At 37.0% G+C, this 469,084-nt stretch overlaps 7 protein-coding genes and 1 long non-coding RNA gene across 9 annotated transcripts; 1 reads left to right on the top strand and 7 right to left on the bottom strand.

Moving 5' to 3' along the window:
- Positions 1-5,762: 5,762 nt before the first annotated feature.
- LOC117317035 (kinesin-like protein KIF13B) lies at positions 5,763-422,209 on the top strand. The gene is made up of 38 exons (XM_033871817.1): positions 5,763-5,932; positions 72,029-72,101; positions 185,170-185,227; positions 187,747-187,804; positions 191,107-191,199; positions 193,931-194,117; positions 195,317-195,404; positions 197,677-197,811; positions 243,040-243,152; positions 243,435-243,540; positions 245,854-246,102; positions 247,812-247,925; positions 251,379-251,513; positions 340,198-340,334; positions 344,869-344,978; positions 350,405-350,542; positions 353,143-353,326; positions 362,535-362,697; positions 367,383-367,559; positions 373,329-373,475; positions 374,235-374,369; positions 374,497-374,667; positions 380,284-380,435; positions 383,938-384,070; positions 384,328-384,571; positions 385,280-385,406; positions 385,839-385,900; positions 387,383-387,513; positions 387,735-387,749; positions 393,864-394,142; positions 395,592-395,744; positions 397,786-397,863; positions 398,256-398,288; positions 399,409-399,478; positions 412,663-412,787; positions 415,664-416,660; positions 418,818-419,030; positions 419,670-422,209. Exons 1-38 carry the CDS (start codon positions 5,878-5,880, stop codon positions 419,918-419,920), a joined length of 5,889 nt encoding a protein of 1,962 aa, XP_033727708.1. The 5' UTR covers positions 5,763-5,877; the 3' UTR covers positions 419,921-422,209.
- Positions 13,828-14,524, bottom strand: LOC117317038. Its single transcript, XM_033871822.1, has 2 exons — positions 14,187-14,524; positions 13,828-14,031 (listed from the first exon to the last, which is right to left on the bottom strand). The coding sequence occupies exons 1-2, from the start codon at positions 14,503-14,505 to the stop codon at positions 13,964-13,966; spliced, it is 387 nt and encodes a 128-aa protein (XP_033727713.1). The 5' UTR covers positions 14,506-14,524; the 3' UTR covers positions 13,828-13,963.
- Positions 125,285-127,023, bottom strand: LOC117317039. The gene is made up of 3 exons (XR_004530082.1): positions 126,707-127,023; positions 126,523-126,593; positions 125,285-125,952 (listed from the first exon to the last, which is right to left on the bottom strand). It is a non-coding gene; the product is annotated as an uncharacterized LOC117317039 (long non-coding RNA).
- On the bottom strand, positions 199,345-203,124 carry LOC117317037 (leucine-rich repeat-containing protein 4B-like). 2 transcript variants are annotated; one of them, XM_033871821.1, is made up of 2 exons: positions 200,419-203,124; positions 199,345-200,310 (listed from the first exon to the last, which is right to left on the bottom strand). In XM_033871821.1, exons 1-2 carry the CDS (start codon positions 202,052-202,054, stop codon positions 199,760-199,762), a joined length of 2,187 nt encoding a protein of 728 aa, XP_033727712.1. In that variant the 5' UTR covers positions 202,055-203,124; the 3' UTR covers positions 199,345-199,759. The 2 variants fall into 2 exon arrangements, with proteins under 2 accessions (XP_033727712.1, XP_033727711.1); XM_033871820.1 differs by having other exon boundaries at positions 199,345-203,124.
- On the bottom strand, positions 228,146-236,378 carry LOC117317036. Its single transcript, XM_033871819.1, has 3 exons — positions 234,209-236,378; positions 230,522-232,015; positions 228,146-230,358 (listed from the first exon to the last, which is right to left on the bottom strand). The coding sequence occupies exons 1-3, from the start codon at positions 234,603-234,605 to the stop codon at positions 228,911-228,913; spliced, it is 3,339 nt and encodes a 1,112-aa protein (XP_033727710.1). The 5' UTR covers positions 234,606-236,378; the 3' UTR covers positions 228,146-228,910.
- Positions 422,210-426,576: 4,367 nt separating the features above from the next.
- Positions 426,577-427,488, bottom strand: LOC117316944 (DNA-directed RNA polymerase II subunit RPB1-like). Its single transcript, XM_033871723.1, has one exon. The coding sequence runs from the start codon at positions 427,486-427,488 to the stop codon at positions 426,577-426,579; it is 912 nt and encodes a 303-aa protein (XP_033727614.1).
- Positions 427,489-447,777: 20,289 nt separating this feature from the next.
- Positions 447,778-448,434, bottom strand: LOC117316943. The gene has a single exon (XM_033871722.1). The coding sequence runs from the start codon at positions 448,432-448,434 to the stop codon at positions 447,778-447,780; it is 657 nt and encodes a 218-aa protein (XP_033727613.1).
- A 1,073-nt stretch (positions 448,435-449,507) lies between these two features.
- LOC117316496 (serine/arginine repetitive matrix protein 2-like) lies at positions 449,508-467,971 on the bottom strand. Its single transcript, XM_033871105.1, is given in 11 exon segments — positions 449,508-451,679; positions 453,682-453,766; positions 454,894-454,965; positions 456,426-456,571; positions 459,493-462,153; positions 462,155-462,861; positions 463,875-464,059; positions 465,359-465,555; positions 466,097-466,311; positions 466,657-466,807; positions 467,942-467,971. Coding segments are annotated over 9 exon segments (4,392 nt in total). The 5' UTR covers positions 466,787-466,807; positions 467,942-467,971; the 3' UTR covers positions 449,508-451,679; positions 453,682-453,687.
- Positions 467,972-469,084: the final 1,113 nt, after the last annotated feature.

The raw sequence follows: 469,084 nt of genomic DNA, 5'->3' as shown, positions 1-469,084 counted from the left end.
AGTTCTATGATCATATAGCGATGATATGGTTTGTTTGGTTTGTTTTTGTTTAACGTCCTATTAACAGCCAGGGTCATTTAAGGACGTGCCAGGTTTTGGGGGTGGAGGAAAGGCGGAGTACCGGGAGAAAAACCACCGGCCTACGGTCAGTACCTGGCAACTGCCCCAGGTAGGTTTCGAACTCGCAACCCAGAGGTGGAGGGCTAGTGTTAAAGTGTCGGGACACCTTAACCACTCGGCCACCGCAATGAAAAGCAATACACTTGCATAAATGGACATACAACGAATTTGATTTACCTTTCTTAGATTTCATGTTGCAGAAATCGGTACATCATTTGATATTGACAAATAATATCACCAACCAAACACAAATCCCCGAACGCTTCCGTTTTCGTGTGTGCCTCTACCATACATGGAAATTAAATCAAATGCCATATCTTTTATAATGATATAAACTTGTTTTGCTTTTTAGATAAGTTCATGATATTTTCTACATTTTAAAAGAAAAATAAATAACAAACCGCCATGGCGCCAGCCAGGCTCAGAACCATTTTCAGCATATCGATAGTTCAATAGTTTTTCAATGCAATACCCCAGTTGAAAAAAGGCAAATCTGTATTTTGTTTACGCTGGAGTTTTTATGCTTTTAATTTTTCCTATCCAATGTTAAACAAAACGTAGATATTACACTTTAAACGAAATTAAAAACGTCATTTTTTCTTCGTTTCTTGATTTCATAGAAGGCCTAAAAGATAATTCCCTAAAGGTCGATTTTGGAAGACATTTTCCCTTTATAATGTAAATACCCACCATTCCAAAAACCAAGAGATAAATTCTGTTTCAATAACAATTTTTTTTAATGTCCCGCTTTGGGCTATATTTTGAGTAAATTGACTGGATTGAATTTACATGTTTTTAGATAAATTACGTTTCAACACAACATCGAAAATTACTAAATCTGGTGGAATCAAATGTCTATAATCAGTGTCGTCTTGTGACAGACACGTTAAACTTATAAAACGGCAATAATTTATAATCAAAACGAACCCCGTGCCCCTTTTCAAATATTATCGAAAATACCAAAAACAATTTTTTTTTTTTTTTTTAAGTTTATTGATATAGGTTGTATCGATTAAGTTTAATGGCGAATTGAAGTCTGATTTCATATCAAAATATCATTACATTTTATCGAACGAGTTTACGGTAAGTGTTTTTACCGGCATCGTTCTCAATAATTACAAGCTGAGAGAGAACTTGAAACTAATCACATCATTATTCACCATCAGGAAACTTTAAGGACTGAAAAAATCTTGTTACAATTAAGATTTTAATAGGCAATTAAAAGTACGTGCGCGTGCTAGATGCATGGTGGAATGGATTTTCTTAAAGGAGTTAAATAAATCAACATGTCCTAATTTTCAAAATACATGTACTCATTAAGCATATAACTATGCATACGGTGTACTTTACGTGTGAACACTGGTGTCAACCGAGGACAATAGAGGTTTGTCAATGTCGGTAATAATAACCAGGTATTATTTGGATATACTGACCGGGACTCTTGTGTATTTAGAGTGGGACTCTTGTGTATTTAGAGTGGGACTCTTGGGTATTTAGAGTGGGACTCTTGGGTATTTAGAGTGGGACTCTTGGGTATTTAGAGCGGGACTCTTGGGTATTTAGAGCGGGACTCTTGTGTATTTAGAGTGGGACTCTTGTGTATTTAGAGTGGGACTCTTGGGTTTTAGACCGGGACTCTTGGGTATTTAGAGGGGGACTCTTGGGTTTTAGACCGGGACTCTTGGGTTTTAGACCGGAACTCTTGGGTTTTAGTGGAATACTTGGGTATTTAGAGCGGGACTCTTTGGTATTTAGAGAGGGACTGTTGGGTTTTAGACCGGGATACTTCGGCGTCCGTGGTAAGTCCTTGCCCTTCCGTTAACAATTATTGATTCATCATGGTTGAGATTGACTTGGAAAAGCAAATGGCTGACCGGTGGCCATTTTGAATTTTGACAGCGGAAGTTTGTTATCGCTATTTCTTGAAAAGTATTGGCAGGATATTTCTCAACGTTCACGTTTAGGTTCTCCTTTGTCCCTAGTTGTACCCATTAAACATTTGGTCTGACTGAGGGAAAAATGACTGACAGGCAGCCATCTTGGATTTTGACAGTTGATGCTCTTCTTAGATGTGTCCTAGACTTCGTATGTAGGTTCTCCGTGTTATCAAATAGGGGAAGAGGGGAAAAGAAGGGAACGAAGGAACGAAAAGAAGAATGAAAAAAAAATTGGGGAAGAGTATAGGTAAGTCTTTCATAGAACTGATAAAGATCATTTGTATGATTTCCTGTTTTGATATGTATTTTTTAAGGTCGCCATCCTGAGTGAGTCACAGCATTGTGATGTAGTCGAGTGGCTGGTTCTTCTCCACAAGACATCAAAGAGGGCTCTTGGCGCCCGGAATATAATGAACTTTACCGGTTAAATATAAGACTTAAACTTTCTCTGCGTTTCTTTCCCGTTTTCCTTTACTTATCCAATACCATGGAAATCCTACATATTATATCTGATAGGCGTCTAAAAGAACTTCATGTGAACAAGAAAATAGCGATAACAAACTTTAACTGCCAAAATCAAAGATGGCCACCTGGAAGCCATTTTTTTCTAATCAGTCTCCAAAATCAATATGCACAACTAGACATCTAGGTGAACCAGCATACACGATTAAGATAGATCCATAAAGAATTTTCTGAGAAATAGTGATAATTGAAAAACTTCAACCGTTTAAATTCAAAATGGCCTCCTGTGGGCTATTTGTTATGCCGTCCGTCCGTTGTCCGTCAAATTTTGCTTTAAATCGTTACTAGTCATAAAAAAGGCCCGAATGAATTTTGACTTAATTTGGTAATAAAATTCCTTTGGGAAGGGGAACAAATTCTGCATACATTGTAAATAGTGACTCTTGTGCTGGAGAGTTGGGCCTAATAGGGGAAATAGAAGTTGCTCTTTTCGTCGCTTCTAGTCATGAACGAGTGAATGGATTGCAACCAAATTTTGTCAGAATAAATCTTGTGGGAGGGAAACAAATTATGCATAAATGGTTACTCTTAGCCCTCCGGGACCTGAGGGGTGGGGCCCAATAGGGGAAATAGAGGTAATTCCTATGAAAATCGCTACTACTCGTGTACAACTGAATGGATTTTGTCCAGATGTCTGCAGAAGTATCCTTGGAGGAAGTTGGCCAAATTTTGCATATGTAGGGCCCAAAATTGGAAAGAGGTATTTCCTTTGAAACGCTACTAGTCAGGAAAGACTTAATCGTTTTACCAATTGGTCAGAAGCATCACTGGGTGAAGTTGAACAAATTTTGCATTTTTTTTTTGCTTTTTGTGTAAAGGGTCCCAGTAGGGGAAATATATAGGGAATTCTTTGAAGCCTTTCTTCTTCTGTAGAAATGTAGAGGTTTTTTTGTAGCGATCACTACAATATCCAAGTGAGCGATACAGACCCCATGGGCCTCTCGTTTTCGATCATTCTAAAAAAAATTCAATATGCCGCACAACTAAGGACACATTCTAAGGGAGTCCTATATAATATTATGACTGGGAAACAAGGATTGTTACGACGGACGACGGATGACGGAAGGACGGATGACGGACGAATGCTCTACATATCACCATGTTGATGGTGTGCTGAAAATATGAAAAACAAACAAACAAACACACAAACACACAAACGACGACGATGACGATGGCGACGACGACGAAATACACGCAAAAACCCAGTTGGTGTTCTAAAACCCTACACTAAATAATATAGCACTATTGTTTGGACGCAAAATTATATGGGTATCGATCTTTGTGTGCATGTTTTTTCGCTAAAATTATGTTTGGTTTTATCAGTTTTAATCATAATTCAAGTCGAAATAATTTATCCATAAAAAAGCATTATCATAATTCAAGTCGAAATAATTTATCCTTAAAAAATAATACAATATATATATATTGTTTATTTTATATAGTACTCTTATTTACCGAAAAGAAAACACACAAGTTCGAAATGTTGGCTACGAGATTCAAACAGTAACAAGAATTCCCGAAATAGTCGAATGTATTTGAAATGTGATTTGGGTAAAAGGCACCGCGGGGGATAAACTGTTCAGTGACGTCACTCTGACACGAAAACACGAACAAATCATTCAAGAGAGGGACGCATTTTGTTCCCACGTGTGTGCCAATTGTTTAAAGGAAGATGTTAGCAACAAGATATTCAATCATTTCATCTCTGTCTTTATCACGTGATCACGAACCACTATCACGTGATCACGAATCGCACACCAATATATAGTTTACAGCCTACGTGCTGGCATCGTGGTTCTTTCTTGGAAAAGAAGGCTCCCATTTGGATTGGGGTCTGGTTTTAGTAGAAAATACGGTTTAAAGTGGAGGCCGCGGTGGCGGAGTGGTTCCGACATTTTTTTATCACTAGCCCTCCATCCCTGGGTTGCGAGTTCGAAACCCACGTGGGGCAGTTGCCTGGTACTGACCATAGGCCGGTTGGAGTAATTTCGCTGCAAGTGCTCCAAACACACATACTTTGATGATTGCTTGAATCAAAGATGAAAATAACATTCATTACCATAGAGTGCATATCCCACATCACTCCATACTGTAGATTGAAAATTCCTTACTTTTTTAATTAATTAATTTAATTAATATGCATTGCAATCGTCACATAATCATAAAATACACATCCCACATCACTCCATCATACAATACACATCCCACATCACCCCATCATAAAATACACATCCCACATCACCCCATCATACAATACACATCCCACATCACCCCATCATAAAATACACATCCCACATCACTCCATCATACAATACACATCCCACATCACCCCATACTTTAGGCTGAAAATTCTAACATTAAACATAAATTATCTGTAATACTTTAACATTTACTAGTGTATCAGAATGGACAGCATGAAGTATATAGTTTTGATGGGTAAGTTCGTAGAAAGGAGGACTAATATTTGAATGATTGGAGTCCCAAAAAGTGAAAAATTACTGTGAAAATATGTACAACCAACATGGGAGACAGGGTCGTATATATATACAACTGGTTGACAATCTATCATTATGGGCATACTACATATATTACGCTTCCCATATTAGTTTATGAGGGAGGGGGTGGGGGTTGGGGTGGTACATGTTTATGAGGGAGGGGGTGGGGGGTGGGGTGGTATCAAGTGGCAGCGGGGGGCATTTCTGTCTTACTATTTTTTTTTTGACAATTTATGAAACCAAATTAATATGCATTGTAATCGTCTAATCAATCGCCCTGGCAGCACCTATTTCATATAATAGATTGTGTAATTGATTGTGATAGCGACGATCTCGATAGCGATAAGAATAGACATGTAGTTTTAAAATAAACTTTGGACTTTAAACAATCGGGTAACGTTTGTAATAGGATTTCTACATCTAGGATCTAAAACGAACACCAGCTACATATTGAGTCTCTGTTTCTCTTTGATTAACTTTATTGACAAAATACAAATGACAAATGCAATAAAACGTGTAAAATCACGGCACAGCGTTAATTAAGAAATACATGTTGTGCGGGCTAATAATGTATTATAATGGTATTTTACAGATATGTTTTTGAGACGACCCCTCTAAGAACCGGAAATAGAATGGATGAATCATAGGAATGCCCGGATATAATCATATGGCAATATGGCGCAGAGGATGTAGGACCGTGTGGTTGTGAGGGATATAGCAGACCAAACATGTGTTTCATGCGCCGTACATAGTTCTAAATAATCGTCTTGTGTTCTTTGGAGTTAAACTTAACGCTGTGGAAAATGTCGACTGTGAAAGTGAAGGTTGCTGTGCGGGTTCGCCCTATGAACAGACGGGGTAAGTGTGTTGTGTTCCTAACTCTGGATAACATTACGATGTTAGGCTGGCTTCAAAGTCATGCATTATAAATTAATGTGGGATATCTCAAGACTTACGGGACATGTCGGACCATCTATATCACTGTCCTACTAATTCTGTAAAGCTTTACTGCAGAGAAATGAGTTGTTACTTGCTATTTTTGGTCTATGTCGTATTGTCATTGGAATACACACGCTGTCGAAGAAATTTGACAGGTGCCCGTCGATATAGCAGCCGATTTGTTAGCCTAGCAGAATAGTGGGACTTTAAACAACACGTGTTTAACACTCCTGGACCGTCACAGAAACAGCTCCGGTTAAAATATACTGAATGATATTCAATTAAACATTATAGTTTTCAATTATTTTAATTTCTAATGCAAGATATTTGTCTTGTCATATTAAATAAAGTTTGATGTTTTTGCTGCAGGTCTACTGTAGTTATCATGTTTTCTAAAATTGGTTCGGTTTAAGAATCAGACCACAGTGTTTGTAATTAATTATTTCTTTGTGGTCATAATTAAAAAAAGATAAACATTTAAAATTTTTCACACACATATACATACACACCACAACATTGTGTATCAATGGGGCTATAGACATATATTTCATTCATGGCACGTACTAATACTTGTTATCTTTGATTGGCATTGTTTCAGTTGATCAGTTTCTATTTATAAATAAACAAATAATCAAGGCACACTATACATAATCTTAGGGAGTGAAGAGGGTGAAAAAAGGGAGAGAACTCTGTCAATTTATAGGGTATCAATGAATGCTTTAAAATTTTGTATTTGCCAATGTAGATGACAGAACCATATGAACCCAGATGAAAATTCTGTGTCAATAAATATTATCATCTTAATTATGGGATGTTGCAGTCATTGTTTGGACTCGGATATTTGAGTCAGGTCGACATGAATTGTTTGGGACTGTAGGACTTGCATCAACGATATATATATATATATAATCATTACTGCAGCACTCACCACAAAACTTTGGAAAATGCTGTACAGGACTTTCCTGAAAAAATCTTCAGAAAATTAACTGAAATTATATGTACAATACAACAAATTGATGTTATTACCAAATCAAACCCAGGTGTTAAAATGTAGCCGATGTTGTCAGTTGGGCTTCAATACACTAAGATAGTTTATAGGATGATTATAATCAAAATCATACTGATTAGTCAGTGTTTTTAACTTTTTTGAAAAAATCAATTAGAGTCCTGTTGACTTATCAGACAAAGTCTGTAGTACCTGTCTAAATGGGTCTCTTCATAATGGATTCATTAAACATTTACGATTGGATTGGAGCTCTGTGAACTCCCAAGAAAAAAGAATTCTAAAGTAGTAGACACAGAAAGTGGAATATTTAAGTTGTAGATATGGGAAGCCATTTGGGTTAGTGCCGAATCAAGCTGAAGGGGGCCCATAATAGATTGGTGAGGGGTGGGTACTGGTGGTGACCAGGTATTTGACAATGCTAAAGTTTCATAAGATATTAATGTCTTGTTTAATTTTTCTGCTGAACTTTGACGATTATTTTAACAAATTGTTATTTTGTCTAGTTATATTTAAACAAATAAAGCTGGACTGACATATTTTTGATACATAATTTGTTGACGGTAATAGAGTACATTCCTATTATTCACTCAACAATATATTGAAATATTCTGTATTATATAGTATATGATTCCTGTATAATGTTTGAAAGAAACACTAGTAGAGTTAGATGTGCTGGTTACATGTATACTCTGGGAGGAGACGGAGGCTGGAACCTTTGTTATGTCTGACAGATGATCAATGCTCAGTGCTGGTACTGCCATTCGAGTGTAGCCATCTAGTTCTAACAGACTCTGGTGTAGGATATATGGCATTTATTGGATATTTAAAAAATATTTTGCATATTATATAAAATGGTTTGGCACAAAATGATACACATCTCTTATCAAGAGATATCTTTATAAATATATAAAGCTTTCTATCAGATATTAAACAAATTTCACACATGTTCAGCTGGCCATGGATGGTCCTGTTAAGAACCTATGATTTTAACATGTTGATCAGACAAGATTCATTGGTTGGGAAGTATTTCAAGATCTTGTCAATACATATACATGCTTTACCTGAATAGATAATAATGTGAAGCTAGTACAACAATATGATTTATTTTGCATTTGATTAAGCAATATTTATGAATTATATTTTGAGCTGAAATTATCTCCTGTAAAAAAGAACATCATGTGGAAGTATCAAGAAGGACTGAAAATCTTAATTATACCTTGTAATATTTCTGATTATACCTTGAAATACATGATTACTGATGAGGTCAGTATATAGGTCATCATAGGTCAGTATATAGGTCATCATAGGTCAGTATATAGGTAATCATAGGTCAGTATATAAGTTACTATAGGTCAGTATATAGGTAATCATAGGTCAGTATATAAGTTACTATAGGTCAGTATATAGGTCACCATAGGTCAGTATATAGGTCACCATAGGTCAGTATATAAGTTACTATAGGTCAGTATATAGGTCACCATAGCAGAGGTGCCAACCCTTCCTCTTTTGGCGTAATCCTTACGATTTTAAGGTATAAAATACGCCTTCCGCTTTTTCATGACTTTTGTACGATTTTATAAAAAAAAATCGAAATGTTTCCTAAATCCGGAATTCTGATGTCCGTTTCCACTAGATCTGTTAGAATCCGCGCTCTCGATCTCCTGTGCGTTTGTCACCATTAGTATTATTTATACATCATTTTCAAGCATATGAACGATCATGAATGGTCTTCCCAAGTTTATCAAAATGGCGGAAAAACGTAGTCTGACAGCTGAAGACGAAACCGTAAAATCAGTAACACCAAAGAAAAAAGTTAAGTCGCAATGGGACCAGAGATTTAAATCTGAATACAAGGAGCGTTTTCCTTTTATTGTTCAATCCGATCGGGATGAATATACTGCAAGATGTGTTACTTGCAATTGTGATTTTAGCATTGCACACGGTGGGGAAAATGACATCATACATACGAAGCACTGAAATCACAGACAGACTATATCAAGGTAAAACTAAATAAAATTAACATTTCTTATTTTTTTAAACATATATTTGAGTTATTTTCCCAAACCAAATTATCTGAATTGTGTGCTGCTTATGCCCAGAATGCATTTCCGGACACTTGAAACCCGTCAGCGTCTGGGGGCCTCGTCGGCCCCCACACCCCCTGAAATATTTTTTTTCTCGCTCCGCTCGAAAACCTTCCTCTTTTCAATTAATCATTGTTGGCACCTCTGCCATAGGTCAGTATAGAATATGATTAACTGTGTATTATGTAGATAATGTGTAACAATTTGAAAAAAAAGTTATAGAAGAAATAATGTTGTACATAAATTTGAGAAAGATTAAGATAGTGAAACCTGTTCAATCAGAGACTTCTCCCTTGAAAATTGCTGGTTCCGGTAGCAGACCGTAGTAGCTGGGCCATGGGTGTTATATCTTTATGCCCATGCCACAGAATTGGGGTGGGGTGTGGTGGGGGTAGCATATAGTGTTCCCCATGTCTGTCCTGTCCCATCCTGTCCCGTCCCTTCCCATTCCTTCCTATCCTGTCCCATCCCGTCCCTTCCCGTTCCTGTCCCATCCCGTCCTTTCCTGTCCCACCCTGTCCCACCCCGTCCATTCCTGTCGCTTCCCGTCCCGATGCAATGTAACTAGCTAATCTCAGGAACACCTGATGCTATCCTCACCAAACTTGTGTTTTGGAATGTCGAGTGGCAGCGGGAGCATTTATGTCTTACAGGCATTTTCTAGTCATGTAATAGATTTGGTTTGGTTTGTTTGTTTTTGTTTAACGTCCTATTAACAGCCAGGGTCATTTAAGGACGTGCCAGGTTTTGGAGGTGGAGGAAAGCCGGAGTACCCGGAGAAAAATCACCGGCCTACGGTCAGTACCTTGCAACTGCCCCACGTAGGTTTCGAACTCGCAACCCAGAGGTGGAGGGCTAGTGTTAAAGTGTCGGGACACCTTAACCACTCGGCCACCGCGGCCCCGAGGTGGAGGGCTAGTGATAAAGTGTCGGGACACCTTAACCACTCGGCCACCGCGGCCCCGAGGTGGAGGGTTAGTGTTAAAGTGTCGGGACACCTTAACCACTTGGACACCGCGGCCCCAAGGTGGAGGGCTAGTGTTTAAGTGTCGGGGCACCTTAACCACTTGGCCACCGTGGCCCCGAGGTGGAGGGCTAGTGTTATAGTGTCGGGACACCTTAACCACTCGGCCATCGCGGCCCCGAGGTGGAGGGCTAGTGTTAAAGTGTCGGGACACCTTAACCACTCGGCCACCGCGGCCCCGAGGTGGAGGGTTAGTGTTAAAGTGTCGGGACACCTTAACCACTCGGCCACCGCGGGACACCTTAACCACTCGGCCACCGCGGCCCCGAGGTGGAGGGTTAGTGTTAAAGTGTCGGGACACCTTAACCACTCGGCCACCGCGGCCCCGAGGTGGAGGGTTAGTGTTAAAGTGTCGGGACACCTTAACCACTCGGCCACCGCGGCCCCGAGGTGGAGGGTTAGTGTTAAAGTGTCGGGACACCTTAACCACTCGGCCACCGCGGCCCCGTGGTGGAGGGTTAGTGTTAAAGTGTCGGGACACCTTAACCACTTTGCCACTGTGGCCCCTAGCAATAGATATCTCTTTTGATAAATGGTTATATAGAAACAATCTTCAGTAGAACTGGTATAGTCATTTTGTACTGAACAATGTAAGTCTTCAAATTTTTTCATAAAACAATATTTGTATTGGTTTGAGATTTCCATTGTCCAGTCTCAAACCTACACCCACACAAAGCTGTCTTTCTGTTATCATGAAAGTGATGTTTAATTTAGAAAGGTGTAAAATTTGTATTTACGTGGGTCAATTTTGTGGTTAGAATCACAATTATGTGAGATTTGTGTGGTAGTATAGGAAAAACATGTTTTTACACAATTTTCACTTCTTTTTAACAATTGCAGCTGTGATTTAGTTTATAGATATTTAAATGTATATATATATATATAAGTATTAGACCTTTATCCTGCTATGTGTACATCTGTGTAAGACGTTCAACATATCCACCTATTTTTCAAAAATGGCCAAACGATTGTACACTGCTATTCCTAATGACATTGTCACTTTTCGGTTATAAGCATCTAAACCACACTAATGTCAAATTGCCTGTCATTTAGCCCCCCACTTACCCTTTCAAGTATTTCAAGTAGACACACTTAACGATTCCTATCTGATGTATGGAAGTATGCAGTAGTATATATATATACATAGGAAGTATTTGTTGTAAGCGGGCAGCTTTTACATAAGCTGTAAACATGCTTTGATTGTAAACAAGTGTTGTTTACTCTGTAATATGAACCTTAACTACACATTTGTATACTTTTCAAATCAGGTATTTTTTATTGAGTTATGTATTGTCTGTGTACTGCACTAGAATGTGTACTTATGACATTATTTTTCTAGTTTCAATGCCGGTATATATTGTTCAGTGAGATTTTCTATGTTGTAAAAGATTTCAATTTGTATCTTTTTTCTGTTGGACAGCATATATCTCACTTTGAAAACCCTGTATATATATATCTCTCTTCCCAACTGAGAAAAGTAAAATTCCTTTATTTCTAAACAGTTATAAAACAAGTTATATAAAAATGTCTAATTTCTCGTGTCCTGAAGTGATAATGCAGGGATCTTAATTACGTATCCCTCATAAGGATGTGACCATCAATATTTTGAAAGGTCATCAAAGATTTAGGAAGTAGGATGGAGTGGTAAAGGTCATCAGAGGTTAGGAAGTGGTAGTTAGGATGGAGTGGTAAAGGTCATCAGAGGTTAGGAAGTGGTAGTTAGGATGGAGTGGTAAAGGTCATCAGAGGTTAGGAAGTGGTAGTTAGGATGGAGTGGTAAAGGTCACCAGAGGTTAGGAAGTGGTAGTTAGGATGGAGTGGTAAAGGTCATCAGAGGTTAGGAAGTGGTAGTTAGGATGGAGTGGTAAAGGTCATAAGAGGTTAGGAAGTGGTACTTAGGATGGAGTGGTAAAGGTCTCAAGAGGTTAGGGAGTGTTATTTAGGATGGAGTGGTAAAGGTCATAAGAGGTTAGGGAGTGTTATTTAGGATGGAGTGGTAAAGGTCACCAGAGGTTAGGGAGTGTTATTTAGGATGGAGTGGTAAAGGTCACCAGAGGTTAGGGAGTGTTATTTAGGATGGAGTGGTAAAGGTCACCAGAGGTTAGGGAGTGTTATTTAGGATGGAGTGGTAAAGGTCACCAGAGGTTAGGGAGTGTTATTTAGGATGGAGTGGTAAAGGTCACCAGAGGTTAGGGAGTGTTATTTAGGATGGAGTGTTGTACAGCGAGTATTGTCTCACATCTAGTTTATAGTCATATTATACAGAGAGGATTGTCTGACGACTAGTATATAGCCATGTTTATGAACACACCTGTGAAGTTCTCACCTATGGCTGCAGAAGAATATTAAATATTTACACATGCATTTTGTGTGTATTACCTGTATTCTCTGGACCATAGCGTTTACACCACCTGTTTACTCATGAGCAATGAAGCATGCATGTTTCAACTGAAGTAAATGTCTGCAAATTTATTGAATATGAATAATTTTTAGCTATTGAATATTCAAATCACTGGGGACAAACATTTGCATATACATTATACTGCATTATATATATGAAGAAAATGATTGACAGCTATTTCCCTTTTTGTATCTTCATTTATGTTATTTCAAAATGGCCTTTAGGTGATTTCTTTAAAATCAAATATTGTGAAAAATTCTTTCTTTCTTGTGTTGGTTAGTTTATTATATTTTACCAATAGTTTATCACATTATATAGTACCAGTAGTTTTATTATATTAAAACATATGAAATATTGATAATTAAAAAAAAATGAAGCTGCATGCTTATCATGATTTTCACCCTGATTTTAATCCTATGTAATTTGTGAATGATTCCATCTATGATGGGTCCTGATTACTCATGTACTTGAAATTCTCATCACATGAATTTAACATTTAAACATTATGTTAAGATGTACTATATAAACTGTGTGATAATTATGACTTGGTGACTTTCCTGTTAAACTATCAGGAAACTGGAGTAAATATCAACAGTTTATGGTTACCAAGTAAAGTCTGAATCATTCATTCAGACATATTTACATACGAACAGATCGATGTTTATGATATAAATATCACGTCACTAATACATTCTGCCACTAGTGTTGGGAAATCGGTTGAAAATCATAATCGATCATCGGTTGGAATCGGATACCCTATTCGATCCGATATATAATCGGTGAAATAATCGGTTTACTTTTCCAATGCATTTATAACTTTAATATCTTTAAAATTCCATTGAATATTAGAAACTTAGCATGGAAATAAACTGTTTTCAGTTATCTGCCTTTGTTTACTTTATTTTGTGTTGTATGTGTACTGTATGCTTCACCCCATGTAGTATGTGAAACATAACTTCTTGTTGAACATGATAAATTCTCTAATATGTTAATGCCACTTTATGAATCACTTAACCAGTTCCTTTAAGCACTATAGAAAAGTGGTGTTCCAACTTTATATGTTTTTGGGATTTGAGGATTTCTCAAAATAATTTTAATTACTGATCATGAGGACACATCAATCACAAAAAGCTACAATCAAGAAAAACAATATTGTTATTAACAATGAAAACAGCTTAATTGAGCTATTAAACTGATAAACAATAACAATTTAGTATAACAGAGCAATAACTAAACATTCTTGACTAGACAATTGACCTTTACCGATCATCGTCCCAACACTACCGACGACTAGTTGATATATTGCATCATCGACCCGTCCTCTCCGTTCTTGACTCAATACAGTATTTGATCCTGATACAACATCACATCTTTTGACAAATGCAGCCGATATTGTTGGTTGAACTAATTTTGTTTCAACTTTGTCTGATCGCGATTATGTGGAATTTCCCGACGGTAATTTGTGTTCCCCGTCAATATGGGCTCTGAAATTCGTAGTATTTCCTGAAAACGACGGAAGAAAACATTAAGTTGATACTTGTTCAAAGATAATAAATATACAACTGACAAGCGTTCTAAACGGCTGATACAATTTTGAGTTTACAAATGAAACACATGTGACGTCTGCCGTACGAGTTTGTTAGCTTGGTAGAACTTACCTGTATTTCTGTAAATCTTGCGGCATAGACGGCAAACAGCTTGCGTTGTATCCAAATTCTTTTTTGATGGTGGTTCATTATCATTAATTTTATAAAATCCGAAGAATTTCCAAACATCTGATTTCGTTTTGGAGCCTGGGTTTGGGTATATTTCCCTTAGATTTTCTTCAGCGGCCGCCATCTTTGTACATTGTTTATGTTTTCGAGTTACGCCCCCTGACGGGCGCGTTCGATTACATATACTGAGGTTCGTTCGTTTCGGTACCTTTTTATATTTGCCGATGATCGATTGTTGATGTTTGCCATCGATCATCGGCATCGAGATGCTATAAACGATCGCTAATCTATCTTTACCGATCATCGTCCCAACACTATCTGCCACAGTGGCTGAACCTTTTGATGTGGAAATGTTCAAAAGGAAAAGAAACAATCACATTTTAAGTCATTTACTTGTACAGATCAATAACAAAAGTTATTCAGCTAACATGTGTCTATATTTTTCGCGGTTTAGAGGGTTTTGCGTAGGTTTACACTATTGCAAAACCTGCCAGAAGCATTAAAACACCGAAAAATATTTTAAAAAATACTGAAAAAACACGTCTTTTACGAAAATTTTCTGTGACAGTGTTGTGTGGAGGGGATTCATAACTCGGTAGATATACTACACTACAGCATCTATCTGGCTGTAAGCTTAAGTCTATGGTGTTTTTATGGAAATCAGCATATTTCATATTCCTGTGATAATAAGCCTTCCTCCCTGGACTTGAGTCAAAATTCATCCATTGGAGTTCATACAGAAAAAATGTGATACTCAGTATTTGTTCTCAAATAAGCCCAATTCTCGAGTGTAAAAGTCTATTACCGTATTTATGCTCAAATTCGTCCAATTCTCTAGTGTAAAAATTTAGTACCATATTTATCCTCAAATAAGCCCCATCCCCTAATGTAAGTTCAGTACCATATTTATCCTCAAATAAGCCTCCTCCCCTAGTGTAAAAGTTTAGTACCATATTCATCCTTAAATAAGCCCCCTTATCTAGTGGAAAAGTTCATTACCATATTCATCCTTAAATAAGCCCCCTCCTCTAATATAAAAGTGTAGTACTTGTACCGTATTTATTTCAGTTCAGTATTGATATTTGAGGAGGGATTGTTTGTGAACCATTTTTAGGGTACCATTTTAAAATTTATAAATCTGCAAAAATGAAGAAGGGGGCATATTTATGGGTAGTGACTTCTTTGTGGATAATAACATTATATATAAAACATTTGAAGTAAATAATTAAGCTTGAAAATGCTGAGGACTTCTTGTCCTGCAGAAGACATGAAGACAAAAAAGCTGATGAGTTATATTTACTGAATATTTGTATTCATAATTAGAGTGTTCTTAAATCATCTGGATCCCATATATGCATGGTCTGTTTAAATCAGAATACTATGTCATGTGGGCTTATTTTCACATACGCTTATTTCCATTCCTGCTTATTTCAATAACCGCTTATTCCAAGTCCAGCCTATATCACATTATTGCTTATTTCCATAACTGCTTATTTATATAACTTCTTATTCCAAGTCTCGCCTATTTACAGTCCTGCTTATTTATATCACTTCTTATTCCAAGTCCCGCCTATTCACAGTCTTGCTTATTTCTGGTCCTGCTTATTTCCAGATAAATATTATATACATTTGTAAATCATACAAACATATAAAGATTGTTGAATAACTGAATCACCTAGTTCAATCATAATGTGTCTAGTCATGTCTTTCTTACTGTCAGTGTTGTTCTAGGTGTCAAGTCAGGATTTCCTAGGCTGTGACATTATCCTATTAGAGCTCTCACTTCGACTCATTACCAGACTACAAGTATTAGCGGGGACTTATCCATGTTAGGAAGGGATTCACATCACAAATTGTAAGCTCTGTTATGTACAGGCGCAGGCATACAGGTTACTTAAGACCGGTTTGAGGACTTTCAATAAGCAGATTTTTCGAGCACATCCTTCCAGTTTTGAGTTTTAATTCATCAGTTTTCGTGTTAATAGGCTGAAATGTTTAGCAACTTTCTAGGGAGAATAAGTACAAATCAACGAGTCGGTCAAAGACCTTTATGGCTTAGAAGGGAAATGACATTGGTGTTCTTTTTCATAAATCATCACATTTGAATACAATTCTAACCAGATTTGTGTTTTTCAGTCCACATTGTGAAGTCCTATACATGATCTGTTAAATATAGATAATTTCTAACATGTAAAAAGGATAATTTTGAATTACAGTAACTTCAAACTGAAATTGAAGTTGAGATGTATCATGTTTTCATGAGATAATATACCATCAAACTAACCAGGAATGGCCACTGACTTAGATGTATAATGTTTGATCAAGCTAACTAGCCACTGACTTGGATGTCTAATGTTCCGTCAAGCTAACCAGTCACTGACTTGGATGTATAATGTTCCATCAAGCTAACTAGCCACTGACTTTGATGTATAATGTTTGATCAAGCTAACTAGCCACTGACTTGGATGTATAATATACCGTCAAGCTAACTAGCCACTGACTTGGATGTATAATGTTTGATCAAGCTAACCAGCCAATGACTTGGATGTATAATGTTCCATCAAGCTAACCAGCCATTGACTTGGATGTATAATGTTCCATCAAGCTAACAGCCACTGACTTGGATGTATAATGTACCGTCAAGCTAACCAGCCACTGACTTGGATGTATAATGTTTGATCAAGCTAACCAGCCACTGACTTGGATGTATAATGTTTGATCAAGCTAACCAGCCACTGACTTGGGATGTATAATGTACCGTCAAGCTAACCAGCCATTGACTTGGGATGTATAATGTACCGTCAAGCTAACCAGCCACTGACTTGGGATGTATAATGTACCGTCAAGCTAACCAGCCATTGACTTGGATGTATAATGTTCCACCAATCTAACCAGCCATTGACTTGGGATGTATAATGTACCGTCAAGCTAACCAGCCATTGACTTGGATGTATAATGTTCCACCAATCTAACCAATCAGGGACTAAAAAAAATATAAATGTTCTTGGCCATATCAAATTTTATTGCATTTCTTATTCCTGTTTTAAAATGGTGATACATTTTCTCATTTTAATCAAATCAAAAATATTAATATTTTTGATTTGTCGACAATGATTATTTAAGTTTATCTTTAGTCTCTTACTGCGAAAGTGAAAACTTTAGGGGGGGGGCCATTGATTTCCTCTCCATCTGTGTCTTGTACATAATGTTCGTAACTACAAAGTTTGTCAGCACTCAAGCGGCTTCATTCCTTGAGGGATTTTAATTAGACTTAAGACAATGATAAAGAACTAATAAGATTTCTCACACAAGTTCGAGTTTCAAGGTTTTTGGGTCAAGGGCATTTTTTTGTTACTATTTTTAGTGGGGGTCTGTAGGAGACGTGTATTGCTTAAGCAATGCCAAGTAAATACTCAGTATGCTTGTCATTGATATATAAGCAATATCAGCTTTTTTTTTGTCTCACTGTGGTATATATTTAAACTATCCTTATATCATCATTTATTTTTCAAATTCAAAAAATGTCACAAGAAAGAGTAATACATTAGATATACCAGGTATGTGGTCAAGTCAATGTTCTGACGCTTAAAGTGTTGACACAATTTTAGCTGTGGTATATCCCAGGGACAGAATGAACATATAATTAGAGATGTAGGTCGTTAGACTTGACACTTAATAACTTGTTTGTGGTGTACTGATAATCAAAAACAAAGATTAAATCAACTTTGACACAGACCAACTTCAGTAATCCATTTTTTTGTTTGTATTTCTTGGTAGAATAATTCAACATTAATTAGATGTAGTCTATTGTTCAGTTATATTACTGATTTATTATTCTGGTAAAGTTTGAAGTGTAATAATCATGGTCAGTGAAGTGTTTTAGTCATCCTGTGTGTGTATGTGATTACAGGTTACATAATCATGGTCAGTGAAATGTTTCAGTCACCCTGGGTATGTATGGGATTACAGACTACATAATCATGGTCAGTGAATTCGAAGTGTTTTAGTCACTCTGTTTATGTATGGGATTACAGGCTACATAATCATGGTCAGTGAAATGTTTTAGTCACCCTGTTTATGTATGGGATTACAGGCTACATAATCATGGTCATTGAGGTGTTTTTGTCACCCTGGGTATGTATGTGATTACAGGCTACATAATCATGGTCAGTGAAGTGTTTTAGTCACTCTGTTTATGTATGGGATTACAGACTACATAATCATGGTCAGTGAAGTGTTTTAGTCACTCTGTTTATGTATGGGATTACAGGCTACATAATCATGGTCAGTGAAATGTTTTAGTCACTCTGTTTATGTATGGGATTACAGGCTACATAATCATGGTCAGTGAAATGTTTTAGTCACTCTGTTTATGTATGGGATTACAGGCTACATAATCATGGTCATTGAGGTGTTTTTGTCACCCTGGGTATGTATGGGATTACAGGCTACATAATCATGGTCAGTGAAATGTTTTAGTCACCCTGTTTATGTATGGGATTACAGGCTACATAATCATGGTCATTGAGGTGTTTTTGTCACCCTGGGTATGTATGGGATTACAGGCTACATAATCATGGTCAGTGAAGTGTTTTAGTCACTCTGTTTATGTATGGGATTACAGGCTACATAATCATGGTCAGTGAAATGTTTTAGTCACTCTGTTTATGTATGGGATTACAGGCTACATAATCATGGTCAGTGGAATGTTTTAGTCACTCTGTTTATGTATGGGATTACAGGCTACATAATCATGGTCAGTGAAGTGTTTTAGTCACCCTGGGTATGTATGGGATTACAGGCTACATAATCATGGTCAGTGAAATGTTTTAGTCACCCTGTTTATGTATGGGATTACAGACTACATAATCATGGTCAGTGAAGTGTTTTAGTCACCCTGGGTACATTATTGAATGTATGGGATTACAATCTAGAGCTTTTCTGAATTTTGCTGCACAATGAATTTGATAATCAATATCCGATAAACAATTTTAGATGTTTGACTGATTTCCAGTACTAATATTTACATTGTTTATACTGAAACATGCTATGAAAGATACATACTGTATCTATCCAGCAATAAGCTCATGCCTGGAAATTAGCTCAGTCATGCCTGTATTGTAATTCTAACAAATTAATGTTATTTACTTTCCTACAATAAGCCCTCTCCCATGTATTATACTTCTCTGTGCTTATTACAGGATAAATTCAATAATTGTATTCTGTGAACCAAGCAGGTAATTTACATTACTTTCTGGCTAGAACTGTTGACAACGTTGTATTTTAGGCTAAAGACTACCATATTGCATTATTTTGCCGTAAAAAAATCCTCCTAATCATGCTTGCGGAACAATTGATAAAACATACAGCCTGGGTTGGGCCAGACTGGCTGAGACTGATAGTGTTATATAAAACAGACTTGATGTACATCTGGTAAATATGGATTATTTCTGGTGCATAAAGCCAGTATACCCAGAACATTGCTGGGGATTCGTTATAGAAAACAAAGGCTTCTCTGTAAATCTCAATTGTTTGTGTTCTTACTCTGCTTCTCTCTGTATTTGGACTCAGTAAAAGGGAAATCAATTAAAAATAAAAAAATAAAAAATTGTTTGTGGTCTGGGTTTTCTGCAATAAAGCTTGAATTGCATGAATGAAGGAAATATGAGTAAATTTGATAAAAAACATCTTTGATAGCTCCAGATCTATTTTTCATGGGAGCTTCTTTTGGCTCATAAATGTTCTATCACAATTGGCATTAGATAAAACAACAGGTGTTTGGCTGGTTCTCACAATGTTCATCAGGAGATATGGCTGATGTTTTAGATGTTCTCACATTGTTCATCAGTAGATATGACTGATGTTTTAGATGTTCTCACAATGTTCACCAGTAGATATGGCTGATGTTTTAGGAGATATTCTCACAATGTTCACCAGTAGATATGGCTGATGTTTTAGGAGATGTTCTCACAATGTTCATCAGTAGATATGGCTGATGTTTAAGGAGATGTTCTCACACTGTTCACCAGTATATATGGCTGATGTTTTAGATGTTCTCACAATGTTCATCAGTAGATATGACTGATGTTTTAGGAGATGTTCTCACAATGTTCATCAGTAGATATGGCTGATGTTTAAGGAGATGTTTGAACGGTTCTCACAATGTTCACCAGTAGATATGGCTGATGTTTTAGGAGATGTTCTCACAACGTTCATCAGTAGATATGGCTGATGTTTAAGGAGATGTTTGAACGGTTCTCACAATGTTCACCAGTAGATATGGCTGATGTTTTAGATGTTCTCACAATGTTCATCAGTAGATATGACTGATGTTTTAGGAGATGTTCTCACAATGTTCATCAGTAGATATGGCTGATGTTTTAGATGTTCTCACAATGTTCACCAGTAGATATGGCTGATGTTTTAGATGTTCTCACAATGTTCATCAGTAGATATGACTGATGTTTTAGGAGATGTTCTCACAATGTTCATCAGTAGATATGGCTGATGTTTTAGGAGATGTTCTCACAATGTTCATCAGTAGATATGACTGATGTTTTAGGAGATGTTCTCACAATGTTCATCAGTAGATATGGCTGATATTTTAGATGTTCTCACAATGTTCACCAGTAGATATGGCTGATGTTTTAGATGTTCTCACAATGTTCATCAGTAGATATGACTGATGTTTTAGGAGATGTTCTCACAATGTTCATCAGTAGATATGGCTGATGTTTAAGGAGATGTTCTCACAATGTTCACCAGTAGATATGGCTGATGTTTTAGATGTTCTCACAATGTTCATCAGTAGATATGGCTGATGTTTTAGATGTTCTCACAATGTTCATCAGGAGATATGGCCGATGTTTTAGGAGATGTTCTCACAATGTTCATCAGTAGATATGGCTGATGTTTTAGGAGATGTTCTCACAATGTTCATCAGTAGATATGGCTGATGTTTAAAGAGATGTTCTCACAATGTTCATCAGTAGATATGGCTGATGTTTAAGGATATGTTCTCACAATGTTCACCAGTAGATATGGCTGATGTTTAAGGAGATGTTCTCACAATGTTCATCAGTAGATATGGCTGATGTTTTAAGATGTTCTCACATTGTTCATCAGTAGATATGGCTGATGTTTTAGGAGATGTTCTCACAATGCTCATCAGTAGATATGGCTGATGTTTAAGGAGATGTTTTCGTCACAATGTTCATCCAGTAGATATGGCTGATGTTTTAGATGTTCTCACAATGTTCACCAGTAGATATGGCTGATGTTTAAGGAGATGTTCTCACAATGTTCATCAGTAGATATGGCTGATGTTTTAGATGTTCTCACAATGTTCATCAGTAGATATGGCTGATGTTTTAGGAGATGTTCTCACAATGTTCATCAGTAGATATGGCTGATGTTTAAGGAGATGTTTGAACGGTTCTCACAATGTTCACCAGTAGATATGGCTGATGTTTTAGATGTTCTCACAATGTTCATCAGGAGATATGGCTGATGTTTTAGATGTTCTCACAATGTTCACCAGTAGATATGGCTGATGTTTAAGGAGATGTTCTCACAATGTTCATCAGTAGATATGGCTGATGTTTAAGGATATGTTCTCACAATGTTCACCAGTAGATATGGCTGATGTTTAAGGAGATATTCTCACAATGTTCATCAGTAGATATGGCTGATGTTTTAGATGTTCTCACATTGTTCATCAGTAGATATGGCTGATGTTTTAGGAGATGTTCTCACAATGTTCATCAGTAGATATGGCTGATGTTTAAGGAGATGTTTGAACGGTTCTCACAATGTTCACCAGTAGATATGGCTGATGTTTTAGATGTTCTCACAATGTTCACCAGTAGATATGGCTGATGTTTAAGGAGATGTTCTCACAATGTTCATCAGTAGATATGGCTGATGTTTTAGATGTTCTCACAATGTTCATCAGTAGATATGGCTGATGTTTTAGGAGATGTTCTCACAATGTTCATCAGTAGATATGGCTGATGTTTAAGGAGATGTTTGAACGGTTCTCACAATGTTCACCAGTAGATATGGCTGATGTTTTAGATGTTCTCACAATGTTCATCAGGAGATATGGCTGATGTTTTAGATGTTCTCACAATGTTCACCAGTAGGTATGGCTGATGTTTTAGATGTTCTCACAATGTTCATCAGTAGATATGGCTGATGTTTAAGGAGATGTTCTCACAATGTTCATCAGTGTGATATGGCTGATGTTTAAGGAGATGTTCTCACATTGTTCATCAGTAGATATGGCTGATGTTTTAGGAGATGTTCTCACAATGTTCACCAGTAGATATGGCTGATGTTTAAGGAGATGTTCTCACAATGTTCATCAGTAGATATGGCTGATGTTTTAGGAGATGTTCTCACAATGTTCATCAGTAGATATGGCTGATGTTTTAGGAGATGTTCTCACAATGTTCATCAGTAGGTATGGCTGATGTTTTAGGAGATGTTTTCACAATGTTCATTAGTAGATATGGCTGATGTTTTAGGAGATGTTCTCACAATGTTCACCAGTAGATATGGCTGATGTTTAAGGAGATGTTCTCACAATGTTCATCAGTAGATATGGCTGATGTTTAAGGAGATGTTCTCACAATGTTCACCAGTAGATATGGCTGATGTTTTAGGAGATGTTCTCACAATGTTCACCAGTAGATATGGCTGATGTTTTAGGAGATGTTCTCACAATGTTCATCAGTAGATATGGCTGATGTTTTAGATGTTCTCACAATGTTCATCAGTAGATATGGCTGATGTTTAAGGAGATGTTTGAACAGTTCTCACAATGTTCATCAGTAGATATGGCTGATGTTTTAGATGTTCTCACATTGTTCACCAGTAGATATGGCTGATGTTTAAGGAGATATTCTCACAATGTTCATCAGTAGATATGGCTGATGTTTAAGGAGATGTTCTCACAATGTTCATCAGTAGATATGGCTGATGTTTTAGGAGATGTTTTCACAATGTTCATCAGTATATATGGCTGATGTTTAAGGAGATGTTCTCACAATGTTCATCAGTAGATATGGCTGATGTTTAAGGAGATGTTCTCACAATGTTCATCAGGAGATATGGCTGATGTTTTAGATGTTCTCACATTGTTCATCAGTAGATATGGCTGATGCTTTAGATGTTCTCACAATGTTCATCAGTAGATATGGCTGATGTTTTATATGTTTGGTCGGTTCTCACAATGTTCACCAGTAGATATGGCTGATGTTTTAGATGTTCTCACAATGTTCATCAGTAGATATGGCTGATGTTTAAGGAGATGTTCTCACAATGTTCACCAGTAAATATGGCTGATGTTTAAGGAGATGTTCTCACAATGTTCACCAGTAGATATGGCCGATGTTTTAGGAGATGTTCTCACAATGTTCATCAGTAGATATGGTTGATGTTTTAGATGTTCTCACAATGTTCACCAGTAGATATGGCCGATGTTTAAGGAGATGTTCTCACAATGTTCATCAGGAGATATGGCTGATGTTTAAGGAGATGTTCTCACAATGTTCATCAGGAGATATGGCTGATGTTTTAGATGTTCTCACATTGTTCATCAGTAGATATGGCTGATGTTTTAGATGTTCTCACAATGTTCATCAGTAGATATGGCTGATGTTTTAGATGTTCTCACAATGTTCATCAGTATATATGGCTGATGTTTAAGGAGATGTTCTCACAATGTTCATCAGGAGATATGGCTGATGTTTTAGATGTTCTCACAATGTTCATCAGTAGATATGGCTGATGTTTAAGGAGATGTTCTCACAATGTTCACCAGTAGATATGGTTGATGTTTTAGATGTTCTCACAATGTTCATCAGTAGATATGGCTGATGTTTAAGGAGATGTTCTCACATTGTTCATCAGTAGATATGGCTGATGTTTTAGGAGATGTTTGAACAGTTCTCACAATGTTCATCAGTAGATATGGCTGATGTTTAAGGAGATGTTCTCACAATGTTCATCAGTAGATATGGCTGATGTTTTAGGAGATGTTTGAACAGTTCTCACAATGTTCATCAGTAGAAATGGCTGATGTTTAAGGAGATGTTCTCACAATGTTCATCAGTAGATATGGCTGATGTTTTAGGAGATATTCTCACAATGTTCATCAGTAGATATGGCTGATGTTTTAGGAGATGTTCTCACATTGTTCATCAGTATATATGGCTGATGTTTTAGGAGATGTTCTCACAATGTTCACCAGTAGATATGGCTGATGTTTTAGATATTCTCACATTGTTCACCAGTAGATATGGCTGATGTTTTAGGAGATGTTCTCACAATGTTCATCAGTAGATATGGCTGATGTTTTAGGAGATATTCTCACAATGTTCATCAGTAGATATGGCTGATGTTTTAGGAGATGTTCTCACAATGTTCACCAGTAGATATGGCTGATGTTTTAGATGTTCTCACAATGTTCATCAGTAGATATGGTTGATGTTTTAGGAGATGTTCTCACAATGTTCATCAGTAGATATGGCTGATGTTTTAGATGTTCTCACAATGTTCATCAGTAGATATGGCTGATGTTTTAGGAGATGTTTGAACGGTTCTCACAATGTTCACCAGTAGGTATGGTTGATGTTTAAGGAGATGTTTGAACGGTTCTCACAATGTTCATCAGGAGATATGACTGATGTTTTAAGGAGATGTTGGTACATAAGGTTCCATGTAATATCAAATTCATCAAAATAGTTTAATAATAAGAGCTGAGCCTATGAAAGTTAATTTCTGGAGATGTTTCCATTAAACAAAGGGCCACAATATCCACGTCAGTAGAGGATAAACACAATAACAAAGGGCCACAATATCCACGTCAGTAGAGGATAAACACAATAACAAAGGGCCACAATATCCACGTCAGTAGAGGATAAACACAATAACAAAGGACCACAATATCCACGTCAGTAGAGGATAAACACAATATCCACGTCAGTAGAGGATAAACACAGTCTCAGTTGAAGATACATGGTGTAGGGTTCAATTATCACCTTGATTGGTTTACATTTCTCGAGAAATTGAGATCTTTGACAATCCCACGGTGTCACAGTTGTGTTTATGTACTTTTGTGAGATTGCTACTTGCATTTTGTTTCTAAAAGAAGATGTGACTGAAAATGACACTGGCTGTTCATAGGGTTATAAACCACTAGAAGGTTACACAGTAAATAAGCATTTGGAGATTCCACTATTTTTTATGAAGGGGTTAACTTTACCTATTGTGCTCTAACCCTTGGTCACTGGTTTAGTTCTCAGAAGCTTTTTGTGAATACATTTTTATGATGTATTTATGTTTATTTTGAATAAAGGTTTTAGGTGAATCCAGAAAATAATGTACTATTTAATTCTTATTGGTCGATATATAGACTAGTTTTTGGAAGTCTTGAATATTTATAAAGTGACATGAACGAAACATCCCCATATACATTTTGGGATGATCCAGATTGCTTTTAAAGATGACTCTGCATAATCTCACTGAAGAGTGAGCAGGGTTACTGTCTTCTGGCATATCTACATGTATCTGAACAGACAACTAAATCAGGAAACATAGACCTGTTATAACCATAGACCTGTGATAGTCATAGACCTGTGATAACCATAGACCTGTTATAACCATAGACCTGTGATAACCATAGACCTGTTATAACCATAGACCTGTTATAACCATAGACCTGTGATAGTCATAGACCTGTTATAACCATAGACCTGTGATAACCATAGACCTGTTATAACCATAGACCTGTGATAACCATAGACCTGTGATAACCATAGACCTGTTATAACCATAGACCTGTGATAACCATAGACCTGTTATAACCATAGACCTGTTATAACCATAGATCTGTGATAACCATAGACCTGTTATAACCATAGACCTGTTATAACCATAGACCTGTTATAACCATAGACCTGTGGTAGTCATAGACCTGTGATAACCATAGACCTGTTATAAACATAGACCTGTGATAGTCATAGACCTGCTATAACCATAGACCTGTGATAACCATAGACCTGTTATAACCATAGACCTGTGATAACCATAGACCTGTGATGACCATAGACCTGTGATGGTCATAGACCTGTGATAACCATAGACCTGTAATAACCATAGACCTGTGATAACCATAGACCTGTGATAGTCATAGACCTGTGATAACCATAGACCTGTTATAACCATAGACCTGTGATAGTCATAGACCTGTTATAGTCATAGACCTGTTATAACCATAGACCTGTGATAGTCATAGACCTGTTATAACCATAGACCTTTAATAACCATAGACCTGTGATAGTCATAGACCTGTTATAACCATAGACCTGTTATAAACATAGACCTGCGATAGTCATAGACCTGTGATAACCATAGACCTGTTATAACCATAGACCTGTGATAACCATAGACCTGTGATAACCATAGACCTGTTATAACCATAGACCTGTTATAACCATAGACCTGTGATAACCATAGACCTGTTATAACCATAGACCTGTGATATTCATAGACCTGTGATAGTCATAGACCTGTGATAACCATAGACCTGTGATAGTCATAGACCTGTGATAACCATAGACCTGTGATAGTCATAGACCTGTTATAACCATAGACCTGTTATAAACATAGACCTGTGATAGTCATAGACCTGTGATAACCATAGATCTGTTATAACCATAGACCTGTGATAACCATAGACCTGTTATAACCATAGACCTGTGATAACCATAGACCTGTGATAACCATAGACATGTGATAGTCATAGACCTGTGATGGTCATAGACCTATTATAACCATATAGACCTGTTATAACCATAGACCTGTGATAGTCATAGACCTGTGATAGTCATAGACCTGTGATAACCATAGACCTGTGATAGTCATAGGTCTGTTATAACCATAGACCTGTTAATAACCATAGACCTGTTATAGTCATAGACCTGTTATAACCATAGACCTGTTATAACCATAGACCTGTGATAGTCATAGACCTGTGATAACCATAGACCTGTTATAACCATAGACCTGTGATAGTCATAGACCTGTGATAACCATAGACATGTGATAGTCATAGACCTGTGATAACCATAGACATGTGATAGTCATAGACCTGTTATAAACATAGACCTGTGATAGTCATAGACCTGTTATAACCATATAGACCTGTTATAACCATAGACCTGTTAATAACCATAGACCTGTGATGGTCATAGACCTGTGATAGTCATAGACCTGTTATAACCATAGATCTGTGATAACCATAGATCTGTGATAACCATAGACCTGTTATAACCATAGACCTGTTATAACCATAGACCTGTTATAACCATATTAAGTTCCCAGTTTTTCTCCAGTCCACATGACACATTATGTACATCATGACCACACGGTGCAGACATTGATACCAACTGTAATAAATTGCAGAGAAAATTTTGTTTGTACCATAAGATATTGATTCATACTTCTGTTATGATATTTCCTAGACAACTCTATTCATACTTCTGTTATGATATTTCCTAGACAACTCTATTTATACGGGACAATCGTGACTGGAAAATTACTTATTTTTATTCCAATAATTTGTCTTTGTGAACCATCTTCAGCTCGATTGATCTAGACAAAGGGATAACACAGAACTTGCATCACATCCAAACTTTACAGCTGTACATGTGTCCTTCGTGGTGTGGGATTCACCTCGTAAGCTAGATATATTGATGTCATAATTTCTCAAATGCTGAATATTAATTATTGATCAATCCTTAACGGAAATGGAATCCTACAAGAACACTCACCAAAATGGAAGAAAATATAGAAATGTTTAAATGTATCAAGTTAGGTTATATAATCATTGTTTAAATGTATCAAGTTAGGTTATATAATCATTGTTTAAATGTATCAAGTTAGGTTATATAATCATTGTTTAAATGTATCAAGTTAGGTTATATAATCATTGTTTAAATGTATCAAGTTAGGTTATATAATCATTGTTTAAATGTATCAAGTTAGGTTATATAATCATTGTTTAAATGTATCAAGTTAGGTTATATAATCATTGTTTAAATGTATCAAGTTAGGTTATATAATCATTGTTTAATGTATCAAGTTAGGTTATATAATCATTGTTTATATGCCAGTTAGTTATATAATCATTGTTAAATGTATCAGTAGGTTATTAATCATGTTTAAATGTATCCAGTGTTTCTAGCATCATGTTTAAATGTATCAAGTTAGGTTATATAATCATTGTTTAAATGTATCAGTTAGGTTATATAATCATTGTTTAAATGCAGTTTGACGTAAATTTGTCATTCCTTTTTTTCATCACTATTCCATTCGGCTGTAAATTTCAATAACTCTTGAAAGTTTCTTTGTCATATAGACAAACCATGATTGATCACGGTGAATCTCGTATAGACAAACCGTGACCGATCGCGGTGAATCTCGTATAGACAAACCGTGATTGATCACGGTGAATCTCGTATAGACAAACCGTGATTGATCACGGTGAATCTCGTATAGACAAACCATGATTGATCACGGTGAATCTCGATGGATTAATTCTAGCAAGATGTAAATGAAAATTGATTGATTAGAACAATACTATATAGTCCTCCATATAGGTAGAACAATACTATATAGTCCTCCATATAGGTAGAACAATACTATATAGTCCTCCATATAGGTAGAACAATACTATATAGTCCCTCCTATCACGGTAGAACAATACTATATAGTCCTCCATACAGGTAGAACAATACTATATAGTCCTCCGTATAGGTAGAACAATACTATATAGTCCTCCATACAGGTAGAACAATACTATATAGTCCTCCATACAGGTAGAACAATACCATATAGTCCTCCGTATAGGTAGAACAATACTATATAGTCCTCCATACAGGTAGAACAATACTATATAGTCCTCCATATAGGTAGAACAATACTATATAGTCCTCCATACAGGTAGAACAATACCATATAGTCCTCCGTATAGGTAGAACAATACTATATAGTCCTCCGTATAGGTAGAACAATACTATATAGTCCTCCATACAGGTAGAACAATACTATATAGTCCTCCATATAGGTAGAACAATACTATATAGTCCTCCGTATAGGTAGAACAATACTATATAATCCTCCATACAGGTAGAACAATACCATATAGTCCTCCGTATAGGTAGAACAATACTATATAGTCCTCCATACAGGTAGAACAATACTATATAGTCCTCCATATAGGTAGAACAATACTATATAGTCCTCCATATAGGTAGAACAATACCATATAGTCCTCCGTATAGGTAGAACAATACTATATAATCCTCCATACAGGTAGAACAATACCATATAGTCCTCCGTATAGGTAGAACAATACTATATAGTCCTCAATACAGGTAGAACAATACTATATAGTCCTCCATACAGGTAGAACAATACTATGTAGTCCTCCATATAGGTAGAACAATACTATATAGTCCTCCGTATAGGTAGAACAATACTATATAATCCTCCATACAGGTAGAACAATACTATATAGTCCTCCATATAGGTAGAACAATACTATATAGTCCTCCATATAGGAGATGTATTAATTGTGGTAAATATGGATATCGGCAAATCTTTAATACAATATGGCCATACAGCAGTGAGATATTGCGATGTATCCATTTGTAAACTCCAAATACTGCAAATTGATAAGAGAGCTAAATTGTAATTAATGGCATCTGACAAAAAATACGCATCAAATCAACAGATATCACATGTACAACCAACTTAGTCAAATGTTTGGTACATGATGGCAGGCGATATCACAACCAACTTAGTCAAATGTTTGGTACATGATCGCAGGCGATATCACAACCAACTTAGTCAAATGTTTGGTACATGATGGCAGGCGATATCACAACCAACTTAGTCAAATGTTTGGTACATGATGGCAGGCGATATCACAACCAACTTAGTCAAATGTTTGGTACGTGATGGCAGGCGATATCACAACCAACTTAGTCAAATGTTTGGTACATGATGGCAGGCGATATCACAACCAACTTAGTCAAATGTTTGGTACGTGATGGCAGGCGATATCACAACCAACTTAGTCAAATGTTTGGTACGTGATGGCAGGCGATATCACAACCAACTTAGTCAAATGTTTGGTACATGATGGCAGGCGATATCACAACCAACTTAGTCAAATGTTTGGTACATGATGGCATGCGGGAATTGTAAGGAGTGGAATTAAACCTGTCCATGTTAACAAATTAATCCTCCTTAAGAACCACTATCAACATTACCTGTGAAATGTTGGTTTACCAAGATGTTACACAAATTACTGAAAAGTATTCACTTATTCCAAGGCCAAGGTCACACTTGCTGTGTATAGAAAACCATCAACTGATTCAATTTAAACACTTAGTTACTTAATTCCTTCATGGATTTTGGTCAAATTTTATGATTCAAAGTCAGATGTTACGCTCATGTCTTACAGACATTTTCTAGTTAATGGTTCTTTTGTTTCTAAAAGTTAAAAACCTTATTTATTGTCGTGCATTTTAAGACAATATATATTGCAATATGTGTACCTTATCAAAAGTTGGTCGGCAATATATGTACCGTATCAAAAGTTGGTCGGCGATATGTACCGTATCAAAAGTTGGTCGGCGATATGTACGTATCAAAAGTTGGTCGGCGATATGTACGTATCAAAAGTTGGTCGGCGATATGTACCGTATCAAAAGTTGGTCGGCGATATGTACCGTATCAAAAGTTGGTCCGCGATATATGTACCGTATCAAAAGTTGGTCGGCGATATGTACCGTATCAAAAGTTGGTCGGCGATATGTACCGTATCAAAAGTTGGTCGGCGATATGTACCGTATCAATATATGTACCCAGGCCTAGTAAGAAGTATTCCTGCTGTTCTAAAATCCAGAGCTCCTGTTAAGCTGTGTACAAGTGTGAAATACGCACTCATTTAAGTTGGTCAATTACCTCTCAAAATTTTTGTGAACACATACTTAATTACCCCTACAATATTTGAATTATATAACCACCTTATTATGGGTGTACAGATACCTTTTACAGGTACCCACGAGTTAAAAAAAAAATTACCTCACAGCTGAAATAAGATTTTATACCCCTCATGTTTCAAATTTAACTTACAAGTACAACTACCCACCATTCAAAAAATGGTCTGCAGCACAGAAACAAAAAACTCTCGAGCTTGTGAACGTTTGTGCCCTAAGATAAGTCTAATATATATGCTACATTGTGATAATCCGTCGATGTTTGATACCCTGACAATTCGTCAATGGTTGTGGACCCTGATAATTCGTCGATGGTTGATACCCTGACAATTCGTCGATGGTTGATACCCTGACAATTCGTCGATGGTTGATACCCTGACAATTCCTGACAATTCGTCAATGGTTGATACCCTGACAATTCGTCGATGGTTGATACCCTGACAATTCGTCGATGGTTGTGGACCCTGACAATTCGTCGATGGTTGATACCCTGACAATTCGTCGATGGTTGTGGACCCTGATCACAATTCGTCGATGGTTGTGGACCCTGACAATTCGTCGATGGTTGATACCCTGACAATTCGTCGATGGTTGATACCTTGACAATTCGTCGATGGTTGTGGACCCTGACAATTCGTCGATTGCCGATACCCTGACAATTCGTCGATGGTTGGACCCTGACAGTTGTACCTGTCATGTTCTCAGTGTAATTGGGCAGATTTTACATTTGATGGGTGTTAGTCATTCATAACCAAACACTTAAATACTCTTATGATTAAATGTGTAGACTTTTATATGATTATGACAATGTGAACTATCACTTATTAGATACATGTGCTTGTGAAATATAATAAGAAACATTGAAATATCATTGATAGGCATATGTAGGATATTTTTGAGAAAGTCACCTGTAAACAGCATAAGACACAATGTGAACAGCATTGATGTGACACTTGTGAACAGCATTGATGAGACACTTGTAAACAGCATTGATGAGACACATGTGAACAGCATTGATGTGACACATGTGAACAGCATAAGACACTTGTGACCAACATAAGACACTTGTGACCAACATAAGACACTTGTGAACAGGATCGATGTGACACTTGTGAACAGCATTGATGAGACACTTGTGAACAGCATAAGACACTTGTGAACAGCATAAGACACTTGTGAACAGGATCGATGTGACACTTGTGAACAGCATTGATGTGACACTTGTGAACAGCATTGATAAGACACTTGTGAACAACATTGATGAGACACTTGTGAACAGCATTGATGAGACACTTGTGAACAGCATTGATGTGACACTTGTGAACAGCATTGATGAGACACTTGTGAACAGCATTGATGAGACACTTGTGAACAGCATTGATGAGACACTTGTGAACAACATTGATGTGACACTTGTGAACAGCATTGATGTGACACTTGTGAACAACATTTATGAGACACTTGTGAACAGCATTGATGAGACACTTGTGAACAGCATTGATGAGACACTTGTGAACAGCATTGATGAGACACTTGTGAACAGCATTGATGTGACACATGTGAACAGCATTGATGAGACACTTGTGAACAACATTGATGAGACACTTGTGAACAGCATTGATGAGACACTTGTGAACAGCATTGATGAGACACATGTGAACAGCATTGATGAGACACTTGTGAACAACATTGATGAGACACATGTGAACAGCATTGATGAGACACCTGTGAACAGCATTGATGAGACACTTGTGAACAGCATTGATGAGACACTTGTGAACAGCATTGATGAGACACTTGTGAACAACATTGATGAGACACATGTGAACAACATTGATGAGACACATGTGAACAGCATTGATGAGACACCTGTGAACAACATTGATGTAACACTTGTGAACAGCATTGAGGAGACACCTGTGAACAGCATTGATGAGACACATGTAAAATAGTGTTGATAAGACAAATGCTCTTGATCCATGATAAGGCACACGATTGATTAGACACATGTTAAACAAGACACCAGGACCTAGGAACAGCTGCATTCAATTGTTCTTGTTTCATAGACTGAATTAGTTCCATCAGACTCTATATATAGATCAGAAGGAATCCCCATCATCCCTCGGACTATATATAGATCAGAAGGAATCCCCATCATCCCTCAGACTATATATAGATCAGAAGGAATCCCCATCATTCATCAGACTATATATAGATCAGAAGGAATCCCCATCATTCATTGAGTGCAGGTTTTGTACTCTATCCCCAGTGTATATAACTCATTGAGCTGGTCTATCAATAATTGAGACTAAGCACTATTTGTTGTTGGAAAACAAAGCAGTGTATTGTACTAGGTTCTACAGGCATATTGTGTGGTGTGGGAAGTATGCAGATGCTCTCGTGTGCCCTTTATTTCATCCTTAATCAATAAAATCTCATTGACCTCGGTCAAAATCTCACTGACCTGGTCAAGGACTGGTGTAAAAGAGTCTAATCTGTCACCCTATAGCCTATCCCCTGATCTTATCCTATAGCCTATCCCCTGATCTTATCCTATAGCCTATCCCCTGATCTTACCCTATAGCCTATCCCCTGATCTTATCCTATAGCCTATCCCCTGATCTTACCCTATAGCCTATCCCCTGATCTTATCCTATAGCCTATCCCCTGATCTTATCCTATAGCCTATCCCCTGATCTTATCCTATAGCCTATCCCCTGATCTTATCCTATAGCCTATCCCCTGATCTTATCCTATAGCCTATCCCCTGATCTTATCCTATAGCCTATCCCCTGATCTTATCCTATGGAGGAAGTTTCCCCTGATCTTTACAAATTTACCATATTTATCTTCAAATTTCAGTGTGGAAATTTGGAGATGGGTCATTTGTGAACTTATTCTAACTTAAATTACTACATGGTATTTGATGAATGTGCACAAATGAAGGAGGCTTATTTGTGGCTAAGACCTATTTACAGTTAAATACGGCATGTATAGATTCAAGGAGATTTTACTGTAGTATGTGAAGGTTCTGAAGACATCATTGGTTTTCCTTTCATGCTTTATTCCTATTCTTGATTCAAAAAGTTGAAAATTAAGCATTAATCTAAATTATGCCCAACGGTTAAAATGTCGGATATGATATCTGTATCAAGACCTGTTTTATAGAAGTTTTACGGTTAAGTTGAAATGTTGGATATGATATCGGTGTCAAGACCTGTTTTATATAAGTTTTATGGTAAGGTTGAAATGTCGGATATGATATCTGTATGAAGACCTGTTTTCTAGAAGTTTTACAGTAAACTTGAAATGTAGGATATGTTAACGGCATCAAGACCTGTTTTCTAGAAGTTTTACGGTGAAGTTGAAACATTGGATATGGTATCTGTATCAATACCTGTTTTCTAGAAGTTTTACGGTAAAGTTGAAATGTCAGATATGATATCTGTATCAAGACCTGTTTTATAGAAGATTTATGGTAAAGTTGAAACCTTTTGCAAAATTGGTCTCCATAAAGACTTCTAGTAGCATGAAAGTAACTTTTCCTAGGTTTATTTAAAGATTTACGGTACACAAATATAATCTCCATTGATCTGATACGTGATCAAGCCACGAATGCATCAACCTTACACGCATTTGTCATTCGGTAAATATAAATCATCTCTATCCTCCAAAGCAGTTTTTCCGACTCTACTCCCCCGTAACTCATAACTCGGCATCTCCGTGACGGAGAAGCTTAAATACGAAGTCACCGCCATCAGGCGTGCCGGTGCTAGATCGTCTGTGATAATGGCTGTGGACAGTCTTCAGGGAATATTTGCTCAGCATCTTCATCCTTATAATTGCATTTTTTATAGTCATCATCAATCAAAAGAAAATCTTAGGAAATTTGTCAGTTTCTTCACAGAAAAGCTGCTGCTATGGCGATGTTGTTGTAACAGATATGTCATTTCAATGTTTTGTTTACGAAGTTGTTTACAAGCCTGTCAAGCCTATACAAAGCTAGAGGTACAAGTTGATAGTTTATACCGTCACAAGACAATAGCTTGTGTTGGGTGATCACACTTTAGGAAGTGATGACGATAGTAACTATATATAGGCAAAGCTCGGTGGATATTTTATACAAGCTTTCTATGCACCTGAACAGTACAGTCAAATTGTTACATAACACTCCTTGACTTACCAATCCTCTTTATTATGGAGTTGGGGAGTCCTTCATCTTTGATCCAAATAGACATTATCACCAGTAAATCTAAATTTATGTTAATAATTTTGAAAATCCAGCTTATCCACAAGGAGAAAAGCTTTTTAGCTTCGAATTCAATGTTTTCAGGTCAAGAGAAGGGCAATCATTTTATTCTTTCCTTCCAAATACTACAACAAAAATTTGAGCCTCTTGAACATTTCATTATTGACTCGTTACCCCAAGGAAAGCCGTCAACATTGACTCATTACCCCAAGGAAGGCTGTCAACATCAACTCGCTACCCAAGGAAGGCGGTCAACTTTGACTCTTTACTCAAGGAATTCTGTCAACATTGACTCGTTACTCCAGGAATTCTGTCAACATTGACTCGTTACTCCAGGAATTCTGTCAACATTGACTCGTTACTCCAGGAATTCTGTCAACATTGACTCGTTACTCCAGGAATTCTGTCAACATTGACTCGTTACTCCAGGAATTCTGTCAACATTGACTCGTTACTCCAGGAATTCTGCCAACATTGACTCGTTACTCCAAGAATTCTGTCAACATTGACTCGTTACTCCAGGAATTCTGCCAACATTGACTCCATCACCCAAGGAAGGCCTTCACTACATGTATAGTCAACAATTCCTCACTCTTGATATTAAAACTTGTCGGTAATGAACTGTATAAATCTCACTTGTCAAGTTTAATTAAAAAAATCATTGATCCTGCTCATGGCTTGGTGCAGAGGTCTTCGCATTAGTTTGTATTTTTTCTTATTACTTCATGAGTTTTTGGATTCAAGTCGGAAATTAATCTCAGGAAGGCCTAATTGAGTAATTAGTATCAATGTCGCCTAAGGCCTCTGTAGCATGAAGATTGTATTTTCATCCTGCCTTTGTTCTTCTTCACATTTTGACACTCAGCATTATCTACAGCTGCCGAATCAGTAAGAGATTCCTCATGATTACCTGAATGTCTAGGACATGTGACCATGTCGAGGGCTTTGATTCAACATCACAAGCCCTTTATGCCTTTAGTTACCTTTTAATGATACACACTGTATATCAATGTCTTTGATATATAAAAAACAAAGGAAGATGCTGGAGTGACAATTAAACATTCCCACAGGTAAATATTACACCTTATAGATGTCATGTGTCTGGCTGGATTAACAGAAATGTGTTCTGTAATAAAGTATTATTGTGGATTCTTAATATTTCATTACTGTAAATAGATACAGGAAAAACTACATGGATACAGGAAAAACTGTAAATAGATACAGGAAAACTTTACATGGATACAGGAAAAACTACAGGGATACAGGAAAAACTGTAAATAGATACAGGAAAACTGTAAATAGAGACAGGAAAACTGTAAAAAGATACAGGAAAACTAAATAAAATAGATACAGGAAAACTGTAAATAGATACAGGAAAACTGTAAATAGGTACAGGAAAAACTGTCAATAGATACAGGAAAACTGTCAATAGATACAGGAAAACTGTCAATAGATACAGGAGAACTGTAAATAGATACAGGAAAACTGTAAATAGATACAGGAAAAACTGTCAATAGATACAGGAAAACTGTAAATAGATACAGGAAAACTGTAAATAGATACAGGAGAACTGTAAATAGATACAGGAAAACTGTAAATAGATACAGGAAAAACTGTCAATAGATACAGGAAAACTGTAAATAGATACAGGAAAACTGTAAATAGATACAGGAGAACTGTAAATAGATACAGGAAAAACTTAACTCTTTACGTACTCATTCAAATTTCGCGGTCGCTACCGGAAGTGAATGCTGGGTAGGTCCTTTGTGTATTGGAGCATATGGCTATCACATCAGACGTCGATAAAACGACCTTTTACTGATCTTTTACTGTTGTAAAATGCTTAATATTAAATGAAGTTTATCATATGGAACAAGTACTGAGTACGGAAACTCTTTTACCCAATTTTTCCTTTAAAATACGGCGAAATCACCAGGCAGAATCGCGGGAAATGACATGTTGATCGGCACATGTGTCGCACGTGTGCAAGAAATCACGCAGCCAAAACATCGTTTTTTCGGTGTGTAAAAATATTTTACGTATTTCTTACTTATTTTGATGATAAACGTTACTCAATTATATATATATTATCGTTTTTAATTGTTTTATTGTGTTTAAAACCTCAACAATCTCGCAGAAAACGAAAGTAAATTTGAGGCCGCCATTTTGTAGCTTATGTAAACAACTCGGTATGAACCGGCGGAATTCTTTGAAATAGACAATCTTAACGAATGAATATGCTTCTGGTACGTAAAATATACCATCAATACAATATTTACATTGCTTTTTCTTTCTTAAAAACATCATTTCCGTGTCAATTCCTTCGTATGACTATGCTAAACCAGCAAGTAATATCAACATCTTTTGCGATGTTTTACGACGATTTGAGTCGTCACAAAGGATGGAAGGCATGTTAATTGTGACGTGTGTAGTCGTCATGAAGGATACAGGAGCACGTTTTTGTGACGTCTGTAGTCGTCGTGAGTACGGAAAGAGTTAATAGATACAGGAAAACTGTAAATAGATACAGGAAAACTGTAAATAGATACAGGAAAACTGTAAATAGATACAGGAAAAACTGTAAATAGATACAGGAAAACTAAATAAATACAGGAAAACTGTAAATAGATACAGGAAAACTGTAAATAGATACAGGAAAACTGTAAATAGATACAGGAAAACTAAATAGATACAGGAAAACTGTAAATAGATACAGGAAAAACTGTAAATAGATACAGGAAAACTGTACATGGATACAGGAAAAACTACAGGGATACAGGAAAAACTGTAAATAGATACAGGAAAACTGTAAATAGAGACAGGAAAACTGTAAAAAGATACAGGAAAACTGTAAATAAAATAAATACAGGAAAACTGTAAATAGATACAGGAAAACTGTAAATAGGTACAGGAAAAACTGTCAATAGATACAGGAAAACTGTAAATAGATACAGGAAAACTGTCAATAGATACAGGAGAACTGTAAATAGATACAGGAAAACTGTAAATAGATACAGGAAAACTGTAAATAGATACAGGAAAACTAAATAGATACAGGAGAACTGTAAATAGATACAGGAAAAACTTAATAGATACAGGAAAACTGTAAATAGATACAGGAAAAACTGTAAATAGATACAGGAAAACTAAATAAATACAGGAAAACTGTAAATAGATACAGGAAAACTGTAAATAGATACAGGAAAACTAAATAGATACAGGAAAACTGTAAATAGATACAGGAAAAACTGTAAATAGATACAGGAAAACTGTAAATAGATACAGGAAAAACTGTAAATAGATACAGGAAAACTAAATAGATACAGGAAAACTGTAAATAGATACAGGAAAACTGTAAATAGATAAAGGAAAACTGTAAATAGATACAGGAAAAACTGTCAATAGATAAAGGAAAACTGTAAATAGATACAGGAAAAACTACATGGATACAGGAAAACTGTAAATAGATACAGGAAAACTGTACATGGATACAGGAGAACTGTAAATAGATACAGGAAAAACTGTCAATAGATACAGGAAAAACTGTAAATAGATACAGGAAAACTGTAAATAGGTACAGTAAAAAAATTAGATTGATACATGAAAAACTTAATATACAGGAAAAAACTATAAATAGATACAGGAAAAACTGTTAAATAGATACAGGAAAAACTGTAAATGGAAACAGGAAAGATGGAAATGGATACAGGAAAGATGGAAATGGAGGTAGGAAAAACTGTAAATAGATACAGGAAAACTGTAAATAGATACCGGAAAACTGTACATGGATACAGGAAAACTGTAAATAGATACAGGAAAAACTTAATATACAGGAAAAAACTATAAATAGATACAGGAAAAACTGTTAAATAGATACAGGAAAAACTGTAAATGGAAACAGGAAAGATGGAAATGGATACAGGAAAGATGGAAATGGAGGTAGGAAAAACTGTAAATAGATACAGGAAAACTGTTAAATAGATACAGGAAAAACTGTAAATGGAAACAGGAAAGATGGAAATGGAAATGGAAATAGGAAAAACTGTAAAAAGATACAGGAAAAACAAATCTTCAAAAGAACTAAAGTTAAGGTCTGTGTACAATGTATACATAGATCCAAGATAAAAATATGGGTTGTTCTAAAAGAATAATAGATTAATTGAAGTCGACTCCATCAATATTAACTCCAGACGATATTACAACAGTTGGATGTGGCTCTACAAAGATTTGAAATATCAAGTACTACTCCATCACAGATATACAGCCTGAAATGTTATTGTGTGTCTATAGAACAGTCCTTGTATAGATTTGAACATTTGAAGCACTATTTCACTTTTGAAAACACAATAAGAGAACAGTTTCTATGGTTACAGCCATCTACAGGTTTGAACACTCACTATTTTCCCCAAGAAACCTGTATAAAAGAAGTTTCCAAGGATACAGCCTTATAAAGATTTTAAGACTCTAGCACTCTTTCATAGCTATAGAAAAGACTATAAGAGAATGGTTTCCATGGATACAGCCACATTAAGATTTGAAAGCGCTTTTGCACTTTTCCGTTCCAGAAATCACATGTAAGAGAATTGTTTCCATGGATGAGACCTGATTTATGAAGGTTTGAAGGCTCATGGTTCCATCCCAGAAGCCACTATAAGAAAATAGTTTCCTTTTGATAATTAAGGTCTGATAAAGAGTCAAAGGCTCAACACTTCACCCCAAGAAAACGCTCTTGTTAATTACTATTGTTATACCCTCAATTGTTTTATATGTTAACTTTATGATAAAAAAATCAAGGAGTCGTGTTATGTACTTAATTTTCTCTTCAGTTTTAATTTAATTTAACAGAAATGATTGAAGATCTCGAGTAAAATATCTACTTTTATATACTGGCTATGTATACCAAACAAGCACTTTAGGTAGAAGTAAACAGAAAAGTACAAAAAAAAACCAAAAAACAAAACAAAAACAAAAACAAATAAACACATGCATTGCTTTCAGTTGATGAAATGATCAAGAAACTTCATAATTGATTTATCAGTACGTATTGTTGATAATTGATTTATCAGTATTGGCTGATAATTGATTTATCAGTATTGTTGATAATTGAATTATCGGTATTGGTTGATAATTGATAGATTTTTAAATAGAATTGACGGTCAGAGCAACACTTACAACATTGCCATTGATTCTACCATAGTGGTGTTTGGATCACGTAATTAAATAGAATTAAAACATAGCAGGTGCCTAGCTAGGCTTGTTTAAAAGACAGAAGATCGAATTATTGATTCTACACCACGCCAGAACATAGCTTTGATGCCGTTGCCTTTTCTAAAGAAAAAGTGAACTCGACTGTCATCCTCAAATGAAATTAGACTCTTTGTTTTAATATGTTTAATGTATAGTAACAATTTACAGTGAAGTCCGAAGCCTGCATGTCTCACCAGAAAGCATGTTAACTTGGCAGCTACAGCAGTTTGTCTGCTTGTAACTAGATTTCCAAGGCTTCTCTGTTGTTTAACATCCCATACCGAAATAAAGCACACTAAAGTATACTTTTATGCTACTTTAAGTATACACTTTTTCCTACTTTTTTGAAAAAGTACCAAAAAAGTATACTTTTTTTGTACTTTTCTGGACTTAGAAATTTTTCAGAGTACTTTTTCTGTACTAAATTTGGACTCTGAAATTTCTCAGAGTACTTTTTCTGTACTTTATTTGGACTCTGAAATTTTTCAGAGTACTTTTTTTGTACTTGTTCTGGACTTAGAAATTTTTCAGGGTACTTTTTCTGTACTTTATTTGGACTCTGAAATTTTTCAGAGTACTTTTTTTGTGCTAAAATCTGACTTAGATTTTTTTTGAAAGATTGTGAAAATATGGATGTACTTTTTTCCTACTTTTTTGGGACTTAGAATTTTTCAGCTAATGCCATTGTGCTTTTTTTGTACTTATTATGGACTTAGAATATTTTCAGACATTGCGAGGGGTTATAGCATATTAATATTTTCAAAATTAAATCTGACTTTTTCAGTCGACTACAAATCTAAGACTAAAAAAATAATACCCAGGATTAACCACAACAAATATCTATCAAATAAGATACAGAAAATTATCATTTGGTAATATTAAATGTTTTTGATCTCGTTTTTTGTTTTTTGGGGTTTTTTTTTTTGTCTTTTTTATGTTCTAAAAAATACTTTTCATACTTTGATCAGTACCACAGAAATTTATCTAAAAATAATTAAAATTCAACAATTATTATCATAAGTATTTCACTTCAATGTACTTTGTTAGTAAGGTTCACACATTTTAACGGTGATTTCTTTGTCACTTTTCGTTTGTATAAATTTCCATATGCATCTCAGAAGTAATAAACTTCACATTGATGAATGTTACTATACGTTCATGTGACGAACGTCAAAACTTAGCTCTATAAAAATTTTGTTCCAGATCGTTCTTTGAAGTTACAGTATTTTGGCTTTAATTATAAACTCTTTAACGGAGTTTAAAACATTTCGTTTATCCAAACGTTAACCTCTACCAGATCGGGGATCACTCTACGAACACACATGTGCCCGTGCCTGTAATACGCTTTTAATTCATTCAAATGAAATTAAAATCACCTGCTCTTTGTCTGCATATCATATACTTGCTGGATATACGTGGTTTTAAGATTACATCTGATAATTGCACCCGAAATCACGTCGTGTTCTGTCAAAATATTCACCGATAATACCGATATAGTCACTCGGACGCTTCTTTGTAAAACGTATATTGAAGTCAAGCGCTGTGATGATCTCGATCTCGATATGGCTTGACTGACAACAAACAGGCATGATCAAGGAACAATATTCCGGTATTTAAATCAGAATTACATCGCATTCATTGAAATGGTGAAAGTGAACACAAAAAGAAAACTTTAATTTGTCTGATATTTATTTAGCAAGATCGTACGATAATTCGGACAACGACACAATGTAGCTGTACTCTAATCTGTTGTAGAATGATCTCGTAGGAGTGTTGTGTGTACAAATAAAATACTCTATTGTATACAAAAATCAAGATCAATACCAAGATCTATCATAAATATTTTAATTGATATAGTAGACGGCTTGAATAACTGCAACACCAAGATCGATCAAAAATATTTCAACTGTTTTAAACTAAATCTTGAAACCTGTGTGTTAAGCTAACAAAGCGATCAGGATATATGCTTAACGTCGTACCGAAAGTTAATTTCACCCGTGGTGTTAATTAATATAAGCGACAGTCGACTGTAATGGCAAATCATACCTAGCTTTATTGTTTATTGGAGTTACCTGTGTACCTCCCGTCTCACCTGTACACATATTGCCCCTCTTAGACTAAGTCTTATGCCCGCGGCGTTAATTATAACAATTTATATTGTCAAGCTTGACTGCCTTTCACTACGATCAGATCACAGGTGCCTACCCTCATTTAAACAAAACATCCGGATTACATAACAGGTACTGACGAGGCTTATACCTGTGTCAGATTACCATCGGTCGGTTCACTATGACCTCGGGGCCGTGATCTCGTTTGTTTACTTCGGTTTACGGAATCTACCGAGATTTGACGAGTTCGCTTCGTGCGATCATTTTGTGCAATATGCAAGCTTTAAATGCTGAAGTAGTAATACCAAAAGTATGAAACAATAGAGGTTAAGGAAGTAGAATATAAAAAAACAAGTAATAAAAGAATGAAATCGATACAGTAGATCTCCGACAAAACTTTTTTTTTATCCCATGATGCAACAAACAGCGAGATTTTAGCGGGAAGTCTGATAGCCATGTTTGAATTTCACCGGATGTTTATCTACGGAAGAAACATAAACAAACACGATTTTGATATAGAATAGCCTAAAAACGAAATTCATTTTCTTGCCTAACTGAAGAAGATCGACTATCTGTCAGTAAGTGGCCAAAGAATATCAGCTTTCTTGTTGTTTTTGGCGACAAATGCTCATTTTCACCCGAAAATATCACAGATATCGCGACCAGGTAAGTTTACAATTTTATTATTTAAATCTATTTCGTCTTCTGCACGTTCCTACATCGTTTCACATTATATAGATGAATAGGGGCCTACACATGTTAATATTAATACTTGATTACTTCGTGTTTCAGGGTTTTTATAATGAATTCATCACCGATTACAGTTTACACGGCCCGAGTTTAATTAACAAAGAACTGCTAGATCCACGTGTGTTTCAATCGTAAGTATTCAATTTACAGATTTATGCTACCATACGCCTGGGATTTTATAAGCATCCTGATTGATAGCACCCAAATATTGAGAACAAGAAGAATTTTATTTCTTTATTGACGAACTTCGACGTAGTTATATTGCATTTTTATTTCTGTCACGTAACGGTAAATTCGTAATATCTTTACTACATATTTCATGCATTTTGACAAATTTCCAATTAATTTTTATGACTTCGTTTTTCAATGGAATTTATTGAAATTTCACTTACATGTAAAGAATTATTTGCTTATTCATCTGATAATATTTACAGAATTTTTTGTAGTTGATTTCAAGAGATATTGCATAAGATTTAAAAAAAATAGCAATGACATTTTTATGTTAGAATATAAGAACGAAAGTAACGTCACATTTCGGGCAACATATGTATATCTATTTTAGGGAATATATGTAAAAATATCGGTAAATGAGCTAATAATTGTCTACTATAGTATATGGAATTTGAAGAAAATACATTCAAAAACGAAGTCAATAACTCCATTGAAAATTTGTTGTATGTCATGATCATGATCAATTCACAAAAAAATGATCTCAAGAAATGATTGAATAAAAAAAATCTGTGTTTTGGAGTATTTTGATAGTTAGTTGCATAATTTAAGATGAAACAAACTGTCGGAGAATTCTGGAGTAGCTTGATTTTTATTAAAGTACTTATCCTTATAATTAAAAGTTTTATGTTGTAGCTTTAAACTTGTATACCTGTGGCTAGCTTTTCTTGATAAAAAGACTTCCAAGCAGACATGCATGTAATAAATGACAGTAAAGTGATCAGGTGCATATATAAGGAAAATTATCTACATTTTTTAATTTTATATTGAACAAATCTTCACAATTATTCTAAGTTTTGATATAAAAAATATTTTAAAATTTTCTCTTTCTTCCAACAGATTATGCAGTACATTCTGAAGTGACGGAAAGCTTGAAGATATTGCATTGTGGTCCGAATTGAGGGCAATGATTCGCATAAAGCAAAAAAGGAATGAAGAGAATCAGACATTTTATTTTTCGAATTCACACTTACTTGGATTTGACCAGTTTAAGCAAGCAACATTATGCATATACCATACTTCATTGTATTCAGTATGCATTTATGCATTGTTTTTTATTTACATTTTTTTGTTGTGTTTCCTCAAGAGGAATTATGATTCGACAATTTTTACAAATGTTATTGCCCTTTTTATTTAGAATAGTATATTTTTTTTGTCTGGATCTCCTACGTACACATGATATAAAATTGTTTTCCTGCTTGAAAAAAATATTAGAATAATTTATCAAAAGTTATTGCCCTTATACATAGATGTCCATCTGTAAATCCTTAACCTCACCCTTAAACAAATTTCGAGCTTATTAGATCAAGACTTTGCTATGGCATGAAATTATACTCAGTGGAATTGTGATTGGATAACTAATCTTGTATTTCAATTTTTGTTTTCACTTGATACAATTGTGCATTTCTCTTAGGAATGGGACTGATGTATGTATTGTTTAAGCATGCAGTATTCTCATTTAAGCTTATCTCCTATATTTTCAGAACTAATTTCCTACACCATTAAATTAAGTCCCTTTTTTTGGTAATTTTTTCCTACTTTTTCAGTACTTTTTTTATACTTTTTCAGTACAAATTTCCTACTTTTTTAGTACTATTTTCCTACTTTTCTAGTACTTTTTTCCTACTTTTCCACTACTTTTTCAGTACTAATTTCCTACCTTATTGGTACTTTTTTCCTACTTTTTCAGTCCTAATTTCCTTCTTTTCAATACCATTTTCCTACTTTTTTGATACTTTTTCAGTACAAATTTCCTACTTTTTTAGTACTATTTTCCTACTTTTCTAGTACTTTTTTCCTACTTTTTCAGTACTAATTTCCTACCTTTTTGGTACTTTTTTCCTACTTTTTCAGTACTAATTTCCTGCTTTTTCTGTACCATTTTCATACTTTTTTTGTACTTTTGTACTTTTTTTGTACTTTATGGACTTACCTGTAAAAGTACTAAAAAAGTATAAAAGCACAAAAAAAGTACACCATCAATTTGGCCCTGTGCACTTTATACTATTATTGTACTTTTAATGTACTTTTTCTGTACTATATTTGTGCTTTTTCTGTACTTAATGAAAACAATAAAATGTACTAAAGGTATACTTTTGTTAGACTTTTTTTGTACTTTAGTACTTTTTTTGACTCAATTTGGAACCGTGTTGGAATATCGGTTCCAAATTGAGTCAAAAAAAGCATACTTTTTCTATGCTTTTTTAGTACTTTTTTCCCATACTTTTTTTGTACTTTATTTCGGTGTGGGATGAGAGACAAATTGCCACATTTTACTGTTGAATTCTCCTAAAGGTAATAAATGCCCACAAACTTGTTTTGACTGCGGACAACTGCAGAATATGAGCCGTACAAAATTTAACAAGTATTAGCTGTACAAAATCTTAAAAAAAAAATTAGCCATACAAAATTAAACAAGTATTAGCTGTACAAAATTAAGCAAATATTAGCCATACAAAATTATACAAGTATTAGTCGTACAAAATTAAACAAGTATTAGGCAGTAGAAAATTAAGCAAATATATATATTAGCCAAACAAAATTACGCAAATATTATCCGTACAAAATTAAACAGCTACGTACATGTACATATTCTAGTGGTTATCTGATTTTGTCACAGTTTTCACGGTGAAAGCATTCTGCTTTGTATGATTTTCACGGTGAAAGCATTCTGCTTTGTATGATTTTCACGGTGAAGGCATTCTGCTTTGTATGATTTTCACGGTGAAAGCATTCTGCTTTGTATGATTTTCACGGTGAAGGCATTCTGCTTTGTATGATTTTCACGGTGAAAGCATTCTGCTTTGTATGATTTTCACAGAGAAAGCATTCTGCTTTGTATGATTTTCACGGTGAAAGCATTCTGCTTTGTATGATTTCACGGTGAAAGCATTCTCTCTTTGTATGATTTCACGGTGAAAGCATTCTCTCTTTGTATGATTTCACGGTGAAAGCATTCTCTCTTTGTATGATTTCACGGTGAAAGCATTCTCTCTTTGTATGATTTCACGGTGAAAGCATTCTCTCTTTGTATGATTTCACTGTGAAAGCATTCTGCTTTGTATGATTTTCACAGAGAAAACATTCTGCTTTGTATGATTTTCACGGTGAAAGCATTCTGCTTTGTATGATTTTCACAGTGAAAGCATTCAGCTTTGTATGATTTTCACAGTGAAAGCATTCTGCTTTGTTAATTTTCACAGAGAAAACATTCTGCTTTGTATGATTTTCATGGTGAAAGCATTCTCTCTTTGTATGATTTTCATGGTGAAAGCATTTTCTCTTTGTATGATTTCACGGTGAAAGCATTCTCTCTTTGTATGATTTCACGGTGAAAGCATTCTCTCTTTGTATGATTTTCATGGTGAAAGCATTTTCTCTTTGTATGATTTCACGGTGAAAGCATTCTCTCTTTGTATGATTTTCATGGTGAAAGCATTTTCTCTTTGTATGATTTCATGGTGAAAGCATTTTCTCTTTGTATGATTTCACGGTGAAAGCATTCTGTTTTGTATGATTGTGTTATTTGAAGTATCTGTAGAACAAGGCTTGAGGCGGCTCCAGTTCAACATTGCACCAATCTGTTTAAAATCAGTTGTGCTTTGAATCTTGAGTGCGCAAAAAAAAAAAAAAAATGTTTAAAATAAACAGTTGTGGTAAAATATATATTTTCTACCACAATGCTCTAGTGTTATTCAACTCTTGGACCATTACACGTGTAAACATGCTGACAGTTGTATATTGATAAAATTATAGAGGAGGGGGGGAGGACAGAGTGATTGAAACAATATCTGTTGCACAGAATGTCCTAACGGTGGCACATTTACAATAAATACTAATATCAGGCTTGGAAAAAGGGAGTGTCTCGCGGAAACCTCTCAGACCAAGGGTCTTGAATTCTAACAGTGACAGCGATTAGTTGACTTTTTGGCAGAAAGCAGATAGCACCGTACCACATTCATACATGCATCTAGTCCACAATGACTTTGATTACGCACTACAGATCTTGTTGAATATTAATTAGGGCCATTTTAAATTTTTATAAAATCACTACTCCCTATTGTAAAATGTAGTTGGTTGGTAATACCACTCTAAAGATATAAGCTTCAGAGTGATTATACCAACAAACTACATGTTAATTTGTATATTCTACTAATTTAATTGTACATGTAACTACTTATATAAATGTGATGTTTAATTCTTTCGATAGGCATTATATTCTATGGATTCTATGAAACTACACATGCGAGATCGAAATTTTATTTTCCGTATATTATAGCATAGAACAGTTAGTATAGACTATATGTAACACATACGGAATATCTTGATATAATTTTCCCGCCATCTGCTCTCATTGTTATTGATGACGTCATTTTATTGTGTACTTTGCATTACGTCCATAATAATAATAGGAATAATGATTAGTTTTCATAGTAACTTTAATTTCAGCCTGGCCTCACTTAGTAGTGTTTAGTCATGCATGACTTGTTTACCTGTACCCATGGTTAGTCAACAAGACAGTATAGTAACGCAAGGGAGATAACTTAAGCAAAAAATATTTTTTTCCGATTAACAGGTTAGCAAAAAAATATTCGGTCCGTAATGTGATTAACGGTTAACCGCTACCAACCCTAGTTGTTTCATTTCTGATTTTATGTAATGGTCGCTATGTTGATGCGGACTGGCTGTTTCTTTTCCGATTATATATAATGGTCGGCAATGTTGATGTTGACTGGTTGTTTATTTTCCGAATGTATCTATGGTCGGCGATGTTGATGGTGACTGGTTGTTTATTTTCTGATTGTATGTAATGGTCGTTGATGGTGACTGGCTGTTTATTTTCTGATTGTATGTAATGGTCGGCGATGTTGATGGTGACTGGCTGTTTATTTTCTGATTGTATGTAATGGTCGGCGATGTTGATGGCGACTGGTTGTTTATTTTCCGATTTTATGTATAATATATAATGGTTGGCGATGTCGATACTGATTGGCTGTTTATTTTCTGGTTGTATGTAATGGTGGCGATGTCGATGGCGACTGGTTGTTAGTATCTTTGAACTCGTTGTTTGAATGATTTGTAACTTTTCTGTAGGGACATGGTTAACTCTGTAGGGAAGAGTGAGCTAATTACTTAATGACAACTGCGTGATTTATAATTCTAGAGGATTTAAAGAAAACCAGATATTCTCTGCATTTGTATTAAACATTATCATTAGCGTCCAACGTCAGCTTCCCCACCTAAATCCTAGTGACCTTTGAACCCTGAAATCTTCACAGTTCCAAGCAAAATCAATTTGAAATTTATTCAATATCAGGATTCCATGGAAGAAGATAGGAGTGATGGATTGAGAAAACCGGTAATTTCACAACAAAACAATTACTGTATGCAAACAAAGAAAATTGGAATAGAAAAAAAATCTAATTGATTGGATGAGGGGTATCGGTTTGAATCTTTTCCACAATAAAATAAGTTCAATTTCAAAACAGATGACAATGTTAGCCAGCATGTTGAATTATCTCGTATTTCTCAATAAACTGCTGGAATGCTTAATTACCTGAAATATGTACTGATAATGGAGTTAAATTAGGATTTTAATTGAAATGACTCATTTAATTTTCACTTGGGTGATTATGCCTCTTCATTCAATTATAGTTTAATTAACGGATCATCAATTTATGTAAATCAAACATTTTAATTTTTAGCCCACCATCATCAGATGGTGGGCTATTCAAATCGCCCTGCGTCCGTGGTCCGTCGTCCGTCCGTCCGTCCGTCCCTCCCTCCGTCCGTCCGTCCGTCCGTCCGTCCGTCCGTAAACAATTCTTGTTATCGCTAATCCTCAGAAAGTACTGAAGGGATCTTTCTCAAATTTCATATGTAGGTTCCCCTTGGTGCCTAGTTATGCATATTGTATTTTGGGACCGATCGGAAAACAACATGGCCGACAGGCAGCCATCTTGGATTTTGACCATTGAAGTTTGTTATCGCTATTTCTGAGAAAGAGCTAAAGGGATCTTTCTCAAATTTCATATGTTGGTTTCCCTTGGTGCCTAGTTATGCATATTGCATTTTGGGACCGATCGGAAAACAACATGGCCGACAGGCAGCCATCTTGGATTTTGACAATTGAAGTTTGTTATCGCTATTTCTAAGAAAGTACTGAAGGGATCTTTCTCAAATTTGATATGTGGGTTTCCCTTGGTGCCTAGTTATGCATATTGCATTTTGGGACCGATCGGAAAACAACATGGCCGACGGGCAGCCATCTTGGATTTTGACAATTGAAGTTTGTTATCGCTATTTCTGAGAAAGTACTGAAGAGATCTTTCTCAAATTTTATATGTAGGTTTCCCTTGGTGCCTAGTTATGCATATTGCATTTTGGGACCGATCGGAAAACAACATGGCCGACGGGCAGCCATCTTGGATTTTGACCATTGAAGTTTGTTATCGCTATTTCTAAGAAAGTACTGAAGGGATCTTTCTCAAATTTCATATATAGGTTCCCCTTGGTGCCTAGTTATGCATATTGCATTTTGAGACCAATCGGAAAACATCATGGCCGACAGGCAGCCATCTTGGATTTTGACAATTGAAGATTGTTATCGCTATTTCTCAAAAAGCACAGAAGGGATCTTTCTCAAATTTCATATGTAGGTTCCCCTTAGTGCCTAGTTATGCATATTGCATTTTGAGACCGATCGGAAAACAACATGGCCGACAGGCAGCCATCTTGGATTTTGACAATTGAAGTTTGTTATCGCTATTTCTGTGAAAGTACTAAAGGGATCTTTTTCATATTTGTTATGTAGGTTCCCCTTGGTGCTTAGTTATGCATATAGCATTTTGAGACCAATCGGAAAACAACATGGCCGACAGGCAGCCATCTTGGATTTTGACCATTAAAGTTTGTTATTGCCATTTCTGAGAAAGTACTGAAGGGATCTTTCTCAAATTTCATATGTAGGTTCCCCTTGGTGCCTAGTAATGCATATCGCATTTTGGGACTGATCGGAAAACAACATGGCCGACAGGCAGCCATCTTGGATTTTGACCATAGAAGTTTGTTATCGCTATTTCTGAGAAAGTACTGAAGGGATCTTTCTCAAATTTCATATGTAGGTTCCCCTTGGTGCCTAGTAATGCATATCGCATTTTGAGACCAATCAGAAAACAACATGGCCGACAGGCAGCCATCTTGGATTTCGAAAATTGAAACTGGTTATCACTATTACTAAGAAACTAATGAAGGGATCTTCCTGAAATTTCATATGTAGGTTCCCCCAGGTGCCTAGTTATGCATATTGCATTTTGAGACCAATCGGAAAACAACATGGCCGACAAGCAGCCATCTTGGATTTTGACAATTGAAGTTTGTTATCACTATTTCTCAGAAAGCACTGAAGGAATCTTTCTCAAATTCCATATATATAGGTTCCCCTTGGTGCCTAAATCTTAAATTTTATATATAGGTTTCCCTTGTTTGAAAAGTACTAGAGGTTTCTTCTGAGTTTACACAGATTAGTAAGACTTAGAAGAAGAGAAAAGTAGAGAAAAGATCAATCTGACATGGAACCTATGAAGAACATTCAATGGTGGGCGCCAAGATCCCTCTGGGATCTCTTGTTAAAATAAGTCTGTCAAAAAAAGAAAATAAAAAAGATGAAAATAAGAGAAGATCCTATTTTAATTTTTGTTTTAAAATGCATTTAAAATGTGTTATAATCTATTTGAAAATAATGAAAATATAATCTATCGTCTTGTTATCATTTAGATGTTAAAAATATTACAATTGTGTTTTTCTGAAAACGGCAACAACAATTTTTGTTTCGTCTTCAAAAAGCAGCAAAACATATATGTATCACTATGTTGACATTGACGTCCGCTGTGTCGATGTCAGTATCGTCGTCCAGACAGAGGTATCACTATGTTGACATTGACGTCAGCTGTGTTGATGTCAGTATCGTCGTCCAGACACAGGTATCACTATGTTGACATTGACGTCAGCTGTGTCTGTGTCAGTATCGTCGTCCAGACACAGGTATCACTATGTTGACATTGACGTCAGCTGTGTCTGTGTCAGTATCGTCGTCCACACACAGGTATCACTATGTTGACATTGACGTCAGCTGTGTCGGTGTCAGTATCGTCGTCCAGACACAGGTATCACTATGTTGACATTGACGTCAGCTGTGTCGGTGTCAGTATCGTCGTCCAGACACAGGTATCATTATGTTGACATTGACGTCAGCTGTGTCAATGTCAGTATCGTCGTCCACACACAGGTATCACTATGTTGACATTGACGTCAGCTGTGTCGATGTCAGTATCGTCGTCCAGACACAGGTATCACTATGTTGACATTGACGTCAGCTGTGTCGGTGTCAGTATCGTCGTCCACACACAGGTATCACTATGTTGACATTGACGTCAGCTGTGTTGGTGTCAGTATCGTCGTCCACACACAGGTATCACTATGTTGACGTTGACGTCGTCCAGACACAGGTATCACTATGTTGACATTGACGTCAGCTGTGTCGGTGTCAGTATCGTTGTCCAGACAGAGGTTTCCTCGTGATAAGTCAAGTACCCTTTTTGGCCGATCAAACTCAAACTTCATGTAGATCTTTCTTACCAAAAGTGCTTGCAGGGGATTGCTTTTCAGTGTCGTAGGTCAAGGTCACTATTACTAAGAATAGAAAACTTGCCCGCCTTAACCTTATACAAAGATGTATAGTCTTTAGAATAATTGAATAACGAATCTACGTTATGTACATGTACATTGTAAGTTGTGTGATGTGTTATTACGGCGAGATTATTTCGTGCAGATAAAACTACAAACACAAAATTAAGAAAATTATCAATGTATTTTAATCAATACAACACATGTTGTTAATTCAGTACACAGTTTGCATTTAATAAAACGTTGGTAATACAATTTCAACGTTATAAATTTCATAATTTGATATAATCGCCGCCCTCATAACGCCGCCATATATAACTGTATACACCTTTGTTAATTATACCATCCCAGTCTATTTCTATACTCAAGATCTTTTTCTTGTACACAAAGTCCTGAGTTTATATCTTGTAGTTGACAGATTCCGTATAGCCCACACTTTATATGGTTTTTGGAAAACATTTCGGCAGATAGCCTGCAGAATGTATTTTCAATGTTTTAAAATGTACAGCCCGCGGCAATACGCAGGAAATTACGGTACACATCTACCAGACGAAGTAATTATTGTCAATTTGATAATGTTCTTCCCAGCTGGTGTAAATTGTTATTCACATCTAACTGCAAGAGCATGGTAAAGAACATTTATTGTCTAGGGAGTCCTCATACCCTTGGTCAGTAACCATCACTGCCTCTATAGCTCAAGTGCTTATGGTAATAATAATGATTAGGGAGATGCTCTGTTTTTGCATATTCTTTGGACAACTACAGTTTCTGTTATCTCATTTGATAAGAATGAAGTACTCTAGTAGGTGCCCTTTTGTTTAGGGTCAGCATGGAATGTATTCACTAAAACGTTTGTCCCTTGATCATGGTCACTAAAACGTTTGTCCCCTGATTATGGTCTGTCATGGTAATGAGTGAGGAAAAGTATCTGTCTGTTCGTGTTTGTAAATAGTGATTATTTTCTCACTTAATTTGCCTCACCGAACACACAAGAGCCTCTCTGATTGGTCCAGTGAGCACAAGCAGAATCGGTGCCACCAGCGCTCAGTGCGTTGGTGAAAATGCCTTAATGATAGAGGAAGAAACCTGTTTCCACCTTGATTGCTATTGTTTATGTGCGGAAGCTCAAAAGATCAGAAGTCCGTACTTGGCCTGGTTCGACCTTGCTTATTAATCCACTTGATTGCAGGCTACCGTGAACAAATGGAAATTCTAAGACTTCTTGTCCATCGGCCATTACATGTGAGCTCCATGTCTTCTCTGCAGTAATTGGGGGATGTTTCAAAACCATTGAAGAAATTCTAGGACTTCTTGTCCATCGGCCATGTGAACTCCATGTCTTCTCTGCAGTAATTGGGGGATGTTTCAAAACCATTGAAGAAATGTTACGGTTTATATGAAAGTTTACATTTTGTAGGGGTTAGGCTCTCAACCCTGGTATTTCTCAGTAAAACTACCAAGCTGAAAATTCTTCTGGACTTTTTTGGGGTTGGTTTGAGAGTTTATCCTAAACTGTTATCAAATATTACTTAAATTGACTTAAATTAAACCTTGCATGACAAAAGATATCTCCGTGAATGAATGCCCAATTTTACTCCAGTGGTCTGAAATAATAAAAATGGTGATTTTATAAATGAATCTTGGTGCAATGGCTGGGTGAAAGTTGGTTGTAATAGAGGAACTTGGAAATTTAACTGTCAAAATTTACTCTTTATAAATATATTGTAACTATATACTTAAGTTAAAACATTACTTTAAGTAGGTAACCAGATTCTGAAAGAAATAATTACGTGGAACTTCTGTGGACAACTGAAAGGATTGGCCTCATGGTCGAGCCCTACTGCAGGACTACTTCATCATACTATTGAAACATTTGCTAGGTTAGAAGTTTAAGTTGTACTTTGGCTACATCCAGATCAAAGGCTTTGATTTTATTGATATGCTTCCATATGTCTTGATCCTTTTATCAAAGAGATTACTAGATTCTGTTACTGACAAGGTAGAATAGTATTATCCTGGGTATAATCATCAAACTGATTGGAATTCCTGGATTTTGAAGATGGGCCTTCCTGTAACAAGGTCATAGATTTGGTTTGTTTTTGTTTAACGTCCTATTAACAGCCAGGGTCATTTAAGGACGTGCCAGGTTTGGAGGTGGAGGAAAGTCGGAGTACTCGGAGAAAAACCACCGGCCTACAGTCAGTACCTGGCAACTGCCCCACGTAGGTTTCGAACTCGCAACCCAGAGGTGGAGGGCTATTGATAAAGTGTCGGGACACCTTAACCACTCGGCCACCACGCCCCCCCCCCCCCCCCCCCCCCCCCCCATGTCATAGAATGGCATGGTGTGAATTAAGTTGGTTACAGCAACACGACCTGAATTGGCTCGGGGTTAATCTCTGTCCCCCTACCCAGTGTAATAACACACGGAATCCATTCCACATTCCAAATTTAGTCATTTGTACATTGGCATGATGATAAAAAATATTTGACTTGCACAATACCTAAAAGAGCCCAATCTTTGACAAGCACAATACCTAAATGAGCCCAATCTTTGACTTGCACAATACCTAAATGAGCCCAATCTTTGACTAGCACAATACCTAAATGAGCCCAATCTTTGACTAGCACAATACCTAAATGAGCCCAATCTTTGACTAGCACAATATCTAAATGAGTCCAATCTTTAACTAACACAATACCTAAATGAGCCCAATCTTTGACCAGCACAATACCTAAATGAGCCCAATCTTTGACTAGCACAATACCTAAATGAGCCCAATCTTTGACCAGCACAATACCTAAATGAGCCCAATCTTTAACTAACACAATACCTAAATGAGCCCAATCTTTGACCAGCACAATACCTAAATGAGCCCAATCTTTGACTAGCACAATACCTAAATGAGCCCAATCTTTGACTAGCACAATACCTAAATGAGCCCAATCTTTGACTAGCACAATATCTAAATGAGTCCAATCTTTAACTAACACAATACCTAAATGAGCCCAATCTTTGACCAGCACAATACCTAAATGAGCCCAATCTTTGACTAGCACAATACCTAAATGAGCCCAATCTTTGACCAGCACAATACCTAAATGAGCCCAATCTTTAACTAACACAATACCTAAATGAGCCCAATCTTTGACCAGCACAATACCTAAATGAGCCCAATCTTTGACTAGCACAATACCTAAATGAGCCCAATCTTTGACTAGCACAATACCTAAATGAGCCCAATCTTTGACTAGCACAATACCTAAATGAGCCCAATCTTTGACTTGCACAATATCTAAATGAGCCCAATCTTTGACCAGCACAATATCTAAATGAGCCCAATCTTTGACCAGCACAATATCTAAATGAGCCCAATCTTTGACCAGCACAATACCTAAATGAGCCCAATCTTTGACCAGTACAATACCTAAATGAGCCCAATCTTTGACAAGCACAATATCTAAAAGAGCCCAATCTTTGACAAGCACAATACCTAAATGAGCCCAATCTTTGACTAGCACAATATATATATATACCTAAATGAACCCAATCTTTGACCAGCACAATACCTAAATGAGCCCAATCTTTGACCAGTACAATACCTAAATGAGCCCAATGAGCCCAATCTTTGACCAGCACAATATCTAAATGAGCCCAATCTTTAACTAGCACAATGCCTTAATGAGCCCAATCTTTGACCAGCACAATACCTAAATGAGCCCAATCTTTGACAAGCACAATACCTAAATGAGCCCAATCTTTGACCAGCACAATACCTAAATGAGCCCAATCTTTGACCAGCACAATACCTAAATGAGCCCAATGAGCCCGATCTTTGACCAGCACAATACCTAAATGAGCCCAATCTTTGAGTAGCACAATACCTAAATGAGCCCAATCTTTGACCAGCACAATACCTAAATGAGCCCAATCTTTGACCAGCACAATACCTAAATTAGCCCAATGAGCCCGATCTTTGACCAGCACAATACCTAAATGAGCCCAATCTTTGACCAGCACAATACCTAAATGAGCCCAATCTTTGACTAGCGCAATATATATATATACCTAAATGAGCCCAATCTTTGACCAGCACAATACCTAAATGAGCCCAATCTTTGACTAGCACAATATATATATATACCTAAATGAGCCCAATCTTTGACCAGCACAATACCTAAATGAGCCATATCTTTGACCAGCACAATACCTAAATGAGCCCAATCTTTGACCAGCACAATACCTAAATGAGCCCAATCTTTGACTAGCATAATACCTAAATGAGCCCAATCTTTGACCAGCACAATACCTAAATGAGACCCTTCTTTGACCAGTACAAGACCTAAATGAGCCCAATCTTTGACTAGATAACTGCCTAAATGAGCCCTTCTTCTCACAGTGAGTATTAATATTGCTCCTTGACAAGATAACAGCAAAGATCTCTACTCTATACCATGTAAATGGCTATTACTTGGCATGGAAAGATAAACAGAATCGTACAGGTAGGATTAGTCCTTTGTCTAGCCTGACTATAGGGTCATAACACAGACATATATTGACTGAGGTCATCACTGTTGATGTATATATAGATTTTAATCCACAGACATATATATTGACTGAGGTCATCACTCTTGATGTATATATGGATTTTAATCCACAGACATATATATTGACTGAGGTCATCACTGTTGATGTTTATATAGATTTTAATCCACAGACATATATTGACTGAGGTCATCACTGTTGATGGATATATAGATTTTAATCCACAGACATATAGTGACTGAGGTCATCACTCTTGATGTATATATAGATTTTAATCCACAGACATATAGTGACTGAGGTCATCACTCTTGATGTATATATAGATTTTAATCCACAGACATATATTGACTGAGGTCATCACTCTTGATGTATATACTGTATATAGATTTTAATCCACAGACATATATTGACTGAGGTCATCACTCTTGATTTTTATATAGATTTTAATCCACAGACATATATTGACTGAGGTCATTACTGTTGATGTTTATATAGATTTTAATCCACAGACATATATTGACTGAGGTCATCACTCTTGATGTATATATAGATTTTAATCCACAGACATATATTGACTGAGGTCATCACTGTTGATGTTTATATAGATTTTAATCCACAGACATATATTGACTGAGGTCATCACTCTTGATGTTTATATAGATTTTAATCACATTTCTTTGATGTATTCCTGGTTGTTAGGACCCGGGAATCTATTGTTATATAAAAGGAAGGTGCAGCTCCCTGGGGACCGAGACTCATATAATAAGTGTGATGAAAGCTGAATGGGTTTTTTGTTGGCTTCAAATTTCCAGTTGTGTTTGTATTTAATTTCAGTGCCAACTACTGCTTCTGTATTTGAGCGTGTCCCAAATACGATGAGCCCAGAGGAACGTACTTAGTTCCAACCCGCCATGATTCATGGCAATTCTCGATCAATTCTAGCAATTTATGGCAATCGCTGACATACAATTTGGTTTGCATCCGTGTGTTGCTCTACAGGGAAAGCACAAAAGTTAATTTAATGAATCCCTGTATCAAAGTGATTGTAGTTTTTAGGTCATCTGACCCAAAGGGTCAGGATGACCTATAGTCATCGTGCTTCGTCCGTCGTCGTCCGCCGTGCGCCGTCCGCCGTCCGCCGTCCGTAAACTTTTTCTTTCAAAACGCTACTCCTCCTTAACGCTTGGGTGGATTACTTCCAAATTTGGTTTGAAGCATCATTGGGAGAGGGCAATCATATTTTATATAAATGAGGCTGGTCTGACCCCTGGGGCCAGAAGGGCGGGGCCCCAAAAAGGGAACTTAGGTGAATATTGCTATAAAATCCTACTCCTGCTTTACCCTTGGGTGGATTACAACTAAATTTGGTGTGAAACATCATTGGGGGAGGGCGGTCATATTTTATATAAATGAAGTTGGTGTGACTCCTGGGGCCTGAGGGGCGGGGCCCCAAAAGGGTAACTTTGATGAAATTTTGCTATAAAATCCTACTCCTCCTTAACCCTTTGGTGGATTTCAACCAGATATTGTGCGAAACATCATTTGGGGAGGGTGATCATATTTTATATAAATGAGGCTGGTGTGACCCCTAGGGCCTGAGGGGCGGGGCCCCAAATGGGGAACTTTGATGAAATTTTGCTATAAAATCCTACTCCTCCTTAACCCTTTAGTGGATTTCAACCAGATATGTTGTGAAACATCATTTGGGGAGGGCGGTCATATTTTATATAAATGAGGCTAGTGTGACCCCTGGGGCCTGAGGGGCAGGGCCCCAAATGGGGAACTTTGATGAAATTTTGCTATAAAATCCTACTCCTCCTTAACCCTTTAGTGGATTTCAACCAGATATGTTGGGAAACATCATTTGGGGAGGGCGGTCATATTTTATATAAATGAGGCTAGTGTGACCCCTGGGGCCAGAGGTGCGGGGCCCCAAAAGGGGAACTTTGATGAAATTTTGCTTTAAAATACTACTCCTCCAAAACCCAAAAGTAGATTATTACAAAATTTGGTGTGGAACATCGTTGGAGGAGGACAATCATATTTTATATAAACGAGGCTGGTCTGACCCCTAGGGCCAGAGGGGCCGGGCCCCAAATAGGGAACTTTGGTGGATATTTGCTATAAAATCCTACTCCTCCTTTACCCTTTGGTGGATTTCAACCAGATATTGTGTGAAACATCATTGGGGGAGGGTGGTCATATTTTATATAAATGAGGCTGGTGTGGCCCCTGGGGCCAGAGGGGCGGGGCCCCAAAAGGGGAACTTTGATGAAATTTTGCTATAAAATCCTACTCCTCCTTAACCCTTTGGTGGATTTCATCAAGATATGGTGTGAAACATCATTGGGGGAAGGTGGTCATATTTTATATAAATGAGGCTGGTGTGGCCCCTGGGGCCAGAGGGGCGGGGCCCCAAAAGGGGAACTTTGATGAAATTTTGCTAAAAAATCCTACTCCTCCTTAACCCTTTGGTGGATTTCAACAAGATATGTTGTGAAACATCATTGGGGGAAGGTGGTAATATTTCATATAAATTAGGCTGGTGTGGCCCCTGGGGCTAGAAGGGCAGGGCCCCAAAAGGGCAACTTTGATGAAATTTTGCTTTAAAATACTACTCCTCCTAACCCCCATAGTGAATTATTACCAAATTTGGTGTGAAACATCATTGGAGGAGGACAATCATATTTTATATAAATGAGGCTGGTTTGACCCCTAGGGCCAGAGGGGCGGGGCCCCAAAAGGGGAACTTTGGTGAATTTTGCTATAAATCCTACTTCTCTCTAACCCTTGGGTGGATTAATACGAAATATGGTGTGAAACATCCTTTGGGAAGGGTGGTCATATTTTATATAAACGAGGCTAGTGTGACCCCTGGGGCCTGAGGGGCAGGGCCCCAAAAGGGGAACTTTGGTGAATATTTGCTGTTAAATCCTAATCCTCCCTAACCTTTTGGTGGATTACAACCTAGTTTGATGTGAAACATAAGGTGACGGCAATCATATTTTTTAATGAGACAGGTCTGACCCCTGGGGAAAAAAAGATGGGGCAAAAGGAGCGCTTAGGTTAAACATTTCTTAAAAATGCAATTCCTCCTTAATGCCTTAATTGATAACAACCATATTTAGTATGAAACATCATTGGGGAAAGGCAATCCTAATTGATATAAATGAGTCTTGTCTGACCCATTGAGACAGAGGGGCATGCCCCAAAAATGGGAACTTGGCTAAAATTTTGTTTTATGATGCTGCTCTTCCTGGACAAGCTAAATGGATAAAAACCAAATTTGATCTAAAACATAACTGGCTGCGATAAATAATTTATGGTAATAATGCTGGATTGAGGGGTGTGTCCCTGCTGTAAGTGTAAGTGTTTGTCAGATGACCGTTAAGGCCCATGGGCCTCTTGTTATTCTATTGTGACAATATGAATTTATTATGGGAAAGCTTGATAAGCTTTTGTAATATCATCTGATGATTGGTCAATGAAAAGATTTTAGATAACGGTGGTGTGAACAGTAAGCCCTGTGTATTGTTTGTCAAGTAGATTTTGGGTGATAATTACATAATTGATATAAAGACACATTAATTAATTGACACCATAGACAGCGGTAGGTAATTAACAAAATACCTCAGTTTGGGTTGGAAACATCTTACAAGGTAATTAATTAACAAAATACCTCAGTTTAGGTGGGAAACATCTTAAACAAGGTAATTAATTAACAAAATACCTCCGTTTAGGTGGGAAATATCTTAAACAAGGTAATTAATTAACAAAATACCTCAGTTTAGGTGGGAAACATCTTAAACAAGGTAATTAATTAACAAAATACCTCAGTTAAGGTGGGAAACATCTTAAACAAGGTAATTAATTAACAAAATACCTCAGTTTAGGTGGGAAACATCTTAAACAAGGTAATTAATTAACAAAATACCTCCGTTTAGGTGGGAAACATCTTAAACAAGGAAATTAATTAACAAAATACCTCAGTTTAGGTGGGAAACATCTTAAACAAGGTAATTAATTAACAAAATACCTCAGTTTAGGTGGGAAACATCTTAAACAAGGTAATTAATTAACAAAATACCTCAGTTTAGGCTCCATGGGCATCATATCTGCAGGGAAAATTGGGAGAACATTCAAACTGGTATTTTTGGGAGGACATATTAACTAGGATGTTTGGGAGGACATATTAACTGGGGTGTTTGGGAGGACATATTAACTGGGGTGTTTGGGAGGACATATTAACTGGGGTGTTTGGGAGGACATATTAACTGGGGTGTTTGGGAGGACATATTAACTGGGGTGTTTGGGAGGACATATTAACTGGGATGTTTGGGAGGACATTATAACTGGGGTGTTTGGGAGGACATTATAACTGGGGTGTTTGGGAGGACATATTAACTGGGGTGTTTGGGAGGACATTATAACTGGGGTGTTTGGGAGGACATATTAACTGGGATGTTTGGGAGGACATATTAACTGGGATGTTTGGGAGGACATATTAACTGGGGTGTTTGGGAGGACATATTAACTGGGGTGTTTGGGAGGACATTATAACTGGGGTGTTTGGGAGGACATTATAACTGGGATGTTTGGGATGACATATTAACTGGGGTGTTTGGGAGGACATATTAACTGGGGTGTTTGGGAGGACATTATAACTGGGATGTTTAGGAGGACATATTAACTGGGATGTTTGGGAGGACATATTAACTGGGGTGTTTGGGAGGACATATTAACTGGGGTGTTTGGGAGGACATATTAACTGGGGTGTTTGGGAGGACATATTAACTGGGGTGTTTGGGAGGACATATTAACTGGGATGTTTGGGAGGACATATTAACTTGGGTGTTTGGGAGGACATATTAACTGGGATGTTTGGGAGGACATATTAACTGGGGTGTTTGGGAGGACATATTAACTGGGATGTTTGGGAGGACATTATAACTGGGGTGTTTGGGAGGACATATTAACTGGGATGTTTGGGAGGACATTATAACTGGGATGTTTGGGAGGACATATTAACTGGGGTGTTTGGGAGGACATTATAACTGGGATGTTTGGGAGGACATATTAACTGGGGTGTTTGGGAGGACATATTAACTGGGATGTTTGGGAGGACATTATAACTGGGATGTTTGGGAGGACATATTAACTAGGGTGTTTGGGAGGACATTATAACTGGGATGTTTGGGAGGACATTATAACTGGGATGTTTGGGAGGACATTATAACTGGGGTGTTTGGGAGGACATTATAACTGGGGTGTTTGGGAGGACATTATAACTGGGATGTTTGGGAGGACATTATAACTGGGGTGTTTGGGAGGACATATTAACTGGGGTGTTTGGGAGGACATATTAACTGGGGTGTTTGGGAGGACATATTAACTGGGGTGTTTGGGAGGACATATTAACTGGGGTGTTTGGGAGGACATATTAACTGGGGTGTTTGGGAGGACATTATAACTGGGATGTTTGGGAGGACATATTAACTGGGGTGTTTGGGAGGACATTATAACTGGGATGTTTGGGAGGACATTATAACTGGGGTGTTTGGGAGGACATATTAACTGGGATGTTTGGGAGGACATTATAACTGGGATGTTTGGGAGGACATATTAACTGGGGTGTTTGGGAGGACATATTAACTGGGGTGTTTGGGAGGACATTATAACTGGGATGTTTGGGAGGACATTATAACTGGGGTGTTTGGAAGGACATATTAACTGGGATATTTGGGAGGACATTATAACTGGGATGTTTGGGAGGACATATTAACTGGGGTGTTTGGGAGGACATTATAACTGGGGTGTTTGGGAGGACATTATAACTGGGATGTTTGGGAGGACATATTAACTGGGGTGTTTGGGAGGACATATTAACTGGGATGTTTGGGAGGACATATTAACTAGGATGTTTGGGAGGACATATTAACTGGGATGTTTGGGAGGACATATTAACTGGGGTGTTTGGGAGGACATTATAACTGGGGTGTTTGGGAGGACATATTAACTTGAATGTTTGGGAGGACATATTAACTGGGGTGTTTGGGAGGACATTATAACTGGGGTGTTTGGGAGGACATTATAACTGGGGTGTTTGGGAGGACATTATAACTGGGATGTTTGGGAGGACATTATAACTGGGGTGTTTGGGAGGACATTATAACTGGGGTGTTTGGGAGGACATTATAACTGGGGTGTTTGGGAGGACATTATAACTGGGGTGTTTGGGAGGACATATTAACTGGGATGTTTGGGAGGACATATTAACTGGGGTGTTTGGGAGGACATTATAACTGGGATGTTTGGGAGGACATATTAACTGGGGTATTTGGGAGGACATTATAACTGGGATGTTTGGGAGGACATTATAACTGGGGTGTTTGGGAGGACATATTAACTGGGATGTTTGGGAGGACATTATAACTGGGATGTTTGGGAGGACATTATAACTGGGGTGTTTGGGAGGACATTATAACTGGGATGTTTGGGATGACATATTAACTGGGGTGTTTGGGAGGACATTATAACTGGGATGTTTGGGAGGACATATTAACTGGGATGTTTGGGAGGACATTATAACTGGGATGTTTGGGAGGACATTATAACTGGGGTGTTTGGGAGGACATTATAACTGGGGTGTTTGGGAGGACATATTAACTGGGATGTTTGGGAGGACATTATAACTGGGATGTTTGGGAGGACATTATAACTGGGGTGTTTGGGAGGACATTATAACTGGGGTGTTTGGGAGGACATTATAACTGGGGTGTTTGGGAGGACATTATAACTGGGGTGTTTGGGAGGACATATTAACTGGGGTGTTTGGGAGGACATTATAACTGGGGTGTTTGGGAGGACATTATAACTGGGGTGTTTGGGAGGACATATTAACTGGGATGTTTGGGAGGACATTATAACTGGGATGTTTGGGAGGACATTATAACTGGGGTGTTTGGGAGGACATTATAACTGGGGTGTTTGGGAGGACATTATAACTGGGGTGTTTGGGAGGACATTATAACTGGGGTGTTTGGGAGGACATTGTTAATGTCTCTATCAAACTAATTATTTTATAAATATGTCACATGCATGACACCCTCTTTTGATTTGAAAAAAAAAAAAAAAAAAACCCATAAAATTATAGATTTTGTCAGAATTATCAATCAGTTCATCTCTTCGGGAATTTCTATTTTGTGTTACAGAATAAGTGAATGAATTTGGGGAATATAACAGAGTGAAGCTGTAAAATCAATATGGTGTCTGGTGGCAGCTACCAGGGCCTTGTACTCTCTTAATTATTCTAGGGCATACTTCATTTCCAACATTGTTTTAGGGGTAATAGGTCCCATAGAGCTTGCATCTTTCTAGGACTATTGGAAGACGTAACTATTTATTTCTTTGTGGTCGATTATTTGACAGGCAGGAAACATTGTGGAAATTTTGTTTATATCAGTGTTTTTTTTTGTTTTTTTTTTAAATTTTAAAGTAGAATCCTGCTTGAAGCATTTTATCAAGTATGTCAAATCATAGTTCGACGGTTTTGTTAGCTCACCTGGACCGAAGGTCCGGTGAGCTTATGCCATGGCGCGGCGTCCGTCGTCCGTCCGTCCGTCGTCCGTCGTCTGTCGTCCGTCCGTCCGTCAACATTTGCTTCAAATCGCTACTAGTCAAAAAGTTCTTATTGGATTTTGACCAAATTTGGCCAGAAACATCCTTGGGGGAGGGGGAACAGATTTTGCATAAATGGTGACTCTGACCCCCGAGGGGCCAAAGGGGCGGGGCCCAATAAGGGAATTAGAGGTAATTCCTTTAAATCGCTACTAGTCATAAAGTTATGAATGGATTTGAACCCAATTTGGTCAGAAACATCCTTGGGGGAAGGGGAACAGATTTTGCATAAATGGTGACTCTGACCCTAAAGGGGCCAAAGGGGCGGGGCCCAATAGGGGAAATAGAGGTAATTCCTCTAAATCGCTACTAGTCATAAAGTTATGAATGGATTTGAACCCAATTTGGTCAGAAACATCCTTGGGGGAAGGGGAAGAAATTTTGCATAAATGGTGGCTCTGACCCCAGAGGGGCCAAAGTGGCGGGGCACAATAGGGGAAATAGAGGTAATTCCTTTAAATCACTACTAGTCATAAAGTTATGAATGGATTTGAACCCAATTTAGTCAGAAACATCCTTGGGGGAAGGGGAACAGATTTTGCATAAATGGTGATTCTGACCCCCAAGGGGCCAAAGGGGCGGGGCCCAATGGGGGAAATAGAGGTAATTCCTTTAAATTGCTACTAGTCATAAAGTTATGAATGGATTTGAACCCAATTTGGTCAGAAACATCCTTGGGGGAAGGGGAACAGATTTTGCATAAATGGTGGCTCTGACCCCGGAGGGGCCAAATGGGTGGGGCCCAATAAGGGAAATAGAGGTAATTCCTTTAAATTGCTACTAGTCATAAAGTTATGAATGGATTTGAACCCAATTTGATCAGAAACATCCTTGGGGGAAGGGGAACAGATTTTGCATAAACGGTGACTCAGACTCTAAAGGGGCCAAAAGGGCGGGGCCCAGTGGGGGAAGTAGAGGTAATTCCTTTGAATCTCTACTAGTCATAAAGTTATGAATGGATTTGAACCCAATTTGGTCCGAAACATCCTTGGGGGAAGGGGAACAGATTTTGCATAAACGGTGACTCTGACCCCCGAGGGGCCAAAGGAACAGGGCCCAATAGGTGAAATAGAGGCAATTCCTTTAAATCGCTACTAGTTATTAAGTTATGAATGGATTTGAACGCAATATGCTCCGAAACATCCTTGGGGGAAGGGGAACAGATTTTGCATAAATGGTGACTGATCCTGAAGGGGCCAAAAGGGCGGGGCCCAGTGGGGGAAATAGAGGTAATTAATTTGAATCGCTACTAGTCATAAAGTTATGAATGGATTTGAACCCAATTTGGTCAGAAACAGGGGAACAGATTTTGCATAAATGATGACTCTGACCCCCGAAGGGCCAAAGGGGCTGGGCCCAATAGGGGAAATAGAGGTAATTCCTTTAATCGCTACTAGCTATATATAGTCATAAAGTGATGAATGCATGTTCTATAAACAATTCTTGAGTTCTTTCAGACCTTAGAGAATCTGGACTTCATTAATCTTTAAAGCAGTTCGGATTCCCACACTATAACCATATATAGCATTGTTAGAGTTTTACAAATAAAACAAATTGAATATGAACATTATTTCGACATTTGGTCTAATCCAACCAGGTGAGCGATACAGGCCCCAGGGGCCTCTTGTTTGAGTTTCAAAGAAAGATCTTCATTAAAACAATTGAAGTAGGAAAATGCCTTTAATATTTCAGCATTTACACATTATTCAAAGAACAGATGTATTCGTTCAGACATTTGAAATGTTGTAGGCATATTATGTTATGTAACAGATGCAGTGTAGCTGTCACGTGACATATTTACAAACATTCGTAAACCAACCCTACACTACAGATGTTAATTATTGAGGTTTTTGATGTTGTCTCCTGTTTGTGTTGTTTACATTTGTGTTGTTTACGTTTGTGTTGTTTACGTTTGTGTTGTTTACGTTCGTGTTGTTTACATTTGTGTTGTTTACGTTTGTGTTGTTTACATTTGTGTTGTTTATGTTTGTGTTGTTTACATTTGTCTTGTTTATGTTGTTTACGTTTGTGTTGTTTACGTTTGTGTTGTTTACATTTGTGTTGTTTACGTTTGTGTTGTTTACATTTGTGTTGTTAGCTCACCTGGACCGAAGGTCCGGTGAGCTTATGTCATGGCGCAGCGTCCGTCGTCCGTCCATCGTCCGTCGTCTGTCGTCCGTCCGTCCGTCGTCCGTCAACATTTGCTTCAAATCGCTACTAGTCAAAAAGTTCTTATTGGATTTTGACCAAATTTGGCCAGAAACATTCTTGGCAGAAGGGGAACAGATTTTGCATAAATGGTGGCTCTGACCCCAGAGGGGCCAAAGGGGCCGGGCCCAATAGGGGAAATAGAGGTAATTCCTTTAAATCGCTACTAGTCATAAAGTTATGAATGGATTTGAACCCAATTTGGTCAGAAACATCCTTGAGGGAAGGGGAACAGATTTTGCATAAATGGTGGCTCTGACCCCAAAGGGGCCAAAGGGGCGGGGCCCAATAGGGGAAATAGAGTTATTCCTTTAAATCGCTACTAGTCATAAAGTTATGAATGGATTTGAACCCTATTTGGTCAGAAACATCATTGGGGGAAGGAGAACAGATTTTGCATAAATGGTGACTCTGACCCCCGAGGGGCCAAAGGGGCGGGGCCCAATAGGGGAAATAGAGGTAATTCATTTGAATCGCTACTAGTCATAAAGTTATGGATGGATTTAAACCCAATTTGGTCAGAAACATCCTTGAGGGAAGGGGAACAGATTTTGCATAAATGGTGGCTCTGACCCCGGAGGGGCCAAAGGGGCGGGGCCCAATAGGGGACATAGAGGCAATTCCTTTAAATCGCTACTAGTCATAAAGTTATGAATGGATTTGAACCCAATTTGGTCAGAAACATCCTTGGGGGAAGGGGAACAGATTTTGCATAAATGGTGGCTCTGACCCCAAAGGGGCGGGGCCCAATAGGGGAAATAGAGGTAATTCCTTTAAATCGCTACTAGTCATAAAGTTATGAATGGATTTGAACCCAATTTGGTCATAAACATCCTTGGGGGAAGGGGAACAGATTTTGCATAAATGGCGACTCTGACCCCAATGGGGCCAAAGGGGCAGGCCCAATAGGGGAAATAGAGGTAATTCCTTTAAAACGCTACTAGTCATAAAGTTATGAATGCATGTTCTAAAAACAGTTCTTGAGGTCTTTCAGACCTTAGAGAGTCTGGACTTCATTAATCTTTAAAGCAGTTCGGATTCCCACACTATAACCATATATAGCATTGTTAGAGATTTACAAATAAAACAAATTGAATATGAACATTATTTTGACATTTGGTCTAATCCAACCAGGTGAGTGATACAGGCCCCATGGGCCTCTTGTTTACATTTGTGTTGTTTATATTTGTGTTGTTTACATCTGTGTTTACGTTTGTGTTGTTTACGTTTGTGTTGTTTACGTTTGTGTTGTTTACGTTTGTGTTTACATTTGTGTTGTTTATGTTTGTGTTGTTTACGTTTGTGTTTACGTTTGTGTTGTTTACGTTTGTGTTGTTTATGTTTGTGTTGTTTATGTTTACTAGGATACACAGAAAGTGTATTCATGTGTTAAATGTTATTCCACAAGAATTTCTCAATCCACTCAGGATCCAATCTAGTTTTAACTGTCGAAATGCTGGCCATTGTTAATGGGATATGTTGTTTTATTTCCGATCGTTTTCTCTTACATAGCTGTAGTATTGAAAGTTTGTGATAAACTGTCATTTTCAGGGGCCATTTCAAAAGTGAATCACTTTTAATGAAATCATTGAAGAATGATTTTAGTCAAGTTTCATTAAATTTGCTCATTTTGTTAGAAGTTACATAATTTGTGGCAGTGATTAATTAAAAATCCTATAAAATCATCTTTTAAAAGCAATAGTAAACTATACTTGGTATTAAATAGAACTGAATATTATAGAGTTCATAATTTTAGATTCAAGGTAATTTGATATTTGCATTTTTAATCAAGATTAACAAGTTAGAATGTTAATTATATCTTGTTGAAATGCTAATCAGTGAAATGTATTGATATGAAATTAAGTAAGCTTTTATTAGCATTATTGTTTTGAAAAGTAGGATCAATTTGAGATGGGTGTTATACTAATGTGATTTTCAGTGTTGGATAATTCATATATTTTTCTAGTGACAAAGAGCATGCCTGGTAATAAACCCACCAAATAAGATAAATATTTCTTTTCCTGAAATAAGCCGACTTTGAGCCAGATCATTGCTGTGTCGTACCCATGGGATTATAGTGATTATGAAGATAATATTTTGAAGTATATTTCACACTCAAAATGTATCGATTATAAAGAATTCATTTCACTTCATTTTGAATGAAACAAATTAATGGTTATTGTATGGTGGTGTACAATTAAAATGATTCTTGTAATTTTGTAACCTCTAAATACAAGGTAAGCAGTTTATTTCAAAACAAAACAAAAACAGCACTAGTGATCATTTCTTCTTAATGAGCTTTTTACCTTTAATGGAAATAGCTGTTAATGGCTGGCTGATGTTATGTAGTAATAGGCTGTGTATGGGAAGAGATGTACTACTCTATCAATATTTCATTACCCCATACCTATAGATCTCGGAAACGGTGACGCAAGTGTTGCTGCTGTCTCGTCCACACGGAACAGTAAAAGCACAGCGGTTGTAGCCCTGTTATTGTCTCAACCAGCTTCCGAAATCATATAATCTGTCATCTGTGTCGTCAGATGAATTCAGTCATGTGTGATTCATTAAAGTATGATATTATCTATTGAAGCATAGTACAGGTGAATACTACATTGTCACCATTGCTAGTTTTGATGTAGTACAATTACGACAGGACATTCAAACCTTTAACCTTTAGATCAACTACACATATTGTAAATTAAATGTAGTTAGATACAGGTATTTCTTTTGACTACATGAATAGGTGCCGTAGATTTGGTGTAATGGTGTAAGGTCTATAGTCCAGGTAACATAGACGTCCTTTGTAATGGTGTAAGGTCAATAGTCCAGGTAACATAGACGTCCTTTGTAATGGTGTAAGGTCAATAGTTCAGGTAACATAGACGTCCTTCGTAATGGTGTAAGGTCAATAGTTCAGGTAACATAGACGTCCTTCGTAGTGTTGTAAGGTCAATAGTTCAGGTAACATAGACGTCCTTCGTGGTGTTGTTAGGTCAATAGTTCAGGTAACATAGACGTCCTTTGTAATGGTGTAAGGTCAATAGTTCAGGTAACATAGACTTCCTTCGTGGTGGTGTAAGGTCAATAGTTTAGGTAACATGGACGTCCTTCGTGGTGGTGTAAGGTCGATAGTTTAGGTAACATGGACGTCCTTCGTAGTGGTGTTAGGTCAATAGTTCAGGTAACATAGACGTCCTTTGTAATGGTGTTAGGTCAATAGTTCAGGTAACATAGATGTCCTTCGTGGTGGTGTAAGGTCGATAGTTTAGGTAACATAGACGTCCTTTGTAATGGTGTAAGGTCAATAGTTCAGGTAACATAGACGTCCTTCGTGGTGGTGTAAGGTCGATAGTTCAGGTAACATAGACGTCCTTCGTAATGGTGTAAGGTCAATAGTTCAGGTAACGTAGACGTCCTTCGTGGTGGTGTAAGGTCAATAGTTCAGGTAACGTAGACGTCCTTTGTAGTGGTGTTAGGTCAATAGTTCAGGTAACATAGACGTCCTTCGTAGTGGTGTTAGGTCAATAGTTCAGGTAACATAGACGTCCTTCGTGGTGGTGTAAGGTCGATAGTTCAGGTAACATAGACGTCCTTCGTAGTGTTGTAAGGTCGATAGTTCAGGTAACATAGACGTCCTTCGTGGTGGTGTAAGGTCAATAGTTCAGGTAACATAGACATCCTTCGTAGTGGTGTAAGGTCAATAGTTCAGGTAACATAGACGTCCTTTGTAATGGTGTAAGGTCAATAGTTCAGGTAACATAGACGTCCTTCGTAGTGGTGTTAGGTCAATAGTTCAGGTAACATAGACGTCCTTCGTGGTGGTGTAAAGTCGATAGTTCAGGTAACATGTGTGACATCCACCTGTATGTAGCCCTGAGTGTACAGGTGTCTCATGGATCACTGAACACCAATCCTTATTAGCCCAACATCATCAGATGGTAGGCTATTCAAATCGCCCTGCGTCCGTGGTCTATGGTCCGTGGTCCGTCCGTCCCTCCGTCCGTAAACAATTCTTGTTATCGCTATTTCTCAGAAAGTGCTGAAGGGATCTTTCTCAAATTTCATATATAGGTTCCCCTTGGTTCCTAGTTATGCATATTGCATTTTGAGACCAATCGGAAAACAACAAGGCCGACAGGCAGCTATCTTGGATTTTGACAATTGAAGTTTGTTATAGCTATTTCTCAGAAAGCACTGAAGGGATCTTTCTCAAATTTCATATGTTGGTTCCTCTTGGTGCCTATAGTTATGCATATTGCATTTTGAGACCAATTGGAAAACAACATGGCCGACAGGCAGCCATCTTGTATTTTGACAATTGAAGTTTGTTTTTGCTATTTTACAGAAGGTACTGAAGGGATCTTTCTCAAATTTCATATGTAGGTTCCCCTTGGTCCCTGGTATTGCATTTTGAGACCAATCCCAAAACAACATGGCCGACAGACAGCCATTATCGCTAAATCTTAAATTTTATATATAGGTTCCCGTTGTTTGAAAAGTACTAGAGGGCTGTTTCTGAATTTACACAGATTAGTAAGACTTAGAGGAAGGGAAAAGTATAGAAAAGATCAATCCGACATGGAACCTATAAAGATCATTCAATGGTGGGCGCCAAGATCCCTCTGGGATCTCTTGTTTAATAATTAAAAATTACTTTTGATCAAAATAGTTGTTGGAAACTTAAATCAAATCATTTACTTTAAATCAAAGTATTGTTACCGAATTTATCTCATAAACACTTCCTCTGTTTGAGAAGTATTGTTACCGAATTATCTCATAAACACTTCCTCTGTTTGAGAAATATTGTAACCCAATTTATCTGATAAACACTTTCTCTGTTTGAGAGGTATTGTTACCAAATTTATCTGATAAACACTTAACAATCAGCAGCTTAAGAAACTCTTTTATAATTTGTATGAAGAAGATCCAAATCTGTAAATTAAAAATTATATAAGACACTGGTACGGAAATCCCTCTAATTTAACACTTCTGTGTTTGTTTTTTTCCAGAAATCGACCTTGGCACCAAATATATTGTTGACATGGAAGGAAACCAGACGATACTGTACCACCATCAGAACAGGTAGGAAAATCACCCGTACACCTGTATTACACTTTCCAGTTTTCATCATCCTCAATTTGGCTTAAACAATGGATATTGTTTTAAATTGTCTTTGAATTAGAAATGAGGATCACTTTTGTTGGTGCTGAGCTGAAAAAGAAGAAAACATATTATATATTGCTTGTAACTCTTGGCTTTCAGTTTTCCCTTAATTGACTTTTGCATTTTCCGAAGTCAATAATCACCATCACACAGAAATCAGAAGAGTCAAAGATGTCCGTTCAGTGCGAAGAGTCAAAAACATGCTATCAAGATTTTTTGTGTCTTCAAATGCAAGAGTTAAAACTCATTTTGAGATAAAACACACTTTGAAATGTCTTTGTGTCTTCAAATACCAGAGTTAAAACTCATTTTGAGAAGTCAAAAACATACTGTCAAGGGTGTGATGAAAGACCTGCCATTTGTCTTGAACTTGGTGAAAAATTCTGAGATTTCAGGGATAAAACAAAGCTATTATACTTGTGGGTATCACATACGCATTGCTGTATTATCTAATTTGTTGGATTACTTTGCACCGTTGTAGATGTACGACTTGTCTCTGTTACCTGCCTGCCAATCCCTTTCTGGATCCACAATGATGTAAAGTTTGGGGAATTCAAATAAACGTTAAATGTCCCCATCAGCAAGGAACTGTTGAAGATTGAGAAACATTAAACAACAATAAGATGCAGATAGAAAAAAACAGTTTCCATGGCAACATATTTTAATCTCCTCAAGAAGGCATGGTTTGACCTTGTAGCAGTGCAAAGCACAAATTAACCACAACACTTTACGAGGGACAATTAAAATCACAATTGTTTGTGAAGTATTGATCTGGGTATAAAGTATAAGAAATGCTGGTATTGAAAATGCTGGGTTCCAGTTAAAGTCTTATTTGACATTTTGATTTTGTTGTACTTTCCATACCTATCTCCTAGTTTTGTAGTAGTTGTGTTGTTTTGTGTGACACAATGGCAAAAAAAAACCCCCAAAAAACAAAATAATAAAAACCCAAAAACAAAAATTCAACATCGTGTGGTAGAAAAGCACTCTGAGCACTTAAAAGGTTTTCATCATGGCTTCTGATAGATGACTGACTTCACATTCAACAAAAAGTACTCTCAATAGATGTTTTAATAGAACCTTCCTAGATTTTACAGTGGATGATTTCAAAAACATATGTGACAGGTAAGTGGCAGCAGTATTGTGACAAGGTTGGATTTGGTATTGGCATGGTTGTCTGCTTCAACAAGGTCTACAGTGCTTCAGTTCGGATTGGGACGTAACAAATATACCCAGGTCGTCGTTTTAGTGTACAGCTATAAAAATGGCAGAAGTTGTTAATGCTAGAGCTCTCTGGGGCTTTCCATTCAATTGCGTTTTTGATGGCCAATTTTTTGGTCATCTTTAAACCTACAGGTTGTCTAGACTTACCCCCCCTCAGAGTAAACTGTCGTATTTCACGATGATATGGCGATGTCGGAAGGACAGTGTATGACTTAACACCTTTCTGAATGAGATATGCCACAAGTCCACAGACATTAACACATGTGAAAACAGGTTTCCATGCGTCAAACCAAGGTCAGGGCTTCTTCAACTCCAAGAAAACAGCTTTGAAAGAAAATTCCTTCTAGTCAAGCCACCAAAAATGACTGGTATTAATTCAACACTGTGACATGCCTTTAGCTGATTCCATAGCAGAAAATTTATGAAGGAAATATATGTTCATTCTAAGATATTTCTACTCAGCATCCAAATAGCAATGGCAGACATAGCACTGTAAATGCCTTCTATTGCAGTTTAGTTCTTTTGATGAAATTATTTCGAAGTCACAACGGTAGTGATTGGTAGTGGTATGTACTGTAAACATGGTTATTTTCGTGGGTGGTTATTTTCGTGATTTCGATACGTAAACTATACGTGTGGGGGTAATTTTCGTGATCGAAAGACTTGCTGGATAAGAAGGCTAATATTGGTCCATCCTCTAAGATTTGCTGGATAAGAAGGCTAATATTGGTCCATCCTCTAAGATTTGCTGGATAAGAAGGCTAATATTGGTCCATCCTCTAAGATTTGCTGGATGAGAAGGCTATTAGTTTGGAAACAGTTACTGTGAAATGAAACCCAAAGTTCCTGATAATGATACAACTTGGCTTCAAGTCTGTCGGCGTTTAATTCAGATTGTGAAAAATCGAAAGTCGTCATCAAAGTTAAGCAAATTAATTTAGAACTCTAGAAATGTCATTGCACTTGGCCAACACATGCAGTTTAATTGATGGTTAAAAAAAGCTGTTGAGGATGCATCAGTAGATTACCGTGCTGTAGGACACAGTTATTGGTTTTCCTACCAGAAAACAGTTATTATACTAATGATAGCTATATAGCTTTTTAAGACAAATGCTAAAGTTTGTTGATCTTAATAAATTTCTTTGCAATAACATTCTGTAATATTCAAAGGAAAATAAAAATGTGATAACATTTGTTTAATTCTGGATTGAAATTAGCAGTTAGTTTTGTAAAATATCAAACCTAATAAATTTTCACATGTAGATATTACAAAGTATTAGCTCAATTAAAATATCACATATTGATACATTTTGGCCCAATTAGAATTTTTCACAAGTAAATTTGATGATGAAAATTGAAAACTGTTAATCCAATTAAAAGTTGATTATCTTTTCAAAATTAATCATTTTAGTTAAAATTACAAATATAAATACCGACATTTGGAAATGATATTGAACAATATTTTGTGTTTGTTTTAAAAATGTTTGATTATAATTTGTGAATATCATGGTTGAAAGTGATAATTTATGAATATCATGGTTGAAAGTGATAATTTGTGAATATCATGGTTGAAGGTGATAATTTGTGAATATCGTGGTTGAAGGTGATAATTTGTGAATATCGTGGTTGAAGGTGATAATTTGTGAATATCGTGGTTGAAGGTGATAATTTGTGAATATCGTGGTTGAATGTGATAATTTTAAATTGTGAATATCATGGTTGATGATTAAGAAAATACCAAATTATTGTGGGATTGATAGCACTGTTGATATCAGGTTTGAAAAAAAATTGTTTTCATAGAATTTGTGGATGTCTGTTTATATTGCATCTCATATTATTCCATATGCTTTCTATTTTTTGTAGACATTTGCCATATCCAATATTCTCAATCCGATTTTACCTGATCAGTTTTCTGTAATCACAGAGATCAAGACCTATCTGTTTTTGTGGACATTTACCATATCCTTTATCCTTAAGCCAATTTACGCTTGGGCCATGTTGTTTAAAAGCTGATTAGCTTAATCACTTGATTAAAGCTTAATCACTTGATTAGTTGAAATTTCATTTTCCCATTAATTCAAGACCTCTGTGTGAATTCCTTAACATAGGCAGGTAGATATTGAAGAGTGCAATTTTGCCATGTTTTACAAAAAATAATTTATCAAGAATTTAAAACTGTTGTTGTTAAACTGTGATTGACCAACTGGGTTAAGATGTGATCTGTTTTTGTGGACATTTACCGTATCTCATCCTCAATCCAATTTACACCTGATTGGAACCCCGAAATTATTAGAGCTATCTGTTTTTGTGCACATTTACCGTATCTCATCCTCAATCCAATTTACACTTGATTGGAACCCCGAGATTATTAGAGCTATCTGTTTTTGTGTAAAACCAATCTTCCGGGTAAAATTTCATTTAGATTTTATTATGAAGAATTGACAATAGAATAAGCAGCAACAATATCTATCAACTAAAATTGAGAAATAAATTGTTTCATTTTGTACCAAATCCTTTATCTTATTTAGGTCTTGATATATTTGGAGAAGTGATATTTTGTTCATATCTCAAGGTTTACCAATGGGAGGGATTGGACAGGACCATTAAACACAGATTCTAGTCCTTTGTTTATATCAACATAATTTTGGTATTTTTAAGATTGTGATGTTTTGAAGTTTATTTTGTATGATTGTGATTTTTATTGACAGTGTTATTGCTCCAGGGTCTGTGTTACGTTCTTCACATCAACTTTATTGTTGTATTTTTTTGACCTGCACGAGGTAACCATTTATTTTTTCGCAATTTCATGTTGCATTTCAAGGTCATTGAATAATAGATTTGTCACATTTGTGTTATCTGGAATCTTTGATCACATTTGTGTTATCTGGAATCTTTTATCACATTTCGAGGCTTTGGGTTAAAGTGAGGTGTAGTAAATACTAGTTTTTCTGAATTATTCAAGATGAGGACAGATTTTTTGTTGTTGTTGATGTATGGTGAAGGATGAACTCTGAAACTATAATAGTAGCTATAGCTATAGGACGAGGGAATAGGTCTGTCTGTCTGTCTGTCTGTCTGTCTGTCTGTCTGTCACACCTGATGTTGTTAATGAGTCCCACGGGTAAAACTCAGACTCGGGGAGGACGAGGGAATACGTCTCTCCCTGTCTGACCCACCTGATGTGTGATATGTGGTATTCAATATTAAACAATTCAGATCACGTCTGTGTCCAAATTCATTGCCCTTTTGACAGAGTTATGCCCCTTGATCAGGGGCTGATAGGGGACACATTAACCGTTATACACCTGATTTTTAATTTCCTTTGATCAATCCATGATGGAATCAATATGATAAGATTGTTGATCAGAAAAGTCAGATTAAATAATTTGTGTGAGATTTCGAGCAGGTGTGCTTGCTCTGTTTTAGTTGGATCGCATGTTTTCCCACAAAAGTAAAGGACTGCAACACAGCAGTACCAACTTCACTGAAGTCAGCATATATAGTCAATAATAAACACACATAAAAGAGAACTGACTTTCAAAAAGACTGTAACAAAACAAGGAAGACTAATCTTAGAGCCAGTATGTTTGTACCATATTTATCTTCAAATAAGCCCCCTTCTCTAGTGTAAAAGTTTAGTACTGTATTTATCCTCAGATAAGCCCCCCTCCCCTAGTGTAAAAGTTTAGTACTGTATTTATCCTCAAATAAGCCCCCTCCCCTAGTGTAAAGGTTTAGTACTGTATTTATCCTCAAATAAGCCCCCTCCCCTAGTGTTAAGGTTTAGTACTGTATTTATCCTCAAATAAGCCCCCTCCCCTAGTGTTAAGGTTTAGTACTGTATTTATCCTCAAATTAGCCCCCTCCCCTAGTGTAAAGGTTTAGTACTGTATTTATCCTAATATAAGCCCCCTCCCCTAGTGTAAAGGTTTAGTACTGTATTTCTAGTGTAAGGTTTTTAGGGTGGAGGTAAGGTCTTATAATTAATCTTTCTCACACACAAATTAATGATGATTTGGAAACTGGTTGGTTAGCATGTTTTTTGCAGCTCTCCGTACCCCTCCCGAACAAATGACAATCTAGACTGATAGATATCTTAAAGTGATGATTTTATTGAGGTGTCCCCCCCCATTAGAAAATTATCTTGTTTCCCCAGTACATTTACTATCAAATACTTTAAAACAATAATTTAGAACTAGATGATGTACTAGTCCAGGAATTTAGAACAGGTTGATGTGGTTCAGGAATTTAGAACAAGTTGATGTGGTTCTGGAATTTAGAACAAGTTAATGTGGTTCAGGAATTTAGAACAAGTTAATGTGGTTCAGGAATTTAGAACAAGTTGATGTGGTTCAGGAATTTAGAACAAGTTGATGTGGTTCAGGAATTTAGAACAAGTTAATGTGGTTCAGGAATTTAGAACAAGTTGATGTGGTTCAGGAATTTAGAACAAGTTGATGTGGTTCAGGAATTTAGAACAAGTTGATGTGGTTCAGGAATTTAGAACAAGTTAATGTGGTTCAGGAATTTAGAACAAGTTGATGTGGTTCAGGAATTTAGAACAAGTTGATGTGGTTCAGGAATTTAGAACAAGTTGATGTGGTTCAGGAATTTAGAACAAGTTAATGTGGTTCAGGAATTTAGAATAAGTTGATGTAGTTTTGGAATTTAGAACAAGTTGATGTAGTTCAGGAATTTAGAACAAGTTGATGTAGTTCAGGAATTTAGAACAAGTTGATGTGGTTCAGGAATTTAGAACAAGTTAATGTGGTTCAGGAGTTTAGAACAAGTTAATGTGGTTCAGGAATTTAGAATAAGTTGATGTAGTTTTGGAATTTAGAACAAGTTGATGTAGTTCAGGAATTTAGAACAAGTTGATGTAGTTCAGGAATTTAGAACAAGTTAATGTGGTTCAGGAATTTAGAATAAGTTAATGTGGTTCAGGAATTTAGAACAAGTTGATGTAGTTCAGGAATTTAGAACAAGTTGATGTGGTTCAGGAATTTAGAACAAGTTAATGTGGTTCAGGAATTTAGAATAAGTTGATGTAGTTTTGGAATTTAGAACAAGTTGATGTAGTTCAGGAATTTAGAACAAGTTGATGTAGTTCAGGAATTTAGAACAAGTTAATGTGGTTCAGGAATTTAGAATAAGTTAATGTGGTTCAGGAATTTAGAACAAGTTGATGTAGTTCAGGAATTTAGAACAAGTTGATGTGGTTCAGGAATTTAGAACAAGTTAATGTGGTTCAGGAATTTAGAACAAGTTAATGTGGTTCAGGAATTTAGAATAAGTTGATGTAGTTTTGGAATTTAGAACAAGTTGATGTAGTTCAGGAATTTAGAACAAGTTGATGTAGTTCAGGAATTTAGAACAAGTTAATGTGGTTCAGGAATTTAGAATAAGTTAATGTGGTTCAGGAATTTAGAACAAGTTGATGTAGTTCAGGAATTTAGAACAAGTTGATTTGGTTCAGGAATTTAGAACAAGTTAATGTGGTTCAGGAATTTAGAACAAGTTAATGTGGTTCAGGAATTTAGAACAAGTTGATGTAGTTCAGGAATTTAGAACAAGTTAATGTGGTTCAGGAATTTAGAACAAGTTAATGTGGTTCAGGAATTTAGAACAAGTTGATGTGGTTCAGGAATTTAGAACAAGTTGATGTGGTTCAGGAATTTAGAACAAGTTAATGTGGTTCAGGAATTTAGAACAAGTTGATGTGGTTCAGGAATTTAGAACAAGTTAATGTGGTTCAGGAATTTAGAACAAGTTGATGTAGTTTTGGAATTTAGAACAAGTTGATGTAGTTTTGGAATTTAGAACAAGTTGATGTGGTTCAGGAATTTAGAACAAGTTGATGTAGTTCAGGAATTTAGAACAAGTTAATGTGGTTCAGGAATTTAGAACAGGTTGATGTGGTTCAGGAATTTAGAACAAGTTGATATGGTTCTGGAATTTAGAACAAGTTAATGTGGTTCAGGAATTTAGAACAGGTTAATGTGGTTCAGGAATTAGAACAAGTTAATGTGGTTCAGGAATTTAGAACAAGTTGATGTAGTTCAGGAATTAGAACAAGTTAATGTGGTTCAGGAATTAGAACAAGTTAATGTGGTTCAGGAATTTAGAACAAGTTGATGTGGTTCAGGAATTTAGAACAAGTTGATGTAGTTCAGGAATTTAGAACAAGTTAATGTAGTTCAGGAATTTAGAACAAGTTAATGTGGTTCAGGAATTTAGAATAAGTTGATGTAGTTTTGGAATTTAGAACAAGTTAATGTGGTTCAGGAATTTAGAACAAGTTAATGTGGTTCAGGAATTTAGAACAAGTTGATGTGGTTCAGGAATTTAGAACAAGTTAATGTGATTCAGGAATTTAGAACAAGTTAATGTGGTTCAGGAATTTAGAACAAGTTGATGTAGTTTTGGAATTTAGAACAAGTTGATGTAGTTCAGGAATTTAGAACAAGTTGATGTGGTTCAGGAATTTAGAACAAGTTGATATGGTTCAGGAATTTAGAACAAGTTAATGTGGTTCAGGAATTTAGAACAAGTTGATGTAGTTCAGGAATTTAGAACAAGTTGATGTAGTTCAGGAATTTAGAACAAGTTGATGTGGTTCAGGAATTTAGAACAAGTTAATGTGGTTCAGGAATTTAGAACAAGTTGATGTGGTTCAGGAATTTAGAACAGGTTGATGTGGTTCAGGAATTTAGAACAAGTTAATGTGGTTCAGGAATTTAGAACAAGTTGATGTAGTTTTGGAATTTAGAACAAGTTGATGTGGTTCAGGAATTTAGAACAAGTTGATGTGGTTCAGGAATTTAGAACAAGTTGATGTGGTTCAGGAATTTAGAACAGGTTGATGTGATTCAGGAATTTAGAACAAGTTAATGTGGTTCAGGAATTTAGAACAAGTTGATGTAGTTCAGGAATTTAGAACAAGTTGATGTGGTTCAGGAATTTAGAACAAGTTAATGTGGTTCAGGAATTTAGAACAAGTTGATGTAGTTCAGGAATTTAGAACAAGTTGATATGGTTCAGGAATTAGAACAAGTTAATGTGGTTCAGGAATTTAGAACAAGTTGATGTAGTTCAGGAATTTAGAACAAGTTGATGTAGTTCAGGAATTAGAACAAGTTAATGTGGTTCAGGAATTTAGAACAAGTTGATGTAGTTCAGGAATTTAGAACAAGTTGATGTGGTTCAGGAATTTAGAACAAGTTAATGTGGTTCAGGAATTTAGAACAAGTTAATGTGGTTCAGGAATTTAGAACAAGTTGATGTGGTTCAGGAATTTAGAACAAGTTGATGTAGTTCAGGAATTTAGAACAAGTTGATGTAGTTCAGGAATTAGAACAAGTTAATGTGGTTCAGGAATTTAGAACAAGTTGATGTAGTTCAGGAATTTAGAACAAGTTGATGTGGTTCAGGAATTTAGAACAGGTTGATGTGGTTCAGGAATTTAGAACAAGTTAATGTGGTTCAGGAATTTAGAACAGGTTGATGTGGTTCAGGAATTTAGAACAAGTTGATATGGTTCAGGAATTTAGAGCAAGTTGATATGGTTCAGGAATTTAGAGCAAGTTGACGTAAGAATTTTCCATATGACCTTAACTCTGAGTCTACATCAGGAAGGTGTCTATTACCGAGGTTTTTAAGTAATGTTACTTTAACATTTAGAATTAAAAGGTTGGAGGTGGGTTTCACTTCATTCTATCTCAATAACATCTACAGTGGAACAACATCCTTCGCTTAGTTGTACAAAACACGCTTTTGGTTTGGTTAAGTTTCACGTGGGCTATAGATGAGAATGGAAACTCGGAAATTATCTAATGGAAGAAAGGATTTCTGGCGCATTATTGCCATGCAGAGTGATAAAAGCTCTCTGAAAGTCTTTGCCAGCATCTTAAATGTCTCTGGAAAAAAAGTCTCGCATGTCCCACGTGTGAGCTGTTGACACTTGGACGACATGACTCCCGCTTTTATAACGAATCTTGGGGGAACATTTACGCAATTTTCATCGGACTAATTGTATTGTTTCCTGGAGAATGTCTGTTCTGTACCTAACATGGAAGATTTCACCCCCTATAAAACAGACAAAGGTCTCCCTGGCACATTCAGATATATACTAAGGCTAAGACATTTGTGTTGGTTTAATTGTTTTCTACTCATTAAACCCTTCTAGAATTGCAAGGGGGCAAATTCAAATTTACTAAAACTCCAATTTTGTGTACCTCCTTGCAAGACAAATTCAAATTTACTAAAACTCCAATTTTGTGTACCTCCTTGCAAGACAAATTCAAATTTACTAAAACTCCAATTTTGTGTACCTCCTTGCAAGACAAATTCAAATTTACTAAAACTCCAATTTTGTGTACCTCCTTGCAAGACAAATTCAAATTTACTAAAACTCCAATTTTGTGTACCTCCTTGCAAGACAAATTGAAATTTACTAAAACTTCCATTTTGTGTACCTCCTTGCAAGACAAATTCAAATTTACTGAAAGTACAAGTGAATTTGTTTCCGTTCCTGATCCATCAAATGTTGACCGAGATATTAGTGTTGGTGTATATCGTAGTTAACTGATATATACTGAAACGAAAAAGAAACGCAACATGGAAAATTGTGATTAATTTTGTATTAAATATACATATCTGTATAAAAATCGCGGAAATAAACATGCACCCTGCCTAACACCCATACCAATCTTCAAAATCACCCAAGTGTGACTAGAGACCTATGCACTTCCGGCGCGGTAAAAACATCAAAAACCGTGCCTGTACAAACATATGCGTTCTTTTTTCATTCAAACCAGTATCAATTCATCACTAACATTGAGCCACATCATCGCCAATACTTTTGCAAACAATAATTCCTTTTACAATTATGCCACGGTTATCAAAGGTTGATAGAGGACGTGCTATAGCGATGCTTCTGGCAGGGAACACGCAACTTCACGTCGCTCGACAATTCAGAGTTCACAAATCGACTATTAGTCGATTAGTTTCACGTCTTAACGCAACAGGAAGAGTCGATGACCAGCCGAGATCAGGACGTCCACGGGTAACGTCGCGACGTCAAGACCGGGTTCTTAGGTTGGCACACCTGCGTAACAGGAGATTAACGGCCGCTGAAACGGCAAGGAATACGATTGGTAATCATAACCGTCGAATTCATCCCCAAACAGTGATCAACAGACTGCGTGAGGCTAATTTGCGTGCAAGGCGACAGTACGTTGGTTTACCACTAACACCGCAACGTCGAGCACGTCGTATGCAATGGGCAACGGCACATATGCCCAGACGTTTTCCTATGAGACGTTGGAGGTCTATGCTCTTCACCGATGAATCTCGATTCACGTTATTTCGAGCAGATGGCCGTCAACGTGTGTACCGGCGTCGAGGCGAACGTTTTGCTGACGCCTGTGTTTTGGAACACGACCGATTTGGGGGTGGATCAGTTATGGTTTGGGCGGGAATCTCCCATGGTTTGAAGACGCCTTTGGTGATAGTCAATGGGAATTTAACGGCCGTACGCTATCGGGATGAGATCCTTAGGCCCCATGTTGTGCCCTTTGTTAGGCAGCATCATCTAACCTTTCAGCAAGATAACGCGAGACCACACGTTGCAAGAGTCTGTAGAGACTTTCTTGCGACACAGAACATTGTTCCTATAGATTGGCCTCCATATAGCCCCGACCTGTCCCCAATCGAGCATTTGTGGGATGAATTAGACAGAAGAATTCGAAATCGCCGTAACCCCCCAAATACCCTCCCTCAGTTAGCAAATGCACTCGTCCAAGAATGGAATAACATTCCAATACGGAAAGTCAATGCCCTGATGAACTCAATGCAACAAAGAATTAGAGATGTGATAACTGTTCGAGGAGGACACACACGATATTAGGGCACGGTTTCAAAACTGCTGCCATTTCAACTTGGATTCACGTAGGGTACTACCAATCATGACCTTCTAGCAAAGTGACCTGTTCTTAAAAATCTCTAAACATTTAAAGGATGTTACATCAATATTCAATATTAACTATTACATATGAAATTTAAACATAATGCTCACAAGTATTATTTTATTAAACCTACAATTTGAAGTTGCGTTTCTTTTTCGTTTCAGTATATTAGTGTTGTATATCGTAGCTCACTGAGATATTAATGTTGATGTATATCGTAGCTCACTGAGATATTAGTGTTGATGTATATCGTAGCTCACTGAGATATTAGTGTTGTATATCGTAGCTCACTGAGATATTAGTGTTGAAGTATATCGTAGCTCACTGAGATATTAGTGTTGATGTATATCCTAGCTCAGTGAGATATTAGTGTTGAAGTATATCGTAGCTCACTGAGATATTAGTGTTGATGTATATCGTAGCTAACTGAGATATTAGTGTTGTATATCGTAGCTCACTGAGATATTAGTGTTGAAGTATATCGTAGCTCACTGAGATATTAGTGTTGTATATCGTAGCTCACTGAGATATTAGTGTTGAAGTATATCGTAGCTCACTGAGATATTAGTGTTGATGTATATCGTAGCTCACTGAGATATTAGTGTTGAAGTATATCGTAGCTCACTGAGATATTAGTGTTGATGTATATCGTAGCTAACTGAGATATTAGTGTTGTATATCGTAGCTCACTGAGATATTCGTGTTGATGTCTGTCCTAGCTCACTGAGATATTAGTGTTGGTGTATATCGTAGCTCACTGAGATATTAGTGTTGATGTATATCGTAGCTCACTGAGATATTAGTGTTGATGTATATCGTAGCTCACTGAGATATTAGTGTTGGTGTATATCGTAGCTCACTGAGATATTCGTGTTGATGTATATCATAGCTAACTGATATATTAGTGTTGTATATCGTAGCTAACTGATATATTAGTGTTGTATATCGTAGCTCACCGAGATATTCGTGTTGATGTATATCGTAGCTCACTGAGATATTAGTGTTGATGTATATCGTAGCTCACTGAGATATTAGTGTTGATGTATATCGTAGCTCACTGAGATATTAGTGTTGATGTATATCGTAGCTCACTGAGATATTAGTGTTGGTGTATATCGTAGCTCACTGAGATATTCGTGTTGATGTATATCATAGCTAACTGATATATTAGTGTTGTATATCGTAGCTAACTGATATATTAGTGTTGTATATCGTAGCTCACCGAGATATTCGTGTTGATGTATATCGTAGCTCACTGAGATATTAGTGTTGATGTATATCGTAGCTCACTGAGATATTAGTGTTGGTGTATATCGTAGCTCACTGAGATATTCGTGTTGATGTATATCATAGCTAACTGATATATTAGTGTTGTATATCGTAGCTAACTGATATATTAGTGTTGTATATCGTAGCTCACCGAGATATTCGTGTTGATGTATATCGTAGCTAACTGATATATTAGTGTTGTATATCGTAGCTCACCGAGATATTCGTGTTGATGTCTGTCCTAGCTCACTGAGATATTAGTGTTGAAGTATATCGTAGCTCACTGAGATATTAGTGTTGAAGTATATTGCAGCTTTAAGTGATTTTTTTCTTCGTTTTACACAAGTTTGTATGTAGAGCTGTTACAGTGTCTAGTATTACATACAGCAAAATGATTTTCTACAAATTGGGGAAAAACGATAAATGTTCTCCTATCAAGATATCAACAGTTTTTTCCCCTCACCCAAGATCGGTGTCAGACGCGACGGAGAAATGGAAATGCAGCATTGTAAGTGATCCTGATTTGCATCCCAATACATGTGACTTTCACTGCTCGAGGACACTTTAACAGCATGTTGGAGCATGGCAGGAGAAATTGAATTTACATCATTATTGTGAAATTGTTATTCTTGAACATTAAGATTGATTTTTTCTTAAGAAATGACAGCAAGATTGATTCCTCCTTCAAAATAACACTTTTGGGACACCTCCTTTTTAAAAATATTTTTAAGACCAAAGTGAGAAATCAAATTATAGCGGAAGACAATGTTTGAATTGACTTAAGGGAACTCCAGAATAACAAAAGACAGTGTTGAAGAGACTCAGGGGAACTCGAAAATCACAATGTTTTTGTATTCAATAAAAATGTCTCGTCCAAGATGAATGTCATTTATTCCTTCACAGCTGAAGCTCCTATAATTATGCATTAAAGTTGATACATGTGCTCAGTACAATGACTTATTTGTGTTTAAAGATGCTGAAGTCAAGGTCATGCAAAGCTGTTGTGTTGAGGTCAAGGTCACACAAAGATGCTGTGCTGAGGTCAAGGTCAAAGGAAGATGTGCTAAGGTCAAGGTCACACAAAAACTGTTGTTTTGAGGTGTTTCGCTGAAGTCAAGGTCACATAGAGATGTTCTGCTTTTTAAATATTGCGTATATTGAATATTGCGTTTGTTTTTGGTATTTTCTTTTACTTTTGGTTTCAGATTAATTCTAGTCCTTCTTGTTGAATGCTATTCCTGAAAATTAAGTGTTGAGAACTTTCAAAATTTCTTTTCCTCAAATGTATAAACAGAGGACTTGTAAAGATAACATGTGACCTACAAAATGACAATTTTAATCATCTTTTACCCGTAATAATGCATGGATTTATTTCTCTATTCTTTAAGGTGTTAAGTAACAATAGGTAGATTTTTCTACAGGTGGGGTATTTAGTTAGTTAGGGGTAGATATATAGATTGGGGTATTTAGTTAGGGGTATTTAGTTAGGGGTAGCCAGTTAGTTAGGGGTATTTAGTTAGGGGTAGATATATAGATTGGGGTATTTAGTTAGGGGTAGATAGTTAGGGGTAGCTAGTTAGTTAGGGGTAATAAGTTAGTTAGGGGTAGATATATAGATTGGGGTATTTAGTTAGGGGTAGATAGTTAGTTAGGGGTAATTAGTTAGTTGGGGGTAGCTAGTTAGTTAGGGGTAATTAGTTAGGGGTAGATAGTTAGTTAGGGGTAGATAGTTAGTTAGGGGTAGATAGTTAGTTAGGGGTAGATAGTTAGTAAGGGGTAGATAGTTAGTTAGGGGTAGATAGTTAGTAAGGGGTAGATAGTTAGTTAGGGGTAGATAGTTAGTAAGGGGTAGATAGTTAGTTAGGGGTAGATAGTTAGTTAGGGTAGATAGTTAGTTAGGGGTAGATAGTTAGTTAGGGGTAGATAGTTAGTTAGGGGTAGATAGTTAGTTAGGGGTATTTAGTTAGGGGTAGATAGTTAGTTAGGGGTAGATAGTTAGTTAGGGGTAGATAGTTAGTTAGGGGTAGATAGTTAGTTAGGGGTAGATAGTTAGTTAGGGGTAGATAGTTAGTTAGGGGTAGATAGTTAGGGGTAGATAGATAGATGATATGGTGTATTATCTACCAGACAGTGACTGCTTATCAAAGTTTTTTGAGAACTATTTGAATTTTTATTTTTATCTTTGTAGCCTGATCCTCTCAGACTAGGTATGATTCATACTTCTAGCGGCCCCTATAATAAACATGGTGTCAATACTTATAGAATATTCATCTTGTTCTATTTCTGTCTTGCCTTAGATTGTGCTACTGAAAATGATCAGATTATGGCAATGTCTTTGCAAGATTTGACTAATTGGTAGGATGTTTCGTTACCTTCAATCACTGATTTCTTCCTTAAAATTCTGTGAACAGGTTGCTGAACAACTTATTGGTCTTAAATGTCAGTCAGCCTTGTACATTATTCCTGAACGAATTGTTGTACATGAGTGTCCATCGGCCTTGTGAGTTTTTCCTGAGCCACTTGTTGTACGTGAGTGTCCATCGGCCTTATGAGATTTTCCTGAGCCACTTGTTGAGCGTGAGTGTCCATCGGCCTTGTGAGATTTTCCTGAGCCACTTGTTGTACATGAGTGTCCATCGGCCTTGTGAGTTTTTCCTGAGCCACTTGTTCGTGAGTGTCCATCGGCCTTGTGAGTTTTTCCTGAGCCACTTGTTGTTCGTGAGTGTCCATCGGCCTTGTGAGTTTTTCCTGAGCCACTTGTTGTTCGTAAGTGTCCATCGGCCTTGTGAGATTTTCCTGAGCCACTTGTACTGAGTGTCCATTGGCCTTGTGAGTTTTTCCTGAGCCACTTGTTGTACGTGAGTGTCCATCGGCCTTGTGAGTTTTTCCTGAGCCACTTGTTGTACGTGAGTGTCCATCGGCCTTGTGAGATTTTCCTGAGCCACTTGTTGAACGTGAGTGTCCATCGGCCTTGTGAGATTTTCCTGAGCCACTTGTTGAACGTGAGTGTCCGTCGGCCTTGTGTGATTTTCCTGAGCCACTTGTACGTGAGTGTCCATCGGCCTTGTGAGTTTTTCCTGAGCCACTTGTTGTACGTGAGTGTCCATCAGCCTTGTGAGTTTTTCCTGAGCGACTTGCTGTTCGTAAGTTCTACAGCCTTATGAGTTTTTCCTGAACCACTGGTTACATATGTTCCTTGTACTTTTTCAAGAGTCTTCATGGAAAGCTATATTTTTGTTTATATTGTGTTACTTTGAATCAATTTTGAGTTTGGATTAATATTCTGTCATTATGTCAGATGGTATCTAAGTCTATTCAAATCACCCTGTGTCCATGGTCTGTCCATCCGTCCTTCTGTCCATCTGTTCCTTCATCCATTCACAATCTTTGGTACTGAGAGGATTTTTACCAACTTCATATGTAGGTTCATTATAGTCCATAGTTGTGTCCATTTAATTATGTGTCTGATCCGGAAAACAAAATGGCTGACAGTTGGCAGTAGAAACCTGGCTTGATCAGCCATCACATGAAGTTGCTCCTCTTCAACACTATTGAATGTCGTAGTATCAGATCACATACATGATCTTTATGATGTGGTCAATACCAGACTCTGGCCTTTGAATGATCAAATTTCAATGGTCATCTGGTCTGTTATGATGAGTGACCGCTACTGTATTAAGCAATTATAAGGAACCTGGAGGCTTGGTAGTGCCACCATTTATTTTCTCACTAATAGTGACTGTTTCCTGTACTCTGTCATGTTCACTAAGACCACAAGGCTGTAATTGACCGGGTAAATCGAGGTAGGTCTAGACACAGTCAAGATAAAGTTTAAACATGGTCAGTGTGGCTGAAATAAACAGCAGATAATTATAGGTTATAAGTCTAATCAAGATCAATTCTTTTCTATATGAAGAAAAAGGTCAAGATGAAACTTGATCAAGGTCAAGGTTGACTGTAGATGAATTGTTTACTATATGAGGAAAAAGGTCAAGGTGAAACCTAAACAAGGTCAAGGTTAAGTCTCACAAGGTCAAGGTTTTCTGTAAGAATAAGGTAAAAGTTTTAATCAAAATCAATTGTTTACTATATGAGGAAAAAGGTCAAGGTGAAACCTGAACAAGGTCAAGGTTGACTGTAGACAAGGTAAAGTCTCAAAGAGGTCAAGGTTTTCTGTAGGAATAAGGTAAAAATTAAGTCTGGACAAGATCAGCGTTAAAATCTTAACAAAACCAAGATTGTAAATCTAAATCAGTTAAGGGTTGATTTTAGATGAGCTAATTAGGTACATTTTATTCAAAACAATGTGTTGAAGAGGTGAAAGTTTAATCTAGACAAGTGTACAGTATTCATTTCTTAACCAGTATTTTTCAATATGAAGATTATATCTTACCAGCAGTTGCTAGTTACAGCCAGACACAAACAAATCAAGCATTCAATATGGTCAGAAGAAATTCTAAGAAATCACCATACTGGTCGTCAACAACACGTTACATGTATAATGTTTAAGCCTGCATCTGATGCAAGATGTTGATGTCCTGTGATGATATGTGGTATTAAGATTCTGGAAAACCGCCACCAGATAGATCATTTGTAAAAATGTGAGAAGGATTTAAGTCTTGAATAAGTTAAGTGGAATTGATCAGGGAGTCCGAGATAGAGCAGGAAAAATAGTTAAATTGATACAGACGAAGTTCAATTATAGTCCAGATAAGGTGGAACAGAAATCAATTTAATGCGGAGTCGGATACAATTCTAGACGATTCACATAAAGCTTTATTTAGAATTCTGAAAACCCAATTATAGAGTTTTGCTTAGGATTTTTTTTTTTACTTTTCCTTTGCTGATAACTATTAATTCACTATCCTCAAAACAACAGAGAATATCGACATTTAAACAAAATTGTTATTCTTATAATTGTGTTTATGGAGGGAAAATACGAACAAATAAGAGATTTGTATGGCGACCCGAGTAGATTTACATGGAGTCGACCAGGTACGTGTTCCAGATGGTTAAGTGTCGTCATTGATGACACCCACAATGTTACTCAGGACAAAGCCATACCATTCCTGATATGAGAACCAGATTGGTGACAACAGAACTGCCAGTCATTTCAAAGAGAATCAAACACCTTCATACAGGGAAATAAAGACCTTCCCAATGAGAGTGTCCATCACTCACATGGTCTTTTACATGTACATCTCTCAAGCTCTCGTGTTGTTAGAGTTTTCCCGTCTGCTGTTGACATGTATGATAGAAATTATGATATTGGAAACATAACCTTGAATACCCAATCACCTCTACATGATATTTGAATACATTGATGTGTCACATCAATATCTCTGCCTTAGGCAGCAGTGAGCTGGGATCTCAGAATCTCCTAGACAGTGGAGAGTTGTGATCTCAGAATCTCCTAGACAGTGGAGAGTTGTGATCTCAGAATCTCCTAGACAGTGGAGAGTTGTGATCTCAGAATCTCCTAGACAGTGGAGAGTTGTGATCTCAGAATCTCCTAGACAGTGGAGAGTTGTGATCTCAGAATCTCCTAGACAGTGGAGAGTTGTGATCTCAGAATCTCCTAGACAGCAGTGAGCTGGGATCTCAGAATCTCCTAGACAGTGGAGAGCTGGGATCTTAGGCGGATGACCGGTACCTTTTCATGTCTGATTGGAGAATAGAACCCGGGTTGCCTTGGAGAAAGAGTAGTATGTTAATTACTATTAGCCACCTGCTGGCAACCCTAAATGTCACATTAAATGGGAATCCATATAGTTGTTAGTAATGATAACAATGACATATATGGATTCATATCAATCTAACACAGGGATACTTCATACATACATGACAAACTCATGTTTCCGAAACTATTGGTCTTTAATACTGATTTAAATCAAGTTCACACAGGCTGAGTGTGAGGGAAAAAAAAAAGAGAAAAAAGAAAAAAGAAAAAAAGGAAGAAGAAAAAGAAAGAAGAAAAAAGATAGAATATAAAAAAAAAAAAAGTTCACACAGACAATCTAAAAGTATATATATTACACCTACTTACCAGAGAGGAATTACAGAAACATTTCACAGTCTAAAAGTGGAGCCATTTCCCTGGAATCGTGAGGTTCATGAATATTCTGTAGTATTGCTGTAAAGTGAGGAGCTCTCTATATACTGCGATTAATTGCTGTTTTATTTTGTCACACACGAATGGAATATTGACATGTAAATGGTTCACTGAAATGAACCTTTTTACTTGTGGACAAATTTGCATAAATCTGACTGTACGCCATGTTGTGAGTGCGGCTGTAATCCTGATATAATACTCAAGTTGTCCAAGTTGTAGGATACTTATATCATTTCATGTATATCAACATTCATTTAAATTTTAAAGTATCCTTCTCCAGGCTTTGGTTGCTACAGTCATTATCTGAATGCTGGTCCTGTGAGACATTTACAGTACTATGAAAGACATCCACTGTACAAACCATGATCCATAATTTAAAACAGTTGAACATCAGAAAGTCCAATAAATTGTGCCAAATCCTTTTGCTAAGTAGTAAATTATGTTTCAAATCAAACTCACATACTTCAGAGATTTCTATTTCCAGGATCTTATGTATTTTATAACGATTGCGAAAAAACAAGTTATACTAACTTATATCAATCAATCTTGTTGACCCGGATAGAAGTGCACACGGAGTAACCGGGGAAAACCCACATGGATACACACGGAGTACCCGGGAAAACCCAAATGGATACACACGGAGTACCCTGGGAAAACCCACATGGATACACACGGAGTACTCGGGGAAAACCCACATGGATACACACGGAGTAACCAGGGAAAACCCACATGGATACACACAGAGTAACCAGGGAAAACCCACATGGATACACACAGAGTAACCAGGGAAAACCCACATGGATACACACGGAGTACCCGGGAAAACCCAAATTGATACACACGGAGTAACCAGGGAAAACCCACATGGATACACACAGAGTAACCAGGGAAAACCCACATGGATACACACAGAGTAACCAGGGAAAACCCACATGGATACACACGGAGTACCCGGGAAAACCCAAATTGATACACACGGAGTAACCAGGGAAAACCCACATGGATACACACGGAGGAAAACCCACATGGATACACACGGAGGAAAACCCACATGGATATACACACGGAGTAACCAGGGAAAACCCACATGGATACACACGGAGTACCCGGGGAAAACCCACATGGATACACACGGAGTATCATGGGAAAACCCACATGGATACACACGGAGTACCTGGGGAAAACCCACATGGATACACACGGAGTAACCAGGGAAAACCCACATGGATACACATGGAGTACCCGGGGAAAACCCACATGGATACACTCGGAGTACCTGGGGAAAACCCACATAGATACACATGGAGTACCTGGGGAAAACCCACATGGATACACACGGAGTAACCAGGGAAAACCCACATGGATACACTCGGAGTACCTGGGGAAAACCCACATGGATACACACGGAGTAACCAGGGAAAACCCACATGGATACACATGGAGTACCCGGGGAAAACCCACATGGATACACTCGGAGTACCTGGGGAAAACCCACATGGATACACACGGAGTAACCAGGGAAAACCCACATGGATACACATGGAGTACCCGGGGAAAACCCACATGGATACACTCGGAGTACCTGGGAAAACCCACATGGATACACTCGGAGTACCTGGGAAAACCCACATAGATACACATGGAGTACCTGGGGAAAACCCACATGGATACACACGGAGTAACCAGGGAAAACCCACATGGATACACTCGGAGTACCTGGGAAAACCCACATAGATACACATGGAGTACCTGGGGAAAACCCACATGGATACACACGGAGTATCCGGGAAAACCCACATGGATACACACGGAGTACCCGGGAAAACCCACATGGATACACACGGAGTATCCGGGGAAAACCCACATGGATACACACGGAGTAACCAGGGAAAACCCACATGGATACACACGGAGTAACCAGGGAAAACCCACATGGATACACACGGAGTACCTGGGGAAAACCCACATGGATAGACAGGTGATCTAGCCCGCACATTTTCACACATAAATTTGTTACCACTGTGCCACCTGCAGACCCATTTCCAGGATACACTTGAAGGGCCAAGTGAGCTTAAATGATGTAAAATAATTGTTGTCCAACTGACATTTTCTTCAAAGGACTTCTTCATAAAGAAGCATTGGTTTAGGGTCATTAGGCTACAGCTTCCTCAGAGTGAGTCCAACAGAATTTGCACATGGGTATACGGATGGCCTTGAATCATATTTGACAAGGACACATGGGTATACGGATGGCCTTGAATCATATTTGACAAGGACACATGGGTATACGGATGGCCTTGAATCATATTTGACAAGGACACATGGGTATACGGATGGCCTTGAATCATATTTGACAAGGACACATGGGTATACGGATGGCCTTGAATCATATTTGACAAGGACACATGGGTATACGGATGGCCTTGAATCATATTTGACAAGGACACATGGGTATACGGATGGCCTTGAATCATATTTGACAAGGACACATGGGTATACGGATGGCCTTGAATCATATTTGACAAGGACACATGGGTATACGGATGGCCTTGAATCATATTTGACAAGGACATGGGTATACGGATGGCCTTGAATCATATTTGACAAGGACACATGGGTATACGGATGGCCTTGAATCATATTTGACAAGGACACATGGGTGTACGGATGGCCTTGAATCATATTTGACAAGGACACATGGGTATACGGATGGCCTTGAATCATATTTGACAAGGACACATGTCGTAAGACCAACTTTTTATAATGCGCTTAAAGATTATTTTCGTGCAATTGATGGAAATGCCTTTTAGTGTGTTATTTACCAGTAAAAGCTTTTTAACTCTGAATCTTATAAGGTTAGTGACGGAAATAACTCAAAAAGGTCGCAGAATTTATAAACATGTTAAAATTCAAACATCTCCTGACCAACAGACTGGAGTCATGATGTTGCTTTCGGTTTTCTGATATACTCTGATATTTCTGAGGAACTCGCTCAAATTATTTTAAGTAACGCAATTAATATATCTTTAGGAAATGGTGTTAGATTTGAATACCAAGGGAGTCACTCAGGGACAATGGGCCTCTTTTATCAGATTCAAATTTTGTATCAAATTCAAGAAAAAACTATAAGGAGATAAAAAAGTAAGACATATTTGTAACCATGATAGAGGCCACAATAAGATAAAACGTGTGTTGATAAGGTATGAGGAACCTGTAGTGGTGTATAGATTCACCGATGTATTGATGTATTGGTGTATTGGTGTGTTGATGTATTGATGTAGTGGTGTATAGATTCACCAATGTATTGATGTATTGATGTATAGATTCACCGATGTATTGATGTATAGATTCACCGATGTATTGATGTTTTGGTGTATTGGTGTATTGATGTATTGATGTATTGATGTACAGATTTACCGATGTATTGATGTATTGGTGTATTGGTGTATTGGTGTATCGATGTATTGATGTATTGATGTATAGGTTCACCGATGTATTGATGTAGTGGTGTAGTGGTGTATAGATTCACCGATGTATTGATGTATTCCGATACTTGAAAATGTGTAGTTATCTCCCTTGACCAATGTTGGCTTACGTTTTGTAGTAAACAGCATTGCTGACAAGGTCGTTCCAGCAGCTGTTGGAGTTCTTTCAAATCTAAATTATCTAAATTCAAGAACGCTTTGTGGGACTCTAATATTCCGGAAATACCACAAACAAAACATGATGTCTGTACGATGGAATATCAGATATCTGATAGGTCATCAGCTTCTCATATATCGCGGCACATGTTGTATCGTGACCCCTGTATCGCGATACAAATCGTATCGCTATACCCACCTTGCGATACACAGCTCTACGAACAGGACATGTTGGCAGGTTCCTTTTAGACCTTGTCCTCTTTTATCGTCTATAAATATTGATCAGGAAGTCACTGGGCCGTTTTATATATGGCCTCTCTAAGAGAATGTCTCTAAATTATTGGAATATTTTCTAGGAATACATAAATATAAAAGATAATTTTCTGTTTCTGAGAAATAAAATCACACTTGTGATTGTTTACTGCTGTATCCAGTATTACATTAGGAAATCATGCAGATTTGTTTATGGCCTTGAGGCAGAACATTTCTGTTGTGATTGTGTGCTATAAACAGAATTTGTTTGTTTGTTTGTTTTTGTTTAACGTCCTATTAACAGCCAGGGTCATTTAAGGACGTGCCAGGTTTTGGAGGTGGAGGAAAGCCGGAGTACCCGGAGAAAAACCACCGGCCTACGATCAGTACCTGGCAACTGCCCCACGTAGGTTTCGAACTCGCAACCCAGAGATGGAGGGCTAGTGATAAAGTGTCGGGACACCTTAACCACTCGGCCACTGCGGCCCCTCAAAAACAGAAGTAAGCAAGAGGTTGACTTATGTAATGTAATGACCCTCACTAGTTACAATGTCGACCACCCAACCCTATGTGAGTATGGACCCTGACTAGTTACAGTGTCGACCACCCAACCCTACGTGAGTATGGACCCTGACTAGTTACAGTGTCGACCACCCAACCCTATGTGAGTATGGACCCTGACTAGTTACAATGTCGACCACCCAACCCTATGTGAGTATGGACCCTGACTAGTTACAGTGTCGACCACCCAACCCTACGTGAGTATGGACCCTGACTAGTTACAGTGTCGACCACCCTACCCTATGTGAGTATGGACCCTGACTAGTTACAGTGTCGACCACCCAACCCTATGTGAGTATGGACCCTCACTAGTTACAGTGTCGACCACCCAACCCTACGTGAGTATGGACCCTGACTAGTTACAGTGTCGACCACCCTACCCTATGTGAGTATGGACCCTGACTAGTTACAGTGTCCACCACCCAACCCTATGTGAGTATGGACCCTGACTAGTTACAGTGTCCACCACCCAACCCTATGTGAGTATGGACCCTGACTAGTTACAGTGTCGACCACCCTACCCTATGTGAGTATGGACCCTGACTAGTTACAGTGTCGACCACCCAACCCTATGTGAGTACTATGGACCCTGACTAGTTACAGTGTCGACCACCCAACCCTATGTGAGTATGGACCCTGACTAGTTACAATGTCGACCACCCTACCCTATGTGAGTATGGACCCTGACTAGTTACAATGTCGACCACCCTACCCTATGTGAGTATGGACCCTGACTAGTTACAGTGTCGACCACCCAACCCTATGTGAGTATGGACCCTGACTAGTTACAATGTCGACCACCCAACCCTATGTGAGTATGGACCCTGACTAGTTACAGTGTCGACCACCCAACCCTATGTGAGTATGGACCCTGACTAGTTACAGTGTCGACCACCCAACCCTATGTGTGTATGGACCCTGACTAGTTACAGTGTCGACCACCCAACCCTATGTGAGTACGGACCCTGACTAGTTACAATGTCGACCACCCAACCCTATGTGAGTATGGACCCTGACTAGTTACAGTGTCGACCACCCAACCCTACGTGAGTATGGACCCTGACTAGTTACAATGTCGACCACCCAACCCTATGTGAGTATGGACCCTGACTAGTTACAGTGTCGACCACCCAACCCTACGTGAGTATGGACCCTGACTAGTTACAATGTCGACCACCCAACCCTACGTGAGTATGGACCCTGACTAGTTACAGTGTCGACCACCCTACCCTACGTGAGTATGGACCCTGACTAGTTACAGTGTCGACCACCCAACCCTATGTGAGTATGGACCCTGACTAGTTACAATGTCGACCACCCAACCCTATGTGAGTATGGACCCTGACTAGTTACAGTGTCGACCACCCAACCCTATGTGAGTATGGACCCTCACTAGTTACAATGTCGACCACCCAACCCTATGTGAGTATGGACCCTCACTAGTTACTGTGTCGACCACCCAACCCTACGTGAGTATGGACCCTCACTAGGTACAGTGTCGACCACCCAACCCTATGTGAGCATGGGGCCTTTTTTTATGAGGAATTTTAATCAGAATTCTGTGTGTATTCATTAGAATAGTGAGAAATGTATTTGTTGACATGCTGGCCTGTTGTAGGTCATGAAAATTGGAGTGTCTATGACAAAAAAAACTGGTCAGTGTACTTAAACAACCTTAATTAATTGGTCACTGTCGGTTCTGGAGAAAAACTTGTTAATTAAGCTGTAACAGTCACTACAGGAGGCCAAGCTTTGTAAACTACATGCCTGAAATTAATCATTTTACTTCAGTGATGATGAGAACGCCGAGTTATATTGATACAACCAGAGTCCCAGATTAACATATGACCACACAGGGTCCCAGATTAACTATGATACACGCAGGGTCCCAGATTAAGCATTTGATACAAGCAGGGTCCCAGATTAACTATGATACATGCAGGGTCCCAGATTAAGAAAATGATACATGCAGGGTCCCAGATTAAGAAAAATGATACATGCAGGGTCCCAGATTAAACATTTGACACACACAGGGTCCCAGATTAAGAAAAATGATACACGCAGGGTCCCAGATTAAGAAAATGATACATGCAGGGTCCCAGATTAAGCAAATGACACACGCAGGGTCCCAGATTAAGCAAATGACACACACAGGGTCCCAGATTAAACATTTGACACACACAGGGTCCCAGATTAGGAAAAATGACACACGCAGGGTCCCAGATTAAGCATATGACACACACAGGGACACCGATAAAGCATTTGATACAAGTTTGGTGCTAGACATACATACAAGAACAAAAAACCAATTAATTTATAAAATTGATACTGAGAAGAGGTTAAAAAGTAATTAAATCTGGGGAAAGGTTAAAAAATAATTAATTCTGGGAAAGCAGATTAAAAAGTAGCTCTAGAAACAATGAATTAATCTGCTTTCTAGTCGTGAAATAAGATTATGATCTATTTTCCCCCATCTTTTAAATGAAAAGATTGGAGGGTCATTCCTATAAGTCAAAAAGGTTGTCTGGATTTGAAAAAATAATCACTTTTCTTTGGTGAATGAAATTTATTTCCCTTGTGAAGCAATCTCCTCAATTGGTTAAAGGTTAAAGGTTAAAGGTCTGTATTCTCAAAGTCAAAGTTATCTAATTTCCAAAGTAGTCCAATACTTGCTCTCAATATCCTTGTCTCCGTGACTGAGGTTTGTGCTTAGTGGCTGCAAGGGTTGTAGGGGTCATTTCCTGAAGGCCACAGTTGGCTTCTGGTGACTCCTAATATAGAACTGGCCTTATTTCATGTATTTGGCTCTGTGTTTTTTGTGGTTTCTCAAAGTTTGACATTTCTTTGGGTTTGCAGACCTTATTTAGACTGTGAAACGCGCCTCTGTATTACCGTGTAACTCTTTGAGATGAGAAGGCTCCAGTATTTTGAGATGTACATGTCTCTGGGTGTTCGATGATAGTGTTTACTCTATATAGACAACTTTCACGGCTGTAATACAGTAGATTTACGTGCCTTGTTGTCAAAACGGTCAGATGACTAGTAGGATCAAACATATTGTTCGTACAGAAGTAGTAGTCTGCTGGTATCTTCACTTCCGTGTTATTTATTTTTTCATCCCAGTGACAATGTCAGGGAAGGGATGTGTTCCGTTTGTACATGTGTACGTGTACCATGTATGTGTTTGTACATTCGCATATTCACCTCTATCGAAACAGACTTTGATCAACCTTCATATAAGGGTGAAATCTGGAATGACCTTAAATGTTAAGTTTGTGTTTCAAGGTGCCAAGTTCAAGGACAAGTTCACTGTTACTATTTGAGGGAAAATCTTTGTCAGTGCTCTAGCGACTTTGTTTTCGAATGGATTTTGGTCCATATAATTGTTAAGTCTGAGAATATATGAGATAATTATGTCCTCCTTCAAACGAAGTGCAGTAGTCTGTCATTGGTCAAGTAAGTGCAAATTTTGTCCTGGTCATAACATATTAACGGTTGAAGATATCATGACGAAACAGTATACTTGCATAATTACCTGTAGCCGATATGCAATACACTGCAGTAGGGTCAAAGTGCATATTTTCCAATAATTTCTTATCCGTCATTATCATTAAATTAAACCATTAAAGATATTTTGATGAAAGTTGGTGTCAACCTTTATCACCCTACTCACAAAGTGTAGTGTGACCTTGACCTACAGGTCAAAGGTCAACAGACACTAGGGATTAGAAAAGTGGAAATTCGCTCGCCAAAGTGGAAATTCCTACCACTTTTGGCTTAACCTACCAGAGGTTTTTAGTAGTTTCCACTGTATTTTTTATATTTCCGCAAAATGTTTCCTATTACCACTGCTTTAATAGTCTTTCCACGGATTTATCACTCTTACCACTAGCTGTTTATTCTTTCCAGTACAATTTAGTAATTACCACTAATTATATATAATTTGGTTTAATTGGTAAAAGTAGACCGCTAGTAACTATAAATCGTTCATCTGTTTCAGAATACTTGCCGATGGCCTCGTCACGGCTGAGCGCGTTCACCTGTGTGTCAAACGTGCCCCGTGACGATGGCAAGTAAAGGCTTCATACAGTGAACGCGCTGTAAGTTTAGCTGAACCATAGCTCTTGACGACCATGGAATTATTAAATGTATATGAACCAACTGATTTATGGTTGTTTTGTTTTCATTTCCATCCACTATTTTTACAGTTGAAATCAAAATCCTTTGATGATACAGCGCTGCGTACATATCTGACGGTAGGTATCTAGATGTGCTGCTAAGTGAATCAAAATTACCATGTAAAACCATATGACTATCTTCTGAGAGATGTATTTACCGAAATTATTAAAATGTCCCACACAAAGTTGTATTACGGTGTTTGTTTTCACTTCCAACGGAGATATCTCGACATATGTGTCTGTGTGTTGATAGCAGATCGAGAGCACTAACACTGTTACGTAGGTGTGACACGTGGGAACACACTAAGTTTAGCTGAGCCATAGCTCTTGACGACCATGGAATTATTAAATGTATATGAACCAACTGATTTATGGTTGTTTTGTTTTCATTTCCATCCACTATTTTTACAGTTGAAATCAAAATCCTTTGATGTACAGCCGGGGACGTCGTCCCCGATTCAGCGCTGCGTTTGCTGTGGGTACATATCGGTAGGTATCTAGATGTGCTGCTAAGTGAATTAAAATCACCTTGTAAAACCGTATGATTATCTTCTGAGAGATGTATTTACCGGAATTATTAAAATGTCCCACACAAAGTTTTATTACGGTTTTTGTTTTCACTTACAACGGAGAAATCTCGGCATATGTGTCTGTGTATTGATAGCAGATCGAGAGCACCAAAACTGTTACGTAGGTGTGACACGTGAATCTCGGCCGAGTTGTGTGCGCTAGACTTTATATTTTGCTGAAACTGTAATAGATTCTACTGGATTATTCGATTTTAAACGACAATACATTGTAGATATCATTTTACTGTTTTGCATGACTTCTGCATGTACGGACTATCCGCGTTGTCTTGGATGACCTTTCACCTTCAATAGATGGCGCTGTGATTGGGAACGTTTGTGTGCTTTTTTTTCGAGTTATATTTTGTGAAATAGTGCGGTAGCGCGATATTGTATTGAAATTTGTTTGGTACAACAATCAGACTACTACATTAACGGTATTGTAAAGAATTCCATGATAAAAGTGAACTAAATTCTACGTCCCGGATTGAGGTAAATGTGGTTAGCAGTAACTACAGATTGGTACTTTTATTGTAGGTTAGTCTACATCATCCTCTCGGATACAATGAAGTGTACGGGTAATAGGATTATCTGCGACGGACATGCAATCCAATGATTATTGATAGTTTCTTATTATTATTTTGAATGAAATATGCCACCGGGGAAAAAAAGGTATGGTTGATAATCAGAAGTGTCATAGATTTTACTTCAGGAACTGGAAATTGGATGACGACGGGTCCATAGTTTCATTTTATTTTGGTATGTCCATTATATACAGATCTGAGGGTAAAATATATAAAGCAATGTTACTACAAAAGACCACCGGTTTTATTAATTAATCCAACTCTTATCTGTTAATAATGTTAGAGAGTTGTCAAAAGGTAAATATCTCTACTTGGCTAGCAAAAGACAAAATTGATTAGTGTTGATTATATATCGAACAATTTTCATGTACATGTATGCAACACTCTCCTGTACACCTCAGTATTTGTTTAATGTTATATATCTTGTATACCTGAAGGCCTTGGGGCTTTTGGTAAATAAAAAAACGGGACGGCACCATCCGCATTCATAAAGACAATTGTTTTATAGATCATTCGATTGGGAATTTTAACTGGTCGGATTGGGAAAAATATCCAATTTTACCATGGGAAATGGGGCCAAAATTCTACCCCAAATCGGCCCCCAAAAACATGTTAGTGTGTTACTGTCGTGGGAGGGCGATCAGGGCTAAGAAGATCAACAAGATGTAGTATAGAAATATATTTTGTGCATAATAAAAAAAAATAAAAGGAGTGAGAGAAAAAAAATTGTGTAAACAGTTTAATTTCTGTTGGTGTATGTGTTGATATGTGTTCCTATGGTTGTCCGTTTACTGCCCCGGGTCTAAGCAACCGGTTACACTGGACAGACAGTAAAGGATGTCACTGTTCCCACGAGGTACAGTATACAGTATTTGTAAGGTTTTGTCGGAAGCTTTGACCGTCCGGGGAGTCTCTATGGTGTGTGCTACTTCATGTATCGTCCAATAGTGTACATGCACACACAGTGATAGAGATTGAAAAACCAAAAATACAAAAAAAAAAAAAAAAAAACAATATTCACAAGATGTTATGTCAGATATAGATTAATTTGCAAAAGAAGTTGCCAAAATTCAGGTTTTGTAATAAGTATGCGTTAATAGGTATCAAGATTCTAGTTAAAATATCTTCATTAAGAGAAAAACACTTTCCCTTTCGACTTTTATGCTAAGTTATCGTGTGAATAAAATCAATGGACCCATTTTGCCACTATTTTCAATCAGGGTACAGTGGACCCGCGATAATCCGGACGCCGATAGTCTGGAAAACTCAGTGTCCGGACGGAATAGCACGGGAACGGATTTCCGTAACGTTATTTGTACTCACCAGTCTGGAAATTCGGATTCCGTTTCCGGAACCCTACTTTGGGAATGGAACGTACTTTTCATTAGTAAATTCACCCAGTAATCCGGACGATGCCCGGTTAAGTCAACCGTGTCGACAGCTGTACAGACTATCGCTTGACACTGTGCGTAGTCATAGCGACCGCTGCCAGGTCATAGCCCCGGGTGTTTACCTGTGTGACAATGTTAGCTTCTTTACCGGGTCTTTTATTTCAGGTTTTTAACTTACGTAAGAATCATAAAATCATGGACTGATCGTAAGTAAACTAATGTAAACAAAATCAACAACAACAAAACGAAAAAAAAACACGGACTGATTCGGTGACATTACATCAGAGACGCCATATAGGAAAATATAGAAACGCGTGAACACGTACCTGCAATAAATGCGAATTAGACAACAATAATGTAAGTGCTGAATAAACTTTTGTGAATTAACAAGTGCTACCGAAACCAGGGACATATATAAGTTTCTATTATAACGGGCCATATTAATATAACATGTAACATCTTACTAATATTCTATTATAACGGGCCAAATACAACGAGTATCATCTTACTAATTTCTTATCATAACAGGTTGTTTATAACTTGTAACATTTTATTCTACTATGTTTGCTATGCAACGCCAGTTTTGATTCGTTTAAAACCATGTATTATTTTCAACTAATACAAGCTCGAAAGTCAAGGCTGTAATATTCACCCAATATTGGTAATACGGTTACTTTAGCTGAGTGTGCTAACGGGTTAGTCTCTCAATGACTTTTTATCAGGAAGTGTATGATAGATGTTCTTGATCATGGTACTGTAGTGTCTGTACAAAGACATGCATATTTTATACAAAAAAAAAAAAAAAAAAAATTCGTTTGATTTCATCAACCTGAATTCCCTATAGTATAAACGCAATTCTTAACAGAATTCAAGTTAAATTTACGCACAACCTGTATAAGCATATTTTCGGAATTTTTTGAAGTGCACGGAAACCAAACGCGTCAACTCAAAAGTAATTATCGGCGCGTGCCAATTAGAACGCCAGAAATCACAGACACCTGTGGTGTAAGAGACAGGTGTGACGAGCGTAATCTCACACCTGGCAATTGTTTCTCTGAGCATGTTTGTTTATTTATTAAAGTCTGTTGACTTGCGACACACGAATTGAAAGTAAAATTACAAGGATCTCAATCAATTCACGATTATTACACAATTACAAAAAGTTATACACTTAACCATTGCGAATTCATAGATTATATCTTTCTCAAGCATTTAATCGTCGATAATCCATGAGACCGTGACATGTAAAATAAGGGATAAAATCTGTATAATTATTTAGAAGTGTGTTGGAGGCTTCAACACGGGTTTTCATTCGGGAGAGATTTAGTCTATTGTAGATCATGATCTATACAATATATTACTCTCTGAATGAAGTATCCTTCATGACTAAAAGAGGGTTTTGTATAGAATACAACGCATAAGTTTACTGTATCTTTGTATTTCGTCTTTTCTCACAAACCAGAGTATCCAGAACTGTTGTATTTTTGTGGTATGCTTATTTGAATATTAATTTGCGAATAAAATAGCACATTATTTTATTAAAAGAAATATTGATGCCGTGTTCCTTTTATAGTAACGAGGAAGAAATGGTAAACACATAACTAATATACCTTTATTGGTGATTGACCGATTATTGGGTCGTGTATGGCATCTGTTTGCCCCTGGTATAATACATTATTCTTTGTTACCCAAGCGGTCATTTTGAGAGTCGATTTCACTAAAATCTTCTTTTTTTGAACGCTCAAACTGATATTGCTGGATTTCGACTTCTTGTCGCAATATTCGCCGAAATCATCAACCTCAAATCTCATGTCCAGATCGTATTCAGACATGCTGTGTTGTTTCTGTTCACACTGTCGTCTATACTGCTGGCCACCATTTCAGTTACTGTTAAACCTGTGGCGTCATAGACTTCAAAATCAGCGTGACTGACCGATACGCTGATTAGCAGTCGACCGACAGCGCTGTAATAAACAAATGAACTAACAACCGAAGGCAATCGTCATTTTAATGGCCACGTGTTTCATTGACAATCATTCATCCTTATGATATCAACCTAGGAGGTTCTTAAAAGTTTTTTTTTCTTTCTCAAATCAATCCACCGCAACTGTGGGACCTACATAAGTTGCGATGTCGTAGCTCAAGACGACGGGTGCATGCTTAGTGCAAGGATATAAGTACTTCAATGTAATTTGGCTATCTAGGATATGAATCATTTGATAAATCTTTCTGCCATTATCGCATCACAATGAATGGTACAATATATTAAAATTGCGAAATGCGCTGATGAATGATCTACACGTGACGTTATGGACACATTTACGTTTCTGGGCATGACGATATGACAACTGATTGTAGTTTTTTAATATATGCTGGAGTATTAATCACGTACCCGTCCTTCTAGTACATGTTTTGTTTTAAGTACAGCAATTTAAATATTGCTACAGAATGACAGTTTAGAACAAAAAAATACTGATAAACACATGGGACCAATTCAAATCCGATCACTCAAGCCTTTCCAATAGAAACAATATAGGTCAAATCATCTTACCTTAGTTGGTCACCGAACAATTCTTTGCTTGCAATAATTGATAAAAGTGGGTACCAATGATAATAAGCCTCTTGATTATCCCATTTTGATTGCGGACTCTGTCTTTCGTTGTAATTCATTGTGATTAGACGGTTCTTCTGGAGATCTTTTTTATTAACAGGTGACGGTGGGTCCACGCGAGATTTGTATACTGGTCATAGTATAAGTTGTTGAAATCGACAGGCGTTAAACAAGTGAATACATTTCTACGTCTATGGACCTGGTACAAATGATGGTGTTTACCTTTAAAGTTAAATGAATGTTAATAAAACCAAAAATATCAATTCCAGCGGTATTTACAAATCAGTGTCACTTCAGTTCATTTAATTTCGTAGACCTATCTGCCCACAAGTCGCTACCAGACATCTTGTGAAAACAGAAAGGTAAAAACTCATTGTTATCTTTCGTGGGATGATGAAAATGACTGACGTCGCCATTTTTTTGTACCCTATAATGGTAAGTAATAACATCATGAAATTACTAGAAAAGTTCCGTTGCGTTAATTATAATAGGTCGTTTATGTATACCCTGGTACCAGGGACCTATATATTTAGTATATAGAGAGATGGAGAGATCATTTTTAAACCAATGATAAAATTTAAGACGATGCATTTTGAAAATTAGAAAGAAAAAAAAAATGAAATCCACTAAAGCAGCCGACTATTTTTTAATGGCGGGAACCTTGCAATATAACGTGGACAACAGAATGCATGTGTTTGGATATCTGATTTCCTAGGTATGTCCGATAATTATTAAACCCGTATTCACTTAACAATGTGACGCTTAGTTAAGTATCAGACGACTTTTGACTAATTTGTGTGTAATCAACCCAGTTCTTGTGATCACTGCTTAATACGTAAATTTGTATGTAATTAATAACATGCATCTTTCAATGAGTCGTCGTTTCACGTAACGGTGTTACAAAGCCGATATCCGTGTTTAATTTCCGATCATAAATTTATTACATGTATTTGAGATTAATCAATTATCGTATCACGTAATGTATGATTGTGCATAAATTCTGTAACATTTAGGTCGTAGAGAAAAAGCAATGTACCGTTATAAAAACAAAAGCTACACATTGTAACACAGGTAAACACCCGGGGCTATGACCTGGCAGCGGTCGCTATGACTACGCACAGTGTCAAGCGATAGTTTGTACAGCTGTCGACACGGGTGACTTGGCCCGACATTTTTTTCTCCTCGTGGTGAAAAAATCGTCCGGATTATTGAGGGAAATTTACTAATGAAAAGTACGTTCCCTTCCCACTGGTGAGTACAAATAACGTTACGGAAATCCGTTCCCGTGCATTTCCGTCCGGGCTGTGAGTTTTCCGGACTATCGGCGTCCGGATTATCGCGGGTCCACTGTAATGTGATTTAAATCGTGTTTTTATTTTTTGACGAGTTTATGGTCACTGGTTACTTCGGTGAATCCAAATTTCAACAATCAAATTATTTTGTCACATGTAAACAGATTGCAATAATACTATCTTTGAAAATATGTCTGTCAACCCACCGTAATAGTTAATTTGGTAGACTTACGAATCTTGGTTCATAACGGACTATCACACGTTTATCAGTTAACTTGATTGACAGCTGACACTTTTATAAGACGAGTCCGTACCCGACCGAGCAAGATACGTGTGTAATAGGACTATAGCAGGGTTATACCAGGGACATAGATATAGAATACTTCTGGAGAAAACTTGCTAAAAACCGACTATACATTATTTGATACACAATTTATTTCAAATATTTAATGAGTGAATGAGGAATGTATTCCGCTTTTTACATAGTTAAAACGCTAAAAGAGAACAAACAAAAACAATAATCGTTTTGTTATTAAAACAAAAAATTTCTTGATAATAACTTATAACTCATCTTGAAAATCGAGTCGCCGCGGGTAAACTTTCAGACGCCTACTTTTACCAAAATCATCACATGTGATATAGGACCTATATACACTTTAGGTCCGACACCCATATGATCTACGAAATGACTTAACCCATGGATGTAATGAAGACAAACTATTGTTTTCACTTATTTGACCATCGACGTGCATATATCAGTTAATCACGTGTAATAACAGGTCTCTGGTTTGACGATCCTTCTGAAATGAATTGAGAACAAATATCGTAAGATATCCCATCCTCGCTGTCGCTGGCCGTATTTTTCAAGGACTAAATACCAAGTCCGTGGTTGGAGGCCTAGCAGTCGAATTGCTGTAATCTACAAATATCAAAAAACAAAATCTTGCCTTATAAACGTGACCGTTGTGTAAACTTCCTGAAGTTATTAAACAGCGCCGTCTATTGAAGGTGAAAGGTCATCAAAGACAACGCGGATAGTCCGTACATGCAGAAGTCATGCAAAACGGTAAAAACATATCTACAATGTATTGTCGTTTAAAATCGAATAATCCAGTAGAATCTATTACAGTTTCAGCAAAATATAAAGTCTAGCGCACACAACTCGGCCGAGATTCACGTGTCACACCTACGTAACAGTTTTGGTGCTCTCGATCTGCTATCAATACACAGACACATATGTCGAGATTTCTCCGTTGTAAGTGAAAACAAAAACCGTAATAAAACTTTGTGTGGGACATTTAATAATTCCAGTAAATACATCTCTCAGAAGATAGTCATACGGTTTTACAAGGTGATTTTAATTCACTTAGCAGCACATCTAGATACCTACCGATATGTACCCACAGCAAACGCAGCGCGGAATCGGGGACGACGTCCCCGGCTGTACATCAATGGATTTTGATTTCAACTAAAATAATAATGGATGGAAATGAAAACAAAACAGCCATAAATCAGTTGGTTCATGTACATTTAATAATTCCATGGTCGTCAAGAGCTATGGTTCAGCTAAACTTACAGTGTGTTCCCACGTGTCACACCTACGTAACAGTGGTGCTCTCGATCTGCTATCAATACACAGACACATATGTCGAGATCTCTCCGTTGGAAGTGAAAACAAACACCGTAATACAACTTTGTGTGTGACATTTTAATAATTCAGGTAAATACATCTCTCAGAAGATAGTCATATGGTTTTACAAGGTGATTTTAATTCACTTAGCAGCACATCTAGATACCTACCGATATGTACCCACAGCAAACGCAGCGCTGAATCGGGGACGACGTCCCCGGCTGTACATCAAAGGATTTTGATTTCAACTGTAAAAATAGTGGATGGAAATGAAAACAAAACAACCATAAATCAGTTGGTTCATATACATTTAATAATTCCATGGTCGTCAAGAGCTATGGTTCAGCTAAACTTACAGCGCGTTCACTGTATGAAGCCTTTACTTGCCATCGTCACGGGGCACGTTTGACACACAGGTGAACGCGCTCAGCCGTGACGAGGCCATCGGCAAGTATTCTGAAACAGATGAACGATTTATAGTTACTAGCGGTCTACTTTTACCAATTAAACCAAATTATATATAATTAGTGGTAATTACTAAATTGTACTGGAAAGAATAAACAGCTAGTGGTAAGAGTGATAAATCCGTGGAAAGACTATTAAAGCAGTGGTAATAGGAAACATTTTGCGGAAATATAAAAAATAAAGTGGAAACTACTAAAAATCTCCGGTAGGTTAAGCCAAAAGTGGTAGGAATTTCCACTTTGGCGAGCGAATTTCCACTTTTCTAATCCCTAGTGAGAGTGCAAAAAAAAAAAAAAAAAAATCAATGCCTAGTAAAGGAGAATGAGAGACCTGTTTTTATTCACAAAAGCATTCTCTATTCTCAACTGGCTTATAGTAAGACAATTCGGCAGTAATACTTAAGACCAATCCCTCGTTCATTTTAAGTAACAGCCCAACATAAACATTTTGTTGACAAATATTGTGAACACAGACCTTGGCGGCCTATTGATATGTTTGGTAATTCACAGATTTTTAGTGAGATGTACATTTGAGTTTGTGTGTGGTAATTGAAAATCATTCATCTGAAGGTTCGTACAGTTCCTGTAAAGTGTTATCCTACATTTGAGATTGAGCTGTACACAAAGCTGTTATTACACAACAGTTTCTCTTTGTGAACATGACATAACTGTCACATGTTTGCATGTTATTATCAAATCCTTGTACATCTTTATGTAGAAGTTTGACATGCAATACTTGCCTTTAATGTTTTTTTTGTGAAATATCGGAACACTGCGTTACATTTGGAAAGACTCCAGCTCTGAGGCTTGCTGTATACGGCTAGAGTATTGGTCCATATGTGTATGTCTGATAGAGGCATTTTTATAGTGTTATAAGAATATTCCATATCTTGTCAAGAATGTATTTAGAATATAGTTTTCATGTACTTGTCAAACAGGACCGATGGTAGAAAGTCCTGATTTATTATATACTCAGAGAAAAAACAAACCATCAATTAAATAAGTTATTAGAAAAAACAGTTTAATTTTATATTAAAACATATTACAAATCTTTTAACTCTATAAAAGCGTGATGGACTGAGAAAAAGAAAACCTACCCTATCACTGCCTTAACCTGTGTCCTAGTGACTGGGATATCGTTTGATCGTAAATAACTTATCAGTGATATTCAAGTCTCTGTTTCATACCTGTCCTTATGTGAATTAGGTAGATATGAATCGGCTTATACAGCTTTGTTATGGTGGAATCATGATATCTACTGGGAGAACAATGGATTGGTTTGGTTGCCATAGCGATAGCAGAAGAGGTCATCAAGTGTGTATATCTATTCCTAGAAGTAAAACATTGGAATGAATGGGAGTTGTGGATGGTGTGTTTTACTCGGTATATAATTGTCCCATTGATAGGATCGGATTTGAGGGGCTTACTGATCTGACAGGACTTCAGGAGGCTCATGGAACCACTGCTGATGTTACGAGTCTTGTATCTCAGCCATGATTTTGATTTAAGGAGGCTCGTACCACTATTGATATTCCGAGTCTTGTAACACAGCTGCGATTTTGATTTAAGGAGGCTTATCTAACATAAGAAGTGTTGTATCACAGCCCAGATTTTGATTTAAGGAGTCTCGTACCATTTATTTATTCAAGGAGATTTTTTAACACAGCTAGGATTTTGGTTCAAGGAAGCTGACGTACCATTACTGATAAAAGGAGAGCTCAGGGTCAGAAAGTCATTTCCCGTAATAGATTGATCAGGTTGTATGTCGAGTAGAAGTCAGTTTTGATATGTGTTCACAATGGAGCCCGTCAGTTTTGTATGGTTATGTGTAGTGTTAACTTTCCACATATCACTTTTGTAAAGTCTTCTGTGTTTTTCTTGAGATAATTACCTTTCAATGATTTTTAAAAGCAGTCCTTCAAGATCTTTCTTTTAATTGCTGAAAGGTTTAAAAGAATTTTTTTGAAATTTTTATTGCTGAGCTCATGAAAAATGACAGCAAGATATTGTTGTAAGACATTTTTACCTAGATTAAGTTTAGAATCAGAATGCCACAGTGTGTAAACTTATTGACCAGGTCAGAATCAGAATGACACAGTTTGTGTTTGTAATAGACTGTTCCTTACTGATTCATTATCATTGATTCACTAAACATTATAACTGTAATGTTTGTAAGAATGATTCCAATAATAAAATATCAAAAACAAAATTGACAAAAGTTTTTTGTTTCTTTTCTTAAAAGTTCAGATAAATTTCCGATAAGAAGTATGATTTGAGTCTCCATAGAAAGATATTGATTTTCTTTGCCACGATTCAGGTTTAGGGAATCCACAAGCTGATCATACAATTTTTACCCACGATTCCAGAGGTTTTACAGACCTGACTATAACTGTAGATCTCTACTAAAAGTAATCTTCAAGGTTTGGCAGAATTTTTCAGAACAAAAAAAATTTGCAACTTTCAAATATCTATTGATTTTTAGCTCACCTGCCTGAAGGGCAAGTGAGCTTATGCCGTGGTGCGGCGTCCGTCGTCCGTCCGGCCGTCTGGCGTCAACTTTTTCATTTAAATAACTTCTTCTCAATAACCAAGAGGCCCAGGGACTTGATATTGGACCTGTAGCATGCTGGGGTGAAGGGCTACCAAGTTTGTTCAAATAAATGACCTTGACCTTCATTCAAGGTCACATGGGTCAAATAGGCTATAATCTTCAAATGACTTCTTCTCAATAACCAAGAGGCCCAGGGACTTGATATTGGGCCTGTAGCATGCTTGGGTGAAGCCTACAAAGTTTGTTAAAAGAAATTACCTTGACCTTCATTCAAGGTCACATGGGTGAAATATTTTTAAATCTTGTGATAGCCAAGAGTCACCAAGACCCGATATAAGGCCAATAATATGCATTGAATAAATTGGTTATCTGCATAGTATCTGTAGAAATGACCTCAATCAACTGGAAGACTGTAAGGGATTCCTTTGATCATCCAGACTTTGAAATATATTGTACAATTGTAAAGCTACTAAAGAGATTTTGTATCACATAAACAGCTATATACAGATATAAAGAAAAGAATTTTAAAAATCCAATGACATTAGACAAACTGGACTCCTATAAATGAGATTTCAAGACCAGGATTGGCAATAAGTCTGGTAATACAGAGGTCGACACAGTATTACAATAAACCCACTCCGGTATTGTCTCATGTTACTTGGCTTATTGCACAACAAATATGTGACATTAACAGAGCTATGATACAGCATTAATGTTTTGGTGTTTTGACCAATTTTGTGATCTGTTTATTCATGTTTGTATGTAATTTGCTCTGTGAAATGGCTACAGACCACAGACAATGTGTTAGAATTTTTTTAATTACGAGAAAAGCAAATACCATTTTTTTTAATCAGCAGTATTGCTGGTCTCTCTGCCGCATCAGGTGAGCTGATGACATCACCAGACGTGCTCGTATGATGGAGTGATCCGTGCACCTGACATGCACATGCAAATATAGCACGGGTGATGTTATTTACTCACAGGCCACATGATCAGCTGATGATGTCGAATTGTTTTTAGGATCATAGTTACAAATCTCTTTGAACAGGTAATTCCCCAGGTAATTAAGGTGACTTATAATACAGTTCACCTGCAGATCTGTTAGGTACGGAGGCTGACACTATCCATATACCACAGTCTGTTAGGTACGGAGGCTGAAGCTATCCATATACCACAGTCTGTTAGGTACGGAGGCTGAAGCTATCCATATACCACAGTCTGTTAGGTACGGAGGCTGAAGCTATCCATATACCACAGTCTGTTAGGTACGGAGGCTGAAGCTATCTATATATACCACAGTCTGTTAGGTACGGAGGCTGACACTATCTATATACCACAGTCTGTTAGGTACGGAGGCTGAAGCTATCTATATACCACAGTCTGTTAGGTACGGAGACTGAAGCTCTCTATATACCACAGTCTGTTAGGTACGGAGGCTGAAGCTCTCTATATACCACAGTCTGTTAGGTACAGAGGCTGAAGCTATCTATATACCACAGTCTGTTAGGTACGGAGGCTGAAACTGTCTATATACCACAGTCTGTAAGGTACGGAGGCTGACACTATCCATATACCACAGTCTGTTAGGTACGGAGGCTGAAGCTATCTATATACCACAGTCTGTTAGGTACGAAGACTGACACTATCTATATACCACAGTCTGTTAGGTACGGAGACTGAAACTGTCTATATACCACAGTCTGTTAGGTACGGAGGCTGAAACTATCTATATACCACAGTCTGTTAGGTACGGAGGCTGACACTATCTATATACCACAGTCTGTACAATAGGTCAAGGCCATTGTTACCTATATCTGTACAATAGGTCAAGGTCATTTTACCATTTATCTAAATCTGTAGAATAGGTCAAGGTCATTGTTACCATTATCTGTACAATAGGTCAAGGTCATTGTTATCATTTATCTAAATCTGTACAATAGGTCAAGGTCATTTTACCATTTATCTAAATCTGTACAATAGGTCAAGGTCATTTTACCATTTATCTAAATCTGTACAATAGGTCAAGGTCATTGTTACTTTTTTTAAGCTATAAAAAGATAAAGTATTAAACCTTTCTAGTTGGATTGGGAAAAATCCCAGGCCTTAATAAGAACTAACAAACGAAGCCTTTGGTGATTAAAACTGATCGATGAGGTCAAAGTTACTGTAGTATATGTGGGTCATATCACTCATCATAGTTCTGTGTCGTTATAGGGTGTTAAACAAAATAGCATAGGAAGTATATATATTAGGGGGCTTATTACAGTGCTTACTATGGGCCTTCTTACAAAGCTGTTCACAGAGCTTATTATGGGGCTTGTTACAGGCTTTTTACATGGCTTCTTATCAGGCTTACTATGGGGCTTGCTACAGGGCTTACTTCAAGTTTGTTACAAGGCTTATTACAGAGCTTATTATGGGGCTTGTTTTGGTGTTCATGATGGACTTATTATGGGGCTTGTTTTGATGTTCATGACGGAGCTTATTATGGGGCTTGTTTTGGTGTTCATGACAGAGTTTATTATGAGGCTTGTTTTGGTGTTCATGATGGAGCTTATTATGGGACTTGTTTTGGTGTTCATGACGGAGCTTATTATGGGGCTTGTTTCGGTGTTCATGGCAGAGCTTATTATGAGGCTTGTTTTAGTGTTCATGATGGACTTATTATGAGGCTTGTTTTGGTGTTCATGACAGAGATTATTATGGGGCTTGTTTTGGTGTTCATGACAGAGTTTATTATGAGGCTTGTTTTGGTATTCATGATGGAGCTTATTATGGGGCTTATTTTGGTGTTCATGACGGAGCTTATTATGGGGCTTGTTTCGGTGTTCATGACAGAGCTTATTATGAGGCTTGTTTTAGTGTTCATGATGGAGCTTATTATGGGGCTTGTTACAGGGCTTAATTGCTACAGTTGTTTTGTAACAGGGCTTGTTAAGAGCTTGTTACTGGGCTTACTTCAGGACTTGCTACCTGATAAATACAGTATATTGTGTATTTATTGATTGCGATGCAGAGGGATGCAGGTTTATTTTTCAAGCATTGTGAAATGCACTCTTGATTTGACAAATGAGATGTGTATTTGATTTAAAATTCTCTTTGTATCAGGACTTTATATAATTACTCTCTTCATAGTGACTGGATTATAAAAGAGGTAATTCGTATTGGATGTCACTGCCAAGTAGATCCTGTCACTTTGTACAATTTTACATGTTTCTTTAGTGTGAAACACATCAGTTATTTGTATTAACTTGTTAAAAACACTTGTTTAAGTCATAAAGAAGTCCACTGAAGTTTTGTGATAGTTCAGTTACATCCAGATAGAAGTTACCGAGGTTAACTTTGATATGACCTAACAAGTGGTCAGAGGTCAGAGGTCAGAGGTCACAGTGGTAATCATGGGCTTCTTTCACCAAGGTGACTGAAGTTCAATTCCCCGACTGAAAGTTACCCAGGGCTTCTACTGTCAACAGGATAAGTTGGATTCCTTGACAGGTCACTATGTTGAAGTTTTTGATGGTTCAGTCTTTGTACCATACCTGTCAAGTCTCCAGCTTTGGGCTGGAGAAGTTTCAGTAATTAATGTGACCATCCCAGATACAAAGAGCAATTAATTGTTGTATTCCTACCTGGGATTTTGTTGTAAATGAAGTCTAACGTTTCCTGTATCTGATGTGTTTCATCCCTAGAATGGAGATAATTAATGATTAGGGTCATCATAAAGTGTTTCAGGAATAAAAATGATAAAATTTAGAATTTCCAAACTGAAGATTTCCAGCTTTGACCCCTGAAAGGGGTCAAAATTAATATCTGATCGATGATTATATGAGTGTATGTGCCTACAAGTAATAAAATTAATGCTGAAATGTACAGGAAAAAGGCGTGTCGTATACAAATACTGTATGTTTTTTCGGTAATTAGTGATATTTCGGGTCGAATTCAGAATTTTCAGGACTTAATACTCGAAGAACTTTGGTTTATCTTGAGAGTAAAACTGCCTTATTAATGTAAAGATTATAACTTTTACTTTTGGGAAAAAATACATATTTTCCAGTTAGTTTAATTTTGATGACCTTAACTGTATTGAAATGAAGGAATGCCCCTTTAACAAAGACTAGATGTTCCAAAGCTGGTTAGAATGTGTGACCAGTGTGTCAATCTCTGATATAGGTATGATAATATCAAACGTTCAGCCCATAGAAAGGTATCCTGCAATAGATATACCCTTGAGTGATTAGGAAAATAAGTCTTAATCAGCAGAAAAAAAAGAAAAAAAAATCTTGGACAAATGTATACCTTATGTAAATTTGTAATGAGAGGAAGGAGATGGGAAAGCCAAATTGTATTGTATGACAAATGTAGGTTAAAACAGGCTCTTTGTCGTTCATCTGTTTTATATTTTAAAGTAATTATCTTGGTGTATTATTAGATGTTATCACTGACCGAGTCCTGGACCCACTAGTGCTGTAGATAATTGTTCTGATCCCAGGCTTTCTACAATGACCTGGAATATCAAAACGCTGGCCTCATTCAGGGGAAACAACTCCAGTAATTTTTGTTATGTTAGATCAATATGCTAATGATCTCTTTGACCGAGATAATTCAGGGGAAGCAACTCTGACTCTGTTATCTGATGTATAGTGATCCTGTATGTAATTGTCCTTGTCTTCAAAATCTGATGTCAGTGTTTTTTTCAGGTTATTTTTTCAACAGCCTATGCCTTTTCAATTGGGAAAATAATTGCGGTGTTTGGTGAATTTGGGAAAATTGCAAATAATGACAAAATACTTAAATAAGTCAAAACACTTCATTTATTGGCTTTTCTAGTCTGCCTCTTGATATGAAGAGTCAGTAGCAAGCATCCTGGGTTATTACTTAGACTACAAAACAAAGGAAGTTTTCTTGTTTTCATCTTGGTGTTTGTCTACGGACTCTCTGATACGCTTGCCTGCATGTCATTTGTGGAAAGCGCAACAGTGATCAGGATTCGAGTTACCTCCCTAATACCGTTTATACGACTAATTGAGGCCAACTTGCCTATCGCGGAAGTAAATTTGTCAGTCTTCTGTTCACGTGTATGATGATCAACTATCGTACCATAATATTCAAAATCTGATGTGTCTTCTGTACAAAATATGATGTGTCTGCTCTCTGTACAAAATCTGATGTGTCTAATTGTTCAAAATCTGATGTGTCTAATTGTTCAAAATCTGTTTTGTCTTCTGTACAAAATCTGATGTGTCTAATTGTTCAAAATCTGATGTGTCTTATCTCAGTACAAAATCTGATGTGTCTAATTGTTCAAAATCTGATGTGTCTAATTGTTCAAAATCTGATGTGTCTAATTGTTCAAAATCTGTTTTGTCTTCTGTACAAAATCTGATGTGTCTTACCTCTGTACAAATTCTGATGTGTCTGATCTCTGTCTAAAATCTAATGTGTCTAATCTCTGTCTAAAATCTGATGTGTCTAATCTCTGTCTAAAATCTGATGTGTCTTAACTCTGTACAAAATGTGACCTTATTCATGGGGAAACTACTTCAACAAAAATATTAAGAAATAAAATGAATGAGGAATAATATTCCTCAGCACGAAGCCTGGTATTATAATAGTATTAACACAAACACTTTGTTAATGTATCAAAACATTATGTTATCAGTGAATCTGTAACATCTATTTTCAGTTTGTAAAACATTTCTGATTTGCGATCCGGTACCTCCATGGGTGTAGGTTAAACTGTTTCTGTAGGGCTTGCTGTATTTTGAGATAAATTTGTTGTACATGTTTGTAAACACAAAACTAGTTGATAACAGAGATTACTTACTCCACATCTGGTATACATACACATAGGGAAGAGGGAGGATTGATTCTCGTAACACGTAGGGAAGAGGGGGGATTGATTCTCATAACACGTAGGGAAGAGGGAGGATTGATTCTCATAACACGTAGGGACGAGGGAGGATTGATTCTCATAACACGTAGGGAAGAGGGGGGATTGATTCTCGTAACACGTAGGGACGAGGGGGGATTGATTCTCATAACACGTAGGGACAAGAGGGAGGATTGATTCTCATAACACGTAGGGAAGAGGGAGGATTGATTCTCGTAACACGTAGGGAAGAGGGAGGATTGATTCTCGTAACACGTAGGGACGAGGGAGGATTGATTCTCGTAACACGTAGGGAAGAGGGAGGATTGATTCTCATAACACGTAGGGACGAGGGAGGATTGATTCTCGTAACACGTATGGAAGAGGGAGGATTGAATCTCGTAACACGTAGGGAAGAGGGGGGATTGAATCTCGTAACACGTAGGGAAGAGGGGGGATTGATTCTCGTAACACGTAGGGACGAGGGGGGATTGATTCTCGTAACACGTAGGGACGAGAGGGGATTGATTCTCGTAACACGTAGGGACGAGGGAGGATTGATTCTCGTAACACGTAGGGACGAGAGGGGATTGATTCTCGTAACACGTAGGGACGAGGGAGGATTGATTCTCGTAACACGTAGGGACGAGGGGGGATTGATTCTCGTAACACGTAGGGACGAGGGGGGATTGATTCTCGTAACACGTAGGGACGAGGGAGGATTGATTCTCGTAACACGTAGGGACGAGAGGGGATTGATTCTCGTAACACGTAGGGACGAGGGAGGATTGATTCTCGTAACACGTAGGGACGAGGGGGGATTGATTCTCGTAACACGTAGGGACGAGGGAGGATTGATTCTCGTAACACGTAGGGACGAGAGGGGATTGATTCTCGTAACACGTAGGGACGAGGGAGGATTGATTCTCGTAACACGTAGGGACGAGGGAGGATTGATTCTCATAACACGTAGGGACGAGAGGGGATTGATTCTCGTAACACGTAGGGACGAGGGAGGATTGATTCTCGTAACACGTAGGGACGAGGGAGGATTGATTCTCGTAACACGTAGGGACGAGGGGGGATTGATTCTCGTAACACGTAGGGAAGAGGGAGGATTGATTCTCGTAACACGTAGGGACGAGGGAGGATTGATTCTCATAACACGTAGGGAAGAGGGGGGATTGATTCTCATAACACGTAGGGACGAGGGAGGATTGATTCTCATAACACGTAGGGAAGAGGGGGGATTGATTCTCATAACACGTAGGGACGAGGGAGGATTGATTCTCATAACACGTAGGGACGAGGGAGGATTGATTCTCATAACACGTAGGGACGAGGGAGGATTGATTCTCATAACACATAGGGAAGAGGGAGGATTGATTCTCATAACACGTAGGGAAGAGGGGGGATTGAATCTCGTAACACGTAGGGAAGAGGGGGGATTGATTCTCGTAACACGTAGGGACGAGGGGGGATTGATTCTCGTAACACGTAGGGACGAGAGGGGATTGATTCTCGTAACACGTAGGGACGAGGGAGGATTGATTCTCGTAACACGTAGGGACGAGAGGGGATTGATTCTCGTAACACGTAGGGACGAGGGAGGATTGATTCTCGTAACACGTAGGGACGAGGGGGGATTGATTCTCGTAACACGTAGGGACGAGGGGGGATTGATTCTCGTAACACGTAGGGACGAGGGAGGATTGATTCTCGTAACACGTAGGGACGAGAGGGGATTGATTCTCGTAACACGTAGGGACGAGGGAGGATTGATTCTCGTAACACGTAGGGACGAGGGGGGATTGATTCTCGTAACACGTAGGGACGAGGGAGGATTGATTCTCGTAACACGTAGGGACGAGAGGGGATTGATTCTCGTAACACGTAGGGACGAGGGAGGATTGATTCTCGTAACACGTAGGGACGAGGGAGGATTGATTCTCATAACACGTAGGGACGAGAGGGGATTGATTCTCATAACACGTAGGGACGAGGGAGGATTGATTCTCGTAACACGTAGGGACGAGGGAGGATTGATTCTCGTAACACGTAGGGACGAGGGGGGATTGATTCTCGTAACACGTAGGGAAGAGGGAGGATTGATTCTCGTAACACGTAGGGACGAGGGAGGATTGATTCTCATAACACGTAGGGAAGAGGGGGGATTGATTCTCATAACACGTAGGGACGAGGGAGGATTGATTCTCATAACACGTAGGGAAGAGGGGGGATTGATTCTCATAACACGTAGGGACGAGGGAGGATTGATTCTCATAACACGTAGGGACGAGGGAGGATTGATTCTCATAACACGTAGGGACGAGGGAGGATTGATTCTCATAACACATAGGGAAGAGGGAGGATTGATTCTCATAACACGTAGGGAATAGGGGGGATTGATTCTCATAACACGTAGGGAAGAGGGGGGATTGATTCTCATAACACGTAGGGACGAGGGAGGATTGATTCTCATAACACGTAGGGAAGAGAGGGGATTGATTCTCATAACACATAGGGACGAGGGAGGATTGATTCTCATAACACATAGGGAAGAGGGAGGATTGATTCTCATAACACGTAGGGAAGAGGGGGGATTGATTCTCATAACACATAGGGAAGAGAGGGGATTGATTCTCATAACACGTAGGGAAGAGGGAGGATTGATTCTCATAACACGTAGGGAAGAGGGAGGATTGATTCTCATAACACGTAGGGAAGAGAGGGGATTGATTCTCATAACACGTAGGGAAGAGGGAGGATTGATTCTCATAACACGTAGGGAAGAGGGAGGATTGATTCTCATAACACGTAGGGAAGAGGGAGGATTGATTCTCATAACAGGTAGGGAAGAGGGAGGATTGATTCTCATAACACGTAGGGAAGAGGGAGGATTGATTCTCATAACACATAGGGAAGAGGGGGGATTGATTCTCATAACACATAGGGACAAGAGGGAGGATTGATTCTCATAACACGTAGGGAAGAGGGAGGATTGATTCTCATAACACGTAGGGAAGAGGGAGGATTGATTCTCATAACACGTAGGGAAGAGGGAGGATTGATTCTCATAACACGTAGGGAAGAGGGAGGATTGATTCTCATAACAGGTAGGGAAGAGGGAGGATTGATTCTCATAACAGGTAGGGAAGAGGGAGGATTGATTCTCATAACACATAGGGAAGAGGGGGGATTGATTCTCATAACACATAGGGACAAGAGGGAGGATTGATTCTCATAACACGTAGGGACGAGGGAGGATTGATTCTCATAACAGGTAGGGAAGAGGGAGGATTGATTCTCATAACAGGTAGGGAAGAGGGAGGATTGATTCTCATAACAGGTAGGGAAGAGGGAGGATTGATTCTCATAACACATAGGGAAGAGGGAGGATTGATTCTCGTAACACGTAGGGACGAGGGAGGATTGATTCTCATAACAGGTAGGGAAGAGGGAGGATTGATTCTCGTAACACGTAGGGACAAGAGGGGATCGATTCTCGTAACACGTAGGGACAAGAGGGGATCGATTCTCGTAACACGTAGGGACAAGAGGGGATCGATTCTCATAACACGTAGGGACGAGAGGGGATTGATTCTCATAACACGTAGGGACGAGGGAGGATTGATTCTTATAACACGTAGGGAAGAGGGAGGATTGATTCTCATAACACGTAGGGACGAGGGAGGATTGATTCTCGTAACACGTAGGGACGAGGGAGGATTGATTCTCATAACACGTAGGGAAGAGGGAGGATTGATTCTCGTAACACGTAGGGAAGAGGGAGGATTGATTCTCATAACACGTAGGGAAGAGGGAGGATTGATTCTCGTAACACGTAGGGAAGAGGGAGGATTGATTCTCGTAACACGTAGGGACGAGAGGGGATTGATTCTCGTAACACGTAGGGAAGAGGGAGGATTGATTCTCATAACACATAGGGAAGAGGGAGGATTGATTCTCGTAACACGTAGGGAAGAGGGAGGATTGATTCTCGTAACACGTAGGGACGAGGGAGGATTGATTCTCATAACAGGTAGGGAAGAGGGAGGATTGATTCTCGTAACACGTAGGGACAAGAGGGGATCGATTCTCGTAACACGTAGGGACAAGAGGGGATCGATTCTCGTAACACGTAGGGACAAGAGGGGATCGATTCTCATAACACGTAGGGACGAGAGGGGATTGATTCTCATAACACGTAGGGACGAGGGAGGATTGATTCTTATAACACGTAGGGAAGAGGGAGGATTGATTCTCATAACACGTAGGGACGAGGGAGGATTGATTCTCGTAACACGTAGGGAAGAGGGAGGATTGATTCTCATAACACGTAGGGAAGAGGGAGGATTGATTCTCGTAACACGTAGGGAAGAGGGAGGATTGATTCTCATAACACATAGGGAAGAGGGAGGATTGATTCTCGTAACACGTAGGGAAGAGGGAGGATTGATTCTCGTAACACGTAGGGAAGAGGGAGGATTGATTCTCGTAACACGTAGGGACGAGAGGGGATTGATTCTCGTAACACGTAGGGAAGAGGGAGGATTGATTCTCATAACACATAGGGAAGAGGGAGGATTGATTCTCGTAACACGTAGGGAAGAGGGAGGATTGATTCTCGTAACACGTAGGGAAGAGGGAGGATTGATTCTCGTAACACGTAGGGACGAGAGGGGATTGATTCTCGTAACACGTAGGGAAGAGGGAGGATTGATTCTCATAACACATAGGGAAGAGAGGGGATTGATTCTCATAACACGTAGGGACGAGAGGGGATTGATTCTCGTAACACGTAGGGACGAGAGGGGATTGATTCTCGTAACACGTAGGGAAGAGGGGGGATTGATTCTCATAACACGTAGGGAAGAGGGAGGATTGATTCTCGTAACACGTAGGGATGAGAGGGGATTGATTCTCGTATTGTCTTATGGTAAATATCCTTAAGATTGATTTTGTTATCGTCCTATGGTAAATATCCTTTAGATTGATTCTCGTATCGTCCTATGGTAAATATCCTTTAGATTGATTCTGGTATCGTCCTATGGTAAATATCCTTTAGATTGATTTTCTTATCGTCCTATGGTAAATATCCTTAAGATTGATTCTCGTATTGTCCTATGGTAAATATCCTTAAGATTGATTCTCGTATAGTCCTATGGTAAATATCCTTAAGATTGATTCTCGTATTGTCTTATGGTAAATATCCTTAAGATTGATTCTCGTATTGTCCTATGGTAAATATCCTTAAGATTGATTCTCGTATCGTCCTATGGTAAATATCCTAAGATTGATTCTCGTATCGTCTTATGGTAAATATCCTTTAGATTGATTCTCGTATCGTCCTATGGTAAATATCCTTAAGATTGATTTTCTTATTGTCTATGGTAAATATCCTTAAGATTGATTCTCGTATCGTCCTATGGTAAATATCCTTAAGATTGATTTTCTTATCGTCCTATGGTAAATATCCTTAAGATTGATTCTCGTATCGTCCTTTGGTAAATATCCTTTAGATTGATTCTGGTATCGTCCTATGGTAAATATCCTTTAGATTGATTCTCGTATTGTCCTATGGTAAATATCCTTAAGATTGATTCTCGTATCGTCCTATGGTAAATATCCTTAAGATTGATTCTCGTATTGTCTTATGGTAAATATCCTTAAGATTGATTCTCGTATCGTCCTATGGTAAATATCCTTAAGATTGATTTTCTTATCATCCTATGGTAAATATCCTTAAGATTGATTCTCGTATCGTCCTATGGTAAATATCCTTAAGATTGATTTTCTTATCATCCTATGGTAAATATCCTTAAGATTGATTCTCGTATCGTCCTATGGTAAATATCCTTAAGATTGATTCTCGTATCGTCCTATGGTAAATATCCTTAAGATTGATTTTCTTATCATCCTATGGTAAATATCCTTAAGATTGATTCTCGTATCGTCCTATGGTAAATATCCTTAAGATTGATTTTCTTATCGTCCTATGGTAAATATCCTTAATATTGATTCTCTTTTTTGTAATATGGTAAAACATCTTCAGTAAATGATGGCCTGTTTTGCAATATTGTAAATATACTAACGATGTTCATATACCTGACATGAAACCATTTGGTCCTATTTCCTTTGCAACATGGTGTAAATTCCCTAGAGAATTTATGCTATAAATAATGTCATAAATAGAATATAGAGAATATGTGATGTCGTTTATTGAATATCAATAATAAATCCGTTTTTATAATCTATACACTCATGTTACTTGTGTTATAAAATACTGTGTGTATGGTAATATTGTCATGTCTATTGTAGGATATGTTGGTCCAGTGACTTGATAGTCTTATACTTCAACAATATATATGTAACAATTGAAGACAGTAAGATAAATTTGAACCAATAACTTCAAGTTAAAAGCCAGGGAGGTATCTAATTCTCTCTGTCTTAACTAACAGATTAATATAAACTTTTATAAACTATTTCTGGCGTTCATTCAAATATGTAAAAAAAAAATCCATTAATAACTATTTAATTGTTTAACACTTTTGATCAAAATTTAACACTAGAAAGGGGAAAAATCATTGAGTTAAAGCAATATTATTTGGAGGTTTTACCACTCGAGAAGTGAGATTATTGTATTTGGAGGTTTTACTCAAGAAGTGAGGCAATTTTCATTTTGGTTTAAGTCGTAGGAAGGGAGATAATTATAACTCAAGAAGTGAGACAAATTTCATTTGGGTTTAAGCACTGAGAAGGTAGATAATTTCATTGAGAGGTTTCAACTCAAGAAGTGAGACAATTTTCATTTGGGTTTAAGCACTTAGAAGGAATATAATTTTATCGGGAGGTTTTAAGTCTATAGGGGAAACCATTAAACAGAACTTCATCGGGGACAATCATGGCAACACACACCAAGATATAGAGAAAGATTGATTCCTCATTTGTTTTGTGAGGAAATGTAAAAGTTTCCTCTGTGGCAGGTCAATTCACACATGACGCATGAGGCTGTTTCCTGTGTTGTACTGTCGGTGGAGGGACAATTACAGATCTTGTCTACAAAACATAGCTGTACATCACTAGGACCATGTCTACACAATGAGACATGGATGTAAAGTCTTGAAGCTTCATACCATTGTGGCTGTATGTCACAAGAACAGCAGCCCTCTTTATACAATAAGTCATTTGCTGTTAGGTCAAGATTGTCAAAGTGTTGAAGCCTTGTGCTTTGTTAGGTCAAGATTGCCAATGTGTTGAAGCCTTGTGCTTTGTCAGGTCAAGTCTGTCAAAGTGTTGAAGCCTTGTGCTTTGTCATGTCAACATTGTTGAAGTCTTGAAGCCTTGTGCTTTGTCAGGTCAACATTGTCAAAGTGTTTAAGCCTTTTGCTTTGTCATGTCAACATTGTTGAAGTCGTTAAGCCTTGTGCTTTGTCAGGTCAACATTGTCAAAGTGTTTAAGCCTTTTGCTTTGTCATGTCAACATTGTCAGAGTCTTGAAGCCTTGTGCTATTTCAGGTCAACTTTGTCAACATTCTGTTCAGACAATCCTTAATTGGCATGTTGTGGTATTTCCCTTGTGACTTGCAGATCTTATTGCTGTGGATTCCCTTGTGACTACGTAAGTAATAGGATTGGCTATATGTGGTGAACCCCTTGGACCACAGTAAGTAATAGGATTGGCTAATATGTGGTGTAACCCTTTTGACCACAGTAAGTAATAGGATTGGCTAATATGTGGTGTAACCCTTGTGACCACAGTAAGTAATAGGATTGGCTAATATATGGTGTAACCCTTGTGACTACAGTAAGTAATAGGATTGGCTAATATGTGGTGTAACCCTTGTGACTACAGTAAGTAATAGGATTGGCTAATATGTGGTATTTCCCTTGTGACTACAGTAAGTAATAGGATTGGCTAATATGTGGTGTAAAATTTCAGTTACAAGGTCCTACAGCTTTTGTATAGTTCACGAAAATATCCTGAAGATTTTCAAAGTTACATTTTGAGCAGGTTCATTAAGCTATAAATCCATCATACTTCAAGCAATAACTTGCTTAGTTTGCCATGAATACATTTATTCTGATCGTATTTGGGCCAAGCATCCTGAATTCCCTTATGAATTTGCAGCATGATCACAGCATAGATGCAGTATGAATGCAGCATGGAATTGCAGCATGAATGAAGCATGACTGCAGCATGGTGCCTAATTTACCTCACTATATATTCTTACTAGTTAAAGCATGATTGCAGCATGTTTCAATTATGCAAATTATGCTGGGATCATGCTGCATTTATGCTTTAAGGAAGCATGGCCGCAGCATGATCCCAGCATGGTCTGTGAAGCATGATCCCAGCATGGTCTGCAGCATGATCCCAGCATGGTCTGCAGCATGATGCCAGCATGGTCTGCAGCATGATCCCAGCATGGTCTGCAGCATGATCCCAGCATGGTCTGCAGCATGATGCCAGCATGGTCTGCAGCATGATCCCAGCATGTTTCAATTATGCAAATTATGCTGGGATCATGCTTCAATCATGCTTCATGGCAGCATGGTTTACAAAATCAATGAAAATCATGCAATAAAAACTTGAAGAATAATTTTGTATTACATTTTATTTGGTAATTAACATGGTATAAAACTTTTCATACAGGCTGTTTTTTCTAGTTCAAACATTTAAAACTTATCAATGAAATGAGAATGTGACAAAACAAATTTTAATTCTAATTTACCCATGGTACTTATTTTATTTGCCTCTTATATTCTTTTTCTCAAAACTTCCATCACATACACAACACAGCTATCTTTTTCTAGTACAATTTTCAAATACAACTAATATCAATTCATCCTAGCTAGAAGTGGTTTGTTTCAACAAAAATAGTCAGCAAGATATACAAGTTCAATGTCAGTACATACTACAGTATGTATTTATAATTTTGTTTTTTTTCTAAAATAGTAGGAAAATAGTACAAAATAATATTTTCCAGCAGAGTTATAGTAGGATATGTATACATTTTGTCACCGACGCACAAGACTGATTTCAGACAGTATATGTAGTTTCCTCGAAGTAGCCCAGATGTACTGGAAACTGTTTTCATGTGTGTCCGTGAACTTAAAATAAACAAAAACAAGCAACAGTCGAAGACTTCTTCTATCGAATTTAACATTATTTCTAATAATTTTGGAATCAATTCTAAATACTGACTAAATGAAATGTTGATTGACAATTTGAACAATGGTGTGTTGTTTGATGTAGCACGTACTGTAGTGATATATCTCTGTCACTGTCCCTGGGGATTTCAATACAACCAAGCTTGAGACGACTATATTATATTTTTTGCTAGTACAACAAATAACTAACAAGGATTTTTAGATTATATACATGATTTTTTTTGTATATATATTAATGTTTACACTTTTATTATGAAAGGAAATGTTGTATACCTCGACAGATAACATATCTCGAATAATCTTAATTAATGTGAAACATAAACTTCTTAATTTCTCTTCATTCCTTTCTGCTTTGTGTTAAGTCAATGCCATCAATTTGGACCACAATGCATGCGGTGTTCCTCATTCCAGAATGTACTGCATGAAGACTCAGTCTCTGTTGGAAGAAAGAAATACTTTTAGAATATTCTTTTATTTCAAAATTAGAATAATTGTCAAGTTTTTGAAGATAATGTATGTATTAAACTTATGTACTTTTCGTGATCACTTTGCTATCATTTTCATTATGCTTGCTTTGGAAGCCTTTTTATCAAGAAAATTTAAGCCAGCCACGTACACAAAGCTACAAAATAAAACTTGCCAGGATGACTTAATTATTAATTAAATCAAGCTACTCCCGAATTCTCCATCAGTTCATATCAATGTGAAACTGCAATATACTATACATAAAACAATGTTACTTACTTATAATTCATCTTAATTCACCTATTTCATTTAATCGTTTCAATTTGATGCAATAATCTGCAAACATCGATCCTCAAAAGAATGTGGAGGTAAAGATCTTTCACGAAAGGTTTCATTATCCAAAACACAAATTTTCCTTACCATTGTTTGTGAATACGTATGTACGTCATAATCATAACAAGGGTTGTGTGAGTGGGGAAAAAATGCAATTTAAGTCGGGCCGAAGATCGTTAATAATAAATAAATAAAATTAAAAACTTACGATTGTAACACATGGATCGGTACTGCGTTTCCTTCGGCCGTGTAATCTGTGATAAATTAATCATCAAAACCCTGAAAAATAAATAATTAGGTATTATTGATATGAATAGATCTATATCAAATTCATCGTCGTATAATGTGAAACGATGTCAGAACGTGAAGAAGATTATATAATTAAAACTTACCCTGTCTCGTAACGATGTTTGTCGGTAAAAATATGCATCGGTCGTCAAAAACAACGAGAAAGCTGATATTCATTCGTCGGTAACTTGAAGTAAGTCGATCTTCTTCAGTAAGACGGGAAACAAACTTCGTTTTTAGGCTATCGTCGTGTTTGCTTATACTTTTCTTCTGGAAATAAACATCCGGTGAATTCAAACATGGCTATCAGACTTCCCGCTAAACTCGTGTGTGTTGCATCATGGGATAAATATTTTACTGCCAGAGATTAACACGATTCATTTTTACTTGTGCGTGTTTTTTATTCTAAATCATAAACTTCTATTGTACTTTTAAGATAAATATTACAGTATTTAATACTTGCATCGTGCACATTTAGATCGCACGAGCTCGAGGAGCACTCTCGTCACATCTCGGGAGCAAGGTAAACAAACGAGGTCATAGGTGAACCGAACGATAAACATGTAATCTGACCAGAGGTTTTGGCCTCGTCTGTCATACGCCTATTGTTTAATATGGATGTATTTTCAGACGAGGAACCGACCAATGCACGTTTTCTTTTTATGTTCACGATTTCAAATAATTCAGATTAAAGTACGGGAATATATCGTCTGTTGTTAGTAAACTCATGTCGAGGTCGAGATCATCACAGCGCTTAACTTCAATATACGTTTTACAAGGAAGCGTCCGAGTGACAACATAAGTTCGACACATGTTTATTGGAGTTTATAGCGATGAATGTTGTGTCAAACACGACGTGATTTCGTATGCTATTATCAGATGTAATCTTAACGCCGCATATATCCAGAAAGTATGCGATACAAAGACAAAGAGCAGGTGATTTTAATCTTATTTGATTGAATTAAAAGCGATATTCCAAGCACATGTGTAACTGTTGGTAGAGTGACCCCGATTTTGTTTTGGCGAACATGTTACATATGGCAACCTGTAGTAAGCTGGTGCATGGTAAATGGCAACGTCTTGGTTTATGTCAGTGTTTGGATAAAGTGACTGATTCTATCTCCGATAAAAAGTGTATAATCGAAGCAAAAGTCAATATACTGGTTCTTCAAAAAACGATCTAAACTCTGAAAATTTGAATGAAATTTTTATAGGGATGAGTTTTAAGTCGTCACACGAATGTACTAACTTGCAACATTCATCAATGATTAAGTTAATTCCTTCTGAGATAGAACTACAAGTGAAAGCTGACAAAATATCACATTTAAAAGCTGTGAACCGTTATACTAACAAAGAACATACTTATAAACGAAATACTTAATTAAAATAATTGTTATTGAATTTTAAATAAATATGTGTGGTACTGATCAAGTATAAAAAGGAAATTCTGCAACACAAACATGTTTTTAAAAATTATTTTGTTATCACCATTGATACCTGGAAATTTTCTATATTTTATTTAAAATTAAAAAAAAAAAGATACTAAAATATCTAATACCAACTTTTGTTAATTTTCTGTATCTTATTTTATTAATTAATAATTGTTTAGGTTAATCTTGGTACCTGGGAAATTTGGTCCTAGATTTTGGATCCTCGCTTGGACCTACATTTCACCCACAGAAATTTTGTGATGTCCGAACAAAGGAATGCCCTTTTAAGCTAATACAGAATGGCCAAGCATATACACATTTCAACTTAAACAATTCATGTTACATGAAAGAATGGTGCAGTTCATTAAATTAACTAAGTTAATACAGCATAATTGCAGCATGGTACAGTTTGTATATAAAATGGCAAAGTTAATACAGCATGGTTGCAGCATGGTACAGATCCTATCTAAAATGCCAAAGTTATTGCAGCATGGTTGCAGCATGATGCATTTCATATGATAAATTTACTAAGTCCACACAGCATGATTGCAGCATGATTTAATTCGATATCCAAACTGGCAAAGTTATTGCAGCATGGTTGCAGCATGGTACATATCCTGTCTAAATGACAAAGTTATTGCAGCATGATAGAGTTCAGATATTCAATTACCTCAATTTTAAAGCATGGTTGCAGTACATGCTGTACAGAAGCATGGTACCATGCTGCTATGCAGCACATGCTGCAATCATGCTGTGAAACTAGCAGCATGATGCCAGCATAAAAGCAGCATGATTGCAGCATATGCTGCATTGCAGTCCATGCTGCAAATTGATAAGGGTTATGATTTACATTGGTTCCTGTGGAGGAAATGTGGGCCGTGCGAGATGATATCGGAGACTCTGCTTGCTTATGGCTAACAATCAATATGTTTATATCCATTGTGATATCCTTAACCGTAGCTATTAAGGATATTTTCAGAAAGGAAGGACTATAATTGTCATAAAAATTCCAATAAAATACAACGACATGTCAATGTGTGTCAGTAAAGAATCCTGTGATAAATTCCTGTTGTTATTAAATAACAACAATCCCAGCATCATTTCTCAGGCACAACAATAATCTGGTCTGAAATACATTAAAATTTATAAATATTGTTAACTGGATGGATATATCCCATCTATAGGAGGGCACTGTTATAAAGGATTCAAAAGTATATTATGGCTTGAAGTGGACTGCAATGTTTTGTAAAGGCAAGATACAACTCCCTACTACAAGCTGTAGAATTTCATATAAATAGGTCTTGGTTTAAGAGTTTGCAGGAATAGGATGCTGCAGATTATGAAGTTTACTCAATCAAAATACTAAATACATACGTGTAATTACAACCCCGGGGCCTACACATCAATGTTATAGGGACCAAATACATACGTGTAATTACAACCCCGGGGCCTACACATCAATGTTATAGGGACCAAATACATACGTGTAATTATAACCCCGGGGCCTACACATCAATGTTATAGGGACCAAATACATACGTGTAATTACAACCCCGGGGCCTACACATCAATGTTATAGGGACCAAATACATACGTGTAATTACAACCCCGGGGCCTACACATCAATGTTATAGGGACCAAATACATACGTGTAATTACAACCCCGGGGCCTACACATCAATGTTATAGGGACCAAATACATACGTGTAATTACAACCCCGGGGCCTACACATCAATGTTATAGGGACCAAATACATACGTGTAATTACAACCCCGGGGCCTACACATGAATGTTATAGGGACTAAATACATACGTGTAATTACAACCCCGGGGCCTACACATCAATGTTATAGGGACCAAATACATACGTGTAATTACAACCCCGGGGCCTACACATCAATGTTATAGGGACCAAATACATACGTGTAATTACAACCCCGGGGCCTACACATCAATGTTATAGGGACTAAATACATATGTGTAATTACAACCCCGGGGCCTACACATCAATGTTATAGGGTTAATTTTATAGTTATTGAAGGACTAGGAACCAGAACAGTAGGATACATTCTGATACGGTAAAGGAAGGTGTTCAAAGGTGGAAAGGTGTTCAATGATATGGAAAGGTGTTCAAAGGTGGAAAGGTGTTCATTGACAAAGGTGTTCAATGATGGAAAAGTGTTCAATGATGGAAAGGTGTTTAATGATGGAAAGGTGTTCAATGATATGGAAAGGTGTTCAAATGTGGAAAGGTGTTCAATGATATGGAAAGGTGTTCAATGATATGGAAAGGTGTTCAATGACAGAAAGGTGTTCAATGGTGGAAAGGTGTTGAATGACAGAAAGGTGTTCAATGATTGAAAGGTGTTGAATGACAGAAAGGTGTTCAATGATTGAAAGGTGTTCAATGACAAAGGTGTTCAATGATTGAAAGGTGTTCAATGATTGAAAGGTGTTCAATGACAGAAAGGTGTTGAATGACAGAAAGGTGTTCAATGATTGAAAGGTGTTCAATGACAAAGGTGTTCAATGACAGAAAGGTGTTGAATGACAGAAAGGTGTTCAATGATTGAAAGGTGTTCAATGACAGAAAGGTGTTCAATGATTGAAAGGTGTTCAATGACAAAGGTGTTCAATGATTGAAAGGTGTTCAATGATTGAAAGGTGTTCAATGATTGAAAGGTGTTTAATGATGGAAAGGTGTTGAATGACAGAAAGGTGTTGAATGACAGAAAGGTGTTCAATGATTGAAAGGTGTTGAATGACAGAAAGGTGTTCAATGATTGAAAGGTGTTCAATGACAAAGGTGTTCAATGATTGAAAGGTGTTCAATGACAGAAAGGTGTTGAATGACAGAAAGGTGTTCAATGATTGAAAGGTGTTCAATGACAGAAAGGTGTTCAATGATTGAAAGGTGTTCAATGACAAAGGTGTTCAATGATTGAAAGGTGTTCAATGACAAAGGTGTTCAATGATTGAAAGGTGTTTAATGATGGAAAGGTGTTAAATGGCAGAATGATGAAATGGTGTTCAATGATGGAAAGACATAGGGTTTATACATGTAAAACCAAATCTGGTCAGTCATTGGTAGCATAACAGCATTGTTATTTAGAGCAATATATGCGATACACATGATCTAATACTGAAACATTCATTTTTCGCATGTTTTGTCAAAATTTACAAACAGCTTAACACATTACATGTAAACAGCAAGGCCCAAGGTTTGCCATGATACATACTAAACATTTTAATCTAGTTACTTCTGTTAAGTTATACCATACAAGGTTTGTAAAATATCAGTGTGTTTGCTTGTTAGATGAACTGTAAGGGCAAAGTCCATTTTACAGGGACCAAGTCCATTTTACAGTGACCAAGTCCATTTTACAGTGACCCTAGTTCCATTTTACAGTGACCCTAGTTCCATTTTACAGTGACCCTAGTTCCATTTTACAGTGACCAAGTCCATTTTACAGTGACCAAGTCCATTTTACAGTGACCCTAGTTCCATTTTACAGTGACCCTAGTTCCATTTTACAGTGACCCTAGTTCCATTTTACAGTGACCCTAGTTCCATTTTACAGTGACCCTAGTTCCATTTTACAGTGACCAAGTCCATTTTACAGTGACCCTAGTTCCATTTTACAGTGACCCTAGTTCCATTTTACAGTGACCCTAGTTCCATTTTACAGTGACCCTAGTTCCATTTTACAGTGACCAAGTCCATTTTACAGTGACCCTAGTTCCATTTTACAGTGACCCTAGTTCCATTTTACAGTGACCCTAGTTCCATTTTACAGTGACCAAGTCCATTTTACAGTGACCCTAGTTCCATTTTACAGTGACCAAGTCCATTTTACAGTGACCCTAGTTCCATTTTACAGTGACCCTAGTTCCATTTACAGTGACCAAGTCCATTTTACAGTGACCCTAGTTCCATTTTACAGTGACCCTAGTTCCATTTTACAGTGACCCTAGTTCCATTTTACATTGACTAGATGTTTAACAAGTGCATCCATGAGTTTGTAAGTCATTAGGCAGACTACTGGTCGAACTGTTTCCTTCAAGATCCTGTTAAACATTGATGACAAAGTTTAAATACGTATGAAATGTGTTTGCCATTACAGTGAAATACTACTGGATCAATATAAACAAATTCAGCCTATTATGTAAGTCCTTAGATTAAAGTTTTCTGTCTGAGAACACATGTCCTAGTGACTTCCCAGAGTCATTGATTCGTTTATTATCTTTTTTGAAACGTTGCTAGTAGTCATCGGAGATATAACCTGACACTACATTTGACGTCCAACTATAAAATACCATGGAAGGTGGTAAAGGGTCTCGTGTGTCTGAAGGGTTGAAGATGTTAGGTTTGTGGAAGGAGTGAGGGCTGTAGCAGAACTTGAGTTTTAAGTTGAATATTATAGGTACCGTATTCTTGGGAAATTATTGGCCCTAACATATATTGGTAAGTACAATAAAAAAAAAAACCCAAAAAACGGAAGACTTTTGTCTAAAATTAGCTACATGTATAATGGAAGCTTGATTGGATTTGACACGAAGGTTGCCATGGTAATGAGGACTGCTGGGAACTAGTCGTCTGACCTGTTACCAGTAATTGGCTGTAGCTGATAATAGATCTACCCTAGACAGCTATAACTCACCCCCTTACAGAACTGCTCACCAAACCAAGACTCCTTTGTCTCAACAATTTATCGAAATCTCTCTGTAATTATCTCCCTTAGGTGATGTAATTATCTCCCTTCGGTCACGTAATTATCTCCCTTAGGTCATGTAATTATCTCCCTTAGGACATGTTATTATCTCCCTTAGGTCACCAATTCATATCAAATTTTTTTCGTTTTGCTGATTTTTAGATCATTAAATAATGATGATTCAGTGGTGTTAATAAAAGTTTCAGCTTCATTGAACTCAACAAGTTGTACCTGATTGCATGGTACGTATTTTGTGCCGGTGGATTCCTCAATCGTTGTCATGTCTTTTATGTTTGTCTCCTTTGTTGACGATAAAATTATATTATAAATAAATCAATAAAAAGCTTGCATGTTGGCATCACCGCTTGTTTCTGATCTGTTAAACTTCAGCATTGACATCCAGTATTCCTTTGAATTTGTCAGTGACAGTTTCGGGGGAAGTAGAAATACAGATTCCCCGGTCTGGAGAGCTGTGCCATGTATCAATTGTTAGACACGATTATAGCCTTTAGGTCTGGCCTGATGGTCAGGTAGGCCAAACCTCCGACATTACTCTCACACACAATCGTTGTGTTCTTCATATGTGTCGGGATCTCTTCGGCTCAGTCTTCTTCAAGATAATGACAAGCTGTCAATAGATTGACGATTACATGTCGTGAAAGTCTTCAAAGTGTTTGTTTTTCTCCTGTGTTTGTATGTCATTGATAGATTTTGATGCTTCATTAGGCTTTCTTTAACCTTAATCACCGCTTTATGTATTCTATTTAGATAGAGCACACGAACAGCTAGAACTATTTCCTTCAACTGCCTGATGATATGACCGGCATATTAAAAAAAAAAAAAAAAATACTAAAGAAGATTGAACGTCTACCAATTGAAATGAAAATTTCCAAAAGTTACAAATGGTCGATATCTATATTAAAGTTGTCTGTTTAAATAGGCAACAACATTTTAATTTTTGCATTGTCTGTAGATGAAGGTAACAAAACACAATATTATCAACGTTTACGTGACGTGATTAGACAAATATAAACAGAACTACTTGTGTAAAAATCACCAGCAGTGAAATAAAAGATCATTCAAAAAATGTAAAATATCAGAGTCTGACGACCTTGAAATGCGACCTTCAAGTGTCCTACAGTCTCATCAGACTGTACCTAATTCTTGCTACTACAGTACTTTGGTGTCCAATGTGCCAGGACTGGAAAAACAAATTTTACTGGAGCTGGATTCAGACATGGAACTGTATAACCCCCACTACAGGCTTACATTGTAGGTAAAACTTTGACCCCTCCGGGATCTCCCACGATCCCCGACTCGGGTTTGGACAATGACACCCCTGTAATTTGTCTGTGCACTATTGAAGTGTAGAGGTTGAGAAAGGTCAGTCCGGATTGGCCAGATGTGGGCATAACTTTTCACATTTTATGTTTTCAATAATGCTAATGTGCTAGGTGCCTGTCTGCCTTGGTTACCATTGTCTGGCCACTCGATAATTTGCTGCATTACCGACTCAGACGAGACACCTGTTTCCACCTCGTCGCTAACGGCAACACGGCATCGCACCATTACATATAGTCATGGAATTTTGAAATAGATCACTGTGTTTCATTTGACATTCGAAAATTTGTCAGAAGACAGATATTAGAATTAATAGGTATTGCTGAGAAAACCAGAGTAGATTTCAAAGAAAAATTATGGATGAGGGCTTGGGGTTAGAATATGGATGTACATAGCTGAGAGAGGTTGTACTTTAGTTAAAACGTACTTATCTTTAAACTTGCTCACATCTATTTTCGTTTAAGATTTAGAGACAGTTTCACGCTAAAATTTAATCTGCTTTTTGTTATCCTTTATGATTTAACAGAATTTGCTTAAATGTGCAAGTTTCGGTAAAAAAAAATTTTTTTTGGCTGACATCTTGACCCAGGCAGAGTTGCTAACCTCACGAGCTGCCAAAGTGGTGGATCTGCCCCACCGAGGGATATCGTTCAAAATGGAAGATTTAACGCAATGACATGTTGTTGATGTACTGATGTGCTTGTCCACTGGTTTTTGTCAGATAGTACCCCAAATTGTTCTATTACAGGATAAAGAATTATATATTTTTAGATTCACATCCAAAGTTTGGTGAATTTGAAGATCAACATGTACAGGCATTATTCTATGTCAGATTGAGAATTTTTTTTAGAATATTGACAAATTACACATAAAAGAAGCCTTGGAGACAGTCCCATCACTCAGGTTTTAAATACAAATTTATTATCCTGAATCCATGATGTTTAAAGTCATCCTGATTTATGTGACTTTAGATAACTTTTTCAGTTTCCTTGAAAAATATTTTAACTGATTGCTTGTTTGGGAATTTCAGCACTAGTTTGGATGAGAAAAACCTTCCACTCTCTGAGAATACTTTAAATCAATTGTTATCGCAAAGCGAGACGGATGTAACTTTTCCGGCGAAGGTGTCGTCGTCATTACCATTTCACTTTAACTCATTCAGCCCAATATAACTTTACTATACAAATGCATTGGAACTCTCTATTAATTAGAAATTAAAATTAATGTAAAATTTGGTATTTGTTTGGCAATGCATCAATATTTACACATGTCTATGATGATATACACGTTGCTGCCATATGACTTTCAAGAGGAGATTTTTTCATTGTTATTAATTTTTGAAGTTTTGCTGAAAACTATACTGACAATACATGACTGGCGAGACTTTACTATGATTTTGTAATTTATATATAAATGTAAATATATATATTTGAATTTGTAATTCTTGTTTATAAATTGGTTGATTATTGAGTTAAAATTAATACCATTTTGTGGATTTTATTCAAACTTGCACCATTAATATAAATGAACATTATGGAAAGAAAGAGTGTTGATGGACCAGCATTTTTTCAATATTTAATATGGAAGTGTCCCAAGATGATGAGGAAGAAATGTTTTAAGATAAATAAAATTATGTTATATATAACACATTGAATTTGGGGCAATGTTCCGTAGTCTGGATAAGTTCCAACTGCTGGATATTGTTGAATGTGGGGCGTAGTATGTAGTTGTGTTTACCAGCTGTGATAACTGTAACAATGAGAGTATAGATCACATGCCCACTCTGCTGTTTCTTTGTGTTTTATGCATGTTTTCATGTGATTCATTGGATTCCTGCCAGAAACTTTCTTATAGATAGCAGATGATTTTGTGAAAGTATTCATCCTGAAAAAGTCTCAAGGGTGTTATAATATTGATTTCTTGTCCAATTGTTAAATTTGACAGGGCAAAGACTAGAAAAGGAAGTAGTTGTGGACATTAAAATGTATGCTCCCCACTTTAGGTTGATGGCCGACTTTATTGACTTCTTAGACAGGAAGTGATTGTTGACTATGACAATGTATGCTCCCCCAATGAAGGTTTGTGACTGTATCTACAGACAGGAAGTGATTGTGGACTATGACAATGTATGCTCCCCCACTGTAGATGTGTGACTGTATCTACAGACAGGAAGTGATTGTGGACTATGACAATGTATGCTCCCCCACTGTAGATGTGTGACTGTATCTACAGACAGGAAGTGATTGTTGACTATGACAATGTATGCTCCCCCATTGAAGGTTTGTGACTGTATCTACAGACAGGAAGTGATTGTTGACTATGACAATGTATGCTCCCCCATTGAAGGTTTGTGACTGTATCTACAGACAGGAAGTGATTGTGGACTATGAAAATGTATGCTTACAGACAGGAAGTGATTGTGGACTATGACAATGATTGCTCCCCCACTGTAGATGTGTGACTGTATCTACAGACAGGAAGTGATTGTTGACTATGACAATGTATGCTCCCCCATTGAAGGTTTGTGACTGTATCTACAGACAGGAAGTGATTGTTGACTATGACAATGTATGCTCCCCCATTGAAGGTTTGTGACTGTATCTACAGACAGGAAGTGATTGTGGACTATGAAAATGTATGCTTACAGACAGGAAGTGATTGTGGACTATGACAATGATTGCTCCCCCACTGTTTGTGACTGTATCTTCAGACAGGAAGTGATTGTGGACTATGACAATGTATGCTCCCCCACTGTAGGTTTGTGACTGTATCTACAGACAGGAAGTGATTGTGAGCTATGACAATGTATGCTCCCCCACTGTAGGTTTGTGACTGTATCTACAGACAGGAAGTGATTGTGGACTATGACATTGTATGCTCCCCTACTTTTTGTGTTTTTTATGAGACAGTCTTGTAGGTTGGGCATACAGATTGTACTTGTACTGTTCCCATTGCATATTCATAAGGGGTGACTTAATTTTTTTTTTTGATAAACAACTTTCCTCAATCTTACATCACCTTTACTCTGCCTGACTTTAGTTAAGCATTTGCCCCTGTGAGGAAGGCTTTGGGTTCTGTTCCCTGGCCTAGAAGTACAATTATCTATAAAAATTGTAGTTGCTGTTGCTTGCTCTTGGTCAGCTTTTTAGGGAGTGGGGTGATTTGTTTGCTCATTGTCTGTGTAATGTGACCGGGTGGGGTGTCCTGTTGGATATCTACAGCAGTATGCTTCAGTGAGGTAGCACTATAAAGTCGACAACAGATTTACGCTATCACAAGGAGACAAAAACGAACATATCGCAGCCTCCCAAAACATATTCACCACACACATGAGTCCCACACTCCAGGAGAGGCCTTCTTCAAATGACTATAGCTATTGATAGGCCCTTATACAATACAATATAAAACCAAACATCATCAGAGAATATCCAAAGTCAAACAAACGTTTGATATTTGGCCTGTGTAGGAATGATGCCTATAGCAGTAATATGATAGGAGTGTTAAATACCATTAGACAGTAGTGTTAAATATATTCTTACCACAGACAGTTTCCAAGTTCTCCTCGACAATCAATAATGTACGTAACCTGAAAACCGGGAGGTGAAAAGGTTAATTGTGTTTGTTAATCGCAGGTCCACTGTAAAAAGGCCAATCAATATTTTGCAGATACCTTTTTTTCTCCAAGCATTTCATTAACCTAGATTTTTCTCCAACAAACATTTCATTATCCTAGGTTTTTCTCCACCTTCCCAAATATTTTGTCAAGCTTAATTTTTATCCACGTTCTTTTCGGAGATAACTAATATGGCTTGCCTGTTGTCTAATCCTGTCTTATTGTTCCATCTTGTACAAATATTTCATGAACTTTGATGTTTCTCTTCCATCATTTCATTGACTTAGATATTGTTTCTCAGTAAACATTTCACTGGCTTAGATATTTTACAACAAACATTTGATTAACCTTGATGTTTCATCCCAAGTATTTCATTAACCTTGATGTTTCATCCCAAGTATATTCTGTATTTCATTAACCTGAATATTCCATAGACTGGTGCCCTCCTTATTTACCTCCCTTGGATATTCTATACAGAGGACCAGTAGCGAGTACCAATCTTGAGTAGGAATTCCTACTCCAGTGAGTGGGCATGTTATATCATGGAGATGGTTACTGCCACTGTAACATCTACATGTATAGTCTCATTGTCATAGTACACTGAACAATATTTACCTGAAGTCCTTTTAAAGAGCAAAACTTAAGATCCTCTTGGTTTCTTTTTCGACCAACAGATAAATACTCTTTATGCTAAAATCATTCACTTCATGTGCATTGGGGTTTCCCGCCTCTTAAATTAGCAATATGTATGTATGTCAGCTATTTAGAAATTATCCAATGAAAATATCATCATCATCATCATCAATGAAAAATATTACAGTGACCTATATTCCTCTTGTTATATTCAGCTGCAATTTAGTTCTATGTTTTTATAAGAACACATTACTGTAATGATTTGGCAGTCCATTTCAAGTCACAGAGAAGTAACATGATGACCTGACTGGCAGCCATATGTTGCCAAGGAGACATCACATGTGATGACCGGACTAGCAGCCATTTGTTGTCAAGGAGACATCACATGTGATGACCTGACAAACAGCCATTTGTTGTCAAGGAGACATCACATGTGATGACCTGACAAACAGCCATTTGTTGTCAAGGAGACATCACATGTGATGACTGGACTAGCAGCCATTTGTTGTCAAGGATACACAACATGTGATGACCAGACTAGCAGCCATAGGTTGTCAAGGATACACAACATGTGATGACCGGACTAGCAGCCATATGTTGTCAAGGATACACAACATGTGATGACCGGACTAGCAGCCATATGTTGTCAAGGATACACAACATGTGATGACCGGACTAGCAGCCATTTGTTGTCAAGGATACACAACATGTGATGACCGGACTAGCAGCCATTTGTTGTCAAGGAGACTTATTGACATTTTTGACCCGACTGGTAGCTACATACTGTAGAAGAGACATCACGTTTAGTTGTATGATTAGACTTCAGCATGTTGTAGCAGTGTTCAAAGTGTGTGTGACGGCCTCTATTACAGCTTCAGACATAATCATTTGTACATGCTTAACTCGGTAGACAATGTGTTATCTAAGTTTTATAGTTTCGTCTCAAACCTGTTTCCTCAGTACAAGTCATTCTATACATCACACTGAAGGAAGTGTAACAGATACTGTTGGAATGTCCAAGTGGAAGTATATTAGTTTGGACTTCCGACAGTATGGAATAGATTTGAAGGAAATCATTATTGTTTTCTGGTTGAGAGTTGTATAACAAATCTGGACTAAATCTTTAGGAGCTATCAGATTCTGTTACCTTGACAACAGATTCAATCTCTCTGACAGACATATAATAAAAATGAAATGGTTTTTCAAAATATCAGCTGTCTCCAATTTCGTTTTGGTATGTTAGACTGTCAGGCATGTTTTTTGGTTTGATGATGGAGAATTCTAGAACGAGGTAATGTTCTTATAGTCTTGATGACGGAGAATTCTAGATCGAGGTAATGTTCTTAGTCTTGATGACGGAGAATTCTAGATCGAGGTAATGTTCTTAGTCGTGATGACGGAGAATTCTAGATCGAGGTAATGTTCTTAGTCTTGATGACGGAGAATTCTAGATCGAGGTAATGTTCTTATAGTCTTGATGACGGAGAATTCTAGATCGAGGTAATGTTCTTAGTCTTGATGACGGAGAATTCTAGATCGAGGTAATGTTCTTATAGTCTTGATGACGGAGAATTCTAGATCGAGGTAATGTTCTTAGTCGTGATGACGGAGAATTCTAGATCGAGGTAATGTTCTTATAGTCTTGATGACGGAGAATTCTAGATCGAGGTAATGTTCTTATAGTCTTGATGACGGAGAATTCTAGATCGAGGTAATGTTCTTAGTCGTGATGATGGAGAATTCTAGATCGAGGTAATGTTCTTAGTCTTGATGACGGAGAATTCTAGATCGAGGTAATGTTCTTAGTCGTGATGACGGAGAATTCTAGATCGAGGTAATGTTCTTAGTCGTGATGACGGAGAATTCTAGATCGAGGTAATGTTCTTAGTCTTGATGACGGAGAATTCTAGATCGAGGTAATGTTCTTATAGTCTTGATGACGGAGAATTCTAGATTGAGGTAATGTTCTTAGTCTTGATGACGGAGAATTCTAGATCGAGGTAATGTTCTTATAGTCTTGATGACGGAGAATTCTAGATCGAGGTAATGTTCTTAGTCGTGATGACGGAGAATTCTAGATTGAGGTAATGTTCTTATAGTCTTGATGACGGAGAATTCTAGATTGAGGTAATGTTCTTATAGTCTTGATGACGGAGAATTCTAGATCGAGGTAATGTTCTTAGTCGTGATGACGGAGAATTCTAGATCGAGGTAATGTTCTTAGTCTTGATGACGGAGAATTCTAGATCGAGGTAATGTTCTTATAGTCTTGATGACGGAGAATTCTAGATCGAGGTAATGTTCTTAGTCTTGATGACGGAGAATTCTAGATCGAGGTAATGTTCTTAGTCGTGATGATGGAGAATTCTAGATCGAGGTAATGTTCTTAGTCGTGATGACAGAGAATTCTAGATTGAGGTAATGTTCTTATAGTCTTGATGACGGAGAATTCTAGATCGAGGTAATGTTCTTAGTCTTGATGACGGAGAATTCTAGATCGAGGTAATGTTCTTAGTCGTGATGACGGAGAATTCTAGATCGAGGTAATGTTCTTAGTCGTGATGACGGAGAATTCTAGATCGAGGTAATGTTCTTAGTCGTGATGACGGAGAATTCTAGATCGAGGTAATGTTCTTAGTCTTGATGACGGAGAATTCTAGATCGAGGTAATGTTCTTATAGTCTTGATGACGGAGAATTCTAGATTGAGGTAATGTTCTTAGTCTTGATGACGGAGAATTCTAGATCGAGGTAATGTTCTTATAGTCTTGATGACGGAGAATTCTAGATCGAGGTAATGTTCTTAGTCGTGATGACGGAGAATTCTAGATTGAGGTAATGTTCTTATAGTCTTGATGACGGAGAATTCTAGATTGAGGTAATGTTCTTATAGTCTTGATGACGGAGAATTCTAGATCGAGGTAATGTTCTTAGTCGTGATGACGGAGAATTCTAGATCGAGGTAATGTTCTTAGTCTTGATGACGGAGAATTCTAGATCGAGGTAATGTTCTTATAGTCTTGATGACGGAGAATTCTAGATCGAGGTAATGTTCTTAGTCTTGATGACGGAGAATTCTAGATCGAGGTAATGTTCTTAGTCGTGATGATGGAGAATTCTAGATCGAGGTAATGTTCTTAGTCGTGATGACAGAGAATTCTAGATTGAGGTAATGTTCTTATAGTCTTGATGACGGAGAATTCTAGATCGAGGTAATGTTCTTAGTCTTGATGACGGAGAATTCTAGATCGAGGTAATGTTCTTAGTCGTGATGACGGAGAATTCTAGATCGAGGTAATGTTCTTAGTCGTGATGACGGAGAATTCTAGATTGAGGTAATGTTCTTAGTCGTGATGACGGAGAATTCTAGATCGAGGTAATGTTCTTAGTCGTGATGACGGAGAATTCTAGATCGAGGTAATGTCGAACTTGGAAGGTTTTGCATTAGAAATAAAAAAAATTGATAAAATAGTTAATAAAGAATTTAAGACATAGAGAAGTATTTCATTAAAATTACAGAATATTATGATATTTTAGATATTTTATATAAATAGATATGTGTCTTTTGATATCTTAACTTTTCTTTTCATAATATGTGTAGTTGAATTGTGTGAATCGTCAGATTATCATTGTTGTGAATAGTTTAGCCTTTCGATCAGTCAGGTTCTCAAAATATGCCCCTGTCCCCTATATAACTCAACTGTACTGTGATTTGTGTACGTTTTGTTTCAGTCTTCATTGTCACCAATTCAAGGCCCAATTGTGATAATGAGGGTTAGTAATATAGCAATGTTAGCTCTGTGTGTAATAAGAGGGGGCCGCGTTGACCGAGTGGTTAAGGTGTCTCGACACTTTTTCACTAGCCCTCCACCTCTGGGTTGCGAGTTTGAAACCTACGTGGGGCAGTTGCCAGGTACTGACCGTAGGCCGGTGGTTTTTTTCTCTGGGTACTCCGGCTTTCCTCCAACTCCAAACCTGGCACGTCCTTAAATGACCCTGGCTGTTAATAGGATGTTAAACAAAAACAAACAAACCAAATGCCCCTGTCCTATATATAACTCAACTGTACTCTGATTTGTGTACGTTTTGTTTCAGTCTTCGTCGTCACCGATTCAAGGCCCAATTGTGATGATGGGTGTTAGTAATATAGCATAGCTCTGTGTGTAATAAGAATCCATGTTTTTGTTTCTAAATGAAATTCCAAAAAATATTTGTTGTGGTAGTTCGGTCAGAGTGCGTCTGAGTTGGAATGATCCTGATTCCGCTGGATATGCCCCTGGCAGTTGACTGGTGTTTTCTGATAGAATTATGGCCATTTGCAACTTATTGGTGTGTTCTGATTGAATCATGTTCATTAGAAGTTTGAGAATGTCACCGCTGAATACATTTAAATCCAGGGACAGTTGTGTATTACTTTAGTGCCCTTCCTCTAACATTACATCTCTTTGTGTTGGTAGTGATGTGACCAAGGACGGTGTCATGCATGATATGTACCCCCCTACCAAAAGGTATCCGGATCCTTTTTATTCCTGCATAAAATATACCCCCTTGCATAAAAAGTCCCCCCCCCCCCCCCCCCCCCCCCCAAAATCTTTGTTTTTATTTTTATCAATCCAAAAAAAGTGAAAATATGTATAAACAAAATAGGGGGTACCATTTACAATGTTTCGGGGCCAAAAAAAATGATTTTTTTTTTTTTTGCTCCAACTTTCAAATATGACTTTACAGGGATCAACACAGGAAACCTTCATATGCATATAAAAGACATCTTGCAACTTCCCCACCCCCCGGATACTTTTTATTCTCCTGCATAAAAAGTACCCCGCTATCAAAACTTTTGTCTTAATCAATCTGAACCTGGTTTCTTATGAAATTCTCATACTATATAATGGTATTGTTTATGCTGTCCCTAAAGTGGCGAGTTAAAGTTTTGTTATAGGGTAAGCCTAGTGCTGGTCTTCCAATCCATTATATTTCTGGTTTTACCTCAGAGAATTCATGCAAAACATAGCAATTACATCATTTGGACGACAGCCGGGAGTGTGTTGATTTTTCTTTCATGGTCCAGATAATTGATTTGTCCCTGTAGGGATTTGGCTAAATAATAACTGCTCCCCGATGGAATCTTCAATATAATGAATTCCTACGCCTTTGATAGAGTATCAACTCGATCCTGTTTTACCAGATGGACATTGTTTTATTGTAATTTTCACACCCATGAATCTGAAATTTATCAGTAAGCTAGTCTGTATGATCACTGAATTGGTAGTCTAGATCATTATCACCAATTTCCTTTACAAATAATTATTGTGATCATAAAAACATATGTCTCTATACACAGTACGGGCCACCCACTGTTACAGACTAGTGTGACAATTTCATTTCCTTCCCTATTCACATACTGGTGAAACCCAGCGGAGACTATAGGTTTTCTATCCATCCGTATCTGTCCGCTCAAGCAGTTTTCCGCTCTTTTCTCATTCATGCTTTAAGGTATGTTGGTGAAAATTGGTATGTAACTTCAGTAGGAGTAGCTACAGATCAAGTTGGTATGTAACTTCAGTATGAGTAGCTGTTCAGATCAAGTTAGAGTTTCAGGGTTTTTGGGTCAAGGTCACTACGTTTAACTGGGTCCAGTAGGGGACATGTACCCAGCATGCTTGTTCACTTTAAGTATAGTAGTATAATTAATTGTCCAGTGTTTGTACGCAGAATGGGCTTTCTGATTGGTTGAGATTTTTTTTTTCATACCTCTATGAAAAACATCTGAAAATAGGGCGAAATATGTGATGTCACAATATGGCCATTGACATTGCATATTGATTTGTGAAAAAAAATCCTTTATAAGCATGTTTTAATTTTGAAAATCAATTTAAAAAATTAATTATAAGCGTTGATGTCAATTATTTTTTAGTTTCATAGGGGTATGAAATAAAATGTGTTTGCAAACTTCTGTAAGAATCCGCTTAACTTTCACATCCTCCTGTACTACAGGTGATCAGGAGAGTATACTATAAAAAATTCCTCTTTTTGCGTTTTTGTAAGCCACACTTATTAGGCTGAACATGGTAAGATAATCGATACCTACATGTAAATTTGGAGTTTCTGCTCCTTTTGGGGGAGTGGCCACAGTGGCCGAGTGGTTAAGGTGTCCCGACACTTTATCACTAGCCCTCTATCCCCGCGGTGGCCGAGTGGTTAAGGTGTCCCGACACTTTATCACTAGCCCTCCACCTATGGATCGCGAGTTCGAAACCTACGTGGGGCAGTCACCAGGTACTGACCGTAGGCCGGTGGTTTTTCTCCGGGTACTCCGGCTTTCCTCCACCTCCGAAACCTGGCACGTCCTTAAATGACCCTGGCTGTAAATAGGACGTTAAACAATATAAACCGAACCAAATCCTTTCGGGGGCCAATGTTTATGCTGGAATGCTTTCCTTTATTTGGTTTTAATGTTTTATACAGAGAATTGGACTGTGTTGAACAGGGAGAACTCTGGGGGTGGGGGCACTACATCGATTGGATGAAGGAATCAGCAAAAGGAATATTTTACCGGTATAACTAATTTGTTTCCACTTTAGACCTCAAAGATAATATTCTTTTGTCTGATTGGTTCTAGGTGACTCGGGGGCACAGTAGAGCCTGGGAATGGCTGGTATGGTATATTAGTACTCTCAGTGTTATGAGCTTTCTCATCTCCCGTACAAACCTTCTAGTTCGAGTACTCGGCACGTTGATAAAAACTCTAAATTGGTCCCAACACGTTCCCTTCATCCAATAACACAACACAGAATCAATAAAGCTGTGTTTTTTGGAGGGAGACACATTAAATGATGAATCCATATTTTTTATCAGACATGAAGATTATCGATCTACCTCCATGTCTAACAAATGATCAGCTTGCTGACCCGAGGGGTGAGAAAACTTGTCCGTCTTTTTGGATATCTGCTTTAACAGGGTGGCTTATAAAATGATTGGATATTTCTGATGAAAAACAAAGCATGTTCAAGCTTTAGGTTGCCTGATATATAGTATCAAATGACCTTTTCCAATTGCCTTCTGTCCGTCATCGTGTGTCTGCAAACAATTAACATTTATGGCTTCTTCTCAGACACCCCTGTTCTACCAAAATTGTGTATTTCATGTCCCTGGGGTCTCACATTTCCCCCGGGGAGGGCAGACTATTATAAACGCAAACGAAAAACACTAAATGCAAATGTTCAGTGATAAATACAAACACACTAAGCATAACGACGAACAGTCAACGATAAACGAAAAGGAAAAACGAAAAAATGGGAAAGGATGTATGATTATAACCAGAAAAGTAAATCATATACATAATTAGAAGCCACAGACATCTGACATATAAACTTTTTAATTTTAATGAAACACTCTTTCAAGAATAGTTAATTTTGACAGAGTTGGCAATGGGTGCTTCAAGTATTTAAAACCACCCTAAATGATATTAACCGGACATGGCACTAGTGTGATGCCTCATGTTAAATTTCATTCCATTGGCTGTCCAGAACGTCTTGATGTATGGTGAAATAAATTAGAAATAGTTCTAACTAAGATCCTTTAATGTATCATTGTAATATTGAGATTTAAATCCTGAAATTATATAACATTGTAATCTAAATTCTATAATTGTATAACATTGTAATCTAAATTCTATAATTGTATAACATTGTAATTTAAATTCTATAATTGTATAACATTGTGATTTAAATTCTATAATTGTATAACATTGTAATCTAAATCCTATAATTGTATTACATTGTAATCTAAAACATTTGATTGTATTACATTGTAATCTAAATCCTATAATTGTATTATATTGTAATCTAAATCCTATAACTTGATTATGGTACATTGTAATCTAAAACCTATAATTGTTTAACATTGTGATATAAAACCTATAATTGTATAACATTGTCATCTAAAACATTTGATTGTATTACATTGTAATCTAAATCTGAAAGTTGTATAACATTGTAATCTAAATCCTATAATTGTATAACATTGTAATTTAAATCCTATAATTGTATAACATTGTAATCTAAATTCTATAATTGTATAAAATTGTAATTTAAATCCTATAATTGTATAACATTATAATTTAAATTCTATAATTGTATAACATTGTAATCTTAATCCTATAATTGTATAACATTGTAATCTAAATCCTATAATTGTATCATACTGGGGTTCAAGGCAACTTTTTAAAACATTTTTTCTTTATAGTTTCCTTTAAAGTTTTTTTGTGGCTTTTTACAAAGCCTTTGGGGAAACATTATCAGCTTTCTTTAGAATTTAGAAACTAGAATCAAATTTAGACTGAACTTTTAGCAAATGTCACATGGCATTATTGTACTAAAGAAAAGTTTCCCTTTTTACAGATGAGCACCATCAGGGTCCTAAAAGCAATGTTTTCAAACTTGGTGTACTAGCTGAATTCTCTTATATATATACCTATAGTATAGTGTGAATCCACTTATAATATTGTATATCATTATATCCTATATATTTATCTATAGTACACAGTGAATGGACATGGTATACATAATATCCTATATATTTATCTATAGTACACAGTGAATGGACATGGTATACATAATATCCTATATATTTATCTATAGTACACAGTGAATGGACATGGTATACATAATATCCTATATATTTATCTATAGTACACAGTGAATGGACATGGTATACATAATATCCTATATATTTATCTATAGTACACAGTGAATGGACATGGTATACATAATATCCTATATATTTATCTATAGTACATGTGCACAGTGGATCAACTTATAATATCATAACTATATCATAATATCATTGTTTATATATAATACACTGTGGATCAACTTATAATATTGTATATCATAATATCCTGTATATAACCTATAGTACACAGTGGATCCACTTATAATATCGTATATTATATAATATCCTGCTGTTATTATAATATACTATTTGGTCACATCTGCAGTTATCGTACAGAAATTTTAATAGTTTCTGATCAAACTTACAAATAGAGGAGAAATGTTGATTTGTTGTAAAAATAATGGTCGTCTTGTCAGGGTTGGTCATGGTGTCTGCTGTGTGAATGAGGAGTACATAGAATTGGTATCTAGGTGTCGGGCCTACAGCAAGTAGATAGTTTACTGGTTTATAGTGAGTAAAGCTTCCTCAATATTGACTACCAGCAGACTTCAGAAAAATGCTTTAATATTGACTACCAGCAGACTTGAGAAAGACATCGCTCAAATTTAGGATTATTAACTTTGGTAGTTCTTGTGAAAAATAAAATTAGATTTATAAAAAGGAGGATGGAATTACCTGGTTCTAATTTGAAACTGTGGATCTCCTGAATGGCTACATGATTCATGGCATGTCAGTATCTGTTTCCATCGGGAGTAAGCCTAATTTAGAAGGAAACCAAATTTGTATGGGTTGTCCGTGTATAGACTGTGTTTCTAATGTAGTACTAGAATATCTCTTTATACATCCTATAGATTAAATATCATATACCCTGAAATGGACTCTCCGAATGTATTTTTGGAAAAGCAAGGTCTATTATACATTCCTGCGATATGTCATCATTTTTAGGTCATCATTTTTAGGTCAACATTTTTAGGTCATCATTTTTAGGTCATCTGACCCAAAGGTCATCATTCTTTGTCCGTCATCATGCGCCGTGCGCTATGTGTAAACTTTTCACATTTCAAACTTCTTCTCAAATTCCAACTGTGGGATTCAGCTCTAACTTACCAAAAATGATCCTGAGATGGTCCTGACCAAGTGTTGTTATCTATCGGATCACTCAGAAATCCAAGATGGCCACCATGGCAGCCATCTTGAAAAACACATTTTAAACTTCTTTTCCAGTTCCACTGGTGCGATTGAGCTGGAAATTGGTGAGGATGTTAAGGAAGGAGAGCCAACAAAGTGTTGTTATTTTTCAGCCTCGTAAAAACTTTGACATGGCAGCCACGGTGGCCATTTTGTAACATGATTGTGCAACCATGGTTTTCCTGAACAACACCTATTTCAAACTTCTTCTCAAATTCCACCAGTGAGATTCTCACTTACCAGAAATGATCTTGAAATAGTCTTGATCAAGTGGGTTGATCCAAATTCCAAGATGGCCACTATGGCCAACAGTGCCACTATACTCGCTATAGAGAATGCATACGACAATAGTATAAGGGTCTTTAATTTAGAATCAGATGACCGTTAAGGCCCTTGGGCCTCTTGTTTTTTTTATAATAGTCTCTGTATGTATTACAAATATTAAAATTAGCCATAAGACTAAAATCCAAATTAGATATATAAAACTGACCTTTCCTGTCCGATTCCTGTATTTGGTTTCGGCAGTATGCTTCAGTGAGGTAGCACTACAAATCGGCAAAAGTTCCGGCCTATCACAAGGTGACTTAACACGAACATACCGCAGCCTCCCAAAACACACATACGCACTAACCACACGCATGCATGTATGTATGAACAGTAATATTTATATCTACAATTAGATTTAAAGGTGTTCCTTGATTCCTGTATTGCCTGCTGTGTATGTTAGTGTAAGGTAGAGCGGGTATCAGCGACTGATGTTGTAATGTATAATTATAGTGCGTAATTACAGTGGGGAAGGTTTTTGTGGTGATTTTCAGGCTCTATGACATTTAACAAGTGCTAGGCCAGGTATCGGTGTGGAACTAATTTCCCAATCTGCTGGGCTGATATTGCCTGTGGTGAGAATTCCTAAATTGTAATCTTATGCCAATCTCGCATTTATCATGGAGGCATTTTAGAAAAGGAAAGAAAATTCCTTTTCTAGTTATATTGCCCTTCGTCTGGATAATTTAGACTATGGGATCTTACATTGAAATTCAGTCATAAAATATTAAAAAAAATTATCATATTTGAAAAAAAAAAAAAAAAAAATTAAGATAAAGGGAGATAAGTGGTGACAAATCATGATAAAGGGAGATAAGTGGTGACAAATCATTATAAAGGGAGATAAGTGGTGACAAATCATGATAAAGTGAGATAAGTGGTGACAAATCAACATAAAGGGAGATAAGTGGTGACAAATCATGATAAAGTGAGATAAGTGGTGACAAATCAAGATAAAGTGAGATAAGTGGTGACAAATCATGATAAAGGGAGATAAGTGGTGACAAATCAAGATAAGTGAGATAGGTGGTGACAAATGAAGATAAAGGGAGATAAGTGGTGACAAATCATGATAAAAGGAGATAAGTGGTGACAAATCATGATAAAAGGAGATAAGTGGTGACAAATCATGATCAAAGGAGATAAGTGGTGACAAATCATGATCAAAGGAGATAAGTGGTGACAAATCAACATAAAGGGAGATAAGTGGTGACAAATCAAGATAAAGGGAGATAAGCAGTGGCAAATAAGAGAAAGGGAGATAAATTGTGGATAATCTAAATAAAGGGAGATAACTTGTGGATAATCTAGATAAAGGGAAATTCATTGCAGTGAATCTGGGTAAAAAGAGATCATTATTGGTGATTAAAGACTTTAATTAAAAAAAAGAATTTTAAATAATGATAAATAGATCAGAGATGAATCAAGAAATACAAAACTTTACAATGAACTTGTTGATTATTTTTCTTTGTCCTTTGTGGCAACTTTAATATCAGTACAATTAGGAATTTTGTCAATTTAAGTTGAAAAAAAGGCTTTCAGACATTAGCTAAATTGAAAGGGTTAAAGTGATTTAATCTCATGCTAATGCACTTGAGTCGTGTAGGCAGCAGGCACACTAAAGGGTGGATTTCAGTCTAATTGAAATGGTGAAGCACCTTTAATTGTGGTTTGTTAAGTATTTTGAGAAAGAAATTTTAATTAAGTATTTGCATATACAAATTTGACTTGGAAATTGTGTTAGAACGAATGTCAAATTTCCTATTTTTAGACTGCAATGATTGAAGCGAATGTTGTATGGAATAACAACGCTTTAACCATGCCCTGAGACACTTTGAGGAAGAAAAGCCTGGTACATATGTCATAATTGTCAACAAAACATATCACATAAAGGATTAAAATGTGTAGCATCATCACAATGTTAACTTCATACCCGGATTATATATTGAGGCCAGGAGAAAAGCATGCAGTTAGAACCCAATTTGATCGTTAAAATTCTCTGCAAAGAATGTGGTCAATTTTAGAAATATCTTATGTTGAATTTTTTGAAAAGGTAAAATAGCAAACACTTCTCCAGGGTAGCCATGGATTGTTGCCAATCTTACAATTGAGGATGTAAAATGTTAGTTACACCTCCTTTTGAATTAGATATAGGAAGTCACATGAATGTATGATAGTATTACCAATAACATGTCAATCTCATTAATGTCTCAATAACAAATTACACCATTTAGTAGATTTTCTAAAGCTATAGCCTAAAAGTGATTAACAAGCAAAGTGCATCTGACGGAGGGAGGGATTGCTTGGTAGTACGAGAGGCAGGAAATAGGGAAACTGGTCGGTGACACAGTGTTTTACCTGTAATGGCCAAGTAATGTCACCAGGAAATCCTCACAGACAGGAACAATCTCTGGTTAAGTGGGCTTGATGTTTGGATGTTGTTGTTATTGGACGCGCTAACTATGACTTCCGGTGTGTTGTGTTCATTACAAATAAAGATCTTCCTTCCTGGGAATTCAGCGATACTATAAAAAAAAAAATTATTATCCAAAATATCTAATGGATGAGTAGTGGATTTTGTCTGCCATTTAATCAAACTAGGAATTTGTCAACCAAAATATTGTTTATGCCTGCAATCATAGAACAAGGGCAAAGGTATATGATAGTTTGATGTAGATAAGATAGGCTAGTAAAACACTAATGAAAAACTCCACCAATCAGGGATCATATGGGCAGTGATGGTGAAAGTTTCCACCAATCAGGGGTCATATGGTTAGTGATGGTGAATGTTTCCACCAATCAGGGATCATATGGTTAGTGATGTTGAAAGTTTCCACCAATCAGGGGTCATATGGGTAGTGATGGTGAAAGTTTCCACCAATCAGGGGTCATATGGGTAGTGATGGTGAAAGTTTCCACCAATCAGGGGTCATATGGTTAGTGATGGTGAATGTTTCCACCAATCAGGGGTCATATGGGTAGTGATGGTGAAAGTTTCCACCAGTCAGGGATCATATGGGCAGTGATGGTGAATGTTTCCACCAATCAGGGGTCATATGGGCAGTGATGGTGAATGTTTCCACCAGTCAGGGATCATATGGGCAGTGATGGTGAATGTTTCCACCAATCAGGGGTCATATGGGCAGTGATGGTGAATGTTTCCACCAGTCAGGGATCATATGGGCAGTGATGGTGAATGTTTCCACCAATCAGGGGTCATATGGGCAGTGATGTTGAAAGTTTCCACCAATCAGGGGTCATATGGGCAGTGATGGTGAATGTTTCAACCAATCAGGGGTCATATGGGCAGTGATGGTGAATGTTTCAACCAATCAGGGGTCATATGGGCAGTGATGGTGAATGTTTCAACCAATCAGGGGTCATATGGGCAGTGATGGTGAATGTTTCAACCAATCAGGGGTCATATGGTTAGTGATGGTGAAAGTTTCCACCAATCAGGGGTCATATGGGTAGTGATGGTGAAAGTTTCCACCAATCAGATACAGATAATTAATGTTTCCACCAATCACTGATGATGAATTTTTCGACCAATCAGATACCATTGATGACTCTTGCCATCAATCAGCAACGGATGATGAATGTTTCCAATTAGATACCGATGATGATGAATTTGTCCACCAATCAGATACCGATGATGATGAATTTGTCCACCAATCAGATACAGATGATGATGAATTTGTCCACCAATCAGATACTGATGATGAATTTTTCCACCAATCGGGATCACGTGTAACATTGATGAATGTTTACACCAATTGTTGATGTAATGACTAGATAAGAAACCATGTCAGCTGTTTAGGGGTATATATACAGAAATCACATCACCTTGTACATTCATTTCTGTTGTGCTTGTTTGCTTCTTTTTAAATAAATGGTTTTGATTACATAATGGGGAATAAATTATTGAATTCATTATTCAATGCAAGAATAAATCAGGATTATTGGGCGTAATCTGTGTTGGATGCCGCGAGCAGACGGCTTGTTAGATCTCTTCTCTCACACTTCGCTGGTGTAATTAAACGAGAAAAAAAACTCCAAATGTGGGAGAAAAACGAATTAGTTGAAACGGATCTGTAAGACTAGATCCGGGAGTTAAGGTGATCAGTGCTCTGTAACAGACATGGGCCCGGTGGTGTTTGGTGGCATCGTAAATTAAATTGATTTGAATCGATATTGGGTAAAGCATGTAGCGATACAGATAAAATAGAATTTGATGAAGACTTCTCCAGATTCCTTGTCAGTTATATATCTGTTTCAATTAGAAATACATTTCTAGGTGTACAGGATATATGGCCTCTTAACGTGTATAAATAACAAATGTTTATTGTTTTCACCAAAGATTCTGTTTTATTTTAACTATAAGGAATATCTATTGTTTTCATTCAAGGTAAATCCTTTGAAATTCCATCGAAGGTCTACATTACTAAGTAGTGTATCATATAAATGTTCCCTCAGAGAAAATAAATCTTCTCCAAAACAATCGATATACATCCAATTGCTAGATAGAAAAGAATTGCTTTTGAATACCAAAATAGATATTAAGGAATGGAATGTATAGATATTAGCCAGTTTCCCCTTATTGACAATGACTGTTGCCTTTCTTACCTATGTAGCTTTGTGCCTATAATCTATGCTTCCTACTTATTACCCAGGCACAGTGGTCTAGTGGTTAGGCTGCTAGGCTATGTGATAACCCAGGCACAGTGGTCTAGTGGTTAGGCTGCTGGGCTATGTGATAACCCTGGCACAGTGGTCTAGTGGTTAGGTTGCTGGGCTATGTGATGAAGAAGTCGCTAGTTCGAGTCCTAGACCGACTCTCTGTTGTATCCGTGACCAAGATACTTTACAGTTTACTCTATTCAATGAATGGCAAAATGTTCGATAAAAATCATTATCACTATATTCAGTAAATCGCAATATTCAATGAATTGCTGTATTAAATGAATCTATATTCAACAATGAATCACTATATTCAATGAAAATTACTATATTCAGTTAATCACTAAATTATTCAATGAATCACTATATTCAACAGATCACTGTATTCAATGGAATGCTATATTCAATGAATCACTATATTCAACGAATCCCTATATTCAACAGATCACTATATTCAATGAATCACTATATTTTATAAATCTCTATGTTCATGCAATGACTACAGCATGGAAATAAATACCCAGTGAATATCTGTATAATCAGAAGTATAGAAGAGTTTACTGAGAGTTATGTCTGACTGGGACAACCACAATATATTGTTTGATGTGCTGTCATGGTTTATATACTAACTATATGTTTCTTTTTATATCTTTCAGGTAAGTGGTCCATGGTTCATATTCCTTGCTGATGAATTTGGCAGACAGATGATGATTTCAGATGTCACAATATCAGACCTCTGTTGCAAGTATACTAGAGCATTGAGGTGTAGCTCAAAACTCTGTTACAAACGGGAAACGTAAAGTCTTATACTACTGCCTCTGTTATGGTCTCAACTCTAGTTATAGAATTATCATATAGGTGGCTCAGTGGTGGTTAAAAGCCAAGAAGGTGGTCATAGAAACCATATTCTCTACAGTATTACACACAGTCCCATCCAGAAATATAATATGGTTCTTACCAAGTGGCCAGGACAGTGGTCAAAGAATATCAAACTATCAGGTATTGTGGCCACACAGTGACCAGATATGAGGACAAAGGCCAGAGGAATTACTGTCATTAGCATAAAATAGGTTTTAGTTAAATTGTTTACTGACCAACATTGTGTTGTGTATAGTTGTGTAGTGTGTTGTGTAGTGTGTTGTGTAGTTGTGTTGTGTACTGTGTAGTGTAGTATGTAGTGTGTTGTGTAGTGTGTAGTGTGTTGTGTGTAGTGTGTATATTGGCCTAACTTAAGGTACAACATAAATCTAAAGACTCATAGAGATGAAACATATGTCAACATTGTGTAGTGTGTTGTGTTGTGTGTTGTGTAGTGTTGTGTATTATGTGTAGATGTGTAGTGTGTAGTTGTATTGTGTAGATGTGTTATGTGTAGTGTATTGTGTAGTTGTGTTGTGTGTAGTGTATTGTGTAGTGTGTTGTGTGTAGTGTATTGTGTAGTTGTGTTGTGTGTAGTGTAGTTGTGTGTTGTGTTGTTGTGTAGTGTGTAGTTGTATCGGTGTAGTTGTATTGTGTGTAGCTATGTAGTGTGTAGTGTATTGTGTGTAGTTGTGTGTGGTATGTGGTGGGTGTGTGTTGTGTGTTGAGTTGTGTGGTGGTGTGTGTTGTGTTTGAGGTGTTGTGTGTAGTGTGTAGTGTGTTGTGTGTGTTGTGTTGTGTGTAGTTGTGTAGTTGTGTTGTAGTGTGTAGTTGTGTTGTGTTGTGTTGTGTTGTGTGTTGTGTGTGTGTTGTTTGTGTGTTAGTGTAGTGTTGTGTGTAGTGTGTTGTGTGTTGTGTTGTGTGTAGTTGTGTAGTGTGTTGTAGTTGTGTAGTGTGTAGTGTGTAGTTGTGTAGTGTTGTTTTGTGTAGTTGTGTAGCTGTGTAGTGTGTTGTGTGGTTGGAGTGTGTAGTTGTGTAGTTTGTTGTGTGTTGTTGTGTGTAGTGTGTTGTGTAGTGTGTAGTGTGTTGTGTGTAGTTGTGTAGTTGTGTTGTGTGTACTTGTGTTGTTTTGTGTGTTGTGTAGTGTGTTGTGTAGTTGTGTAGTTTGTTGTGTGTAGTTGTGTTGTTTTTTGTGTTGTGTAGTGTGTTTTGTGTAGTTGTGTTGTGTTTTGTGTGTTGTGTAGTGTGTAGTTGTGTAGTTTGTTGTGTAGTGTGTAGTTGTGTTGTGTAGTTGTGTTGTGTGTAGTTGTGTTGTGTTTTGTATGTTGTGTAGTGTGTTTTGTGTTGTGTGTAGTTGTGTAGTTTGTTGTGTGTAGTTGTGTTGTGTTTTGTGTAGTTGTATTGTGTAGTGTGTTGTGTAGTGTGTTGTGTGTAGTTGTATTGTGTAGTGTGTTGTGTGATGTGTGTATACTGACCTAACATCTGTGAAACTCTGATTTATTGAACTTGGATCGATTTGGAACCATCCATGGATTATGATGCCATGACTGGATATTGTACAAGATCGTGTAACTATATCCTTTAAGTAGAGTACAGAACACCAGTCTGTTGATCGACCTCGATTTGAGTCGAGGACGATAAAGCTTTAGCATTCATTGCTAATTTCATTTTCAATTAATTAATTGACAAACTCGGCTGGGGATCACACGGCAGATATTACATTTTGTTAGAAACATGTTCACCTTGCTTTCATCCAAACTCTCCAATAATGCTGGGACGAGGACTGCTAATCCCAATTATACATTATAAAGGTAGTGTTAATCAATCACAAAATCTAATCTAACTTTTAGTAGCTTTGTGTAGTCTGGTAGTCCAGTGTTTTTTCTAGTCAATTTTGGAAATTACCACATTGGTGAAATTGATAATTTTTTGAACGATGTATTGAAGTGAGAAAAAGGGAAAACAATTTTGTGTGTACGTTGGACATTGGATAAAAAATAAGCTAAACATTTCTAAGCACCATATTTTGAGTAATTTAGTTCTAAATAAAACTGTTTTAGGATTATATTATGTACTAGGACAACAAGTTTTATAATCTGTAAAGTTCAGTGCCAGACTTTCAATCTTCAAAGAAGAAATTTGGAAATTATGTTCCTTATTTGGGAAAAAAATCCTATTTTTTTCCATTGGAAATGGGGTCGAATATTGACCCCTAAAAACACAGATCAACACTGATTATATAACTGAAGTCCTTGGTTTTCAATGTCCCTGCTGGGGATCAAACCCAGGACCACTAGTGTCTTACTGAGTGTAATACTCTTAGCTGAATGAGTTAAAACAGAAATTTTCTGATTCAGTAAAAATTGGCCAGTATTTCACCAGGATTCCATGTCTTATTTTGGACATGGATATATCCACATTTTTACTGGTGTGAGATTTTCTTATCTCACCTTACCCATGAGAACATGGACATTTTTACTGGTGTGAGATTTTCTTGTGTCAATATGTGGACACCATGGTAACAAAGATCATGTCACTATGTTGACACCATGGTAACAAAGGTCATGTGACTATGTGGACACCATGGTAACAAAGGTCATGTCACTATGTTGACACCATGGTAACAAAGATTGTGTCACTATTTGGACACCATGGTAACAAAGATCATGTCACTATGTTGACTCGGTGGAACTATGGTTATAAGGGTCGGGGGAGAAGCTAGTATTTTTCAAGGATATACATAATAGCTCTTCAAAAAATCAAAATTTTGCCGCCTGTTTTCTTTGGGGTTTATAAACATAACATACGAAATATTATACAAGATATATGTGATGGGGGGTTTATAAATATAACATACTAAATATTATACAAGGTATATGTAATTGTTAGTAAGTTGTTCAGACCATCAATTCTCGTCAGTATCTCAGAGAATTTTGTAGCAGTATGTGTTCTGTCGAGACTCAGAGAATGTTGTAGCAGTATGTGTTCTGTCGAGACTCAGAGAATGTTGTAGAAGTATGTGTTCTGTCGAAACTCAGAGAATGTTGTAGCAGTATGTGTTCTGTCGATAGTCAGAGAATGTTGTAGCAGTACGTGTTCTGTCGAGGCTCAGAGAATGTTGTAGCAGTATGTGTTCTGTCGAGACTCAGAGAATGTTGTAGCAGTATGTGTTCTGTCGAAACTCAGAGAATGTTGTAGCAGTATGTGTTCTGTCGAGACTCAGAGAATGTTGTATCAGTACGTGTTCTGTCAAGGCTCAGAGAATGTTGTAGCAGTACGTGTTCTGTCGAGACTCAGAGAATGTTGTAGCAGTACGTGTTCTGTCAAGGCTCAGAGAATGTTGTAGCAGTATGTGTTCTGTCGAGGCTCAGAGAATGTTGTATCAGTACATGTTCTGTCGAGACTCAGAGAATGTTGTAGCAGTACGTGTTCTGTCAAGGCTCATAGTTGTCTTTGTTGCATGTCTTCCTGGAAAGTTAATATCAGAAACCACAAAAGGGATGGAAATGATTGTTGGCTGTAAACGGTGGTGTCAGGCACCCTTAAATCATGTCGCCATTGTTCAGAAATGTTAAATAGAGAAGCAGTACAAGTCTGGTTAGGTGTGAAGTACTTGTGGCGAGGATTTCCATGGTGATTATATACACATAGATTACCAGCATCATCACCTGTTTGAAGGACAGTGATGCGGCCTTCTCATCAAATTGATATTGTTATAATCAACGGGGGAAAAATCAATGAAACTTAAAATAAAAATTGTATGGAAAAGAAGAGGAAGTGTGTGAGTTGTTGTTTTAGAATGTATGTTTGGCATGTTACTGAAATGATAGATACTGATATTTCATGTACAAAGACTATTTAAAAGCACACTGCAGTGTGTATTTGAAATGAGTCACTGTATTATATAGCATTGGTGTAATATATAGATATAAATATATGTACAATTATTTGTTTATCTTAAAAAAGTTGACAAGTCCTTTGAAAAGCTTGACGGTGATAAGCATGAGATATTTTCATCACATGATTAAGAATTTTATGAAGATGTTTATCGAGTGAATCAGACTCTGAGTAAAGCGACGATGAGATGGCTGTTTAATGTACCTTTAGGGAAAGATCACATACAAATGTTATTTTTATTCTGTATCTCGTGTAAGGATACACTGTTAATTGATTATCACTAAATATAGATGTACAGAAACATCACAGTTTAACATCAGGTTAAGAAGATGGAGATTTCCCTTGTGTTTTCTACCTTTTCATTATCAATACCTTATTAATCTCGCCTGAAGGACCAACCAAGTAAGCGATACAGGCCCCATGGGCCTCTTGTCAATCTCACATGAAGGACCAACCAAGTGAGCGATACAGGCCCCATGGGCCTCTTGTCAATCTCACCTGAAGGACCAACCAAGTAAACGATACAGGCCCCATTGGCCTCTTGTTAATCTCACCTGAAGGACCAACCAAGTGAGCGATACAGGCCCCATGGGCCTCTTGTTAATCTCGCCTGAAGGACCAACCAAGTGAGTGATACAGGCCCCATGGGCCTCTTGTCAATCTCACCTGAAGGACCAACCAAGTGAGCGATACAGGCCCCATGGGCCTCTGGTCAATCTCACCTGAAGGACCAACCAAGTGAGCGATACAGGCCCCATGGGCCTCTTGTTAATCTCGCCTGAAGGACCAACCAAGTGAGCGATACAGGCCCCATGGGCCTCTTGTCAATCTCACCTGAAGGACCAACCAAGTGAGCGATACAGGCCCCTGAGCCCCTTGTTAATTCTCACCTGAAGGATATTGTGGTTCTGCACTTCGTTCACTTGTCCTGGCTCTGTACAATCTACTACGATCTATTGTATCTATACTCAACAGACTCAGAGGCACCTTCAACTCAAACTCTAAAATATAGCTGTTTAAACAAGGCTATTAAAGAGTCTTTAATTTTTGTTCAACAGTAGTAGAGACAAATTGGGTTGTAGTGGGAATTTAACAGCAGAGAACTTGGATTTCGTTAGATTCGTTGAACAGCAGAGAACACGGGTTGTTGTGGGATTTGTTGAACAGCAGAGAACACGGGTTGTTGTGGGATTTGTTGAACAGCAGAGAACACAGGTTGTTGTGGGATTTGTTGAACAGCAACAGAGAACACACAAGTTGTTGTGGGATAATTTTGGTTGTGTTCTGACCTTGCCTACTGAACAAGATTCAGAATATGGCTGTAAAGAAAGCACTGTTGGGAAATATCTGGTGTAATTTTAAAGCATTTTTGAGTTGGACTTAAAGTTGCTATTACCATAGCTATGACTTGTTTATCATAACTTTCAGAATTCTAATTGAAATTATCATTTTACATCTTAATGACACATGGGTCAAAAAAATAACTGTCTGTTTAGAACCCAACCTTGACCAATTAACTTATATTTGAGTCTTTTAGCATTTCATTTGGTTTTGAATGATGTCTCTGGGATAGTGTGGACACATGGACCAGACAAGGTAATTGTAGATGTGTTGCGACTAATAACATTTGTCTGTTTCTCTACATGTCTGTGGCCTGAGTGCCACAGCAAGGTTACTGGTGACAAAGGCGGTTTTTAATAACGTGTTTTTGGGAAGGGGTTTAGGCAACCCCTTTATTTAAAAATTTTGGGGTGTTTTTAAGTTTGTAGTTAGGATTTCCCTTGGGGTAAAAGGGGGAAGGTTAGTCAGATGGAAAAGAGTTATGGTTTGGGTTTTTATGGTAATTTGGGTTTAATTGTAGGGAATTTTTGGGGTTGGGGTTTTGGTAGTTCGACCTGTGATGGTGTTTAGGGGGTTAGTGGTAGTTCAGACCTTTTGGGGGAAAATTTTGGGTTAGTGGTTTGTTTAAACCTTGTGATTGATATTGGGTTTGGGGTTTCCTTTTTTGAGGGTAAGGGGGTTTTTTTGGTGGGTTCAGACCTTGTGATGGTGATATTAGGGTTTGGGGTGGTTAATGTGGGAGGATTGGGTTTAGGGGGTTAGCGTTTTGGGTTTTTTTGGTTTGGGATGGAAATTAGGGTTTTTGGGTTTTGTGGGTATGAAATTGGGTTTTTTTTTAGTTGTGTGGGAAAATTTTTTGGTGTTTTCCCTTTGGGTGATGATTTGGGTTTTGTGTTTGTTTAGACCTTGGGAGGTATATTTGGGTTTTGTGGGAGTTTAGACCTTTTGATGGTATATTTGGGTTTTGGGTAGTTTAACCTGTGTGTTTTTTTTTGGGTTGTGTTTTTTTAGGGATTTGGGTTTGTTGATATTAGGGGGGGGGTTTGTTAAACCTGTATGAGATATTAGGGGTTTTGTGTTTGTCAGCCCTTTTGGAAATTTTTTTGTTTTTTGATATATTAGGGTTTAGTGGTAGTTCAGACCTTGTGGTGATGATATTAGGGTTTAGTGGTAGTTCAGACCTTGTGATGATGATATTAGGGTTTAGTGGTAGTTCAGACCGTGTGGTATTGGGGGGAGTGAGTGGGGCCTTTGATGAGAATTTTGGGTTTGGGTTAGTTTTGAGGGGAATTGGGTTTGTGGTTTCGGATGGGGTGAAAATTAGGTTTTGGGTAGTTTAGCCGGGGGGTTTTTGGGGGGAGGGGGGGTTTAGACCTTGTTTGGGGGTTATTGGGTTTGGGGATTGGGTTTTTGTTTGATTTGGGTTTTGGGGTTTTAATTGGGGTTTTTTGTAATTTTGGGGGGAAAAAATTTTTTTTATTGGGGTTTGTGGGAGTTAGACCTTGTGGTGTTTGGGTTTTTGGGAGTTGTTTTTTATTTTTTATTGGGTTTAAGGGGCAGACTTTTTAGAGTTTGGTTTTGGGTTCGACCTTGTGATGGTTTATTTGGGTTTAGGGTAGTTTTAAATTTTGGGGGGGTGAATTTGGGTTTGGGTAGTTAGCCTTGTGGTGTGATATTTGGGGTTTTGGTAGTTCCCCGGTTTTTTTTAAATTTTTGGGGTTTTGGGGGTTCGACCTTGTATGGGATATTAGGGTTAAAAGGTTTGGGGTTTGATTAGGGTTGGGTTTTTGGTTTTTGATTTTTAGGTGAGTAGGGGTTTTTAAAAAAATTTTTTTTTGGGAAGGACCTTGTGGATATATTGGGGTTTTTGTGGTAGTTCAGGCCCTTTTGGTGATGATAGGGGTTTAGTGGTGTTGCCGGGTTTTAAAAGGTTTGGGGGTTTGTTTTGGGGGTTTATTAGGGGGGGGGAGTTGGGGGTTTTTTTTAAATTTGGGTTTTGGGATTAATTTGGGGATTTTTTTGGGGATTTGGGGTTGGGTTTTTGTTAAATTTGGGGTTTTGTGGGAGTTCAGGGCCTTAATTTTTTAAAAGAATTGGGGGGTTGGTTTTCATTTCGAACTTTTTTTTTAAATTTGAAAAAATTTTTGGGAGAAAGTTTGTTTTTCCCCCGTGAAGAAATTTTCTTGACAAACCAAAAAGAGTAGTCCTTTTTTTCCGCCTTAAAAAAAAATATTAAGTTGTAGTTTACCCTTTGTAATTTGTTCTTTGGGGGGAAAACCCCCCGTTTAGGGTAATTTTTGGGTTTAAAATTTGGTTATTGTTTAGTGGGGTAGCCCAAAAAAAAATTCTTTTAAAAAAAATTTGAGGTAAAATTCCCTTTTTTTAAAAAATTCGCTTTGATGAATAAAATTTGGGAAAATTTTTAAAAAATTGTTTAATAAGGAGTGGATTTTGAACCTGAAAATTTTTTAGAAAAGACCTGGTTATCCAAACCCTTTCCCTTTTTTTTAAAAAGGGGTGGTTTTTTGGGAATAACGGGGAAATTAATTTTTAGAACCCAAATTTTATTAAAATTGGGTTTTTAGAAATTGAAAGGGGTTTTTTTTAAAACTTGAAATGGGTTTTTTTTTTCACCTGTTTGGGGAAAGAAAAGGGTTTTTAGAAACTTGAAATGGGTTTTGTTAAATTTTTTTAAAAAGAATTGTTAAAATTTTGGGGAAATGTTTATTGAATTAACTTTTATTAAAATTTTTTTATTAAAATTTGGGGTTTTAAAAAAACAAATGTTTTTGGGTTTTAAACCTTTGGTTTTTAATTGGGAAAATTTTTTTTCAGGAAAAAAAATGGTTATAGGAAACCCCCTTTTTTTATTAGCGACAAAAGTGTTATTAAATTAAAAGGGGGTTTTTTGAATTTTGACCTTTTTTTAAAAATTGGGGTGTTTTTAAAACCGAAAATTTTTTTTTTAAAAATTTTTTAAAGTTTTAAGGGGTTTTAAAAAGGGAGTTTTTAAAAATTGAAATGTTATTTTAGCCCCTTTAAAAATTTTTTTTGAATCGAAAATGTGTTATTGAAGAAAATTTTGTTAAAAATTAAAAGTTTTTTTGAACTTGAAAGGGGGATTTTAAGAACTTTTGAAATGGTTATTTGCCGACCTGTTTTTAGTTAAATGTGTTTTTAGAACCCCGGTGGTTTTGGGCCCTTTAAAAATTTTGGAAAAAATTTTCAGAAATTGAAAATTTTTAGCTTGAAAATTTTTTGGAAACAAATGGGTTTTTTTAAAAAAAGAAAAACGTAGGAAAAAGTTATTGAATTCAACCTTTTTATTAAAATTTGGCAATTTTTTTTAAAAAAAAAGTATATTAGTTTGGGCCCAAATTTGTTATTAAATTAAATTTTTTATAAAACTTGAAATTTGTTTTGGAAAACGAAAGTTTTTTAAAAAATTTAAAAATTTTTTACTGGGAAAGAAAAGGTTTAAAAACCCCTTTTTATGAAACTGGGAAATTGTTTTCAGAAATTGAAAAGGGTTATCAGAACTTAACAAGGTTATTAGAAAAAATTTAAATTGTTAAATTTTTTTTTTCAAGGGGGGGTTAATTGGGGTGTTAAGAAAAACGACCCTGTTTAAAAACCGAAAAGTGTTAAGAATTAAAAATTTTTTTAAATCGACCTTGTTTTTGGAAATTAAAAGTGTTATTGGAATGGGAAAGGGGTTTTGAATCAAAAATTTTTTAAAAAGAAAAGGTTTCAGAACCTTAAATTTTTTAATTAAATTTTTTTTAAATTCAACTGTGTTTTTAAAATTAAATGTTTTTAAAAAAAAAATGTTTTAAAAAAAAAAAACTGTTTTTAAAATTAAAGGGTTTGGAATCGAAAATTGGGATTAAATTGAAAAGTTTAGGAATCCCCTTTTTTTTTTTTCCGGTTTTTTGAAAAGGGGTGTTTTTAAAAACCCCAAGGTTATTAGCTTGAAAAGTTTTTGTTGGACCTTTTTAACTTTAAATTTTTGTTATTTTGGGTTTGAAAATGGGTTTTGAAAAATGAAAATGTTTTTTTAGTTGACCTGTTTTTAGAAATTTTAAAGGGGGGGTAGAAACTTAAAGTTGGGGTTGGAAAAAAAAAGTGTTTTTAATTAAAAGGTTTCAGAAACCCGAAAATTTTTATTAGTTGACAACTGTTATTAATTTTAAAATTTTATCGAAAAGGGAAATTTTTTGGAAATTTTTAAATTTTTTTTAAATTAATTTTTTTGGAATTTTTTGTGTTTTTAGAACTTTAAAAATTTTTTAAATTGGGAACCTGTTTAGGAATTGAAAAAGTGTTACTAAAACTTTTGGATTCAACTTGAAATGGTTATTAGAAATTGAAATTTTTGATTAGTTGAAAAACTTGTATTAAATTTTAAAAGTGGTACAGTTTTTTTTATGGAATCGTTTTTTTTTAGGGAAAATTAAATGGTATTTGAAAAACCCGTGTTTTAGAATTAAATTGTTTTAAATTGAAATGTATTAGGGAAAAAATGTTACTGAATAAAAATTGTTTTTGGAAATTAATTGTTATTGAAAGGGAAATTTTCAGGGGAAATTAAAATGGTTTTTTTAGACTTGACATTGTTAGGGTTAAAAATTTTATTGAACTTTGTTATTTAACTTGGTTTTTTTAAAAACCCCAAATTTTTTGAATGAAATGGTTTTTTAAAAACGGTGTTTTTGAATTGGTTTTTTTAGAATTGAAATGGTTAAAGGGGGAAACCACCTTGTATGGGCTTTTGTTTCGGAAAAATTAAAATTTTTTTGAATTGAAAATTGTTTTAGAACTTGAAAATTTTTTTTAAAAATCGACCTTTGTTATTAAATTAAAATTTTTTAAAGGGAAAAAGGGTTATTAGCCCCCTGGGGATTTTAATTGAAAAGGTTTTAGAATTGGGAAAAGTTATTTTGGAAAAGGTTTTTAAAAATTGAAAGTGTTTTAAAACCCCAAAAGTGTTTTTAGAAAATTGAAAAGTTTTGAAAATTAAATGTGTTTTTAAAAAACCCGGGAAAAAGTTTTAGATTTTGACCTTTTTTTAGAAATCTGGGCAAGTTTATTATTGGGAAAAAATTTTATTTGAAAGAAATTGTTTCAGGAAAAAAAGTTTTCTGAAAACACATTTTTTCCCAAAAAAAAAAACTTTCCTTGACAAAAAAGGTTTTTTTGAATCAAAAATTTTTTTAAAATTACCCTTTTTTAAACTCCCAATTTTTTAAAAATTTGAAACTGGGAAACAAAAGGGTATTGGAACTGCCTTTTACAAATTGCAAAAGTTTTCAAATCAAAAACTCTTATTAGAAAAAAATTTTACAAAATTGAAAATGGGTTTTTAAAAATCTGACAAAAAATCTAAACTTAAAACTTATTGAAAACTGTTTATTAGAACTTGAAACTTTGTTTTTAGAACTCTGACAATGTGTTATCTAGAAATCACAAATGGTTTTCAGAACTTGACAAAATGTGTTATCTAGAACCGACAAATTGTTTTCAGGGAAATGACAAAAATTTTTATAGGGAACTTGACAAGGGTTTTTTAAAAGAAAAATTACCCCTTTTCAAATTAAAGGTTTTAAAATTGAAAAAGGTTTTTGAAATTTCTTTTTAAACCAAAAATTTTTGGGAAAGCAACTTTTTTCAAAAAATTCCAATCTTTATCAGGACTCGACAAGTGTTATTGAATTGACAACTTTGAAAACTCTGCAATGTGTATTAGAACTCTGACAACTTGTTATCTAAACTTGACAAAAAGTGTTACTAAACTTGACAAATTTATCTAAACCTAAAATGTGTATCTGAAAACGACAACTGTTTTTAAACTAAAAAAAAGGGAAAAACCCCAAATGTTATCTGAACTTGAAAAAAGGGTTTTCAGAACCTGAAAATGTTTTCTAGAATAAATTGGGTTAGAAACTTACAACTGGGGAAAAAAAATTTTAAAAAAAAAGGTTTTAAAACTTGCAATGTTATCTCTTCCCAAAATTTTTAAAACCTTTTTAAAATGTTTAAAGGTTTTTAAAAACTGGGCCCCTGTTATCTAAAACCCCCTTTATCTAGAAATTACAATTGTTATTGGGAAAATCCCCTTTTTTCAGGAAAAAAATTTTAAAAAAATGACTGAAACCTGACGGGCTCACAACTGTTATCAGGAACTTGACAATGTTATTTTTAATTGACAATTGGATCTAAAACTGACAACTGTGTTTCTAAAAACCTTTTATTAAAAAAGAAACTTGTTTTCTTTAAAAAATTTTTTTTTCCCCAAAAAACCCGAAATGTTGGGACCAAAAAAATTTTTTTTAGGGAAATTGAAAACTGGGTTATAGAACTCAAATGTTTTAAAAAAAACCCGAAAAACTTTTACTAGAACTCTGAAAACTGTTTCAGAATTGACAACTGTTTCTTAAACCAAAAAAATTTTTAAGGGGAAATTGAAACTTTTATCTGGGCCGACAATGTTACAGAATCTGACCAACTTGTTATCAAAAGAAACTGTGTATCTAGAAAACCCAAAAATTTTAAAAATTTAAAAAATTGTTATAGAAATCTGAAAACTGGGTTTCAAAAAGACAACGGGGGTTTTTAATCTGACAACGGGGTTTTTGAAGGGAAAAAATTTATCTAAACTTGAAACTGTTTTTCTAACCTGACAAAAAAATGTTCTAAACTGAAAAAAGTTTCTAGAATTTGGGGTTTTTAAAAAAAAGAAAAAGTTTATTAACTAAAAGTTTATTTTGGAACACAAATGTTTCCCGACAAGTTAAAAATTTAAAACTTGGCCGGTTTTTAAAAAAACCCCCCGGGGTTTATTAAAACCTGCCGTTTATTTAAACTCAAAGGGTTTTGGGAAAGGGGAATTTTTAAAAAAAAACCCCAAAAGTTTATTAGTTCTAAAAGTTTTAAAAAAAACCCGCCCGGACAGAAAAAAGGCAAAGGATAAATCTGCAAATTTTTCTAGCTTGAAAAGTTTATTAAAAAACCGAAAAATTTTTTCTGAAAAACCGAAAAATTTTTCTAAACCCAAAATTTGGGGCGGCCAAAATTTTTAAAAACCGACAATTTTTATTTTCCCCTTTTTTCCCCAAAAAATTTAAAAAAGGGGGAAAGTGATTAAAACCTGGCAAATTGTTTAGGCCTAAAATTGGGGTTTTTTAAATAAAAAGGGCCCGAAAAAAATTTAAAAATTTATCCCGAAAGTTGCCGGGACAGTAAAATTTAAGTCTGGCCCCACAAAAATTGTCCTGGACAAAAATTAACCTGGCCCCAAAAAAAAAAATTTGGCCCGCAAAAAAAATTTTTCCCAAAAAAAAATTTAAATCTGGCCCCACAGTAAAAATTTAAAGGGGAAACCAAAAAAATTTTAAATCCTGGCCCCAGTAAAATTTAAGTTCCCCCGACAGAAAATTAATTGGACCGAAATAAAATTAAACCCCCCGGGAAATTTAAAAAGTCCGGCCCGACAGTAAAATTTTAAATCCTGCCAAAAGTAAAATTTAATCCTGCCCAAAAGAAAATTAAGGCCGGCCCATTTAAAAAAACCCCCCAAAAATTTAAACCGGCCAACAGTAAAAATTTTAACTGCCCGCAAAAATTTAAAACCTGGCCAAAAAAAATTTTTGTCCTGCCCAAAAAAAATTTAAGTCCGGCCCCGAGTAAAAATTAAGCCGGCCCGGTTTAAAAAAGGGGCCCCCAATAAAAAGTCCCTAAAATTTAAAAAAAATTTTGGCCCCCAAAATAAATTTAAGTTTCCGGGCCCCGGGGGGGAAAATTTAAATCCCGGCCCCTAAAATTTAAGCTGGCCGACAGTAAAATTTAAGGCCCGCAAATAAAAACGGCCCCCCAGTAAATTTTGTCCTGGCCCCCGGAAAAAAATTAATTTTGGCCCACAGAAAAAAAAGCCGCCCGACATTTAAAATTTTAAGTCCTGGCCGAAAAAATTTTCCGGCCCAAATTTAAAAAATTTGCCCAATAAAAATTTTAAATCCTCCCCCCAAAAATTTAAATCCCGGCCGACAAAAAATTTTTTTTCCGGGCCCCCGTAAAATTTCCCCCCGGAAAATTTTTGTCCCCAGAATTTAAAAATTTTTTCCAGACGAAAAAAAATTCCCAATTTTTTTAATTTTTTCCCCAAAAAATTTTCCCCCAAAAAAATTTTTTTTTTTAAAAAAAAAAAAGAAAAATTTAAATTTTCCGCCCCCCCAAAAAAGGGGGAAAAAAATTTAAATTGAAAATTTTGTTAGCTAAATTTAAACCCCCCAAAAAATTTAAATTTAACGGGGAAAAAAATTTAGTCCCCAAAAAAGTAAATTTTTCCGGGGACATTTTTTAAAAAAAAAATTGGCCCCGAAATTTTTCCCGGCCCCGTAAAAATTTAAACCTGGAAACAGAAAAATTTGGTTTGGGCCCCCGAAAAATTTTTTTCCAAAAAATTAATTGAAGTAAAAAATTGGGGGCCCCCGAAAATTTAATCCCCAACCCAAAAATTTTAAAGTCCTGGGAAGGAAAAAAGCCCCCGGGGGAAAAAAAAAGTCCTTCCCAAAGAAAAAGTCCTGGCCCGACAGTAGAATTTAAGTCCTGGCCCGACAGTAAAATTTAAGTCCTGGCCCGACAGTTAAATTTCTATATAAAGCCAGGGATCAATGTAGGGATTTTTTACTACTGTTTATGGGTATACATTTTCCCCTCAGGATTTTGATCCTTTTTCCCCTGAGACTTTTGTTAAATTCACTGAAATATTGTATTTTCCCTCATTTTTATGGCAATAATATTCCCAAATACTCCAGATTTGCCTTCCTAATTAACCATTTGCTGTTTTTACTTGGAAAATGTGTTTTTAAAGCCAAAAAACTGAAACTTTGTGATGTTTAAATTTCAGAACTTTTCAGAATTGATTTTCCCCTATGGTCTAAAAAGGGTAGTTTCCCCTAAATTCTATATTAATTCCTGAAAGCATTCTTGGTTATGTCATGATATCGTAAAGGTTTTTCATGACCTAATCGAGGTTGAGATAATGAGGTTTGACTGTTGGCCCATACTTGTATACTTTTGACTGGAGTTTCATGTACTAAAACTAATTCAGTAAGTTTGTGTGTATATCAGCGATAATGACATTTCCCCCTTTTGTTACGTTGACGTCACTTACAAATGGCCAGTCTGTGGTAAATTGATTGCAAAATGACATCGGAAGGTTCATTGAGTCCAATTTCAGCACAAATGGAAACCTAGGCGAGACAGTGCGGCTGGTTCCAGTGGTCAAACTCGTCAGTCTGAAAATACAAACACAGCATTGTGATTTGTTAGCTTAAGGCATGGATGGTGTCTGTTAGTCCGTAAACATTTCCTTTAAATCCTAACTAGTCCTGAATGCCTTAATGGATTTTGATGAAATTTGGTCTGGAGCATTATTGGTAAAAGGAGATCTAATATTGTACAAACAGAGGGCGGGACTCCTGTTTGGCCGGAGGGGCAGGCCCAATAGGGGAAATTGAAGTAAATCATTTAAATTGCTACTTGTTCTGAAGGACTGAATGGATTTTGATGAAATTTGGTCTGGAGCACAATTGAACAAAAGCGATCCAAAAGAAATGAAGAGTGTGGCTCCCTTGACGCTGCATCATAGAGGTGGAGCTAAATAGGGCAAACACAACCAATTCTGTAAAATCCTGCGTAAAGATTGACATGCTTTGGTCCAGATTTTGGTTGAGCAATTGTTTGGAATTGGTAGTATTCTGTTTGTTATATATAACATTAGTATTTTGTCATCATTACTGAAATATGTAGGTACACAAGGCAGGCCCTCTGGGCCTTTTGTCTTGTATTTACCCGTTTCTCTTGCATTACATCATATGTATCTGCCGAGGGGACCACACACATCAATTTTTACTCTCAGGGCAGGTGGACATAATTATTGCAGGAAATTGAAATAGATTAATGTAAGCGGTTTCACTGTGCTGGGCTTATTGCCAGGCATATGATCATTGCTGGATTATAAATATTATTAATTATACTCCTTGACAATACCCCAGAAATATGATCTGAAAAATTTCTGCTAAATTCAGTCCTAACAAATTCAGTCCATACAAAATTCATTCCACAGCCACAGAAAGGAATTAACTTAAAACAATATCTTGTTTACGATATTAATTATTTGTTATTATATAAAGATATATTCAATTTTCTCAGGCTCAGAAGCAACTCTTTGTTATAAAAATATCCTTATTTCCCCCGCGATGCCAATAATGTTACAAGTATTATTCCAATCCGGCTAGCTTAAATGATATTTTATGGCAGTATTTCATTATTGCCCGAAGCTGATAACGTGTGTATCAGTCTGCCGGCAGTATAATGGTTTATTGGAATATCGGGTTATGAATGGTGAAGTGACCATTAATCGTATTGTGGTGATATTGGTATTCCGACTTTCCTGATAAATGGTCGCCATTACATTGCCGGGACAACATCCGATGTGATCTCCATCATACATCGAGATCGTAGCTCATTTGTCACCCCACATCACCTTATTTCTTATGACAAATCCTGCCGAAGTCCAACCATCGCTGGATGATATTAGTTCATTATGATTAAACATTCAATAGGATTTCAGTTTCTAGGATTTTTAAATCGCCCTGCGTCCGTGGTCCGTGGTCCGTCCGTCCGTCCGTCCCTCCCTCCGTCCGTCCGTCCCTCCATCCGTCCGTCCCTCCGTCCCTCCGTCCCTCCGTCCCTCCGTCCCTCCGTCCGTAAACAATTTTTGTTATCGCTATTTCTCAGAAAGTACTGAAGGGATCTTTCTCAAATTTCATATGTAGGTTCCCCTTGGTGCCTAGTTATGCATATTGCGTTTTGAGACCAATCGGAAAGCAAAATGGCCGACAGGCAGCCATCTTGGATTTTGACAATTGAAGTTTGTTATCGCTATTTCTGAGAAAGTACTGAAGGGATCTTTCTCAAATTTCATATGAAGGCTCCCCTTGGTGCCTAGTTATGCATATTGCGTTTTGAGACCAATCGGATAACAACATGTCCGACAGGCAGCCATCTTGGATTTTGACAATTGAAGTTTGTTATCGCTATTTCTGAGAAAGTGCTGAAGGGATCTTTCTCAAATTTCATATGAAGGTTCCCCTTGGTGCCTAGTTATGCATATTGCGTTTTGAGACCAATCGGATAACAACATGGCCGACAGGCAGCCATCTTGGATTTTGACAATTGAAGTTTGTTATCACTATTTCTGAGAAAGTACTGAATGGATCTTTCTCAAATTTCATATGTAGGTTCCCCTTGGTGCCTAGTTATGTATATTGTGATTTGAGACCAATCGGAAAACAACATGGCCGACAGGCAGCCATCTTGGATTTTGACAATTGAAGTTTGTTATCACTATTTCTGAGAAAGTACTGAATGGATCTTTCTGAAATTTCATATATAGGTTCCCCTTGGTGCCTTGTTATGCATATTGCGATTTGAGACCAATCGGAAAACAACATGGCCGACAGGCAGCCATCTTGGATTTTGACAATTGAAGTTTGTTATCACTATTTCTGAGAAAGTACTGAATGGATCTTTCTGAAATTTCGTATATAGGTTTCCCTTGGTGCCTAGTTATGCATATTGCGTTTTGAGACCAATCGGATAACAACATGGCCGACAGGCAGCCATCTTGGATTTTGACAATTGAAGTTTGTTATCGCTATTTCTGAGAATGTACTGAATGGATCTTTCTCAAATTGCATATGTAAGTTTCCCTTGGTGCCTAGTTATGCATGTTGTGTTTTGAGACCAATCTGAAAACAACATGGCCGACAGGCAGCCATCTTGGATTTTGACAATTTAAGTTTGTTATCACTATTTCTGAGAAAGTACTGAATGGATCTTTCTGAAATTTCATATGTAGGTTTCCCTTGGTGCCTAGTTATGCATATTGCGTTTTGAGACCAATCAGAAAACAACATGGCCGACAGGCAGCCATCTTGGATTTTGACAATTGAAGTTTGTTATCGCTATTTCTGAGAAAGTACTGAATGGATCTTTCTCAAATTTCATATGTAGGTTCCCCTTGGTCCCTTGTATTGCATTTTTAGACCAGTCTGTCCTGAAACAACCTGGCAAACAAACAGCCATTATCGTTAAATCTCAAATTTCTTATATAGCTAGGATTCCCTTGTTTGAAAAGTACTGGAGGGATGTCTCAATTTGCACAGATTAGTAAAATGAAGGGAAAAGTAGAGAAAAGATCAATCTGACATGGAACCTATGAAGATCATTCAATGGTGGGCGCCAAGATCCCTCTGGGATCTCTTGTTGTTTAAAGTTTCTCTTGTCAAAGGAGGAACATTTTCAAAAGTCTCAAAAAGTGACTTGCTTACAGGAGTTTGTACAAAAATACTTTGTGTAAAATGGATCCGTGGCATTGTGTGAAAAACAGTGACCAAGTCAATTCATACAGTTTGAAAATTTCTGCATAGATTTGAAAAAGAGTTTGTAGCATTCTGATGTTTCCATCAAGTTTTGCTGTGATTGATAGTGTTTGAAGGCTGAGGTCAGTAGAATTAATGTACCATTCTGAAGTTTCCATCAAGTTTTTGCTATGATTGTGTTTGAAGGCAGAGATGTATGGAATTGATAGTATTCTTAACTTTCCATCAAGTTTTGCTTAAATTGTGATTGAAGGTTGAGATCAGTAGAACTAATGTACCATTCTAAAGGTTCCATCAAATTTTTGCTATGATTGAGTTTGAAGGCAAAGATGTATATAATTTGTAGTATTCTGAAGTTTCCTTGAAGTTTTGCTGTAATTGCCTTTGAAGGCTGTTTGAAAATTACCTGCAAGATATTCCAGTATTTTGATGCTGTTCGATCAGTAGACTGGTAATCCAGAGGACTTCAATGAGGTGAATTCAAGACAAAAATCAAGTTATTGTTTGGTTGTGGAATTCATTACTGAATGAAATATCTTGCTATAGCTACTGTAAATTTACTGTGATAGAAAGGGACACCGTATTTGATTTGGAAGTAGTCATTTCTGTGATGATAAGTGAGTGTTACTGAAGATGAAAGAATTATTAACGACAGTCAACCTTTTAGTCCTCAGCACATTATATAGAGACAGGCTCAAAGGATCTGCCGGAAAAAACAACCGGACAAACGACACCACAACAACATTCTCGATTACTTTGGCTATAACTGCTCATTCTACAGATTAATCACAAATAGGAAAATGCATAACCTCTAATGACCTTCCCGGAAATTTTTTTACCATGAAATATATCAACGCTAGTGGGTGGAGCCATTTTGTCTTGTCTGCATTACTAGATATTGATGTCTGGGTTACAAATCAAATGTTAATACAGCTAGCTGAATGAGTTGCTTCCCCTCCCGATGGCGGAGATTAGTCGACTTGTAATAAAATTAGTATCCTCCAGTGATTTGTCAGGCTGGTAACATTGAGATACATAGAGAGGTCTGACAGTCCCGCTGTGGTTATAGATATCAGCTTCACCTTGATTCTACCTTGGAAAATAAATGGACACTTTTCATCTACTTGGTGTAAACTCTGAGTCAGATTGGTTTGTTTGGTTTGTTTTTGTTTAACGTCCTATTAACAGCCAGGGTCAGTCATTTAAGGACGTGCCAGGTTTTAAAGGTGGAGGAAAGCCGGAGTACCCGGAGAAAAACCACCGGCCAACGGTCAGTACCTGGCAACTTCCCCACGTAGGTTTCGAACTCGCAACCCAGTGGTGGAGGGCTAGTGTTAAAGTGTCGGGACACCTTAACCACTCGGCCACCGCGGCCCCTAAAGTCAGAGTCAGATCTCAATTCGAAAGTTATCTCCCCTTGTTCCTATTGTTTTGATACATATAATTAGCTGTTGTCTGTTAAAGAGAGGACGAGGCGATACCATTAAACATCCGAGTCTACCAGGGATAAAATTGGACATATTTAACTCCTTCAGTTGACACAGGTTGGAGTCAAATCTCAGTGGACAAGATATATGTTTCATTACTATAATTATCTCTTTGTGGTATCAGTTAGTGATTTTTTTTATATATATATAATTATTTAGCACATCAAGTTATAACAGGAGCATTTATAATATAGGTAACAAAGCAATTTAACAAAACTTTGATTTGCACTTCCAAAATTCAGCGCAATATTTCAACGAGAAAATTACATATATATATATGTATGTTAACATGTAGTCTTTGATTTGATCATCTAAGTTTTTTAACTTTACAAATGAACACTTCATTTTAGACTTTAAATTTCTTTACAAATGAACACTTCATTTTAGACTTTAAATTTCTTTACAAATGAACACTTCATTTTAGACTTTAAATTTCTTTACAAATCAACACTTTGTTTTAGACTTTCAATTTCTTTACAAATCAACACTGTGTTTTAGACTTTCAATTTCTTTACAAATTAACACTTTATGTTTTAGACTTCTCCTCAATTCAAACTTTAAAGTTTTCTACGGGCCGGGTTTTAAAGCTAACATATTGATGATTCTGTGGCGACTGTAACTTTACAGTATAGGTCCTTGAGGGTCTAACATATTGATGATTCTGTGGCGACTGTAACTCTACTGTATAGGTCCTTGAGGGTCTAACATATTGATGATTCTGTGGCGACTGTAACTTTACTGTATAGGTCCTTGAGGGTCTAACATATTGATGATTCTGTGGCGACTGTAACTTTACAGTATAGGTCCTTGAGGGTCTAACATATTGATGATTCTGTGGCGACTGTAACTTTACAGTATAGGTCCTTGAGGGTCTAACATATTGATGATTCTGTGGCGACTGTAACTCTACTGTATAGGTCCTTGAGGGTTTAACATATTGATGATTCTGTGGCGACTGTAACTTTACAGTATAGGTCCTTGAGGGTCTAACATATTGATGATTCTGTGGCGACTGTAACTTTACAGTATAGGTCCTTGAGGGTCTAACATATTGATGATTCTGTGGCGACTGTAACTTTACTGTATAGGTCCTTGAGGGTCTAACATATTGATGATTCTGTGGCGACTGTAACTTTACTGTATAGGTCCTTGAGGGTCTAACATATTGATGATTCTGTGGCGACTGTAACTTTACTGTATAGGTCCTTGAGGGTCTAACATATTGATGATTCTGTGGCGACTGTAACTTTACTGTATAGGTCCTTGAGGGTCTAACATATTGATGATTCTGTGGCGACTGTAACTCTACTGTATAGGTCCTTGAGGGTTTAACATTTCGATGAGGAGAGGATGTGTAATATTAATCACGCTGGGTTACCTCCCCTGTATGTACGTGTCCTACAAATTGTTATTAAATTAGTGAGGTTTGTTCCCCCTTCAGGGTTGGTGTCTGACTGTTCGCAGTTTTCATGGAGGGTATTGCACCCTGGTTGGACCGGAAAGCTTCCATTATGCTGAACTGATTAGTGATCTAATCAAATTATATTGGTCATATATTGCTGAATGGAGCATTCTGTTGTTGCCTCAAGCTCCGGGGAATGGTGTGTCGTGTTAGGAGCTTTCGTCGAGACTATAATCATCGTCTGGTCGGAGCGTATGCTCCTGTGTGATGCGATAACTGGTGTTGTTGTTTTGTATTGGTTGATCAGGTCATAACAGCATAAAGAGTACAAAAATGTACAGCCCATCTGCTGTTTTGTTTGTGTTGTTTACACAATAGCTTGTATTGTTTTATAACCGTTATCAGTTATTCCAGCGCCTCGTGTGAAATTTCTTTAAGGCTTGAAATGTACGACATACCAAAGTCAAAGGATGTGTCTGTCAGGCTCTTGTGGGGAATGACATTGTTATAATGATCTGTATCTCTCGGACTCTTATGTGACACACCAAAGTTATAATCTGTTTCTCTCAGGTTCTTGTGTGACACACCAAAGTTATAATCTGTTTCTCTCAGGCTCTTGTGTGTCATGCCATTGTCTTAATGAACTGTTTCTCTAAGACTCTTATGTGACTTAATAAGCTTGTATGGCATGCTATTGTTTTAATGATCTGTTTCTCTCAGGCTCTTGTGTGACACACCAAAGTTATAATCTATTTCTCTCAGGCTCTTGTGTGTCATGACATTGTTATAATGATCTGTTTCTTTAAGACTCTTATGTGACTTAATAAAGTTATATAATCTGTTTCTCTCAGGCACTTGTATGGCATGCTATTGTTATAATGATCTGTTTCTCTTGAACTCTTGTGTGACATAATAAAGTTATATCTACATGTCTATAATAAATTATAATCTGTTTCTCTCAAGGTCTTGTGTAGCATACTATTATCAAAATTATGTATTTTTCTTAGACTCTCGTTAAAGAAACAGTGTCCATAAAAGTTTGACAATGGGTTTAAATGTCATAGATATTAGTTAGTGGTTAGCGAGTGCTTGTCACTCTGATTCTAACAAATTGAAGTGAGTAAATGGAACCCTGATAATCCATTTGTAATAGTTAGTAGGGAGAGTTAGCTCCCTTGATGTCATGTCGGTACACGGCATCACTAATGGGATTGCTGTTGTCAACGAGTGCGGACAAATATCCATCAAATCAGTGGTGTTAATATGTAACAGGAAAACTCCCATCAGATGTTACATAGGAAGGTCAGACCACATCTCATAAATGTGGAGTTATAATGAGTTGGTGGCTTAGTACTTACTGATCTATCTAAAGTCTCCAGAGTATTAGATCGTTGTATCTCGCATACTTCACAGAGTTATCTGTCAGTTGCTAGGGAAAAGATAAAACAATCTTACACTAAGGGGGGAGGGGGGTAAAGAAAGCCGGTACGCACTATATGACACTGCTCACAATAACGTAACGTCATCATTTTATGTTGAGTAACCAAGTCGTAAATGATGACTCATAAATTTTGACGCACATTCCAAGGTGAAAACTGTAGTGGTGAGGTTACCAAGGTGAAAACTGTAGTGGTGAGGTTACCAAGGTGAAAACTGTAGTGGTGAGGCTACCAAGGTCAAAACTGTAGTGGTGAGGCTACCAAGGTCAAAACTGTAGTGGTGAGGTTACCAAGGTCAAAACTGTAGTGGTGAGGTTACCAAGGTCAAAACTGTAGTGGTGAGGCTACCAAGGTCAAAACTGTAGTGGTGAGGTTACCAAGGTCAAAACTGTAGAGGGATGAGGTTACCAAGGTCAAAACTGTAGAGTGGTCTGGCTACCAAGGTCAAAACTGTAGAGGGATTAGATTACCAAGGTCAAAACTGTAGAGTGGTCTGGCTACCAAGGTCAAAACTGTAGAGGGATTAGGCTACCAAGTCAAAACTGTAGAGTGGTCTGGCTACCAAGGTCAAAACTGTAGAGTGATTAGGCTGCCAAGGTCAAAACTGTAGAGTGATTAGGCTACCAAGGTCAAAATTGTAGAGTGATAAGGCTACCAAGGTCAAAACTGTTGAGTGATAAGGCTACCAAGGTCAAAACTGTTGAGTGATAAGGTTACCAAGGTGAAAACTCTCACATGATGTTCGGTAAATTAACAAAAGTTTAAGATTGTATAAATATTGTGATGTAATATCAGTATGTACAGTAATGGCAAAGTTTGTCTGTGGTCTGGCTACATTATTCCTTGAGAGATTTCGATCAAATTTCACACATTGTTGAAGGACCATAATATCTCCGACAAGATCAGGTTTCAGGGTTTTTGGGTCAAGGTGAAGGTCAGTGTTACTATTTTTAGCGAGGGCTGGTAGGGACATATATCGCTTTCAAAATACCCAGTATGCTTGGTTTTCATCATATATAAACTTTTTGTGCTTATCTATCATTTTGGGGCTTTGTTTTATCATCAATATTTTTACATGCTACATATCTAAAGGAAGCGATTCGTAAGATTTTTACCATCAGCTGAAAGTTGTTCGGACTATTAACTAATGAGTAAGCCTTGGATAGATAGAACTTTGACCAACACTAAAACATGGAAAAGCTTCTACAAAAGTCCGCTACTTGTCAGATAATCTCTAAATCAATTTCCTAATTGTGAACACACAGATGATTTGATGGACAAGAGAATCTCTCGTGTCCTATTGCTCAAATTGTATTGGTCATCATTCTTCTTGGCTAGTGTACATTTTCATCCATCTGTGTCCAACATTCTGTTTCCTGCTTCCATGATAAACCGTTGGTCGAGGCTAGAAGTGGAAATCCTCTTGTCTTTCTGTTGCCAGTCCTCATTAAAATACAGTAAAGCTTGTGTAAGTCAGACCTTGTGTAACCAGAAATTCTGTCTATTCTGGGGACATCTGGGTTAGATAGACCATATTGTAAACATTTAATTTTCTGATCCCCCCCCCCCCATTACTCGGTGATCATTACTTGTCTTTATTTTATTTAGACATAATATTTACCAATATGTGAAAGTTATCAAATACAATCACTGGTAAATCAGTCTTCATTTATTTTGATGTAAACAGCCGTTCAAGAAAATGTACCTTCAAGTGGAAAATCCTCGTAAATCGCCAGTCGATTTGTATAAAGGAAACACCCACTTAATGAGACAAAGCGAGGCTTCCTGTTCCAAGGACGAAAACATTAAACATCATTAAAATTTTACCTGATGTCGGCTTTGAGATGGAATCAACATTTGTAGTAGAAAACTACAATGATGTTCAAGTGCAGACAGGACTTAGTTTTTGAGTTGTTTTTTTTTTACTCGATTTTAAATTGTGCATAGTTATAAAGATAAACAAAATTCCAAAATTATTAGAATGTCAGATTTTATGTCTAGGCTACAAAATCTCAATTTGACCTTCCCTCCATTTGTCTGTCTATTCATTTGTCCATCTCTCCATTTGTCTTTCTATCCATTTGTCCATATCTCCATTTGTCTTTCTATTCATTTGTCCATCTCTCCATTTGTCCATCTCTCCATTTGTCTTTCTATCCATTTGTCCATATCTCAATTTGTCTGTCCATTTGTCTGTGTATCCATTTGTCTGTCTGCCCATTTGTCCATCTCTCCATTTTTCTGTCTGTCTATTTGTCCATCTCTCCATTTGTCTGTCTGTCCATTTTTCCATCTCCATTTGTCTATCTATCCATTTGTCCATTTCTCTATCGGTCTGTCCATCAATTTGATAGTTTTGCAAATGTTTGCTTTTTCAAATATCAGTAGTCAAATGCAACAGAAGTATGAAAGTTTACATTAAACTTACTTTTGGATAAAAATGATTGCTCTGAAGTCAAATCAGTAAATCAACATTTACCATATCTTTGCTGTCGAGGATTTTTAGCTAGATTTTTCATGACGGGCAGTATTTCTACTCTAAAAACCTACTTTTTGATTGCTTATAATATTTCTAAGAAAGTTTTGAAGAGAAAAACAAGCTAAAAATACTCCCATCTTCTTTTTGATGATAATTTGTTTAATAGTAACTGGGGCCTTTGACGATTCTGGAATAATTACAGTTGTGATTTCACTGCGATGTTAATCAGCTGTTCCCTCATTGCTGGAGTTAATTGGTGCATTTGTGAAATTCTGTGTTTCATTTATAATTGTTGAGATAATGAGACTCCAAACTTCTGAGTGAACCAGATCAATATAATAAGTACGATTCTGTGTGTGGCAGGTTTGTATAAATCATAACAATACTAGTGTTAGAATGTCCTTTCTGTACTTAATAACTAATTGGTATTTAATTAGTAGTTGTAGGCCTGGTCTTCATCCCATCTGATCCCTGATTCTGAAAAGGTTTGGAGACTGAAGCTGAATGTGTTGATTTTGAAAATTGTTGTGTTCTTCAAGTTTCTTCTGAACATCAGAAAATAACATTCATTTTGAAATTTAAAGAAGCTTTGATGAATGTGCATGGGAATAATTTTGTTTTTGTATAAGATATCTTCGACTTTATTGCATTTTAACAATTTCTTAAAATTAGTTTTGGAGGGAGTTGTCTCCATAGCTGTTAAATATAATGTTGTGGTACATTTATGCTTACATTAGCACACTTGTCTAACTTTGAGCCGTCGCGCAGTGTGTGCAGTACTGAGCATTAATAATTAAAACAAAGTATATGGGAAGATGTTGAAGGACTCGTTTGATCTCCTCACAATTCTTTAACTGATTTGCAAGGTTATGAAGGACAATATTGATTCTTGTCTGTGTATCAGGCTGTCTGTGTGTCCAACTCCAGGGACCGTCTCAAAGTGTATTATATAAGGCTGTCTGTGTGTCCAACTCCAGGGACCGTCTCAAAGTGTATTATATAAGGCTGTCTGTGTGTCCAACTCCAGGGACCGTCTCAAAGTGTATTATATAAGGCTGTCTGTGTGTCCAACTCCAGGGACCGTCTCAAAGTGTATTATATAAGGCTGTCTGTGTGTCCAACTCCAGGGACCGTCTCAAAGTGTATTATATAAGGCTGTCTGTGTGTCCAACTTGGGGACAATCTCAAAGTGTATTACATATGGCTGTCTGAATGTCCAACTTGGGGACAATTTCAAAGTGTATTACATATGGCTGTCCGTATGGTTCAACTTGGGGACCATCTCAAAGTGTATTACATATGGCTGTCTGAATGTCTAGCTTGGGGACAATGTCAAAGTGTATTACATATGGCTGTCTGTATGTCCAACTTAGGGACCGTCTCAAAGTGTATTACATATGGCTGTCTGAATGTCCAACTTGGGGACCATCTCAAAGTTATTACATATGGCTGTCTGAATGTCCAACTTTGGGACCATCTCAAAGTGTATTAAATAAGGCTGTCTGAATGTCCAACTTGGGGACAATGTCAAAGTGTATTATTACATATGGCTGTCCGTATGTCCAACTTGGGGACCATCTCAAAGTGTATTACATATATCTGTCTGAATGTCTAGCTTGATTGAGGACCATCTCAAAGTGTATTACATATAATCTGTCTGAATGTCTAGCTTGAGGACCATCTTACTGTTTGAATTTGCAACTAAAAGAGAAGACAATCAAGGATTTGATACATTATGAGTCTTTATAGAACATTTACTACACACAGAAAAACCCAGAGGAGGGATGTGGCCCCGTGTGTCTTCCTACCTATAGCAAATCTAGTTCAATCTGCGTCACAGAACTAATATCAAACCAAGCTGACGTGTGTTGGAATTGGTGTTTTTACTGATGAAGTTGATTTTTTTTTTGCTGCGAAATGTTTTGGTCTGGTGACTGTTATCAAGGCCTTTGCGGGGATTCTTCTAATTAGTTTCATTGCATGCGGGACAATTGGCTCTGATAAAGGGCATGAACATGCAGGTATACAACACTTCTGTCCACACTCTGAGTCATACAAACTCTTGTTTTCCTCCTATTTGTCAATATGATTGCATGCATAGAGCGTGTTTTTGATCAGATAAGTACTTTGTTATCGGTATGGTGATATTGGGAGGCGTTGGTGTTCGAATGATTTGTTTGGATAGAAATTAAACATTTCAAGGAAATTTATGATACAGCCAAAAATTTAAAAAATAGTAAAAAAAAAAAAAAGATTTGCTGGAGGAAAATAAGGTAATTGAAGGATTTGAAGTTTTTTTTGGCTGCAAGTTTTAATGAATAAGATATGGTAGCATCCCTAGGTGGTAGGGATTCTAAAAGCTACAAATGGTGGGGCTGATCTCCCAGGGGGCTGTGCGGCAGGGGCCAAAAGGGATCAACTTGCCTACATTGATATAAACGACTTCTTCACTGGAATTAAGCAATCCCTAGGTGGTGGGGATTAAAAATGAATCAATTTAGTATCTTGATGAATTAAACATAAATATTATTTTGAAGTTTGGTCAAATCCAACCAGATGAGCGATATAGAGGCCCTCTTGGCCTCTTGTTGGGTGATCTGACTTGAAGGGTCTGAATGACCTATAGCCATCATGTTTCGTCCCTTGCCAACCATGAGCTGTGCCATATTGAAAGCCACATTTTAAACTTCTCAGATGTTAAGGAAGAAAGGCTGACAAAGTGTTGTTATTTTTCGGCCTTTGACATGGCAGTCATTTTGTTAGAGGATTGCGCAATCATGGTTTTCCTGAGCAAAACCTGTTTTAAACATACATATTTCTTCTCAATTTCCACCCCTGGGATTCAGCTAAATCTTTCCTTAAATGATTCTAACAGTGTTTTAGGCAAGGTTTGTTATTTTTCAGTTTGGTCGGAAACCAAGAGGGCTGCAATGGCCTTCATTTTGAAAAACACATTTTGAAATTCTATCAGTTGGTTTCAACTCTAACTAAATGCCTGAAATGATTCTGAGATGGTTCTGTGCAAGTTTTGTTGTTTTTCGGGTTGCTCTATAATCCAAGATGGCTTACCACGACCAACCTACAGTATTGCATAATTCCGATTGTTGTCAGTATCACTATACTATTATAATAATGCTAATGAGTATGTAGACTACAATAGTACTTAGGGGTCTGTTGAAGTCAGGTGACAGTCTATTAAACCCTATAGGCCTCTTGTTCAAAACATTAAAACAACTTTTTTACATGCGTCCCCCATACAATTGTTGCTCGTCAAACAGTGACATGCCTTTCTTCCATACCCAAAGCAGTGTCCATGCATGATAACACATGTCCACGTGATGTGTCGCATGTAAACTATCGTATCATGGCGACAGTAGTAGAAGCTTGGTACCACCAATGCAGAACAAACTGCAGTTATGATAATATATGAAATAAAAAAAAATTCAAGAAAAATTGTGATTTTTAAAATTTTTTAATCAATAATCATGCTGTGATAGGGATCGGGGGCTTCTGTCTGGATCTGGACTGAATCATATTTGTCGATGTGCATGCCGATATAATTACCAGTGAAACAAAACGTGATCAAAATTGATGTATAGGTGTTTTCACATCATTTCATGGAAACATATAGATCAGTAGTACATATTGTCAAAATCACACAAAATTATATATGACTTTGAATTTTGAGAATTTCCATGTGAAGATATGTCGAGTTTAGAGTCGAACTTGAAGCAAATACACAGAGTTAAAAAACATAGAGAAAGCATTTAAAAAATCAGGACTTGAAAACTTTATACAAATGAGCGGGTTATTTGCAAATAAATGTATTCCTCTGTATATTGAAGTAAACAGGCAAGACAGTTTTAGATTTGAGACATTACCAAAAATATAACAGGTGCTTCAACCTAAATAAGCTAGGAAGCTGAGACTCGAGACATCTCGTACAACCTTATAAAAATATTACAGGCGTTTCAACTTAAATAAGCTAGGAAGCTGAGACTCGAGACATCTCGTACAGCCTTATAAAAATATTACTAGGTGTTTCAACTTAAATAAGCTAGGAAGCTGAGACTCGAGACATCTCGTACAACCTGATAAAAATATTAGAGATGTTTCAACCTAGAAAAGCTAGGAAGCTGAGACTCGAGACATATTTTACAACCTTATAAAAATATTAGAGGTGTTTTAACTTAGATAACAAACGGAGCCAAGACTTGAGACATCTCGTACAACCTTATAAAAATATTAGAGGTTTTCAACTTAAATAAGCTAGGAACCTTACATTGGAAACATCTCGTACAACACTCGAGACATCTCGTACAACACTTGAGACATCTCGTACAACACTCGACACATCTCGTACAACCGTATAAAAATATTAGAGATGTTTCAACTGAAGTAATCTGTCTGGCCTATAGATTAATACAGATTTAACGGTGACAAGGATCGGTACATGGTAAGTATTTATACAGCAGTCTTTAAGTGGAGACACTGATCAGAGTTGATTATGGACGCTGTCACACCCTAATTATCTGTGGCCGTGGTGAAGTTTCAGACGATTTAGAACTCACTCCCTGGAAGTCCTAAAATCTTCAGGTTAAAAGCCTTGAAAGCCTTAACTCAAATATATTCTCAGCGTTTCAAAATGTTGTCTCGTAGTTTCTTTAATTTAATTTCACTATAGGAAGTGAGACAGATATGACTGACATGTGTTTGACCCCTGGGTTCATTACAGGATAGATATAATACAAAAACTTCATATTTGTTCCGGAATGAATCAAAAGAATTAGATCTTCTATGTTAAAAAATCTTTTATTTGATCAACATCTTCAATTTCCTGATCAGAACATACATACATGTAAGTTGATAGTCGTTTTATCTAAGGCTGGTAAACCCCACCTTGTGACCCCTCTAGGACTAAAGTGATTGTTGTTCGAGCTAACACACTTGTCCAATACATACTATAAACATGCACACGGGACGTTTTACAAACGACAGAAATTGAAGCTATTTGTCGAAGTCTTTGATTCCTGTTTGACAGTGGTGACATCACGAACCATGGTTCTAACCCAATAACACTCGCTAGGGGAAGGATCTTAACCTCGTAAGCCAGAATGCCCAAATCTAATACTTCCATCAGCCTGCTGAACAACTTGAGGGATTCCAACAGCACGCAGAATGATTGAAGCAATTCTGAAATATTTTCCGTGTTGAGTTTGTCATTGTAGGCTGGAAACTGTGGCACCAAATTGAATGAAGATTATTCTCTGGAGACAAATTTAGAACCTGATTCCATGTGTAACTCTAAAGTATATTCTCATAAGACTTTCAAATTTTCGTAAAACAAACGTTCTCACGATTCTTACAAGACTCCTAGGTACATTGTAAAACAAACGTTCTCATGATTCTTACAAGACTCCGAGGTACATTGTAAAACAAACGTTCTCACGATTCTTACAAGACTCCTAGGTACATTGTAAAACAAACGTTCTCACGATTCTTACAAGACTCCTAGGTACATTGTAAAACAAACGTTCTCACGATTCTTACAAGACTCCTAGGTACATTGTAAAACAAATGTTCTCATGATTCTGTCGTAAGAACCATCTTGTATGACATTTGTGTGTGTGACATTTCAGTTTCCTCTCTGAAGACAAGTAAATAGAATGAAGAATCGGTAATTGTCAATCCCCGCGTCAAATGAGTCTCAAGTTACAAATTAGAAGCTACAAAACATCCGAGATATGGTCTTGTGATACTCAGTAATGTGGACTTATTTGAAGCCAAGGGTATGATAATTTTAAGTCAAAATCTTACTACACATAATTCCCAGTATAACTAGATGTTAACCGGTACCTTAACTGGCATAAACTAGACGTTAACTGGTATAAACAAGACCTTAACTGGTATAAACTAGACCTTAACCGGTATAAACTAGACGTTAACTGGTATAAACTAGACCTTAACCGGTATAAACTAGACCTTAACCGGTATAAACAAGACCTTAACTGGTATAAACTAGACCTTAACTGGTATAAACAAGACCTTAACTGGTATAAACTAGACCTTAACTGGTATAAACTAGACCTTAACTGGTATAAACAAGACCTTAACTGGTATAAACTAGACGTTAACTGGTATAAACTAGACATTAATCGGTATTATAAACTAGACATTAATCGGTATTATAAACTAGACCTTTACTAGTTTTATCCCATCATCAAATTGTTCCCTCTCTATTTAAATTACACTTGTTCATTGGTCTGTGGTCTGCCTGTTGTCCCTCCATGGTCTGTCTGTAAAAAAACCTTGTTATCATGATATGTCTTGAAAAGCACTGAAGCGATTCAAGATATGGCTCTTTCTTGAAAAGTATCTTTGAGGAAGATAATTTTGGGTTTGATTTTGAAATCAAAATGGCTTTAAGGCAGGCATCTTGGATGTTTTGCTCACACAAACTTTGACAGTATATTATCCCCTATTCTTAACTTCTTGCTGATATTTTTGTTTTAATGTCTGTTAACTAATAACAACTATACACTAAGATATCATTTTATAAAAAAAGTTTTTGACAAAGAAACCTTCAATGAATATTTTTATATTTTAATATTTTTTATTTTACAGCCCCCATGATGGTGGAGGAGAGAGAGGCAGTGGGGCTGGTGGCAGGAAAGCACCCAAGGTAGATAACTCTATGTATTGTTTGAACACCTGCGTCATCTGTCTTGCATTGTTAACAATTTACATGTTAATTTTCTTCTTAGTAATGAGGGCCATGATAATGGGCCAGTAGCATGCTGGGATGAAGGGTTACACAATTTGTTCAAATGGACTACCTTGACCTACTTTCAAGGTCACATTGGCCAAATGTAGTAGTCTTTTAAAAAACTTTTCTCAATAATCAAGAGGCTCCAGGTCATGATATTGAGCCAGGAACAAGATGGGATGAAAGGCTGCTAAATTTATTCATATGAATGTCCTTGACCTACTTTCAAAGGGATTGAATGTATTTCAATCTTTAATCCAGTTCTCCTCATTAACTAAGAGGCTGGGCCAGGTCACTATATTGGACCAGTAGCATGACCTTGACCTACTTTCAAGTTCAAATCTTTGAAAAACTTCTCAATTACCAAGAGGCCCAGCATGGTGATATTGGGTCAGAAGCATTCTTGGATGAAAGGCTTCCAAAGTTTTTCTAAAGAATGACCTTGACTTACATGTACTTTCAAGGTCACAGGGGTCAAATATGAACTGGCTGACAGGCGGCCATCTTGGATTTTGACAATTGAAGTTTTTACTATTTTTAGGTCACCTGAGACAAAGTCTCAAGTGACCTATTCTAATCCCCTTTTGTCCGTCGTCCGTCGTCCGTCCGTAAACAATTTACATTTTCGACTTCTTCTCCAAAACCCCTAAACCAAATTCCATGAAATTTGGCAGGAAGCTTCTATGGCTAAAGGTCAACCAAAATTGTAAATTATATGGTCCCCACCCCCCAGGGGCCTGAGGGGTGGGGCTAAAAAGGGTCAAATTGACTTAAACTTCAAAAATCTTCTTCTCTACTCTCAGATATGGTGGAATCAAACACTCTTCGTAGACGGAAGGGTCTTAAGGTGCTTTACCAAAATTGTAAATTTCATGACCCTAGGGTCTCATGTTTGCCCCTGGGGAGGGGGTAAACTTTACAATAGTTTATATAGGGAAATCACATTTTTGACTATAATATGTTTGATTTCTATTGGAATTCATTCTAATTTGGTAAACAATGTCAGCATGAGATGACAGTTTGATGGCATGCACATGTTGGCCCTGACTGACCCCCAGGGGCTGATGGGCGGGGCTAAAAAGGGCCAAATTGACTGAAATTTAAAAAATCTTCTTCTCAAGACTTAAATAAGGTGGAATCAAATACTCTTTATAGTTAGAAGGGTCTTAAGGTGCTTTACTAAAATTGTGAATTTCATGACCCTGGGGTCTCAAGTTTGCCCCTTGGGAGGGGGTAAACTTTACTATAGTTTATATAGGGAAATCACATTTTTGACTGATTTGTTTGATTTTTATTGGAATTCATTCTAACTTGGTTAACATTTTCAGCATGGGATGAAAGTTTGATAATATGCACATGTTGGCCCTGACTGACCCCTTGGGGCTTATGGGCGGGGCCAAAAATGGTCAATTAAATTAACTGAAATATTTCAAATCTCAGGTGACCGTTAAGGCCCATGGGCCTCTTGTTTTAAAAGTACTTGATGGATATTTCTCAATAGTTTACACTTCAAATTTTGTAATTTTTCACTGATGAACAAATTCTTATGACATTTTAAAGCAAAGTTGGGCAAAATTGAATATAGAGTCAACTGCCAAAGGGTCAAGGTCACTGGGGCAAATGTCAAGGTCAAATCTTGTATCTTTTCACAAATGATTAAGAGGAAAGTAGGAGAGGGGTATATCTTTTTGAGCTCCTGCTCACCTTGTTTTTATCATCAAATGATTAAGTGAAAAGTAAGGAGAAGTAGAGACAGGACAGCCTTTCAGAGGCCCAATACATACCGTTCATTGGTAGGCACTAAGATCTGGATCTGACCTATGGATACAGGAGTCGTACACGACTTTGAAGAAGTACATGTATCCAGATTGAATTGCAGTACAACTTTTGACTGTTGTAATGCAGATAGAATAATCATATGGACATTACAGTCGCGATGCATGTTACTGAATATGATTTTTCCGTGGACAAGATTTTACAAAATATGCCGGATAGCCGTCTGGTTGCCGGTTTGAGGGGCAGTGCTAATGTAATTGTCAAGGTCACAGGCATTCAATACAGAGCACCTTCCTCATCCACCATGTCCTCCTTTAGGAAAATCAAATTCTGTTGACCTCTTGACCCTTGTATCCATGTTGATGTTAAATTAGCACATAAACAAATAAATCATACTGCTCCTCTATTTCATTATTATAAATCGATTTTGAAGATTTTGCTCGTTTCAAAACTAGAAAAGCTGACAGGTAGTGATGTATAATTATAATTTTGTCAAATTTCAAGTGACCTTGACCTTGGAATCCTGAGACTCATCACAGCTTGATAACTGTCATGTGGAGTTAACTTACACTAATGTAATGTTAAAGCTTTCCAAAGACTCGGACTAAAAGTAAATGAGAGATATGATGATATTTTAAATGCTTTCTTCTCCATTTCAGACATTTGCCTTTGATCACTGCTTTTGGTCCATTGATGAAACAAATCCAAAATTTGCAGGTACGATCAGCTTTAACGTTTAAGTTGAACTTGTTGATATTTTGCCAATAAAAATATACCAGTATCAATAATAACAAGTGCTCTACGTAATACTGGGAAAAAATAAATTTGGAAAATGAAAATATTTCTGAAAGGTTATGTTTTAAAAGCAATCCCTCCAGGTCAGCGTGATCCTATATTAAGTGCGCTGGTAATCTACGATTAATCTCGGGACGGAAACGGCTCTGGTGTGATGTAACATATTACCACTAGGCGGTCTATACACACCTCACAAACAACACTTTACACAAAATCAATCGGGTTTAATCGACTCTCGAGTCATCCTTAGATTGAAATTTTACAATATCTCTCCATTTATTTGTTTGGATACTTGGTGTTAGCTCACAGGTACGAGATCATGTCTGGACTCTTGTCATAAATGCGCCATCATGGGATTTCCTGCAACCAGACCAATACACATCAGCGGTCTTCATTAATCAATCGTCAAGGTTGTTTGTGATAAAAGCTCTGACAGTGAAAATCAGGATAATGTCTTCTTTTTTTTCAATTTTAAAAGATTTTGCACATTTAAAAAGCCAGTATTAAAAAAAAATTGAATTCTAGTATGTAGTAGTAGATTAAAAAGTAGATTTTGATCTTTTTTAATTGAATCAAAAAAATTTTTTTATTTGAATTTGATTACTGCATGAATATCGCATTATGGAATTACTTTCCACCAAAATATTTGTCTGTATATGTCTGATATTTCAGTAACATTACAAAGTGATGAACACACTGAGACAAGAGTTTTGTTGTAAATTGGCTTTCAAATGAAATGTAATTTGAACTTTTTATGTAACAGTCACTTCACCTCTATGTATAAGGTCAATAAGCAGTAACTTCACCTCTATATATAAGGTCAATAAGCAGTAACTTCACCTCTATGTATGAGGTCAATAAGCAGTAACTTCACCTTTATGTAAATTGTCAATAAGCAGTAACTTCACCTCTATATATAAGGTCAATAAGCAGTAACTTCACCTCTATGTATAAGGTCAATAAGCAGTAACTTCACCTTTATGTAAATTGTCAATAAGCAGTAACTTCACCTCTATGTATAAGGTCAATAAGCAGTAAATTCACCTCTATGTAAATTGTCAATTAGCAGTAACTTCACCTCTATGTATGAGGTCAATAAGCAGTAACTTCACCTCTATGTATAAGGTCAATAAGCAGTAACTTCACCTTTATGTAAATTGTCAATAAGCAGTAACTTCACCTTTATGTAAATTGTCAATAAGCAGTAACTTCACCTCTATGTATAAGGTCAATAAGCAGTAACTTCACCTCTATATATAAGGTCAATAAGCAGTAAATTCAACTCAATGTAAAATGTCAATAAGCAGTAACTTCACCTCTATGTATAAGGTCAATAAGCAGTAACTTCACCTCTATGTATAAGGTCAATAAGCAGTAACTTCACCTTTATGTAAATTGTCAATAAGCAGTAACTTCAACTCAATGTAAAATGTCAATAAGCAGTAACTTCACCTTTATGTAAATTGTCAATAAGCAGTAACTTCACCTCTATGTATAAGGTCAATAAGCAGTAAATTCACCTCTATGTAAATTGTCAATTAGCAGTAACTTCACCTTTATGTAAATTGTAAATAAGCAGTAACTTCACCTCTATGTAAATTGTCAATAAGCAGTAACTTCACCTCTATGTAAATTGTCAATAAGCAGTAACTTCACCTCTATATATAAGGTTAATAAGCAGTAACTTCACCTTTATGTATAAGGTCAATAAGCAGTAAATTCACCTCTATGTAAATTGTCAATTAGCAGTAACTTCACCTTTATGTAAATTGTAAATAAGCAGTAACTTCACCTCTATGTAAATTGTCAATAAGCAGTAACTTCACCTCTATGTAAATTGTCAATAAGCAGTAACTTCACCTCTATATATAAGGTTAATAAGCAGTAACTTCACCTTTATGTATAAGGTCAATAAGCAGTAACTTCACCTCTATTTATGAGGTCAATAAGCAGTAACTTCACCTCTATGTATAAGGTCAATAAGCAGTAACTTCACCTCTATGTATAAGGTCAATAAGCAGTAACTTCACCTCTATGTATAAGGTCAATAAGCAGTAACTTCACCTCTATTTATGAGGTCAATAGGCAGTAACTTCACCTCTATGTATAAGGTCAATAAGCAGTAACTTCACCTCTATGTATGAGGTCGATAAGCAGTAAATTCACCTCTATGTATGAGGTCAATAAGCAGTAACTTCACCTCTATTTATGAGGTCGATAAGCAGTAACTTCACCTCTATGTATGAGGTCGATAAGCAGTAACTTCACCTCTATTTATGAGGTCGATAAGCAGTAAATTCAACTCTATGTATAAGGTCAATAAGCAGTAACTTCACCTCTATGTATGAGGTCAATAAGCAGTAACTTCACCTCTATGTATAAGGTCAATAAGCTGTACCTTCACCTCTATGTAAAGTGTCAACAAGCCGTATATTTTCAGTGTTACATTGAATGGTGTTACTTTTACCCCCTTAACAGCTATCCTTTGAAATAGAATTTTCATTAAATCTTCCTTCACACCACTGGGATAGTTGTAACAATGTATACCAATATTACACTATTCCCATACAGTCAGTAGACACCAAACTGTCAATGCCTCTTCAAAGGGGAGATAATAAGGGGAGATATTCAGGGGAGATATTCAGGGGAGATAATCAGGGGAGACAATCAGGGGAGATTATCAGTGAAGATTATCAGGGGAGATAACCAGGGGAGATGATAAGGGAAGATAATCAGGGGAGATAATCAGGGGAGATAATCAGGGGAGATTATCAGGGGAGATGATCAGGGGAGATTATCAGGGGAGATAATCAGGGGAGATTATCAGGAGAGATGATCACTCTTCTCACTGAGATATATGTTTAAATTTTAGTGCATAGATTTACAATATTTCCTCACAAAAATAACATCTTTTTTAATTGATATAACTTTATAATGTGTAATGAAGAAATGTATGAGACTTTCTTTTACCTTGAATATATATCAAGTGATCAAGATATATTTCCGTATGATGAGTCGGTAGGTATAATAATGAATTGGCAGAAAACAATTTTCAACATCTTAAGTATTTTTCAAATTCATTAATTCACTTTGAGAGTGGTTTTGCTCAAAACTGTACACATATTTTTCACCTGAATACAGATCCTATGAATTTAAATGTGTGGAGACGTATATATCAGTCTGGTTTTGTATTCACAGAGAATTTTTTTTTTTTTTATTTTCAGGTCAAGAAAAAGTTTTTAACTGCCTGGGTCAAGATGTTCTGGAACAAGCTTTTAATGGTTACAATGGCTGTATATTTGCCTATGGACAGACAGGTATTTCTGGTGACAAACAGAAACGAATAATCTCCCTTTAGCTCATTTTATAGAATGTTCAGAAACCCTAGGTTACAGCAAACTTCACTAAGTGTTTGGTTTTCAGAGTTTCTAATCTTTATAGAATGTTTGGAGACCCTAGGTTACAGCAAACTTCACTAAGTGTTTGGTTTTCAGAGTTTCTAATCTTTATAGAATGTTTGGAGACCCTAGGTTACAGCAAACTTCACTAAGTGTTTGGTTTTCAGAGTTTCTAATCTTTATAGAATGTTTGGAGACCCTAGGTTACAGCAAACTTCACTAAGTGTTTGGTTTTCAGAGTTTCTAATCTTTATAGAATGTTTGGAGACCCTAGGTTACAGCAAACTTCAGAAAGCGTTTAATTTTCAGAATTTCTTCTCTTGATTGTTATGAAGTATTATACCGTAAAGCACTAGATCAGATCTTATGTATTATTTGTACTTATAGCACGTATAACAAGAGTTGAAAAGTAAGAGGAGAAACAGCCAAGAGGTCACTGTAGTAATATTCTAATGTTATATTTCCTGGTCAGCATTGGAAGTGAGTAATGTTCCAATCTAGGAATTAATGTACAACTGCTGTTAACACTGGACCACACTGTCAGAGGCTGAGAACCAATACAGAAGAGTCAGGTCATGAACACATGTTACCGTTTTCCACCTAATAAAAAAATTAAGGAAAAAGAGGATGTGTGCTAATTGAAACATATAAAACGTTTTTGTAAGCACCCAGTGTGCTCATTATGTTGAATATGGTACTTACAAAAATTAATGGTTCAGCTCTTTAGGAACAGAAATCTGCTTCGGAGGAATCAAGTGGACAAGGGGCAGTAACTCCTTCATTCTTATCACAAATATTGCAACACTTTTGATGTGTGATCGATGCTTTAGATATCTGGGTCGATCAGTGTTCAATCAGTGTCTCAACGATGTTTGATACATACTATACATTTGTACAGACTTTAGTTTTAATCAGTATCTCAATGATGTTTGATACATACTATACATTTGTACTGACTTTACATACTTTACATTCGTACAGACTTCGTTTTCTCATCAGTGTCTCAATGATGTTTGATACATACTATACATTTGTACTGACTTTACATACTTTACATTCGTACAGACTTCGTTTTCTCATCAGTGTCTCAATGATGTTTGATACATACTATACATTTGTACTGACTTTACATACTTTACATTCGTACAGACTTCGTTTTCTCATCAGTGTCTCAATGATGTTTGATACATACTATACATTTGTAGAAGACTTTAATTTTAATCAGTATCTCAACGATGTTTGATACATACTATACATTTGTACAGACTTTAGTTTTAATCAGTATCTCAATGATGTTTGATACATACTATACATTTGTACAGACTTTAGTTTTAATCAGTATCTCAATGATGTTTGATACATACTATACATTTGTACAGACTTTAGTTTTAATCAGTATCTCAATGATGTTTGATACATACTATACATTTGTACAGACTTTAATTTTAATCAGTGTCTCAATGATGTTTGATACATACTATACATTTGTACTGACTTTAGTTTTAATCAGTGTCTCAATGATGTTTGATACATACTATACATTTGTACTGACTTTACATACTTTACATTCGTACAGACTTTGTTTTCTCATCAGTGTCTCAATGATGTTTGATACATACTATACTTTCATACAGACTTTTTCTCATCAGTATCATGTTATTTTATGTATAATGTAGCTTCATAAGTAAATCAATTTTAATCAGTGTCTCAATGATGTTTGATACATACTATAATTTCATACAGACTTTTTCTCATCAGTGTCATGTTATTTTATGTATAATGTAGCTTCATAAGTAAATCAATTTTAATCAGTGTCTCAATGATGTTTGATACATGTGTAGATGTAGGCTACCCATCAATGTCACTATTAGTGTATAATAGATTTGAGGGATAACACCCTTTGTCAACATCAATGATATGTAAGTATATAAATAAATGGTTGTTCTTCAGAAATAAAATAATTCAAAGATGTGAGTCTTAATACATTACTTCTAATGATTGATCTTGTTTATTTGATAAAAAAAACCAAAAAAACACCCGAAACAATGAAAATGAGAATGATTGTATGATGAAACAACAGATATTGGAGGTTTAAACCTTTCTTCGTTGGGGTCGGTAATGATTGTATGACCTTAAATTTCTTGTTAGGGTCAGTAATAATTGTATGACCTTTCTTTGTTAGGGTCGGTAATAATTGTATGACCTTTCTTTGTTAGGGTCGGTAATGATTGTATAACCTTTCTTTGTTAGGGTCAGTAATGATTGTATGACCTATGACCTTAAATTTCTTTGTTAGGGTTGGTAATGATTGAATGACCTTTCTTTGTTAGGGTCGGTAATGATTGTATGACCTTTCTTTGTTAGGGTCGGTAATAATTGAATGACCTTACTTTGTTAGGGTCAGTAATGGTTGTATGACCTTACTTTGTTAGGGTCAGTAATAATTGTATGACCTGTGACCTTACTTTGTTAGGGTCAGTAATGATTGTATGACCTTACTTTGTTAGGGTCAGTAATAATTGAATGACCTTACTTTGTTAGGGTCAGTAATAATTGTATGACCTTACTTTGTTAGGGTCAGTAATAATTGTATGACCTTACTTTGTTAGGGTCGGTGATAATTGTATGACCTTTGACCTTTCGTCGTTAGGGTCGGGAAAGTCCTATTCCATGATGGGGACATACAAGGAGGATGGTAAGGGGATCATCCCTCGCCTCTGTGACGCTCTGTTTGAAAGGATTGCCCAGAACGACTGTCCTGACCTTGGATTCAAGGTTGAAGTGTCTTATATGGAAATCTACAATGAGAAAGTTCATGACCTTCTGGACCCCAAAGGGTTTGTATATACAGAACATTAATCAAAATTAATTAAATATATAATCAAATAATTAATTTTCCATTGTTTGTACACAGAATGCGGCTTTCTGATTGGTTGAGATGTTTTTTTCATACCACTTTGAAAAAAAATTCTGAGAAAGGCGCGAAAAATGTACCGTCACAATGTGACAATTGACGTTGCGTATTGATTTGAAAAAAATAACCCATATAAAACCAGTAAAACTGTACATAAAACATGTTTTAAATGAGAAAATTATTTTCAAAAATCAATTATAAGCGTTGATGTCAATTGTTTTTTAGTTTCATTGGGGTATGAAAATTTTTTTGTTTCCAAACTTCTGTAAGAATCCGCTATGCGATTTCATACCTCGATGAAACTAAAAAAATTGACATCAATGCTTAAAACAAAAATAAATAAATAAATAGATAAAACATATTAAGACTACAACAGCAATTTTGTTGAAGAACTGGTCAATGATGGGTGGTCAGGTGGCACAGTGGTAACACACTTGTCTTTCACCTAGGTGTGGGGTGGTCGGGTGGCACAGTGGAAACACACTCGCCTTTCACCTAGGTGTGGGGTGGTCGGGTGGCACAGTGGAAACACACTTGCCTTTCACCTAGGTGGCCGAGGTTTGATTTCGGAAACTTCAGTTTCCTCCTACAGTTCTCTTCCATCCAAGTCAACAGTGTAACTTGTGATTTTTGTAACTTTTGAAAAATAACTAACTCGAGTGAAAGAAATACCATATACAACAATGACGAGTTTGTGTAATCTCTTTGTATTGGCTTATATTGATTACACTAATGGCCCCGATGAGTGAAAACTGTGGAAGGAAACCCAAGTTTATTTCACAGTGGTGCTTTATAGTTTTGCTTGGGACCAAAAATAAGTGTGGTGAATTCATCAAGCATGAAATTATGTTTTAATGTATCATACACATACTGTTACAGTATTTCATTAAAATTTTATATTTGTTTATGTTTATCTTGAAAATGTTTGACGCAAATATTGATTTAATGTTGACTAAAAGAAAATTTTAAAAATGTGAAAGAAAAAAAAAAAAAATTTTCCCCAAGATTGTAAAATTCATTGAATTTGTTGATATTTCATCAAATTATTCGTCACCAAGTCTCTCTTATTCTATAATTATCACTATTTTGAAACATTTTAAGATTATGATATTTTCTCTGCAGAAGTAAACAAAACTTAAAGGTGCGGGAACACAACATCCTCGGTCCATATGTGGACGGGCTGTCAATGCTGGCTGTGGCATCGTTTGAAGTAAGTACGACTGCTTTGATTGGTTGTTGATTTAGAAACAAATTATTTGATTGGTTGACAGATAATAGTTTATTAAACATTGAGATCCTGTGAAATAAATATCTCATTCAACTGAACTTTTAATTAGATAATTTATTTCCTTAATTCTTTTATCCTATTTGATGTTTATAAAAATGAAGTGATGGACTTGAAACGTTTTGAAAATGTTAGAAAACCATTTTAGTATCCTAGAGTTACTCCCCTTACCACTGCAGTCTGACCTCTTCATATGGCTGTTAGATTAGATATCTCTTTACTCATAATGCTATATATAATGTTGAAGCCATTATTAATTAAAGAATCAGAAAGACACAGCAGGCCCTGTTTTTATCAACATTCCTTAACTTAAAGAAATCCTTTAATTAAATGTTTTCCATGGGTAAGTTTTTCCCTCTGGGATCTTATGATAACATTTCCACAATTTTCTAACACGTACTGATGGTATAATATCCAATTTAATGGGACAATAGCTTATGGTACTGTACTCAGTTTCTACTTAATTGATTTCTATTGGTGTTGATGGCACAGCTTAATATGGTAATGCTTTTCACCTAGGCATCTGGGTTCAATTCCTCAAGCAAACATGAAAAGGAGGAAGAAAAAAAAAAAACTCAGTTTTTTGGCCCCTGGGTGGGGATTTTTGAGGGGTGGGTTAAAAACATTGTTAATTACACCCCCTGTGTACTCTATTCATATCTTCCCTATTTATACCCCCGCAACGAAGTTAAGGGGGTATACTGGAATCAGGTTGTCTGTCCGTCCGTCCGTCCATCCGTCTGTCTGTAGACACATTTTGTCCGGACAACTCCTCCTAAACCGATCAGCTGATTCCAATGAAACTTCACACACATATTAATGATCATGTGTAGATGTGCATGCCACTTTCTTTTTCTCAAAATTATGGTTGCTATGGCAACTGGTCACTATAAACAGGTTTTCCTATAAGAACCATAACTTTAAGTTTGTCCGGACAACTCCTCCTAAAGGACTATGTGTAGATGTGCATGCCACTTTCTTTTTCTCAAAATTATGGTTGCTTTGGCAACTGGTCACTATAAACAGATTTTCTGATAAGAACCATAACTTTAAGTTTGTCCGGACAACTCCTCCTAAACCGATGGGCCGAATCCAATGAAACTTAACACACATATAGAGGACCATGTGTAGATGTGCATCTCACTTAAGCTTTCTTTTTCTCAAAATTATGGTTGCTATGGCAACTGGTCACTATATTACTGGGTTATCTTAGTTGGCCTCTAATTAAGAATTCCAATTCACCATTGACTCGTGCAGATTGCGGGGGTATTAGTCAGCCATCCTGGCGACAGTTCTAGTTCAGACTGATCAATTTAGAAAAAAAGATTTTTGGTAGGGGGGTACTTTTTATGCAAGGAGGGTACGTTTTGGTAGGGTTATAAAAAGTATCTGGATACTTTCTAAGCAGGAGGTACATATTATATATGAATGACACCGGCCATATGTTTTATCTGGGTACTCCAGTTTCCTCCCACAGTAAGACTCCTCAGGTGCTTCCATCCTGGACAACAAAATTTGTAATTGTTGTAATTTAAATAAAGTTGATATGTGTGTATGTTAGTGTGCTATCTACCTGTATGTACAGTATTAAACTGTTTTATAGAATATAGACAAGTCTGGTACATACCTGTATGTACAGTATTAAACTGTTTTATAGAATATAGACAGGTCTGGTACAAACCTGTATCTACAGTATTAAACTGTTTTATAGGATATAGACAAGTCTGGTACAAACCTGTATCTACAGTATTAAACTGTTTTATAGAATATAGACAAGTCTGGTACAAACCTGTATGTACAGTATTAAACTGTTTTATAGAATATAGACAAGTCTGGTACAAACCTGTATGTACAGTATTAAACTGTTTTATAGAATATAGACAAGTCTGGTACATACCTGTATATACAGTATTAAACTGTTTTACAGGATATAGACAAGTCTGGTACAAACCTGTATGTACAGTACTAAACTGTTTTATAGAATATAGACAAGTCTGGTACATACCTGTATGTACAGTATTAAACTGTTTTACAGGATATAGACAAGTCTGGTACAAACCTGTATGTACAGTACTAAACTGTTTTATAGAATATAGACAAGTCTGGTACATACCTGTATGTACAGTATTAAACTGTTTTACAGGATATAGACAAGTCTGGTACAAACCTGTATGTACAGTATTAAACTGTTTTACAGGATATAAACAATCTAATGAGTGAGGGAAACAAATCACGAACAGTCGCCGCCACCAACATGAACAACGAAAGCAGTCGCTCACATGCCGTGTTTAACATAATCCTCACCCAGACCCGCTGTGATCGACAAACAGGGGTAAGTAACTCTTGTTGTGACGTAAAACAGAGACGGTAAATCTTAAAAACTCAAAACAGGAGGACGTCTGTCAAAACAAGGGGAAGTAACTCTTGTTGTGACCAGTAAATCCATACAAACTCAAAACATGGGGAAGTAACTCTTGTTGTGACCAGTAAATCCATACAAACTCAAAACAGGAGGACGTCTGTCAAAACAGGGGGAAGTAACTCTTGTGACGTAAAACAGACGGTAAATCTTGTCGTGACCAAAAACAGACGGTAAATCTTGTCGTGACCAAAAACAGACGGTAAATTTAAAAAAAACGCAAAACAGGGGGAAGTAATTCTGTCAAAACAGGGGGAAGTAAGTCTGTTAAAACAGGGGGAAGTAACTCTGTCAAAACAGGGGGAAGTAACTCTATCAAAACAGGGGGAAGTAACTCTGTCAAAACAGGGGGAAGTAAGTCTGTCAAAACAGGGGGAAGTAACTCTGTCAAAACAGGGGGAAGTAACTCTGTCAAAACAGGGGTAAGTCAAAACAGGGGAAGTAAGTCTGTCAAAACAGGGGGAAGTAACTCTTGTTGTGACCAGTAAATCCATGAAAACTCAAAACAGGGGGAAGTAACTCTTGTTGTGACCAGTAAATCCATAAAAACTCAAAACAGGGGTAAGTAAGTCTGTCAAAACAACAGGGGGAAGTAAGTCTGTCAAAACAGGGGGAAGTAAGTCTGTCAAAACAGGGGGAAGTAAGTATGTCAAAACAGGGGGAAGTAAGTCTGTCAAAACAGGGGAAGTAAGTCTGCCAAAACAGGGGGAAGTAAGTCTGCCAAAACAGGGGGAAGTAAGTCTGCCAAAACAGGCGGAAGTAAGTCTGTCAAAACAGGGGGAAGTAACTCTATCAAAACAGGGGGAAGTAAGTCTGTCCAAACAGGGGGAAGTAACTCTATCAAAACAGGGGTAAGTAAGTCTGTCAAAACAGGGGTAAGTAACTCTTGTTGTGACCAGTAAATCCATAAAAACTCAAAACAGGGGGAAGTAAATCTGTCAAAACCAATACACAGATCTTCTCCTGTTAAATAGAACATATAATGGTCAATGATGTGACATCTTAATATTGGTGAGAAATAATAAATCAAAGGGAGGTAACGACCTCCAGTAACATAATTTTTTACTTGAATTTCAGAGAAATGTTAGCTATTGATGAGGAATTATAATAGTATCCAGTCATATACCTAGCATCACTAGTCACAGATGTTTATTACTATCACAAGTTTCAGTTCCTAAATGATGGAAAAATATGTTTATAATTAGAAATACTCGTACAATTTGTAGTCCTTTTGAATTTGAGAACATTACCTAATGTTGACACTCATCAATTAATAACCCAAAGTTATAATTATCTTAATTAGCTTGACTCTTAATGAAATTAAGAATTTTAAGTGCAAAAGTGCTGATAATGACTTAAATCTCTTATGTTTGTAGTCAGTAAGATAGATACAGTATTTCTGTTGATGCTTGTTCAAATCAGTAGGCAAATCACAAAAAATATATACACAGTTTTAATTTAGTCTTTATTTTATTATTTGTATATGATGGATATATTTATTTACCCTTTTTTACAACAGAAACTGAATATCATCGCTATATATACTCCAATAAACATTTGTCATACTGATATAGTCACTCAGACGCTTCCTTGTAAAACGTATTAAAGTTAAGCGCTGTGATGATCTTGATCTCAATATAATAAACAGTCTAGGAACAATATTCCGGTATTTTTTATCAGAATTCCATCACACATTTTTTTTTTTTACAGAATTCCTTTTAGAAATATATTATCACTTTTTTTTAATCGAAAAAAAGATTTGCTGATGAGAAATCCTTTTCTGTTATCCCCCCCCCCCCAAGTCTGAAAACGAAAATATTTGGAGCTTATTGAAAAACTAGTTAGATTTATAATGATATATCTAATAAGACTGATACGAATCAAAGTTTTTTAAAGAGTTAATATTGAAGTGAGTTTTCGATGGACCAAGAGACCTTGGCACAGGGAACGGTCTATCCCACAGGTAATCGGTTTCCTCGGGCTCGTGAAGATCTTGGCTGTTTATTCTACCCTGGTTTCCCTGGGATTTTTTCCTGTACAGGAACCACCCCACAGCACCACCTATCAGACACAGTGCTGCCAGAGGTCCCACAACGGCACCAATAGGGAATGAATCGTTTGAACCCTCTGATGTAGTTTTGGTTTGACCTTGACTCTGTCCAGTGTTCAGTATTTGTCCAGAAGTTGTGGTGCCATCTGTCACCTGTGACAGTAACGCTGATACGGTACTGTTTGTCACCTTTGCCACCCCAGTGGGGGAGTTGCCACCCGAAGCTGGTGTTGTGGCTGTAGATTTGATGCCACCTGCAGTCAGTGTCACACCTGCAGGGCTGCTGCCACCTATAGCCGGTGGCATCCCAGGAGGTTTGTTGCCACCTGGAGAAGGTGCCACTCCTACAGGCGTGATGCCACCTACCGCTGGTGCTACCATTGTAGGTTTGTTGCCACCTACCGCTGGTGCCACCATTGTAGGTTTGTTGCCACCTGGAGAAGGTGCCACTCCTACAGGCGTGATGCCACCTGCAACTGGTGCAGTCATTCCGCCACTTATAGTCGGTACCACTGCTGTAGGTTTGCTGCCACCTACAGCTGGTGCCACCATTGTAGGTTTGTTGCCACCTACAGCCGGTGCCACCACAGCAGGTGTTGTGCCTCTTGTTACAGATGTAGATTGTGTGGCACTGATTCCCACTGTTAATAGTGTACTTAGTTTTCTAGTTGTACCCATCACAGAACTATTGGGTGCTCCGTTTACTCCAGGTTGAATGAGATCAGTTGATGTTGGTAACAGAACTGGTCGACTTGCTGCCGGCGTAGCCTTCGTACTGGTGACAGTTGCCACATGGGCTGCGTGTTGGCTTGTTGTTGGTGTGGACATATTTGCCTTACATCCTGGTTCTATAATTGTAGCTATGTCTTGAATCAATTTATTTTTTAATAAGGCAGGCCCTGTACATGGTAGATTACTTTGGAGTCTCGTCCCCAGATCAGGGGGAGATAACTGGTGCAGGAACCTCGAAAACCACAGAAGTCCACAGTCACACTGCCAGGGGTTGTGATCAAGAGTTACATTCGGTTTAACAGACGTCAAATAGGCCTCCATGTTTGATGGTAGGGACGTCAAGTTGTTGTGTCCGAGCTTTAAGTTACCAATGTGGTTGGTTGTGAATGCGTCCTGTGGAAACATAGATATACCGTTATACTGTAGGTCCAGCAGTTTGAGAGTAACACCCGAAAATATCCCCGGTCCATAGTTCATGTTTAAACGATTAGCAGTTAAAAACACTTCAACATTTTCACCAGAAATATTTTTCAAAACCGCCATGGTCGATCTTACGTCATGCAGTCTGTTGCGGGACAGATCAAGAAATGTGAGGTTTGTCCCGACAAGGGCGTCCTGTCCGATTGAGACCAGAAAGTTCCGCTGAAGGTTCAGAGTATGTAGGTGATGTAGGCCTTGGAACAAGTACGGGGCTACAGTGTCCAGTCGGTTTCCCCGGAGTATCACCGTCGTTAAAGCGGGACAGTTCTGGAACACGGTACCGCTGATAGTGGTCAGCTTGTTGTATGATAGGTCAATGTGTTCCAGACTCCGAAGGCCGCGGAAAGCGTTACTTGGGATTAGAGTCACCTTGTTCATAGACATATGGAGTTCCGTCAGAGATGTTTGATTACTGAACGCGTCATTAGGGATCTGTTGTATATTGTTGTGGTTCAGGTTTAATACGCGTAAAGCTACTGGTCCCGCCAGATTGGTTTTGTCGAAATTCGGGATATTATTGAAGCTAAGGTCAACTTCCACGAGATTTGTCAGATTTATAAAGGGCGACTCCCATACCATGGTAATGTTATATTTTTTCAGGTGAATTACGCGTAAGTCTGTCTTACCGATAAACACGTAATCCTTGAAAATTCCTGGTAAGCTCACAGTTCCTTCCGACAGGTACATTTCTTGTACGGAATCTGGAATTGTGGGAATGTCCACTCCAGTACACACGACCTTGATAACATGCCCTGCAAAGTCTGTGTCACAAGTTGTACATTTTGGATTGCACGGAACACCAAGCGCATCATTTAAACACAAAAACACAAGAACAACACTGAAAACAGTATATTGGAGAAATCCCTGGTTTGTCTGAATATTTTTCATTTCCATGGCTAAGACCCGCCTTTCAAATAGGATATGTTGTGTTCTGGCAAAGCCTCTGTAACATCAGTTATTATTAATTCGATATAGCAGTTCACAGATTTCAAATATCTTGTATGACTTCTCCAGCTGTAACATTAATCATCAGGACATAAACAACATTGTCTCCCTGGGATGAATTGATGGTAGTATTCCTTCGCACTTCTAGTAGATTAATCCGACGACCTACAAGGACCTTTGACGAACAACACACCATATAATGTATTTCGCTAAAGTACGGAATATATAAAATTGTCCCAACAATTTATGGTTTTTGTATCAAGTAAATAAATTCCGCGATTGTTTCTCAAGACGGTATTGAGTCAGTAGAGACTCGGCGGGAAAGATATTGGATCTATGTTGTTATGGATGATTTGAGATCAACATATAATCGTTGGTATCCGGCCGATGTTTGCAGAACCCTAGTGTTATTACCAATCCAAAACACTTGTCACGTTTGACAAGATTGGTTGGTATTACCAAGCTGATATCACTGTATCATTAAAAAAGTTTTACATTTCTCTGCTGTCATGTTTTGTGAGGTTAATTCACCGTTATCTGTCAAAATATTTCCTAGTAATCACACACACCTAGTGCAAAGGTCTCCAGACTCGTAGGTGATTTGACCTTTCGGAGTGTCTGTTTGTCAATGTGGATAATTTTTCGGACAAAACATCCTGAAGATCTGAAGAATTTGTTCGGTTTTGTTTTTTGTTTTATGTTTGTTTCCAAATTTTTCATTTTCCAACAAAACATTCACAAAATATTTCATCAGAACATCCTGAATCGTCGCTTTATCTTTCACCTGGACACAACAGTTTGTTATAAGATGTGTTCTACTCACATTTTAAATCCAAAGAATGATTGTCTGTAATAAAAATATGTTTAAACCAAAATCAAATTGAAGTCTTTTCTCAATTAAACCTCACATTCTGTAAGTTTTGAATATCTTCAACTTTGAATACGTCGCCTTAAACAGAATTTTACGCATAAAAATCTGAGCTGTTGGTTGCGTATCGGACTGTAGACTAACTGGTCTATGGTAGTGAGAATGTCACATTGAAATAGTGTCTGATGTACAGGGTGTTTGGGGTAGACACCTAGCCTACCTATCGGACTGAGAGACATACCAAGGAGAGAGAAATCAGTGATTAATTACACTAGCTCAATGAAACCTTGGCAAGTTATCAAAAGCTCACAACTTCATCCAATATACTATAGAGTTGAATTCGATATTGATCAAAGTTTAGAAATTGAAACAGTAATCGGTAATTGTAGAATAAATTTTTTAAAAGTAGAAAAAATTATAATATCAGATCGGCTTCATATTGGGTGGTACAATCTTAATTTTATAATTGAATCTGATATTTTTGGTAGATGGGTGGTATTTTGGTAGATGGGTGGTATTTTGGTAGATGGGTGGTATTTTGGTAGATGAGTGGTATTTTGGTTGGTGGTATTTTGGTAGATGAGTGGTATTTTGGTAGATGGGTGGTATTTTGGTAGATGGGTGGTATTTTGGTAGATGGGTGTTATTTTGTAGATGAGTGGTATTTTGGTTGGTGTATTTGGTAGATGGGTGGTATTTTGGTAGATGAGTGGTATTTTGGTAGATTGGTGGTATTTTGGAAGATGGGCGGTATTTTGTAGATGAGTGGTATTTTGTAGATGAGTGGTATTTTGGTAGATGAGTGGTATTTTGGTAGATTGGTGGTATTTTGGTAGATGGGCGATATTTTGTAGATGAGTGGTATTTTGGTAGATGGGCGGTATTTTGGTAGATGGGTGGTATTTTGGTAGATGAGTGGTATTTTGGTAGATGGGTGGTATTTTTGTAGATGAGTGGTATTTTGGTAGATGAGTGGTATTTTGGTAGATGGGTATTTGTGATGGGTTTTTGGTAGATGGGTGGTATTTTGGTAGATGGGTGGTATTTTGGTAGATGAGTGGTATTTTGGTAGATGGGTGGTATTTTGGTAGATGGGTGGTATTTTGGTAGATGAGTGGTATTTTGGTAGATGAGTGGTATTTTGGTAGATGGGTGGTATTTTGGTAGATGGGTGGTATTTTGGTAGATGGGTGGTATTTTGGTAGGTGGTTTTGGTCTTATGGTGGTTTTTGGTGTGGTGGTATTTTGGTCGCTGTGTTGTGTGTGCTTTTTTGGTGTTTTGTGTGGTGGTCTTTTGGTCGCTGGGTGGTCTTTGGTCGTGTGTTTTTGGTCGCTGGGTTGTTTTTTGGTGCTGCTGGTGGTCTTTTGGTGCTGGTGGTCTTTTGGTCGCGTGCTTTTTGTGTTCGTGTGTTTTGGTTCTCTTGCGTGGTTCTTTTGTCTCGGGTGGTCTTTTGGTCTGTGGTCTTTTGGTCGCTGGTGGTCTTTTGGTCGTGGTGGTTTTTGGTCGCTGGTGGTCTTTTGGTCTGGTGGTCTTTTGGTCGCTGGTGTTGGTCTTTTGGTCGGCTGGGTGGTCTTTTGGTCCTGCGTGGTCTTTTTGTGCGCTGGTCTTGTCTTTGGTCCTGGTTTTTTGGTCGCTGGTGGTTTTTGGTGTCGTGTGTCTTTTGTCGCTGTGTGGTCTTTTGGTCGCTGGTGGTCTTTTGGTCGCTGGTGGTCTTTTGGTCGCTGCGTGGTCTTTTGGTCGCTTTGGTCTTTTGTCGCTGTGTGTTCTTTTTGTCGCTGGTTCTCTTTTGGTCGCTGGGTGTCTTTTGGGCTCGTGTGGTCTTTTCTGGTCTCTTTTTGGTCTTGTGTCTTTTGGTCGCTGCGTGTCTTTTGGTCCTGCTGTCGGTTTTTGGTCTGGTGGTGGTCTTTTGTCGCGGGTTGTCTTTTGTCGCTGTGTCTCTTCTTTGTGCTCTGTCTCTTTTGTCTCTGGTCTTTTTTGTTTTTGTCTTTTCGGTTTTGTTTTCTTTTGGTCCTTTGTGTTCTTTTGGTCTGGTGTTTTTTTTGGTCTCCTGCGTTCTTTTGTTGCTGTCTTTTTTTTTTTTTTCCTTTTTTTTTGTCGCTTTGTGTCTTTTTGTCGCTGTGTCTTTTGTCGCTTGTTGTCTTTGTGCTGGTGTCTTTTTTGTCGTCTTTTTCTTGGTTCTTTTGGTCGCTTGGGTTTTTTTGTCGTGTGGTGGTTTTTGGTCCTGGTTGGTCTTTTGGTCGTGGGTGTTTTTTGTCGCTGGTGTTCTTTTTGTCGCTGGTGTCTTTTGGTCGATGCGTGGTCTTTTTGGTCGCTGCGTTGTCTTTTGGTCGATGTTGGTTTTTTGTAGTGCTTGGTTTTTTTCGTTGTGCGTGGTCTTTTGGTGATGGTGGTTTTTTTGGTCGTGATGGTATTTTGGTAGATGAGTGGTATTTTGGTAAATGGTCAGTATTTTGGTAGATGGGTGCCGTGACGGTCATATGACATGATCATCAGAATTGGTAAAATGTTTTAGGCGAGACCTGTGAGAGGTTGATAATACAGCAGATTTGCATCATAATTGAAATTACCATATAAGGGCAAGCATTTATAATATGCTGTCTAATAATCTTTTATAATGATTGAGAGGAGCAGTGGATAGTGGTGGTGCCATTCACCAAGACAGCCAGGGTCCAATTCCTGAATTGGACTTTTATAAAGTTTTTGAACATCTACCTGACAGCCAACGTGGGTTTTATCGTGTGTTCTCCAGTCTCCTCCCACGTACATCTACGTGCTTCTATTCGGGCCAACAAGAGTGATCAGTTTAAATTGATAAAACTTGTTTCATAATTGTTGTAAAATGAAAGCAGTTTATTGAAAGCCATACCCCTACTTGTGCAGCCCTTTACATCAACAAGTCCAGAGGTGTAGGCCCTGGTTTTAAAGGTTTATGAAAGCGTAGAGAGTTTGTAAAGATTCGGTGATAAGATTTTATCGTAGTGTTGTAATAATTGTACTCTGCTATGTGTAGGTATCCGAGTTAAGTAGTGATTCCATGGCATCTCCTATCAATCTCAATATTCTGGTTTACTAGCATTAGGCTTTATTGGATAAAGTTGTGAGCTTTCTTGATTGATTCTAAAAGTTTTTTGCAATTTAGGATAAAATTAATCAATATTTAAGTTTGGCCAACAAAATATGTCATCTCCGAGTTTTTTATCAGTGTTGTAAATTTTGTGGCCGTTTTAAAATTAAAAAGTCGGTCATAAAAACACCGACAGCTTGGGAAATACTTAAGGTATAGATCATTGTGTGTTATGCAATATTTCCTCTGATAGATTAAAGCCTTGAATGTTTCTCTTGAACAACTTTGATAGATGATGGAAAAATATCAGAAAATTTCGTATTAAAATTCTTGCTGGCTCCATCAGCGATGAATACGTGATTGTATACCTGGTCTGGTGGGATACGGAGACTATATGCATTGTCTATATGTTTGTCAGATCATTTCATTGACTATATCATACCAAAGTTATATTGAGATTGCTTATATACACTAATGCCCTATCCTTTTGTAATGGTAAGAAAATTTGTTGAAATTAAAAATTCAGTGATCAGAATCTTTCAAAAGCTTGTGTTATTAGTCTAGCCATGATAATAATAGGACAAAAAACATGAAAATAAATTTTAACTGATAATTAACAGACTAGGATGTTTGGAGGCGTAGACTTATATTTTTTAGGGGCCACAGTGGCCGATTGGTTAAGGTGTCCCGACACTTTATCGTGGCCGAGTGGTTAAGGTGTCCCGACACTTTATCGTGGCCGAGTGGTTAAGGTGTCCCGACACTTTATCGTGGACGATTGGTTAAGGTGTCCCGACACTTTATCACTAGCCCTCCAATCCATCTCTGGGTTGCGAGTTCAAAACCTACGCGGGGCAGTTGCCAGGTACTGACCGTAGGCCGGTGGTTTTTCTCCGGGTACTCCGGCTTTCCTCCACCTCCAAAACCAGGCACATCCTTAGATGACCCTGGCTGTTAATAGGACGTTAAACAAAAACAAAAGACTTCAATTATCTGTAATACCAACATCAGTATAGATATTGGTCCTGAAAAACTGATTACTATTAAAACAATGAAAAAGTTCACATTAGTTAACAGTTCTGATGATGGAGTAAGTTTCTCTACATGGGGGATACTTTTAAGGGATTTTAAAGATTGAACATTGCCAGAACTACTGGCCAGATTTAAGGTGTTAGGTGAGGAGCCAATTCACAATCTGCTTCAAGAATTCCGTGTATCAGAAATAAATTCCAAAAGTTTAAAGTTCACGTCAATTATGTGAGAATTAAATTGTTGCTGGTGATTGTAGCTTATCTAAAGTACACTGAATTCTGTGTGTTGTATCTACAGTTGTGGTAGATATTTCTAAAGTTTGTAAAGCTGAGATAAAATTGTCAGAAGGGAGATAACTCCACTGTTTCCAAAGGGAGATAACTTCTAGCAGTACATTTATATAAGTGATAGACAATTATTTGATAGAGTGTCGTCTACGTGTTGGCTTGTCCTCCTCGATTACACATTCCTTCGGTCTGGAGATGTATACTTTTTTGTTTATACGTTAATCTTCTTGATTAGACTAAGCTGTGAGGACCTTTAAAAGTATTTGAGTTCTCTAACATTGGAAATACGTCAAGGGTTTACTGTAGATACAGCTTGATATGAAATCACCAGAAATTTATATATTATAATGACCTTGAGAAAAGGTTGTATCATATTTTGGTAGATTATGAGAATGACCTTGAGAAAAGGTTGTATCATATTTTGATGTGTTATGAGAATGACCATGAGAAAAGGTTGTATCATATTTTGATGTGTTATGATAATGACCTTGAGAAAAGATTGTATCTTGTTTTGGTATGTTATGATAATGACCTTGAGAAAAGGTTGTATCTTGTTTTAGTATGTTATGATAATGACCTTGAGAAAAGATTCTATAATGTTTTGGTATGTTATGAAAATGACCTTGAGAAAAGATTGTATCTTGTTTTGGTATGTTATGATAATGACCTTGAGAAAAGTATGTATCTTGTTTTGGTATGTTATGATAATGACCTTGAGAAAAGGTTGTATCATATTTTGGTAGATTATGAGAATGACCTTGAGAAAAGGTTGTATCATATTTTGATGTGTTATGAGAATGACCATGAGAAAAGGTTGTATCATATTTTGATGTGTTATGATAATGACCTTGAGAAAAGATTCTATAATGTTTTAGTATGTTATGAAAATGACCTTGAGAAAAGATTGTATCTTGTTTTAGTATATTATGATAATGACCTTGAGAAAAGGTTGTATCATGTGTTAGTTTGTTATGATAATGACCTTGAGAAAAGATTGTATCTTTTTTTGGTGTGTTATGATAATGACCTTGAGAAAAGATTGTATCTTGTTACGATATGTGATGGATATTAAAAGTGTAAGTCCGAGGTACTATAAGTTAATAGTACATTTAGTTGAGATGTCCTTCCTGTCAGTTCTTCTGAGGTGTATCTGATGCACAATTAACATTTAACCCTTTGCCACATGTAAGCGCCTCTGGACGCCTTTACTCCTTGCCACATGTAAGCTCTTCTCGATGCCTCTGCATTATTACCATGTAAGCGCTTCTCGACGCCTCTACGTTATCTCAATGTAAGCGCCTCTCGACGCCATGCCGGTTCGGTAAACTTAGACATGGAAAATCCCGTGATTGAGAGCGACACCTATCTGGAAATCCCTGATACTATTTTAAGAAGATATCAATGCATCGACCAATCAGATTTGTACACGTCATTCATACGAAAGTTTTTGAATGAATTAACCTAGAAAGTGTGAGTCATGAGTGTAGAAAAGTGTGACAACAACGAGGCGTGATGGCGGCTGTGGCTACGATTTTGCGCGACATTTTTGACGACGATGATGATAATTTAGAGTTCGATGGCTTTGGACCTGAATACATTGAGTCAGATATTGATCTTAATGATGTTCTAAATGAACTGTCAACAGATAACGAGCCGCCATTAGGTAATGTTGACCGAGAGTTTTCGCCGATCACAGTAAATGATTTTGTTAGGGAAACGGGGCCAGTACTTCCAGAAACTTTAGATGTTGATACTGCAAGTCCCATTGATTATTTCTACCTTTTCTTCAATGAGAATCAGTTTCCACCATAGCTCGACACACTAATAACTACGCTCGCCGGCATTTGAAAAACGAAGGTAGATTTGACCCAAAATGGTCGGATACACATTCCTTCGTCGCGACATCGGATATAAAATATTCTAGGCTTAAGCCTGAACTGTTGAAAGTATTCTTGTGAAAACTTTGAAAATTCAGTTTGTTTCATTTGGGAGTTAATGTTGAATCATTTCATGTACAGGAATTCAATGAATTATAAATTACATTGTCAAAATATTTTGAAATTTTTCTGTTCAGTTTGTATACAGCTGATTTCGTGGTTATGTGTTGTTGGTTTTATAAAGAAAATAGCACAGAATTAAAATTTAAGAAATTCTGAACATAATTGTAACTTACTAAAATTGTCTAAAACAACTATTTCACTTTCAAAATTAGGTTTAGAAAAATTAATCAAAACAAAGCTTAATTTCTCAAAAACTGCCATTGAGATGGTGTATGTATATTTCAGTCAGCGCGATAATGTTGCATTGCAACAATGTATCTTTGCACTATTGGCACAGAGTGCTGAAGTGTTATAACCTGCATGTGGCAAAGGGTTAACATGTTAATAAACCCCTTTGGCTGCAGCGTGTCACAAACCTAACTTCTCTAGTCAGACTACACAGAGTTATATCCCTTTGTTTAGAGTTATGTCCCTTTATTTAGAGTTATGTCCCTTTGTTTAGAGTTATGTCCCTTTGTTTAGAGTTATGTCCCTTTGTTTTCAGCCCTATGTAAATGATATGTATCCATGCTTGCGAAGTCTTAGATATTTTTATAGGGAAGAAAATTCCAAGCCTCTGCATAACAGTATATAAACCCTCAAAGCTAAAAATCCAATAAAAAATAGCTAAGCTACAATTTCTTTATAAATTACTAATTATTGGCACATATGTTTAGTTTATTCCATGTCAACAACAATCACCATTTGGTTTTGATGCTAAATGATATTGGATGAGTTGTCCCAATATGTAGAGTTATAGCCCTTTGTTCATCAAGGTACGTTATTTTGTCTGAAGGGGAAGAAAGACTAAAATAGTTTCAGCAATATGTCCAGAATTATTATCTATCATATTAAATATCATGGTACTGATTTACATGAGTTTGTTTAGAGAAAATCAAAATGATAACTCCGATACAGTACATTGTTCTCCATTGATTGTTGATTTATTATAAGTTCATAATGAAAAATGTTAGGTATTGTCATGTCACATTTTCAAAATCATCATCACAATTAACATCTAATCAATATTTTTTTCGTTTTTAAACTCTCAAACCTACAATGGCTGATAATGAGGAATATCACACTCTCTTAGCCTTCCAGAAATCCTTCAAATATGGCGAAATACCTTTGATTTCAATTAGATTCCTAAAGACTTCTCTCTCTTAAATTCTTAAGATTCCAAATAGATCTTTAGTATAGTGCTGTCAGATTTATCTGAAACTTTTTAAAATTTTACGCTAAAATGATATCTGAACAAGAAATTTTGATTTGTTGAAGATTGATTCATAGATAAAATGTTTAAAATTGAAACACAAAATGGATACAATAACAAAAAAATAAAATTGATTTCGTTTAAGTCTTGATGTTTTTTTCTGTATCATAGATAAACCTAGGGCGGACTGTGTTGTGAGGTTAAGCTGGGCAGTTAGGTTACATTGTTCCGCCCTTTATATCGTACAATTGTGAAACAAGGAATCTCCTGTGATACCGAGTATACCATAGGTCATACTCGAGATATCTGTACACACATTCACTGAAGTTTTCTTAAGTTGAATCATCTTATTTACCTTTATGCTATCATCAATATAATCTGAAACATTAACCCATAACACTATACTAAAGTCATTTGCTTAAAGATTTGTAGAACTTTTGACCTTAAGTCGTCTGAGGTCAATGTAATAAATGTAGAACTTTTGACCTTAAGTCGTCTGAGGTCAATGTAATAAATGTAGAACTTTTGACCTTAAGTCGTCTGAGGTCAATGTAATAAATGTAGAACTTTTGACCTTAAGTCGTCTGAGGTCAATGTAATAAATGTAGCTGTTTGAGTTTAGGCTGTTGTTCACTTTGATTACTAGACACTTTCCTGTTGTTAGAGTTTGGGCTGTTTACTTTGATTACTAGGCACCTTCCTGTTGCTGTTAGAGTTTGGGCTGTTGTTTACTTTGATTACTAGGCACTTTCCTGTTGCTGTTTGAGTTTAGGCTGTTGTTTACTTTGATTACTAGACACTTTCCTGTTGTTAGAGTTTGGGCTGTTGTTTACTTTGATTACTAGGCACTTCCTGTTGCTGTTTGAGTTTAGGCTGTTGTTTACTTTGATTACTAGGCACCTTCATGTTGCTGTTTGAGTTTAGGCTGTTGTTTACTTTGATTACTAGGCACTTCCTGTTGCTGTTTGAGTTTGGGCTGTTGTTTACTTTGATTACTAGGCACCTTCCTGTTGCTGTTTGAGTTTAGGCTGTTGTTTACTTTGATTACTAGGCACTTCCTGTTGCTGTTTGAGTTTAGGCTGTTGTTTACTTTGATTACTAGGCACTTTCCTGTTGCTGTTTGAGTTTAGGCTGTTGTTTACTTTGATTACTAGACACTTTCCTGTTGTTAGAGTTTGGGCTGTTGTTTACTTTGATTACTAGGCACTTCCTGTTGCTGTTTGAGTTTAGGCTGTTGTTTACTTTGATTACTAGGCACCTTCATGTTGCTGTTTGAGTTTAGGCTGTTGTTTACTTTGATTACTAGGCACTTCCTGTTGCTGTTTGAGTTTGGGCTGTTGTTTACTTTGATTACTAGGCACCTTCCTGTTGCTGTTTGAGTTTAGGCTGTTGTTTACTTTGATTACTAGGCACTTCCTGTTGCTGTTTGAGTTTAGGCTGTTGTTTACTTTGATTACTAGGCACTTTCCTGTTGCTGTTTGAGTTTAGGCTGTTGTTTACTTTGATTACTAGACACTTTCCTGTTGTTAGAGTTTGGGCTGTTGTTTACTTTGATTACTAGGCACTTCCTGTTGCTGTTTGAGTTTAGGCTGTTGTTTACTTTGATTACTAGGCACCTTCCTGTTGCTGTTTGAGTTTAGGCTGTTGTTTACTTTGATTACTAGGTACTTCCTGTTGCTGTTTGAGTTTGGGCTGTTGTTTACTTTGATTACTAGGCACCTTCCTGTTGCTGTTTGAGTTTAGGCTGTTGTTTACTTTGATTTCTAGACACTTCCTGTTGCTGTTTGAGTTTAGGCTGTTGTTTACTTTGATTACTAGGCACTTTCCTGTTGCTGTTAGAGTTTGGGCTGTTGTTTACTTTGATTACTAGACACTTTCCTGTTGTTAGAGTTTGGGCTGTTGTTTACTTTGATTACTAGGCACTTTCCTGTTGCTGTTTGAGTTTGGACTGTTGTTTACTTTGATTACTAGACACTTTCCTGTTGCTGTTAGAGTTTGGGCTGTTGTTTACTTTGATTACTAGGCACCTTCCTGTTGCTGTTGGAGTTTGGGCTGTTTACTTTGATTACTAGGCACCTTCCTGTTGCTGTTAGAGTTTGGGCTGTTGTTTACTTTGATTACTAGGCACCTTCCTGTTGCTGTTGGAGTTTGGGCTGTTGTTTACTTTGATTACTAGGCACTTTCCTGTTGCTGTTAGAGTTTGGGCTGTTGTTTACTTTGATTACTAGACACTTCCTGTTGCTGTTAGAGTTTGGGCTGTTGTTTACTTTGATTACTAGGCACTTTCCTGTTGCTGTTAGTGTTTGGGCTGTTGTTTACTTTGATTACTAGACACTTTCCTGTTGTTAGAGTTTGGGCTGTTGTTTACTTTGATTACTAGGCACCTTCCTGTTGCTGTTTGAGTTTAGGCTGTTGTTTACTTTGATTACTAGGCACTTTCCTGTTGCTGTTAGTGTTTGGGCTGTTGTTTACTTTGATTACTAGACACTTTCCTGTTGTTAGAGTTTGGGCTGTTGTTTACTTTGATTACTAGACACTTTCCTGTTGCTGTTTGAGTTTGGACTGTTGTTTACTTTGATTACTAGACACTTTCCTGTTGCTGTTAGTGTTTGGGCTGTTGTTTACTTTGATTACTAGACACTTTCCTGTTGTTAGAGTTTGGGCTGTTGTTTACTTTGATTACTAGGCACCTTCCTGTTGCTGTTTGGGCTGTTGTTTACTTTGATTACTAGACACTTTCCTGTTGCTGTTAGTGTTTGGGCTGTTGTTTACTTTGATTACTAGACACTTTCCTGTTGTTAGAGTTTGGGCTGTTGTTTACTTTGATTACTAGGCACCTTCCTGTTGCTGTTTGGGCTGTTGTTTACTTTGATTACTAGGCACCTTCCTGTTGCTGTTAGAGTTTAGGCTGTTGTTTACTTTGATTACTAGGCACTTTCCTGTTGCTGTTAGAGTTTGGGCTGTTGTTTACTTTGATTACTAGGCACCTTCCTGTTGCTGTGAGAGTTTGGGCTGTTGTTTACTTTGATTACGTTGTGAGTCCCAACTATATATATACCGTTGCTGGGATTTAAGCTGTTTGAATCATTTGTCAATGCTGTGTGAATTTGAGCTTTGTTAATGGTGCTGTAGTTACTTAGCCAGTTTGAGTTGTTTGAAGGGTTTTCCGTTGCTATGGTTACTGAGCCAGTTTGAGTTATTTGAAGGGTTTTCCGTTGCTGTGGTTACTGAGCCAGTTACAGTTGTTTGAAGCGTTACCGTTGCTATGGTTACTGAGTCAGTTTCAGTTGTTTGAAGCGTTTACCGGTGCGTACTGCTGCCAGGTTTCTGGCCCTGACAGCCTTTGTTTTCGTTGTAACTGGTTCCTGTTTGCTATGCTTGGTCTTAGGTTTGACATCTTTGACCGATGCCTCCTCAACATTATCATCAAGTTTATCATTTACTCTGTCATCACTGTTAGTCTCCATGGTGTTCGATCTGATGTATTCATTAAGATCTTTTTCAATATCTGTTTCCGAGGATTTTGAATCCTCACTCTTGTCTGACAAGGTTTCTTCCTTAATTTCTCTTTCTGTCTTTATGTTATTATCACCTGACAACTGCAGTTCATCACTTATTTCTTCTGTCTTAATTTGTTCATTCAACGTTGCTGTGTCTACTGCTTTCACAGTGTGCGTATTTATTTGTCCCTCTACAGTTACCACTGAAGACTCCTTTGTCTTATTTTGGTCTCCATCTTTCTTTTCCGCTGATGAACTAGTTCCGCTCTGTTTTCCTTCCCAGCATCCCTCAGTACTGGCTGAACCGCTGTCTGGCATATCCATTTGAGTGTTTACTTCGTTGTCGACTGACACTTTTGTATTCTGTGTTTGTCCTTTCCTCAGTCATTCCATCTCCTTTAGCTGAGCTTACAGGGTTCTCTATATCAGAATTATGAATGTCATTGCCATTTTTCTCAGTGTTAAAAGCATTCTGCCTATTTAAATCATTTCTTTCCTGATTTTCAAAGGCAGCAGAACTGTTTTTGGCTGTGCCTTGTTCGTCCCTTTCATTGTCTCTATCAATCCGTCCATCTCGTACCCTCCTCTCAGTCACTATGTCTCCTCCAATGTCACTGTTTATATCCATCTGATTTCTGTTTTTTCCCTGTTCCTGCCCTTTTTGTTCGTTCGTTTGTCCCTCTGTTCGTTCAGATTCATCTATAACCAGCCCATCATTGACCATCATCCCTTCAGTAGTTTGTGTCTGATTTCTGGTTTTTCCCTGTTCCTGCCCTCTTTGTTCGTCCGCTTGTCCCTCTGTCAGTTCTGATTCATCTATAACCAGCCCATCATTGACCATCATTTCTTCCGTAGTTTCCACAATTTCTTTTTTCATTTCTTTGAAGAACTTAATAACTGGTGTATCGTAGTTGTTTATCAGTATTATCTGTTGGTCGTCAGAACCTGCTTCCTGTCCAATGTTGGAATCATGTTTTGTTTCAGGTTTTGTCCCTGTTCCGTTCAGAGGATTAGATATTTTTCCCACATTTGTTTCTGTTTCGTTGGGAGGATTAGATATTTTTCCCACATTTGTTTCTGCGCTGGTCTTTGGGCGTGGTCCTGTATCTAACCTTGTGTCTGACGATTCCTGACAATTTTCGGTAGCGGAGGTTGTGTTTATGCCAGACTTTTCAGATATGTTGTCTGATTCCTCCGTCAACTTGTCTGTACATGCTTCCTTATCCCTCACTCTGTCTGTACATCCTTCTTTCTCTGCTGTGCATTTTTCATCATGTCTCTGTCTCACTACCCCTCTAGACTCCGTAGGCAATGTCTGTCCCTGGAATTCATTGTCTTGTTTCACAGATGTTGCAGGTTCACTGTCAGCATAAGTTGTGTTTGGTGAGTTACCTCCCCTTGGAAGAATTTCATTGCCTTGTTTAATACCTGCTTTTGCAGGTTCACTGTCAGCGTAAGTTACGTTTGGTGAGTTACCTCCCTTGGGAAGGGATTTAATGCCTTTCTTTGATACTTTAGACTGCACACCATTTCTATTATCTTTATTCGAACTTAAAACTTGAGATTTAATTGGTAACGATCGATTGGGATTTTGTCCATTTTCTTTCTGTTGATTTTCATGTTCTAATTTATCGGTAACATCGTCACGTTTCCTTGACGGTGGTAAATTACTGTCTGCTACTAGAGTTATCCCCCCTGTCATTTTTTGTATATCACCTTTTCGATCAGACTTGGCCTGCTTCGTGACCTTCTCCCGGACAGACTCAACTTTCTGCATTTCACACTTGATAGTCATGTTTTCCTTCCATGTTTCTTCCTTCATATAAACAGGAGTTATCTCCCTTGTAAAGCCATCATCCTGTAGTGTAGAAAAATGAATAATCTCGGCAGATGCACTGTCAGGCTGTAGTGTGGGAGTTGTCTCCCTTGGTATGTTGTCCAGCTGGAGATTTGCAGAATGTGACAGCAGTGATATCAGATCTGCATGACTCTGCCCGATCAATGACGGTGTCCTTGGTTTCGGGTGTACTTCTAAGACTCGAACGCGCGGAACTTTCTGGGTGTAACGTTGGACCATTTGACGTAAACAGAACTTCGGATCTGTGAGCATTCGTGTCACTGTATACATAAGTAGGTTACAGATCACCAGTAGAATCAGTATGGTCACTATGACAACAGAAACGGTGACCTCTGTGGAGGTCGCTGAAGTTAAAATGTTGTTACTAGACATGATGTGGAATGATGGTTAGACAGTTTCGGTGATAATCACTTTTCACTGATTGCTGACTGCATGTCTCCTCAGTAATACATATGATATGCAGAGGATTTTTTCTGCGTAAAAGGTTATTATGCCGACTGTCTCATAGTTGGAAGTCTGTATTACAAATCTGAAATATATAAAAAACAAAAATTTTATCTATCTATAAAAACTTGATTCATATCTGACTGAAACATCTAAAACTTTTCGCCATATACTGATCTAATACCTTAGTAAAAAAAAAAATTAAAATTAAAAAAAAAAAAAAAAAAAAAAATTGAAATAAAATTTTTAAACTTTAAACATAACCTGTATTTGAACTATTTCTTGAATAACTCTCATTTAAATCATTTGATGATTTGAATTATATTGTACCTGATGTTTTTAAGACTTTAAACTGGAACCAGTCAAAAACTCGTTATTAACTTTATTTATCCTTATTAACTTCTAATTAAAAACACCTCCGATATAAATACCTTCCCTTAATCATTTAACACCTGTTGTAGTATTTTGCAATGTGATGGGAAACAAAGAATGATAAAAAAAAAAAATGAAGCTGTTCACTTATGGTGAAATAGATGGATTAGTTTATCCTGTTAAATTAGTCTTTATGCTAGATATAGCTCCTGGGACACATATAGACTAATTTTTTACCTATATTTTTTTTTTAGTCATAACCTGTTCAAGCTTCTGGGGCACCTAGACTTATTTGTGGCCTATATCAGATACATTCTGCCAAAGCTTCCAGGGCACCTAGACTAATTTGTGGCCTATATCAGATACATTCTCCTAAAGCTTCCAGAGCACCTAGACTAATTTGTGGACTTTATTATATACATCCTACTAAGCTTCTGAATGACCTCGACTAGTTCTCTGATCGGTGTTCCTTTGATTCTCTCTACTTCAATAACCTGATTAGAAATCAATGTGAATATTTGATCATTGTGAGTTTGGCATAAAACAATATTGTGTTCAAACACATGAAAAAATTGATCAGAATTATTTTCAGTGAATTAAACAAATTACAGCACTTGGATCCGTCGTGTACACAAAGCTGTGTAATAATATCTTTCAGCAGTCGGTCTGCTGTAACTCGCAATTATATCATTGGTTAGGAAATTGTAGTTTTGGGGACTTTGATATTTTCTTTGTTTAATATTTTTGTACTTGGTATAGACGGTACTGGTTTGTTTTAGTGTAAAGTAGGTAAAATCTATAAACGATTCCATAGTTCTGGGCACTTCAGAAAAACATCAAGCATTCTTTATGAATCCATTAACCCAGAATCTCAAAGCTTTTATTTCAAAGGTTTCCAAGTACAATATAATCAATTGGATTTCTTGTTGTTATGTAATACAATTCTCTTCTTTTTGAAGCAGAATTATCTTAACTTTACCTATTGAACGATATATTACACAATACAGTTCCATTCAATTTCCCGGAGGTTGTGGTCCTTTATCGGGTCAAAACGTGTAAGACATATTTCCACTTCAGGTTACCAAGGTAACATGTTAAACAATAGCTATAATGAATAGGCAAAACCAAATAAGTTGATAGCTATTTAAGAGGTTGTTTGGAACTTTAACTGCAAAAATTTAAAATGTATGAAGGGAAGGTTGCATAAACTGCATCATTTTATGATATAATGAAGAAAAAGTAACGAAACATGATCATTCTAATGGATAAATTATAGATGATGTAATTAAAAAAGATAAATTTAATGGATAAATTATAGATGATGTAATTAAAAAAGATAAATTTAATGGATAAATTATAGATGATGTAATTAAAAAAGATAAATTTAATGGATACATTATAGATGATGTAATTAAAAAAGATAAATTTAATGGATAAATTATAGATGATATAGTTAAAAAAGATAAATTTAATGGATAAATTATAGATGATGTAATTAAAAAAGATAAATTTAATGGATAAATTATAGATGATATAATTAAAAAAGATAAATTTAATGGATAAATTAAATGGTATAATTAAACATGATAAATTCAATTGATAAATTATAGATGATGTAATTAAAAAAGATAAATTTAATAGATAAATTATAGATGATGTAATTAAAAAAGATAAATTTAATTTATAAATTATAGATGATGTAATTAAAAAAGATAAATTTAATGGATAAATTATAGATGATATAATTAAAAAAGATCAATTTAATGGATAAATTATAGATGATATAATTAAAAAAGATAAATTTAATGGATTTATTAAATGGTATAATTAAATATGATAAATTCAATTGATAAATTATAGATGATGTAATTAAAAAAGATAAATTTAATGGATAAATTAAATGGTATAATTAAACATGAAAAATTTAATTGATAATTATAGATGATGTAATTAAAAAAGATAAATTTAATGGATAAATTAAATGGTATAATTAAACATGATAAATTTAATTGATAAATTATAGATGATGTAATTAAAAAAGATCAATTTAATGGATAAATTAAATGGTATAATTAAACATGATAAATTCAATTGATAAATTATAGATGATGTAATTAAAAAAGATAAATTTAATAGATAAATTATAGATGATGTAATTAAAAAAGATAAATTTAATTTATAAATTATAGATGATGTAATTAAAAAAGATAAATTTAATGGATAAATTATAGATGATATAATTAAAAAAGATCAATTTAATGGATAAATTATAGATGATATAATTAAAAAAGATAAATTTAATGGATTTATTAAATGGTATAATTAAATATGATAAATTCAATTGATAAATTATAGATGATGTAATTAAAAAAGATAAATTTAATGGATAAATTAAATGGTATAATTAAACATGATAAATTTAATTGATAAATTATAGATGATGTAATTAAAAAAATAAATTTAATGGATAAATTAAATGGTATAATTAAACATGATAAATTTAATTGATAAATTATAGATGATGTAATTAAAAAAGATAAATTTAATGGATAAATTAAATGGTATAATTAAACATGATAAATTTAATTGATAAATTATAGATGATGTAATTAAAAAAGATAAATTTAATGGATAAATTATAGATGATTTAATTAAAAAAGATAAATTTAATGGATAAATTATAGATGATTTAATTAAAAAAGATAAATTTAATGGATAGATTATAGATGATGTAATTAAAAAAGATAAATTCAATAGATAAATTACAGATGATGTAATTAAAAAAGATAAATTTAATAGATAAATTTAATAGATAAATTATAGATGATGTAATTAAAAGAAGATAAATTTTATGGAAAAATCATAATGGTATAATTAAAAGGGATGTATTTAATTGATAAATTATAGATGGTAAGATTAAATGGGATAAATCTAATGGATAAATTCAGAATGATGTATTTAAACAAAATAAATTTAGTGGGAGAAGATAGTGAATTAAAAACATCATCTTTAATGGGTGAATGATGATTCTAAAAAACTTGTTTCCAACCTAACAAGTTACAAATCCTAAAAACTGCTCCCTACGCTGAAATCTTACCTTTCATATCCAAACTGTAAGCAGGAGGTTCTCACTAAATTACAGATATCCAAACTGTACTCTCGAGGTTGTCACTATATTACAGATATCCAATCTGTAGCCTGGCGGTTCTTACTATATTACAGATATCCAAACTGTAGTCTGTAGGTTGTCACTATATTACAGATATCCAAACTGTAGTCTGTAGGTTGTCACTATATTACAGATATCCAAACTGTAGTCTGGAGGTTCTTACTATATTACAGATATCCAAACTGTAGCCTGGCGGTTCTTACTATATTACAGATATCCAATCTGTAGCCTGGCGGTTCTTACTATATTACAGATATCCAAACTGTAGTCTGTAGGTTGTCACTATATTACAGATATCCAAACTGTAGTCTGTAGGTTGTCACTATATTACAGATATCCAAACTGTAGTCTGTAGGTTGTCACTATATCACAGATATCCAAACTGTAGTCTGTAGGTTGTCACTATATCACAGATATCCAAACTGTAGTCTGGCGGTTGTCACTAAATTACAGATATCCAAACTGTAGTCTGTAGGTTGTCACTATATCACAGATGACCTGTTCTGTTACAAGACTTTATATCTATATCGTATGGTAGCCCATCCAGAGTGTCCATAACTGGTGACAAAACAGCATTCTTTATTCTCCAGTCATCCGCCTGTTTACCTTTAGCCTGGCAACTCAGCATCACACGGAGTATTCATCAAATATATCAATTTTACCTGCCGTCATCGTTAGTGGTGTGGTATTAATTTGGTGAATTCTGATAATTGATTCAGGTACTTGTGATATATAGCTAGTTTCATATTAAAAATTCATCCACTGTAATTGAAGAGCAGTCACAAAGCTCGGCCTCCTGTAGCTCAACCCTATAGTATCCACAATGGCTGAGGCTGGTAAATAATTCATGCGTCTATATATTATATTCTCTCTGTAAAACTTAATCTCTAAAAAGCATCCTTTCCCGACCAACTTTATCGTACTCGGCCAATGTTTACCGAACTCTCCAGTGCAAACTATTGTGCTATTTCATAGAATCAACACAAACCATTTTAAAAATAATTAGTGTGATAAAAAAAGCTGAAAATCTTTCTAATCAATAAAAATTCCATTTAGAGAGCCACAGAATTCTTCCGGTGATCAAGTTTTACATAAATATATTAGAAAGTAAATATAGCTAGTGATTTTATCGCATGACAACATGCACCGATCGTTATCTGATCTGACGAGGGGTAGTTTAACAACAGTACGATGACGTCAGGTTTGACAAGGGGCAGTGTAACAACATTATATTTACATTTGCTCAGCGTTTCCCCATTGACACAATGCTAAGAGGCAGTTGCCACCATACGCCTATAATACCCAGTGCCTCAGGCTATAACACCCAGTGGGTCATGTGACATTAAAAAAGGCGGGATTTTTTTTGTGTTGGTTTAGTTTTTTTTCAAAGTTGAAGAAAATGGTAAGACAATGTAAATATAAGTATTGAACATTGGTTTTAATGTTGTTATAATTGATATGGCAGCAAGATGTATGGTGGGCAAATGTAGCATGAGAACCCGTTAAACATAAACCTTATCATGCTTACCGCGACAAATGTTGCTGCGCCGACCCACGGTCTTGCTTGCTTATCGCGACATTTGTTGCTTTTCGATGTGCGTGCGTCCGAAAATAGATACAGGAATACCCCCATTAGCTGTGAGTCTAATACAGAATTATGTCATACCTTCCCAAAATGCCTTTGCGGTAAATCTGTGTAATTTGATTGGCTGATAAAAATACTATCAGGGATTTCTTTCACTGACACAAACTTGGTTACAAAATGTCGGACGACGACGTGGCATTTGCTCACGAGGAAGAGAGGATGCTTTCCTCCGGGAATATTTTGCAGAATCAGACGATTCATTAGAATTTGAAGGGTTTGATGATATTGCTTTTGATAATGTTCAAATTCATAGACAAATTCAAATAGATCAATGTGTAAGAGACAAAGAATTTGACGACAATAAGGAGTGGTTGCGTAACGATACCCCACCTGTAAATGCTCCTTTCAAGGTATGCCAGATCAAGTTAGATCTTGATGACAATATGGAAGCTGTTGACTTTTTTACACAGTTTTTTACGAAACATTTTGTGGAAATTATTGTGACAGAAACCACAGAAAAGACTCGACGCAAATCGCGAGAACCTGTCCCTCCACCCCACACACACAGTCGAATGTGGATAACGAAAGTGATGACTGATTAGGTACATGTATGTTCATATAAATGAAGTAAATATGTAAAAGAAAAGTCACAAACTGGTGATAAAATTCTTTATTTTTTCTGTAAAAAAATACAAACCTTTTGTATCTTTCTAATGTAATGGATTTTGATACACATGAATAATATGTTACATGTTTTATATAAATAATAAAAAAAACACCTGTATCTCACCTGTTTACACCTGAAACTATTAAATTATATTTCCAACTACTTAAATATAAAGAGGAGGTCATAACCTTTAAAAAAAAGTATATGGTTTATCTAGTTTACCCTGAAAATGAATTCACAGTACTAAAATGAAAACCAAAGACACTTTTTACTGTTTTTCACTGTTTTATTCAGCACATGGGACAAAGGGAAGTAATAATGTGATAAGCATGATAAGGGTTAAAACCACTGTTCATTGCTTAAATAATGGTTCAGTAGTCTCTGTATAGACAGATATGACAGTGTACATAGGTCGTTGTCTGGTCTGACGAGGGGGCAGTGTAATGACGCCCATTTAAATCTGTATAGCCGATATCATATATACATAGAATGATCACTCGGATCAGTTTAAATCAACCTAAATAAGCATTATTAAGAATATGAAATTCTATAAATCGAACATGGTCCATTACATTTGGAGATCAATCTATTTTTATACAGAAGTCATTTCACCCTAATTGTTCTTGACAGCATGTGATTGTCATTCTGTGTGATTAGGTAGCCACCAGCTACTACAAGGAAACTGTCATGAGACTTATTCTGGCTATTAACAAAGCAATAGACAGAAACAACAGATGGCAAATCTAGGTTTATTTATTGATTACTTAGTCCATCCACCATTGTATTACTTGTATTACGGAGGATCGAGGTTGAGTGTCAATTGTTGTCAAAGGCTTGGTAAAATGGTACGGAGGATCGAGGTGGAGTGTCAGTTGTTGTCAAAGGCTTGGTAAAATGGTACGGAGGATCAAGGTGGAGTGTCGGGGGTTTGTCAAAGGCTTGGTAAAATGGTATGGAGGATCGAGGTGGAGTGTTGGGGGTTTGTCAAAGGCTTGGTAAAATGGTACGGAGGATCAAGGTGGAGTGTCGGGGTTTGTCAAAGGCTTGGTAAAATAAATTTTCTGAATCTTTTTTATTAAATCTCATATGAAATGGAATGCTGTGTTAGATCACCTATCACTCTGACATGACTTGATGAGCTGATGTTAATCTTGATGTTTTAAACCGAGTAACTGTTGATCAAGTGATCGGTTAACGAGGAATATCAAAGTAACTACTTCCATCTGTCATGATGTTAAAAGCAATTTATTGATCAATTGTTCTTTGTTAATTAATAGAGCAGGTATAGTCAGTCGTACAGGTAATTTAAGCCATTACATAAAATACATATAGAACTATTACGGGGGTGTTACATAAAATACATATAGAACTATTACGGGGGTGTTTTTGTCAGAAAAATGTCCTATCTGTACAGGTGAGCTATTACATACAACACCTGTCAGACAAAATGTCCTATCTGTACAGGTGAGCTATTACATACAACACCTGTCAGACAAAATGTCCTATCTGTACAGGTGAGCTATTACATACAACACCTGTCGGACAAAATGTCCTATATGTACAGATGTATTACATACAACACCTGTCAGACAAAATGTCCTATCTGTACAGGTGAGATATTACATACAACACCTGTCAGACAAAATGTCCTATCTGTACAGGTGAGATATTACATACCAACACCTGTCAGACAAAATGTCCTATCTGTACAGGTGAGATATTACATACAACACCTGTCAGACAAAATGTCCTATCTGTACAGATGTATTACATACAACACCTGTCAGACAAAATGTCCTATCTGTACATATGTATTACATACATCACCTGTTAGACAAAATGTCCTATCTGTACAGGTGAGATATTACATACAACACCTGTCAGACAAAGCGTCCTATCTGTACAGGTGAGCCGTTACATGCATCACATATAAAACTATTACAGAGTTGTTAGAGTCAGTTTTTTTCTATCAATTTGAAATAATTTACAATAATCCTAGTCCTAAATATTACAATAATGCTAGCTTTTAATATTTCAATAATACTAATCTTAAAAATTACAAAAATCCTATTTTGAAATAACAATAATCTGAGTCCTAATTATAACAATTATCATTGTCCTGAAAATTACAATAATCCTAGTTCTAATTATTACAGTAATCCTTGTCTTAAAGATTAAAATATTATTAAAAATCACAATAATCCTAGTGCTAGAAATAACAGAAATCCTAGTCCTAATTGTCACAATAATCTGAGTCCGAATTATCACAATAATCCTAGTCCTAAAAATTACAAAATCCTAGTCCTAAAAATTACAGAAATCCTGGTCTTGAAAACAACAATAATCTGAGCCCTAATTATCACAATAATCCTAGTCCTAAATATTACAATTATCCTTGCTCTAAATATTACAATAATATTAATATTAAAAATCATATTTTAAAAATAGCAATAATCTGAGTCCTGATTATAACATTAATCCATGTCCTAAAAATAAATAATAATCTCCTAAATAATTTGAGTCTTAAAAAAAAAAAAAATCCTAATCCTAAATATTGCAGTAATCCTAGGTCTAAAAATTTCAATCAGAACTCTTAATAACATGTTGCATGTATCACAAATAAACCTCCCTGGGTAGATAATTGGTAGGTATAACTATACCCAGACAGTAGAACTAAATTGTCCTGTTTGGAAACTTTTACTTCAGGTCATATCTATTATGATAGTATATATATTGTACATGTAAAAAAGAAATTAGAAATATAGTGTAAAACACAGAAACACCTACACCCTCCCGATAAACCGTTAAACCACTGTGTATACTCATAATAGGGTTCTAATTATACTGATGACGTTACAAGAAAAATATGAATTAAGAAAGCATATGAGGAATGTAGAAAATTTTGTAAGGAAGTATGTTTGATAAAGGAATTTGATGGTGACGGAGGTTCTGAGAGATGTATCGTCAGTTTTAAGTTTCATGTTCATTCACCACAAATTTACAGAGTGGCAGTTCATGAGCATCAGATAAAGATTTTAATGTGTTTATAACTATCTCCAATCATGACGAGTCGATTGTCGTGTAGTCCAATTTAAAAACTGAGGCAAAAACTGAATTAAGTGCTACATTTTTCCTGGCTGCCAAAGAAATGTTTTTTCTCGGCAAGAAATGTTGATAAGTGAAGCAGATGTTGTAAGTCAGAAAAATATCAACAGAAATTTGTTAGTACAGCTCGCCCTGAGTCAGGAAAATATATCTTAGAAAGGTAACAAGTGCTGTAATTTACTGTTATAGCTACCGTATTTATCCTCTAATAAGTCCAGGGGTCAAACACATAGAGTTATATTTACCGTATTTATCCTGTAATAAGCCTGGGGGTCAAACACATAGAGTTTTATTTACCGTATTTATCCTAAAATAAGCCTGGGGGTCAAACATAGAGTTTTACTTATTGTATTTATCCTGTAATAAGTCCAGGGGTCAAACACATAGAGTTTTATTTACCGTATTTATCCTAAAATAAGCCTGGGGGTCAAACATAGAGTTTTACTTATTGTATTTATCCTGTAATAAGTCCAGGGGTCAAACACATAGAGTTTTATTTACCGTATTTATCCTAAAATAAGCCTGGGGGTCAAACACATAGAGTTTTATTTATTGTATTTATCCTGAAATAAGTCTAGGGGTCAAACACAGAGTTTTACTTATTGTATTTATCCGGTTATAAGCCCAGGGTCAAACATATAGAGTTTTACTTATTGTCTTTATCCTGAAATAAGCCCAGGGGTCAAACACATAGAGTTTTACTTATTGTATTTATCCTGAAATAAGCCCAGGGGTCAAACACATAGAGTTTTACTTATTGTATTTATCCTGAAATAAGCCTGGGGGTCAAACACATAGTTTTATTTACCGTATTTATCCTGTAATAAGTCCAGCGGTCAAACACATATAGTTTTACTTATTATATTTATCCTGTAATAAGCCTCAGGGGTCAAACACAGAGTTTTACTTATTGTATTTATCCTGTAATAAGTCCAGGGGTCAAACACATATTATGAGACACAGGCTTATTGCTGGACAAATAGGATCGGTAGAGAAATCATGATACTGTGTTCATCATTCAGTCAATTTTCTCAGTCGGTTTTGTTGAAAAGGTCATTAGAATTTTAACTAATATAAATGGGACTCTGACTGGATACTTCATACTCAAATTCATTGATTTATATTTTTGGTACAGTTAAACTTTTGAATGTGAACATCTTTATTTCATTACTGTTCCTCGAGTTACTATCTTTGAGTCTGGAGATGACTAATAAAAAAAAAGATGATAAAATTGAGGAAAAGCACGGCACTATAACCCGACAGTTTCTGTGTGAACGGCTATGATCAGATGTCAAAATGCACATTCCATTCAGATGAAATCTTTAAAGAAGCAGTCAGCTGTTTAAAATAGATGGCCATACTGGTCTTCTCTCTCTACTGTCCGTATATTACCCCCTCACCTCTCTCCTTACTGTCAGTATATTACCCCCCTCACCTCTCTCCTTACTGTCAGTATATTACCTCCCTCACCCCTCTCCTTACTGTCAGTATATTACCTCCTCACCCCTCTCCTTACTGTCAGTATATTACCCCCTCACCCCTCTCCTTACTGTCAGTATATCACCCCCCCTCACCCCTCTCCTTACTGTCAGTATATTACCCCCTCACCCCTCTCCTTACTGTCAGTATATTACCCCCTCACCCCTCTCCTACTGTCAGTATATTACCCCCTCACCCCTCTCCTTACTGTCAGTATATTACCCCCTCACCCCTCTCCTTACTGTCAGTATATTACCCCCTCACCCCTCTCCTTACTGTCAGTATATTACCCCCTCACCCCTCTCCTTACTGTCAGTATATTACCCCCCTCACCCCTCTCCTTACTGTCAGTATATCACCCCCCTCACCCCTCTCCTTACTGTCAGTATATTACCCCCTCACCCCTCTCCTTACTGTCAGTATATTACCCCCTCACCCCTCTCCTTACTGTCAGTATATCAACCCCCTCACCCCTCTCCTTACTGTCAGTATATACCCCCCTCACCCCTCTCCTTACTGTCAGTATATTACCCCCTCACCCCTCTCCTTACTGTCAGTATATCACCCCCCTCACCCCTCTCCTTACTGTCAGTATATCACCCCCCTCACCCCTCTCCTTACTGTCAGTATATTACCCCCTCACCCCTCTCCTTACTGTCAGTATATTACCCCCTCACCCCTCTCCTTACTGTCAGTATATCACCCCCCTCACCCCTTTCCTTACTGTCAGTATATTACCCCCTCACCCCTCTCCTTACTGTCAGTATATTACCCCCTCACCCCTCTCCTTACTGTCAGTATATCACCCCCTCACCCTCTCCCCTTACTGTCAGTATATTACCCCCTCACCCCTCACCTTACTGTCAGTATATTACCCCCTCACCCCTCTCCTTACTGTCAGTATATTACCCCCTCACCCCTCTCCTTACTGTCAGTATATCACCCCCTCACCCTTCTCCTTAATGTCAGTATATCACTATATATGGTATATGGTTTAGGACAGAATAAATTTGTTAAAAAAGAAAAGAAATAAATTGATAGAGGAACTGTTCTCTGTGTTATTCTTCATGAGTTTTTTTTTCCAGATTTTTGCTAAAGTGTATTTTTGAAAATTTGACCCATAAAAAGACTACCTTTGCAGTAGAGTATATAAGTGTTAGATGTTGTCAGAAACTACAACTGTGACAGATTTTACCCAGAAAGTTTAGCAGAATTACAGAGAATGTTCATGTTTTAACTCTGATAGATTTTTTTGTCTATGTAATTTTTGTCTCTGTTAAGGCAGTATGTTAGATTTTAAAGTTTTGTTAAATAGAATATATAACAAGAACTAAAACAAGACATTTGTAATGTTTAATAAGCTGGTAAGATTTTATATCTTACACTGTAGTAAATTCATTTAAAATCATTTACATTATATGCAACCTCATGATATCAGTATTATGATATTGTAACATTATGTCTGTTATGATTTATCTCCCTTTGTCATAAGTTGATCAATGTCATGTTAATGTTTAGAAATAATCTGTCATTTGTACATGAGGATAAGCTTTATAATGATAAATGATATTTCACTGGTCATCTAGGATGACATGATGTTAAACAACATTGACAAGGGGAGATAATCTTGTCTGATTTGATCAGTCAATCTTAGAGACATAATGTTAAATTTTCCACCATAGGCATTGATATCTGTGTATTAAAGAATTTATTATTTATCATTGAAATCATTTGTGATTATGATCTCTGGTGCCTTAATGGCAAATTTTAAGAATTTTGCTGTTTTCAAGAACAGAATAAAATATTAAAAAACAGATATCCTCAAAATGAAATTGATAAAATTATGGAATTTTTCATAATTTCTGCTTTTGAATGAAAACTTCTAAACACTTAGAATGTGAGCAATTGAATAATGGCAACCTTTCCAGTTTGCACACATTGAAATACAAGATGGTGAACCTCCAAATGTTTGTTAGAAAAATATATTACCACAAGACTATAAATAAGTTTCAAGGCACTAAAGGAATTTTTATCTTCCTTAAATCCATAAAAAAAAGTCCAAATTATCAGTAAAACATTTTTTTTTATCACATAAATATTGAAACGTGGAATAAAACACACGTTAATGCACGATTATTGTGGGTGATTCTCGACCTGACCGTAAGTTTTGAAGCTCATGAAATGTTCCACGCTCTGACCTACTTTTTGGTCGTGTTCCATTGATTTCACAGTCTTCACGGTTAAGAGCACTGCGGCCTAATTCACTCATAATAATTGCCTCCATGATGCCACTTTCCTCGTTTCGTGTGGCCGCCGCTGCGGCTTTCTTTCGTTCCCGCTGTTTGGAGCGTTGTCTCATCCTACATCCTATACATATACCAGGGCCTACGACTACAGCACAGGCAACCAGACACGCGATGATTATACCGAACGCAGATGACGTACTCTCGGTAGTTATGGTTCTTGCCGTTGAAACTTGAAGGAACTCCGTGGCTGTTTGTATCTCCTCTGTTGGCTGTGGAATGTTGACCATACGCGCAGGTTCATTATTGTTTCCCGGTCGTACGCCGTCCATTTGAGACGCGACAAGAACACGAGGGGTTGTGTTGGGAACTGTAACATTGAGAATGGCTAGAATTTTTGGAATGTGTTTTGGAAGAATTTTGGTGCCCACTGGCAAGAGTTCTTCTATCTCATTCTGGTCGTTGTTTTGATTCTGGTCGTTCGTATCGGGTGAAGGTGTCATAGGGGGCGCTTCTGTGACCTTGACCTGACTTTGAACATCGTACACTTGTCTGGGGTCATATACCTGTGGATTTTGTGTCCGAGGATACACGTTCTGAGGAACAAACACCTTCTGAGGATTATGCGGATTGTATGATGGTCTGGAAGGCGGACTGGCTTGTCCTTGATTATACTGTGGCCATTGTGGTGGCTGCTGACCCGTCCTGGGAGTACCAGAGTTACCTCCCCTTACTAACAAAGGGTTCAGACCTCTACCAGTAACTGTTGGCATTCTGGTAGGTGTTTGTAACACTGTGTCCATGTGTGGAATAACTCCCGATTCTGGATTTGTTGGTAAAAGCCTTCTCTGGAATCCGCCATCTTGCCTTTGACCTTGTGTTGTCATTGACTGTTGTGGACGACCTGCTATCCTCTGTCTGCCTGTCGGGATCCAGGCTGCGCCAGATTTCATAGGAGAAATATCATGGCTTCCCATCCACCCCAGATCACCCCGGCCCCTTTTACGCGATATGTTTCTCAGGGTTGACCAGAGGGTAGAATTAATATCTGCCATAGCGGCCTGGAAAGGATCGTACCCAGAGCCTCCCTCGCCATCTTTCACGGCTAATTTCTCCATATACGTCCCAACAATGATCTTCCGTAGCCGGCTGTCCTCCGACTCGAGCTCAGACTCTTGTTCATGATCAGTGTCAAAACCTTGCATTTTAGCGCGAGCGAGGATCGGGCCAAGCATTGACCCATCATGTGATAGTTGTTGTTGTCCCTCTCCAACTACAGGTCCGTCCGGGTCTGTCTGATTGTCTGCCTTGGTCTTATTTTCTCCACCTGAGGAATGAAAAATCAAAGAAAATAATTTATTTTGATGGATTAAAAATCTTTGGCTTGTCTCACAGGGAGTCATTTTAAAAGCAGGATTATTGTTTCAGCTATGAAAAGAAATTGTATTAGATTTAAAAAATCATTTAATGTACGTAGCTTGGTGACCTACCTAAGAAAGCCCTCTGGCCGCCAGTGCCTGTATATGGCTGCATTGGAATGTTAGGTGGTTGGAGTTGTTCCCCTTGCCTGGGTATGTTTGTGAATCTGTTTCTCCTGTCTGGGTTTTCCTGGTGAGGTGGGAAAGTATGTGTCATGGCTGGGCTATCGGGGTTATTTCTGGCGACCCATCCTGTCTGTGTCGGGTTTTGTGTCATGTTGCCGAGAATACCGGCAAGAGACGGACTCAGGTCTGATAGCTTTATCGGTGGCCGTCCACTGCCTTGGTCAGGAATGCTGACCCCTGACCTCACAACTCCTGATCCAGCCCTTGTCCTCAGATTTGTCCTTGCCTGATATGGCCAGGTTGTTTGACCTCTTGACCTCTCTTCTTCCCGCTCTCGCTTTACCTCTTGTTCATAAGGAAACGGTCGACCTCCAGTACGTTGCTGTCTTTCCCAAGCAGCTAATTGTTGCATCCTGTAATCCCACTTGTCCCTAGGGTGCTGTGACATTTGGTGTTGGAAGGGGTTATTATTTAGGAGATCAGTTGGTGGCGGTAGTGGGATTCTTGTCTGTGGAGATCGACCTGTGTTCCTTTGGAACTCATTCATGGATGGAGTGCTGTTCCCAGTGATGTTTGTAGGATTGTTAACTGTCGCATTTAACAGTTGAGTTCCGTTCGGCTGTGACGGCCATTGCTCATTCCAAATCTGACCCCTTCCGGATCCTCCACCCACAAATCCAGAACCTTCCTCAGCCCAGATCTTGGCCCTCCCTGTATTTTTGGGCTTCCTCTTATCCATGTTGGGCCAGGGCGGAGTGGTAGGTCCCCCGGGTACTACGCCGCGGTCACCCCACCTTCTTGGAGGTACAAGTGGAGGCAGGCCTGGTCCATGACCCGACCCACCAGTCATCATTTCCCAGGCTTTATGAGTCTGCATCCTCTGCCAGTGGTCATCAATGGGATCTGGTAGATCTGGGTCCACCATCATAAGATGGCCACTTCCTACACCACTTCCGGCCCCGTTTCGTCCCCTTCCACCTGTTCCTTGGCTGCCCCTGTGGTTAGGATAGCCCCCTTCCTGCCTGTTATAAGGCTCTCTCCTGTCCCAGCCCCTGGGATCTGGGGGGCTTCCTCGGGCCTGTTCCCACCGGCCCCCTCGGTTGTTTGGAGGGGGGTAAGTTGGAGGAGGATAAGTTGGGGACCTGAATCTATTTCTACTGTATCGTTCATCAGGGTATGGCCTTTGGTCCCTTCTGTAGGGACGTCCCTGTCCTCTGTAGGGTCCTTCATATCTCCTGTCATTCCAGTATGGAGTTGGTGTTGCTGGGCCTCTCCTTTCACTGGTCCAATCTGTCTGCTTTCTTTGTGAGTTATCTCCCCTTGTTGTTTGGGACATCCTGTCTGTGTTATTTTGTTTTGCCTCCTGTAGACTTATAGCTGTGTTAGACATTTCCCGTCGGATGGCTTCCACATCCAATTTACTGTTGACTGGTTGAATACCTGTTGGTTAGAAATGTTGTGTATTTCATTTACAATGATTAAGCATTTATATTTAGAAACTTTGATAGTGAAATCACATTTAGTAAATTTGAAGATTTATTTTCATTACATCATAAAGTTTAAAATCTATTTCTGTAGATGCTTTTGTCTGTGTTTAATTCTATCGTGACTATAGCAACGAAATGTCTGAGATTTTAAAGAAAAGTTATTCCAGTTTGAGATATATTTCTTCATAAAAACTGAAGTAGATATTAAGATATACTTTAGGTCTGTTTGTACCCCCACCCCACCCCCCTCCAAAAAAAGTGTGTGTGTGTGGGGGGGGGGGGAGTTGATCTGATATACATGTAGTTAAAAGTCTGAAATTCTAACAGAAACCAATATATTATATCTTTTTATATGTTTAATGTATTCCCTCACTAAAAAAGTATATTATTTCAATACATCAAACCCAGTTGAAGGCTCATTAGTCAGACGGATGTCTCAAGGTGTGACGCAGTGAGTGGTCTAACACCTGGGGCTGTGTCCTGACGTACAAATAAAACCTGTTTATATCTACTGGACAAACAATATATAGTTTTAAGTTTTTATTGTTTAATTTTGTCAGGTTCAACTTTACAGGGTCAAGGGTTCAATGGGAAGGGGGGAACAAGGATATAAATGTTTGGTGAGGGGGGAGGACAAGAAATAAAAAGTTTTGGACATAGGGGAGGGGGAAAGGTTACAAATGTTTGGATGGGGAGGAGTCTGGGGTACAAATATTTTGATGGTAGAGGGGGCAAGGGTACAAATGTTTGATGGGGGCGGGGGGCAAGGATACAAATGTTTGGAATGAGGGATGGGGGGGGGGGGGGGGGCAAGAATAAGAATGTTTGTGATTGGGGAGGGGGCAGGGTAACAAATGTTTGGGTGGGGAGGGGCAAGGGTGCAAATGTTTGATGAAGGAGGGGCAAAGGTACAAATGTTTGTATGGGGAGGGGGGCATGGGTACAAATGTTTGGAATGAGGGATGGGGGGGGGGGGGGGGGGCAAGAATAAAAATGTTTGTGATTGGGGAGGGGGCAACATTACAAATGTTTGGGTGGGGTAGTTAAAAGAATGAGAATAATATGAGTTGATATTTTTAGGAAGTGTCAGAGTTTGTTTGACAGCTGTAGATTAAGTGTAGATACTAAAGTATCCTATTGGAAGTTACCGGCTGTCTGTCATGACTGACTTTCTCATACATCTGGCCAAACATCAAGTATTTTGAGATTTACTTAGCTTAAACATGTCATGTTTTCTAGAGTCTGTATGTTTTGTGGAGTTTGTATTGGCTTTAATAGATTTGAATTCTCTAACACTGTTTCTATATCTCGTGTCATAGTAGATATCCCGGTTACCATGGAGAAGTTAACATCCTATACATATGGAGGGACCAAACACTTATATATAATAATTTTACAAAATTTCTACCGAACCAATCACAGACTCAACACTATAACTTGTGCATTATTTAATCTGTAATGCCGATCTTGGCATTCAGCCATTTTACGATTTTTCTACCCCAGCTACTGTAACCTTTCCATGCCCTGTGACCTTTCCACGCCCTGTGACCTTTATGTGACGATATAGGTATTACCAAAATGATAGCCAGTCTTATTTTTTCATATCATCATTTTTTTTTTAAATAAATTCTTGAATTTATGGAAAATAGTGATGTTAAATGTGAAGATCTTGAAAAATTGTCACAAAATCTTATTTGTTTGATTAATTCAATGTAAAATTTAATATGATGGCCAATTATATAATTCTTGTTCAAACAGTATTTAATCCATCCTAATTTAAATTCAAAACATTAATTTTAAGAGTAAGTGTGTACTTAAAAAATTCCATTTAACTGTAATTGATTGTTGATTTTGAGCCAAAGGAATTACGATATAAAACAGTTTTATGTACTCTTGAGTTTGCTAGCTCTGGGGTTATGAAGAAGTTTTTAATTCTGTACAGTCGTTACTTTGAAACATTATCTAAGAGAGAATATTATAAAGACATTAGTAGTATATATCTAATGAATTGGCAATTTTGAGCCAAAGGAATTATGATATGAAACTGTTTTATTTATCCTTGAGTGTGATAGCTCTTGGTAGGATCATTTATATGGAAAAAATATTCTAGAAATCACATTGAAATAATACTTTAAACGATTAATACCTCGACTCTGGTCTTGGTTGGATGGTGGACTTTTCTCCAGAGCATCTGGGTAGAATTTCATGAATGACCTTGGAGATTTACCTTGGTTACGTCCTTGGTAACGACCTTGGTTACGACCTTGGTACCCCTGCATGGGAAGCAGCTGTTCCTGTTCCCACGGAATGTCCTGGTTTGTGTTTCCAACATTTTTAGGGTCTTGGTTCCATGGTTGCTGTGGTGATGACCTTCGTTGCCAAGGTACTTGACCTTCGTAATTTCGTGGTGGGGGTTGAATTGGGGTCCGTGATGTTGTAGAAGCTCGAGAGCTTTCAAACATTTGTAGTAGAAAAATTAAAATTGGCGCAAAATTTGTAAAATCCTCAAAGAAAAGTATCCACCTTTTCTTTAGTTTGGTCATGTTTAACTCCAAAACAAACAAACAAAATACAAGGGGAGATCACTCTTGTATTTCTGATATTATTACTTATAGAATCTATTAACAAATTTCACAAATAAAGCTGAACATGAAGTTGTATGGTTAATTGTGTGAATTAAATCAATATTGTCACAAATATATATCACATTTTTAGTTCCTTTATACACATATATAATCCAGGAAATCTTTCCAAGAATTTTTCTTTACAAAATCACTTCCTCAGAAATTTCCTTTGTAAAATCACTTGTATTCCTTACGCCTGTTTTTCAAACAATGATGGAAAATTTCACAGATTTTAGAGATTGGGCATTTCACCTGTACTGTTATAACAATGAATAAAGTCCTCAGTGATCAGCTAATCATGCATGAAAATGGTGTCTAATGAAGTGTGACCATGGTCCATCAGTCATCTATTGTACTCCTTTGTCTTGTTTCCACGGCTGATCGCACACATGACAGTGGTTAGGGTCAGAGGTGGTAGCTAGTCCCGTTAATAAACCTGGTAATCTGACATCATTTTTCACACCACCTTAAGACAATATTTTCCCTGACCACAGGTCAGTGGTCATGCAGTAAATGACCTGAGGTCGTCACATTTCAATTTCTCCTGTCAATCCTTATCTCCTTGTCATAGATTTATTACACATATTCTGTTACATGATTGAAAAAAAATTGTGGAAACTTTCAGGACATTTCCTGTCTGGGAGGTGAAACAGCTTAATATCTGTCTTCATGGAAACATTAATATCACAACTGTCAGGAGATGTTAATTGTTATATGCAGTTGTCAAACATTTCATGATACTGTTAACGGTACCTAGCTGACAATTCATTGTGTAACACTTAGTGATGTCAGTCAATATTTGGTTTTTTATCTCCATGCATATATCTTCTGTATTTCCCATGGATAGCGATAATTTGAATAATTTCAAAGAAAATTAAATATTTTTCCCCTGAAAACAGCTATATTTTTAACCTCCATTTATCAATACTAACCGGTGTTGTCCTGAAGAATAAGTGAAGGATACCAGTGAGAATATAAAGTCATACGCCATGCTGAATAAACAAAGATCCTTCCATATCAACACATTCTATTCTTCTTCTCAAGTTTTGCTCCTTCCACGAGAGTCACCCCATATTCATTTTCTGGGATCTGATTGTTGCTATTTTATTATCTGTGATAATTAACTTTGTTCCACAGTCCTTTGGTGATAACATCATTTCACTGACTTTGTGTTTAATTAGAAACTAATTGTACTGTTAGTAATTCAGCACATTTTGTAAAAAAAACAAAAAAAAAATTCTGTCCCGTTTTTTTATCCCGATATACGTGACGGTGTTGACTTTTAAAGTATTCAATGTAAATACACCACTGACATCTTCATTTGTAACTCCAAAGTTCGTAGAATATTTCCAGTTTGATGACGTTTGTATCGGTAAATCTTCCTCAGTCAATTGAAAATAAATAAGAGATTTCGTTAAACTTGTAGTACATCATTTCTCCAGCCCGGAATCGGGAGATATGCTGGTTAACTCTGACAAAGACAGAATCGTGACTCATAGTTCCATAGCACTGCCAAACAGCCCTAGTAGTATCTCTTGAGTAAAGCAGCCTTATGAATGCACCAGGCAATTGCCTCCCGAGGTTATCATGTTAAAAGTGTTCCACTCAGAAACTTTCCTTCAAACTTTCCGAATCCTGATTCTCCGGTCCCCTCCTGCTTTTAATCAGTTTTACTTACGTACCCCCTCCTAAATCGTCTTGCCCCCTCCCAGACCGTCTGTTGTGTTGTCCCCCTCCCTGTTAAATCTTCTGTTGTATTTAGATACAAGGGCACGTTACTCTGATCTGATCTTATCACAACGGATCACGCACATGACCAGAAACTCTACCTTTGAATCAATTTGTACAGAAAGTTTTGTAGGGAACTCTCCTCATTTTGACTTTGAAATGATGCATTCTGTTGTGTGTATGACAGCAGAGAGCCTCTGAGGATTACCACGAGAGATAAAAACTATGCTAGAGAACTTAAAATGTCTGAGAGTTGTCAAACTTCATTTAAAGATGTTGAGCTGATCGGCAATAGTTACGGATCCAAGTGTCTCTCTCTTTGGTGTAGCGCTGATAAAATAATGTCATGAAGGTATTTAATCCTCACTGCATGGAGACTCGTTGCTTATCTTCATAATTTTTTTCTGTTGGTACAAATTTCATGCATGATCGAGATTTTAAGTATATAGAGTATAACTTCCGAAAACCGATCCTTCTCAAAACCGATCATCCCTTGATACTGTTCGAGATTGCGATTTACAGAATCAATCCTTCTTTATTATAGTATTAAAAAAACTTTCCATTACTGAACCCTCTGAATTCTGAATGCGGAACCAATTTTGTGTCAAGAATGGTTGAAATATAACCAAAATTATTTCTGTAAACCGACCTTGCCTGAGTCAAAATGACAGGAGCTCAGTAAGCTGACCGTTATTGTTTTAATTTTCATTTGTAAAACTCTTCCAGTTTGCTATGATATTTGTGTTGATTACTTTAATAACCTGTGAGCAAATCAAAATCCTTTTGGATTAATTGCTTTTCTGGTGTAAAGGTCAAACAGGGTCACTCTCACCAATGTCAGAGAAAAAATTCAACATCTGTGTGTTGCTATATTTAAATTTCTGTGAATTCTTTTTATTTGAATTTAAGTATATGGATCATGACTATAAGTGGTTTTTCTGATGTATTAGTTTTCAAGTGATTTCTTTCTTCTTTATTTTTTTTTTATAAAATTATTTTCATTGAAACATCATTCTACTGTTGGTTTCATTCATAAATATAAAAAAAAAGTATGAATTTGACATATTAAACGATTAATTAGATTCTAGTCAGATAGTGGTGACTTCTAATCCCTTTTACCACATCTTGGAACATTTTATACAAAGTGTACCCTACCCTCTGTATGGTGAACTGTTGGACTGTGGAGGTTTGACCCCACCTGTTGGACCCTGACTGTGGGAAATCGGAACTCCTAAATCCCTGGGGATGTAAAAATTATCTTTAGATTAAGGCATCCCCAGAACTGAGATGCCGCAGATAGATGTATTTAGGTTTAATTGAAACCACAATTTGTTTAATGCTAGGTCGTCTGTGACTCTGACGCAGAAATATTTAGTATGGAGCGTGTCCCAAGCTCAAGTCATAATCACTCAAAAAGATATTAGGTATTCGAGAGGAATTGTTTACAATTAAGAACCCTACGGGAATTACCGTAGTGGACTTTATTTTTTATTAGGGTCTAATATACACAAAATCTATGAAGGATCCATGATTCTTCCAGATTTATAAAAGATTCCAGATTCTTTCAAAACTGATTCTCACAAATAACGTTGTTTCACAATGAAAGTAAATCATGTAAAACAATGACTTCATTATTCTCTATTTTGGTGTGTTGCCGTTAAAACATTGAATGGTGTATAAACAGATGCCTTCGTTTAACTTCCTGAGGCATACAGTACAAACCTATTATCTAAGGCTAACACTCCAGGGTTTTTATTAGACAAAATTTTGACAATTTGTTTTATCAGCTTAGGGCCAGCCTCCTGGAAAAGATGAAGATCAAATTTGGGATCGGCAGATGAATAAAAAAGACCACAAACCCGCCTGGGGTTTTCTGTATCGTAGATTCTCACTCCAATTAATGTTTACTCAACTCTTAGATTTCTGTACTCTTCAAAAATTGCTGATCAGAAGAAAATATTTTATTATCCCATTTTGAATAAAAATTATATAAGGTATTTAAGTTTAAAAGTATCGATAAAAAACATGATTGTTATTCTGCTAAAATATCTCTTTTAAAAAAACCCAGCAAGCAACTGGTCACTTCGTCGTCTACTGACCATTCTTCTGCTGGTCAACTTGTTATTATTCAGACCAGTTTGTCGTCATGGAACAACTTGTTATAATACACAAGTTTGTCATCATGCGCAGAACAACTTTTGTTGATAATTGAGTGTAACATTTTCAAAGGATACAAATAATTTTTAAATAATTTTGCATTCAACAAAAATAAATGGCATGTTTTGTAAAATACAGTATTTCAAGGTATGAAGTATTAGATCAGTTGGCAGCACAGAATAGACTAGTAGAGACTCGATAGTAGAGAATGTTTAATTATACAATGATACAGGTACTCGATAGTAGAGAATGTTTAATTATACAATGATACACGTACTCGATAGTAGAGAATGTTTAATTATACAATGATACAGGTACTCGATAGTAGAGAATGTTTAATTATACAATGATACAGGTACTCGATAGTAGAGAATGTTTAATTATAAGGTGTTACAGGTACTCGATAGTAGAGAATGTTTAATTGTACAATAATACGGTACTCGATAGTAGAGAATATTTAATTGTACAATAATACGGTACTCGATAGTAGAGAATATTTAATTATACTGTGATACACATTATGACATGATTTAACTAACATACAGATGTTAACACTTTATATGTGTAAATTGTATTTCTTAAACATTACACTCATCTGATAAATGTAATCCTCTAATTTAAGGAATAGCTTTAGAAAGATGACTTTAGAAACAGCCCTGTATCCGTGTAAATCTCACTTAAGTGGCCGACTTTGTCAATAATTTACACACTTTTAAGATTTTGGAATGATTTTATAAACAGGGCTTAATTTGTCAAGTATTGATCGCTTCAGAAATGTACTTTTAAATATAATCATGATGAAATTTAATAGATAGAATTGAGAAGCCATAATAAGTATAACTTGTAAGTGATCTGAGATTAAAATTCAAGTAGGTAACTTGTAAAGTAAGTTTAAGGTCCGATCTGTAGTAATGTTTGCTATTAACACATGGGGCTTTGTCTGAAGGAAATCTAACACGACCGGCTATCTCCATGAAGAAGTTGCTGCCTTTGAAGTTTGAGAATATGATTTTAAAGTGATAGGATGAAAATGGTTTTTCCATTCCACTTGTTTTTCATGTCCTCCATAACTGTGGTCACAATTCAGCCATTATATAAACTATTTTTTTTATTCATTCCTGTCTGGCAGATTTAATGATTTCTCATCTTAACATTTCATGCATGAACTAATCATGAATTGTCATGAATGGAAAAGTTCATGAATATTCATGAACTATGATTCATGAATCCTGGAATCAAGATTTTCATTCATATAATTATGAATGAAAATCTTGATTCCAGGATTCATGAATGTTCATGAAATATTTCATTCATGAGTATTCATTATAGTTTTAAGTTCATGAATATTCATGAACTAATCATGATGATTTCATAGATGAAAAACTTTCTTACATAATTTATGAATATTCATGAACATGATTTGAAAAAAAAGTTTTAAATTCATGAATAAATGAAGAATATTCATGAATTATTCATAATCATTGCACAGGGGTGATATTAAAATATTTCTTTATTACTTACCAAGGTGTATGGAAATTAAATGTGTTTATTTAATGAGAGAACTTGATAAAGTTTGTTATTTCCATTTATACGTATTTCTTTTACATAAAAATGTTTATTTTACATCAAAGTATTCTACAGCCAGAAAATGTACAAGGGCCTTTTTTGTGAAATGATAATGTATAATTTTAGGATATAATTTGAATATATGTCATGTATATCTAAAGGGGGAAACGAATAATAATGTATTATTTTAGGATATAATTTGAATATATGTCATGTATATCTAAAGGGGGAAGTGAATAATAATGTATTATTTTAGGATATAATTTGAATATATGTCTTGTATATTGAGAGGGGGAAAACAAGTATTAGATTCTGGCACCATGGAATTATCAAATCTTTGGAGGATAAAATGTGTTGTACCTCCGCTTGTTTTACATGTGTTCATGATAAGGGTCAGTTGTATTCACGGGGAGGGTGTGTTATCAGGGAGAGGGTGTGTTATCAGAGGGAGACGGTATAATCGGTATAATCGGGACAAATACTGTTGAGGATGGACTGATAGTACTGTGTTGGAGGTGTAGGAGGTAGTCACAGGAGGGAAGGTAGCCACGGTAGGGGAGGTAGCCACGGTAGGGAATAGCCAACCGATCTACTCTAGTTTAGATTAAGTACTGCATACTTTACCGTTCAAATTCTAAAATAAGCCCCTCACCTAGTGTAAAAGTTTAGTACTGTATTTATTCTCAAATAAGCCCCTCACCTAGTGTAAAAGTTTAGTACTGTATTTATCCTTAAATAAGCCCCCTCCCCTAGTGTAAAGGTTTAGTACTGTATTTATCCTCAAACAACCCCCTCCTCTAGTGTAAAAGTTTAGTACAGTATTTATCCTCAGATAAGCCCCCTCCCCTAGTGTAAAAGTTTAGTACTGTATTTATCCTCAAATAAGCCCCCTCCCCTAGTGTAAAAGTTTAGTACTGTATTTATCCTCAGATAAGCCCCCTCCCCTAGTGTAAAAGTTTAGTACTGTATTTATCCTCAGATAAGCCCCCTCCCCTAGTGTAAAAGTTTAGTACTGTATTTATCCTCAGATAAGCCCCCTCCCCTAGTGTAAAAATTTAGTACAGTATTTATCCTCAGATAAGCCCCCTCCCCTAGTGTAAAAGTTTAGTACTGTATTTATCCTCAAATAAGCCCCCTCCCCTAGTGTAAAAGTTTAGTACTGTATTTATCCTCAGATAAGCCCCCTCCCCTAGTGTAAAAGTTTAGTACTGTATTTATCCTCAGATAAGCCCCCTCCCCTAGTGTAAAAGTTTAGTACTGTATTTATCCTCAAATAAGCCCCCTCCCCTAGTGTAAAATTTAGTACTGTATTTATCCTCAAAAAAGCCCCCTCCCCTCGTATTAAAGGTTAATGTGAAAGTTTGGGGAGAGTTTTCACTTTTAGTTTACTCTTTTTAAATTAACGATGTTTTAATTTTTCAAAAGTGGGCTTCATTGTTGACAGGAATAAATATGGTAGTATGTGTTTTACTTAAATTCTTCTTCAATCTGAAAATATCTTAATTGACAGTTCTTGGACATTAAAAGAAAAAGAAAAACATGTTTTGAAACCTAAATTGCTGTAATAACATTTCGGCTCTAGAGTTCTAACTGTATATAGAGACCTGACTCATTACTAATGCCAGGAAGATAAACTTTCATCATTATCAAGGTTTCATTCATCAGTTATTCCTTAAGTTTTTATTTATTTTTTTTCACCAAGGAAATGTTTGCAGTGTTATAGCCATACTCTGCAGTGGTGATGGTGATAACAGCGTGAACACCACAGACAGATTGTAAAGTAATATGACACCAGCCCGAGATATGTTAACGAGCACTTTACATTTGACCTACCCTTCCCCCAGGCTCTGGCCAACCACACCCATCTATCCTATCTCAAGTTACAAATTAGTGTTGGTGGGGAGTGTGGTTTGGTGATTCGGAAAAAAAAAGAAAAACATTCTAAACAGTTGAAATTTTTATTCCATTTCTGAAAGATTCTGTGTGATAATTCAGTTCTATGTGTGAAATACTCAATGAAATTGGAGACCGATACGATGTTCAGACGTTATCTGTGATAAACTCACACATGGTAATCAAGAAATGCATTTTATGGATAGATAAGAATCAGCATTGATGATGATTATAGTCAGAATGTATGTATCGTATTTCAAATAAGCCCTTCTCTGAATGTATCTTCAAATAAGCCCCCTCCCCTAATGTATCCTCAAGTAAGCCTCCTCCCCTGGATCCATTAAATAACTGTTAACTGTATTAAAGCCAGGATCGATATACAATGATACAAATGGTTGACAGTAACCTCCTCGTAAGGAGGGACTAAAGTAGGGACATATTTTTTGGGTTAAAAAACCTTTGATTTTGAGAAATTGATATCAATCTTTATTGTTTCTTAAATGATAACAAATTAGTTTATAACAAATTTGAAATGAACTCTTTCATAAATCAGGTGTAGTTTCTTCTCACTTATCAGAAAGAGTGATTTTTTGGGTAACGATGACATTAAAGTGAATTTTGAGAATTGAGTAATTTAGCAAAATTTGTTATTTTTTTGCAATGTATCAATATTTACACATGTCCATATTGTATACAGGGTGCTTCCAGACTATCAAATACAGGTTTTTTGTTGTTTTGGGATTTGCTTAATATTGTGTAATTCTTGTGGTGTTAAACATTGGTGGAGTTACCTCCCTTCAACCATGTTTGATGACTGGAGGAGTTACCTCCCTTCCATCATGTCTGAAGACTTACAGTGTAAAGGAACCTTCTTACTGATTTTCAACTGACTGATGGATGTATTACTTGTAAACCATTATGTAAAAATTTCACCTATTGATTCATCGATATAAGTATGACCTTGACCTTTATTTTTGTTCTCATGGCCTTGAACTTTCTGTACTTACAGTTGACGGGTGAGAAAGTCAGCAAACTAAGTTTGGTGGACTTAGCTGGGAGTGAACGTGTACAGAAGACCGGAGCTATGGGGGATCGGTTACGGGAGGGTAGCAATATTAACAAGTAAGTAACCACGACAACCAGGAGACCACATGACCATCGATAATTGGTACAATTATAATTTACTTCAGTAAATTTTATGAAAATCTTCTCTCTTTTTTTTTCAGAACTTTTTTTCCAAATTCAATACAAATTTTTCTAATTTAATTAACTAATTCTTATTAATAACTTTTGTAGATCATTGATCAAGTGACTAAAATTTGACCTTTGTAGATCATTGATCAAGTGACTAAAATTTGACCTTTGTAGATCATTGATCAAGTGACTAAAATTTGACCTTTGTAGATCACTGACCACGCTCGGATTGGTCATCTCGGCACTCGCTGACCAAAACAAAGCCAAGAGCAAGTTTGTTCCTTACAGAGACTCTGTCCTAACATGGTTACTCAAGGTAAGTCTTCATTAAGGCCTTTCTGAAACCTTCAGTGTATACAGCCTTGAAAAATCCTTTTAATTTGACTATATGGTCTTGAAAGTCGTTGAAATTACTTTTTACCTTAAGCGGTCATTAAATATGCCATTCTTTGTTCAAAATATGTGAATTCTGGTAGCTCTCAACAAAATTATTGACGAAATGCTGATTTCTCATGAGGAAATGTGTGAAATATAAGATGATTGATAGTTCAATGTAAAAATCTCTACTAACCTGTAGTATGTTACTTGTAAATTTGATATCACCTTGGAAATTACTTGAATTTTGTTTGATCAGTTCTTTGTATCGAACAAAACACTTTGAAGTTAATTCTTGTGTATGGTATATATATTAGGGGAGTTGTCTCTCTTTGTTCAACTTTTCAGGATATTCACAAATAAACTCATTTCTCAAAAAAATTCGCCCCCATTTTTGTCGAATCATTAAAGCTAAAAGAGTTAGCGATGTGATTTACAAATAAGTTCACTCCAAACTTAATGCTGAATTTTGGCACTAGAGGCTGAAGCTTATTTGAGGATAATTATGGTATTAGACTTTTACACTAAAGACGGAGGCTTATTTAAGGAAGATTAGACTAATTTGAGGATAATTATGGTATTAGAATGTTACCCTAAAGGATTAGACTTATTTGAGGATAATTATGGTATTAGACTTTTACATTAGAGGATTAGGCTTATTTGAGGATAATTATGGTATTAGAATGTTACACTAGAGGATTAGACTTATTTGAGGATAATTATGGTATTAGAATGTTACACTAGAGGATTAGACTTATTTGAGGATAATTATGGTATTAGACTTTTACACTAGAGGATTAGGCTTATTTGAGGATAATTATGGTATTAGAATGTTACACTAGAGGATTAGACTTATTTGAGGATAATTATGGTATTAGAATGTTACACTAGAGGATTAGACTTATTTGAGGATAATTATGGTATTAGAATGTTACCCTAGAGGATTAGACTTATTTGAGGATAATTATGGTATTAGACTTTTACACTACAGGATTAGGCTTATTTGAGGATAATTATGGTATTAGACTTATTTGAGGATAATTATGGTATTAGAATGTTACACTAGAGGATTAGACTTATTTGAGGATAATTATGGTATTAGAATGTTACACTAGAGGATTAGACTTATTTGAGGATAATTATGGTATTAGACTTTTACACTAGATGTTAAGACTAATTTGAGGATAATTATGGTATTAGAATGTTACCCTAGAGGATTAGACTTATTTGAGGATAATTATGGTATTAGAATGTTACACTAGAGGATTAGGCTTATTTGAGGATAATTATGGTATTAGACTTTTACACTACAGGATTAGACTTATTTGAGGATAATTATGTTATTAGAATGTTACCCTAGAGGATTAGACTTATTTGAGGATAATTATGTTATTAGAATGTTACCCTAGAGGATTAGACTTATTTGAGGATAATTATGGTATTAGAATGTTACACTAGAGGATTAGACTTATTTGAGGATAATTATGGTATTAGACTTTTACACTACAGGATTAGACTTATTTGAGGATAATTATGTTATTAGAATGTTACCCTAGAGGATTAGACTTATTTGAGGATAATTATGGTATTAGACTTATTTGAGGATAATTATGGTATTAGAATGTTACCCTAGAGGATTAGACTTATTTGAGGATAATTATGGTATTAGACTTTTACACTACAGGATTAGGCTTATTTGAGGATAATTATGGTATTAGAATGTTACCCTAGAGGATTAGACTTATTTGAGGATAATTATGGTATTAGACTTTTACACTAGAGGATTAGACTAATTTGAGGATAATTATGGTATTAGAATGTTACCCTAGAGGATTAGACTTATTTGAGGATAATTATGGTATTAGACTTTTACACTAGAGGATTAGACTAATTTGAGGATAATTATGGTATTAGACTTATTTGAGGATAATTATGGTATTAGAATGTTACCCTAGAGGATTAGACTTATTTGAGGATAATTATGGTATTAGAATGTTACCCTAGAGGATTAGACTTATTTGAGGATAATTATGGTATTAGACTTTTACACTACAGGATTAGACTTATTTGAGGATAATTATGGTATTAGAATGTTACCCTAGAGGATTAGACTAATTTGAGGATAATTATGGTATTAGAATGTTACGCTATAGGATTAGACTTATTTGAGGATACTGTCATACTGAATTAGAGAGAGATGTGATCTTGATAGTACTATGATGATTCTGATGGGTTTTTTTTCCATTATTTTTAGGACAATTTGGGTGGAAACAGCAAAACTGTGATGATAGCGACTATAAGCCCCTCGGCTGATAATTACGAGGAGACATTGTCGACTCTACGATATGCTGATCGTGCCAAGCGGATCATCAACCACGCCGTGGTCAATGAAGATCCAAATGCAAGAATTATTCGTGAACTCCGTGAGGAAGTGGAGCAGCTCAAACAGAGGCTTTGTGTGGTACAAGTTCCTACGGTGTCCACTGAACAAGGGGAACAGGAGGTGAGTCAAGGTCAGGGGTCAGGGTCAACGGGTCAGCTCAAACAGGCTTTGTGTGGCACAAGTTCCTACGGTGTCCACAGGGGAACAGGAGGTGAGTCAAGGTCAGGGGTCAGGGTCAAGGGGTCAGCTCAAACAGAGGCTTTGTGTGGCACAAGTTCCTACGGTGTCCACAGGGGAACAGGAGGTGAGTCAAGGTCAGGGGTCAGGGTCAAGGGGTCAGCTCAAACAGAGGCTTTGTGTGGCACAGGTTCCTACGGTGTCCACTGAACAAGGGGAAAAGGAGGTGAGTCAAGGTCAGGGGTCAGGGTCAAGGGGTCAGGGTCAACGGGTCAGCTCAAACAGGCTTTGTGTGGCACAAGTTCCTACGGTGTCCACAGGGGAACAGGAGGTGAGTCAAGGTCAGGGGTCAGGGTCAAGGGGTCAGCTCAAACAGAGGCTTTGTGTGGCACAAGTTCCTACGGTGTCCACAGGGGAACAGGAGGTGAGTCAAGGTCAGGGGTCAGGGTCAAGGGGTCAGCTCAAACAGAGGCTTTGTGTGGCACAAGTTCCTACGGTGTCCACAGGGGAACAGGAGGTGAGTCAAGGTCAGGGGTCAGGGTCAAGGGGTCAGCTCAAACAGAGGCTTTGTGTGGCACAAGTTCCTACGGTGTCCACAGGGGAACAGGAGGTGAGTCAAGGTCAGGGGTCAGGGTCAACGGGTCAGCTCAAACAGAGGCTTTGTGTGGTACAAGTTCCTACGGTGTCCACAGGGGAACAGGAGGTGAGTCAAGGTCAGGGGTCAGGGTCAAGGGGTCAGCTCAAACAGAGGCTTTGTGTGGCACAAGTTCCTACGGTGTCCACAGGGGAACAGGAGGTGAGTCATACACAAGGTCAGGGGTCAGGGTCAAGGGGTCAGCTCAAACAGAGGCTTTGTGTGGCACAAGTTCCTACGGTGTCCACAGGGGAACAGGAGGTGAGTCAAGGTCAGGGGTCAGGGTCAAGGGGTCAGCTCAAACAGAGGCTTTGTGTGGCACAGGTTCCTACGGTGTCCACTGAACAAGGGGAACAGGAGGTGAGTCATACACAAGGTCAGGGGTCAGGGTCAAGGGGTCAGGGTACATGGGGTCAGGGTACTGGGGATGTGGGGTCAGGGTACGGGGGATGTGGGGTCAGGGTACGGGGGATGTGGAGTCAGGATACAGGTATTTTGGAGATGAGGGAGATGTTAGGAATGTGGGGATATAGGAGAAGTTGAGAGGGAATTCATACATTATAGAAATAAATATATAATGTCTCACAGTTAATGTGTAACATCTCATGATTACGATATAATGTACGTCTCACGATTATCTACGTCCCCTAATTGTCCCTGTAGTCACACACAGCCTATAGAAATTAATTTGAGTTTTCACCTGTCATAAATATATTTTGTTTTATTTATAGAATTTTACACTCATGACTATGTCATATTGTGTTCTATTTATAGAATTTTACTCTCATGACTATGTCATTGTGTGCTATTTATAGAATTTTACACTCATGACTATGTCATATTGTTCTATTTATAGAATTATACACTCATGATTATGTCAAATGGAAATTATGAAACTTATTCTGTTTGTTTTCAGCATTTGATAATAAATCTTGTTTATGTTGATATGTAAATGTTTAATTGATATGTATCTTAATTAAAAAACTTGATAATGATAACAACCTTGTTGTGTACCTAGGCAATCAAAAATGATCCAGATCTTCAGGACCGCCTCGAAGAAACGGAGAAACTCTTCAAACAGAAAACAAAAACCTGGGAGGAAAAACTAGCCGAGACCGAGAGAATCCACCAGGTCTGTAACCGTAGAAAATACCGATAGATCTTGGAGTTAGAATCCACCAGGTCTGTAACCGTAGAAAATACAGATAGATCTTGGAGTTAGAATCCACCAGGTCTGTAACCGTAGAAAATACCCATAGATTTTGGAGTTAGAATCCACCAGGTCTGTAACCGTAGAAAATACCCATAGATTTTGGAGTTAGAATCCACCAGGTCTGTAACCGTAGAAAATACCGATAGATTTTGGAGTTAGCTTAGATTGGTGCTGATACCATTGGCACATTGTCTGGGTCGGAGTTTCTTCTGCTTTTTCGCTCAAATGGCGCGAATTTCTAGTGAGCTTATGGTATGGTAAAGAGTTGATGTCAAGTGTCTGTCTGTTCATCTGTCAACCTTTAACTTCTAGAAAATCTACCCATCTGAGAACTGATATTTGAAAACTGATATTTGGTCCGGAGGTACCTGGGTATAGTACATTAAAATGTCCACATATGAGTGACCAAGTGAACTTATGGTGTGGTGTCCGTCTTTCTGGTATCAACTCTCTAAACAGCGTCTCCTCAATACCCCAGAGGTCTGTAGCATGCTAGGGTGAAGGGCTAGCAAGTTTGTTCAAATGAATGACCTTGACATACATTCAAGGTCACATGGGTCAAATAGGCTATAATCTTCAAACGACTTCTTCTCAATAACCAAGAGGCCCTGGGACTTGATATTGGGCCTGGAGCATGCTGGGGTGAAGGGCTAACAAGTTTGTTCAAATGAATGACCTTGATATACATTCAAGGTCACATGGGTCTAATAGGCTATAATCTTCAGACGACTTCTTCTCAATAACCAAGAGGCCCAGAGACTTGATATTGGGCCTGGAGCATGCTGGGGTGAAGGGCTAACAAGTTTGTTCAAATGAATGACCTTGATATACATTCAAGGTCACATGGGTCTAATAGGCTATAATCTTCAGACGACTTCTTCTCAATAACCAAGAGGCCCAGAGACTTGATATTGGGCCTGGAGCATGCTGGGGTGAAGGGCTAACAAGTTTGTTCAAATGAATGACCTTGATATACATTCAAGGTCACATGGGTCTAATAGGCTATAATCTTCAGACGACTTCTTCTCAATAACCAAGAGGCCCAGAGACTTGATATTGGGCCTGGAGCATGCTGGGGTGAAGGGCTAACAAGTTTGTTCAAATGAATGACCTTGACCTACCTTCAAGGTGGATTTCTACCAAATTTGGTGTGAAACATCATTGGGAGAGGGCAATCATACTTGATATAAATGAATTCAGGTGCGACCGCTCGGGACAGAGGGACACATATCACATGGACACTTGCGTTAGACCCTCTATACATAAAGGTTCAAATATCAGATGACCGGATCAGAATGTCCAACTTGCATGATAAAGATCCCTCTGCGGTTTTTCGTTGAAGAGTAGGTGTGATAACACCGGCCCAGAGGATAGGGTTTTTTAGGCCAATGTTTTATTTTTCATATTATTTAATAGGTATTTTAGACAGACGTCAAAAACTTTGATAAATCAAATTTATAGGGTAGGGTCTTCTCTCTTCTCCACTCATCATCGATAGGGTAGGCGTAGCTGCTCCAAACAGTGCCAGGTTAGGATTCATTTGGACTCGTGGAGTCGTCTCAAAAATTACCCATAAGTTATCTAAATGACTCGATCCCTCTCTTCTTTCCCACTCTTTCCTTTTACTTCATACTACTGTACCCACTCTACTCAATTTCCTATCTGTTCTCGTCAGCTGAAAGGCTGTAAGGCCGTAATAGCGGACGTAAAACCCTTCAAATAAATAAATAAATAAATAAATAAAGATGACCGTTTAGGGCCATGGCCCTCTTGTTTGGTAATCTTTTGTATAAAAAATCTGGTGCCCGAGCATGCATGTGTCGCTAACAAGTTCCTGTTTCATTGTAAAATTTGAAAAGGAAAATGTAGATAAAAATCACCTACACAGTTAAGATTTTTGTTATAGGATATTGATATATGATGACAGTATTCCATGTGTACTAGTACAGACAGTAAAACTTAAGGCTAAACTTTGTCACATTAGATACATTCCCCTGAGATTGTCAACACCTCCAATATATAGACAACATCACCAATGGTTTCTGTGTGTAAATTAAAACTACAGAAGCAATTTATTCTGTTTACACTCAATCAGTTTCGAGGGTATTACATTTCTCAAGTGGCTGAGAATGGCTGATTCTTTCTTTTCTCTCAAAGTTCCTGACAATCAAGAAAGTATTTTCATTTAATTTGAACTAGACGTAAAGGGAAAGTGTGAGAAATCGTACACTTTAGTCTGTTCATCTTGGAAAACAGCTCAATAAAAATTGTTTTCCAATTAATTCTCTTATAGATTAAAAATATTATTTTGTGTAAGTAATGAGATGCTTAATAATCGAAATAGAAAAGCAATGTATACGTTTTTCCTCTAATCTCTTCCCTGTAACCAAGCTGGAAGTCTTCAGACAAAACAGTCAGATTTACAATCTAAACAGTGGCAAATGAAAATAAAACCTGCTTCAGTATCCATGGTAACCATGGGGATGGTCATGTGACTTTGGCTTTGTTCTGTTCTAATCAGAGTGTTCAATACTGAATTGTTTAATTAAAAATTTGTGAATGTGAAACCTTCTGTAGTCTACTGCTTTCACCAAACTGTTCTTTGTTAATAGCCCAAATAACATGAAATGCCAGTGAGCTTATGGTATGATGCATGTGTCCATGGGCGTTTATTGTTCATACCTGTCCATCAAATTTTAAGATCTTCTATAAAATGATAATAATATAAGAACTTATATTTGGCCAGGAGGTACGTGTGGGAGAGTACATAGAAGTTTCCTCATAAAAATGACCTTGACTCATTTTCAAGGTCACAGGGGTCAAATATGTTGAAAACTTCTCAAGTTCCAGAGGACCCAGAGGGCTGATATTTTACCAGCAGTTACCTAAGGCAGAGATGTATAAAGTTTCTTCATATAAATCAACTTGACCTATTTTCAAGGTCATCGGGCCAAAAGGGGGGATGTCTCATATCATTAGAACTTCTTACTTAAGTCACTGAGGTGAGACAAATTTGTCATGAACCAAAAGTAGGTCACACTGACCTATATTTTGACCTTTGATCTATGTTGAGAGAGAGAGAGAGAGAGAGAGAGCATATAATTTTGCATTCGTGAAGGAGTGTAATGTGCAAATTTGTTTTGTTAAATTGTATGCATGTACGTGTATATTTAAGTTGTGTTTCCTGGTATTTATGTTAGTGAACCAATTGTTAGAGTTTATGATTTGTGAGATATGTAAGAATTATACGTCAGTACAGTGTAGGTGTAAGCCTGACTGTAAGCCATATGGTGCCTGGGAGTCGCTGGGAGATGTTTAAGTTCCTAACCTCATATGATTGACTTTTAATCGTGTAATATTGTCTTGCTGTAGGAGCGCCATGAAGCCCTGGAAAAAATGGGCGTGTCGGTTCAGACGTCTGGTATCAAGGTCGACACGGGAACACATTATTTGGTCAATCTAAATGCCGACCCCTCGATGAACGAGCTTCTGGTTTACTATCTAAAGGTAGGAACAGATTTTATTACTTTAATTATCATAAAATATATCCAATATTTGACTACAGGATGACATCTTTGTCCTGTACAGCCTGGTAAGTTATCCAAACATTTTACCATACTTATCAGTAAAGGGGTCACACATTACTGTAATTTCAAATTCTGTTTCATAAAAAAAATGTTTTGATTCTCTCCCAAAGATTTTATTTCAGGTCACAGGGCTCAAAGTGGTGCCTATTTTAGTGGCCATGGCGCCTTAAATTCACCACTGACGACCAGTTTTTGACCTATAAGGCGCCTGTATGGCCACTAAAAAATTGTGTAAATTTGCGATTTGGTTAATCTTTCAAAGGTTGCAGTCAATGCTAAAATGATGATCACAATTGAAAAAGTTACAGAGATGTTATACTGATCTAAAAAAAATCTTTTTTTTTTAATTAAAGAAAACTAGGCCAGGTGACTAACCTTTCCAATTGGCGCCTTTAATGACACGGTAGCCAAATAGGCGACCTGGTAAAAATATCCACTTTGACCCCTGGGTCATTACTACTGACACTTCACAGAAACAAAGACTCAATGCTTTCTAGGATCTTATTTAATTAATATTGATGTCATACCAAACTATTTAATGGTATATGCTACCTTACCTTAAGTGAGATCCTTCCAGAGATATGGTAATCATCTGATGATCGTTTTAGACCTAGCAGTTTATCCAGGTGATCACATGAATACTCAAGATGCTTGGGGAATATTTGAAATATTCTCATAGTTTGACAAAAGATATCACGGGTACATGATAAGGTGACTAAGAGGAGATTTCTTCAAGGGAGATAACTCTAGCGCAATATCAAATATAAGCTAGGTAGCATATATCCTTAAGTTGTTTAAAAAGTGCATCTTTTTATGTCACCTGAGACAAAGTCTAAAGTGGCCTATTCTAATCGCCGTTTGTCAGTCGCCATACGTCGTCCATATGTAAACAATTTACATATTTGCCTTCTTCTCAGAAACCCCTGAACCAATTTTCATGAAATTTTGCAGAAAGCTTCTAGGACCAAGATCAACTAAAATTGTGAATTATATAGTCCCCACCCTCCAGGGGACTGATGGGCGGGGCCAAAATTGGTTGAAATTTCAAAAAACTTCTTCTCAAGACCCAAATAAGGTGCAAATACTCTTCATATATAAGTGGAAGGGTCTTAAGGCGTTTTGACAAAACTGTAAATTTCATGACCCATGGGTCTCATGTTTGCCCCTGGGGAGGAGGTAAACTTTACTATAGTTTATGACTATCATTTGTTTGAATTTCTTTTTGAATTAATTTTACCTTGGTTAGAAATAGCAGTTTTGGAAGGCAGTTTGATGGTATGTAAATGTTTCCTTGATTGACCACCAGGGGCTGATGGGCAGTGTCAAAAAGGGTCAAATTGGCAAAAATATTTCAAAACTCAGGTGACCGTTAAGGCCTATTGGCCTGAATCCTATTGTATTCTATTTTTCAGGCTTGTTATATTGCAATAATGGTTGAATGACTTTTATTTACAGTAAATTATGCAGATTTTTTACTACAAGCATACTGTATATTCATGGCTGATGTTCCATATGCAAATTTTACTCTTTCACTAAATATTATGTTATCAATATTGGACTGACATTTCAAGAAGCAGTACCAAATCTGTGATGCTGATTGTATGAAGGATTTGACCAGATGAATTCTTGATCGTTTATGCTGACAAACATTGGTCATATCAGCAAATTGGATTCATGGAAAAGAATATTTTGTCATATAAATTTTTTGATATTATTATTTGAATTAGTAGAGAACAACAAGTGCTCAGAATTGCTGTTGTTTGACAATGGGGTATGGTTGTGATGTCATATAGTTGATTATGATGTCACCATAAAGTATGGTTGTGATGTCATATAGTTGATTATGATGTCACCATAAAGTATTGGTGTGATGTCATATAGTTGATTAGGATGTCACAATAAGGTATTGTTGTGATGTCATATAGTTGATTATGATGTCACAATAAGATATATGGTATCTTGTTTGGTTAATCGTGACTATATTGAATTTTTTGCACCAATCAGAGAAAAAAAACACTGTACATTTATACAGAATACTTACCAAATGAAAGCAAATATGCTACAATGGCTGCCATTTTGTTGCAGATGGAAAATTTAAAAAATTCAGATTCTCACTTAAAAGAAACAAATTTTCAATAGTCTCATACTTCTGGAGCACAGTTGTATCTAATCTGAGGTTATGGTGGGAAATTCTTTAGGTCTGCCTCCTTATAAAATTATTTACAACATTTTAAGGGTGTTTCAAGCTGGACATATTATTGTGTTATTGGGATACAAGTCCCTGATGTAAGGCCCTATCCACTGGAACTCACTCCTCTTAAACAGATGTCACATGGTCCATCAAGTTTTGTATTAACGACAAGAATGGTGATCATGTTTTTTCTAGTCATGCGATATCCAAGACCAGGGGTCCTTATCTGTTTTTACGAGCCGTCAACCAATGAGATCGCAGGACTTGCCAGCCTCAAGACTCGTACGTTTAATTAAACAAGATTGAATATACAGCCATATTAATGCATTATTGACATTTTCTAAAGCCCTATCAATGTTAGAATTTATCGTAGAGTTTCAGTGACCTATCCCAGGAGACCTTTGGAGTCGCTTGCGTGATAAAGGTGTTTGAGTCCTGTAAAGTGCTATCGGAGGACGCCAGCTAACCAACAACATATACAAAATGTATCTCGTACAAACAAATGGGTAGGTGATGATGACGTAAATATCTAAACACATAAAGCACGGACAGTTACATGGACAGATACATGGACAGATTCACAGACAGATACGTGGAAATGTACACAGACAGATACACGGACAGATACATGGACAGATACACGGACAGATACACGGACAGATACATGGATGGATACACAGACAGATACATGGACAGATACATGGACAGATACACGGACAGATACACGGACAGATACACGGGACAGATACATGGACAGATACACGGACAGATACACGGACAGATACATGGACAGATTCACAGACAGAAACGTGGAAATGTACACGGACAGATACACGGACAGAAACATGGATAGATACACAGACAGATACATGGACAGATACACGGACAGATACCAGTAGATAAATTAAGATGGAGTTGATAAAAATGTCAAAATGAAATAACATGAACATAGCTACTGAGCATACATATTTGACAAAGAAATCGTAAATATTTATTTAGAAAGATAAAATAAAATGACATTTCATTATTGCATTGAAATTTTTCTTATCTTTGGAAAATTCAAAATGTGGATATTTTGTGTTGTTAAGATTTTGTACTGAAATCAAGATGATGTAGCCATGATTTTAGTTTGTGTAGACATAATAATGTTGTGATGGAGGGTTATGTAATGGTGACTTTAGATTGGAGATGTAGTGGTGGTATTGGACAGGAGATGTAGCCATGATTTTAGTTTGTGTAGACATAATAATGTTGAGATGGGGGGTTATGTAATGGTGACTTTAGACTGGAGATGTAGTGGTGGTATTGGACAGGAGATGTAGTCATGATTTTAGATTAGAAATAATGTTTTTTGTTAATCATTGATGATTTCATTTTGAATTTGTATACACATTGTAGATGTTTACCAGATCTATATCTGCCAGATTGATTTTGTTAGAATTTTTTTTTTTTTTTTAAATCCTTCTCTAATATTGATTAGGATCGAGATACATTATATGCTTGATGTTGCGGCTTCAGATTTTTTAAATCATTATTTGATATAAATTGATTTTGTAAATCTAAAGAATTCCACATCAATACTGGCATGGCACATGGCAGCAGTTAAAATCCTAATTGAAGTAATTAAGCAGAACATGCTGCAAATAAAAAAGAAATTCTGATCTGTTGGAAAAATAATTCCTTGCTCAGATCTAGCTGGATATGTACCTGACATTTCCAGGATAATTATCATCTTAATATGAACACGTTGAGCAACAGCAGGATGGGGAATGATTCAGGAAATTTCATCCGCAAATTAATCATAATATTTCTTCTGTAGTGGACTGGGTTTTATATATTTTTTTTTTTTTTTTTTTTTGCTCTTTCTGTAAATGAATTGATAAGTTATTTTAACTGTTCAACATTTACTTCATCTTCTTGTGAAAATTCAGGTCATTTTTATTGTTGATAATTTTTTCTCTGATTTAAGTTACGAACAAGTACATACTAACAGCAGATTAAGCTTTTTAAATGTGGATGGAAAGTTAAAATCTATTTGCTTTTTTAATGTGGAGGGAAAGTTAAAATCTATTTGCTTTTTAAATGTGGATGGAAAGTTAAAATCTATTTGCTTTTTAAATGTGGATGGAAAGTTAAAATCTATTTGCTTTTTAAATGTGGATGGAAAGTTAAAATCTATTTGCTTTTTAAATGTGGATGGAAAGTTAAAATCTATTTGCTTTTTAAATGTGGATGGAAAGTTAAAATCTATTTGCTTTTTAAATGTGGAGGGAAAGTTAAAATCTTTATGCTATTTAGGTGTGAATGGAAATTTAAAATCTATCAAACAACCCAGTTGACACATTGGATTTATAATAACTTTACAAAAGGAGGAAGGTTTCTTCAGGAAGATATGACAAGTGAGGAGATAAATATGGCCTGTAGATATATGGTTTGTGCTGTGAGCTGTACAGGATTGTGTTTTACTAAGGCCTGTAGATGTATGGTTTGTGCTGTGAGCTGTACAGGATTGTGTTTTACTAAGGCCTGTAGATGTATGGTTTGTGCTGTGAGCTGTACAGGATTGTGTTTTACTAAGGCCTGTAGATGTATGGTTTGAGCTGTGAGCTGTACAGGATTGTGTTTTACTAAGGCCTGTAGATGTATGGTTTTTTGCTGTGAGCTGTACAGGATTGTGTTTTACTAAGGCCTGTAGATGTATGGTTTGTGCTGTGAGCTGTACAGGATTGTGTTTTACTAAGGCCTGTAGATGTATGGTTTGTGCTGTGAGCTGTACAGGATTGTGTTTTACTAAGGCCTGTAGATGTATGGTTTGTGCTGTGAGCTGTACAGGATTGTGTTTTACTAAGGCCTGTAGATGTATGGTTTGTGTTGTGAGCTGTACAGGATTGTGTTTTACTAAGGCCTGTAGATGTATGGTTTGTGCTGTGAGCTGTACAGGATTGTGTTTTACTAAGGCCTGTATATGTATGGTTTGTGCCGTGAGCTGTACAGGATTGTGTTTTACTAAGGCCTGTAGATGTATGGTTTGTGCTGTGAGCTGTACAGGATTGTGTTTTACTAAGGCCTGTAGATATATGGTTTGTGCTGTGAGCTGTATGTGATTGTGTTTTATGATCGGAGACCATGTATTGTTTACACTACTATGTATCTCAATCCTATATATTATGTAGGTCCATTTATCTTGTGGGGAAAAGCTTGGAATGGAGATAGGTCTGGGCTCAGACAGGCCATTAGAATATATCATTAAAACACAGCTTTGTAGGTCGAAACCTTGACCCTTTCTATAGGCAGTCTATATCGTCTTAGTTTGGTCAAAATATTCAGAATATTTTTAGCATTTACTTTGACATCAAATGCAAATATGTGTGGGCAGCAGAGGCTCTTTTATATGGTATCACTATGACACAGATGATGTTATATATAGACAGGGTGTCATGTTATAGACAGGATGTTAGGTTAGACAGGATGTCAGGTTAGACAGGATGTCAGGTTAGACAGGGTGTCAGGTTAGACAGGATGTCAGATTAGACAGGGTGTCATGTTATAGACAGGATGTTAGGTTAGACAGGATGTCAGGTTAGACAGGGTGTCATGTTAGACAGGATGTTAGGTTAGACAGGGTGTCAGGTTAGACAGGATGTTAGGTTAGACAGGGTCTCAGGTTAGACAGGATGTTAGGTTAGACAGGATGTCAGGTTAGACAGGATGTCAGGTTAGACAGGATGTCAGGTTAGACAGGATGTCAGGCTAGACAGGATGTTAGGTTAGACAGGGTGTCAGGTTAGACAGGGTGTCAGGCTAGACAGTGTGTCATGTTATAGACAGGATGTCAGGTTAGACAGGATGTTAGGTTAGACAGGGTGTCAGGTTAGACAGGGTGTCAGGTTAGACAGGGTGTCATGTTATAGACAGGATGTTAGGTTAGACAGGGTGTCAGGTTAGACAGGATGTCAGGTTAGACAGGGTGTCAGGTTAGACAGGGTGTAAGGTTAGACAGGATATCAGGTTAGACAGGGTGTCATGTTATAGACAGGATGTCAGGTTAGACAGGATGTCAGGCTAGACAGGATGTTAGGTTAGACAGGGTGTCATGTTATAGACAGGGTGTCAGGTTAGACAGGGTGTCATGTTATAGACAGGGTGTCAGGTTAGACAGGGTGTCATGTTATAGACAGGATGTCAGGTTAGACATGATGTCAGGTTAGACATGATGTCAGGTTAGACAGGATGTCAGGTTAGACAGGATGTCAGGCTAGACAGGGTGTCATGTTATAGACAGGGTGTCATGTTATAGACAGGGTGTCATGTTAGACAGGGTGTCAGGCTAGACAGGGTGTCATGTTATAGACAGGGTGTCATGTTAGACAGGATGTCAGGCTAGACAGGATGTTAGGTTAGACAGGGTGTCATGTTATAGACAGGATGTCAGGTTAGACAGGGTGTCATGTTATAGACAGGATGTCAGGTTAGACAGGGTGTCATGTTATAGACAGGATGTCAGGTTAGACATGATGTCAGGTTAGACAGGATGTCAGGTTAGACAGGGTGTCATGTTATAGACAGGGTGTCAGGCTAGACAGGGTGTCATGTTATAGACAGGATGTCAGGTTAGACAGGGTGTCTGGTTAGACAGGGTGTCATGTTATAGACAGGATGTTAGGTTAGACAGGGTGTCAGGTTAGACAGGATGTCAGGTTAGACAGGATGTCATGTTAGACAGGGTGTCATGTTATAGACAGGATGTCAGGCTAGACAGGATGTCATGTTAGACAGGGTGTCATGTTATAGACAGGATGTCAGGCTAGACAGGATGTCATGTTATAGACAGGGTGTCATGTTATAGACAGGATGTCAGGCTAGACAGGATGTCATGTTAGACAGTGTGTCATGTTATAGACAGGATGTCAGGTTAGACAGGGTGTCATGTTAGACAGGATGTCAGGTTAGACAGGATGTCATGTTAGACAGGGTGTCAGGTTAGACAGGATGTCAGGTTAGACAGGGTGTAAGGTTAGACAGGATGTCAGGTTAGACAGGGTGTCAGGTTAGACAGGGTGTCATGGTTAGACAGGATGTCATGTTAGACAGGGTGTCATGTTATAGACAGGGTGTCATGCTAGACAGGGTGTCATGTTATAGACAGGATGTCAGGTTAGACAGGATGTTAGGTTAGACAGGGTGTCATGTTAGACAGGATGTCATGTTAGACAGGGTGTCATGGTTAGACAGGGTGTCATGTTATAGACAGGATGTTAGGTTAGACAGGGTGTCAGGTTAGACAGGATGTCAGGTTAGACAGGGTGTCAGGTTAGACAGGATGTTAGGTTAGACAGGGTGTCAGGTTAGACAGGGTGTTAGTTAGACAGGGTGTCAGGTTAGACAGGGTGTCATGTTATAGACAGGATGTCAGGCTAGACAGGATGTTAGGTTAGACAGGATGCCAGGTTAGACAGGATGTTAGATTAGACAGGATGTTAGGTTAGACAGGATGTCAGGTTAGACAGGATGTCAGGTTAGACAGGGTGTCATGTTATAGACAGGATGTCAGGTTAGACATGATGTCAGGTTAGACAGGGTGTCATGTTATAGACAGGATGTCAGGCTAGACAGGATGTCAGATAAGACAGGTCTTATTGGGTCAGTTTTGAGCTCTTTTGATCCTTCATGTTTCCAATTGATGTTCACACAGTGTTGAACCATCAATACCTGGCACGTCCTTAAATGACGCTGGCTGCTAATAGGACGGTTAACAAAATAAACCAAGTATTGAACCACTTGTCAAATTCCAGGAAATTGTACGCTAATCCAAAACTGATAATCCATTTTATTTGGCAGAGATAGTATGGACTTGTTCTTAATTCCATCAATTCTTAACGTAGGTCAACGTGTTTCTGTCATAAAAAAATAAGATAAATAAATAAATTGATATGGTTTTTGATGGCTTAAATTTAGCAGCAGTATTTGAGCTTGTGTAGTTAAGGTAACAAAGAAACAGGTGGGCGGTACAGGCCCTAGCTTCCTGTTTAACGTATGTATCATGCCTACCATATTTGAAAATGCCAACCAAATTCGGTTGAATATTGACTCAGAGTGTTTGTTGTAATTAGAAGCAATGAAAACTAATGAGACTGGAACTAGGCCTGGTAAAAAGATGATGAAACCAGCTACAAGATTAATTGAATAAAGAAGTTGTGTTTGTGTGGAGTCAGCACATTTAGAGGTTCTCGGTGAGGAATACTTGGCGTCTTTGGGTCTGCTATGGAGCCCGATAATTTTGGTAACATAATATATTTAACTTTTTTTTATCAAATCATAGCCCCTACTTGTTTGAGAATCCACTGTACTTTAGGGAAGGGAGTACACTTGGTTGAGATTTCTGGGGGGACTTGGGTCACAACTAATTTTTCTTTAAAATGAAATAGTCAACAAGAAACTGTAACATTTGTGATTGACTATGTATAATGTCTGTGCATGTTTAGGAATTGGTAAATTATTGCCAGACATTTCTCTGAGTTTTAAAGGGCAATCGGTGATTGGTAGTTGTTGGCATTTGGCTTTCAATGTTGTTGGAGATAGCATGGAGCTTTCCTGGAAATGTTGATCAAATTTTTATAATTCAGTTGAAGATATTGATGGACATGTGATTAGAACTCCAGAAGTGTTTCTAGATTTTCTGAAACAATAATAGCTCGAGCTGTTTTAATACGTCAAGATTCTTGACATCTTGTTAATACATTTTTTTATATTCATTTGAAGAAGAATGATGATAACATTTGTGGGAGTTTGGTCCTCCTACAAGGAAGTTAAAGGTTGGCTAAGGTGAAGATAACATTTGTTGGAGTCTGGTCCTCCGACAATGAAGTTAAAGGTTGGCTAAGGTGAGAATGTCTTTTGTTGGAGTTTGGTCCTCCTACAAGGAAGTTAAAGGTTGGCTAAGGTGAGAATGTCTTTTGTTGGAGTCTGGTTCTCCTACAAGGAAGTTAAAGGTTGGCTAAGGTGAGAATATCTTTTGTTGGAGTTTGGTCCTCCTACAAGGAAGTTAAAGGTTGGCTAAGGTGAGAATGTCTTTTGTTGGAGTCCGGTCCTCCTACAATGAAGTTAAAGGTTGGCTAAGCTGAGAATGTCTTTTGTTGGGGTCTGGTCCTCCGACAATGAAGTTAAAGGTTGGCTAAGCTGAGAATGTCTTTTGTTGGGGTCTGGTCCTCCTACAAGGAAGTTAAAGGTTGGCTAAGGTGAGAATGTCTTTTGTTGGGGTCTGGTCCTCCGACAATGAAGTTAAAGGTTGGCTAAGGTGAGAATGTCTTTTGTTGGGGTCTGGTCCTCCTAGAAGGAAGTTAAGGGTTGTCTAAGGTGAGAATGTCTTCTGATTGAGTTTGGTCCTCCTCCTACAATGAAGTTAAAGGTTGGCTAAGGTGAGAATGTCTTTTGTTGGGGTCTGGTCCTCCTCCTACAATGAAGTTAAAGGTTGGCTAAGGTGAGAATGTCTTTTGTTGGAGTCTGGTTCTCCTACAATGAAGTTAAAGGTTGGCTAAGGTGAGAATATCTTTTGTTGGGGTCTGGTCCTCCTACAAGGAAGTTAAAGGTTGGCTAAGGTGAGAATGTCTTTTGTTGGGGTCTGGTCCTCCTCCTACAATGAAGTTAAAGGTTGGCTAAGGTGAGAATGTCTTTTGTTGGAGTCTGGTTCTCCTACAATGAAGTTAAAAGTTGGCTAAGGTGAGAATATCTTTTGTTGGGGTCTGGTCCTCCTACAAGGAAGTTAAAGGTTGGCTAAGGTGAGAATGTCTTTTGTTGGGGTCTGGTCCTCCTCCTACAATGAAGTTAAAGGTTGGCTAAGGTGAGAATGTCTTTTGTTGGAGTCTGGTTCTCCTACAATGAAGTTAAAAGTTGGCTAAGGTGAGAATATCTTTTGTTGGGGTCTGGTCCTCCTACAAGGAAGTTAAAGGTTGGCTAAGGTGAGAATGTCTTTTGTTGGGGTCTGGTCCTCCTCCTACAAGGAAGTTAAAAGTTGGCTAAGGTGAGAATATCTTTTGTGGGAGTCTGGTTCTCCTACAAGGAAGTTAAAGGTTGGGTAAGGTGAGAATGTCTTTTGTTGGAGTCTGGTCCTCCTACAAGGAAGTTAAAGGTTGGCTAAGGTGAGAATGTCTTTTGTTGGAGTCCGGTTCTCCTACAACAAGGAAGTTAAAGGTTGGCTAAGGTGAGAATGTCTTTTGTTGGAGTTTGGTCCTCCTACAAGGAAGTTAAAGGTTGGCTAATGTGCTAAAGATATATTGATGAAATTTAGAGGATATTTGCACTTGTATCTCCTAATAGGCAGGTGTCGGTGCACTGTGATGTTTAATATAGGCAGCCATCTTGGATTTTGACAGTTCTTAATTAGACTTCATGAAATTGTCTCTAGTTAATATTCATTGTTTATTTTATCATATTTGACATTAGTGTAACATTAAAGGATATGCTGCCCCATACAGTTTTCTGTCTTTATTATAAGATTGGATTAGTTAGGACTCAGAAGTGTGCTTCCCAAGGTTGAAACAAATCTTTCCCTATGTACGTTAGATTCTGGACAGTTCATGAATATTCATACTTGTGGTCAAGCTATGGAGGCGTCCAGAGTGCTGATGACATTGGGGGAGATTGTTAGTGGCCAAGTCGTCTCAATGTGAGGCTTGTAATTGAATTTCGGTCCATACATTGTGTTCTGTCCGGGGTTAGCCAATAGGAAACAGGTGATTTATCTAGTTACAGTTCTTGTACCTAACGGCACGTTATGGTCGACATAAGTTCACGACACTCAGACATCGGACGATGAGTTACGAACTGACAGTGGGTGACAAAAGATGACCAGATCTAATGATGATTTATAAAGGAAAAGTCTCAAACATTCTATAGATCCAGATTATCGCCATCAGTTATTAATTTACACAGAAGTTAAAACGTGAATATTGTTGTATCAGGCATGGCTTAGTCATGACAGTTAAGTAATATAAAGGATGGTTTTGTTATTTTCTTGTTCCTGTCACAAGTTGTAGACCAGTATAACACTGTGCATGGCCATTGGACTGTCCATCTATGTCCAAGTTGGACATCTGTTTGAGTAGTCTAGCCTTTCCCATTTCTCGTACTTATTATCAAGCTCATTAGGAATATAAGAGTAAAGGGGTCAAAGGTCAACGTTACTCTTGCTCATTCAATAACATCAGTTTGATGTTAAGGATTTTTGCATGAGAATGTCATACCCGAGTGAAATTCATTTTACCTGTATGAACTAAATTAAGATCCCTGTTCATATTTAGAGGAAGGGGTCAAAGGTCAACATTGCTTTTGGTCATATGAAAACATGGTCTGTGAATAAAAATATGTCAGCGTCAGCGTAACTCAAGAGGAAATCATTCTGTGGAGGATTATCTAATCTTGCCATGTTGTCCTTCATGAAAGCAAGGACAGGTCGGTCAGTGTCGACGGTCAGTCGACGGTCAGTGTTGACACCTTGACTCACATAACAGCATGTATCATTTACAGCAAGGTAACCATATTTGGCATTCTTGAAAGCACATGAAATAGAAATTTGCTTGACAACAAAAATTTCTTAAAACAGATACAATGATGGCCTTAAAAACCAATAAAAGTCTTGAATTCTGGGGAATTCTGGGTAATACAGATTGAATCCTATTATATTTGTGTTCCTCATATTCCTGATGAAATTAAGACGAGGGTTAACGATTGTAGATTTCACCTATTGGTCTGTCAACTTAACTTTGATCTCATATTCCTGATAAAATTAGACGAGGGTCTAAAGATTGTAGTGTTCACCGATTGGTCAGTCGACTAAACTTTGATGATGAAGGTTCCAGACATGACAGGTTCCTCACTGGCTCTTTTGCGCTGGTCTAATTTTCTGAAAATACATTTGTACCTCACGAAAACATATTTCGCTGTAGTGCTAACGATTTTGACAGGCAATGAAATGAGGCAATGACATTTGTCAGGAGTTATTTGCCAGTACTAATTAGAGCTGATGACACATGGGACCAGCTGTCACTAGTGACGGAGGGCGTTGTGGAAGGCTCTCGTAATGAGGGAATACAACTTGTACCTATCTGTAAACTGTATCTATCATGTGTTGTCTCCCCTACAGATTCTTCCTTCGGAAGTCCTCATGTGCTGTCATGTTTGTTCCTTCGGAAGTCCTCGTGTGCTGTCATGTTTGTGCCTTTTAGACAAGACACTTTGCCAAATTATTCTTTATAGCTTTTGATAGGCATTCTTTGTTGTTCATTATAGTAGCCACCAACTACTACATAGACACTTTGCCAAATTATTCTTAATAGCTTTAGATAGGCATTCTTTGTTGTTCATTGAAGTAGCCACCAGCTTCTACATACGAGTCTGCCTCAAAATGCCCCTGATGAATAGACAAAATATTCCCAATAAACAACAAAAGCATACCCTCCATATCTATATGGTGTCACCCCCTCCATATCTATATGGTGTCACCCCCTCCATATCTATATGGTGTCACCCCCTCCATATCTATATGGTGTCACTCCCTCCATATCTATATGGTGTCACCCCCTCCATATCTATATGGTGTCACCCCCTCCATATCTATATGGTGTCACCCCCTCCATATCTATATGGTGTAACCCCTCCATATCTATATGGTGTCACTCCCTCCATATCTATATGGTATCACCCCTCCATATCTATATGGTGTCACCCCTCCATATCTATATGGTGTCACCCCTCCATATCTATATGGTGTCACTCCCTCCATATCTATATGGTGTCACCCCCTCCATATCTATATGGTGTCACCCCCTCCATATCTATATGGTGTCACCCCTCCATATCTATATGGTGTCACCCCTCCATATCTATATGGTGTCACCCCTCCATATCTATATGGTGTCACTCCCCTCCATATCTATATGGTGTCACCCCCTCCATATCTATATGGTGTCACCCCCTCCATATCTATATGGTGTCACTCCCTCCATATCTATATGGTGTCACCCCTCCATATCTATATGGTGTCACCCCTCCATATCTATATGGTGTCACCCCTCCATATCTATATGGTGTCACCCCTCCATATCTATATGGTGTCACCCCCTCCATATCTATATGGTGTCACCCCCTCCATATCTATATGGTGTCACCCCTCCATATCTATATGGTGTCACTCCCTCCATATCTATATGGTGTCACCCCCTCCATATCTATATGGTGTCACTCCCTCCATATCTATATGGTGTCACCCCTCCATATCTATATGGTGTCACCCCTCCATATCTATATGGTGTCACCCCTCCATATCTATATGGTGTCACCCCTCCATATCTATATGGTGTCACCCCCTCCATATCTATATGGTGTCACCCCCTCCATATCTATATGGTGTCACCCCTCCATATCTATATGGTGTCACCCCCTCCATATCTATATGGTGTCACCCCCTCCATATCTATATGGTGTCACCCCTCCATATCTATATGGTGTCACCCCTCCATATCTATATGGTGTCACCCCCTCCATATCTATATGGTGTCACCCCCTCCATATCTATATGGTGTCACCCCTCCATATCTATATGGTGTCACCCCCTCCATATCTATATGGTGTCACCCCTCCATATCTATATGGTGTCACCCCTCCATATCTATATGGTGTCACCCCTCCATATCTATATGGTGTCACCCCTCCATATCTATATGGTGTCACCCCTCCATATCTATATGGTGTCACCCCTCCATATCTATATGGTGTCACCCCCTCCATATCTATATGGTGTCACCCCTCTATATCTATATGGTGTCACCCCTCCATATCTATATGGTGTCACCCCTCCATATCTATATGGTGTCACCCCCTCCATATCTATATGGTGTCACCCCTCCATATCTATATGGTGTCACCCCTCCATATCTATATGGTGTCACCCCTCCATATCTATATGGTGTCACCCCTCCATATCTATATGGTGTCACCCCCTCCATATCTATATGGTGTCACCCCTCCATATCTATATGGTGTCACCCCTCCATATCTATATGGTGTCACCCCCTCCATATCTATATGGTGTCACCCCCTCCATATCTATATGGTGTCACCCCTCCATATCTATATGGTGTCACCCCCTCCATATCTATATGGTGTCACCCCTCCATATCTATATGGTGTCACCCCTCCATATCTATATGGTGTCACCCCCTCCATATCTATATGGTGTCACCCCCTCCATATCTATATGGTGTCACCCCTCCATATCTATATGGTGTCACCCCTCCATATCTATATGGTGTCACCCCCTCCATATCTATATGGTGTCACCCCTCCATATCTATATGGTGTCACCCCTCCATATCTATATGGTGTCACCCCCTCCATATCTATATGGTGTCACCCCTCCATATCTATATGGTGTCACCCCTCCATATCTATATGGTGTCACCCCCTCCATATCTATATGGTGTCACTCCCTCCATATCTATATGGTGTCACCCCTCCATATCTATATGGTGTCACCCCCTCCATATCTATATGGTGTCACCCCTCCATATCTATATGGTGTCACCCCTCCATATCTATATGGTGTCACCCCTCCATATCTATATGGTGTCACCCCTCCATATCTATATGGTGTCACCCCTCCATATCTATATGGTGTCACCCCTCCATATCTATATGGTGTCACCCCTCCATATCTATATGGTGTCACCCCCTCCATATCTATATGGTGTCACTCCCTCCATATCTATATGGTGTCACCCCCTCTATATCTATATGGTGTCACCCCCTCCATATCTATATGGTGTCACCCCTCCATATCTATATGGTGTCACCCCTCCATATCTATATGGTGTCACCCCTCCATATATATATGGTGTCACCCCCTCCATATCTATATGGTGTCACTCCCTCCATATCTATATGGTGTCACTCCCCTTTACTAAATTTAGTACTGATCTGAGTTGAAAGTATACAAACACATTGTTTATTTTATTGAAAAAAATATTCAGTTTATTGAATGATTCAAATCAATGTGCTTGATTTTGTGAAATTTAAGAGCGCTAGTCGATAGTCTGTTTGTTTAGTTCTCACATTTGTCTTTCCAAACATTTCTATTTATGGACTGAACGCTTGATTACAGTAATGGACAATTAAACGATAAAGGACAGCTTCACCATATCGGTAAATAGCAACCCAGATATAAAATTCTCTAAAATGGTAATTATGGCTTGATGATGATGGATCTGTGTTTGTACACAAGGCAAGTAAAACAAAATGGGATTTAATTTCTTCCAATAGAATCTCGTTTGTAGGGAACACAATTTTAAAGTTTATAAATTTATCATGGGCAGTGATTTTAATAATAATGAGCAAATCTTGTAGCTTTAGTCATTAAAAAGGTACATGAGTATGGTGGAGGATTTTAGATTCTGATCCATTAATCCAGTATTTGGTCTCTGATGCTTTGTAATAAGATAAGTAATGGAATCTATATCAAAGTTCTTCGCTTTTGTCCCTTGTTCAAGCTTGGTGTTTGGTAGTATTTGGTGGTATTTGGTGGTATTTGGCGGTATTTGGTGGTGTTTGGTAGTATTTGGTGGTATTTGGTGGTGTTTGGTAGTATTTGGTGGTATTTGGCGGTATTTGGTGGTATTTGGCGGTATTTGGCGGTATTTGGTGGTATTTGGTAGAACTTGGTTTTGTTTGGTGGTATTTGATGGTATTTGGTAGAACTTGGTTTTGTTTGGTGGTATTTGGTGATATTTGGTGGTATTTGGTTTTATTTGGTGGTATTTGGTGATATTTGGTAGAACTTGGTGGTATTTGATGGTATTTGGTAGAACTTGGTTTTGTTTGGTGGTATTTGGTGATATTTCGTGGTACTTACAAATTTTAAGCTATATATTTTATACCTTTTTACCAACACAAATATCTTCAAGTGTTGATATCCCTTGTAGAAAATGTTTGATTTTAAATCAATAAAACTTATGCTCGATTGGTAATTATAAGATCATTGTCTTCCATGGAGATCCTCTCACACATTCTGGAATTCTTCCTGAAATCTCTAGCTATGATATATTATTTGTATTTTGATTTGCCTTATTGATAAACAATTAGAAACAGAACAATGTATTATTGTCATTGATGTTCGGGGGGGAAAAACAACATTAAGTGAAATATGGACATACAAATTAGATAATCTATCAAGGAATGGTCGGGATAACTTAGAAAACAGACTTGTTTTTCCTCTCCAAGATTCATTTGTCAATTCAATATAACAGAAAAATTATAAATGATTGATAACAAGCAATCTATACTAATTGTGATGGATCGCTGTGGCTAGTTTGTCCTACCTGACCAGGCCATTCCTGATGTTGACCAGGAAGAAAAATAACATCAAGTGGAAATAGATTGTTTTGTCTTCCGTACAGTCAACAGAATGAAATAATGGGACACACAAACTTATCATTAATCTTCCAACATCAAAATAATACATATATCCTGGCATCAAAACTGTCATAGCTGTGGATAGTAATATGAGTTTACTTTATTGTTTTCCTCAGTAAGCCCATGTTTGGTAATAAGCCCATGTCTGGTAATAACACCATGGAAGATTATAAGCCCATGTCTGGTAATAAGCCCATGTCTGGTAATAAGCCCATGTCTGGTAATAACACCATTCAAGGTAATAACGCCATGTCTGGTAATAAGCCCTTGTCTGGTATTAGCACCATGGAAGATTATAAGCCCATGTCTGGTGTAGCATCATTAAAGGTAATAAGCCCATGTCTGGTAATAACCCCATGTCTGGTAAGATAATAACCCCATGTCTGGTAATAAGCCCATGTATGGAAATAAGCCAGTGTCTGGTGATAGCCCTTGTTTGGTAATAAGCCCATGTCTTGTAAGAAGTCCATGTCTGGTAATAAGCCCATGTCTGGTAATAAGCTCATGTCTAGTAATAAGCCCATGTCTGGTAATAAACCCTTGTCTGGTAATAAGCCATTGTCTGGTAATAAGCCCTTGTCTGGTGATAAGCCCTTGTTTGGTAATAAGCCACCAAAATACCTTGATCACATATGCTTACTGCTTCCAACTTCATTTACTGTTTTGTTTTAGTTTTAGTTTGTTTAAAGCTGTTGGCAGTATATAGATGTACTGATACCAGCCTATAAATTACCTCTATTAAATGATTCTGTGACGAAGCATGTTTCTACATTTATTATTTCGATAGTTTAACGCTATGTAAATATGGCATTTTCAGTACTAAATATGCCAGAGACTGAGAGAGAAGAATTCAGGTTTGAAACTGGAGTAGGCTCCTACATGCCTCATTATTTCTCAGAAGCTCAGGAAGTTTTAGACATACTGAGATATTCAAGATAATCGTGCATGGAAATGTTCAATTGTTATGTTAAAAGCTTGGCTATGTAGAACTCCGTATGTCTACTGCCAGTCTGACATGTAAACAGGTTAATAGTGGTAGAAGTAACATAGCCTTATCTCTATATTGATGACAAATTTTTCCCAATAGAAGTTTCCCGTAACAAAGTAAAGGGCTCAGATTACAAATTGGGTCTCCTAATCTTGTCAGCTTCATTCAAAAAGTCACATGACTAATCAAGCCCTAATTTAATCAATGTTCTTTAACTTAGAGATATTTCTTTACTTAAAGTTTTCCATGAAAAAACATTATTAATTATCATCCAAGTTTGATGAAACTTTGTTTGCCGTCTGATATCAACAGCATCTTGGATCAGTTCAAAAATGGGAATTATTCGACTGTAAACTTACAGAGTTATTGCCCTTTATATTTATATCACTATTGGACATTTTGAACACGGTAACTAGAATGGAAATTATTCCACAGTAACTTACAGAGTTATTGCCCTTTGTAATAATATTATTATTATTTGGTTTATTTTGTTTAACGTCCTATTAACAGCCAGGGTCATTTAAGGATGTGACACTGTTTTGGAGGTGGAGGAATGCCGGAGTACCTGGTGAAAAACCACCGACCTCTGGTCAGTACCTGGCAACTGCTCCACATGGGTTTCAAACCTGTGACGGCCCCTTATCATTATTAACACTTTTTAAGCTCACCTGAAGGGAGCATTATTGGGCAAAGGAGATCTAATGTTGTATCAGCTGAGGATGCAGCCTCCCTTGGGCCAAATTTTAAGGATGGAGCCAAATAGGGGAATTGACGTTAATCCTTTAAATCCCTTCTTGTCCTGAATGCCTCAATGTATTTTGATGAAATTGGTCTTCAGAATTATTTAGGATTATTGAATGTTGTATAAATGAAGGATATGACACCCTTTGGGCAGGAAAATTAGGGGAAATACCATATAGCAAAAACAAAATTTAGAATTCTTTTTCCTTTTTCAAGAATGACAGGATTTATTACACCTGTAGTTTAAACCATTGTTGGGAGAAGCAGTTCAAGAGTAGAAAATATTTGAAATATAACGTGAATTCGAGTATTTTGCCATAGTTACTGAAATTTCCAGGTGAGCGATGCAGGCCTCTAGGCCTCTTATTCCTCAAATACATTGAAAATGATATTTAGTTTTGAAAACATAAATAAAACACTGTCAAAGAATTCCTCACAAATCTTAAAATTGCGCAACTGTTTTTGTATTTCTGATTCTTATTTTTTATTCTCTGAATTCCTGCCTTCCACCATTTGATCCATCTTTAAAAAGAAGTGAGTAAGGAGAATTCTACCCAAGCACTTTCAACATATTTATACATATCAATATGATATAAGAGTTTAAGCAAACTGTTATGACCGTTACAAAGTTCTCCACAATTTCCTCGATGGTTGGAGCACTAACAACCTGCTGTAAGACCCTATAGCACATTGATTATTTCCTCGAATTGTGCGAGACCTCGTAGTGGTAGTACAGGGCAGGCTGACAGATCGGGGCTGATTGCTACGATCCGTATCATACTCCGTCAGACACTTCCCTTATAAACCACACCCAGGATTTATCCAACATCACAAATAGTTAAATTGTACTATGAAATATAAACTGCAAATCCAATTTTGTGACAAGGTGCCACTGGTTTCCATGGTAACTATCAGTAGGCAAGGAGAAGCTCTTTATACATAGTTACAAACAGTAGTGCAGAAAGTATTTTTCTATTTTTATTTTTACAATTTTTTTTTTCTAAAACTCAGGTGTGCTGATAATTTTTCTAAGAACTTGTAGTCAATATTTGTTACAAATTCCTGTGTTTGAGAGCTGTTTTGTGTCATTGTTTGGATTAACTGCGACCAGCTTGTACTCTCTGCAGACGACTGTAAACATCTCCAGTACTAACGTTAGTCCATGTGACTTCCAACTTCACAGCCTGCTGTGATGTCCTGTTTTGACTCGGTCTTTGCAGTGCTATTGTACCCCACAGCAATGGAAAGCTTATAACACCATCTATCATCAGTAAAAACAAAAACAATATTCAGTGTCAGCTTTGCTCAGTTTGGATGTGTTTTTTTGGAGGAACCTACAAGTCATTGGATAATAGTGGAAATCTTTGACATAATGTGACCAGATAGTGAATTATAAGGCGATGGATGTATGTTGTTGGAGTTTTGGAATTCTGGAGAAATAGTGTTGTCTGCTTTTCTTGAGGTAAACTGTCGTCTGCTTGCATGTATGTACAGGTGCAGTTGTCGGCAGCGATACAGACAACGTGATCGGTAAGTTGTCAATTAACCCAAAACTTTCTGTAAATAAAATTTCAATTCAGACAATTTCATTTTCAAAACGGTATTTCAATTTCAAAACGGTATTTCAATATAACAATTAGATTAAAATATTCATGTTTTCTCAGTGGAACCTCAATACATTTTTTCAGTGATTATTTTTTTGAATTGTAAACAACTTGTCAGTTTTCATTGTTATTGATAAGGGAGGGTGAGTTATTGTCAGTTACATGTATAATGACTGATGGGTTTCAAACATGTCAGTGTTTATTTAGCCTCATGTGCTCTAAATTCTATTGTTTTTGATGAGTGTTCAGCATGCAATGTGCCTGCACAAAATTCCAAGGTAATCTGTGACATGTTTTACTCGGGTGAGTTCTGTTATATCGGTATACATGCCTTACAATGTTAAAAATTTCTGTTTTCTGGAAAGGAAATTTGGAAGTCTTTGGTTTAGAACCTATAGAACAGCTAAGCTTACATAGAACACTCCCAAAATTATAGAACATGCCCTCTAGGTTTTCAAACATGTTCTCTAGGGCATCAAACATGTCCACAAAGGCATATCAAACATGTCCTCTAGGTCACCAAACATGTCCTCTAGGTCACCAAACATGTCCTCTAGGTCATCAAACATGTCCTCTAGGTCATCAAACATGTCCTCTAGGGCATCAAACATGTCCTCAAAGGCATATCAAACATATCCTCTAGGTCATCAAACATGTCCTCTAGGGCATCAAACATGTCCACAAAGGCATATCAAACATGTCTTCTAGGTCATCAAACATGTCTTCTAGGGCATCAAACATGTCCTCTAGGTCATCAAACATGTCCTCTAGGTCATCAAACATGTCCTCTAGGGCATCAAACATGTCCTCTAGGGCATCAAACATGTCCCTAGGGCATCAAACATGTCCTCAAAGGCATATCAAACATGTCCTCAAAGGCATATCAAACATGTCCTCAAAGGCATATCAAACATGTCCTCAAAGGCATATCAAACATGTCCTCTAGGTCATCAAACATGTCCTCTAGGTCATCAAACATGTCCTCTAGGGCATCAAACATGTCCTCTAGGGCATCAAACATGTCCTCTAGGTCATCAAACATGTCCTCAAAGGCATATCAAACATGTCTTCTAGGTCATCAAACATGTCCTCTAGGTCATCAAACATGTCCTCTAGGGCATCAAACATGTCCTCTAGGGCATCAAACATGTCCTCTAGGTCATCAAACATGTCCTCTAGGCCATCAAACATGTCCTCTAGGTCATCAAACATGTCTTCTAGGGCATCAAACATGTCCTCAAAGGCATATCAAACATGTCCTCTAGGGCATCAAACATGTCCTCTAGGTCATCAAACATGTCCTCTAGGGCATCAAACATGTCCTCTAGGGCATCAAACATGTCCTCTAGGGCATCAAACATGTCCCTAGGGCATCAAACATGTCCTCAAAGGCATATCAAACATGTCCTCAAAGGCATATCAAACATGTCCTCAAAGGCATATCAAACATGTCCTCTAGGTCATCAAATATGTCTTCTAGGTCATCAAACATGTCCTCTAGGTCATCAAACATGTCCTCTAGGGCATCAAACATGTCCTCTAGGGCATCAAACATGTCCTCTAGGTCATCAAACATGTCCTCTAGATCATCAAACATGTCCTCAAAGGCATATCAAACATGTCCTCTAGGTCATCAAATATGTCTTCTAGGTCATCAAACATGTCCTCTAGGTCATCAAACATGTCCTCTAGGGCATCAAACATGTCCTCAAAGGCATATCAAACATATCCTCTAGGGCATCAAACATGTCCTCTAGGTCATCAAACATGTCCTCTAGGGCATCAAACATGTCCTCTAGGGCATCAAACATGTCCTCTAGGTCATCAAACATGTCCTCTAGGTCATCAAACATGTCCTCAAAAGCATATCAAACATGTCCTCAAAGGCATATCAAACATGTCCTCTAGGTCATCAAACATGTCCTCTAGGGCATCAAACATGTCCTCTAGGGCATCAAACATGTCCTCTAGGGCATCAAACATGTCCTCTAGGTCATCAAACATGTCCTCAAAGGCATATCAAACATGTCCTCTAGGTCATCAAACATGTCCTCAAAGGCATATCAAACATGTCCTCTAGGTCATCAAACATGTCCTCTAGGGCATCAAACATGTCCTCTAGGTCATCAAACATGTCCTCTAGGGCATCAAACATGTCCTCTAGGTCATCAAATATGTCCTCTAGGTCATCAAACATGTCCTCAAAGGCATATCAAACATGTCCTCTAGGGCATATCAAACATGTCCTCTAGGTCATCAAACATGTCCTCAAAGGCATATCAAACATGTCCTCTAGGTCATCAAACATGTCCTCTAGGTCATCAAACATGTCCTCTAGGTCATCAAACATGTCCTCTAGGTCATCAAACATGTCCTCAAAGGCATATCAAACATGTCCTCTAGGTCACCAAACATGTCCTCAAAGGCATATCAAACATGTCCTCTAGGTCACCAAACATGTCCTCAAAGGCATTTCAAACATGTCCTCAAAGGCATATCAAACATGTCCTCTAGGTCATCAAACATGTTCTCTAGGTCATCAAACATGTCCTCTAGGTCATCAAACATGTCCTCAAAGGCATATCAAACATGTCCTCTAGGTCACCAAACATGTCCTCAAAGGCATATCAAACATGTCCTCTAGGTCACCAAACATGTCCTCAAAGGCATATCAAACGTTGTCCTCAAAGGCATATCAAACATGTCCTCTAGGTCATCAAACATGTCCTCAAAGGCATATCAAACATGTCCTCTAGGTCATCAAACATGTCCACAAAGGCATATCAAACGTTGTCCTCAAAGGCATATCAAACATGTCCACAAAGGCATATCAAACATGTCCTCTAGGTCACCAAACATGTCCTCAAAGGCATATCAAACATGTCCTCTAGGTCATCAAACATGTTCTCTAGGTCATCAAACATGTCCTCTAGGTCATCAAACATGTCCTCAAAGGCATATCAAACATGTCCTCTAGGTCACCAAACATGTCCTCAAAGGCATATCAAACGTTGTCCTCAAAGGCATATCAAACATGTCCTCAAAGGCATATCAAACATGTCCTCTAGGTCACCAAACATGTCCTCAAAGGCATATCAAACATGTCCTCTAGGTCACCAAACATGTCCTCAAAGGCATATCAAACGTTGTCCTCAAAGGCATATCAAACATGTCCTCAAAGGCATATCAAACATGTCCTCTAGGTCATCAAACATGTCCTCTAGGGCATATCAAACATGTCCTCTAGGTCATCAAACATGTCCTCTAGGTCATCAAATATGTCCTCTAGGGCATCAAACATGTCCTCTAGGTCATCAAACATGTCCTCTAGGTCACCAAACATGTCCTCTAGGTCATCAAACATGTCCTCTAGGTCATCAAACATGTCCTCTAGGTCACCAAACATGTCCTCTAGGGCATCAAACATGTCCTCAAAGGCATATCAAACGTTGTCCTCAAAGGCATATCAAACATGTCCTCAAAGGCATATCAAACATGTCCTCTAGGTCACCAAACATGTCCTCAAAGGCATATCAAACGTTGTCCTCAAAGGCATATCAAACATGTCCTCAAAGGCATATCAAACATGTCCTCTAGGTCACCAAACATGTCCTCAAAGGCATATCAAACATGTCCTCTAGGTCACCAAACATGTCCTCAAAGGCATATCAAACGTTGTCCTCAAAGGCATATCAAACATGTCCTCAAAGGCATATCAAACATGTCCTCTAGGTCATCAAACATGTCCTCTAGGGCATATCAAACATGTCCTCTAGGTCATCAAACATGTCCTCTAGGTCATCAAATATGTCCTCTAGGGCATCAAACATGTCCTCTAGGTCATCAAACATGTCCTCTAGGTCATCAAACATGTCCTCTAGGTCACCAAACATGTCCTCTAGGGCATCAAACATGTCCTCAAAGGCATATCAAACGTTGTCCTCAAAGGCATATCAAACGTTGTCCTCAAAGGCATATCAAACATGTCCACAAAGGCATATCAAACATGTCCTCTAGGGCATCAAACATGTCCTCAAAGGCATATCAAACATGTCCTCAAAGGCATATCAAACGTTGTCCTCAAAGGCATATCAAACATGTCCTCTAGGTCATCAAACATGTCCTCAAAGGCATATCAAACATGTCCTCAAAGGCATATCAAACATGTCCTCAAAGGCATATCAGATATGTCCTCTAGGGCATCAAACATGTCCTCAAAGGCATATCAAACGTTGTCCTCAAAGGCATATCAAACATGTCCTCTAGGGCATCAAACATGTCCTCAAAGGCATATCAAACGTTGTCCTCAAAGGCATATCAAACATGTCCTCAAAGGCATATCAAACATGTCCTCAAAGGCATATCAAATATGTCCTCAAAGGCATATCAGACATGTCCTCTAGGGCATCAAAAATGTCCTCGGCCCTCCATGGGGCATCTTAAATTATGAAGGTTTCTGTAGTATCCAGTCATGTGTATATATCTGTAGCAAGAACTGTGTAATAGATTTCTTGATGAAATATGTATCAATGAGATATGATGAGATATGATGAGATTGAATGAGATGTAGATTGATGAGATTTGATGAGATATGGATTGATGAGATATGATGAGATATGGATTGATGAGATATGATGAGATATGATGAGATTGAATGAGATGTAGATTGATGAGATGATGAGATATTGATTGATGAGATTTGATGAGATATGATGAGATTTGATGAGATATGGATTGATGAGATTTGATGAGATTTGATGAGATATTGATTGATGAGATTTGATGAGATATTGATTGATGAGATTTGATGAGATATTAACCCTTTGAGCGCTTGTCACCGCAAATGTCGTTCCGCTAGTATCGGTCTCGTAATGTTGGTCACCGCAAATGTCGTTCTGTTGACAACTTTTTTCACACGGCTCGTAGTGTTTTTCCATCCACGTGTTTATAAATATAAACGATTCTGATTGGTTGTGTAGGCCCCAAACTAGCATAATATGGTGTGTATACTTATACACGTTGCAGGAGTACTACGATATGCTCTGTTGAACAAGCCCCGAGAGCGATCGTAAACAAATCGTAAAATTCAATCATGGCGGCCGCTTTTGACTCCGACTAGGACAACGACGATAATATTGAAAATATCTTCAATGAAAATAATGACAGTGAACCTGATTTTGAAGGTTTTGGACACGAGGATATTGTTAGGCAGGTAGCGGTAATTGCTCACATTGATTTGGATGACTTCTCGTCCGAGAATGATGAGGAAGACATAGCGGACATAGCGGAGAGTTGGAAGAAATCATCCACGGCACCTTTGTGTGCCCGTTTACAGGCGAATCAAAACCAAATGTCTATATGGGAAATCAAGAACCTATAGATTTTTTTCAGTTATTTCTGAATGACGATTTTTTAAATACTGTTGTCGAACAAACAAATTTATATGCCGACCGCAAAAAAAATCAAGGTGGTCAAGGAAATCACTCGCATATCTCCAAGTGGAGACCGGTGTCACTTGAGGAGATGAAAGTATTTTTTGGTCTTGTTATAGCCATGGGATTGGTTCATAAAGCTGATACAGATACTTACTGGGCAGCTGAGGTCGTTATTTTTACTCCATTTTTCGGAGACAAAATGTCTAAAGATCGTTTCCAAAATATAAAATATAAAAATATTCTTCAAGGCTTTCCATACCTGTAATTTTCACCTGTACATCCTTACCTGACCAATTGTTAGAGACAAATTTACCATCTATGTAAACCTTAACATATACTGAACAAAATTTGTATATATGTCTATTATTGAAAATGGCAAGGAAAACATGTTATTGAACATAAAGAAAGGTATTCATAATTTCTGTATTTCTTCAAATTAATTCAACAGTGAGGCCCCTTGTATAGTAAGAGTATATAGCGCTTAAAGGGTTAATGAGATATATATTAGATTTAGACACCCTCTATTCTAGGCCTTTAGTCCCTAAGTGAAATAAAAGATTGTGAATTCCAATATGTCTTACAAAAAATTGTGTTAAAATTCAATCAAATGGATTTTGAGAAACCTTAGGACAATGTATTTAATTTTGTTCTCAACATTCAGACAAATTTCCTGAGAGCATTGCGGCTTTTAATTTTCTCCTTATATTCCAAACGGTGATTTCATGAGGTTGTTTTGATTAAATGCGCAAACTTTCATGAAGGCAAGTGATCAGTTCACGGCTGTTAGGTTTTCAGCATGAATACATCAAGATGGCTTGTTTCTTGTCAATCATTGATGTCAAGCATCCCTCAGCTTAACAATAGAAATCTAATTTGATAACAATTTGATAATCAAATAGTTCTAAGTTTGACAGAATCGGGGAGTCCCTATTATGTTAGATTTTACTTGTGTGTAGATATAAACAGGACAGTGTTGTGAATTCTGTAACTGTTACACGATTACTTGTGTGTAGATATAAAACAGGACAGTGTTGTGAATTCTGTAACTGTTACACGATTACTTGTGTGTAGATATAAACAGGACAGTGTTGTGAATTCTGTAACTGTTACACGATTACTTGTGTGTAGATATAAAACAGGACAGTGTTGTGAATTCTGTAACTGTTACATGATTACTTGTGTGTAGATATAAAACAGGACAGTGTTGTGAATTCTGTAACTGTTACACGATTACTTGTGTGTAGATATAAAACAGGACAGTGTTGTGAATTCTGTAACTGTTACACGATTATTTGTAGTATCTGAATAACTTTCCTCTCTCACAGTAAATGTTACGGTCTGATTTAAGAACACATGAGTGTACATCCGTACGATGATTCAGACAACTAGAATATGAGATAAAGTGAAGTACTGTTAAACTTCAGATATTATTGTGTATTTCAAATTTTGTGGTTTTCAAAAAAAAAAAAAAAAGTCATGGATAATTGATAGCATTTAATAAATGTATACAGAGGATTGTACAAATTCTGGGCCTATCATTGGGCACAGAATATTGTATAATATCTAGACCTATCATTGGGCACAGAAGATTGTACAAAATATATACCTATCATTGGGCACAGAAAATTGTACAAAATCTGGACCTATCATTGGGCACAGAGAATTGTACAAAATCTGGACCTATCATTGGGCACAGAATATTGTATAATATCTAGACCTATCATTGGGCACAGAGAATTGTACAAAATCTGGACCTATCATTGGGCACAGAAGATTGTACACAGTCTATACCTATCATTGGGCACAGAATATTGTATAATATCTAGACCTATCATTGGGCACAGAAGATTGTTCAAAATCTGGACCTATCATTGGGCACAGAGAATTGTACAAAATCTGGACCTATCATTGGGCACAGAGAATTGTACAAAATCTGGACCTATCATTGGGCACAAAATATTGTATAATATCTGGACCTATCATTGGGCACAGAGAATTGTACAAAATCTGGACCTATCATTGGGCACAGAATATTGTATAATATCTGGACCTATCATTGGGCACAGAGAATTGTACAAAATCTGGACCTATCATTGGGCACAGAATATTGTATAATATCTAGACTTATCATTGGGCACAGAAGATTGTTCAAAATCTAGACCTATCATTGGGCACAGAGAATTGTACAATATCTGGACCTATCATTGGGCACACAGAAGATTGTACAAAATCTGGACCTATCATTGGGCACAGAAGATTGTACAATACAGTTATAAACACAAAGCATAACTACATGCAGCCTTCCCTTATATTTTGGTGGCTGCAGTAACAACATGGAATCTTCATCCGTTGATAAATTATCTGAGGTAAGGATGCTACAATGTTGTGATGTTACCATGGACACCCAACTGTCATGCTGTGACAGGTTCTACAATGGCTCCAACCAATCGCTGACATGTAATTCCTGATCAGGACTGTTGTGATTAAACCTGTAAAATGACTTTTATTTGATGCTGGAGAGAACAGACGAGTTGTTAACAGTCAAATTAGATTGAACATTGCTTTAAAATTTCATTTAACAGATTTTTCCAAAAATTTTAGATTCAAGGAAGTCAACCACATGCTGTAGAGGGTTTAAAAGTATTTAGAGAAGGAGCTTGGGTAGTGTTTTATTTTGAAGAAACATATGCTAAGGATTCAAATTGACTGGAGTTATCTTTTTAGCCTACCATCATAATCTGGCCGTCCTTCCATCTGAAAAGACCAACAGACAGCCATCTTGGATTTGACAGTTGAAATTTTTAATCACTATTTCTTCAGAAGTACTGGAAGGATATTTCTCAAACTTGATGTATAGGTTCATCTTGGTCCCTAGTTGTAACCTTTTATTTTGAGCTTGATTTGAAAACAAAATGGCCGACAGGTGCTATCTCGGATGTTGACAGTTGAAGTTTGTTATCACTTTTTCTTGTTTGCAGAATGTTCTCGTTAGTCTTGAGTTCCTCTAAGATTTCAGTTGTAGATTCCTGTTTATATAATAAATAGTCAGAATATACCCAATACAATTCATCAGCGGTGGGTGCCAAGATCCCAGGCTCTTGGTGAACTTTATATTGCAGCCTTTTACGTACAGAACAGAGTGTTTCGATTACAACTGTTCCAATGATATGGGCAGAATGCTAAACAAAGTTGTGTTATATAGAAGTCATAAATGTGGATCGAAAATAAAATTAGTCTAAATGTAGTCATAAATGTGGATCAAAAATAGAATTAGTCTAAATGTAGTCATAAATGTGGATCGAAAATAGAATTAGTCTAAATGTAGTCATAAATGTGGACTGAAAATAGAATTAGTCTAAATGTAGTTATAAATGTGGACTGAAAATAAAAATAGTCTAAATGTAGTCATAAACGTGGACTGAAAATAAAATTAGTCTAAATGTAGTCATAAATGTGGACTGAAAATAGAATTAGTCTAAATGTAGTCATAAACGTGGACTGAAAATAAAATAAGTCTAAATGAAGTCACGAATGTAGACCGAATATAAAATTAGTCTAAATGTAGTCAACAGTTAGTTGGCTGTTTTGAGCCTCACCTCCTCCAAACCACGAAATAGAGACAGTAAACAGAATAAGTAAAATAAGCAATCTATCGTGTAATCGGTGATATATAAGGTTTCCCATCCTCGTCAGCTCATGAAAACATCTGAAATAAAATCAATCCGGTTTTCTTTATAGACATAAAATGTTTGAAAAATGACTTGACCTCTTTTGTAAGGTTTCAAAACTTGTTTTAGAAACAAGTCACTATTAATCAATACTACTATTGTACAAAACATGCCTGTACAGTGTTTCAGTGAAATTCTTGTCCCTGAAGCTCGGCAGTCAATGTGGCAGTAAATCTGTGTACAAGAAAGCAGCAAAAGTATCCAAAACAGCTGTAAATATCTAGAAATTAAACAGGATGAATTATTCAAAAAGAAAATTATGGTATCTAACCGGAGCGAGGAGGAATGTTAAGGATGTCGTGCGTTTTATGACAGGTTAGCCTGGAGTAATCTCATCAGACACTGAAGATAGAGCTATCTTAATGCTAATACATCGAAATTACATGATATGTAGTCATCTTTCCCGAGTTAAAGATATTGATGTGGGCTTGTCGAGGGTCAAATCCGATTACTGTTAGACTTGTAATGTGTAATCTAACTTCATCTAGTTACTGTTATATCTGTTGTACAAAACCCAGAAGGAATCTGGGGAGAATATTCCAATCTTTATACTGTCAGGGAGCTGACCTCCACTGTACCTTTATACTGTCAGGGAGCTGACCTCCACTATACCTTTGTACTGTCAGGGAGCTGACCTTCACTGTACCTTAGTACTGTCAGGGAGCTGACCTCCACTGTACCTTTATACTGTCAGGGAGCTGACCTCCACTATACCTTAGTACTGTCAGGGAGCTGACCTCTACTGTACCTTTATACTGTCAGGGAGCTGACCTTCACTGTACCTTAGTACTGTCAGGGAGCTGACCTCTACTGTACCTTTATACTGTCAGGGAGCTGACCTCTACTGTACCTTTGTACTGTCAGGGAGCTGACCTCTACTGTACCTTTGTACTGTCAGGGAGCTGACCTCTACTGTACCTTTGTACTGTCAGGGAGCTGACCTCTACTGTACCTTTATACTGTCAGGGAGCTGACCTCCACTGTACCTTAGTACTGTCAGGGAGCTGACCTCTACTGTACCTTTATACTGTCAGGGAGCTGACCTCTACTGTACCTTTGTACTGTCAGGGAGCTGACCTCTACTGTACCTTTATACTGTCAGGGAGCTGACCTCTACTGTACCTTTGTACTGTCAGGGAGCTGACCTCTACTGTACCTTTGTACTGTCAGGGAGCTGACCTCTACTGTACCTTTGTACTGTCAGGGAGCTGACCTCTACTGTACCTTTATACTGTCAGGGAGCTGACCTCCACTGTACCTTAGTACTGTCAGGGAGCTGACCTCTACTGTACCTTTGTACTGTCAGGGAGCTGACCTCTACTGTACCTTTATACTGTCAGGGAGCTGACCTCCACTGTACCTTAGTACTGTCAGGGAGCTGACCTCTACTGTACCTTTGTACTGTCAGGGAGCTGACCTCTACTGTACCTTTATACTGTCAGGGAGCTGACCTCTACTGTACCTTTGTACTGTCAGGGAGCTGACCTCCACTGTACCTTAGTACTGTCAGGGAGCTGACCTCTACTGTACCTTTATACTGTCAGGGAGCTGACCTCTACTGTACCTTTATACTGTCAGGGAGCTGACCTCTACTGTACCTTTGTACTGTCAGGGAGCTGACCTCTACTGTACCTTTATACTGTCAGGGAGCTGACCTCCACTGTACCTTTATACTGTCAGGGAGCTGACCTCTACTGTACCTTTGTACTGTCAGGGAGCTGACCTCCACTATACCTTTATACTGTCAGGGAGCTGACCTCTACTATACCTTTATACTGTCAGGGAGCTGACCTCTACTGTACCTTTGTACTGTCAGGGAGCTGACCTCCACTGTACCTTTATACTGTCAGGGAGCTGACCTCTACTGTACCTTTATACTGTCAGGGAGCTGACCTCTACTGTACCTTTATACTGTCAGGGAGCTGACCTCTACTGTACCTTTATACTGTCAGGGAGCTGAACTCTACTGTACCTTTATACTGTCAGGGAGCTGACCTCCACTAAACCTTTATACTGTCAGGGAGCTGACCTCTACTGTACATTTATACTGTCAGGGAGCTGACCTCTACTGTACCTTTATACTGTCAGGGAGCTGACCTCTACTATACATTTATACTGTCAGGGAGCTGACCTCCACTTTACCTTTGTACTGTCAGGGAGCTGACCTCTACTGTACCTTTATACTGTCAGGGAGCTGACCTCTACTGTACCTTTGTACTGTCAGGGAGCTGACCTCTACTGTACCTTTATACTGTCAGGGAGCTGACCTCTACTGTACCTTTATACTGTCAGGGAGCTGACCTCTACTGTACCTTTGTACTGTCAGGGAGCTGACCTCTACTGTACATTTATACTGTCAGGAAGCTGACCTCTACTGTACCTTTATACTGTCAGGGAGCTGACCTCCACTGTACCTTTATACTGTCAGGGAGCTGACCTCTAGTGTACCTTTGTACTGTCAGGGAGCTGACCTCCACTGTACCTTTGTACTGTCAGGGAGCTGACCTCCACTATACCTTTATACTGTCAGGGAGCTGACCTCCACTGTACCTTTGTACTGTCAGGGAGCTGACCTCTACTATACCTTTGTACTGTCAGGGAGCTGACCTCCACTGTACCTTTATACTGTCAGGGAGCTGACCTCTACTGTACCTTTGTACTGTCAGGGAGCTGACCTCCACTGTACCTTTGTACTGTCAGGGAGCTGACCTCTACTATACATTTGTACTGTCAGGGAGCTGACCTCCACTGTACCTTTGTACTGTCAGGGAGCTGACCTCCACTGTACCTTTATACTGTCAGGGAGCTGACCTCTACTATACCTTTGTACTGTCAGGGAGCTGACCTCTACTGTACCTTTATACTGTCAGGGAGCTGACCTCTAGTGTACATTTATACTGTCAGGGAGCTGACCTCTACTATACCTTTGTACTGTCAGGGAGCTGACCTCTACTGTACCTTTATACTGTCGGGGAGCTGACCTCTAGTGTACCTTTATACTGTCAGGGAGCTGACCTCTACTATACCTTTGTACTGTCAGGGAGCTGACCTCTACTGTACCTTTGTACTGTCAGGGAGCTGACCTCCACTATACCTTTATACTGTCAGGGAGCTGACCTCTACTGTACCTTTGTACTGTCAGGGAGCTGACCTCTACTGTACCTTTGTACTGTCAGGGAGCTGACCTCTACTGTACCTTTGTACTGTCAGGGAGCTGACCTCTACTGTACATTTATACTGTCAGGGAGCTGACCTCCACTGTACCTTTATACTGTCAGGGAGCTGACCTCCACTATACCTTTATACTGTCAGGGAGCTGACCTTTGCTGTATTTTAAGCTCTGTTAGAGACCTCTCTGCAGTAATACTGTAAGCACTGCAGTAGACCTTGAGATATAGCCATATTCTTCTGTTTTACCAAATTCCGCACCAAATGGCGACTGGAGCTGTACGACAGCGGGACATTGTAATTTAGACAGGTGGTAATTCCTGAGCATGCCAAATAGAGCAGTCTTTGATCAATGGCCAAGCTGCACCGTGACATTACTAACGCCATGGAAACAAACATGAGGGTTAATGTTGATTGATAGCTGTGTTCATGACTCCCTTTTTATCCTCAACAGGAACCTAACAAATCTAAAGCATCACTGAATGACCTTCGGAGAATGTTTAGGTCAGGCTTTACTTAGTTTTTTCTGACCACTAAACAGATTTCCCAAGAGTAATTATTTCCTCCAAAGTGACAGAGGGACAGAATTTATAACTATAAATTATCCAAATTCCTGTGATTGTATCACAGATGTAACCAACAACTTGTATAATGCTCAAGATACCAAAGACTTGTATAATGCTCAACATACCAAAGACTTGTATAATGTTGGAGATACCAAAGATTTGTATAATATTGGAGACACCAAAGACTTGTATAATGTTGGAGATACCAAAGACTTGTATAATGTTGGACATACCAAAGATTTGTATAATGTTGGAGACACCAAAGATTTGTATAATGTTGGAGATACCAAAGATTTGTATAATGTTGGAGACACCAAAGACTTGTATAATGTTGGAGACACCAAAGACTTGTATAATTTTCGAGATACCAAAGATTTGTATAATGAACAAAATACCAAAGATTTGTATAATGTTGGAGATACCAAAGATTTGTATAATGTTGGAGATACCAAAGACTTGTATAATTTTCGAGATACCAAAGATTTGTATAATGATCAAAATACCAAAGATTTGTATAATGTTGGAGACACCAAAGACTTGTATAATGTTGGAGACACCAAAGACTTGTATAATTTTCGAGATACCAAAGATTTGTATAATGATCAAAATACCAAAGACTTGTATAATGATGGAGACACCAAAGATTTGTATAATGTTGGAGACACCAAAGATTTGTATAATGTTGGAGACACCAAAGATTTGTATAATTCTCGAGATACCAAAGATTTGTATAATTCTCGAGATACCAAAGATTTGTTTAATGTTGGAGATACCAAAGATTTGTATAATTCTCAAGATACCAAAGATTTGTATAATGTTGGAGATACCAAAGATTTGTATAATTCTCGAGATACCAAAGATTTGTATAATTCTCGAGATACCAAAGATTTGTATAATTCTCGAGATACCAAAGACTTGTATAATGTTGGACATACCAAAGACTTGTATAATGCTGAAGAATTTTATTCTAGTTGAAAATGGTTTTTCCTTTAAGAAAATAATCGACTCCCTTGAGAGAAATTCTGACAAATGTCTACATTACATTTCTAGAATTATGATCTATAAAATGTAAATCTTTGGTGTTTGAAGGTAAATATGGTCTCCTCTAAGGCCCGGAATACTTGTAGACGGAGACCTGATAGAGATCTTTAGCCCCCAGGCTGGTGGCTGCATGGCTAAGGTAGCAGACAGTTCTAATAGAGAAATAATTGACAGCGATTGTTTTAAGATTTGGATTTGAGAGGATACACTATCAGTCTGTTAGAATAAGATTAAATGTCCTATAGTTTATACTTGGGTTATTTATCTTAAAAATTCTCAAAATCTCAACAACGGCTGTCGCCATGGATACAAACAATGTACACATTATGCTTATTGAGGTCAGATATCTGGTAATTAGGAAAATATGGTCTAAATAAATGCTATATTGCATCATAATCATACTCTTTATTCCTAACAATGGCAGTCATACCCAAGATGTCAATCCTAGCAATGGCAGTCATACCCAAGGTGTCAATCCTAGCAATGGCAGTCATACCAAGGTGTCAATCCTAGCAATGGTGGTCATACCAAGGTGTCAATCCTAGCAATGGTGGTCATACCCAAGGTGTCAATCCTAGCAATGGTGGTCATACCCAAGATGTCAATCCTAGCAATGGTGGTCATACCCAAGATGTCAATCCTAGCAATGGCAGTCATACCAAGGTGTCAATCCTAGCAATGGTGGTCATACCCAAGATGTCAATCCTAGCAATGGTGGTCATACCCAAGGTGTCAATCCTAGCAATGGTGGTCATACCCAAGGTGTCAATCCTAGCAATGGTGGTCATACCCAAGATGTCAATCCTAGCAATGGTGGTCATACCCAAGATGTCAATCCTAGCAATGGTGGTCATACCCAAGGTGTCAATCCTAGCAATGGTGGTCATACCCAAGGTGTCAATCCTAGCAATGGCGGTCATACCCAAGGTGTCAATCCTAGCAATGGCAGTCATACCAAGATGTCAATCCTAGCAATGGCGGTCATACCCAAGGTGTCAATCCTAGCAATGGCAGTCATACCCAAGGTGTCAATCCTAGCAATGGCAGTCATACCAAGATGTCAATCCTAGCAATGGCGGTCATACCCAAGGTGTCAATCCTAGCAATGGCAGTCATACCAAGATGTCAATCCTAGCAATGGCACTCATACCAAGATGTCAATCCTAGCAATGGCACTCATACCAAGATGTCAATCCTAGCAATGGCACTCATACCAAGATGTCAATCCTAGCAATGGCAGTCATACCAAGATGTCAATCCTAGCAATGGTGGTCATACCCAAGATGTCAATCCTAGCAATGGCAGTCATACCAAGGTGTCAATCCTAGCGATGGCAGTCATACCCAAGATGTCAATCCTAGCGATGGCAGTCATACCCAAGATGTCAATCCGAGCAATGGTGGTCATACCAAGGTGTCAATCCTAGCAATGGCACTCATACCCAAGGTGTCAATCCTAGCAATGGCAGTCATACCCAAGATGTCAATCCTAACAATGGCAGTCATACCCAAGATGTCAATCCTAGCGATGGCAGTCATACCCAAGGTGTCAATCCTAGCAATGGCAGTCATACCCAAGATGTCAATCCTAGCAATGGTGGTCATACCCAAGATGTCAATCCTAGCAATGGCAGTCATACCAAGGTGTCAATCCTAGCGATGGCAGTCATACCCAAGATGTCAATCCTAGCGATGGCAGTCATACCCAAGATGTCAATCCTAGCAATGGTGGTCATACCCAAGATGTCAATCCTAGCGATGGCAGTCATACCCAAGATGTCAATCCTAGCGATGGCAGTCATACCCAAGATGTCAATCCTAGCAATGGTGGTCATACCCAAGATGTCAATCCTAGCGATGGCAGTCATACGCAAGATGTCAATCCTAGCGATGGCAGTCATACCCAAGATGTCAATCCTAGCAATGGTGGTCATACCCAAGATGTCAATCCTAGCAATGGCACTCATACCCAAGGTGTCAATCCTAGCAATGGTGGTCATACCCAAGGTGTCAATCCTAGCAATGGTGGTCATACCAAGGTGTCAATCCTAGCAATGGTGGTCATACTCAAGATGTCAATCCTAGCAATGGTGGTCATACCCAAGATGTCAATCCTAGCAATGGCAGTCATACCCAAGGTGTCAATCCTAGCAATGGCAGTCATACCCAAGGTGTCAATCCTAGCAATGGCAGTCATACCCAAGGTGTCAATCCTAGCGATGGTGGTCATACCCAAGATGTCAATAACTGGATGTCACAATATCATCCTGATAGGTGATTGTACTATTGAATAAACATATAATTGTTAGAACCTTATGGTGAGTTATAGTTTAGAGAACAGGAAATTAAACTATTCTGAAAACTGTTCAGATTTAAGTAATGAACTACAGGTAGCATTCATATGTCATCAGAATGCAGTTTGACAAATGCATACACTTTCAAATAAAAGCACTTGTGCATTTTAATTTGCATTTTCCAAATGACATTCATATGCACAGTAAGCTGCCAGCTTTGTTTTGTTTGTTTGCTGAGTTTGTTGCCCCGTGAACTGCCAAGGTCATTTTTAGTCTGGATCTTCTTGTAGTAGTTGGTGACTACCTCTCTAAACAACATACGGGAGACATGTCACATATGCCATCCAGATCAATTAGGGTAAGTGTCTTGCCCAAGGACACAACCGTAACAGCAAAGACCGACTCATTTCTCAGCTTCCCTGGAAATATGAACCAACAAAGGTAAAGAGCGTCAAACCCAACTGCCTACCATTTCAGTGTTTAGTGTATAGAGACATGATCGGTCAAAATGTAGCAATTCAATATTCCTTTCTAAGTCTCATGGCTAACACCAAACTTACAACACAATGACAAGCATCCCTCTGACAAAGACAACACTAAGTCTCATGGCTGACACCAAACTTACAACACAATGACAAACATCTCTCTGACAAAGACAACACTAAGTCTCATGGCTGACACCAAACTTACAAACACAATGACAAGCATCTCTCTGACGAAGACAACACTAAGTCTCATGGCTGACACCAAACTTACAAACACAATGACAAGCATCCCTCTGACAAAGACAACACTAAGTCTCATGGCTGACACCAAACTTACAAACACAATGACAAGCATCCCTCTGACAAAGACAACACTAAGTCTCATGGCTGACACCAAACTTACAACACAATGACAAACATCTCTCTGACAAAGACAACACTAAGTCTCATGGCTGACACCAAACTTACAAACACAATGACAAACATCTCTCTGACAAAGACAACACTAAGTCTCATGGCTGACACCAAACTTACAAACACAATGACAAGCATCTCTCTGACAAAGACAACACTAAGTCTCATGGCTGACACCAAACTTACAACACAATGACAAACATCCCTCTGACAAAGACAACACTAAGTCTCATGGCTGACACCAAACTTACAAACACAATGACAAGCATCCCTCTGACAAAGACAACACTAAGTCTCATGGCTGACACCAAACTTACAAACACAATGACAAACATCTCTCTGACAAAGACAACACTAAGTCTCATGGCTGACACCAAACTTACAAACACAATGACAAACATCTCTCTGACAAAGACAACACTAAATCTCATGGCTGACACCAAACTTACAAACACAATGACAAACATCTCTCTGACAAAGACAACACTAAGTCTCATAGCTGACACCAAACTTACAAACACAATGACAAACATCTCTCTGACAAAGACAACACTAAGTCTCATAACTGACACCAAACTTTGTCAATTTTTTTTAAACTTAATTAACCATTGTTACTGATTAAAAAAGAAATATGCTTAATTATTTTAACCATTTTCATTAACTTTACAAATCTCAATCATTATGATGTTTTAAACTGTACAGAACAGACATTTTGTAATGGAAACATTTTGCCTGTTTTGACCAGCAATCAGATAAATATTGTAAAAAATGGTACCACCTCCTTGTATATCTCTTCACTATGAAACCCTGTACACTCTACCACTGAGCTAATTAGGTTTAACTTTGCTACCATGGTGACAGGGGACAGGCATTGGCCTCACGGTGGATGTTTGGTACAGTCATCCATTAGCCTTACCACTGACATCGGTCTCCTGGGGTCACTCTCAGGCCTCATCACCTTTGACACGATAAACAGCCTCTCATGGTGACATACATTGTCAGAATATTAGGGCCACAATAGATATGCCTCATTTTATTTTGTGTACTGACTGTTATCATATTCATAAATAAAACCTGAAAATTCAGGATTCTGTTTCTTAAATTTTCCCCATAAAGTGTCTTTTCCAATACTATTGATATGGTTTACACAGACCTTGGAAAATGCTTGATTTTCAGAGCTGTGCTTGAAAAGTAAAAAAATAAATTTAATAATTTACAAAAAGTCTAGAAAAAATTTTGCTTTAATTTTGAATTATACTGAAAGTGCTTATTTCATATGTTGATGCAGAATTAAAAAGAAAGCAAAGAAATTTTATTTGGTTTAAAGTGTTCTTTGTCAACATAGATCAACTGAACCACATCTTGTTGGTTATCAACTGTAGGATTACTGCATAATTCTTTGTTATTCTGATTTTAAGTGCTCAATGTTTCAATATGATTCTGAAAGTTACTTTCCTGTAATTTGCTTCAGTATTTTATCCTGATCTGAACTGACTCTAAGGGGACACAACTCTTTACAGTTAATGGGTTAATGGAATGATAATGTTAATTTGGAGCAGTATTAACTCGACACTGTGTAATGGGAATGACGGCGACCAACGAGAGAGACATTATTGTTTAGTACTCGAACTCTATCCAAAAATTCTATTCATATAGCAAGAATTCTCTGTGTATTATATTAAGTATGCAATCACTGCTTAAAAGGAAGATGGCAGGCATTCAGGAGGCCCAGGCTCTGTTTATTGAATAGTCTAGCCTATTTTACATAATATCATTCAAGTTGGAGGGGTTTTTTTCTAAAGAAAGGTTGTTATGGCAACATGAGGTATTTATCAATATGGAAATACCACCCTGAGCAATATAATAGTATTGTAGGAATGTAAAGAGTTTTCTTTTAACCTCAGAGGCTTGGCTGAATAGAATAGCTGACATCATATTTCTTATTTTCCTTGCAAATGTTTAATATTTGATTCTGTTTCCTTGGTTCTCTAACCAAATAAATTAATCAAAACATGCATACACTTTTTTTAGTTTATTGTGTCGAAAAAGTAAGCGTAATTACTAGGAATGGTTAGTATTTTAACAGTTAATTCTCTAAACCATCACTTGTAAACTTCCTTTCCTGCATGGATAAAAAAATTTGACTTGGCGTTGAACTTCTTTCTATGGTATCGAACCCTTGTAAGATAGTTAGGAGTTAGGAGCCGATTGATTGACACCTCAAGTCGACCTGCTGTTCATTTGTCTTAATTATCGACTATTTTGGCCTGGTAACCCTGTGAGCATTCATACCTACTACTCCCCTACCACCATACCATGATTTACGATCAGACGGAAGTTCAAGGTCATACTTCAAATAAAGGTTGGAGAGACTGAAAAAAAAAGTAGAAGCCAAATGAAGAAATATTTGCTCATCCTGGTTACTGCCTGCTTTCAAGCTGCTGCTGTTCTGTATTGACTTGGTGAGAAAAAGGCACCATGAACCGCATGTTACAATTAAGTTTTGAATTATTAAATTCTAAAGGCTTAATTCAGAAAGCAAGGGATTAATAAAAAGTGCACAGTTAAATAATTTGTTGGAGTTTACTAAAAGATATGTTGATAGGTAGGTTTGATCTTGTAACGAAATATTTTCCCCACTTCGTACTAAACGAGATAAAAGCTGAAACACGCAAATATTAAATGTACCAGCCCGTCTGGATTTTCCGCGGCCTGTATGTTTGGCGGAATATTGGAAAAAATAAACCAGATGAAAAGTTTAGCAAGGACTGCACTAGTTGATGACAAGCTAGAAAATGACCAGTGCGCCCCGTACCTTAACCAAAGACTAATACTGCTATGTGCCGGAGAAGACTAATTATTCCTGCTATACTTCAGAAATGCGGGAATATTTAATTTCCTATTGTGATATGAAGTTTGGCCCCTACCAATTAAATCAGGGGGACTATAAGGTACCCTCTCAGTCTGTTTTGTAGGTATGTCAACTCTGTAGCCGCTTCATTCCGTGATGGATTTTGATCAAACTTCACACGATGTTAAAGGACTATAATATCTCGAACAAGTTCAAGTTTCTGGGATTTGGTCAAGGTCAAGGTCACTGTATTTACCACCAACTGAAGTAGACTTCCTTCAACATGTAGTAAATCACATGTCCGAGTCTCTAGTTATTTGAGGTCAAAAATCAACTTCAAATTGTACGATATATCAGGATTTCAGGGCTTTTAATTCACAGTCTTCTCATCATGGCATAGTGCTATCTTCTTTGACAAAGTAGCGGGAATGGAAACCAACAAAATGTTCCATGAAAACCCACACCGAACATCACAGCTTTTGCCTAAAATTTACCAAAATGTAGGTCATGTTATTATACACAATAGATGGCGCTGCCTAACATATTTTTCGCTGGCTTAGCTAATACCTTACACACCCTGGTGTAGGCATACGTAAATGAATGGCTTAAGGCAATTTAATCGAATTTCTTCCATAAGCAAAATTTGAGGACAAAATTACTTTCTGAAGAATTGACTTTTAATGGAGTCTCGTTTACAGACATCTTGTTAAAGGTTGTTCATGTTTTTGAGATAAAAGGATTATTTATTTGATAACTTTCTCCAGAAGTCAATCATTCATTTTGACGTTAGGTAACCACGTCCAACAGTCAAAGAACATGCTCATGTTGAAAAATGTTCTATACTTCTCATAGTTTTTAAATGAATTCTTAAACAGTTGAAAAAAATTGTTTATAATTAAGGAAACAATAAATTTAAAAGTCCAAATCAATATATAGCAATCCATGAGAAAACAACAGGCTAATACACAGGCCTTTTAGACCTCTTAGGCTCTTAATGATACGCCCGGTTTTGAAGTCACCCTGTAGTATATTGAAAAATAACATTCCTGTCTGAATATATTTAACACCATAATTAAATAGACAGAATCAATAAGAATCTGTCTAATCTGATGCCCGACAGGTATAGAGAGCCTTCTGGGAAATCTCTCGTATGATGTCGGCAGGTATACAGAGCCTTCTGGGAAATCTCTGGTATAGAGATCTATTTTGGACTTGCTCCATGTTTCGGTTAAGTAAATGTATTTTATTCATGTTTTTGGTATGATATTGATTTTTTTTTTGATTTTTTTTTGAAAAAGTGTTTAAAATCTTAAGATGGAAACAGATTAAATTTGACAACCATTGTTTTGGAATCTGAAATGATGGGTAATAGAACTTTCAGTCAAACATCTGATATTTTTATCGATCAGCAGGTTTGTAACATAACAAGTTTCTTTATCAAATGTGAAAAGTTATGGGCACAAAATTAATTGTTATTCCTTGAATTCTGTTTGTACATATGTAAGTACATGTGTAAGTATGTACCTTGAACATTGAGTTCATGTTTCAAGGTCAAGGTCACCATTACTTTCTTATTTTCACTTTTTGTCAGTGCTCTAGCACCTTAATTTTATACATTGGTCAATTATGAGTATACCTCTATCAAGTTTGTGTTTCAGGGTGCAAAGGTCAAGGACAAGGTCACCATTGCTCAAAAGCTATTTATAGAAAATCTTAACACTCTAGATATAATGGCTTCATTTTAAGCAGATTTTGATCAATGTAAAAGTAAAGAATACCTTAAAGGAGTTCATGTTTCAAGGTCAAGCACAAAGAGGTCATGTTTCAAGGTCAAGCACAAGGTCACTTGCTATTTAAAGAAATTCTTTGTCAGCACTCTTGCAGCCTCATTATTTGATGCATTTAAATCTAACCTCATATATTGGTCAAGCATGAGAATAGTTTAAAGAGATTTGTGTTTTGGTGCCAAGGTCAAGGACAAGGTTATTGTTACTATTTTTATAAAAGATTTGTCAGGACTTTGACTAATGGCTTCATTTGTAAACAGATTTTGATAAAACTGTATACAATGGTCAAGTAGGGACTACCTTGAATAAGTTCATGTTTCAAGGTCAAGGTCACCATTACTATTGGTGTCTTAGAGCAGGATAATTTACTGGGTATACTAGGAGATCTATATCTCTTATGATGTCATGTTTGATATAAGGATAATTTACCGGGTATACTAGGGGATGTGTACCTTGTTTGATATAAAGGCTGTATTTACCGGGTATACTAGGGGATGTGTACCTTGTTTGATATAAGGATAATTTACCGGGTATACTAGGGGATGTGTACCTTGTTTGATATAAGGATAATTTACCGGGTATACTAGGGGATGTGTACCTTGTTTGATATAAAGGCTGTATTTACCGGGTATACTAGGGGATGTGTACCTTGTTTGATATAAAGGCTGTATTTACCGGGTATACTAGGGGATGTGTACCTTGTTTGATATAAGGATAATTTACCGGGTATACTAGGGGATGTGTACCTTGTTTGATATAAGGATAATTTACCGGGTATACTAGGGGATGTGTACCTTGTTTGATATAAGGATAATTTACCGGGTATACTAGGGGATGTGTACCTTGTTTGATATAAGGCTGTATTTACCGGGTATACTAGGGGATGTGTACCTTGTTTGATATAAAGGCTGTATTTACCGGGTATACTAGGGGATGTGTACCTTGTTTGATATAAAGGCTGTATTTACCGGGTATACTAGGGGATGTGTACCTTGTTTGATATAAAGGCTGTATTTACCGGGTATACTAGGGGATGTGTACCTTGTTTGATATAAAGGCTGTATTTACCGGGTATACTAGGGGATGTGTACCTTGTTTGATATAAAGGCTGTATTTACCGGGTATACTAGGGGATGTGTACCTTGTTTGATATAAAGGCTGTATTTACCGGGTATACTAGGGGATGTGTATCTCTTCCTTGTTTGATATAAGGATAATTTACCGGGTATACTAGGGGATGTGTACCTTGTTTGATATAAAGGCTATATTTACCGGGTATACTAGGGGATGTGTACCTTGTTTGATATAAGGATAATTTACCGGGTATACTAGGGGATGTGTACCTTGTTTGATATAAAGGCTGTATTTACCGGGTATACTAGGGGATGTGTACCTTGTTTGATATAAAGGCTGTATTTACCGGGTATACTAGGGGATGTGTATCTCTTCCTTGTTTGATATAAGGATAATTTACCGGGTATACTAGGGGATGTGTACCTTGTTTGATATAAAGGCTGTATTTACCGGGTATACTAGGGGATGTGTACCTTGTTTGATATAAAGGCTGTATTTACCGGGTATACTAGGGGATGTGTATCTCTTCCTTGTTTGATATAAGGATAATTTACCGGGTATACTAGGGGATGTGTACCTTGTTTGATATAAAGGCTGTATTTACCGGGTATACTAGGGGATGTGTACCTTGTTTGATATAAAGGCTGTATTTACCGGGTATACTAGGGGATGTGTACCTTGTTTGATATAAAGGCTGTATTTACCGGGTATACTAGGGGATGTGTACCTTGTTTGATATAAAGGCTGTATTTACCGGGTATACTAGGGGATGTGTACCTTGTTTGATATAAAGGCTATATTTACCGGGTATACTAGGGGATGTGTACCTTGTTTGATATAAGGATAATTTACCGGGTATACTAGGGGATGTGTACCTTGTTTGATATAAAGGCTGTATTTACCGGGTATACTAGGGGATGTGTACCTTGTTTGATATAAGGATAATTTACCGGGTATACTAGGGGATGTGTACCTTGTTTGATATAAGGATAATTTACCGGGTATACTAGGGGATGTGTACCTTGTTTGATATAAAGGCTGTATTTACCGGGTATACTAGGGGATGTGTACCTTGTTTGATATAAAGGCTGTATTTACCGGGTATACTAGGGGATGTGTACCTTGTTTGATATAAAGGCTGTATTTACCGGGTATACTAGGGGATGTGTACCTTGTTTGATATAAAGGCTGTATTTACCGGGTATACTAGGGGATGTGTACCTTGTTTGATATAAGGATAATTTACCGGGTATACTAGGGGATGTGTACCTTGTTTGATATAAGGATAATTTACCGGGTATACTAGGGGATGTGTACCTTGTTTGATATAAAGGCTATATTTACCGGGTATACTAGGGGATGTGTACCTTGTTTGATATAAGGATAATTTACCGGGTATACTAGGGGATGTGTACCTTGTTTGATATAAAGGCTGTATTTACCGGGTATACTAGGGGATGTGTACCTTGTTTGATATAAAGGCTGTATTTACCGGGTATACTAGGGGATGTGTACCTTGTTTGATATAAAGGCTGTATTTACCGGGTATACTAGGGGATGTGTACCTTGTTTGATATAAAGGCTGTATTTACCGGGTATACTAGGGGATGTGTACCTTGTTTGATATAAAGGCTGTATTTACCGGGTATACTAGGGGATGTGTACCTTGTTTGATATAAAGGCTGTATTTACCGGGTATACTAGGGGATGTGTACCTTGTTTGATATAAGGATAATTTACCGGGTATACTAGGGGATGTGTACCTTGTTTGATATAAGGATAATTTACCGGGTATACTAGGGGATGTGTACCTTGTTTGATATAAAGGCTGTATTTACCGGGTATACTAGGGGATGTGTACCTTGTTTGATATAAGGATAATTTACCGGGTATACTAGGGGATGTGTACCTTGTTTGATATAAAGGCTGTATTTAATTTCCCCAGGGGGATCTTTGGCTGTCTAACTTTACTTGTAATATTAGATGTCCATATTTTGATTGATGATTAGTGCCCAGCTGTGAGATTTCCATCAGGCTTCTCATTTATGTATAATCTTAAGAAAATCACACTGATAAAATGCTGTATCAACTATAAAGAGCATAGGGTTATGTACTGTACAGTGGCATTCATAGGGTTATGTACTGTACAATGGCAGTCATAGGTCGATGTACTGTAAAATGGCAGTCATAGGGTCATGTACTGTACAATGACATTCATAAGGCTATGTACTGTACAATGACAGTCATAGGGTCATGTACTGTACAATGACATTCATAGGGCTATGTACTGCACAATGGCAGTCATAGGGTTATGTACTGTACAATGACAGTCATAGGGTCATGTACTGTACAATGACATTCATAGGGCTATGTACTGTACAATGACATTCATAGGGTCATATGTACTGTACAATGGCAGTCATAGGGTCATGTACTGTACAATGGCAGTCATAGGGTCATGTACTGTACAATGGCATTCATTAGGCTATGTACTGTACAATGGCAGTCATAGGGTCATATGTACTGTACAATGGCAGTCATAGGGTCATGTTCTGTACAATGGCATTCATTGGGCTATGTACTGTACAGAGGCAGTCATAGGGTCATATGTACTGAACAATGGCATTCATAGGGTCATGTACTGTACAATGGCAGTCATAGGGTCATGCACTGCACATTGGCATTCATAGGGCTATGTACTGTTGTATTATGCTACAACACTGGTAGAACTTCCTACATAAAGTCTGATGTGGACATCACTTGGACCATGTCCAACGATATCCCAGAGGTCAGCCTTGCTCCTCCCAATTAGCTGTTTTACACTGGAGGTATGGCATTGTTCCTGCCAATTAGCCTGTTTATAGGGGGGATGGTGTAGCTGTTTTGTTGGTCTGGTACAGACAGCTATACTCATACTGCTTCAACCTCCTCTTCTCCTGTAAAACTGGTCTGAAATCACATAAAATTTGGTTACCCACAACGTGAATGATATTGAAAAGGAAGGGCTCCCAGATCATTTTGATAGATTTGTACTGTCTGTCTTAACATTGAAATTTCTTTCTGCCTGGTCATTCTTGAAATTAAGATTATTTGTAATTTTGTTGGGTTATTTTTTTAATTTTCCTTCTCTTTCATAATTTTTCATTGGGTTTTGTCTGTTATAGATCTTGTGAACAGACAATTCACTGATGTAGAATTTTAGTGGTTGACTTTTATTGACATTCCAGAACTAGTAATTTCATGTCTCAATGATAAATTCCCTGTTAAACTATTCTGTATGCAGTATATTATATTTAATTTGATTTCGTGGGAATGTAATATAGAAGATAAACAAACCAACCAATAAAATGGATGGCGGTCCTGGAGAAACACCGGTTGTCAGTCATTGGTGAATTGTTAGCTTAATTGATGTTTTTACCGTTTTTCCCTGACTGATGTTTTTATCTAGCTTCTTTATGATATAAAATTTACCCAAACAATCTAAGAAAGAAACTTCAACTCAAAATAGAGGATGAGCTTCGCTTGACAATCTAATCACATTTATGAATATTTTCTTTACTGAACTTCTACATGTTTAAGATTGTGGTGGGCTTATTACCAGACATGGGTCTGTTGTTAGATAAATACAGTATGTACCTCAGTACGACCAATTACCATGCTTTGTATGACAGGTTTCATGGACTGCAATATAGACAAATTTAATCATCACTAATATAATATTTAACTGTATTAGTCCTAACACTGATGAGGTACAGTGGATTCTGATTATTATACCCCGCAACGAAGTTAGGGGGGTATACTGGAATCGGGTTGTCTGTCCGTCCGTCCGTCCGTCTGTCTGTAGACACATTTTGTCCGGACAACTCCTCCTAAACCGAAGGGCCGATTTCAATGAAACTTCACACAAATATTATTGATCATGTGTAGATGTGCATGCCATTTTCTTTTTCTCAAAATTATGGTTGCTATGGCAACTGGTCACTATATTACTGGGTTATCTTAGTTAGCCTCTAATTAACAGTTCCAATTCATCATTGACTCGTGCAGATTGCGGGGGTATTAGTCAGCCATCCTGGCGACAGTTCTAGTTTTCAAATGAAAATATGTAAGTAAGTATTCAAGTAGGCAGAGTTTGGGTTTGGTTCCTTAATCCTCGACATGTGTCCATCATCTAGAAGACATGGAGTTGGACACTTGATACATGTATCAATTATTCCTTTGTATGTAAAAAGCAAATTAAAAGCATTAATTTGTAAGAATTAAAGTGTTTTTATCATATGAACTTAAAAATGAATTTTTTGAAATGTGAATTGGTATGAAGGATGGGCTTGTCGTTTACATCTCTTCACATATTGATCTTCATTTGTTGAAGACACTGGTTTTGTTCAATAAGTAAACATTTGTTTATTACTAAAAATAACTGCATCTTCACTGCTAGTAAATATATATCTAATATTGGACAAAAACTATCAACAGGATTAAACAATTCTACCTACATGTCGTTATATATGATCATGATTGTGTGAGAAGGCTGACAAAATATACATGCTACACAAAAGCGAAAATGAGAAAAACTTTATATTATAAATAATATTAAAACAATGTTCAACATGCCTCCCCATGCATAGACCTGTCATAGATTTTTTAGTAGGCAGTTACAAAGTGCATTTCATGAAGTATAGATCAGAACGTTTCATCAATATCACTCTCATGATATATATATACATTTGTATTTTCAGATTTTTCATATTCAAATAGTTTCAGTGTAAAATGTTTAAACAATTACCTGGAGTTAAAATAAAAGATGAAGAAGGATACAATCTGGACCGGGGAGAACTTATGCAAATAAGCAGGTTATGCAAATAAGCAACTTATGCAAATAAGCAGGTTATGCAAATAAGCAGGTTATGCAAATAAGCAGGTTATGCAAATAAGCAGGTTAAGCAAATAAGCAAATTGAAGACTGAAATATCACCACAGAACACAACGTACTTTGTTATTATCTGCCCTTGGGAGTACTCAGTTGATCATTTCTCCCATTTCTACATTTCAAAAAACAAGAAAACAAGCATAACATTGATAGAAACATGATAAATTGTAGTCGTGGAACTCAAATTTTCAGTCGCTCATCAAATTTATCATGTTAAAGCTTTATCACTGTGATTTGTCTGTGCATCAATTTAATTAATCAATATTGAAGGCTGGAACAACGCTTCACAATAATAGTCACTTGAGCGTTTGATTCAAAGCTATCACTGTTATTGAAAGTAATCAAGCATCGCAATGAAAATGATCATGTCCATACCACTTGATGTGAATCACATTTGACATTGTGGACATGCACATACAGTGTAAAGCATATAAACTTTACTTATCAGTTCCTGTATATGTAAATCGTCATTCTAAAGAACTCCGGGTTTTGTGGGTATTAAAGTTACTTGTCAGCTGGTTTTTAGCCCAATATTTACATAAAGTGATTTTTAGATAATGTCTTTTGTCCATAGTCACATCTTCTGTTTCCTTACACAATCCTTGTCTTGACTTTTGATCTGCCCCTCAAATTTGATGGAAATTTAATTATATGAGGTCATCCATCGGGTGTAAACGTTAATTTGTTTGTCCAAAAATCTCCTACATTATTCAACCAATGATTTTGAGAGTAAAAAAAGTGTTCCTATCGCGGGGTTGAGAAGAGCAGCAAAAATATTCCTCAATCTTGATATGAAGGTTCCTAGTTGTCCCTATTCAATTTTGAATCTGATCTAGAAATCAAAATGGCAGTAGGCGGCCATCTTGGATTTTGAAAGTTGAAATTTGTTATCAATATATATCGGGAAGTTCTTAGATCTTTCATAGTATTTGTATATAAGAAAGTTCCCCATGTTATCAAATGATTAAGAAGTTTAGAGGAAAGAAGAGAAAAATCGCAGACCATGCAGCCCTCTGATTTACTTTAAAGTTGTCACCAACCAGACCTCTGATTATTCCCAGTAAAATGCTTTTGTGGGTACATTTTTTACTACCATTTCTGATCCAAAACCATTAAGGAAACTCCGTGAAACCTGGTACAGGTATTGGTTTTGTGGACTCTAGTGGTGCCTTTTGGTATGAAGTGGGTTTCATATTTCATAATTTTCCTGTAACTATGGAAACATGGTTAAAAACCTACATAGACCTGTTTCTGGAACGTATCTCCAAAAACATTTTAAGATCACTTTAGGTTACATCACCTGACATAAAATTAATTGGTATAGTGGTCTAGTGATGCCATTTACTATCAAGACATTTTCATTTTATAATGTTTCTGTAACCAGGGAAACAAATAGTCAACTTTAAAATCAGCCCTCTAATTGGCTATGTAGCTGCCAGCCGTAATGAGCCCTGTTCTTTGATTGGCTGTTTAGCTGTCAACCATAATTGAGCCCTGCTCTCTGATTGGCTGTTTAGCTGTCAGGCTTAATTGAGCCCTGCTCTCTGATTGGCTATGTAGCTGCCAGCCTTAATTGAGCCCTGCTCTCTGATTGGTTATGTAGCTGCCAGCCTTAATTGAGCCCTGCTTTCTGATTGGCTATGTAGCTGCCAGCCTTAATTGTGCCCTGCTCTCTGATTGGCTATGTAGCTGCCAACCTTAATTGAGCCCTGCTCTCCGATTGGCTATGTAGCTGCCAGCCTTAATTGAACCCTGTTCTTTGATTGGCTGTTTAGCTGTCAACCTTAATTGAGCCCTGCTCTCTGATTGGCTGTTTAGCTGTCAGGCTTAATTGAGCCCTGCTCTCTGATTGGCTATGTAGCTGCCAGCCTTAATTGAGCCCTGCTCTCTGATTGGTTATGTAGCTGCCAGCCTTAATTGAGCCCTGCTTTCTGATTGGCTATGTAGCTGAAGCCTTAATTGCGCCCTGCTCTCTGATTGGCTATGTAGCTGCCAACCTTAATTGAGCCCTGCTCTCCGATTGGCTATGTAGCTGCCAGCCTTAATTGAGCCCTACTTTTTGATTGGCTATGTAGCTGAAGCCTTAATTGCGCCCTGCTCTCCGATTGGCTATGTAGCTGCCAGCCTTAATTGAGCCCTACTTTCTGATTGGCTAAGTATAGTTTCCATGTAAGAACACAATGTCACACCATCAGATGATTGATTCGTAGACTAATCCTTGATTAAAGAAAAGATTAACAAATCCAAGATGAATGCTCCTTTGAATCTAATATTGGACTAGATAAGACTGAAGTCTGTGACTGGAAGGTGATATAAGTAATTAAGGCTTGTCTATATCTCTTTCTCTAGCCATCTTTCACAATCAGTCACACCAATCACAGTAGTGGACTTGTGGGTTATCGGTTCTTTATGTGTGAATTTATGCCTAGTGATGGACGACTGGTTGTCCAAATCTCTGATTTAGGCCAAGAGTCGACCTCCCCTCTCAGGTAACTTTCCCTCCTTGGCTAAATTCGCACTGGTTTAAACTCTATTTCAATCTGCCAGCGTGAAATTACTGTTGGAGAAAATCGTCAATCAAGAAAAATTGCGTTGAAACGAGTAGTTTACACATGAAGTGGCACATTTTCAGGATCAAGTGACTCATTGTTTTAATGCCAGGAACCAGGAGGAACAGACAAAATCTCTGTCATCAACCGACAATAAACGTTACCCAAGCTTCGGCAAACAAAAAACAAGAAAATGCTATCAATTTTATAAATCTTTTCTAAAGTCACTTTAGGAACCTGTTTTTGATTATATGTTAAACTGAAAGTGCTAAAGTGTCAAATAAACTTACATAAAATGTCTTTTAAAGTATTTAGGTAATAGAGTATTTGATTTGATTTCAGCCACTATGCAGTTTGCAGATAATTTCAGTATTCACAAACCAAACCCTTTCATTGCTTGACCTGTCTTAAGTCACTAGGTTTTATGATGAAAGCCTATTTGATCGTTGATTTAAACATGAAATAACATGTAGTTATCTCCCTTGATTGATCTTAGGCAGTATAATGCTTGGAAATTCACTCCCAGAAAAATTGGTGTGGAAGTGACATCATTGCAGGAAAGGATGAGAAAGATTATACAGGATATAGGTTGTGAACCATTATACCAGTAATCTGGGGTATTACAACTTACGATTCACATTATATTTGAGATACATGTAAAAAACAGACAAAAGCTCTTTCCCTAATATAGGGTTTTTGTCAGGAGTAATTTTAACACTGCTGTCAGTAAAATAAGTGGTTTCTTTGACTCCATCAAGGGAAATGATTGGTATATAGGGTACATGAGATTAGTTGGTATATTGAGAGGAATTGCCTCTAGCGACTATCTGCATGGTGAATAAACGGCTTTGTGTTACAGAATTCACCGTAAATCCAATATCACCAAAATTCACTGTACACCAATCTCGACAAAATTCACCGTTCACCCAATCTAATCGAAATTTACCATACACCAATCTAAACAAAATTAACTGTACACCCAATCTAATCAAAATTCACTGTACACACAATCTCAACAAAATTCACTGTACACACAATCTCAACAAAATTCACCATACACACAATCTAATCAAAATTAACTGTACACCCAATCTAATCAAAATTCACCATACACACAATCTCAACAAAATTCACCATCCACCCAATCTCACTAAAATTCACCATACACACAATCTAATCAAAATTCACCATACACACAATCTCAACAAAATTCACCATACACCCAATCTAATCAAAATTCACCATACACACAATCTCAACAAAATTAACTGTACACCCAATCTAATCAAAATTCACCGTACACACAATCTCAACAAAATTCACTGTACACACAATCTAATCAAAATTCACCATACACCCAATCTAATCAAAATTCACCATACACACAATCTCACTAAAATTCACCATACACACAATCTAATCAAAATTCACCATACACCCAATGTCACTAAAATTAACTGTACACCCAATCTCACCAACAAGCAGTAAGTGCATTTTGTAAAATTAGCTATGAGATGCCATATAGGTACAACTGTAAAATGTGTGTTATACAGGAGAAGCTAGGTCACATGACTTATAGAGGAAGAGCTAGGTCACATGACTTATAGAGGAAGAGCTAGGTCACATGACCTATAGAGGAAGAGCTAGGTCACATGACCTATAGAGGAAATGCTAGGTCACATGACCTATAGAGGAAATGCTAGGTCACATGACTTATAGAGGAAGAGCTAGGTCACATGACTTAAAGAGGAAGAGATAGGTCACATGACCTATAGAGGAAATGCTAGGTCACATGACCTATAGAGGAAGAGCTAGGTCACATGACCTATAGAGGAGAAGCTAGGTCACATGACCTATAGAGGAAGAGCTAGGTCACATGACTATACAGGAGAAGCTAGGTCACATGACTTATATAGGAAGAGCTAGGTCACATGACTTATAGAGGAAGAGCTAGGTCACATGACTTATATAGGAGAAGCTAGGTCACATGACTTATACAGGATAATTAGATCACATAACTTATACAGGAGAAGCTAGGTCACATGACTTATACAGTAGAAGCTAGGTCACATGACTATACAGGAGAAGCTAGGTCACATGACTATACAGGAGAAGCTAGGTCACATGACTTATAGAGGAAGAGCTAGGTCACATGACTCTTAGAGGAAGAGCTAGGTCACATGACTCTTAGAGGAAGAGCTAGGTCACATGACTTATACAGGAGAAGCTAGGTCACATGACTTGTACAGGAAGAGCTAGGTCACATGACCTATAGAGGAAGAGCAAGGAGACACCATTCCTCGACACATGGTTGGCTATAACATTGATTTACACAGTGAGCCTTGACCTTATTTTTAGGTTTATTGTTCATTTGTTCCTCATCCTCTATCAATGGTACTGCTGTACTGAGAGACCTCATATAGTGGCGACATGGAGCTCTGTAATGGAAATTCTATATTACTTAATTCAGGGGAATGTATCCTTTCCTCCAATCCACACTTAATAGGCTGCACATACAAAGATTATAGCAGATTTCTAAATTAAGAAATATTAATTGTACATAATTTCTAACATTTACGGATAAAAATCAGGTTAAAGACCGGAAGAAATCCATGTTTTATGCACGTTTGGTTAATTGAATCCTGCATGCTTCAGTATTTATGTGAAATACTGAACATTAAGTTATCCTGTGTTCTAGATTGGCATTGTAGAATACCATTATTCTTTATAAAAATGCATTTTTAATTTGGTCAAGTCAACTATCAATAGAATTATGATATTGAAGTTTTGTTAATATAGATTGTGGAAGAAAATGCATGATTTATAATATAGACCTTTTGTAAGAAGGCTCTACAGGAGTTTGATGAGCCTGTTTAGGATACGACCATCATAGTACAGAACAACAGCGGCAAGTTATGTCAGTATCATATCGGCCAGTGGAGAGTACAATGTTTTAAAATTTCCGTTTTTGAATTTTCCATGTGAGAAATGGAAATGTTTCTAAATTTAGAGTCATATTAACACCATGTGTTGCCACTCGGATCCATTAAGGTGTCAAAATACATCAAACCAACCATTAACTGACAGGAAAATCTTGATTCGAAATTAAATTTTATTTCTTCAAGTCTTAAAATTTCAAATTTTTCTGACAATGAATTTTTCCTGCATCCTTTGAAGATCTGATTGTAACTTAAGCTTGTTTCTTGAAGTTCTACAATTATGTCAATATTCCTAATGTCACTTTTGATAATTATAACGAAATTTTCTTTGGTTTTTGAAAATTTAACTAAAATACTGGGCTTCATTACAGATTTTATCGTATCAACATCGTTTGAAACACCAAGATAAATCTAGTTCCTGTCAGAAATTGAAATAGATAACTACATTCAAGTGTTAACTTCTTTTACATCTTAGTATCAGCTGTGGGCGTGACAATTATAATAATAATTCACTCATTAGCGTCATCTGGATCGCCATACCAACACGTTTGAAAGTTTTCCCGTGATTATCCCTGGTCCTGTTTAGGTATTTCATGTCAAATCGACGTGATGGTGATGTTACAAACGCAGGGGATTTGTCAATCAAGAAGGGTTTACGCAGTCATTTCCCGAAACGTAAGTACCGAATTACCTGATTGTATCTATATTGTCCAAAACACTGCCTACTGACAGAGCAGCTAGCTAGCCATCGATATCTCGTATAAATTTTTTATTCAAAAATGTGAGTTTTAGTTGAAATTTGATGTAATAAAGTATGTTGGTCAGTGAATGACAAAACAGTTAGCAGAATTATATTTCCTTTTCACCCCAATTTTGATGAATATCAAGTCTATAATTATAATGGTAAGTTATTTGATGAATATCAAGTCTATAATTATAATGGTAAGTTATTTGATGAACATCAAGTCTATAATTATAATGGTAAGTTATTTGATGAATATCAAGTCTGTAATTATAATGGTAAGTTATTTGATGAATATCAAGTCTATAATTATAATGGTAAGTTATTTGATGAATATCAAGTCTGTAATTATAATGGTAAGTTATTTGATGAACATCAAGTCTATAATTATAATGGTAAGTTATTTGATGAATATCAAGTCTATAATTATAATGGTAAGTTATTTGATGAACATCAAGTCTGTAATTATAATGGTAAGTTATTTGATGAATATCAAGTCTATAATTATAATGGTAAGTTATTTGATGAACATCAAGTCTGTAATTATAATGGTAAGTTATTTGATGAATATCAAGTCTGTAATTATAATGGTAAGTTATTTGATGAATATCAAGTCTATAATTATAATGGTAAGTTATTTGATGAATATCAAGTCTATAATTATAATGGTAAGTTATTTGATGAACATCAAGTCTGTAATTATAATGGTAAGTTATTTGATGAATATCAAGTCTATAATTATAATGGTAAGTTATTTGATGAATATCAAGTCTATAATTATAATGGTAAGTTATTTGATGAACATCAAGTCTGTAATTATAATGGTAAGTTATTTGATGAACATCAAGTCTGTAATTATAATGGTAAGTTATTTGATGAATATCAAGTCTATAATTATAATGGTAAGTTATTTGATGAACATCAAGTCTATAATTATAATGGTAAGTTATTTGATGAACATCAAGTCTGTAATTATAATGGTAAGTTATTTGATGAATATCAAGTCTATAATTATAATGGTAAGTTATTTGATGAATATCAAGTCTATAATTATAATGGTAAGTTATTTGATGAATATCAAGTCTATAATTATAATGGTAAGTTATTTGATGAATATCAAGTCTATAATTATAATGGTAAGTTATTTGATGAATATCAAGTCTATAATTATAATGGTAAGTTATTTGATGAATATCAAGTCTATAATTATAATGGTAAGTTATTTGATGAATATCAAGTCTGTAATTATAATGGTAAGTTATTTGATGAACATCAAGTCTGTAATTATAATGGTAAGTTATTTGATGAACATCAAGTCTGTAATTATAATGGTAAGTTATTTGATGAATATCAAGTCTATAATTATAATGGTAAGTTATTTGATGAATATCAAGTCTGTAATTATAATGGTAAGTTATTTGATGAATATCAAGTCTGTAATTATAATGGTAAGTTATTTGATTGATTAACTTAGTCTATATACTATCAATTGCTGATATCTAAGTGTTGAACTAAGTTGGCCGAATACATTTTGGATGACAGACAAATGGAATGTCGCCCGACCAAAATAACAATTGGATACTATTATAGTTCTCTAGCTGGTCAGAAGGTGACAATTAATTGTTTTGATTTTTGTTTTTATCATACGAAAGGTATTCCAGAGCTTTTTGATTTTGAGTAGATACCTTTTTCCGTAATATTAAACTTTAAACCACATAATTGTACCAGTTATGCAGATTTTTGGTAGAATTAAGAGACAAATCAACCTTATTTTCACAAGAAAATATCAATTTCATCTGTGATCACCTCCCAATGATATCCGTAACACCTCAGAACTTCAGTACAAATCTCAGTGTGACAATCAGTAACTGTCTCAATGATTTTTCTAACTCAAATCATAACAAGTCTTGTCTGTCTGTAGAATATAAACAGTTATGTTTCCCTTTGACACGACAACTTTATTAGGACGGGCTCCATCTTAATAAAATGGTAATTCTCCCCTAACACATGGGGCCTCAGTGGCCGAGTGGTTAAGGTGTCCCGACACTTTATCGCTAGCCCTCCACCTCTGGGTTGTGAGTTCGAAACCTTTGTGGGGCAGTTGCCAGGTACTGACCGTAGGCTGGTGGTTTTTCTCCGGATACTGGGGCTTTCCTCCACCTACAAAACCTGGCACGTCATTAAATGACCCTGGCTGTTAATTAATAGGATGTTAACTCTTCCCGTACTTTGTGTTCTTTCTGGATTCCGTACCGGAAGTAGTTATTAGGCTTGCCCCCAGAAGTTTAAACAAAATGACAGACTACATGTGCATTTTTGGTGTGTTGTTTTTTTCATATACAAACACAAAAGTTAGTGTTATCTTTGTTCATAATTAAGAAATATTTAACTAAATAAGATCTAGATGTCAGATTGAACACTCTGAAACGTACTATACACTGATATCTGAAATGCAAATGTAGCAAGCCGCCATATTGTTTACATTAACAACATTTTGAGAAATTATCACCTATTGCTCTAACGCAAAAACATGTAACCGAAACGAAATAAAAACGAATTTGTCAACAAAAATGTTTGTTTCAAAAGTTTTGACCACCTTTTATTTGCCATTGCATCAGATGATTGTATATGTCGGGTGATAGTTTCAACAAATCAACATTTTAATAACGTCAACTACGCCTGTCGACTATAGTCGACAGCGGGGAAGAGGGAGCTTGAAAGTATGTCGACTATAGTCGACAGCGGGGAAGAGGGAGCTTGAAAGTATGTCGACTATAGTCGACAACGGGGAAGAGGGAGCACATTTTTATGTCGACTATAGTCGGCAACTGTACTCAAAGAGTTAAACAAAATTAACCAAATAAACCAAACCCCCCTTACAACTAGCGATATATAGGAGTGTATTAAAAGTCTTGGCTTTATAAACAAGGATGCGAGAATTGAACATTTTATATAGTTTGGTTTTAAGGTTTAAGGTAATTATACTAAAAGCTTTATATTTATATCAACTTGTGACATGTATTATTGTATCTAATATAGTTTTAGTGTTTTATTTCAAACTTCAGCGACAGGGAAGGTGTACTCCTATATTATAAACTTGACATAATTTTATATGTTCATTGATTTTTCTGCCTAAAGATGATTGCTGGGTTTTCTGTACATTTTAGGATGAAGTGATCTAAATTAACCACCAATACTAGAACTCTAGTTAGAACAGTCTGAATGACTAAAATGTCACGTATATACTTAACAGAAGTAGGATTATATATTTGAGTACAAATAATGCCTCTTAAGTTTAAGTAAGTTCCAAAATTGGCTCAGAGAGTTTTTGAATCTCACAGCTGAGTTGGATCAATGAATGTTGATTGTTATTGAAACAAGATCTCTATAGCAGAGAGCAGTACCTTCTTCAGCTAGGCTTAACAAATAAGACAAAATTCTGTACGATATCCCCCAGGGTTAAAAAAGTCTTAGAAACCTTTATTGATCCTGTTTTTGATTGACGATAAAATGCAGTGAGACTTGGATTGAAATAAACAGAATTATTGCTAACACAGCTTGGGTTAAACATTCTGAATCTTGGAAGTCTTCAAAATTTAACACCGAACAGAGCAAGCCATTATGTAAATTAGCCTCATTTGAATATTCATGAGTTGTTTTTGTTATGTTTCTTTTGACACAATTTTGCTTAAAAATGTCTTTAACTGCAAAGGGTATAGAGTCGCGTGCCTCTGAGATTAAAATGTTGTAATTGTCAAGAAGGGAGTCCCTTAATTGACTCTTTGCATGGCGTTACAGCCGTAAACTGTTCATGGCTTAGAGTCCGGATTAGATGATGTGAGTTATTCACAGGAAAAGTTGTTTTTTATTTGTTTATTGTGTTTTATTTCAGTTTTACAACTTCTAACTGTTCAGATAATATTGAGAGATTATGCATGCTCCTTGATTAAAAAAAAAGATAAGGCAAACTTCTGGATTTGTGATAAATGAAACGGATACTGATGTTATAGGCCTCCCTAACGAGCGTAGAATGATGTACGTTACATACATCAAATATAGACCCAGTCTCGTCTAAATTGACAGATTTGTTACAATACTGAAACACGACATCAATATTTCAGACCCGCGCCACAATGGAGAACATAGGGGCTGTTCTTGTCTGTGGTAGATGATATGTAATATATCAAACAGCTGTCAGGAAGAAAGGAGCTTTGCCATTACAGTGTTGGCTCTAACCCTCAGTATGACAACAATAGAGAGAACAATAGGGAAAACTGACATGTAAACAAAGTTATGATAAACAAAAAAAATATAGACTTGGTGAAAGACCCAAACAAAGTCCAGGTATTCCAGAAAGGTAAGATATCTCCATTGTCGACGCCCATAATTCTATACTAAGTCTAGGTATTCTAGAAAGGTAAGATATCTCCATTGACGACGCCCATAATTCTATACTAAGTCTAGGTATTCTAGAAAGGTAAGATATCTCCATTGTCGACGCCCATAATTCTATACTAAGTCTAGGTATTCTAGAAAGGTAAGATATCTCCATTGACGACGCCCATAATTCTATACTAAGTCTAGGTATTCTAGAAAGGTAAGATATCTCCATTGTCGACGCCCATAATTCTAAGTTCAGGTATTCTAGAAAGGTAAGATATCTCCATTGACGACGCCCATAATTCTAAGTTCAGGTATTCTAGAAAGGTAAGATATCTCCATTGTCGACGCCCATAATTCTATACTAAGTCTAGGTATTCTAGAAAGGTAAGATATCTCCATTGTCGACGCCCATAATTCTAAGTTCAGGTATTCTAGAAAGGTAAGATATCTCCATTGTCGACGCCCATAATTTTATACTAAGTCCAGGTATTCTAGAAAGGTAAGATATCTCCATTGACGACGCCCATAATTCTATACTAAGTCCAGGTATTCTAGAAGGGTAAGATATCTCCATTGACGACGCCCATAATTCTATACTAAGTCCAGGTATTCTAGAAAGGTAAGATATCTCCATTGACGACGCCCATAATTCTATACTAAGTCTAGGTATTCTAGAAGGGTACGATATCTCCATTGACGACGCCCATAATTCTAAGTTCAGGTATTCCAGAAAGGTAAGATATCTCCATTGACGACGCCCATAATTCTATACTAAGTCTAGGTATTCTAGAAGGGTCAATATCATTCATTGACGCCGCCCATAATTCTAAGTTCAGGTATTCTAGAAAGGTAAGATATCTCCATTGACGACGCCCATAATTCTATACTAAGTCTAGGTATTCTAGAAGGGTACAATATCATTCATTGACGCCGCCCATAATTCTAAGTTCAGGTATTCTAGAAAGGTAAGATATCTCCATTGACGCCGCCCATAATTCTAAGTCCAGGTATTCTAGAAAGGTTAGATATCTCCATTGACAACGCCCATAATTCTAAGTTCAGGTATTCTAGAAAGGTAAGATATCTCCATTGACGACGCCCATAATTCTATACTAAGTCTAGGTATTCTAGAAGGGTCAATATCATTCATTGACGACGCCCATAATTCTAAGTTCAGGTATTCTAGAAAGGTAAGATATCTCCATTGACGACGCCCATAATTCTAAGTCCAGGTATTCTAGAAGGGTAAGATATCTCCATTGACGACGCCCATAATTTTATACTAAGTCAAGTTGTTACAGAAGGGTACGATATCTCCATTGACGACGCCCATAATTCTAAGTCCAGGTAATTCAGGGGTGTAAAAATCCACTAGCCCGACGCCCGGGGCTAGTGAATTTCCAGGGCGGGCTAGCTAAAAAAATTGTGCCTACTAGCCCCGGGCTAGTTGGTCCTTCGCTAGTAGGGGACGACTTATCATCGTTTCCTAAATTAGGAATCTTGTCAAATGCTACATTCTCTAACTGTCGAATCCACGAAAGTAAAAGTAAATTATTTCTTTTGTTCTTGTTGATGACGGTTCGCTAAATTGCGCTCTGTTGTATCGTAGGCTACAGTTGGAAATACCCTTCTACCTTTTTATAGAACAGTGACGCAATGCGTCGTACTGTAACGTGATTGGCTACAATCGTATCACTTTCACTGCGGGATAACATACCATGTAATGCGTTAAAATACAGAGACTTCAACAAAATGGAAGTTATTTTTGAATGTTTGTTCAGTAAAGATGATCATTTAATCGATATTTATAATTTTAATCACGACTTGTATCCATTTTTATGTAGCGATAACTGTTACATTAGGAATGCGGTTATGTCGCAATCGTCTGACTCTCAGTAGGACACGGACGAGACGTTTCGCCCATCACATTGGAATATAAAATGCGAACATAACGTCATATAAAGCCATATAAAAAGATTGCAAACGGCATAAAACACAATAAAAAGCATTCTTTATGTCACGAATAATATTGTTTTATTTGACTTGAATTGTACTTTCAATTGATGTAGCGTGGCGACTTCGTTGATATTTTGTGTCAGATCGAATATTTTATGCAATTTCGGCAACGAATATTTATTTTAACAATGCAACCCCAATTTGTTTTGTCAGGGCTAGTGAAAAAATATACCTTACTAGCCCAGGGCTAGTGAGTGTGAAATTTTTTTTACACCCCTAGGTATTCTAGAAGGGTACGATATCTCCATTGTCGACGCCCATAATTCTATACTTAGTCCATATCTGAGTCAAATTTGTTTCAACAGATTTGATAAAATGACATGTTAGTCCGAAAATGGATAACTTACTTGCAAGTGATTTCTGAGTAAGTTTGAATAATTATTTCAATAACACATTAAAAACAGATACAAGGAAAAACTTAAATTGAATTTCTTCAGAAAATTATTTGATAATTTCAGAAATAAGGACATTTAAAAGAAATTAATTTTATAGTTAGTTGAATTTGTCAAGTGAATTTTTATGTTTCACAAAATTTAACGTATAAATTAAATTTATTTGAAACGTGCAGATACCAATTTCGCTGAGAAATATCTAGTTACCAAAACTGATTGATACTTAAAGGGTCTTCAGTTTCCTCTGTAAAATTTCCATGGCACAAAACATTTAAACACAAATATGTCGGCGACCATCTTAAGAACCAATTTTCTTGATTAATTGTATTTGAATAAATCAGCTGTGTTAATTGTTTGCCTGCATGTCTGCTCCTGAAGTTTGTTGTCAAGGTCACATTTATCTAGGTCAAGGTCACCCGTCAATGCCATTTCAACTGATTGTTACAATAGCTCAGGTGTATTTGAGGTTTGGTTAATTTGAAATTGAATTGGAGTTTGTGTTTAAGTTATTTCTCGGCATTGCGTTTAAATTACACCCTCAATATCATCAGGCTTACAATTCCAAACCCATTCGACGAAGGAAACAGACTATTACGATAATTTTGCGAATTACACCATTTATTTTGTGAAATTCAAATTTCTTAAGTTGATAGAGCTGAATTACTCATGCTATTGTTGAAATTTAAATTCAAGATGTCACCTTCTTTTTATAGTGATTAAGTACACACTATTGCATTGTTATAGTTTAACATATACTTTCAAAAAATGTAATATTAGGATTAAAGATGTCAGAAAGATTACCGAATTCAGTTGCGAAGGAATTTTGAAAAAGATTCATGTGTCTAGAATATATAAAGCTAGTCAGGAAGCCGAAGGATGGAATTTCTAGGACTTTGGCTTTTCAAAAGGATTTATTTAAGGAAATTTCATGCCCTCAATATTGAAATGTGTATCAATTGTTACAAAACTTTTAAACGGATTGTAAGAAAATGATGAGTTATAGTTCTCGGCTTTCATTGTGGTTTTTACCAATCCCTGAATTTTTTATGAAGTCAGCTTTACAAATATCCAACAAAAAGGTTCCTCATGGGAATGGTAAACTGAGTGTGATTCTGGAGATTTCCGAATTCTTCTGGGGAATTGTTTGAGTAGAAAAATTATATGAAAATGATGTTGTGATCAGAGGAGGAAGCTCTAGGGTATATTTCACATTTGATTGATCTGGTATCTTAGAATCAGGAAACAGTGCACTATTCTGTATTGTAAGTGTATTGATTTCAAGGTTAACCCTGGTTCAGAATGTCTGGGTATCCACGGGAGGGACATTCAGTTAGATATCATGTACTTGTATAAAGGAGTTTTAACAAGTAAGGGTCGCTGTAAAGGAGTTTTAACAAGTAAGGGTCGCTGTAAAGGAGTTTTAACAAGTAAGGGTCGCTGTGAAAGAGTTACTATTTGACAGTCACACTGAAAGAGCTTCTATCTGAAGGTCATGCAGAAGGTCAAACTTAAAGAGCTTCTATTTGAAGGTCATGCAAAAGGTCAAACTGAAAGAGCTTCTATTTGAAGGTCATGCAGAAGGTCAAACTAAAAGAGCTTCTATTTGAAGGTCATACAAAGGGTCAAGCTGAAAGAGCTTCTATTTGAAGGTCATACAGAAGGTCAAGCTGAAAGGGTAACTGTCCCCAGTTTTTTATCCTCTGTTTCATATAAACTGTTTTGATGCCAAAAAGGGACTGCGGTGGCCGAGTGGTTAAGGTGTCCCGACACTTTATCACTAGCCCTCCACCTCTGGGTTGCGAATTCGAAACCTACGTGGGGCAGTTGCCAGGTACTGACCGTAGGCCGGTGGTTTTTCTCCGGGTACTCCGGCTTTCCTCCACCTCCAAAACCTGGCACGTCCTTAAATGACCCTGGCTGTCAATAGGACGTTAAACAAAACAAACCAAACCAATGATGCCAAAAAGTCATTTCCAGAATGTGGAATACTAAATGTCCATGCAGAAATTTGGTCTTTGTGAGTATTTGTCACTCCTTGATATTGTTGTTGATGTTTATTTTCCTGTGTGACACAAATTAATTCATCTAAAGGCAGAATGAAGCAAAACCTCCCTGCTCATGGATGTATTTGGTCTGTAGGGAAATTAACTCAGATTTTGATGTGGTATATTCAGAAAAATAAGCCATTTAAAGAAGTCTGATTTAAACTAATTAGCACTTTGTCTCGATAATGACCCAAGAGTGAAATATTAACGGCTGATATCACCTCTTCATGCTTCTCTAACACAAAACTGAAATGTATATGGTATTACTGGAACTATAGACTCTCCCTTCAGTTATACAAATCACAGAGGACCTGGGGGGGGGGGGGGGGGTAGTGATGGAGGGGCCATAGAAAAAAAAATGGTTACACAAATCACAGAGGGAGCTAGAGGGGGGGGGGTATAGTGATGGAGGGGCCATAGAAAAAAATGGTTACACAAATCACAGAGGGAGCTCGGGGGTGGGGGGTATAGTGATGGAGGGGTCATAGAAAAAAATGGTTACACAAATCACAGAGGGAGCTCGGGGGTGGGGGTATAGTGATGGAGGGGTCATAGAAAAAAATGGTTACACAAATCACAGAGGGAGCTCGGGGGTGGGGGGTATAGTGATGGAGGGGTCATAGAAAAAACTAATAGAATTAAACACATTGATGCATATATAAAAACAGATGACAAATCCAGTCAGTTCTCGAAGGGATTTCACATGGGTATCTCTTACAAAGGTTCAGCTGATTGATAAGCTGTTCATAAATTACTGTATTTAACAGTATAAACCTGGTAAGCTCATCCGTGATCTTAAGTTTTATAAAACAGGAACAAATACTTTTAATTGTCCTTCATTGCCCAATGCTGAAAAGCTATAAAACTGCCAAATTGACTTGTAAAACTGACCAATGTGTAATACGATCCCTTCTGATCAATGTGCCAGACATTCAGTGGAGCAGATTTAACAGTAATGTCTTGTAACAATCTACATTTGCTGCAGACATGCAATGCTGAGAAGTTAGTGGAAAATATATGTCATTGGTATATCTAGCATCCTGCTGTTAAAGTCTGGGATAGCTTGGGGAAATCAAAACAACCTGCTCATTTCAAGGATGATTCCCGGCCTCGTTTATCAAATTGGACTATATATACCTCCAGACGGCAGTTTTACTCGATAGTTATCATTGTTTCAGGGAAAAAATACATTTTTCGAAGTCAATGTCATATATGTAGTTAGATGGTGAAATATATTTAGCCCTGAAGACAATGAAGATATCTGACATTTTACATCCATACAATATATACCTATATAACCCTGTTATATAGGGGCCACGGTGGCCGAGTGGTTAAGGTGTCCCGACACTTTATCACTAGCCCTCCACCTCTGGGTTGCGAGTTCGAAACCCAAGTGGGGCAGTTGCCAGGTACTGACCGTAGGTCCGTGTTTTTTCTCCGGGTACTCCGGCTTTCCTCCACCACACAAACCTGGCACGTCCTTAAATGACCCTGGCTATTTATAGGATGTTAAACAAAAACAAAAAACAAACCCCATAATATCCTGCCACTGTTGAATTAGTGAGAGCTGTCATGAATCGTCACACACTTGCTTCAACCTCTAGATTTCACACATAACTTTTAAACATGAACACATCCGGACATCTTAAAAAACAACATCAGTATTTCTATAAATAGAATTTCTGATGTTCTTGTGACTGATTTTGGAGGTCGGGTGGCACGCTTGCCTGTCACCTTGGTGGTTCAGGGGTTCAATTCCTGAATCAGAAGTGAAAAGGTCACCTGCAAACCAATAGGTTTCCCCGTGTACTCCGGTTTCCTTTCAAAGTAAGACCCCTCACATGCTTCTATCTGGTCCAACAAGCGTGATGAATAGATATGTTGATTATAACGTGTTTCGCATGTGTTGTAAAATAAATAAAGTTTACAGTTTTTAATGACTGATTCAAAATACAATCCATCGTCCTGTAAAGTTTGACAGATATAAACCATTCTGTGAGGATAATCTCATTAGTTATTCTGTGTTAAAGTGATCAGCAAAAAGAGCATGTGGTGACATTTCAAGTCCATGTGATCTTTTTTTTTTTTTTGATTTTTTTTTGCTCTGTTTGAAGTTTTGTACCATATGAAACCCAGTTTTACGTGTAATGTATTATTAGCAATAGTATATCGGTCTATGATGTCGTAGTATTATTCATTATCTGATGTGCTGTAGCGTGTGATGTATTCAATATTATAGGGCCAGCAGAGATACTGATTCATCTGTGGTGCGTCCGTTGTAAGTCAACTTTTCTTTTAAATCACTACCCAGTCATGAAGTACTGAATGGATTTTGACCAAATTTGGTCAGAAGCATCCTTGGGTGAAGGGGAACCAATTTGATATAAATGGGGTCCAATAGAGGAAATAACGCAAATTCTTTAAAATTCCTTTCTCCTTCTCCGTAGAAATATAGTGTTTTGCCATAATCACTGCAATATCCAGGTGAGCAATACAGGCCTTCTGTGCCTCTTGTTATTTTGAAACCTACTCTATGGTATCAATTTGTGTGTGTTTTTTTTAATTTTTTTTCAAATGAATTTTTTCCGGTAGAGATTGATAAATGATTAAAACAAAATAAATAGCTCTTATTTTCATTGAAATTTAAAGTTAATATTGATGTATTGTTCTAAATCGTCCAAATGTGTCACCATTATATTAATCGAGGCCGAATATGTATATTTCAAAAAAAAAAAAGTGACAAACGCCCTTAATGCAAAAATGTAGCATACCGCCTTAATACAGTGTAAAGTTTCAGAAAGTAAATTGGGCAAGGGATCAGTGTGTTGTGCTGAATGATGAAATTGTCCACCAGTTGTTTGGATAAATATCAGTTTGTATCACTTACTCAGATGTCCATTATCACTATCATACAGAATAACTGTATCAACAATTCGACATTCATCACAGAGTGGTCTGGGTGCCAATGTCGTGAGATGTTTTGATTATTTTGTCCAGTACGTGTTTCATATTGTGTGTCAAATGGATAAAGCAGACATTGAAGTCTAGAGTGCTACAATCAGGAAATTATTGATGTCAAGCGTCTGGAGGATAAAGACATGAGATGTAGTAGACCCGTATCAAACGTTTACAAGATAAAGATCTGATACCCAAGTGTTGGACAGATTTGTGTATGAAGAGTTAGGAGGGAGGATAACAACCCATTGTGATATAATACTTGTGAGATAGATCATTTATCTTGACAGTGATAGGCTGAGTTACTGACCACCGAAAACCTCCTGGAATACAGCTTTTATTTCAAGAGTCATGGAACGAGACTCGAGATTCGGGTATGAAGTGTGGATAATAAAAACAAAATTTTTGATAAAGGTTTTTAAGATTAGATGCAGAAATCCCAGGAGAGTTCTGATGCGTACTAGTTTTTTAACAAAATATCGTAATTCGGGATCTAATTCAAAATCATTAAATGCTGAATTTTAACCAAACAATAATTGTACATCCTCGGAAAACTCTAAGGAAAATAATATCAAGTTTTGTATTATTGGGTATTTGAGATTATGTAAGAGGTTTAAAAAAAAAAAGGAGGAAATCGTGTAACCGGAAATTAAAATCAACTAAAACTTAAATTAATAAAAAAAATAAATAGATAAATAAACATTCTAGAACTAGACTACATAGAGTTAAAAGTGGGGAAATCAAATCAGCCTAAAAATTGTTAGATTTTGACTCCGAGTGACCATTTTAGCAGTGAGTTGGTGTCAGTGAATTCTTAATTATTTACTCATTGGAGACATAAGCTCACATGACATGATATTGGGATGATATGAGCGATATGATCTTGTCTTGAGTACAATTTGTGTCAGCCTTTACTGAACTGTTGTCTACATGTCGTATCGTCCTGTAGTCCGACTGACACCTCTGGTACGTCAGTCTCTGTATGGACTCCCGAATTACCGTCCAACGAGATGATGGATACTCCGACTCCTATTGATCACTGGTAGAATTACCTCTTTATATCTCGTAGGTTTTTTTAGACATCCACGGGAATTCTGAAGAAAAGTGATATGTTGTCAGTTAAATAAGTGTTTTTTATCTTCCAATGTGTCCAGGGTGATAGATTGTCAGTAAAATTATATATAGTGTGTTTTTTATCTGTTTTTTCTGTGGCGTGTGACCAGGACAGTATATTGTCAGTAAAATTGGCCTTTTCAATCTATATTTTGTGTGCTAATGTATCGGAGACTCTCCCTTTGTTTTGACAATCGGTCTTTATGTAGAGTGACAAGTATGTCTGTCGGTCAGTATCCAGCCTTGTAAAAGATTTCTAGTGTTCATCTTGAAGAAAATGGTAAAAAATTTCCCTTTGATACTCTGGAAGTTAGGTTTGAATTATCATACCCAGTGCATCAAAATAGACTGGCGAATTATCACAGAATTAGGTTGTCCGATATTAAAGTGTCCGAAATAAGGTGTCTAAAATTAGGGTGTACAAAATAAGGTGTCTGAAATTAGGGTGCCCAGAATTAGGATGTCCAAAATTAAGGTGTCAGGAATTAGGGTGTCCGAAAGTAGTGTGTCCAGAATTAGGGGGTCCAAAATTAAGGTGTCAGAAATTAGGGTGTCCAAAATTTGGGTGTGTGAAATTAGGAATTTAGATTACGGTGTCCGTAATTATAGGGTCTTTGCATCTGTAAATAAGCGTTTGTGATATTTATTACACTCTCAACCAATTTGCATTGAAACTTTGTGACATATTTTGATAAAGTTGATCAGTTGATAAAGTAATCTATGTAAGAGTTTACTCATAAAGCAATTGGCAGATTACGCAGCATTTCTTCACGACTGTCAGGCTTTAAACTCCCGGGAATTTCATCTATCCGACAAAAACATTTTTTCTTTTATCGCCCAGCTTGAAACACATTAATGTCTAAAGTGCAGACGTTTGTTGTTTTCAATTTCAAATTTCAATTTTTAAAAATGCAGACTGCTAAATGTGAGATCAGTTGTGATTGGTTGACATATGTGTGACATTTGATTGGCTGGTAAGAGTGCAGCATGACCTGAAAATACTTTTTGATTGGACAATAAAACAATTGGCCAATAATGTTGTTACGTATAGAGAGTCAATTTATAGAAAATTGCAACTGAAGTTATTACTGGATAACCTACTTCGGTAATTTTGAAAATCATCCGCTATATGGTGACAAATAAGACAATGTTGTGTAATATTATAACACGGCAGTGTGTCTTTTACATGATTAAAACCCAAAAATAACACTTTGGACTTTTCTAATCATTCCATGCAGCATCTCATTTAAAAAAAAAAAAAAATTCATGAATTAAAATTCTTTCTTGATTAGATATTTTCTTTAGTGTTGCTGTGAAACAGAACTTGGACATATTGAGATATCGCTGGCGAGTTCCTTCTATCGTTGGTAATGAGTTTAGGGATCAGAGATAACATATTACTGTTGTGATAATACTGTGGTTTATAATCAATATATAATCTGACAGACAGTTTGCTTTCATATTTTTAGTACCTTGATAAAAAAAAATAAAAATTCTCAAAAGTTTTTAAATAATTCCTTACTTACTTTAAAATTTCTGATGCTTGCGACAGATCAGAGAGAAAGTGACAAATATTTGTCTTTATCACACAATGCTAATTTACTTTAGTCAGAGTAAAATGAATAAAATCTTGAAATTTGTCAGTGATAGACATCGATCACCTCTGACTGAAAAATTATTGCAGGATGATGAAATCACATTTGTATTTGCAATGAACTGCAAGAAAAGAGGTAGATTTGGGAGAACTTGAGAAAATATCTCTTTGTCATCTGGACAGTTAAAAACCCCAATACCAGTAACCTTGGTAACCTGTGGATTGTAATGACTTTAGTTATAACTACCGAGATGTTGTGTCCTTGGAATCGTGAAGGAAACTTAATGGACATAGCCTGATGCTTCCAAAAATGTCAATACCTTGAAGTCTACACTAGGAAACAGCACAATATACAACGATAGAAAAAATTAATAAGATTTTGGAAGCATATAACGAAAAAACCAAATAACATTTGATAAATAATGACAGAAAAAAGTTGGTATTTTAGTCTGGTATGTAACTGCTAAATGAAGTTATTTCCTAACAAGTAAGGATAAGACAGAATTTAATGTCGGACCTGACAGATTTTTAGAGAGACACGCTGCGACAATCCCCATTGGTAGCGATGTGGTCATCATTGTCGTTGACAGGGTGTTAAAGGTCAGAGGGAATGAATTGTGTTCTCATCAGTGGAGGGGAGGAGGAAATGAGTTTTTTCTGAGAGCTCATGGAATGCCTGTAGGATGTTCTGTGATTTAATAAGACTGGAACATTTGGTATTGAGAGGACAATCGTCCGGTTGGTGTCAGTCTTGTCATAGTCAACAGTTTTTTATGTCAGGAGTTTTACAGTATAACCTCATAAATCTCATAAGTAAAACCTTGTTAGTATGGACAGTTCAATGTGTACAGTGGAACCTTGTTAGTATGGACAGTTCAATGTGTACATTGGAACCTTGTTAGTATGGACAGTTCAATGTGTACAGTGGAACCTTGTTAGTATGGACAGTTCAATGTGTACAGTAGAACCTTGTTAGTATGGACAGTTCAATGTGTACAGTAGAACCTTGCTAGTATGGACAGTTCAATGTGTACAGTAGAACCTTGTTAGTATGGACAGTTCAATGTGTACAGTGGAACCTTGTTAGTATGGACAGTTTAATGTGTAAATCATTAGAACCAGCTGATTATGTACACCAGCTGATTATGTACACCAGCTGATTATGTACACTAGCTAATTTTGTACACCAGCTAATTATGTACACCAGCTGATTATGTACACCAGCTAATTATGTACACCAGCTTCCAATGTACACCAGCCTCCAATGTAAACCAGACTCCAATGTACACCAGCTGATTATGTACACCAGCTAATTATGTACACAAGCTAATTATATACACCAGCTCATTAATTACACCAGCTAATTATGTACACCAGCCTCCAATGTACACCAGCTAATTATGTACACAAGCTAATTATATACACCAGCTCATTAATTACACCAGCTAATTATGTACACCTGCTAATTATATACACCAGCTCATTATGTACACTAGCTAATTATGTACACTAGCCTCCAATGTACACCAGCCTCCAATGTACACCAGCTGATTATTTACACCAGCTAATTATGTACACCAGTTGATTATGTACACCAGCTAATTATGTACACCAGCTGATTATTTACACCAGCTAATTATGTACACCAGTTGATTATGTACACCAGTTTATTATGTACACCAGTTAATTATGTACACCAGCCTCCAATGTACACCAGCTAATTATGTACACCAGTTGATTATGTACACCAGTTGATTATGTACACCAGCTAATTATGTACACCAGCTAATTATATACACCAGCCTCCAATGTACACCACCCTCCAATGTACACCAGACTCCAATGTACACCAGACTCCAATGTACACCACCCTCCAATGTACACCAGTTGATTGAAGTGTGTGTGTGCCTGAGGTGATCAAAGTAGGCCGCGGTGACCTAGATAAGACCAATACCAGATGATTGCCTTATAAGGTCTGGAGGCATATCTTTAACCTAATCAGTTTTGATGTAGAGACACGTAGACATTCGAGCCGTTCCAGTTAGAGTTGGTAATCTCTCCTATAGTGACAACAAAGAAACAGCTATGTAGCTTTTTTATTTGTTACATTGAAGAAACTTAAATTTTAATACAGAGAGTTGAAGAAACTTAAATTTTACTACAGAGCGTTGAAGAAACTTAAATTTTACTACAGAGCGTTGAAGAAACTTAAATTTTACTACAGAGCGTTGAAGAAACTTAAATTTTACTACAGAGCGTTGAAGAAACTTAAATTTTACTACAGAGCGTTGAAGAAACTTAAATTTTACTACAGAGCGATGAAGAAACTTAAATTTTACTACAGAATTGTTTACACTTGTTGACATGTTATGATATCTTACAGATATATTAACGGTCAGAGTTGATCTCAAATCAATTTTTCTATGACGTTTCATTTTTATTCTTTCTGCAATAAATTCAACAAAATCAAGAATATTCATTCTGGACATGGTTGTCGAGATGAATACAAAAATAGATATACCAGAGGCACCACCCAAATGATTTTGTATAAATAACTGGCTTCCCTGAAATATCTACACTTGGCAAATACATCATGATATAAACCAATGTCCATGTAAATTACTACGCCAAGCTTAATATGGTAGTGTCCATGTTAATTACTACGCCATGCTTAATATGGTAGAGTCCATGTCAATTACTACGACAATCAAGTACCAACATTCCTTAACAATGGTATCATTCTGACCGGACATTGACATTATCGTTGTCATTGCCTGCTTCAAGCTTCTCGTCGATGGAAAGATTTTCATGGAAGACACCGAAAATCTTTGCAAGGGTTGATGTGTATACAATACTGTTAATGTCTAATAACCTTATAGTGCTATCACCATGGCAACGCCTGACCAATCGGACCAGAATCATGGCCGTAGATATGTCATCCCCCGGGACAAATATCACGCCTCATATTTCGTCCCGGTAAATTGGGAGGCTGTGATTTTGACCAGAAAGGACAACAAGTATTGACCGTTGAGTGTGAGAGGTCAGTGGTCATTGTAGTCTGTCAGTGTAAGGAAGGGCTACATACACAGCCGTGGATCTAGTACTGTCATTAATTATGACCATCTCATGCCAAGTTATTGCTGCTGTTGTTGTTGTTGTTACAGACATCAATATCACCGCCACCTTTGTTGTTGTTTTTGTTGTTTAACAATGATATCATCTCTCTCTTTTGCTGAATTGTCTAATACAGTGGTTCATACGTATGTCTTTCCTTCCAAAAACCTGGAGACATTTTATATCAGTACGGTTATTCTGGTTCTTTTTCTAATAATTTCTTGTCCCGGCCATAACTTCTGAACTGTTAAAGATGTTGGGTGCAATACCAATATATCACTGTGGCCTTGACCCCAAGGTCAAATAAGTGTGAATTATACAATTATTTCTTGTCTGGGCCATCACTTTTAAACTGTTGAAGATATGGTGATTAAACTTGCAGCATAGTTATATAACTTAAAGACAATGTGCGGTGCATTGACATTAGGTCACAGTTACATTGACCTCAAGGTCAAAGGTCAAATAAGTGCAAATTTTCGAACAATTCTTGTCAAAGGTCAAAATGCATATTTTCTCTTATAATTTTCTTATGTGGCAATAACATTAAACTGGTCAAGATATTCTGATGAAAGTTGCTGTTTACCTTTATAACCCCACTGACAAAGTACAGTGCAACCTTGACCTTAAGGTCAAAGGTCAATGGATTGCAAAAAAAAAAAATCTTCGTAGTATTAAGGGCGAAAGGGGAGACATATGTTTTTGTTCACAAAAACAATTTCTAGTTATAGATAATATTCTACTTTCCAGAGAAAAATATTATAATAACCGGGATGTTTTAATAAGCGAACAAGCAATAACATGTATATATGCCCTCTTAAATTGATTCCCACAGGAAAAATTCATTGATTAAAACACAAAACATTTCCCAAACAGAAATATTTTGGTTAAAATAAGACAGATTTCTCTAGCAACGTGTCATCAGAAGTAGAAATGTTATGCATCTCATTATTTCCCTGTCGAAAATAACCAAAATATTGATTCTTGTTAACTGTACGTATCAGTCTACAAGTTATTTTTCCTTCCATTTGTAAAACGAACTATTGACACACGTAACTACATGAGTAGTCTAGACGTTTTATTTGCATACGTAATCAACTTTGGGGAGTTTTTATTCCCCGGTCTTATACTTACAGCTATGATAGATTAAGTTGTCCTGACAAGATTGGTAATTTACTTGCCACTGCCTGACTGTGTTGGATAATATCGTAAATATATTCATTAATCCTGGTCAAAATCAGGCTCCAGCTTACAAATAAAAACTTTCCCAGTATTTAGTGCTATGAGTTTTTTTGATTTCGTCACATTGATCTATATAATTAGTAACAGAGGCGTATAATGATTATTTTGAATTTGAACTTCAATTGAGCAAATCAGAAATAAACAAATCTGTATTTTTTGGGTGAAAACCTCAAATTTCGAGACTTTGAAGAAAATGCTTATGATATTGAAAAAAATAGGCGAAACATAATTCTTGTGGTATTGTGGCATCCGTTTCTTTGGCATAAACTTTTTTCGGTGATCTCCTCCCAACATTTTCATCTTGGTATGAGCTATAATCATGATACGCTGTTGTGTTTCTCATAATAGAATTTTCTATTCCACTATATTTACAAGAGTTATTGCCCTTGGTTTATTTTAGTGTTACAATTTTAGTCCCGAGAGCCTACATTTTTTTAATGATTTCTAGGAAGCTTGGTAGGCTTTATAATCATGGTATTAATTTGTGTGTAAAGAGTTCTACTTTAATAAAACCTGATTACTGGTATCCCTTCAACTTTAATGTTTCTTTGTAGTTAAGTTGATGGTTAAAGCATGTCACCTAACCACACATCAGGTGATTCAAATTTACTTAATGCAAGATAATATATAACACTATGTGGCAATTTACAGTCACATATCGTTTCGTCCGGAGAACTCTTGATTCATAGCTTGAGAAATGATGTCACAATATCTAATACAGAAAGATGGCTGTCACAATATCTAATACAGAAAGATGGGGTTACAATATCTAATACAGAAAGATGGGGGTCACAATATCTAATACAGAAAGATGGCTGTCACAATATCTAATACAGAAAGATGGGGGTCACAATATCTAATACAGAAAGATGGGGTCACAATATCTAATACAGAAAGATGGGGGTCACAATATCTAATACAGAAAGATGGGGGTCACAATATCTAATACAGAACGATGGGGTCACAATATCTAATACAGAAAGATGGGGTCACAATATCTAATACAGAAAGATGGGGGTCACAATATCTAATACAGAAAGATGGGGTCACAATATCTAATACAGAAAGATGGGGTCACAATATCTAATACAGAAAGATGGCTGTCACAATATCTAATATAGAAAGATGGCTGTCACAATATCTAATACAGAAAGATGGGGTCACAATATCTAATACAGAAAGATGGCTGTCACAATATCTAATATAGAAAGATGGCTGTCACAATATCTAATACAGAAAGATGGGGTCACAATATCTAATACAGAAAGATGGGGGTCACAATATCTAATACAGAAGGATGGCTGTCACAATATCTAATACAGAAAGATGGGGGTCACAATATCTAATACAGAACGATGGCTGTCACAATATCTAATACAGAAAGATGGCTGTCACGATATCTAATACAGAAAGATGGCTGTCATAATATCTAATACAGAAAGATGGCTGTCACAATATCTAATACAGAAAGATGGGGTCACAATATCTAATACAGAACGATGGGGTCACAATATCTAATACAGAACGATGGGGTCACAATATCTAATACAGAAAGATGGCTGTCACAATATCTAATATAGAAAGATGGCTGTCACAATATCTAATACAGAAAGATGGGGTCACAATATCTAATACAGAAAGATGGCTGTCACAATATCTAATATAGAAAGATGGCTGTCACAATATCTAATACAGAAATATGGGGTCACAATATCTAATACAGAAAGATGGCTGTCACAATATCTAATACAGAAGGATGGCTGTCACAATATCTAATACAGAAAGATGGGGTCACAATATCTAATACAGAAAGATGGCTGTCACAATATCTAATACAGAAAGATGGGGTCACAATATCTAATACAGAAAGATGGGGGTCACAATATCTAATACAGAAAGATGGGGTCACAATATCTAATACAGAAAGATGGGGTCACAATATCTAATACAGAAAGATGGGGTCACAATATCTAATACAGAAAGATGGGGTCACAATATCTAATACAGAACGATGGGGTCACAATATCTAATACAGAACGATGGCTGTCACAATATCTAATACAGAATGATGGCTGTCACAATATCTAATACAGAAAGATGGAGTCACAATATCTAATACAGAATGATGGCTGTCACAATATCTAATGCAGAAGGATGGGGGTCACAATATCTAATAAAGAAGGATGGGGGTCACAATATCTAATACAGAAAGATGGGGGTCACAATATCTAATACAGAAGGATGGGGTCACAATATCTAATACAGAAAGATGGCTGTCACAATATCTAATACAGAAAGATGGCTGGCACAATATCTAATACAGAAAGATGGGGGTCACACAGATTGGTATTAAGGACTGTGTAATACAGAACAATGAATGAACAAGAATATACATCCCCAACAGGTGTTTCTAGATATTAGCTGATCTATTTATAGATCGGGTGAAAGTCACCTGTAGGAGTAACAGGATCAGTTACAGACACTGAGTAGGTCACCTCAGTGTGTGAAGTCTGTTATACACTATATGGCCCCACAGCTAAACAGTCCTCTCCTACAGCTCTATAGAGGACAAAATTATCACAAGGAATACAGGTTTCAGGTAATTAACAGACTGTGGCAATTAATAGACAGTGGTCATTAATAGACTCGTGTAATTAATAGACTTATGTAATTAATAGACTTGTGTAATTAATAGACTTGTGTAATTAATAGACTTGTGTAATTAATAGACTTGTGTAATTAATAGACACGTGTAATTAATAGACTTTTGTAATTATTAGACTTGTGTAATTAATAGACTTGTGTAATTATTAGACCCGTGTAATTATTAGACTTGTGTAATTAATAGACTCGTGTAATTAATAGACTCAGGTAATTAATAGACTTTTGTAATTATTAGACTTGTGTAATTAATAGACTTGTGTAATCAATAGACTCGTGTAATTAATAGACCCGTGTAATTAATAGACCCGTGTAATTAATAGACCCGTGTAATTAATAGACTTGTGTAATTAATAGACCCGTGTAATTATTAGACTTGTGTAATCAATAGTCTTGTGTAATTATTAGACTTGTGTAATTAATAGACTTGTGTAATTATTAGACTTGTGTAATTAATAGACTTGTGTAATTAATAGACTTTTGTAATTAATAGACTCATGTAATTATTAGACTTGTGTAATTAATAGACTCGTGTAATTAATAGACTCAGGTAATTAATAGACTTTTGTAATTATTAGACTTGTGTAATTAATAGACTTGTGTAATTATTAGACCCGTGTAATTAATAGACTTGTGTAATTATTAGACTTGTGTAATTAATAGACTTGTGTAATTATTAGACTTGTGTAATTAATAGACTCAGGTAATTAATAGACCCGTGTAATTAATAGACTTGTGTAATTATTAGACTTGTGTAATTAATAGACTCGTGTAATTAATAGACACATGTAATTAATAGACTTGTGTAATTATTAGACTTGTGTAATTAATAGACTCGTGTAATTAATAGACTCGTGTAATTAATAGACTTGTGTAATCAATAGACCCGTGTAATTAATAGACTTGTGTAATTAATAGACTCATGTAATTAATAGACTCAGGTAATTAATAGACTTGTGTAATTATTAGACGTGTGTAATTATTAGACTTGTGTAATCAATAGTCTTGTGTAATTAATAGACTTGTGTAATTAATAGACTTGTGTAATAAATAGACCCGTGTAATTATTAGACTTGTGTAGTTAATAGACTCATGTAATTAATAGACTTGTGTAATTAATAGACTTGTGTAATCAATAGACTTGTATAATTAATAGACTCAGGTAATTAATAGACTCATGTAATTAATAGACTTGTGTAATCAATAGACTCATGTAATTAATAGACTCAGGTAATCAATAGACTTGTATAATTAATAGACTTGTATAATTAATAGACTTGTGTAATTAATAGACTTGTGTAATTATTAGACTTGTGTAATTAATAGACTTGTGTAATTAATAGACTTGTGTAATTATTAGACTTGTGTAATTATTAGACTTGTGTAATTATTAGACTTGTGTAATTAATAGACTTGTGTAATTATTAGACTCATGTAATCAATAGACTCGTGTAATTAATAGACCCGTGTAATTAATAGACCCGTGTAATTAATAGACTTGTGTAATTATTAGACTTCTGTAATTATTAGACTTGTGTAATCAATAGTCTTGTGTAATTATTAGACTTGTGTAATTAATAGACTTGTGTAATTATTAGACTTGTGTAATTAATAGACTTGTGTAATTAATAGACTTTTGTAATTAATAGACTCATGTAATTATTAGACTTGTGTAATTAATAGACTTGTGTAATTAATAGACTTGTGTAATTATTAGACTTGTGTAATTAATAGACTTGTGTAATTAATAGACTCAGGTAATTAATAGACTTGTGTAATCAATAGTCTTGTGTAATTAATAGACTTGTGTAATTATTAGACTTGTGTAATTAATAGACTTGTGTAATTAATAGACTTGTGTAATCAATAGACTTGTGTAATTAATAGACTTGTGTAATTAATAGACACGTGTAATTAATAGACTCGTGTAATTAATAGACTTGTGTAATTATTAGACTTGTGTAATTAATAGACTCAGGTAATTAATAGACTCAGGTAATTAATAGACTTGTGTAATTAATAGACTTTTGTAATTATTAGACTTGTGTAATTATTAGACTCGTGTAATTAATAGACTCGGGTAATTAATAGACTTGTGTAATTATTAGACTTGTGTAATTAATAGACTTGTGTAATTAATAGACTTGTGTAATGAATAGACCCGTGTAATTAATAGTCTCTTGTAATTAATAGACTTGTGTAATTAATAGACTTGAGTAATTATTAGACTTGTGTAATTATTAGACTTGTGTAATTAATAGACTTGTGTAATTAATAGACTCGTGTAATTAATAGACTTGTGTAATTAATAGACTTGTGTAATTAATAGACTTGTGTAATTATTAGACTTGTGTAATTAATAGACTTGTGTAATTAATAGACTCGTGTAATTAATAGACTTGTGTAATTAATAGACGTGTGTAATTATTAGACTTGTGTAATTATTAGACTCGTGTAATTAATAGACTTGTGTAATTATTAGACTTGTGTAATTAATAGACTCAGGTAATTAATAGACTCAGGTAATTAATAGACTTGTGTAATTAATAGACTTTTGTAATTATTAGACTTGTGTAATTATTAGACTCGTGTAATTAATAGACTCGTGTAATTAATAGACTTGTGTAATGAATAGACCCGTGTAATTAATAGTCTCTTGTAATTAATAGACTTGTGTAATTAATAGACTTGAGTAATTATTAGACTTGTGTAATTATTAGACTTGTGTAATTAATAGACTTGTGTAATTAATAGACTTGTGTAATTAATAGACTTGTGTAATTAATAGACTTTTGTAATTAATAGACTCATGTAATTAATAGACTTGTGTAATCAATAGACTTGTGTAATCAATAGACTTGTGTAATTAATAGACTTGTGTAATTAATAGACTCATGTAATTAATAGACTTGTGTAATCAATAGACTTGTGTAATCAATAGACTCATGTAATTAATAGACTCAGGTAATTAATAGACCCGTGTAATTATTAGACTCGTGTAATTATTAGGCTTGTGTAATTACTAGACCCGTGTAATTAATAGACTTGTGTAATTAATAGACTTGTGTAATTAATAGACTTTTGTAATTACTAGACCCGTGTAATTATTAGACTTGTGTAATTAATAGACACATGTAATTAATAGACTCGTGTAATTATTAGGCTTGTGTAATTAATAGACTCTGATCATAAATAGACCCGTGTAATTAATAGACGTGTGTAATTATTAGACTTGTGTAATTAATAGACTCGTGTAGTTAATAGACTTGTGTAATTATTAGACTTGTGTAATTAATAGACTCCTGTAATTAATAGACTCAGGTAATTAATAGACTCAGGTAATTGATAGTCTCTAATCATTAATGGGCTCTGATCATAAATATAGACTCAAGATAATTAATAGACAATTAATAGACTTGGATCATTAATAGTCTCTGGTAAGTAAAATAAGACTTCAGTAAGTAATGTACACCCTGTTTTTAAGTTTCTCTTTCCTATTTTATGCTTTCCATCTGATACTCTAGCTTTAGCTGTAACATTAAACCACCGACCTAGCTGTAGTAAACTTTCTACTACTTCCCAGATAAATCCTCTAATGTCACATCAAAGTCTGATGCTGATTGAACTAATCAAAAATCTATAGATCCCAGTAACGATGACTAATTTGAGGATGATATTTACATTAATGTATGCTGTACCTCTATAAAACTGTCATCAGAATATAGAGGGCGCTGTTGCAGCACACATCGCCTCAGGGGAAACACAGATCTGGATTCGATAGTGATCATTATTTTTTTGTTGGTGAATACTAGATATTGATTATGTACGACTAGAATGGATATAGGCTCCTCAGTGACAGGGTACTCGACAGTGACGGGGGTACTCCACAGTGACGGGGGTACTCGACAGTGACAGGGGTACTCCACAGTGACGGGGGTACTCCACAGGGACGGGGGTACTCCACAGTGACGGGGGTACTCCACAGTGACGGGGGTACTCCACAGTGATGGGGGTACTCCACAGTGACAGGGGTACTCCACAGTGATGGGGGTACTCCACAGTGACAGGGGTACTCCACAGTGACAGGGTACTCCACAGTGATGGGGGTACTCCACAGTGACAGGGGTATATTGTATATCAGTGCAATTGATAGGCTCCTGAGAGGATTCGATGTGAAATTTCCCCCTGTTATAGAACTGAGAGGATTTGATGATTGTGTTATAATTCAAGATTGTGTATGAAGACCATGAAATCCTTAATTATTAGTTAGTTAATTAATAATCATTCTGTCATCGATGAAAAAGTTTAAAGAAATCGGGAGGAGAATTCAAAGACAAGGGCTTTCTCTCACTGATCTGGGATGTGGCATTTTTGCCTGATTTAGAGAAGAAAATTTTCAGGAGTAAACTGTATATTTTGGGAGTTTGGTTTAAATATGTTATGGGGCCCATTAACAACCCCCAAAAAGCCCTCCGAATCCTTGTCAGGGAAGGTTGTTTTGGCCCTCCGAATCCTTGTCAGGGAAGGTTGTTTTGGCCCTCCGAATCCTTGTCAGGGAAGGTTGTTTTGGCCCTCCGAATCCTTGTCAGGGAAGGTTGTTTTGGCCCTCCGAATCCTTGTCAGGGAAGGTTGTTTTGGCCTCTGAATCCTTGTCAGGGAAGGTTGTTTTGGCCCTCCGAATCCTTGTCAGGGAAGGTTGTTTTGGCCCTCCGAATCCTTGTCAGGGAAGGTTGTTTTGGCCCTCCTGAATCCTTGTCAGGGAAGGTTGTTTTGGCCCTCCGAATCCTTGTCAGGGAAGGTTGTTTTGGCCCTCCGAATCCTTGTCAGGGAAGGTTGTTTTGGCCCTCCGAATCCTTGTCAGGGAAGGTTGTTTTGGCCCTCCGAATCCTTGTCAGAGAAGGTTGTTTTGGCCCTCCGAATCCTTGTCAGAGAAGGTTGTTTTGGCCCTCCGAATCCTTGTCAGGGAAGGTTGTTTTGGCCCTCCGAATCCTTGTCAGAGAAGGTTGTTTTCGATCTGAGGCTATGTTGGAAGAAGGATATTAATTAAATCACTAATGAGCGGCTTGATATTAAGTTTGTTGTTAATGATATGAGATCTTCCTGTATGGCACTTCATGTGTTCACATAACATTTGTACTGATGTAGGAAAAAAGGCTTCAATATATTTTTTGTCCTTTTAGACTAGAAACATTTGTCCCTGGTGATTGATGAAGTTTCTAGAGCACACAGTCAGAGTATAATGTTATTGATAGAGGGCAGCCCAATGATCATGGTTCCTCCTATAAATACAATACTTTAAGTTTTGATAAATTGAAATCAAAATTAAAAAATAACAGCAGCATGAAAAATCAAAATCAATGATTAAAATTTCTATTGAGCTAAGACAAACATATAAAGATATTAACCTTTGATCTCCATGTTTAATTACTACTGAAGTGTTGTGTGGATTTGATCTCCATGTTTAATTACTACTGAAGTGTTGTGTGGATTTGATCACCATGTTTAATTACTACTGAAGAGTTGTGTGGATTTGATCTCCATGTTTAATTACTACTGAAGTGTTGTGTGGATTTGATCACCGTATTTAATTACTACTGAAGTGTTGTGTGGATTTGATCTCCGTGTTTAATTACTACTGAAGTGTTGTGTGGATTTGATCTCCATGTTTAATTACTACTGAAGTGTTGTGTGGATTTGATCTCCATGTTTAATTACTACTGAAGTGTTGTGTGGATTTGATCTCCATGTTTAATTACTACTGAAGTGTTGTGTGGATTTGATCTCCGTGTTTAATTACTACTGAAGTGTTGTGTGGATTTGATCTCCATGTTTAATTACTACTGAAGTGTTGTGTGGATTGGTTCTCCATTCTTATTTATTACTGAAGTGTTGTGTGGATTTGATCTCCATGTTTAATTACTACTGAAGTGTTGTGTGGATTTGATCTCCATGTTTATTTACTACTGAAGTGTTGTGTGGATTTGATCTCCATGTTTAATTACTACTGAAGTGTTGTGTGGATTTGATCACCGTGTTTAATTACTACTGAAGTGTTGTGTGGATTTGATATCCATGTTTAATTACTACTGAAGTGTTGTGTGGATTTGATCTCCATGTTTAATTACTACTGAAGTGTTGTGTGGATTTGATCTCCGTGTTTAATTACTACTGAAGTGTTGTGTGGATTTGATATCCATGTTTAATTACTACTGAAGTGTTGTGTGGATTTGATCTCCATGTTTAATTACTACTGAAGTGTTGTGTGGATTTGATCTCCATGTTTAATTACTACTGAAGTGTTGTGTGGATTTGATCTCCATGTTTAATTACTACTGAAGTGTTGTGTGGATTTGATCACCGTGTTTAATTACTACTGAAGTGTTGTGTGGATTTGATATCCATGTTTAATTACTACTGAAGTGTTGTGTGGATTTGATATCCATGTTTATTTACTACTGAAGTGTTGTGTGAATTTGATCTCCATGTTTAATTACTACTGAAGTGTTGTGTGGATTTGATCTCCATGTTTAATTACTACTGAAGTGTTGTGTGGATTTGATATCCATGTTTATTTACTACTGAAGTGTTGTGTGGATTTGATCTCCATGTTTAATTACTACTGAAGTGTTGTGTGGATTTGATCTCCATGTTTAATTACTACTGAAGTGTTGTGTGGATTTGATCACCGTGTTTAATTACTACTGAAGTGTTGTGTGGATTTGATATCCATGTTTAATTACTACTGAAGTGTTGTGTGGATTTGATCTCCATGTTTAATTACTACTGAAGTGTTGTGTGGATTTGATATCCATGTTTAATTACTACTGAAGTGTTGTGTTGATTTGATCTCCGTGTTTAATTACTACTGAAGTGTTGTGTGGATTTGATCTCCATGTTTATTTACTACTGAAGTGTTGTGTGGATTTGATCTCCATGTTTAATTACTACTGAAGTGTTGTGTGGATTTGATCTCCATGTTTAATTACTACTGAAGTGTTGTGTGGATTTGATCTCCATGTTTAATTACTACTGAAGTGTTGTGTGGATTTGATCTCCATGTTTAATTACTACTGAAGTGTTGTGTGGATTTGATCTCCATTTTTATTTACTACTGAAGTGTTGTGTGGATTTGATCACCGTGTTTAATTACTACTGAAGTGTTGTGTGGATTTGATCTCCATGTTTAATTACTACTGAAGTGTTGTGTGGATTTGATCTCGATTGTTAATTACTACTGAAGTGTTGTGTTGATTTGATCTCCGTGTTTAATTACTACTGAATTGTTGTATTATTGAGCTATATACCCAAGGGTTCATTGCTGGATAATACATCACTTTTGTCAAAGTTGAGGTATTCTGCCATATATAGACTTTGCTTAATATCAGAGACAAGGACAAACATGACAATGATTTTAACATTTCTAAAGAAACCTCGTCTCTGTTTTCATTACCAGCCGAAATATTCCTTCGGGAAAAATTGCAGAAATGAAGCATAAATAGACTTTCTTTGTAACTCTTGAGTCAAGCATTGTGTTATAGGCCTACATGTAACATTGTCAACAACCCATTGTGTTATACATGTAACATTGTCAACAACCCATTGTGTTATAAATGTAACATTGTCAACAACCCATTGTGTTATACATGTAACACAAACATTGTCAACAACCCATTGTGTTATAAATGTAACACAGACATTGTCAACAACTCATTGTGTTATACATGTAACACAAATATTGTCAACAACCCATTGTGTTATACATGTGACACAAACATTGTCAACAACCCATTGTGTTATACATGTAACATTGTCAACAACCCATTGTGTTATACATGTGACACAGACATTGTCAACAACCCATTGTGTTATACATGTAACATTGTCAACAACCCATTGTGTTATACATGTGACACAAACATTGTCAACAACCCATTGTGTTATACATGTAACACAAATATTGTCAACAACCCATTGTGTTATACATGTGACACAAACATTGTCAACAACCCATTGTGTTATACATGTAACACAGACATTGTCAACAACCCATTGTGTTATACATGTGACACAAACATTGTCAACAACCCATTGTGTTATACATGTAACACAGACATTGTCAACAACCCATTGTGTTATACATGTGACACAGACATTGTCAACAACCCATTGTGTTATACATGTAACACAAACATTGTCAACAACCCATTGTGTTATACATGTAACACAGACATTGTCAACAACCCATTGTGTTATACATGTAACATTGTCAACAACCCATTGTGTTATACATGTGACACAAACATTGTCAACAACCCATTGTGTTATACATGTAACATTGTCAACAACCCATTGTGTTATAAATGTTACACAGACATTGTCAACAACCCATTGTGTTATACATGTGACACAAACATTGTCAACAACCCATTGTGTTATACATGTAACACAAACATTGTCAACAACCCATTGTGTTATACATGTAACATTGTCAACAACCCATTGTGTTATACATGTAACATTGTCAACAACCCATTGTGTTATACATGTAACATTGTCAACAACCCATTGTGTTATACATGTAACACAAACATTGTCAACAACCCATTGTGTTATACATGTGACACAGACATTGTCAACAACCCATTGTGTTATACATGTAACATTGTCAACAACCCATTGTGTTATACATGTAACATTGTCAACAACCCATTGTGTTATACATGTGACACAGACATTGTCAACAACCCATTGTGTTATACATGTAACACAAACATTGTCAACAACCCATTGTGTTATACATGTGACACAGACATTGTCAACAACCCATTGTGTTATACATGTGACACAAACATTGTCAACAACCCATTGTGTTATACATGTAACACAGACATTGTCAACAACTCATTCAGATTATGTATTTCTTAACAAGTTTGACAAGTTTGACAAGATTTGTCGAGAAATAATTGCAGAATTCAATCATCGCACCAAAATGTGTAATTATCATGTAGCTGTAGAATTACCACAGGGGAGAGTGTAATCTGTTAGAGTTAGCTATCAGCTGACTAATTAAAGATCAGTCATAATTTTAACATCATAAATATCACATGATCTAAGGAGTAACCAATGGGAAACCTTCGTGGAACTTCATGCTGACTGTTAGTGGCTGTAGGCGTCTTGGAGTAAACAGGCCAATTTAAATCTACAGTAAGCTAATTACTTCGGAGAAAATAATTCAGAAAAATGAAAATCGATACGATATAAAAATGAATCCGTAATGAGCATGTAGAGAGGAATCGTTTGATGTATAACACAGTCGAGGTTAGAAGAATGGATCACCGGCAATATCACTTGTGAGATGTATCTGACGTTAATTTAATCAGATTCTCAATCTCATTCTGCTTTCTTTAAAAAAGGATCTGTTTCAAATGGATTTGAAAATTTTGTCATTTTAAAATTTGATACTCAATGCTTATGCATGGTGTGTCGTCTGTCATCTTTTCATGCGTTTCTCCTAAAAATGTGGATTTTTACCAAATTTGGTCTGAAGCATCCTTGATGTATCCTTTCATTGATGAACATTTTGTCGTGACATTATGAAACAAAGCTGGTCGGAATTAAAGATAGAGTCAACTGACTACATGTGAAGGTCATTATGTCAAAGATCAAAGTCAAATTTTTATCCTTTTACTGAGGAGCATTTTGTTATGACATTATGAAACAAAGTTGATCAGAATTAAACATCAAATCAACTTACAGAAGAAAGTCACTGGATCAAAGGTCAAGGTTGAATCTCCTTTCTTTTCACTGATTTAATATTTTGTGATGAAGTTATGAAGCGCAAAATTGATGGGAATCATATGAGCGAAAGAACCACATGTTAAGGTCACAGGGTCAACAGACATGGTCAAGTATTGTTTTCGATGATGAACATTTTACATTTTGTGATAACATTATGAAGCAAAGTTGGTTGGAATTCAACAATATGTCAACTGACCAAAAGCTTGTATCTCTAGATAAGTATACTCAAGGTCACAGTAAAGCTTGATATGCAAGAGAAGTGCCCAAGGTCATGGCAATTAACTCTTGTGTCTTTCAAAAGGTATTCCAGGTCACAGTAAAGCTTGGTTCTCAAGAGAAGTGCCCATGGGCGTGGCAACTCGTGTCTTTCAAAAGGTATTCCAGGTCACAGTAAAGCTTGGTTCGCAAGAGAAGTACCCAGCAGTAAGGTGGTCACAGCAAAGCTTGTCTTTCCAAAAGGTACTTCAGGTCGCAGTAAAGCTTTTTTCTCAAAAAAATCAACAGGAATACATGTATCTGAACAGATATCTCTATAACTTTGATAAATATAAATATTTTGTCGTGTTTGTGATGACTATAAATATTTTGTCGTGTTTGTGATGACTACAGATTTTGACTCTAACTATGATGGAGTGTTTCTCTATACAATTCACAATCATGCACATGGAACCAATTATAAAGGAATATCTATATATGTAGGTTGTAAGACTTGACAAGATATTCCATCAGAATCGTATTATTACGGTATACTGTCTTGACGATGGAACTTTTATTTTTATCCAGGAATAGATTTTGAGATAAGTACATATTTACATGTCTGTATGTATATACATTTGTTTATTCTGGCGACAAACTGCTTCTCCACCGGTCCCTAACAATGCTACAGATTCCCTTCTGGGATTTACGGATTCAGTGGCTGTCTAGACCGATTCTTACGTGTTTCTTCACCATTACCAATGGAGGGAGGGGGGATTAATATGGATCAGTCTGAGATTTGGTTATTTGGTCATTTGCACTTCTTTATGTTTCAGAAAATCTCCAGTTCCTGTCATCTCTTCGATTTTATGAGTTCAATTATCTGTTTAAATAATCTTTCTTCAGTTTCAGTGTGAGTTTGGGTGGTTTTACTATTATAAAACCCATTAACCGAGCTATAATGATGAAGTAATTTTATGATTAAAAACATTCTATGTCTGTTGATATTTAATGTGGCGTCAGATTCCTAGGAATTGTGTCTGTGAAGTCAGTAAGCTGCTTTTCTCCACCTAGACCATGCAGGGTCTGATTAGTGTCATGTTAAATCAGTGATCAAATTAAAATGCTTTATCAAATCTAACGAACAAATATAAGCAGAGAATGTCATCATTGTCATGTGTTCTGTAATAAGGTATATTTGCTTCTGGAAAGGTAACGGAGAGGGGGGGGGGGGGGGGGGGGGGGGAATTTTCACTTAAGGGTTTTAGGTAACATGTCATTGTCATAGAATTTGTGAAAAGAGTTATCTCCCTTAGTTTAATGGAATGCTTAAGGGTGTTAGGTACCATGTCATTGTCAAAGAATTTGTGAAAAGAGTTATCTCCCTTTGTTCATTGGAATGCTTAAGGGTGTAAGGTACCATGTCACTGTCATAGAATTTGTGAAAAGAGTTATCTCCCTTAGTTTATTATAATGTGATTGATGCCTGTGAAATATAACCGTAGCATGTTGTATATGGTACTGCTGGAGGAACTTCATTGGAAAGATGGTGATCATACTGGGTTTTTATTTTTTTTTGTTACTTAGGTTACATTTGATGTTAGACAGTTGTTAAATATATATTTACTGTTTGATTAGTAACAATGATCGTGGTCAAAATTGAGCTCTTTCTGGAGATAATGTGTTTTTCTACCAAGTTTTAGCGTTTAGTGTAGGTGGAACAATTGCATTTCGTAGAATTTGAGATTTTTAGGTCACCTGGGCCAAACTTGAGTAGATACAAACAGATTATCATGAATATTGTTATAAACCTTTATATCGATAAAATCTCAGACGAGTTCGACAATTTGACTAATTCAGGTATAAATTACCATGTTGTGGCCCATTGTAGTGCCATTACCTTACGACCTTGTCAACATGATAATTTTAACAGGCATGAACAGAGTTGATGAAGCTTCTTATGCAGCTTTATAAGTTAGGGATTGATGTATTACAGTGTAACATGGCCGTCGGAGTGTCTTTGGCCTACGTTAATACACTAACGCACTGGTACGCCTCAATAAACATTCTGACATCTTAACAAACGTTTGTGACTGCCATACAAAAGACAGAACATTGCAATCAACGCTTTGATTTTCTTCACCAATGACGGCCATATTGATCCTATGGTCAGCCATTGTGGTGGACATCTTGTCCCTAATATGACCATAATGCCACACCGAACCTGATTTCCTATTCGTCTAATTTCTGCGAAATCTCATTACGACCTTTAGACCCCTATTTCCTTATTTGGTATGCGGAAGGCAATGCTGACTGAAGTGATAATTCTGGGTTATGACTCTCCAAAACCTCTCACTACAAATTTGGATCAGTATTTTTATACAGAGGTAGAATTATCTGTATCCTTCATTAGGAATAATGATTTCCTGGAGAATTCGGCAGAATTTCATTATGTATTTAGTGCCTAAATTTTTCTGATTGGCGCATTAGAAAGTAGAGTATAAATATCAGTGGAAAGCTTCCTCACACAAAGTCTCTAGTTACCACTGGATTTTAAACAGAAAGGTTTGCTGTATTCTTTGGTATATTTCTTAATCATCGAAAAACTGGTGTTAAGAGTGACCGCTTCTCAAGCCGTCTAAGTTTGATACTGTTGGTGACGATCCTTTGTGATTTTATGGAGTAATGATTTTCCATTCTGATCTAAGGCTGGAATAAAAAAAGGATTATTTGTCAAATATAAGAATAGAATTGAATTAATTGAAATATGGGGAATTTATTGTTATTGATTTTTTTTTTTTACAATGCTAAACAGGATCGATGACTGGTTTGGAGATTTCTATGCTACAGCTGAACATGTAGTGTTTTACCATAAGCCCATATGTCTAAAAATAACACCATACCATATATATAATTGTGTGTTGTCATCTACTCTTGATATATTATATTATATATTCATTTCTAACTTATTTTCTGTGTTTTTATTTAACTTTCAGAGTTCCTGTATGAAGAATTATTTTTAGTTTATATTTACTACTTTTAGTGGACATTTAGAGGATTATTTTGTAAATGTGTCACTTATATCACACTGAGTTGTCTGCCCTTTCTTACAGGAACACACACTAGTGGGCAGCACTGATGCAGCAACCCAACAGGACATACAACTAAGTGGACTTGGTATACAGCCGGAGCACTGTCTCGTCACGATCGAGGTCAACGATGTGTTTCTCTCACCACTAGAGGGCGCTAGGTATGTTTTCCATAGTTATTGCAAGGAAAATGTAAATAATAGAAATTAATAGAAAATTGGAAAATTAAGAATCCAAAATTGAAGGAACCATGTTAAAGAAATAGGTTACAATAAAGAAAAATGCTTTTACTTGGGGCCTATATATTAACCTATTTCTAGTTGGTAGGAATCACAGGAAGCTTGTAATTAGGTCATCTGATTACCCATAGTCTTCATGCTTCTTCCATCGTCCTGTGCCATCCACGGTCCATTAACTATTCACATTACAAACTTCCACCAGTGGGATTCAGCATGAACCTACAGTACCTGAAACGATTTTCCTGACCAAGGGTTATATTTTTAGGGTCAGCCTGTAATCAAAGATGGCTGCCAGGACACATTTTTTTTTTTTTTTTTGCTGCTTTTGCTTTACTTCATTTAAAAAAAGGGGGAAAAAACAATGAAAATATGGATGAAAGTTTCAAAATGATTTGTAATCATTACCGTGAGAGACTTCGTGAGGAACATTCAATTCTACTTATTAACTTTTGTTAAGACGCCAGGAGAGATGTTTAGTAGTCTGCCAGTGTTTGTTATAGACCTGACCTGTTTAGTATTCACGATAACGTTCTGTACAGAATGGAGTAAAAGCTTTCAGGTACCAATATGGAAATATTATTCTTTCCAATAATGCCCTCCAATGTACTCTCAATTTGTGTCGAATCTGTCAGCCAACATCGCCCAATTTTTTGTTGACTCTGTTGGTTAACATCGTAAACAATGTCATTATGGTTACAGAAGATTGGACCTCATGCTGATATGTCAAAGCAACATGGCACTTTGTATTGATACCAGAGATCTCCAGGACAATTTACAACATGGAAATTATTAAACATGACACATTATTGAATAACGCCATAACAAGTGTAGCAGCCAACCAAGGGTTATTCATTAGCATGTTGTTTAAAAAGGACTAAATAACTCGTATTGTACCTTATAGAAATACATATTGATTTGATGGGGTACATCTAATGTTAGATAGGAAAACTGGTATTGGAGGACGGGGGAGCCTTTGTGTTCTGTTTTAAATGCATTCATGGCGGATTCTCATTGGAAATAATGATTTTTTTCCCAGATGAATATAGATTCAAGGGAAATAACTCTTAACTCTTGAAAAGATTCAAGGGAAATAACTCTTGAAAAAGGTAAAGGCTAAGATGAATATAGATTCAAGGGAGGTAACTCCTGAAAAAGGTAAAGGTTTAAGATAGATATAGATTCAAGGGAGTTAATTCTTAACTCTTGAAAAAGTTAAAGGCTTAAGATAGATATAAATTCAAGGGAGTTAACTCTTAACTCTTGAAAAAGGTAAAGGCTAAGATAAATATAGATTCAAGGGAGGTAATTATTAACTCTTTGCTTTTTAATGGCATCAGAAAAAAAAGTTAAAAGCAGTATAAATATGACTTCAAGGGAAATCACTTTAACACTTTGTTGTTGTTGATACCAGGAAAAGTTGAAGGCCAGCTTAAACTTCAAGGGAAGTAACTCTTAGCACTTCGTTGCTAATGACACCAAGAACAGATAAAGGGAGTGGGGCATTAAAGCAAAAGTTTGTTTTTTTTATGTTATCAGAAAAATAAAATATAAGGTCAGGGTTTCGAGAGAAAACAAACTTTAGATATCATCAGAAAATTCAATTTAAATAACTCCAAGCAGTTTTTTTAGTGTCATCAGAAAAAAAATGAAAATGTCTGTTTGTCATATTATCACTGAGAGTTGACAATCACAGATACTTAATTAGAAATCATATTTCAAAATACCATTTTTCTGATGAAATATTCATGGAAGTAATGAAATGACCAAAAAATGTGTTTCCAATATATTTGTAATTCCATTTTTGTGATGCAGTATGATTCTTATTACATAAAGTTCTCCGTCTCCAAACAAGACGATTGAGATTGATCATTTTGCATGTAGTAAATAAAATAGCCGTTACAGTAGAACATAAGATTGTATTGATTTTCTTGGCAAAAAACTTGACAGCAGATTAAGATTTCAGTCCAAGTGGATTAAAATGGTTTGTTGGAACCTGAAATTGCATCGGCGTAGATCTTTTCATCATAACATGGTTCAAATTCAAAGCTAGCAACAAAAGCTGTCGCTAGATAACCAAACCTTCACTATTAAGACTATCAGGGCTTTTCAAGGTCGTGATTTCTAGTTAAAATCACACAATAGGATCTAATTAGTTGTTTGATAAGACTGCAACTACTCAGGTGTATTAGATTTTAGATCATTGAGTGTTTCTCTGTGTTTGTACTTGGTTTCTCATGAATACATGTCTATTATTTTATATTGTATATTTGTATTTCTGATTATTTTCTGTTTTCCCCTGAATCAATAGAAATTTTTACATTAGCCCGGTGTGTAGGTTAGACAGCTACAGATTAACCACCTGAGTTGAGGAGATTACAGCTATTGGTTATAACATACCGTACTCGTTACTCATTCAAACTACCATTGTTTGAAATTGATGTCCATTTCACTTGAACACTAATAGCAAGAAAGATTTTTACATGGATCTGTGATTTTTTCCAGAGATTTGAAAGAGAGCAAGCAATTAAGGTACCCTTGGTTCATGTAGTGGGTTTTAATTATGATACGTTGCCAGGATACTTTACTTAATAAGGATGGCCTCTAGGCTGTTCATTCAGGACAATATTGTAGTCCTATTGAAATACACATTCGGAATATTATTACATATTTTGGTTTCAATTTTCGATGGTGTTTAATTGATTTACTTTGACAGATATTTTATGTTTCGTCTGAACATCTTGGGATTTGATAAAGAATCTGGAGTCAGATCTCCAGGGATTTGATACAGAATCTGGAGTCAGATGTCCATGGATTTGATACAGACTCTGGAGTCGGATCTCCAGGGATTTGATACGGACTCTGGAGTCGGATCTCCAGGGATTTGATACGGACTCTGGAGTCGGATCTCCAGGGATTTGATACAGAATCTGGAGTCGGATCTCCAGGGATTTGATACGGACTCTGGAGTCGGATCTCCAGGGATTTGATAAGGACTCTGGAGTCAGATCTCCAGGGATTTGATACGGACTCTGGAGTCGGATCTCCAGGGATTTGATACGGACTCTGGAGTCTGATCTCCAGGGTTTCGATACAGAATCTGGAGTCTGATCTCCAGGGATTTGATACAGAATCTGGAGTCGGATCTCCAGGGATTTGATAAGGACTCTGGAGTCCGATCTCCAGGGATTTGATACAGACTCTGGAGTCGGATCTCCAGGGATTTGATACGGACTCTGGAGTCGGATCTCCAGGGATTTGATACGGACTCTGGAGTCAGATCTCCAGGGATTTGATATGGACTCTGGAGTCGGATCTCTAGGGATTTGATACGGACTCTAGAGTCGGATCTCCAGGGATTTGATACGGACTCTGGAGTCGGATCTCCAGGGATTTGATATGGACTCTGGAGTCTGATCTCCAGGGATTTGATACGGACTCTGGAGTCGGATCTCCAGGGATTTGATACGGACTCTGGAGTACGATCTCAGGGATTTGATATGGACTCTGGAGTCGGATCTCCAGGGATTTGATACGGACTCTGGAGTCGGATCTCCAGGGATTTGATACAGACTCTGGAGTCGGATCTCCAGGGATTTGATATGGACTCTGGAGTCGGATCTCCAGGGATTTGATATGGACTCTGGAGTCGGATCTCCAGGGATTTGATACGGACTCTGGAGTCGTATCTCCAGGGATTTGATACGGACTCTGGAGTCGTATCTCCAGGGATTTGATACGGACTCTGGAGTCGGATCTCCAGGGATTTGATATGGACTGTGGAGTTAGATCTCCAGGGATTTGATACAGACTCTGGAGTCGGATCTCCAGGGATTTGATACAGACTCTGGAGTCAGATCTCCAGGTATTTGATTAAAACTCTGGGGTCGGATCTCCAGGGATTTGATACGGACTCTAGAGTCCGATCTCCAGGGATTTGATACGGACTCTGGAGTCGGATCTCCAGGGATTTGATACGGACTCTGGAGTCGGATCTCCAGGGATTTGATACGGACTCTGGAGTCGGATCTCCAGGGATTTGATACGGACTCTGGAGTCGGATCTCCAGGGATTTGATCGGACTCTGTCGGACCTGTTGTCTATGGAGCTCTATTAGAATATCCCTAGTATACACCTTCGATTCCTCCACCAACACATCTTTGGGCAAGACACTTCACCCTGATTGCTCTGGATTGCATGTGACGAGCCTCTCGTATGTTGTTCAGTGAGGTAGTCACTAACTACTACAAAAGGAGACCCCACATCAAAATGACCCAGACTGTTCATAGGGCAATAAACCCAGCAATCAAACAAGTTAATATACGTTGTGGGTCAACATCAATTCTGTGCAGTAAGATTGGAGATTTCCAATTTTTGAGATGCTTTGGGTTACTATTTTTAAGTTCCATATTGTCTCACAAATATTTTCGTTTTTTAAATATTTATCTTTCTTTTTCAGGACCTGTGTCAATGGTTCCAAGGTTGTTCAGAAAACCCGCGTTCGTCATGGTGACCGAATCTTATGGGGCAATAACCATTTCTTCCGTCTTAACTGCCCCAAACTTAACAGTAAGTGTTACATGGACATATTTATAGGAATCCAAGAATTTCAGTTATTGCCGTTATAAAGTTTAACATGCCTGTTTTACAAATCAAATCCTCAAGAGAAATTGTCTTTATCTATTCTCAAGGTTAGGGAGTTTAGTTGTATCAGTATTCATGTGACTTAAATGAGAAGTCAGAATTTTCTTATCCATTCTTATACTTCTTTAGTAATTAGTAATTTTGATTGAATGTAATAAAAACAGAACCCCTCGAGGAGCGGGGAAGAAATTTGTCATCTGTACCTTGCTGCGGGTCGTAAGATTCCTTTAGATGACACTTTTTTTTTCTTTTTTTTTTTTTTTTTTTTCAGTTTTGAAATCTTTTTATTCATATAGGTACATGAAATACATAGAAAAAGCATCAATTATAGATACAGTTTTACACCAACACAATATCGGGGGTTTTATTTAGAAGAGCATCAATGGTGTCAGTGATTAGGTAGATATATTGAACAATGTTTAATGGCTTATAGAAATACAGTATTGAACAATTAAGATAAAGATGTACCATTGTTGAATTATATATAGCTTACAGTATTAAGAAGTTGATAGGTGTACTTTACATGACACTTGGGATCTTACATTTTTTCTTTCTTTCCTCATCACTCTATCTTTCTTTGTTTTCTTACTCTAAGTGTCTCCTTGACTCACCTCATATGACCCTGACTGTTAGGGGGGTAGGGGGTGGTTAAACCCCTGAAAACATACAAAACAATAAAAGAGGAAGGCCATCAGTTTATCTTCAAAAGAACAATAAAAATCATTGTATTGTGTCTTCTTAGCAGATGGAGTTTATGCCCCTTGTTCAGAAATCATAACCTTATAATATATGAGATGTTATTAAACTTTATGAGGGCTTAAAATGTTTTTGTCCTGTAGAGTCATCTTTCATTCCTAGAGAAATAGTAAATTAGAACATCATGTGACAGAATACTGTCTTCCCATTGGCTTAAATAGTTACATTGGTATAATGAGACGAAAGTATAATGACTGTTTCAGGTCCCCGGTCTCTATACTGATATAGATGATCGTTAGTATAATGACTGTTTCAGGTCCCCGGTCTCTATACTGATATAGATGATCGTTAGTATAATGACTGTTTCAGGTCCCCGGTCTCTATACTGATATAGATGATCGTTAGTATAATGACTGTTTCAGGTCCCCGGTCTCTATACTGATATAGATGATCGTTAGTATAATGACTGTTTCAGGTCCCCGGTCTCTATACTGATATAGATGATCGTTAGTATAATGACTGTTTCAAGTCCCCAGTCTCTATACTGATATAGATGATCGTTAGTATAATGACTGTTTCAGGTCCCCGGTCTCTATACTGATATAGAATATCGTTAGTATAATGACTGTTTCAGGGCCCCGGTCTCTATACTGATATAGATAATCGTTAGTATAATGACTGTTTCAGGGCCCCGGTCTCTATACTGATATAGATGATCGTTAGTATAATGACTGTTTCAGGTCCCCGGTCTCTACACTGATATAGATGATCGTTAGTATAATGACTGTTTCAGGTCCCCGGTCTCTATACTGATATAGATGATCGTTAGTATAATGACTGTTTCAGGTCCCCGGTCTCTATACTGATATAGATGATCGTTAGTATAATGACTGTTTCAGGTCCCCGGTCTCTATACTGATATAGATGATCGTTAGTATAATGACTGTTTCAGGTCCCCGGTCTCTATACTGATATAGATGATCGTTAGTATAATGACTGTTTCAGGTCCCCGGTCTCTATACTGATATAGATGATCGTTAGTATAATGACTGTTTCAGGTCCCCGGTCTCTATACTGATATAGATGATCGTTAGTATAATGACTGTTTCAGGTCCCCGGTCTCTATACTGATATAGATGATCGTTAGTATAATGACTGTTTCAGGTCCCCGGTCTCTATACTGATATAGATGATCGTTAGTATAATGACTGTTTCAGGTCCCCGGTCTCTATACTGATATAGATGATCGTTAGTATAATGACTGTTTCAGGTCCCCGGTCTCTATACTGATATAGAATATCGTTAGTATAATGACTGTTTCAGGTCCCCGGTCTCTATACTGATATAGATGATCGTTAGTATAATGACTGTTTCAGGTCCCCGGTCTCTATACTGATATAGATGATCGTTAGTATAATGACTGTTTCAGGTCCCCGGTCTCTATACTGATATAGAATATCGTTAGTATAATGACTGTTTCAGGTCCCCGGTCTCTATACTGATATAGATGATCGTTAGTATAATGACTGTTTCAGGTCCCCGGTCTCTATACTGATATAGATGATCGTTAGTATAATGACTGTTTCAGGTCCCCGGTCTCTATACTGATATAGATGATCGTTAGTATAATGACTGTTTCAGGTCCCCGGTCTCTATACTGATATAGATGATCGTTAGTATAATGACTGTTTCAGGTCCCCGGTCTCTATACTGATATAGATGATCGTTAGTATAATGACTGTTTCAGGTCCCCGGTCTCTATACTGATATAGATGATCGTTAGTATAATGACTGTTTCAGGTCCCCGGTCTCTATACTGATATAGATGATCGTTAGTATAATGACTGTTTCAGGTCCCCGGTCTCTATACTGATATAGATGATCGTTAGTATAATGACTGTTTCAGGTCCCCAGTCTCTATACTGATATAGATGATCGTTAGTATAATGACTGTTTCAGGTCCCCGGTCTCTATACTGATATAGAATATCGTTAGTATAATGACTGTTTCAGGGCCCCGGTCTCTATACTGATATAGATAATCGTTAGTATAATGACTGTTTCAGGGCCCCGGTCTCTATACTGATATAGATAATCGTTAGTATAATGACTGTTTCAGGGCCCCGGTCTCTATACTGATATAGATGATCGTTAGTATAATGACTGTTTCAGGTCCCCGGTCTCTACACTGATATAGATGATCGTTAGTATAATGACTGTTTCAGGTCCCCGGTCTCTACACTGATATAGATGATCGTTAGTATAATGACTGTTTCAGGTCCCCGGTCTCTACACTGATATAGATGATCGTTAGTATAATGACTGTTTCAGGTCCCCGGTCTCTATACTGATATAGATGATCGTTAGTATAATGACTGTTTCAGGTCCCCGGTCTCTATACTGATATAGATGATCGTTAGTATAATGACTGTTTCAGGTCCCCGGTCTCTATACTGATATAGAATATCGTTAGTATAATGACTGTTTCAGGTCCCCGGTCTCTATACTGATATAGATGATCGTTAGTATAATGACTGTTTCAGGTCCCCGGTCTCTATACTGATATAGATGATCGTTAGTATAATGACTGTTTCAGGTCCCCGGTCTCTATACTGATATAGATGATCGTTAGTATAATGACTGTTTCAGGTCCCCGGTCTCTATACTGATATAGATGATCGTTAGTATAATGACTGTTTCAGGTCCCCGGTCTCTATACTGATATAGATGATCGTTAGTATAATGACTGTTTCAGGTCCCCGGTCTCTATACTGATATAGATGATCGTTAGTATAATGACTGTTTCAGGTCCCCGGTCTCTATACTGATATAGAATATCGTTAGTATAATGACTGTTTCAGGTCCCCGGTCTCTATACTGATATAGAAGATCGTTAGTATAATGACTGTTTCAGGTCCCCGGTCTCTATACTGATATAGATGATCGTTAGTATAATGACTGTTTCAGGTCCCCGGTCTCTATACTGATATAGAATATCGTTAGTATAATGACTGTTTCAGGTCCCCGGTCTCTATACTGATATAGATGATCGTTAGTATAATGACTGTTTCAGGTCCCCGGTCTCTATACTGATATAGATGATCGTTAGTATAATGACTGTTTCAGGTCCCCGGTCTCTATACTGATATAGATGATCGTTAGTATAATGACTGTTTCAGGTCCCCGGTCTCTATACTGATATAGATGATCGTTAGTATAATGACTGTTTCAGGTCCCCGGTCTCTATACTGATATAGATGATCGTTAGTATAATGACTGTTTCAGGGCCCCGGTCTCTATACTGATATAGATGATCGTTAGTATAATGACTGTTCAGGTCCCCGGTCTCTATACTGATATAGATGATCGTTAGTATAATGACTGTTTCAGGTCCCCGGTCTCTATACTGATATAGATGATCGTTAGTATAATGACTGTTTCAGGTCCCCGGTCTCTATACTGATATAGATGATCGTTAGTATAATGACTGTTTCAGGTCCCCGGTCTCTATACTGATATAGATGATCGTTAGTATAATGACTGTTTCAGGTCCCCGGTCTCTATACTGATATAGATGATCGTTAGTATAATGACTGTTTCAGGTCCCCGGTCTCTATACTGATATAGATGATCGTTAGTATAATGACTGTTTCAGGTCCCCGGTCTCTATACTGATATAGATGATCGTTAGTATAATGACTGTTTCAGGTCCCCGGTCTCTATACTGATATAGATGATCGTTAGTATAATGACTGTTTCAGGTCCCCGGTCTCTATACTGATATAGATGATCGTTAGTATAATGACTGTTTCAGGTCCCCGGTCTCTATACTGATATAGATGATCGTTAGTATAATGACTGTTTCAGGTCCCCGGTCTCTATACTGATATAGATGATCGTTAGTATAATGACTGTTTCAGGTCCCCGGTCTCTATACTGATATAGATGATCGTTAGTATAATGACTGTTTCAGTTCCCCGGTCTCTATACTGATATAGATGATCGTTAGTATAATGACTCTTTCAGGTCCCCGGTCTCTATACTGATATAGATGATCGTTAGTATAATGACAGGTCCCCGGTCTCTATACTGATATAGATGATCGTTAGTATAATGACTGTTTCAGGTCCCCGGTCTCTATACTGATATAGATGATCGTTAGTATAATGACTGTTTCAGGTCCCCGGTCTCTATACTGATATAGATGATCGTTAGTATAATGACTGTTTCAGGTCCCCGGTCTCTATACTGATATAGATGATCGTTAGTATAATGACTGTTTCAGGTCCCCGGTCTCTATACTGATATAGATGATCGTTAGTATAATGACTGTTTCAGGTCCCCGGTCTCTATACTGATATAGATGATCGTTAGTATAATGACTGTTTCAGGTCCCCGGTCTCTATACTGATATAGAATATCGTTAGTATAATGACTGTTTCAGGTCCCCGGTCTCTATACTGATATAGATGATCGTTAGTATAATGACTGTTTCAGGGCCCCGGTCTCTATACTGATATAGATGATCGTTAGTATAATGACTGTTTCAGGTCCCCGGTCTCTATACTGATATAGATGATCGTTAGTATAATGACTGTTTCAGGTCCTCGGTCTCTATACTGATATAGATGATCGTTAGTATAATGACTGTTTCAGGTCCCCAGTCTTCAGAACCTGAACAGCCCATTGACTACAACTTTGCCCAGCAGGAGTTGATGAGTAAAGAGTTTTCTAACGACCCAATACAGGAGGCTATCATCGCAATCGAACAACAGTACGAAGAGGACAAACAAGGTACATAACTCTTCTTTCTTGCTCAACTCGAGAAACTCAAAAAAATAATTATAATTGTAGAACTTTAAACTGAAAAATAATATATCTATAATCAGGGTACATAACTCTGTTGTAGAACTTTTAACTGAAAAAAAAACTATAAATCTAAATCAGGGTACATAACTCTGTTGTAGAACTTTTAACTAAAAAAAAATCAGGGTATATAACTACTTGTAAAATTTGGAAAAAGCAAAAAGCTATTGAGGGTCGAGATCTCTGAGAAATAACATCATTACTGGGTGATGTACATCGTTTTCCAGGGTGATGTACATCGTTTTACATCGTTTGACTGGGTAATATACATTGTTTTATTAGGTGATGTACATCGTTTTACTGGGTGATGTACATCGTTTTACTGGGTGATGTACATTGTTTTACTAGGTGATGTACATCGTTTTACTGGGTGATGTACATCGTTTGACTGGGTAATGTACATTGTTTTACTAGGTGATGTACATCGTTTTACTGGGTGATGTACATCGTTTTACTGGGTGATGTACATCGTTTTACTGGGTGATGTACATTGTTTTACTGGGTGATGTACATCGTTTTACTGGGTGATGTACATCGTTTTACTGGGTGATGTACATCGTTTTACTGGGTGATGTACATCGTTTTACTGGGTGATGTACATCGTTTTACTGGGTGATGTACATCATTTTACATCGTTTGACTGGGTAATGTACATCATTTTACTGGGTGATGTACATCGTTTTACATTGTTTTACTTATTGATGTACATCGTTTTACATCGTTTTACTGGGTGATGTACATCGTTTTACTGGGTGATGTACATCGTTTTACTGGGTGATGTACATCGTTTTACTAGGTGATGTACATCGTTTTACATCGTTTGACTGGGTGATGTACATCGTTTTACTAGGTAATGTACATCGTTTTACTGGGTGATGTACATCGTTTGACTGGGTAATGTACATCGTTTGACTGGGTAATGTACATCGTTTTACTAGGTGATGTACATCGTTTTACATCGTTTGACTGGGTAATGTACATCGTTTTACTGGGTGATGTACATCGTTTGACTGGGTAATGTACATCGTTTGACTGGGTGATGTACATCGTTTTACTAGGTAATGTACATCGTTTTACTGGGTGATGTACATCGTTTGACTGGGTAATGTACATCGTTTGACTGGGTAATGTACATCGTTTTACTAGGTGATGTACATCGTTTTACTGGGTGATGTACATCGTTTTACTGGGTAATGTACATCGTTTTACTGGGTGATGTACATCGTTTTACTAGGTGATGTACATCGTTTTACAGGGTGATGTACATCGTTTTACATCGTTTTACTGGGTGATGTACATTGTTATACTAGGTGATGTACATTGTTTGACTGGGTAATGTACATCGTTTTACTGGGTGATGTACATTGTTATACTAGGTGATGTACATTGTTTTACTGGGTGATGTACATCGTTTTACTGGGTGATGTACATCGTTTGACTGGGTAATGTACATTGTTTTACTAGGTGATGTACATCGTTTTACTGGGTGATGTACATCGTTTGACTGGGTGATGTACATCGTTTTACTAGGTGATGAACATCGTTTTACTAGGTGATGAACATCGTTTTACATCGTTTGACTGGGTAATGTACATCATTTTACTGGGTGATGTACATTGTTTTACTAGGTGATGTACATTGTTTTACTAGGTGATGTACATCGTTTTACTAGGTGATGAACATCGTTTTACTAGGTGATGAACATCGTTTTACATCGTTTGACTGGGTAATGTACATCATTTTACTGGGTGATGTACATTGTTTTACTAGGTGATGTACATCGTTTTACTCGGTGATATACATCGTTTTACTAGGTGATGTACATCGTTTTACTGGGTGATGTACATTGTTTTACTGGGTGATGTACATCGTTTTACTGGGTGATATACATCGTTTTACTGGGTGATGTACATCGTTTTACTGGGTGATATACATCGTTTTACTAGGTGATGTACATCGTTTTACTGGGTGATGTACATCGTTTTACTAGGTGATGTACATCATTTTACTGGGTGATGTACATTGTTTTACTAGGTGATGTACATCATTTTACTGGGTGATGTACATTGTTTTAATGGGTGATGTACATCGTTTTACTAGGTGATGTACATCGTTTTACTGGGTGATGTACATCGTTTTACTGGGTGAGGTACATCGTTTTACTAGGTGATGTACATCGTTTGACTGGGTGATGTACATCGTTTTACTGGGTGATGTACATCGTTTGACTGGGTGATGTACATCGTTTTACTAGGTGATGTACATCGTTTTACATCGTTTTACTGGGTAATGTACATTGTTTTACTGGGTGATGTTCATCGTTTTACTGGGTAATATACATTGTTATACTAGGTGATGTACATCGTTTTACTGGGTAATGTACATCGTTTTACTGGGTGATGTACATTGTTTTACAGGGTGATTTACATCGTTTTACTCGGTGATGTACATCGTTTTACATCGTTTTACTGGGTGATGTACAAAGTTTTATTGTTGATATGTTAGAATGTCATATTTCTTGTGAACAGAGGCCCTAGAGAAGCAGAAACAAAGCTATGAGAGGCAGATGCAGATCCTAAGGAGTCAGCTCATGTCCCCAGGGACTCCCTCCATGCCCTTCCTTCCAATGAGCCCCAACATGCTGACCCCCACGGGGTCAATCTCTGCCCAGAGTAGTATCCAGAGGAAGTACCAGGAGTGGGCACAGCAAAGGTATAGACATTTCTCTGTTTGATAACTATGTCATCCTTAAGTGTTTGTCAACTTTAACCACTGCATGGTCAAACATTAGATTCTGTATAATAGCAACATAATTGGGATGTTCAGTAATGTCATGAACCACATAGTCATAAATAGTGTGATTTATTTTATAAATATTGATGTTACAATATTGTTTTGGTGGTAACCAGATAAGAATAAGTCTAATAGGAAAATGGATTTGATAATTTAATTTTTCTGTTCTTTCCGGTCTACCCCTTTCTTTCCTGTCTTTTTCTTTCTCGTCTGACTTTTCCTTTATTTCCTGTCTTTCCCTTTCTCACCTGTCTTACCCTACTTTCCTGTCTTTCCCTTTCTCACCTGTCTTACCCTACTTTCCTGTCTTTCCCTTTCTCACCTGTCTTACCCTACTTTCCTGTCTTTCCCTTTCTCACCTGTCTTACCCTACTTTCCTGTCTTTTCCTTTCCTACCTGTCTTTTCCTTTCTCACCTGACTTTTCCTTTCCTACCTGTCTTTTCCTTCCTTACCTGACTTTTCCTTCCTGTCTTTTCCTTTCTTACCTGTCTTTTCCTTCCTGTCTTTTCCTTCCTTACCTGTCTTTTCCTTCCTGTCTTTTTCTTTCTTATCTGACTTTTCCTTCCTGTCTTTTTCTTTCTAATCTGACTTTTCCTTTCTCACCTGACTTTTCCTTCCTGTCTTTCCCTTTCTTACCTGACTTTTCCTTCCTGTCTTTTTCCTTTCTCACCTGACTTTTCCTTCCTGTCTTTCCCTTTCTCACCTGACTTTTCCTTCCTGTCTCTCCCTTTCCTTCCTGTCTTTCCCTTTCTTTTCCTTTCACACCTGGCTTTTCCTTCCTGTCTTTCCCTTTCTTACCTGTCTTTCCCTTTCTTACCTGTCCGTTTCATTGTTTCTGTACTTTGTTGTCTGGTTTGTTGTCTCCTTGACCCTGACTGTGTCGAGGACAATCAATCTGTACAAACCAATTCCATTGAGAATGTCTGGAGTTCAGGACTAGGATTCTATCATTGACAGAAGAGTTATGCATATAACGAACCACAATCTACAACAAGGAACTATTTTCACATTATAATGATGAGAAGGAGGTTTGGTTTTCCTGCCATTTCCATATTTGTATATCTTACAATAAACATAGGCATGTCTAATGCTGTTCAATAAGAAAAAAAACAAGAAATATGTTTTTTTCCAAATATCTACAAAGTTGAAATTGTTGTACATTTTGAAAATATTTCGTTTTACTTTTTTTTCAGCAGAATTAAACAATTGACAGGTTCTGGGATAATTAGGCCAGGCCATTTTAATTGACATAAAATGTAGTTTCTAACATAAAAACATGGAATGTCTGCTAAACTGATCTTATATGGCTTTGATGAACAACAAATGTAATTTGATTATACGATAATTAGGCCCATCCCATGACTTTTGAGTCGGAGGCTCCGGGATAAATAAGGTAAATAAGATTAAAACACAGCATATCAACAAACAACAGCATTACAATCAATATTACAATTCACTGTGTTTCACGTGAATATTACATTAAAACATCAATAAAAGGCGTAAACCGAGATCACTGTCTACATTAAACAAAAAATGAAAATATCTCAAAATTTACAACAAAAATTTGGCAGCAATACCCACTTTATAATACAATAATATTGTTTCAATTCATCATTTCATTTCTGTCAAATGTACTTTTGGAGGAGAGTAATTTACAAGGAAAAGACACCTTTATTTTGTTAAACCAAAGAAAAAATATTGTTGTTTGCTTAGAAGTTGTTTCTTACTGACAGAAGATTTTACGTTAATTTTCCTCCCCGGATTCTGCTAACTAGGAGCTTTTGATTAAATCTCACTTCGTCTAAAAATTGTCAACACGTTGGGGCTGATGAAATGTAACACAAACGTATTGGTGACACATATTATGTACTGTAACAGTGCTATCGATGATGTCCAACACCAGATACTTTGGAGCTTGTATTTAAATGGCTGTAACATAGAACAAGATCGATTGAATTGCTTTACAAACAGCGATAACAAAGCGAGTCTGTTAGATAAGTTGTGTGTCGGTGTGACATGTTAAAATGGAAACCAACTGGACTAATTTTATTCAATTTACTGTTTTGTTAGAAATAAATCAAAACATCTATATCATTACTCATATGTTTTTGTCAACTCGGTAGGGTAAACAAAAGTCGGGCTTATTACATAGACCTGTTAGAGTGTGCTGTCAGACAAATGTATACATGGGAGGGGGTATATATGTAGGCGTGGGAGGGGGTATATTTGTTGACATGGGAGGGGGTATATATGTAGATATGGGAGGGGGTATATATGAAGATATGGGAGGGGGTATATATGTAGATATGGGAGGGGGTATATATGTAGATATGGGAGGGGGTATATATGTAGATATGGGAGGGGGTATATATATAGATATGGGAGGGGGTATATATGTAGACATGGGAGGGGGTATATATGTAGACATGGGAGGGGGTATATATGTAGACATGGGAGGGGGTATATATGTAGACATGGGAGGGGGTATATATGTAGATATGGGAGGGGTATATATATAGATATGGGAGGGGGTATATATGTAGACATGGGAGGGGATATATATATAGATATGGAAGGGGGTATATATGTAGACATGGGAGGGGGTATATATGTAGATATGGGAGGGGTATATATGTAGATATGGGAGGGGGTATATATGTAGACATGGGAGGGGGTATATATATAGATATGGGAGGGGGTATATATGTAGACTTGGGAGGGGGTATATATATAGACATGGGAGGGGGTATATATGTAGATATGGGAGAGGGTATATATATAGATATGGGAGGGGGTATATATATAGATATGAGAGGGGGTATATATATAGATATGGGAGGGGGTATATATGTAGACATGGGAGGGGGTATATATATAGATATGGGAGGGGGGTATATATATAGATATGGGAGGGGGTATATATATAGATATGGGAGGGGGGTATATATATAGATATGGGAGGGGGTATATATGTAGATATGGGAGGGGGTATATATATAGATATGGGAGGGGGTATATATGTAGATATGGGAGGGGGTATATATATAGATATGGGAGGGGGTATATATATAGATATAGGAGGGGGTATATATATAGATATGGGAGGGGGTATATATGTAGGCGTGGGAGGGGGTATATATATAGACATGGGAGGGGGGTATATATATAGATATGGGAGGGGGTATATATGTAGGCGTGGGAGGGGGTATATATATAGACATGGGAGGGGGTATATATATAGATATGGGAGGGGTATATATGTAGATATAGGAGGGGGGGTATATATGTAGACATGGGAGGGGTATATATATAGACATTGGAGGGGGTATATATATAGATATGGGAGGGGGTATATATATAGATATGGGAGGGGGTATATATGTAGATATGGGAGGGGGTATATATATAGATATGGGAGGGGGGTATATATGTAGATATGGGAGGGGGTATATATATAGATATGGGAGGGGGTATATATGTAGATATGGGAGGGGGGTATATATATATACATGGGAGGGGGTATATATGTAGACATGGGAGGGGGTATATATAGATATGGGAGGGGGTATATATGTAGATATGGGAGGGGGTATATATGTAGATATGGGAGGGGGTATATATGTAGACATTGGAGGGGGTATATATATAGATATGGGAGGGGGTATATATGTAGTTATGGGAGGGGGTTTATATGAAGATATGGGAGGGGGTATATATGAAGATATGGGAGGGGGTATATATGTAGATATGGGAGGGGGTATATATGTAGATATGGGAGGGGGTATATATGTAGATATGGGAGGGGGTATATATATAGATATGGGAGGGGGTATATATGTAGACATGGGAGGGGGTATATATGTAGACATGGGAGGGGGTATATATGTAGACATGGGAGGGGGTATATATGTAGACATGGGAGGGGGTATATATGTAGATATGGGAGGGGTATATATATAGATATGGGAGGGGGTATATATGTAGACATGGGAGGGGATATATATATAGATATGGAAGGGGGTATATATGTAGACATGGGAGGGGGTATATATGTAGATATGGGAGGGGTATATATGTAGATATGGGAGGGGGTATATATGTAGACATGGGAGGGGGTATATATAGATATGGGAGGGGGGTATATATGTAGACTTGGGAGGGGGTATATATATAGACATGGGAGGGGGTATATATGTAGATATGGGAGAGGGTATATATATAGATATGGGAGGGGGTATATATATAGATATGAGAGGGGGTATATATATAGATATGGGAGGGGGTATATATGTAGACATGGGAGGGGGTATATATATAGATATGGGAGGGGGTATATATATAGATATGGGAGGGGGTATATATATAGATATGGGAGGGGGTATATATATAGATATGGGAGGGGGTATATATGTAGATATGGGAGGGGGTATATATATAGATATGGGAGGGGGTATATATGTAGATATGGGAGGGGGTATATATATAGATATGGGAGGGGGTATATATATAGATATGGGAGGGGGTATATATGTAGGCGTGGGAGGGGGTATATATATAGACATGGGAGGGGGTATATATATAGATATGGGAGGGGGTATATATGTAGGCGTGGGAGGGGGTATATATATAGACATGGGAGGGGGGTATATATATAGATATGGGAGGGGTATATATGTAGATATAGGAGGGGGGGTATATATGTAGACATGGGAGGGGTATATATATAGACATTGGAGGGGGTATATATATAGATATGGGAGGGGGTATATATATAGATATGGGAGGGGGTATATATGTAGATATGGGAGGGGGTATATATATAGATATGGGAGGGGGTATATATGTAGATATGGGAGGGGGTATATATATAGATATGGGAGGGGGTATATATGTAGATATGGGAGGGGGTATATATATATACATGGGAGGGGGTATATATGTAGACATGGGAGGGGGTATATATATAGATATGGGAGGGGGTATATATGTAGATATGGGAGGGGGTATATATGTAGATATGGGAGGGGGTATATATGTAGACATTGGAGGGGGGTATATATATAGATATGGGAGGGGGTATATATGTAGTTATGGGAGGGGGTTTTATATGAAGATATGGGAGGGGGTATATATATAGATATGGGAGGGGGTATATATATAGATATGGGAGGGGGTATATATGTAGATATGGGAGGGACATATATATAGATATGGGAGGGGGTATATATGTAGACATGGGAGGGGGTATATATGTAGATATGGGAGGGGGTATATATGTAGATATGGGAGGGGGTATATATATAGATATGGGAGGGGTATATATGTAGATATGGGAGGGGGTATATATATAGATATGGGAGGGGGTATATATGTAGATATGGGAGGGGGTATATATGTAGATATGGGAGGGGGTATATATGTAGATATGGGAGGGGGGTATATATATATACATGGGAGGGGGTATATATGTAGACATGGGAGGGGGTATATATATAGATATGGGAGGGGGGTATATATGTAGATATGGGAGGGGGTATATATGTAGATATGGGAGGGGGTATATATGTAGACATTGGAGGGGGTATATATATAGATATGGGAGGGGGTATATATGTAGATATGGGAGGGGGTTTATATGAAGATATGGGAGGGGGGTATATATATAGATATGGGAGGGGGTATATATATAGATATGGGAGGGGGTATATATGTAGATATGGGAGGGGTATATATATAGATATGGGAGGGGGTATATATGTAGACATGGGAGGGGGTATATATGTAGATATGGGAGGGGGTATATATGTAGATATGGGAGGGGGTATATATATAGATATGGGAGGGGTATATATGTAGATATGGGAGGGGGTATATATATAGATATGGGAGGGGGTATATATGTAGATATGGGAGGGGGTATATATGTAGATATGGGAGGGGGGTATATATATAGATATGGGAGGGGGTATATATGTAGATATGGGAGGGGGTATATATGTAGACATGGGAGGGGGTATATATATAGATATGGGAGGGGGTATATATGTAGATATGGGAGGGGGTATATATGTAGACATGGGAGGGGGTATATATGTAGACATGGGAGGGGGGTATATATATAGATATGGGAGGGGGGTATATATGTAGATATGGGAGGGGGTATATATGTAGATATGGGAGGGGGTATATATATAGATATGGGAGGGGGTATATATGTAGATATGGGAGGGGGTATATATGTAGACATTGGAGGGGGTATATATATAGATATGGGAGGGGGTAAATATGTAGATATGTGAGGGGGTTTATATGAAGATATGGGAGGGGGTATATATATAGATATGGGAGGGGGTTATATATATAGATATGGGAGGGGGGTATATATGTAGATATGGGAGAGGGTATATATGTAGACATGGGAGGGGGTATATATGTAGATATGGGAGGGGGTATATATGTAGACATGGGAGGGGGTATATATGTAGATATGGGAGGGGGGTATATATGTAGACATGGGAGGGGGTATATATATAGATATAGGAGGGGGTATATATGTAGATATGGGAGGGGGTATATATATAGATATGGGAGGGGGTACATATGTAGATATAGGAGGGGGTATATATGTAGACATGGGAGGGGGTATATATATAGATATGGGAGGGGGTATATATGTAGATATAGGAGGGGGTATATATATAGACATGGGAGGGGGTATATATAGATATGGGAGGGGGTATATATGTAGATATAGGAGGGGGTATATATGTAGATATAGGAGGGGGTATATATGTAGATATGGGAGGGGGTATATATGTAGATATGGGAGGGGGTAGATATGTAGATATGGGAGGGGGTATATATGTAGATATGGGAGGGGGTATATATGTAGATATGGGAGGGGGTATATATATAGATATGGGAGGGGGTATATATATAGATATAGGAGGGGGTATATATGTAGATATAGGAGGGGGTATATATGTAGATATAGGAGGGGGTATATATGTAGATATGGGAGGGGGGGTAGATATGTAGATATGGGAGCGGGTAGATATGTAGATATGGAGGAGGGTATATATGTAGATATGGAGGGGGTATATATGTAGATATGGGAGGGGGTATATATATAGATATGGGAGGGGGTATATATGTAGATATGGGAGGGGGTATATATGTAGATATAGGAGGGGGTATATATGTAGATATAGGAGGGGGTATATATATAGATATGGGAGGGGGTATATATGTAGATATGGGAGGGGGGTATATATGTAGATATAGGAGGGGGTATATATGTAGATATGGGAGGGGGTATATATGTAGATATGGGAGGGGGTATATATGTAGACATGGGAGGGGGTAGATATGTAGATATGGGAGGGGGTATATATGTAGATATGGGAGGGGGTATATATGTAGATATGGGAGGGGGTATATATGTAGACTTGGGAGGGGGTATATATATAGACATGGGAGGGGTATATTTTCAGGCATATCCACAATTCTACAATGAGTTGGTATTGCAGTGTGTTATGTATATCCCTAATCTAAGGGTCCTGTAGATCTCGGATTGACCTGAAGTGGTATTATCAAGCCTCTCAAGTACACGCAAGCCTAAATTGGGTGGTATAGACACGGTGGGGGCTCAGGATTACATTGTTGGAGTCATGTTTTTCCTTTATCATGTAACTGGTATGTGACTGGCATTAACAGAGACGTTCATTATCCTACTACAGCTTGTAGGTATTCCGGCTGTGATTGGGAGAGGCTCCTACAGGCTGATCACATAATTGTTTGATCAATGTTATCAGATTTGCTGAGAAATATCTAGAGCAGCCAACCTTCTCGTCAAAATAGCTCACCCTGTACTAAACAGACACAACTCTGAATAGGGATGGACTTATTGCAAAAAATTAATTCACTTTCATTAATCCCCATTCCAGTGAAACCAGGAGGCACACCAGTTTTCATGTCTGTCCATCTTACAGCACAGGCTGCTTGTGTTTGTCCATTTGTCCGTCCGTTCATCGATCCGTCCATCCGTTTTTCAGGTTGTTAGGTCAAGTCATAGTTACTTCTTTTTAGAAAATCCTTTTCAGTACTGTAACAGCTTCCTAGGAAGAATTTTCTTCAAACTTGACTCACTAATTAAGACCATTATATCTGTGATGACATTTCATTTTCAGGGTCGTTGGGTCAAGGTCACTGTTACTATTTTTAGTACATCATTTTTGGCACTCTAGAGGCTTCATTCCTTAAGGGATCTGGTTCAAACTTCAGACATTTGTAAAAGCCCCTAATATCTAGTGGGGCCAGTAGGGGACATGTATTGCTTTAATAGACTTGGGAAGGGTTTATAGGAAACACTGAGTCAGATATACTGTGTGTGGCGCCATGATATGATAGTTGACAAGATATAACGTGCGTCTTTAGTCATTCCATGATATGATAGTTGACAAGATATCTCATGAATCCCTGGACAGATTCAGCTCATATTAACCACAATAATTAAAATAATAACTTCGTAGTTTTATATACCACTAAGTCAAAGCAACATAACTGTCTCAAATCAGTTGACAAATTATAATCTGTTGTTATTGGGCCTTTAGCAACAAGCCAATGTCTTTCTCAACTCCCTTGGGACCATTAAATCGGAGCTACCATTTTGGCACTAACAGCTTACACATGACATTTCTTACACTGCTCTACTATATATACTAATTTACAGCCGAGTCAACCATACCATCAAGATCTACACCTGATTAGATTTTAGTTGTTACCAGTTAAAAGGTTAAAGGTCAATTATAACAGTGTTTTTCTTTAATGTGTCCATAGTAGAGCATGACTACTCCCAACAAAAATTCCAAAGGTCTGATTAAAAAATCTATTTATAGTAACAGGACTGATAATGTCACAAATCTGATTTTAGAAACGGCACAAATAATTTTAAAAAAATGTCAAATGTACCAGATCCAAACTAGGGAATGATTTTGCACTGCCATACTTTAAAACAGGTTTCCGTTAGCTAGTGGCCAATGAGGACATTTATTCAATATTTAATAGCCCTTTAATACCTGTTAACAGTTATTCAATATCAAACCATTCTTTAATTCTTTTTCCAAGGGACAAATCCATCAAACAGAGTCTGGCTATTCTCCGAGATGAGGTTGTCAAGGCGAACTCTTTAGTGCGGGAAGCCAACGTCCTCGCACAGGAAATGGGCAAACTCACCGAATTCCAAGTTACTTTACAAATCCCAGCTGCAAACCTTAGCCCTAACCGACGGGTAAGTCTCTTTGTTTCGTCCTTAAATCTCTCACCAAATGGCTTCTAGACAATGTGTAAATTTTCATTTCTCTGCATTACATTTAAATATAAATCTTGACAGAGCCATATGCAATAAAAAATGTCATTCTTTTTAGCCAGAAGCAACGTCACACACACACAATTAAGTATGATCCAGGAGTCATAGATTTTAGATAAAGAAAATAGCGGAATCTTAAAGAAAGGTCAAGGTTACAAGAGGAATGTTTCATCACATTTTAGATATCCTGTTTAGATGATTGTGTGATTTTTGTCGCACTGGTTCGAGGGAGCCGGTGGAAAACTTTGGTGTTCTGTATGAATATACTTTTAGAAAACGTTTTACCCCACTCAGATCTTCAGCAAATATACATACGACAACTAGATTTGAACTCAGTTCTTCAGCAAATGGACATACGACAACTAGATTTGAACTCAGTTCTTCAGCAAATATACATACGACAACTAGATTTGAACTCAGTTCTTCAGCAAATATACATACGACAACCAGATTTGAACTCAGTTCTTCAACAAATATACATACGACAACTAGATTTGAACTCAGTTCTTCAGCAAATATACATACGACAACTAGATTTGAACTCCGTTGGTCAGCAAATATACATACGACAACTAGATTTGAACTCGGTTCTTCAGCAAATATACATACGACAACTAGATTTGAACTCGGTTCTTCAGCAAATATACATACGACAACTAGATTTGTTTTTGTATGTGTATTGGGACTTATTTAAGACAGTCAAAACAAGGATGGTTGGTATTCTGTAGATGGCCATTTGTCTTCAACAATGTAGTGGTACTGTGTGTAGGTTTACATAAATAGTTTTAGATGTACAAAGTTTTGCTGTGGAGGTAATTAAGGTAGAATATGGCCAGATTGGGAGCAATATAACCAAATTTGGAAGAAAAAAAACCAGATTTGAAAGAAAAAAAACAAATTTGGAAGAATAAACCCAGATTTCAAAGAATAAAACCAGACTTCAAAGAATAAACCCACATTTGAAAGAATAAACCCAGATTTCAAAGAATAAACCCAGACTTCAAAGAATAAACCCAAATTTGAAAGAATAAGCCTAGATTTGGAAGAATAAACCCAGATTTGAAAGAATAAACTCAGATTTCAAAGAAGAAACTCGGACTTCAAAGAATAAACCCAGACTTCAAAGAATAAACCCAGATTTGAAAGAATAAACCCAGACTTCAAAGAATAAACCCAGATTTGAAAGAATAAACTCAGATTTGAGAGAATAAACCCTGACTTCAAAGAATAAAATCAGGTTTCAAAGAATAAACTCAGATTTGAAAGAATAAACTCAGATTTCAAGGAATAAAACCAGGTTTCAAAGAATAAACTCAGATTTGAAAAATAAACCCAAATTTGAAAGAATAAACTCAGATTTCAAAGAAGAAACCCAGACTTCAAAGAATAAACCAGATTTCAAAGAATAAACCCAAACTTGAAAATTATCCTACATTGTACAGAATTTACACATTATATACAAAACGTTAATTATGTTGGTGGTCATGTGACTATTGTATCAGAGTGCGAGATCCATGTTGTAGTCACATGTCCTATTTCTACCTGGTGAAGTCTATAAGTACAGAATTGTGTAATTGACATTAGACATGCAATCAGCTCATAAGTTTAACTGTTTGTTTTTTCAGTCACGAGAAATTAGAATAAAATTTATAAATAACACCTAACCACTCTCTTTAAGTATGAAGTAAACTAAAGGTCTGATACTGTAGAGTTTAAGGCCATTCTTACCAAAGTGTAGCATGATTCAAATTAATGACTTTATTACCTCTCTTGATTCCCATATGATTCCTTCAGATCAGAGCTCCCTTGGGGTTTACCAAAGGCACGTCCGTGTGTAATTCTTTTGATTTCTTTTTACGGATAAATTAAATTTTTTCTCATAAACGTTATTTTACATTCATACCAAATTTAAACATGTTTATCATCATCATCATCCAAGTGAATTCTTTTCCATTAAATTTTATGATAAAAAATAACAAAATAAAGACATTTCTAAGGATAAACAAAGGGAAATAACTCTTTGGTTTACTTGTGAACCCTGTGCAATGGTTGACACCGAGATTGCTCTGGGACCTTTTTTCCACCAATTTCAGTAATTCCATTTCAAAAATTCATTTGTAGTGAACGTAGCAACAATTTTTAGGGTGGGAAACTGATGATACCATAGAGAAGGGGTTCTGATTATGAAAAGTGACAGAATCCCCTCATGGTCCGGAGGCTGATAAAAATTCTGTTTCAGCCACTAAACAATGGCCCTGATTAAATTGGCAGCGAGCTATGAAGATTAAAGAGTATGATAAGCATCCATTGGTTGTGTCAGGAATCTGTAGTCACGCAAGGCTGGTGATGTTCCAACAGGTTTAACTCTAGCATGTAACATCTAGTTACGGCAGGCTGACCTAACCGACGTGCAAAGGTGCAAAAATAATCTGATTTCTCCCTTGTGCTAGCCTGTCACATTCAGAAAATATATGAGGAGCATACATACAGCTTTCAGTAGAAGTTTTACAACCACACGGAATCCATTTATTTTACTACATTGCTGATATGGTTTTTCACTTTATCAGTGTTATGATTATCATTGGGTTTTTCTGATCAATCGCTAAAATGGCAGAAACATATACTCTTCGTCTGTTGACAAATTCCATTCAGAAGTTTTGCTATTCTATAAACAGTGATAGGATTATGCAGGATTTTTTCATCAAAGTATTTTTTTGCGGACCGAACATAATTCTGTGGAGTGGAATTCAAGAGCTTATTCTCAATTATTTTATCAGACTTTAGATAATGTTTTTTTTTTTAACTTGGTTGAAATTTTGTGTATAGCTGCAGTTCTGCCAATGTTGGCTGCCATTTTAAATTTCATCCATAAAGCCGATTGTCACAATGAGTCATTTCTCTGTCAGATATATATTGCACTGACCTGATTTAAAGTACAGAGAACTCTTTTTTATCTTTCCATCCATTCTTAAGACAAAATCAACAGCAGCACGTGTATTTAGCAGCAGTAGAGACAGGCTGGCAGGAATTAATTTGAATCTGAGTGTAATGCAAAATCCATTTTAAAATAGTTTTTGTCATGACTGCGACGGTAAAGTCATGATTACAAATTTATATAGCTGGTATGTTAATTGCGAGTTTGAAGCACAAGTTTTTACAAATATTCCATAAAATAGTCTAATTAACCAGTACTAATTAACCAGTACTAATTAACCAGTACTAATTAACCAGTAGTCTAATTAACCAGTACTAATTAACCAGTAGTCTAATTAACCAGTAATCTAATTAACCAGTAGTCTAATTAACCAGTACTAATTAACCAGTAGTCTAATTAACCAGTACTAATTAACCAGTACTAATTAACCAGTAGTCTAATTAACCAGTACTAATTAACCAGTACTAATTAACCAGTAGTCTAATTAACCAGTACTAATTAACCAGTACTAATTAACCAGTAGTCTAATTAACCAGTACTAATTAACCAGTAGTCTAATTAACCAGTAGTCTAATTAACCAGTAATCTAATTAACCAGTACTAATTAACCAGTAGTCTAATTAACCAGTACTAATTAACCAGTAGTCTAATTAACCAGTACTAATTAACCAGTACTAATTAACCAGTACTAATTAATTAACCAGTACTAATTAACCAGTCTAATTAACCAGTACTAATTAACCAGTACTAATTAACCAGTACTAATTAACCAGTAGTCTAATTAACCAGTACTAATTAACCAGTACTAATTAACCAGTACTAATTAACCAGTAGTCTAATTAACCAGTACTAATTAACCAGTACTAATTAACCAGTACTAATTAACCAGTAGTCTAATTAACCAGTACTAATTAACCAGTACTAATTAACCAGTACTAATTAACCAGTAGTCTAATTAACCAGTACTAATTAACCAGTAGTCTAATTAACCCGTAGTCTAATTAACCAGTACTAATTAACCAGTACTAATTAACCAGTACTAATTAACCAGTAGTCTAATTAACCAGTACTAATTAACCAGTACTAATTAACCAGTACTAATGGTTGATGGCAGTTTCTGAAATTCTTCAAACCAATTCTGAAATCAGAAATTGAAATCTGCTAGTAACATAACACCACATCATTCAGAGCTGTTATCATAACGAGCGACCTTCACCTTCACGGAGAATCAAGTTAATGGTGAAAGACCGATGGATTTCACACAGGAACGGTAAACATTAAGTTTTAGTGCTGTGCCGCGTTCTCTCCGTCTTTATGACAAATTAGCGATGGCTGTATAAACAAACTGAAATCTGGTAGAAACTGTTGGAGAAAACATCAACATTCAGTCAGTTGACATCTTCTGTGTAAAAAGAGATTTGGCAATTCATCGTAGAATTGATTTTCTGTAAAAGTGACATTAATATTGGTTGTTGAGCTATAGATTGCCGTCCGTATCCATTTTCTTGTTAGGACGATTTAGACATAGGTTCAATAACAAGATCATTACTTTGATGAAATTGATTTCTTTGATTGATGAAATTAATTTTTTTAATTTATTTTAATTTCTAGTGGTTTAGCTTGTAAATCAATTCTTTATTAAATAACACGATCTTTTCTCTTTAATTGACAGAGAGGAGCGTTCGTGAGTGAGCCTGCCATTCTCGTCAAGAGGAAAAGGCGAGGAAACCAGATCTGGTCGATGGAAAAGTTTGAAAATAAGATAATTGATATGCGTGACATGTACGAGGAGAGGAAAGCAACAGGACTTCCGATGATGGTAGAGGACGAGCACGATTCAGAACCCTGGGTTTGTTATTGTCCGCTTTTGTGGCCACACTGCATGGCTTCCTTTACTTCTGTAAACCCAGAGATGTTCATCAATGTCAACTGTCTCACCGTCATGAAACCGTTAGGGACCGTCTTTGTAAGGTGGTGGTCGAAGATGTTCACAGAAGGTAGAAGTGCGCTTTAAGTTACAAAATCAGTTATTCATAAGCACACTCTGTCCGTGACAAGAATAAAGTCCAACTCAGAAATTGTTAAAATTTATATTACAACCTTTATCTGCTAATGTTAAACTCTGCATCGAGGCATGATTCGGCTCATGTGTGGGGGCCACGGTGGCCGAGTGGTTAAGGTGTCCCGACACTTTAACACTAGCCCTCCACCACTGGGTTGCGAGTTCGAAACCTACGTGGGGCAGTTGCCAGATACTGACTGTAGGCCGGTGGTTTTTCTCCGGGTACTCCGGCTTTCCTCCACCTCCAAAACATGGCACGTCCTTAAATGACCCTGGCTGTTAATAGGACGTTAAACAAAAACAAACCAAACCAAATTGGCTGATGTTAAATGATCAAAACAACCCAATGTTTATCGTCATTGTCATATTAAGACTATCCAATGACATCCACTCTAAGCTGTATGATGTTTATGCTTACAGTCCTTTGATATTTACCAAAACACAGGAAAACTGTTTTGTTTACATTACTGGTCTGTCCTCCAAACATGTTTATATCCTCACCAGAAAATGTTACGATTTGGTTCCAAAAAGTGATACATTTTTGGTTAATGATGGGTCCCAAAATGCTGACTATAATGAGAATTTCAGAATAAGACTTTGTATTTGTCTCGGTCAGAGTGAACATTTTTTAAATAACTGATTTTGTAGCTTGAAGCGCATTACTACTGTCTGTGAGAATCTCTGTCCGCCATCTTTACCATTCCTTAACGGGTACACAACAGCGTAACTGTTTGTTTTAAGAATGTTGGGAATGTTGCCGTTCCTTAAATGCTAGGTATTTATAATTCCCCTGTATTGTAGCTTTATATTGATCTATTAGATTATCAAAACAACAATAAAAATAAATATTAAACCTGAAAAAAACTTCTTTTTAGCAATACATATATGTTTAGGCTCAATATTATCAGCGTATCAAAACCTGTCGAATGTCAGGGCTCAAAGTAAAATCCGGAGTAAATTTTGTCTACTGTCAGGGCTCAAAGTAAAATCCGGAGTCAATTTTGTCTACTGTCAGGGCTCAAAGTAAAATCCGGAGTAAATTTAGTCTACTGTCAGGGATCTGAGAAATAAAGAGTAATTTTTTTTCAGTATGTGAACTGTTAAAGAATATGAGAGTATTTTGTTAATTTGCTACGAGTATAAAATTCCTTAGTTTTAAAAAATATGATATTCTCATTTGTTTTGAGCATAAAACTATTTAGTTCTACAAAAAATTATTTTGATTTGTTTTGAGCATAAAATTCTTTAGTTCCAAAAAATATAATATTTTGATTTGTTTTGAGCATAAAACTATTTAGTTCCAAAAAATGATAATATCTTAATTTGTATTTAGCAGAAAACTATTTCGTTCATAAAAATACATTTTAATTTGTTTTGAACATAAATGTCTAGTTCTAAAAATTATTTTTTCAATTTGCTTTGAGCATTAAAGTCCTTAGTTCTAAAGATATATTTTAATTTGTTTTGAGCATAAAACTCTTCAATTTATTTGCTACATACATCATACACCCTCGATTTTCATTACTCAAGTTACCTCTAGAATAGAACTTATTGATTGATAAACTTGATGTACATCATGAACATTTCTGGGTATACGGTCCTTGTGTGCTCTAAGAGAATCTCTGTAGGAAATACTGCTGTCTTAATTCATAGTTTACCCAAACTCACAAATGTTTGTCTCTACGAGTAATAATACAATCATAATACAATCTATTGTCACTAATCGCCATTTGTTTGTGGTCCGTCCTTGTCTGTCCGTAAACAATTCTTGTTATCACTTTTTCTCAGAACATCATTAGTTGGGCATGTTCAATTTTGAGAATGATCGGAAAACAAAATGGCTGACAGGTCTTGGATTTTGACAGTTGATGTTTGTTATCACAATAACTCAAACATAATGCGTAGGTTCTCCGTGGTTCCAACCTTGTTCAGATTTAAATTTGAGTTTAATTTGAAAACAAAATGTCTGACAGGCGCTATCTTTGATTTTGACAGTTCAAGTTTGATATCCCTATTTATTGTTCACAGAAATTTCTTTTTAGATTCCTATTAGGTTCCCATCATTATCGAGTCACTGAAAGGGAAAGGAAAGTAGAGAAAAGATCAGTCTTATGGTTGGCGCCGGGATCCCTCGTTGTCATTTTCAAAAGTCATTTAACATATAAATCAGCATACAAATCTAAAATTTTCTCACATAAATTTAATATAATGCCATTTTGGAACTCTTTTGTAAGAAGATAAAATAAGGAAGTACATATTTACACCATTAAATTTAAGTTTTCTATCAACAATTTGAAAAATCAGGGATTCTTTTTGGGGTATAACTTAATTATGTATTGCAGTATTTTTGTACATCGATTCTTTTACAGAATTTTCATTTTTATTTTTTCATTTGATTAATCATTTTAGATCTGTGTGGTTTATTTAATTATATGTATTATCGTGCATTATATATATTTTACTTCCAGGAAGTTGTTAAACAATATTCACAGACTCCGTAACAAAAAGTTACAAGTTAAAGATAATACACTGTATATAAAAGTTAAAGATAATACACTGTATATAAAAGTTAAAGATAATACACTGTATATAAAAGTTAAAGATAATACACTGTGTATAAAAGTTAAAGATAATACACTGTGTATAAAAGTTAAAGATAATACACTGTATATAAAAGTTAAAGATAATACACTGAATATAAAAGTTAAAGATAATACACTGTATATAAAAGTTAAAGATAATACACTGTATATAACTTTGTAAGCGTTATTTTGAGCTTTTAATCATTACACTTTAAATTTACATTTAGTTGTGTATGTTGATTATTTTTGGATTAAATTAATTATATAATGATGCATTTATATTCAAATCTCTGTATGCATCAGTATATTCAAATTTTGAATGCAATAAATGTGAATATCAAAAAAACAAAATTAAAAAGAATTTTTATTTTTTAATAGTTATTGATATTAATGATTTAAATTTCCTCGGAGAATTCTATCAAATTAGTCGTGTAGTTTCTATACCTCTCATCATCTAGTGCTCTGTTTTAGACGCAATAGCTATCCTGATGGTTGTATTGGGAGTCTCGGTGTCAATGCCATCTTTATTTACAAACGTTTTACCTGCCTAAGTTTTGCTTGAGATCTATTTCATTTGTATTGTGACAATCTCTCTATACAGATCAGATTTGGAGGATAACAAAATCAGTACATACTTAGCTAATGAACAAAAATGAGAATTGAATGATTATAAATACAAATTTTTATTTCCATTATTTTTTTTTATAACAATATTTGATAACAGAGAAACAAGATTTTTAGGATAAACAAATGAATTTTCAGAACAGAAAAAAAAATGTAATTACTGAAAATCAAATATTTCTACATCAACCCCATTGTTGAATATTTGTTTTCATGTTTTAAACCCAGAGGGAACCATTCAAATGAATTTGGCTGAAAATTGAGGCCATGTCGGTTCAGTGCCCTCAGACTTCGTTCAGGGATTGTGATAGTTACACTCCAATACTGCTGTAAAGGGATTCATCTAAAGTCACTGAGCCTTTTGTTTTAATGTTCAATTTTAATTAAAATCATTGAACATTTTATCGTCGTGGTGATTTTTGTTCCTCAAAAAATTGTTTTGTTTTTTTTTTGCGATATAATCAGTAAAAAACAATAAAGTTTCAATTTCGATTTTTTTTTTTTTTGCTATATATAGATTTACCAAAATGTTACGCAAAGGGCTCTCCTCTGAAAACCATTTACTGACTGGTGATAAATAGTTATTTTGTATTAATTTTCAAAAATAAATCTAAATGTAATTGATTTTATTTTATGAACTTTCTATGTAAACAAAACTCAGGGCATGTCAGTGTAGAATAGTTTTTCTCCTGCACAAATTATTTAATCTTACATATTTTGTTTTTTGTTGGAATGTTGCAGTTTTTTCGTATTTTCTGTTTCTCAAACTAAAAGTTTAAGGTATGAACTTTCACAACAAAAGTTATAAAATCTGCATGGATCTGTTGTTTAGTCAGAATTCCACTTGATTTTTCTGCTGTACACAGACAATGGAAGTTTAATTTTCTCCATTGAAAACATAATGTAGATTTCAAGTCATTTATCGGCATAGCCGTTTAATATTCTTTTGGCCCCGGAAATGACGCGACAGGTGGCGTTACTGGTCAAGATGAAGTATGTGATTGGTCAATGTAGCGGTAAATGCAAAATGCAGACATGCAGTTAAAGACGAAACAAAGTTAAGATTGAATGCAAGCTGAATAAGTGGATGTATCTATTCAAATGACACATTAATAAAATCATATTCCTGATTCAAATACAGTCTTATTATCAGCAAAAATGATTCAAACTGATATAATTTAGTTATCCGTGCTGAAACGCATTTATTAATCAGTTCCTTAATTTATTTCACCAGCAGTTTTACATTATAACCACCAGCATTAAAGCTATGCCGTTTATCTTTTTTAAAGATATTTCTTGTTTTCATTTAAGAGTAAAATCACAAAATCGGGTGAATTTAAAAGATCAATAGAGCAAATCATGATCTGTTTTAGTATTTTCACAAAAATTCTTTTTTTACTTCAATTTGTGATAAAGCCATGTTTTTTTGAGGTGAGTTTCCTGATCTACCTGGTGGTACTCTTGTTGCTCATTTCATACAAAGTTTCCTGAATTCTTTAGGGTCAGTTTTCATAGGGAATGTTATGGTATGTTGTTCTTAGTCCGGCGTAAACTTTTGTTTGTCCGGCAGTTTCACATTTACATAATACTTTTTTTACCAATCTCTTTGAAGCCTGGTATACCTTATAATCATGATATGAAGTTGTGGTTCCTGGAGAAGAATTAGACTATTTTTGTATAAATTATTGTCCTTTGTTTATTTCAGTTTTTGATTTTTGTCTGGAGATATCTCTACATTTTTTGACTGATCTCTTTGAAACTACATTTTTTGACCGATTTCTTTGAAACTTGGTAGGCTTTAAAACATGATATGAAGTTGTGTTTGTTGAAAAAAGAACACTGATTCGATTATTTTTCAAAATTAAGGCCCTGTGTTCATCTTAGCGTCTGATCTTTGTACGGAGATCTCATCCTACATCTTTCGACTGATTTCTTTGAAACTTGAAATGTATATGATATAAAGTTACAATTCCCCCAAAACATATTTTTACAAAAGTTATTTCTCTTCCTTTATTTGTAGAATTCCTTCCTGGAGATCTCCTACAGTTTTCTTTTGATTTCTTTTGTAACTTGTTGGACTTTATAATCATGATATCAAGTTATTTTTAACGAGTTGGAGATTATTGATTACATGTCTTCCTCAAACTGTTAGGAAATGGAACATTAACTTTGTAGTGAAAGGTGAGATTTACAACATGCCAGCTTGCCACTCTTTGGGTAATCCAAATCTTTTTATCATGTAAGATATATAACACCACATGGCATTTGGCCGGTGTATATTGGTCTGCCCAGTGATACTATTGTTACGTGAATATTATGAAATGAGTATTCAAACAAAAGTTTTCCAAAACAGGATGACGGACCGCCTGTAAAAGGGGATCCTTTTTACGAGTCGCAGGAAAATCACAATCTCATCGGTGTAGCCAACGTCTTTCTAGAATGTCTCTTCCATGATGTCAAGCTCGACTACCAAGTACCGATTATCAGTCAACAAGGGGAGGTAAGTCTGTTTGTGTCTGTAAAAATTCTGTATTAGTGTACAAAGGGGAGATAAGTCTCTGTGTGTCTGTACAATTCTTTGTTAGTGTACAAAGGGGAGATAATTCTGTATTAGTGTACAAAGGGGAGGTAAGTCTGTGTTAGATGTCTGCACAATTCTGAATTTGTGCACAAGGGGAGATAAGTCTGTGTTGGTGTCTGTATATTTCTGAATTTGTGTACAAAGGGGAGGTAAGTCTGTGTCTGTATAATTCTGAATTAGTGTTCAAAGGGGAGGTAAGTCTGTGTCTGTACAATTCTGAATTAGTGTTCAAAGGGGAGGTAAGTCTGTGTGTCTGTATAATTCTGAATTAGTTAACTAAGGGGAGATAAGTCTGTGTTTACATCTGTACAATTCTGTATTAGTGTACAAAGGGGAGATAAATCTGTGTTGGTGTCTGTACAATTCTGAATTAGTGTACAAAGGGGAGGTAAGTCTGTATTAGTGTACAAAGGGGAGATAATTCTGTATTAGTGTACAAAGGGGAGATAAATCTGTTTGTGTCTGTACAATTTTGTGTTAGTGTACAAGGGGAGGCAAGAGTGGATTTTTGTCAGCATACTGGTATAGTCTGTCATTGCATCCATACTCCTAAATCAGTTTCCGTAATGAAATGGGTTTGTAATACTGGACATAAAAAGAGTGTTGTCTGCTTTGATTGAAGAACATAGCTTGACCATTACCAGAATAGGATTGAAAATGAATTTTCTATCATTACAGATTGCCGGAAAACTACACGTAGAAATCTCCAAACTAGGAGGATCTTTCCTCGATAGATACGCTGACACAAACGACGATGGAGAGGAGACAACGGATCCGGAACCTGTCGGGATCGGTTCTCCGATGATTGTCAGGGTACGTTTATCAAGATAACGATCAACCTTTATCATAAGTTATCTCAGAATAACTATCAAGAAATCTCAATGATTTATGGAATTAAGTAAACTTTGCTTTCATTAACATCTTATTTACTGTTTTACAGATCTGTATATCCGGAGCTAAGGGTCTGCCCCCAGCCCTTTCCAACTTTGTGTTTTGTCAGTATACCTTTTGGGGGAATGAAGACACCGTTGTTGTTCCACCCGAGATTCACCCCGATTCTTCATCACACAAGAAATCAGATACCATATCATTCAAATTCCAGCACAGCAAGGTATGAAAATTGGCTTATCGCCTTTTAGTGGATAAAAAAGACAAATATTCATATACTGGTACTCGAGATGAGCAGCCGTAAGCTAGACACCCAAGGCATAACTTACTTTGGATTATTACTGGAATTTTTTGTTTTTTGGAAATTTTTGTAAACAACAATAGAAATGTGTCGTTTATTTCTAGGCGTGGGATTATTTTCTGATGAATGCAGTCCATACTTGGCGTAGATAGTTAGATATTCCAAGTATTTAAGTTAAGACTTTATTGTAATAGATAGTTGAGTACTTCATTGTCAGTTGTGTTTTTTTTAAAGAAGATTTTGAATAAAGTCTACATGGAGATTCTCAATTTTCAAAAATTTTAATTATCAAGGTAGATTCATTAAAAAATGACAAGGGAAGTTAATCTTACACTATGTTTGTTGGGTTTATTGCCCAATGAACTGCCAAGGTCATTTTGAGGCTGGGGTCTCCTTGTAGTAGTTGGTGACTAACTCACTAAACAACATATGGGAGGCCCATTGTATGCCATCCAGAGCAATTAGAGTAAAGTGTCTTGCCCTGGGACACAACCATGACCGCACAGACTGGCTGATTTCTCAGCTTCCTGAGAATTAACAGCCCTTGCATTTTCACATGAGCTATTGTGGCCCCCTCACCTGAGGCTACGTGGCTGGCAATCTAACCGACTGAGCTATTGGGGCCCCCTCACCTGAGGCTACGTGGCTGGCAATCTAACCGACTGAGCTATCGTGGCCCCCTCACCTGAGGCTACGTGGCTGGCAATCTAACCGACTGAGCTATCGTGGCCCCCTCACCTGAGGTTACATGAGTGGCACTCTAACCGACTGAGCTATCGTGGCCCCCTCACCTGAGGTTACATGAGCTGGCAATCTAACCGACTGAGCTATCGTGGCCCCCTCACCTGAGGTTACGTGGCTGGCAATCTAACCGACTGAGCTATCGTGGCCCCCTCACCTGAGGTTACGTGGCTGGCAATCTAACCGACTGAGCTATCGAGGCCCCCTCACCTGAGGTTACGTGGCTGGCACTCTAACCGACTGAGCTATCGTGGCCCCCTCACCTGAGGTTACGTGGCTGACACTCTAACCGACTGAGCTATCGAGGCCCCCTCACCTGAGGTTACATGAGCTGGCACTCTAACCGACTGAGCTATCGAGGCCCCCTCACCTGAGGCTACATGAGTGGCAATCTAACCGAACTGAGCTATCGTGGCCCCCTCACCTGAGGTTAATTAGCTGGCACTCTAACCGACTGAGATATCGTGGCCCCCTCACCTGAGGTTACATTAGCTGACACTCTAACCGACTGAGCTATCGAGGCCCCCTCACCTGAGGTTACATGAGTGGCACTCTAACCGACTGAGCTATCGAGGCCCCCTCACCTGAGGTTACATGAGTGGCACTCTAACCGACTGAGCTATCGTGGCCCCCTCACCTGAGGTTACATGAGTGGCACTCTAACCGACTGAGCTATCGAGGCCCCCTCACCTGAGGTTACTTGGCTGACACTCTAACCGACTGAGCTATCGTGGCCCCCTCACCTGAGGTTACATGAGTGGCACTCTAACCGACTGAGCTATCGAGGCCCCCTCACCTGAGGTTACATGAGTGGCACTCTAACCGACTGAGCTATCGAGGCCCCCTCACCTGAGGTTACGTGGCTGACACTCTAACCGACTGAGCTATTGGGGCCCCCTCACCTGAGGTTACTTAGCTGAAACTTATAACCGACTGAGCTATCAGGGCTCCCCTGTTGCACAAATGTTATGTGTAAGTTGGTATACACTGTTTGGAAGCTACATTTTCATTTCTTCTTCTGAAATTAAAACTTAGAGTAAGAAACATTTCCTTTGGAAAAAATGTTTGAAATAAATACAACTATTAGAAACATTTTTTTTTGTTTAATTTTACTATTATTTAGGCCAAAACAAAGGTGAGTGTCGGAAGCTTATCATCGTCTGTAACCCACGGTCCTGACGCTTATGGACCATGGGACAATTGGTCCAGAAAATCTTGTTTTGACTCTAAAAATAGCAACCAATCAAATACCACCTCACATTTTAAACTTGATTTTTTTTTTGTGTGCGATACATATATTGGGGATCCCTGTCATGGAAGCTGCCACTCAAAACCTGCAATATATGTGCTTCTAATGGTCTTAACTGACAAATACACATCTTGTCAAGGTCTTTAAAACTGTGTATTCGAAACAGTTCCCTCACAACTACAAGGTAATCCGTGAAAAGAGCCGTTACTCTATATAGTCAAATCAAAACCCCAAATAAAAGGGGTCTTCTGATTGGTTAAAATAAATGAAGAAATATTTTCGAGAAAATTACTGAAGAAATATTTTCTGGAAATGACAAAATGTGTTCCAAACGTCCCACAGTCTCTGTTCGTGGACATCAGGACCGTGGGTTATCGACAATATCCCAATCGCCCCACAGTCTCTGTTCGTGAACGTCAGGACCGTAGGTTATCGACAATATCCCAATCGCCCCACAGTCTCTGTTCGTGAGCGTCAGGACCGTAGGTTATCGACAATATCCCAATCGCCCCACAGTCTCTGTTCGTGAGCGTCAGGACCGTAGGTTATCGACAATATCCCAATCGTCCCACAGTCTCTGTTCGTGAGCGTCAGGACCGTAGGTTATCGACAATATCCCAATCGCCCCAGTTCATGTTCGTGAGCGTCAGGACCATGAGTTATCGACAATATCCCAATCGTCCCACAGTCTCTGTTCGTGAGCGTCAGGACCGTAGGTTATCGACAATATCCCAATCGCCCCACAGTCTCTGTTCGTGAGCGTCAGGACCGTAGGTTACCGACAATATCCCAATCGTCCCACAGTCTCTGTTCGTGAGCGTCAGGACCGTGGGTTACCGACGATGGAACTTTATATACCTTTATATATAAAGAGAGAGTGCCTAACATGTGACAATCAGAAATACTATGAATATGCTTTGCTTATAAAAGTAATATATAATACTTCCTTCTCAAAATCATTTCTTTTATAAATTATGTCCTAACTTATGTGACGCATGATAACGGTAACCAGCCACAATATAAACTACTTACTGATGTGTATAGCTGTATCTAACTTTTCATACTTCCTGTATCAGCGCAATTACCTTCTTACTTTCTATTGTTATCCCAGTATTAGAGGGAGGTGCCCTCTCCAGTATTAGAGGGATGTGCCCTCTCCTGTATTAGAGGGATGTGCCCTCCAGTATTAGAGGGAGGTGCCCTCTCCAGTATTAGAGGGATGTGCCCTCTCCTGTATTAGAGGGAGGTACCCTCTCCAGTATTAGTGGGAGGTGCCCTCTCCAGTATTTGAGGGATGTGCCCTCTCCAGTATTTGAGGGACGTGCCCTCTCCAGTATTAGAGGGATGTGCCCTCTCCAGTATTAGAGGAAGGTTCCTCTCTAGTATTAGAGGGAGGTGCCTCTCCAGTATTAGAGGGAGGTACCCTCTCCAGTATTAGAGGGAGGTACCCTCTCCAGTATTAGAGGGAGGTGCCCTCTCCAGTGTTAGAGGGATGTGCCCTCTCCAGTATTAGAGGGAGGTGCCCTCTCCAGTATTAGAGGGAGGTGCCCTCTCAAGTATTAGAGGGAGGTATCCTCTCCTGTATTAGAGGGAGGTGTCCTCTCCTGTATTAGAGGGGGGTGCCCTCTCCAGTGTTAGAGGGAGGTGTCCTCTCCAGTGTTAGAGGGAGGTGCCCTCTCCAGTGTTAGAGGGAGGTGGCCTCTCCAGTATTAGAGGGAGGTACCCTCTCCAGTATTAGAGGGAGGTGCCCTCTCCAGTATTAGAGGGGGGTGTCCTCTCCAGTATTAGAGGGAAGTGCCCTCTCCAGTATTAGAGGGAGGTGCCTCATCAGTATTAGAGGGAGGTGCCCTCTCCAGTATTAGACGGAGGTACCTCTCCAGTATTAGAGGGGGGTGCCCTCTCCAGTATTAGAGGGAGGTGCCCTCTCAAGTATTAGAGGGAGGTATCCTCTCCTGTATTAGAGGAAGGTGCCCTCTCCAGTTTTAGAGGGAGGTGTCCTCTCCAGTATTAGAGGGAGGTGCCTCATCAGTATTAGAGGGAGGTGCCCTCTCCAGTATTAGAGGGAGGTACCTCTCCAGTATTAGAGGGAGGTGCCCTCTCCAGTATTAGAGGGATCTGCCCTCTCAGTATTAGAGTGAGTTGCCCTCTCCAGTATTAAAGGGAGGTGCCCTCTCAGTATTAGAGTGAGTTGCCCTCTCCAGTATTAAAGGGAGGTGCCCTCTCAGTATTAGAGTGAGTTGCCCTCTCCAGTATTAGAGGGATGTGCCCTCTCAGTATTAGAGTGAGTTGCCCTCTCCAGTATTAAAGGGATGTGCCCTCCAATATACCACATAGGACACCTCTCTTACATAAGGCAGGAATAATTTAGACTATAGAAAGCTGTGGAGGACTTTCTTTTCTAGGAAATCCCTGTATATCATGTGTACTACTCCACAGGAGGGCCTTATATTACAGAATTGAAGAAAAGTTTCTTGATCAAGACTTAAACCTTTGATCCATAATGCTTTCATATGGAAAATTTTACTTCTTAATTTGAGGAACATTTATGACTCTGTGTCTTTGAGTTTACCTGATAAATCCTCTTATAAACCAATCCGTACCACATTGAAAATTTACTTCATATTTCCTGTCAACTGAAGTTTATTTTAGGTCACCTGAGTCTCAAGTGACACTATTGTAAACTCCTTTTGTTTGTTGTCATCTGTCATGCGTTGTCTGCATGTTCGTAAACAATTTACATTTTCAGCTTCTCAGAAATCCCTAAACCAATTTCAATGAAATTTTGCCGAAACTTTCCATGACCAAAGGTCAACCAAATGTGTGACTTTTCTGGTCCCCGACCCCAGTGTCCTGAGGGATGGGGCAAAAAGGGTTCAGATTGACTAATTTCAAAAAGGATTCTTAGTTTGAAGGATCTTTATGTGCTGTATCAAAATTGTAAATTCCATGACCAAAACGTATCTGGTTTTCTGTACTGGGTAGTCGGCAAACTTTACTATAATACAGGGAAATCACATTTTTATAACCCCCCCCCCCCCCCCCCCCCCCCCCAACGAAGTTAGGGGAGGGGGGGGGGGGGGGTATACTGGAATCAGGTTGTCCGTCTGCAGTGGTAACCCGTTCACTAAAAACAGGTTTTTGTTGGAAAGCTGTTTGTTTAATTTCCACTGGAAATAATTTGAAACTTCATTAGAATTCTTAGTTTGAGGTGGAATTTTGATGGTATGCACATGTTGACCCTGACCACACTGTGCAGATGAGCGGGGCCAAAAGGGGTCAAATTGACTGAAATATAGCAGAACTGTTAAAGCCCACGGCATGCTAAACCTTATCACTTGTGTTATGGCTTTATGTCATAATTAGATTTTAGTCATTCCAAGAGGTGTGACTTAGAACTCTACTAATCTAATCCAAACTGATTGTGTGTTGCATGTTTTTACAGGACTATAAGATGTATATAAGGTGTATATAATCATTTTTACAGGACTATAAGGTGTATATAAGATGTATATAAGGTGTATATAAGGTGTATATAATCATTTTTACAGGACTTTAAAGTGTATATAACTGAGGAGTTTATAGAGCATTGTTCTGAAGGAGCCTTGTCCATAGAAGTATGGGGCCACAGAAGTCCAGGATTTGGTCTGGTCAACAATGGCATGGACAACATCATAGCAAGGTCAAGGACATTAGCTGACAGGTCAGTATGAAGGTCAAGGATGTTATAAGTGAGGTCAGAAATATAGTCAAGGACATTACAAGTGAGGTCAGTGATAAGGTCAAGGTCATGTCAAAGAAGATCAGTAAAAAGGTCAAGGTCATTAAAGTGAGGACATTGATCAAGTCAAGGTCATTACAAGTGAGGTCAGTGATAAGGTCAAGGTCATTAAAGTGAGGAATTGATCAGGTCAAGGTCATTACAAGGGAGGTCAGTGATAAGGTCAAGGTCATTACAAGTAAGGTCAGTGATAAGATCAAGTTCATTACAAGGGAGGTCAGTGATAAGGTCAAGGTTATTTATCAATTGATTAATTTTAATTTAATCATATTATTACAAGTGTTCAGAAGTTTAGATTCATTCTTTAGAACAAGTAATGTTCAAATGTTTGACAATCAGAAGAACTTAATAATTATTCAAAAGTTTATTTATATGTAAAAGTTTACATAGACATAATAATACATGATTCCCTTAGACCTTATTTGTGGTGATCTTGATTGGTCTTATAGGAATGATATATTGCTTTCTCCCATTGCCATCAGAAGAGTTAGAATTTCAGCGTTACTGGTACACCAACTATTGTATGCTACACTAATCCCTCGACCTATCACCACTCGATAATACCGCCACCCTCGTATACCGCCACCTTGTCCCCTAGAACGGATTTTTGCACTCTTTAATTCCCCCGTTAAGTCCGCCACCCTCGCATACCGCCATCCGCCATATGCTTTCAAAAACAAATGTGCCGAATCACTGTATATTTCCCTCGATTTCACCGCCATGTTATCGCCGTGGAACTCTTTAGTGTTCTATTTTTAGATACTGGTACTTTCCCATTCAAGCACAGGTGAAGTTACGCTTCAGTGATTCTATTCGCTGATCGAATCGTCATCGGTATTGACAAGAGGAATGTTTGTTATGTAATAAAACAAGTGATGAATTCTACTCACATTGTGTAATTGTTGTTTGAGTACAGGACGACCTCGATCTCGACCCTGACCTACGACTGACTGTCCGACAATTTGTTGACGCCGATAAACGGACAGAAATTACCGAAGTGCAGACAGAAAGCAACATCATAGTTTTGACGACAGTGAAACGGACCTTAAACACTGACGATGACGATGACGAACCACAACATATTCCGAGCAGAACAGAGGCAAAAGCCGCTATAGAAACGGTAATGTGATTTCTAGAAACGTCGGACAAAACAACAGAATTAGAAATAGACTCTTGCAGAATGATTTCAAAAAAATTATCGGAAATTATCACAGACAATATGTGACAAAAGCATATCAGTAATTTTTTTACCACACTACAAAAACAATAACCATGTTTAGACACTCTTACTGTTCAGTACCTGAAATTGAAATGTTTGTGTTTTCTGATTTGATCACAATAAAAGACATTGGATTCCTACATTTTTGTTTTCGTCAAATTTGATACTACCGCCACCCTCTTTATACCGCCAATTACAACAAGAACAAAAGGTGGCGGTATAACGAGGGTAGACTGTAGTTAGAATTTCAGCGTTTATGATAAACCAGCCATTGTATGCGAGTTAGAATCTCAGCGTTTATGATACACCAGCGAGTTAGAATTTCAGCGTTATGATACACCAGCCGTTGTATGCTAGTTAGAATTTCAGCCTTTATGATACACCAGCCGTTGTATGCTGGTTAGAATTTCAGCGTTTATGACACACCAGCCGTTGTATGCTAGTTAGAATTTCAGTGTTATGATACACCAGCCGTTGTATGCTAGTTAGAATTTCAGCATTATGATACACCAGCCGTTGTATGCTAGTTAGAATTTCAGCGTTATGATACACCAGCCGTTGTATGCTAGTTAGAATTTCAGCCTTTATGATACACCAGCCGTTGTATGCTGGTTAGAATTTCAGCGTTTATGACACACCAGCCGTTGTATGCTAGTTAGAATTTCAGTGTTATGATACACCAGCCGTTGTATGCTAGTTAGAATTTCAGCGTTATAATACCAGCCACCGTTGCTAGTTAGAATTTCAGTGTTATGATACACCAGCTGTTGTATGCAGCGTCACATGTATGAAGTGTAATCTGTGCGTAGACATGCACTAAGTGCCTGTTTTGCCCATTCCTTATCTCTGAGAAAAGATAACAGAAAAGGAACCGGATTGTTGGCTTTCTTCCTTTATCAGTCTCTTAAGACTCCAGAGTAGCTACATTCAAGCTGGATACGAGATCAATATAAGCTCCAGCCTCCGTACCCAATCAAAGCCAAACATTTAATTTTAGAAAAGAATGGTAGGTCAACACTGTTACAGAATTGATTTAAAGAAAATTTCTAACAAATTTCTCATGAAATGTCTTTGGACAAATACCAACTTTGAGTAAGTTTTATTGTTTTGTAGATAGGTTTGTTATGATTGATGGGATAGTTTCCTATTGTTCAGGTTGTAAACTCGACTCGACTTGTTAGATATATAGTACAGATGGTTGTACGTCAGATTAACGTGTGGAGTAGTGGGAGAATTAATTATAATGGCCGCTGTACGTCAGATTAAGTGTGGAGTAGTAGTAAGAGAATTAATTATAATGGCCGCTGTAACTCCTTGTATGTTAAAGAGACAACTAATTGTGGGCCCCACTGCAGGGTAGGAGGTGGTTTCTCCTTCGTCTTCTTTTCAAGGGACATCGAAAAGACCAAGCCAATGGCTTGCTGTATCTCATTGCATGTTAATTGTCAGACAACTAAAATTGAGCCCCCAGAAGATTTGGGGATTTTTCATGCGTGTCATAGAAAAGACCTACATAGATCCATTTCTCTTATCACCACACTTGGAGATCTTTATTATTCACATTTCATTCCTCTCGCTCTTTCAGTAAGAGTTTGTTTTCTTTAAAGCTTAACCCCAATAATTCATCTGTGTACACAATACTACCCTGCAGGTAGGATGTAAGAATTGTACCTGCTGCCCCCATTGCATGATCGTAAGAGGCGACTAAATTTGGGATCTTATCTTTTCTCTTCTTTCTTATCAGCTTTCTTCTTCCTAATGTCTCCCATGACAATGCCTCACTTTTGTCCTTTAGTTGAGCGTTCGCCCCTTTGAGGAGGGCTTTGGGTTCTGTCCCCTGGCCGAGACATACCAGAGTCTTTAAAAATGGTAGTTGCTACTCCTGCTAAGCGCTCAGCATGTTAGGAGTGGGACGACTGGTTCGCCTGTTGTCAGTATAATGTGACCGGGTGGGGTGTCCTGTTGGGTGTATTCGGTAGTATGCTTCAGTGAGGTAGCACTATGAATCGGCAAAAGTTCCGGCCTATCACAAAGAGACTTGACACGAACATACCACAGCCCTGAAAATACACATACACACTCACCGCACGCACAGGAGGCCGTCCTTAAATGACCTTAGCTGTCAATAGGACGTTAAACAAAATAAACGAAACCAAAGTACACAATAATTGAATTGAAATGATCAAGATATTGGCTTGGTTGTAGATGGAGCGAGGTTATGAGACAGATAGAACTATGGACTGAAGTTCATGAACTAAACCACCAGGGGGAGTATGTTCCCGTCGAGGTACAACCCAAACCAGAGGTGCCATCTGCAGGGGTCTTCCAGTTACAGCAGGTCAGGGGCCATAACTCTTATTTATGAAAGTCAACTTTCAGAGAATTATTAATTGACTAGAAAAATCATTATAATATAATTATATTCTTATCAATTAAAGAGACCTCTGATTTTATACAATTTGCCAAAGTTTGAAGGATTTTTTGCTTTATTTTTGACATGAAAAATTTGTGTTTTAAGAAGAGAAAAACACTCAAGTCACTATTTGTTAAGTTAAAACAATGGTGTCACACAACAGACAAATTTCTTTACTTCAGGGCCATACACGCCGAGTATTTGTACGGATAAAACCGGTGGCAAACTCCGGAACTCTGCCTCTCATTTGTGATTCGGTATCATCTATACAAGTTGGTTGTATCTACGTACGCAACAAAATTCAAAAAGGACTTGACAGTTACCAAGAGGTCGACCTCACACACCTGCGGGACAGATGGTCAGACGCACTGGCGAGGAGGAAAGATTACCTCAACGAACAACTCCAGAAACTTATCAACAAGCAAGGTAATTAAGCCGTTGGCAATCTCTCTGTATCCATTAACAATAAATATATTGCATTTGGACTGCTTCTATATTTTATCCCCGGAGTATTGTGTCACAAATTCTATAATATTGTTAACAGATAAGTCTCGGAGTATTGTCACAACTTCTATAATATTGTTCACAGATAAGTTTCGGAGTATTGTGTCACAAATTCTATAATATTGTTCACAGATAAGTCTCGGAGTATTGTGTCACAAATTCTATGATATTGTTCACAGATAAGTCTCGGAGTATTGTGTCACAAATTCTATAATATTGTTCACAGATAAGTCTCGGAGTATTGTGTCACAAATTCTATAATTCACAGATAAGTCTCGGAGTATTGTCACAACTTCTATAATATTGTTCACAGATAAGTCTCAGAGTATTGTCACAACTTCTATAATATTGTTCACAGATAAGTCTCGGAGTATTGTGTCACAAATTCTATAAGTCACAGATAAGTCTCGGAGTATTGTGTCACAAATTCTATAATATTGTTCACAGATAAGTCTCGGAGTATTGTGTCACAAATTCTATAATATTGTTCACAGATAAGTCTCGGAGTATTGTGTCACAAATTCTATAATATTGTTCACAGATAAGTCTCGGAGTATTGTGTCACAAATTCTATAATTCACAGATAAGTCTCGGAGTATTGTGTCACAAATTCTATAATATTGTTCACAGATAAGTCTGACTCGGATGTGGATAGAGAGAGGGCATTAATGGACCAATGGATGTCGCTGACGGACGAGAGAAACGCTGTGATGGTTCCCAGTCCTGGTAGTGGTATTCCAGGGGCTCCAGCGGAAAGGTAAATCCCCTCTCATACAGTAACTGTATATATTTAGGTGCTGTGAAACAGCCATCTTTAGCGAAATTTTTTTTGCCAAATTTTGCTAGAACAAATTCGTTGGGAACTCTAATTTACAGATCTGGTAAACTACACACCTTTACACTATATCACTCGCGATGTCTCGCTCAAACTTGTGATTATTTACAATTTCTGAGTAAATGTTCATATAAAGTTCAGGTTCCAATCCAGCACAGTGGTCTCATCAATGTCATGCATGAAACAAGAAAATCCACTTCCTGAAATGATGTGGTCCGTAAGAGTAAAACCTTTTTAATATGTCGTAATGCGTATAATGCAAGATGCGTATAATATATAACACTGTATGTTACCCGACAGATTTGATTGTTCCGCCCCGTAATACTATTTGGTTTTGATATAATTTGTTTTTAGTTCCAGTGAGACCCTGGAAGATCTCGAGGAACATAGACCTGTACTGTTTCTAGATTTAAATGGTGAGTTACAAATTATAGCTGATGACAAAGTTTGATTCAGAATGTTGTAAGGAAATCATTGGAAATGATGAATTAAATATAAATAGAACAATATAACTATTACAAGTATCTTATTGTACTTTTATTGACTAAATGTGAAATTCACAACATGTACACTTCACAACATTCTGATGTACATGTCACAACATTCCAATGTACACTTCACAACATTCTAATGTACATTTCACAACATTCCAATGTACATTTCACAACATTCTAATGTACACTTCACAACATTCTAATGTACATTTCACAACATTCTAATGTACATTTCACAACATTCTAATGTACATTTCACAACATTCCAATGTACATTTCACAACATTCCAATGTACATTTCACAACATTCTAATGTACATTTCACAACATTCCAATGTACATTTCACAATATTCCAATGTACATTTCACAACATTCCAATGTACATTTCACAACATTCTAATGTACATTTCACAACATTCCAATGTACATTTCACAACATTCCAATGTACACTTCACAACATTCTAATGTACATTTCACAACATTCTGATGTACATGTCACAACATTCTAATGTACATTTCACAATATTCCAATGTACACTTCACAACATTCCAATGTACATTTCACAACATTCTAATGTACATTTCACAACATTCCAATGTACATTTCACAACATTCCAATGTGCACTTCACAACATTCTAATGTACATTTCACAACATTCTGATGTACATTTCACAACATTCTATTTCACAACATTCCAATGTACACTTCACAACATTCCAACGTACATTTCACAACATTCTGATGTACATTTCACAACATTCCAATGTACATTTCACAACATTCTGATGTACATTTCACAACATTCCAACGTACATTTCTCAACATTCTATTTCACAACATTCCAATGTACATTTCACAACATTCCAATGTACATTTCACAACATTCCAATGTACATTTCACAACATTCCAACGTACATTTCACAACATTCTGATGTACATTTCACAACATTCCAACGTACATTTCACAACATTCCAATGTACATTTCACAACATTCCAACGTACATTTCACAACATTCCAACGTACATTTTACAACATTCCAATGTACATTTCACAACATTCCAATGTACATTTCACAACATTCCAACGTACATTTCTCAACATTCTGATGTACATTTCACAACATTCTGATGTACATTTCACAACATTCCAATGTACATTTCACAACATTCCAATGTACACTTCACAACATTCTGATGTACATTTCACAACATTCCAATGTACATGTCACAACATTCCAATGTACATTTCACAACATTCAAATGTACACTTCACAACATTCTGATGTACATTTCACAACATTCTGATACAGGAGGGATTTTTATTTATTGTATATAAGCACCTTGGTTTTCCTTACAGCCGACGATATGAGTATTTGATTGTCTTGGTTTATCTTACAGCTGACGATATGAGTACTTCTGGAGTCAAGGAGGGATTTCAGGCGGCTGGGGTCAACTCAATATTAGTTAAAGAGCATGCTTCCACCTTTGTTAATCTTCCCATCATCAAAACATTCACAGAAAAAGATAATGTAAGTATAGTTTGTATAATACGAATTTAGATTGGATTAAAACTGACTCGGAGAAAAAGGATAAGGATCATATGCTGGCTAGAAATTGAAAAAAAAGACAAACAAAATGAAATATGAAGTTATTTAAGGTGCGTGGAATAGAAATTTTAAACGAGAAAGAATCGAGTAGAAACACATTGTTGATAAGAAAGTTAAATTTATTGTATTATTTTACTTTGTAGAATAATAGACTGCAGGTAAAAGTGCAATTTGGCTGTGTGGTGTTTGTAATGATATAACTAGTCTAGAGGCTGTATGACCTACTATAATATACTAACAACTAGTCAAAACCTTTACAAAGGACTTATAATATCTCAACTTTTTACTTTTTTTTTGCACCATGCTCCAGCATTTAACATCTATTTTTACTCTGTCCATCAGTGTAGGGTTATTATCGATTAGTGTAGAGTGGTACTGTCCATCAGTGTAGGGTGGTACTGTCCATGGTACTGTCCATCGGTGTAGGGTGGTACTGTCCGTCAGTGTGGGGTGGTACTGTCCATCAGTATAGGGTGGTACTGTCCATCAGTGTAGTGTGGTACTGTCCATCGGTGTAGGGTGCTACTGTCCATGGTACTGTCCATCAGTGTAGGGTGGTACTGTCCATGGTACTGTCCATCAGTGTAGGGTGGTACTGTCCATCAGTGTAGATTGGTACTGTCCATCAGTGTAGGGTGGTACTGTCCATCAGTGTTGGATGGTACTGTCCATGGTACTGTCCATCAGTGTAGGGTGGTACTGTCCATCAGTGTAGGGTGGTACTGTCCATCAGTGTAGGGTGGTACTGTCCATGGAACTGTCCGTCAATGTTGGGTGGTACTGTCCATCAGTGTAGGGTGGTACTGTCCATCAGTGTAGGGTGGTACTGTCCATGGAACTGTCCGTCAATGTTGGGTGGTACTGTCCATCAGTGTTGGGTGGTACTGTCCGTCCATCAGTGTAGGGTGGTACTGTCCATCAGTGTTGGGTGGTACTTTCCATCAGTGTAGGGTGGTACTGTCCATCAGTGTTGGGTGGTACTGTCCATCAGTGTTGGGTGGTACTGTCCATCAGTGTTGGGTGGTACTGTCCATCAGTGTTGGGTGGTACTTTCCATCAGTGTAGGGTGGTACTGTCCATCAGTGTAGTGTGGTACTGTCCATCGGTGTAGGGTGGTACATCGTTATCTTCTCAATCAATTGAGGACAAGATAAAGTAAGGATTAGGATCCTCACCTGTTATCAGAGCTACTGTTAAATTAAGTACACTAACACAGTTGTTAAGATAAAGGTCAAATGTCAGAGGTTGATAAAGGTCACATGTCATATGTTGATAAAGGTTACATGTCATAGGTCACATGTCAGGGGTTGATAAAGTCAAATGTCATAGGTTACTTGACAAAGGTCACATGTCAGGTTATTTGATAAAGGTCGCATGTCAGAGGTAACTTGATAAAGGTCAAATGTCAGAGGTTACTTGATAAAGGTCACAAGTGTCATTTGTATTATCTAAGAACAGTTACATATCAATGATAAACAAAGATTCCTAACAATAAAAACATGACATACGTATGGAAAAGGTCATAATGGGATATCACTGCCTTGTAAAGCTATACACAAACAAGTTTGGTGTGTCCGATACATGTGAGGGTGTTTCTATTACACCTGATCATGTTGTTCGTAAGTGAGTGCTCTAATCCATCCTAATCGAGTGATTTACATTTTACTTGGCAAAATCTAATGAAATTGATATATTTAATATGTTATAACTCTATACCAACACTTAACCTGTAGAGTATCTAACACTCACAATATAATGATATGTAAAATTCTCCTCGAGAATCAATGATACCTATTGTATTTAGTAGTTAGTATTTAATTTTTCAGGCAGGTAAGCCTCGCATATATATCTGTATAACAGCAAGATAGATTACTTTGTACTGACCAAGCTTCCCTTTACTGACTCTCCTAAATTTTGTGTTCCTCTTGATGAAGTTAGAGGGAGATGGAGAACTGTCAAATTTATTCAAATAAAAGACCTTGCTCTACTTTCAAGGTCACAGAAGTCAAATGAGGTAGAAAATTTAAATGACTTCTTCTTAGTAACCAAGATGCCAAGATAAAACCAGGGCTACAAAGTGGGGTTTTTTTTGGGGGGGGGGGGGGGGGGGGGGGGGGGTTCAAATGAATGACCTTTACCTTATTTCAAGGTCAAAGGGGTCACAGTGTTTAAATATTCTAAATTAATTCTTCTGAAGTTTCAAATAAATGAGCTTGATGTTCTTTAAAAGGTTACAGGGATCTAATGTGATACAAAGTTAAATTGTTTCTGTATTGAAATCCCAGGTTTATATTTTCAAGACAATAAAAAGATGTTATTGTCTTTACTTCACGATCTGCAAACAGAGAAGATACAGGCCTTTAATGCCTCATGTTCCAGACGTATACCTTCTGTACAACATAACCAACTGCCAAATCGTGTACGTTTTTATATGTACATGTAGCTCCTAATGAAACACAGTTATGGTCCTTTGTTAACAATTTGTAATTTTATTCTGCGATTGTAGAATTCAGTATCCTTTATAATGGCTGATTTTGTTTGTGAATACAAATCTATATAGTTATGGGTTTTTAAGAAAGATATGCCTGTCGAATTTCAAAGGGTCTGTTATTGTATAGCATCTGTTAGTCCGGTTAAAATTTGGTTGTAAGTTTCTTCAGTACAATATAGATTTAATTTGGGAAAGTAATTTCTATTCTTTGTCATTTTGTTTAGGTTAATATGGATGTTATTTCTGGTAAAGATTTCTATTTTTTTTTCTTTTTTTAATATTTCTTAATCATTTTGGACTTCACTTTTTTGGGACAATTATTACAAAATCCAAAAATACTTTAGATATAAACAAACAAACAAATCAATGGATAGGTGAGACAGGTATATTATACATCCGATGGTATTTATATACCAAAGTTTTTCCAGATATCGGGGATTCATATAATATTGCTTGTAATTATTAGCCTTGTTTATTAATGTATATATAACTAACATCCTCAGAGTTAAACATATTTGTAATATTTAATTCATAGCCTGTCAGTAGGGAGATTCTGAAAATTGTAAAGTTACTAAAATATTATAGGGAAAAATTATAATGTAAAACTATACGTTAATATCATTCTGGTAAATAGGTATATCAACAGAACTACAGCATGCAGTTATATTAGCATGATTGTAGCTTTTGATATATTGTTTTAAAATATGACTAGTCATGGGTATAATATACTAGTCGTGGGTATAATATTGTTTTACAATACGACTAGTCGTGGGTATAATATTGTTTTACAATATGACTAGTCATGGGTATAATATACTAGTCGTGGGTATAATATTGTTTTACAATACGACTAGTCGTGGGTATAATATACTAGTCGTGGGTATAATATTGTTTTAAAATATGACTAGTCATGGGTATAATATACTAGTCGTGGGTATAATATTGTTTTACAATACGACTAGTCGTGGGTATAATATACTAGTCGTGGGTATAATATTGTTTTACAATATGACTAGTCATGGGTATAATATACTAGTCGTGGGTATAATATTGTTTTACAATACGACTAGTCGTGGGTATATATATAATATACTAGTCGTGGGTATAATATTTTTTTACAACATGACTTCGTGGGTATAATATTGTTTTACAATATGACTAGTCATGGGTATAATATACTAGTCGTGGGTATAATATTGTTTTACAATACGACTAGTCGTGGGTATAATATACTAGTCGTGGGTATAATATTGTTTTAAAATATGACTAGTCATGGGTATAATATACTAGTCGTGGGTATAATATTGTTTTACAATACGACTAGTCGTGGGTATAATATACTAGTCGTGGGTATAATATTGTTTTACAATATGACTAGTCATGGGTATAATATACTAGTCGTGGGTATAATATTGTTTTACAATACGACTAGTCGTGGGTATATATATAATATACTAGTCGTGGGTATAATATTTTTTTACAACATGACTTCGTGGGTATAATATTGATTTACAATAGGACTAGTCGTGGGTATAATATACTAGTCGTGGGTATAATATTGTTTTACAATAGGACTAGTCGTGGGTATAATATTGTTTTACAATACGACTAGTCGTGGGTATAATATTGTTTTACAATACGACTAGTCATGGGTATAATATACTAGTCGTGGGTATAATATTGTTTTACAATATGACTAGTCGTGGGTATAATATACTAGTCGTGGGTATAATATTGTTTTACAATATGACTAGTCGTGGGTATAATATACTAGTCATGGGTATAATATACTAGTCGTGGGTATAATATTTTTTTACAATACGACTAGTCATGGGTATAATATACTAGTCGTGGGTATAATATTTTTTTACAATATGACTTCGTGGGTATAATATTGTTTTACAATAGGACTAGTCATAGGTATAATATTGTTTTACAATATGACTAGTCGTGGGTATAATATACTAGTCGTGAGTATAATATTGTTTTACAATAGGACTAGTCATGGGTATAATATTGTTTTACAATACGACTAGCCGTGGGTATAATATTGTTTTACAATAGGACTAGTCGTGAGTATAATATTGTTTTACAATATGACTAGTCTTGGGTATAATATTGTTTTACAATATGACTAATCGTGGGTATAATATACTAGTCGTGGGTATAATATTGTTTTACAATACGACTAGTCGTGGGTATAATATTGTTTTACAATACGACTAGACGTGGGTATAATATTGTTTTACAATATGACTAATCGTTGGTATAATATACTAGTCGTGGGTATAATATTGTTTTACAATATGACTAGCCGTGGGTATCATATTGTTTTACAATACGACTAGTCGTGGGTATAATATATTAGTCGTGGGTATAATATTGTTTTACAATATGACTAGTCATGGGTATAATATACTAGTCGTGGGTATAATATTGTTTTACAATACGACTAGTCGTGGGTATAATATACTAGTCGTGGGTATAATATTGTTTTACAATATGACTAGTCGTGGGTATAATATTGTTTTACAATAGGACTAGTCGTGGGTATAATATTGTTTTACAATATGACTAGTCGTGGGTATAATATACTAGTCGTGGGTATAATATTGTTTTACAATACGACTAGTTTTGGGTATAATATTGTTTTACAATACGACTAGTCATGGGTATAATATACTAGTCGTGGGTATAATATTGTTTTACAATATGACTAATCGTGGGTATAATATTGTTTTACAATATGACTAGCCGTGGGTATAATATTGTTTTACAATACGACTAGTCATGGGTATAATATTGTTTTACAATATGACTAGTCGTGGGTATAATATTGTTTTACAATATGACTAGTCGTGGGTATAATATACTAGTCGTGGGTATAATATTGTTTTACAATACGACTAGTGGTGGGTATAATATTGTTTTACAATACGACTAGTCTTGGGTATAATATACTAGTCGTGGGTATAATATTGTTTTACAATATGACTAGCCGTGGGTATAATATTGTTTTACAATACGACTAGTTTTGGGTATAATATTGTTTTACAATACGACTAGTCATGGGTATAATATACTAGTCGTGGGTATAATATTGTTTTACAATATGACTAATCGTGGGTATAATATTGTTTTACAATATGACTAGCCGTGGGTATAATATTGTTTTACAATACGACTAGTCATGGGTATAATATTGTTTTACAATATGACTAGTCGTGGGTATAATATTGTTTTACAATATGACTAGTCGTGGGTATAATATACTAGTCGTGGGTATAATATTGTTTTACAATACGACTAGTGGTGGGTATAATATTGTTTTACAATACGACTAGTCTTGGGTATAATATACTAGTCGTGGGTATAATATTGTTTTACAATATGACTAGCCGTGGGTATAATATTGTTTTACAATACGACTAGTCATGGGTATAATATTGTTTTACAATATGACTAGTCGTGGGTATAATATTGTTTTACAATATGACTAGTCGTGGGTATAATATACTAGTCGTGGGTATAATATTGTTTTACAATAGGACTAGTGGTGGGTATAATATTGTTTTACAATACGACTAGTCGTGGGTATATCTGCAGTTCTGCACTTTCAGTTATATATATAAGCTCAACTTTCAAATTATTCTAATTAAAGCAAATATTTTCATAAATTTTTTCATTGCCAAGGTTTTTCTCCATGTTTTAAATCAAAACTTTAGTTTTTTCTTTTAAAAAAGATTTAACGACTAACACTTTTCAAATTTGACTTTTTCAGGTATGTGCTGTTGCATCCTGGGACTCTTCAATTCACGATTCGCCATATCTGAACCGTGTGACACAGTCTAACGAACGTGTATACCTAATCCTAAAGACAGTGGTACGATTGAGTCACCCTGCGTATATGGAACTTGTGTTACGTAAAAGAATGTGCATCAATATTTACAATAACTTTAGTATATCTAGTCTAACGGACAGACTCAAAAAACGCATCACGGGTGCTGAGAAGTCCTTCGCCAGCGGAGTTACCTACGATGTCGTGTCCAACATACCTAAGGTTTGTATCACACTCCAGCTCCAGAATGCCACATCTACATTTTGATAAATAGTGGCACTAACAGTTTAAAGATGGATATATTTCATTTTTAAAAACAAACATTCAGTCCCAACAAAAACTATCAAATTTATTAAGCTATGGATTTTCTATAATTAACATTTGGATAGATTTAAACTGAAAAGGTTACTGCTTTGCAGTAAACATACATGCCATATTTTTGGGAGACCAATAAGGGAGATTAATGATTATTTTAAGGGAATTTTGCCTAAAATAAGGGAGATTTGTGCGCGACATAAATATCGACATTTTTACTCAATTTTTTAGCAATTAACTAATTTTGAAAGTGATAAAGAATATTTGTATTTATTTTAGATATTAATCATATTGTATATGCAAACAACAAAAAGTTGTATAAGGTAAAAAATGCAATAAGTATACATTCAGATTCTGATGATATGAATTTTTTTTTCCGATTTTTTTTATGCAACACAAAAAGTTTCACAGCTTTATGCATATTGCATAACAGCATTTGAAAAGGGTATATTATAATTACATGTAGCTAAAGATTAAGACAAGCAAGTTATTCATTTATCAGTTTGGATTTTCTTAAAATTAGAAAGCTTGATCCACTCCGAGGGAACACATCAGTTGTAAAAATCACCATGAAATGTCCTGTGGGATACCTTATGTTGGACCATTTAGATATAAAAATATTCCAAGTGTGCAAGTGTATACATGAAATTATGAGAACGGAAGATGTTAATGTTAGGAGGCTGCAGTAAATCTTATCACGATCATTCTAGATTTTGTATATTGTCTCTGTCATGGACTGTACAGTCATTGTAAACACCATAATTGACCACTTTGTAACGACCAACAGATGTGCTAATTTTGAGTTTTCTAAAAGAAAATATCGGATTTCATCTTGCTATCACTGATCAACGATACACATGGTAAATGAAAAACACGTGTGATTTTGCGTCTGACCAGACTCTGTATCAATTACCGTCATCAAAGTATGGTCCTAAAAGAAAACAAACCATAATTCAAGTCTGTTAGCTAAGGGGGACGGTTAAAATTGTTTGTAAGCGACTTGCCTTTATTTCATGGTGATAGATATTCTAGCGCAAACATTACACTAGCCAGAGCTTCGTGTGAAAGCCGTGTCCAACAGGCACCATTTTGATTGAGTGATCACGTGAACAGATGGATCACGTGATCGCTAAATTTAGCCAAATCTCGCGAGAAAAACACTGAATTGTAAACAAAAATGGCGTCGGCAAAAATACCGGAGGGAATTACAAAATACTGGAATTTTGGCTCTCCTGCCGGGAGGAAATAAATGACTTGAAAATAAGGGAGATTTTGTCTCACGCCGGGAGGTATGGCATGTATGAGTAAACAGTAATGATCGTTTACAGAACTGCATTTTTGTTTGTTTTTTCAAAGGCGTCTGAAGACTTAGAGAATATGGAGAGCTTAGCTCAAATGGCTGCTTCTCAAAATGAAATCAGCGCTACAGATGGGGAGACGTACATTGAGAAATACATAAAAGGAATATCGAGTGTGGAAAGCATCCTTACACTAGACAGACTACGACAGGTATGAAATCAGAATTGTGAGGAGAATCGATATTGTGCGAAAAATCGGTTCACAACACGACGACCTGCACCACTGATAAACTAGTATCATTTCCAACTGCTTTTCTGCCAACAAACATTTCAGTCTTATATTCGATATGAATCTAAAATGTCTAACCATTAAAATCTTACCATACAAATCTACAATGTCTTAACATTCAAATCTACAATGTCTTAATGACCATTCAAATCTACAATGTCTAACAGTACAAATCTACAATGTCTTACCATACAAATCTACAATGTCTTAACATACAAATCTACAATGTCTTACCATACAAATCTACAATGTCTTACCATACAAATCTACAATGTCTTACCATACAAATCTACAATGTCTTAATTACCACACAAATCTACAATGTCTTACCATACAAATCTACAATGTCTTAACATACAAATCTACAATGTCTTAATTACCATACAAATCTACAATGTCTTAATTACCACACAAATCTACAATGTCTTATTTACCACACAAATCTACAATGTCTAACAGTACAAATCTACAATGTCTTAATTACCACACAAATCTACAATGTCTTACCATACAAATCTACAATGTCTTACCATACAAATCTACAATGTCTTACCATACAAATCTACAATGTCTTACCATACAAATCTACAATGTCTAACAGTACAAATCTACAATGTCTTAACATACAAATCTACAATGTCTAACAGTACAAATCTACAATGTCTTAACATACAAATCTACAATGTCTTACCACACAAATCTACAATGTCTAACAGTACAAATCTACAATGTCTTACCATACAAATCTACAATGTCTTAATTACCATACAAATCTACAATGTCTAACAGTACAAATCTACAATGTCTTAACATACAAATTTACAATGACTTAATTACCACACAAATCTACAATGTCTAACAGTACAAATTTACAATGTCTTAATATACAAATCTACAATGACTTAATTACCATACAAATCTACAATGTCTTAATTACCATACAAATCTACAATGTCTTAATTACCACACAAATCTACAATGTCTAACAGTACAAATCTACAATGTCTTACCATACAAATCTACAATGTCTAACAGTACAAATCTACAATGTCTTAATTACCACACAAATCTACAATGTTTTACCATACAAATCTACAATGTCTAACAGTACAAATCTACAATGTCTTAATTACCATACAAATCTACAATGTTTTACCATACAAATCTACAATGTCTTACCACACAAATCTACAATGTCTAACAGTACAAATCTACAATGTCTTAACATAAAAATCTACAATGACTTAATTACCACACAAATTTACAATGTCTTAATTACCACACAAATCTACAATGTCTAACAGTACAAATCTACAATGTCTTAACATACAAATCTACAATGTCTTAATTACCATACAAATCTACAATGTCTTAATTACCACACAAATCTACAGTGTCTAACAGTACAAATCTACAATGTCTTACCATACAAATCTACAATGTCTAACAGTACAAATCTACAATGTCTTAATTACCACACAAATCTACAATGTCTTACCATACAAATCTACAATGTCTTAACATACAAATCTACAATGTCTTAACATACAAATCTACAATGTCTTAATTACCACACAAATCTACAATGTCTTAATTACCACACAAATCTACAATGTCTTAATGACCACACAAATCTACAATATCTTACCATACAAATCTACAATGTCTTACCATACAAATCTACAATGTTTTACCACACCTACAACTATTTACCCTACAAATCTTCAATGTATCCTTTATTCAAAATATAACTGAAGACTTTTAGAATTGTCCCATTAATATACATGTATATTACCAGTATATATCCACTTGTCAGCTAACCTGCTCCATCTGTCATGTCAGTCTAGGGATGCCACCCATTGAGTTGTCCATTCTTAATCATCACCTTTTGTCGAAAGATTATTTACTTTATGATCTGCATCTTTTTTATAAGAACATGACATGAAATATATTTTGTTTATAGAATGTTGCCGTGAAGGAACTGACCGCATCAACAGGGCTTGGGCTTCGTAAGACGACCAGTGTGCCCAATATACATGCTGTAAGTAAACTTCATCTCATGGAGTAAAATCTGGGACATATATTATTTCTGTCATAAAATATGTATTAGAGTTAAGGTTATATGCTACCTTACATAATATACCTGTGATTTGTGTTAGAGTTAAGGTTATATGCTACCTTACACATTATGCCTGTGGTTTGTGTTAGAGTTAAGGTTATATGCTACCTTACACATTTTACCTGTGATTTGTGTTAGAGTTAAGGTTATATGTTACCTTTTCACATTTTACCTGTGATTTGTGTTAGGGTTAATGTTATACGCTAATACTTACACGTTATACCTGTGAGCTAATTAAAGGGTATATATTGCATTATGTAAGTACAGATTTTTTTTTATATAAAAATGTGCTAAATTTTATCTTTTTGTTTCAGGGCGCTCTCTCACCTATGAAATTAGAAGGACAGGTAAAAATCTTAGCAGTGGAGGAATAGATGCCATATTCATCCACCTAGTGCTGATCTTTCTGTCCTATTGTAATCATTTAATTGTTCCCATCACAGATACAATAGATGTGTGAAGCATCACACAGCAGTAAAATGGTATCATCAGAAGAAATATTTCACGTCTGTAATATAACTTCCAACCCCACTCCTTAAATTAATGGGGCCGCGGTGGCCGAGCGGTTAGGGTGTCAGTCTGTATTGTAATATAACAACCCTTCCAACCCCACTCCTTTGATTAATGGGGCCGCAGTGGCCGAGCGGTTAGGGTGTTGACACTTTAACACTAGCCCTCTACCTCTGGGTTGCGAGTTCGAAACCTACGTGGGGCAGATGCCAGGTACTACTGACTGTAGGGGTACGCCGGCTTTCATCCACCTCCAAAACCTGGCACGTCCTTAAATGACCCTGGCTGTTAATAGGACGTTAAACAAAAACAAACCAAACCAACCAAACCTTTGATAAATACATGCTATTCACCATCACATGATATTATATAAGTTAATCAATCAGGAGGCCCTGAGCCAGAGAAATTAATAATACAGAAAAAATATATCAAAAGAAAATCTCTAATTAAGCTGAGGCGTTTTGAAATTATCAAAAAAGGGCCATGATAGTTCAGTTGGTAAGAGCACTGGCCGCGTATCCTCAGGTGAAGATCTAAGGTGCGTGGTTCGAAACTCCCTACCTGTGGCATCGAAACTCCCTACCTGTGGCATCGAAACTCCCTACCTGTGGCAGTCTGTGTTTCTCAGGAAGCTGTCGGCTGTTATGGTTGTATTCTTGGGCAAGACTCTTTACCGTAATTTCTCTTTATGGTATCCGATATGCCTCTCGCATATTGCTGAGTGAGGTAGTCACCAACTACTACAATGAGGCACCACCTCAAAATGACCCTGGCTGATCACAAGGTGTTAAACCCAACAGACATAAAAAATTATCAACCTCATGGAAATATCTTGCTATTTAGACGAATCCTCCAGATAGTTGATAAAACCATATACTGTCATGTAAAAGTTAAAAGTTTACAGATAATTTGTGATGATGATTTGCCAATATATCTATGTTTTGGTTGTTCATGCAGCTACGAGCCGACAGTATACAAGACCTGTCGCTGGACTCTTTATCGTCAGGACAACTCGGCTCGCACCCCGGTGAGTTTTCTCGTAAGCGATCTCTATCACTGGTCGGGATGGACTTAGCAACCATTGCCAAGGAACTTACTAACCAATGTTTTGTTGTTCTAGGTGGGTAAAACACTCGAGATCAATTTTTAATTTGCTCAATATTGTATCACAATTTTTTGTTTACTTATTTTTTCATTTTAATAAGAATTAAAACAAAAAAAAACCAAAGAAACTTTGGAATATCTGTAATGCTTCAGTTTCAATTAAAGGACAGAGAATCTTAAAATTTAATCTAATGAAAGGAAATCATTTCATTCAAAGAAAACCTAGGCTTGCAAAGGTGTATGAAACTTGACAAAAAAAGAAGTCTATGTTCTACTGTATGTTTCATCTTCAAAAAATGGGGATGGAAAGCCATTCTGTTCAAAGAAAGTATTAGATTGCAATCATTTATAAAAGAAACTTTCATTTGACTGCCAGAGCTGTATAGTTGAAGAATTTTGGTCTGAATTTCTTCCAAAACCTTTTAAACTTTTTAAGCAAGCGTTTGGTTTGAAGGAGTGTGTTTTGGCCAGATAATGCATTGTTATGGTACAGCTTGGTGATTTGTGAAACCTTGCTTTATTTTCTCAGATTTATTTGCTTTTTATATTATTTTCTATTCTACTGCATAAATATTCTATGCTATCTTCCCTCCTAGAATTAAGTAGACCCTTCTATCAATTGATTTGGAAGTGTCTATTATACATTAAAGGAGTGTTTCTGCAGTAATCCTTGGCAATGGTTTATGTTGTGGTTGCTTTGTGTGTGGTGATGTTTATGAAATAAATTATCAAAAGTGATGAAAATGCTTAAGTCCTTTGTTTATTTAGATTTCATAACTATACTCTATAATTGTTATATTTCTTATATATTATATTTTGACTTGAGAATTTTTTTAGATAATTTGGAAACTAAAAAGAGTGATTTACACCTGAAATTTGCTGCGCAGGTGTTAACAGTATGATAAACAAAGGGAACAATAATTCTATTTTTAACATTTACAGAATTATTGAAATTCAAACCATAGTTTTTAAATATGTAGAAAAAGTAAACAAGAAAAATAACAAAAAACAAACAGGTGGTCGAATTATAGATCGGGTGATAATAAGGTCTGTTTCTGACAAGTATATAGAACTATACAGATAACTTGTCAGCCTCCGTACCCAGGTGTATTTTAAACATTAAATGTCTGCTTTTTCTGTGCTGGGCATCAGGTGAGAATTTTATTCTTCTCTTTTTCATTCTATAATATGACATGAAAATGAGTTTATTTTGTTGTTTTTAATTTCGTGCTCCTCCTTTTGTTCTGATCGCGACACTGTAATGACGTGTGACTTGGCGTGTGTTGTTGTGCTTAGTGATGCGTTTTACTTCTGCCATGTCATCACCCTCAACCTGGTAACCATAGCAACCAGTAGGAATTCATCTTCTGGTCAGAATTGAAATCCAACTCCAGAACCTCTGTAATCAAATCTTTTACATGAAATCAACTGGTTCTCTATATCAGAATATGTTGATAACTACTATCACTGTGAAAATCTGTTTCTTACAACGACGACATATCAATATCATAACCTATGTACACCACTTTGTGTGAACCTCAACATCAGTAGAGCATTCATACAAGCTAGGTCTTCAAAATGTCTTCCTATAATGAAAGTTGCCTTCACCTATGAGTTCCCTTTCCTGTAGTAATGACCTTCACCTTGTAGCTCCCTTTACCTGTAATAATGACCTTCACCTGGGATAGTAATGACCTTCACCTTGGAGTTCCCTTTACCTGTAGTAATGACCTTCACCTTGGAGTTCCCTTTACCTGTAGTAATGACCTTCACCTGGGAGTTCCCTTTACCTGTAGTAGTGACCTTCACCCGGGAGTTCCCTTTACCTGTAGTAGTGACCTTCACCTGGGAGTTCCCTTTACCTGTAGTAGTGACCTTCACCAGGGAGTTCCCTTTACCTGTAGTAGTGACCTTCACCCGGGAGTTCCCTTTACCTGTAGTAATGACCTTCACCTGGGAGTTCCCTTTCCTGTAGTAATGACCTTCACCTTGTAGTTCCCTTTACCTGTAATAATGACCTTCACCTGGGATAGTAATCACCTTCACCTTGGAGTTCCCTTTACCTGTAGTAATGACCTTCACTTCGGAGTTACCTTTACCTGTAGTAATGACCTTCACCTCGGAGTTCCTTTTACCCGTAGTAATGACCTTCACCTTGGAGTTCCCTTTCCTGTAGTAGTGACCTTCACCTTGGAGTTCCCTTTCCTGTAGTAATGACCTTCACCTGGGAGTTCCCTTTACCTGTAGTAGTGACCTTCACCTTGGAGTTCCCTTTACCTGTAGTAGTGACCTTCACCTTGGAGTTCCCTTTCCTGTAGTAGTGACCTTTACCTGGGAGTTCCCTTTCCTGTAGTAGTGACCTTCACCTTGGAGTTCCCTTTACCTGTAGTAGTGACCTACGCCCATGAGTTCCCTTTACCTGTAGTAGTGACCTTTACCTGGGAGTTACCTGTACCTGTAGTAGTGACCTTCACCTGGGAGTTCCCTTTATCTGTAGTAGTGACCTTCACCTGGGAGTTCCCTTTACCTGTAGTAGTGACCTACGCCCATGAGTTCCCTTTACCTGTAGTAGTGACCTTTACCTGGGAGTTACCTGTACCTGTAGTAGTGACCTTCACCTGGGAGTTCCCTTTATCTGTAGTAGTGACCTTCACCTGGGAGTTCCCTTTACCTGTAGTAGTGACCTTCACCTGGGAGTTCCCTTTACCTATAGTAGTGACCTTCACCCATGAGTTCCCTTAACCTGTAGTAGTGACCTTCACCTTGGAGTTCCCTTTACCTATAGTAGTGACCTTCACCCATGAGTTCCCTTTACCTGTAGTAGTGACCTTCACCCATGAGTTCCCTTTACCTGTAGTAGTGACCTTTACCTGGGAGTTACCTGTACCTGTAGTAGTGACCTTCACCTTGGAGTTCCCTTTACCTGTAGTAGTGACCTTCACCCGGGAGTTCCCTTTACCTGTAGTAGTGACCTTCACCTGGGAGTTCCCTTTACCTGTAGTAGTGACCTTCACCTTGGAGTTCCCTTTACCTGTAGTAGTGACCTTCACCTGGGAGTTCCCTTTACCTGTAGTAGTGACCTTCACCTGGGAGTTCCCTTTACCTGTAGTAGTGACCTTCACCTTGAGTTCCCTTTACCTGTAGTAGTGACCTTCACCTTGGAGTTCCCTTTCCTGTAGTAGTGACCTTCACCTTGGAGTTCCCTTTACCTGTAGTAATGACCTTCACCTTGGAGTTCCCTTTACCTGTAGTAATGACCTTCACCCATGAGTTCCCTTTACCTGTAGTAGTGACCTTCACCTTGGAGTTCCCTTTACCTGTAGTAGTGACCTTCACCTTGGAGTTCCCTTTCCTGTAGTAGTGACCTTCACCTGGGAGTTCCCTTTATCTGTAGTAGTGACCTTCACCTGGGAGTTCCCTTTACCTGTAGTAGTGACCTTCACCTGGGAGTTCCCTTTACCTGTAGTAGTGACCTTCACCTGGGAGTTCCCTTTACCTGTAGTAGTGACCTTCACCTTGGAGTTCCCTTTACCTGTAGTAGTGACCTTCACCAGGGAGTTCCCTTTCCCGTAGTAGTGACCTTCACCTTGGAGTTCCCTTTACCTGTAGTAGTGACCTTCACCTTGTAGTTCCCTTTACCTGTAATAATGACCTTCACCTGGGATAGTAGTGACCTTCACCTTGGAGTTCCCTTTACCTGTAATAGTGACCTTCACCTTGGAGTTCCCTTTATCTGTAGTAATGACCTTCACCTTGGAGTAATGACCTTCACCTTGGAGTTCCCTTTCCTGTAGTAATGACCTTCACCCATGAGTTCTCTTTTCTATAAACTGATTGGTTGGTAGGTTTACCAGGTTGAGTGTGTGATGGTTGGTAGAAACAAGCTTAGGATGTATATGATAGGCTGATATTGTCTTCACAAAACTCTGCAGTATCCTTACGCACACAACTCGCCTCGTCCTAGTCGGAACTTCATGTTGCTTGTTAGATATGTTATTGATGATAATGGAAGTTCTTTTCATAAACTCAACTCTGTTTTTTTTTAAAAATCCATTTTTTCTAAAATTATCTTTTCCATAAGGAATATTTATTTCCATGCACAGAAACTTAACATTATTGACAGCAGTTCTCATATTTGTTGAAATATTTATTAATTTGAACGGGAGAAATTTTATAATTTCCATCAACATTAATTACTTGAGTTGGTTTATGAAGACATAATAACAGATCTGTTTTCTAATGTCAAGATGGTTGTATAAATACAACAATGGCCTCAACTTTATCATCTTCATATGCTGACAGGGAAATCATGTATGTCATCATCATAATCATCGTCATCATGTACTGACAGGGAAATCCTGTATGTCATCATTGTTATCATTGTCATCATAATCATTGTCATCATATACTGACAGGGAAATCCTGTATGTCATCATCATATACTGACAGGGAAATCCTGTATGTCATCATCGTCATCATCATGTACTGACAGGGAAATCTTGTATGTCATCATCTTTATCATTGTCATCATATACTGACAGGGAAATCTTGTATGTCATCATCATATACTGACAGGGAAATCCTGTATGTCATCATCGTAATCATCGTCATCATAATCATCGTCATCATATACTGACAGGGAAATCCTGTATGTCATCATCGTTATCATTGTCATCATAATCATTGTCATCATATACTGACAGGGAAATCCTGAATGTCATCATCGTTTTCATTGTCATCATAATCATTGTCATCATATACTGACAGGGAAATCCTGTATGTCATCATCATATACTGACAGGGAAATCCTGTATGTCATCATCGTAATCATCGTCATCATGTACTGACAGGGAAATCCTGTATGTCATCATCATATACTGACAGGGAAATCCTGTATGTCATCATCGTAATCATCGTCATCATGTACTGACAGGGAAATCTTGTATGTCATCATCTTTATCATTGTCATCATATACTGACAGGGAAATCTTGTATGTCATCATCATATACTGACAGGGAAATCCTGTATGTCATCATCGTAATCATCGTCATCATAATCATCGTCATCATATACTGACAGGGAAATCCTGTATGTCATCATCGTTATCATTGTCATCATAATCATTGTCATCATATACTGACAGGGAAATCTTGTATGTCATCATCATATACTGACAGGGAAATCCTGTATGTCATCATCGTAATCATCGTCATCATAATCATCTTCATCATATACTGACAGGGAAATCCTGTATGTCATCATCATAATCATCTTCATCATAATCATCTTCATCATATACTGACAGGGAAATCCTTATGTCATCATCGTTATCATTGTCATCATATACTGACAGGGAAATCATGTATGTCGTCATCATAATCGTGAGATAGGTTTAGATGAAAAACTGTATGTATTTGAAGCTAGGTTTTTAGCAATAATTTTAAAAGTATTTTCCACTATTGTTATTATTACAGTTGAAAATGGAAATTACTTTAATGATTCAGTAACATTATTTCTGTAAAATCTAGATATAAAATACTTTATGAACTTGTTAGTTAAGATGTAATTGCTGATAATTTGTGTATTTTCAGCCCGTCCAAACTTTTTGAACTTGAGAACAAATTCATATGGTAGCGTTACTAAGAGTAGGTCTTCTTCTTTGTGGCTATTATGAATGTGGTAGAGTCTGTTATGAATGTGGTAGACTTGGTAGTTACCTTGGATATAACCGTCACGTGAATTAGTGTATTGTCTGTGTATGTTGTTGTCGTGGACACGCCACGGTACTGACCAGTCATCGTGGACACCCCACAGTACTGACCGGTCATCGTGGACACCCCACAGTACTGACCGGTCAACGTGGACACCCCACAGTACTGACCAGTCATCGTGGACTCGCCATTTACTGACCGGTCATTGTGGACACCCCACAGTACTGACCGGTCATGGTGGACACGCCACGGTATTGACCAGTGTTATCAGAACTGACTGACCAGGAGAGACAAAATGGTATCATAGCTCCTTTGATTCTCAATGAAAAACAAATCGGACCAAAATCTTACTTTTAGTATTTGAACAAGCTTTTCATCCATTTGAAGAAGAAAAAATATATTTTACATCAATATTGTGAAGTTAAATGAGCTGTGATATCAAGCAGACTTAAGGTGACTAACTGTTCTAGAACTCACACTGTGTCATTCAGGAAAAATTTGTCAAAGAATACCTTTTTCATAGATAAAAAAAATATGACTTCATTAAAAATAATATAATAATAATATTTAATTCAATTTTTAATTTTCCAACTGAATAGCTGTTTTGATTAAAAATCTCATGAAAATAACGTCCTGTTTCTGTCAAAGCTCATATATTCCTAAGTGCCTGTCACGCCTAGCAGATATGGCTCACTGGAGCTCTACCGAAACAACATTGACAATGTTCGGGAATCAGAATATCGGCAACAACAAAAGCGAGTGTCTGTATAAATTTTTGAATATGCTCAAAACTTTCTGCCAATGGCGTGATGCACTACTGTACCATACTGGATGTGATACACCTTAAAACTGCAGGTGTGTGCGTGACGAGATACACTACAACATAGGTACAGCTAGCATGCTGCTAACGTTGTACATTTTACATAAAAATAGGTAAGACAATGCTAGAACAATATTACAACATCAATTTTACTATGAACGTTTAGAAAGTCTGTATTTGTAAAAAAAAATCTCATATATGATGACTCAGGGTAAAGAAGGATTGTACAGTAAACATATAATTTAACTAGACTTACATAATGATTTCAACTTCTGACTCGATCTGACAAAAATTTCCCGTCTGATAGCAGGTGATTCTGGAACTATTGGTTATATTAGGTCACATGGTACTTCTACACCCAGTTTCCATGGAAACCACTGTTTTTTTCAATAAGATGTGGATTATGACAATGACTGATATCAAATCATCTTCACTTATAGTTATGCAACATTTATATTGTTCTCAACTTTTAAACACATCAATACACGTTTTAATTACGAGTCATTTTCTATATATTTTGTGATTTTATTTCACCTGCCTAAAGGACAAATGAGTTTATGTTATAGTGCGGTGTCTGTTGTCCATCTGGCGTCAACTTTTCCTTTAAACAAATTCTTCACAATTACCAAGAGACCTATAAGGGTCATGATATTGGGCCTGTAGCATGCTGTGGCCAATGGCTGAAGTTTGTTCAAATGAATGACCTTGACCTACATCCAAGGCCACAGGGGTTTATATATACTAAATGTTTAAACAACTTCTTCTCGATAACCAAGAACCCCAGAGACCTGATATTGAATCTGTAGCATGCTGGGATGAAGGACTACAAAATTTATTTCAATGATTAAGCCTAGCCTACTCTTACTAGCTGGTCTGGTGCACAGGACCATGTAGATGAGCTTATGCCATATCATGGGGTCCATTTTCCATCTGTCGTCAGATGTCTCATCGGTCTGTCAACAATTTCTTCAAAAACTTGTCCTTAACTGCGTACTGATTTGAATTTGACCTAATTTGATAAGAAACACCCCTGGGTGGCTGGCAAATCGTGCAAATGGTTGGGCTGACAGACACCAACTAAAGTTGATCGCTAACATTGGCCCTGGATAAAACAAAAAATATTTAACAAATGAGTATTATACCCATACAAGGAGGTAGAAGGAAACAAGAGTCACATCAATGTGTCTTTCATTTTCTACTTCCAATTTCTTTTGAAATTCAAATGTCACACTGAACCTCCACAATATGGGCAGATGGCATTTTGATAATTACAGGGAATATATTACCACATGACAGGCCCCTCACTGACCTGGCAGTATTCTAGTCTGCTTTGAACTTTCTTTGGAACCAGAATGCTAAATTTAGTTAAAGGAAAAGTTGACAGATATCTGGTACTGAGAAGCAGATACCAAAATGGGAGAAGTATTTGTGATACATATAACTTAAAAGTGCTTTACCAACATTTACTGAAATATCCAGATGAGTGATACAGGCCCCACTGGCCTCTTGTTTATATACAAAATTTTTAATGTTAATTGCATGCATCACTGAAAACAGGAAGTTCTAAAACATGATTAAACTATGAAGTTATTGCAAGAGTCAAATGAAGATTGTTATGCCAATGAAATTTTGAAGTTAAATTGATATCAGTCAAGTTATCTGGTTTTCATGCTCTAAACCTTTTACATGAAACTGCATCTTGGATTTTGAAATAAAATGTTTTGAAACCTATATTAGAGCTTGTATGTCAATGCCTGATCATTCTAAGGATGTTCACATTAGTCTGTGACTTTTAACCCTTTCAACCCTAAGAAATGTTAGTTGACTCAGCCATTATTTCATCATTTGAAGTCCAATATGGTCAGAAGGGGTGAAAGGGTTATAGGATGTTCTCATTAGTCTGTGATTTTTAACCCTTTCGACCCTAAGAAATGTTAATGGACTCAGCCATTATTTCATCATTTGAAGTCCAATACGGTCAGTAGGGGTGAAAGGGTTATAGGATGTTCTCATTAGTCTGTGATTTTTTGAAGTTCAATGTTTATTGCACCTGTCTGGTATGTTTATGTTTGGCTCCACCTGATGTAGTTTCTCTGCCTGAATTAACCTATTATTTAATTTCATTGCAAAATTTGAATTAAGGGGAATTTATTTCCATAGCTTAGAATGTTAAACAACAGAAAACAAAGATTTTTATTTAAAAAGAGAGAATACTTTACCGTATTTATCCAGTAATAAGCCCATGCCTGGTAATAAGCCCTTGCCTCATAATAAGCCCTTGTCTGGTAATAAGCCCATGTCTGGTAATAAGCCCTTGCCTCATAATAAGCCCTTGTCTGATAATAAGCACATGCCTGGTAATAAGCACATGTCTGGTAATAAGTCCATGTCTGGTAATAAGCCCTTGCCTCATAATAAGCCCTTGTCTGATAATAAGCACATGCCTGGTAATAAGCACATGCCTGGTAATAAGCCCATACCTGGTAATAAGCCCATACCTGGTAATAAGCCACCCGTGTCTATTGCTCACAAAAAAATTAATTGTACGTAATAAGCTTACCTTCTACTTTGAATCTAAGTTTGGCCTCTGGGCTTGTTACAGGAAAAATATGATAGCCATTTTGTTTAATCATTTTCCACCCATTTTGGTTAGTGATATAATCGATATAAACTATTTCATGCACAAATAAAGGCTTGTTAATGCACTTGGTTAAGTTTGATGCATTTGGCATGTGCCTGCGAAGTTACTCACAGTTAATCATGATAACTTCTATTTTGTTTTTAAATCATCACTTAGAACTCAAAATTAAATAGAAACTTTAGTTAGATGGCTGTTGTGATTCGGTTGTCAGTCATAATTTACATATATATATAAAAAAAAAAAAAAAAAAAAAAAGGCCCAGAGGGCCTGCATTGCACCTGGATATTTGAGTAATCATGGCAAGTTACACTCTAATATAAGATATATTACAAATGTTTTCCTATATTGTTTGAGCTGCTTATCCCAACAATGATTCAAACCAAAGGTGCAGCAAATCCTGTCATTCTTAGAGAAAAGAGATTTTAAAGCGTTTTGTTATATTTCCCAATAATGCTCCAGACCAAATTTCATCAAAATCCATTCAGGCATTCAGGACTAGTAGTGATTTAAACAGATGCTGTGCCATGGCATAAGCTCACCGACCCGTTGAGCTCATCATATCAAAAACATTTGTAATGGAATTGAAAAAGACAAAAAAGGGGTAAAAAATCAATATCATATTTGATTTTTTAAAGATAAAACTTTTTTGCATGATTATTTTTTAATACATTTGTTTAGTCAACCCAATTTTTGTTAGAATATCTAAATGGTTTTCCTTTGTATATTTTTTATCTCCTAATATTTTTCAATTTATTTTCCATCTTATTACCTTACAAATATTCAAAACTTTCGTTTTGTGTCTGATTTCAAAAGAAGCATGCAGTGAGATTATTTTTCCCAAAGCACTTGTTGGTATCAAAATATTCTAAAATAAAACAAAAGATTGTATCTTTAGTATTTAGTATTGAATGAAGAGATATCTAGCATTTATAGAATTACTTTTGTTTCTCAAAATTATGAATTCATGAGATAAAGCTTAAAACAATACATGTGCTTGAAGTTTTATTGCGAAATACATTTAGTAAATGATATTGATTGTACTTTATTTATCAATCAATAAGTCATACCTGGTAATAAGCCCATTAAAGTAAAAATTACTTATCTCGGGATAAATACGGTACCTGGTCTTATCTCAAGATAAATACGGTACTGGACTTATCTCAGGATAAATACAGTACTGGACTTATCTCGGGATAAATACGGTACCTGGTCTTATCTCAGGATAAATACGGTACTGGACTTATCTCAGGATAAATACGGTACTGGACTTATCTCGGGATAAATACGTACCTGGACTTATCTCAGGATAAATACGGTACCTGGACTTATCTCAAGATAAATATGGTACTGGACTTATCTCAGGATAAATACGGTACCTGGTCTTATCTCAGGATAAATACGGTACTGGACTTATCTCAGGATAAATACGGTACTGGACTTATCTCAGGATAAATACGGTACTGGACTTATCAAAGGATAAATACGGTACTGGACTTATCAATGGATAAATACGGTACTGGACTTATCAAAGGATAAATACGGTACTGGACTTATCAAAGGATAAATACGGTACTGGACTTATCTCAAGATAAATACAGTACTGGACTTATCTCAGGATAAATACGGTACTGGACTTATCAAAGGATAAATATGGTACCTGGACTTATCTCAGGATAAATACGGTACCTGGACTTATCTCAGGATAAATACGGTACTGGACTTAACAAAGGATAAATACGGTACTGGACTTAACAAAGGATAAATACGGTACTGGACTTATCAAAGGATAAATACGGTACTGGACTTATCAAAGGATAAATACGGTACTGGACTTATCTCAGGATAAATACGGTACCTGGACTTATCTCAGGATAAATACAGTACTGGACTTATCTCAGGATAGATATGGTACCTGGACTTATCTCATGATAAATACGGTACTGGACTTATCTCAGGATAAATACGGTACTGGACTTATCTCAGGATAAATATGGTACCTGGACTTATCTCAGGATAAATATGGTACTGGACTTATCAAAGGATAAATACAGTACTGGACTTATCTAAGGATAAATACGGTACTGGACTTATCTCAGGATAAATACGGTACTGGACTTATCTCAGGATAAATACAGTACTGGACTTATCTCAGGATAAATATGGTACCTGGACTTATCTCAGGATAAATACAGTACTGGACTTATCTCAGGATAAATACAGTACTGGACTTATCTCAGGATAGATATGGTACCTGGACTTATCTCATGATAAATACGGTACTGGACTTATCTCAGGATAAATATGGTACCTGGACTTATCTCGGGATAAATACGGTACTGGACTTATCTCATGATAAATACGGTACTGGACTTATCTCAGGATAAATACAGTACTGGACTTATCTCATGATAAATACGGTACTGGACTTATCTCAGGATAAATATGGTACCTGGACTTATCTCGGGATAAATACGGTACTGGACTTATCTCATGATAAATACGGTACTGGACTTATCTCGGGATAAATACGGTACTGGACTTATCTCAGGATAAATACGGTACTGGACTTATCTCAGGATAAATACGGTACTGGACTTATCTCAGGATAAATACGGTACTGGACTTATCAAATGATAAATACGGTACTGGACTTATCAAATGATAAATACGGTACTGGACTTATCAAAGGATAAATACGGTACCTGGTCTTATCTCAGGATAAATACGGTACTGGACTTATCAAAGGATAAATACGGTACTGGACTTATCAAAGGATAAATACGGTACTGGACTTATCTCAGGATAAATACGGTACTGGACTTATCTCAGGATAAATACAGTACTGGACTTATCAAAGGATAAATACGGTACTGGACTTATCAAATGATAAATACGGTACTGGACTTATCAAAGGATAAATACGGTACTGGACTTATCTCAGGATAAATACGGTACTGGACTTATCAAAGGATAAATACGGTACTGGACTTATCAAAGGATAAATACGGTACTGGACTTATCAAAGGATAAATACGGTACTGGACTTATCAATGGATAAATATGGTACCTGGACTTATCTCGGGATAAATACGGTACTGGACTTATCTCAGGATAAATACAGTACTGGACTTATCTCAGGATAAATACGGTACCTGGTCTTATCTCAGGATAAATACGGTACTGGACTTATCTCAGGATAAATACAGTACTGAACTTATCTCAGGATAAATACGGTACCTGGACTTATCTCAGGATAAATATGGTACTGGACTTATCTCAGGATAAATACAGTACTGGACTTATCTCAGGATAAATACGGTACTGGACTTATCTCAGGATAAATACAGTACTGGACTTGTCTCAGGATAAATACGGTACTGGACTTATCAAAGGATAAATACGGTACCTGGTCTTATCAAAGGATAAATACGGTACTGGACTTATCTCGGGATAAATACGGTACTGGACTTATCTCAGGATAAATACAGTACTGGACTTATCAAAGGATAAATACGGTACTGGACTTATCAAAGGATAAATACGGTACCTGTATTTTGATGATACAATGTTTTATGGTTATACATATTGTACAGTTCCCCGACATTAAACATTAATCTTCCCACAAAGTCTTTAGAGCCCAGAACAGCGATCACAGAAGTTAGTAAGAGGCGAGCATTTCAGGCCAATTGGGCCCTTGTTGTTCCTTCTAAGATTATTCAAACTTGTGTCTGCATATAGGAAGATTTGTCTTATGTTGAAATATTTTTAAATGTTTAATAACTCATTTTTTACTCAGAAAGTTATTTATTTTCTCAATAGTTTAGTTTAATGTTGCAGATAAAAAAAAAATGAAGAGAAAAGATGAATGAAAAATTATCCTTAACAAACATAACTATCATAGAATCCAATTTAAGTTTTATTTTTCTTCTTGCAGCTACCCCAAAGTCCCTTCTAAGCCCCCTTGGGACCAAAGTCGCTACAGTGAAACCCATGATGACCCTCATTGAGGAGCAGTATCAGAGAGAGACTAAACCACTTCTTAGACAGGATACAGAGGAGGTGGGGCTCCCCACGGGAGTACTTAAGAAATAATCCTAATAAAGAAAAAACAATATTCTGGGAAGCTAGTATTTATCTGCAATAAGCTAAAAACAAATATTATTCATAAAACTAGAAAATGGTGAGATTATTTAATTTAACAAGATAATTTTCCCAGAAGATATTCAAATTTTAATAGAAAATGATTACATTTGAACAGACGATATTTAAATCTTATTAACTGAAGGTAATTAAAATGAATTTTTAGCCCACCATCATCAGATGGTGGGCTATTCAAATCGCCCTGCGTCCGTGGTCCGTCGTCCGTCCGTCCGTCCCTCCATCCGTCCGTCCGTCCCTCCGTCCGTCCGTCCGTAAACAATTCTTGTTATCGCTATTTCTCAGAAAGTACTGAAGGGATCTTTCTCAAATTTCATATGTATGTTCCCCTTGGTGCCTGGTTATGCATATTGCATTTTGCGACCTATCGGAAAACAACATGGCCGACAGGCAGCCATCTTGGATTTTGACCATTGAAGTTTGTTATCGCTATTTCTCAGAAAGTACAGAAGGGATCTTCCTCAAATTTCATATGTAGGTTCCCCTTGGTGCCTAGTTATGCATATCGCATTTTGAGACCTATCGGAAAACAACATGGCCGACAGGCAGCCATCTTGGATTTTGACAATTGAAGTTTGTTATCGCTATTTCTCAGAAAGTACTGAAGGGATCTTTCTCAAATTTCATATGTTTGTTCCCCTTGGTGCTTAGTTATGCATATCGCATTTTGAGACCTATCGGAAAACAACATGGCCGACAGGCAGCCATCTTGGATTTTGACAATTGAAGTTTGTTATCGCTATTTCTCCGAAAGTACAGAAGGGATCTTTCTCAAATTTCATATGTTGGTTCCCCTTGGTGCCTAGTTATGCATATTGCATTTTGAGACCTATCGAAAAACAACATGGCCGACAGCCAGCCATCTTGGATTTTGACAATTGAAGTTTGTTATCGCTATTTCTCCGAAAGTACTGAAGGGATCTTTCTCAAATTCCATATGTATGTTTCCCTTGGTGCCTAGTTATGCATATTGCATTTTGAGACCAATCGAAAAACAACATGGCCGACAGGCAGCCATCTTGGATTTTGACAATTGAAGTTTGTTATCGCTATTTCTCAGAAAGTACTGAAGGGATCTTATTCAAATTTCATATGTTGGTTCCCCTTGGTGCCTAGTTATGCATATCGCATTTTGAGACCTATCGGAAAACAACATGGCCGACAGGCAGCCATCTTGGATTTTGACAATTGAAGTTTGTTATCGCTTTTTCTCAGAAAGTACTGAAGGGATCTTTCTCAAATTTCATCTGTTTGTTCCCCTTGGTGCTTAGTTATGCATATAGCATTTTGAGACCTATCGGAAAACAACATGGCCGACAGGCAGCCATCTTGGATTTTGACAATTGAAGTTTGTTATCGCTATTTCTCCGAAAGTACTGAAGGGATCTTTCTCAAATTCCATATGTAGGTTCCCCTTGGTGCTTAGTTATGCATATTGCATTTTTAGACCAATCGAAAAACAACATGGCCGACAGGCAGCCATCTTGGATTTTGACAATTGAAGTTTGTTATCGCTATTTCTCCGAAAGTACTGAAGGGATCTTTCTCAAATTTCATATGTATGTTCCCCTTGGTGCCTAGTTATGCATATCACATTTTGAGACCAATAGCAAAACAACATGGCCGACAGGCAGCCATCTTGGATTTTGACAATTGAAGTTTGTTATTGCTTTTTCTCAGAAAGTACTGAAGGGATCTTTCTCAAATTTCATATAAAGGTTCCCCTTGGTGCCTAGTTATGCATATTGCATTTTGAGACCAATCGGAAAACAACATAGCCGACAGGCAGCCATCTTGGATTTTGACAATTGAAGTTTGTTATCGCTATTTCTCCGAAAGTACTGAAGGGATCTTTCTCAAATTTCATATGTATGTTCCCCTTGGTGCCTAGTTATGCATATCACATTTTGAGACCAATAGCAAAACAACATGGCCGACAGGCAGCCATCTTGGATTTTGACAATTGAAGTTTGTTATTGCTTTTTCTCAGAAAGTACTGAAGGGATCTTTCTCAAATTTCATATAAAGGTTCCCCTTGGTGCCTAGTTATGCATATTGCATTTTGAGACCAATCGGAAAACAACATGGCCGACAGGCAGCCATCTTGGATTTTGACAATTGAAGTTTGTTATCTCTATTTCTCAGAAAGTACTTAAGGGATCTTTCTCAAACTTTTTTGTAAGTTCCCCTTGGTCTGTTGTTCTGCATATTGCATCTTGGGACCAATAGGAAAACAACATGGCCACCTGGCAGTCATCTTGGATTTTGACAATTGAAGTTTGTTATCGCTATTTATCAGAAATTGCTGAAGGGATCTTTCTGAAATTTCATTATTAGGTTCCCCTCTGTGCCTAGTTATGCATATTGGATTTTGAGACCAGTCAGAAAACAACCTGGCTGACAGGCAGCCATCTTGGATTTTGACAATTGAAGTTTGTTATCGCTATTTTACAGAAGGTACTGAAGGGATCTTTCTCAAATTTCATATGTAGGTTCCCCTTGGTCCCTGGTGTTGCATTTTGGGACCAATCCGAAAACAACATGGCCGACAGACAGCCATTATCGCTAAATCTTAAATTTTATATATAGGTTCCCCTTGTTTGAAAAGTACTAGAGGGCTGTTTCTGAATTTACACAGATTAGTAAGACTTAGAGGAAGGGAAAAGTAGAGAAAAGATCAATCTGACATGGAACCTATAAAGATCATTCAATGGTGGGCGCCAAGATCCCTCTGGGATCTCTTGTATATTTTAACTGTCATATATTTTCTTGTGAAGGACCTGGAGGATGACGAACCGGACCACAAGCACCACATCAGACAAGTGGATCCTGACCCACACAGCATCGGCTCTGACGAGTTCCAGGACTTCGAGTCCTACGAGACTCAGCAGGGCTCACTTCAGGAAGACAATAAGGTTGTGAACTCCCAAGAGGATGGACACATTGTCCACTCGTCCACCACGGACAGTCTGGTGGACATTCAGGGTAAAAACTGTACCCCGAGCCTTGTGTCCAGTGGGTATGGATCACAGGCCGTGTCAATGCTAACTCTGTCCTCCGAGGATTCTCTTAGTCTACGGAGTAACGAGGACAATACTGAATCAAACAAGGAATCTAGAGGTGTTCCGAAAGGCAGTGTAGAACAGGCGAATAGTAGTGGCGATAGTGATTTAGAGGAGGGATCAACGGACTCGACTCAGGATAAAGTTCCCGAGACTGTCGATCAATCGGCAGATGAAATGATGGAACAGTTTACAGTTACGAAGGAAACACATTCCAGTACAGATGAAAGTAGTAAGGACGCCAGTGACTCTGATGTGAGTGTAGCGTCCGTACGACGGCCAAAGCTTCCAGACTTTGATACAACAGGCACTTCTCTCGACGAAAGCAAAGATACCCATTCATTTACACAAGATAAAAACAAGGGCGGTAACTCTACTAAAGAATGGGTGGATCCGTATAGCGAAACTGCAATGGAGGAATTAGAAAAACTTGGGTTTGATGAGGCAGAGGAGAGTAATGATTTTACGGAGCCATCCACGGAACAAAAGGATATAGAATTGTTTATTCGTGAAGACGGAGACAGTGACCGGAATAAGGTCCTAGCAAGTACTCCTATACGACGGCGTGATTTAAATCTATCCAAACGTGCCCGACCTTCATCTTGTATAGTTTCACCTTCCTCGTATGCCGACGCTACTGCCAGTATGATCGAAGAGAGCATGAAGAGGAACAGCCTCGTTCTGGACACCACTGATGATCTAGAAAGCTCAGGTCTGTAGTTACTGTCAAACTTATGCTATAATGACTGTGTTGGTCCCATGTATTTTTAGCTCACATGACATGAAGTGCCATTGAGCTTATGATATGGTGCATGAGTGGGTGTTCGTTGTCTGTCTGTTAACTTTTATCTTCTTCTAGAAGACTATAAGCAACTGAGAACTGATATTTGGCCAGGAGGTATATTTTCTCATATAGATGAACTTTGCCAATTTTCAAAGTCACAGGGGCCAAATATTGAAAATTTTATTAGTGAATCTTCTTCTCAAGTTCTTATGAACCCAAGGCCAGAAGATTCCTGCTCTGGTGCTATAAAAGTTCCTCATACCAATGACCTTGACCTATTTTCAAGGTCACATACGCCAAATACTTTAAGAAATTCTATAAGGCCCAGAGAGCTGATATTTTACCAGCAAATACCTAAGAAAGAGTGGTAAAAAACATTTCTCTCATATAAATGACCAACATATTACCGTCAACATCACTGACATATTACCGTCAACATCACTGACATATTACCGTCAACATCACTGACATATTACCGTCGTACCATCAACATCACTGACATATTACCGTCAACATCACTGACATATTACCGTCAACATCACTGACATATTACCGTCAACATCACTGACATATTACCGTCAACATCACTGACATATTACCGTCAACATCACTGACATATTACTGTCGTACCGTCAACATCACTGACATATCACCGTCAACATCACTGACATATCACCGTCAACATCACTGACATATTACCGTCAACATCACTGACATATTACCGTCATACCGTCAACATCACTGACATATCACCGTCAACATCACTGACATATTACTGTCAACATCACTGACATATTACCTTCAACATCACTGACATATTACTGTCGTACTGTCAACATCACTGACATATTACCGTCGTACCGTCAACATCACTGACATATTACCGTCAACATCACTGACATATTACTGTCGTACCGTCAACATCACTGACATATTACCGTCAACATCACTGACATATTACCGTCAACATCACTGACATATTACTGTCAACATCACTGACATATCACCGTCAACATCACTGACATATTACCGTCAACATCACTGACATATTACCGTCGTACCGTCAACATCACTGACATATTACCGTCAACATCACTGACATATTACCGTCGTACCGTCAACATCACTGACATATTACTGTCAACATCACTGACATATTACCGTCAACATCACTGACATATTACCGTCAACATCACTGACATATTACCGTCGTACCGTCAACATCACTGACATATTACCGTCAACATCACTGACATATTACCGTCAACATCACTGACATATTACTGTCGTACCGTCAACATCACTGACATATTACTGTCAACATCACTGACATATTACCGTCAACATCACTGACATATTACTGTCAACATCACTGACATATTAACGTCAACATCACTGACATATCACCGTCAACATCACTGACATATTACCGTCAACATCACTGACATATCACCGTCAACATCACTGACATATTACCGTCAACATCACTGACATATTACTGTCAACATCACTGACATATTAACGTCAACATCACTGACATATTACCGTCAACATCACTGACATATCACCGTCAACATCACTGACATATTACCGTCAACATCACTGACATATCACCGTCAACATCACTGACATATTACCGTCGTACCGTCAACATCACTGACATATTACCGTCAACATCACTGACATATTACCGTCGACATCACTGACATATTACCGTCAACATCACTGACGTATTACCGTCAGCATCACTGACATATTACCGTCAACATCACTGACATATCACCGTCAACATCACTGACATATTACCGTCGTACCGTCAACATCACTGACATATTACCGTCAACATCACTGATATATTACCGTCAACATCACTGACATATCACCGTCAACATAACTGACATATTACCGTCAACAAGTTTTGTTTGGAGTCAAAATAAGTCAAATTGACTGAAATCAGATGAACTCCGGTGAGCATTACGGCCTCATGGGCCTCTTGTTAACCCTACATAATGATATCCTTATTATCCCTGAGGAAATTCTCATTACAGAAAACTAAACTCTTCACCTCCATTGTTTTATCCACAGCTGGTGATGATGCGCTAAGTGTGTGTTCATTCGGGAGTCGCGCGGACCTTGACAGGCTACAGGAAGTCCCTATGCCATCCTGGATACAGATTGGCGAAAGTGTCATTGTCAACTCGTCCAAAGGACCCTCAAAAACTGGATTTGTGCAATTTGTTGGGAATGTTGAGTTCGCCGGAGGTCCTTGGGTAGGAGTGGAGCTAGATCTTCCTGAAGGTTGGTGCAGAATTTTATTTCAAATCTTGAATACAAAATACATAGAGACTGCTAACTTAAGATGGATTTAGATAGTTTTGAAAAACAGCTGATCCCCAAATTTTTTTTTTTTTTAATTCATAGATTTTGTTGGTAAAAAATGTACTTTTTACGTATCATTACATATCTTTTAGTAAGAAAGTTTTTGCTAATAAAAATAGTCTTCAATAAATTATATTTTGATAAGCCCGTCATATTGAATATCAGAATGACCAAAATGATAATTTAATTGTCTTGTAATAAGGTGAACCGCTGATTTTGAGTTAGAGGCTATTTTTTAAAAACATGATTTTTTTATTACATTATTCCAAAACATCAGAGGTTATAAGTTTGTCTGCCTGGGTTTATTGAGGAATGATTACAACATCTAGGAACATCCTCTCAGACTAAATCATAAAGAAAATCTTGATGTGATAACTAGATATGTAAGTGGTGAACTCGGTAGAAGTTATAAGTAGGTGTATAAACTAGGTCTATTGTAGCTCTTGATATTGACCATGTGATCTTTAACTAAACATCCAACTATAGCAAACAAACATTATACTAATTACAGACAATTTTCTGTGATTCGTAACAGTTTGATTATTTTTTGTTTTTCAGGTAAAAATGATGGTTCTGTACATGGCATTCGATATTTCAAGTGTCGACCTCGTCACGGTGTCTTCGTTCGTCATGACAAGGTTGTCTTGGACAAAAAACGGCGAGGATCACGCAAAATGGCAAAGCGGCATTCCATGGGGGCTAAACTCACTGGCTCAAACTCAAATTTATCACCGGGAGTTACCTCCCCTAGTGGGGGTAGTCCTTCCTATCTCAAAGGAACCTCATCCAGTCACGCAAAGAAAAAATAGGCACCATTGGTTATCAGTGACCATCATTTTGTAGTGATTTTCTCAAGAGTTCAAATGTAATGGGGGGAGTAAGTGTCTCTGTAGGCAAACTGACTAAATATAAGATAAAGATTTCGTAAAGAAGTCTACAAAGCACAAGGAAGGTTATTATATTCTGGAATTTCATCATATATGTCTAAATGAAGTTTTATCAGAAAGAAAATCTTGATGTTATATATATATCTTGTGAAAAATTCACTTGTAGCTGTCTTCTAAAGAAGAAAAAGTTCGTCAGATCCTTGAATAAAATCTGTCAGCAAAGAAATTTGTCATCTCATTGGGATTACCAAAGCCTCAAACCTGAGGAAATGTAATACAGAGTTTGTGAAGAAACTAGATCCATCTATATTTTGTGTACAGATGTAGAAAATCACTTCCAAAGAAATTCTCACTATATATCTATATAGTGACATTCGTTGTAATCTTTGTTTTTAAGCTGCTGCCGTCGATTGACGATCTATTGTTTTCTTGATTATCATTCTGCAAGTTAAGTAACAATATGTTTCAAGCTTGTGTAGAGTGATTAGGCGTTTACTGGAGGACAGTATGATGTTCTATAAAAAGCATGTCTTTCATTACTTGAAGATTGGATTTGAACCAGTTTGTCATCCCTATAGATTGGTGTATATTTTGACTTGATGTCAAATATTGTAATTCTGTGATTTGACATGATCAAAACAATAGCTATTTATGTGTTGTTATTGTCTGTACAAAGGAATATTGTAAATGTCAACAAATGAATCAGAAAAATGATTAACGATTGATAAACGTTTTCCCCAAAGAAGATATTTAATATATAAATGTCCAAATGGGATAGAGAAGTTCAATTTTGTAGATACGAGAGACAGAAACAACAAAAGTAGAGTGTACATTGTATGTAATAGAGGTAGGTAATTGTACATAGCAGTAGAGGAAAGTTGTGGATTTTTGGTGAAGATGGAACAAAAGTTTTGTTACAGGAACCAATAATGTGACAGTTGAAGTTTACATCAGGACTTGCAGACAGTTGCTGGTCTCTAGGTAAAAAAATCTAATCATAATGTATCTAGCTGATAAATAGTCTGGTTGTTATCATAAAAACTAGATGTTATAAATCTTAATTGATAGATAATCAGCAGATATATCTGTCTTCAAAATCCAAGGGTTCTGCTCTCTGTACCTTATCCACAGTCTTAGATTGTGGCCATAGTGTAAGGGTATGTAGTGTCTTAGGGACATATCACAATGATTTTGTGACAGCTAAATGGTTGGCTTTGATTTTAACTCCAATTTAGTATTCAAAAGACAGGTATATTAATAGTCTTACGTTTAGTCCGTCAGATGGATATAGCTTGGTAGTCGTCTCTGTAACATGGAATATTAAAGTACTATAAAGGTCAGAACTCTTGGATTTTGAAGGTGGCAAATGTCCTGGTTGCCATAGCAATCCAATCAACAGGTGTTCTTGGTAAAAAGTCACACATGGCGTTATCACCATGAAATAAACACAGTCAGCCTAGAGCTTTGGGTCTAGTTGTTATAAAAACCATTGAATGTTCTATGTTAATGGTAACATCCCGTTGTCATGGTAACCAGTGGGTGTCCACCGTTTAGATATGGAGAAAACAAAACATTCAGTGTACAAGTATTTGGTGTTATATCTAAACTTCCTGACGTGTAAATATAAACAGAATATTGTACTGGTTGTAAATTCCATGGTTGGTGTTGTAGCTACTTGTAAAAAAAAATCATGCATTCCAGTAATTGTGTACAGTAAGCACCAATACAAAACACACTCTGGAAAGAACAATAATCGCCATTTCTACGTCTGCCATAAGTCCACCATTACATTTCATGAATGTCTTCACACCCCGGCAGTCAGAATAGACATCTTTGAGTTAAAATTCTTTTGAAATCTTTCTGGTTCAAACTTTTCTCATGCTGAAACTTAGATAATTATAATGTTTGATCTCGGTTAAAGAGGTTCACAATTGTTCAACACTTAGTGATTTTTCTCATTTTTAACTTTGTGGAGTAAACCTTTCTCATGTTGTAAGTTTACACTGCAACCTGTTGCGAGAATCCTATATAGTTATACTAAAATGATTTTATCGTGAGTTTAAGCACATGATTAGTTTTATTAGTAAAACCTTGCTAGTTACTAACAGAGTCTGTATTATCGTAAACTCCTGCTGAAACCTGCTCTTTTTGTTGTGGCTTACCCCACAAACCGGCACACTTTCAATATTTCAATAATGTTTTAAATCGTTGGTTTTTTAGCCCACCATCATCAGATGGTGGGCTATTCAAATCGCCCTGCGTCCGTCGTCCGTCGTCCGTCCGTCCGTCCGTCCGTAAACAATTCTTGTTATCGCTAATCCTCAGAAAGTACTGAAGGGATCTTTCTCAAATTTCATATGTAGGTTCCCCTTGGTGCCTGGTTATGCATATTGTATTTTGGGACCGATCGGAAAACAACATGGCCGACAGGCAGCCATCTTGGATTTTGACCATTGAAGTTTGTTATCGCTATTTCTGAGAAAGAGCTGAAGGGATCTTTCTCAAATTTCATATGTAGGTTTCCCTTGGTGCCTAGTTATGCATATTGCATTTTTGGACCGATCGGAAAACAACATGGCCGACGGGCAGCCATCTTGGATTTTGACAATTGAAGTTTGTTATCGCTATTTCTAAGAAAGTACTGAAGGGATCTTTCTCAAATTTCATATGTGGGTTTCCCTTGGTGCCTAGTTATGCATATTGCATTTTGGGACCGATCGGAAAACAACATGGCCGACAGGCAGCCATCTTGGATTTTGACCATTGAAGTTTGTTATCGCTATTTCTGAGAAAGTACTCAAGGGATCTTTCTCAAATTTTATATGTAGGTTTCCCTTGGTGCCTAGTTATGCATATTGCATTTTGGGACCGATCGGAAAACAACATGGCCGACGGGCAGCCATCTTGGATTTTGACCATTGAAGTTTGTTATCGCTATTTCTGAGAAAGTAATGAAGGGATCTTTCTCAAATTTCATATATAGGTTTCCCTTGGTGCCTAGTTATGCATATTGCATTTTGGGACCGATTGGAAAACAACATGGCCGACAGGCAGCCATCTTGGTTTTTGACCATTGAAGCTTGTTATCGCTATTTCTGAGAAAGTACTGAAGGGATCTTTCTCAAATTTCATATGTAGGTTCCCCTTGGTGCCTAGTAATGCATATCGCATTTTGGGACTGATCGGAAAACAACATGGCCGACAGGCAGCCATCTTGGATTTTGACCATAGAAGTTTGTTATCACTATTTCTGAGAAAGTACTGATTGGATCTTTCTCCAATTTCATATGTAGTTTCCCCTTGGTGCCTAGTTATGCATATTGCATTTTGAGACCAATCAGAAAACAACATGGCCGACAGGCAGCCATCTTGGATTTCGAAAATTGAAACTGGTTATCACTATTACTAAGAAACTAATGAAGGGATCTTCCTGAAATTCATATGTAGGTTCCCCCAGGTGCCTAGTTATGCATATTGCATTTTGAGACCAATCGGAAAACAACATGGCCGACAAGCAGCCATCTTGGATTTTGACAATTGAAGTTTGTTATCACTATTTCTCAGAAAGTACTGAAGGAATCTTTCTCAAATTCCATATATATAGGTTCCCCTTGGTGCCTAAATCTTAAATTTTATATATAGGTTTCCTTTGTTTGAAAAGTACTAGAGGTTTCCTCTGAGTTTACACAGATTAGTAAGACTTAGAAGAAGAGAAAAGTAGAGAAAAGATCAATCTGACATGGAACCTATAAAGATCATTCAATGGTGGGCGCCAAGATCCCTCTGGGATCTCTTGTCTTTGATATTGGTTTTCTTATACCAGGCAACATTCGCCCCGGAAAATTTCACCCGGATAATCTCACTAAGGAAACCTATGCCCTCATACAAAAGAAAGTATGATTTCAAAAATGTTAATATAACTTTCACCAAATTGTTAAATTTTCCCTTTGTTATTGAGAGAAAAATATAAAAGCTTGATGGCGGTGTCAACCGTATGCTGTAGATTTTACTTAAATTACCTACAGTAAATGTTACGAATTAATTTCAACTTAGAGCGTAGGTTAGAGTTTCTATGAAATGAAACAGGTATGGTTTTCTGCAGGTTTTCTTGGACTAAAGTACAGTTTTACCTGAAGTGAGACAGGTTCATATATGGACTCTAGTAAGTCTAGCAAGTCTGAAGATGACAGGAAATAATTATCGTTGCTACTTTAATGTAAAAGTGTAATTTTTTTCATTTTTTTCGAATTTTCAGATTTACTAAAAAAGATATGAAGCAAAATAGATTGTACCTTTTTGGTGAAAATAATCAAACTGACCAAAAATTTTCTCAATTAATAAGTATCCATTATGTCAATTTTTGCTATTTTCTATTCTCATAATAGCAAAAGTTTCAGAAAATTTCAAACTTTACACTAAATCTGTTAATATTCCAATAATTTTTTGGGGTTTTTTTTTATTAGTGTCTCATGCCGAGGTTTTTTTGGTTTTTTTTTTTTCTGAAACTGTGTTACAATCATCTGCCATGTTTGTGTTTTCACTTCTAGTTGTGTTAACTGAATAATATACCACTGAAATTTGTGTTTCTTATTTACAAAATAAAACTTGTTACAAGTGCTGCCTGTATGTCAATGGAGTTTCCATTGTAGTTTGTCGTTATAGAAGATAATGTCTGTCACCTGTCACTCACTAGGATGTAAATTTTGCACATTTAAGTTGTTATCATGTATGCTTTATTGATTTTACGGTCCATTTAAATATTATTTTCATTCGTTTTATATTTGATCATATCAACAACCCTATTTAAGTCAACTTTACAAACTACCTGCTTGTAAGGCGTGTTGTGATTGGATGAGAGAAGCCTAGCCTCTGATTGGCTGTGTTTGTTATATTAATGTAACAGGGAAAATGATTGGTTGTATTAATTGATGTATATTTAGAAACCCATTTATGAATGTTTAGGTTTTGAAATTTAATTTCAAGATATGTCTTTACATCTTAAGAAATATTTTCTTGTTTAATGTTATCGTAGCAATCCTTTTGTTTTCTCCCGTGACGTTTAAGGGGACCACATTGTAGGGATTGGGCAGTAACTATGTCATTGGTGTAATCTGTCTTTGGTTGTAGACACAAGTCGCCTGTCACGCATCAGGGCATAGTTCCGAAACTTCAGGAATTTAATTTTTACATTAATAGGTTCATGGGGCAGGAACCAGTTACATTGACACCCTAGGTGTAATCTGTCTTTGGTTGTGTGGTGAAGATAAATTAGCTCTTTTACAGAGTTAAATCTGTGACGCAGTTCAATTACCTAGGTTTTCAGCTTTACAACCCTGACAATAATAAGACGGTAACGTGAGACTCACTGGACGGCGACGTCAGATTGACTGGAGGGTGACGTCGGACTCACTGGACGGCGACGTCAGATTGACTGGAGGGTGACGTCAGACTCACTGGACGGTGACGTGAGACTCACTGGACGGTGACATCGGACTCACTGGACGGTGACGTCGGACTGACAGGACGGTGACGTCAGACTCACTGGACGGTGACGTCGGACTCACTGGACGGTGACGTCGGACTCACTGGACGGTGACATCAGACTCACTGGATGGTGACGTTAGACTCCCTGGATGGTAACGACAGACTGACTCGATTCCTTTAATACAAAATATATATCAAGATGTGCAATGATATGAATAAACAGAAGAAAATTATAGTAAATACTCGTCACATTCCGTGTCCTGTAATTATGTCCTTGGTGAGCGTTCTCTAACACTGGGTCGTGGGCTACAAACGTTGTTATAACCCAGAACCATAGTCTCTGTGTACTGGGTAGGGTGTGCGTTTAGATAATACTCCTTTATAATGAGATCAGTTTGGGGTCACCGCTCGTAATTGTCTCCCTCTTGCTTCAATGACTCTGAGATTAAATATTATATATGTATGTGGAACAGGCCTCGACAGTTGGAGTGTCCACGTTTGTTGTTCAAATTTGGGTGAAGTGACATTCCAGTCAACAGATCATTCTTTCCTTTGTTTTAAAGAATTTATTTTAATTTGAAACAACACACATGCTGTAAATGTCATTGTTATCATGCATGCTATATGTGACAGTGGTGTTATTGTTTATTATCTTGATTATAGCTATTAAATGTTGAGGCATATTGACCATTATAGTAATGGGAAACTTCACTAGCTTTGTGGAATACATCTGTATATAATGTGTGTTCATTAATGATTTACACATCAATATGTGTCCCAAGATGATGACAGAAATTTGGAAGGTCTATGGTGGGAATATGGTCACCCATTGCCTTCCCTGGTTGGACTATGGTGGGAGTATGGTCATCCATTGCCTTCCCTGGTTTGTCTATGGTGGGAGTATGGTCACCCATTGCCTTCCCTGGTCAGTTTATGGTGGGAGTATGGTCACCCATTGCCTCCCCTGGTTGGTCTATGGTGGGAGTAATGTCACCCACTTCCTTCCCTGGTTGGTCTATGGTGGGAGTATGGTCATCCATTGCCTTCCCTGGTTTGTCTATGGTGGGAGTATGGTCACCCATTGCCTTCCCTGGTCAGTTTATGGTGGGAGTATGGTCACCCATTGCCTTCCCTGGTTGGTCTATGGTGGGAGTATGGTCACCCACTTCCTTCCCTGGTTGGTCTGTGATGGGAGTATGGTCACCCATTGCCTTCCCTGGTTGGTATATGGTGGGAGTATGGTCACCCACTTCCTTCCATGGTTGGTCTATGGTGGGAGTATAGTCACCCATTGCCTTCCCTGGTTGGTATATGGTGGGAGTATGGTCACCCATTGCCTTCCCTGGTTGGTATATGGTGGGAGTATAGTCACCCATAGCCTTCCCTGGTTGGTCCATGGTGGGAGTATGGTCACCCATTGACTTCCCTGGTTGGTCTATGGTGGGAGTATGGTCACCCATTGCCTTCCCTGGTTGGTCTATGGTGGGAGTATGGTCACCCATTGCCTTCCCTGGTTGGTCTATGGTGGGAGTATGGTCACCCATTGCCTTCCCTGGTTGGTCTATGGTGGGAGTATGGTCACCCATTGCCTTCCCTGGTTGGTCTATGGTGGGAGTATGGTCACCCATTGCCTTCCCTGGTTGGTCTATGGTGGGAGTATGGTCACCCATTGCCTTCCCTGGTTGGTCTATGGTGGGAGTATAGTCACCCATTGCCATCCCTGGTTGGTCTATGGTGGGAGTAATGTCACCCATTGCCTTCCCTGGTTGGTCTATGGTGGGAGTATAGTCACCCATTGCCTTCCCTGGTTGGTCTATGGTGGGAGTATAGTCACCCATTGCCTTCCCTGGTTGGTCTATGGTGGGAGTATGGTCACCCATTGCCTTCCCTGGTTGGTCTATGGTGGGAGTATAGTCACCCATTGCCTTCCCTGGTTGGTCTATGGTGGGAGTAATGTCACCCATTGCCTTCCCTGGTTGGTCTATGGTGGGAGTATGGTCACCCATTGCCTTACCTGGTCAGGTTATGGTAAACACTCTGTTTCCCATTATAAATTTTCCCTATTTCCAAACTTCTCCTTCCCCAAGAATACCTTCCAAACTCCCCCCACCCACCCCACCCCACCTTAACTCCCCAACCCCACACACCTTTACCCCACACACCTTAACTCCCCTATTGTCCCCTTTTCAATTCTGTTTGACAAATGATTTTGACAAATATCAGATAAGATGATACTGAATACTACTAAAATGGACAAAAACACAACAAGTGTAGTAAGAGTTGATTTTCCAGTATAGGTACAATCATAGTCTAAATACTGTAATCATTTCCTCTACACCGTACTCAAAAAGTAGTTTAAATATTTTAATAATTTTCCCTACACTGTACTCAAAAAGTAGTTTAAATACTGTAATCATTTGTCTATTTGAGAGTGGATCATTGAAGTAACATAGCAAGTCTGTGTCACCAGGTCCTACATTGTCTATATACATTCCTGTGCATTAAATTTTGTATTTCGTGTGTTAGATCATCACACCATCACTAACATGGCCCATCCCACATACATTGCCCACCCCAATACACGGCCCATCCCACATACATGGCCCACCCCAATACACGGTCCATCCCACATACATGGCCCACCCCAATACACGGCCCACCCCAATACACGGTCCATCCCACATACATGGCCCACCCCAATACACAGCCATCCCACATACATGGCCCACCCCAATACATGGCCCATCCCACATACATGGCCCACCCCAATACACGGCCCACCCCAATACACGGTCCATCCCACATACATGGCCCACCCCAATACACAGCCATCCCACATACATGGCCCACCCCAATACACGGCCCATCCCACATACATGGCCCACCCCAATACACGGTCCATCCCACATACACGGCCCATCCCACATACATGGCCCACCCCAATACACGGTCCATCCCACATACATGGCCCACCCCAATACATGGCCCACCCCAATACACGGCCCATCCCACATACATGGCCCACCCCAATACACGGTCCATCCCACATACATGGCCCACCCCACATACATGGCCCACCCCAATACACGGCCCATCCCACATACATGGCCCACCCCAATACACGGCCCATCCCACATACATGGCCCACCCCAATACACGGTCCATCCCACATACATGGCCCACCCCAATACACGGCCATCCCACATACATGGCCCACCCCAATACACGGTCCATCCCACATACATGGCCCACCCCAATACACGGTCCATCCCACATACATGGCCCATCCCACATACAAGGCCCATCCCACATACATGGCCCATCCCACATACACGGCCCATCCCACATACATGGCCCACCCCAATACACGGTCCATCCCACATACACGGCCCATCCCACATACATGGCCCACCCCAATACACGGTCCATCCCACATACATGGCCCACCCCAATACATGGCCCACCCCAATACACGGCCCATCCCACATACATGGCCCACCCCAATACACGGTCCATCCCACATACATGGCCCACCCCACATACATGGCCCACCCCAATACACGGCCCATCCCACATACATGGCCCACCCCAATACACGGCCCATCCCACATACATGGCCCACCCCAATACACGGTCCATCCCACATACATGGCCCACCCCAATACACGGCCATCCCACATACATGGCCCACCCCAATACACGGTCCATCCCACATACATGGCCCACCCCAATACACGGTCCATCCCACATACATGGCCCATCCCACATACAAGGCCCATCCCACATACATGGCCCATCCCACATACACGGCCCATCCCACATACATGGCCCATCCCATATATATGTAGCCAAGACGTCCCCAAGGTCTGTGTCCCTTCATTACACCCATCACATACATGTATATGTAGCTATGACGTCCCAAGGTCTATGTCCCTTCATTACACCCATCACATACATGTATATGTAGCTATGACGTCCCAAGGTCTATGTCCCTTCATTACACCCATCACATACATGTATATGTAGCTATGACGTCCCAAGGTCTGTGTCCCTTCATTATACCCATCACATACATGTATATGTAGCTATGACGTCCCAAGGTCTATGTCCCTTCATTATACCTGCAGTTTAAATGACCCCGAAGTAATGTATCACTCTTCCCATGAAGTCAGCCACTCTCATGTACGTTAATCTTCCAAATCATCTTCGACTCTGGGAACGATGTATGTAAGACATGCTTATTTTCCAACTCTAATATAAGACAACCTATTATTACGAAATGTAAAAATTATATAAGCCAAGCCCATTACATTAATGTTCTTTTAACTATCATCTGTGAAAACAAGTACATGTATGCCCCTCCCACTGTTGTCTGAGACACAACAATTACATGTATGCCCATCCCACTGTCATCACTTGTGTTATGTAAGACACGCCCGTCACATGTATGCCCCTCCCACTTTCATCAATTGGTTTATATAAGCCACACCCATCACATGAATGTCCCTCCCACTGTCGACGTCATTACTCATGTTATGTATGCCCCTCCCACTGTCATCAATCATGTTATGTAAGACATGCCCATCACATGTATGCCCCTCCCACGGTCATCAATTGTGTTATGTAAGACACGCCCATCACATGTATGCCCCTCCCACTGTCATCAATAATGTTATGTAAGACATGCCCGTCACAAGTATGCCCCTCCCACTGTCATCAATTGTGTTATGTAAGACACGCCCATCACATGTATGCCCCTCCCACTGTCATCACTTGTGTTATGCCCCCTCCCACTATTGTCTGAGACACGCCCATGTACAATCCCTCCCGTTATGTAAGCCCCGCCCATATGGTGTGGTTTCTGTGTCACTGCCTGCACTATTGTAGCCCAATCCTAGTGTTGACCAGTGATGAAATATTGTTGTATTGTAGATTTTATCCTGATAGTTAAATTAAGCCAGCCATTGCTTTATTCAAACTGAAAATAAAATTTGTGTCATGCGAAGCATCAATGTCTTGTGTTTTTTTAGGTGCTGTTGAACACAGCAACCTCTAGCTACGCTCTGTGACTTTCCCAGAGAACAAATTCATTCGGAACTTTTGGGAAATTATCGCTTATTTCTATGATAAATCCTGATGAGTTCAGAATGGGACCGGAAATGATTCTTCATTTACTGATATGATTCATGCTTTCATATGTTGGAAGTCATCTGATAAATAAATAGTTTAACAGCTAAAATCAAACACAATAACCTGCTTTATCCCTGAGAATTTTGAACTATTTTCTGTTCAAATTATTAAGCTTGTTGCCTGGTTTGTGCGAGGGGAGGTAGCTCGTACCCACTCTAGTTTAATGCGACATTGGAATGTCATCTCGAGTTCTTGGGTTGATAAAAATAGTCTCGGATTTTCCAATTGGCAATCGATAATTGAAATCTCAGATTGTTTCTACATTTGATGCTTAAAATGAAAGCAGAATACTTCTGATTGGTTCTGACGTCATTTCCAAGAAATAGGCCATGCTGGGTGATTACGAAGCGAACCTCAACGTTAGCTTGTTTCCGGAACATATTCCGATAGCAATAGAGATTGCGCGTTTTAAATCAGTTGATAGTGAAATGCCTGTACAATGTATATAACATGAACATACCATTCATCAAGTCAACAGAACTGATAAGATAGGCCCATTCATCTATAATAAATTAAATTTCTGAGACAAGGTTCTTCTAACGAAAGTTGTCAAACATCTAATCATGATACAGATCAATTAATATATGGAGGGGAAAATCCAGTAAATTGAGCACAATTTAGCAACTTAGGAATCAAAATATACTGGGAGTACCTCACATATATCTTATTTATATACGTAGGAGAATTCTCGATTTGGGTTATCAAGAAATATCATGGACATCATGGATGAATCGATCTAAGAATTAATTTTAATCATACTTTGCCAATTCAAGTGAGGTTTTAAAGTAATTCTTCACCGTTCAGTAGAACTTTTAATACAACCACAGCCTTTTGAAAATAAATAAAATTCCTTAAAATGACATGGATAATCAACAATGCACTTTGAAAAAATGTCTTATTTCCTGCCATTTTATATTTATATACTACTTACTTTTCTCCTTTATTTCTAACCCTCATGCACAACACCTATGGTTGGCCTTGGCTCTTTGATTGTAGGGGGGGGGGGGACAAAATACAGTGAAACTTCGTTAGCTCGAACTCTGAAAACTCGGATAATACGAAGTGAAAATTTGGTCCCAACAATAAAAATCCTACTTGAACTTGTACTAGTAAATCACGAAGTTCTCATTCGTCATGTGTTCTTAATAGTGTCGACAAGCCCAGAGAAAAAAGTTCTCATACCATTCGTCATGTGTTCTTAATAGTGTCGACAAGCCCAGAGACAAAAGTTCTCATACCATTCGTCATGTGTTCTTAATAGTGTCGACAAGCCCAGAGACAAAAACTTCTTTAGAACAGCATGTCTGTTTTCCTATGGATGTGTAGAAACACAGGTTTAGATATTGTCTAATAAATTGACAAAAAACTATTGAGTACTTCAAAAACTTCAGTGTACATTCAAAAGCTTCAGCTCATTTAAATTCACTCCGTCTGGGCCCAACAAATATGATAATATCAATCAACATTTGGCACCATACTTTAATGCTTTAACATTACAATCAGTCGAGTCTTTTCAATGCCGGTGTAACGTTGAAAATGGACCCCCGTGGAAAATGGAACCAGGATGCCGTGGAAAACGGAACAAAATATTAAATTTCTTTACATACCCGTTGAATAATGAACCACATAACAGTATTGGATCCCGGTACCAGTTTATATTGTCATTTTACATAGACGTTGCGATAAGATATGCTCACATGATACAATGTATAAACGATATTGAAGGACATTGGTAAAATGCTGAATTGACTGTTAGAACGAATTTCAGAAGGACGTATGACAGGGAGATTAGATGCTATAATGATGCAAATTATGATTTATTCAATAGTATATTAGACGAGACGGACTGGGTTGACTTTTTTGCGAATGCTAATTCTCCAGATGATATGTGTAATCTTTTTACGACTAGATACCTCGACATAGCCAGAGAATGTATACCGACCCGGACTGTGACGATCAGATCAAATGACAAACCTTGGTTTGACTCAACTTTACGTAAGGAAATTAGGAAAAGAAATAGACTGTTGAAATTATATAAATCAGACCGTTCAGACAGAAACTTATCTAACTTCCGGAAGCAACGTAATCATGTAAACAACCTGAAGAAACGAACAAAAGAACTTTTTTATGCTGATATAAATGGTATCTTAGATAGATATTCAAGTTCAAATCCTAGAAATTTTTGGAAAATTATTCGTAAATTAATAAAAACACCTCATGATTCGAACATTATCCCACCTATTAGAGATATACACGGTGACATTGAAATGTCTGATGATAATAAAGCTAATATTTTAAATGATTACTTTGTTTCAATTTCTACTATTGACGACAATAATTTTGATGTACCGACAGTTGAATTACGGACTGACTCCACTATTTCTGACATACAATTTGAAACGAGTGACATAACTGACATACTGAAATCATTGAATATAAATAAAGCTGTTGGGAATGATACAATCAGTCACAATATGTTAAAAAATACAGCAAATTCAGTAGCTTTACCATTGAGTATTATTTTAGAGCTTCTCTGGAAACTGGAGTTTTTCCTAAATTGTGGAAACATGCATTAGTTACACCTTTATTTAAATCTGGGGACAAACATATTTTTTTTTTCAAATTACAGGCCAATTTCACTACTCAGTACGGTTGGGAAAGTTTTTGAAAGGTTAATTGTTAAATATTTAAATAATTACTTGCTAGATAATTCATTAATATATAAGTTTCAGTCTGGTTTTCAACCTGGCCATTCGACAGTTCATCAACTTATTGAAATTTATCACACTTTATGTGAAAATCTAGAAAAAAGACATCCTACATGTTTAGTTTTCTGTGATATATCGAAAGCTTTTGATCGTGTGTGGCACAAGGGACTGGAGGTGAAACTAGCAAACTATGGTATAAGTGGCAAACTTTTAAATTGGCTTTTAAATTATATAAGTGAAAGGAAACAACAAGTTTGTGTGGGTGACTCTAAATCACGTGTTAAAACTACTAACGCTGGCGTTCCACAAGGTTCTGTACTTGGTCCCTTGTTATTTATTTTATACATTAATGACATTTCCGATAATCTACAAAGTCTTTCATGTTGTTTGCAGACGATACGTCATTATTATATTCAAATCCATCCCCTCAAAATGTTGAATCTGTAATCAACAACGATTTAGAGCACATTCAAAATTGGGCAAATAAATGGTTAGTAAAGTTTAATCCTTCCAAAACAGAGGCGCTGCTTATCCATAATTCTGAGCTAGATTATGTAATTGATATTAAATTTGATAATGTTAGTGTGAACTTCGTAGAAGATCATAGGCACTTGGGAGTTATATTGGACGGAAATTGTAAATGGACTAGTCATATTGATGATATTTGTAAAAAGGTATCGAAACAGATATATTAAATCGCCATACTTTATATAGAATATATACTTTGTATAGTATACCATTATTAGAATATTGTTGTGAGGTATGGGATGGGTGTAGTCTCGGTGACTCAGATAAACTAGAAAAACTTCAACTAGAAGCTGCACGTGTGATTACGGGATTACCATCTTACACTAGTATACAGTCATTATATTCTGAAAGTGGTTTAGAACATCTTGCTATTAGACGCTCTAGGCGAAAATTGCAGCTTTTTTTTATAAGATTAAATATAAATTATCTCTAAATTACCTAACATCACTTCTTCCACCTTTAGTATCAGAAAATTCTCAATATAACCTTAGAAATGCCAATAATTACTCGTTACCAAATTACCGTTTACATCTTACTAATTCATCTTTCTTTCCCTCTACTATCCAACTATGGAATCATTTAGATAACGAAATCCGACAAAGTGTTACGTACTCGGCCTTTAAACATTCTCTTCAAAATTTTACAGACACAAAAGTTCCCTTCTACTATCAAATTGGTGACAGAAAACATAACATTATGCATGCAAGATTAAGAAACAGATCTAGTACTCTAAACAACGATTTATTTCATGCAAATTTGATTAATTTTAAACACGGCCAATGTGGACACCCTGTTGAAGATGCATATCATTTCTTTTTTGAATGTAATAATTACTCTGTTCAGCGTTTGCAACTGTTTCGTGATCTAAATTATTTCATCCCACTAGACCTGCAACTTCTGCTATTCGGAAAAAATGAACTTTCTCATCAGGAAAATGTAACTACAGTGCAACTTCCGAAAACCGAACCTTCTAAAAACCGAACACCTCTGAATACCGAACGAATTGACATTGTACGAAATTGGTCCTTCTTTATTATAGTATTAAAAAACTTCCAAATACCGATCCCTCTGAATTCCGAACACCGGACCGATTTTGCGTCCGGTTCCTGTTAAAATATACCAAAAATTACTTCTGAAAACCGGCCTTACCTGAGCGATTATGACACGAGGTCAGGCCAGTCAACCGTTAAACAACAACTGTGACGGGTATTGAGTGAAGCCTTATTGTCTCGGGACCTACGTAGGTGATTTGTACAGGTATCCAATATATATCCCAAGGGGGCATTATGACGGATGGCCCAGTGTATAATCAACACGATAATTATGAAACAATGTCACACTTCATTGAAGCGCGTCAGTTCGTTTATCTTCTCAATGCAAGTAGAGCTAGAAGCCTGAGTTTCGCATTTAATTTAAATGAGGCCCAAAGGGGGTTGTTTTCGTAAAAGAAGCCACTGATGTTTTTTTAGACAACAGCGATGTCGGAAATACGACCAGTATCAACTGATCAATTGTAATTGATATTGAAACAAAACATCTTCACACCCTTTAATATTAGTCGATATGTAAAATATTCCGTATTGGACTATCGGCCCCATCCACATGACGGAAGCTTCACCGGATGTAACAAAATGTAGGTCGATCGTAAAGTGTAGTTGTACATGTGAAAAAACTGTTTAAAACTATAGTTAAAGTCATTTGCCTCTCTTATATATTCTGCAATATATACATGTACATTGATTAACTTTCATAATATGCATATTATTCAGACAAACCAAATATTGTCTACGTGTGTACGTGCCGGTTTGTAATCGGGTGCATTCTAATAAAAAATCGTCCGACCAATTATATCCGGAATTCGACCGGTCATTTTTCGATCAACTTCTCCAAACCGAACCCTCTGTAAACCGAACAAATAGTCATGTCCCATGCATGTTCGGTTTATAGAGGTTCCACTGTATATGCCAATCAACCCAACTATTTATTAAAAATACAAATAGATTTTTAAAATATCTTTATTAGAAATTAATGTACATTGTATTTTTGTCTTTGCGGACTCGGGTGACATTCGGGTGTGTGTGAAATGTTAATCATACATATACAATACACAATCATACAATCATAATGTGAATAGGATTCGGAAACCGTATAGGTAGCACACTACAGTAGGACAGCCTGGCCATGGGCAATTTTTTTGTTAAGCAAATAACTCGTGTATTATGATATGCATAAAAAATGAAAAAATAAATGTACACTATAATTGGTATATTCAGTATGAAGAAGTACATACAGGCTTCACATTTGTTAAAACAAAAATTAATAAATTGGTTCCGGATTTTAAATTTCCGGATTTTCCGCAAGTGTGTTTACACAGGAAATTTAGTTTTGCCTACAGCGAAAAATGGATGCCCACAGTAAAGGTGAGATAGCGGAAAAACTTAATTTACAACATATGTCAAAACAAGATTAATTCTGTCTTTGGGATAGAGATATTTAATTTTAAATAGGTTTCAGAAAAAAAATTGTGTAGAGAATTGTGGTATTTTGGGTCAAATATCATAATATTTTGCAATTTTTGAGCATTTTGTAAGCTGTTACCATGGTATTCACAGCTCTAAAAATCAAAGAAAATATCAGTTAACTTATCCTTCAGAGCTGTATTAAAATTGCAAATGTTGTACAGATTACAAATATATATACTTTATTAGAGTTTATATGTAGGGTTAACTGGCAATGTTTACATATCTAAGACATGTGTCATATTTTTCAAAATAGGGCATTTTTACTGTACACTGCTACCATAAGACTTATATTAATCCGTTTCCTTTTATGACACATTGAGTAAACGGCAGCAAGTGGGAGAATACGTAAGTGAGCAATGTAATACTTGAATAAATGAAAAATGGGGAAATTCGGAAAGAGGAGAGATGAAAAGACCAGAAGAAAAAGATCAGAGAGGAATTTTATGCCATGACATGAGATATACAACCTGCTGTAACAGCTGTGCAACAATAAAGAATAAAAAAATAAAAACAATCATTCCAATCTTTTAGAAATAATTATAAATTCTTGAACACTGGAAAAAATCAGAAGATTTTCATCATACGTGAGTTCGTTATCACCGAAGAGTAGTATTTCAGTTGATAAGGGATAGTTTAGAGCACTAAAACAACGTAAGCGAAACTGCGCGAAAAGTGGACAACGTAATAAGAAATGTTCGTTGGTCTCATCTTCATGATTACACATGCATAGAGGACTATCTATAAGATTTTTATGAAATAGATAAAATTTTAGTGGACTGCACTCCATCCTTAATCTTGCATGGTGAATCTGACCCAGTCTATTACCGCTAAGGAAGTAATATGGAACTTTGTGGCGTGGTTTATTCAAATGACTTTTCAATTTAGTTATGGACGGATCACTTTTGATTGCATCTGGCAAGGAATTCCACAAAGGGATTACAGATGGCAGGAAGGATTTCATGTAAAGACTTGTGCGACAAGGAGGAGGGCGAAAGTTATTTCCAACACGAGTATTGTGATCATGGATGCTATTATTACGTCGAGGAAGAATTTCTTGTAGATACTGAGGAAGGAGACCGTGAACCATTTTATGGAAATGAATTATTTTGTGGTGTTTACGTCTTTGCTCTAAGGGAAGCCAGCCTGTTTCAAGATAAAGTTTTACTCTACTTGTGAGTTTAGTTCCGCCAGTAACTATACGCGCTGCCTCTAATTGGAGATTTTCTAGCATGTCAGACTGAGTTTTTGTAAGGTTATCCCAAACAATGTTCCCATATTCAAAAATAGGTCGGATAAGAGTAAAATACAGAGTTTGAAGGGAAGTACGATCTAAAGTGAATTTGAATCTGCGTAAAATATTCAATTTTTGTGAAACCTTGGATATGATCAAGTTGATATGATCAGTCCAACCGCCATTGTTGGACATAGTCAAACCGAGATGCCTATGTGAACTTACCTCAGAAAGCAAAATATTGTTCATATGTAGAGGAGTATGAATTGGGGAATTAGTCTTTTTGGATATTAATAAGGTTTCTGTTTTAGTAGGATTGAAGTTAACCAACCAATTCACTGACCATTCATGAATTTTACGAAGATCGAAATTCAAATCGACTGCACTTATCCTAGGTGAGTCGATAATGACATACAAAGAGGTGTCATCTGCGAATAATTTTATGTTAGCTCGTATGTCTTTCACAATGTCATTTATAAATAAAAGAAACAAAAGGGGGCCCAGTATCGAGCCTTGGGGAACCCCGGCCTTAATTTCAGACCAATTAGAAAATTTTCCGTTGATAACAACTCTTTGTTTACGATTGTAGAGATAATTTTCGAACCATTTTAGAAGTGAACCCCGAATTCCAAAACCTGAAAGCTTACTTAGTAGTCCCTTATGCCAGACGCGATCAAAAGCTTTGCTAATATCACAAAAGACCATTCGTATTTCTTTACCATGGTCTAAAGCAGAGTAAATATCATGAGTTATAGCAAGAAGTTGATTAACGGGTGAGTCGCGAGTCGCCGTGTCTAAATCCAGATTGGTGAGGAGAAAGTAGCGAGTGGGCATGCAAAAAGTTGTGAACATATTTAAAAATGCATCGTTCCATTAATTTTCCAACAATAGATAATAAGGATATCGGTCTATAGTTTGATAAGATAGACTTATTTTCTTTTTTATGTACAGGGGTTACATTAGCAGATTTCCATTCTGTTGGGAAAATACCAGATGTTAGAGATAGGTTAAACAGTGTGCTTAGGGGCTTACATATAATATCAACAGATTCTTTAAGCAATCGAGGATTCACAAGGTCGGGGCCAATGGCTTTAGAACAGTCTAGATTTAGTATAGCGTCTTTTACATCAGTAGCAGTGATATGTATATTAGAAAGAGTGTGGTTACATTCGTAATTAATGTTTGGAAGTTCAGCGTTTGAGTCATCAATAGTTGACTGGGCACAGAAAAAATCGTTGAACAAGGAAGCTTTTTCGAAATCATCTGAAACTACAGTGTCATTGTGAAGAAGTGGTGGTATCGGGGATTTTCTATAATTTGGCAATAATGAGTATACAGTTTTCCACCACTTCCTCACATTGAGATTAGATGGTTTCTTGAGTGTACCACAGAGATTGTTAATGTATGCGGTTTTTGCATGTTTAATAGTGTTAATGCATTTATTACGAATGAGACGGAATTTAGCCCAATGATCATTGATAAGTGTACGTTTGGCTCTTTTGTGTGCACGTTTCCGTTTTCTAATTAGTCTTCGAATTTCATTAGACATCCACGGAGGCTCGTTAGATTTGACAGTAATATTTTTATTGGGGATACAAGTTTTTGCGATGTCAAGCAATGTGTCTGTAAAATTCTTAACCGAAACATTTATATCGTTAACATTAAGCAATGCGTTCCAATTAATATGTTTCAGTTTATCTTTAAATACATTGTAATCACCGTGATCAAAGAGCCAAACGTTACGCTTAAAAGTGTGCTTCGCCGGCTTCGTTACGTTAAAAGTACCGTAAGTAGGACAATGATATCTGACAGGTTGGTCAAGAAAACTTTCTCCAACTATGCATTTATCAATAACATTGATATCACTGGCACAAACTATATCTAACAGTGAAGACGAGGCTTCAGTATAAAATGTTGCGGATTCTACTAGTTGTGACAAGTTAAATAAAATAAGCATATCACGTAAGTGAGAAGACTGGTTTTCAACTAGTAAGTTAGCATTAAAATCGCCCGTAATTACAATATTAGATAAACCTGTGTTAAAAGCATATTCAATAGACTGAGAGATATAGGTCCAAGTGATAACAGGAGAATTTGGAGGTCTGTAGAAAGTGCCATATAAAAATTTCTCTGAACCAAGAACTATTTCTATCCATATACATTCTATAGTTCGCAGCTCTAGGTCATGCCTTCTTTTCGCAGATATATAATCTTTAACATACAATGTATACAGATATACCACCACCAATACGATCGGGCCTACAATAACAGAATGGGTCAGAATAACCAGGCATGCTAAATTCCGGGGAAATATCATTTTCATTTAACCATGTCTCGGTGAAGGATAATATAGTAAATTTGTTTAGTTCAGTATACAATACATCAAGCTTTTGTTTGAGACTTTGAACATTAAGATGGACAAATGAATAGTTACAGTCAGAAACAGACAGATCACTAATATTTGAAATCAAGGATGAATCTGATGAACTAATGGAAGAAGGACCAGGATTTGATTCAATGTCACCAGATAATGATAAGAGCCAGTGAATCAGAACAAAATATATAGAAATAACACTCAGAACGTCTACTGAACAATAGAAAATGTGATAAGATGATTTATAATTGCAACATTTATAAAGTGAAGATGTGCAAAGACTGACATAAGATAATAGCAGGTATATAAATAGTAGTAATAGCCTTACACATAGTATGTCAAGGACGGTCACAAAAATCGCATAGTTTGCAGACTGTACACAGTTGTTAAAGACACCAGTTCGAGCACGATATATCGCTAAACTAATAGGCATTATGTTATGCCAAAACAAACAATGAATAAATAAGGACGATGTGCAGGAACTGGTACATCAGCACGAGGTAAAGTCAATGGCATAGTAAACAACAGAGTAGAGAGCTGGGAAAAGAAAAAGAACAGAAAATAAAACAGAAACAATGATTGAAAGAAGAACATCAGAGTGATATGGAATCAGAGCAGACCATAATATGTTATAGCATTGAAGAAAATTAGATTGATGCACAATTATTATATTAGTTAGATTCGTACAAAAATAGTTCTCAATACAAGTGTAGTACATGCACGCACGCAAACACATGCACACACACTCACTCTCTCTCACACTCACACTCACACACACACACGCACACACACCTACACACACACACTCACACACATAAATATATAGTGACAAATAGTTAACATATTTAGTATTAACTTATTTGCGGAAGCCTGACTATAATTGGTTAAGATCCAAGCAAATGTCCTTTAATCCTACTAAAACTGAGGCCCTGGTTATCTCAAATAGGCAACTTCCATTTATCCCATCTTTAACATTCAACAATACCCCAATTCAAATCACTAACCAACATAAACACTTAGGTGTCGTTTTTTCTAATGATTGTAAATGGAATATCCATGTTGAATATATGGTTAAAAAAGTTAATAAATATATAGCCACACTTCGTAAATTAAAACTTATCCTAAATAGGAATACATTAGAAAAAATGTATCTTACTTATATTCGACCTCTACTCGAATATGCCTGCGAAGTATGGGACAACTGTGGTACAACAAATTTATTGCTATTGGAAAAAATAAATTTAGAAGCTGCGAGAATAGTTACAGGGCTGCCCATATTCACAAAAAAAGATTTCTTATATCAAGAAACCGGCTGGTTACCCCTTGCGAAGAGAAGGGATGCTCGGAAACTGTCTTTATTCTATTCTATAGTTAATAATTTGTCACCTACTTTTCTCGTCGACTTATTGCCAATGTATATTGGAAATATAATTCCATACAATTTGCGAAATGCACATCTTTTGAGAGAACAACACTTTCGTTTACAACTTTCAAACAATTCTTTCTTTCCCTCTACGTCAAAACTCTGGAACGACTTGAATATCACTATTAGAAACTCGCCTTCTCTAAGTTCTTTTAAGTCAAATGTAAAGAAATCTATGACAGCAAACAATATATTATATAGTAAGCATTTTATAAACTATGGACCTAGGAATTTAAATATTATCCACAGTCGACTGAGAAATCGAGCTAGCACACTAAACTATGATCTTTTTAGAGCTAATCTCGTAGATTCACCCGAGTGTCAATGTGGGCATCCCTGTGAAGATTGCTATCATTTTTTCCTTATCTGTCCTTTGTATGCCAATTTAAGAAGAACACTTATTACTGAAATATCATGGTACGGTCCTGCCAACATCGATGTTCTTTGTAAAGGTGATCCTAATATTTCACCAAATGACAATGTAAAAATCGCCAAAGCTGTGCAAAACTTCCTGAGAAGGTCGGGTAGATTCGACTAGCTGCCGTTTCTTACTCCCCCTCCCTTTTTCCTCTCCTTTTCTTAATCTTATTAGTTCATAAACTTGCTTCAAAAGTGTCCTATCTATCCGTACTTTATATATAGTGTAAGGACAACAATGGATCAATTGAATCCATCTAAAAATGTAGGTTGTATTTCTGGTCCTTCCGGATCCAAACGGCACTTGAGAAACGTAGTTAACTGGAAGAGCGGACGGAACCAGGAGAAAGCCACTTACGCACGGGATGTGATGAACATTTGAAACAGCTGAAAGATTGGAAAGTGAATAGTGTAACAAGTGTCGTCTGTGTCGGGAAGGATCGGAAACACAATCTCAGTTCATTAATTTTACTTGTTGCAAGCTATACAAAACTATTGTCACCCCCCCCCCCCCCCCCCCCCCTCTCTCTCTCCTCCTGCCTGTCTCTCATTCTCTCTCTCTTTTTCCATCCCTAATAAAATATAACCTTTTTTTTTATTTTTTAAGAAAGACAATTCATAAATCATCTTTTGTTTATCATATTGTTGAATATTTGTACATATCATCATGTGACCACTGTATATTATCATATGTCATTTATGCGGGAAAGGTCATCAATAAGTTGGCAAAACTTACCGACCAATCCCTTTGTCATTTTATGTCAATAAAATATGTTTAAACTAAGCAAACGATGAAAATGTCAAGTAAGATAAATCAGTCAAAAAATATGCTCAGGGGACCATGACTTCTCCAAAAGAACATTTGACCAAAGACGAGTATGTGGTTCATAGAGGGAATGAAGACATGGAAGAACTAAACACGGAGATATGACTTTACGAGAATATTAATACCAACCATGATTACAAACCATATGTACAACCAACACACATCAATCAGTAAAGGATGGAATATGTCATGCATTAATTGGTCAGGGTACATGTAAGAGAGGTCATATCGTTTTGTCCAGTCAGGTAGATCATACATTGTTATTTCAGCATTTTCAACATTTGGTAACGCGAAGAAGAAAAAATAATAATCTAAAAATGAGAGAGGAAAAATAGAAAAGAAATGTTAGATAAGATGATTAGTTCATTGATGGATTTAATAGGTCCTACTACATTTTAGATCAGATAAATCTTTAGATTACTGAATTTACTACTATTTACAGATCAATCTTTGATGGATCAAAATGCTATATGTTATTAGAGCATCAATAGATAAGTTGTATTACACATTGATGAATCACATGTAACATACATTATTGAACCGTATGCTTCAGTTCATTTCACATGAAAAATTGTACATAGTCAGAACGGATGGTTCAAACATACTTACATGTAGGTCAGATAAATATTCAAAAAGCTCGTACATTTCGATAAGATAATATATTTCTAATCAAATTAAATCAACTATATCAGATACTTATTGATCAATTGGACCAACATAACTTATGTTATGATAAATAAATATATCATACTATATAGAATCAAAATGGATCATTCAATAATAGATCATTGTCAGTATCGTTAGCCGGATATATATAGGTGTATCATACATTCATTGAGAGATCAAATGTACCACACATTGGTGGATTAAAATAATAAAACATTATGAATCACTGGTAAGTAGTTGAGCATTATTAAACCAAGATAGCTACTACAAAAAAAAAGTTGAATAAAATAGTTCATCCATTGTTGGATAAATAAAGCACATTACATACAATACATTTTAAGATCATATCATATCTCACATTGTTTGTATACATTATTCAATCAAGTGTTTAACACGTTTTGAATAAGATATATAAGCCAATGTTGGCGTCAACATGAACTATTACATGTAATATCAACTTGATCATACATTGGTGAATATAAATAGACATACATTGTTTGATCAAAGAGATCAAGTATATCATACATTTTAGATCAAAATATCTCTGAAATGTTATAAATGAAGGACTAGAAAAGAAAAGGAGGAAGACACCACTGGCATGGATTATCATAGACATTAGACAAGTTTGAACGAAAGGAAAGTCGAATTGTGTACCAAAGTGATTGTTGCCCGAGTCCGCTTAGTTCTACCACAAAACTATTTGTCTTTATTAAGTATTTAGATATACATGTATATCCCATATATATAAGATTATTTGTATCAATATCTTATAAAATCTCTTTCCGTCTCTCTCTCTTCTTTCCCCCCTCCAACTCCCCCTCTCTTCCCCTTTCTCTCCGTCACTCTCTCCGTCTCCCTCCCCTTCTGTCTCTCTCTCTTTCTCTCTATTTCTTATAAAACTAGATTGTAAATATGTAAATAAAACTGCCATCATGTGAATTTTCTCTCAATATAAAATTGTATCGGGAGAGGGCTTAATATAAGTTGGAAAACTTGTGCCCAATCCCTTTGTAACAAATTGTAAATTACAAATAAAATATGTTTAAATCAAAAATGGTAAAATAAAATTCCCTGTGACCTTAGGTGACCTTTGATATCACATTAGGCTGTTATGAGAAGTGTATATAAAATGTATATAATACTTATGTACACTGATTAACACTTTATTTCGTGTCATCTGGTGACCCAGATAATGAACATTAGCATCACTTTACATAAGATGTCCCTGTACATGTATACGATTTATCGACATTGATTGATAATTTGACCCGTGACCTTTATTGAACCAGATAATGACCTTTCGTATAACTTTACACTGTTTTAAAATATGGATATAAAATGTATACGATATTGATCGACATTGATTAATAATTTGACCTGTGACCTTTGGTGACTCATATAATGACCTTTGCTATAACACGTCATTGTTATAAGATATTCAAATGAATTATATAGAATAGGCCTAGGCTCTCCGAGTATATTGTCTCTGGTACGAATTTATGTTTTTTGTATTTTGTTTGTTTTTTTTGTTTTTGTCTGATGTTGTCAATGTTATGTAAAATTTGTATATTATGTATGTATATGATACTGATGAGTCGGAAGATTCAAAGTCAATAAAGAACTTGAACTTGATAAACAATTTGACCTTTGACCTTTGGTGACCAATATAATGACCTTTGGTAAAACAATTCAGTTCAGTTATTCAATTCAGTAAATTCTTTCTTTTTTCCCCCAGCCAAAATGGGGCAACACAGAATACAATACAAACACATAAAAATAGATCAGTCTAGAGGAGTGACCAACAGACAGGTAACTGACATGAGATTACATATACATGCACATATGGTATACATCTTTTAATTACATGTATGATACCCGATATATATATACACGGTGTGTGACCACTAAATTTTGTCAGTGCTTCAAAAATATCGTTACAAGACCCTGAACAGGAACTAATGCATGATGAAACAAATCGCCTTACGCCATAACCGTCAGGTGGAAGAATTCGATGTGATACGCGTGTAACACTGACGAGTCCTTTGTAGTCGACTCTGATGGGTAGGATGTTGCGATTCGTTAGTGGGCTGGTTTCTGCAATTTCACGTGACGTGATTTATGAAACTGCCAAACGACCAAAGAATCGGGATACAAGTCTCTGGTGTAAATAACAGAAATTTTAAAAGTGTTTTTTAACTTTTGGGTAAAACTGTCAAATTCATGCGAATTGGTCCTCTATGGCAGAGACGTAGATATACAAGTCTCTGTTTATGATAATAAGACAAAATCCATTTAAATGCCAAATCATTTCAAACTCGGACCATTGATTGACAATGGTTATGCGGGTGGTTCATCAATAAATTTCGCGGGTAAACCCCGCCTACTCGAAAACACCGATATCGTACGCCAATCGGATGTTTGTATTCAAACTGGCAATGTACACTGATTGGTCAACCAATCAGAAACGTTTTGCCTGCTGAGAGTCGCCGAACTGTGTGGGTCATCAAAGGGATCCAAAGTATTTACCGTTAGTTCTTTTGAATAATACGCGATATTCCTGTATGTTCGTCTTTGTGGTTGTCCAGCAGCCGATATTCCTGTATGTTCGTCTTTGTGGTTGTCCAGCAGCGTTGAATCCATTGTTGCCTCCAATACTTTTTTCGGGAGGTAGTTCCGGATGTGGACATATGGTGGAGCGATGTAATCCGCTGTTTTCTTTATTATGCCTGTATCTTCAACTGAACTACCGGCCGAAAGTATATATGTAAATGTTCTGCTTCGAAATATGAGGTTCCTCTCGGAGTTGAGCATACCGCAACCAAGTTTATTTTGCTTTGTTGTTGGTGTCTTTGCCAATTGTGAATAGATAAATATATTTGTTTTTAATTTTGTTGCTAAAGCAAGAATTTCTATTTCAGTTCCCCATGTGTCTTGTTCCTCGATATTTGTGTTCTGTATGTATGTTTTGATTGCCGTAGATGCTATGTTGTTGAATATTTCTTCATTGTCTGCCATATATTTAATGATGTAGTTTCTAACTAGGACGTGGTAGAAATGGACCCAACGACATACTGACCAATTTTCCATATTATTAGTTTAAAATGACACCGGTTCCATAGTCAACGTTGAAAATGGATCCCATGAAATACTGACCCATATCCATATTGTTAGTTAAAAATGACCCCGGTTGCATATTCAACGTTGAAAATGGACCCACGGCATACTGACCCATTTCCATATTATCAGTTAAAAATGACCCCGGTTCCATATTCAACGTTGAAAATGGACCCTATAACATATTGACCCTTTTCCATATTGGATTTTCAAAATGACATAATTTCCATATTCAAACGTTACAGTGGGTCTCGCTTGATGAATAAATTACCGAAAACATAATTGGACAAATCCATGTCGATCAATATCGTATACATGTTTTATGAATAGCTTATAATAGTTAATATTTATACAAAATGTCATTATATGTGTCACCAAAGGTCAAAGGTCAATGTCGATCAATATCGTATACACTAGAATATGCATATCATCTAACAGTTTGAAGTTTATACAAAAGGTCATTAAAATGGACACCAAAGGTCACAAGTCAGATTCTTAATCAATATGGACCAATGTTGTAAACATGTCATATGCATATCTTATATAGTTAAAAGTTACACCGAACTTTCTCAAATGGTGATAACTAGAACAGTTGGCGGACGAATAGTGGGCTAAAGATTTATACCGCAGAACTTTCTCGAGGGATTGACAGACGATCAGCCCACCATCGTGATCTAACATCTTAGATAGTGGACTAAATCTAAAAAAAGTCGCATAGACGGATGTTGGTTATACCATACCAGAGCTCCACCCCTTTAGTTATTCCTCGGTTTCTGAGTACCTCATTGGTCGACATGCATTATCCAATGAAATTGCTGATTTGCCTGTTAGTGTCAAATGTTGCTGTCACCATACAGGTACTCTAAAACCGCGGGAAAACTGAGAGAGGCCGGAAATAATCAATCAAGACTTAAACAATGTTCAACTTTTAATCAAAGAAAAGGGTCATCAATCAAGTGTACAGAAAGTAACTGTTCATTATCAATAATTCCACAATTTTCAATTATTCATTCGAAATTGAAGATCAAAGTTAGCGTCTACATTAACCTACAAATTTGAATTCAAAATGTTCATTTGGCAGAAAAATGAAACGATACCTGGCAGCAGAGACATATATAGCGATGTTTCTTATGTCTCTGCTGGCAGTTATTGAAAACCTGTCCCTGACGATGAATGTTGGAAATATCCGCTAACGGCGTTGGTACGAGTTTGTTTGTAGAAGAACTGGGCATTTTTTCCGTAGATGGATTGCCTACCGTTTCTATTTTAAAGTTTGATTTTGGGGGGTCAAGCATCTTACTGACCTGTACCGCTTGTGCTTGACAGGGCTTTTTGTATGCTCTTACTGCGGTGACCGGTCCGAGACATGATAAGCTGCTTATCAACTCCCTGTTGAAATAATGGTGTTGCGCACGTGCGCTTCCCAGAGTGATTCCTAAACTGACCACTTAGTCCAGCCGCAGAACAACACGACTTAATTAGAACTGAAAGTTTGTTGACACCTACAGGTTGAGAAGAAAACCGTTGTCCTGGGCCGTCAAGGGGTCGTCGGTAAAATGGGCCTGTTGGATCAGTGTTAATTTTTTCAAGATACACTTTATAAATATCGTACAATGACCTCTCCTCCCCAGAAACGGAATAGTGTTTGATTGATTTCGCTTCCAGTTTACGATGTTTTAACCCACCTTGAATGTTTTTGCTAGTTCTCCCATCAAACTGAATAAACGTACCCGTGTTATCAGAGCCACACACGAATTGATCACACTGCAAGCCCCTGTGTTCATCCATGGCGCGAAGTCCGAAGAGTTTACAATTATAGAAAAACACAGTGTTCAAAAGAGAATGTGATGAATTAGGTCCAAACTGTCCTGTTTCCCACAGCTTGTTTTCGTCGTCCTGGTCGATTGGATCAGATCGTTTCTTTTTTGTGCCGATTCCCCGTGTTATTGACATCATCAGGATCGTCTTCCGTAATGGCAGAGAGAAAATACTTATCAAATGTTCCCAAATCGTCTTGTATAACGTCTTTAAGAACGTCGTCAGGATCTACATCGTGTTGATAATTATCCATTAATTGGGACAAGTGGATGTCGTCCAAGTCATCAAACGGCTCTCCGGACAAATTTGGCGAAGAGTTTTTTTTTTTACATAATCTGACATCTTGACCTCGTGTAGTTTTCGCGCGAACTGATTAAATCTATTTTTTTTTCACACGGGAAATCACGTGACACTTTATGCGACAAAAAAGTTATATCATTGGTTCTCGCGGATATGTCCGTCATCACACTCGAGGGGCGGGGCTCAACCCTCGTGCGCTTCGCGTACTCGGGTTGAACCCGCCCCTCTCGTGTGATAACTGACATAACCGCTCGAGCCAATGATATAACCATTACTTATACCACAGAACTTTCTCGAGGGATTAACAGATGATCGGCCCACCATCGTGATCTAACATCTTAGATAGTGGGCTAAAGGTTTATACCACAAAACTTTTTGAAATGATGACAAGGACAGTTGACAAGACGATCGGCCCACCATCATAATCTACCATCTGGGCCCAGTTGTTCAAAAGGTGATCAGGCTAACGACAAAAACCTGATCAATGAATTAGAAGTAATTGTAACTGGACAAAAAAAAATGGTGAAACTTCAGCACACATCATTTTCTTCATACCTGTTGATTTTGAGGAATGTATACATATGGGTTTTGAGGTGAAGGGGAAATGAGACGGTCACTAATCAAGTGATTGAGCTACATATGTAATTAAGCTAATCACCTTATGAACAACTGGACCTGATGATAATGTCTAGAGTTAATACTGAAAAACTTTCTCAAATGATGATAACAAAGACAGCCGACAGAAAATTACATCACTATTTAACTTTTACGATTATTTTATAAAGTAAGAAATTGTCATGTTTCCCTACAATAAACATCTCTAATGCTGAAGGAAATTTTAAAAGGGTTGAAGTAATATTGATGGAATGCATAAGTATCTCGGTGTCAAGAAGAGAAAAAACAACAGCTTTGTATTTTTCCATTTATTTGGCGAGTACATGCAATAAACCGTTTTAAGTGTTACAGAAATCATTTATGGACAAATCTAAACAAATTAGTGACAGTCCTCAGTGGATTCAAACCCATAATTACAGAGACAAGGTCACCCATCATGTTAAGCTAAAGTATAAACGATATTGCTCATCTAGTTCTGGACAACATCCAGTCATCAACCAGAATGATAAAATAAATTATAGGATTCAGTCACAATATCTAGTCCGGACAGGCATATCCGTGGGTGATGATTTGGGAGTTTTTAAATATTATTTGTGTTTACATAAAAAGTACATGAAATTCAAAACTCACAAGAGGATGTATATAGATATTGGAAAGAATAGTAATAGATATTAAGTGAAGAAGGATATGAAAATATTGAGAAATTGGAAGGAAAAGCAATAGATAAGTGAAGAAGGATATGAAAATATTGAGAAATTGGAAGGAAAAGTGAATGGAGAGAAGAGGGGATATTGACATTGTTTTAGTAGTTATAGACAGTAATATTTTATCAAACAAATTGTGAAACCAAACAAGGTGAGATAAGACTAGTCGCTTAACTTGCTGAAGTTTACACTGTATCAAAACATGTTACATGGATCACACATATATACTGTTACAATTTGTAACATGAAAATAAAACCTCACAAAAATGAAAAATTACAGTATATTTTCAAAGTCAAACATTATCTGCACATAGCTACCAGAATAAAAATCATAAAAAGACAACACAGTTAAAAATAATTCACATAGACAATTGTTCTTTTTTGAACAATGGTTCAAAGTTTAAACAATGAAATCCACAATGGAATATTAAATACATAATTATGCCATATAGAGAAATACTAAGAGGTCAAGCTACAACCAACTCTCATAATGTTAACTTATCCTCAATACACAAAAGTACATAGATCCTAAGTACTAAAATACCATAAGATTATTAAGGTCATTGTTTTCAAGGAATTTTGTCAATATTCACATTTCAACCAATCAGAGGTGAGGAAACGGTGGCCATTTTCTTGAAACAAAAAAACAAAGTTACCCCCGGTACTTATTTGAAACGGTCCCATGAACAAAATCTGAAATTTAGATTTCGACTAATCAGATGCCAGGAAATGTCAACCATTTTGTTCAAACAGGAAAATGAAGTTACTTTGTTTAGGGGTACATACTTATGACAGAAATTTCTCGAAAAGCTTTCCAATTGTGTTTTTCTCCGATACAGGTGGTAATTACAAAAGACGGCCTTCTTGACATGAAAAATAGCTGTTCCACCATTAAGCTTTCTCCCTTTAAAATTTTTTCATGGTTAACAAATTTCGTTTCTGCTTGGCCTCGGACAATGGAAAATTCACGAGGAAAGGATGATTATCAACATTAGAATTTTCATTTCTCAATTATTTTTTCAAGATATGGATGAACAGAAACAAACATGTATCATTTATCACATTTATCCTGCAATAAGTCCAGGCCTGGTACCGTTTTTATCCACAATAAGCACTTTCTTTATTTCTGCAGAATCATCAATTTAAAATAGTAAGCTAAAAATGGTTCATAAATACCCGTAAGCACTTCCCAAACTTTAGTTCAAGTTTTATAGCAGCAGAAGTGGTTAAATATCGATGTAAGCCATCATATATATTGCAGTAACCAGTAAATTTACCAACAAATGTCATGTCATTTTCCTGTAATAAGCCTTCGAGTCAAGAGGTGGTGTGTTTGTCCCATGGGCTTATTCCAGTGTGGAATAAAATGGTGTCAAAATACCATTATGGTAAAATGAACCCCCCTGGTGAAGTGAAGCCACCCTAAGATTTTTTCAATTGATATTTCTTCACTTAATTTTTCATCAGATTACTGAATTATTCCTCCATACATGATAAAAAAATCCACTTCACAATGATACAGTTTTATGAATCTGACATCCATTGTCCCAAGTGCTGTTTATCAATGTTGTGTTATTTTCATTCTTCATCAATATTATTTTCACCTGTACTAAATTGTTCGACGATATATTCCAGACGATGAATTATACAGTGTTTACACTACCAAACTGTATTGGTTTGATGTTTCTGATCCCTCTAAAGAGGAACCGTCATCGCCTTTCCTTCAATTTCCATGAATGTCATGTCGTATTTGAAGTTGATCTGGAAAAAGGAAAAAAATAGATGACACATTTGAATCTTATCTTGACACTGGCCTCCACTGAAAAATGCTGAAAATCCCACACATTGAAGGAGAGATGATGTTGTACAGGGATTTTTCTACTGATGTGTGTTGTACTGATCATGGCGATCTTGTGAACAGGCCCTTAATGTAGCAGTGTCATTATTTAATGACATTGGTATATTGATAGATATTATTTTAAAGGTGCTTATTTTTAAAAACTTATACTTCAATAGAGCAGAGTATGTTTGCTCTAATGTGTTTTTTTTATATCTCTATATATACATGTACACGTTGTATATAGCACCTGTAAACCTGTTTATCAAGGTTCAAGGGTTATTCTATTTTTACGTAAGATTGACCATGGGTCAGTGCGCACCTGCGCTTTTGGGAGCTTCGTCACTCCCGTACAAGTCTTCAATAGTGATGGACATGTATACGTAGGCTTCCGGGATGTACAGGGAGCTTTGTCACTCCCGTACAAGTCTTCAATAGTGATGGACATGTATACGTAGGCTTCCGGGATGTACAGAGTGCTCCTAGTGTAATAAGAAATCCTAAATTTGTAATATTGCATTGTAGACGGTTTGCCAGGTACGGTTTGTCTCCCTAGAGTAAGACCCTCTTCGTTTATGAAGAGGGTTTTTACACCCGCCATTAATAAAAATAGTTAACGTGGATCTTGCGTTGGAGTTGTCACTGCAATTAGACCCTAGAAATAGACTGCTACATTAGGGCCTGTATCATTCACCTGGATATAGAAATAGACTGCTACATTAGGGCCTGTATCATTCACCTGGATATATCAGTAAGCATGGCAAAGTATTCTCATTCAAGTTATATAACAAATAATTCCCTAGTTTTTTAACAATAGTTCAAACCAAATATGGGTAAAATTTTATCATTTCTTTAAGAAGAAGGGTTTCAAAGTGTTTCCAAATTGCTATATTTCCCGATTGGGCCATTCTCGCCAGCCTCAGGGAGCCACAAACCTCATTTATACTCTCCTTCAGACAATAATACTCCTGACAAAATTTCATCAAATTCAGGGCTGAGTATATACATGTATCTTGAATCTACACCTTTAAAGTAAAGCATTAAAAATAGCCTACTGACTTTGAAGGAAGTAAAACATCAGGTTTTATTATTTTCGACCTAAATTACAGTAAAACTCGAATACAACGAACTCGGTTAGGACGAATTTTCACGTATAACGAAATAGAAATTAATCCCCGACTGTAGCACTATATAATATTAGTAATGTAACCACTTGTACAACGAAATTTATATAACGAATTTTTGTTCATAACAAACTAATTCTTGGGTCCCTTCATCTCTCTGTCTTAGTAAATAAGCACTCACATAACGAATCGCCAATCACCTGTGACTTACCTGTACAGGGTTTGTTTACAAGAGCCGTTGAAGGTCACGGCCAGCTTGCTGGGGCTCCCCAAGGGGATTTATTTGTGTGTTTACATGTAAGCTCACATACGCAGGTACACGTTTTACATGTATAATGAAATAAATTGAATGGGTACTAAACAGTGTCGGGTTGTATATATGTCTCGTGGAAACAATTGAAAACATATTTTTTCTGTAATTAAAGGAACGTTACTTTACCTGTTTGTTAAATTGTTTGTTTTAACAGTACTAGTCTTACAAATTCGCTAGTTACAGTAGGCTTAACACGTATAACGAATTTTCTATCAACTTTTATTCTCGTTCATTTTATTTATACAACGAACTACTTGTTTAACGAATTGAATTTAAAGGTCCCTTGGAGTTCGTTATAAACGAGTTTTACTGTACAAGGTTTTGTATCATTGATGACATAATGGCATAGCTATAAGTATATATATATACATGTACATGTATATGTATTAATAATGCTGAGGGAATAAAGTATTTGTATCCTAAAAAAAAAAAAAAAAAAGAAAAGGCAATGTAGACCTGTTACAGTCGTTCAGACAAAGCTACCCCTACCTCACATCATTTTATAGGTGTTGTCGTATTACTTCTAGGCTTCCGCGAGGCTTTGGGGGCCTCAAAGTCTTCCCGTCTCATTTTACTGAAAAAATCAAAATGATTATTGCCAACAAAATCCACTCTTGCTTATGTTCACAAGAATCTGAATTAACCAGACTCCACCTAATACTTAATAGTGTATGTAAGATTTCTCCTTATAAATATCTATTTCAAAATTCACCTGCATTGAAAATTGGAGCAATCAAAGATTCCAAGATGGCAAAAAACCTTGAACTTTGACCTTTTCATTTAGTCAGCTGACTTCTAGTTAGGGTCCCATATCTGATATGGGTGCCCTATAGTAATCACTTTGTCTGTCTGTCTGTCCACAAATTTTGTTACTGACTGACCGACTTGCATGAAACTTTGTCAAGATGTTCAGTTTACAAAAATACACTCTGAGGTAAAAGGTCAAGGTCAAAGGTCTACATCATCAGCTTAAAAGGACAAGGTCAAATCTTGATTAACTTTTTGAGTATGGCACTATGAAGCAATGTTGATTAGATTTTAACAAGAAGTCATGATTGATCGACGGATTAAAGGTCAAGGTCACTGGTCCAACGGTCAAGATAAAATTTGTATCTTCACTATAAAATATTTTGTTAAATGACACTGAGGCAATGATGATTGGATTTTAACAAGGGGTCAACTGACCAAAGGTCAAGGTAACTGGATCAAAGGTCAAGGTCAAATTCTGTGTCTCTTCACTGATGATTTTTTTTATTAAGACAGTATACTTTAAAAAGCAATGTTGATTAGATTTTAACTGAATAGAGGTCAAGGTCACTGAGCAAAAAGGTCGAGGTCAAACATGTATATTTTTATAGATTTTGTTATGACACTAAGAAACAATGTTGGTCAGATTTTAATAGGGAATCAACTGACCAAAGTTCAGGATCAAATGTCAAATTTGTATCTGCACTCATGAACGTTTGGTTATGACACTTTTTTTTTAAGTCCAAATGTCAAATGTAAACCTCAGCGATATAGACAGATGTCTGATCTATCAGTATTCTAGTTTAGAAAACTTCATAATGTCACAAGAAAACATGTACCGGTTAGAAGATCTATATTCGACCTTTGACCCGATAACTGTATGGGCCTAGGCCTCCTGGGACTGTAAGAGCTATGGACATTCTCTGATGATAGTGATAGGCTGAGATAACTTACACATTCAGAGACACCTCCTTATATGACACCTGTGATGCTCCTCTTCTTTGTCGCTTCTTTTCATGTTCACTGCTGTTAAAAAAAATATCATTGTGTACCAAACACTTTAATTTTGTCACATTTTAAAGTTTAATCTTCGTAGACTAATTTCCGACTCTGCTATCAGATATCTATTCATCGAGAAAGACCGACTTACAGAGTAGAATGCAAACAAAGGAAACAATTACACAAAAAGATCTTATTTTGTAGGACATTGAGGCACCAACATAAACTCGCAGTGAAAACCTCAAAATCTTTAAATCTGGTGTGTTTTACTCGAGGACACGAAATCTTTAAATCTGGTATGTTTTACTCGAGGACACGGAATCTTTAAATCTGGTATGTTTTACTCGAGGACACGGAATCTTTAAATCTGGTATGTTTTACTCGAGGACACGAAATCTTTAAATCTGGTATGTTTTACGTGAGGACACGAAATCTTTAAATCTGGTGTGTTTTACTCGAGGACACGAAATCTTTAAATCTGGTGTGTTTTATGTGAGGACACAGAATCTTTAAATCTGGTGTGTTTTACTCGAGGACACGAAATCTTTAAATCTGGTATGTTTTACGTGAGGACACGAAATCTTTAAATCTGGTATGTTTTACGTGAGGACACGAAATCTTTAAATCTGGTGTGTTTTACTCGAGGACACGGAATCTTTAAATCTGGTATGTTTTACTCGAGGACACGAAATCTTTAAATCTGGTGTGTTTTACTCGAGGACACGAAATCTTTAAATCTGGTATATTTTACTCGAGGACACGGAATCTTTAAATCTGGTATATTTTACGTGAGGACACGAAATCTTTAAATCTGGTATATTTTACTCGAGGACACGAAATCTTTAAATCTGGTATATTTTACTCGAGGACACGAAATCTTTAAATCTGGTATATTTTACTCGAGGACACGGAATCTTTAAATCTGGTGTGTTTTACTCGAGGACACAGAATCTTTAAATCTGGTGTGTTTTACGTGAGGACACGAAATCTTTAAATCTGGTATATTTTATGTGAGGACACAAAATCTTTAAATCTGGTATATTTTACGTGAGAACACGAAATCTTTAAATCTGGTGTGTTTTACGTTAGGACACGGAATCTTTAAATCTGGTATATTTTACTCGAGGACACGAAATCTTTAAATCTGGTGTGTTTTACTCGAGGATACGGAATCTTTAAATCTGGTATATTTTACTCGAGGACACGGAATCTTTAAATCTGGTATATTTTACTCGAGGACACGGAATCTTTAAATCTTGTGTGTTTTACGTGAGGACACAAAATCTTTAAATCTGGTATATTTTATGTGAGGACACAAAATCTTTAAACCAATGTCCCCAACTTCCCACCTAATTTTTCACTGCGGCACAAAATATTTCCAAATTCCTTCAAAATGGCCAGGAAAAACACTGCCTCCCTAGAAGTGGTAAGACCATTCCTGATAAACTCAAAGTGTTTATGGTTTGGCTGACAAAATTTATACTCACTTGCCCATATCCAGGTTTGAGAAGTCAAAGCTGTAAGGTACGGGTTGTGATCCTAAGGAAGATTTACTCTGTCGTTTGTCCAAGGATACAAGCTTCCTCCTGATGTTCTGAAGTTGTTCAGAAAGTCCCGGAGCAGGTCGATCATTCTATAAGACAAATATAGGGTTAAATATCTCACAGCGAACATGTCTTTTTATATATACCTTTGGTATACAAATATAGGGTTAAATATCTCACAGCGAACATGTCTTTTTATATATACCTTTGGTATACAGATAGAGGGTTAAATATCTCACAGCGAACATGTCTTTTTTATATGTAAACCTTTGGTATACAGATAGAGGGTTAAATATCTCACAGCGAACATGTCTTTTTATATATACCTTTGGTATACAAATATAGGGTTAAATATCTCACAGCGAACATGTCTTTTTATATATACCTTTGGTATACAAATATAGGGTTAAATATCTCACAGTGAACAGGTCTTTTTATATGTAAACCTTTGGTATACAGATAGAGGGTTAAATATCTCACAGCGAACATGTCTTTTTATATGTAAACCTTTGGTATACAGATATAGGGTTAAATATCTCACAGCGAACAGGTCTTTTTATATGTAAACCTTTGGTATACAGATAGAGGGTTAAATATCTCACAGCGAACAGGTCTTTTTATATGTAAACCTTTGGTATACAGATAGAGGGTTAAATATCTCACAGCGAATATGTCTTTTTATATGTAAACCTTTGGTATACAGATAGAGGGCTAAATATCTCACAGCGAACATGTCTTTTTATATGTAAACCTTTGGTATACAGATATAGGGTTAAATATCTCACAGCGAACATGTCTTTTTATATGTAAACCTTTGGTATACAGATATAGGGTTAAATATCTCACAGCGAACATGTCTTTTTATATGTAAACCTTTGGTATACAGATATAGGGTTAAATATCTCACAGCGAACATGTCTTTTTATATATACCTTTGGTATACAAATATAGGGTTAAATATCTCACAGCGAACATGTCTTTTTATATATACCTTTGGTATACAGATAGAGGGTTAAATATCTCACAGCGAACATGTCTTTTTATATGTAAACCTTTGGTATACAAATATAGGGTTAAATATCTCACAGCGAACATGTCTTTTTTATATGTAAACCTTTGGTATACAAATATAGGGTTAAATATCTCACAGCGAACATGTCTTTTTATATATACCTTTGGTATACAAATATAGGGTTAAATATCTCACAGCGAACATGTCTTTTTATATGTAAACCTTTGGTATACAAATATAGGGTTAAATATCTCACAGCGAACATGTCTTTTTTATATATAACTTTGGTATACAAATATAGGGTTAAATATCTCACAGCGAACATGTCTTTTTTATATATACCTTTGGTATACAAATATAGGGTTAAATATCTCACAGCGAACATGTCTTTTTTATATGTAAACCTTTGGTATACAAATATAGGGTTAAATATCTCACAGCGAACATGTCTTTTTATATATACCTTTGGTATACAAATATAGGGTTAAATATCTCACAGCGAACATGTCTTTTTTATATGTAAACCTTTTGTATACAGATAGAGGGTTAAATATCTCACAGCGAACATGTCTTTTTATATATACCTTTGGTATACAAATATAGGGTTAAATATCTCACAGCGAACATGTCTTTTTATATGTAAACCTTTGGTATACAAATATAGGGTTAAATATCTCACAGCGAACATGTCTTTTTTATATGTAAACCTTTGGTATACAAATATAGGGTTAAATATCTCACAGCGAACATGTCTTTTTATATATACCTTTGGTATACAAATATAGGGTTAAATATCTCACAGCGAACATGTCTTTTTTATATGTAAACCTTTTGTATACAGATAGAGGGTTAAATATCTCACAGCGAACATGTCTTTTTATATATACCTTTGGTATACAAATATAGGGTTAAATATCTCACAGCGAACATGTCTTTTTATATATACCTTTGGTATACAGATAGAGGGTTAAATATCTCACAGCGAACATGTCTTTTTTATATGTAAACCTTTGGTATACAAATATAGGGTTAAATATCTCACAGCGAACATGTCTTTTTATATGTAAACCTTTGGTATACAGATAGAGGGTTAAATATCTCACAGCGAACATGTCTTTTTATATGTAAACCTTTGGTATACAGCAACTTTCACTGAAAATACCTTAATGCAATGGTATAATGTTATCACCAGATAAGAAATTATAACGAAAAACTGCACTAGTTTGACCTTTGACCTTGAATTAAAAGTCACCGGACCTAATGGTAATGCATTGCACATTGTCGTTAGGTTGTGCAACTATGTACCAAGTTTCATTATCAAATCCTCAACAGATTAGAAGTAACAAGGATGGATAGTATTGCAACAGCAATACAAAGTCCCCTGCCTGAGCTATAAGTGCACCTATTCATTTCCCATTTTTTTTTTTGACAAAATGGTTTTTCGAAAAAAAAAAAAACAAATGTGGGATGCACAACTACATGTTATACTGATCATGTATAGCAAGTTTCGTTAAGATCGGAGTAGTACTTTAGAAGGAGTTATCCGGACAACTGTTGCGTGACAGACAGACAGACAGACAGACAGACAGACAGACAGACGGACGGACGGACAGACAGACGGACAGACGGAAGGTAAACCTCAAGTCCCACCCGTTTTTCAAACGGCAGGGGACTAAGGAGGAGGAGGAGGAGGAGGAGGAGGAGGAGGAGAAATGGTACCAATACAATATATCTCCTTTCAATTGAAGGGGAGACTTCGATGCTGGTTATGATAAAACATGGTCACCACTTAAGTGTTATATTAAGTACAAGATATTGAGACCATTAGGGTGTTTACAAAAACATCTGGAGTATATCAATTCAATCTGATCAAAGCTACACCAAGGACATCTGTGAGAACTTGTCAACCTCCACTGTTTCCACTCGCCTCGCCAGAGTTATAACAGGTACGTTTTTTACGTCAGAGACATTTCAGACAAAAACTACAATTGTACATACCTCTTTATCAGTACTAGATCCCGTCTCTACTGACGTTTTCGTCTGTGGAGTTGGCTGCTCTGCTTCAGAAAGTGAACAACAATTTGATCGGCGTCGCTTATTAGTACTTTTCTTTGAACTTTTGAGCTTCTTTAACTTTGAACTGCCTGTTTTATCTTTTGGAGTGACCTTTGGCCCCTCTATACTTGGTGTACTTGGAGTTTTGGGTAATTTCATATTGTTTGTGTCTATATTTAAGTTATTTGAAATATTCTCAAAATCAAAAACTAAATCCTGGTCATCCATCTTGCTTGGCTTCAGACTTCGGCCTCGTTTGGTCACAAACAGTCCTTCAGCCAAGCGTGGAATCTTGTCCCCATCTTCATCAGCAACCTTTCGTTTCTTCTCAGATGAAATGTTGTTTTCTTCCACATTCTTTATTTCATCTTTTGTTTCACCTGTGTTTGACTTTTTACTGGTGTCAGAGGAATTAGAGCTTTTTCTGCTGCTTTTCCTGTGAAGTGATAACTTTTTCTTCACTCTTATTGATTCTGGTGGTGATGACAAGATGATGACAGACTCTCCGATATCGACCTCATTATCTTTATATTCTCCTCCACACGACTCCAATGAGTTAGACGATTTCGGTACCGATGTCTTATCCTCTTCGGAACTGGCTGGAACTTCTTCATACACTGGATTATCAGACCTTTTTAATATCTCAGCCTCATCCTCATCTTCATCACTGTCAAGCACCACAACTGCCAGATTTTCCTCCGATGTTTTTACTGCAGACTCTGTTCCATGCTTGGACTCATCCTCATCTTCCCATGTCAACTTGCTGGTTTTCCTTGTCCTTGATCGAGCTCTGGACCGGCTTCGTTTAACGGCACTCTTTTGTTTTTCCTCAGATAAATCTGCACCTCTAGACTTTCTTTTCCTTATTATCTTGTCTGGAGTTTCTTCCACATTTGTACAATGTTCACGCTGTGATTTTGTTGTGGAAGCTGACACATTCGATTCACTGTCCGAATCAACAACTCTCCGTCGACTTTTGGATCTTCCCCTTGATTTCCTACTGACAATATTAGTATCCTCTTCAATAATTCTCCCCGTAGATTGTGATATAGAGCTACTTCCTTCATCCTCAAATCCAGATTGTCTTACTTTAGATTCTCTGTCTTTATCTTCCATATCAGGGCATCCTCTTTCTAGTGATGCTGCCTTTGACAAACGATCTTCTTTCTCTTTTTCGATTTCAGATTCAGCTGTATTCAAATCTTTAATTTGTCTGCTTTCTGCTTCATCTGCCACATCACTTTCCACCAAATCTTTGCGACGTCTGCTCCGAGATCGTGTCCTGGTTTTCAAGCTCCCCTTATCACTCACAAAGTCTGCTTCGGCATCAATATCCTTCTTTCTTTTAATGCTTCGTGACCGGGATCTGTGACCTTCAGTATCTGAATCACCTTCCGGAAGGTTGTTTTTTGAAGTAGAATTAATCTCTTTTGTTATTTCTTCTCTCACTTCTACCACATCTTCTTCTTGCTCTTTCCTTCGTCTACTCCGAGATCGGGTTCTGACTTTTAACCCTGCTTTCTCTCCATCATAATCCCCATCCTTTTTCATGTTTCTACTTTGGGACCGTTCCTTAACTCCACTCTCTTCCACATCAGTGTCACTTTCCACAATGTCCTTCCTGCGTCTGCTTCGTGAACGCCCTCTTGACCTACAACTTTCAGCCTCATTTTCAATTCCAGCAGAACCAGAATCTTTACATTTGCCCGAGTCCGGTGAAGCAACATCTTCTGTTGTGCCCTGCCTTCGCTTGCTTCTTGACCTTCCTCTCGACTCCGGAACATTAATTTCTTTTTCGGTACTTTCCTCCTGACCACGTCGACGGCTGCGAGAACGTGACCTAGAGCTACAACTACCACTTTCATCTTTATCATCAATGTCCTCTTTTCTTGTCCTACTTTTTGACCGGCTCCGTTTCTGTACAGGTGGCTCTGGGGAACATTCCTTTAAAGGTTGATAATACACTGGATTATCGGGTAATAATTTGACATCAGTCTCTTTACTTCCAGCTGAAGTTTTATCTTTCAGTTCTTGTTCACAGCTCTGTCTGAACTGACTCAGCGATGGTTTGTTGCTGGGGTCTCTTAGCGACTCGTTCATGGAAAGATCATAAACTGAGCCTGTAGGCTTCGTAGTATCGTCCTTACCTTTCGGAGTCCTGTCATGAAAGTCAAAAATTGATTTCAGCACCTTTGGTGATTCTGGTACAATGTCTTTCCGTCCTTTACTCCGGCTCAATTTTATCTTCGATTTTGAGCGAGCTTTCAACGGCAGCTTTGAGGGCACTGGTTTTCTTGATCCATCCATTTCCTTTCTCGATGCTGAGAAGACGATCTTCCCAGGACGTGGGATGCGGAATTCAACCGAGGCTGGTTTGTTCAGCATCTCTGAATCTGATGAGTCAGAAGAATTCGGAAGAAGACTGATGCCTTCAGTTCTCTGGTTGGGACCTTTAGGAATGCCATTGCCAGATTCCAACTGACTATTTTCTTTCATCGGGATTTCCTTCTGTTGATTCTGTTCCGAGGATATCAATTGTATAAGCTGCGTACTATCAATGACTTCCGTCATTTCCATGTCCATACTGAAACATTGTGTAACATCGTCATTTCCTGTTAGAACAGGTGACAAGCTTTTGATTTGGTGCTGATCTTGATGGCAGCAGATATGTCTTACGTCGTTCGTCCACACTTTCTTCTGTTTTGTGGTCAGACAAACATTCCGATGACTTGGAAGTGCTTGGCTGATTGGACTCCTTACCTGGCTCCGTCCTTGGCAACACGAAAGTTTTCCTACGTTCATTTAAATCAGGACTGTCCATACTTTCAGTGACAGTCAGCACCGGCTTATTGAGCCTTCCTTTAGATCGTGATCTGGTTTTTGCGGCAAGCTTGGGTGACCTTGACCCTTCCTTTGTACCAATCACAGGTGACTTCGGTTTTGGGTCGCTTCCTCCTATACTTTCTTTGTTTAATTTTTCTATACTTGACTGAGAACTGTCCTTGACTGGTTTTAACGCTCCCTTTTCCAATTCCAAAGTATTGTTCTTTGAAGATATTGATTCCGATGATAACTTATCTGATATACTTAGGTTTATAACAAAAGTACCGCGACGGTCCAATCTCTTATTTGCCACTACAGGACTGCGGACTTTAATGTTTGCTTTTTCCACAGAAGTAGGCTGAACCTTGAATGGGGAATCTTTGTTCTTCAGTTTCAACACTCGCTGTGGAGCCATCTTGGCACTATTGACACTGCTATCAACAGATATTTTCTTTGGTTCCACATTTTCATCCTCTCCTTCTTCAATATCTGAAACAGTTTTTTTAGCATTAGATAAGCATTTCTTTCAAATGATGTTTGATCCATAATTACTCTTTAATTCCAACTCAAAACAAACCATCTTGGATTTTGATGGTTTAAGTTTGTTATCTTTTTTCTCAGAAAAAAGATAACAAACTTAAACCATCAAAATCCAAGATGGTTGCCTATCGGCCATTTTGTTTTCCAGATCAGATTCAGACTTAAATGGGCACAACCAGGCATCAAAGGGAACATACATGTTAAGATTGAGAAATATCTTATCGATAACAATTTTTAGTTGTCAAAATCCAACATTGCAGTCTGTCAACCAATTTGTTTTCATGATAAGACACAAAATTGAATGGGCATAACTACAGACCAACAGAAACCTATTTACACAGTTGGAGAAATATCCTTCAAGCACTTTTCAAGAAATAGTGATAACAATCATGATTGTTTACAGAAGTTGAGATGAACAATTGACTAAGGACACAGTGCTATTTGAATAGCCCACAATCTGATGATGGTGGGCTAAAAATCATTAACCTTACAGGGCTCGAAGTGGATATTTCTACCAGGTGGTCTATTTGGCTACAAAGTCATAAAATATTGACGCCAGTTAGAAAAGCTAGTCGCCAAAGTACCCAAGCTGTCTTAACTTTAAAAAAAATCTTTAATTCTTTAGCTCAGTATAACATCTCTCTGTAATTTTTTCAATTGTGAACATCATTTTAGCATTGACTGAAACCTTTGAAAGTTTAACCAAATCAAAAATTTACACAATTTTTCAGTGGCCATGCAGGCGCCTTATAGGTCAATAACTGGTCACCAATGTTGAATTTAAGGCGCCATGGACACTAAAATAGGCGCCACTTTGAGCCCTGCCTTATCTGGGATTGAAAGACAACAAATTGGTTATCATCAATCGTTAATAAGATTTTGATTAGCTAAATCATTGATATAATATAAGAGATAAATTTTCTCACACACAGTATTAGTAAACGTCTGTACAGGACAATTACCAGCGATTTGATCCACAAGGTCGCTCGGAGGAGTAATGTCTTCCAGAAGTACCGAAGTTTCTGCAATCATACTCATATCGTGGTTGACAGCCAAACTTGATGTTGCTTCCAGCCCTGTTGGCATATCGTCCTGGCTGGGTAACATTGATGGGAACCCAGTCTTGGAAATCTGAGAGAAGAGGGATCTACAACAAAAGAAATGATAATTTATTGTTTTTACCAATTTGATAAAATTATTATAAATCTTCCAATGTACTAAAACCTGTTATACCTTTCTTTTGTTAAGATTTTACCGTTTAATTCCATATCAAGCTTTTATGTTGACATATTGTTATGAAATGGATTTATGGAGTTGTCAATCAGCGTCCTTGGTCTCCGGTGAAAATCACACTATCGCTTATTATCGCAAACAAACATATATACTGAGTATTGCTACAGCAGCACATGTCTCTAGCTACTGGCCCCGGCTAGTTATCAAAACTGTAACGATTTATAAAGACGGTGCTCTATTGTGTTAAGTTGGGAAAATGGAAAGTATACCGACTTTAATTTAATACCAGGTAATTCAAGAAGTTGTAATGCAATTATTTAGACTGAGTAATTATCTAAAATGAAAGTGGATTTTCTCAGGTGAGTCCCAAACATCATTTCCAAATTTTATGAGTTCAAAATAATGAATACCAAGAGATTTTGTGTACTCAGAGGCATTTTCCTACAATAGAATCTGGGTCCGTTAGAAGGACCCATTCCCTTCATGAAAATTTTGTGAAAATTCCCAATTCGCCACCAAAAATGTCCAAAATAAAGGTCAATTTTTCGAGATTAAATATGCTTGTTGTGAAAAAGACCTCAGGCAATTTTAAATGAATAACAGATGTAAATACCAAATGGAAATAAAAAAGAGCAAAGGTCATATCTATGAACATGAATTTGTTTGAATTGCACTTTCTTCTGTTTTTCCCAATTTCACATATTGTCCGGTAAAAAAAAAAAAAAACAATTCAATGGATCCTGGACCCAGATGAAAAATTGTAGGAAAATCCTAGACCCAAAATTTCAGAGTCCTACAGGAAAAGCAGAAGTCCAGGACTTCAATATTGGAGTTCCAAGAGATACCCTTTGCATGTTTTTTTTGTTGTTATTTCTATCTGATCAGCTGTAGCTATAGGTTCCCGTTCTATTGTGATGTCATCGCTATGTGTGCATTGTGACATCATTACAGAAGATAAATTAAATGAGAACATGTCCAATTTAGATCATAAAAGTCTAAGTTATGTGATAATAAAATCAGTTTTATAAAATTCTGTTATCACAACTATTTGTTAAAATGTAAGTTATGTAATATCAAAAAAGAATCCTTATCAATTTCATTTTTTTGTATGAGATTGATAAAATTTATTTTCTCAATTCTATCTCACTGAAACGTTTACTTCAGACACAAGATCCTATATATAGATACTGAGACAGGTCGCCTCAAATTTTACCTGCAGTGGCCATCAAAAGCTCCATGAGGCATGGAGGTGTCGCAGATGGAACTGCCCAGAGAGGCGTCACGTTGACCGTGACTGGAGCGGTGGGAGAGCAGGTTACACATGTCAGTTACCTCATCCATACAGGCAAAAGCATCGTAGAAAAGTCGTCTCATACCAACCATCTTCGTTTTCAGGTCCGACATGTGTTTCTGCAAAGAAGGACAGAAATTGAAGAAATGTTTGCTTATATAAATAAAAAGTATGCATACCCAATCTAAAAGTTTATGTCTATTACAATTTATATCGTGTCAAATCATCAATTTTAATCTTAAACTTCATCATCATGTCAGTTTGCCAATATTTTTTCAAGTCAAATTTTTCAGTTACATATACAGTTAAGTGGAAGCTGAGGCAGTTTCATCCACATTTTTAATGCAAAGATGTTACGTCATGCTACAATGGATAACAAGCACTCATTCAAGAAAATATGCTGCAGGGTACAGACATTAACAAAATAAAAATTTGTTTCAATTTTACAGATTTGTGTGTTATATGTTCAACTATAATAGGAAATTAAATAAAACAAGAACGATAACTCCATCGACAGTCAACCTAGTGTTGGTATGTTTGAACTCTGAAGTAATCAAAGTACATTTCTAAGTTAATTAGAACTATCCTGATTTGTGAAGGCGAGACATAACTAATATAAAGATGACAAGATAATCCTAATACTTTAATTTCATATTTTACCTTTAGTCTGGCATTGACTTCACTTTCAATTTCATTGTCTTTCAGTCCCGCGACCCTCTCTAAGGTTGTAAGCTTCATGTGAAGTTCCTGATTGTTTCGCTGTAATTCCAGGTTGGCATCGTTAGCAAAACGAAGTGCCTCTCTACTCCTCTCCAAGTTAAAAGCTAGAGCCTTGTTGTTTGCCCGCAAACTCTGTTTCTGGATTGATGTACTCACTAAGGTAGATAATGTCATTTAATGATATTTGATATGTGGTACTTTTTTGGGGGCTTTTTGAGCTTGTTAATGGGCCCTATTCTCGATTAAAATTATTTCACATTATAGCTAAATTCCAAAATTCTACACTTCACTCCTGAAAATTTCAATCCAAATCTACCTTGGCTAAAAATGAGATAAAAAGGCCTTATCTGAAAAGCCCGTTTTACACAGATATACCGGTAACTCATTACACAGATATATATATCATAACACATTAGTTAATTGCCTGATGACTAATTATAATTCAATTAAAGAGAAAAATACACAATTATCTGATTGTCATCATGTATATATGTACTCACAACTTATATTACTACGGCCATAGCTGAAAACTTTCTTCTTTTTCGTTGATGATATGTTCAAATCTGGTTTCTTTTTCTTGATACGCTTCAAGACCCTTGGCTTTTTTTCCTTTGGCGTTTCGATATCCATAGCAACAAAGTTATTTTCTTCCTGTTTGAATTATAAATTTGAAAAGTTATCCGTATGTCCAGGAAGAAATGTCCTTAACAAAAGTTACTTAGCTGATAATTGTGTTTTGCACAAGTATTTTATTGTGTTTTGTAGAAGTAGTAAACTTGGTAAAGATCTAGATAAGTCGATAGATTCCCTGGACTCAAGCTCATGATCATTAATTCATGGCCACTTATGATGAAAAATCTTATTGTTTTGACAATGGGTGGAGTTATGTCTCTCCCTCTAGATCTGTTGTCAATCAAATTGTTTGTCCTAGCTATATAGGTATTAATTCTGATCGAGAAAACGGTTAATCCAGAGAAGATACTGATATCGAGGACATACGTCATCATGTTGTTTTTTTAAACTGCTCGAAATTGTACTGATTTCATTTTTGATGCTTCATAAGCCCAAGTTTCCATTGATGCTGACATGTCTGGACATATGCATGGTGTCAGGACCAAAGGAACTTGGGGCTAATACTTCATAAGCTATATTACCAGTTGTATTGTTGTTAGGTTTTTTTTGTATAGGCCTATATAATATACAATATAGCATGTGCTCACTTATTTTTACAAGCGAAAGAAAATGTGCATAGATTTGTTTGCATATTAAACAGTCAGTAGCCTATATATTCATTATTCTGAATCATCTTTGCAATCGTTCAAAACACCGAATCTTGTGAATCGAACAGGAAACGACCATGTACCGAAATTAAACGTCAGTTTGACCTAAATTGACACGGTCGAAATTTAAACATTTTACATGGCATGCCCCGACCCGGCATGCCCCCGTGTAAACATTGGGTGTACACATTTTTTACAAGCTGTTTATATTATGCATTCACGACATCTGTAATTGAGTGGGTTGTTGGCATGCACTACTGGCTCAGTAATTATAAAGAACACTCGATCGCGAGCTTGAAACTAACAGTGCTATTTACGCCTAACGTTGACATATTGGTCAATAGTGATCAGCTGTTGACGTAATGCAGAGACAGAGATTGCATGGCATCGCCATAATAATGTGTTTTCCACGTTTTGTTTTTTTCAAGCGTGGCATAGATAACCAACCATATGTAAAAAGCAGAGTAACAACTTCTTACTCAATGTTTACAACATCACAACCTACCGGGACATTCAACCGTTGGCGGCATTTCTTGAATTGTCAAGGGAGGCTACTCTAAAAGAAAGATTTTTTAGGTTGCACACTACTTATTTATTTACGATTGAGATACAGTATGACTGAACAGATGGGAATGATTCCGAAGCTTCTTCAACAGTCTAATTCAAGTTTAATGTTGATTTATAATCTGGTCAATACTTCTATAATAAAATGTGTGAATGATCACAGCCTTATATATTTATTTTAAGTCTTTTGAATATACGGGGTATCGTTTTAGTATTTACAGAGTGTGATATACACATTTCTGGTATTTATCTGCAAAATGTGATATCATTAATTAGAATTAAGGATATCATTAATTCGAATTATTTATATCAATAAATGAATTAATAATAGCATTAATTTGAATTAATATCAATAAATATTCAATGATATATATTTTCTTATATCAATAATTCGAATTAATAATAATCAATAAATAAGAAGGTTTTAGTGATATCAATAATTTTAATTATAGATATCATTAATTCGATTTAGTGATATCATCAATTCATAAGTGATATCATTTTTTGCAGATAACGGCGCCCATATAAATGAGATAATGATAGATGGAAAATGTTTGTTGTTGGGGAGTTGTTTTTTTTTTTTTTTGTTTTTTTTTGTGAAAGTGTACGTCTCATATAATCTATGCAAATATTGTTTTTACGTATTCCCATTTCATAAAATAAAACAAAAAGTTCCCTGCTTGAAAGGGAGATTAGTCAATAATCTTTAGTTTCATTTTCGATTCTGATGAGGGCTGCATTACATTTCATTTTTATATCCTACATAATTTCTTATTACATAAAACAACTAATAAATACTTTCCTGTGGATTTCCCTTCGAACCGTTAACGTGTCTTAAAAAAAATCCCGGGTATTATAGCATACCTCACGTGGCTCAGACAACAGATTTTTTTCTCTACATACCAATTAACTATACCATGTCCTCGACTCCTTTTTAAGCATTCAATATTATTTTTTCTGGCCGTTCTATGCACATGTATAAAAATGTATCATGAATTCAAGCTACACATGTATATCATGTTCAGAGCATCCCAGCCTTATGTTAGAGTTTGTGCATTGCATGTTTGATTGTCGATATTCCATT

Source organism: Pecten maximus, chromosome 18 (genome assembly GCF_902652985.1).
Source record: "Pecten maximus chromosome 18, xPecMax1.1, whole genome shotgun sequence".
Lineage (NCBI taxonomy): Eukaryota > Metazoa > Mollusca > Bivalvia > Pectinida > Pectinidae > Pecten > Pecten maximus.
The sequence above is the reverse complement of the archived record's forward strand: the minus strand, read 5'-3'. Positions and strand labels throughout refer to the sequence as shown.

Coding starts and splice junctions, on each gene's coding strand:
- LOC117317035 (XM_033871817.1), top strand. CDS start 5,878: ATGTCGACTGTGAAAGTGAAGGTTGCTGTGCGGGTTCGCCCTATGAAC. Junction 247,926..251,378: donor AGACCGAGAGAATCCACCAG/GTCTGTAACCGT, acceptor GTCTTGCTGTAG/GAGCGCCATGAAGCCCTGGA. Junction 385,901..387,382: donor ACTGTTTCTAGATTTAAATG/GTGAGTTACAAA, acceptor TTTATCTTACAG/CTGACGATATGAGTACTTCT.
- LOC117317038 (XM_033871822.1), bottom strand. CDS start 14,505: ATGCCGATGATCGATGGCAAACATCAACAATCGATCATCGGCAAATAT. Junction 14,032..14,186: donor CAAGATTTACAGAAATACAG/GTAAGTTCTACC, acceptor CGTCGTTTTCAG/GAAATACTACGAATTTCAGA.
- LOC117317037 (XM_033871820.1), bottom strand. CDS start 202,054: ATGGAAATGAAAAATATTCAGACAAACCAGGGATTTCTCCAATATACT.
- LOC117317036 (XM_033871819.1), bottom strand. CDS start 234,605: ATGACCAAACTAAAGAAAAGGTGGATACTTTTCTTTGAGGATTTTACA. Junction 232,016..234,208: donor CAACCAAGACCAGAGTCGAG/GTATTAATCGTT, acceptor TCTAACCAACAG/GTATTCAACCAGTCAACAGT. Junction 230,359..230,521: donor CGGCCAGAGGGCTTTCTTAG/GTAGGTCACCAA, acceptor TTCATTCCTCAG/GTGGAGAAAATAAGACCAAG.
- LOC117316944 (XM_033871723.1), bottom strand. CDS start 427,488: ATGGGTGACCATACTCCCACCATAGACCAACCAGGGAAGGCAATGGGT.
- LOC117316943 (XM_033871722.1), bottom strand. CDS start 448,434: ATGTCAATAACACGGGGAATCGGCACAAAAAAGAAACGATCTGATCCA.